This window comes from Pinus tabuliformis, chromosome J (assembly GCF_031772625.1).
Source record: "Pinus tabuliformis cultivar Carrire ecotype Pingquan chromosome J, CPIR1, whole genome shotgun sequence".
In the NCBI taxonomy this organism is placed as follows: Eukaryota; Viridiplantae; Streptophyta; class Pinopsida; order Pinales; family Pinaceae; genus Pinus; species Pinus tabuliformis.
In genome coordinates, this window is record NC_142295.1 from 1618909898 (window position 1) to 1619486613 (window position 576716).

A 576716-nucleotide genomic window follows, 5' to 3' on the forward strand; every position below is an offset into this window, starting at 1 on the left:
GATATTTGTTGAAAAAATTGGTACTTCCGCTTCCCTAGAACTTTGACAATTTGAGTGCAACAACCTGCGCCAATCTGCGCTTTGTCTTCCACTATGAACTGCACAAATCTCTTAACGTAAGTAAAAATAGAAAGTGATTTCTAGAAGCCTTGTTGGTGGAATATTTCCCAACTGAAAGCCTCGAGCTTCTACATACTTGGGCCTTGTTAAACACACACATGGTAGCAACAGAATATTAAAGATAAGCAGGGGAGTTCATTTATTATTAACAAATGATATACATTTATAGTACATGGTGTGACCCTTGGATTCATATTCCAAGTGGTCTCTTGGACTCCTTTTGGCTGTTCAGCTTCCACACCAACCCTTGGAGGATTAGGTGTCCAACATTCCCCCCCTTAATCCGAAGGGTTATGTATGAGTCCAAGAAGAGAGCTATAATACAAAATGTGCAAAAAACATGGCAGCACTAGGCTGAATGTGCTCTCTGAAATGTTGGTATAAAGGGCGATGGTTTAAGGATGACCACCAACACTGGAATGCTTAGTGCAGTTCCCGAAACTCTTCCAAGTCTGGCATGAAGCTCAGGTCTTCTTCTAGAGGAAGTGCTCCTGATGTTTTGAACAGGGAAACCTTCAACCATGAAAGGGAGGTCTCACCCTGCATAAAAGGGAGAACCTCAACCTGAAAAGGGAGGTCTCCACCTGTGATGGTTTAAGGATGACCAACAACTTTAGAATGCTTAATGAAATTCTTGAAACACTTCTGAAACTGGCAAGACGTTGAAGTCTTCTGCTAGAGGAAGTGTCCCAAATTCTTTGAAGAGGTATCACCGGCTGAAGGCATGCCCAGGGGCATCTTTGTCTCTAGCTACAACTCTGAATCTGGTATGGCAAGTTGTGGCTCAGGCTCGCTTGATGTGGATTTGAAGCTTGTAAATGACCATCATTTCCCCCCTGTCAGATACAAGGTGAGATGATGGAGAAAACTCAACTGCAACATGGTTCAATACTCTAGAACAAGTTCTGACATGTGACTGGAATATCTTCTTGGTTGTTGATGCCCATTTCCAAGAAGTGATCCATCCAAGATGAACCTTTGTTCTTGCAGGAGATTTGTTTCTGAAGCATCTATTTGAAGAATGATTGGTTTTATGATAGTGCTCACGTGGATGAAGATCAAAATAGTGATCTTTCATATGGCCAACTCGGTCATAGTGTTGGCATTTCACAATCTGTTGTTGTGGAAGAGGGGCAGAATCCGGAACAGCTGGAGGTGAACTGTCATGAGGAGCAGGGGAAGATGAATCGTCCTGAAGAAATCCAGCACTTTGAAATTGGATTGGTTTGGAGTAGTCTGGAATATGAAAGGACACGTCTTTGTCATATCCAAGACCAGTTCTGTGCTTGTTGTCGACAAGCTCTTCCCAAGGTCTGATGACCGACTTGGGAAGTGCGGGCTAAATTTCTACTTTTGCATGCAAATCTGTTGTTGCATTAGGCATTGAATCTGAATCAACTTCAACAATATTGACTTGCTGCTGATGGGTGGTTGTCTCAATGTTCTGAACAAAAATAGGTTCAGAATGATGTCTATTTTAATATAGCTCTTCTTGTTGTAGCTGTGATTCAAGTTGTAAAAAAACAATCTTTTCCTGTGCATTATGCAGGCAGGTCTGAATGTCACAGAGAGTGTCTTTGTTGATGTTTACCATCCCATCATCATTGGACTGTATCAAAGTATTTAATAAATCTAATACATCATAAATTAAAGCCATTTTCTGGGCTTTAACAATCAATGTTCCAATCAACTAGCAGCAATCACTGTGATGCTAAAAGAACACTACTTTCATGAACCATACATACTTATGCAACAATCAATATAGCAAGTAATCAACAACTCTGGAATCAACAAGTCAATACCTCTTTTCTTCAAAGATATAATGTCATTATCCTCTCAAGAGCGGGTTCGATCCATACAGAGTTCAGATCAGGGTCTTAGAATATGTTGAAATCCCATCTCAAGTCAGTCGATGTAGAGTTGTTTTCTTGTAAGAATCAACACATTGATCTGGAGGCTTTATCAAAGAAGTGGCAATGAAAACATGTATGCCCAGCAAGTTTCCAAGAATAATAATTACTCGAAAATTCAAGCTACAACAAGAGTTACTTTCCCCACATCTACACCTAGCTTCACTTTATTCAACTAATACTTATTAAATAGAAATTATGCTTGTTATTCTACAAATACTTCAGGCTGAAATATATTGCAGGTGACATATTTATTCTGGTTGTTGAATCATAAGGATTGATGTAGTCAAACTCCAAGTTTGATAAGCATATCAGCTGGTATATCGCACAAAATTGATTTCACAATGCACAATATAAAATGAATCCCGAGAAATTTACATACAAAACAAATGAGGCTCTAGCCGCAAGTCTGGAGATCGCTACAGAATCTGGTCACGCCCAATACACTCCTGTACATTTGGCCATAGCTCTTACCGAGGACAAAGGGGGTAGTCTCCGTCAAGCGATTTCATCTGCTACAGGTGGAGAGGAAACTGTGGAAGCAGTACAAAGAGTCCTTCGATAGGCTTTGAATCAGTGATGCTTATACCCCTTAGTTCACGTACCAACGATACAACAGAGTTGGTGTGGAGGAGGCTACTGAATACACAAACCCTTGCCAATACGAAAACCCAATCCTTATAGCTGAATTCTTTCGCTATGGATCACATGGAAATTTGAATTCATGGAATTCAAAACTATAACAGAGAGAATTAATTGATGCCTGGGAGTATGTCAGGAGATAGGTCGCAGGGTCATGTCTCGATGGTGCTGCGGCTGCTGAATGAGGTCGTCAGGGGATTGAGTGGAATCCCACGGGATTGCGCACGAAATTTTTCTAGATATGCGAAGAGACTGGAAGTAATAATAAACCAGGTGGACAAAATTTTATCAAAGACGCTGCCTCTGCCCGTCCAGACCGCTTTGAAAGGTATGGCGACCGATTTGCACAAAGTTGAGGCCACGATAGATGTATATAACAACAAATGCAAGATTTATTTACTCATACACTATAGAAACCTGTGCAAGATTTTGCAGGAGACCGCGTAGAGTATCGGTAAGAGAATACCATCCCTTGTAAAAGCTAGAAACGAGAGGTTCTAAGTTCGAAATTGATGTCTGACAATGTAAAACACTCACACAGAAAAATGAATGAATTATAATTCAATAAATCAATCCCTCTCGGTTATATGGAATGAGTGAAACGACTGTGGTGGAGAAGTCCGAACGACTACGATGGAGGAATATAAATGACTGTTCATTTCATGTATGCGGGTGAGCGGTAAGCACAGTAAGCTTGTCAAATTATGAGCTGAAAAAGATGTGGATGGCTCAAGAGAAGGATGGGTCCTCGTTTGAGAAGATTGAGTCGATACCAAGAGAAGGAAATGAAATTGGCAAACAAGCATGGTAGCTTCTCATCAATTGTCTTCACAGCTGTTTGGAACATAGGCAGAGACTAGGTGTTACATATGGAATGCGTTACTATGCTCAGCAGAATGGTAGCGAGAATGGCACTAATATTCCCGAGGGAAGGAGCGTTATATTCATGCACAGGGAATCACCAATGTTCAGATTCAATATGCCGCTCGGTCTCTTCTACGCATCCGTCTCCCAACGTTCAGATGTAAAGAGTGCAGGCTTGAGCACAAGAATAAACATCCTCTTAAAATAACTAAGTAATCAGACCATATCAGCGCGTTATTCAAGGAAGCTCAGACAAGCTTGGCAGGGAATGACAACATGTCAGAGAATCTGGTGTTATCTCAGGTCACAGAAGGTCACATAATGGTAGATGTGAGACATGCGCAAAGAGTTGAGTAATTTTTCAGCTTTTTTTAAGGAAAACACCAGGCTAACAGAAGATTGAAAGATTGACACTAAAGAAAGAGCGTTTCTTGGAAGCTGGAAAGAACATTAACCTCTACGCCTTAGTCGCTGCCCAAATGCAGAAAGCAACGCAGATTCTACAACATTACAATAAAAAATACCCTTCCAAATTGTCCATCTCAAAATTTGAAAACAGGTATCCACCGTCCAATCCTACGTTGTTGAATGAATACAAATAGTTAGAAACACTGGGATGCATAGGTTTACACAGGCCACACAAAAATGGTGGCTCACAAAAGATTGAGCAGATTATGAACGTACTTGCTCTGATACCATGTTAAACACACACATGGCAGCGACAGAATATTAAAGATAAGCAGGAGAGTTCATTTATTTATTTTTTTTTCTTTTTCACTTCTGGTTCACGGATATCCGGGTCAATGGGTAGCCGCTACATCCAGGGTTGTTCAACACTGAGTGGACGCACCCGAAGGCATCAACACCCCTCGGCCTATTTACTGACCTAACCCCAAGAGCTTTCGGGATTCGACCCTGTGACCTCCCATTGGCGAGGCACTTGATTTGACCGATTGAGCTAACTCTTGGGGCTAGGAGAGTTCATTTATTATTAACAAATGATATACATTTATAGTACATGTTATGACCCTTGGATTCATATTCCAAGCGGTCTCTTGGACTCCTTTTGGCTGTTCAGCTTCCACACCAACCCTTAGAGGATTAGGTGTCCAATAGGCCTCATCCCTCTGTTCATGGACCAAACCTCCTCCCTTTGTGGAACCCTAATCCCTCCTTTTCAGGATCTCATCCCTTGAGAAGAGGATCTCAAACCTCCTCCTCTTGGCCTATAAATTCAATATAGACTAGAGAGTTAGGGAGGACTTCTGAATGTAAACTCATGTTGTTAGAATAGGCTAGAAAGCTTGTCACCTAAGGGGAGGATTGGAGACCATTGTGAGGAGGCTTACATCATCAAGGCTAAGGTTGTATTGCTCCTTCTTATTCAATATTAATAGAAAAGAGTGTTTTTTTCCCACTGTATTATTCAATGGAATTTATGTATTGTGTATTTACTTCCATTTTTCCATTGATAATGATATTAGGTACTAGTTTCCTTGATCACTAGTATGGGTTTTATTGAGTCATTTATCTATCATATGTCTTTGATCCTTTGTTGTTATTATGTTTGCAGGTCTAGATTCTAAGCATTGAGGAGCTACATTAAACTATAGTGAGGATATTCATCAAGCATTTCGTTTGAAAGGTATGGATTTTATATTCCAGTACTCTTGCTTATGATTCAATATGAATGAACTCAGGGAAAGATTTACTAGTTTATTTGCTTGTTACTAGATTCAAACATTGAATCTAGGGATATTTCTCTTGTCCGCAAGAGCGATTTGTCTGCATAACACATAGGTCTCTTGTAACTCCATAGAGTGTACCTATTTTTTGTACTTACAAATTCTCCATACCAAAGAAATGAGAGTACATTAGCCTCATCTTCTAGCTAAGTTTTCTCCCACAAGGGTTTCTGAGGGCAAATTTTGTGTCTAATGTGGATGGTGTGTGTGTGTATGTCTTTCTTTCTATTCTACATTTCTCATGTTTCAACTAATTTATTCAAGTATAAGAAAAAAGCATAAAATAAAGAATTTGAGATCTAAATGAAAATAAAATTTACATGAAAGATTTCAGTAATTTTATCAAATATGTTGTCATGAACTATTATGGTGGAATATCCATGACACTTTATAGATCACCTATAATGTTGGCCACCATGGTACGAGAGGATGCCATGCTAGCCCCCATTACTCACACAACTGGACCTAGGCATGTGTGGACTTTCAATAATACTCTAGAATGTCCAAAATTGTAACTATAGTTGGGGGTTGAGGAAGTCAAACCTTACACATAGTTGATTATTAGACTATGTTAAATATTAGGCCACTAGGAGGAGTAGGGGTTCAATTCTATGCTATTATATTTTGTTCCATAGTTGAGTAGAGAAACTGGGAGTGGGGAGTTAAATCATGGAACATAGGGGGGTCAAGGTTTTGTAGCAACCTTACAAGCCATAGGTCTCAGGTAACTCCATATAGAGTATCTCTTCATGTGTACTTGCATATTTCCATACCAGAGAAAAGATAGTAGAGCAACCTCACCTTCTAGTTGGTTCTATATCGTAAGGGTTTCCTAAGGTAAAACTTGTGTCTATTGTGGAATTTTAGATCTAAAGGAAAATTAACCTCCAATGTCTAGATTTTGGTTATTTTATCAAATATGTCATGACAAACTGTTCTAGTGGAATATTCATGACAATTTACAAATCACTACCAATAATACGAAAGATAAGATTTACATTGAACTGTTGTAGAACAATAGTCTAAGATAGTCCCCCCCTCCCCCCATGCATCAATATTTTCAAGATAAGAGGCCTATAGACTTAAACAACTTTCATGGAAGATACATAATTATATAGAGATAATTAAAACATTGAAACTTATATAGAGAGAGTAGTTGGTTCCCCATGAATGTTGATAATTGTCCTCTATGATTACGATGCTTCCTTCACTGGATGGATGTAGGTTCATCTTCAATACTTCCTCTAGTAGGGTCTTTAGCCCATGATGGACTTTCCTCTTAGATCTTTCATCATTTTGAGTGATTCACATCCACAATTTTCATTATGGTGTTCCACTTATGCAAGGTATCTAACACCTTATATTCAATATAGGCCTTCCTTGACTCCACCACTAATCCATTTTCATCATGAAATTTTTGGGTTCCCTATGAAACTCTATGTTATACTTGGTTTTTTACCCTTTAAATGTATTAGATTGAATTGTGCATAAATTGGAAATAAGTTTTTTTTTATTATGATGGTAGTCAAGTGATATGAGCTTAAATAAATGATCCCATCTACAATCAATGTAAATATTTAGTATGGATTCATATTATGAAGCTCAAGGCCAAGGCTTGATAAGTGAATCATTAGACATGTAATTGTGGTAACATGCTTCATATGTGTCATGTGGTAGAATAATATGATCAAATGTGTAAATATGATTTTGAATATAAATAGAAAGGTCCAAGATCATCATTAAGAGCACAAGAGGGGTTATGAGTCTAATAGAGGATAAGAGGGAAGGAGCCCAAGAAGGCAGGGTGGATATAATCCTTTGTTACTCAAATCCTACCTTTTTATAATGCACCACCTTATTTAAATCTCATCCACCATCTTTGACTTGGAACCTAATCATTGTATGCAGTTGGTGGGTGGTGAGGAAGCCTATCTCACATAATTGAAAAAACATGAGCCCTCAATACAATCATCATTGAAGAATTGTAACATATTCCATCCTCATGGAAATTTGAATGTCCTTTATTCTCTCTTTTTCCATGAAATACATATCATGAGGAAACCCACTGGACACTTCCCCTCATTTTGAGGATAATGTCTAGGGTAAATTGGATTCTTCATGCCTCAAAGGCCAATATAACAATATACTCATTAAAAGCTCAACATGCCACTTGCAAGGTTGATTCATGGTGGGGAGGATAACACTCCTCCTTCTCAACTCCCTGACCTAGACCCAATTCACCACCTCCTACACACTCATGCACACTCTTCTCATTCTAATTCAAATGGACTTATTCACACTCACCATTCTCATGTTCAAAGTAGTGTCAAAGTCCTAAAATTTGCATTCACATGTTTTAGGCTAAGCTACAAACTTGAAATGATCAAAACTAGCAATGAGAGGGTAATTTGTGACCTTGAGAAGTGAGATGGATTGTTGCAGAGAAGCATAAAGGCTAGGTTGTTTAGGAAACTATCTTTCCCCTATTAATCACTACTTAGTGCCTTAGAGCTAAGATATAATATTACTATGTTATTTTAGAAGATCACCAATGTGATGGTTTTTCCTATATACATTAAGAGCACTAGAAGGGAGGATACTCCCTAGGGTTTTTGAGCATAGAAGTGGAATGCATGCTTTGTGTTGTGCAAGTAGTATATGAGAATGCCATCAATATTTGATCATTAGATGGTTATTTTAAATGTATAGCTGTGAATAGTTTGGTTGACCTGTAGAGTAATTGGGTTGGGTGAGTGACTTGTGATTTTGTAGCTAGTTTCCTTCACCTAGGTGGCCTCACTGGTCAACATGGGGGTGGCATATGTAGTGGATGCCTAGGATTAGTAGCGACATTGTTTATACACACCTGATTCTTTAACCATCTTGGTGAAAATATGTGTATAATCTCTACTTTTAATTCATTGTTTATAACTCCATAATTAAGTTAAATATTTGCTCATGAATGCTATTCAAAAGAAATCCTTGGCCTAAAAGAGTTCATCCATGCTTATTTGTATTGCATTAGTTAATTTTATGTATGTGTGAATTCAAATGAATTAATAGTTTAATGGGTTCAAATTCAAATCAAGCAATTTGAATTTGGGTAATTTTGCATGACAAGGAGGGTGGATGGTGTACATGGGAAGGTGTGCAACAAATGTATATTAAAGGAGTCCTCAATTTTCTTATTTGAGTAGTTGATAAGTAATTTGACAACGTTAACATTTATATATGCAATTTCATTAAAATGATTCTTACTAGATTAGGTTAAACTAACGAATTTCTCTTTATATAATGGCGAGCCACTAAAAAATGACAAACTTGTAAAATGTCTAGATTATAGAATTATTATTTTTATTTATTTATTTATTTTTATATTTTATAATAATTAAATATTGATGATCTAAGTCACCTTAAAATGTGCCAAATGTTGAGAAATGACAACAAGAAATTCCAGTTTAATTTGTCCTTGAATTAAACTAAGAATTAAAATCGAATTCTATTCTCATAGAATCTTGTAAATAGTTAATTAAGTTTAATTAACTTAATTAGCTTAGGAATTTTGAGTTTGAAGTCTTTTTGTAGTCATGTATATGTTCTCCCTAAGTTTTAGGGGTCCAATGTGAGTTTAAATTGAGTTGGAAATTAGATCACTTAGTTTACTGAGTTAAGTTCAGTTAAATTAGTTCAAAATTGTTTGAGGAACTAATAAAAAGTTAACAGTCAGTTGGTGCACTAGTGCATCCACCAGTGTCACTCTAGTTAACTGAAGATTCCCTCATCAGAAACTCATGCATGTTGATTATGAGAAAGACCCAGTTGAGACTAGAGTGCAGGGACAATGTACTATAAGTTGTATTATTTACTAAAGTGTAAATATCATGCATGGATCAGAGATTGATCCTATGTTTGGATTGCACATTTTTGGAAGCATGAATTCCCTTTAAATATGGCCTATTCATCCTAAGAATTACACAAGATATTAGGGGCTTGGAGAGCTGTCGAATAGGCTAAGGATTTGGCTTGAGCTAGCTTGTGAGCTGAGAGAGTTGAGAATACTTGTGCAAAATTGTTCTAGTGAGAAAAAACTTTGTATCTTCACTCATATTTCTGATATATGCAATACATATAGCGGGGTTTTGAGCGGTGGCTTTCCCCAGATACATCGTGTTATGTGCCATTGATTTATCTTCTTCTTATTTATATTGTTTTCATCAATCTATTGGCTTCCGCTGGTTTAAAGTAGAAGTCGATTCTTGTTTTGTGCTTTAGTAAATTGCATGAGCTTGTGAATCTACAAGATTTTCTAGATGGTATCAGAGCTGAATTCAATATACTAGAGGAGATTTCAAAGTTTCAAGTTTTGGGTTACAGGGGAAATTTGAATTTGCAATTCATACTTCAGATGGCGTTCTACGATTTGCGGCTTGAGTATGCCTTGAAAGGCAACTTGAATTTTATAGCATGGAGGGACAGAATGGAGGTTGTGCTGGAGGATAATGGCTTGAAGGAATTCGTTAATCAGGACATTCCTAAGCCAACAACATCGGATGCACAAAATCTAGACGAATGGAAGAAGTGTCTGGCGAAGATGAGGCGGATAATCCTTGAGGGAGTTCAAGACCACATTGGCTCAAGTCTCTATGACAAGGAAACTCTGTATGCTATTTGGAAAGCATTGACAAAATTGTATCAGAACAATAATGACCAAAGGAAATTGGCACTGAAGGACAAACTTTGAAAAATCAAAATGGAGAAAGGTGAGACTATTCCAAAATACTTGACCAAGTTCACTCAATGTCGTGATGAACTTGGAAGTGTTGGAATCATGGTTGTTGAGGATGATATCGTGAGTTTTGATCTTCTAGGACTCCCAAAGAGTTGGCATAGTTATCAGGACTCTGTCAATGGTCAGGAGAAGTTGCTAGATTGGGAACGACTATGGTTGGATTTGATGCAGGAGGAGATCAGGAGGAACACTAGGGATGGCTCTTCATCAAAGACTGATGATGAAGAGAACTGTGCCTTAGTGATTAAGGCGAAGAAAGGGAAAGGCAAAGGGAAATCAGATTCTTATCATGGATGTAAGAAGAAAGACATGATGAAAGTTAAGTTCTTTAACTATCACGAGTTGGGCCATTTTTATACAAATTGTCCCCTCAAGAAGTCCAAGAAGAAGTCCTCAGGATGAGCGACGGGTGAGGCTTTGGCCTCTCAATTCGAATTGGAATTTTCCCTCATTGAATGCATAGTGTTATCAATGATGGGAAGTGTATGTTAATTAGACAGTGGAGCTTCATTCCACATGACTGGCGATAAAGAGTTATTCAGTGACCTAGAGGAGAAAGGTCTTTAGATGCATATCGAGATGGGTGACAATGGGAAGTCTAGTGTTACTGGATTGGGCATGATTACTTTTCAGAGGGAGCATGGGGCTCCACTCACCTTGAAGAATGTTATGTATTTGCCCGGGCTTAAGAAGAACTTGGTATCTGTTACCATGCTTGAGGATAGAGGCTATGATGTGATCTTCTTGAAAGGAAAGACACTCCTTCAACCTGTATTTGCTTAGGCTTAAGAAGAACTTGGTATCTGTTACCATGCTTGAGGATAGAGGCTATGATGTGATCTTCTTGAAAGAAAAGACATTCCTTCAACACATAGCCATAGGTCAAGTAAAGAAGATAGGGATTCGGGTGAAGAATCTCTATACGCCGGAGGTAGAGGAGTGTGCTTATTTGAACACAAAAGAAGAAAGGGTGTAGAGCCAAGACGTTGACGAGTTGTGGCACAGGTGATTGGGCCACTTGCATCATGGGGCTTTGAAGATATTGCAGTAGATCTCTACCGGTCTTCCCAAAGGTACGCTTGAGCAAGTTGATACATGCAAGGGGTGTACTTTGGGAAAATACACCAAGTCTTCCTTTCATGACAGAGACAGTCGAGCAGAGGCTATTCTAGAGTGAGTCCATTCAAATGTGTGTGGACCATTCTTGACAACATCCATGACCAAACACAAGTATTATGTTATATTTGTTGATGACTTTTCTCGAAAATGCTGGATATTTTTCATGCAGAAAAAGGATCAAACTTTCACAAAGTTTTGTGAATTTAAAGCATTGGTGGAGAAAGAGTCAGGAAAGAAGGTTAAAGCTCTACGGAGTGATAACGACGATGAGTATGTCTTAAACGAGTTTAAGAACTTCTGTGCAGCGGAAGGGATTAAATAGGTGTTGACGACACCCCATAACCCTCAGCAGAATGGGGTGGCTGAGAGGAAAAATAGAAGCATAGTAGGGGCAACAAGGGCAATGTTGCATGATCAGTGCCTACCACTACACTTGTGGGTTGAGGCATGCAACACAACGATTTATGTTCAAAACCCTAACCCACATCGAATACTTGAGATGAAGACACCAGAGGAGGCTTATTTCGGTAAGAGGCCAAATGTTGGTCACTTTAGGATTTTTGGGTCATCGATATATTTCCATGTGACCAAAGATGCACAAAAGAAGCTTGAGCCGACAACAGAGTTGGGGATATTTGTAGGTTACATTGATACATCTCACAACTATCGGGTGTACTTGCTGACCAACAGGATGACAATGGTTCGCAGGAATGTCAGATTCGATGAGGAGAAGGCCATGCGAGTTTCCCTTGAGAAGGATCTTGAGCTACATGCAGATGAGGAGCTTTTAGCTCCTAAGGTTGAGGAGCCTCAAGTTTATGTGGAGCATCCACATGCAGAGGATCTGGGAGCGAAGACATCCACTCATGCAGAGTCTTCTAAAGAGGGAAGAAAGCGCACCAGAGAGGCTGACATATTGTTAGATGATGCAAAATAGAATGTGGGAGCACCCACTTCTCAGTGCAGGCAGAGGAGGTCCCCTGAGAGGTACACTAGATACATGGCTCTTATGGGCAAATGTGTTGTGACAAAGCCAGATTCCTTTAAGGAATTAGTGCAGCAACCGATTTAGGTTGATGCCATAGTGGAGGAGTACGACTCCATAGTTCGTAACAGTGTTTGGGATGTGGTCCCGAGACGAGAGGACAAGTCAGTGGTGAGCTTCCATTGGCTTTACAAGGTAACACAAGCTGCAAATGGTAGTGTGGAGAAGCATAAGGCTAGATTTGTGGCCCATTGCTTTTCACAGGTAGAGGGGATTGACTGTGATGAGACCTTTGCTCCTGTTGCAAGGTACTTGCAATCAAATCTATATTGGCACTATCAACAGAGATGGGTTGGAAGATACATCAGATGGATGTGAAGACAACCTTCCTTAATGGCATGATTCAGGAAGAGGTGTACATAGAGCAACCTGAAGGTTTTGAGACCTTTAACCGTGAGTCGCATGTGTGCTAGCTCAAGAGAGAGTTGTATGGGCTGAAGCAAGCGCCCTGTGCTTGGTACACTAGGATAGATAGCTACTTCATTGGGTTGGGCTTCATGAAGATTGAAGTGGATACGAACCTGTACCACAGTGGTGGAAGGTAAACTGTTGATCGTTGTACTTTATGTTGATGATCTCATACTGATAGATGATGATTAACTGATCAAGTCTTGCAAGGAGGACCTTGCAAGAGAGTTTGAGATGAAAGAAATGGGGCTCATGCATTACTTTCTTGGCATGGAGGTATGGTAGGGAGATGGGGAGTTGTTTGTGTCTCAAGGCAAATATGACAACGAGATACTCGGGAGATTCCACATGGAGAGAAATAAACCCATGGAGACTCCTCTAGCAGGTAACTGGAGGAAGGAGGATGCTACTTCAAGGAAAGTAGTGGAAGCTATTATTTACAGGCAGCTTGTGGGTTCACTCATGTACTTGGTGAACACACAACCGAATATGTGCTATGCAGTTAACTAGCTTAGTCAAGCGATGGTTAGGCCTACCAAGTTGTATTGGAAGGTGACAAAGCATGTGTTGAGATACCTCAAGGGCACTTCTTGGTATGGATTATGGTATAGACAGACAAAGGGAGTGAAGCTTCAAGGCTTCACCGATGCATATTGGGCAAGGAGTCCATTCGACAGGAAGAGCACATCAGGAGGTATCTTTAGTATTTGGTTAGTGACAGTTTCTTGGTACAACAGGAAACACAGATCGATTGCACTCAACTTGGTAGAGGCATAGTACATGGTTGCGAGTCAAGCAACATGTGGGGCCATCTGGATGAGGAAGATCTTGGTTGGTTTGTTTGGTCAGTAGATGGATCCAACTGTGATTTACTACGATAATCAGAGTTGTATCAAACTCTCTAAAAATCCAATTTTTCATGATGGGTCCAAACATATTGATATCCAATATCATCATCTCAGAGATTGCATATTAAAGCAAATTATGTTGTTAGAGTACATTCCCATGAAGGAGCAAGATGCTGACATTTTGACACAGGCATTTTCAAGATGTAAATTCAAGTTTCATAGAAACAGGATCGAGGTAGCTAATAATCATTTTCTTGTTGAGAGGGAGTGTTGAGAAATGGCAACAAGAAATTCGAGTTTAATTTGCCCTTGAATTAAATTGAATTAAAATCGAATTCTATTCTCATAGTAACTTGTAAATAGTTAATTAAGTTTAATTAACTTAATTAGCTTAGGAATTTCGAGTTGGAAGTCTTTCTGTAATCATTTATATGTTCTCCCTAAGTTTTAGGGGTCCAGTATGAGTTTAAATTGAGTTGGAAATTAGATCACTTAGTTTACTGAGTTAAGTTCAGTTAAATTAGTTCCAAACTGTTTAAGGAACTAATTGAGAGTTAACAATCAGTTGGTGCACTAGTGCATCCACTAGTGTCACTCTAGTTAACTGAAGAGTTCCTCATTAGAAACTCATGCATGTCGATTCTGAGAAAGACCTAGTTGAGACTAGAGTGCAGGGACAATGTATTATAAGTTGTATTATTTACTGGAGTGTAAATATCATGCATGCACCAGAGATTGATCCTATGTTTGGATTGTGCAGTTTTAGAAGCATGAATTCCCTTTAAATACATGCTATTTATCCTAGGAATTACGCAAGATATTAGGGGCTTGGAGAGCTACTGAATAAGCTAAGGATTTGGCTTGAGCTAGCTTGTGAGCTGAGAAAGTTGAGCATACTTGTGCAGAATTGTTCTAGTGAGAACAAGCTTTTTATCTTTACTCATATTTCTAATATATGCAATACAAATAGCGAGGTTTTGAGGAATGGCTTTCCCCAGATATATCTTGTGTTATGTGCCATTAATTTATCGTCTTTTTGTTCATATTGTTTTCATCGATCTATTGGCTTCCGCTAGTTGAAAGTAGAAGTCGATTCTTGTTGTGTGCTTTAGTAAATTGCATGAGCTTGTGAATTTACAAGATTTTCTACATGTAGAATTTCTTGTAGATTCACAAGCTCATGCAATGTACTAAAACAAAACAAAAGAATCTACTTCTAATTTCAACCAGTGGAAGCCAATAGATCGATGAAAACAATAAGAACTAGAAAAAGATAAATCAATGGCACATAACACAATTTTTATCCAGGGAAAGCCACTGCTCAAAACCCCTACTATCTATATTGCATTAATCAGAAATCTGAGCGAAAATACAAAGCTTGTTCTCACTAGAACAATTCTTGCACAAGTATGATCAACTCTTTGCTCACAAGCTAGCTCAAGCCAAACCTTAGCCTATTATTCTACTCTCCAAGCCCTTATTTCCTTGCGCCCTTGGTCAAAGAATTTTGATGAATACAATATTCTCTACTCAACCTTGAGCTTAAGATGCATAAGTATTTCCTATCCTCCGCCTGATGACTTCCTTTGGCCAATACTTAGCCAAATTTCCAAGCTTCCAAGCTTCAAATTGTTTGCACAATTCCTGAGAGAATTAACCTGTATTTAAAGGGAAGTTCCTCATCCATAACTACACAATCAAAAATTAGGTCTTTCTCTAATTGCATGCATGATATTTACAACTCAGTGAATCATACAACTGATAATACATTGTCCTTGTACTTTAGTCTCAACTGGGTCTTTCTCAGAATCGACATGCATGAGTTTTTGATGAGGGAATGTTCAATTAACTAGAGTGACACTTGTGGATGCACTAGTGCACCAACTGACTGTTAACTCTCTATTAGTTCCGGAAACAGTTTGGAACTAATTTCATTGAACATAACTCAATAAACTGAGTTATCTAATTACAACTCACAATTAAACTCATCCTGGACCCCTAAAACTTAGGGAGAACATATACATGATTTGAAAAAGGCTTCCAACTCGAAATTCTTAAGTTAACTAAGTCAACTTAACTTAGTTAACTATTACAAGTTGATATGAGAAAATAATTACAATTTTAATTCACAATTTAATTCAAGGACAAATTAAATTGGAATTTTTGGATTCTATTTTTAAGATTTCTTGTTGCTATTTTCAATACTGTTATCGGTATTTTTATTTATTTATTTATTTTTATATTTTATAATAATTAAATATTGATGATCTAAGTCACCTTAAAATGTACCAAATCCCTTAGGAAACAAAGTTCCACATTTAAAGTTTTTTTTGGTAAGTTTGGTGGGACTACATCTTCATCATGTCCGATATATCACCCCGACCGGGGTGGAGACTTTGAACCGATGATTTCACATCAAGGAGTGCCTTAATGATTTCACATCAAGGAGTGCCTTAACAAAGCACCCAATCAAGACCCTGTGGACAAAGATACACATTTAAAGTTACCATCAATGACCCTGTGGACAAAGATCCACATTTAAAGTTACCATCAATTAAATAGTTTTTTATTATTATAAGAATTCTATTAAATTTAATGAAAGAGCTATTTAATGTTTCTACACTTCCCGCCCGCTTATAAGCAAAGCCTAACCCTGAGGGCATCGAGGAGAATTGACCCCATGACCTCCCATTAACAAGGTACTTTTAGTAACAAGAACTTGACCAATTAAGTTAACCCTTGGGGCTCTCAAAATTTTGATATACCACTATTACTACTACTACTACTAATAATTTAGTTATAGGACCACAAGCAAACAAAACATCTGATTGGTATATGTGTAGTCTAACGAGTCTTCAAATTTGCCCAAAAAACAATGAAAATTTCAGTAAAATTTTGATAAAATCCGACATAAATTTTGGGAAATCAATTATAAGTTTTAGGATTTTGGGTGATGTATGGGTTTTTGATGGTGCTGAATTCATTTCCACCATAAAAAACATGGATCAAACACTCCTACTATCATATGTTTTGAGAATAAATTAATCAGATTTCGACGATATTTTTATCGGTGGAGAAATTTACCACCTCAATAGACAACACCATTGGTATTGAGACGTCTTGTTTATAGGACAAAAAATCTACCCTCCACAACCATTTGACCATTAAAATTTATATAAAAATATACCTACTTTTCCTCATTCCACCTTAAATTTGTAATTTCTTTTCTTAAAAAAAAAAAAAAACCCACATACTTTAACGGTTAAACCTATAAAAACCGTTTAAATATCTTAAACGCCAGAAGATTATCTACCACCAATCTATTTTTCAATAAAATACAGAACCACAAAAATAAAATATTACATTTCAGAAAATTATCTTTAAATAAAAGCAAAGATAACACCTTGCTCTCACCAACCAGCTTAACAATAACTCTCCGTCGAGAAAGGGGATAACACCTCAATTTCGCCCACCAGGTTGACTATACCAACTATTGAACTTCACTAGATTTACAACCCGGAGATCCATAAAAGATTCCAGCAACAAAAACAGTCCATGGTTTTTGGTCCAGGTCATTGCCACGTGTACATGGCTCCGTCCCAATCACAAACCTCCACCGCATTTTGACGGGGACGATATGGGCAAGACTCAGCAACACACGCTGATTCCACACTATAAAGCCTCAGTTCGCCCATCGCATCTCAAACCCCAGCTAAGATAAAACGCGCTATTTCTTTTCAGGCATGACCTGCGCATTCTTCCGATCTCTCTCCCTGTAAAGATTCATACGAAGCCGAGAAGAGGATTTCTGCAACGAGCAGCGATTGCGTTTGATAAGGGTAAGTACGAGCAGCGATTACGTTTTATAAGGGTAAGTACGAGAGTTTAGGCTTGATACGAAGCCGAGAAGAGGATTTCTGCAACGAGCAGCGATTGCGATTGATAAGGGTAAGTACGAGCAGCGATTACGTTTTATAAGGTTAAGTACGAGAGTTTAGGCTTGATAAGAGTAAGTACTGAACCATACATACATGCATAGATTGTAATTGCAAATAGTATTCATAATAATGTCATCGGGTGAAGTTGGAGGAGGGGAGCAGAGGTATTTCTGCCATCAGTGTGAAACTGTAATAACACCCATTCGAGAGGAGGCGGAACTCATATGCCCTCTCTGCCATGGAGGGTTTGTTGAGGAAATGGAGGGTCACGATAACCCAGTCCACGTCAATTTGGCCGGACAAGGTGTTGGAGGAGGAACAGGAGGAGGGTTTGAGGCATGGCATGCTGCAGGAGGAGGGAATCCCCTTGTATTCGGCGGTGGTGGAGATGGAGGAGAGGAGTTGATGAACCACATAATGGAAAACCTCACCACTTTCTTCAATCAGGGTGCAGGTGCAGGTGCAGGTGCAGGTGCAGTTGCAGGTGCGGGCGCGGGTGCAGCTGCAGGTGGAATTGGAAGAGGGACACTGAGTCCAATGATGATGATGCAGGGTCGCTTGCAGAACTTGTTAGGTGGAGGCGGTGGTGGTGGCAACATACAGATCATTTTCGAAGGAGGTGGGGGAGGAGGAGGAGAAAGGCTGGCTGGTAATATCGGAGATTATTTCTGGGGACAAGGGTTGGAACAGCTGATTCAGCAGTTGGCGGAAAACGACCCAAACAGGTACGGAACCCCACCTGCCTCTAAAGCTTCTGTAGAAGCCATGCCCACCATCGTGATCACACAAGATCATCTTAATTCCGATGCCTCACAGTGCGCAGTTTGTAAGGATAATTTTGAAGAAGGTGCCAATGCTAGAGAGATGCCCTGTAAACACATGTATCATGAGGAATGTATTCTCCCATGGCTTCAGCAACACAGTACATGTCCAGTCTGTCGGTATGCAATGCCAACAGATGATTCTCAACAAGGACGCCCCACGGCAGCCCAGGCAGCACATGACCCCGGTGTTAATTCTTCTGCCAATCCCAGAGGCAATACCAATTCTGAAGGCGCTGGTGTTGGTGCAGGCGCAGGTGCAGCTCAGCCTCCTAACAATGTGAATGCTGCTGTGGGTGGTGGACGCAGGATTCGAATTCAATTCCCATGGATGCGATTCAATCCCCAAACCACCCAACAGTCACAAGCTGGAAGCAGCTCAGGCCAAGGCAACAGTGAAGGATCACCGAATAATAGTCAGGGAGATAATAATGATGGTCACGATCATCCAATGCCAGATGCTAGACATGAAGATCTAGATTGATGTGTGAAATTATAAGCGATAGGCCACTTTATACTGCCTCAACCACACGAGGAAAATTTGTGGTTATCATCTTTTTTTTATTTTTCTGCAGGTAAAATTCATCTTAGTCTCATTTTTACGTTTATGCTATGAGTTATGTGCAATCAATAAAACTCTAAGCAAGAGCTAAAGGTGACGAGGCATAAAAGAATTCGTTTGGTAGAGATATTTACCATCTCCAATTTCTTGTACACGAGACGTCAAAGATTTATTCCTTGTAAGCAAGGCATACTGCATTTGATCTACTATGTTCTTTACTTGTCATGTGCAGTCCTTCTTAAATATTTATTGTTATAGTCTGTCTCGCTGGACACTACATCATGAACTTTGCCTTTCAGGTTCTTCTCATGGGCATTGCTTTTGAGGATTCGATATCAAGCTGTGACACATATTTTAAGAGACAAATTTATGGATTTTCACAATTCTTGTCAATTCCCTCTGTACCCTTTTTTATTTTAAGATGTTTGATACGATAAGTTTGTATATTTTGTTTCCATGTTATTGCTTCAGTCATAAATTAAACAATGAGTTACGGAACACGTAAGAATCGGCTACTATCAGTCATCTGTAATTATAATGTTCTTCGAGGTACAGTCCTTTTCTTAGATCTCAGCAAGTCTGCTAGATTTGTGCATGATGTTTTTAGTCATTCTATAATTATTTCACTTTTAGTAAAATCAGGTTTCAATGTGTAGGCATTAGCATTAATGGAGTCTCTGTAGTTATCTTATTGAAAATGCATTGTATTGAGTTTGCTAAAACACTAGAGAAAAGCAAATCTGTTACTAGACCTGGTTGGGTCTGAGGGCATGGCCTGTCCCAGTCAGACCCGGCTGGGTCTGCCAAGTTGACTCACCCAGACATACCAAGTCAAATTTGTGTTTGTTTTCTAGTGATTTTGTTAGACTGTTGGTTCTGAGGGGCTGGCCAGTCTTAGGTGTGCTTGTTTTTCCAGTATTTTTGCTGTCTTTCTTGGACCATCCTTTGCAGCCTACATTCAGTTGGTCATTTTAGCTATCATCTTTGTCTATTTATGTTGCTGCTGCTGCCAATAATTAGCAAGTGTTCACTATTAACCACAACAGAGGAGAAATTTCATTCGGATTTTCCATCTACCTAATTCTAGATTGTTTTTTTCATATTTACTCATTTGCTTATTTCAATAATATGCGCTTTATTTGTTATATCGTGTATTTCTATTCGACATGAATTCTCATATTTACCATTCTCTTGCACTGGAGAATGTTTCATATCTGAAACTGTAATTGAGCTGTTATGAAACAGGCAAACTGAAGCTTTTGCTTGGTGCATTCGTTAATATGAGTAAAATAATGTAGCCATTACTCATGGGGAGGAATGGGGTCTTTAAGAAAGTGGAACAGAATTCCTTTAGTTTGACAGATATTTGAAGGGGTTTTTGTGAGTCCAAGTAGAGAGATGTGGACAGCTACCAATAGCTGAATGTTCTCCCTGAATCTAGTGGTTTTGGGAAGACCACAAACCTAATGGCTAGAAGAAGCCAAAGTCTTCTACTAAATGGTGATTTAAGGCTGACCACCAACTTTGGAATTTGTTCTTGAAACATTTCCAAATTTGGTTAGAAGTTGATGGATGTATTCTGCTGATTGGAAGTGCTCATGAATGGTGATTTGAACATGACTGCAAACTGATGGTGGTTTGAAGATGGCCTTAAATTGTGGAACTTGGTTCTAAGGCTCAATGGTTCTCGGAACATTTACTAATTTAGCTGGAAGTTGATGTCTTTTGCTAATTGGAAGTGCTTGCAAATGGTGATTTGAAGATGTCTGCGAACTAATGCTTAACATAATCAATAAGTCTTGTAGTAATTGGTGGTTTCAGGAAGACCACAAACCAAATCACGCTGACTGCTTTGACTTTGTTTGATGCTTTGTTCTTGGCTTGATGCTATGGCTATTGGCTACACTTTTGGCTGTGGCTGAGATTTGTTTGTACATGCTTCATTGATAGGGCTTCAAAACTAGAAGCTTGACTATCAATCATTTCTATTATTCCCCCCCCATTAGATAGAAAGTGAGGATGAAATTCTTTCCACAATGCTCACAATGATGAATATCAAAAACTTTGATCCTCCACGTGGTCAATTCAATGAAGGTGTTAACTTCTACTGAAAATGAACGCATTTACAGTGCAATTTAGCTAGTAAACCTACAAAAAAAACTATTTGCAAGTTATCGTTCTATTGATTCTGAATGTGAATATATGAACGATGTTGCTTTACCCTACAAAAAAAAACTAGAGTGCAGTTGTGCCATTCCAATAGAAGTGCTTATGTTGGAGATGAAAGACCATTTTTGTAAACCCTCATGTGAATGCCAATCACTGTTCCTAATTTTATTGTTTTAGTAATAACATACTTGACAAGAAAGCTTGTTGTAATAGATGTCACAAGGAACATAAAGCTATTATAAGCTTTTCCAAAGCTGTTGAACACCATGCGTTTTTGCTTCCATCCCATGGTTGGGGTGCCTCTAATTCTCATATGCATCAAATTTTAAGCAAGGGCAACCTCAGTACCTTGAGAATAAAAGTGAACAAAGTCGAGGAAAGAAGTGGTGGTGCTTTGCCAACATGTCGTCACGCTTGACATCTTTGCCTGGGCTTTCTTTAAGTAATGGAATTTGTCTTAGAACTACATTAGTGAATTGGCTTGAAAATACACACTCACTTGAACACAATATTGGTCGGTTTCTCGCATCTATGACTGAAAAGAGAGATTGAAGCCATTTTTTTAGATACTCAACCAACACCTCTTTAGACTCTTGAGTCTTGATTGATGAGGAGAGGGAGCACAGGCTTATTGGTAGGTATATTATCATAATGCAAACAAAAACCTAAAATTGAGAAGGAAAACTTCCTGGGATCCACAAAAATGGTAGAAAATGAAGCATTATCATGTCAAAGTGAACGTATATGTATTGAAGTTCAAATCATTGCCTAATGAATTTGTTCTTTCTCTATTTCGTGCACTTGAAGCTTGATCAAGTTCATTTTCTAGATGCTGGCAACTTTCAGAAAATCGGTTGTGTGAAGGTTCTAGGGATTGATTCGTTGTAGGTGATTGATGAGTTGACCTCTAGTCTCCTAGAACTAATTCCCAAGCTACGGTAATGATGCTCGGAAGGTATATGGATACTCATAGCTGTGGACGGGCACACGTATTGGAGGTAAGAGAGAGGGCTTGCGAAGTTTCTATATCATTGAGCATAGAGAGGAGGGTCATGTAGAGGGAGCTTGCACAAAGTAGATGGGCACATACACTAGTAGATAAAACACTTGGAGAAACCCACCCTTAGACACCACTGAATAGTTGCATAGATAGAGAAACCATTGAAGGAGGGGGAGACAAGAGTAGAGCATTGATCTAACCGGTTTTCGAGAGTGCAAGACTTTGGTACTATTCTTGGACTGCAAACCAGAATAAAATGATAAGCGTGAGTTGCTTTTTCATTACTATCATAACATTTAAATACATCATTTTGATTGTTGGGTTCATCTTCCAAGGTCTCATGGTCTCTTGATAACCATTCATGTTCCTCATCATAAATGATAACCCTAACAGATTAGGTGTCTAACATATATATAATCTCTTTGAAAACATTTGGTTAAAATGAGTCGATCATCTAGTCGGTTCTTGGTAACTTAGACTTGGCAAAGACTTGAGAAAATATGGGCTAATTTTTCCAAACAAAATGGAATTTTTTTAATGGGGCTCATTGAGTTATTCATCAGATGCAGAAGTCAAATTAGCTGACTTGTGAAAAATTTGCCTACCTTGGATCGTTCAGTTGTGCTCTTCGATGGTTCCAGAGGACTTTTACAGTGGTCCAATGCCCAGTTCACCCTTCTCGCCCTTGGCTACTAGACTGACGAGAACTTGACATCATTGGCCTCATTGTCTGATCTCTCCCTCTCCCTCTGTCTCTTTCATGACAGCTTTTTGGGTTGAGTTGTCCACATTTCTAGTCTTGGACAAACTCACATAGTGTTTTGTGTCACCATAACCTTGTTATGGTTTTATACACATGTTTTGATATTATACTTTTATGTAGGTTTCTTTCTTTGTATCATTTTTGGCATTTTCTGGGAGTTGTGCTGGCACTCCCACATTTTACTCATATTGGTTGTACACTTCTGTCCCATTGGCCTACTTTTGTGGTCATTTGTCAGACATTAATAAACTATCTTATATTATCTATCTTACTGGTCAGAATTTGACTTTCAAATACTTGTGAGTTAAACTTGCTGGTGTTGAGTCAGACATGCACTGCTTTTGGTGCATATTTTGGTTATATGCACCCATTGCAAAATACATGAAAAACTTTGCCAATTTGTGTATGATGGTTTTGATTCACATGAATATATTTTTTGGTTGACTGTTTTTGTGGTCTGTTTTTGTCTGGTTTTGGTTTCTGGGGTTGACCAGTTCAGTGACTTGTCTGGTTCTGATAACATTGAGAGCTAGAAGCTGTAGCCAGTGCAGAGCCAATGCAGCTAATTAAAGTGGGTCCATTATGCGAAAATAACAGTTCAACTGGACCTTCCTTTGATGTTTGCAATGTGTCAGAGGCATGCTTGGAAAAGGTATTTTCTTACCCTTAATATAAGCATGCCTAGGTTCTTTGAGATTATTTTGATTGTTTATTCAACCATCTGTTTGATTGCTCCCTTTAGTTCATGTTGCTTTTAGTCAATAAATTATGTTAACTGTCTATGTGTGAGCCACAAATGTTAGCATTATTTCTCCGTTATATGAATCATTGGTGTAACTCATCATATAAGTCATATGTTTTATGCTATTGATCAAATGATAAATCAGACAATGGAAGCATTAGAATTCTGCACAGTGGAGTGCCTAAGAAGTTTTAAGTTTTGAGATGGAAAGCTTTACGAGTTTAGATTATGTGATCTGTGAAAAGTGTTTACTCTGTATGATGCTGTTAGTGATAGAAGCATGGCCCATATACATGCTCCCATGGTAACAATATAGGCAAGTCACCTGAAACGAGACTTTCAGTATTTGAAATGTGTCGAGTTTCAGAAATGACAACTTTGACTTATTGGGATATGGGAAACAATAAATATTAAATAATATCTATTAAAAATATATAAAAGTAGAATGAAACCCACAAAAATTCAATCTTTACAAAGAATGAAATCAAGTTACAAAGATTTTGTTATGTTTTTAGTTCTGTCTTTCTTTAAGTGTGTCGTACAAGGTTTTATTTTGTTTTGTTACTGGAAACACTGATTACGTTTCTGGTAACGTTTCTGGTATATTTCTGTTTTGGGAAACTTCCCTGGGTATGTTTCTGGGGCATTTCTTCGTCTTTTTGTACTTGTTTTGTTATCGAAAATGTGAACCATGTGCAATTCAAGAATTATGTACAATTCATCAGAAGGAACTATCTATGTACTTAGTAAGTTAGTATCATATTTTAGCATCTTGTTTAAAGTGTTTATTCGAAGTATGCTGTTTCTGGGGAATTTCTTCCTCTTTTTGTACTCGTTTTGTTATCTTAAATGTGAACCATGTGCAATTCAAGAATTATGTACAATTCATCAGAAGGAAGTATCTATGTACTTAGTAAGTTAGTATCATATTTTAGCATCTTGTTTAAAGTGTTTATTTGAAGTATGCTGAAAATCTATGATTTGTGGATAGTGCTATATTTGAATTTTCCCCGACATTTCTTGATCCCTAAGAAATGTCGGGGAAAATTCAGCAATGTATAGTGATGTATGTTACTATGTAAAATTTAAATATATACATGGATCCAGTACTGAATGCATGTAATTTTGCAAATAAGGCATATCAAAATTAGGGATGAGTGGTTGAGCTATTTCTTTGGGCTTCTAGTTATTAAACATACCACAACATCTATAATCTTTTCTATAGAATTATAACATGATGTCTCAGTAGATGGCTCACTGAAATAGTGTTCTTTTCCATTATTTTGATATTCCTTTGAATTAAAGGAACAAATATTGGCTTGTTCAAATCAAATTGATTTGGTGGTGATGAAAACCTTAAAATGTTCAATGCTAAAATGTTAGTTACAAGCCCAGTGGGTTAGCTCGAGTAGTTGACTGCTTTGGTCTTCATGCAGGAGCTCTTGGTGTCAATACCCTGTACTGGCTACCTCTATTGCATGCCTCATTTGATGTCTATGCAGGATCAGGCATTGTAATCTGTTCCGATGGGCTTGCACTGGGTATTTTCTGTGAATGCGGTGAAGTTGGCCTGTGAGGGTTTCCTTGGGGGAGGGGGAAAGAAGTGAGAAGAGGCAGTAGTAACCTGTTAGGCACCCTATACTTGGAGTTATGAGGCATGTTTGCAGACAATGCCTAGTGTGTGCTGAAGGCATCAGTTTTGTTTGGTGGGAGGTCTTAGCTACATCAAAACCTTGGTTGGTCCATATCATGCTCTGATCAGTGATGGCTACACCAGTTATGGCAGATCCTGTGATGGTAGATGATTGATAGTTACACTATTCTATGTGCTTTGATTGGATGACTGATGCTATTAGTTATGTACATTCTGCACTTTTTTTCAGCGCTTCTTGTGCAAGATTTGGTCAATTAGTGTCCGGTTACTGTCACACCAGAGTTGGTCTCTGCTCAACAGATTGTTCTTCTCCCTTAGTTGCTTGCAGACTGGTGAAGTCTCGAGGAAAGGTTTGAGAAAGTCGTTTCTGAGGTATTTTTAGCTATTCAACTGGTTCTTCAGCTACCGGTTCTTGTTTTTACACGGTTCTTCAGCTACTTTGGTCCGGTTTGTAATTTAGGTGTTAATTGGATGTTTGGTTTCGATCAAGTTTGTAATTTTGGGGCAAGATGGCCAGTTCAGGGATTGAACCAGCCGGTTCAACCCTTATGTGTCCAGGTTTTCTCTTCAAATGAGACTAAAGAACACAACTTGTGTTCCTACTGTCCCATTTCTGTGGTCTTTTTGAACCCTAGCACTGTGGGCCTCTGCATCAATGTTATCAGAACAAGCTGGTTTGAGCCAAACTGGCCGGTTTTGGGTCAAGCTAGGCCTAAAGTGGCCTAGCTGCTGATATGAACTGGCTTTGGATTGTTTCTTGTTGAATTAACTGAATCAGATGGTCTGGTGATGCTGACTAGGCCTGATCCAGGTGGATGTTGGTGGCCACCCACCTATCCCATTTGGACCCCCACAACTGTCTCTTTTAGCTTTTTCAGTTTCCTAAATTGTAGCACAGTTTACTATTTTTAGCAATTTTTTCGGGTCCTGAACTTCTGGAGCCGTTTTGAGGCCCTAAACGATGTTTTTTTGGGAATTTGGGGCAACATGTTGCCTCCCAAAGTGGTAGTACTCGGATAGATCTTTCTAATGAGCTATCGTACGCGTCAAACGGAGATCGTATGCCAAAGTTACGACCCCGGGAAATTGATGTACCAATTTACCCAAACGGGGCCCACAATTTGGCGTTTCATCTTCTAGGGTTAGGTTTCGGGATGTGAAGGGTTTTCCATTGTTTCTCAACAATAAATAGGCCTTCGAGCCTCATTGTAACACAGTTTTGGAACAGTTCAGAGGCATGTAGCCGCACATCTCTTCTCAGAGATAAGCTACCATCGCCCTAGCTGGTTTATTTCCATTTCTGGTTGTAAGCATATTTCAATATTTTACAGTAATGAAATGAAGTATTATTTCTGCTGCATCTCAGTATTTATGGTTATCTCATCTCTGTATTTATGGTTATCTCTGTATTTTATTGTGTTCCTGTTTAAATCCGGATCAGTGGTATCAGAGCGGTCTGCTTTTTCTATGTTTTTCTTTGCATGTCCCCAACGAGGTCGGGATATAAGGAGTTAGGGCTTAAACTGGTCGAACCTTTGCAAGACCAGCCTCGCAAATCTCGACGACCTCCCATGGTGGATGAGAAGAAAGACGAGGGGGCAGGAGATCCTATCAAAATCTTGCTCGAAGAAGTGCTCGAGCGGCAAAGGAACGCGATGATGGATAGTTTTGCGCAGATCCTTCAGCGGCTACCCAGAGGCGACGCATCGGCTTCCAATAGCGACTCTGGAAACGCCACACCGTTTAAGGTACAAGTTAATTTTGAAAACCCCATCTTCGAAGATCAAATAGACGCAGATGCCGTAGATAAATGGTTAAATCTGCTAGATGGGTATTTTTCTGTTCACGAATTTTCAAGTCGGGAAAATATTGTTTTTGCTCTTCTCAAAGCAGCCCCCCACGTCAAGGACTGGTGGGAAACCTACTGCGAGCAGAAGGATGAAAGTACAGGCTCACTATTTTCAGTCGCACCCACTTGGAATGACTTCCGGGATGCCATCAAGGAGCAGTACTACCCTATCGGAAGCTATGAGGACAAATACATCAAATGGACCACACTGCGGCAGGGATGAGACCAAGATGTGCCGGAGTTCACAAACATTTTTCATACCCTTCGCACACAGTTGGGTATCAAAGATTCTGAGCTGCATCTGGTACTCAAATACCGTGGCTGCCTGCACAGATACATCCAGGAAGAGATGGTGTTCTTGAACATCTCCTCGCTCGGCACGACGTACCGATACGCTGTCAAAATCGAGCAAAAGTTCAAACAGAAGAAGCGAGACTTTGGATCTGCAAATCCAAAGCCCAAAGGACAAAGCCAAGGTGGGGTGACCCAAGACAACCCGTCGAAGCCGCAAGAAAAGAACAATACCACGAAGCCGAAAAAGGACACAGGGAAGTGGTGTGAGTTCCACAAGAGTCCCAATCATAACACAAGTGAGTGTCGGACCAAGCAGTCACTTGTGGCCGAGTTGAAGGCTTCCGAATCAGATGCATGTTCCGACCTTGAGCCAGAACCCGACAAGGGGAATGGCAAAGGGAAGCAGATCATTGATGCGGATCCCAGCGCCACTGTTGCCACCGCCAAGATCCAGAAAGATGAGCCCGAAAATCCAGAGGAAGGGGAGCGTCTTTTCCACTCACAGATGTGGGTGAAGGGTTCGCCGCTACAATTCATTGTCGACAGTGGCAGCCAAAAGAATCTCATTTCAGCAGAGGTCGTGAAGCGGTTGGGCCTACCGACTACACCGCACTCGCAGCCGTACAGTATCGGGTGGCTTCACGAAGGACGAGATATCAAAGTTTGCCAGCAATGCCGCCTTCCCTACAGCATCAAGCCCTTCACAGACGAGGTATTGTGTGATGTTACACCTCTGGATGTTTGTGATGTATTATTAGGCCAGCCATACTTGTGGAGGCGACATGCTGTGTATGAGTCAAGGCCTCGTGATGTCATTATTTCTTTGAACGATTCATTATACAGGATACCGGAGGTAGCCCCACCTACCGCCACATCTTTGATCACTACCAAAAAAGGCAGCAAGCTCATATCACAGACCAGGAAATTCATCTGTCTGGTTCACTCCCAAAATAAGGGGAAGATTGTTGCTACATCCATGACCCCTGCAAAGGGTTCCTCCATGCAGCAGCAGCAGCAGCAAAGGGATACGGTCATGACAAAACACAGGAACAACTTCTCCTCACCCACATGGGTACCACACAAGTTTCAGGTGGGCAACAAAGTCTGGTTGCATCGACAGAAAGAACGCCTTACCAGAACCCATCAGAAGCTCAGATCACTCCAACATGGTCCTTACAGCAGTACCAAGGCTATGGGGAACAATGCTTTGGAGCACATCGTTCCTCCATTCCTTCGCCTGCACCAAATGTTCAATGTGGACCATCGTCGACCATGCTTCCCACCATCACTGGACACATCAGAGATTGTAGGACAAGTTCAGCAGATGGAGGAACTGAACGCAATGGGGACCATTGCTTCCTAAGGGGGGAGGAATGATCCAGGTGGATGTTGGTGGCCACCCACCTATCCCATTTGGACCCCCACAACTGTCTCTTTTAGCTTTTTCAGTTTCCTAAATTGTAGCACAATTTACTATTTTTAGCAGTTTTTTCGGGTCCTGAACTTCCGGAGCCGTTTTGAGGCCCTAAACGATGTTTTTTTGGGAATCTGGGGCAACATGGGTCCATGGACCCATGTTGCCTCCCAAAGTGGTAGTACTCAGATAGATCTTTCTAACGAGCTATCGTACGCGTCAAACGGAGATCGTATGCCAAAGTTACGACCCCGGGAAATTGATGTACCAATTTATCCAAACGGGGCCCACAATTTGGCATTTCATCTTCTAGGGTTAGGTTTCGGGATGTGAAGGGTTTTCCATTGTTTCTCAACAATAAATAGGCCTTCGAGCCTCATTGTAACACAGTTTTGGAACAGTTCAGAGGCATGTAGCCGCACATCTCTTCTCAGAGATAAGCTACCATTGTCCTAGCTGGTTTATTTCCATTTCTGGTTGTAAGCATATTTCAATATTTTACAGTAATGAAATGAAGTATTATTTCTGCTGCATCTCAGTATTTATGGTTATCTCATCTCTGTATTTATGGTTATCTCTGTATTTTATTGCGTTCCTGTTTAAATCCGGATCAAGGCCACACCCAACCAGCCTTTAAAAACCTTAAAAAAAAACACTTCCAAGCAGCTTATATTGATGTATGTGAATATATATATTTTAATTAATATTTGAATATTGTATGTACTTTTTATTTGGTCAGTTCTTACAGTGGTTCTTCGTTCAACTATCTCTTGTCAAGTTAGTAATTTAGGTTTTGATTGGATGTGGTTTGGTTTTGATCAAGTTTGTAATATTGGGGCAAGATGGCGACTTCAGGGATTGAACCAGCCGGTGATGTGAGGTTGACTGGGCTGTGTCCAATAAGTGTTAAAAAGTAAAACAAAAGAAAAATAGAGGGGTTCCCAGTCAATGTCAAAAAAAGGAAAATAATAGGAGGCTTAGTCAGGCTTGAAAACGAAAATTTTAAAATAGAAGGAGACCTGTTTATACAAAGTAATGGCTCCAAGTCAAAGATGGATTGTACCATTATATTGCCCATTACAAACTTTAATATCCTCCTTTGGAGGAATGGACTTGGAGCTGCTTCCACTAACAGATATGGGCGCCGTTGGTGGTGGTCCTGGACCATCAAGTGCATTGAGTCAACAGGATTCAACAGATGCTATTGTTGATGATCTTGATGATTTTTATGAATCCATGACTCACATAATATGATATCATCTATGTAGTGATCTGATTGTACCATTATATTGTCCATTACAAGCTTTAATATCCTCCTCTGGAGGAATGGATTTCTACTAACAGATATGGGTGCCGTTGGTGGTGGTCTTGGATCATCAAGTGCATCAAGTTGACAGGTTGAGAATGGTACACATGCAGCAGACCATGAGGTTGATCCAGAGGATTCAACTGACACTATTGTTGATGACCTTGATGATTTGGATTTTTGATGATTTTTATGAATCCATGGCTCATGACATGGTATGATATCATGTAGTCAGTTGATTATAGTATGATGATTTTTGGTCTCTCGAGGCCATTCAGAGTCAATGTTATGTATTTTTTTCACAGGAGATTTGTTTTGTGTATCTTGAACTGATTTATAGATGTACTTTTTCTATTTGCACCTTTATATGCAATGAAATTCACATATTTGGTGCCCAATGGTTTGGATTTACATTGATGTATGTGAATAGTCTTTTTAAAATAGAAATTTGAATCCTTAATGTATTTCTTTACCAACCAGTTCTTATATCAGTGCTTCAGTTTCACAATTTTGGGTCAAACAGGTTCCAGTGCTGACTAATTTGGTCCATAGGAGCTGATATTCATGTATGTCATACATATGCAAGAGACATGGGCTTATCTTTGTGTCTTGTTGGCATGCAGGAGTTGTGAAATGCACTCTTTGGGCCTTGTGGGTCCACAAAGCTCATATCTTCCAAGCTGGTAGAGATAACACTGTAGGGGTCCATTGTGGACCGTTTTACTGGATATATGGGTTGAGTGTGATATGTTTGTGCATGTCTAGGGTTCCAAGCTCTTGAGTCAAAATTATCTGATCTCAACCTAATTTTATTAATAACTTTAGTAGTCACCAATGTAGCCAAATGGTCCAAGTTAAAGCCTTACGGTGGAGGTAAAGGTAAAGATCAGAAATGTGATCACCCATTAGGGGACTCCAAAGGCAGTGCAATACCCATATGAGGAGGAGACATGCTTAAGTTCACGAATGATGATGAGCCATTTTGGGATTGAGAAATCTAAAAGCTCAAAAGAAAGAAATTGAGCTATTGAATATTTAAGGAAAACCTGTGCATTTGCCAGTGGAACGAAATTTGTGAGAATGAAGGAAATAATGAAAATAAGCTTCCATAATGTTTAAAGTACAGTGTGACCCCAAAACTGGTATATATGTCCTGGTTATGAGCTACTAGCTTTTTGACCAGGTTTAATATGGCATGAAAGTTGAAGCCTTAAGTTGGAGGTAAAGGTAAAGATCAGAAATGTGATCACTGATTAGGGACTCCGAAGACAGTACAATACCTGTATAAGGAGGAGACATGATTAAGTTCATGAATGATGATGGGCTATTTTGCGATTGGGAAGACTAAAAGCTCAAAATAGAGAAATCGAGCTATTGAATATTCAAGGGAAAAGTGTGCATCTACCACAGTGGAATGAAATTTGTGAGAGTGAAGGAAATAATGAAAATACCATTATATTTAAATAATAAACATGGATATTATTCAATACTCAAATTATCAAATGATTTTAATCTTAGATATAATTAATAAATTTACCTGTTTTAGCTATTTATGAAAATGTTAATAATTAAATTAGTGGTTTGACCAGGATCCTTAGGTCAAATTAGCCGTTGGCAATATAGCCGTTGGAGTCTCTGCACATTCTATTTAATCAGCTAAACCGGATTGGTTCTTCAACTTGTCCTGACGATGAACCACACTGGTTGGTTCGAAACGCGTCGACAAAAGATTGATTATGTGATTTTGCCGAAGATTATCTAAACAATGTTATGGATCACAAAAGTCTAAATTCCTTTAGTGTCCATAATATTTAAAGTACACTGTAACCCAAAAAATGGTATATCTGTCCTGGTTGTGTGCTACTAGCTTTGGCCAGGTTTAATATGGCATGACTAATAGCCCATGTTGTATACTGGGGTGGCTCTTTTGTTTGCTGGATGGTGGTGGGGGCATGTTTGTAGCACAGTGTCATGATATTTATTGTCTTCCTAGAGTCTGCTGCACAACTATTGGTAACGAAGGCCAAAAATTTGATGTGATGAGCTGCATTTTATTTTGTCCTGGTTGTGTGCTACTAGCTTTGGCCAGGTTTAATATGGCATGACTAATAGCCCATGTTGTATACTGGGGTGGCTCTTTTGTTTGGAGGATGGCGGAGGGGGCATGTTTGTAGCAGTGTCATGATATTTATTGTCTTCCTAGAGTCTGCTGCACAACTTTTGGTAACAAAGGCGAAAAATTTGGTGTGATGAGCTGCATTTTATTCTTTTTGAAGTCTCTGGCCACAGGGGTTTCAAAGTCAGATTTGTCAAAGACAATTGCTGTCACGAAGAAAACAATCTTTTCTGATTTTTATAACCATTAGCTTTTGAAGCTAACGAGGGAGACAAATTTCGTTCTTGTGAACAGTTGGTGGAAAAAATAACAGAAGTGAAGAGCTGCGAGCACTCAGAACCCAAAGTTGTAATGACACAAGTTGTATTATTGTCCTGGAGTCATGATAGCCTTTGTCAGTCTTTTTCTGGTGACAACTTCTTAAACCTTTAAACAATATAAAGCCACAAGGGCTACCATTGGTTAACAGATATGAGATGAATGAATAAAATAATACATAAAATAGTATCAAGGTCACGTAAGGTGATCTTTTAATGCCAAGCATCCAGCCTCAAGAGGACTAATTGAGCTTTGGGATGACTAATCCATTAAACTCATGCCCTATGGCAAAGCCCTTTAAGGCTGATGAACAAGTTTGTCGACATGTAGCTTGGATCACGTGATCCAATTTTATTCTATAGTCTCCTATTCAGCATCACAATTCTTATTGCATTATTGAATGTTTTCACCCATGTGAGCATTAATAAAAGTGTATTGATGCAAGGCCGCTTGAACTATATAACAAATTTTGTCAGACTTCTAGAACTTTTAATCTTCCACATGGTTTTTAAACTCATTTTTAAGAGCGCTTTCTCATATATCTACTACTAATTTAAAGGAATATTTCAATAAAAAAAGATGATCACTGATGCTGTACTGCATCGCATATCAAAGATGCACATGGAATTTATAACGCAATCATTCATTGAGTCAAACCACATTGCTACAACAGAATGCACAGCAGAAATAATCTACACAAATTCCGCAATCTTTATGTATTATCAATGGCCAAGCTCTCCAGCCTTATTATGTCAGAGTGAGAGTCTTGGTCTCTGTCTACCTCAACCACTCTATCTGCACATCTAAGATGCCATTTTTTGTGAGAGCCAAAAGCTGTTATTTATTCACGGTTACAATTACGCAATGTGAATGGATTTAAATCACTTAAACTTCAATGGAACTATTTTTCCTCTACTCAATGCTAAATTAATCATCTAGTGACATGGCCGAAAGGCTAAACATCAATCACCTTCATTATGGTGACATGATGCCATGTTTGTTGTTGATTGGTCAATTGATACACAATTACACAATGTGAATGGATTTAAACCACTTAAACTTCAATGGAACTATTTTTCCTCTACTCAATACTAGATTAATCATCTAGTGACATGGCCGAAAGGCTAAACATCAATCACCTTCATGATGGTGACATGTGATGCCCATGTTTGTTGTTAATTGGTTTGACCCATTGTGGGTATGGATAATGCCACATGTCATCCTTTAATTAGTCAATCTGGGCATAAAATAGTGCTGTGGAGGATGGTTGCCAATTAGCCTAGCCTAGTATAGTCGGGTGTTTCGTGAGTCTATCATCAAAACAAGAAAAGAGACCATGAAGAAGTCATATCCATGACAAATGAATTGGATAAAGCAAAGAAAAGGGAAGACACTTTGTCAAGCCATCTTGAACAAAGACATGGAGACTTGAACAAAGTTGAAAGAAAAATTAGTCAATACAAGTAAGAGGTCTCCTCCCTTAAATCTCAACTAGAAGAAGCAAAGAAACAAGCACAAGGAACTGAAAAGGCGACGAAAGTTTTGACCCTCCTAGAAGGACAAGTTGATGAAGCAGAAAAAGGAAGAAATGCCATGACATGCCAACTAGAAGAAAAGGATGAAGGCATCAGCAAATTAAAATCAGAAATCACCTCACTTAAGGCCCAATCATGTGAAAGCAACCAAGATGAAGGAAGAAATGGAGAATCATCTAGCAAAGAAGGATGAAGAATGCAAGATAATGAAAGAAGAAATTAAATTTCCTAAGAAAAGAAGTTGATCATTTGAACAAGAGTCTGAAGAGCTCTCAAACCCTAGATGACATCTTAAGTCATGAAAGATCTCCTCTTGATAAATCAGGTCTTGGTTATGTTCGTGAACTCTCAAACAAAAACGATGCAAACCCTAATGCTTCAAACAACAAGGATGTGGAGAAGCCTAGAAGAAATATTGATGCCCCTAGTTCCAGCGAAAGCAAGGAGAAGAGTCAAAATGACATTGAAAGAAACCCTCCTCCAAGAAGATATGCAGATGGTGTCAAGAATGCAAGAGGCAATGGATATCATAGAAGGATCCCAAGGCAGAATGACTTTAGAAGTGCATAAAGGCAATCTCCATCCTCCAGGTACCAAAGTATATTTTTTGGTTATTGCTATTCTTGTACAAATTTTGGGCATATGGCAAATGATTGTAGGGCATACCACAAAGACAAATTTAATGGTCTACATCAGTGCCCTAGAAGCAAAAATGCAAGAAGTCATGATTCCTCATTCATGAACAAGATGGAATGATTCAATTGTCATAGCATTGGACATATGGCTCGTGATTGTAACTTGACTTGGGTACCTAAACAACCTAAAAACATGACTACCAAGTAAGAAAAGAAAGTTACACAAGTATGGAAGAGGAAGCAAATTGGATCAGAAAACCTCTTGAACACTGAAGACATCAACTCACGTTGTTGATCTAATGAGTGCATCTTTGGCAGATATGATATTCCAAGTTTTGGAAATAAAATTCTGCCAAGGAGACCATGCACACTGTCAAGGGGAGGTCGTGATTCTTGATTATTCTTGTAGAAGGTATCCGTGAATGGCTCTATGAAACCCTTGATGAGTGACACATGGACAATCATCTCGCAGGAGTAACTTCATTGAAGAAAATCATGATATTATGAAGATGTCTTCCACTTGATCGCAAGACATAAATCTTTCTTGTCTTGAGCAAAAAGAAGAGTTAGAGGAGTTTACGCAAGCAAGAGGAGTTGGTTGATCATCTACCTCATCCATTTCCATGAAGGCATGCGAAGGCTTAGGGGGAGCAAACTCATTAAAGAAGAGCACCATGATAGGGGAAGCAACATGTCTATCATGAAAAACTATCATTGATAAAGAAAATATGATGAAGCAACATGACAAAGAAGTAGCTTGATAGGGGGAGTACTTGGGCACCCCATTTTCCATTTATGTCAAAGGGGGGTAAATTGTTGAGAGGGTAAGAATATTGCCATCAATGACAAAGGGGGAGACTGTTAGTCAAAGTTGTCATTGATGTCAATATGACATTGTTGGAGATGGAAAATATTCTTGTGATACATGTCCTAACACTTGAGATGTTTCCCTAACCTCATGTAAACCCTAGGAGAAAACCCTAATGATGCATGATCTAATGATGGATGAAGAACCGTGAAACCCTCATAGGGACATGCATGCATAATAATGACAAACTCTAACACTTTGAAGTGATATTTCTTAGCTACATGGTTTGCCCTAGAATGATGCAAGCATAAATGAATGAAGCCCTAAAATCCCTAGCATGAATGAAGACCCAAATGCCCATGATGTCTTTGAAGATGCCCTAATCCAAATAAATGAAGAACACATGTGACAAAGCTCTCTTCTTGCATGTCATAAACTTGAAGACCTAAGAGACAAAATGAAAGCCCTAATCCTAATAAGCTTGATGGCCTAAGTTCATGAACGAGTCCTAAACATTGAATGCCTAAATCATAAAGATAAAGTCCTAATGGATGCCATGAATAAAATAATGATGACAATTTCACAAAATTAATTTTATTGGTGGTAAAATGACCTTATTTAAGGATGGGATTGGCATAGGCTTGTAGAGGACTTTTTCCTCTTTCCAACGAGCTATTACTTGTCCTCTAATTCCTCATAGTTCGAAAGAAAATGATTTTTTAATGATAAAATATTATATCTTTTATGCTAGCCAACCTCAACCAACATATGTAAGTCGACTCCATGGCCAATTGATGTCTCTTTGTCAATTGCAAATCTTGTATAAATATAAGGTCAAGCTCTTCATTCAAGCATCAAATTTAGGTGAATAAAACATCACAGGAAGACAAAAGGAACCAAGGAGGCCTTGGAGGACATTAATATTATTGATTGTGCTAAATTTTCGTGATAGGTTATTAAAAAGAAACTGGAGCTCCAACAATTTGTGAAGGACTAAAATGTGGACCAGTCTCAGTTTTTGGAGCTCGGACTGTTGATAGCTACTATGGCATGGATTTGAATGATTTAGGCTCAGACCCGTGTTAAAGAAAACTTAGACCTGTGTTAAAGGAGCTCGGTCTTGTAGCTCACAATTGCAGAGGTCAGTCACAACTCAGATTAGAGTACAAAAGCAAGAAAACGCTGAGGAGAATACTGTTTGGGCGATTCATCATTCAAGTTTTGGATATGTGACAAGTGGATAGTCACCATATCACCTTGGAGACCTATAGAGAGCACAGACGAAGTCTTGGACTAGTGAAACAATCAACTGTGGGGGATTTTCTTTTTGCAAGACTGTGAAGCTTGAACCTGAACAGAGAACAACCCTATCACCTCAGGCTCAAATTAGTGGCATATAGAGGGAGCTCATACCTTACTACCTCAGAGCTGTGGATAAGGAGACTTGGACCAGTAAAGAAGAGGCTCAGACCAAGTGAATTGTGGGAGGCTTAGATTTATTGAAGCTCAAACTTAAGGCTAGACGATTAACCAATGGACAGTAACCTGTGATAGTTCGGATTAGTTTGGCTAGCCACTTGTGACTTATTTATTGATGGAGATAAGTAGCTCAGACAGTCTTCCAAGTGCTCAGTTATTGAACGCAAACCTATGATCACAAACTTGTGGTCTATGATAGATTTTTCGGCGAAAATCACATGAGAAACCATTTGTCGACGCGTTTCGAACCAACCAGTGTGGTTCATCGTCAGGACAAGTTGAAAAACAGATCCAGCTTAGCCTGTTTAAATAGCTAGAGCAGAGACACCAACGGTTACCTGGGCAAAAAGTTGACTTAAGGAGCAAGGTCAAATTTAGTTATATTAGGTATAAAATAAATAAATAAATATATAAATGATAAATTATAATATAATAATAAATAACTAAATAAATAAATATAAATTTATATATAAATTTAGTTATATTAGGTATAAAATAAATAAATAAATATATAAATATATAAATGAAGAATTATAAAATAATAATAAATTATTTATTTATTAAATAAATATATAAATATGTAAATGAAGAATTATAAAATAATAATAAATTATATATTTATTTATTAAATAAATAAATAAATAAATAAATGAAAAAATATAAAATAATAAATATAATAGTAAATATATAAATAAATTATTTATTTATTTATATAAATGAAAAAATATTAAATAAAAATAAATTATAAATGGTATCATTAGTTAGGTAAAACTAAAGGGAAGTAGTTACGTAACCCAAATTCTCTTGTAATATATAATATGTAAACAAATTAAGTTAGAATTAATAAATAAATAAATTAGAACAGTAGAATAAATAAATTAAATAATCCAATAAATAAATAAAAAGAGGAAATAAGGATTAGAAAATAAAATAAAATAATTATAGTTAGTTATAGGTATTAAAAACTAAAAGGAAAGTGGATAAATAAATACATAAAATTAAAATTAATTAATAAAATAAAATAAAAATGTAAGAATAATTAAAATTGATATTATTAGTTAAAAATATTAAAAGTAATAACGGACCTTTCCTTATAATAAACATATAAATGGGTTATTAATATGAAAAGATGTTGGAAATAATAAATAAATAAAAATAATAACCATAATAATAATAATAATAATTATAATAATTATAATAATAGAATTAAGTTAAAGAAAATAAATAAATAAATAATAATTAAAATAAATAAATAATAATAATAATAATAATAAAAATAAAAATAAAATAAAATAAGAGACAAGAAAAACGATTACTAAATAATAGTATTTCATAATCGTTTATTATATTAGTAGTAGTTAATAAATAAATAAATAAATAAATAATAATTAAAAATATAATAATTAATAATTAAGTTATTAAATAAATAAATAATAATAATAATAATAATAGAATTAAGTTAAAAATAAATAAATAAATAAATAATAAAATAAATAAATAAATAAATAATAATAAAAATATAAATAAAATAAGAGACAAGAAAAACGATTACTAGATAATAGTATTTAGTAATCGTTTATTACTTAGTAATAGTTTATTATTTGTATTAATAATAGTAACTGTATAATAAATAAAGTAATTGTTTAATAGTTTCTTATTTGTATTTTTAATAGTAGTTGTTTAATAAATAATAGTAAATAAATAATAATAATAATAAAAATATAAATAAGAGACAAGAAAAACGACTAAGAAGAAAGCGCTGGGACCCAGCACCTACTGATTTTCCAGCCATAATCTCTATTGAGATTGTTGGGTCTCTTTTCAATCTCAATAGCTTGCCTAAATTTCCGATGATGGAAATGCGAAACCCTAGCGATAACACTAGCTTCCTCAATGCAAACATGATGATTGGTTTTTTCTACATGTTCAGCTAAAGCGGAACACTTAGCTCTCCTATGCTTAAGGTCAACATCGTGCTTACTAATCCTCTGATTAATGGAGCGACCGGTTTCACCAATATAAGGGGTCCCACAGGAGCAGGGGATAATATAAACCCCTTTCATATCTTTGGGGTCAATAGGATCCTTAAATGATCTGAGGGACGAACGAATGGTGCTAAGGGGCCTAAAGGTCACGGGGACACTATGCATCCTGAGAATCCTTGCAACCTTATCAGTGGTCCCTTGAACGTAAGGAAGATGGACACCTGGAATCCATTCCTTCGGTTCCCTTTTTGTCAGAGAATTCTTGGCGGCTTTTCGGAAAGCCTTCTGACCCAAGTATCTACTATAACCATTCTCAACAAAGACATCAAGGAGATGGGATTTTTCTTTCTCAAAACTCTTATTATCCGAGATCCTTAGCGCCCGAGTAGCAAGGGTATTGAGAACACCCATCTTTTGAGCTGGGAAATGGTGAGAACTGGCATGAAGATACTGTTCAGTATGAGTTTTCTTCCGAAAAACCTGGTGGGCGATGGAACCATCACCATTCTTCGAAATAAGAATATCAAGGAATGGGAGGCACCCATCAACCTCCTGCTCCTTAGTGAACTTAATGGCAGAGGATTGATTGTTGAGATGTTCAAAGAAAGGATCTAATTCTTTTTGGCCATGAGACCAAATGACATTAGTATCATCCACATACCTTTTCCAGAGCTTAGGCAAGAGACGAGAAGAATTCAGAGCCTTAGACTCAAAATCTTCCATAAAGAGATTGGCAACAACAAGGGACAGGGGGGAACCCATGGCGACACCACAGGTTTTCTCGAAGAACTCCCCCTCAAAACTGAAAAAGGTGGAAGTGAGGCAGATCTCAACCAACCTAGCCGTGTCAGGGTCAGTTAGGCGGTAGATCACCTCCAAGGCCTCCTTAATAGGAATGCAAGTGAACAAGGATACAACATCAAAGCTAACAAGAATGTCCCCAGGGTCAAGCTTAATGTCCTTAAGTTCATCAATAAAGGAAGCAGAGTCTTTAACGAAGGACTCCGTACGACCAACTAGGGGCTTAAGCTTTAACGCAAGAAACTTAGCAAGAAGGTAGGTAGGACCTCCAATAGTGTTGACGATGGGCCTCAAAGGAGCTCCTTCCTTATGAATCTTGGGGAGACCATAGATCCTCGGAGTAATAGGGTTGCTCTCAATGAGTTTATGGTGAAGGGAACTCAACGAACTAATGGATTTAATGGCAAGAGCCACATTCCTAGAAACCTTCTTTAAAGGATTCTTGGGAAGCTTTTTGTAGCTACCACTATTAAGAAGATGATCCAACATTTTGCTGCGGTAATCAGCCCTGTTGAGGATGACAACAGCACCACCCTTATCAGCCTTAAGAACAATGATATCTTTGTTCTGGTTTAAGGATCTGAGAGCTGCTGACTCTTCCTTGCTAAGGTTGCTCTTAGGGGGTTTAGCCTTTCTTAAGACAACCACACAGTCTTGCCTAATAGTATCCTTGATCCTATCAGGTAAACCTCTGATCCCAATAAATAAGAGAGTTTGGATTTGCACCTAAAAGAACTCAGATATCTGTGACAGTTGTGTAGCATCCACCTGTTTTGACTTCTGTAAGAACTCAGAGTATACTACAATGAATAAGAGAGCTTAGAATTTTGACTTGTGTTTGTGGAGGCTTCAAATTTGAGAAACACCGCTAAGCATTGGTGCTTGGACCTATGAAGAGAAGTGAAGTTTTGGACAATGGAGTATTGGGAGCCTTGAGGCAGTGAAGTCTTTGAAAATGTTGGATAGTTCTTTGGGCAACATATTAAAGACACTTTGAAGATTTCTTGAAGACATTTTGAAGGCACCCTTGGAGATCATGATGCATTTATGAAGTCATCATGAGGTAACCTTGGAGAATTTTGTTTCGGTAACATGAAGAGTTGTGGAGACACCTTCATGAGAAGACAAAGTTGTTATTGATGAGGTAAGTGCTTTGAAGATCGTTGGTAGGCAGGCAGTGTTGAAGGTGAAGATATTGTGAGGGCTTGTTGTAAAAGTTATTAAGAGTCGTGAAGAATCATTAAACTTATCTTGACGAAATGAGAGTGGGTTGGAGCCCTAAAGGATAGGAGTCCTCAAGAAGACTAGGTTGGAGCCTGTACCAGAGAGAGGGATGGAGCCCTAGAGGTTGGTGCCTCAACGAGACAAGGTTGGAGCCCTAGAGGTCGGAGCCTTGTGAAGTCCAAGTCAATGCTTAGCAAAGTATAGGTTGAAGCTTGGTAGGATTGAAGATTGACGTCTTCATTTAGGGTTGGAGCCTTACACATTATTGTGTTGGATTTATTGTAAAGAAGAGGATTGAGGTCCTTGTTATATATGACTAACAAAATTATTTATTCTACATTGTTCATTTTGTGTTCTAATTATAAGTGATCTTAACTGGTAAAAATAACAATTGAAAAGAAATACTGATTCACCCCCCTCTCAATATTTCCAACACCTATGAGATAATTTTCTTTCAATGATGCCTATCATTCTGTGTTCTCTTGCTTTTCTTCATGTTCTTCTCAATCTTCAAGGATAAATGAAAGGTCTTTATGTGCATCATTCTTCTTATATATAGCTTCCATGCATCCAAAAATCACACAATGTATTCCTCACAATCTTGTTCGAGACCATATCTTATGGCCACATTACAAAATCCATCTACAAATTATAGAGAGTCATCCTCGTGGCCAATTTTGATTTGGTTGTTTTACTAGTTCCAGTCTAGTTCTGACTAGTTCTCGGTCCATAGGGTTTTCCAGTTTGGTTATGATAAGGGTATTTCTCTCCTAGCAACAATGACCTGCTCTCCAAATTTCTCACACCGAATCTCACATTTATCATGGTACCAATCTCACACCAAATCTCACTCTTTCTGGGATTGCCCAAAACCTAGAGTTTCAATTAACTCTCCTCAACTGTAGGTTCTCCTTTCTTTGATACCATTCGTTGCAGCGTTGTAGAGTATTTGTGATGCACAAGAGAATGTATAACACACCATTGTTCAATGAATCAAACCACATAGCTATAACCAAACACACATTAGAAACAAGTAACAAATTTTTATTATCTATATTTTATTAATGCCCCTACTGTGGGGCCTTATCACATCACAAAAAGAGTTTTATGTTCTCTGTATACTTTACCTACTCTTTATTTGACAAATAAAACCTTGTATTCATTCACGGGATCAAATTTATACTCAATAGGGGGATGCCAACGGTTTTAAATTACAACTCCAATTGCACTGTTTTCTCTCTACTCTTTGCTTATACTTAATGCCCAGAGTAAGCATCTAATGATGTTAACTTCCTTTATCATGCTAACATGTGATGCCATGTTTCCATTGTTGAATGATCTGGCTAGTTGTTGTTATGGATAATGCCATGTCTCCTCCTTTAATTGCTCAATACTTAATATGAAATAACGCAACAGGCCCCGGGTTTGGATCACTCTAGCGAATGTCGACGAGGGTTTTGTACCTTAAGATGCAGAATTGCATCTTAATTATGCTTTTTGGGTAATTTTTCCACTCTTATGTATAGAAAGTGTTGGGTGTGGAGCCTGATTATTTTCTTGATTCAAAGGTCTCAGCCGCTTTGGATCCCGGTTCCTAAACGGGCCAGTAACGCTGCCTGTATGGTAACTGTCAAGAGGGTCGGGGGGAAGGGGGGGATGACTACTTTTAATTAGCCCCCCCTAGTGGGGGGTTTGGGGGCAGTGCCCCCAAAGCTATAAAAAGAGATGCAAATTTGCTTTGTAAAATATTGTAATTTCATAGTCAATTTGGGTCGTTCATTAGGTGGATGATTTGACGGTTAGGGTTTTTTTTCCCTAGAAGGAAACCCTTAGTTTATATGAGGAAATTATATTGCGAATGTGTATTATCATTCTGAGTGAGAGAGAGGAGACTGTGTGAGAGTGAAAATAAAATTTACTGCAGATTTACTGTAGGTTGTATCTCTTCATTTTGCTAGATAATATAGAAGGAAGGACCGACTGTTTCTCCATGGACATAGCCCAAATTGGGTGAACCACATATATCCGTGTCTATCTCGTTTTATGCGTCTCTGTATTTGTGCTTTCACAATATTTTATGTATTTCATCGCTGTGTTAATTAATTTCTTAAAAAAAGTACTCAATTTACGTACATTGCTTCAACATTATATCTTCAAAGTATACATGTGGCCCACTGCATAGAGTTAATGTGCACTATCTTGAATTGGGATGATCCTTGGATTAATCTGATTTATTTTTCAATGCAATGATGTTATGGAAGTTTGATTACTATGGAACAAGTATATTAGTTTCTAAATTTAATACAATTTATTTTATTTTATTTTGGTTACAACTGATTTATTTTTCAATGCATTGAGGTTTTGGAAGTTTGATTACTATAAATAGGCCATCTCTTATGCATTATGTAAGTTTCTAAATTTAATATAATTTTCTTTTGGTTGCATTTGTATTTTAAAATTGTTGTAGTGTTATCTTTGTCATGTCGACAACACTGTTTGATAATTTTTAATAATTCTATGGCAATAAAGTGCTTAGGAATAAATGAGATCATCATCCACAATGATAGTGACAATGTAGATAATTGATTGCTTTACACTATGAAATTAGTTTTTTGTTACATAAAAATAGACATTAATGATGTAAGAGGCTTTACGGCTTTACAATGTCTACACAACCACTATATGAATTTGGCCGCTTCCCACAAGGTGCACAACTTTTAGTATGCTAGCACAATATAATTAAAAACTAACACTAATGAGGAAATTGGGGAAAATTTGCAGGAGACAAGATAAAAGACAACAATACATTTTCATTTCTTATTCACATATACTGAAATTTGTGCACAATCAATATATAATTCTATTTTGCGCTATGTATCAACATATATATTGTTTGTTTCACACAAGATTGAACATTTGTTCTCTTCTCCTATGTTCCAACCTTTTTTTCCAGTTTCACAAGCTCCTTCTTGTTTCAGTCCCTTGAGCTGTTCCTCTTCTCTTTTCAGCGACCTTAACTCTCCTTTTCTCTTGCCCACCCCATGTGCCTAAATCGTGATTGGATGGCTGAAATGGCATAGTGGTTTGGCTTCCTTAGATATTTCCCAGTGCAACCATCATTCCTTGAATGCTGAATAATGATGGTAGTTTGAGTCCCCTTGGCCATCACCATTTTCTTGTATGTTTCCCCAACTAATCATTACTTCTTTCTCTAGTTCCTTAGCTAATCATTACTTATTTCCATAGGTAGTCCACTAATCATTTGAAATCTTTGAGAAACATGCAATCATTGCTAGTCATGATCCATAATATTCAATAAAGTTGCAACACAAAAACATCAGGCTTGGAACAAGCACAAACAAGACAAAATATGGTAGAAAAGGCTTTATGTGATTCTCTACTCATTTTATTGATATCTTGATATGAATTTATAATACATCAGTTTGAATATTCTAGATCTAGATTGTAATGAACCCCCTCTTACACCCTTTTTTTTAAATTATAAGAAGGAAATAACTGACTGTTTAGAACTATAAATTCACTACTCTCTTCTTCAGGGTATTCTTATTTTGATAAGTAACTTAAGAATCTTTTTCTTTTTATAATAGATAAAAGAAGAAATTTTGTAACAAGAACTTTATTATCTACTCACTGATCACGTCCTCTAGTACTATATTCACATCTTCCATATTTACATTATCGTTTTTATTAGTATTCCTTAGACTCCTATTCATTGATATACTCATCTTAATATATTTGGTATTCTATAACCAAAAGGTTTCTTCTCTCCAAAGAATTATACTAAATTCTTAGCTTTCAAAAATTAAATTAGTAAAGTTTTACTTTAAACTATTACAATACTTTGAAGTCCTATTCTAAATCCAATATATAAAAATTCTAGACCATTTAACACTTCATTAATACACATTGAATTAATGTATTGTCTTTTGTGTAGTATTGGATTCATTAACTAAAAATGTGTTTTTTATAAAAATTCTAGACCCTTTAACACTTTATTAATACACATTGAATTAATATATTATCTTTTGCGTATTATTGGATTCATTAACTAAAAATGTGTTTTTGCATTACTAACATATTGGAGCCCATATATTACCACTTTCTTTTCCTGTTGCCAATATTATATTACCACCATAGACATGTTATTATTCTCGACCATATCATTTCTGTCTTATTTATATTTGACCACATTATCAGTTTTCCCAAAAGAAAAATAGTAATTTCCATTAAAGTAAAGATGAAAATTACATGTAGTAGATACATCAACTTGCATATCAACTTGCATATTGATCCATGAAGAACCAGATGTAAATCTGATTTCTATCACGATATAAACAAAAAATAATGATCGTGTAAGAAGATCTCGTATAGAGCCATACTGTCCATATTAAAACAAAAAATTATTACAAAATAGATTGTGCATCATAATAGTCCATAGGTTCCTTATATCAACAAATAAACATAAAAAAGTATGTGTACTATTGTGCTGCTAATGCCGAATAATCTGCAAAACAACGATGGTAATACTGATAATAACATGTTTCGTTGTGTTCGTGGATCAACCATGTGCCCAGAATTTGCTGCGCCCCTGCCTTGGATAACTAAGAAATGGTGTTCCTCTCCTTCTAAATATGTGAACATATGATGTCGTCAAATTGATTCTTAAGCAGATGTGGCTCCTCTAGAATATTGAATAAAGTGTGCGTGTGACAGAGGGTTGTTCGATTGAACTAGTCAATGACTAGTTTTGAGTCTCCCAATACTTGTAATTTTTTTTGCATCCCTTCTCAAGCGCAAAAAACATGATCAGTTTCAAGCTCATTAATTCAACAAAGTTGTTGGAGCCTATGCTAAAGCCATAGCTCATTTGAAATAATGGGATGTGCTATTGTAAAAGATTGTGCCACCCCACTGTTTGAATTTGCAGAACCATCGAAGTAGGCCCAGGGTTTTGATTGATCAATAACCTCAGCTGAGATTCTTCGAGGTGGCACATATGGTAGGTTGTTAAGAATGAGTGTATATATAGCAAGCAAATTAGCCTCAATTTTTTTTCCGGAATATACACTTTCCCCTTGAAGATCAGCTGGTTCCTCACCATCCATATGGCCCAATAGATGAGACTCGACAGATTCCACAATTTTATGGGCTTTGGCTGCTGACACCGTTCCTGCCACACAGCCTCAATCGATCCTCCTCGCCAACTGTGGTTGATCCCAAGAGATTGGGAAACCAAATTCCATAGCCGCTCTGCTGCCAAACGAGATAAATAAATGCGCTATGGATTCATCTGCATTTCGACATAGGGTACACCAAGAAGGACCCTGTAGGGCTCTTTGCTTTAAATTATCTATAGTAGGAATCTTGTTAGATAGAATGCACCAGAATATAAGTTTGGATCTAGGTGGGATTTTTAATTTCCATTTACTGTTCCACCACCAACACTTTATGACCGACTCCCTATACTTGTATGCAGTGAGATAGCCTTCATTGGGATTGTGTATGCACCTTTTGGAATGAACCCTGATCAACGCATCATCCTTGTTAGTGAGCCGAACATGTGATTATTGTAATGTATTGATATAATCCTGCCCGTTCGGTTGCCATTGTTCGGGTATGTTTAGTTCATGTGTTGTCATCCATCCTTGTCCCATATAGTTGTAGCATCCGACTTAGAAATCTGATTGATGGTTTTAATCGCCTGGCTGTTTAAAAATAGGATGAACTCTTGTGGGAGAGTGAATCTATTGCCGCAACCAGACCAAGGGTCGATGCCGATAATGACTAGGGTTTTCATCTAGTGTAATCACTATTACGCCGACAACTCTTTGTCCGATCATTCATTCAATTGTTTGCGCTCTGCAACTAATTCTTTGAGGGTCTGTTACTCTAAGCATCGATATGTAAGAAAATAAGATTTTATCTACGTAACCACCATAGTTTCAACTCCCGCAAACAGACATAATCATTCCATATTTTTCCAAGTTTATTTCAGAGGTAATTGCTTCTGTTACATTGACGCTCTCATTTTAAATCTTTTCAATATTGTAATTCTTTATGGTTTTGCTTTTCTTTATGAATTATCTCACTTGTCTTTAACTCTAGCAGGTTTTTGCTACTACATTCATGGTATTTATCTATCGAAGGGTTTCTATAGACCCTTGACCGTCGGCCATGTGAGATATATTAGAATTTGTCAAAGTTTATATGAGGAAAAATTTCTCATACTGATCACTGTTTCATTGTTTCCTTGGACATTTTCTATTTTCTATGTATAATACTCTCTACGGTTTTTGCCCATATCGAGTTGGGTTCTTTTAACCTCAAGGTTAGAGATCTGGTTAGTCTTTATATAACGTCTAACTGTGTAAAACATACGCCAAAGTTTTTCCTACTTCAGAGTTTTTAGGTTTGGGGTTAGAGTTTTCCTCCAACCCTAAACATACCACAACCGTATACTGTCTTCAACGTTGCCCTTTATTTTTTTAATTTAGCTCTATTTTTTTTTTTCATTTTTTCACTTGTATTTGACTCATTTTAAGTTTGGTTTCGAATCTACAAATTCATACCTTAACCCTTAGGACTTGTAGGGTATTCCTTTTATTCCTTTCAATAGATACAATTTCATACCTTAACCCTTAGGACTTGTAGGTTATTCCTTTTATTCCTTTCAATAGATACAATTTCTGAGTATAAATCTTAATACTCTATGTAAATAAACACTTCTGGTATAAACTTCTTTTATTGTATAAATATTTTTGGTTTACAATAGACCGGTATTATCACTCTTTCCAATATAGTTTACTAATCTTAACTCTTTTGCAACTTGGATGAATTGGTGGGTTTTTTGTACTTTGGAATTCTCTCTCAGTAAGATATCATTTGATACATTTACTAAAGTAACGAATTTGAGAACTTTGCAGTTGACAAAATCTCAATTCCCTAACAAAGCAGTCAGGGCTTTGAATTTGGCCTTGCATTTCATAGAAGATCCGTTGAGCTTCGTCTATCTTATTATGCTTACAAATCCCATGTATTAATGTGCCATAACTAACTAGGTTAGCCCTGCAACCTTTCTCTTGTTTATGGTTCGATCCCCACCAAGTGCGTTCAGACCTTTAGGAGAAAGTAGTGAGTGAATTCATGTTCATTGTACTCTATGAGCACATGCCAGCAGGAGAAACTGAGCAACATTTCTTCTGTATACTTATACTGACGACATTCACAAACAATTGAAAGTGAGGTTGGAAGGTAAGTAACAACATTCTAACCCCAACACCACTCCATAGGTTAAGTATCGCCCAACAACTCCTTTTCTCAATAGTTCGGAACCCTGCAGTGGCATCCATTTATGATTTTTCTCTGCATGTTGGTTTGAATCCCAAATCCCGATCTAAGTAAAGCTACAAAAATTTATCGTTATTGAGTTTGGGTATTTGTTGATTAAGCAAGTTGCTCTCTGAGACTCCCGCGACATAGCTCCTTGTGGCTGCTTCCTCTTCTGCAGCACACCATCCTTTACCCTTCGACAACTAGGCCCTTCGAGGCCATCAACCTTGGTCGATCCCGCTCGAAGGCATGTTCGATTCCTATGTAGTATTTTAAAAGAGTCGGATCGTGAGCCGAAGCAGTTGCTTCCTCCAATTCAGCAACAGTCCTTACACGTGCAAGATTAGATTTCTGAGTTTCCATAACCTCAGAGGTCTACATTGCGAGCTCCTTACCTCAATCCCAGAATCGTGGAAGGAGGCAATCTAAGAAGGGATAGGCCCTGATCATTTTTCATCGATTCTCTAGGATACACAACAAAAACACATCTATTCATTGTCACCATTGCATCGCTCTGGCTTTGGAAATATGTAGCAACACTGAAACAACGTCACTGCTATTATTATTTTTGAAACAGAACATGCAACCCGAGTATGCACGTCAAGTGTTTGACGGAATCTGCCCACCTAATTTGACAGTCACTCCGATACCAAGATGGTAGTAGATGGGTTTTCTCTAAATCCTTTGGTGAATTTTACTGCTCAAGAGCAGACAAAGACAAAAGAATGGGTTTCAAATCTAGGCATTGGATCGGTGCAACAAGACAAGTTGTGCCAAGATGACATGTCTAACCTTGCTGAATTATCAGCTGTTGAAAGCCAGGGAGACCAAGTGGTAGTCAGCCCGATCGATATAGCCATGGAGTCTGATTTCTCATTCTAGACAACCTAGGTAAAACAAATGTTGCAGAAAATGGAATTTCTTGAAACTGAAAACAAACAGCTCCATTTAGAAATACACACCCTCTCTACCAGAGTTTCAGAGGTGGAGGGGGATAATTTATCCCTTAAGAACATGTTACATGAAACCAAAGAGCAGGAAATTCTCCATCCTCCAAATGGTGCACTGCATGCAAAAAGACTTGACATTAAAAGCAAGCAAGGAGAAATCCGATCCCAACAACCCACCTTCAAACAAGAAATCGGAACACACATCAATTCTTGGGTATAGGTGGTTTGAGGGAAGGATAAAACTCCTACCTCTCTTGCAGCAGTTGAGGAGGTGATGCAAGCAAAACTTGTGGAAGAAGGCAACAGACGAGAAAGATAATTGAATCTCAAGGTGAGAGGTCTCCCCTTATCCCACCCCTCTCCGGATCCTATGGAAGTGTTGGAAATAAAACTAAGAGGGGGGTGAATTAGTGTTATCAAATCAATAAATTTTTCATTTCATACTCAGATTTATATACGCTACTTCAATGAAGGTAACTTCTGTGTACACGCAACTTCTTTAAAGCAACCAGTGTATATCCAACAAACTTATGATTTAGTTAATTCATCATATGTTGATCTTTAATTAGTGCATCAATACTTCATTAACCATATAAACAGTAACCATGTGTAGTAATAACAGAATAAACCATCACACATAAGCAACACACATGAACACCAAGAATTAAGGTGGAAACCTAATGCGGGACAAAAACCACCTATTGCTGTCTTTTTTTAATATAAGAAAAAACATGTTTACAATCTTGTACTGGTGCAGACTCATACCAGTACGCAGGCACCCACCTGCAGAAGGCTACAACCTTCTCTCGTTCTCAAGCTTCTATTGTAAGGGAGCTACAACCCCCTAGCTCTTGTACTAGCCGATTCGTTTACTAGTACGTACGCGTTGACCAACAGAAGGCTCCAACCTTCACTCGTTTTCTAGCTGCTATTGGAAGGGAGATCCAACCCCTTGGCTCTTGTACTATTCGATCCGTTTACTAGTGTGTAGGCACCGGCCTACAGAAAGCTCCCACCTTCACTCTTCCTCCAAGGACCATGTTTCATAAATTTTTAGACTAGATACTCCTGGAACACAACACCACAATATGAAGGCAACGTTTCATCCAATTTTCATATTGGACCCATCAGCAACATTGAAGCTCAAAATCAATCATCACTGCAATACAACTAATCACTGGAAACCCATCGTCACTGAATCAAATCACAATTAATCAATCTGAAGATTCATAACACTGTCACCAAAACACAGTCACCAGAACACAGAGCAGAACCTAGAACTCTGCATCAACAACAAGAACCAAATGCAACTTCAAACATCATATTTCATAATGTATACGCTACTTTGATGTGCCGAACCAACGTGTATAGGCGCTTTTACCAAAGTGAACCAGCGTATAGATCTGCGAATACTAACTTAAAACTTCACAACCATTCCAGACTTCAGTGATACCCATATCATAACATTTACATAATAAAACATGCTTAAGCAATCAGATCTAGCCCAATCAACATCAGATCATTCAATGATAAGTCATTTCAGTGCTTATGATCCTGATCTAAAATTGTATCTAAGGTGCACAATTTTTTTTAGATCATCTCATAATCATAGCCTCTGCAACATAACATATACTTCAGATAGAAGTATCCCTCAGAAACCCATTCACTTGCACCCATTGGCCTAATGATCTTCTCCTCCTTATATAGTTTTGGCCTTTTTCAATACCTCAGACAAAAACCACTTAGGACCCGTGGTATTCTTGGGCGGGATCAAATAGTCGTTACTTCGATCAATATTGCGGGCTAATACCATGGTATTGACCCCTGGTATTGTCTCCTCTTGAATTTCCTTGATTTTCCAGCCTGTACGCGTTTTTCCTCTTACGAGAGTGCGTGTATACATATGCGCTCTTTTTGTTCTGTGGACCTACATGTACACGCTACTTAGACAAAGTGAACCAACATATACTTCTTAAACCACTCTCTTTCTTCAATCTCTGTAATCCTTTGCTGTTACCCTGTTGCACTGTGAACTGTTATCTATGTGAGTTGCCATCAAGGACAACACCTGTTCATAATGCCAACAATCTCCCCCTTTGGACTTGATGTCAACCAAAACACCAAGATACTCTCCCCCTTTGACATCCAAGGGCAAAGAGAAGACCAAAATATTCTCTCTCTTTGATATTCATTATGCTGTCCATGCTCCCCCTGAGTACATGCAGAGTCTGCAAAGATATTTTTCAAAAAAATAACATGACTCTATAACTCAACCAAGTGAGTATGACATCCCTAAGACCAATGACTCATACATACATCAATCACCCAACCAAGTGGGGATACACCAAATTTGAATCATCCACCCAACCAAGTGGGGATATACCAAATGTTTATACATCACTGAAATAACAATTATTACATCATCCTTCCCATGCATAGCGGGGTTACAAATTAGGTCTTTTCAATATCTTTACATCAAATGATATAAATGAAATTTATAACAAGGACCAACAATCTAAACAAGACTATGATAGTCATCAACAACTATCATACACCATATATGATCTGCACCATCAACATATACCAGCAACATCAAGATCAACAACCTGTATATGTCCATCATCAAAAGAGTCACCTGAATCAAACAACTATGTGGATCAAGCAATATAATTATCGTCATGTACCAAGGTCTTCTAATATAATGCCAACAATGCATTATTAGAAACATATGCTCCCCTTGAACCTGTGCCAACTGTTCACTATTTGATCTGATCATTGCGTTTGTTAGTAAGAAACATCAAGGCATCATTGTCAACCAGTTATTCATCAACTTATTAACAGCTTATGAGGGCCAAAAACACTTTCACATATCATCAACAAAATGTAATCAACATCAATCAGAACCGAATAGATAATTGATAATTGATAATTGACTGAACCATATCAAACCCCTTTTCCTGGGAAACACCATATACACAACTATGCAACTTCTAACTCGCGTATATACGTGACTTCTCTTCATCATAACTGCGTATGAGAATTGGAATACTGAACTTTTACACTTTCAGCTCCCCCTAGGTCTGTTATGTCTATAAACTGAGCTATGCCACATCTTTCTGTCAACAATTCCTTCTTCTTCAATACCTTGGATTGTGATGATGTTTGCGCCTTTTGGTATGGTCGCCGAAATTTTCTCTTGCATTCCTTTGCTTTATGTCCAAACTTGTTACACACATAGCATCTTACATGTTTCATATTTCTTCTATCACAATCAATAGCTTTGTGACCAAACATATTGCAAGTAAAACAATATCCCTTAAAGTACCTGGCAACTGATGATATTTTTGTGTGACAGTCTCGAACCATTCTACTTCTGCATCTAGCTGTAACATGTTCAAAATTATGATCTTTAAAACATTCAACATTATTTGTCAGAGAAAAGAAACAGTTATCCCTTTCATAGTTAGGTGGAAATGTTTTTCTTTGAAATCTTTCTTTCCTTGGTTGTTGATGAGCTTGACCTTTTATCTCCTTGTTGAGCATTTCAAATTTTGCATTGGAGTTCCTTACCTCATCTTGTGAGCTAGATTCACCTTCATGAAAACCAAGACCGGTCTTTATAATAGGCGAACGCTGAACATTGATGATTTCATCTTACATTTCCGATCCTTTAACAAATCTAAGATTCAGAGTCTTTGTCTTTTCAAGTTCTTTTCTTAGACTTACTACTTCGCATTCTAACACTTCATTGTGTTTATCTTTTTCAGTGAGTTGATGTGTCACTGTGTTTATGATTGTATCCTTTTCTTCCAAATTGATTTTGAGTTCACTGATTTCTTTAAGGAAATCTTCTTTTTCTAAGGCATCATTTTCATATGTCATGATCCAAAAATGGATCTTGGATAAACCTCTAAGTCTAAAAGACTTCATGCAAGAGGTAAAAGGTGCAAAATGGCACAAATCCTTTGTAAATCAGAGGAAAATCAAAATTGCAGGCTACTCTTAGAAATAGTCTCATTGCAGGGATCCCTCTATTCTGAATCCAACGCAACTTAAATGAGCGAAAACGGATTTCAGATGGGAAAGATATTATAAAATGAAGCTGCCATTTTTCAAAGGAAAAAGAGGCAAAATCCCTTGAATAATGGGTCTAAAAACCCTCTAAGTCTTCCAAATCTCCAAAAAGGGCAAGACCACCGAAAAAGGAGAAGTTATGGAGAAGGAAGATAACACTTTCGGTGGCTGAAAACATGAAGAAAACCATAAAAGCAAGGCTATTGGAGGCTTTAACAGTGTATGCATAGGGGCCGTTGGATCTGGCCGATCAACAGTCCAGATCCGATCGGCAATCGCAATCGGCGGTGGCTGTCAGAGGCATAAAATGCGATGGGCCGATGCAATACTGTGATTGCCGATAAAGGCAGATTGCAATCGGCGAACACAATGGAGCAGGGATATATATATATATATATATATATATATATATATATATATATATATATATATATATATATATGCGATGCGTCTGGCAGGACCCGACAGCAATATAAACCGGATTCAATACCTTTTGAGATTCGTCAATGATGATTTTCTTTGTATTTTCGTTTTTCTTTGATTAAACGAAATACAAAGGAATTCAGCGCGATGTGATATTGTTGAGATTGCAACAAGATGATGGAGCTTAGTGAAAAGAGTTGCCTTCACTAAGTGGGCCCGCAGGCAAATTATGGCACAAGGTCTATTTTTGGATCACAGCAGGGATGATCACAGCAGGAGTGACCACAGCATGAGTGATTAAAGTCTATTTTTAGACTGGATGTCAAAAATAGAAAAGTCAAATATTATTGTCTCATAATAATATTTAGACTATAAAATTTATCTTATTCTCTTGGAGCACTTCAGTTTGAGCTACATATGTGGCACATGCAACTGTCAGAAGGAAGTACGCTTTCTTTGTGGGTCAGTTGAGTTGTTGCATGCATGACTTCAGTTAGAACTCAAGCAGTTGAGTTCTGTGGAGTTGATGGACTTGTTTTCAGTTTGACTTGGTTAAACTAGTTGTAATTAGTCTAACTGCAAATAGACTAATGATGAGTTGTTAAACTAATTATTAACTCATAATGCAACTAAATAATACATCAGTTAACTCAGTTGCATGTCAGTGCATGTTCAGTTCAACAGGGACAGGTATTAGAGGATCAGATTGCTATCAGTTGTGACTATAGTTGTGCATGAGGATTTGCACAAGCAATGTATTAAGTATGCCAATGAGTATTGCGTTGATTGTAGAATAGCCTTTGCTCACGTGATTTCTAGTGTGAGTGATTCTCAGCAGGTTTATGCAATAGAGGCAGGCAAAGCAGTGGAGAAGATTTGAACCTGTGACTTGTTTGAGTCTGAGCTAGTTTGTGTGTAACAGGTGGAGATAGTGCTGGATACTTGTGAGGAGTATTGACTATTGTAATGTTACATGTTCTCAATCATTAATATACAGATAGTGTGGGGTTTTCAGCTGTAAGCTTTCCCTGGGTTACATACTGTGTTAATGTGTGCATGCTATTGATGTTTTATTGTTATTGATGCTGCTAAATTGATGATCAACGTAGAGGAGCTTATGTATTGTGTATGTATTCCGCAATAGTACATGATTAGGATAATCTCCATTGAATATGCGTTTATTATTCAAAATTTCTACATGGTATCGGAGCAGTTGATCATCAGATCTACTATTTAGGAAGTGTTTACATTCTATTTCTTCAGGCAGAGTCTGTAATCGGGCCAGGTAGCCTTTGGATTCATCCTTCCTTTGGAAGGTGAGATATTCGGTGAATGCCCATACAGTCAATCTCTGTACGAGAAATATTGTGTTCTCACGAATATTAGATCCAAGGCGGTTGAGTTTGGAGCTGGTGGAATTCGAATTTGCAGCAGTGTTTTCTTGGTGTCAACGAGGCAATGTCTTTCAACGGATTGCGATTGGAGTATGCTCTTGAGGGTAGCTCAAACTATATTGCATGGAAGGACAGGATGGACGCAATATTGGATGATAACAGGCTGAAGGATTTCATAGAGACGGATGTCCCAAAGCCTACTTATGCTACTCAAGCTGATGCTTGGTAAAAGAAGACTGCAAAATGTCGAAGGATTCTATTGGAGGGCGTGAAGAATCACATTGTGTCCAGCATGCATGGAAAGACTTCTCCATATCTGATGTGGAAGGCTTTAACAGATCTATTCCAAAGAAAGAGCGATAAGAGGAAGCTGGCGCTCAAAGATAAACTCAGAAACATCAAATGCGAGAAGGGTGGCAGTATGCCCAAGTATCTCACGAAGTTCACTCGATGTCGAGATGAGCTGGGAAGTGTGGGGGTTACTGTCGATGAGGACTTGGTGAGCTTGGCTCTCCTTGGTCTTCCAAAGAGTTGGCATTCCTATCAGGACTCAGTCAATGGTCGGGAGAAATTGCCAGGATGGGAAAGACTGTGGTCAGATCTTGTGCAGGAGGAGATCAGGCGGAGTACCAGGGACGGATCTTCAGCAAAGGGAGCTGATGAAGAAAATTGCGCTTTCGCTGCCAAAGCAAAGAAGGGGAAGAGCAAGAAAGCTTCTCAGTCTGGTGTGTAAGGCAAGAAGCAGGACATGTCCAAGGTGAAGTGTTTTCACTGTCACCAGCACGGACACTATGCCACTAATTGTCCGCAGAAGAAGAAGAACAAGCAAGCTGCTGGATCTGCAGCAGGAGAGGCTCTAGCCTCGCAGTTTGAGCTTGATTTTTCATTGATCGCATGCTTGGTTTCAAGTGTGATGGGATCAGTGTGGTTCTTGGACAGTGGTGTGTCTTTTCACATGACGAGAGATCGAGATTTGTTTTCTGATCTGGAGGAAAAAGATCTTGGAGTGCACATTGAGATGGGCGATGATGGTAGATACAATGCGACCAGTATCGGTACCATTTCCTTTGAGAGGGAGTCTGGTAAACCCTTCGTATTGAAGGAAGTCATGCATGTTCCAGGATTGAAGAAGAATCTTATCTCTCTGGCGATGTTAGAAGACAAGGGGTATGATGTTATTTTCAGCGAGGGAAAGGCTTTCCTGCGCGGCAAGACAACTGGTGAAACCTGGAAGATAGGGGTTCGAGTGAGGAACCTTTATCAGTTGCATGTAGATGGATGTGCAGCAATGGCAGGCAAGGTAGAAGGATTGGTGAGCCGGGATGATGGCGAGTTGTGGCACAGGAGATTGGGTCACCTTCACCATGGAGCCTTGAAGATACTGCAACAAATCACTACAAGGCTTCCTAAAGGCACTCTTGCGCAGTCAAATCAGTGCAAGGGGTGTACTTTGGGGAAGTTTGTGAAAGCCACCTTTCACGAGAAGGATAGTCACACCATGACGATCCTTGAGAGAATTCACACAGACGTGTGTGGACCTTTCTCAGTTGCTTCGACAGCAAAACACAGGTATTATGTGATTTTTGTTGATGATTTCTCTTGTAAGTGCTGGATCTTCTTCATGCAGAAGAAGAGCGAGACATATTCAAAGTTCTATGAATTCAAAGCACTGGTCGAGAAGGAGTCGGGGAAGAAGGTGAAGGCTCTTAGGAGCGATAATGGTGGTGAATACATCTTTGACGAGTTCAAGGATTTATGCAAGGCAGAAGGGATTTGAAGAGAGCTCATAGCTCCCCATAACCCACAACAGAACGGGGTAGCTGAGCGGAAGAACAAAACGATCGTGGGTGCTGCACGGGCAATGTTGCATGATCAGGGCCTACCCCTTCACTTGTGGGCGGAAGCATGCAATACAACAGTTTATGTGCAGAACCGTTGTCCTCACAGGATACTTGGAATGAGTACACCCGAGGAGGCTTATTCTGGTAAGAAGCCTGATCTTTCTCATTTGAGGATTTTTGGTGCTAACATTTACATGCATGTGACGAAGGATGCCAGGAAGAAGTTGGAGCCGACCGCTGAGGTTGGGATATTTGTGGGGTACACTGATACGCCCCACAACTATCGTGTGTATTTTCCAGACAGTGGTAAAATTGTTGTGCGACGGGATATAAAATTTCAGGAGGAGAAAGCCATGAAGTGTTCGCTTGAGAGGGAGCTACACATGCATGCAGATGAGGAGCTATTAGTTCCTAAGGATGAGCTTCAGGACGTGGATCAGCCACAGGACGAGCTTCATGGAGTGGAAGAGACCACTCATGCAGCGCCAACCATCAGAGGGCGAAAGTGCTTGACAGAAGCTGAGCGACTGGCTCAAGATGCAGAGAAAGTTGTAGGACCACCTACAGCCCAACGCAGGCAGAGATAGTCACCTGATCGGTACACTGGATACAGGGCTCTTATGAGCAAGTGTGTTGTGACTGAGCCATCCTCTTTCGAGGAAGCTGTGGAGGATCTTGCATGGGTAGACGCCATGGTGGAAGAGTATGATTCTATTGTCAGAAACAGTGCATGGGAGATTGTTACTAGACCGGAAGGGAAATCAGTGGTGGGTTCGAGATGGATCTACAAAGTTAAGCAGGCAGCTGACGGGAGTGTGGAGAAGTACAAGGCAAGATTTGTTGCCTGAGGCTTTTCACAGATAGAGGGGATTGATTATGAGGAGACCTTTGCACCTGTCGCAAGGTATTCTTCCATACAGATGATTCTTGCTCTCTCAGCGCAGATGGGATGGCACATTCATCAGATGGATGTGAAGACTGCGTTCCTCAACGAAGTCATTGAGGAGGAGGTGTACATTGAGCAGCCCGAAGGCTTTGAGGTCTTCAGCAGCGAGTCGCATGTGTGCAGGATCAAGAGAGCGCTGTATGGGTTGAAACAAGCACCAAGTGCTTGGTACACACGGATAGACAACTATTTCACAGGACTTGGATTCTCCAAGAGCGAGGCAGATCCTAACCTATACCAGATTGTGGTGGAGGGTAAGTTGCTTATCATTGTACTGTATGTAGATGATTTGATTCTAACGGGTGATGAGCTGTTGATACTTTCATGCAAGGATGATCTTGCTAAGGAGTTTGAGATGAAGGACTTGGGCCTCCTTCACTATTTCCTGGGATTGGAAATATGGTAGCGCAGTGATGGACTGTTTGTTTCTCAGGGTAAGTATGCTCGGGAGATATTGGAGAAGTTCAACATGCATGGCTGCAAGCTTGTTGATACTGCTCTTCCTGGAGGTTGGAGGAAGGAGGATGCCACTTCGGGAGAAGAAGTGGATGCCACTGTTTATCGACAGTTTGTGGGGTCGCTTATGTATTTGGTTAATACACGACCCGATATATGCTATGCAGTTAACCAACTTTCACAAGATATGGTTAAGCCTACCAAGCTCTTCTGGAAGGCGGGCAAGCATGTATTGTGTTATTTGAGAGGCACATCAGGATATGGATTGTGGTACAAACAGGAGGATGAGGTGAAGCTATGTGGCTTCACGGATGCAGATTGAGCAGGGAGCCCAATGGACAGAAAGAGCACATCAGGAGGGGTCTTCAGTATTGGGTCTACAACAGTTTCTTGGTACAGCAGGAAGCAAAGATCCGTGGCACTCAGTTCAGCAGAGGCCGAGTATATGGCAGCAAGTTTGGCTGCATGTGAGGCTATATGGATGAGGAAGATCCTGGTCGGTTTGTTCAATTCTCATTTGGATCCTACTGTGATTTACTGTGATAACCAGAGTTGCATTAAACTCTTGGCTAATCCTGTATTTCATGATAGATCTAAGCATATTGACATCAGGTACCATCATATCAGAGATTGTGTGCAACGGAGGATCATGTTACTTTCATACATTCCAACGGAGGATCAGGATGTTGATATTCTGACGAAGGCGCTCACCAGGAGCAAATTCGAATACCACCCAGGCAGGATAGGGGTTGCTGATAATCCATATCTTGTCGAGAGGGAGTGTTGAGATTGCAACAAGATGATGGAGCTTAGTGAAAAGAGTCGCCTTCACTAAGTGGGCCCGCAGGCAAATTATGGCGCAAGGTCTATTTTTGGATCACAGCAAGGATGATCACAACAGGAGTGACCACAGCAGGAGTGATCACAGTAGGAGTGATCAAAGTCTATTTTTAGACTGGCTGTCAAAAATAGAAAAGTCAAATATTATTGTCTCATAATAATATTTAGACTATAAACTTTATCTTATTCTCTTGGAGCACTTCAGTTTGAGCTAGAGATGTGGCACATGTAGCTATCAGAAGGAAGTACGCTTCCTTTGTGGGTCAGTTGAGTTGTTGCATGCATGACTTCAGTTAGAACTCAAGCAGTTGAGTTCTGTGGAGTTGATGGAGTTGTTTTCAGTTTGACTTGGTTAAAATCGTTGTAATTAGTCTAACTGCAAATAGACTAATGATGAGTTGTTAAACTAATTATTAACTCATAATGCAACTAAAGAATACATCAGTTAACTCAGTTGCATGTCAGTGCATGTTCAGTTCAACAGGGACAGGTGTTAGAGGATCAGATTGCTATCAGTTGTGACTATAGTTGTGCATGAGGATTTGCACAAGCAATGTATTGAGTATGCCAATGAGTATTGCGTTGATTTGCCTAGTAGAATAGCCTCTGCTCACGTGATTTCTAGTGTGAGTGATTCTCAGCAGGTTTATGCAATAGAGGCAAGCAAAGCAGTGGAGAAGATTTGAACCTGTGACTTGTTTGAGTCTGAGCTGGTTTGTGTGTAATAGGTGGAGATAGTGCTGGATACTTGTGAGGAGTATTGACTATTGTAATGTTACATGTTCTCAATCATTAATATACTGATAGTGTGGGGTTTTCAGCTGTAAACTTTCCCCGGGTTACATACTGTGTTAATGTGTGCATGCTATTGATGTTTTATTGTTATTGATGCTGCTAAATTGATGATCAACGTAGAGGAGCTTATGTATTGTGTATGTATTCTACAATAGTACATGATCAGGATAATCTCCATTGAAATGTGTTTATTATTCAAAATTTCTACAGATATTACGGACCCGAAAGGGTTCCGAAATGCCTCTGTATCATATTTCAAGTCCGACAAGCGGGGTTTTTCCATGTTTTATATGTATTTTCGCATGTTTTAATGTATTATGAAATACAAAGGGGTAGGCCAATATCGATTCCCAAGCAGACTTGATGGTGCTATAAAGCACAGTTATGAATGTTCCAAGTCCGGGGAACAATGTTTATGCGGATTTTCCCGTGTTTTCACAGCATTCTCTGTGTAAACAGAGAATGATTGTTATTAAGGATTCCAAGCGCCGATTGCCCTCATCTAATGCAGAAACAGGTGGTCGCCTCCCCTAAGTGCGTTATGCAATGATTATTGATCGCCAAAGAAGGGATTCGAGTAGACTGTGGTAGGAAGATAGAAAGCCCGAAAGGGACCATGATCAGGCAGCGCGATTTTGGTTTTTAAGCCATGAATATCAAAGACTGGGGGCTGCTGAGTTGTTGAATAGTGGCCAAGTTGTTGTGTGTTGTTGCTGAATTGTTGGTGGCCGAGTTGCTGTTGAAGGTTGCTATTGGGGTTTTGCTGTGAAGCAGAAGCCAAAGAGGTAGCGTAGAAGCCAAAGAGGCAGCGCATAAGAAAAAGAGTAGCTAAGGGAGACTTTGGGGTCACTTGAAGTTCAAGTGAAAAGCCAGAGAGCGTGAAGGTTGTAGAAGGCAGAATGAAGCTAGAGCAAAGACCAAAGAGCCAAAGAGTCAGAGTCAGAGCCAAGAGCGAGAACCAAGAGCCAAAGAGCAAGAGCCAGGAGCCAAAGCTTCAAGAGCTAGAGGGGATTAAATGGTGTCTGAACCCACACTTTCAAGGAAGGATTATATCAAAATGCTTGATTGACAGAGCAAAGACTGCTTGTCTGAAAGGTGTTTGAATAACAAGAGGCTGATTGTATGCTTGTTTTGCAGACTGACTATTTTCTGAGTTTGCAGAGGTGAAGGGAAAGCTATTGATAGCTTAGTCTAGGAAGGACAAGAAGGAGAAGGGCTGAAGGCATTATTCTATCCCAAAGGACCTCAAGGCAATCCAAGGCACAAGAGGTTTGTTGTAAGAGGTTGCTCAAATAAGCTCTTTATTTATCTTGTTGAAGTTTTTTTGTTCATTGGCATAATGACAACTTCTACAAGTGGGTTCTCAAATTTTGCTCTCTTCACGAGACTCTTTGATGATGACATGAAGCAGGAATTGTCCACCATGATGGGTATGGTGAGAGAAATGTATGAGGATGGAAGGAAGAGCAGCATGCTTAGAAAGCAGCTAAATTCCATGAAGGAAGAGAAGCAATTGCTTGCTGCCAAATTGCAAGAAATGGAGAGGCAACTTCATATTACAAATATGAACTTGAAAAGGATGCATGAGTTGGAAACACAACTCTTTTTTTCCCAAGAAGCCTTAGTCAAGTACCAGCTTGAAGAAGAGGTAAGCCATTCCAATTTGTCTTCAAATTCCTCTGAGAATGCTTGTATTGGTTCGTTTGAAAAACATACTAAAGGCATAGGTTCCAAGTTAATGTCCAAGATGGGCTATGAAGGAAAGGGCTTGGGAAAGCATGCACAAGGTATTGTTGAACCAATAATGGTTGAGGAAAGGCCTAAATATTTGGGTCTTGGCTATGGACAGTCTTATGGAGAGAATTCCAAAGTTGCCATCAAAGCCATTGAAACAGTCCCAAGAAGGAGTTTCATTTCATGTCCTCTACCTCAAAAGTCTGAAGGTTGTATCCAAGAGGAATACAATAGCTTGAAACATCAATTGCAGGATGCAGGTGTTCAAAAGCACACACTTGAACCAGAGAGTTGGGGAGACTCTAACAGCCTTGAAGAGTTTGATGGTGTTCCAAAGGGAGCCACTTCTTCATTTGCTTCAACTCCTCATCAAGGCAATAAAGGTGAAAGAGGCAGGTATAAATCTGGTTCTAATTACATTCCTTTTGATTTTGCAAAGCATAATGAATTTCCACATATGTATGGGAAAAGAATTGCATGTTCCTTTTATGGTTTGGATAACCATGATGTTTCTAGATGTTGGAAGAGAATGGCCGCATATAGGAAGCAGAAGAAGGAAAAGAAGCAAGCAGCCAAAGGTCCATTGGACAAGGCAAATCATGCTATCAAGAGGATGCACATGCAGTGCACTTACTGCCATAAGCAAGGACATCTTGCTGCAAAGTATTGGACACTGAATCCAACAATTCTTCCACCAAAGCTGAAGAAAGTGGAAAGAGAAGATGGCAAAAATGGAAGTGAATATTCCATGAATGATGTGTCTCAAAATGATTCACATGTTGATGCTGATGTGCAGACAAATGTAGTACCTTTGAAAGGGATTGGTAAGGAACAATTAGAGTTCTTATCCGATTAAGATTGCATGTCTATTAATGCATCTACATTATATTTCATTACAACTTCGAAAGTACAGTGTGCTTAAGTGAAAGTTGAAGGATGAAATGCATGCATGAGCATGAGATGCATGAACATAGGGATGTTGATGATTTCTTTGTTTTTGAACATGCATGTGTAATTAACTTGTAGGGTTGATTGCTTTGACATGCATGTGATGCCATGTTGACTTGGAAGAAGTTAACTTGGTCTTCAAATGGAGATGATGATGAAAGTTTCATCTTTTGAAAGAGTCCTAATGGTCTTTTTCTACATGCTTGACTTAAGGGCCATCTGTTTAAAGGCATGTTTTGTGGGCTTGTTATCTAGTCCATCATTTGTATGCAGATATAAGACATGGACGTGTTCACAACATGTGAAATCTGTTTCTTTTGTTGAAGCATGAGTTTAGTCCATCCAGTTGTTGTCTGTATGCCTGTTGTTGTTAACAATTGTTGTTGGCAGCGTGTCAAACAGGTACAAATGAAAGTTTTGTGGAGCAGATATACTTCACATTTGTTGAGCCACCTTAGATCAATGATCAAGGTAAAGAAGCTCAAACTACCTTCTATGACCATTTCAGTAGAAGTTCTGCAGGAAGGTAAGGAGGAAGATAGTTTTCTCAGGAAGACCAGCCCATCCAGGGAAAGGAAGTGGTTAGAAACTTTGGTGCAGATGCACTATGCAAAGGCAAGTGTAGGGAGGTGGAAAGAAGAGGGTGAGTCACTCTCATTTACTATTCAGATCAGTATATCAGTCTTTTGGAGACCAAAACTTCTTTTAGTGGGAAGACGTGATCCAAAAATGGATCCTGGATAAACCTCTAAGTCTAAAAGATTTCATTCAAGAGCTAAAATGTGCTAGATGGCACAAATCCTTTGTAAATTAGAGGAAAATCAAAATTGCAGGCTACTCTCAGAAATAGTCTCATTGTAGGGATCCCTCTACTCTGAATCCAATGCAACTTAAATGGGTGAAAATGGAGTTCAGATGGGAAAGCTATCATAAAATGAAGCTGCCATTTTTCAAAGGAAAAAGAGGCAAAATCCCTTGAATAATGGGTCTAAAAACCCTCTAAGTCTTCCAAATCTCCCAAAAGGGCAAGACCACTGAAAAAGGAGAAGTTATGGAGAAGACGGATAACACTATTGGAGGCTGTAAACATGAAAAAAACCATAAAAACAAGGCTATCGGAGGCTTTAACAGTGTATGCACAGGGGCTGTTGGATCTGGCCGATCAACGGTCCAGATCCAATCGGCAATCGCAATCAGCGGTGGCAGTCGGAGGCATAAAATGCGATGGGCCGATGCGATACCGCGATCACCAATATCGGCGGATTGCAATCAGCGAACACAATGGAGTAGGGATATATATATATATATATATATATATATATATATATATATATATATAGATGTGACTGGCCGGACCTGACGGCAATATAAACCGGATTCAATACCTTTTGAGATTCGTCAACGATGATTGTTGATTAAATGAAATACAAAGGAATTAAGCCCGATGCAATATTACGGACCCGAAAGGATTCCAAAATGCCTCTGTATAATATTTCAAGTCCGACAAGCGGGGTTTTTCCATGTTTTATATGTATTTTCGCATATTTTAATGTATTGCGAAATACAAAGGGGCAGGCCAATTGCGATATGCGATAGCGATTCCCAAGCGGACTTGATGGTGCTATAAAGCACAATTATGAATGTTTCAAGTCCCGGGAACAATGTTTCTGTAGATTTTCCCATGTTTTCACAACGTTCTCTGTTTACACAGAGAACGACTATTACTAAGGATTCCAAGCGCCGATTTCCCTCATCCGTTGCAGAAATAGGTGGCCGCCTCCTCTGAGTGCGTTATGCAATGATTATTGAACGCCAAAGAATGGATTCGAGCAGAATATGGCAGGAAGACAGAAAGCCCGAGAGGGACCATGAATAGGCAGCGCAATTTTGGCTTTTAAGCCGTGAATGTCAAAGACTGGGGGTTGCTGAGTTGTTGAATGGTGGCCAAGTTGTTGTGTGTTGCTGTTGAATTGTTGGTGGCTGAGATGCTGTTGGGGTTTCGCTATGAAGCAGAAGCTAAAGAGGCAGCGTAGAAGCCAAAGAGGCAGTGCAGAAGCAAAAGAACAGCTGAGGGAGCCTTTGGGGTCACTTGAAGTTCAAGTGAAAAGCCAGAGAGCGTGAAGGTTGCAGAAGGCAGAAAGAAGCCAGAGCGAAGAGCCAAAGAGCCAAAGAGCTAGAGCCAAAGAGCCAGAGTCAGAGCCAAGAGCTAGAACCAGAGCCAAAGAGTCATAGTCAGAGCCAAGAGAGAGAACCAAGAGCCAAAGAGCCAGAGCCAAGAGACAGAGCCAGGAGCCAGAGCTTCAAGAGCCAGAGCCAAGAGACAGAGCCAGGAGCCAGAGCTTCAAGAGCCAGAGGGGATTAAATGGTGTCTGAACCCACTGTTTTTGTGAAAAACAGTAGGAGTTGGGCCAAGAGCTTGTAAAAAAGACTTACACCATAATCCCAGAGATCCTTGTTGAATTAACTAGAGCTCACGAAGTGTAGCCCAAGAGTTGTGGGTGAACTCCTAATTAATTAGCTGTCTTATGTGTTTGTTTTTACTACTGCATTATTCAATGTTATATGCATTTATATATCAGTTTAAGCACATTCACATATCAGCACAAACAACAGACTCTAAAACATATAATCAGTTTTAAACAATTATCAACATACACTATATTATCAGGCATCTTTTAATTCCACATTGGTTAATCATTAAAGACTTGGGAAAATTCAAGCTTTGGAAGTGGGAGAGGTTCTTGTAAGCTAGACAAAAAGCCTAAGAGCCCCATTTTCAGATCATGCTATGAGTAGCTTAATTTCTTGATCATATTCATCACTATTGGACAAGCCATCACTATCATCATGAGTATAATAACTTTTATTACCTTCTACAAACATCTTTCCTTTGACATGAGGGCATTTAGCAGCGTAATGACCAACTCTACCAAAAGCAAAGCATTTGAATGGTAGCTTACCTCTGAATATTCCGAAACCCCGTTCAAGCTTCTTGACAAAATTTACCTCATCTTCTCCTTCTGAAATGTAACCTGATTCATTGTGCTCTTCCTTTTATTTTCCCTTTGTTGATGCTTTAAAAGTGGCTTCTCTCATATCTGATGGACCTCCTTTTTTCATTTCAAAGGCAGTTAGGATTTCATGGAGTTGAGTCACAATAATAGTTTGAAGATCCTGTTTTTCTTGTATGGGAGATACTTTTGACTCAAATTTAGATGACAAAGATCTCAAAATTTTCTCAACTAAAGTAGTTTCCTTTATCTCTTCACCCAGATTTCTCATATGATTTACAATCCCATCTACTTGCAAGAAATAACTAGAAATACTTTCATCACTATGCATCTTGAGAGTTTCATACTGGATTTTGAGAGTTTGTAGTTTAGCACGTTTTACCTGGGAGTCTCCTTCGTAGCTCTGAATGATTCTGTCCCATATTTCCTTGGCTGTGTTAAGTTGCATGACTTTGACGAATTCTGATTCTGATAGACTTCCCAATAAGGCGTTGACAACTTTGGCATTGATTTCATATGTTTTCCTTTCTGCTGGATCCGTGGGGACTGCTGCTGGATATTGATATCCTTTTTCCACAATTGCCCAAACATTAGCTCCAAGTGACTGAAGATACGCTCTAGTTCGTGTTTTCCAATATACCAAGTTGTTCCCATTGAAGATTGGTTGTTTGATAGATCCCATGCCTTCGTGATTGGTCATTTTGAAAGCTCTCCCTTCAAGAAATCATCGTTCTTCTGAAGGACTTGCACTGATACCAATTGTTGAAAATAATGCTGAGAGGGGGGGTGAATCAGTGTTATCAAATCAATAACTTTTTCATTTCATACTCAAATTTATATATGCTACTTCAATGAAGATAACTCACATATACAATCAATTGTCTTTAAACCAACCATTGCATATCCAACAAACTTATGATTCAGTTAATTCATCATATGTTGATCTTTAATCAGTGCATCAGTACTTCATTAACCATATAAATAGTAACCATGTGCAGTAATAACATAATAAACCATCACACATAAGCAACACACATGAACACCAAGAGTTAAGGTGGAAACCCAATGTAGGACAAAAACCACCTATTGTTGTCTTACTTTAATATAATAAAAACATGTTTACAATATTGTACTGGTGCAGACTAATACCAGTACGCAGGCACCCACCTGTAGAAGGCTACAAGCTTCTCTTGTTCTCCAGCTTCTACTAGAATGGAGCTACAACCCCCTAGCTCTTGTACTAGCCGCTCCGTTTACTAGTACGTATGCGTCGACCAAAAGAAGGCTCCAACCTTCACTCGTTTTCTAGTTGCTACTGGAAGGGAGCTCCAACCCCTTGGGTCTTGTACTAGCCAATCCATTTACTAGTACGTAGGCACCGGCCTATAGAAGGCTCCCACCTTCACTCTTCCTCCAGGGACCACATTTCATAAATTTTCAGACTGGATACTTCTAGAACACAACACCACAATATGAAGGCCACGTTTCATCCAATTTTCATACGGGACCCATCAGCAACATTGAAGCTCAAAATCAATAATCACTGCATTACAACCAATCACTGAAAACCCATCATCACTGAAGCAAATCACAATCAATCAATAATGAATAAGGTCATGTTGACCTACACTAATTTCTAGGGATATTTCTTTCTTTTTAATGTTAAGTACATATAGTGTTTAAATACTACATTTTCTAAGTTGTATTACTGCCTATTTCATTCATGTTTTGAGTATTTTGTATACAATGACGATATTTACTTGTTTTGAATTTCTAGTTGTGCTTAAACTCTAGTAGTAGACATGTACACAAATATTTCTGCACATTTTCTTTACTCTTATATCCACAATATGAGTATAACACACACACACACGCACACCTAGACTCTTGAGTAGAAGAGTTTGGGTTTCAATGCTATAAAGTGCTTTTGTTTTATCTTCACAGATAATAAGCCTCTGTACATATCTGGGACTCAGTTTATATATATATATATATATATATATATATATATATATATATATATATATATATATATATATATATATATATATATATATATATATATATATCTTATGTTGAAGTTTTTTCAATACAAAAGAAAAAACATAGTTTATAATCAAATTCCTCATTTCTTTTTATTTCAAATTACAACCCTGATACTTTTGCCAATGCTATATACAATAACGTATTATCTTTCATAAATATAATAAAAATTCCTTTCCATTTTTATTGTTTCTTTGTCCTACACTTTCCTAGTTCTATAGCATTAATCAAAAGAAAGAACATCTATTTTGAATCACTTGATTCATCATCATTTTTAACATAGCATCTTTAAAATAATCCACACAGAATTGTAAGCAAAACACAAGTATTTCCTTTACTTTTTTGAGCAAGATAGTAGGTAAGAACGCTAACTTGAAATAAGTGTTTGGAGAATTAATATCAGAGGAATTGATACTTCACTCAGAATGTATACCCTTGAGCACAAGTCTGCAAATTACTTTTTTGTTTGTCCTATTCACTTGCTACTCATGAATCTCTCCCAAGGCATCGTGAGCTCTCTCGCAAGAAGACAAAATAAAAACAAAAAAAATCTTTTTTTACCCTAGGCTACCATTCATTTTGGTATTTGGTAACTACCTCCACCTCACCAACAAGGTAGTTACTAGTTAATAAATGAGCTTTACTTCCCACTCCCAATGACAACATCCTGTCTTTTAGGGAAGCAATAAATTAACCAATTCTGTAATTCACAATAAATCTAATCATCTAGATTAGATGCCTAGGATTTTTTTTTGGTTAATTAATATGCATCATCAATTTGTAGTCTCATCTCTTTCAGTCAAGTGTACTCCAACATTAATTTTCTAGACCTCTTTATTTACTAAAACATTTTAAATACAAATTTACAATCATTCATTATTAGTAATAAAATACTGATAAATAACTTCTTCATTTATTTACCAAACTTAAACATTTAAAAAAGAAACACATATATACAATTTATTTACACAAAACCCTCAAGTCAAGGGATGTCACATAGATCTCCTTAACAACTCATTAGTACATCATGGCAATACATCATCAAAGATAAGGTTTACAACTCATATCAATGTGGTCTTAGACTTTTTGATTGTTTAGGGACTCACAATCTAACATTTCCTCCTCAATCACAAGTTTAAATAATTATACCAATGATTTTTTTCATCTTCAATATGGAATCGTTGAACTAAGCTCCAACGAAGATATTCCTGAAAAATTGCCAATATCCATAAGTGAATACTTTCCATGTTTGAACATTCCCATTCTTTTTGATCATCATCCCAATAGTTGATTTGGTTGATTTGAGGAGACTAGTTGTTATGCTGAAATTCCAAAACAATGATTAAATTTTGATTGATTGATAAGACTTCAAAACTTGAAGCCTGCCTATCATATTTAACATTTGATATTCCCCTCTTTTCAAGTGCAAGGTGAGAAGCTTGTTGAAGGGATATAGGATTTGGATTTGTCTGTTCCCCAATAATTCATTTTTGAATAGATCCACGCTGGACTTTAGATTCTTTATGTGTGGTGGTTTTTTGGTTGATTACTAACCGTCTTCACTTCATTTGGCGGTTTTTTTTTGTTGACCATTAACCATTTTGACTTGAACAATGTGGTGGTTTTGGATGACCAGTAATCAATTTGATTTGAATAATGTGGTGGTCTCTGGTTTACCGCTAGCCATCTCCACTTCATAATGTGGTGGTTTTTGATATCCACTAACTAATTTAGTTAGAACAATGTGGTGGTTTCTAGTTTACCATTAACCATCTTGACTTCATCAATTTACTCCCCCATTAAAGGTTTAGGAAGGTTTTTTTTTATCATCTTGATTCCCCCTTTTAAGTGTGGAGAGTATTGTCCTTGAGTTTAGAGAACATATAGAATTGGATTTGGGTCATGCCCAAAATCATTTGCAGTCATTACATGATAGTACTTTTTTTTCCTTTGTCTTTACCTCTGTATTGACAAAACAGTAACACTCATGCAACTTCTTTACTTGTAGATTCCATCTCCAAGAATTTATTCAATCATAATGAACTATGTCCTTAACTTGTTTTGAGTTTTGCCAATTTTCTTATAAGATGATTTGTTTTCTCACTGACTCTCCATGTTACCAAATCTTTGTCGATGTTGGTATTTATTACCAAAATAATGAACATCTTTAAGAAATCCTGCACTCACAAACAAAATTGGTTTGGATTAGTATGGGATGTGCAAGTTGTTTCCTTTGTCATATCCTAATCCATAGCTATTTTGTTGAATGATAATTCTTCCCAAGCTTTGGCAAACATCCTGGAAATACCGTTTGGTTGTTCTTTAACTTCTTCATATTTTCTTTAGCTATTGCTAATGTTGTCATTATCCTTATGACTCATCTTCAATCATTATTTCATTTATGAATGGACTAGAAGATTCCTTCTCCATTAAGTCTTCTATATCACAATGAACATTTTACTATGTCTTGTGTGCCACAACTTACATAAACCTTTTGCATGATTTCATTTGTATCACATGTTGCACCATACTTTTAGATAAGATTCTTTGTACTACATGTTGCATCAATCTTCTTTATTAGCTCCTCGACGTCACAACTTACATTAACCTTTTGGATGAGTTCATCTTTATCAAAAGTTGCATTAGTCTTTTGCATGGGGTCCTTTGCGTCACAAATTGCATTGAATTTGGTTGTAGATGTTGTATTAAGCATGTTGTCAATTTGGTATTGTCTTTCTCTTAATTTTATTTGAAGTGCTTCAATCAATTAATCTTTTATGTCTATTTCACTTTGAATATCATTCACCAACTGTAGTCTGTCAACCCAGTGATCAATCATGTTTTGTTTATGATGTAAGCTATGCATAAGTGCTTTAATTTGATTTTGCAATTCATGATTGTACTCTTGAAAATCTTTGATTTCTTGAGAGACGTTTACCCATATGTTATTTTTCACTTCATACTTGCTTGTTTGCATTTAGTTTCACTTACCTTGTGCTCACTTGATTTTAAGTAACCATAGAGTGTCAGGTACACTAATCATGCACCCTTCATTAGAGAACTTTTGAGGTCTAAAATGGGCCTCCTAAGAAAAATGTACAACCAAAATAAACTTTATAAGAACGAATAAGATTCAAGATGATGATGTCAACCATGGGGGATGATTCACCATTTTTGGGGTAAAAAAGTAAAAGGATTAAAAAATAATAAAATAATAAAACTACTTTTTAAATTTGTATTTTCAACTTATCTCCCTAATGTTTTACTCAAATTTCGAGCGAGAGTAATTGTTAGATGAAAAATTTAATTCCTCATCCAAGGAGTACCCATGTTGTTTACTTTCGATGGACCCTGCTAAACGAAAAATGAAAAATACATGAAAAAACGTGATTGCAATCACGTTTTTCATGTATTTCTCATTTTTTGTGTAGTAGGCTCCATCAAAAGTATGCAACATGGGTACTCCTTGGACGAGGAATCAAATTCTGCATCCAACGAGTGTTCTCGCTCGAAATTTGAGTAAACCCATAGGGAGATAAGTTGAAAATACGAGTTGAAAAAATAGTTTTTACTTTTCTTCCTCTAAACTTTAATGATGTAATCTAATCTTATTTTACTATTTCCACTATTATTCTATAATTTCCTTAGGAGGCCCATTTTAGACCTCAAAATTCCCCTAGTGGAAGTGTGATTACAATGATTGACTTTTGACGACTTACTTGACTTCCTTATGCAATTTTGGTAGGTACTTATCTCTCTTTTTAGAAAATTATGCTCTAATTTGTTGTTGTTGTTGTTTTGGTTAATAGGATTTTAACATCTTATTATTCATGAGCATTGTGACAAATCATACAATTAAGTGCTGAAAAATAGAGTATCACATGTGCCAAAACTAGACAAAATATAATGTCACATATTCAAGAAACATACACACATGAATAGGTGTTCTCAGAGACCCGTTATTCCATTTTTGGTGGTCTAAAACAATTTACCACATCAAAATGAATATTTTTATTATATAACCAGTTAAGAGTACACTATGCGACAAGTGACTCTTTGACAAAGCTCTTTCCAATAGTGAATAATTTAAACCTTCCTATAAAATATTTTCATGCCAATTTTTAAATTTTATTTTTGAACATTTTTCTAAACCTCCCCCATAAAAGTCTTTCATCATTTTAAAATCCTCAGCGTTGTATAGTTCAAAATGGCATGCCCAACCACAAAACATCTTATTTAATGAGCATAGTTTAAACATGCCACAATTTGGCTTGGAAAATATTAGAAATTTCGACATGATTTTGATAAAAATTTGACAATTTTTTTTGAAAATCTGAGTTATAGTTGTCAAGTTTCAGGATTTTGGGTGTCCCAGGGGTTTTTGATGGTGCCAAACTCATTTCTCGCATGAAAAGAATGATTTAACCAATCCCACAGTTAGATTTTTTGAATATTTTTTTGCTGGATTCTGGCGAGAAATTTGTAGTCCGGGCGAAATTGTGTCCTCGATAGACATCGCCTATTTAATGTTGTGCCACATGATTGCATGCAGAATAAAAAAGGCTAAAAATCCCCTCAACCTTATGGTTTTTCATATATGACGTGGGCACCTAATCACATGGGGATTTTTGAGGAGGCACAAATCTCCTTTTGAGTAGACACAACTCTGTCTCCAATGCCATAATCAAAATTTTGTGAGGATTGCTTAGTGAATCCACCTTGAAGCTAATTAGATGGAGTGTTTGATGAATAATATGCTGAGGTAATCAATGATTATTATTGATTACAACAATTTCAATCATATTTTTGCTAGGATATCTCAAAGCCCTTGGGTTGTCAAGGTGTAATCATCAATTTCATGACCTACAATCAGTTATGAATCATAAAAATATGTCGCAATCCATCTCATGACCTTGGTATATATGCAGGAAAATGAAGTTTCCATTTTCCAAACTTGGAAGAATGTGATTTATATAATCTATGATATCCACAACCTAAAGCAATTTGTAGATCCACCTTAAGGTCACAAAGAGTAATGATACCTCATAAAAAGGAGCACAAAATCACTTGACCGAGCAGGGCATGAAAACCCTTGTTTGGTATGCATCATTTTTCTTCAAATATTCCATCATCTATTGTTTTATGCACCACATCTCCCACTATTGAGGGTTTATGTGTTTTTTTCACCTGTGTTCTACCTTAGCCAACAGTTGCAATAATTTTGACTCCTACACAACCTCAAATGCTTATGGAAACTGACCCAACATAATTCCCTTGAGAGCCTTTGTTGTCATCTATCCTTCCACAAAAGATGAAATTCTACATGTGGTGGAAGTCAGTTTAAGGAAGAAATTCAAGATGAAGGTGGTCACTGAATTTTCACACACAATTCCGGATTTCACTTATCTAGGATCATGTGATGGTACTAGGATTTTTATTATCAACCAAAATTATAAGAATGATATCACAATGGATAAGGACACAATGATAACAATGTAGACAAAACATTACCTTATGCTCAAGCTTCGTGGATTATATTAGATTCTTGATCCACCAATTGTCTTGTACGGGACCTTGATTCTTTCAATTCACAACAACAAGCACTCACTCCAACAACAAGAAAACCATCACTTAAAATATGTGACCTCCAACATGGATTTTTCTTCAACCAATTTTTATACCCCATTGTTTGTTGGGTTATGTCTCTCTCCAATTTATCATATTTGCATGGTAATTCACTTCATGGATCTAACATAATCACAATGCATTGGGTGAGAATAAATCTCTTCACAAACTAGCTCCCCTATTCCTTGAGGCATGTGGGGGTGACTTCTCTAGCCCACTCTCTAAAAAAATTAATTTCCCAATAGAAATCACTGCCCTTTTCATAGTGGCTAGCTGAACAGTGCCTCCAGGGAATTTTTCACAAACTCTTTCCACACTTTTTCTTGATCCATCCAACCTAGGAATGACTACCCCTTATAATCAATGGAGTGTTGCACCAGGTGGAAAAGGCTTAACTCATTCTACAACAACATATAAAATTATGTATGAGATTAGATAGTGGCAGTGACGACCTTCGTTTATTCAGAGAATGGGGGTGGAAGATTAGATCACAAGTCTATATTTGAGATTTGAAAGTTACTTTGTCATACTTAACAAATATTGGTTCACTAGATTCATTGGATTCACCATTAAAAACAATAATGGAGTTAACTGTAGCTAGCAATACTCAATATGTGAGCAATATAGTGAGCGAGGACTCTTCCATGCAGATCTTATTCAGATTTTAGATTTGATATTGCTTTTGACATATCTTATACTTTTAGATAGATCTTAACAAAACCCACACTCATGTGCCTATTTCACACTCCAAATCCTTAGGAACATATAATAGCTCTGATATGACGTTAAGAATTAAGCAAGCACAAGCAAAACAACATATGATGAAAAAGGCTTTATGTCATTTTCTATTCGTTGTATTGATCGCTTGATATGAATTTATAGTGCATTGGTTTAACAATTCTAGATCTTAGATCTCACTAACAACTCATTAATGGATCACAGAAACATCTCATCAATGATAAGGTTTACAACTCATATCAATGTAGTCTCAAATTTTGTGACTGTCTAGGGACTCAAATTCTAATAGGGTTTGTAGCAACATAACAAACATGATGGTGTTGCAATAATGGTTTTGCAACAATGTTGTCACAAAAACGTGACAATAGGGTGGTGTTGCAACAACGTAATAGTAACAATGGTGTGTCAACAACGTAACATCAAGGTGGTTTTGTAGCAATGCAACAAAAAAATGGTTCACAACATGCTTATTTCATCTCTTAAGCTACTAACTAAAATTAATTGATGCGTGTTGCTTTTGGCCAAGGATACTCCTACATTAGACACTATTGGCAAGAATAACGTGAGGTTCCAACTCACATAGAGGAAGATTTAATTGTTCCATAGGTGGAAGGTCCTCGTAGGCGTTCCAACTCTTCTTTAGCAACCCACAATATATATATATATATATATATATATCTATATAAGTGATATGTTGGTTATAAATGAAAGCCTTGTTTATATACTAGGGAAGGTTCCCCTTCACGAATAGTAATGTCCTTTAGGACATGTCTCTTCAATATACCAATTATTAATTATATATTTATGTTTGTAACATTACCTTCCCTTAAGAAAAATTTCCACATGATATCTTTTTCTGTCGCATAAATTCTTCTCGTATTTCCTATTTTAAGAACTTTCATCTTTGATGATCCGAGACAATATGAATTTTTAAGTGTGTACAAAATTATCATACCGTGAAATGATCTAACCATCCAAAATCAATTTTATGTGGAATGTTGTGCTTATAGGCTTTCCAAGATGATATATATATATATATATATATATATATATATATATATATATATATATATATATATATATATATATATATATATTGTTGTTGATCCGGATTTAAACAGGAACGCAACAAATTACAGAGATAACCATATACACAAAGATGCAACGGAAATAATACTTCATTTCATTAATGGAAAATACTGAAATATGCTTACAATCAGAAATGGAAATAAACCAGCTAGGGCGATGGTAGCTTATCTCTAAGAAGAGATGTGATGGCTACATGCCTCTGAACTGTGTTACAATGAGGCTCAAAGGCCTATTTATTGTTGAGAAACAATGGAAAATCCTTAACATTCCAAAACCTAACCCTAGGAGATGAAACGCCAAACTATGGGCCCCGTTTGGGGGTAAGTTGGTACATCAACTTCCCGGGGTCGTAACTTTGGCACATGATCTCCGTTTGACGCGTACAATAGCTCATTAGAAAGATCTATCCGAGCACTATCATTGTTGGAACGGACAACATTGGACCCATGTTGCCCCCGGATTCCCCAAAAAACGTCGTTTAGGGCCTCAAAACGACTCCGGAAGTTCAGGACCCGAAAAACTGCTAAAAATAGTAAGTTGTGCTACAATTAAGAAAACTGAAAATGCTGAGAAAGACAATGGTGGGGGTCCAGGTGGACTTGGCAGGTGGCCACCAATATCCACCTGGATCATTCCTCCCCCCTTAGGAAGCAATGGTCCCCATTGCGTTGAGTTCCTCCATGAGATGAGGAAACTTCTGCTGAACTTGTTCCCTGGTGAGCCACTTGCCCTGCTGAAGGAGTTGGCCTGCTTTGACAACTCGATACAGTTGGATATTCTGTTGGCGAGTGTTCTTGAACTGTGTGTCCATGATCCGATCAGTTGCAGCTTGTTCAATGCAATCTGGATTTAATTCTGTGGGTTTGAGTTGTTCTGCAATGTTGGATGTGTCTAGCAATGGTGGAAAGTATGGCCGAAGGCGGTCCACATTGAACACTGGGTGCAGGCCAAGGAATGGGGGAATGCTGAGCTCAAATGCATTGTCTCCCATAGCCTTAGTAATGGTGTAAGGACCATATCGGAGTGGTCTCAATTTCCGATAGGCTCCAGTAAGGCGTTCCTTTTGCAAATGCAACCAGACTTTGTCGCCCACCTGAAACTTGTGTGGCACCCGATGTTGATCATGTCGCTGCTTGTACTTGGCATTTGATTTCTCAAGAATGTCATGGACCTGCTGGCGAATATGTTGGATGCGCTCAATGAAGCTGGTGGCCTTATCTGTTTCGGACTGGACATGAGCTGAATTCATGTGAGTAGCTGCAAGTGGCATGGCCACATCAATGGGGCATAGTGGCTGGAATCCCAAACCCACCTGAAAAGGGCTATGGCCAGTAGAGCTGTGAAGAGCTCGGTTGTAGCTGTGCTGAACATAGGGGAGGCTCTCGTCCCATGTGCGTGGATGCTTTGAGTTATACATGCGCAGAATGTGCACAATCATCCTATTGACAACCTCTGTCTGGCCATCAATTTGAGGATGGAAGGCTGTGGACTTCGTGAGTTTGGTGTCCAGCATTGACCAGAGACTGGACCAAAATGTGCTGAGAAACCGACTGTCCCGATCTGAGATGATAGACTGTGGGATCCCAAAGTGCACCCACACTCGTTCAAAGAAGAGTTTAGCAGCGGTTTCTGCTGTGATATTCTTCTTGCAGGCCACCATAATGGCCATCTTCGAGAACCAGTCGACGACCACAAAAACACAGTCATTTCCATGCTTAGTGGAAGGAAGGCCTGACATGTAATCCATGGAGATGGATTCCCAAGGTCGACTAGGGGTAGGAAACGGGGTATAGAGGCCGTGCTTCTTAATGGCCGGTTTGGCAATGGCACAGGCAGTACATGATCGGATGTACTTCCCAACATCCTGTCGAAGATTCGGCCAATAGAAATAATTTTGCAGTACTGCCACTGTTTTCTCGACCCCGAAATGCCCAGCAGCCCGACTGTAGTGTGCTTCCCAAATCATCTTGGCACGCTCGCTTGAAGGAACACAAAGGTGACCGAGGTGGCATAATAGGGCATCCTGGAGGTGAAAATCTGCAACCTGCCGACCCTCCAAGGGTGTCTGGTATGTGTGGCCGAACTCTGGGTCGCTTTTGTAGAGAAGTGGCCAATCAGAAGTCTCGTGCCCACAAGAGTTGAGCATGGTGGTCAGCGCCATGATCGGTGGTCGACTGAGGCAATCTGCAACATTATTGGTGCTGCCCTTTTTATACTTGATATTCAAGTGAAACTGTTGCAGGTATGTAGACCACTTCTGATGGCGATCATTCTGCAATTTCCCTTGGGTCTGTATGAACTGCAGAGGTCGGTGGTCTGTGTGGATGACCGTTTCCTTCCCCAATATGTAATGCTTCCATTGTCGGCAGGCCTGTACAATGGAATACATCTCTTTATCATAAGTGGGGTACTTCCGGACTGTGTCTGAAAGTGTTTCACTGTGATATGCCACTGGATGTCCATGTTGAGTAAGGACTGCCCCAATAGCATAGTCAGAGGCATCTGTCTCGACCTCAAATGGTTGTTGTAAATCTGGTAACGCGAGCACTGGTGCCGTGCAGAGGCGATCCTTCAACTCCCTGAATGTCTTCTGTTGAGATTCATACCAAAAGAATTTTGCTTTCGCCCTGCCCTTGGTGACTTGACTCAAGGGCCAAGAAATATGAGAAAACCCCAACACAAACCTGCGGTAGAAGTTGGCAAGACCTAGAAAGCTGCGGAGCTCTGTTAGAGTGGTTGGAGAGGGCCAATCCCGAATGACTTGGATCTTCGCTGGATCGACATGCACCCCCTGTTCATCAATGATGTATCCCAGATACTGAACCTGGGTCATGCCAAAAGTGCATTTCTCCAAATTGGCACATAGCTTGTGTTGCCGCAGTGTTTGGAGAACCTGTCGGATGTGGTGGAGGTGCTCTTCCCAACTATGGCTGAAGATCAGAATGTCATCCAAGTATACTACTACAAAGGAGTTGGTGAATGGCCGCAAGATGTCATCCATTAGCCTCATAAAGGTTGCAGGAGCATTCGTCAATCCGAAAGGCATGACCAACCATTCGAAGAGTCCCTCCTTGGATTTGAAGGCAGTCTTCCACACATCGGAGGGTTCGATTGGTACCTGGTGATATCCCGACTTCAGGTCGATCTTGCTGAAATATTTCGCCCCCTTTAGTTGGTCTAGGAGGTCATCAATCCGCGGGATCGGGTACCTATTACGGACAGTGATCTTGTTCAACGCCCGATAGTCAATACAGTGTCTCCACGTCCCATCCTTCTTCTGTACCAACACGATCGGGCTCCCACAGGGCGATGAACTCGGACGGATGTGACCTTTCTGCAGGAGCTCCTGAATCTGCCTCTTGATTTCATCGTTCTCCAGAACGGAGCGCCGATAAATTGGTCCATTGGGTAGCGGTGCACCTGGGGTCAGATCGATGGAGTGCTTGACTTGACAGTGCAAAGGAACCCCTGCCGGGGAGGTGAAGATGTCCTCGTACTCCTCCACAATCTTGTCCATCTGTAGTTGTCGTGCAGAGGGGCCCCGTTTGGAGGCTGCGGCCACTGTCTTCTTCTTTCCTTGAGGGCGTATCATCAGGAAAACAAATTTCCTGGTTTTGGAAATGATCTTACTGCATTGTTTTGCAGTAATCAAAGAGAGGGCGGCAGGTGGTGCTACCTCTGGTATCTTGAACAACTTATTTCCCAATGTAATAATAACAGCACGGGGCCTTGATTCATACACAACATGTCGCTTCCACAAGTATGGTTGTCCTAGTAATACATCACAAACTTCAAGGGGAGCAATGTCACACAATACCTCATCCGTGAAGGGCTTGATGTTGTATGGAAGGCGACACTGCTGGCTCACGCTGATCCGGATTTAAACAGGAACGCAACAAATTACAGAGATAACCATATACACAAAGATGCAGCGGAAATAATACTTCATTTCATTAATGGAAAATACTGAAATATGCTTACAAACAGAAATGGCAATAAACTAGCTAGGGCGATGGTAGCTTATCTCTGAGAAGAGATGTGATGGCTACATGCCTCTGAACTGTGTTACAATGAGGCTCGAAGGCCTATTTATTGTTGAGAAACAATGGACAACCCTTAACATTCCAAAACCTAACCCTAGGAGATGAAACGCCAAACTGTGGCCCCGTTTGGGTAAATTGGTACATCAACTTCCCGGGGTCGTAACTTTGGCATACGATCTCTGTTTGACGCGTACAATAGCTCGTTAGAAAGATCTATCCGAGCACTACCACTTTGGGAAGGGCAACATCGGTCCATGGACCCATGTTGCCCCCAGATTTCCCAAAAAACGTCGTTTTAGGGCCTCAAAACGGCTCCGGAAGTTCAGGACCCGAAAAACTGCTAAAAATAGTAAGTTGTGCTACAATTAAGGAAACTGAAAATGCTGAGAAAGACAATGGTGGGGGTCCAGGTGGACTTGGCAGGTGGCCACCAATATCCACCTGGATCATTCCTCCCCCCTTAGGAAGCAATGGTCCCCATTGCGTTGAGCTCCTCCATGAGATGAGGAAACTTCTGCTGAACTTGTTCCCTGGTGAGCCACTTGCCCTGCTGAAGGAGTTGGCCCGCTTTGACAACTCGATACAGTTGGATCTTCTGTTGGCGAGTGTTCTTGATCTGTGTGTCCATGATCCGATCAGTTGCAGCTTGTTCCATGCAATCTGGATTTAATTCTGTGGGTTTGAGCTGTTCTGCAATGTCGGATGTGTCTAACAATGGTGGAAAGTATGGCCGAAGGCGGTCCACATTAAATACTGGGTGCAGGCCAAGGAATGGGGGAATGCTGAGCTCAAATGCATTGTCTCCCATAGCCTTAGTAATGGTGTAAGGACCATATCGGAGTGGTCTCAATTTTCGATAGGCTCCAGTAAGGCGTTCCTTTTGCAAATGCAACCAGACTTTGTCGCCCACCTGAAACTTGTGTGGCACCCGATGTTGATCATGTCGCTGCTTGTACTTGGCATTTGATTTCTCAAGAATGTCATGGACCTGCTGGCGAATATGTTGGATTCGCTCAATGAAGCTGGTGGCCTTATCTGTTTCGGACTGGACATGAGCTGAATTCATGTGAGTAGCTGCAAGTGGCATGGCCACATCAATGGGGCATAGTGGCTGGAATCCCAAACCCACCTGAAAAGGGCTATGGCCAGTGGAGCTGTGAAGAGCTCGGTTGTAGCTGTGCTGAACGTAGGGGAGGCTCTCGTCCCATGTGCGTGGATGCTTTGAGTTATACATGCGCAGAATGTGCACAATCATCCTATTGACAACCTCCGTCTGGCCATCAGTTTGAGGATGGAAGGCTGTGGACTTCGTGAGTTTGGTGTCCAGCATTGACCAGAGACTGGACCAAAAGGTGCTGAGGAACCGACTGTCCCGATCTGAGATGATAGACTGTGGGATCCCAAAGTGCACCCACACTCGTTCATCAATGATGTATCCCAGATACTGAACCTCGGTCATGCCAAAAGTGCATTTCTCCAAATTGGCACATAGCTTGTGTTGCCGCAGTGTTTGGAGAACCTGTCGGATGTGGTGGAGGTGCTCTTCCCAACTCTGGCTGAAGATCAGAATGTCATCCAAGTATACTACTACAAAGGAGTTGGTGAATGGCCGCAAGATGTCATCCATTAGCCTCATAAAGGTTGCAGGAGCATTCGTCAATCCGAAAGGCATGACCAACCATTCGAAGAGGCCCTCCTTGGATTTGAAGGCAGTCTTCCACACATCTGAGGGTTCAATTGGTACCTGGTGATATCCTGACTTCAGATCGATCTTGCTGAAATATTTCGCCCCCTTTAGTTGGTCTAGGAGGTCATCAATCCGCGGGATCGGGTACCTATTACGGACAGTGATCTTGTTCAGTGCCCGATAGTCAATACAGAGTCTCCACGTCCCATCCTTCTTCTGTACCAACACTATCGGGCTACCACAGGGCGAAGAACTCGGACGGATGTGACCTTTCTGCAGGAGCTCCTGAATCTGTCTCTTGATTTCATTGTTCTCCAGTACAGAGCGCCGATAAATTGGTCCATTGGGTAGCGGCGCACCTGGGGTCAGATCGATGGAGTGCTTGACTTGACAGTGCAGAGGAACCCCTGCCGGGGAGGTGAAAATGTCTTCGTACTCCTCCACAATCTTGTCCATCTGTAGCTGCCGTGCAGAGGAACCCCGTTTGGAGGCCGTGGCCACTGTCTTCTTCTTCCCTTGAGGGCGTATCATCAGGAAAACAAATTTCCTGGTTTTGGAAATGATCTTACTGCATTGTTTTGCAGTAATCAAAGAGATGGCGGCAGGTGGTGCTACCTCTGGTATCCTGAACAACTTATTTCCCAATGTAATAATAACAGCACGGGGCCTTGATTCATACACAGCATGTCGCTTCCACAAGTATGGTTGTCCTAGTAATACATCACAAACTTCAAGGGGAGCAATGTCACACAATACCTCATCCGTGAAGGGCTTGATGTTGTATGGAAGGCGACACTGCTGGCTCACGCGAAGATCTCGCCCTTGGTGAAGCCACCCAATGGTGTATGGTTGTGGATGTGCTGTGGTCGGTAAGCCCAACCGCTTCACGACCTCTGCCGAAATGAGGTTCTTTTGACTCCCGCTATCAACAATGAACTGTATCGGGGAGCCCTTTACCCACATCTGGGAGTGGAAGAGACGCTCCTCCTCCTCTGGATCTTCGGGTTCATTTTTCTGGATCTTTGCGGTAGCAACAGTGGCGCTGGGATCCGCATCAATGATATGCTTCCCTTTTTCATACCCCTTATCGGGTTCTGACTCAGAGTCGGAACATGCATCTGATTCTGAAACCTTTAGCTCAGCCACCAGTGACTGCTTGGCCCGACACTCACTTGTGTTGTGAGTGGAGCTCTTATGGAACTCGCACCATTTTCCAGTGTCCTTTCTCGGCTTCGCGGCGTTGCTCTTTGCTTGCAGCTTCGGCTGGTTGTCTTGGGCTGTCCCGCCTTGGCTTTGTCCTTTGTTCTGTGGTTTAGGGGCACCTTTCCCCTGCTTTGGATTCGCAGATCCAAAGTCTCGCTTCTTTTGTTTAAACTTCTGCTCGACCTTGACGGCATACCGGTATGCTGCGCCGAGCGAGGGGATGTTTAAGAACTGTATTTCTTCCTGGATGTACTTGTGCAGGCAGCCACGGTATTTGAGTATCAAATGTTGCTCCGAATCCTTGATACCCAACTTTGTGCGAAGGGTATGGAAAAGATTGGTGAACTCCGGCACGTCTTGGTCCCTTCCCTGCCGCAGCGTGGTCCACTTTATGTATTCATCCTCATAGCTTCCGACAGGGTAGTACTGCTCCTTGATGGCATCCCGGAATGAATCCCAGGTGGGTGCGGCTGAAAACAGTGAGCCAGTACTTTCATCCTTCTGCTCGTAGTAGGTTTCCCACCAGTCCTTGACGTGGGGGGCTGCTTTGAGAAGAGCAAAAACAATCTTTTCCCGACTCGAAAATTCATGAACAGAAAAATAACCCTCTAGCAGATTTAACCATTTATCTACGGCATCAGCGTCTATCTGACCCTCGAATATGGGGATTTCAAAATTAACTTGTACCTTAAAGGGTGTGGTGTTTCCAGAGGAGCTACTGGAAGCCGATGCGCCGCTTCTGGGTAGCCGCTGAAGGATCTGCGCAAAGCTGTCCATCATCGCGTTCCGTTGTCGCTCGAGCGCTTCTTCGAGCAAGATTTTGATGGGATCTCCTGCCCCCTCGTCTTTCTTCTCGTCCGCCATGGGAGGCCGTCGGGATTTGCGAGGCTGGTCTTGCAAAGGTTCAACCAGTTCAAGCCCTAACTCCTTATATCCCGACCTTGTTGGGGACATGCAAAGAAAAACAGAGAAAAAGCAGACTGCTCTGATACCACTGATCCGGATTTAAACAGGAACGCAACAAATTACAGAGATAACCATATACACAAAGATGCAGCGGAAATAATACTTCATTTCATTAATGGAAAATACTGAAATATGCTTACAAACAGAAATGGCAATAAACTAGCTAGGGCGATGGTAGCTTATCTCTGAGAAGAGATGTGATGGCTACATGCCTCTGAACTGTGTTACAATGAGGCTCGAAGGCCTATTTATTGTTGAGAAACAATGGACAACCCTTAACATTCCAAAACCTAACCCTAGGAGATGAAACGCCAAACTGTGGGCCCCGTTTGGGTAAATTGGTACATCAACTTCCGGGGTCGTAACTTTGGCATACGATCTCTGTTTGACGCGTACAATAGCTCGTTAGAAAGATCTATCCGAGCACTACCACTTTGGGAAGGGCAACATCGGTCCATGGACCCATGTTGCCCCCAGATTTCCCAAAAAACGTCGTTTAGGGCCTCAAAACGGCTCCGGAAGTTCAGGACCCGAAAAACTGCTAAAAATAGTAAGTTGTGCTACAATTAAGGAAACTGAAAATGCTGAGAAAGACAATGGTGGGGGTCCAGGTGGACTTGGCAGGTGGCCACCAATATCCACCTGGATCACACGCGAAGATCTCGTCCTTGGTGAAGCCACCCAATGGTGTATGGTTGTGGATGTGCTGTGGTCGGTAAGCCCAACCGCTTCACGACCTCTGCCGAAATGAGGTTCTTCTGACTCCCGCTATCAACAATGAACTGTATCGGGGAGCCCTTTACCCACATCTGGGAGTGGAAGAGACGCTCCTCCTCCTCTGGATCTTCGGGTTCATTTTTCTGGATCTTTGCGGTAGCAACAGTGGCGCTGGGGTCCGCATCAATGATCTGCTTCCCTTTTTCATACCCCTTATCTGGTTCTGACTCAGAGTCGGAACATGCATCTGATTCTGAAACCTTTAGCTCAGCCACCAGTGACTGCTTGGCCCGACACTCACTTGTGTTGTGAGTGGAGCTCTTATGGAACTCGCACCATTTTCCAGTGTCCTTTCTCGGCTTCGCGGCGCTGTTCTTTGCTTGCAGCTTCGGCTGGTTGTCTTGGGCTGTCCCGCCTTGGCTTTGTCCTTTGTTCTATGGTTTAGGGGCACCTTTCCCCTGCTTTGGATTCGCAGATCCAAAGTCTCGCTTCTTTTGTTTAAACTTCTGCTCGACCTTGACGGCATACCGGTATGTTGCGCCGAGCGAGGGGATGTTTAGGAATTGTATTTCTTCCTGGATGTACTTGTGCAGGCAGCCACGGTATTTGAGTATCAAATGTTGCTCCGAATCCTTGATACCCAACTTTGTGCGAAGGGTATGGAAAAGATTGGTGAACTCTGGCACGTCTTGGTCCCTTCCCTACTGCAGCGTGGTCCACTTTATGTATTCATCCTCATAGCTCCTGACAGGGTAGTACTGCTCCTTGATGGCATCCCGGAACGAATCCCAAGTGGGTGTGGCTGAAAATAGTGAGCCAATACTTTCATCCTTCTGCTCGCAGTAGGTTTCCCACCAGTCCTTGACGTGGGGGGCTGCTTTGAGGAGAGCAAAAACAATCTTTTCCCGACTCGAAAATTCATGAACAAAAAAATAACCCTCTAGCAGATTTAACCATTTATCTACGGCATCTGCATCTATCTGACCCTCGAATATGGGGATTTCAAAATTAACTTGTACCTTAAAGGGTGTGGCGTTTCCAGAGTAGCTGCTAGAAGCCGATGCGTTGCTTCTAGGTAGCCGCTGAAGGATCTGAGCAAAGCTGTCCATCATCGCGTTCCGTTGTCGCTCGAGGGCTTCTTCGAGCAAGATTTTGATGGGATCTCCTGCCCCCTCGTCTTTCTTCTCGTCCGCCATGGGAGGCCGTCGGGATTTGCGAGGCTGGTCTTGCAAAGGTTCAACCAGTTCAAGCCCTAACTCCTTATATCCCGACCTTGTTGGGGACATGCAAAGAAAAACAGAGAAAAAGCAGACCGCTCTGATACCACTGATCCGGATTTAAACAGGAACGCAAAAAATTACAGAGATAACCATATACACAAAGATGCAGCGGAAATAATACTTCATTTCATTAATGGAAAATACTGAAATATGCTTACAATCAGAAATGGAAATAAACCAGCTAGGGCGATGGTAGCTTATCTCTGAGAAGAGATGTGATGGCTACATGCCTCTGAACTGTGTTACAATGAGGCTCGAAGGCCTATTTATTGTTGAGAAACAATGGGAAACCCTTAACATTCCAAAACCTAACCCTAGGAGATGAAACGCCAAACTATGGGCCCCGTTTGGGGGTAAGTTGGTACATCAACTTCCCGGGGTCGTAACTTTGGCACATGATCTCCGTTTGACGCGTACAATAGCTCATTAGAAAGATCTATCCGAGCACTATCATTGTTGGAACGGGCAACATTGGACCCATGTTGCCCTCGGATTCCCCAAAAAACGTCGTTTAGGGCCTCAAAACGGCTCCGGAAGTTCAGGACCCGAAAAACTGCTAAAAATAGTAAGTTGTGCTACAATTAAGAAAACTGAAAATGCTAAGAAAGACAATGGTGGGGGTCCAGGTGGACTTGGCAGGTGGCCACCAATATCCACCTGGATCATGTTGATCCCAATCCCCATAGATATTGTGACTTAGTTTTTCCGTCGGGGCCAAGAATCACCCCTTCGCTCTTGCCACCCATAGGATCAAATGATGAAATAAACAAATTAGATAACTAACTATTGAACACAGGTTTTCTCATAGTGGTTTTACTAGCTGTACATTTCGACCTTGATACTATTATTCTTTTGGATAAAAATTACAATCAATCCACTCAGCATTATCCATCTTGCAGATGGAAAAAATTTCTTAGAGATTTCTATGGGAACTATAACCAAAATGTTGACGTTACCTATGTTATGGAAGACTGTTAGTGATAAGAAATTAAGTGATGAGTTTATAATTTGGGCTGGAGATGAAAAATTAACTTTTCTAAAAAGCATGGCTGAAAATATTAGTAAAATATCAAAGTTGAATTACGAGTGCCAACTAAACTACTCAAAACACTATTTCTTGTCACGATCTTACTATTTATTGTCATTTTTGGATGTTTTGATCATTATATGATGGATGAAGTTCCCTTCATGTGCTTGAGAGAAATAATGACAAACTCCAGGGAAATTAGAATTAATTTCTTGGGTTATCTAACTTAGAGTATACAATTATACCTTAGTGCAATTTCGACCTTCGATTTGTTCAAACATGTTAGATACCTTGTACATTTAGTCATGTTGTTAATTTTAGGTATGTTCTATGCTAAAGCAATTTATTTCAATTTTTCAATATCTTTTCTAGATTAGCAATCACATCAGCATTAAAGTAAACTGCAGATAGAACATAAACATATATCACAGAAGACAAGCCAAGACAAGAGGACACAAGATGTGGCACTAGCTAGGGACAAACCCCAATGTGGGGAAACCCTTGATCAATTCTTCTTTTATGTTCTTCAAAGTTCAGCAGAGAGAGAGAGAGATAGTACATTTACAACAGAAGTCAACGCTATGACTTATTTAGATCTGAGCATAGATCTTCTCTTATAATGATGATACATGAGATCAGTTGAAGACATTCTGCTTCAACTGATTTTCCAAGGTGACGGCTTCACCTATCGTAGGGTTGCATTTCGTCCATTTGGTGCACCTTACCGTGTAGCACCATGCTGTACCATCACAGTGCTGGACCTTGATGACTGATCTGCTCTCATCATCATGCTGCCCATTATGCTGCATCTTCCTTCATCATGCAGCCCTATTCATCATCATGCTGCTCCTTACTTAACATGCCCATTATGCTGCATCTTCCTTCATCATTCCTTCCACTGAGATCATCATAATGCACATTCACATTAGTGCCATCGAGATCAAGTTTGTGAGATCATCTTTTATACCACCATTCACTGAGATATGAGAGTTATATCGAGATCAAGAGATGATCCTATAACTGTCATAAGACTGCAATTAAGAACATATCACAGAGATCATTCCTTGTCATTAATATATACCCAAGTATAAGTCATATCCTTATAGATCTGACTGTATCACTGTAAACCTTCTCCTCACTGTGACTGCATATGGAATAAGTGCCAAGATAAAGCACTATTGTGAGAGCACCTGAGATACATGTATATCTACTTATATGCTGAGGCTGTTGTTCCTTAAGCACCCGAGTTGATGACTGTTCCTATAGTGAGGTGCAGTCAAACCCTTGGCAGATGACTGCGGCTCCTCTTCATGACAGCGGCTAACTGTGGTTGTGTATAGAGTCTCTGCATATAAAAGGTCTTTATGACTGTGTATAAGTGTTTACAACGTATGGACTGTGTATGCGTATAGAGTCTTCATCTCCATTGACTACGTATGTGTATAGATTCTCTATTGACTATGTAGGATCAGAATAATGTGGCTAGATGTCTTGACGGGGGTTTCATAGCTGCAGCTAACTGTATGCCTGCGGCTCTTATGTGCTTGACTATGTTATCACTGCGGCTACCATGCTTCTATGCCTGCGGCTCTTCTTCTTACTGTGGCTCTTCCGTTCTTGTTATCACTGCGGCTACATATCTTGGCTTAATTCGTAGATGACTGCACTTGATATGTCTCCATTGCCTGTGCATAAAGTGTCTCTATTGCCTGCAGATAGATGTCTTCATTTACAACGGATAAGGTGTCTTCATTTTCCTGCGGATAGATGTCTTCATGACTTGCGTTGGATTAGGACATCATCTGCAGCTAGGGCATCATACTAGGCCAATGTATTCTTTAGTGTCTCTCCTTCTCCAAAAGCCCAAGACGTGGAGAGGAGATCACATGAAGAGTGTGTCCCAAATGACTTCAAGTCCTCACCTATTTATACTAAAACGTAGATGATGAATAGATGTAACTATTGGGATTCTAAGCCTACACAAGTTGTTGGCTGACTTGACAATTTGTCTTATAACATAAATAAATTCATAACTCCATGAATACTTATCAGAATCGAATGATCTTTAGATCAATCCTACACCTCTCGATGAGAGGGATCCAATAAAAATATCAGCTGTCATAAATAAGATGACCCACATGGAGTTTGGCCCTAGTTGCCAATTTTAACACTTGTTGCTACCTTGAGCATTTTATCAGTGAAGGACTATTGACAGGGACAAACTGTACACATGGAAATGAAAAGGAAATTGACAGATGGTATAGAATTTTGTATCTAGGTAAAACATCAGGGAGTTATCATGTAAGATATCTAGATTGTTTCTCATTTTAACTACAAGCAAAAGTGCTAAATAAAACCCATGAAAGAATGCTAGGAGACTTCATAAATATTCTGCAACTGACAAAGGAAACTTATATAGGGTAGTGGTACTTGTTTGAGGATTACAACATTATAATAATATATGGTTTTGAAGGTCAACCTTACTGTCTACCTAAATTCATTACCCTTAGATTTTTGCATTAGAAGTAGCTAGATAGAGATTTCATGTTGATGAAGTACATTTTCTTTTCAGAAGTAAAAAGTCAAGAATTGCAATTCCTTCCAAATTTTAAAAATTGGTCTGCATTAGAAATCATTGAAAAAGACTTAATTTCATATGGTTTGGAAAAAAATTCTTCTTGGAATCATGATCCATTGCATATACTATATAAATTAAGGAAAAAAGTATGATTATCATCTTATACTCATGTGTCTGATCCTAACATTGAAAAATTGGCTAATATTGAAGTGTGTTCTGAAATCAATGAAAAAAAAGCAAGTGTCCAGGTGTTTGAAGTAATTATAGCCGAAGCATCACAAAAAAAAAGACTTAGATGAATCTCATGTAGCAAAGGAAGCAAGCCCAACTATGGGACATGTGTTAGATACTTAGGAAAAGACATACTATATAGGCAACAACCCTGAACAATTTCCATTAAAAAGAAAGGTAATTGCAATAGACCATCATGAACCAGGTCATGTGGTTAAAGAAAAAAATGAAGACGACGGTGACAATATCCTCCAAAAGGATAGTGAAGAAATATTTGGACAGGTACAAGTTCCATTGAATAAAATGAAGCCAAAAAACCTTTTAGGTCTAGCTCTGATCATCACCACTAGTGTGAACATTGAGAAATTGATGAAGGCTAAAGGTAAAGAAATGATGATGATTAGAAAGGGAGAAAAAGTTACAAAAGAAACTAAAGGTGAAGGGTGTTGATAAGTGTAGCAAGAAAGACTCAATTTGACTTAGTCTTGGTCAAATTGAGAATATTCAAAATTTCCACATCAACAGACAACTTGGAGGAAGTTAACTGAGGTGACATGGCTCTTGTCACTCAGTTAGCTAAGTAAATTCGAGTTATAGGGCTTGGATTTTAGTTTGCATGTGTTGATTGCTAATTTTGTAGAAATCCAATTCAGTTATTTCCAGTTGTATTTAGTTAACTAGTTCTAACTGTTGATAGAACTAGTTGGAGGTTAGTTTTGCAATGGGACAATAGTCTACCTCAGTGATCATCCAATTAACTGATCAATCAACGAAAAATAGCTCATGCATGCAAGGAATTAGAATTGCTCAACTATGGTGGAGATTCCAAGGCAAGTAACATCAGTTGTAGACTAGTCTTGAGTGTACATGTGTTGCATGCAATAAGTGATCAATCTTTGGGAATTGTGTAATCAATTTGGAGGAAATTCCTAAAAAATAGAGGCCAATTTCTTCAAGATTTGTGCAAGGAAATAAGAGCTCAGGTGGAGGCAGAAATTGACTGAGTCTGGGTTAGATCTTTTCATTGAGTAAAGAGAACAATTATTCTTTTGCAGGTTGAGCTGAAAGCAAGCAAGAAATTGTAATACATTTTCTATTCATCTGACTAATGCAAGCATGATTAAGGGGTTTTTACTAGCTGGTTTCCCTTAGATAAATATGTGTACTTTTGTATGTGATTGATGCATGCTTTCAAATGTTGTTCTAAATTGTGAATTAATTTCCGCAAAGAAGTAGAGTAGAATTGTGTCTCTTGATTTAGATTAAATTTCTTGAGCAGTTTCAATTCTATCACCATATTTCTACATGGTATCAGAGAAGGATTCAAATTATAACAAGAATTTTGAAGTTTTTCCTAGGAGTTTTGAATTTGCAGCTTTAGTGTAGCAGGATTTCTTCATAGTTGCGAGAATGTCCTTAAATGGACTGAGATTAGAGTATACCTTGGAAGGAAGCTTGAATTTCGTTGCTCGGAAGGATCACATGGAGGCAGTGCTTGATGACAATGGATTTCTAGAATATGTCAAGACAAACATTCCAAAACCAAGATCGGTTGATGCCTAGAATCTAGCCCAATGGAAGAAAGATGTAGCAAAGGCAAGGTGAATAATCCTAGAGGGAGTGAGAGACCACATTGTTCAAATATCCATGGAAAAGAAACTCCTTGTGCAATGTGGAAGGCACTGAATGAGCTATTCGAGAATAAAAGTGACCATAGAAAACTAGCCCTTAAAGGCAAACTTCAAAACATTAAGATGCAAAAGAATGATACTATTCTGCATTATCTCACTAGATTTACACAAGTTCGAGATGAGCTTGGAGGGGTTGGTGTGAATGTTACAGAAGATGACTTGGTAAGCCTAACTCTTCTAAGCCTTCCCAAAAGCTGACATAGATATCAAGACTCAGTGAATGGGAGGGAGAAATTATTGAATTGGTAACGCTTATGATATGATTTGGTACAAGAAGCAACCAAGAGAAATACCAGAGATGGAAGTTCATCCAAGGGAGAGGATGAAGAAAATTTTGCATTGGTTGAAAAGGGAAATAAGGGAAAAGGGAAGAAATATCAAACCAAAGCATATTCCAACTTAGGTGGGAAGAATAAAGACTTGTCAAAAATAAAATGCTTCAATCGTTATGAATTCGGGAATTATGCACAAAGTGTCCCGACAAAAAGTCTAGCAAGAAGAACTTAGGAGGAGAAATAGGTGAAGCATTGGCTTCATAGTTTGAGTTATACTTTACCCTGATCACATGCATGGATATCACTATGATGGGGATGGTAATTGCACTCAAGTGCCTTATTCCACATGACAGGGTGTAGATAGGTTTTCAATGACCTGGAGGAGAAAGATCTCCATATGCATATTGAGCTTGGGGACGAGGGAAGGTACATTTATACCAAGATTGGTACAGTAACCTTTAAGAGGGAGCCAAGATCCCCTCTTTGCCTCAATGATGTTATGTTTGTACCATGCCTAAAGAATAACCTCATATCTGTAGCAGTTTTAGAAGACCGTTTCTATGATGTGATCTTCAATAAAGGGAAATCCTTTCTAATACACATAACTACTAGGCAAGTGAAGTCGATCAGGGTTCATGTGAAGAACCTGTATAAACTTGATGTGGAAAGTTATGCTAAATTGAGTAGTAAGGAAGAGAAAGTGTAGAGTCACAATGTCAGTGAACTTTGGCACAAAATATTGGGCCATTTGCATCATGACACCTTAAAAATTATGCAGAAAATTACCACTAGCCTCCCTGAAGGATCACTTGAGGAGAAGGATTTCTACAAGGTTTGTACCTTGTGGAAGTATGTAAAATCCACATTCCATGATCGACGCAACAAAGCACATTCAATCTTGGAGAGAGTCCACTCTGATATTTATGGACCCTTCTCAACAACCTCCACTTCCAGACATAAGTATATGTTATTTTTATTGACGATTTCTCAAGAAAGTGTTGGACCTTCTTCATGTAGAAGAAGGATGAGACATTCTGAAAATTTGTAGAATTCAAGGCACTAGTTGAGAAAGAGACCGACAAGAAGGTGAAGGCTCTCAGTAGCGACAATGGAGGTGAGTATGTTTCGAATGAATTCAAGGAATTTTGTGCCAAAGAAGGAATTGAAAGAGAAATAACAACTCCCCACAACCCACAATAGAATGGGGTTGATGATAGGAAGAACTGAAGCATTGTGGGAGCTATGCTACATGACCATGGTTTGCCACTGCATTTGTGGGCAGAGGCATGTAAATCAATAGTCTACTTGCAGAACGAGAGTCCTCATTGGATTCTTGGTATGATGGAACCAGAGGAGGACTTCTTGGGGAGAAAGTTGAATGTGTCTCATTTGAGAATTCTGGAGCCTTTATTTACTACCATGTCTCCAAAGATTCGAGGAAGAAACTTGAGCTGACAGCAAAGTTGGGAGTTTTTGTGGGTTACATCAAAACTCCACAAAATTATTAGGTGTACTTACCTTCCCTCAGAATGGAAGTTCTGTGAAGGGATGTAAAATTTGATGAGGATAAAGTAATGAGATGCTCCCTTGAGAGGGAGCTGCAAATCCCACCAAAAGAGGAGCTTTTAGCTCCAAAGGAGGAGCCTCAGGAAGTTGTGGAGAAACCACAAATGGAGGAGTAGAGAGGAGGCAAAGTGGAGACATCCACTCAAGAAAAACCATCCAGAGAAGGTAGAAAAAGAACCAGGGAAGCTGATAGATTGGTGCAGAATGTGAGGGAGAATGTGGGAGCTCCTCTAAATTTGCGTAGACAAAGGAGATCACCTAAGAGGTACATTGGTTACATGGATCTAATGACTGAGCTTGTAGATACTGAACCATCCTCTTTTGAGGAAGTAGTTGAGCAACCAGTTTGGTTTGATGCAATGGTGGAAGAATATGAATCCGTCATGAAGAATAATGTTTGGGAAGTGGTCCCAGGACTGACGGATAAGTCAATTGTGGGTTCGAGATGGATCTTCAAGGTTAAGCATGTAGCATATGGAAGCATAGAGAAGTATAAGGTCAAATTTGTGGCCAAAGGATTATATCAAGTTGAGAGAATTGACTATGAGGAAGCCTTTGCTCCCATAGCAAGGTATTCATCCATTAGATCAATTCTTGCACTGGCTGTGCAGATGGGGTGGAAGATCCACCAGATGGATGTAAAAATAACATTTCTTAATGGTTTTATTGAGGAGGAAGTGTACATAAATCAACCATAATGTTTTGAGATATTTGATCAGGAGTCTTATGTGTGCATACTTAAGTGAGCATTGTACGGTCTCAAACATGCTCTCCAAGCTTGGTACACTCGGATTGATAGTTATCTCATTGGATTAGGCTTCACCAAAAGTGAAGCAGATGTGAACCTATATCATATCTTAGTAAAAGGTAAATTACTTATCAATGTTTTATATGTTGATGATTTAATATTGATAGGTGATGAGCAGTTGAGAAACTCTTGGAAGGGAATTTGAGATGAAAGACATGGGTCTCATGCACTACTTTCTTGGGCTGGAAGTATGGCAAGGTGATGGGGAATTATTTGTGTCTTAAGGAAAGTATGCCACCGAGATAATGTGGAGATTTCACATGGAGAGTTGTAAGCCCATGGAGACACCTCTAGCGACCAACTAGAGGTACGAGAATGCTACTTCAGGTGAAGAGATTGATGATACAATTTACCGACAGCTAGTGGGTTCACCGATGTATCTTGTGAAAAAATGACTAGATATGTGCTATGTAGTCAACCAACTAAGCCAAGCTATGGTTAAGCTAACCAAATTGTATTGGAAGGAAATTAATCATGTTTTACAGTACCTCAGAGACACTACCTAGAATTGATTATGGTACAAATGGACAAAGGGAGTGAAGCTGTATAGCTTCACAGATGCAGATTTGGCAGGGAATCCATTCGACTGAAAGAGTACATCAGGTGGAATTTTCAGTGTTACGACCACAACAATTTCCTGGTATAGTAGGACGCAGAGGTTTGTGGCACTCAACTCAATAGAAGTTGAATGCATGGCTACAAGTCAAGCAACATGTGAGGCAATTTGGATAAGAAAGATACTTGTGGGACTGTTTGTTTAGGAGATGGATCCAATTGTGATCTATTGTGATAATAATAATAACATTAATCTCTTTGAGAATCCAATATTTCATGATCGATCCAAGATATCCAATATCATCATTTACGTGACTGTTTGCAGAGGAGGATAATGTTGCTACAATGCATTTCAACCGAGGAACAATATGATGACATCTTGACAAAGGATTTGTGAAGAGGGAAGTTCAAATTCCATAGGCGCAGGATAGGGGTGGTTGATAATCCCTTTCTTGCTAAGAGGGAGTGTTGAAAAGTGTAGCAAGAATGTTGGGTCCCTATGATACTAGTGATTACCCCATTACTATTATATTTATACCCCTTATTTATATTGTTGTGCCCCTATTACCCCCATATTTTTATTTCTGTGCCCCATAGAATCCCTCTATTGTTATTTTTGTGGCTTTATATTATTATTGTTAGGTCGGCTGGATTATATTGTGACTCCTTAGACTCCTATATATAGAAAGGAGGTTTTGTCATTTGAATCATCCAAGAATTTTTCATTTATGTAATGTAAAGGAGGTTGCCCCCTCGAAGAGGCTGAATTCTAAGGCGTTGATCTATCTTTTCTATCTTTTCTTGAGGTGGTTTCATAACATTTGGTATCAGAGCTTTGGATTCTAGGGTTTCGCTGCTCCAAATAGGTCATCGTGGCATTTTCCATATACCTTTTTTTCTGTGATGTATCAGAAGTCGCAAAAAAAACCCATTTGAGAAGAAATCGCGCTGAACCTTGGGTCTGAATTTCAGAGCTTTTCGCGTGATATTTTCGGAGATATGATCTGAGGAAGTTGGTCTTTTTGCAGACTCCTGAATTACATTAAAAACAGGTGACCTAGGGAAAATTGTCATAACTTTCTCTCTGGGAATCAGATTGAAATTTTGTAAGAAGGTACAGAAAGAGGACGGACTGTAGTTTCTTGTATATATTTTTCAGAACCAAATATCGAAAATTGTACACGTGGCACTTCATACAACTTCACTCTTCTGGAAAGGTCTATAATCAGGTCATCTTGGGAGATTGTGCATAACTCTTTCTTGGAGAATCCAATTTGGATCAGACTAGTGGCATTGGAAAGAGGACACAGAGAGCTACTACAGGTCACAAACTTAGAACTAGATGATTGGAAAGTACAGAGATACATCAGAGGCAATATCGAGCTCCTACAAAGTGAAAAAAGGTGTGTAGATTTTTTTAAATTTTTGCTTAAGCTTGGTTTGAAAATTTATTTTGAAGGAATTCAAAGGGCATAGTAGAGCATTATTATCGGTAACTGATGCCCCGAGGAAAGAAAATGCAAACACCTAGTAAGGAACCTGAAAGCTCTAGCATGACTCATGAAGAAGAGGAAGAAATGCTACATGATATATCAAAATTACAAGAACAAGTGCAACACATGTCACGCTCACAAAAGTTAACAGATGCTAAGATAAATGGCATGGAAGCTAAGATAAATGGCGTGGAAGCTAAGATGAATGGCATGGAAGCTAAGATGGACAATTTGAAGATAGATTTGAACACAAATTTGAAGACATGCATGGCAGATTTGAAGACAGATTTGACAAATTTTCTACAAGAAATACTTACTAATGGTGAAAAGGTAGTAAAGGAAACTCATAATGAGAACAAAAGAAATGTTAATCATGATTCCATAGACGCTAATGTTGGATTGAAGAATCACCATATTCCAAAAATCGATATGAGGAAGTTTGATGGCAAGGATCCCGCCACTTGGATATTACAGATGGAGCAATTCTTCGATCTCAATAATGTGCAAAACACACAAAAGGTACGTATGGCAACTGTATATTTGGAACCAAATCAGTTTGTATGGTATCAATGGCTTTGTTCTTGTAAGCAATTTATCACTTGGGCAATTTTTACGGAAGAATTGATAGCACATTATGAGGATACAAAAAGCAACACTTTTTTTAGCCAATTGATAAGTCTTAAACAAAAGGGTTCAATAATGGAGCACATTGAGGAGTTCCAAAAATTGAACATAAGGGTAAAAGATATTCCAGAGGAGCATAGGATTGATGTGTTCATAGGGTCTTTAAAGGATAATATCCAACATGATGTTCGCCTTTGGGAACCTGATTCATTAGAGAAGGCATTCAGGTTAGCAAGAAAAATGGAAAGCAAAATTATGGCAACTAGGAAGCATACCACTCACAACTATAAAGACGGAAGTGTTGTTGCCCCTAGTCTTCCACAACCTACAAGGTTGACACCACAACAATTGGAAGAAAAAAGAGCAAAAGGGCTTTGTTACAATTGTGATAGAAAATACACAAAAGGTCATAAGTGTGCTGAGAAGAAATTATTCTACATAGATTGTGAAGAGGAAGAAGAAAAGGAGAAAGAAAGGGCAAAAGAAGAGGATATATTCCAGGAACAAAGCCTAGATGAAGAACAAATAAATCCGACCATATCTTGTAATTCATTGGCGGGAATTACCACTCCTCAAACCATCAAGATAGAAGGACAAATCAAGAATAAAAAGGTAATAGTGTTGATTGATTCAGGAAGCACCCACAATTTTATTCATTGTAGGGTAGCAAAAGAATTGAATTGCTTCCTATATCCAGCACCAGAGTGTCAAGTGATGATTGCAAATGGAGGAACAATAAATTGCTCTGGAAAGTGCCATAATATCAAGCTATCCATGGGAGAATATGTATTGACTAGCCCAATGCTTTCCATTCCAATGGGAGGTGCCGATGTTGTACTAGGAGTCCAATGGCTACAATCCTTGGGTACAATAGCTTTTAATTTTCAAGAACTTTTCATCAAATTTTCTACGGAAGGAAAGGAAGTTGAATTAAGGGGTATTGCAGGGAAACCAGGAAAGATAATTAGCTCTAATGGCATGACTAAGCTTCTAAAAAAGGAGCAAAGAGGTGTAATTGCACAATTATGTTCGCTAGATGTTTCTACATTGGAATCATCTATTTCTCCAGATCTCCAAAAAGTCCTGGACAATCATTCCAAGGTATTTGAGACTCCCAAAGGTCTCCCACCTATGCGTGATCATGATCATGCTATTCATCTGATTCCAGGAAGTGTTCCTCCAAACATCAGGCCGTACAGATATCCCTATGTCCAAAAAAGTGAAATTGAACGTATGGTTGCAAAAATGCTAGAGGTTGGAATAATTCAACCGAGTCAAAGTTCTTTCTCAGCTCCAGTAGTATTGGTGCACAAGAAGGATGGATCATGGCGCATGTGTCCGGATTATAGGGAGCTCAACAAGCTCACTATTAAAGATAAGTTCCCCATTCCTGTCATTGATGAATTACTGGATGAATTGCATGGATCAATTTACTTCACCAAGTTGGATCTTCGTTCGGGATATCATCAAATCAGAATGAAGATTGAAGACATTCCGAAAACGGCATTTAGAACTCATGAGGGTCATTATGAATTTTTGGTCATGCCTTTTGGCCTTACCAATGCACCTTCAACATTTCAAGGTTTGATGAATTCAATTTTCAAACCATTCCTTAGAAAATTTGTGTTAGTATTTTTTGATGATATATTAATCTACAACAAGTCTTGGAAGGATCATGTTGAACATGTTGACAGGGTGCTACAACTATTGGAGGAGAAACAATTATATGCAAAAAGATCCAAATGTTTCTTTGGAGTCCAGCAGGTGGAATATTTGGGTCATATTGTATCTCATGAAGGAGTTAAGGTAGACCCTAGCAAAATTAAAGCCATTAAGGAATGGAAAATCCCCACATCCATAAAGCATCTGCGAGGATTTCTTGGGTTGACAGGGTATTATCGCAAGTTTGTTAAGAATTATGGGAGAATAGCAGCACCTCTAACAACATTATTGAAGAAAGATTCATTTTCATGGGCTCCGGAAGCAACAAAGGCCTTTGAACATCTTAAAGAGGCAATGTGCCAAGCACCGGTCTTAGCTACACCGGACTTCACAAAAACCTTTATTGTGGAATGTGATGCTTCAAGAAATGGAATTGGTGCTGTTCTAATGCAAGATGAAAGACCCATTGCTTTTGAAAGTCGTCCAATCAAGGGAAAGTTTTTAAGCAAAGCTATTTATGAGAAGGAAATGTTGGCAATACTCCATGCACTTAAGAAATGGCGACCCTACCTAATGGGAAGACACTTCAAGGTAAAAATGGATCATGATAGCCTTAAATAATTTTTAGAACAAAGATTATCCTCTGAAGAGAAACAAAAGTGGGTCACAAAGATGTTGGGTTATGACTTTGAAATCATCTACAAAAAAGGGAAGCAAAATGTGGTGGCAGATGCACTCTCAAGAAAGGATGAGGATGTGGAAGCATTGTTGTGTGCCATTTCTATTATCCAACCAGATTGGATAAACGAAGCAAGGGAGGAATGGAAGAATGAAGAAGAAGTGTGGGCACTTATTCGAAAGCTACAACAAGATTCCAGTACTTCTGATACATTTAGCTGGCAAAATGATTCGTTATGGTACAAAGATCGCTTATACCTCTGTAAGAATTCCCAGCTAAAACAAAAGATTCTTATGGAATTGCACACTTCTCCCTTAGGAGGGCACTCAGGATTTTTAAAAACTTACCACAGGGTTAAGAAGGAATTTTTTTGGGATGGCCTTAAATCATATATTCAAAAGTTTGTGGCGGAATGTTTGGTTTGCCAACAAAATAAAGTTGAAACAATTAAGACATCGGGTCTATTACAACCTTTATCCATTCCAAGCCAACGTTGGGAGGAGGTTTCAATGGATTTTATCACAGGTTTACCCAAGTCTGAGGGAAAGAGTGTCATCATGGTGGTAGTTGACAGACTTACCAAGTATGCACACTTTTGTGCATTATCACACCCATTTAAAGCCAGTACAGTTTCTACTGCATTTATGGAAACAGTTCAAAAGCTACATGGAAACCAAAAGATTATTGTAAGTGACAGAGATCCCATTTTCACTGGAAATTTTTGGACAGAATTATTTTCTTGTCTTGGTACTCAGTTAGCTCATAGCTCATCTTATCATCCTCAATCTGATGGGCAAACTGAGATAGTAAACAAATGTTTGGAAGGATATCTTTGTTGCTTTGTATCTAATAAACAGACACAATGGGTCAAATGGTTGCCTCTAGCTGAATGGTGGTATAACACTTCCTTCCATACAGCAACAAAAATGACCCCATTTATGGCACTTTATGGGTATCAACCACCATCCATCACATCATATTTAAGAGAAAATTCTAATGTTCAGGCAGTGGAACATCACATCGAACATCAACAACAAGTCCTCCAACTCTTAAAGGATAACCTCGTGTTGGCACAAAATAGAATGAAACGACGGGTAGATCAACATCGCAGTGAAAGAAGTTTTGATGTAGGTGATTGGGTATTCCTACAGCTACAACCATATAAGCAAATGTCCCTAAAGCAAGCTAAGAAGGATAATAAACTATCACCAAAGTATTATGGTTCGTACAAGGTGTTGCAAAAGATTGGTACTATGGCATACAAATTGGAGCTTCCTGCAGCTTCTCGATTGCACCCAGTTTTCCATGTTTCATGTTTAAAGAAGGTTATAGGCGACAAGCTCCCAATTCAAACAATATTGCCAGAACTTGACGAGGAAGGAAAAATTATATTGGAACCGGAAGCAGTCACAGAAACAAGAACTCGACAACTACGAAATCGATCAATTTCAGAGTATCTTATCAAGTGGAAGAACTTATCCGCTGAAGATTCCACATGGGAGGATGAGAATTTTATGCAGAAGTATCCAGAATTACTCAAGCGTTGAGGACAACACTTTTTTGAAGGAGAGGGGCATGTTGGGTCCCTATAATACTAGTGACTACCCAATTACTATTATAGTTATACCCCTTATTTATATTGTTGTGCCCCTATTACCCCCATATTGTTATTTCTGTGCCCCATAGAATCCCTCTATTGTTATTTTTGTGGCTTTATATTATTATTGTTAGGTCAGCTGGATTATATTGTGACTCCTTGGACTCCTATATATAGAAAGGAGGTTTTGTCATTTGAATCATCCAAGAATTGTTCATTTATGTAATGTAAAGGAGGTTTCCCCCTCGAAGAGGCTGAATTCTAAGGCGTTGATCTATCTTTTCTATCTTTTCTTGAGCTAGTTTCATAACAAAGAAAGACTCAATTTGAGTTAGCCTTGGTCAAATTGAGAAAATCCGAAATTTCCACATCAGAAAACATCTTAGAGGCAGTTAACTAAGGTGACATGGATATTGTCACTTAGTTAGCTAAGTAAATTTGAGTTAGAGGGCTTGGAGTTCAATTTTAATGTGTTGATTGCTAATTTGTAGCAATCTAGTTCAGTTATCTCTAGTTGTATTTAGTTACACTAGTTCTAATTGTTGATAGAACTAGTTGGAGGTCAATGGTGCAGTGGGACAACAGTCTAACGTAGTGATCATCCAATTAACTTATCAATCAACTAAAAGTAGCTCATGAATGTATAGGTGTTGCATGAAATCAGTGATCAATCCTTGGGAATTGCACAATCAATTTGGAGGAAATTCCTAAAAACTAGGGGCCAATTTCCTCATGAGTTGCGCAAGGAAATAGGAGCTCGAGTGGAGGGAAAATTTGACTAAGTTTGGGTTAGAGCTTTTCATTGAATAGAGAGAAGAATTATTCTTTTGCAGGTTGAGTTTAAAGAAGGAAAGAAATTGTAATAGATTCTCTATTCATCTGATTAATGCAAGTAAGCTTAAGGGGTTTTTACTAGTTGGTTTACCCTAGATAAATATGTGTACTTGTGTATGTGATTTATGTATGTTTGCGAATGTTGTTCTGAATTGCGAATTAATTTCCACAGAGCAATAGAGTAGAATTTTGTTTCTTGATTTAGATTAAATTTCTTGAGCAATTGCAATTCTATCACCATATTTCTACAAAGGGATGACTTCTAGTATAGGTTCTAGATTTTTACCTACCACTTATTTTAATTAAAATAATTTCAATTTAACTATCCTTCAACTAGAAATAAAGGTTGGAATAGAGCTTATTATTTCCAAAACTACTTCCATTAACCTTGATTTGAGCCAAGTGCGTCACAGTGATATGGCCCGAGTGGCACAAACAAATAGGAGAAGTGGTGGCTAAAATGTTAATATAATCCACTGCTAGTAATAATAAATTACAAACTATTATGACCAAGGTCAAAGAAAAATTAAATCATGCTAAGGTGACTATTAAAAGTAAATCAAACAAGATCATATTTGGAAAATAGAATAATCAGTTTGTTAGGTTTTCAAAAAGATGGAACTACCACCAAGAAACTGTCGGAATCAAAAGACAAAGAAATACAATATTTAAAGGTAGCTCTGAATTTTTTTGACTATGAAGTGTTAGATTTATTTTAAACATACTAGTGCAAAGAAGAAGAAGGAAAGAGACTGCAACAATTACAAAGAATGTTAAATATAAAGGAAGCTCAATTTAAAGAAATAATAGAACAAGCTGCTAAGCAGGTGAAAGAGTTTGATGAGAAAGAGAAAATTTATCTGAGTAAAATAGATGAATATAAAACCATTGTTGATAGTGCTATTCAACAAGACACGACAATAAATGTTGATCTATACAAACTAAAGTCATTTGAAATTAAAATTGTTGAACTTGAAGAACAAATAAAAATCCAGTAACAAGAAAGGAAATGACTTGAGTAACATTGGGCTAATGAGATCAAACATAAAGATAAAGTCATTAAAGGAGTCTAGTTGTTATTTAAAGCAAACAAAGAAGAACTATAATTTGTGTAGAAATATATAGAAAACACTACATTGGGAAAAACCACTCTTATTGAGGCCAAAAAGAAAGTATGGGATATGATAAACGAAAGATTCCTTAAGATAAGGCCTTATGTGAATCTCCTTCTGCAATGTGAGGCAGTTGTCATGTCCAATGGTAATATTGATATGAAGAATATCTCCTATAGTAGATGAAAGATTGAAGGAGGTAGATTAGATAATTAATTGTATAAATTCATTAGATGAAGAAACTATTAAAGTTTTTATCTACCTAGTATAGATGAGTGTATTCTGTTAGTTTCATCATTCAAAGAAAAGAAGAAAGTTATGGAGGAAATGAATAACGAGATATTCAAAGTTGAGAAGATTATCATTGAATTTAAGGTAGAATGGAGTTATATTCAGAGCTTTAGGATTCAATCCTTTTGGAAAAATTCAGCTTGGCTTGTAGCGGAAGAAAAAATTCAAGATGCTCTTAAGAAGGCTCAAGAAAATCAAAGATACTTTTTTACTACTAGTGAAGTTTTTTTTTTTTTAACTGGAAAAGTAGTCGTAAGTTCTCTCTTCATGGATTTTAATGTATTGGCTCTTTCATATAAAATGATTCAAAAGTTACCTTATGATCCTTATCAACCCCTGTTCGAACTTGGTGTGACTTATTTAAATCTCAAGAAACAATAATGGCTATCTCTAGCCGAATGGGATAAATTTATGAAGCTAAAGAGGTGTTTTTCTTAACAAACTATTCTTGCCTCAACCACACAGGGTACCAAAATAGTCCCATTGTTGCAGTCTATGATAGAGGAAATAATAGGATCAGTGGAAGAAGAAACTTTCATAGTTTTCCAAAAGCCTAAGAAGAATGGTGTCCACGGTGTAGAGGGATCAACAATTGGTGTCACAAAAAAGGAAAAACTAAAGTTTCTAAACAATATTAGAAAATAAAAATATATTTCGCAATTAATTTTTTTTTGTAGGATTATGCAATATAATTTTGTAATTTAAAGACATTTATATAGACAATTGCCAGAGAGACTTGTTTATAAGGACCTCAATTTGATTTTGAGGGGGTTGACCTTTTGAGAAGGGAAAATTATTTTTAAGTTGGTTTGGTGCACACATTATGTTAGCCTGATCAGATGAATACAATTTTATTATGTGCAATTTTGATTTATGGTGTTCCTTTCCGTGTTCCTGTTTTTTCCCCAAGGAAAAATTATAATTACAATTAATAATTAGTGAAAGTTACATGTTGTAGATGATATATAACATATAAAAGATCATTGTTTGTTGATCACTTAACAATCAATTGTATGATGAGTTCAAAACTGTCCAAAAGCATATAATATATGTCCACCTATGTGTAGATATATACAATAATATCAACAAAAAACTACCCTGTGTGTAAACAAAAAAACTAACTGCCATAAACTATGCATGTATAATAGGATAAAAAATATGTCACTCAAGAGATGCATCTTTCTGTGGTGGATCAACAAAAGGATGGTGATAATAGTAATAATGTACCAGACCTTCATGTTCAGTTATATGCCAAGTCCCACATGTCTGTTGAGCACCCTCTTTGGATAGATGATCAGAAAGTGTGTTCCTTTCCATGTACATGTGATGAGAATAATATAATCAAATTGAGCTTTCAACATGATAATATCATCCAATATATTCTTGAGTTTGTGCATGTGACAGATAGAAAGATGGTTGAATCAATCAATAACCACTCTAGAAAATCCAAAAACCTGTAGCGGCTGGCATCCCTTTTTAATTGCAAAAAGAAGAAGCAATTTTAGATTGTAGAGTTCTGCTAAATGGTTTGTACCCTCACCAAGTCAAGACATTAATTTGAAGAAATGACTATTGTTTAAGTATAGTACTGCACCCTCTCCACACCTGCCATTTTGAGCTAATCCATCAAAATAAGCCCATGGCTTAGATTGATCAATGGTTTATGCAATGACCATACGAGGATTGTTCCACTGATCTCCTTCAGGGAGAAGATTGTATATAGAAATCACCTGAAATCCGATCAACTTTAGATGGAAATCCATATCATGAAATTTTTTCCAGTTCCTCCCAATCCATATACACCAACAAATGAGCAATGGAATGTTCCATAAATTATTTGGAGAGTCATCACTCCATTTCCTCCATGGTTCGTTTATAGTTTCTCCCGAACAACAAATACAAATAGATAGAGTTTGATAGATCAAATTCCAGATCTGAGTAGCTGTAGGGCATGAAATAAACAAATAATCAACCAATTCCTCTGCTTCATTAAATATACCACACCATGAAGGACCCTGAAAATACCTCTTTTTAAGATTGTCTCTGGTAGGAATTTTGTTTGTCAACAAACACCATAAGAACAATCTAGCTTTCGCTGGACTCTTCAATTTCCATATATGTTTCCACTACCATGAAATTACCTTTGGCTTATTTGCAACATATATATATATACCCTTGTTTGGGAGTATAAATCTACTTCTTTGAATGTATCCAAAGAAGTTCATCCTCCCTATCCTGAATCCTCACATGAGAGGATGTAAGGGAATTGATGTAGCCATTCCATGCCTTGTGCTAATGAGCAGGTAAATTTAATGTCCGTGTTGATAACCAACATTGAACCCATATGGTAAAATTTTCCGGATCTTCCACTTGATTTAACAATCTCTTACCATGTTCAACCATAAATGTTACTAAATATGGAGGGAGAATGTGTTGATCACCACTTCCAAACCATGTATCAATCCCAATCCAGACATGCTCACCCGATCCAATTCTCCACGCAAGGCCTGAACCAATGATATTGAAAGAATCTAGCACAAATTTCCAAATCGTCGAAATATTTTTCTACTCTTGTTTTAGAGTTGAATCCGTTCTGCCACAAAAAGTAGATAAATATATTTTCTTGTTACCACCTCTGTCCATAGACTAACATATGTAATAAAATCCATCCTACTTTAGTTGCAAGATCTTGTGAGAAACAATATAATTTTTTTAAGCCCCATCCTCCCCACTTTTGGGGAACTGCAATTCGGTCCCATCTAACCCATGCAAAAGTTCTTCGTTCTTTAGATCCTCGCTAAAAAAACTGTGGCAACATCTTTGTATGAGGTTCAAGATACCCTTGGGTATCCAGGATAAATACATCAAATAAATGAGAATGGAATCTAGAATGGATTTGATAAGAACTAGCCTTCCTGCATGAGGTAACCACCTATGACTCCAAAATTTAAGTATTTTTTCATTTTTCGCTAGAAACCACATCCAATCTACTTTTTTGTAATCATTTGGTTTCAAATGAAATCCCATATACTTGAGCCCCTAATCAAAATTTATAGATTGGAAGGGTAAATGTTGAAGAACATAAGTCATTTCATCTCTAAAACACCCATAACATATATAATGGATTTATGATGATTTATCTCCATACCAGTGGCCTTGCAAAATAAACTGAGCACATGTATGAAAGCAATAATATCCCTATGAGAACCATCAATAAAAATGAGGACATCATCTACAAACAATAGAAGAGTAAAAAAGATGTCACCTGCCACCAGACCCCCCTTCAAATTACCCCTTCTCTTTGCCTCACTAACTAATCGACTTAAGCCTTCCATGATCGAAAGGAAAATCAAAGGGGATAAAGGACACCCTTGAAAAATTCATCTCTCAGCATGAAAAAATTTGGATGCTAATCCATTTATTAGTACAAAAAATGATGTACATGATATACAACACTAAATCCGATTTACAAAACTAATGTGAAATCCCAAGTGTGTAAGCAACATTCTAATATAAATCCAACTGGCTATGTCGTATGCTTTTGGCAAGTCAATTTTGAGAATCATACCTTTCAATTTTGTTGTCTTCAAACTATGTAATTCTTCTTGTGCTACTCCAATTGCTTCATGGATTTGTCGCTCCTCTAGAAAGGGAATTTTTCCTTGGAGATATGATGTGAAAAGATAGGCTTGATTCTGTTCGCGGTGATTTTTGCAATAATTATATATATATAGTTAAAGAGCGATATAGGACGATAATCATTAAAGGATATCAGATCATCATCTTTAGGAATGAGAGAAATAAATGTAGTGTTAAAAGCCTCATACATCCTCCCAAAAGTTCTACATTTCTCGATTACCTTTAGTAGAATGACCCAATAAGTTCATAAAATTCAAGAAAAAAATCTATAGGCCATCCATTTGACCCTGAAATTTTATCCTTTTCAAACCAAAGAAGAACAACCTCCATTTCACCAGTGAGAATTGGGGCCTTCAAATCCCTGTTATTGTCCTCATCAACAAATCTGGGGAATAATCGAGCTATCTAGATAGTCTCTACCAAAGAGGCATCCCTTGAAGCCAAAAAAGGGTTTAAAGCCTACAAAAACCTCCCAGTTGTTTAGTGTGGCCCTTTTCCACTTCCCGTTTACTTCAGAGAACAGGTACAGTGATTTAAAACCCCCATATCCTCCACCATGTTTCTTTGTCACCCACTGCAGATTCCAGATAGCTGTTTCCCGACCAGGTACCTATTACAACAAGCGAATTATTCAACAAGCAACCAAATTTTCCTAGGTAAATACCACTGGCTCTTCACCTCTTTTCCTAATAATTTTAAAAAATGGCACCTAAGGGAAAGTCGAAACCAACTAGTGAAAATCCAATGACCCCTCTTGCCATTGACCTAGACCATTTACCCTTGGCTGACCAACAATATAAAATCACAGAGACCAATTGTGAGTTTGACTTGTTCGAACTACACAATTGGCTCAAGAAAACCTTTCTGGACCAGAGTGATGAAATCAACCTCTGGGAATCCCTCTTGCCACAATTCATGTTTCCCCAGACTCACCCTTTCCCAGATTTTGTTTTATGGTGTCAAGCTAGGTATATCCCCAGCCAAAGAGCCATTATGGCTCAGAATGGAGACATTCTGTTTACTATAACCTCAGAGTCAATTAACCAGATGCTTCAAGTCCCCCAGAATGATTCTTTGAGCCCTTTCTCTGTAGATTCCCTCATGGAACTCTACCAAAAGCTAACCTTCCCTCGAAGAGCCAGAATATTTGAAATTTTCTTGCTAGAAGATGTCCAGCTTCCAAAGAAGAATCCACCATATCTAGCCTCCATGTTTCCAGAAAAGACCAAGCAAATTGTCTCATTAGTATCTTGTCTCCTAGGGTATCAATCAGATCAATGGGTGGCCGAACCTATTCTATGTTTCCTGTCCATATTTTTTACAGAAGAAAAACCTTCTGTAATGTTTAGTTTCAGTCAATTCCTTGCAGACAACATCCATGAGAAATTTCTCAAGATTAACACAGAAGGAATGTTTAAACATGCATCAATGCTAGTTTATATGTTTCTATTTTACCAGGCAGAAAGATTTCCAATGCTTTGCAGAAACTAGATGAACAAGGAAATGCACAATCAGTCATCCAATGGACCTCTTTGGTGCGGAATAATTAAAATGATTTCAGTTTCAATGACTTCATAGACCAATTCATTATATAGTGGCATTCTTAACAGTAATGTGGAACCTAGAATAGATTTTGAGATACAAAGACCCTTACACCTCAGTGAACAAACTAAAACAGGAGACTGGTACTTGTACCAGAACTACACATAAATTAGAGTGTATAACTGTGAGCTTCCACCATACAAATTGCCAAAATATGTTCCTATGATAATTTTCTCATTGGAATATATAAGGAAAATGATCAACATGAATGACATACACTTTGTTTCAGTTAAAAATAAGTCACAGTGCAAGATCAAGACATAGGTGGGGTCATGCATATGCAACAACAGAGCAACAGGTAATGAGGTAGATGGACTTCTCAAACAAATGAACTTCCAATTAAGCTTTTCTTGGTCATATGACCCCTTCAGCATCATTTCCATTTTAAGAGTGGAACAAAAGACCACTCCTTACACTCACACTCCCAGGCCAGAAATTGAAAAATTCATGAACCAAGATCAATGAGAGGAGAACACTCAGCAAGAAGCTCAAGAACAGGTTCTATCTAGAACTACTTCACGGACTCTAGTACCTCAGGAGAAGCATGGAAAAAGGCCAAGAGAAGAAGAGTCTCCTATAGTAACAGAAATCAGAGACAAGGAATTCCTAATATATAAAAAAAACATAAAACTAATCCAAAACCAATTTTCATGGAGGATGATGAAGAACAGGCTACTATAGTTTTGATAGGTCCACATATTTCTACGAGACCAGAAATTTTTTTTGTAGGTACAAGACAAGAATATATTTTTGTAGGCTCTCCATCTTCCTCAGCCTCACAAGATCCTCCAGATTCAACATAGACAACAGAGTTGGCTCAAGGCCAAACAAAGCCAAATATTTTTTCTAAGTACAAAGAAATCAAGCAAAAAAATGAGATGCTAAAGGCCAACACATATACTCAATTATGGAAACAAACTGCTTCTTCCCAACACAGGCTTCTGTCAGCCTTTGATACTGAAAAGGGAAGAATGCAAATGGATTTTCTACAGGCACAGGTTCCATTCCCAAAATCACTAGTAGACTACAAGAAGAAAATTTTCTCCTTTGACACTAATCAAATCCATCTGATTGATCAAATGGATATGCACAAACAGACTGGAGAGATGTTATACTCCACATTGACTAATACTGCCATGATAACTTCAAAACTGCAGGCCTCCATCAACAACATACAGTCACAGTTGAAGCTGGAGAAGATCTCATCTTTGGAAAAGGATACTAAAATTAAAATACTAGAGGACTTAGTCATTAAGCTAGGATATGACCCTAGTGATGTAAAGGAAGTAGAGGAGATTGTGAGGAAAAAAATGTAGATATAGCAGCTCTAAAGAAGAAGCTCAAGCTGCCATCTACAGAGGATCCAAATACCAAGGAAATGGGAGAATTGGAAAATAAAAAGGAAGACATGTTCAAGATAATAATTGAACAAAATGTCCAAATCAGAGAAATGGAGGTGGAACTAAAAAAATTGCTCAAGGAGAAAGAGCAATCCTCACAGTTGGCTATAGTTCCACTGTCTACAGTGCCCATTTCAGTTACAGAAATAGAAGACACTTCTACATCGAAAACAATGCCAACAAAAACCACAGATTCTTCCAATGAATTGATTAAAGACATGCAGGATATGTAAGAAATTGAAGTTAAAAGATCAACTAAAAAATTTACAGCAACAAAAATTGAAGATAGATAACTCCTATGTAGCAGAATTACAAGAATCTCACAGGCTTACTCAGAGAATAGAAGTTTTAGAGAGGGAGTGAGTAATGGCTCAAACTTTAGCACATGTCAAAGAAAACATATGTGCGGATATAAATCAAGCCATAACAAAAAATTGGCCATCAATTCAGATCATCTTTGAACATGAAGAATTGATGTAGAGATAAAAAACAATGATAGAGGAGGTAAGATAAATATTGGGAGATAAACCGAGTGAAGCAACAACCTTAATCAAAATTTTGAATTCTAAAACTAAAAAAGCACTGGAGGAGCTTCAAATTGCAGACAGAACATAAACCATTTTGGAGATAAAGAAAGTTTTACAGAAGAGGAACCTTATGATACAACTAGAGAATAAGTGTCAGACTCTGGAAATTGTTGTTCATAGGTTTCATACCAGGTTAAATTTACTGAATGAGAGAGGGTTACTGGGGTTGGTAGCAATGAATGACAAATTGATCAGTTTGAGTGACTATAACCACAATTTTTTTTATATTGCCCAAGATAAGTCTAAGTTTTGAGGGGTAAAAGGAAGTATTACAGGAAAAGCTTTCCTAGAGGATTTAGATTTTGATTTGATCATTAAACATGAGATCAAACACATTTTCATCAACAAGCCTACATTTGAGAAATATACTGAAGTTGATGAAACATATAGAAAGCTAATAAAACTTTCTATCCCTAGTGAAGATCGATGGGATCAATTGTGTGAATTACTTGAGTGAAACATGTTTCATCTCAGACAGCGAGGCAACACCTTTTTGGGACCAATCATCAACAACCATCCTCGACAATAGTGCCAATAGCTCCAGCAGTTCAAAATTCCTAAATTTTTGTACTATTTGTGTAATCAGTTTTAGATATTTTAGGATTCTGTCTTGATCTTTTGAAATCAATATATTTTGTAATTATTTCTATAAGTACTTCATAATTCGAAGTAGTAGAGGTTGATGTTTATGTAAAAGAAAAGGACCATTGATGTAAAGTTGTTCCACAAAGTTCCAGTGGACACATTTCAGTAATACAGAAGCTCTTACAAGATTCCTGTGTCAGATTTTTGGTGAAGTGATATTCTCCTTTGTTGCTGTGTTTTCATTTCTCTGTAATTTCATATGTGTTTTCTAATCTATTTTGTTCAAAGAAAATTATGAATATGAATTTGTTTAAGTACACTCAGTTTTGTATTTTGAACAATTCCAATGTTTTCTACTAAAGTTAAGCAACAGAATTCTTAATTTCTCTCTGCTTAATGGACACTTAATCATTTCTTCTTTTTCCATATCATCAAGCATATAATATCCAATAAATCTACCTACCTTGCCTTGTTAGATATGTCTGTCAATGCTAAAATAAATCCATTTGAAGTAAATTAGATCCATTGCCCAATGGTATCTTGTTACATTATCAACCAAACAACCAAACTATTGAAATTTCATAACTAACCTAATATCTCAATATAAACAAATCTAAATATGAAAGAGAGATCCCCCTCTGAAGCTGGCATGGCTAGATCCCAACTTACAAAGTGGTTTTGTTGTTACCTTTGTATTTTTTTCACAGTCTTAGGAAATATCAAGTGCTAATAGACTCTTCTAGAGTCGTCTTCATCATAATCACCTGGCTAGCTCCTTTTTCATGAATAACGGGGGTTGACATCATATCCTATCGAACTATGGTGGTGAAAAGACATAGTTACTAATCAAATGGGTAATGAACCGAGTTCTCAATTTTTAGAGGTAGTAAAAAATCATCTGATTTTGAAAAGCGCTGATTCAAAACACACCTTTATTTTAGCATATTTTTTTAGACTTTAGATTTTCTTATGTATTAGGTATGCACGTTTTTTTAAATGATTGTGATTTTCATGCCAATTTGTAAAGTGTTGATGCAACATCAACCCCTTTTTTTGAGGGCTTATTTTTGACACTTAATTTTTGTTGATATATTAAGTATGGATAATTTTTTTGAAGTGTTGGTGATTTTCACGCGAACTTTGAAAAACACAAACTTTTTTCTTGACATATTTTTTACTCTTTAAATTTTCTTATGTCCTAAATATGCAAAATAAATAAATTAATGTTAATTATTTAACCATTTTTCAAGTTGTCTTATTCATTTTTTTTGTTTTTTGTCCTAAGCTATTTATTTTTAAGGGTTTATCAAACTTTTGTTTTTTGTTTTTCTTCGCAATGGTTTTTTTTATAATGAATTTTTTAATTTTGTTTGCAAAGTTTAAAAAATATATAAAATTAATATTTTGAGGTTATGATTTTATTTTATTTTATTTATTTATTTTTAATTAACACTTCAATACACATAAAATAATCATCACTAAAAATAATAATTTTAAACACTTCACAAAAAATACACATTTTGTATAAAGATACAATTAAAAATATACGTATTTCTAGACCTTTTTGCTAAAAATGACATGTTCAATAAAAGTTTTTTTTTTATGAACAAACTAAATAAAAGAGATTGGAAAAATACTAAATTTTATGAAATTTTTAAGAATTTAATATCTAAAAATGATAATATTTGAAAAACAAATCCAAAAAAAATTATTTAGATAAAATTTTAAGTTAAAGAAAAAACATTATATATATATATATATATATATATATATATATATATATATATATATATATATAAAACATTAAAAAATAAGGAAAAAACAATAATAAATAAATAAGCAATAAGACCTACCCACCCAACCCTTGCCCAAGCCTGCGGCCCCTCGGGCACTGGGTAGGGGCTTAGCCAATTGCAACTCCCCCACCTAGGCCCATGGCCCCTAGAGTGCAGGGCGGGAACTTGGCTGATTTCAAGAATCAACTAAGCCCTTGCTTAGTGCCTTGACCCCTCTGGCATTTGACATGGGCTTAATTGATTTCAAGAATCAACCAAGCCCCCACTAGTGCCCGAAGGACCGTGAAACCGAACTTTATTTAATATTCTTTAAGGTTTTTTATTTTTTATTTATTTATTTATTATTATTTTGATTTTTTTAATATTTATTTTAATGACTTTTTTAATTTTCAAAATTTTAATGGTTTTTTATTTTGTTTTTAAATCATCCAATTTGGTTTTGTTTATTTGTTTTTTATTTGTTTTATTTTTTTGGTTTTAATTTTAATGAATTTTAATGGTTTTTTATTTTATTTTTAAATTGTCCAATTTGGTTTTATTTTTTTGGTATTTTTTTTTTAATTATGTTTTTTTTGGAAATATTTTCTTGCTTTTTTTTATATTTTATATTTTTAAAGTTTTTTATAGGTCTTTTTTAATCTTTGTTATTTTTTTTTTGCCTTTTTTATGTTTTAATATATATTTTTTATTAACTTGTTATTATATTTTTAGACTTTGTTTTTTTTGTTTTTATTTATTTTTCAATATTTTACTTTTTGTTTTGTTTTGTTTTGAATTTTTCATTTTTATTATTTTTATTTTTTCTTTAGAGTGTGTGTCAATCCTCAACTTGCAACCTAATTCCATAATGTGTCAATTTTATAGTTGACTTTAAAGTTTTCGTTATAATGGATCGTGTCTGCCCCCATAATGTGTCAATTTCATGGTTGATTTTAAGTTTTCATTGCAATAGGTCGAGTTTCCTACATTGCGAGTGAATTTGATAATTGATTTTTAAATTTTTGTTGCAATGTGTCAAGTTGTCTTAGACTACAATTTTAAAATAGCTATACTTTTAGCATTTAAAAAATAAATTACTCTTGGTATAATGACTCTTTCATTTAGGCATTCATTTTTAAAGTATTTTTAGTCACAATTTTTCCATAATGCCATGGTTGAAATATGTTGAAAACTTAAGGTTTTCTGTAGTCATGATCTTTGGTTTGAATTCCATGGTTGAAAAGCTATCAAATTTTTAAGGTATTTTGAGTCATGATATTTTATCTTTAATGTTATGGTTGAAAATGATTATAAGTATTTTATCTTTAACACAATGGTTGAAATTGTTGGAATTTTAAGGCTTTTCAGAGACATGGTATTTTGTCTTTAATGTCATGCTTGAAAATCGTTGAAATTTAAGGTTTTTCGTAGTCATGATATTTTATCTTTAACACTATTGCTAAAAAATGTTGAAAATTTACCTAAAAAAAGGAAAAGTCATTATTCTAACATCAACTTTTTTCTTTTTTCAATGTGTCTTTTACACAAAAAAATTGGCTTCTATTGGCTTTTAATGCCATTTTAAAAAAAATGTTGAAATTTTACCCAAAAAAAAGTGTTGATGCAACATCAACACTTTTCGTTTTCGGGTTGGTTTTTCATGGTTTTCTCGTTTTGAAGTAACATTTTTCGTTTCGTTGCTAACTTTGTCAAAACAAGGTCAACTTCTGAGTGACAAATTTTGCATACAGACTTCGATTAACATGATTCTTGTGTCATTAGAAAGGTCTCTATGTGTAATATAGGAAGAACATGTGTGGTGCGAAAATGACAAAATTTTACCCTCAAAAAATGTCATATGATGCCTCAAAACGCTCCCAGAAGGTTTTAGACCTCATTTTGCCAAACTGGGTCCCACTGGTAAAAGAATCATGAGAGTTGATTTCTCCACTTTTTCCACTCTGAAAGCATTAAGATGGATGAAAAACAATATAATGATCCAATCTGTATCATACCTCCCCATTTTGGGAGGATTTTGGTCCTCAAAAGCTTCTACTTAATGGGGCGAGGAAAATTTTCCTCCACCTTCTCTCTGGTGTACGATTTAGCTTTGCTTTGAAATTGGTCTTTCACCCCAATCTACCAAAGGTCATGTTGCCCCTATCATGTAGTTCTATAACTCTTTTGCAAAATTGTATCTTTTGTTAGCTTTCCCTGAGCATCTGATGCTAAATCCTCCATAGAATGGCTTGCTCCTCTTTCTGATCTAGCATGGAAGGATCATAGAGTTTTAGATTCTCTATATTCACAACTGAGTAAAAACACATATATGGTGGTAAACTGAGTCAATAGGCATTATCACCCACCTTTTCTAGTATCTCGAAGGGACTATACCCTAGAGCCTTGATTTTCTTACTAGGCCCATGTAGCCTCTCCTTGTTCAACTGTAGCCATACTTTTTCTCCCACCTTAAATGATTTCTCTATCCTATGTTTATCATGCTTAGACTTATATTTCTCATGTTGATTGAGCCATACTATAGATAGATAGATCCCAGCTTTCAACTTCTATTTATTCAGATTCTTCTGCTTCTTCCACTTTATGAGATAATATGGGACAACATAATACATAACCCACTCACATTATCTACATGTTAAATACCTCCCCTCAAAAGAAAACAAATGAAATAAATAGAATTTGATTTGAACCCATCAATGGAATTCATGGGGTCTCCACTTATTCAACTTGTGTCATATCACCATATTCATGGGATGTTAAAGAATACCTCTAATCTCACTAGATATTTGATAAAAGTCCTTTTGTTGAACTCCCCTCTTGGTACATGTTTCCAAAAAAGAAACTCATTTTTTCAATAGGTTTCCCCTTATTTTTAATGAATACCCATTTTATACCTCTCAATAACTATAAATCCCCACTATTATGTTGACTAATCTATGACAATTTTAACATTACTGATTCTTCTTTCTGAGATAACTGCTTGTGATGTCTTCTAATTAGAATTAACTTCTTTATGTTAGTGTGTTCTTCAATCATCAAACAACTTATCAAAACAAGAAAATAAACAAAATACAAGTGCACAAGATGTAGGCTCCAAGCCAGGGCAAAACCTCTCCTCTTGAGAGGAAAACCATTCAATCTCTTCTTATAGATATCTATTTGACAAATACCAAGACCCTTGACAAAATTCCTTGACTCAAACTTACTTTCAAGACTTGTCACTATCTCATTCATTCACAATCATCCTTCTTCGCATGTCTCTGAGATTCTTCTTCTTTCTTACTGTTGTAGCACTGTTGTCCTTTCGTTACCTTGACATAGTCCGTAAGGAGAGTCTTTGTCTCCTTCCTCGCAATACAATCCATAGTCCAGGGCTACTGATAATCTTCTTCACATGACAAGATAGCTCCTCTATCTTTGATTCTTCTCTATCTCGGACCCAAGCTTAACATGGCTTCTTGTTGTATGAGTCTTATCCTAGGACACTGACTGGTTCTTCGGAAAAATGATGAGATTGAGATAGCCTTGGTTCAAAACCTTTATGGATTCATATGAGATAGAGATAACCTTAGTATGAAACTGTGATGGATGTATTTCAGACTTATATTCCTCACTTAGATTCATATGTAAATTACAGAGATACCAAAGAGCCTTCTTGTCATTATGAGGTGAGATCATGTTCATACTTATAGTCACTTATGTGTGTCCAGTAGGCCAACATGAGGTCCTTGAGTTGAGCTGACATATCCTTATGAAGATAGATGTGTTCGTTAAGTTGACAGTAAGAGAGATAGTGACAATGTCTTAGAGTAGGGGGTTTGACATGTGTAACATGACTCTGTAATTATATTAATAAATTCTAAAGACATCAAGAAGAAGTCTTTGACCTATGGTAAACACATCTTGCTTATGAAACCCATGATGCAAGGAATAATATAAATATTTGTTTCTTCTTTATAATTACAATTTGTGATGAAAACCAAACCTAGTTACACTTTTCTTCAACATATTCCACTTCCCCCACTAATATCTACAATATATTGACTCTATTTTTCATAATTTTAAAGCCCCCTTTATGAATGAATATGGTAAGATGTTGGTTAACAAGTTGAAGCTCTCATGTTTATGTTCCTTACCTAAGTGTATTGTTGCCAAGAACATGTTCCTCTCTCATCGCCCACCAAATTCTCCAATGTTTCTCCCATTCCCCGTTCTTGTTTCAACCAAGCAAGAGATTCATACAAAACTAGTATGATGGAGTAAATTTAAAAACAAATGAATAAATCCTAGCAGAGGTGAATCATGTGGATTTTGGAATAAGGAAAACCTAACTCAATCTCTACAATGTGGTTACAATAATTGATACATTCATTATATAAGAGTTTTAAGGCATGGCATCAAGTTGTGTGAACAAGTTTAAGCAATCAAGACTCAATGTCAATGCATATCTCTATTAAAAAAATGTGGCTTCTACATTCATTTTCAATGCAAATTCCTATCCCTATCAAAATGAGGTGGCTTCTCCATCCATTTGTAATTCCAATATGGTATAGGTGGATATTGGTGGCCACCCACTTATTCCACTTGGACCCCCAAAACTGTTTCCTTTCAGCTTCATTAATTCTAGCACAACTTTCTATTTTTGGTAGTTTTTTGTGTACTAAACTTCCAAAGTCATTTTGAGGTCCTAAAAGACATTTTCTGGTAAAACAAAGAGACTGGAAATGTGCGAAATTGAGTATCTCACATTTTACTTTTGCTTCCTCATGGATATATTCGAAACGAGGTATTATGATAGCTAAACAAAGACCATTTGTCAAAGTTACAACCGTGGGAAGTTGGCAGTCTAACTTACCCAAACGGGGCCCAAAACTGTTAGCGTTTCATCTCCTAGGGTTAGGTTTTCACACCACTTCTTTATGATAAAAAGGTTTTCGAGCCTCATTGTAACACAGTTCAAAAGGCATGTAGTTGTCACAACTCTTCTAAGAGATAAGTTACCAACGTCTAAGCTAGTTTGTTCCATTCTACTTGTAAACAATTTTCAGTTCTTGTTATTAATTAATTGAAGTTTTGTTCTTTAGTTGTTTCTTTGTGTTCCTTTTGAATCTATATTTCATTTTGTTCCCTCATAAATCTGGATCAATGGTATTAGAGTGGTATGCTCTTTCCTTTTCTTTTCCTTTTCAAATTTTCTATACTTCTCCCTAGGTTCATGTTCATTCTTTTTCTTATCTGGACACTTAGAAGCATAGTGACCTACTTTACCACAATTGAAGCACTTGAACTGAAAATTACCTTTATATTTACCTAATCCTATTTTTAGCTTTCTGACAAACTTGGCCTTGTCTTCATCCGATTCGTAACATGAGTCTTCATAATCTTCCTTGGACTTTTTATCTGCTTTGAAGGTTGTCTCTCTTGTGGTAGAATTTCCTTTTGAAATTCTCATTTCATAGGCAATGCGTGTACCATGCAATTAATCCATTGTGAGAGTATTGATATCTATAATCTCTTCTAGAGTTGCTACCTTGGGATAATATCTTTTCAGAAGTGATCTCAACACCTTTTGGACTACAACTGACTCCTTCAGTTCTTCATCAAATCCATTTATGGTGTTGACCACTTCATGCACTAGTAGAAAAAATCTTTTATAATTTCTCATCATTATGAATATTTAAAGATTCAAATTGCATTCTAAAGCCTTGGAGCTTAGTTTTCTTTACCTTGCTGTTAACTTCATAGTAGCTGCTCATTTTGTCACATATTGCCTTGGCAAAGATGCAATCCATGACTTTTAACTAATTCTGATTCAATCAGTCCAGATAAAAGTGCAATCATTTCCTTAGCATTATATTTGAACTCCAACTTATCATCTACAGTAATCATGACTAGAGGGTTTTCATAACCATATTGCACTGAATTCCAAACATCTGTACCAAGAGATAGTAAGTAAGTCGTCATTCTTACCTTCTAGAATGTATACTTTGTCCCAGTGAACATGGGAGCCTTATTAGTGTGACATCCTTCCTAGCTATCCATTGTCCCTGATCTTCCTTCCAATTGCTAGACTTATCCTGAAGGAACTTAGCTCCAGTAGTTAGAAAGCGAGATAATACTAAGAGGGGGGTGAATTGGTGTTATGAGAATTTAGAAAATTTCTTTCTCAAAGTAAATAATACAATCAATAGCACAACAAACTCATAAATTAGAACACAAGTTATAATGTGGAAACCCAACTGGGAAAACCACCAATTCTTTTTCTTATTATGATGTAATAAAATCTACAACTTCAAGTACATCAACTTGTATGCTACAACATGTTGAAAAAGGTAACTAGGTTCGGTCTTCATAATTGTATTTGAGTCATAATAAAATGTACTTATGAAAAAGAATGAAAAATAAATGTTATTATTATTATTATGACTTAAAAAAGCATGGGTTTCATGCTTGGGTCATCATGTTTTATGTCAAAGTCCCCATTGAGGACTTCTAGGATTTATTCTAAGTCAATAGAGTCATTGTATATTTAAAGAGAAGATTCTTGGGATTTTGAATCATGTAAAAATAATTATTTTTGAGTTAAAAATGAATTATGTCACCTCTACACCAAGTTGGCCTAAAGAAGATCAAGTCGGCCTCAAGAAAGGTAATTCGATCTCACCATAAGCCTATATATTGAAGCAATTCGATTCATTTGGAGGACAATCACTCACACAAGTTCGATCTCCTAGAATAAGTTGTGAAAAAGTGTGAAGTTGCAGTGGAAGAAGGAGAATTGTAGGATCAAAGGTTTTGGGTTATATCTCTCTCTCAAACGTGTGATCTTCTGGGCTATGACATGAAGATCGAATTTCTTTTACGACATCAAGAAGTTTTTTTAACGACATCAAGGTCAAAGTTCTGAAGCTCTAGTATGACATCAAGGTCGAAGTACGACATCAAGGTAGAAGTGTTGCTTCAAGGTCGAAGAGGTAAGTGCTTCAAGGTCGAAGTTGTTGCATTAAGATCGAAGTTGCTAGGTTGAAGATACTACTACATCGAAGTGCTTTTGCTACTACTGCAACATCTAGGTCGAAGACTATACTAGAAAGTGATCATCTGCTGAAAAAGGAAAGGGATGTGGAGGAAGTCTATGTCTAAGTCAAGAGTCTTGTATTATCTCAGGAAAACTATTGAAGGAAGAGTTGTTGATTGAGTTTTCCCCATGATTGGGGTTTTCCCTTGCTGTCCGCCTACATATGGTGTCCTTGATCTTTGGGCTATTTCTTTGGTAATTGCTTGATGAACTAAGATAAAAGAAGAACATAAGAAAATTAATAAGAACACAAGAACCTCACAAGTAATTATCAAGTATAAGAAAATATTTTTGCCTTTATGATTTTTCTAACATGGTATCAAAGGTAAGGTGGAGAAGAAAAAAAAGGCAGGTTGATGATCTATTGAAAGAAGACTAAGGAATCTCAAGAAGTTGAGCAAGGGATCATATAAAGAGACCTTACAAGGAAAGGAGTTTACTACCTTCAAGGACAATTTCTAACTCCATAAAGGGAGAGAACAAATTAGGAGCAACAAATTATAGGTCATGGAAAAAGAGGATAGATCTAATTCTCGAAAAGAATAAAGTTGATCTAGTCAAAGAAGCCTATAGATGAATCAAGTGAAGAAAAGAAAAAAATTTTAGAAAAACAAAGATTTTTGCAATGAGCCTAATAGTGGATGGAATGCACGCAGTCAACAAGGAGTCAAAATATCTTTAGTAATCAACGCAGAGAGTGAAGAAGAGAAAATATCGAATGACTGTTTCGCTCATCACAAGAAGAAAGTAACCTTTAAGAAGTCCAAAGGGCCAACGCTACAATTGTCACAAGATGGGTCACTGTAAAAGGGATTGTCCTGAGAATCCAGGGACTAAAAGGAGGAATAGGGATCAAACAAACTTTGCTGAAGAAGTTTCACCAAAGAAGAACAAGATGGAAGGATCCAAAGTCAAGACCTATTTGTTAGGGACTCTATCCCTTACGTACCTGTCAAGTTTGGATTAAGAGGGAGCCCTCGATACAATAGTTATATGACAACTGGGTTTGTGTATTGGATAACCGCGTCCCTTAGCTCTATGTTGAAAGCCACTTTCCAAAGATAACTATCTTACTCCTTGTATTGTCTTTTATATTTGGTTTCCCTTACTTATCTAAGTTTGTTTATATTAAATACTAATCACATTTCTATTCATATTTTCCTTGTTTAGGAAAGAACAGTGAATACTCAAGTATTATGAAAGAAGGCCTCACAAGATAAAGCATTGGGATTACAAGGTTTGTTAAGAAACAAAGGTATGCCTTAGACCATAAGCTTTGTTCTCTTCATGATAAAGGTATATTCATTCTTTTTTCCAATCTATTCTACATTACTAACATTCTTGTGTCTAGCACTCTTGAATCGTAAAGACTATTGATTGGGTGATTCATCATTAGATAAATCTACCCTCCTCACATCTTTGATTATTCTTCTGGAATCCTAAAGATGTTCTTTGTAAAATCGTAACTTAAGGGTATGTCAATGATAATGTGTGAAACCCTAGCCTATTTAGGGTTATTGATGAAGTCTAAAGAGAATGTTTAATGCTTTGATGATGTCATGTTTGGTGTTTTGGTATGGTTATGAAAATCCTAACTTGTTAGGGTTGAAAGGTGATATTTGAAATCCTAAACCTTTGATGTTTTGGTAACTTAGTGTTTTCTATTGAAACCTTAGATCTTTATGGTTTATGAGAAAGACCCTTATGACCTAGGAATGAATCCCTAGGTATATGTTTGTTTGTTTGATCAAGTTTGTTATATGTCTGACTTTAATGTGTTTGTGTCATTGGGTTTGCCTGACATATGTTGTTTTGATGTACTTATGCATGATGATGAAATCCTAGATATGCATATGTATTGACCTAATTATTAATAGTCTTAAGTCCCAGAGTTTGGAACTAATCCCTAGTCGAAGTTTGATATTCTAGGATGATATTGTTTGTGAATTCTATGGTTTTGTAGCTAAACCTTAGTAGAGGTTAAATTCTCTAGTATATGATTTGACAAATCTAGGATTTATGAAAGGTTGATAAAAAACTGAAATTGTATTGTGACCAGTTTGATTATTGAGAATTAGTAAATGAAAATTGAAGGTTTATATCAAACCCTAATAGAAGCTAGTCATGTTGTTGATTGAGCTGTGATTGGTTTTTATTGTTGAATCTCATGTATGAAATCTAGAGTTTGCATGAAATCCTAGTAGGAAGTCTAACATATGAATTCTGGAAGTTGTTAAATGCATTGTTATATTGGTCTCTAGGGTTTGCTATATGTTATAAAAGAGTTTGTTGTATCTATGAAAGAAATATTGAAGCCTTAGATATAATGAGATTGATATCTTGAGTTGATATGATTTAGGGTTTGTAACAAAACCTACGCAAGACGTTGAAGTATAGAAGCAAAGTCTCTTTATGTTTGCATTATTGTGTGATTTTCATGAGGTTAACTTCATGCTTCTCTATATTTGGTTGTACTTGCTATCTAAGTTGTGCAGGTACATAATCTTCAAGATGGTGAAGATGTTTGTAAATGAAGTTGATATGATAAGCATGATGAAGAAAGTTATATGGATGATGATGGTCATGATAACTCTGATGAGAAGGATGGAAGCCATGAAATATTCTTCGATGTGGTAGAAGAGAAGTTGATCTCCCTAGGTTAAGAGGGAGCATGGGTATATTCCTAGTATAGGAATGATTAGATCCTCCTTAGTGTAATTGGGAAATCTAGTGTCTATGCAGAGCTGCTAGTCCCACTAAGGCTGGTAGCTACCTTAGAAACAAACAAACTAAAACCACTTTCGTTTTCCTTTATGAAAAATAGATAAGAGGGGAATAAAGGAGACCAACCTCTGTCTTGCGCTTGGTTCCTTGCTTGATTCCTCTCCCTTCCGATAGATCTTTGCCATTCGCTTCCTCGTCTACCCAGCTTCAAAGAGCACCTGTAGAATCAAAGCAGCATAACACTATCCAAGAACATAGATCTATTATCATAAACAATATAGGACCAGATATATATTGACCACACAAATGCATATATCATCAATCATACAAGAATGTGGAGGAAAACTTGAATAGCTTTATTAATAATCAAGAATAACAAAAAGGATTACAACCAATTGTTCTGACCCAGCATCATCATCTCAGCAAGAAAGCCCTTCTTCACCTCATGAAAAGCTTAGATCACCCAACACTATGATGTTGCACCAAGAAACCAACAGCACTTCCTTACAAGATACAAAATTCCAGCCTCTGGATCTCTGGGATGAGGGATCCATATATAGATATTTGCAAGGGGGGTGAGTCAGCTTTTGAGATTTGATTAGTGTCCTCTCTCTGATAGTTCTTGATTCCACTTGGAGATTGATGATCTCTTACTCATCCCTGGGCGAATGCAGAGAAGCAAGTGTCACAGGAGAAGTTTCTGGAAGATTCCATGATCCTCCACCTTGCAGATTGACCCTGCCATTTGTCCACTCTCGCCCATCGCACCCCATAGAAGGGCTTTTCAAGATGCATCGCACCTCCTGTGTGTATTTAGGTGGGATGTAGCGCACTTTGACCATGGAGCAGGTGAGATGGTCCAGTTTTGACCAGTTCTGAGCAGTTTTTCATGGAGAACTTCTGGAAGAAGATGTAATCAGTTGACCTTGTTCTTTTAGAGGTTGGAACAACACTTTTAGGGACTTAAGAGCCCTTGGTTTATGGCCATTTATGATTGGGGTTGTAGTGCCCAAAAATGTCTATAACACTTAGTCAAGAAGAAGTGATGGACATGGTTCTCTACTTACAGTGAAAAATACTTCTCCCTAGCTATTTTTGTCAAAAGACATCCTCCTTAATTGAGCTACTAAAGGACTTTGATAACCAACCCACCAAGGAATCACACCACCAAAGAGGTTGAGAGATAAAATTTGCATGATTATTGATTTGGTTAACAAACTTCCATTAATGGAAAGAGCAAAACACTTTGTGAACTAATGACTTCCATTAATGGAAAGAGCAAAACACTTTGTGAACTAATGTACATGTTAACGAAGTTACTAACAATCAAGACACCAAAAAATTGAAAGACATAGACTTTTCAAGTTTCCTCGATTTGCACTTCATCCCATTGTGGTTAAGCTCTCAATTACATCCTAATAACCCATGTGACCAGGAGGTAAAAATAAATTCTCCAATCCCCAATATGAATATTCATATATGAGACTAGACTTTGTTTAAACCATAGAACAATTAATTTTCATATTATACTAAGTAGAAACTATAATATTATACTAAGTAGAAACTAGAGTATTATACTAAGTGTTACTTCTAATTAACGTGTAACAAATTTAACATATTTAATAAATCAAATTATAACCCCTAAATTTCTCTATTTATTTTTCCATATCATCAAATTATAACCCCTAAATTTCTCTATTTATTTTTCCATATCATACTTAGATATAAAGGTATAACAAGCAAATTGAGTGATTTCAATATTAATGCTGAACTTGTGTGGAATGTTTTTATGTGACATCAATATTGATGCTGAACTTTATATTAATATTAATGTCCTTACTCTGATTCTTGTGGTGTAAGTTTACAGTTGTTATTATCCGAGTAATCTGGTTTTTAAATGAGCACAAGAATCTATAAAAATCTATCTTTCTCGTGACCTTTAGCGCACTCCTATTCTTTGCACTCAAGAACAATATTTCATTTTAGAATATCAGCCCACCATTGCACATTATAAAATTAATATTATCTTTGTGGTGACAGACAGAGCATGGATTCGCATTTTCTACATCAAATTAATCAATCCATTGCCATGATGGGTCCACAAAAAATGGGTTCGCTGATTCTTTGCACTCAATAACAATATTTCATTTTATAATATCAGCCCACCATTGCACATTGAAAAGTTCAGATTACCTCATGGTGACAGAGCATGGATTTTATAATATCAGCCCACCATTGCAGATTGAAAAGTTCAGATTACCTCATGGTGACAGAGCATGGATTTTATAATATCAGCCCACCATTGCACATTGAAAAGTTCAGATTACCTCATGGTGACAGCGCATGGATTGAAAAGTTCAGATTACCTCATGGTGACAGAGCATGGATTTGCATTTCAACTATCAAATTAATCCATCAATTACCAAGATGGACCCTCAAAAATTAACCAATACATTTACTACAATGGACTGTGTAAGAAACATGGAAATTAAATCTTATATAAAATAAATCAATTAATGTACAATCTCTGGACAACCGAGAAAAAAAAGGGAACACAACGATATGCAATCAACTCAAAACCACAATAGAATATAATTGAATATATGGAATCTGCAACCCAAGTGAGCTACCTCACAGAATATGTGATTCCTCATCAGATATCGGGGAATTCCAGGCTCTGAGCTCCTTGAATTTCCAAAGTGGAGGTGTTCTGGAAAAACATGACTAATCCGCATTTACTTCTGCTATACCCTTCCCACAGATTGAAGGTCACTTTCCCCGTGACTGTTTTCCTCGCAGACACATCTTTGACAGTACACGCCTTCTCCAGACACCTGACAACGAAATCATTGGTGAGAACTCGTCCTTTGTTCTCGCCTTTTGTGCAATCTGTGACAAGTCCATTCTCATACAAGGCCACCAGAATATCAAGACTGTAACCTTCTACTTTGAATCTCAGTGGCCCACTCACGCTCACTTCAATACTCGATTCAGAGGGCCGAGCAATGGTTGTCTGTAACACGAATATGAACATTAGAAAGTCCATACATATAGAAAATGTAATACATCAAGAATTTCAAGAAAGGAATGGAAACCCATGAGGCAAAATTGGTCTAAGCACAGATCCATATCTAATCTCAGGTTTAGCCAAATTTATTAGAAGCTAACCAGATCTATAAAGGGCAGGTTGATCTGATAAAATAAGCTAGTCACTTCAAATTTCCTCACCATAATATAAGATGCAGTCATAATAATTGTTAAAAATATTAAAAATAAGTTTGTCAAACTGTTGTTTCATGTATACATACATCCAGATCACAGATCTACACTTTAGAAAGATTAAAACCTCTGAGGAAGATAAATCTAAAGTTGGATGATTAGTTCCGACAAATCACAAGTAAACTTATCAAAATTTTAAAAATAAAGCTATGGCCATGGCATTAATCATAGAAAACAGAAGATAGAGGTTCAAATTTAATGCTCCCATTAAATTTGGGATTCAAGGCTAGCTAGATCAACCAAAACGGAGCGGCCTGACATTTTTTGGGTTTTTTTTAATACAATGTTTGGTCCGATTGTGAATTTTTTTTAAATGTAGAGATGGATTTTGCATTCTGAAAACTCCAATTATCTGAACGCAAACATAGATTGGGTATCTCGAAAAAGCTCAATCATAGATAGATTGGGTATCTGGAAAAACCTCAATTTTTGAATGGAGAGATAGATTGGGTACCCTTTGAAGTGTTTGATTTCTGAGTATTAATCATCTGATCTGAATGCATAGATAGATTGGACATAGATATTGGGCACACTGAAAAACCTCCTCTATTTTTAAATGTATAAATAAATTTATCGCCCTTAAAAAAATTTGAAACGACGTTTGATTTCTTTGAAATGTTTGATTTCTGAGTATTAAACCTCAGAGGGCTTGATTTCTGAGGATTACACAACACCAAGTTATTTACCAAAAAGATGACTGAAAAAGAGCAAAAACATCTAACAGTTAGAATACCACTGCAACAAAAACATGGGATTCTTACCTTGATCTCAGAAGATGTGAAACGTGGGGCAGAGCGTATAAGGGAGAGGACGGACTCAGTATCGGAACCCAAACACTGGGATCGACCTTGAACTACCACTTGGGGCGTGTAAATGCTATCTTGCTGCAGCGATTGGCCATAGGCCCTCTGTCTCACTGTCCAGAGACTGCTCGCAAAGGGATCCTTCCAACCCAAATAGTCCCAATACTCCACATGGTACGCCAAAAAAATTACAGGCACATCTAGCTCCAGCTCTCGCAACGAATCCCCCTGTCCCAATTTCGATATCAACAGATCTGCAGCAGGGGAGGTGGTGCAGCCCTGTGAGGTGAACAATTCTACCAGAACGGGTCCCGGCGTTGGGCCTTTGCTTTTGGGCTTGGCACCATTGATATCACCAGCACCCGCTTTGGCGGTGGGATTGAGATCTAGTCCGTTGGTGGTGTGAACTTTGGCTCCGTTTCCCGCGGCGTCAGACACTTCTGAAGCTCTTGGCTTACTGCCGAAACAACAGCACGATCTGTTAACCATATCGATCTTCCCTATGTAAATCCAGTTCCTCTACTAGTGACACCGATCTTTTATATGTTGCAAGGCTCCTTGCATGGCATATACAGGGCGCTGGAAATGAACGAACAGAGAGGCAGACAAAGGGCGAGGGAAATGAATTCCTTTACGCCTCTGGGAAATAAATATAACTAGTTGTTGACACGTAGCTGTTAGAGTGGGGACCGTATCCCGGCCTACCTTATTATTTTACGAAATATTTTCTTTGGCCTTCACTGACACCCAAACATCTGACACTGGGATTCGACTCATCACCAAACATGTAATTACCCAGACCCACGTGGTGGGCAATCAACGTCCAGCGGAAGCTGCCGGGAAATTGAGTGCGGCAGGGTAGGCCGGTCTCGACTCTACTTCACCGTCCAGGTCCCGGTGGGGCCTACGCACAGATGAATTTGGCAGGTGATGGATGGAAGGAAGGTAGAGTTAAATTATTTTAAAAGGCATGGACTAAATAGCCTTTTTCATCATTGTTGTGATATTTTTGTTTTTCATTATCGTTGATTTGTTTGTTTTTATTAAAATATATTTTTAAATCTATAAATTCAATATTTTGAAATTTTTTTGGTATTAGAATTTTACATATTAAACCATTTAAATTCAAAATTTTAAAACCTTCGTTGTATTTTGTTAAAATTAATTAGAACAAATGCTTTCAAAAATGTCATTTCATTTATAAATTACATAATGTTTGGAAGATTGGGTTGGTTGCTGCTGAAGTCTCTTCCTAGGGCATGAAATCTTACTTTGTGGAAACCTCATATGGAAAGTTGGCAATGGTACCAAGATCCTTATTGGTCTGGATACGATCAAGGGAATTTTAGGAGATCACAACCTTTTCCCTCAAATCATGTTTTCACTGAATCAGATGGGAATCCGCCATTTAGGAGACTTGAAGAATTTGTTCCCTCTTGCTCACCCCTCCTCTTCTTGGTCTCATTCTTGGGAGTTGGGGCTCAATGTTGAGTATGATTTTGAATGGGAGTCTTATAGACACAAACACATTGAGGTTGGCATTGTACTAAATGAAAGGCCTGATTCTCTTGCATGGGGAGGTCGTGTTGCTGGTGGCAACCTTGCTGCTAGTGAAGTATATTCTTATATCTTTGGTTCCCAGCCCTAGTCCCTGTGATGAATGGATTGTGCCTATGTGGAAATGGAAAGCCCCTTTGAAGATTAAATGTTTTACATTTAATCTTTGATTGCATCTTGACATGACAAAATTTGATGAGAAGGGGTTTCCAGGGTCCGGGACGATGTCACTTCGTCGATATGCCTTTGAAGATATTATCCATATGTTCCTAAAATGCCCTTTCACTAAGGTCATTTGGGACCATGTAGCGGTTTTGCTGAACATCAAGATTGTCATGGATTGGTCTTCCATCTTGGAATGCTTTATGTATTGGTCTATGAATCAAAGACCCTTTCATGCTCTCCCCCTGTATGTTCTTTGGGGGATATGGTGCTCCAGAAACGCCTTTGTCTTTGAGAAATGTTCCTCGGATTGTCATTCAATTAGCATCAAAATCGTTGGCTTCTTCCTTGAAATTGGCTCCCAGACCTCTACGTCCCCTCCGCGTACTGCTCTTTCTATGGATTTGGGAGATCATTTTCCTTTCGATTTTTTTATGGTCTGTGTGGTTGTGGAGCTCTTATTAAGCTCTGCCCAAACAAGGAGTTTACTTCTATTGGAATGGAGGTGGTGGTACAAATAGTCGAGCTGATATTGTGGCATTGTGGGGATTACTTCAGAGAGTTGCTTGGCTCGCCATTGACTCGATTAGGATCGATGGAGACTCTAAGGTTGTATTGATTGGTGTAGGGGCAAAACTTCGTTGAGTTTCCTTTGCTCCATGCTTGGATGGCAAACATAGTTTCCCTCCGCTCCTCCTTTAATGACATTTCCTTCTTCCATGTGTACATAGAGCAAAACATGGATGTCAATGCTCTGTCCAAGCATGGGATCCCTCTCTCCCTTGGCAGAATGTTTTTTGAACTTTTGACTGATGCCTCTTTATATGATTTGAGCTCTTTTGAGTTCTAAAAAACCTTGTTAGACACGATTTTGGTTTCAAGGACAACATATCTTTATGAACTATTGTTTAAGCTACGCTGTGTTTCCTTACCTTTTCTTAGTTCCTATGATAATATTTGTTATTACTCTGTTTCTTTATTCTTTTTTTTGTCACCCTTCCTCAAAGGTTATTGTTTTCTGCACTCAAATTATGTAATTTTAAATTATATAACTTCTCATTTCATTAATGAAAATTATCTGAATTATGTAATTTTGAATCATATAACTTCTCATTTGATCAATAAATATGGTTTATTTTTTGGAAAACAAAAAACTACGCTACCCCATTTTAAAACAATTCATAAACATTTATAAAAAAAATAATTTTTTTCCCTTGCAAAACAAAAAATTACACTACTCCATTTTAAAACAATTCATTAACATTTAAAAAAAATAGTCATTAACATTTAAAAAAATAGTTTAAACAAAAAATTAGACTGCCCAATTTTAAAACAATTCACAAACATTAAAAAAATAAAATAAAATTTAAAACAGGTATAACGTTGTACCTGTCGCCGGCAATTTCAGTTCCCGGCAATTTCTTCCGGGAATGTCCACGGGATTCTTGCTTTGAATCCAGAGCTCTTTGATTTCTGAACTAATGAGTATATGTTGCAGTGATAAGGTTACATTTAATTTCAAATTCCGACTATCCTCTGGTGTCGGGTCAGTTGTATTTTGTTTTGGAATCTCCAATGCAACTTTAGTCCGGTGAGACGAGATTACCGAGAAATAAGCATGTGGGAGAGTATATTTTTCTTCAAAAAAAAGCTGCGGACCGAGTAAATTATGTATTTTTCTCGATCACATTTCCTATCTCTTACACGCGACATTCGAAAACTGTGCCACCTAAACATAGGGTAGAATCAATCGCGCAGGGCTTTAATAGTATTTTTCTCAAATTCATAGAATCTCCCTTATACTCTGATAATCCAATTAATAATTATATTCATGGAATATGTGATTAAAATATTTCATTGACGGTTTGAAAGTTTCACTCATAATGGTGTTTTAAAAAAATAAATAAAATGAATTTCATAATTAATAATAATATATTTATTATTTATTATTAGTGGTTCAAACATATCTGTGTGAATCTAATTTCATTGTTTTTATAATGGAAAAATTTTAAAGTGTTTTTTGAGTAAATATATTAATTTATTGATTTTATTATTATTATTTTTTAAAGTTGGGTAAGAAAAATAAAATTACAAATATATGACATACACAAGGGAAACAGCTAGACCTTTCTTTTTTTTATTCTAATATAACTAGTGCGTACAGCTATTTCACATGTCGGCAGCACTAGTGTAACAGCCCCATCAAAAGTCAACACCACTGGTGTAATATCTAAAGTTACTCGATATCAGAAATGTGGGTGTTTTAATAAAGGTGTCGGTAAATTTTAGCTTTATGGAGTTAGTGTAATGGGCTGGTTACGAAGTATATAATTTAAATTATAAGATTTAAAGTTAACATTTTATATTAAAATAAAAATAAAAAAATGTTAATAGATTTTAAAGAGTATGATTTGTGTATTATTAATCTATTATTTATTTATTTTAATGATATTTTAATAACCACACCAATAAACCATTTGGGTGGCATCTTAACAACCATAGCAATATTTTATAATAAATATGTTAAATGAATGTTAGGGTTGTTAATGATAAAAATTACTTGGTTCAGACATTAATCATGATTTGATGTTTATATGGCATGTGAACTACATTCAATCAAAGCATAATAATATTTATAAGAAGGCATAAGAATTTAATCATGGTTAAAATAATAAATTTATAACAACATAATTATATTATAAAATCAAATCAATGATTTTACCAATATAATATAAATTTTATATAATTTTTTTTGTTAAAATAAAAATGATATGAAAATTAAATGTCTGCATAATGACATTCTTGATGTTTGAGAGAATAATTTCAGCAAAATCACATAAAAAATCAATTGTCCACGCGTTTCTAATCAACTAGTGTGGTTCATCGCCAGGACGATGAATAACACTAGTTGGTTTGAAACAATTGATTTTTATGTGATTTTGCTGAAATTATTTTCTCAAACATATTATGGATCACACAAGTCTCAACTCTATAATCCTTGATATTGTTTAACATTTGAGATAACAATAACAAACCCTTAAAACAGAGTAAATATAGATAACTTTAAATAAACCCTGCGTTAAAATGTATTTAACATCTCTCCCAAAACCATAATCACTACATTTTACATTTGGGGTACATAACTAATTGCATTAATCCGATTCTCGATTGAGGGAATATAGTTTGAGTCTTTCAATAATAGATACATAGTCGATAGTATGGGATATAGGTGTTAATAGAGAGATAAATTAATAGTGCAAAGAAAGGTTATTAATTGGTGTTTATGCTCCTCAATATTCAATCACGTTTTAAATGGAAAATTACAATGCGATGCATTTATGAAGAGATTTATTTGTTGCTTCATGATGAGCAACTCTCTTTTGTTCAAAGTTTTAGTTAGTTATTATGATTAAAGATAATGTCTCTAGTGAAAACTCAAATGCTTAAGTCCAATCTTAATATCTAGTGAGAACTCAAATGTTTAAGTCTAATCTAAGTAACAAAGTTAACTATGGAAATATCACTAACTTAAATAGCTTATATTTCATTGAGACATTAAGTTGATAACATATTGTTGGTGTCTTCATTTTATATGTTTTTGTAAAGATTGGATGCATGCTTGTTGATAGCTTAGCCATTATTAGTGAATGTACACACCATTTCACATAATCATGTTTCTCATATATGTAGTCTTCCAACAAAATCAAACTACATCCATCATAAAGTTAATAGGGAGGAACCATGGTACCTCACTCACACCTAATCAGGGTTGAAGGGGGATATGGGATGGAGGAAGATAACCCTTTATTACAGAGGTAAGGCATTGACCCAAAGATTGTGATGAGATTAGAGGGTTGGCCCCTAGTATTAAATTAAAGGAAATCAAATAATTTAATTTATCAAGTATGAGAGGAATTGTTAAGTAGGAGAAAAGCCTCAATTAACCATGTCCGCTTACATGCATGACTAAAACTCGTGGTAGTATACCAAGCGATTGTTTTGCCAAATGAAGTAAATGTAGAGAATGCCATGTGGTATATTACTTTGTCGCTAAAAACAACCCTTGTTTTCACAACGATTATGATCTGGATCTATGAAGGAACGAAATGAAATACAAATTTCAACAAAACACAGAGATACAACGAAAGAACATAACTTCAATTAATTAATAACAAGTATTGAAAATGGTTTACATGCATAATGGAACAAATTAGCTCAAGCGATGGTAGCTTATCTTTGAGAAGAGATGTGACGACTACATGCCTTCTAAATTGTGTTACAATTAGGTTTGAAGGCCTTTTTATCATAAAGAAGAAGTGTGAAACCCTAACCCTAGGAGATGAAGCACCAACAATTTTGGGCTTTGTTTGGGTAAGTTGGACCGCCAACTTCCCGGGGTCGTAACTTTGGCATACAATCTTTTTTTGGCTTTCATAATACCTCATTTCAAATATCTCACCACAGAGGCAAAAAAACAATCTATGGTATAAATTTTGACACTTTTTCGGTCTCTCTATTTTCCCAAAAAACGTCTTTTAGGACCTCAAAATGGATCCGGAAGTTTAGGACCCAAAAAACTACCAAAAATAGAAATTGTGCTAGGGTTAAGGAAATTGAAAGGAAACGGTGTTGGGGGTCCAAGTGAAATAGGTGGGTGGCCACCAATATCCACCTAGATCAGTCCCCCGCCCCCCAAGGAAACAATGGTCCCCATTTCATTGAGTGCCTCCATGAGATAGGAAAAATTCTACTGAACTTAGTCCTTGGTGAGCCACTTGCCTTAGTTCAAGAGCTAGCCGACTTTGACAACCCGATACAGTTGGATCCTCTGTTGGTAAGTGCGCTTAATCTGTGTGTCCATGATCTAGTCAGTTGTGGCCTATTCAATGCAATCTGAGTTGGGCTCTATTGGAGTCACATACTCAAAAATAATTGATGTGTCCATCAATGGTGAAAAGTATTGTTGAAGGCAGTCCACTTTGAACACTAGGTGTAAACCAAGAACAAGGTAATGTTGAGCTCGAAAGAATTGTCACCCATGACCTTGGTGATGATGTAAGGCCCATATTGGAGTGGTCGAAGCTTCCGATGGACTCCAATAAGGCATTCCTTCTGAAAATGCAACCAAACTTTGCTGCCCACTTGAAACTTATGTGGCATTCGATGTTGATCATGACATTGTTTCTACTTAGAATTGGTTTTATCAAATATATCATGGACCTACTGGCGGATGTGTTGGATGCATTCAATAAATTTGGTGGATTTATCAGCTTTAGGCTGAACATGTGTAGATTTTTCCTATGTAGTCGCAAGAGGCATTGTGAGATCAATGGGACACAATTGTTGAAATCCCATGCTCACTTGAAAGGGGTTGTGGCCAATCAAGCTATGGAGAGCTCTATTATAACTGTGTTTCACATAGGGAAGACTCTCGTCCCTTCGTGGATGCTTGGAGTGGTATCATATTATTGACAACCTTTGTATGGCCATTAGTATGTGGATGGAATACAGTCAACTTGGTGAGCTTAGTGTCCAATAACAATGAGAGGCTTGACCAGAATGTGCTCAGGAACCTGCTATCTCAATATGATATAATGGTCTATCAAATCCCAAAATGAACCCACACTCATTCGAAGAAGAGTTTGGTAGTGTCTTATATCATGATACTCTTCTTGTAAGCCATCAATATAGCCATCTTAGAAAATCTATCGACGACCACAAATACATAGTCATTACTATGTTTGGTAGTTTAAGGGAGGCTAGACATATAATCCATGGAGATGGATTCCCAAGGTTGGCTAGGAGTAGGTAGAGGAGTGTATAGACCTTTCTTCTTAATGGATGGCTTAGCGACAACACAGGAATGCAAGGTTTGATATATTTTCCAACATCCTGTTAGAGTTTTGGCCAATCAAAATATTTTTGTAGTATTTCCATTGTCTTCTCGACACCAAAGTGTCCTACAACCTAGTTGTAATATGCCTCCCAAATCCGCATGGCACGCTCGCTTGAACTAACACAAAGATTTCCTAGATAGCACAACGATCCATCCTGAAGGTGGAAGTAAGGAATTGGATTTACATCCATCAACATCTTGTAGGTGGAAGTGAACTTTGAGTTGCTTTCATATAGTTGTGGCCATCCAAAGGGCTTGTTCCCACAAGAGTTGAGAACTATACTCAATGCCACAATTGGGGGTCGATTGAGGCAATCTATGATATCATTGGTGCTTCCATTCTTGTACTTTATGTTCAAATGGAATTGTTATAGGTATGTGGACCATTTTTTATGGCAATCGTTCTAAAAATTCTCCTGTGTCTGCATAAATTGAAAAGGTCGGTGATCTGTGTGGATGATCGTCTCCTTCCCCATAATATAATGCTTCCATTGCCGACATTCTTGCATGATAGAGTACATCTCCTTATCATAGGTGGGGTACCCACAAACAATATTAGAGAGTGTCACACCGTGATAGGTCATCGGGTGCCCTTGCTAAGTGAAGACTGCACCAATAACATAATTTGAGGCATCTGTCTCAATCTCAAATGGTCGTTGTAGGTCTGGCAAGGTGAGGACTGGTGTAGATAAAATGTGGTGTTTCAGTTCAACAAATGCATTTTTCTATGTGTCAGACCAAAAACCTTTGCTTTTGCTTCACCCACGGTAACTTGACTCAAGGGCCAAGTAATATGAGATGACCTCAACACAAATCATTGGTAGAAATTTTCAAGGCCCAAGAAGCTACGAAGCTTTGTCATAGTTGTTGGGGCTAGCCAATCCCGAATGACTTGGATCTTAGCCAAATCCAAATGCATGCCTTCCTCGTCAATTATGTAGCCTAAATATTGGACTTGCTCCATGCTAAAGGAGCACTTCTCCAAGTTGGCACATAGCTTGTGTTGTTGCAGGGTTTGAAGGACCTGTTGAATATGTTGTAAGTGCTTTGGCCAACTCTTGCTGAACATGAGGATGTCATCCAAATATACAACCATGGACAAGTTGGTGAAAGACCGCAAGATGTCATCCACCAACCTCAAAAAAGTTGTAGGGTAATTTGTTAACCTGAAGGGCATGACCAACCACTCTAAAGGGCTCTTCTTGGATTCGAAGGCATTCTTCCATACATTTGTGGGGTCTATTAGAACTTGGTGATATCCGAACTTCAAATCAATCTTGTTGAAGTACTTGGCCCACTTGAGCTAGTCAAGAAGGTCAATAATTCATGGGATCGGGTACCCGTCATTGACAATGATTTTATTTAGTGCTTGATAATCAATGTAGAGTCTCCAGGTCCCATCATCCTTCTAGTGTTCAAGTACAACTGAGCTCCCACAAGGTGAGGAGCTTGCTCGGATGTGCCATTTTTGTAGCAACTCCTAGATCTGCCACTTTATTTCCTCATTTTCCAGAAGAAATCGGCTGTATATTGGCCCATTGCGTAGAGGAGTTCGAGGAGTCAAATTGATCGAATGCTTGACTTGAGAGTGCAAGGGTACTCCTGTGGATGCAGAGAAGATGCCCTTGTATTCTTCCAAGACCTTATCAACTTGCTTCTACTACGTGGATAGACCCTTTCCAAGGGACATGGATGTGGCAATAATCTTCCCCTTACTTTGAGAATGAATCAGAAAGAAACAAATTTCCCAGTTTGGGAGATAATCATATGAAATTTCTTAGCAGAGATCAAAGAGATGATGGTAGGTGGGGCTACCTCCGGTATCATGTATACTTTCCTACCTAAAGTAATAATAACAGTGTGAGGCAACACTTGCATAAATATAGTTGGCCTAATAAAACATCACAAACTTCAAGAGGATCAACATCACATATTACCTCGTCCATGAAGGGCTTGATGTTGTAGGGAAGACAATACTACTGGGTGACACAAAGATCTCGTCCTTGGTGGAGCCACCCGATGGTATATGGTTGTGGGTGTGGTGTGGTTGGCAGGCCCAACCACTTAAACTCTTATGCTAAGTTGAGGTTCTTTTGGCTCCCATTGTCGACAATGAACTGCAACAGAGAACCCTTCATCCACATCTGTGAGTGGAAGAGATGATCCTCCTCCTCTAGATCTTCGAGCTTAGTATTTTGGACCTTGGTGGTGGAAACAATGGCACTGGGTTCTGCATCAATAATCTACTTCCCCTTGTCATTCCCCTTGCTGAGTTCTAGCTCAAAATCAAAACATGCATCAAACTCTGATGCTTTTAGATCGACCACCAATGACTGCTTGGCACAACACTCATTTGTGTTTTGGGTGGGCCTCTTGTGGAACTCACACCACTTTCTTGTGTCCTTCTTCGTCTTCATGGTGCCATTCTTTGCTTGTGGCTTTGAGGGCTTGTCTTGGGTCATTCCACCTTGGATCTTTCCTTTGTTATGTGGTTTGGGGGTGCTCTTGCCCTACTTCATATTTGCAAATCCAAAATATCACTTCTTTTGTTTGAATTTTTGTTCAATCTTGGCAACATATCGATATGTTGCACCAAGCGAGGAGATTTCCAGGAATTCCATTTCTTCCTAAATGTATTTGTGTAAACTACCGTGGTACTTGAGCACCAAATTTCACTCAGAGTATTTGATACCCAAATTTGTGCATAGAGTATGAAAAATATTTGTGATCTCATGCGCATCTTGGTCCCTTTGCTGTCGTAGTGTGGTCCATTGTATGTACTTGTATTCATAGCTCTCAATAGGGTAATATTGTTCCTTGATAGTCTCTTGGAAAGAGTTTTAAGAGGATGAGGCTGTAAACAAATATGGTTCCTTGGCCCTTTTCTCACAGTAAGTTCCCACCAGTCCTTGACATGGGGGGTGGCCTTAAGCAGTGCAAAAGTAATATTTTCCCTATCAAAGAAACTATGAACCAAAAAATAACCTTCGAGCAGACTTAACCATTTATCTACAACATTTGCATATATCTGACCTTCAAATATAGGGATATCGAAGTTAACCTGTACCTTGAAGGGGGCGGCATCTTCGAAGTGACTGTTGGATGAAGATGCGTCACTATTGACATCCATCAAAGGATCTGGGAAAAGTTGTCCATCATCTCATTCCTTTGTTGCTCGAGGGCTTCTTTGAGTAACAATTTGATAGGATCTCTTGCTCCCTCGTCTTCCTTTTCTTTCGCCATGGGATTCTGTTGGTGTCAGTGGGGACAATCTTGCAAGGGGTTAACCAGTTCAAGTCCCAAATCCTTATATCCCCACCTTGTTGGGGACACACACAAAAAACAAAGAAAGAGTAGACCACTCTGACACCACTGGTCTAGTTTTATGAAGGAACAAAACTAAATATAGATTTAAACAAAACACAAAGATACAACGAAAGAACAAGATTTCAATTAATTAATAACAAGTATTGAAAATTGTTTACATGCAAAATGGAACAAACTAGCTCGGATGATGATATATTATCTATGCGAAGAGATATGACAACTACATGCCTTTTGAACTGTGTTACAATGAGGCTCGAAGAAATTTTTATCATAAAGAAGAAGTGTGAAAACCTAATCCTAGGAGATGAAGCGCCAACGGTTTTGGGCCCCATTGAGGTAAGTTGGACCGTCAACTTCCCACAGACATACCTTTGACATATGACCTCTTCTTGGCTATCATAATACCTCGTTTCGAAGATATCCACAAGGAGCCAAAAAGAGAATATGAGATACTTATTTTGGCAATTTTTCTGGTTTACCAAAAACCGTATTTTAGGACCTCAAAACGACTCTAGAAGTTTATGAACCGCAAAACTACCAAAAATAGAAAGTTGTGCTAGAATTAAGGAAGCTGAAAAGAAACCGTTTTGGGGGTCCAAGTGGAATAAGCGTGTGGCCACCAATATCCACCTGGATCAGATTGGTATTGAAAATGGATGGAGAAACCACCTCATTTTGATAGGGATAGACATTGGCATTGAAAATGAATGTTGAAAAATGGAAACAAGAAATTGCTAAAAATAGAAGTGCTAAAAATAGCACTGCTAAAAATAGCAGTTTGGGCATCAGTGCTGGATTGGGAAACAGGGAATGAAAAATGGAAGTGTTAAAAATAGAAGTTCTATTTTTAGCAGTGCAGTGTGGCTTCCTATTTATAGCAGTCCCTGGTCTATCTATAGGAAGTAAATTCGAATTTGGTCTTACCAATAGTTTGGAATATTAATTAATTAATTCTCCATGAGTTAATTAGTTAAGGAAAAGCAAATTGAAAGTCTTTGTGAGAACATGCAATTATTTCTCCACTGATTAGGGAATGTGTCCTTGATTTGCTCCATTGATTGAGGAATTAAGGATGAGTTCTATATTGAGAGGATCAGTTGACTTAGTTTAACTTAGTCAAGTTCAGTTAGATTAATTTAACAAGTTGTTAAACTAATGAGATATAGTTTGTTGATGCTTGCATGCATGTGACAACTATTATTTTTAGATAACTGTGTATTCACTCATGGATAACTGATGCATGTCAGTTCTGTCAGAGACCTAGTTGAGATCAGATGTGGGACAACGTACTATCAGTTGGATGAATATTTTTCCTATAAAGGAAGCTCATCCATGATGAGGATTTATCTCCTTCAGGTTTGTGCAATTATTTCAAAGGTCAGTGTTGTGTGTGAGGTGAGAATCACACAGGTTGCAGCTGGAGGACCCAGGAAAACTGTGCATAGAAATAGGAGGCTTGGAGGGTAGAGGAGAAGGTTTTTGAGAAGCCTTTGACTGTCTATGAGCAGCAGAGGGATTGCACTGAGAGCTGGATAGCTTCCGAGCTAAGGCTTTGTGTAATCCAGATATATTTCCACTTGTACGATAATATAGAGATGGGGTTTTAGGCTGGTGCTTTCGCCTGGTTATATCTTCTATGTTATGTGTGTTTGATTTCTCCATATCAGTTATATGTGTTCTCATTGATGTTGCTTATGTTTGATTAAGCTTCCGCTAAATTGGTTGTAGAAGTAGATCAAGTGTTTTGCTTTAATACATTGCATTACCAGGTGATCTACAGTGGGAATTTCTACATGGTATCAGAGCTAGCTGATTTGTAGAAAAATTCTACAAAATTCTACAATGAATGTAGAAGCCACTTTTTTCCATAGGGACATGCATTGACATTGAGTCTTGATTGCTTAAACTTGTTCACACAAGTTGATGCCATGCTTTAGAACTCTTATATAATGAATGTATCAACTATTATAACCACATTTTAGAGATTGAGTTTGGTTTTCCTTGTTCCAAAATCCACATGCTTCACCTTTTCTAGGGTTTATTCATTTGTTTTTAAATTCATTCCATCATATTGGTTTTGTATGATTCTCTTGCTTGGTTGAAACAAGAACAGGGAATGGGAGAACCATTGGAGAATTTGGTGGGCAATGAGAGAGGAACATGTTCTTGGAAACGATACACGTAGGTAAGGAACATAAACATGAGGGATTCACCTTGTTAACCAACATCTTACCATATTAATTCATAAAGGGGGCTTTAAAGCTATGAAAAATAGAGTCAATATATTGTAGATATTAGTGGGGGATGTGGAATAGTGGGCGTTTATAGGTATTGAGAGGTATAAAAATGGGTATTCATTAAAAATAAGGGGAAATCTATTGAAATATGAGTTTTTTTCTTGGAAAGATGTATTGGGAGGGGAGTTCAACAAAAGGACTTTTATCGATATCTAATGAGATTAGAGGTATTATTTAACATCCCATGAATACAGGTGCTATGACACGAGTTGACTAAGTGGATACCCGATGAATATAAATAATTCCATTGATAGGTTCAGTTCAAATTCTATTTATTTCATTTATTTTCTTTTGAGGGGAGGTCTTTAACATGTAGATAATGTTAGTGGGCTATGTATTATGTTGTCCCCTATTATCTCATAAAGTGGAAGAAGCATAAGAATATGAATAAATAGAAGTTGAAAGGTGGGATCTATCTATCTATAGTATGGCTCGATCAACATGAGAAATATAAGGCCAGGCATGATCATCATAGGAAAATAAATCGTTCAAGGTGGGAGAAAAAGTATGGCTATAGTTGAACAAGGATAGGGGACAAGGGCATAGTAAGAAAATAAAAGCTCTGAGGTATAGTCCCTTTGAGATACTAGAAAAGGTGGGTGATAACACATATCGACTCAATTTACCACCATAAATGCACTTTTACTCAGTTGTGAATGTAGAGAAACTGAAACTCTATGAGTCTTCCATGCTAAATCAGAAAGAGGAGCAAGTCACACCTTTTGTGGAGGAATTGGCACCAGATGCTCAGGCAAAGCTAATAGAAGATAACATTTTGCAGAAGAGGTCTAGAACTACAAGACAGGGGAAGCATGACCTTTGGCAGATTGGGTTGAAAGACTAATTTCCAAGTAAGGCTAAATCATACATCAGAGAGAAGGTGGAGGAAAAAATTCCTCAACTCATTTAGTAGAAGCTTTTGAGGACCAAAATCCTCCAAAAATGGAGAGGTGTGATCCAGATTGGATCATTATATTGTTTTCATCCATCTCAATGCTTTTAGAGTGGAAAACGTGGAGGAATAAACTCTCAGGACTGTTTTACCAACAGGACCTTGTTTGGAAAAATGAGGTCTAAAACCATCTGGGAGCGTTTTGAGGCATCAAATGATAGTTTTTGGGGTTAAAATTTTATCATTTTCGCACCGCACATTTTCTTCTTATTCTACACATAAAGACCTTTCTAACGACATAAGAATCACGTCAATCAAAGCTTGTGTGCGAAATTTATGGCACTCGGAAGTTGACCTTCTTGTTTTAACAAAGTTACCAATGAAATGAAAATTGTTACCTCAAAACGAGAAGTCTAGCCAAAACCCCCCAAAAAACATGAAAAAACAACTCAAAAATAAAAAAAATGTTGATGTTGCATCAACACTTTTATTTTGGGGGTAAAATTTCAACATTTAAAAAAAAATGGTAGTAGAAGGCAATGCAAGCCAATAGAAGCCAATAAAGATAAAATATGATGACTCTGAAAAACCTTAAATTTCAACGATTTTTAGGCATGGCATTAAAGACAAAATATCACGTCTCTAAAAATCCTTAAAATTCCAACAAATTTTAACCATGGTGTTAAAGATAAAATACTTATAGTTGTTTTCAACCATAACATTAAAGATTAAATATCATGACCTAGAAAAACCTTAAAATTTTGATAATTTTTCAACCATGGAATTAAAACCAAAGATCATGACTACAGAAAACCTTAAGTTTTCAACATATTTCAATCATGGGATTATGTAAAAATTATGACTATTTTTTTTTAAATGAACACCTGAATGAAAGAGTCATTGCACCAAGAGTAATTTCTTTTTTAAATGCTAAAAGTATAACTATTTTAAAACTATAGCCTAAGACAAGTTGACAAATTGCAACAAAAATTTAAAAATCAATTATCAAATTGACTCACAGTGTAGGTGAATTTGACCTATTGCAATGAAAACTTAAAAATCAACAATGAAATTGACACATATGGGGGCAGACACGATCCATTATAACGAAAACTTTAAAATCAACTATAAAATTGACACATGATGTAGTCGTGTTGCTAGTGGAGGATCGACATGGACTCTACAGAAAATAAATAAATAAACAAAATAATAAATAAATAAAAATGAAAAATACAACACAAAACAAAACAAAAATTAAAACATTGAAAACAACAAAAATTTAAAAATAATAAGTAAAAAAATTTATATATTAAAACATAAACATATAAAAAATAAAAATGACAAAAAAATCAAATATAAAAGAATATGTAAAAAAAGACAAAATAAAATCAAATAAAAAAAACAAATTTAACTTATAAAATATTAAAAGAATAATTAAAAAAATAAAAAAAAAATTAAAAAGCAAGAAAATATTTCCAAAAAACATAATTTAAGGAAAAAATTAAAAAATTAACACCAAAAAAACAAAACAATAAAAAACACACAAATATAACCGAATTGGATAATTAAAAAAAAAACTAATAAATAAATAAAACATTAAAAAATTAAAAAATAATTATTATTTTTTAAATAAAAATAAAAAAAATCAATAAATTAAAACAAATTAAAATAAAAAATAAAAAACGTTAAAAAAAACATTAAATAAGGCCCTGGCTCACGGTCCCTCGAGCACTAGTGGGGGCTTGGCCGATTTCCGAAATCAGTGAAGCCCTCGCCCTACCCCTGAGGGGTCACGAGCACTAGGCGAGGGCTTCGCTGATTTTCGAAATCAACCAAGCTCCCGCCCAACGCTCAAGGAGCCACAAGGTGGACAGGGGGAGTTGAAATCGACTAAACCCCTTGCCTAGCACCCGAGGGGCCGTGGGCTTGGGCAGGGGCTGGATGGGTGGGCCTTATTGTTTATTTATTTATTATTATTTTTCCTTATTTTTTATTGGTTTTTCCTTATTTTCTAATTGTTTTTAATTTTAATATATTTTAATGTTTTTTATTTTTATTTTTAATTTTAATGTATTTTTTATTTTTACTATTTTTTTTAGTATATACATGTATGTTTTTTATTTTTATTTTTTAAAACTTAAAATTTTATTGAATTATTTTTTTGTTTTTTTTTTTTTACAAATATCATCATTTTTTATTTAAATTTTATAAAAATTCATAAAATTTGCTATTTTTTAAAAACCTTTTTTATTCAATTTGTTGTATTTTTTTAATGATATCTTTATGCAAAATGTGTATTTTTTGTCAAGTGTTTAAAATTATTATTTTTAGTGACATTTATTTGATGTATATTGAAATATTAATTAAAGATATATAAATATATAAAAAAATCCTAATATCAAAATATTAATTTTATTATTATTTTTTTTTAACTTTGGAAAAAAATAAAAAAATTCATTATAAACAAAAATTGCAAAGAAAGTCCGCATGGGGTAGCTCAAGTGGCGATGGTTGTGGAAATGAAGTCTCACCGAACCGAAGATCTTGGGTTCGATTCTTGTGCTACCCTCCCCGGAAATAGGGTGAATAATGGACATGTAAAACTCGAAAATGAAAGGGTCCTACCTAAGTTTACAAAAAAAAAATATTGCAAAGAAAAACAAAAACCACAAGTTTCGAAAACCCTTAAAAAATAAATATCTTACGATGAAAAACAAGAAGATGAATAAGACAACTTGAAAAATGGTTAAATTATCAACATTAATATTTTTTTTGCGTACTTAAGACAAGAAAATTTAAAGTGTAAAAAATATGCCAAAAAAAGTTTATGTTTTTCATGGTTTGCATGAAAATCACTAACACTTTAAAATTTTTACGCGTAGTTAATATATCAAAAAATTTAAAGTGTAAAAAATAAGCCCTCAAAAAAAGGGGTTGGTGTTGCATCAACCCTTTACAAATTGACATGAAAATCACTAACATTTAAAAAAATGTGCATACTTAATACATCAGAGAATTTAAAGTCTAAAAAATATGCTAAAAAAATGTGTATTTTGAATCAACACTTTTCAAAATCATATGCTTTTTTGCTACCTCTAAAAAGTAAGAACTTGGTTGAGTACCTGTTTGATTGGTAACTATATTTTTTCACCACCACAATTTGAGAGGATATCACGTCAATCCTCATTATTCATGGAAAAGGGGCTAGCCATGTGATTATGATGAAGAAGTCTCTAGAAGAGTATATATTGCAACTATGGTTAAGAGTTGAGACAGTGAAACCTAACCACTAGTAGGCTATCGAGTTGTGTTATAAGCGAGCCATTAGGAGGAAAACAAGCTCCATTATCTCAAGTGCATTTGTTCCATAACTGAGGAAAAAAGTTGAGAGAGATAGGAGATAGAGCACATAGAAAGGAATTGTGCACTATAATAGTCCACATGCCACAAGCCATACTTCTTTGTACTTGTAGACATTTTCTATTTAGAGAAAAAGAGCAAAGCGATCTCACTTTTTCGTTGGGTTTTTCTCTCGAAAGGGTTTCCTAGGTCATATCATGTGTCAAGTGTTTGTGTGGGCTTATATTTCGTTGTTCTCTATTTTCTGCATAATTTTTAATTCTCATGCATGCAATATTAACATTATTCTACATATCTAGAAATCTAAAAAGAAATAGAATTGTAATAGTGTAGAATTTTAGATTTTAAATATAATTTTATCATATATGTTGTGACGAACTGTCCAGTGAAATATCCATTATAGTTTACAGATTAGTAGTCTATTACAGAAATAGTGATATTGCTCATCAATATGTTTGTTCCTCATAATTGATAGTTAGATTTAGTGATAAACCAACTATTTGAACTTGTGTCAAGTGTGTGAGATGTGTACTAGGTCCAACTAGTAGACAAGTGCCTTGCACATGCTACTATGTTGAAAATGCAACAAGAAATTCCTAATTTAATTTTCCCTTGATTAAATTAGGAGAAATTCGAATTTCAATTTCAACAGAATACTTGGAGGTAGTTAACTGATGTGACATGGCTCTTGTCACTCAGTTAACTCAGTAAATTCGAGTTGGAGACTCTTGAGTTCAGTTCTACATGATTGATTGCTAATTTGTATCAATATATTTCAATTAATTTGAGTTATTGCCAATGTAACTAGTTCTCATTGTTAGTAGAGCTAGTGGAGGTTCAGTTAAGGGTGTGTAACCTTTTTCACACTGAGTGATCATCCAATAGCTGATCAATCAACCCAAAATAATTAATGCATGGAGAGAATTCGAGTTACCTAGTTGAGATTGGAGTTCAAGGGTAGTGTACTATTAGTTGTAAACTATTTCAAGTTGTACAGGTCATGCATGTAGTCAAAGAAGGACCTAAAGGAATTGCACAATCCAGATTGAGGAATTTCCTAAATAAGAGGGGGATAATTTCTTGAGGAACAGTGCAAGGAAATAGGAGCTTGGAGGCTTGGAAAATTGGCTAAGTATTGGCCAAGGCCAGCTAGTCAAGTAGAGGATAGAAGATATAGGTGCAAGTTGAGCTCAAGCTTGACCAGAGCATATTGTATTCATCCAGATTCTTTGATTAATGCAATAAAGATAGAAAGGGGTTTTGAATAGTTTCTTTACCCTAGATAAATTTCTGTGTATATGTTTTAAATATTGATGCATGTTAATGATTTGTGTTCTCAATCGTGAATTTACTTCCGCAGATCACTAGAGTAGCCTCGAATCTTGTGATTTAGAAAATTTCATGAGAAGTTTAGAATCTACACACCAATTTCTGCATGGCATCGAGCTAGATTCATAGTAGAAAATAGATTTTGAAGTTGTGATTGCAGCAAGTTCAAATTTGAATGTGTTACAAGTTTTCTCCAAGATTTAGAAGATGGATTTCAATGGACTTAGGCTCGAGTATGCTTTGGAAGGGACCACAAATTTTGTGGCATGGAAGATTCGTATGGAGGAAGTATTGGATGATAATGGGATGCTAGAATACTTTAAGACAAATGTAGCAAAAACCCTAGCATCTGATGCCCAATGTGATGCAGGAAAGTGTTCCCTCTGTGGACAGAGGCAACCCCTCTAGCCCTAGAGTGGGTCTAGTCACAAACAAGGACAGATCAACAATAGCTTTCCTTAAACAATCATAGTTGGAGGCCTACCTCAACCGGTGGTTGATGGAGTTCCGTTGCGCTGCTCTAGCTTCCGCTTCTTTTTCCTAAACGAGTGATCAACCTGAAACAATGGAAAGGAAATACAACAAAGCACGTAACCGAAAAACAACAATGATCTATTTACTGACAAAGTCAAGAAGTCATGAGCTATCAAGTACATTACATACAAGACATAGGAAAACATCATTGTTTGCATTAATAATGAAATAAGAGTAAGCTTACAACCAAAGTCTTGACGTCACAAGCCTTCTCAGAAGGGTCCAGCCAAAATGTTCCTCAAGCATTCACTCTTTGAAGATGGATCTCCCAACATACAAGTCTTTCTCATGCACAGGTTTTACACAAGATTAAGGGCACTTCACGACCTTCCACAAGCTATCAACAATCCCACACTTGTCACACTCACACCAGCTATCTAGCAAACTCACAAACACTAACAACACTGCTCCACCAGCCAACTATCAGCAACCATTCGAAAAACTAGTAGCACATAGCAATGATGAGAGTTTAAATAGGAGAAGGAGTCTCCATGAAAGGTGGAAGGATGAGCTTATCTCCAAGGAAGGTAGCGCAAATGACAGAACAACCACGCCAGAGAAAGGAGGGCGACATAAACTATGCCGACAACCAGGTTTGGAGTCATCTGGAAGGCCGACTGTTGGAACAAATTCGCCCAATCTGGATCATCGCGGGCACATAATTGATCTTCTGCACTGACATCGCTATTGAATAACGTAGCTAGTCAGGTCATCGTTGAAGATTACAAGAGACCTCGCGCTGGCGCATAAAATCGGACCATCACGGGAATCAGGTGTACTTCCGCGATGGCAGTGCTTCTAGACTGTTTTGGAGCGCCCTTCAGCGCGTTTATTTAGCCAACAAATGCGATGAGACAGATAACGTAGGAAAAGTGGGTCATTTGGCAACATCAGAGAGCATTTGTCTCATATGAGCATGTTTGACTTGGATACATGACACAGTAGGAAGACTGGAGTGAAGACAGTGACAAATTACTGTGTAACACCCAAGATCTTTCTTAGTGGAAGAAGGATGTGGCTAAAGTGAGGAAGATCATATTGGAGGGAGTTTAGGATCATATTGTCTCAAATCTCCATGGGAAAGAGACTCTGTTCGCGATGTGGAAAAAACTAACTGAGTTGTTTGAGAACAATAATGACCATAAGAAGCCCACACTTAAGGAAAACCTTCGAATTATTAAGATGCAAAATGATTAACGTGGCTCTAGACACGCTTAGAATTCAATAGTGACTATGGAAAATCTCAAAAATAAAATTCATCATATTGAAGTGAAACTAGGACCAGATCATAGTGCTCATCTCCCTGATTCCAACAATGCGAATGACACTCAAATCCGAGTTAGTATGCTCAAGATATTCACGGTCAAAATTTTGGTCAAACTTGGCCAAGTGGTAGTCACTAATTAGGCAACAATTTGGCATTTATCGACGCATGGATTCTGGTGGCCAAAACAAGAAAATTTGTTGCGTACTTAATTTTTCCAGCGACCCTTAAAAAAACATTGAAAAGATCCGGCTATTTGTTTATATATATATATATATATATATATATATATATATATATATATATATATAGTTGGGTTTGTGGATCGTCACTCCCGCCAACCGCCAAATGCATTACATTATATTATAAAATAAAAAAAAAATTCAATATGATTTAGTCGGTAGCCGGTCACACCCCGCCGATTCCAAACGTTACATGTTACAATGATTGTTTAGCCCACCCACAATACACGGTACCAACCATCCAATGTAACTGAGTCATGTGGAAGGGAGTTGATGGGAGTTTCGAACCCAACTCATTGCTTAAAATTAGGGTGGGCGGGTTTCAAACCCAATTCGCCCCCACAATAATAGTCGAATCCACCAACGGGCCAACAACCTAGACCTTGGTAAATCTGCCAAAACATTGGTATATAAAAATTTTGTTCATTGGAACATGAATGGAGGAGAGAAGGTCGAGCACGTAGACCGAGGAGGCAAAGCGAAACCTTGACATGGATGTCAAGGCGGAACCATGCCTGACACATTTTCTGAGACAAAATCTTTGCAGGAATATTCTCTAATGCAACAAAGAATATAAAAGATTCCCTAGAGGGTAATTTTTCACAGTGACAGAAACATGTCCACTTTATTCTCAAAAGAACTAGAATTTCTCTAGGAATGTGATGTTGTGGTTTGTTTCTTCATCTGAGCAACAAAAATTCAGGTGTCCAATAGCAAGGAATCTTTACAGAATCTTGTGGAATCTAAAAGATTCCCTAAGAGGCTGATTTTTTACAGAGGCAGAATGTTGTTGACTTTAAAGTCATTTTTCACATAATTTTGCAAGGAGCATAGTGGTGTGCTCATAATCTTCATCCAAGAAGTAGATTTTTCAGCCATATTTAGGAAGGAATCTTTGGGGTAATCTTCGAGATTCCCGAGGGTCCAAAATTTGATGTGTCAGAAAGGGGAAAATTTTATATTTGTTTGAAACAATTTTGTGCCACAAATTCAACATTGCAGTTTATTTCAACAATTGAGCTTTGCATTTTCCGACCATCCCCGAAAGTGGAGGTATATGATGTAGTTATGCCATGTCTTTCCTCTGATTTGTTGAGATGATGTCTTTGTTCTTGAGATCCATATTACCATTATGTTGAAGGATACCTGTATGCCATGTCATGTGAGAATTTATTAGCTTGTCATGCTGAAGGAGGGCCCATTTGAGTGAGAGTTCCTATAGGGAGAACATCTCGTGGAGAGACATGCCACTCCGGTTGAGGGAATTTGTCCATGTAATGACAAAGAATGTACTATATATGCATCATCATATTGCAACATTTAATGAAGTGGCCTCCCCACTCTTGACACCAGGGCCTGGAAATGTAATCCACACTGGGTGAAATCCATTATCAATGTGTTTGTGTCATGTGATTTCATGGTTGTCACTATGATTCTTCTTCTTTATAGTATGCGCATGTGGATTTTCATGCTCTTTTAATACAATTATGCTAACATCACAGAAGTAAAGGATCTTGGTTAATTCTGGTAGATGAAGAGATCAAGATCAAGTTTGGTATCAGAGCGGTCTTCTCGTTGATGTAAATTGCGATTGTGAATGATTAAACGTGCAACAAGAAGGGAAATGGAGAACGACAAAGATCTCTATGAGGACCTCCTCAAGATGGCACACATTGTGGGCATAATGTATGCAGGTTATGACGAAAAGATGGCAAGAGAGGAATGAGAGAAAGAAAGGGCAGAGGATGATACTCCATCTCCATATTCTAGTGACCATTCATCTTCTTCATCGTCTTCTCATCATTCGGATGAGGAGTTCAATCAGATCCTTCAAGTAGAGAATGCTGGATTAAGGAGAGTTCTATGAGAAGAGAAAGAGGAGAAGAAAATATTGCAACTTCACCTACGAACCACGAAAGAGGCCTTGGAAGAGTTGAAGTATAGTGAAGGCTTAGTGAAGCCATCATCACCTACTCTAGAATCGACAATCGAAGTAAACAGTGTTGATCATTCTTCAGTTTCATTTTCACATAATGCTATTTCATTTGGAAGCCTTGAGGTACCCATTTCAGGAACTAAAATGTGAATCCTTACCAAGATGGGGTATAAAGGAGAAGGAATTTGTGTTAGTGTCCAAGGAATGAATCAACCATTGGAGGTGGTACAAAGACCTCAATTTGCAGGTTTATGATACACTGAAGGAGAGTGCTCAAAGGTAGCAGAAGCTTCCAAGGAATTGTTGAAAGCATTGAAGAAAGAGGATGATTGGAACACATCAAAATCCTCCCATGACAATGCACATTACAGATGGAGAGCTAAGGTAAGCTCTCATCGCCAGGGTTGCACCAGAGACTGTCGAGAGATGAATAACAAGTCTTAGTACTCTACAGTTAATTTTGATTACAAGCATGTTAATGATGAACAAAAATCATGTCATAGAAAACTATGTAGCTTTTGTGGTTTACATAACCATGTGATTGTTGAGTACTGGAAGAGATTGGAAACAAGAACGAGGATGAGGCATGAAAGGTCTTCTTCACATCAGGGAAGGAAACATGTTAAGCTGGTTTGGAGGAAGAATAATTTTTGTAGTCATTGCAACCAAGGTGGACATCAAAGAGCCACGTGTTGGAGGCTCCATCCAGAGTAGTGTCTCAAGGGCAAAGCGTCTGTATAGGAATCGATTGGTGAAAATGTTCAACAAGCAATTCTGCCACATTCATAGTGGTCCACTTTGTTGAGTAAGATATGGTTTTACTAGGTATAGTCTCTTTTAATGGCCATAATTTGTAAATCATGCATTGCAAATAATTGTAAACGTAATGATGTGTTTTCCATCGCTTATTAAAGAAACAATGATGATTTTGGCCTTTAATTAATAGTTGATGATTGATTTCTATCATGATGTAAACTGGACCAAAGAGTGTGTCTTATAAACCCTTGGCAAGTATGGGGATGCTTGGGTCAAGGTTGGTCATGTAATTGAGCATGCAATTTGCAAAGATGTACTACAGGTTTGGAGAGGATGTAGGTGTCGGCTCATCACTTATGGCTCTGATGAACAAGAGCGAAGGAGAAGGAAGTGTGACATGTTAGGACACTTGTGGTGCAGACAATGTAACATAACAGTTGCATATTATGTTCATGTTTTTGGAGGACCAAAATATCCTCAATGGGGATGAATGATTAAGGTGGCTCTAGATATGCTAAGAATTTAATAGTGGCTGTGGAAAAGCTCAAAAATAAAATTCATTATATTGAAGTGAAACTAGGACCATATCATGTGCTCGTCGCTCTATTTCCAACAGTGTGAACATCACTCAAATTTGAGTTCGTATGCTCAAGATATTCGCGGTCAAAGTTTTGGTCAAACTTGTCCAAGTGGTAGTCACTAACAAGGAAACAATTTGACATTTACCGGCGCACGAGTTCCGGTGGCCAGAATGGGAAAATTTGTTTCCTACTTAATTTTGCTAGTGACCCTTAAAAAACTGGTCGAAAATTTCGAACCCAACCCAAAATTAAAAACAAAATGTCGAACCATATATATATATATATATATATATATATATATATATATATATATATATATATATATATATATATATATATATATATATATATTTTTATTTTTTTATTTTTCGCTGTTTAAAATTGGGGTGGGCAGGTTTCGAACTCAAATAATCACGAAATCCACCAACGAACCAACAACCCAAACCTTGGTATAACCACCAAAACATTGATATATAAACTGAATTTTGGTCATTTGAACACAAACGAAGGAGCGAAGGCCGAGCATGTAGACAGAGGAGGAAGAGAGGAACCTTGACATGGATGTGGATGCAGAACCATGCTTGGTACTTTTTCTGCAACAAAATCTTTGTAGGAATATTCTGTGATGCAACAAGGAATCTAAAAGATTACCTAGAGGGAAAATTTTCACAGTGACATAAACATGTCCACTTTATACTAAAAAGAACTAGAATTTCACAGGGAATGTGATGATGTGGTCTGTTTCCTCATCTGAGAAACATAAATTCAGGTGTCCAACGACAAAGAATCTTTAAAGAATCTTATGGAATCTAAAAGATTCCCTTCGAGGCTGATTTTTTACAGAGGCGGACTGTTGCCGAATTTATAGTCATTTTTCATAGAATTTCGCAAGGAGCACAATGGTGTGCTTAGAATCTTCATCCGAGCAATGTATTTTTCGACCATATTCAGGAAGGAATCTTTGGGGGAATCTTTGAGATTCCTGAGGGTCCAGAATTTGACAGTGTTAGAAAGGGGAAAAGTTTATAGTCGTTTGACATGATTTCGTGCTATGAATTCAACGGTGCAGTATATTTCGTCAACTGAGCTTTGCATTTTCCGGCCATCCTCGAAAGTGGAGGTATATGATGTAGTTATGCCATGTCTTTCTTCTTATTTGATGAGATGATGTTTTTTTTCTCGAGATCCTTCTTAGCATTATGTTGAAGGATACTTGTATGCCACATCATGTGATAATTTATTAGCTTGTCATGCTGAAGGATGACCCATTTGAGTGAGAGTTCCTATAAGGAGAATGTCTCATGGAGAGACATGGAACTTTGGTTGAGGGAATTCATCCTTGTAATGACAAAGAATGTACTATGTATACATCATCATCTTGTAGCATTTAATGAAGCGGCCTCCCCACTCTTGACACCAGGGCCCAGAGATGTAAACCACACTGGGTGAACTCTGTTATCCATGTGTTTGTGTCTTGTGATTTGATGGTTCTCATTATGATTCTTCTTCTTTACAGTATGCACATCTGGAATTTCATGCTCTTTTAAATGCAATTCTGCTAACATCATAGAAGTAAAATATCTTGGTTAATTCTGGTAGCTGAAGAGATTCAGATCACAAAAGAATGAAACAATTCCACAGTACTTGAGTAGGTTTAAACAATGTCTTGATGAACTTGGCGGGGTCTGTATTACTATCCTTGAAGAAGATCTGGTAGCTCTAGCCCTCTTGGGCCTTCCCAAGAGCTGGCATAGTTATCAAGATTCGGTAAATGGTAGAGAGAAACTACCAAGTTGGGAGCGGTTATGGTCCGATCTAGTGTAGGAAGAAATAAGGCAGAGAAATAGAGATTGGACTTCATCCAAGGTGGAGGATGAGGATAATTATGCCTTGTATGGAGAGGAAAATAAAGGGAAAGGGAAGAAATCCCAATCCAATGCAGAGTCTGGTCTAGGGTGCAAGAAAAAATACTTGTAAAAAATCAAGTGCTTTCACTGTCATGAACTGGGACACTATGCCACAAAATGTCCACACAAGAAGGCAAGCAAGAATATCATAGGAGGATCAGTGGGTGAAGCCTTGGTTTCACAATTCGAACTTGATTTGACATTCATTGTATGCATGTCAAGCACAATGATGGGTAGTGTGTGGTATCTTGATAGCGATGCCTCATTCCACTTGAACAAAAACGAAGATTTTTTTAGTGAATTGGAGGAGAAGGATCTCCATATGCACATCGATATGGGAGAGGATGGAAGTTATAGTGCAACTAGTATTGTTATCATTACTTTTAGAGGGAGTCTGGCTCCCCTCTCAAGCTCAAGGATGTGATGTATGTACCGGTTCTGATGAAGAATCTAGTTTCTGTCACGGTGTTGGAAGGCCGTGGCTACAATGTAATATTCAACAAAAGGAAGGATTTCTTGAGACACATCACCATGAGGCAAGTGAAGAATATCAGGGTTTGATAGATTATTGCAAGATGCTAGAGAGAATGTGGGAGCGCCCACATCACAACACAAACAGAGGAGGTCACCATATCAGTACAATGGCTACATGGATCTGATGAGTGATCTAGTAGAGACAAATCCATCCTCATTCAAGGAAATTGTAGAGAAACTAGTATGGGTTGATGTTATGGTAGAGGAATATGATTCAATTGCCAGAAACAATGTTTGGGAAGTGGTCCCAAGTCCAACGGACAAATAAGTGGTTGGTTTGAGATGGCTTTACAAGGTAAATCATGTAGCAGATGAGAGCGTAGAGAAACATAAGGCCACATTTGTGGCCAAAGGGTTCTCTCATGTGGGTGGAATTGACTATGAAGATACCTTTTCTCCAGTAGCAATGTACTAATCCATCAGGTCAATTCTAGCACTGTGAGTGCATATGGGGTGGAAGATCCACCAAATGGATGTGAATACAACATTCATCAATGGAGTTATTGAGAAAGAGGTGTATATTGAGCAGCCAGAGGGTTTTGAGACTTTTGATAGAGAGTCGCATGTGTGAAGACTCAAGCGAGCGTTATATGGACTCAAGCAAGCACCCCATGCTTGGTATACCAAGATTGACAACTATCTCACCAGTTTGGGCTTCACCAAAAGTGAAGCAGATGCAAACCTTTATCAGATTGTGGTAGAAGATAAATTATTGATTATTGTTGTATATGTCGATGACTTGATCGTTACTGGCAATAAGCAACTAATCAGATCTTGCAAGGAGGACCTTGCAAGATTGTTGGAGATGAAGGACATAGGACTCATGCATTATGCCTCAGTTTGGAAGTATGGAAAGAATATGGGGAGTTGTTTGTCTCTCAAGGAAAGTATTCCAACGAGATACTGAAGAAATTTCTCATAGAGAGTAGCAAACACATGGACACTCCTCTAGCATGTAACTAGAGGAAAGAGGATGCCACTTCAGGTGAGGAAGTGGAGGCTACCATTTATAGGAAACTTGTGGGTTCACTCATGTATTTGGTGAACACACGACCAAATATGTGTTATGCAGTTAACAACCTTAGTCAAGCCATGTTTAAGCCAACCAAACTGTATTAGAAGGCACCAAATCATGTGTTGACATACCTCAGAGGCACTACTCAGTTTGGTCATTGGTATAGACGGGCAGAGGGAGTGAAGTTGCAAGGCTTCATAGATGCAAATTGGGTGGGGTGTCCACCAGACAAGAAGAGCACTTTAGGAGGAATTTTCAATGTTGATTCAACAACAATTTCTTGGTACAATAGGAAGCAGAGATATGTGGCACTCAACTCAGCAGAAGCAAAGTACATGTCTGCAAGTCAAGCAACATGTGAGGCTATCTCGATGAGAAAGATTCTTGTTGGGTTATTTGGTCAGAAGATGGATCCTACAATTGTTTATTGTGAAAATCAAAATTGTATCAAACTCTCTGAGAATCCAGTATTTCATGATCAATCCAAGCATATTGACATTCAGTATCACCATCTATGAGATTGTTTGTAGAGGCAGATTATGTTGTTGTAGTACATCTCGATAGAGGAAAAAGATGCATATATTTTGACAAAGGTCTTGTCAAGAGGAAAATTTGAGTTCCATAGAAGCAGAATTGGGGTATCTGATAATCCTTTATTACTGAGAGGGAGTTTTGAAAATGTAGAAATAAATTCATAATTTAGTTTTCCCTTGATCAAAATTAGGAGAAACTCGAATTTCAATTTCAACATAATAATTAGAGGTAGTTAACTGAGGTGACATGGCTCTTGTCACTCAGTTAACTAAGTAAATTCGAGTTGGAGACACTTGAGTTTAGTTCTACATGATTGATTGCTAATTTGTAGCAATCTATTTCAATTAATTTAAGTTGTTGTCAGTGTAACTAGTTCCCACTATTAGTAGAACTAGTGGAGGTTCAGTTAAGGGTGTGTAATTTTTTTCACACTGAGTGATCATCCAATTAACTGATCAATCAACCAAAAATAATTGATGCATGCAAAGAATTTGAGTTACCCAGTTGAGCTTAGAGTTCAAGGGTAGTGTACTTTCAATTATAAACTATTCCAAGTTGTACAGGTCATGCATGCAATCACAAAAGGACCTAAAGGACATGCGCAATCTAGATTGAATAATTTCCTAAATAATATGGGGATAATTCCTTGAGGAACAACGCAAGGAAATAGGAACTTGGAGGCTTGGAAAATTGGGTAAGTATTGGCCAAGGTCAGTCAGCTAGGCAGAGGATATAAGATACTGGGGCAAGTTGAGCTCAAGCTTGAGCATAACATATTGTATTCATCCAAATTCTTTGATTAATGCAATACAAATAGTAAGGGGTTTTGAGCAGTTACTTTCCTCTACATAAATCTCTATGTATGTGTTAAATCTTGATGCATGTTAATGATTTGTGTTCTTGATCATGAATTTACTTTTGCAGATAAGTAGAGTAGCTTCTGGTCTTTTGATTTAGAAAATTTCATGAGCAATTTAGAATCTATACATTAATTTCTACATACTCTATATAGCGGTCATAACATTATATAATGATCTAGGGGATGATAATATGATAAAAAATAAAAGCGCTCAAAATCTCCTAAAACCAATGCCAAATCATAGAGCTCGTTGTTATGATTCCAACGATGTTTGAATGACCTCAATTTGACACTGTATGAGGAAGTTATCGTGTTCTGAAGTTTTTGGCAAACAAAAAAAAAGTCAAAGCGCAAGGTTGATTGTGCAGTTTGTACACTGACGTGGTAGACTGTATGCTGATATGGTGCTGGCGTTAGTAGGATGATTTGGCTATATGGCTGGTACGTTGGCCAATTTGGTGAGGACACTTAGTGAACGGTTATTGGCGGACAAGTTTGTGTTTGGGCCAATCACAGGCCACCACGTGGGCCAATCAAAGGGTGCCACATGGCCCTATTAAGGGCCGCCACATGGCATTAATATTCTCGCCAATTTTTTAATATATTGACAGATAGCCTCTGCAAGGTTCGACCCCATGACCTCAACCCAACAAATTGTCCACCCGATTGATCGTGCTATCGTGAGTCTCATTTATACAACATGGGCACATTTTATTTATTATTGAACGATGGAGTGGTTTGGGTAATGGGAAGGCCAGCGGGTGCACCCAATCGAACTCGCCCTTGTTTTTTGTTATACACGGCGACCATCGGCGTAATGTTCATGGGGGGAGGGTGGGGGGGGGGGGGCACGTGGCACCCTGCCTGTGCCCAAAGCGCAACGACATTGTCATATGTGAACACACGAAACCTGGGGAAAATGTAATGGGAGGGTGTGTGGCCTATGGCCCACAAACCTTGGTCCCATGTAGGCCATAGGACTAACGATGGAGAGTTTAGGCAGGGGCTACAACCCATAAAAATATATATTAATTAAAAATGTGCCAAATTCGCCTACACCGCCGGATTGAACCCAGGACCTATGGGTTCCCAATTGAGGTCACCGACCAATAGACCATAGGCCAGTTGTTTCCAAGTTAGCAGAGCCAATACTATTTTCAGATAAGATTGGAGAAAGGGCCATATTTTGGTCATTTTTTAGCCTTTTTGAGCTCAATAAAAGCCTATACAAGTGGTTTTGAGCATTTTGGGCATGATGACAACGTTTTTTTTGCAGATTGAAACATGTATGTTGACATATTGAGAGTTTGAGCATATAATAAAAAGACCACCATTGGAATTTTGACCTAGAGACATAACCTAGAACGGGTGAACCCCATTATCACTTTGCTTGTGTTTGATGCTACATCTTTTTCCATTTTTAACTGTTAATATTTTGCACAATTTACTTAAGTTTATGTACTTTTGCAACCACGATCCATTACCTAAAAGACATGAAATAGCTTGCAAATAATTTCATGAAACCTTCACTTTTAATTTTTGATCATATAACAAGCAAGAGAAACTTACAAACTCTAAAATTCACACTACTTTTGTATTCTCTACTTTTGAATAACATATGAGAATTACACAAGAAAAAATTACAATCTCAAAATTTATGCTAATGTTGTATTATATTTTGCGTTAAGTCCCTTTTCTCAAGTGTTATGATAACATTATGTTAGCTTGCCACAAACAACCTCCACTATTTGACATATTCTATTCAATAATTTAAGTCCTTATTTGTAACATAGACATGGTATTGAGCTCACATAGCATGTGCACAATGATTGCTTGAAACCCTTGAGAATGAAGACGTCAATATTGCTTCTATTTTAATTTGTAGTGGTTATATTGAGGCTCATTGCTATAGTCAAACATAAACATTGAAAGAAAATGTAAGGTAAATGTATATGTAAATTAGAGAAGGGAACACCTGTATATGTAAATTTTTTAATTAACAAATTAAAAATAATTACAAATTCTAAATCAACTAATAAAAAAAATAATATAATTCGAGCCATTGCCAATAACTATAATTCTTGACAAAGACATACACTAATAAAGAATAGCTAATCCTTAATAAAGATGTTGAACAAAAGTACTTAATCTTTAATGCAATTGTTAAACCTTGGTTATATAAAAATAACACATGGCATATGCATTCAACCCTTGTTATTAAAAAACTAACACTTGGTCATTGATGAATGTGCTGATCCTAGTTGCAGAAGGGAGCACTTAATCTTGCAAGATGTGCTTAGACTTGACTATAGGATGATGAAAGGCATTACGTATGCATTCGAATAAAATAAGTTTACTTTGTGTTGAGTTGTATATCTTACTTTCATTTATAATCTGTTATAACCTTAAAATTCTACTTAATCTGTTATAATCTACAATTTGAAAATTCTTCTTAATATTTAAATTTCTTCTTAATATGAATGTGACCAAACCCTCCTTTCTAGGAAGTAATTTGTCTTAATTTACGTCTAGGAAATGGTTATAATCTACAATTTGAAACTCTTCTTAATATGTTATAAGCTACAACCTTAAAATTCTTCTTAATCTTTAATATGAATGTGACCAAAACCTCATTTCTTGGAAGTAATTTGTCATAATTTACGTCTAGGAAATTGCTATTATATTGATTTGTTATGGAGTTTTTATTCATTTGTTGTGGTATCTTTTTCTGGCTTATTATCCTTTTCTTTTTCATTTTCCAAGAAATATTTACTTTGTTTCATTGGGTGAGTAAAAATTGTTTTATTGTTTTTCTGCTTAGCAGTGAAATTTAATGTTTTTTGAATTTAAGCTTCTGTGATCTATATCTTGAATATTTAAAACATTTTCGGTAGAAATCATATTGGAAGAGTTTGGTCAACGCATTTCGAACCAACTAGGGTGGTTTATCTTCAGGACAAGATGAAGAATCAGATCAAGGCAGCAAGTTAAATAGGAAGACATGTCATCCTAACGGTTACAAGGAAATGACTATATTTGACTAGGAGAGGACAATCAAGTTTGGTGAATTGAGGTAGTACTAAAGCCCTCATTAAGGTCTAATTCTTTGAAGAAGTACCTTATGTGCTCTTGGAAGGGGGTGCTTGATTATTGAAGCCATCATGATCTTTTAGTGAGGTTGAGTGATACACCCCCAGGATGGAGTATTCAGAAGCGATGAATTATTCGAAAGTAATTAATGGCCAAACTTCATTGTGGGAATGCTTCCTGAGTTTTCAAGGAGCTATAATATTTCCAAATGGACTTAGCTTAGCTTTCATGCCACTATATGACTCTTGACACCATTAGTCTCAACAGAAATTCCATCTTGCATCTGTTATTCCAAGAAGAGATTCCGCGTAACTTGTTGGGTGGATTGGAAATCATTAATTGGCCTTCATTAGGTGTATAAGAACTTCAAAATTTAAGATCCTTCAACTTCCTTTTCAAAAAAAATCTTGATATTAAATTATGTACGAGGTAAAATAACTAGCATATGCCACTAGTTTTAGCCCCCAACATCTTGTTCGATGTAGGTTTTACCCCTGTACAGCAATTAACTACAAATGAATTCTTAAAAATAGAAAAATATACAATGGTGAGAACATAAAAGTATACACAAAGATTTTTTCTTAGAACCCAAAATCAGGAAAACCAGTTTGATTTTTCATTATATCCATTTCAATGTTAAATTAGATTATATACATGTCAAAGCATTCATAAATCCCAATCCATTAACCTTGTATTAGAACATAACCATAGTTCCCTTGTCTGGATCTACAAAATACCATGGGAAAAACCATCATGCCCAAAACCATGGGTGGGTTCGACCACCATCCTTGGGTCTGCCCCTCATCCTTGTATCCACCCAACCATTATTGGGTCTGACTAAAAACTTTTTTACGGGGTGCTTCCTTGGACCCTGTGCAAGTCGCCCCCCTGCAAACTGCCCAGCAAGGGGGGATGCTGCCCCCACTAGGACCCCCTGCTATGCCCAACGTAATATAACAACACATGACACTATGCATGGAAAGAATACAACACATACCCAACATTCTCCCATTTGTTGTTTTCTTTCCACACAGGGGGATGCAGTAGTGCACATTCATTGGTCCAGGGCTGCAACACCCATTATTTCTCTACACCAAGAAAAATTCTCAGTGCTCACACACTTTGTCAATGCATCTGCAATGCTCTTCCAAGTGTCTACCATTGCCAACAACACTTTTTTGTCTTTAACCATATTCATCAAAAAGTGATAGTGAACATCAATATGTTTTGTCTCTGAATGATAAAAAAAGTTCTTTGCTTAGAAAATTTCACTTTGGTACTCACAGTCTATCCTTATAACTCTTTGTACCAACTCCAAACCTGAACGTGATCTCTATAACCAAACTGCTTCCTTACGTGCATGAGTGGTTTCCATGTATTCAACCTTTGTAGTTGAAAGTGCCACTACAAACTGTCTCTTGCTCATCCAACCTAGTTTGCATCAACAAAGCCATATATGTCCAACACTCTATCCAATCTAGGGCTTCCTTGGTAGCACAAACCTTAATCATTAGTGCCACACAGAGACCTAAAAACCCACTTATATATCTTGTTTGATCTAGATCTCTAACCTAGTTTGCATCAACAAAGCCACGTATGTCCAACACTCTATCCAATCTAGGGCTTCCTTGGCAGCACAAACCTTAATCACTAGTGCCACACAGATACCTAAAAATCCACTTCACTATTGTCCAATGCTCCTTCACTGGTTTTGACATAAACATGCTCAATACTCCCACTGCATGCATAATGTCTGGTCTGGTACAAAACATTGCATACATCAATCTACAAAATGCACTCACATATGGAACATGGAACATGGAACATGTCCTCTTCTTCTTCTAGTGTCTTGGGACATTATTCAACATATAAATTTTCACCTACAAAAATAGGAACCTTCACTAGTTTATTATCATGCATATTAAATCTCTGCAATATTTTCTCAACATACTTCCTCTAGTTTAATCAGAGCTTCGTCTTTGCCCAATATCATTTAATTTCAATGCCCAAAATATAGTTTGCATCACCAAGATCCTTCATGTCGAATTTAGACGACAATTGCACCTTCACATCCTGGATAATTTCTCTTTCATTCCCAATCAACAACATATCATCCACATACAAGACCAAATAAATAATACGTTCACCAATTAATTTAAAATACACACAATGATATGCTTTGCTCCTTGTGAAGCCACGTCCTTGCATATATGTATCAAAATTTTGATACCACATCCTTGGTGACTACTTTAACCCATACATATACTTTTCTAACCCTTCACCACAAAGCCTTATGGTTTCTTCATGTATATCTCTTCTTCGAGATCCCCATGAAGAAAATTTGTCATCACATCCATCTGTTCTACCTCAAAATCAAAAGAAAAAACAACAAATAAAATTAATCTAATAGAATCTAAGTAGGCACTAGAAGAAAAACTATCACCAAAATCATTTCTAGACACCTAGGAATAACATTTTGCTACAAACTGAGCTTTGAATTTCTCCACCTTGCCTTCTACATTCATCTTCTTATTAAACACCCATTTTATACCAATGGGTTTCCTTCTAGCATACAACTCCATTAGATTCCAAGCCTCATTTTTGTCCAAGTCTGTCATTTCTCCAACCATGGCCTTTTTCCAGAGTTTGCTATCCTTTGAATCCATTGCCTCCTTAATAGTTCTGAAATCATCATCAGTAATAGTTATAAAAAAATTGAACAAAAATCAGATGGAGTATACCTCTATGTCTTCCTTCTTTGCCGAACTGATCTCCTCAAAATCAGAGTGTGTGGTTCTTCTTCTTCTGGGTCCTATTCTTTTGTGGAGTCTGATTCTTCCTCCTTTTGTTCAACCTCTATATTCCTTGGTTCCTTTTTCTTTGTTAGGACTTCTTGCTTCACAACATATTTTACTTCTCTAAAATATCACATCTCTACTATGCACAACCTTATTTGTTTTTGGGTTCCAAAGCTTGTAACCTTTTAAACCATATTTATACCCAATAAACATGCACCTTCAAGATTTACTATCCAACTTGGTTCTTTTCTCCTTGGAGTTGTATCATATTATTGACAACCTTTGTATGGCCATTATTATGTGGATGGAATACAGTCAACTTGGTGAGCTTAGTGTCCAATAACAATGAGAGGCTCGACCAGAATGTGCTCAGGAACCTGCTATCTCAATATGATATAATGGTCTGTGAAATCCAAAATGAACCCACACTCATTCGAAGAAGAGTTTGGTAGTGTCTTATGCCGTGATACTCTTCTTGTACGCCATCAATATAGCCATCTTATAAAATCTATCGACGACCACAAATACATAGTCATTACTATGTTTGGTAGTCTAAGGGAGGCTAGACATATAATCCATGGAGATGGATTCCCAAGGTTGGCTAGGAGTAGGTAGAGGAGTGTATAGACCTTGCTTCTTAATGGATGGCTTAGCGACAACACAGGCAATGCAAGGTTTGATATATTTTCCAACATCCTGCTAGATTTTTGGCCAATCAAAATATTTCTGTAGTATTTCCATTGTCTTCTCGACACCAAAGTGTCCTACAACCTAGTTGTAATATGCCTCCCAAATCTGCATGGCACGCTCGCTTGAACTAACACAAAGATTTCCTAGATAGCACAACAATCCATCCTAAAGGTGGAAGTATGGAATTCGCTTTACATCCATCAACATCTTGTAGGTGGAAGTGAACTCTGAGTTGCTTTCATATAGTTGTGGCCATCCAAAGGGCTTGTGCCCACAAGAGTTGAGAACTATACTCAGTGCCACAATTGGGGGTCGATTGAGGCAATCTATGACATGATTGGTGCTTCCATTCTTGTACTTTATGTTCAAATGGAATTGTTATAGGTATGTGGACCATTTTTTATGGCAATCTTTCTAAAAATTCTCGTGTGTCTGCATAAATTGAAAAGGTCGGTGATCTGTGTGGATGATCGTCTCCTTCCCCATAATATAATGATTCCATTGCCGACATTCCTGCATGATAGAGTACATCTCCTTATCATAGGTGGGGTACCTACAAACAATATTAGAGAGTGTCAAACTGTGATAGGTCATCAGGTGCCCTTGCTAAGTGAAGACTACACCAATAACATAATCTGAGGCATCTGTCTCAATCTCAAATGGTCATTGTAGGTCTGGCAAGGTGAGGACTGGTGTAGATAAAATGTGGTGTTTCAGTTCAACAAATGCCTTTTTCTATGCGTTAGACCAAAAACCTTTGCTTTTGCTTCACCCACGGTAACTTGACTCAAGGGCCAAGTAATATGAGATGACATCAACACAAATCTCTGGTAGAAATTTTCAAGGCCCAAGAAGCTACGAAGCTTTGTCATAGTTGTTGGGGCTAGCCAATCCCGAATGACTTGGATCTTAGCCAAATCCATATGCATGCCTTCCTCGTCAATTATGTAGCCTAAATATTGGACTTGGTCCATGCTAAAGGATCACTTCTCCAGGTTGGCACATAGCTTGTGTTGTTGCAGGGTTTGAAGGACCTGCTGAATATGTTGTAAGTGCTTTGGCCAACTCTTGTTGAAGATGAGGATGTCATCCAAATATACAACCATGGACGAGTTGGTGAAAGACCGCAAGATGTCATCCACCAACCTCATAAAAGTTGTAGGGTAATTTGTCAACCTGAAGGGCATGACCAACCACTCTAAAGGGATCTTCTTGGATTCGAAGGCAGTCTTCCATACATTTGTGGGGTCTATTGGAACTTGGTGATATCCGAACTTCAAATCAATCTTGTTGAAGTACTTGGCCCACTTGAGCCAGTCAAGAAGGTCAACAATTCATGGGATCGGGTACCCGTTGTTGACAATGATTTTATTTAGTGCTTGATAATCAATGTAGAGTCTCTAGGTCCCATCATCCTTCTAGTGTTCAAGTACAACTGAGCTCCCATAGGGTGAGGAGCTTGCTCGAATGTCCCATTTTTGTAGCAACTCCTATATCTGCCACTTTATTTCCTCATTTTCCAAAAGAAAGCGGCTGTATATTGGCCCATTGCATAGAGGATTTCGAGGAGTCAAATTGATCGAATGCTTGACTTGAGAGTGCAAGGGTACTCCTGTGGATGCAGAGAAGATGCCCTTGTATTCTTCCACGACCTTATCAACTTGCTTCTACTACATGGACGGACCCTTTCCAAGGGACATGGATGTGGCAACAATCTTCCCCTTACTTTGAGAATGAATCAGAAAGAAACAAATTTCCTAGTTTGGGAGATAATCATATGAAATTTCTTAGCAGAGATCAAAGAGATGATGGTAGGTGGGGCTACCTCCGGTATCATTATATTTTCCTGCCTAAAGTAATAATAACAGTGTGAGGCAACGCTTGCATAAATACAGTTGGCTTAATAAAACATTGCAAACTCCAAGAGGATCAACATCACATATTACCTCGTCCATGAAGGGCTTGATGTTGTAGGGAAGACAATACTACTGGGTGACACAAATATCTCGTCCTTGGTGGAGCCACCCAATGGTATATGGTTGTGGGTGTGGTGTGGTTGGCAGGCCCAACCACTTAACATCTTATGCTAAGGTGAGGTTCTTTTGGCTCCCATTGTTGACAATGAATTGCAACAGAGAACCCTTCATCCACATCTGTGAGTGGAAGAGACGCTCCTCCTCCTCTAGATCTTCAAGCTTAGTATTTTGGACCTTGGTGGTGGAAACAATGGCACTGGGTTGTGCATCAATAATCTACTTCCCCTTGTCATTCCCCTTGCTGAGTTCTAGCTCAAAATCAAAACATGCATCAAACTCTGATGCTTTTAGATCGACCACCAATGACTGCTTGGCACAACACTCATTTGTGTTTTGGGTGGGGCTCTTGTGGAACTCACACCACTTTCTTGTGTTCTTCTTCGTCTTCATGGTGCCATTCTTTGCTTGTGGCTTTGAGGGCTTGTCTTGGGTCATTCCACCTTGGATCTTTCCTTTGTTATGTGGTTTGGGGGTGCTCTTGCCCTACTTCATATTTGAAAATCCAAAGTATCGCTTCTTTTGTTTTAATTTTTTTTCAATCTTGGCAACATATCGATATGTTGCACCAAGCGAGGAGATTTCCAGGAATTCCATTTCTTCCTAAATGTATTTGTGTAAACTACCGCGGTACTTGAGCACCAAATTTCACTCAGAGCCTTTGATACCCAAATTTGTGCATAGAGTATGAAAAATATTTGTGATCTCATGTGCATCTTGGTCCCTTTGCTATCATAGTGTGGTCCATTGTATGTACTTGTATTCATAGCTCTCAACAGGGTAATATTGTTCCTTGATAGTCTCTTGGAAAGAGTTTTAATAGGATGAGGTTGTAACAAATATGGTTCCTTGGGCCTTTTCTCACAGTAAGTTCCCACCAATCCTTGACATGGGGGGTGGCCTTAAGCAGTGCAAAAGTAATATTTTCCCTATCAAAGAAACTATGAACCAAAAAATAACCTTCCAGCAGACTTAACCATTTATCTACAACATTTGCATATATCTGACCTTCAAATATAGGGATATCGAAGTTACCCTGTACCTTGAAGGGGTCGGCACCTCCGAAGTGATTGTTGGATGAAGATGCGTCACTATTGACATCCATCGAAGGATCTGGGAAAAGTTGTCCATCATCTCATTCCTTTGTTGCTCAAGGGCTTCTTTGACTAACAATTTGATAGGATCTCTTGCTCCCTTGTCTTTCTTTCTTTCGCCATGGGTTTCTGTTGGTGTCAGTGGGGACAATCTTGCAAGGGCTTAACCTGTTCATGTCCCAAATCCTTATACCCCCACCTTGTTGGGGACATGCACAAAAAACAAAGAAAGAGTAGACCACTCTGATACCACTGATCTAGTTTTATGAAGGAACAAAATTAAATATAGATTTAAACGAAACACAAAGATACAACGAAAGAACAAGATTTCAATTAATTAATAACAAGTATTGAAAATTGTTTACATGAAAAATGGAACAAACTAGCTTGGATGATGATATCTTATCTATGCGAAGAGATGTGACAACTACATGCCTTTTGAACTGTGTTACAATGAGGCTCGAAGAAATTTATATCATAAAGAAGAAGTGTGAAAACCTAATCCTAGGAGATGAAGCGCCAACGGTTTTGGGCCCCGTTGAGGTAAGTTGGACCGTCAACTTCCCACAGACATACCTTTGACATATGACCTCTTCTTGGCTATCATAATACCTCGTTTCAAAGATATCCACAAGGAGGCAAAAAGAGAATATGAGATACTTATTTGGCAATTTTTCTGATTTACCAAAAACCGTATTTTAGGACCTCAAAACGACTCTAGAAGTTTATGAACCGCAAAACTAATAAAAATAGAAAGTTGCGCTAGAATTAAGGAAGCTGAAAAGAAACCATTTTGGGTGTCCAAGTCGAATAAGCGGGTGGCCACCAATATCCACCTAGATCAGATTGGTATTGAAAATGGATGGAGAAACCACCTCATTTTGATAGGGATAGACATTGGCATTGAAAATGAATGTTGAAAATGGCAACAAGAAATTTCTAAAAATAGAAGTGTTAAAAATAGCACTACTAAAAATAGCAGTTTGGGCATCAGTGCTGGATTGGGCAACAGGGAATGAAAAATGGAAGTGTTAAAAATAGAAGTTCTATTTTTAGCAGTGCAGTGTGGCTTCATATTTATAGCAGTCCCTGGTCTATCTATAGGAAGTAAATTCAAATTTGGTCTACCAATAGTTTGGAATATTAATTAATTAATTCTCCATGAGTTAATTAGTTAAGGAAAAGCAAACTTGAAGTCTTTGTGAGAACATGCAATTATTTCTCCACTGATTGGGGAATGTGTCCTTGATTTGCTCCATTGATTGAGGAATTAAGGATGAGTTCTATATTGAGAGGATCAGTTGACTTAGTTTAACTTAGTCAAGTTCAGTTAGATTAATTTAACAAGTTGTTAAACTAATGAGATATAGTTTTTTGATGCTTGCATCCATGTGAAAACTATTATTTTCAGATAATTGTGTATCCACTCATGGATAACTGATGCATGTCAGTTCTATCAGAGACCCAGTTGAGATCAGATGTGGGACAATGTACTATCAGTTGGATGAATATTTTTCCTATAAAGGAAGCTCATCCATGATGAGGATTTATCTCCTTCAGGTTTGTGCAGTTATTTCAAAGGTCAATGTTGTGTGTGAGGTGAGAATCACATAGGTTGTAGCTGGAGGACCCAGGAAAACTGTGCATAGAAATAGGAGGCTTGGAGGGCAGAGGAGAAGGTTTTTGAGAAGCCTTTGACTGTCTATGAGCAGCAGAGGGATTGCACTAAGAGCTGGATAGCTTCCGAGCTAAGGCTTTGTGTAATCCAGACATCTTTCGACTTGTATGATAATACAGAGATGGGGTTTTAGGCTGGTGCTTTCGCCTGGTTATATCTTCTATGTTATGTGTGTTTGATTTCTCCATATTAGTTATATGTGTTCTTATTGATGTTGCTTATGTTCGATTAAGCTTCTGCTAAATTGGTTGTAGAAGTAGATCAAGTGTTTTGCTTTAATGCATTGCATTACCAGGTGATCTAAAGTGGGAATTTCTACATGGCATCAGAGCTAGCTGATTTGTAGAAAAATTCTACAAAATTCTACAATGAATGTAGAAGCCACTTTTTTCCATAGGGACATGCATTGACATTGAGTCTTGATTGCTTAAACTTGTTCACACAAGTTGATGCCATGCTTTAGAACTCTTATATAATGAATGTATCAACTATTATAACCACATTTTAGAGATTGAGTTTGGTTTTCCTTGTTCCAAAATCCACATGCTTCACCTTTTCTATGGTTTATTCATTTGTTTTTAAATTCATTCCATCATATTGGTTTTGTATGATTCTCTTGCTTGGTTGAAACAAGAACAGGGAATGGAAGAACCATTGGAGAATTTGGTGGGCAATGAGAGAGGAACATGTTCTTGGCAACAATACACGTAGGTAAGGAACATAAACATGAGGGATTCACCTTGTTAACCAACATCTTACCATATTCATTCATAAGGGGGGCTTTAAAGCTGTGAAAAATAGAGTCAATATATTGTAGATATTAGTGGGGGATGTGGAATAGTGGGCGTTTATAGGTATTGAGAGGTATAAAAATGGGTATTCATTAAAAAAAGGGGAAATCTATTGAAAATATGAGATTTTTTCTTGGAAAGATGTATTGGGAGGGGAGTTCAACAAAGGACTTTTATCGATATCTAATGAGATTAGAGGTATTCTTTAACATTCCATGAATACATGTGCTATGACACGAGTTGACTAAGTGGATACCCGATGAATATAAATAATTCCATTGATAGGTTCAAATCAAATTCTATTTATTTCATTTATTTTCTTTTGAGGGGAGGTCTTTAACATGTAGATAATGTTAGTGGGCTATGTATTATGTTGTCCCCTATTATCTAATAAAGTGGAAGAAGCATAAGAATATGAATAAATAGAAGTTGAAAGGTGGGATCTATCTATATATAGTATGGCTCGATCAAAATGAGAAATATAAGGCCAGGCATGATCATCATAGGACAATAAATCGTTCAAGGTGGGAGAAAAAGTATGGCTATAGTTGAACAAGGATAGGCGACAAGGGCATAGTAATAAAATAAAGGCTCTAAGGTATAGTCCCTTTGAGATACTAGAAAAGGTGGGTGATAACACATATCGACTCAATTTACCACCATAAATGCACTTTTACTCAGTTGTGAATGTAGAGAAACTGAAACTCTATGAGCCTTCCATGCTAAATCAGAAAGAGGAGCAAGTCACACCTTTTGTGGAGGATTTGGCACCAGATGCTCAGGCAAAGCTAATAGAAGATAAAATTTTGCAGAAGAGGTCTAGAACTACAAGATAGGGGAAGCATGACCTTTGGCAGATTGGGTTGAAAGACTAATTTCCAAGTAAAGCTAAATCATACATCAGAGAGAAGGTGGAGGAAAAAATTCCTCAACTCATTTAGTAGAAGCCTTTGAGGACCAAAATCCTCCAAAAATGGGGAGGAGTGATCCAGATTGGATCATTATGTTGTTTTTCATCCATCTCAATGCTTTTAGATTGGAAAACATGGAGGAATAAACTCTCAGGACTGTTTTACCAGTAGGACCTTGTTTGGAAAAATGAGGTCTAAAACCATCTGGGAGCGTTTTGAGGCATCAAATGATATTTTTTGGGGTTAAAATTTTATCATTTTCGCACCGCACCTTTTCTTCTTATTCTACACATAAAGACCTTTCTAACGAAACAAGAATCACATCAATCAAAGCTTGTGTGCGAAATTTATGGCACTCGGAAGTTGACCTTCTTGTTTTAACAAAGTTACCAATGAAATGAAAATTGTTACCTCAAAACGAGAAGTCTAGCCAAAACCCCCCAAAAAACATGAAAAAACAACTCAAAAATAAAAAAATGTTGATGTTGCATCAACACTTTTATTTTGGGGGTAAAATTTCAACATTAAAAAAAAAATGGTAGTAGAAGGCAATGAAAGCCAATAGAAGCCAGTAAAGATAGAATATGATGACTCTGAAAAACCTTAAATTTCAACGATTTTTAGGCATGACATTACAGACAAAATATCACGTCTCTAAAAATCCTTAAAATTCCAACAAATTTTAACCATGGTGTTAAAGATAAAATACTTATAGTTGTTTTCAACCATAACATTAAAGATTAAATATCATGACCTAGAAAAACCTTAAAATTTTGATAATTTTTCAACCATGGAATTAAAACCAAAGATCATGACTACAGAAAACCTTAAGTTTTCAACATATTTCAACCATGGGATTATGTAAAAATTATGACTAATTTTTTTTTAAATGAACACCTGAATGAAAGAGTCATTGCACCAAGAGTAATTTCTTTTTTAAATGCTAAAAGTATAACTATTTTAAAACTATAGCCTAAGACAAGTTGACACATTACAACAAAAATTTAAAAATCAATTATCAAATTGACTCGCAGTTTTGGCAAATTTGACTTATTGCAATGAAAACTTAAAAATCAACAATGAAATTGACACATATGGGGGCAGACACGATCCATTATAACGAAAACTTTAAAATCAACTATAAAATTGACACAGGATGGAGTCGTGTTGCTAGTGGAGGATCGACATGGACTCTACAGAAAATAAATAAATAAACAAGATAATAAATAAATAAAAATGAAAAATACAACACAAAACAAAACAAAAATTAAAACATTGAAAAAAACAAAAATTTAAAAATAATAAGTAAAAAAAATTATATATTAAAACATAAACATATAAAAAATAAAAATGACAAAAAAATCAAATATAAAAGAACATGTAAAAAAAGACAAAATAAAATCAAATAAAAAAAACAAATTTAACTTATAAAATATTAAAAGAATAATTAAAAAAATATTAAAAAGTTAAAAAGCAAGAAAATATTTCCAAAAAACATAATTTAAGAAAAAAATTAACACCAAAAAAACAAAACATTAAAAAACATAGAAATATAACCGAATTGGATAATTAAAAAATTAACTAATAAATAAATAAAACATTAAAAAATTAAAAATTAATTATTATTTAAAAAAAAAAAAAAAAAAAAGGCCCTGGCTCACGGTCCTCGGGCACTAGTGGGGGTTTGACCGATTTCCGAAATCAGCGAAGCCCTTGCCCTACCCTTGAGGGGTCACGAGCACTAAGCGAGCACTTGGCTGATTTTCGAAATCAACCAAGCTCCCGCCCAACGCTCAAGGAGCCACAAGGTGGGCGGGGGGAGTTGAAATCGACTAAACCCCTTGCCTAGCGCCCGAGGGGCCATGGGCTTGGGAGAGGCTGGATGGGTGGGCCTTATTGTTTATTTATTATTATTATTTTTCCTTATTTTTTATTGGTTTTTCTTTTTTTTAATTGTTTTTTATTTTTATTTTTAATTTTAATGTATTTTTTATTTTTTATTTTTACTATTTTTTTAGTATATACATATATGTTTTTTATTTTTAAAGCTTTTATTTTTTTATTTTTTTAAACTTAAAATTTTATTGAATTATTTTTTTGGATTTTTTTTTACAAATATCATCATTTTTTAATTTAAATTTTATAAAAATTCATAAAATTTGCTATTTTTTTAAAACATTTTTTTTTCAATTTGTTGTATTTTTTTAATGATATCTTTATGCAAAATGTGTATTTTTTGTCAAGTGTTTAAAATTATTATTTTTAGTGACATTTATTTGATGTATATTGAAATATTAATTAAAGATATATAAATATATAAAAAAATCCTAATATCAAAATATTAATTTTATTATTATTATTATTTTTTTAATTTTGCAAAAAAAAAAAATCATTATAAAAAAAATTGCAAAGAAAGTTCGCATGGGGTAGCTCAAGTGGCAATGGTCGTGGAAATGAAGTCTCACCGAACCGAAGATCTTGGGTTCGATTCTTGTGCTACCCTCCCCAGAAATAGGGTGAATAACGGACATGTAAAACTTGAAAATGGGAGGGTCCTACCTAAGCTTACAAAAAAAAATATTGCAAAGAAAAACAAAAACCACAAGTTTCGGAAACTCTTAAAAAATAAATATCTTAGGATGAAAAACAAGAAGACGAATAAGACAACTTGAAAAATGGTTAAATTATCAACATTAATATTTTTTTTGCGTACTTAAGACAAGAAAATTTAAAGTGTAAAAAATATGCCAAAAAAAGTTTATGTTTTTCATGGTTTGCATGAAAATCACTAACACTTTAAAATTTTTACCCGTAGTTAATATATCAAAAAATTTAAAGTGTAAAAAATAAGCCCTCAAAAAAAGGGGTTGGTGTTGCATCAACCCTTTACAAATTGACATGAAAATCACTAACATTTAAAAAAATGTGCATACTTAATACATGAGAGAATTTAAAGTCTAAAAATTATGCTAAAAAATGTGTATTTTGAATCAACACTTTTCAAAATCATATGCTTTTTTGCTACCTCTAAAAAGTAAGAACTTGGTTGAGTACCTGTTTGATTGGTAGCTATATTTTTTCACCACCACAATTTGAGAGGATATCACGTCAATCCTCATTATTCATGGAAAAGGGGCTAGCCACGTGATTATGATGAAGAAGTCCCTAGAAGAGTATATATTGCAACTATGGTTAAGAGTTGAGACAGTGAAACCTAACCACTAGTAGGCTATCGAGTTGTGTTATAAACGAGCCACTAGGAGGAAAACAAGCTCCATTCTCTCAAGTGCATTTGTTCCATAACTGAGGAAAAAAGTTGAGAGAGATAGGAGATAGAGCACATAGAAAGGAATTGTGCACTATAATAGTCCACATGACACAAGCCATACTTCTTTGTACTTGTAGACATTTTCTATTTAGAGAAAGAGAGCAGAGTGATCTCACTTTTTCGCTGGGTTTTTCTCTCGAAAGGGTTTCCCAGGTCATATCTTGTGTCAAGTGTTTGTGTGGGCTTATATTTCGTTGTTCTCTATTTTCTGCATAATTTTTAATTCTCATGCATGCACTATTAACATTATTCTACATATCTAGAAATCTAAAAAGAAATAGAATTGTAATAGTGTAGAATTTTAGATTTTAAATATAATTTTATCATATCTGTTGTGACGAACTGTCCAGTGAAATATCCATTATAGTTTACAAATTAGTAGTCTATTGCAGAAATAGTGATATTGCTCATCAATATGTTTGTTCCTCATAATTGATAGTTAGATTTAGTGATAAACCAACTATTTGAACTTGTGTCAAGTGTGTGAGATGTGTACTAGGTCCAACTAGAAGACAAGTGCCTTGCACATGCTACTATGTTGAAAATGCAGCAAGAAATTCCTAATTTAATTTTCCCTTGATTAAATTAGGAGAAATTCGAATTTCAGTTTCAACAGAATACTTGGAGATAGTTAATTGATGTGACATGGCTCTTGTCACTCAATTAACTCAGTAGATTCGAGTTGGAGACACTTGAGTTCAGTTCTACATGATTGATTTCTGATTTGTATCAATCTATTTCAATTAATTTGAGTTATTTCCAATGTAACTAGTTCTCATTGTTAGTAGAGCTAGTGGAGGTTCAGTCAAGGGTGTGTAACCTTTTTCACACTGAGTGGTCATCCAATTAGCTGATCAATCAACCCAAAATAATTAATGCATGGAGAGAATTCGAGTTACCTTGTTGAGATTGGAGTTCAAGGGTAGTGTACTATTAGTTGTAAACTATTTCAAGTTGTACAGGTCATGCATGTAGTCAAAGAAGGACCTAAAGGAATTGCACAATCCAGATTGAGGAATTTCCTAAATAATAGGGGGATAATTTCTCGAGGAATAGTGTGAGGAGATAGGAGCTTGGAGGCTTGGAAAATTGGCTAAGTATTGGCCAAGGCCAGCTAGTCAAGCAGAGGATAGAAGATATAGGTGCAAGTTGAGCTCAAGCTTGACCAGAGCATATTGTATTCATCCAGATTCTTTGATTAATGCAATAAAGATAGTAAGGGGTTTTGAATAGTTGCTTTCCCCTAGATAAATCTCTGTGTATATGTTTTAAATATTGATGCATGTTAATGATTTGTGTTCTCAATCGTGAATTTACTTCCGCAGGTCAGTAGAGTAGCCTCGAATCTTGTGATTTAGAAAATTTCATGAGAAGTTTAGAATCTACACACTAATTTCTGCATGGTATCAAGCTAGATTCACAATAGAAAAGAGATTTTGAAGTTGTGATTGCAGGAAGTTCAAATTTGAATGTGTTACAAGTTTCCTCCAAGACTGAGAAGATGGATTTCAATGGACTTAGGCTCGAGTATGCTTTGGAAGGGACCACAAATGTTGTGGCATGGAAGATTCGTATGGAGGAAGTATTGGATGATAATGGGATGCTAGAATACTTTAAGACAAACGTAGCAAAAACCCTAGCATCTGATGCCCAATGTGATGCAGGAAAGTGTTCCCTCTGTGGACAGAGGCAACCCCTCTAGCCCTAGAGTGGGTCTAGTCACAAACAAGGACATATCAACAATAGCTTTCCTTAAACAATCATAGTTGGAGACCTACCTCAACCGGTGGTCGATGGAGTTCTATTGCGCTGCTCCAGCTTCCGCTTCTTTCTCCTGAACGAGTGATCAACCTGAAACAATGCAAAGGAAATACAACAAAGCACGTAATCGGAAAACAACAATGATCTATTTACACACGAAGTCAAGAAGTCACGAGCTATCAATTACATTACATACAAGACATAGGAAAACATCATTGATTGCATTAATAATGAAATAAGAGTAAGCTTACAACCAAAGTCTTGACGTCACAAGCCTTCTTAGAAGGGTCCAACCAGCATGTTCCTCAAGCATTCACTCTTTGAAGATGGATCTCCCAACATACAAGTCTTTCTCACTCACAAGTTTTACACAAGATTAAGGGCACTTCATAACCTTCCACAAGCTATCAACAATCCCACACTTGTCACACTCACACCAGCTATCTAGCAAACTCACAAACACTAACAAGACTGCTCCACTAGCCAACTATCAGCAACCATTTGAAAAACTAGTAGCACATAGCAAAGATGAGAGTTTAAATAGGAGAAGGAGTCTCCATGAAAGGTGGAAGGATGAGCTTATATCCAAGGAAGGTAGCACAAATGACGGAACAACCACGCCATAGAAAGGAGGGCGACATAAACTATGCCAACAACCAGGTCTGGAGTCATCTGGAAGGCCGACTATTGGAAAAAATTCGCCCAATCTGGATCATCGCGGGCACATAACTGATCTTCTGTGCTGACATCGCTATTGAATAATGTAGCTAGTCAGGTCATCGCTGAAGATTACAAGAGACCTCGCGCTGGCACATAAAAATCGGACCATCGCGGGAATCAGGTGTACTTCCACAATGGCAACGCTTCTGGACTATTTTGGAGCGCCCTTCAACGCGTTTATTTAGCCAATAGACGTGATGAGATAGATAACTTACGAAAAGTGGGTCATTTGGCAACATCAGAGAGCATTTGTCTCATATGAGCATGTTTGACTTGGATACATGACACAGTAGGAAGACTGGAGTGAAGATAGTGACAAATCATTGTGTAATACCCAAGATCTTTCTTAGTGGAAGAAGGATGTGGCTAGATCATATTGGAGGGAGTTCAGGATCATATTGTCTCAAATTTCCATGGGAAAGAGACTCTGTTCGCGATGTGGAAAAAACTAAGTGAGGTGTTTGAGAACAATAGTGACCATAAGAAGCCGACACTTAAGGACAAGCTTTGAATTATTAAGATGCAAAATGATTAAGGTGGCTCTAGACACGCTTAGAATTCAGTAGTGACTATGGAAAATCTCAAAAATAAAATTCATCATATTGAAGTGAAACTAGGACCAGATCATAGTGCTCATCTCCTTGATTCCAACAGTGCGAATGACACTCAAATTCGAGTTAGTATGCTCAAGATATTCACGGTCAAAATCTTGGTCAAACTTGGCCAAGTGGTAGTCACTAATTAGGCAAAAATTTGGCATTTATCGACGCATGGATTCTGGCGGCCAAAAAAATAAAATTTGTTGCATACTTAATTTTTCCAGTGACCCTTAAAAAAACAGTGAAAAGATCCGGCTATTTGTTTATATATATAAAGTTGGGTTTGTGGATTGTCACTCCCACGAACCACCAAATGCATTACATTATATTATAAAATAAAATAAAAAAACTCAATATGATTTAGTCGGTAGCTGGTCACACCCCGCCGATTCCAAACGTTACATGTTACAATGATTGTTTAGCCCACCCACAATACACGGTACCAACCATCCAATGTAATTGAGTCATGTGGAAGGGAGTTGATGGGAGTTTCAAACCCAACTCATTCCTTAAAATAAGGGTGGGTGGGTTTCAAACCCAATTCGCCCCCACAATAATAGTCGAATCCACCAACGGGCCAACAACCTAGACCTTGGTAAATCTGCCAAAACATTGGTATATAAACCAAATTTTGTTCATTGGACCATGAATGGAGGAGAGAAGGTCGATCACGTAGACTGAGGAGGCAAAGCGGAACCTTGACATGGATGTCAAGGCGGAACCATGCCTGACACATTTTCTGAGACAAAATCTTTGCAGGAATATTCTCTAATGCAACAAAGAATCTAAAAGATTCCCTAGAGGGTAATTTTTCACAGTGACAGAAACATGTCCACTTTATTCTCAAAAGAACTAGAATTTCGCTAGGAATGTGATGTTGTGGTTTGTTTCCTCATCTAAGCAACAAAAATATAGGTGTCCAATAGCAAGGAATCTTTACAGAATCTTGTGGAATCTAAAAGATTCCCTAAGAGGCAGATTTTTTACAGAGGCAGAATGTTGTTGACTTTAAAGTCATTTTTCACATAATTTTGCAAGGAGCATAGTGGTGTGCTCATAATCTTCATCCGAGAAGCAGAGTTTTTAGCCATATTTAGGAAGGAATCTTTGGGGTAATCTTCGAGATTCCTGAGGGTCCAAAATTTGACGTGTCAGAAAGGGGAAAATTTTATATTTGTTTGACATGATTTTGTGCCACAAATTCAACATTGCAGTTTATTTCAACAACCGAGCTTTGCATTTTCCGACCATCCCTGAAAGTGGAGGTATATGATGTAGTTATGCCATGTCTTTCCTCTGATTTGTTGAGATGATGTCTTTGTTCTTGAGATCCTTATTACCATTATGTTGAAGGATACCTGTATGCCATGTCATGTGAGAATTTATTAGCTTGTCATGCTGAAGGAGGTCCCATTTGAGTGAGAGTTCCTATAGGGAGAACATCTCGAGGAGAGACATGCCACTCTGGTTGAGGGAATTTGTCCTTGTAATAACAAAAAATGTACCATATATGCATCATCATATTGCAACATTTAATGAAGTGGCCTCCCCACTCTTGACACCAGGGCTTGGAAACGTAATCCACAGTAGGTGAAATCCATTATCATTGTGTTTGTGTCATGTGATTTCATGGTTGTCACTATGATTCTTCTTCTTTATAGTATGCGCATGTGGATTTTCATGCTCTTTTAAATGCAATTATGCTAACATCACAGAAGTAAAGGATCTTGGTTAATTCTGGTAGATGAAGAGATCAAGATCAAGTTTGGTATCAGAGCGGTCTTCTCGTTGATGTAAATTGCAATTGTGAATGATTAAACGTGCAACAAGAAGGGAAATGGAGAACGACAAAGATCTCTACGAGGACCTCCTCAAGATGGCACACATTGTGGAAATAATGTATGTAGGTTATGAGGAGAAGATGGCAAGAGAGGAATGAGAGAAAGAAAGGGCAGAGGATGATACTCCATCTCCATCTTCTAGTGACCATTCATCTTCTTCATCGTCTTCTCATCATTCGGATGAGGAGATCAATCAAAGCCTTCAAGTAGAGAATGCTGGATTAAGGAGAGTTCTATGAGAAGAGAGAGAGGAGAAGAAAATATTGCAACTTCACCTACGAACCACGAAAGAGGCCTTGGAAGAGTTGAAGTATAGTGAAGGCTTAGTAAATCCATCATCACCTACTCTAGAATCGACAATCGAAGTAAATAGTGTTTATCATTCTTTAGTTTCATTTTCACATAACGCTATTTCATTTGGAAGCCTTGAGGTACCCATTTCAGGAACTGGAATGCGAATCCTTACCAAGATGGGGTATAAAGGAGAAGGAATTTGTGTTAGTGTCCAAGGAATGAATCAACCATTGGAGGTGGTACAAAGACCTCAATTTGCAGGTTTAGGATACACTGAAGGAGAGTGATCAAAGGTAGCAAAAGCTTCCAAGGAATTGTCGAAAGCATCGAAGAAAGAGGATGATTGGAACACATCACAATCCTTCCATGATAGTGCACATTACAGATGGAGAGCTAAGGTAAGCTCTCATCGCCAAGGTTGCACCAGAGACTGTCGAGAGATGAATAACAAGTCTTAGTACTCTACAGTTCATTTTGATTACAAGCATGTTAATGATGAACAAAATTCATGTCATAGAAAACTATGTGGTTTTTGTGGTTTACATAACCATGTGATTGTTGAGTACTGGAAGAGATTGGAAACAAGAATGAGGATGAGGCATGAAAGGTCTTCTTCACATCAGGGAAGGAAGCAGGTTAAGCTGGTTTGGAGGAAGAATAATTTTTACAGTCATTGCAACCGAGGTGGACATCAAAGAGCCACGTGTTGGAGGCTCCATCCATAGTAGCGTCTCAAGGGCAAAGCGTCCATATAGGAACCGATTGGTGAAAATGTTCAACAAGCAATTCTGCCACATTCACAGTGGTCCACTTTGTTGAGTAAGATATGGTTTTACTAGGTATAGTCTCTTTTAATGGCCATAATTTGTAAATCATGCGTTGCAAATAATTGTAAAAGTAATGACGTGTTTTCCATCGCTTATTAAAGAAATGATGATGTTTTTGGCCTTTAATTAATAGTTGAGGATTGATTTCTATCATGATGTAAACTGGACCAAAGAGTGTGTCTTATAAACCCTTGGCAAGTATGGAGATGCTTGGGTCAAGGTTGGTCATGTAATTGAGCATGCAATTTGCAAAGATGTACTACAGGTTTGGAGAGGATGTAGGTGTCAGCTCATCACTTATGGCTCTGATGAACAAGTGCGAAGGAGAAGGAAGTGTGACCTGTTAGGACACTTTTGGTGCAGACAATGTAACACAACAGTTGCATATTATGTTCATGTTTTTGGAGGACCAAAATCTCCTCAATGGGGATGAATGATTAAGGTGGCTCCAGATACGCTAAGAATTTAATAGTGGCTATGGAAAAGCTCAAAAATAAAAGTCATTATTGAAGTGAAACTAGGACCATATCGTGTGCTCGTCGCTCTATTTCGAACAGTGTGAACATCACTCAAATCTGAGTTCGTATGCTCAAGATATTCGCGGTCAAAGTTTTGGTCAAAATTGGCCAAGTGGCAGTCACTAACAAGGAAACAATTTCACATTTACCGGCGCACGAGTTCCGGTGGCCAGAATGGGAAAATTTGTTTCCTACTTAATTTTGCTAGTGACCCTTAAAAAACTGGTCGAAAATTTCGGCTATATATATATATATATATATATATATATATATATATATATATATATAAGATGGGTTGGCAAGCTGCCACCCCCGCCAACCCCCAAACCACATTACGTTATATTATAAAACAAAAAAATATTCAATATGATTCGGTTGGTGGGTGGTCAAACCCCACCGACCCCAAACATTACATGTTCCAACGACACCAACCATCGAATATAATGACATTGCATGGAAGGAATCCTACGAGATTTGAACCCGCTCAACTCACATGGGTCAGCCCCAAATTAAAAAGAAATGACGAACCACGACACCAACCATCTAATGTAATGGCACTGTGTGGAAGCGAGCTGACGGGAGTTGAAACCACTCGACCCACGTGGGCCAACCCAAAAATAAAAAGAAAACGTCGAACCATATATATATATATCTATATATATATATATATATGTTGTTATTTAAAATTGGGGTGGGCAGGTTTCGAACCCAGATAATCACGGAATCCACCAATGAGCCAACAACCCAAACCTTGGTATAACCACCAAAACATTGGCATATAAACTGAATTTTGGTCATTTGAACACAAACGGAGGAGCGAAGGCCGGGCATGCAGATAGAGGAGGAAGACAGGAACCTTGACATGGATGTGGATGCAGAACCATGCTTGGCACTTTTTCTGCGACAAAATATTTGCAGGAATATTCTGTGATGCAACGAGGAATCTAAAAGATTACCTAGAGGGAAAATTTTCATAGTGACATAAACATGTCCACTTTATACTAATAAGAACTAGAATTTCGCAGGGAATGTGATGATGTGGTTTGTTTACTCATCTGAGAAACATAAATTCAGGTGTCTAACAACAAAGAATCTTTGAAGAATCTTGTGGAATCTAAAAGATTCCCTTGGAGGCTGATTTTTTACATAGGCGGACTGTTGCCGAATTTATAGTCATTTTTCATAGAATTTCGCAAGGAGCACAATGGTGTGCTCAGAATCTTCATCTGAGCAACGTATTTTTCAACCATCTTCAGGAAGGAATCTTTGGGGGGATCTTTGAGATTCCTGAGGGTCCAGAATTTGACGGTGTTAGAAAGGGGCAAAGTTTATAGTCGTTTGACATGATTTCGTGCTATGAATTCAACAGTGTAGTATATTTCCTTAGTTGAGCTTTGCATTTTCTGGCCATCCTCGAAAGTGGAGGTATATGACGTAGTTATGCCATGTCTTTCTTCTTATTTGTTGAGATGATGTTTTTTTTCTCGAGATCCTTCTTACCATTATGTTGAAGGATACTTGTATGCCACATCATGTGATAATTTATTAGCTTGTCATGCTGAAGGATGACCCATTTGAGTGAGAGTTCCTATAAGGAGAATGTCTCATGGAGAGACATGGCACTTTGGTTGAGGGAATTCATCCTTGTAATGACAAAGAATGTGCTATGTATTCATCATCATCTTTGTAGCATTTAATGAAACGACCTCTCTACTCTTGACACCAGGGCCCAGAGATGTAAACCACACTGGGTGAACTCTGTTATCCATGTGTTTGTGTCTTGTGATTTGATGGTTTTCATTATGATTCTTCTTCTTTAAAGTATGCACATCTGGCATTTCATGCTCTTTTAAATGCAATTCTGCTAACATCATAGAAGTAAAAGATCTTGGTTAATTATGGTAGCTGAAGAGATTCAGATCACAAAAGAATGAAACAATTCCATAGTACTTGAGTAGGTTTAAACAATGTCTTGATGAACTTGGCGGGGTCTGTATTACTATCCTTGAAGAAGATCTGGTAGCTCTAGCCCTCTTGGGCCTTCCCAAGAGCTGGCATAGTTATCAAGATTCGGTAAATGCTATAGAGAAACTACCAAGTTGGGAGTGGTTATGGTCCGATCTAGTGTAGGAAGAAATAAGGCAGAGCAATAGAGATGGGACTTTATCCAAGGTGGAGGATGAGGATAACTGTGCCTTGGATGGAGAGGAAAATAAAGGGAAAGGGAAGAAATCCCAATCCAATGCAGAGTCTGGTCTAGGGGGTAAGAAAAAATACTTGTAAAAAATCAAGTGCTTTCACTGTCATGAACTGGGACACTATGCCACAAAATGTCCACACAAGAAGGCAAGCAAGAATATCGTAGGAGGATCAGTGGGTGAAGCCTTGGTTTCACAATTCGAACTTGATTTGACATTCATTGTATGCATGTCAAGCACAATGATGGGTAGTGTGTGGTATCTTGATAGTGATGCCTCATTCCACTTGAACAACAATGAAGAATTTTTCAGTGAATTGGAGGAGAAGGACCTCCATATGCACATCGATATGGGAGAGGATGGAAGTTATAGTGCAACTAGTATTGTTATCATTACTTTTTAGAGGGAGTCTGGCTCCCCTCTCAAGCTCAAGGATGTGATGTATGTACCGGTTCTGATGAAGAATCTAGTTTCTGTTGCGGTGTTGGAAGGCCGTGGCTACAATGTAATATTCAACAAAAGGAAGGCTTTCTTGAGACACATCACCATGAGGCAAGTGAAGAAGATCAGGGTTTGAGTGAAGAACCTATACAAATTAGATGTGGAATATTGTGTAGCATTGAGCACAAAAACAGAGAAGGTGCAACGCCGAGATGTCGACGAATTATGGCATTTAAGATTTGTCCATTTGCATCATGTCGCTTTGAAGATCATGCAACATATTTTTATAGGCCTCCCCAATGGAGCATTAGAGCAACGAGATACATGCAAAGGGTGTACCTTGTGGAAGTGCACAAAATCCACCTTAAATGATTAGGACAGCAGGGTGCATGCAATCCTTGAAAGGGTCCACTCTGATGTATGTCGAGCTTTCTCGACAGCCTCCACTGCAAAGAACATGTATTATATTATATTTGTAGATGATTTCTCACAGAAGTGTTGAATCTACTTCATGCAGAAGAAAGACTAGACATTATCCAATTTTTTTGATTTTAATTACTTGTTGAGAAAGAGACTGGCAGGAAAGTGAAGGCTCTCAGGAGTGATAATGGTGGTGAATACGTGTCGAATGAGTTAAAAAACTTCTATGCAAAGGAAGGAATTCGAAGGGAGTTGATAGCACCTCATAATCCACAACAGAATGGGGTGGATGAGAGGAATAACAAAAGTATTGTGGGAGAAGTACCAACGATGTTGCATGACAAAAGCCTACCTCTACAATTGTGCGTTGAAGCACGCAACACAATAGTCTATTTGCAAAACAAGAGTCCTCACAAGATTCTTGGCATGAGTACACAAGAGGAAGATTTTTAGGGAAGAAACCAGATGTGTCACACTTCAGGATCTTTAGATCATTAGTTTACTTCCATGTTTCCAGGGAAGCAAGGAAAAATCTAGAGCCGACAACAGAGGGTGGGATATTTGTGGGGTACACTGAAACACGCGACTATCATGTGTATTTGCCATCTCTCAGGATGAAGTGGTCAAAAGAGATGTGAAATATGATGAGGAGAAGGCAATGAGGTGTTATATTGAGAGGGATCCTCAGTTGCAGCTTGATCAGGAGCTTTTGGCTCCAAAGGAAGAACCTCAAGAAGTTGTGGAGCAACCACAAGCAAAGGACTAGAGAGTGGAGACATCCACTCAAACAGAGACATCCAAAGAAGGAAGGAAGAAAATCAGATAAGTTGATAGATTATTGCAAGATGCTAGAGAGAATGTGGGAGCACCCACATCACAACACAGACAGAGGAGGTCACCATATTAGTATACTAGCTACATGGCTCTGATGAGTGATCTAGTAGAGACAGATCCATCCTCATTCAAGGAAATTGTATAGAAACCAGTATGGGTTGATGTTGTGGTAGAGGAATATGATTCAATTGCCAAAAAAATGTTTGGGAAGTGGTCCCAAGTCCAACGGACAAATAAGTGGTTGGTTTGAGATGGCTTTACAAGGTAAATCATGTAGCAGATGAGAGCGTAGAGAAACATAAGGCCATATTTGTGGCCAAAGGGTTCTCTCATGTGGGTCGAATTGACTATGAAGATACATTTTCTCCAGTAGCAATGTACTAATCCATTAGGTCAATTCTAACACTGTGAGTGCATATGGGGTGGAAGATCCACCAAATGGATGTGAATACAACATTCATCAATGGAGTTATTGAGAAATAGGTGTATATTGAGAAGCCAGAGGGTTTTGAGACTTTCGATAGAGAGTCGCATGTGTGAAGACTCAAGCAAGCGTTATATGGACTCAAGCAAGCACCCCGTGCTTGGTATACCAAGATTAACAACTATCTCACCAGTTTGGGCTTCACCAAAAGTGAAGCAGATGCAAAACTTTATCGGATTGTGGTAGAAGGTAAATTATTTATTATTGTTGTATATGTCGATGACTTGATCATTCTTGGCGATAAGAAACTAATCAGATCTTGCAAGGAGGACCTTGCAAGAGAGTTGGAGACGAAGGACATGGGACTCATGCATTATTCCTCAGTTTGGAAGTATGGAAAGAAGATGGGGAGTTGTTTGTCTCTCAAGGAAAGTATTCCAACAAGATACTGAAGAAATTTCACATAGAGAGTAGCAAACACATGGACACTCCTCTAGCATGTAGCTGGAGGAAAGAGGATGCCACTTCAGGTGAGGAAGTGGAGGCTACCATTTATAGGCAACTTGTGGCTTCACTCATGTATTTGGTGAACACACGACCAAATATGTGCTATGCAATTAACAAACTTAGTCAAGCCATGTTTAAGCCAACCAAACTATATTAGAAGGCACCAAAGCATGTGTTGACATACCTCAAAGGCACTACTTAGTTTGGTCATTGGTATAGATGGGTAGAGGGAGTGAAGTTGCAAGGCTTCGCAGATGCAAATTGGGTGGGGAGTCCACCAGACAGGAAGAGCACTTTAGTAGGAATTTTCAATGTTGGTTCAACAAAAATTTCTTGGTACAATAAGAAGCAGAGATATGTGGTACTCAACTCAACAGAAGCAGAGTACATGTCTGCAAGTCAAGCAGCATGTGAGGCTATCTCGATGAGAAAGATTCTTGTTGGGTTATTTGGTCAGAAGATGGATCCTACAATTGTTTATTGTGAAAATCAAAATTGTATCAAACTCTCTGAGAATCTAGTATTTCATGATCGATCCAAGCATATTGACATCCAGTATCACCATCTATGAGATTGTTTGTAGAGGCAAATTATGTTGTTGTAGCACATCTCGATAGAGGAACAAGATGCATATATTTTGACAAAGGTCTTGTCAAGAGGAAAATTTGAGTTGCATAGAAGCAGAATTGGGGTATCTGATAATCCCTTTCTTACTGAGAGGGAGTTTTGAAAATGTAGAAATAAATTCATAATTTAGTTTTCCCTTGATTAAATTAGGAGAAACTCGAATTTCAATTTCAACATAATAATTAGAGGTAGTTAACTGAGGTGACATGGCTCTTGTCACTCAATTAACTAAGTAAATTCGAGTTGGAGACACTTGAGTTTAGTTCTACATGATTGATTGCTAATTTGTAGCAATCTATTTCAATTAATTTAAGTTGTTGTCAGTGTAACTAGTTCTCACTATTAGTAGAACTAGTGGAGGTTCAGTTAAGGGTGTGTAATTTTTTTCACACTGAGTGATCATCCAATTAACTGATCAATCAGCCCAAAATAATTGATGCATGTAGAGAATTTGAGTTACCCAGTTGAGATTAGAGTTCAAGGGTAGTGTACTTTCAGTTATAAACTATTCCAAGTTGTACAGGTCATGCATGCAATCACAGAAGGACCTAAAGGACATGCACAATCTAGATTGAATAATTTCCTAAATAATATGGGGATAATTCCTTGAGGAACAACGCAAGGAAATAGGAACTTGGAGGCTTGGAAAATTGGGTAAGTATTGGCCAAGGTCAGTCAGTTAGGCAGAGGATATAAGATACTGGGGCAAGTTGAGCTCAAGCTTGAGAATAACATATTGTATTCATCCAAATTATTTGATTAATGCAATACAAATAGTAAGGGGTTTTGAGCAGTTACTTTCCTCTACATAAATCTCTATGTATGTGTTAAATCTTGATGCATGTTAATGATTTGTGTTCTTGATCATGAATTTACTTTTGCAGATAAGTAGAGTAGCTTCTAGTCTTTTGATTTAGAAAATTTCATGAGCAATTTAGAATCTATACATTAATTTCTACATACTCTATATAGCGGTCATAACATTATATAATGATCTAGGGGATGAAAATATGCTAAAAAATAAAAGCGCTCAAAATCTCCTAAAACCCATTCCAAATCATAGAGCTCGTTGTTCTGATTCCAACGATGTTTGAATGACCTCAAATTGACACTGTATGAGGAAGTTATCGTGTTCTGAAGTTTTTGGCAAACAAAAAAAAGTCAAAGCGCAAAGTTGATTGTGCAGTTTGTACATTGACGTGGTAGACTGTACGCTGACATGGTGCTGGCGTTAGTAGGATGATTTGGCTATATGGCTGGTACGTTAGCCAATCTGGTGAGGACACTTGGCGAACGGTTATTGGCGGACAAGTTTGTGTTTGGGCCAATCATAAGCCACCACGTGGGCCAATCAAAGGGTGCCACATGGCCCTATTAAGGGCCGCCACATGGCGTTAATACTCTCGCCAATTTTTTAATATATTGATAGATAGCCTCTGCAAGGTTTGACCCCATGACCTTAACCCAACAAATTGTCCACCCGATTGATCGTGCTATCATGAGTCTCATTTATACAACATGGGCACATTTTATTTATTATTGAACAATGGAGTGGTTTGGGTAATGGGAAGGCCAGCGGGTGCACCCAACCGAACTCGCCCTTGTTTTTTGTTATACACGGTGACCATCGGCGTAATATTCGCGAGGGGGGGGGGGGCACGTGGCACCCTGCCTGCGCCCCAACGCGCAACGACATTGTCATATGTGAACACACGGAACCTGGGGAAAATGTAACGGGAGGGCGTGTGGCCTATGGCCCACAACCCTTGGTCCCATGTAGGCCATAGGACTAACGACGCAGAGTTCAGGCGGGGGCTACAACCCATAAAAATATATATTAATTAAAAATGTGCCAAATTTGCCTACACCGCCGTATCAAACCCAGGACCTATGGGTTCCCAATTGAGGTGGCCGACCAATAGGTCATAGGCAATTTTTTTCCAAGTTAGCAGAGCCAAGACAATTTGTAGAGTAGTTTGCAGATAAGATTGGAGAAAGGGCCATATTTTGCTCATTTTTTAGCCTTTTTGAGCTCAATAAGAGCCTATACAGGTGGTTTTGAGCATTTTGGGCACGATGACAACATTTTTTTCGCTGATTGAAACATGTATGTTGACATATTGAGAGTTTGAGCATATAATAAAAAGGCCACCGTTGGAATTTTGACCCAGAGACATAACCTAGAAGGGGTGAACCCCATTATCAGTTTGCTTGTGTTTGATGCTGCATCTTTGTCCATTTTTAACTGTTAATATTTTGCACAATTTACTTAAGTTTATGTACTTTTGCAACCACGATCCATTACCTAAAAGACATGAAATAGCTTGCAAATAATTTCATGAAACCTTCACTTTTTAATTTTTGATCATATAACAAGCAAGAGAAACTTACAAACTCTAAAATTCATAGTACTTTTGTATTCTCTACTTTTGAATAACATCTGAGAATTACACAAGAAAAAATTACAATCTCAAAATTTATGCTACTGTTGTATTATATTTTGCGTTAAGTCCCTTTTCTCAAGTGTTATGATAACATTATGTTAGCTTGCGACAAACAACCTCCACTATTTGACATATTCTATTCAATAATTTAAGTCCTTATTTGTAACATAGACATGGTATTGAGCTCACATAGCATGTGCACAATGATTGCTTGAAACCCTTGAGAATGAAGACTTCAATATTGCTTCTCTTTTAATTTGTAGTGGTTATATTGAGGCTCATTGCTATAGTCAAACATAAACATTGAAAGAAAATGTAAGGTATCAATGTATAACTTAACATAGTTTGGTGTGATTTTCTAAATATGTAGAAACAAGTGTTAGTGAAATTGGAGTAGATGTGTCACATTTAATTCTAGGAGGAAAAAATCAAAGATTTGAATTTGAAAAATAAATCATTTTAAGAATATTGAGATTACCACATCTAAAATAGGACATCTTAAACTAAAGTTTCAAAGACAATGACCAACTAGAATTAGAGGTTGGAGATAAATTTAATTCTCAAATAGAAGTTGGCTTATGCTAAGTGACCTTGGTCGAGCCACCATGTTTTCCATTTAGGTATCTTTGGTATGTTCTCCCATCTCTTAATAAAATGGAGTTGGATTGGGTTTGTGCTAAATTATAATAGTTTTGTGGTGGAGTCAATGCTTATAACTGAAAATAATTAAATTTTTGTGGGTAATGGAGGATGAAGCAGTAGTTCCTTGTAGTCTGCCAAGTGGGTTACCCTTCTTGAAAACCTATGTCATAGCAAAGCATGGTGGAAACTAGCATTACATTAATGATAAACAGCCTTGCCACAAATGCATTGCTTTGTTAGAGCACTACATTTTAGAACCTTAATTATAACATTGTTAGAGATTGCAAAGTGACCACTATGAAATTTGTTTCTTTTTTATTTGTTAATTTTGACAATCAGAGAAAAAAATGAATATATTAAAGAAATAAAATCACATTACATAATATTAAACTAATTAAAAGTTATAATACATGAAATTCTATAACCAACCTAGATCCATATTAACTTTGGATCTAGCAAGTGTTGAGAGGGATCAATTCCATAGTTGAGATGGATCTAAGTTGATACTCTTGCATTCCATAATGGATTTCCTCAAGCCTTTAAATAGGCTTCATCATAACAAGTACCATGGAAAAATACCATGGGCAAAACCATGGGTTGTCAAAACATGGAGCCCAAAAACCGCTAATGGCAAATATTAATTTTATTTTATTGTGTCTAGAGGCACTCTCTAACCCAATATGGAAGAGATGTTGTAATGTCATGTCATGTTATGCAAAAATTTTGACAACCCATGATTTTTCAATTTACCATTGGTGGTTTTTGGGCTCTAGGTTTTGGCAACCCTTGATTTTCCAATGATATATATATATATATATATATATATATATATATATGTATATATATAAACTCTGGATCTACCAAGTTGAGAGGGATCAAATCTCTTTTCACTTTAAAAGAGGTTTTCACCTCAAAAGATTTGATCCATCTTGGCACTTGGTAGATCTAGAGTTAACATGGATATAGGTTGGTTTTATTTTATTTTTGTTTTATTTTTATTTGATAGAATGAATTTTTTTACATAACATAACATAATATGACATTACAACATCTCTTCCATACTAGGCTGGAGGGTGCCCATCAGTGCAAATAGAAAAATAATTTATTTTAAAAACATATTAAATTAATATATTGGCCTAGATCCACCTTAACTCTAGATTTACCAAGTGCTAAGAGGGATAAAGTCTGGAGTTAAAATGGATCTAAGATGATACTCTTGCAGTTCATAATGGATTTCCTCAAGCCTTTAAATAAGTTTCATTATAACAACTACCATGGCAAATACTATAGGCAAAGCCATGGGTTTTTAAAACTTAGAGCCAAAAACCACTAATGATAAATTATTAATTTAATTAATTAATTTATATTTTATTTTGATCAAATCAAATTATTTACTTTACAAAACATGACATCACAATACAATATCTTTTCCATACTAAATTAGAGAAGGGAACACCTGTATATGTAAATTTTTTAATTAACAAATTAAAAATAATTACAAATTCTAAATCAACTAATAAAAAAAATAATATAATTCGAGCCATTGCCAATAACTATAATTCTTGACAAAGACATACACTAATAAAGAATAGCTAATCCTTAATAAAGATGTTGAACAAAAGTACTTAATCTTTAATGCAATTGTTAAACCTTGGTTATATAAAAATAACACATGGCATATGCATTCAACCCTTGTTATTAAAAAACTAACACTTGGTCATTGATGAATGTGCTGATCCTAGTTGCAGAAGGGAGCACTTAATCTTGCAAGATGTGCTTAGACTTGACTATAGGATGATGAAAGGCATTACGTATGCATTCGAATAAAATAAGTTTACTTTGTGTTGAGTTGTATATCTTACTTTCATTTATAATCTGTTATAACCTTAAAATTCTACTTAATCTGTTATAATCTACAATTTGAAAATTCTTCTTAATATTTAAATTTCTTCTTAATATGAATGTGACCAAACCCTCCTTTCTAGGAAGTAATTTGTCTTAATTTACGTCTAGGAAATGGTTATAATCTACAATTTGAAACTCTTCTTAATATGTTATAAGCTACAACCTTAAAATTCTTCTTAATCTTTAATATGAATGTGACCAAAACCTCATTTCTTGGAAGTAATTTGTCATAATTTACGTCTAGGAAATTGCTATTATATTGATTTGTTATGGAGTTTTTATTCATTTGTTGTGGTATCTTTTTCTGGCTTATTATCCTTTTCTTTTTCATTTTCCAAGAAATATTTACTTTGTTTCATTGGGTGAGTAAAAATTGTTTTATTGTTTTTCTGCTTAGCAGTGAAATTTAATGTTTTTTGAATTTAAGCTTCTGTGATCTATATCTTGAATATTTAAAACATTTTCGGTAGAAATCATATTGGAAGAGTTTGGTCAACGCATTTCGAACCAACTAGGGTGGTTTATCTTCAGGACAAGATGAAGAATCAGATCAAGGCAGCAAGTTAAATAGGAAGACATGTCATCCTAACGGTTACAAGGAAATGACTATATTTGACTAGGAGAGGACAATCAAGTTTGGTGAATTGAGGTAGTACTAAAGCCCTCATTAAGGTCTAATTCTTTGAAGAAGTACCTTATGTGCTCTTGGAAGGGGGTGCTTGATTATTGAAGCCATCATGATCTTTTAGTGAGGTTGAGTGATACACCCCCAAGACGGAGTATTCAGAAGCGATGAATTATTCAAAAGTAATTAATGACCAAACTTCATTGTGGGAATGCTTCCTGAGTTTTCAAGGAGCTATAATATTTCCAAATGGACTTAGCTTAGCTTTCAAGCCACTATATGACTCTTGACACCATTAGTCTCAACAAAAATTCCATCTTGCATCTGTTATTCCAAGAAGAGATTCCGCGTAACTTGTTGGGTGGATTGGAAATCATTAATTGGCCTTCATTAGGTGTATAAGAACTTCAAAATTTAAGATCCTTCAACTTCCTTTTCAAAAAAAATCTTGATATTAAATTATGTACGAGGTAAAATAACTAGCATATGCCATTAGTTTTAGCCCCCAACATCTTGCTCGATGTAGGTTTTACCCCTGTACAGAAAATACCTACAAATGAATTCTTAAAAATAGAAAAATATTCAATGGTGAGAACATAAAAGTATACACAGATTTTTTCTTGGAACCCAAAATCAGGAAAACCAGTTTGATTTTTCATTATATCCATTTCAATGTTAAATTAGATTATATACATGTCAAAGCATTCATAAATCCCAATCCATTAACCTTGTATTAGAACATAACCATAGTTCCCTTGTCTGGATCGACACAATACCATGGGAAAAACCATCATGCCCAAAACCATGGGTGGGTTCACCCACCATCCTTGGGTCTTCCCCTCATCCTTGTATCCACCCAACCATTATTGGGTCTGACTAAAAACTTTTTTACGGGGTGCTTCCTTGGACCCTGTGCAAGTCGCCCCCCTGCAAACTGCCCAGCAAGGGGGGATGCTTCCCCCACTAGGACCCCCTGCTATGCCCAACGTAATATAACAACACATGACACTATGCATGGAAAGAATACAACACATACCCAACATTCTCCCATTTGTTGTTTTCTTTCCACACAGGGGGATGCAGTAGTACACATTCATTGGTCCAGGGCTGCAACACCCATTATTTCTCTACACCAAGAAAAATTCTCAGTGCTCACACACTTTTTCAATGCATCTGCAATGCTCTTCCAAGTGTCTACCATTGCCAACAACACTTTTTTGTCTTTAACCATATTCATCGAAAAGTGATAGTGAACATCAATATGTTTTGTCTCTGAATGATAAAAAAAGTTCTTTGCTTAGACTTTGGTACTCACAGTCTATCCTTATAACTCTTTGTACCAACTCTAAACCTGAACGTGATCTCTGTAACCAAACTGCTTCCTTATGTGCATGAGTGGTTTCCATGTATTCAACCTTTGTAGTTGAAAGTGCCACTACAAACTGTCTCTTGCTCATCCAACCTAGTTTGCATCAACAAAGCCATATATGTCCAACACTCTATCCAATCTAGGGCTTCCTTGGTAGCACAAACCTTAATCACTAGTGCCACACAGAGACCTAAAAACCCACTTATATATCTTGTCTGATCTAGATCTCTAACCTAGTTTGCATCAACAAAGCCACGTATGTCCAACACTCTATCCAATCTAGGGCTTCCTTGGCAGCACAAACCTTAATCACTAGTGCCACACAGATACCTAAAAATCCACTTCACTATTGTCCAATGCTCCTTCACTGGTTTTGACATAAACATGCTCAATAGTCCCACTGCATGCATAATGTCTGGTCTGGTACAAAACATTGCATACATCAATCTACAAAATGCACTCGCATATGGAACATGGAACATGGAACATGTCCTCTTCTTCTTCTAGTGTCTTGGGACATTGTTCAACATATAAATTTTCACCTACAAAAATAGGAACCTTCACTAGTTTATTATCATGCATATTAAATCTCCGCAATATTTTCTCAACATACTTCCTCTAGTTTAATCAGAGCTTCGTCTTTGCCCAATATCATTTAATTTCAATGCCCAAAATATAGTTTGCATCACCAAGATCCTTCATGTCGAATTTAGACGACAATTGCACCTTCACATCCTGGATAATTTCTCTTTCATTCCCAATCAACAACATATCATCCACATACAAGACCAAATAAATAATACGTTCACCAATTAATTTAAAATACACACAATGATCTGCTTTGCTCCTTGTGAAGCCACGTCCTTGCATATATGTATCAAAATTTTGATACCACATCCTTGGTGACTACTTTAACCCATACATATACTTTTCTAACCCTTCACCACAAAGCCTTATGGTTTCTTCATGTATATCTCTTCTTCGAGATCCCCATGAAGAAAATTTGTCATCACATCCATTTGTTCTACCTCAAAATCAAAAGAAAAAACAACAAATAAAAGTAATCTAATAGAATCTAAGTAGGCACTAGAAGAAAAACTATCACCAAAATCATTTCTAGACACCTAGGAATAACCTTTTGCTACAAACTGAGCTTTGAATTTCTCCACCTTGCCTTCTACATTCATCTTCTTATTAAACACCCATTTTATACCAATGGGTTTCCTTCTAGCTTACAACTCCATTAGATTCCAAGCCTCATTTTTGTCCAAGTCTGTCATTTCTCCAACCATGGCCTTTTTCCAGAGTTTGCTATCCTTTGAATCCATTGCCATCTTAATAGTTCTGAAATCATCATCAGTAATAGTTATAAAAAAATTGAACAAAAATCAGATGGAGTATACCTCTATGTCTTCCTTCTTTGCCGAACTGATCTCCTCAAAATCAGAGTGTGTGGTTCTTCTTCTTCTGGGTCCTATTCTTTTGTGGAGTCTGATTCTTCCTCCTTTTGTTCAACCTCTATATTCCTTGGTTCCTTTTTCTTTGTTAGGACTTCTTGCTTCACAACATATTTTACTTCTCTAAAATATCACATCTCTACTATGCACAACCTTATTTGTTTTTGGGTTCCAAAGCTTGTAACCTTTTAAACCATATTTATACCCAATAAACATGCACCTTCAAGATTTACTATCCAACTTGGTTCTTTTCTCCTTTGGAACATGTACATATTCATCACAACCAAATACCCCCAGATGCGAGAAAGAGGGTTTCTTACCAACCCATACCTCATCATGTGGAGTCTTGTCCTCCAACACCGAAGAAGGTGATATATTAAACAGGTAACATGCAGTACCTACTGCCTCTGCCCATAATTCTTGTACTAACTTGACATCACTGAGAATGTACTTTTCCTTTTCCTGTTAGCATTGACGTCAACCTAGTAGCATGGGTATTTATGGGTTGCAGGTGGCTTGTATGTGGATGATTTGTTTCATATAGAGTATGATCAGAGGATGTCATGGCCCTTGTGATCATGTTGTTGTTGTTGATTTGGATGATGGTGTGTTGCACTAGCTTGGAGGTCTTCCCATGATGATGATCATATTGATCATGTTGCTGCATACAAATGTTGGTGGCTGCTATAGGAGTTAAAGTTGAGGAGCCTTATTGATTAGGTCTCCATGTCCCAGTTAGGTCCACATGTTGATGATGTTATACATTGGTCTTGAAGAGGATCTACATGTTCTAGTGGATGTTTGGAAGATGTTTGACAAACACTAGAGCTACATATTGATTGCAATGATGTCCCATATTCTTAGTCTGGTTGATGGTTGGCATCCTAGTCAATCTAGTTTGATTTATGATGATGCTGATGATATGGAAGTGACTTGGTGAAGTGTTCCAAAGGTGTTAGTGACTTCCATAGGTCCTACAAAGGTCTTTTCAAGCTGTGGAAGAAGATTGAGCAGGATCTAAGCTGAGTTGATTGAGTTTTGATCATCCTTATCCATAGTCACATGAAGCCAAGCTTGTGGGAGTGGCTGAAGGGATCCAGTCGCTGGTAAACAAGCCTATGTGAGTGACTGAAGGTTCCAGTTGCATGGAGCCTGTGTTGTGGGTGTGATCGACATTTTTCACTAGTTTTTTTCCGCATTCCTTGCGCTGTTCAACTAATTTTGGTGTTGTGGTGATGTTCTTGATCGGAAATTTTCGGCATATGGTCGGAAACGTTCATGTGCCCACTAGAATATGATCAAGGTTGAACATATCAAAGGGCTAGTGGAGTTAGTTGTTGATTTGTTCAAGAAGGCTACCTCAACAAAATTTGAAACATGTGAAAAGGATTGTTGAGTGGTCCATAACCTGTAGCATTTGTTAAGTGACTTAACACAAAAAATTGATAAATAGAGAAATGCATTGAGTCTATTTGGTTGGTTATTTTGGAGAGTGAGTGAGTATTCCATTGTGACAGAATTGTGAGTGAGTAGAGATTGCAACAACTTCTCACATAGTTTTGTAGAGTTATATCAGAGTATTGTGAGCATAAATTAGAATAGAGTTGAGAAGAAGATTCAAAATTTGTTTGTAGTTTGTGGCAAAAAATTGGCAGCATGTGGTGTGTGAAGTAGTGAATAATTTCCCTCCTCTTGGTCAGATTTTTGTTTCAGATTTTATGTGCAGAACTATGGAGATGTTGGGTTTCTCATGTTGAGTGAATTGAGAACCCAATTTGAAATTATATAAAATGTGGTTTGCATGGAGGAAGTGAAGGTGTGGACGCTTCAAAATATACAATGATTTGGAAGATTCAGTAGTAGGAATATATTTCTCCATCCAATAGGAGTTGGAAAGTCCAATGGTAGTTGGGAAAAGATTGTTGGTCGTGGGAGCTTCCAGCGGATAGATTTCCATAGATCCGTGAGAGAAACAAAATTCCAAATTGATAGATGCCAACATATTGTAGAGGAAGCTAATTCTTCTGTCTTATGGGTGTAATATAATTCATGTGAAATTTGTTCATCATATTAATATAAGAATTGATCAGCGCAACAACAACAGAGTGGTTTTCTCCCGAAAGAGTTTCCACTAGAAATACTTGTGTTCTTATGTGTACATGATTGTGTTTATATTTCTCATGGTTATTATGTTTTGAGTTTATTGTTGCTTATATGTTTTGATGAGGTAATTTTGTGAATGTGAATGAATATTTTAGGTTGTGGAAAAGGATTTAAAATTGGTATAAAGGCCATCATTATTGATTTACCACCCTCCCCTCTCAGTAGTGATTGTGATTCCAACATTTCCATCAACATCCTATTCATTCTTTCTTTAAATCCATTCTATTGAGGTGTGCATGGTGTAGTCTTTTGTTGTGATATACCACACTTCTTACATAACTCTTTATATCCCTTCTTGCAAAAATCTCCACCAACATCTGTCCTCAACGCCTTGGTCTTCTTCTCTATCTAATCTTCCATCAGAGCCTTAAATTAGTTAAACATGTCAAAGATTTCATATTTTTTCCTGAGGAAAAATATCGATGTATTCCTTAATAATTCATCTATAAATGAGACATAGTGCAAAAATTTACCCAATAATGGAATCGAGACAGGTCAAAACACATCACTTAGCACAATCTCTAATAGCCCTTCTACCCTCTTAGCACCATAGGAGAAACTTTCCCTGATCCAGGTGGCTCTAGAGACATACACATGACAAAGAGGGCTTATGAAAGCTCAAAAATAAAAGTGTTTGGATTATGCTCGAACTAGGTTCTTGTTAAATATCTCATTGTCGTGATCGTGGTGGTGCAAACAGTTCATCAATCCAAGTCCGGATGAGGAAGATAGAGGCAGTCAAAGTTGGGTTGACTTTTGCTGACTGGGTAGGATTAATGGAGACACAATTTGGACTTTTTTTTCCAGCGGATGGAATCCAGCCAACTCCGGCTGGATTCTGGGCAATATTGTCGCCTTGTTAAAATGTCTCCTTCAGCCTAAATTTGAGATTTTCAAAAATGTCCATATTGTTTTTAAAATAACAAAAATTGTTAAAAAAAAGGGTGGTGGGCCACCAACCCCACCACCCCAATCCATAGCATATGAGATGTTATGTAGGGGTGGGCCACTACCCCTGGCCCCTCCCCCACCATTCCATGGGACCACTGTTACACCGTGTAAAGAATTAAGGTGGTGGGCATGGACCTAATCACAACACACTAAATGACGCTGTCGTTAATACGTGGGCCACAGAAAAAGAAAAGTTGAGGTGGCCGGGCCGCCCAAGGCGGGCCTAGCCCAATATCCCTTCCATTTTAAAAATTTAGTTATGTAAAATGGGAAGGGGCAAGGTTTGACCGCCCGACCTCCTTCACAATGTTCAGATCTCCAACCAACCTGCCAACAGAGTTTTTGTAAGCTCCACCCACCTTTTTCATATTTAAACTCAGTCATCAGTGCGCCCAGGTAGAGACATGGAGGAGCAGGAGCGCGCACTGCAATCGAGGTGATATTTTTTTAATTAATTTATTGCAGGTGGAACCATGATTGAGCAAAAATTTTAGGAGGGTGAAATTTTTTCAGTGTCCAAATTGGACAAATTTTATGTCAATCTTACACCTCTCGGTGACACGAACCCGATGGCATAGTCAGTTTCCTGATCTAAGCATCCGATTTGCAGAGGACCCGGAGGAGGGAATCTTTGAGGAATCTAAAAGATTCCTTAGGCCCCAGATTTTCACTTTCTCAGAATTCAGAAATTTGGCAGTCGATTTTGCACTATTCGATGCCACAAATCTGATGGTGTGTTTAGATTTTCCATTTTCTCATTTCATTTTTCGGCCACTTTTCTAAGTGGAGTGCAGGTGTCAGCATTTAGCGTGTGAGCAGTCATTCCATGAGATTCGACATAGTGAGGTTGATGGTACGACCAGCTTCAACAGTTTGACATCCACTTCTTCAGATGGCCCCTGGATGTGAGGTATATGTAGTGTGTTCATGTACTTATTTTGCTATGCATTGTGCTGCACAGATCCCTGTTTGATGTTTGATGTGGGATCTTGTTTTCATACTTGCTTCATGATTCCTTCTTGATGTGATGCGAAATCATCTGCGTGATGTACTTGTTATCATGATTCGTCATGTTTTGTTTGAGATCCCTTTTATGCCATGTTGGCAGGATGCTCATTATCATCATAATATTAGTGAAAAGTTTCCTTTATTTTGCCCTAGGTGATAGAGAAAGAAAATAGTACGAGGGGGGAATGCACGATGCACCATCTATATCGACTGTAAGGGCGATAACCTAAATTGAAAAATATATCTAGGTGGATTCATTATGTGAGTGGTAATTTCCAATATGGAGTTGAGATATGCGTAGGATGGGGTATGTGTGGGAGAACAGGGGTGCATAGATGAGTTTATTCCAAAAAGTTGGAATTAATTTTAAATTATTTTCCATTTAATTTTTTTGCAGATATAGATGTGCGGAAGAGTAATTGCATAGAGCTGTGAATATGTGCAGAATGAATGATATATGGAGGACCGAGTGCACATGGTACTTTATTCCGTAGAAGCGAAATTAATTTAATTACTATAAATAGAAATTTTAATTCATAATGTCACGGGCACAAATGGAAAACAGAATTTGTAAACTAGAAATAACAAATATTTTTTGGATTAAATACTTATTATTATTACGCAATATTAAAGAGTGTTTTTTTAATTCATGCGAACAAGTATTGTTCTGCAGGAGAACGTACGTGTGTAACAAAGTATGGTAAACATTGATACATTGTATGCATTGATATATTGAATAAAGATGTGTGCACGTAGGTACTTAGTAAATTGAATGTTGAAAGCACTAATAGTTACTCTCAACAATGTTTTCTGGTAATAAGAGAACAAACATCAGAACGGTAAAAAAAATAACTGACAACTTATCTTTTATAATAATAAAAATATTTCGTAACATGTTTCAGAGGCTAAATAGTAGCATGTAGTTATTTTTAAGGAAACAAATCAGTGAGCACTTGAAATCACTACTATACTGAGGGAAAATTCCATTTAACATTAGAATTCATTTGAAATAAAAAACCAACAACTTCGAGTAAATTGCACAGTCAAGGAACATAAACTAACACTTTGTACATCTGCATACATTATGCTAATTAATTAGCCATCATTTACAATGTATCCAAACCCCACATAAGTACTTTCATTATAAGCTCCACACAAGGAAAATCTCCTATCAGTATTATGTTTACAGATTTGTTAAAAAACCTAATGTTTCTAGTCTTCAAATGTTAACCTCTAATAACATCCTCTTGCTATGAAATTCAATAATATTGAATGCACATGCACATACAAAACATTGTAATAAAAAAGTTTATGTTCCTTGCTTCACACACCCATTCTCCCACAACTGCTTCTATTACTCATGTCAAATTGCTATCAAAATTCAATAATATTGAATGATATGCACATACGAAACATTGCAATAAATTTTTTTATGTTCCTTGCTTCGCACATTCATTCTCCTGCAATTGTTACTATTACCTATGTCAAAATTGTTACACACAACACACTCAATAATTAGCAATTGAACATACCAAATCTAATCACCATCATGTGCATTTATTCTACACTTTGCCATTGATTTAATATCACAGTTATACATGTCATAAGAAACGAGAATTTACCATATAAAACAAGTTCAAACTAGCTATGGTCATCATAATCATCTAAGAAACTATCAAATGTGAATAGAAAACCATCAAAAGGTGATTCAGTTTAAAAACTTGCAGTATTGTAGAGCTTCTTCATTTCTACACTTATGCTACCAAACACGAATTAATAGAAACACCATTGAGACACTCTTGTAGATGCAACCTTAGCTTCAGAGATAACATTTTATGTAAGGCAACAGAAGCTCGCACAATACTCCAAGATTTTAAACACAATTGCAAAGAGAAAACATTACACGATCTAGTATTTGAAATACATAATCAGCTAGAAAGGGATCCCATCGATATGAGAAAATAGCTTCTTTCCTTTATCCGCTAACAATTTCAAATGCTTGTCGACTTGTTTCCTTATAAATTACCATCTATTACATTTTTGTGTCTGACATATGTCACGAAATCTTTGTATCGAGATAAAGTTGGCATCCATATCTTTTAATTGTCCCAATTTTTGTTCCATCATTAGTATTTAATTAAAAAATGTAAGAAGCAAGAATGCATGTGTGAAAGAAATTTTCTAATGGGAAATTTATGTGCAAGACCGCAACATTGCAAATGAAATATACTGCAAAGAGTAAATGTTACACATTTCACTATTCGACAAATGTAATTGGGATGAAATGAGTCATTTGTATCATTGCAAACAATTTTTTTTCCTCACTATACTAGCAATTTCACATTCTTGCAGACTCATTTCCCAAGGATTCACCACCTACTACTATTTTGAGTCTGAAACACATTACAGAGATAAAGTTACGATCCAAATTTTTTATCATCCCAATGTCTATCCTCCGATTAATAGAAAATGTTGTTGCAGGTAAATACCAGTCCTCTCAAAATTTAATTCACTAACTACACGCTTGTGCATGACTTCATTCAATGTACTCATGCAAGGAAAAAACGAGAAAACCACACAAGCATTAAAATATCAAATCTAGAAGCATGATTTTCAAAGCATTAAAATATTAATACTAATGTATACTTTCAAAATAATACAAATGCATATGTGCGGGATTGCAAAGGAAATCCATTATGCGGAAGAAGCTCTCAAGCTTTCATTGTGTGGACCTCCGCACTCTACACAATCTATTAATAATAAAATAACCACTAGTCTTGTGTCGAAGTGTGAACAAAGCTTTCAAGTTTCCATTGTCTAGACCTCCACACTCTGCACAATCTACTAATAAAAAAAATGAAACATGCTTAATTACACAGAAATAGCCATAATAATAAATGTGGTGGGTCATATTGCATCTGTACTAACTCTAAAAGAGTTAAAACACATTGCAATTAAAAGATCCTTCTACACATCCTTCATTCCGCACATATTCACAACCCTATGCAACTTCTCTTCTGTACAACTACATTTGTAAATGTTATAAATGGAAAATAATTTAAAATTAATACAGTCTCTATGGAATAAACTCATATTTGCACCTGCATCTCTCGCACATAACCCATCCTCTGCATATCTCAGATTTGTATTCTGACCCCCAGCCTCTGCATTTATTCACAACTGTATACAATTGTTGTTCTACACAACTAGATCTGTAAAAATTTTAAACAGAAAAGAGTTTAAAATTAATTTTGCCTATGTAGAATAAAGTCATCTTTGCACCCCCATTCTCTGGCACATGCTCTATCCTCCACATAGTAAAAGCTTCACACAAGGAAAGATGGGGGCATTTTATACATTGTTTAGTTTTGCACACATAGACTAAACTTTTCATGACAAAAATTTCTACTCAATTAGCTCACTCATAGTATAGTTTGTGTAGAAATTTCACCGTAGATTAAAACTGATTATGCAATGTACTAAAGCAAAATACTTAATCTACTTCTACAATCAAACTTGTGGAATCTTAGTCGGTTTGAGCGAGATCAAATAGAACACATATAACAAAGAAGAAGATTCAATCACACATGAAACACAAAAGAATGCTCAGGGGAAAGCCTTAGCTAAAAACCCTGATCTCTGTATTATCATACAAGTGGAAATATCTCAGTATTACACAAAGCTTTAGCTCACAAGCTATCCAGCTCTCAGTACAATCCCTCACTACTGCTCATAGATAGAATAGACGACATATGCCTTCCTTCAGTCCTCCAAGCCTCCTATTTCCTTGCGCAGTTTCTCCTGGGTCCTCCAGCTGCAACTTGTGTGATTCTCACCTCACACACAACATTGACCTCTGAAATAATTGTGCAACCCTGAAGGAGATGATTCCTTCCACATGGATGAGCTTCCTATATAGGAAAAATCCTCCAACTGATAGTACACTGTCCTTTCCTCTGATCTCAACTGGGTCTCTGACTGAAATGACATGCATGAGTTATTTATGAGAGAATATCCAATTACCTGAAGAGCAACAGTTACATTCATGCAAGCATTAACTAACTGAACTCACAATTAATTCTACAAACTGTTAGAACCAATCTAACTGGACTTAACTAAGTTAACTGAGCTAGCTAATTACAACTGAAAGTACAACTCATCCTGATCTCCTTAATTAAGGGATAACTTCCTCAATCAAAGGAAGACTATTGCATGCCTTCACATAGACTTCATGTTTGATTTTCTCCAACTAATTAACTCAAGATGAATTAATTAATTATTTTTCAAACAACTGCTAAGATCAAATTCGAATTTTACTTCTCTATTTTAGTTCAGGGACTAACTAAAATAGGAAGGTATCCCGAAATGCTATTTATAGCATTTCTTGTTGCCATTTTCAACACTCCCTCTCAACAAGAAATGAATTCAACTCGAACCCAATCCTGAACCTTTGGAATGTTCTGCATACAACACTTCTCCCAAGTGTTGTTGCTCTAGCAACTCTAGAAACAAAAAAAATCTCCCAACTGACCTCTCTGTTGGGCTAGAAACACCCTCTGATGCTGAAGCTCCCTCTGCCGCTGACAAGTGCTCCCTCTGTGACCTCTGAGATGTTGCAACACTCCATGCATCTTGCACGGTTGCACACCTCTCTGTGCCATCCTACACTGGTGCAACACTCCTGTGCCTGTCGCATTTTTGCAGCCTGCTAGCTCTACACTGTCTTGGGATTCCTGCACTTAGTTCTCTCTGCTGATCCATCCGCATCTGCCTCTACCCACTTAGCCAGTCCTACTACTCCTCGTCGGGCCTCCCATAGCAAGGTCTAATCAAAGAGGTTGGGTACCTCAATGATCCTACCCCTATTCTAGCCTTCTTGGGACTGTCACTCCACATCGCCCCACCTCCGACCTGGAGGTATGGATGCATGTGATCTCTCTGCCCACTTGGCTCGAAATTCCCCACTACTGGAGGTCTCTGCATGAGTGGATGCCTCCACTCGGTCTCTTCTTGGCTTCTTTAGTTGTGGCTGCTCTACAGCCTCCTGAAGCTGCTTCACAAATTGTGACTCCTCCATAATTGTCTGAGACTTCTTCTGGCGCTGCAAGTTGAGAGGTAATGTACTCTCCCTCTCAACCACCAAGTCTCCAACAATTGCCTTGCTCGTCAAGACTTTGCATGCATCTTGAACCTCAAGAGCATACATGTTCTTGAATCGTGAACCGATCTACTTCACCTGTCTCGTGGTGACGTGTCTAAGGAAAACCTTTCCCTTACTGAAGACTACATCATAGCCTTTGTCTTCCAGCATTGCGATCGATACCAAGTTTTTCTTCAGTCCTGGTACATACTTCACATCTATCAAGGTAATACGAGCTCCATGCTCCCTCTAAAAAACAATTGTGCCTACTCCTGAGACACTATACTTTTCATCATTACCCATCGATATGAGTATCTGGAGATCTTTCTCCTCCAAGGTACTGAAAAAACTCTTATAGCCAGTCATGTGGAATGAAGCTCCACTGTCAAGAAACCAACCACATCCCACCATGGATGAAACCATGCATGTGAAGAGGGTGAAATCCAACTCGAACTGTGAGGCCAGTGCCTCACCATCTGATCCTTTCTTGGATCCCTTCTTGGATTTCTTCAGTGGACAATTTGTAGCAAAATGGCCCACCTCATGACAATGAAAGCATCACACTTTTGATTTGTCAAACTTCTTCCCACCACAGGAAGAACGAGATTTGGGATGGGATGCCTTCCCTTTCCCTTTCCTTGCCTTACTCGCTAAGGCTAGATTTTCTTCATCATCTTGTTTTGATGAAGATCCATCTCTCGTGCTTCTTCTTATCTCCTCCTACATCAGATCTGACCAAAGACGTTCCCTATCTGGTAGTTTCTCTCTTCCATTAACTGAGTCTTGGTAGCTATGCCAACTCTTAGGAAGACTGAGTAGTGCAAGACTCACCATGTCATCATCGGTTTTTGTTATCCCTACACTTCCAAGCTCATCCCTGCAGGTGGTGAGCTTGTTCAGATATGTAGAGATCGTGTCACCCTTTTCACACTTGATTTTCCGAAGCTTGTCTTTCAGCGCCAACTTCCTCTGATGGTTGCTGTTCTGATATAGATCTTTCAATGTTTTCCACATTGAAAACAGTGTCTCCTTCCCATGGAGGCTCGAGACAATGTGGTCTCGAACTCCCTCCAGGAGGATTCTCCTTGCTCTAGACACACATTTCTTCCATTCCGCGAATTCTGTAGCATTAGTTGTTGTTGGCTTGGGGACTTCTTGATCAATGAAGTCCTTTAGACTATTTTCCTCTAATACTGCTTCCATGTGATCCTTCTAGGCTATATAATTCGAGTTGCCATCAAGGGCATACTCGAATCTTAAACCGCTGAACGCCATTGGTGAAATTGAGATGTGATAAGAACTCAATTTCTATAATCAGGAACCTCAAACTTCGAACTTCTTCCTTCTTGTATACTGTTCTTCACTTTGATCACCTTTGCTCTGATACCATGTAGAAATTTCACCATAGATTAAAATTGATTATGCAATGTACTAAAGCAAAATACTTAATCTACTTCTACAATCAAACTTGCAGAAGCTTAGTTGGTTTGAGCAAGATCAAACAGAACACATATAACATAGAAGAAGATTCAATCACACATGAAACACAAAAGAATACTCTGGGGAAAGCCTCCGCTGAAAACCCCTATCTCTGTATTATCATACAAGTGGAAATATCTCAGGATTACACAAAGCTTTAGCTCACAAGCTATCCAGCTCTCAGTACAATCCCTCACTGTTGCTCATAGATAGAATAGACAACACATATGCCTTACTTCAGTCCTCCAAGCCTCCTATTTCCTTGTGCAATTTCTCCTAGGTCCTCCAGCTGCAACCTGTGTGATTCTCACCTCACACACAACACTGACCTTTGAAATAACTGCGCAATCCTGAAGGAGATGATTCCTTCTGCATGGATGAGTTTCCGATATAGGAAAAATCCTCCAACTGATAGTACACTGTCCCTTGTTTGATCTCAACTGGGTCTCTGACTGAACTGAAATGCATGAAGTATTTATGAGAAAATATTCAATTATCTAAAGAGCAACAGTTACATGCATGCAAGCATTAACTAACTGAACTCACAATTAATTCTACAAACTGTTAGAACTAATCTAATAAGACTTAACTTAGTTAACTGAGCTAACTAATTACAACTCAAAGTACAACTCATCCTGATCTCCTTAATTAAGGGATAACTTCCACAATCAAAGGGAAAACTATTGCATGTCTTCACATAGACTTCATGTTTTATTTTCTCCAACTAATTAACTCAAGATGAATTAATTAATTATTTTTCAAACAGCTGCTAAGATCAAATTCGAATTTTACTTCTCTATTTTAGTTCAGGGACTAACTAAAATAGGAAGGTATCTCGAAATTCTATTTATAGCAATTCTATTTTTAGCACTTCCATTTTTTATTCCTTGTTGCTATGTCCAACACTGGTTCCTGAAATGCTATTTATAGAATTTCTATTTTTAGCATTTCTTGTTGCCATTTTCAATAGTTCGCATATTGGTTTCACCGCACAACACTTCTTCCTCACACAGATTGAAAACACAATTTATTTAATAATGCATAATACGAATAGCTTTTATAGTCCAATGGTTACGATAATTGTTACAACAAGAGCATTTGTAGCCCAACGGTTAGAGTAATAGCTTATTGACTTCGAAAGTTGTTCTCCTCACATACACCTTTCTAATGGGTTATTTTATGCACCAAACAAAGATCGTATGCCAAAGTTCTGATGACATGTTTAGTAACATGAAAGGAAAAATTAGAGGAAAAGTGATCAATCTAAAGCGTAACATTTACAAGTTGCTTTCACAACCAACATGCCTACATATAATGCATCAAAAGTGACAAGGCATCTATGTCAGGAATTGAAATCTAAGATCCGAAATCACTTTTTCCTCCACATAGTAAAATCTCTGCTTTCATCCACAATGTCGGTGTCACAACACCCTCACTTATTGAAAGGAGACTGATCCCCTGCACATATTCCATCCTCCCCACAGTAAAAGGTTCGCACAAGGAAACATAATAATATTAATTCGAAATTTGTTCAGCCTGCAACTGCACCATTGAATAAAGCGGTAACAAAACAATGTTAGTGTCAGAGAAACCCCACCTTTACTAAGGACACTCTTTATCCTACACATACTCCATCCTATCCATAGTAAAATCTCCACACAAGGAAACATAATAAAATTAATTGGAGATTTGTTCAACACCCCCTCCCCTCGGGGCCTATGCAAAGAACCTTCAACCACATCAATTCTTGCATCATTGTGTAGAGCACTAACATAACGATGTCAATGTGAGAGAACTCATCCACAGAATGGCCACTCAAAAAATTACTTTTATTTTAATTTTAAAGTGAATTGTCTGTCACTCACAAATACCAAAAATAGAACATCCTCCACCAGGGGAATTATGTCCCATTAAAGCTTCCTTAGCCAATCAAAATTAGAAATAAGATTTGTTGAAAATTAGAAAAATAATTTTGAATTTATGCCAAAATAGAAATATTAAACTTGTTCCTAAAATTTTGGTTAAAATTGCAAAAGCACAACAAAATAATGCAGAGTCAATGCACTTTGACCATGAGGAAAATACTATACTCCCTAATGAGGCAAGGACTAATAACTATACTTCTCGATAAAAACATAGATTAATAAGAAATATCTAATCCTTAATAAAAATATTAAAAAAAAATACTTAATCTTTGATGAAGTGCTAAATCTTAATTATATCAAAACTACACTGGAATATGCATTCAATTACAGATTCTAAATAAATTAGTAAAATACCAATATAGTTGGAATCATGATCCATAATTATAATTCTCAAAAAAGATATAGACATAGACTAATAAGGAAGACCTAATCTTTAATATAAATATTGAAAGAAAGTACTTAAATTTTGATGCAAATGTTAACTACACTTATAATATGCATGCAACTACAAACTCTAAATTACTTAATAAATGTTCAATGTAGTTTGAATCATGATCAATAACTATAGTTTAAAAGATCAATGTAGTTTGAATCATGACCAATAACTATAGTTCTTGGAAAATATATAGACCAATAAGGAATGCCTAATCCTTAATGAAGATGTTGAAAGAAAGTGTTAAACCTTAGTTATATAAAACAATAGTTGGCGATGCATTTAACCCTACTTAAAAAAATATCACTTGTTCTACCGTGCTCATTCCTTAGTTTAAGAAGATAAAACTTGATCGAACAAGATTTGCATAGACTTGACTCGAAGAAAATAAGTTCTATGTTAATTTATATATATTACTTTCATCTATAGTATAGAACCTTAGTCACTAAGGCCACCTTGATGGAAGTAATTTGTCTTAATTTATGTAATGATATATATATATATATATATATATATATATATATACATTTTTTTTTCTCCGTGAGGTGAGTAAGTGAAATTTTTTACATAAGTTGTTTTCATTGTTATTTATTTCAGGATGAAATTTAATGTTCTGGATTGTGGTTCACTTTCATCATAATTTAGGTATGTGTTCTTGTGTTACACTTTTAAAGGTGATGGAAGGGGAAACTTTTTTATCAATTCCCCGAGGGAGTTGGATATTTAATACAAGAAACTTGTATTATTGATGAGACATTGGATGGGTTACCTTGTTATATGGGTCTTCTATTCATGTCTTTTTTCTTAAAGATTCTTTTTTTCTTTTTATTAATGATATTTGTTTTTCTGATGTTTACTCCATAATTCTAATAATTTTTAGTCCCGTGAATACTGATGTATTTCCATCATTGGCATCCCTCTTATAAGTTGTTTCCAAGCATATGCAATAAGTCACAAGAGGACAATTGGGTTGGTGAAATTGGGATAATCTTATTACAGGGGTTTTATTGGGTGAGAAATACTATACCACATGAGCTCATATTAAGGGATATATATTTTGGATCAAATGGAATAATATATTGGGGGATAAAGGGGATAAAGGGTTTTTATATTGGTAGGTATAAAAAATGGAGCTCAAAGTTAATGAAAAATTATAAAGGGGTATAAAAAATGTTAATGAAAAAAAGGATACCTACAATATCTAGTGAAAGTGGGAGTTTTTAAATTGGGAAGGTGTATTGGGTTCATATTGGTAGGGGGTTAAATAATGTTATTTTAAGAGGTACTTTCCAATATGTAATCAAGTTAGAGGTATTGTTTAGTATGCCACGAACGCACATGATATGTCAATAGTACATCGAATGAAGCCTTCGTAGTCTTATAGCCCCCACTAAGGTTTTATTCCTTAAAAAATGGTTATTTTACTCTTGCAAGGAAGTCATTGGTCAGTAGATTCATCATGATATTTTAGCCAAGTTAAATGGATATACACCCAACATGGAATATTTGAAAGCTTGAATTATTGAAAGGTAATTAATGTCCAAACTTCAATGTGAGAATGTTTCTTGAATTTCCAAAGCACTTTTAGTGTTTGAAAATGAACTTAAATTAGCTTTTGTGCCGGTATATGACTCTTAACACTACCAATCTCAACACTAATACCATCTTGCATTTGTTAGTCCAAGAAGAGATGCATGATACTTGTTAGGTTGATTGAAAATCATTGATTGACCTTCATTTGGTGTATAAGAACTTCATAATTTAAGATCCTCCACCTTATTTTTCATTAAAAAAAAAAACAAAAAACCAAAAAAAACAACGTGATATTAAATTGTGGATGAGGTGAAAGCACTAACATATATAGCTAATTTTAGCCCCAAACATGTTGTATGACAACAAGATTCTTAAACTAATTAATGGTTAAGTTATTACAATTGATACACGTGAATTACATAAATTCTATCACCAAGGACAATATATACAGACAATATATACAAAGATAAAAGTACATAGCATGTCACTTTGCTATTGAAATGTGTCATACTTAAGCATAAGATGATACCAAATGGTGTGATACCCTTGTATTTGCAAGTAACTTTTCATTTATTTGATTTTTCCAACTATCGACATGTGATCTTAATTTGTGTTCCTCTTTTGATTCCAAGTGTAACCATAATTATTCGCTTTAATTTTGTTAGAATGCAAGATTTGACATAGCCCATGCTATTGAGCAGTACCTTGTTGTCGTGTTTTTTTTCTCGTTTTGATAGCGTGGATATTATTTTTTATACTTTAACAACAAAATCTAAATCATTTGATAGCACTTTAGCAAACACTTCAAAGGATTTTCACTATGTTTACATTTGAACTCTGAGAAACATAAAAATATTAAGAACACATATTACTTAATAATAAGAAACATAAAAATATTAAGAACAAATATTACTTAATAATAAAAAACAAGAGATTAGGATTCATATATTACTTGCAAATAAAAAATAAGAGATTAGGATGCCCCAAACTTCTATTCAATCCAAAGTGAATCTAAGTACCCATAACGTATGGTTCCACCCTGCAATAATCCTTAGGGAGGGATAAATTAAAAAACAACACAAAAATGTTTGAGTAAACTTTGTGATAGAATCTATAATACGAATGCATTTTGAACCTTCAAATTGAATTTTTTCTTTAATTTGAGGGTGTGAAATGCATTAACATTATGGATTTTATATAAGATATTCCAAATTGAAATTACAATACAAGAATTATTTAAGATATATATTTTTGTTACATTTAATATATATTTACCAATTTAGATTTATTTTAAATCTAGATCTACCAACCACCAAGAGGGATAAAGTTAAGATTTAAGATGGATCTAACTTGGTACTCGTGCATTCCATAATGGATTTCCTCAAGTGTTTACATATATTTCATCATAAAATTTACCATGGACAACTACCATGGGCCATACAATACTATAAAATTGTAAACTGTTGGATTAGTGGGTCCTGACCCAGGTTTAGAGTTAAATTTGCCAAACAAATCCCTACACTACTAGCCCTTTTTGTTGAAAATAGCAACAAGAAATGCTAAATATAGAAGTGCTAAAAATAGCACTGCTATAAATAGCATTTCTGGATACCTTCCTATTTTAGTTAGTCCCTGAACTAAAATAGAGAAGTAAATTCGAATTTGTTCTTAGCAACTGTTTGATTAATAATAAATTAATTCATTTTGAGTTAATTAGTTGAAGAAAATCAAACATGAAGTCTATGTGAGGACATGCAACATTTATCTCATCGATTAAGGAATTTATCCCTTAGTTAAAGAGATAAGGATGAGTTGGAATTCGAGTTGTAATTAGTTAGCTCAGTTAACTGAGTTAAGTCTAGTTAGATTAGTTCAAATAGTTTGTTGAACTAATTGTGAGTTCAGTCAGTTAATGCATGCATGCATGTAACTGCTGCACTTCATATAACTGGATATTCTCTCATAAATAACTCATGCATGTCAGTTTAGACAGAGACCCAGTTGAGATCAGATGATGGGACAATGTACTATCAGTTGTAGGAATATTCCATGGAGGATATCTCTTGCATGCAGAATGAATTCATTCCTTGGAGATTGCGCAGTTACTTTTGGGTTTGGCGAGTGTGGGATGAGGCCAATTCACACAGGTGGCAGCATTGGACCCCAAGGAAAAATGCATAAGGAAATAGGAGGCTTGGAGGGTTGAGTGAAGACATATCTTGTGTCTATTCAGCCTGTGAGTTGTATTGTTCGATTGTATTGAGAGTAGGATAGCTTGTGATTTGATTCTTTGTATAATCTGAACATATTTCCACTTGTATGATAATAGAGAGATCAGGGTTTTTAGCTGAGGATTTCCCCAGAGTATTCTTCTATGTTCATGTGTGATTGATTTCTCATTCTCAGTTATATGTGTTCTATTTGATCTTGCTCATATTTGATTAAGCTTCCGCAAGTTTGTTGTAGAAGTAGATCTTGTATTTTTGCTTTAGTATATTGCATAATCTGTTGATCTACAGTGGGGATTCTACACTTTCAGCATCAATCCGCGGAGCATGGACTGAAGTCTCACACGAAGCAGTATGGGGGGGCAGCGGAACCAAGTTTCTGCACCCAAAGATGGTTGTGATGTTGTTTTATGCCCTAAATCTGCCTTCGCATAGATCTATAATCCCTTGAGGCTTATTGATGTAACTTCTTTACCAACCCCTAGACCTTTGTGAAGGTCTACGACTGTCTTTCGCGGACCTTAAACATGTGAATCAACTACTTGCGTGCCTCTGTAATTACCTTTGGTTCTGTCTGTACCCTGATCAACTTAAGTGTATGATAACTTCTACATGCATTAAGATATTCTTCGTGTACATAGATATTGTTACTTGTGTTCATATAACAATGTAAAACATACAGATTCACGCATCAATACAGTATTAAATCATAACCCCATTATTCATCATAACATAAACACATTCATTTATAATTGAAGTAAATGGATAAAGCACAAATATTTCTAGAATAATCTCTTTATTGATACTTCATTTCTTCTTACAGACTCGATATTACTGTGCGCACTCAGTTGCGAACTCTACTATAGGCCTTTGTGCACACAGCTACAGACTCTACTATAGGCCTCTGCGCACACAATTGCAGAGCCTCTCTTCTACTCTAAGACTCTTTGATTTTTCTGCTAATGACCCATTACACTCTTCTTCATCAATGAACTGAACTTAACTACTACCTTAGACTCTCTAAGACTCTCATTTTCATACAATCCCATGGTTCGCGGACCATGGGTAGATCTATTAAAGTCGACACAACTTACATAAGCAAAGGGTATAACCCTTTATGAAATTTTACCATCTATGTGCTCTGTGACCACAATTTGCAGAGACTTTACACTTTACATAACAAAAACTTGGGCTTTCTAACCCAAAACTTGGGCTTTTACCCCAAAATTGACTAAAGGCGACCCTGTCCCAACAGGCCCCCAACAAAAATATTAAGACTCGCGCCCGAGTCACTCTTCTAGCATGAATATCTTATTACGGAGACCTCTTAGCTCAACTTGTGCCACTGCTACCTCGACCTCGCTCTTCATGGCTACCTGCTTGATCTGCTTGACCAGTTCCTAAGTTGTTGGTCCTGCACTGTCTTCCTTTACCTTCTGCTATGTCTTCTGTAGGCTTGCCAGCTTGCGGCAGAGATAACATAGTATTTTTCCAGCCAAGGCTCCAATTTTGTCTTGAGGATTGCCTCTTTCTGTTGCGCTGCCTGCACCTGTTCGAGCAACTGCTTTGCTTCATATAGCTTAGGTAATCATTGTGATATAGCGATGGTGCGCACTCTCGCTCTTGCTTCGTCATATTATTGTTTCAATTCCCGGGCCTCTGTGTTCAACCTCTACAGGTTAGGATACTCCTGCAGAGTCATAAAAACCTCCACAAAATGCTCAAAGAACAGGGTAAAATCCGCCACCGTGACATTTACTATTGCGACTCCATCCTTGACATCTGCCTCACACTGTTCTCTGATTTCTGGTGGAGTTGAAGGTTGCGACTTCAACTCAAGCTCTTTGATTTTAAGGTTCAGTTCAAACGGAACCTTGGCCATCTCTGTCTTTGCATCACGCACACCTGCAGCCAACTTCTGAATCTTGACCTCCAATGACGCTTCTTCTGGGATGTGCAGTTCTGGAACAGTTCTACATGCTTTGGCTAACGTGGCTATAGTACGCTCGTTCTTGTGTTGAGCCTTCTTCCATGCTTCTAGGGCTTCCATCTTCTCATCGAACAACTGTTAATTGTTAACCTTCCACTCGCTGATCAAGCTTAGCGCACGCTGCTATCAGGCCCTTAGCTTTGCAATCACACCTACTTGCAGCGTGTGAAGGAATTCACTTGGGAGTGTGGCCAAGTTCAGACCAATGTTCTTTACAGCACTAACAGTAGCCTTGTTAGCATCCGCCTCCGTGCTTAAGGCTCCATCAAGAAGTGTGACGGCCTGAAGATCCAAGGATCAAACCAACTCTGCTACTTGAGTGGTCCTCGATGCCAAGTTAGTTGAGGCCATGCTGCTTTTACCTATACCTGTGTGCAGCCTAGTTGTTTGGATCTGCAGCTTGCGCAAACCTGTCTGTATAGCAACCAATGCTTTCTTCTACTGCTACTCAAACTATTGCAGTAGTTCCATTGTCGTGTCCCTTACCGTGTCTCCAATATCGTCACAGTCACCCTTCGTCAAGGTGATTGGATCGAGCGACAATTTGGAGGCTTTGGTATTCTTTCGTTGTCCCTCCTTTTCCTGTTCTTGATGTCGCTTTACGCGGAAAGGAGTGCTCTCCAAATCTCCGCTGCCCTATTCTGATCACTCTTTCTCCTCTGTCTGGGGTGACGAAGACTTCTAACTTCTGTCAGAGCTGCGCTCTTCTTGTTCTACTTGTTCTTTTGTGGCGTGCATTGCTTCTGCGTGAGGCTTCTCCTCAGTCTCCTTCTTTCGCTTTTCAGCCAACTGCTAAACCTTGAGCGGGCCGCTTCATTTTTCTGTTTCTCCACGGACTTGCTAGTCCCAACGGCCAAATCTAATGCTATGTTCCAATTTTTTGGCCATTGCTTGAGGACCTCTGCGATGGCTTCATCCGGAGCTAAGTATGGTAAATCATACCATTTCCAGTCTGGAATCTTTCGCACTCGGATGTAGATATAGTGGAAGTCTGCTTTGAACTCTGCGTATTCAAATAGCTGATCAAAGACGGTTGGTGAGAATCGAGGCTTTTTGTTGATGGCCATATGAAGACTCATCTCTATCAATACCCAAAAAACTTTGCTTTCCCGGACTTGCTCAGTGTCCTTGGTAGCCCACAAAGATGCAAATTTTGCCGCTTCTAGCAAATCTATTTCAATAGGAGGAAATTGGCTATCCTCCGGCAACTCCCAAGCGACCGACACACTTGATAGTAAAATCCATGAATAGTGGAAAGCTTTGATGTGGTCCTGTGCTTTTTTGCAGTTCGCAAGGAACTCACTGCACAGGTAGCATGGCCAATTGAACTATACGCCCTCTACGCACTGGGCCATTATAAAAACCACTGGTGCTGGCACCTTGTCCGGGCGGCACTTTCGCATTACCTTTCCAGCCAAAATTTGGGTGGCCACCTTCACCGCGGGATTCGTAATACTAGATATGGAATACCCATGCGGCTTCTTGACAAGTTTTAACCTATCCTTCATCTTCTCGGCGAGGTCATGCTCGCCCGTCTTTTCACCAAATGCCTTGGCCAGATTCAGTCCAGAATGCGTAACAATGTGATTTGATGGATCGACATGTCGGTTATAAGAATTGGCTCACCCAGCCACAGGCACTCGTCACGCACCAGGCACAACAATTGCTTGATGACAATCCAATTTATGGGGGCGCGCTGGTAGTGCAGCACCCATAGTAGGTTCAACAACCCTGCCTTATTTAAACCGTGAATCCCTTCCACTTGCTCTAGCGTGGTGACACCACATTCCTTGTAGAGCACCCTCTTCATAAAGTATCTGTAGCCAGGTGGGGGAACGCTTAATGTCCCCCAAGTCCTAATCCTCAAGCTTCAAATGTGGGGTGCGTGCCAAGTGCAGACCTTCAAAATTTATAGCTTCTGGCAGCAGGGGTTTGTGACGAAGGAACTGTCCCTCATATGGGTCCTTCGGGACCTTTACCTTTCCCTGGCGTGGGGGGATGTACTCTACCAGTTTCGAGAGAGGGTATACCCCCTCAATATCGATGTCTTCCACTTCCTCATCGGCCACCAAGTCTACCACTTTGCCCTTTTCCTACGTGGTTGGCTTTTCTTTTCTCTAGGCCTATGTAGCTATATGTTTCCTTGGTGACTCGTTCACTGACAACATCTTCTTATATTTATCCTTCTTCAGCATGGGAACCTCTCTCATCGGCATATGCTTCAGCCTAGGTGACCTCTGCGCCTTAGGCACTACTGTTGGAAACTCCATACTCACAACCTCAGGGGCAACTCCCTTAGAGGCAATAGACCCTCCAACACTAGCTGTCTCAGCTGGTGTAGACATGAAGCTGTTAATGAGTTGTTGGGTTTCCTCAAGTAACCTTTCAAATACAGAACTAGTGACCAAGTCATCAAAGAACGCACGGTTCATACACACCAAACATCACGACACATAAACTCTCAAAATGAAAAGTGTTTCTTGTTGGATGACCATCTTTAATTTATAGGAAAATTCGAATTCAAAGTCGACCATTCCCCCCAAAATCTACTCATAAATGCTAGATTTGCGACATATTTTAAAAGATCTCACTCTTAAATTCAACCTTAAATTATGCCCCCTCACTCCTCTTAGCCGTTTTCTCACTGTCAAATCATGAACAATGAAAATAACGGTCACCTCCTCACTGCATTGTGCGGTCTCCACCCCTATAGCACAACTCCCTTCGTGCTTCTATTGGAACTAGGACATCCTCCTGTTCCGCCCAGACCCCTCGTCGCATATTTCTACAACCCGGGTAGTGTAGTTTATAGTCCCACGCCTACTTGCAGCTGCTTGGAGCACTAAGACTATGCTACTCTCATATAGTCATTTGTCCGGATCCCCAGTGTATGGCTTCAATCGGCTTCCATTGACCTTTCCTAGAAATGGATCTCCATTCAATTTCACAAGCTGAACTACTCCACCATTCGTAATCTCCTTGATAATGTATGGCCCCAGCCAATGCATCTGAAATTTTCCTTGAAACTTATCAAACTTGCTGTCATATAATAAAACTAAATCATTTACCTTGAAGGTGTGCAGTTTGATGTGCCGATCGTGCCATGCCTTTTCACGCTCCTTCTAAACTTATTGATGGAATCCGGCCAAGAATCTATCTTCCTCCAGCTCTGTCAGTTGTACGAGCCTTTCTTATAAGGATACGCGGTTGGCCATTCCTATGAATGCTACTATCCGTAGACTAGGAAAAATGTACTCCATCGACATCACAACTTATATGCCATAGACCAGTTGAAAATGTGTCTGTCGAGTCAACTTCTTACAAGTAGTTCTATAAGCCCATAACACCACTGGTACACACACATCCCAATCATTCCTTTGCGCATTGCAAACCTTTTTCAGCGCATTCTCCAATATTTTATTAAACGCTTCCATTGTCCCATTAGCCTGAGGATGATATGGTGTTCTCTTCTAATGATAAACCTGGAATTCCTCTGTCAGTGCACTGATAATTTCATTAAGGAAATGTGTACTCCGATAGCTCATTAAAATCTTCGGAAAATCAAACCTAGTTAGCACATACTCAAACATAAATTTCACTGTTGTGGCCCCTGTACAGTCCTTCAAGGGCTGAGACTCTGCCCATTTGGTCAAATACTCAGTCGCGTGATGATATACCATGCACCCGTCTTCTTTCCTGGAGACTGAATTGGTCTGAAAAAATCAATCGCCCATTTCTTAAATGGCTTCAATGACATCTTTGGATTCAAAGGAAGCTCATCCCTCTGCGATGGCCTACCGGTTCTTTGACATGCATCGGACGCCCTACAATATGCTTTGGAATCCTTGTGCAATGTTGGCCACCACAACCTAGTGCGTAAAATCTTCTGTACTATTTCTTTTCTAGCATAATAGCCTCTTGCAGATCCTTCATGAGATTCGTTCAAAATCAGGCACATTTTTCAAATGGCTTCAATGAAATCTTTGGATCCAAAGGAAGCTCATCCCTCCACGATGGCCTGCTGGTTCTCTGACATGCATCAGACACCCTACAATATGCTTTGGAATCCTTGTGCAATGTTGGCCACCACAACCTAGTGTGTAAAATCTTTTGCACTGTTTCTTTTCCTACATAATAGCCTCTCGCAGATCCTTCATGAGATTCGTTCAAATTCAGGCACATAACGTCGCAGTATTTCATCTGATCCCATTTTATACAAATGTCCTGCAATGACATAAAAGTCTGATGTGCGCACCACCAATTCCTTCTTCTGTTGACTACTATATTCCTCTGCAGCCGTTTCTATATTCATGAAGTGTATAATATATGTGAAGTGATTGTCTGCGACACATACTACGAAGAGCTGCGCGTCAGGAAGTCCTTCCTCCAAATTAGTAGGCTCCTCTCTTGTTTCAATGCATGACAGATGATCTGGCCCTGCATTCAATCGCCCTGGCTTCACAATGACTTCGAAATCATACTCTTGAAACAACAACAACCATCTACATATTTCCCCCCCAACATAGGCTTGTTGACCAGATAATTTAATGCAGGAATGGTTTGTATGCATTTTAAAGTGTCCACCTAGCAAGTAATGTCTAAACTTCTGGAGTGCATACACCATAGCCATAACTTTGCATTTTATCATTGAATAGTTCTTCTTAGCCTTAGACAACTTTCAGCTTGCAAACGCGATAGGGTGATCCAAATCTCCCTCATTGGCCTGTGTCAGTACTGCCCCCAATGCAATACATGACGCATCCACATTTACATGAAATTCTTTCTTCCAATCCGGGAAGACTAGGATCGGCGTGGTGACCATCTTTTCTTTTAACACATTCAGGCTCCACTGACTTTCCTCATTCTAACATAATGCAGCATCCTTCGTCAACAGTTTTTCCATCGACGCTGTAATCTTAGCATAACTCTTGATGAAATTGCGAAAATAACGAGTATGACCCAGTGTTGCGCGTAGCTATTTAACACTTCTTGGTGCCTCCAAATTGATTATGACCGTGATCTTAGTTGGGTCCACCATTAAGCCTTTTATGCACACTACATGACCCAAAAATATTTTGAAAGGGACACAAAATAAACAATTGTTCAAGTTTAGTGCGATTTGGTACCTCCGGCACGTATCTAGCATCAAGCACAAACTAGATACATGGAATTTTATGAGCCCAAACAGCATCCAATCATCAAAATATACCTCCAAAAACTTGTGAATGAACTCTTTGAGCGCCGTAATGACTATGCGCGAAAAGATCGTTGGTGCATTCTTAAGTCCAAAGGGCATTACCGATACTGAAAGCATCCCCACTCAGTCGCGAAGGTAGTCTTACCCTTGTCTTCCAGTGTGATCTTTATCTGATGGTATCCAAAGAACCCATCAGTAAACAAATATGCTTCATGTTCATAAACATTATCTAATACCTCATCTGTGAACGACGTTGGAAAGGGATCATGAACGTAGGCATCATTTAGTTTCCTAAGATCTATGCAGACCCTTATCTCATCCTTCTGCTTCTTTTCCTGAACTACCATAGGACTTATGCAATCAAAATCCTCCACAGGTTCAATAATACCTGCTGCCAACGTCTTGTCAACTCCAAGCGAACCTTTTCCTTGTACTTAGGATTAAGGCGATATGGCCTCTGCTTCACAGGCTTCATGTCTGGTTTCAATGTTATCTTCATCACTCCTAAATTGCCTATTATCCCCTTCAAGTCTGAAAACTTTGTAGGGAAAAAATCCTGGTATTCACGAAGCAAATTAGTGACCTTATCCACCGTAGCATCATCCCAGTAGTCCCCTATCTTCGCAAACTTCGGCTCCGCCTTTGTTCCAATGTTCACTTTTCGAGTTTTTAGTGGCACAATAATATCTGGATTCTCTATCTATGACCCCTCAACTTCGCGGTGACCTTCTACCTCTAGTATATTAATGTTCCTTGGATCCTCCTCTTCTTCTTTAGTAGTCACATTGTAGCACTCCAGTGCATGGCGCAGCTGAGTGGTCCAATCTAGTTGAATCAAATCCAAAGGATCTTGTGTTATTCTGAATATTGCTGCCTTGACCTCCTGCAACACTTCATCAATGCACTCGAATCCATCCTAAAAGCTGAATGCCATCAAGAATCCTTGTCTCAAAATATCCCATTCGCCTGTGCAATGGTGGAGCTCTATTTCCAAGTACCAATTCATGGGTATTATGTCCAAAGTGTGATAGAACAGATGCACCCACTCCGGTTGTAGTTCTGCGCCATAAGCATCAGTCCATTTTTCTAAGTGATTTCATGGATCACTCCTCCCATCATATTTCTCTGTCAATCGCACTTTTGGGCAACCAAACTACATCCTCATCATTCTTCTGTATTCACGCCATCCATCAAAATTGTCTTTATGCATACCCCATACCCCACCATCTTGCGAGCGTAGCACGCAACGCCAAATCCAAGGCTTGGAAGCAATGTTTCTTTGGCACTTCTCTTTCAAATGCATCCAAAAATTTATCAACATTAGTTAAAACATCATAATAAGGCAGACTTCTTACCTCCGACGATACGCAGTGTAAGGATTTAGTCATCATGTTACAATGTAATGTAGATACTTCATGTAATCGATTCTGCCAATGTTCCAATTCCTCATCTGAATCTGATGTGTAGGAGATTTCGCGATCCCATGCAATACATCCATCAGCTATTAGATTCACCCAATATTGATCTCGCATCGTTATCTTATAAATCTGGTCCAAATCATCGTCACTTTCATAATCGCAGACTGGTTCAGTATAGCGTGGTCCTTCTGTAGGGTCCAAAGGTACTACTACACGGAGCGATTTCCTCTCAAATGACATTGTTTGCTTCTTCAAATTGATCACCCCATGCATGTCAGTAGCCTAGTCGATCCCAAGGAGTGCAGTGTAGGGATTGTTGTCATCAATAATCTATATCACTTTGAAATTAGCCAATGCGCTCGCACTTCAATATCTACTATCACTCCCTGCAATCTTCCCATGGGGATAATCTTTTGCTGATTCGCCATCCTCAATTGAATAAGAGACCATTGCAGCACAGGTCTCCCCATTCTCTCCCATGTTTGTTTTGGCAAAACATTCACATCCGACCCTAGATCCAGAATGACTTGATCCATCTCATACTCTTTGATCTGCGCATTGAGCCTCATCTCACGGTCTTGTTCTTGCCTTGTGTTTACCAATTTTCCTGACCACGCGCAGTCCCTCTAGAGAATTTTCTTTACCAACGCATTTATTGATCAATTCATGTAATCCTTTCATGGCCTTGCTATCGCGTAGCAGCTTCATACAGGTCTCCAAAAAGGTAGTAAGCATGGATGGGTCCATTTAATCACACTACTTATCTTGACTTCCTGAGGTAGAAGCTTCAACGAAGCGTTTCTTCGCTTCCATGAAGGTTTCTTTCGCGCGCTCTAAATCAAATCCAACCTCCTTCTCTGGAGCTTTGTGAACCCATTCACTTTCTTCAGGAGGATTTCCCTTATCTTTGCTAGTCGTCATTCCATTTCGCAGCACAATATTCACATTGGGATCCTCTTCGCGGGGTTCAACCCTCATCAACTGCATGTTCTGCGTAGGCTGTTAAGGTTGCATCCCCTTTTCGCACATCTTAGCTATTAACACAGGGAAGTCTTCTGTCGCATGGTTAAACTGATTATAATATTAGCACGATAGGCATGTCGTGTTCATACATTCTCGTGCGTAGTGTCCTGGTCCCCCACAATTGTAGCAAAATAACTTGTCCCCGACCGCTCGTAGGTCCTCCTGTGCCTCATCTGTGCCCCTGATATCCTCCTCGCGCTCCCCCAATGCCTTGATTTGGAGGCCGAGTTTCTACCTACACTTGATATACGGGGGTTCTATCCATCATTAGCTCATAGCTATAGCAGTTGCAGTGTCTGTACAAATTTTTGCAGCAAGTGACAATTGTCTGTCACATGTTTTCTAGCTACCTGACAAATATCACACCACAATGCAGGCCATGTACTTAGTCCTGTTTGAGCTTCTGGCCTTACAAGCATCGATCCTCCTTGTGCAACGTAATTCACAAAGACAGGGCAATGATCTTTATCATGCCCTTGACTCTTACATTTCAAACACCAAACTTCCTCGTGTACCTCAGGCTGAGCCGCTCTATCATTTATCAGACTTTGGAACTCTAGGCAAAGATTCTGTAACTCCGCGTGAATCTGCTGAACTCCCAAAGCAGCATCTTGAATCAGTGTCTTGTACAATCTCATTGCAATCTCTAGGGATTTCGCTTGGGTCCCAATCTTTTGTTGTGATAAAGCAACCCTTAGATGAGGCAAGATCAAAGCCACAAACCATTCGCGGTGTTGCCCATCCGTAAGATTCATGTTAGCTTCACGGATCTTGCATTTCAATCTTTGATCCAGCTCCCAAGTGTTATAGACATTTTTGGGCACTGCGACCCCAAGCATAAAATGTCTATAAACCAAGGGCTCCTAAGTCCCTAAAAGTGTTGTTCTAACCCCTAAAGGAACAAGGTCAACTGATTACAGCTTCTCCCAGAAGTTCTCCATGAAAAACTGCTCAGAACTGGTCAAAACAGGATCATTTCACCTGCTCCATAGGCAAAGTGTGTTGCATCTCACCTAAGTACACTCTGTGGGTGCATTGCATTTCAAAAAGCCCTTCTATGGGGTGCGATGGGCGAGAAGTGACAAATGGCAGTGTCAATCCGCGAGGTGGAGAGGCATGGAATCTTCCAGAAACTTCTCTTGTGACACTTGCCTCTCTGAATTCGACCAAGGATGAGTAAGAGATCATCAATCTCTAAGTGGAAGCAAGAACTATCATAGGGAAGACACTAATCAAATAACAAGCTGACTCATCTCACTTACAGATATCTATATGTGGATCCCTCATCCCAGAGATCCGGAGGCTGGAATTTTGCGTCTTGTAAGGAATTGTTGTTGGTTTCTTGAGATAACATCATAGTGTTGGGTGATCTAAGATTTGTATGAGGTGAAGAAGGGCTTACTTGCTGAGAGGATGATGCTGGGTTAGAACAACTGGTTGTAACTCTCTTGGTTCTTTCTTGATTATCAATAAAAGCTATTCAAGTTTTCCTCCATACTCTTGTATCGTTTATGTTTTATGCATTTGTATGGTCAATTTACATCTGATCCTAGATTGTTTATGATAGTAGATCCATGTTCTTGTATAGTGTTATGCTACTTTGATTCTAACAGGTACTCTGTGAAGCTGGGTGTACAAGGAAGCAAGTAGCAAAGGACTATCAGAAGAGAGAGGAATTGAACTAGGAGCCAAGTGCAAGACAAAGGTTGGTCTCCTTTATTCTTCTCTCATCTATCTTTCATAAACGAAAAATGAAAATAGATTTACTTTGTTTGTTTCTAAGGTAGCTACCACACCTTAGTGGGATTAGCAGTTCTTCATAGACACTTTTCCCTGTAACAAAATGGCGACTCCGCTGGGGAGCGACTAGGTTGTTTGTTTATCTACCTTGTTGTTTACTTTATAAACTTACAGACTGAGCCTGAAGTTGAGCCAGGTAGCTTTCGAACTGCATTTGCTATGCAAATGCAAAGTAGATAAATGCCACTTCAGTCAATCTCTGGGTTTTGTTTATGAATTAAACAACTGATTTAAAAACTCTCTAATTGCCCTTGTGGTGGCTCTAGTAACCTCCTTAGATCTACCCTTGTTGTTGATTTACTGATTACCACTTGCTCGGCCAAAATCCCTGAACTGAACTGCAAACTGTGACCCGGAACCCAAACAAAGTCTCGTCCCTGGCCCAGCGCAGTCTCTGTTCTGTGAATCTGAACTTCAGCGCACTTCCCGAGTGTAGTAGGTGTGCTGCATTTCAAATTCACTGTGTTACAGGTGCGCTGATCAGACTAGACATTGTTCCTGAATGTTGGTTTCTGTTCATTCTTTTCAGTTCTATTCATGAGTTTTGCTGCCTGTAATCAGTATACCTCTGTTTGAAACCCCTTTCCTTGCTGATATTCCACCTCCATTGTGCAAATAACTGTAAATGTTTTTGTGTATTTGTTGAGTCATTTTCAGTTCTTCTTTATAAAAAGTAATGTAATTGTACTGTAATTTCTTGATTTTAAAGTGTCACAAGTGTCGTTTTCAGTCATAGGAGACAGTCTGGTTGCTCTTGATAGTCGATTACCCTATTAATATTGTATTTGATCTGAATTTGTAGTTTTTCTAGTGTCGAAAGCAAGTATTCATTTCCAAATCGCAAAGTGTTGTGATTGCCTTCATTTTTGGTTTTGAAAAGAAACTTGTTAGTAATTGTCTCTTGAAAAGTAATTCAGATTTGCGCATTAGCTTTCTTTTTATCATTCACATATTAAGAAGGCTGAAAACAAATACATGCATGTGCATTTGCATTTAGACTGTTTGATTTGTTTGATTTAGGACAGTGCATATAGTGTGTGCTCTTTGCTCTTTGTTGAAAGAATTTTGTCTTTCTTTCCTTAGTAGCTAGGATTTTCATTGCACAAAGAAGATAAAAGACTGTTTATCATCTTAGATTTCATTTTAGGAATTGTACATCTACATCACGCGGTGAACCTGAAAGGCAAATTTCTTAAGCAAGATCAACTATAAAATAAATTTAATGAATCTAACAACGCTTTGGAACCTAACGCACAACATCTAGAAGTCTAGGCTAGAGACGTATTCCAGTGTTGTAAAGCCTGGTAACTGTTGTTCTCACTGTTGGTTGGGTGATTCCTCCACTTTGAGACGATAAGTGCCAGTACGAACTTGTGCTCCCACGTACCGTCGAGTATATTTTGGGAGACCACAATAGGCTTAATCCTTTATCCATAGGAATCCGTGTCTGCCACCCTATCGATCGCAATGCACTGAACACAACATTTGGGAAGATTGACTGCCGTACCGTAAAAAGTATTCTGCAGTTTTGCGATTGGTTTGGTAATCCCTCTACCTAGATTTCTAGAGAAGTCCCTTTCATTCCTTTTCAGACTCCTTAACGGAAAAGGTCCATCTGAACAATTGTCACTTCAGGCTCATTAAGAATCGAAGGCGACTAGAGTCATCTTTTGTTTTTTCTCGACTCTTAAAAATTGAAAAAACAAGTTGTGTCAAAGCGTCTAAAATTCATCTAATTCGGAACATACTTCCCCTTGATTTTTAGTTGATCGAGTAATCCGCAATTGTGGAATAAAGTCAATTGAAACCCTGTCGTTCGCGGAGGCTTATGAGTCAACCATCTTTGTCTCTGGAATCGAAACTATTACGGGCAAAGCGAACTCGTTTAACCGGTTCCAAATCTCTTGGTAAAGTTAGAACAAGTGTTCCAACAACATCAGAGACTCCAGTTACTCCAAACATTTCTGGTATCCCTGCCTTTACAGAAGAAGTTCAGCAGCCACCGGAGGACAGTAGTACTGATCCTAGTCTGAGGGTAAACACTTGTATCACTGAAGCAGTTCCATCTACAACCGGTTCGGAGAGTGTTGTTCCCCAAACATCTGTCGCTGCAGATTCCATACCTTCTTCGACACCAGAAATATTCTATGGACCTGACGGTCTACCTCTTCCACCTGGTCTGATTGCTATAGAAGAGATTGTGGAGGATCCTCCATCTAGTACTCCATCGCAATTTGGAGTCGAGATCACTCTATATCATTCTTCATCGGAAATTAGTCTACCGCCAGTGGAAGCTCCTGTAGAATCGCTAGGTAATCTATTGGATAGACTAGAAATGTCTGAACATCCGTCAACATCTAGGACTATGTCGTCTGACACAGCGACAACAGAACTTCCTACTATCACTCCAACAATGTTCGCTGGTATACCATCTGTCCCAACTAGCTCTTAATCTCTAGAAGGAGCCCACTCAGGGGCTATTTTGACGGTATGGTCCGTTCCTGTTTGTTCATCCGGAATAATATCCGGAAACTCTTATGTTGAGTCTCAAAAAATTGATCCATTTGGAGGTCAATTTGGGCAGTCCAGTCCTCAAGGGAAAACCATTCCCTTAAGTACTGGATTACTGTCGTATGGGGGGCAGTATACCCTTTCATTGTCCCCTCCGGGAGGACAGCCATAGGGGAGTTCACAACAAAATTCGGGTTATGCTAGAATTACGTCAAGCGGTTGGGTACCAATACTGCCTCAACAACCAAGAGTTGTGTATTCGATGCAACAATGTTTACCTATGTCAAGTATACCAACTACGCCAGCTATTGTGACGGTGTCGCAAGTACAAGTGCTGCCTGTTGTATGCCAACCTCAGGTTTCTCAGGTTGTAATGCAACAGCCTCTTGACCCTGCAACTCAACCACAATCACCGACTGGTGGAATGACACAGGTTCAAACGGGTACAATTACCCCTCATCTTGGTCAAACAGTTAGTATCGGGCAACATCACATGGCTTCACAACCATGGCTAGTGAAATACCAACAACCGCAGTTCCAACAAGTATACCAAGGTTCTGAGCAACAAATCTTTGCAAATAGTGGGCAGCCGTATATTCAAAACGATCAAAATCAACCATTCTACAATGGTCATGCCCACCAACCTTACCAAAGTTACCAACATCAAATGCATTATGTTGGTATGCAAAGACCAACTTCTCAGACGATCCCATCTTATCTTGGGTATGCTTCACCTAACCTGAATCAACAGTTACCCTTCGTGGCGACTTTAGAGTTACCTGATTTAAATCGGTTAACAAACAATCTAATCGCTTACACCCCTTGGTAGCCAGCGATTCCGCATAAACTTCCATCAGATATTCCTAAATTTAATGGAAATTCGGGTGAAGATCCGTCGAATCATGTGATGACCTTTCATCTGTGGTGTTCATCAAACACCCTGTTAGCGCTTGAGATTTCACCCTAGGCTGAGGAAGGTAAACCTTCAAGGCAACATCAAACCATTTCACCTCGTAGCTAGCCCTACGGGGTATGAGAAGGCTCTCTCCGGTCAAACTCGGTAGATCTTTCAATAGGATGAGCTGACCCAATTAGGAACACTGATATTAGGCTAGCAAACTGATAAGGAGGGTTTATTTAAAGTTTTTTGGGGTTTTTGGTGGCAATTGGAGGGAGTGCAATTCAGGGTGTGGGGATTGAGCTCAGTTTTTGCAGGTGGGTCTTTGGGGCAAGGAAGGAGTTTGTGCTGATGCCTTAAGCTGAGATGGATGATCAAGGAAGAAAGAGAGGGAGCTAAAGAGGGCAAACAATGACTTTGAATCCTCTTTAGACAGTGGAAAACATAAATATTAAACAAAATTGAAAGCTGAGCATGGCATGCATGAATTCAAACTTTATCACTTCTTTTGTTTAATTAGAAGCAATAGAATAAGAGATGGAACACATAAACACACTTACAATGACAAGTAGGAAACACACCATCAACACAATAATCCACAAGAATCCACAATGATGTCTGCAAAACCCTGGCCTTTCTTTTCCTCAAATTGCAGAGATACAAGTAAATTATACAATAGAGCTTCTCCCTCAAGAGCCCAACCATGAAAATGAGCAAGAGAAGGCATAATATAGATCATCTAACTCCTTTCCCCACCTCTAGGGGTCGAGCTCAGCTTCCTAGGAGCAGTTTGAACTAATTCTAAACTGAGCACTAGATAATAGGCAGTCAAAACAACTTGCCTCTAAAACTTAGGTAACCCATCCATGCATTTAATATTCACTATTTACATCAAGGAAACTTCTAGAAGTGTTAAAGGAGAGTAAATGTATCCATGTGCCATGAAAATTACCCAACAATCCATCATTTACATACATCAAAAGTCAACCAAAGTAAAAACAGTGTTTTGCAGGCCGAAATAGTCAAAATGGTGAAATTTCCCTGAGTGGTCGCGCCCCTCCCTTGGAGTGGTCACACACATTCGCAGCTGTGTTTGAAGGACTTCCTGGTGTGCAAATCAGGTGCAAGATAGCTTGTTGGAAAGGTCTATGCGTCTACTTTCCAACCCCACTGGAATTTCTGAATTTGGAGTTGATTTGACCCCTCAAAAGTCATTTCTCCCAAGGCAGCTTTCTGCAACTCAAAAAAGGGGCAGAAAGTCAAAATTTGCATATATTTTGAGCTTTTGGAAGTCCAAATCTCCATAAAATTTGAAGTCCATCCATAGGCAAGTGTATTTTTGCATGAAAAATCCAAAAATGTAGAGTTTTCCCCGTTCTGAGCTGTCCCCACGAGTGGTCGCGCGCGGGGTGAGACCACTCCAATGGCCAAAACCTGTAAAATTCTCAAAAATGCCAAAAATGCCTCAAAACTCTAAAAATTTCTTGGGTTTGCTACTAGGAGGAGGCTAATGAGTATCATGGTGAGTGAGAGAGGCCTCAGCCAAGATACGGAGCGGGTTGGTCTTCTTCCTCCTTTTGCGGGCCTCGGACAACTTCCTTTGGAGTATCTTCATTTTTGCCTTGCAAACATGCATTCTCGCCCAATAATGAGTTTTCATGTTCTGTAGCAGCCTTTTGTCTTGGTTGGCTTTCTCCAACAGTTTCTCCAAGTGTGCATTCACACGGATAAGCATGGATTCCCTCTCCTTAGGCAGCAAGTAATCGGGCCTCCTACGGTTCAAACCTCGATTACCGCGGATCCTCCATAGCTCATCAAGTTTTTTCTCCGCCTCTAATTGTCTGTTGCGCTGCTCCAGATAAGTGATGGTCCATTGAGCCATTTCGAGCTTCTGCTGCGACACGAGGTTCTCCTCCTCTCTCTGTCTGATGATCTCATGCAAATCTGAAGTGAGGGAGCGAGCATCAAGGTCAATGAAATCATGATGTGTATCACCAACTCTCTCGTCCTCAACCATGGGCTGCTTGCCCTCCCGTACTGCCTCTTCTGATGAAGAATGCAAGGCCCCTTCCACCTGATGTGGAGATAACACTCGCTGACCTGCTGCAAATAAGGTCCTATGACCCCTCTGATATGTAAGCTGCGGTGGGGAAGCAACATGTCTCGGAACAATAATCTCGGGCTGGTGTGATGGACCTCCCGCCTCATAAATGGCCTTTGGCTCTGGTTGTGGCTGTGGTGGCACTGTAAAGAACTCATGAGAAATGAAGTCTGCCCATGGAATGCCCTGCTGACTCAACTGATGGGAAACAATGAGCTGGATGAGACCATGATGGCACAAACTCCTATACTGCTGAGCTGGGGACTGCCTCTGAAACACGGACACCACCCTCTGAATGTCCTGGAAGAAGTAAACCGGGATGTTCATCATCCTCACTCGGGTAAAGTGCATCAACAGGCGAATGTGACAAGCAAAGACTCGTGAAAACCTTCCCTCACATGTGAAGTAATGCATGATAAGCCGCATGATCGGAGCATACTCCTCTCGGAGGAATCTGAAAGGAAAGTTCCCTGACAAGTGATGTACGAATGCTGGCCTGACATATGGCTCAAAATAAGCAAAATCCAGACATTTGCGCTTTGGCCACAACTCACCCACATTAGGTATCCCGGTAGCCTATGAAATCATCTCAAGAGAAAACACAAAATTCACCCCTGCAATATTAACCTGCCCATCATGAAGGCACAAAACAAATAGCCGGGCCAACTCCCTGTGGTGCTGAATCTGGGCAAGCCTCTCGCAAAACTGGAAACATGACATGTACTGGAAACAAGTCACTGCCAATGGGCAAGCCTGTAATTCTGCTAAAGATGTGGGCTCTTCTCTCCTATGATGACCACCTTTGCCACCCCTACGAGGCCTCTGTTGTGCCTCAACCTCCGTAGAAGAAGACCAGTCATCACCTTGCTCATTAGTTTCAGTGGTTGACATGGTGTTATTGAGCAAGGTGGAGAAAATAGACAAAGTTGACTGCTGCCCTGCCTGCAAAATGCTGAGAAGTATGTTGTTTTCAAGGGGAAAAAATCATAAGGGAAATGTTAGGGGAGGGATTTTTAATAAGGAATGGGAAAATATGTAAAAACAGGGATTTTTAAGGGATAATTCACAAAATGTCAAACATATCATCTCATCTTCCATCATTAGGAAATCATTTGCAAAGAAATATCTTTATTAGGGAAGACATGTAATAAGGTCACCAAGGGAAAGGACAATACATTTTTCAACAGGGGGTAAGGGGTAGCATGCAATACAGGAGATGGGGCAGCACTGATTACTAGCATCAACAGATAGCTCTTAGATTTTGTCCTTTGACTGTACATTATTAGACATACTCTGTTTTTCCAAGGGATTGATGTACTTTTGATGCTAAGGGGAAATAAGGAATTAATTTACATTTGTCATAAGGGGAGGAGGGCTTTACTTAACAAATTCAAAAGAGAAAGGAGATGCATTGCATCAAGGGTATTAGGGGGATAGAAGGGAAAAGGATGCGTAGGGTTTGGTTTTGGAGACACAACAACATTCTTTTGCAAACAGTATTTCAGAGCAACATGTCCTTTAATAAATATGTACAGCTGTATTTGCTTTATTTTTGCTTTGAATAACACAGCCTTCTTTTCACTGTATTTGTGAGGACTATGCACAACAATAAGTTTCTTTTGTTCTTGCAATGGCTTGGCTACACATAGTAATCTTTTCCTCTGTTTTTTGTCTTTTTTGTTTTATTATTTTTACCATTGCAATTGCTCTTTCCTTTTACACATCATTATTTTGATTCTTGCTGTGTTTTTATATATATATATTTTTTATAATATTGCTGTGGGGAAGGAATTAGGGTTTAAGGGATGCATATGAGAGGGATTAGGGTTTTAGGTATAGGGAATGGGGAATTGATATTCATTGCAAATGTGATGAGATAGAGACACATTATGACAATTGTAAATCTAATAGGAGTAATGGAGGGAATAAAGAGGAATTAAAAACCTTGAAAGCAAACACCAACCTTAGCAAAATTGCCTACATGAACAAACAATCACTAAACCTATTTCTCTTCATATTTTTGATGGTAAAAATGCATGAACACAAGCTCATCATCCATGTTTCAAACATTCAATACATTAGAGAGGCCTACCTCGAGCAATTAGCAAACCAAAACGCGATTTGAGTGGATTTAGGAAGGTTATGTGAGTGGGAGCCCGAGTGGTCGCGCGCAGGCTCCGAGTGGTCGCGCACACCCCGAGTGGTCGCGCGCGTTAGAAATTTGAACTGTGGAGGAGGCTCCGAGTGGTCGCGCACCGCCCAGGTGGTCGCGCACACTGCCCGAGTGGTTGCGCACCAGAAATCTCCTCAATTTTTCTGCAATTTGCCCTCTTTCTCTCTTTCCGCCCTCTTGCTCTTCTTTGCTAGCTCATAGAGGCATAATGAAGATGTTTAGAGGGAAATTTACCTCTTGTAGGTTCAATTTGAAAAAATTAATTTACAAAACCCACTCTCTAATGTTCTATTTTGACATTCACTTTTAACACTGCTTTTTGAGTTTCTTTGTCTTGAATTTAGCTTTCGAGGCGCTTTAACTTCATTCTTTTTGCAGGTTGACCATCTGATGGACTCTGGCGAGGAGACCAGGGTTATTGCCGGCATTTTGAAGACTTTTGAAATTTTCCTTATTTTTTGCAAATTTCACATGACCTTGGGTTTAAAAAACATGTTTTTTTAAATCCAAGGTATAAATGAGCTGTACCTGATGAAAAATATCAATGGAACATATGTACATACCTCCTTCTGGCTTGCTGGGCACTCATGGACCTTTGACTCATGAGCTTGCAGTGATTTTTGACTAAAAACCTAGACCTAAGACTTGGGACTTCAAGACAAAACAAAACAAATATGACACAAGCTTAATACCTGACATGACCTGATCCAACAAAGCCAAGAAGGGGACAAGGACCAGCTCCTCCATCAGTTTTATGGCATGCCTAACGGGATGCAAAACTGACACTGATGAGACACCTACCTATGCATATGCAAAGAGCTTTTGATCACCGATGGAGGGCTCAAGACCGACACTAACATTGGCTCCAATGGGGATGGTAGCTCCTTGGAGGTGCCAAGAACCTTAGACCTCTGGGAGAGCAGACCAGTGCTTGCAACCATTGGGCGATGGAGTCATTATTTACACCTTTGACACAAAAATTTGACACATTTATTGAATGAAAACTTGACTGAAACTTAACTAGAACTTGACTCAAACCGACTCGATGGCAAAGTGAAATAACTTGAAAAAACTCACTCAATAGACCAAACGCAAATGACTCATGACTGTCTTAACTAAAACAAGAGAAGGGCAGTAGTCCATCAAGATGTGAAATCATGATGACAACCACCGGTGTTTTTTACAATACTATATACATCAAACTATATCAAAATGCCAATGCAACCAATCAAGCAGATGCCTTCTTGATTGATTCTTCTTATCAGATCTTCTGGTCAATAGTACAAACCTATAACTGAGCATCCAAAAACATAGCTGACCATGATCTCCTTCATCACTGAACACTTCCATAAACACTATCACTGCTGGCTGCAACAAACTTGCTAGAGGATCGTGAAAAACAAGAGGATTTGCCATTGCCACCTCCTTCTGAAAGAACAAGGTATCCTTTGCTTCAAATTCTGATCTGCCTTCATCATGTGCTTCGGTAAAAGTATGCTCATGGGCTTCAAAAAACTCTGAACAAATAGATCGACAGATCTCTTCTTGGGAAAGCACTTCAGGACATGAAACATATGAAGAATCTGAAAGGTAATCCTGTATGCTATGATCTTCGGTAGTCAGACAATATGGTGGGTGATCTTCATATGATATGACAGCCGGATTATCATTATCTGTTTGCTGATCTACAAGACAATCATCTTCTTCAACAGAGGAAGAAGTTTCCCCAACACTTTCTTGACTATGTGTGCATTGCAAATCTGCTGTAGCTTGGGTTGTAAAAAGACCTTTCAAAAGCTGATCTATCTCTTCTTCAGACAAAGGAGACAATGCCTTTTGTTTTCTTCTGCTTAAACAATAATTATCTTCATATGACAAGGCATTCAAACTATCCAAATTATGACTGAAAGAAGCGTTTTCACTTACTTGAACAAAGATCTCATCTTGTTGTTCATGAACATCTGAATCCAAAACTCTGTCTATGATCTCAACAGTAGAGCTCTCTTTGATGGGCTTCAGCACAAGATATTCTTGGTCATCATGATCTGAATCTAGAACTAAAGTAGTTGTCTTGTCTTCTTCAATCTGCATGCTGTCTTCTGTGGGCAGATCTGAAACAAGCTCTTCTCTTTCATCAATTACAGCGATATGGCCATCTTCAACCTGCTGATCTTGATTTTGCTGCAAAATATCCTGATCATTTTGATGGGTATCCACTAGGTTCTCATCATGTTGCTGAAATGGATTCTCATACAAAGCCTCCATGATCTCTTCATCCATGAAATTATCATCTTCATAAAATTTCTCAAGGCTTTCAATAAAAGTATAAGCATGCTGGCAACAGTCTTGAACTAAATTTAATGATGGATAAGAGTCCTTATATCTTTCAATGAACATAGCATGAAAATCCTTTAAACAATAAATACAAGCAGGTGGCAAACTTTCATACCATGATTGGGCTTTACCTTCCAAAGTGGCCAAGAATATCTTCATCAAGCAATCTTCAGGAAAATCGACCTTCAACTTGCGAATATGCATGTGAAATCTAACTAGATGTAAAGCATCATCCTCCTTACCATCATCATTAAATATAGGCAAATTCCTTGACCAATCTACCTTTGGAATTTTATTTGGAAAACCGGGGATGTGATCTCGGCTCAAGGGAGCATATCTTCTTGCAATCTGATCCATCTTGAAAATATCAAAGCTACTGATCTCTCTGCAGTGAAGTCACCATGAAGCATTGATCTCTGGAGTTTTCAGTGAAGGAGTCACCAGTGAATGATTTTCAGCCTTTCAAGTGTCTGATCGTTGTCCACTATCAACAACCAGATTTGAACTTGATACATGTACTGGGGTGAATTGCAGATGAAGTGTTACATTCACAAGCTCACGGATATTGACTGGAGCAGCGTTTATCTACTAACGCTGATGTAAAACAAGAGCGTTTTCGAAGGCTACCTGGCATAACTTCAGGCTCCGTCTAAGACTTATGAAATAACACGTCAATGAGCAAACGATCAATTTGTTCTCCCCAGTATGGTCGCCACTATGTTAGCGCTTGAGATTTCACCCTAGGCTGAGGAAGGTAAACCTTCAAGGCAACATCAAACCATTTCACCTCGTAGCTAGCCCTACGGGGTATGAGAAGGCTCTCTCCGGTCAAACTCGGTAGATCTTTCAATAGGATTAGCTGACCCAATTAGGAACACTGATATTAGGCTAGTAAACTGATAAGGAGGGTTGATTTAAAGTTTTTTGGGGTTTTGGTGGCAATTGGAGGGAGTGCAATTCAGGGTGTGGGGATTGAGCTCAGTTTTTGCAGGTGGGTCTTTGGGGCAAGGAAGGAGTTTGTGCTGATGCCTTAAGCTAAGATAGATGATCAAGGAAGAAAGAGAGGGAGCTAAAGAGGGCAAACAATGACTTTGAATCCTCTTTAGACAGTGGAAAACATAAATATTAAACAAAATTGAATGTTGAGCATGGCATGCATGAATTCAAACTTTATCACTTCTTTTGTTTAATTAGCAGCAATAGAATAAGAGATGGAACACATAAACACACTTACAATGACAAGTAGGAAACACACCATCAACACAATAATCCACAAGAATCCACAATGATGTCTGCAAAACCCTGGCCTTCCTTTTCCTCAAATTGCAGAGATACAAGTAAATTATACAATAGAGCTTCTCCCTCAAGAGTCCAACCATGAAAATGAGCAAGAGAAGGCATAATATAGATCATCTAACTCCTTTCCCCACCTCTAGGGGTCGAGCTCAGCTTCCTAGGAGCAGTTTGAACTAATTCTAAACTGAGCACTAGATAATAGGCAGTCAAAACAACTTGCCTCTAAAACTTAGGTAACCCATCCATGCATTTAATATTCACTATTTACATCAAGGAAACTTCTAGAAGTGTTAAAGGAGAGTAAATGTATCCATGTGCCATGAAAATTACCCAACAATCCATCATTTACATACATCAAAAGTCAACCAAAGTAAAAACAGTGTTTTGCAGGCCGAAATAGTCAAAATGGTGAAATTTCCCTGAGTGGTCGCGCCCCTCCCTTGGAGTGGTCGCGCACATTGGCAGCTGTGTTTGAAGGCCTTCCTGGTGTCCAAATCAGGTGCAAGATAGCTTGTTGGAAAGCTCTATGAGTCTAATTTCCAACCCCACTGGAATTTCTGAATTTGGAGTTGATTTGACCCCTCAAAAGTCATTTCTACCAAGGCAGCTTTCTGCAACTCAAAAAAGGGGCAGAAAGTCAAAATTTGCATATATTTTGAGCTTTTGGAAGTCCAAATCTCCATAAAATTTGAAGTCCATCCATAGGCAAGTGTATTTTTGCATGAAAATTCCAAAAATGTAGAGTTTTCCCCGTTCTGAGCTGTCCCCATGAGTGGTCGCGCGCGGGGTGAGACCACTCCAATGGCCAAAACCTGTAAAATTCTCAAAAATGCCAAAAATGCCTCAAAACTCTCAAAATTTCTTGGGTTTGCTGCTAGGAGGAGGCTAATGAGTATCATGGTGAGTGAGAGAGGCCTCAGCCAAGATACGGAGCGGGTTGGTCTTCTTCCTCCTTTTGCGGGCCTCGGACAACTTCCTTTGGAGTATCTTCATTTTTGCTTTGCAAACATGCATTCTCGCCCAATAATGAGTTTTCATGTTCCGTAGCAGCCTTTTGTCTTGGTTGGCTTTCTCCAACAGTTTCTCCAAGTGTGCATTCACACGGATAAGCATGGATTCCCTCTCCTTGGGCAGCAAGTCATCGGGCCTCCTACGGTTCAAACCTCGATTACCGCGGATCCTCCATAGCTCATCAAGTTCTTTCTCCGCCTCTAATTGTCTGTTGCCCTGCTCCAGATAAGTGATGGTCCATTGAGCCATTTCGAGCTTCTGCTGCAACACGAGGTTCTCCTCCTCTCTCTGTCTGATGATCTCATGCAAATCTGAAGTGAGGGAGCGAGCATCAAGGTCAATGAAATCATGATGTGTATCGCCAACCCTCTCATCCTCAACCATGGGCTGCTTGCCCTCCCGTACTGCCTCTTCTGATGAAGAATGCGAGGCCCCTTCCACCTGATGTGGAGATAACACTCGCTGACCTGCTGCAAATAAGGTCCTATGACCCCTCTGATATGTAAGCTGCGGTGGGGAAGCAACATGTCTCGGAACAATAATCTCGGGCTGGTGTGATGGACCTCCTGCCTCATAAATGGCTTCTGGCTCTGGTTGTGGCTGTGGTGGCACTGTAAAGAACTCATGAGAAATAAAGTCTGCCCATGGAATGCCCTGCTGACTCAACTGATGGGAAACAATGAGCTGGATGAGACCATGATGGCACAAACTCCTATACTGCTGAGCTGGGGACTGCCTCTGAAACACGGACACCACCCTCTGAATGTCCTGGAAGAAGTAAACCGGGATGTTCATCATCCTCACTCGGGTAAAGTGCATCAACAGGCGAATGTGACAAGCAAAGACTCGTGAAAACCTTCCCTCACATGTGAAGTAATGCATGATAAGCCGCATGATCGGAGCATACTCCTCTCGGAGGAATCTGAAAGGAAAGTTCCCTGACAAGTGATGTACGAATGCTGGCCTGACATATGGCTCAAAATAAACAAAATCCAGCCATTTGCGCTTTGGCCACACCTCACCCACATTGGGTATCCCGGTAGCCTCTGAAATCATCTCAGGAGAAAACACAAAATTCACCCCTGCAAGATTAACCTGCCCATCATGAAGGCACAAAACAAATAGCCGGGCCAACTCCCTGTGGTGCTGAATCTGGGCAAGCCTCTCGCAAAACTGGAAACATGACATGTACTGGAAACAAGTCACTGCCAATGGGCAAGCCTGTAATTCTGCTAAAGATGTGGGCTCTTCTCTCCTATGATGACCACCTTTGCCACCCCTACGAGGCCTCTGCTGTGCCTCAACCTCTGTAGAAGAAGACCGGTCATCACCTTGCTCATTAGTTTCAGTGGTTGACATGGTGTTATTGAGCAAGGTGGAGAAAATAGACAAAGTTGACTGCTGCCCTGCCTGCAAAATGCTGAGAAGTATGCTGTTTTCAAGGGAAAAAAATCATAAGGGAAATGTTAGGGGAGGGATTTTTAATAAGGAATGGGAAAATATGTAAAAACAGGGATTTTTAAGGGATAATTCACAAAATGTCAAACATATCATCTCATCTTCCATCATTAGGAAATCATTTGCAAAGAAATATCTTTATTAGGGAAGACATGTAATAAGGTCACCAAGGGAAAGGACAATACATTTTTCAACAGGGGGTAAGGGGTAGCATGTAATACAGGAGATGGGGCAGCACTGATTACTAGCATCAACAGATAGCTCTTAGATTTTGTCCTTTGACTGTACATTATTAGACATACTCTGTTTTTCCAAGGGATTGATGTACTTTTGATGCTAAGGGGAAATAAGGAATTAATTTACATTTGTCATAAGGGGAGGAGGGCTTTACTTAACAAATTCAAAAGAGAAAGGAGATGCATTGCATCAAGGGTATTAGGGGGATAGAAGGGAAAAGGATGCGTAGGGTTTGGTTTTGGAGACACAACAACGTTCTTTTGCAAACAGTATTTCAGAGCAGCATGTCCTTTAATAAATATGTACAGCTGTATTTGCTTTATTTTTGCTTTGAATAACACAGCCTTCTTTTCACTGTATTTGTGAGGACTATGCACAGCAATAAGTTTCTTTTGTTCTTGCAATGGCTTGGCTACACATAGTAATCTTTTCCTCTGTTTTTTGTCTTTTTTGTTTTATTATTTTTACCATTGCAATTGCTCTTTCCTTTTACACATCATTATTTTGATTCTTGCTGTGTTTTTATATATATATATTTTTTATAATATTGTTGTGGGGAAGGAATTAGGGTTTAAGGGATGCATATGAGAGGGATTAGGGTTTTAGGTATAGGGAATGGGGAATTGATATTCATTGCAAATGTGATGAGATAGAGACACATTATGACAATTGTAAATCTAATAGGAGTAATGGAGGGAATAAAGAGGAATTAAAAACCTTGAAAGCAAACACCAACCTTAGCAAAATTGCCTACATGAACAAACAATCACTAAACCTATTTCTCTTCATATTTTTGATGGTAAAAATGCATGAACACAAGCTCATCATCCATGTTTCAAACATTCAATACATTAGAGAGGCCTACCTCGAGCAATTAGCAAACCAAAACGCGATTTGAGTGGATTTAGGAAGGTTCTGTGAGTGGGAGCCCGAGTGGTCGCGCGCAGGCTCCGAGTGGTCGCGCACACCCCGAGTGGTCGCGCGCGTTAGAAATTTGAACTGTGGAGGAGGCTCCGAGTGGTCGCGCACCGCCCACGTGGTCGCGCACACTGCCCGAGTGGTCGCGCACCAGAAATCTCCTCAATTTTTCTGCAATTCGGCCTCTTTCTCTCTTTCCGCCCTCTTGCTCTTCTTTGCTAGCTCATAGAGGCATAATGAAGATGTTTAGAGGGAAATTTACCTCTTGTAGGTTCAATTTGAAAAAATTAATTTACAAAACCCACTCTCTAATGTTCTATTTTGACATTCACTTTTAACACTGCTTTTTGAGTTTCTTTGTCCTGAATTTAGGTTTTGAGGCGCTTTAACTTCATTCTTTCTGCAGGTTGACCATCTGATGGACTCTGGCGAGGAGACCAGGGTTATTTCCGGCATTTTGAAGACTTTTGAAGTTTTCCTTATTTTTTGCAAATTTCACATGACCTTGGGTTTAAAAACATGTTTTTTTAAATCCAAGGTATAAATGAGCTGTACCTGATGAAAAATATCAATGGAACATATGTACATACCTCCTTCTGGCTTGCTGGGCACTCATGGACCTTTGACTCATGAGCTTGCAGTGATTTTTGACTAAAACCCTAGACCTAAGACTTGGGACTTCAAGACAAAACAAAACAAATATGACACAAGCTTAATACCTGACATGACCTGATCCAGCAAAGCCAAGAAGGGGACAAGGACCAGCTCCTCCATCAGTTTTATGGCATGCCTAACGGGATGCAAAACTGACACTGATGAGACACCTACCTATGCATATGCAAAGAGCTTTTGATCACCGATGGAGGGCTCTAGACCGACTCTAACATTGGCTCCATTGGGGATGGTAGCTCCTTGGAGGTGCCAAGAACCTTAGACCTCTGGGAGAGCAGACCAGTGCTTGCAACCATTGGGCGATGGAGTCATTATTTACACCTTTGACACAAAACTTTGACACATTTATTGAATGAAAACTTGACTGAAACTTAACTAGAACTTGACTCAAACCGACTCGATGGCAAAGTGAAATAACTTGAAAAAACTCACTCAATAGACCAAACACAAATGACTCATGACTGTCTTAACTAAAACAAGAAAAGGGAAGTAGTCCATCAAGATGTGAAATCATGATGACAACCACCGGTGTTTCTTACAAGACTATATACATCAAACTATATCAAAATGCCAATGCAACCAATCAAGCAGATGCCTTCTTGATTGATTCTTCTTATCATATCTTCTGGTCAACAGTACAAACCTATAACTGAGCATCCAAAAACATAGCTGACCATGATCTCCTTCATCACTGAACACTGCCATAAACACTATCACTGCTGGCTGCAACAAACTTGCTAGAGGATCGTGAAAAACATGAGGATTTGCCATTGCCACCTCCTGCTGAAAGAACAAGGTATCCTTTGCTTCAAATTCTGATCTGCCTTCATCATGTGCTTCGGTAAAAGTATGCTCATGGGCTTCAAAAAACTCTGAACAAATAGATGGGCAGATCTCTTCTTGGGAAAGCACTTCAGCACATGAAACATATGAAGAATCTGAAAGGTAATCCTGTATGCTATGATCTTCGGTAGTCAGACAATATGGTGGGTGATCTTCATATGATATGACAGCCGGATTATCATTATCTGTTTGCTGATCTACAAGACAATCATCTTCTTCAACAGAGGAAGAAGTTTCCCCAACACTTTCCTGACTATGTGTGCATTGCAAATCTGCTGTAGCTTGGGCTGTAACAAGACCTTTCAAAAGCTGATCTATCTCTTCTTCAGACAAAGGAGACAATGCCTTTTGTTTTCTTCTGCTTAAACAATAATTATCTTCATATGACAAGGCATTCAAACTATCCAAATTATGACTGAAAGAAGCGTTTTCACTTACTTGAACAAATATCTCATCTTGCTGTTCATGAACATCTGAATCCAAAACTCTGTCTATGATCTCAACAGTAGAGCTCTCTTTGATGGGCTTCAGCACAAGATATTCTTGGTCATCATGATCTGAATCTAGAACTGAAGTAGTTGTCTTGTCTTCTTCAATCTGCATGCTGTCTTCTGTGGGCAGATCTGAAACAAGCTCTTCTCTTTCATCAATTACAGCCATTTGGCCATCTTCAACCTGCTGATCTTGATTCTGCTGCAAAATATCCTGATCATTTTGATGGGTATCCACTAGGTTCTCATCATGTTGCTGAAATGGATTCTCATACAAAGCCTCCATGATCTCTTCATCCATGAAATTATCATCTTCATAAAACTTCTCAAGGCTTTCAATAAAAGTATAAGCATGCTGGCAACAGTCTTGAACTAAATTTAATGATGGATAAGAGTCCTTATATCTTTCAATGAACATAGCATGAAAATCCTTTAAACAATAAATACAAGCAGGTGGCAAACTTTCATACCATGATTGGGCTTTACCTTCCAAAGTGGCCAAGAATATCTTCATCAAGCAATCTTCAGGAAAATCGACCTTCAACTTGCGAATATGCATGTGAAATCTAACTAGATGTAAAGCAGCATCCTTCTTACCATCATCATTAAATATAGGCAAATTCCTTGACCAATCTACCTTTGGAATTTTATTTGGAAAACCCGGGATGTGATCTCGGCTCAAGGGAGCATATCTTCTTGCAATCTGATCCATCTTGAAAATCTCAAAGCTACTGATCTCTCTGCAGTGAAGTCACCATGAAGCATTGATCTCTGGAGTTTTCAGTGAAGGAGTCGCCAGTGAATGATTTTCAGCCTTTCAAGTGTCTGATCGTTGTCCACTATCAACAACCAGATCTGAACTTGATACATGTACTGGGGTGAATTGCAGATGAAGTGTTACATTCACAAGCTCACGGAGATTGACTGAAGCAGCGTTTATCTACTAACGCTGATGTAAAACAAGAGCGTTTTCGAAGGCTACCTGGCATAACTTCAGGCTCCGTCTAAGACTTATGAAATAACACGTCAATGAGAAAACGATCAATTTGTTCTCCCCAGTATGGTCGCCACTATGTTAGTGCTTGAGATTTCACCCTAGGCTGAGGAAGGTAAACCTTCAAGGCAACATCAAACCATTTCACCTCGTAGCTAGCCCTACGGGGTATGAGAAGGCTCTATCCGGTAAAACTCGGTAGATCTTTCAATAGGATGTGCTGACCCAATTAGGAACACTGATATTAGGCTAGTAAACTGATAAGGAGGGTTTATTTAAAGTTTTTTGGGGTTTTTGGTGGCAATTGGAGGGAGTGCAATTCAGGGTGTGGGGATTGAGCTCAGTTTTTGCAGGTGGGTCTTTGGGGCAAGGAAGGAGTTTGTGCTGATGCCTTAAGCTGAGATGGATGATCAAGGAAGAAAGAGAGGGAGCTAAAGAGGGCAAACAATGACTTTGAATCCTCTTTAGACAGTGGAAAACATAAATATTAAACAAAATTGAAAGCTGAGCATGGCATGCATGAATTCAAACTTTATCACTTCTTTTGTTTAATTAGCAGCAATAGAATAAGAGATGGAACACATAAACACACTTAAAATGACAAGTAGGAAACACACCATCAACACAATAATCCACAAGAATCCACAATGATGTCTGCAAAACCCTGACCTTCCTTTTCCTCAAATTGCAGAGATACAAGTAAATTATACAATAGAGCTTCTCCCTCAAGAGTCCAACCATGAAAATGAGCAAGAGAAGGCATAATATAGATCATCTAACTCCTTTCCCCACCTCTAGGGGTCGAGCTCAGCTTCCTAGGAGCAGTTTGAACTAATTCTAAACTGAGCACTAGATAATAGGCAGTCAAAACAACTTGCCTCTAAAACTTAGGTAACCCATCCATGCATTTAATATTCACTATTTACATCAAGGAAACTTCTAGAAGTGTTAAAGGAGAGTAAATGTAACCCTGTGCCATGAAAATTACCCAACAATCCATCATTTACATACATCAAAAGTCAACCAAAGTAAAAACAGTGTTTTGCAGGCCGAAATAGTCAAAATGGTGAAATTTCCTTGAGTGGTCGCGCCCCTCCCTTGGAGTGGTCACGCACATTGGCAGCTGTGTTTGAAGGCCTTCCTGGTGTCCAAATCAGGTGCAAGATAGCTTGTTGGAAAGGTCTATGAGTCTAATTTCCAACCCCACTAGAATTTCTGAATTTGGAGTTGATTTGACCCCTCAAAAGTCATTTCTCCCAAGGCAGCTTTCTGCAACTCAAAAAAGGGGCAGAAAGTCAAAATTTGCATATATTTTGAGCTTTTGGAAGTCCAAATCTCCATAAAATTTGAAGTCCATCCATAGGCAAGTGTATTTTTGCATGAAAATTCCAAAAATGTAGAGTTTTCCCCGTTCTGAGCTGTCCCCACGAGTGGTCGCGCGCGGGGTGAGACCACTCCAATGGCCAAAAGTTGTAAAATTCTCAAAAATGCCTCAAAACTCTCAAAATTTCTTGGGTTTGCTGCTAGGAGGAGGCTAATGAGTATCATGGTGAGTGAGAGAGGCCTCAGCCAAGATACGGAGCGGGTTGGTCTTCTTCCTCCTTTTGCGGGCCTCGGACAACTTCCTTTGGAGTATCTTCATTTTTGCCTTGCAAACATGCATTCTCGCCCAATAATGAGTTTTCATGTTCCGTAGCAGCCTTTTGTCTTGGTTGGCTTTCTCCAATAGTTTCTCCAAGTGTGCATTCACACGGATAAGCATGGATTCCCTCTCCTTGGGCAGCAAGTCATCGGGCCTCCTACAGTTCAAACCTCGATTACCGCGGATCCTCCATAGCTCATCTAGTTCTTTCTCCGCCTCTAATTGTCTGTTGCGCTGCTCTAGATAAGTGATGGTCCATTGAGCCATTTCGAGCTTCTGCTGCAACACGAGGTTCTCCTCCTCTCTCTGTCTGATGATCTCATGCAAATCTGAAGTGAGGGAGCGAGCATCAAGGTCAATGAAATCATGATGTGTATCACCAACTCTCTCGTCCTCAACCATGGGCTGCTTGCCCTCCCGTACTGCCTCTGCTGATGAAGAATGCGAGGCCCCTTCCACTTGATGTGGAGATAACACTCGCTGACCTGCTGCAAATAAGGTCATATGACCCCTCTGATATGTAAGCTGCGGTGGGGAAGCAACATGTCTTGGAACAATAATCTCGGGCTGGTGTGATGGACCTCCTGCCTCATAAATGGCCTCTGGCTCTGGTTGTGGCTGTGGTGGCACTGTAAAGAACTCATGAGAAATGAAGTCTGCCCATGGAATGCCCTGCTGACTCAACTGATGGGAAACAATGAGCTGGATGAGACCATGATGGCACAAACTCCTATACTGCTGAGCTGGGGACTGCCTCTGAAACACGGACACCACCCTCTGAATGTCCTGGAAGAAGTAAACCGGGATGTTCATCATCCTCACTCAGGTAAAGTGCATCAACAGGCGAATGTGACAAGCAAAGACTCGTGAAAACCTTCCCTCACATGTGAAGTAATGCATGATAAGCCGCATGATCGGAGCATACTCCTCTCGGAGGAATCTGAAAGGAAAGTTCCCTGACAAGTGATGTACGAATGCTGGCCTGACATATGGCTCAAAATAAACAAAATCCAGCCATTTGCGCTTTGGCCACACCTCACCCACATTGGGTATCCCGGTAGCCTCTGAAATCATCTCAGGAGAAAACACAAAATTCACCCCTGCAAGATTAACCTGCCCATCATGAAGGCGCAAAACAAATAGCCGGGCCAACTCCCTGTGGTGCTGAATCTGGGCAAGCCTCTCGCAAAACTGGAAACATGACATGTACTGGAAACAAGTCACTGCCAATGGGCAAGCCTGTAATTCTGCTAAAGATGTGGGCTCTTCTCTCCTATGATGACCACCTTTGCCACCCCTACGAGGCCTCTGCTGTGCTTCAACCTCCATAGAAGAAGACCGGTCATCACCTTGCTCATTAGTTTCAGTGGTTGACATGGTGTTATTGAGCAAGGTGGAGAAAATAAACAAAGTTGACTGCTTCCCTGCCTGCAAAATGCTGAGAAGTATGCTGTTTTCAAGGGGAAAAAATCATAAGGGAAATGTTAGGGGAGGGATTTTTAATAAGGAATGGGAAAATATGTAAAAACAGGGATTTTTAAGGGATAATTCACAAAATGTCAAACATATCATCTCATCTTCCATCATTAGGAAATCATTTGCAAAGAAATATCTTTATTAGGGAAGACATGTAATAAGGTCACCAAGGGAAAGGACAATACATTTTTCAACAGGGGGTAAGGGGTAGCATGTAATACAGGAGATGGGGCAGCACTGATTACTAGCATCAACAGATAGCTCTTAGATTTTGTCCTTTGACTGTACATTATTAGACATACTCTGTTTTTCCAAGGGATTGATGTACTTTTGATGCTAAGGGGAAATAAGGAATTAATTTACATTTGTCATAAGGGGAGGAGGGCTTTACTTAACAAATTCAAAAGACAAAGGAGATGCATTGCATCAAGGGTATTAGGGGGATAGAAGGGAAAAGGATGCGTAGGGTTTGGTTTTGGAGACACAGCAACATTCTTTTGCAAACAGTATTTCAGAGCAGCATGTCCTTTAATAAATATGTACAGCTGTATTTGCTTTATTTTTGCTTTGAATAACACAGCCTTCTTTTCACTGTATTTGTGAGGACTATGCACAACAATAAGTTTCTTTTGTTCTTGCAATGGCTTGGCTACACATAGTAATCTTTTCCTCTGTTTTTTGTCTTTTTTGTTTTATTATTTTTACCATTGCAATTGCTCTTTCCTTTTACACATCATTATTTTGATTCTTGATGTGTTTTTATATATATATATTTTTTATAATATTGCTGTGGGGAAGGAATTAGGGTTTAAGGGATGCATATGAGAGGGATTAGGGTTTTAGGTATAGGGAATGGGGAATTGATATTCATTGCAAATGTGATGAGATAGAGACACATTATGACAATTGTAAATCTAATAGGAGTAATGGAGGGAATAAAGAGGAATTAAAAACCTTGAAAGCAAACACCAACCTTAGCAAAATTGCCTACATGAACAAACAATCACTAAACCTATTTCTCTTCATATTTTTGATGGTAAAAATGCATGAACACAAGCTCATCATCCATGTTTCAAACATTCAATACATTAGAGAGGCCTACCTCGAACAATTAGCAAACCAAAACGCGATTTGAGTGGATTTAGGAAGGTTCTGTGAGTGGGAGCCCGAGTGGTCGCGCGCAGGCTCCGAGTGGTCCCGCACACCCCGAGTGGTCGCGCGCGTTAGAAATTTGAACTGTGGAGGAGGCTTCGAGTGGTCGCGCACCGCCCAGGTGGTCGCGCACACTGCCCGAGTGGTCGCACACCAGAAATCTCCTCAATTTTTCTGCAATTCGCCCTCTTTCTCTCTTTCCGCCGTCTTGCTCTTCTTTGCTAGCTCATAGAGGCATAATGAAGATGTTTAGAGGGAAATTTACCTCTTGTAGGTTCAATTTGAAAAAATTAATTTACAAAACCCACTCTCTAATGTTCTATTTTGACATTCACTTTTAACACTGCTTTTTGAGTTGCTTTGTCCTGAATTTAGCTTTTGAGGCGCTTTAACTTCATTCTTTTTGCAGGTTGACAATCTGATGGAATCTGGCGAGGAGACCAGGGTTATTGCCGGCATTTTGAAGACTTTTGAAATTTTCCTTATTTTTTGCAAATTTCACATGACCTTGGGTTTAAAAACATGTTTTTTTAAATCCAAGGTATAAATGAGCTGTACCTGATGAAAAATATCAATGGAACATATGTACATACCTCCTTCTGGCTTGCTGGGCACTCATGGACCTTTGACTCATGACCTTGCAGTGATTTTTGACTAAAACCCTAGACCTAAGACTTGGGACTTCAAGACAAAACAAAACAAATATGAAACAAGCTTAATACCTGACATGACCTGATCCAGCAAAGCCAAGAAGGGGACAAGGACCAGCTCCTCCATCAGTTTTATGGCATGCCTAACGAGATGCAAAACTGACACTGATGAGACACCTACCTATGCATATGCAAAGAGCTTTTGATCACCGATGGAGGGCTCAAGACCGACACTAACACACCCTAAACGATGATTCGATTAGGCTTCGCCTTTTTCAGAGGACGTTAACTGGTCCGGCAGCAAAATGGTATATCGAATTACCCAGAGCTTCATTTGAAAACTTCAGTACCCTAGCCACAACCTTTTTAACCCATTTTCAGTTACCAATAAGGTACGAAACGGGAATGGAACTTCTTACCAATTTCAAACAAACAACGGCCACTCACATATATGATCATATACATGAGTGGCAACGTCATTGTAGAATGGTAAAAACGTATGTTCCTGATTAACTTTTAGTTGAATGGTTTATTAAGTCATTATTGCCTTCCATCAGAGAAGATGTGGCAAAAGGGGGAGTCATCACCGAAGAGCAAGTTATTGCTCGTGCACAATATTTGGACTTGATTTACACTCAATTTGGCACGCTCTACGATAAAATACCTGACGCTCCTAGACCGGAATTCTCAGTCCTTCCTCCTCCTAAATCAAACAATGACTCTCATGCCAGCGATGGCGTGATTAGCACAACATACACGAAATCGACAAAGGCTACATCTAAAAAGGCCCGTAAGATTTCCAGTCAAAATGCAAAAGAAGAACTTCTTGCCTCGGAAGTAAATGTCCTCTCGATAGATAAAGGCAAAGAAAACAAACAACCGGGGGGCAAGAAGAAAACCAAAGGGAAGAAGAAGAAACAGAAAGAATCATCACCTGAAAAATCTTCTGCAAACCCTCCTGGAAATAGGAAACCAAGAAATCCATGCTTTATATGCGATGAGGATCATTGGACAACAGATTGTCCACACAGAGTTGAGCTTAAAAAGTTCTTCAAGAATTCAAAAACCTCGGCAGTATTAACTGATCCGTTTCCAAACCCAGGAACAATTATGGTTGACAGTGTAAATGCTTCCCCATCTCAAGTGCTGACGGTGTCGGTTTCCAAACAACAAAATGATGCTTTGATATCGACAAGGAACAAAGATTACGGGAATCCACAGCTGTCGAACAACAAGGATAAAGATCAACCTAGTAGTTCGACAACAACTTCGACAGGAGTTGCGTCGCCCATCATTCCTGAGTTGACAATAAAACTACCAAAGGGAGTAGTACACAAGTCGACGTTTAATCCTTGTGCTAGAGCAGCACAACATTATAATATAGTGGAAGATTTGGCCCAATTGCCATCCGCTATGTCGACGCTTGAGGTACTGCAAAATTGCCCATCCCAAAAGCAGGCTTTATTATCGGCCATCGGTGGGATAGACCCAAAGGATTCCAATCTTGTATCCTTTGATCATAAAGGATACGATCCTCAGTTACCAGCTCAACTAGCTTTCCTCATTCAAGTGAAAGCCCTCAACAAAACTGTTCATCGAACAATTATTGATGAGGGGGCATCTACATGTATTATGTCGATGAGTTGTTGGAAAACTTTAGGATCTCCAACCTTGTCACGATCTTTGACGACATGAAAAGCATTTGACGTATGAACATATACCCCATATGGTATTCTAAGTAACTTGAAGGTTGAACTAGGAGGAAAAACAGTAGAAATAGATGTTGAAGTAATCGACAAAAATCTCAATTACAACATCCTACTGGGAAGACCATGGATATATGCTATGGCTGCTGTTGTGTCGACCTATTTTAGGAAGATTGCATTTCCCTTTCAAGGAGGAATTACAATCGTCGATCAACAAAACTTCCTCCCCAAGGGTTCTCAAGTTACGGGAAGCATTCCAATGATCCATGGAAGCCCCCATTCGCTTCAAAATATCGGAGTAGGCCTACTAAAAGACCCTATATTAATGGGAACTTTTTCCCTTCCACCCCCGATCAATTTGGCGGAAGTAGCATCGGTAGGAACCTGCAATATGATATCTTCAATTAAAAAGATCTCAGAAAACGATATCAACATGGATCATGCGCAGGTATTGCCTCCAAGCCCAACAGAAATATTGTAGCAATCAATGTTCCTAGCATGGGAGGCAAACCCAAATCAACGCTCATAAAGCGTTTGGATAGATAGGTCTAAGGAATATGACACCCCTTCAGATCCTTGGTTGCGAGTGCATGTCACCGACGAAGGAATTGTTCAATCAATGGTAATTGAAGGGGCACCATGGGAAGATTACCACCGTCATTCCCTTCTTCTGGATTGCGAAGAAAATACTCCTGATGACCTTTATCGTCCTTCAGTTTTTTATTTTCTATCAAATACTGTAAACACGGTGGATTCCGAGCAAAACTTGTCCAACATTGAAGAGACTATCGCAATAAATATCTCGACCAAAACAGATGTTGTAGAGAATATTTATGTTGGCAAATATTGTTCTCCCTCAGAATTGGAAATATATAACGCTCTTTTTCGCGAATTCAGAGATGTCTTTGCTTGGTCATATAATGAAATTCCAGGCATTGACTCAAGTATCGTTGAACACGAAATCAAGATGTATTCAGATGTCAAACCAGTACGACAACGGCTACGGCAGGTGCACCCCAAGAAAGCCGCTGCCATCAAGGCAGAAGTTGAAAAACTTCTCCATGCTGGTTTCATTTACCCGATTCCTCTAACTAATTGGGTATCGAATATTGTCCTTGTTATGAAAAAACAAGGAACGATTAGAGTGTGCGTTGATTATAGGGATGTAAATCAGGCTTGTCCAAAAGACAACTACCCTACACCCTTCATTGACCAGATAATTGATGAATGCGCCGGATGTGAAATCTTTTCATTTATGGATGGATTCTCCGGGTATAATCAAATAAATATCCACCCACAGGACCAGTCAAAGACTGCATTTATTTGTCCATGGGGCACATTCGCATATCGAAAATTACCCTTTGGTTTAAAGAATGCAGGGGAAACATTTCAGAGGGCAATGAATTATGCCTTCCATGACATCAAAAACATCGTTCAACCGTATCTCGACGACCTCTCGGCTCATTCGCGAAAGCGGACTGATCATCCGCAGCATTTAAGAGCGATATTTCTACGTTGCCAACACTACAAGATACGAATCAATCCACACAAATGTGTATTTTGTGTCAGTCAGGTCGTTTACTTGGCTTTGTAGTCTCGAAAGACGGGATTCGTCTCGACCCATGTAAGGTTCAGGCAATCATAAATTTGCCTCCACCTTCGAATTTGCTTTAGAATCAGAAACTCCAAGGGAAAGCAAACTTTCTGAGGAGGTTCATTCCAAATTACGCAGAACTTGCTAAAGGTTATACACGTCTTTTGAAAAAGGAAGTACCCTTCGTCTGGGATCAGGTCGTGCAAGCTTCCTTTGATGCTTTGAAGGACTCCCTAATGAAAGCATCATTAATGTACGCTCTTGATTATCAAAAAGACTTTAACCTGTATCTGGCTGCAACGGATACAACCATCGCAATGGTTTTAGTTCAAGAAGACAACGGAATTGAACATCCTATATATTATTTAAGTAAGAACTTAAATGATACAGAAAGCAAATATTATTATTTTGAAAAGCTAGCGCTCGCAACTGTTCAAGTGATACAGAGATTTCGACACTATGTCCTCTTTCGAAAAACTACCATTCTGTCAGATTGCAACCCCATGACTTATATATTGTCGCGACAGTTGTTGGGGGGCAAATATTCAAAATGGATAGCAATTCTACAAGAGTTTGATCTGGAATTTGTAAAATCCAAGTCAAAGAAAGCTCTGGTTTTCGCAGAATTATTATGCGATCTCCCATCGTTGTCTAACGATGAAACATCCGAAGAAACCATCGTAGACGAAAATTTGTTTCTGATATCTTCAAGCAATCTGTGGTATGGGGATATAATCATTTATCTCCAAACCCAAAAATATAGGCCCAATACCTCTCGCTCTGAACAAAAATGTATTCGATACCAATCAAAAGACTACATGATCGTCGGTGATACACTTTATCGTCGTGGTGTCGATACAGTTCTATGGAGGTGCCTCACTCATGAGGAGGCCGAAAAAGTCATGAATGATTTCCATTCGGGTGCGTGTGGGGGGCATCGATTCGGTTATGCTACAACACAAAATTTTTTACGAGTAGGATACTTCTGGCCAACAATCTTCAAAGATTGCATAACTGCAGTCAGAAGTTGCCAATCCTGTCAATTTTTTGATAGCAAAACCAGAAGACCACCCGCACTCGGCAGCCAATAGTTACTATTGGGCCATTCGCTAAATGGGGCATTGATTTCATGACATGTAACCCCACCTTGACCAGGGGTCATGGGTATATCATAGTCGCAGTTGACTATTTTACCAAATGGGCCGAGGCGATGCCTACATTAGATAATACTGGTGAAACAACTGCCCTCTTCTTTTTCAATCATGTAATCGCCAGATTCGGCGTCCCACAAGCTATAGTCACAGATCATGGATCGCATTTTCGCAATCACATGATGGTCGAATTAGCTGCCAAATTAGGGTTGTCTCACGACAGCTCCACTCCATATTACCCGCAAGCCAACGGACAAGTTGAAGCAATCAACAAGGTCCTAAAACGCATGTTGCAAAGGATGATTGGATTTCACAAAAGAAGTTGGCACCTAATCCTGTACTTAGCCTTGTGGGCTTACCGAACATCGGTAAGGAATGCAACCGGGTATACACCTTTCCAACTGGTGTATGGCCTAGAAGCAGTCTTACCAATCCAATGTGAAATCTCATCCTCAAACTCACAATTGACCTTCTCCCCAGAACTTCAGAAAAGGAGGCTCGTTTCTTGGAACTAATCCAATTAGATGGAACTCGTCGTGATGCCGCTTTGGCTAACGAAGCCCATAAGAAACGAGTTAAGGCGCAGTTCGACAAGAATGTCAAACCCCGTGTCTTCTCAGAAGGTGACTTGGTCTTGCTTTATGACCAAGAATTCGATAAATTGGGGGCATGTAAATTCAAGTCTTTATGGATGGGCCCCTATATTGTTAAGCGAGTGTTAGCAAAAGGAGCCTACGAGTTAATGGATTATGACGAGATTCCACTGGCACAACCTCGTAACGGGTTGTACCTTAAGTGTTACTATGCGTGATTCAGTATAGTAAGCTATATGCTTTTGTTATGTTTTTGTTTTCACTAAAGTATTTGTTTTGGTCAAGTAATCCACATTTTACATTTATTGCAGATTTTAAACCTATTGGAGTCATGTGTTGGATATGCCGACTGTTATAGACATTTTTGTGCCTTACAACATTGAGCATGAAATGTCCGTAATCTAAGGGATCCAAAGTCCCTAACCATGTTGTTCCTACCCCTAGATGAACAAGGCTAACAAACCACAGCAATTTACAGAAGTTCTCCACCAGAAACTGCTCAAAAACAAGTCAATTCAGGATCAATTCAGTGGCTCCACTAACTGTCTGCGCTGAATGTCAAAGCCAACACTGGCTACCTGCACTGCAACGCAGGTAGAAGCACTACCAGGGTGTGCTGAGCGAGAGTTGACAAATGGCAAGTTCATTCCAAGAGGTGTCAAGACCCAGGAAGCTTCCAGAACCTTCCTCAATGACACTTGCCTCAATGAATTCGACTAGTGATGAGTAAGAGGTTCCCAATCTCCAAGTGGAAGCAAGAACCTCCAAGTGGAATCAAGAACTGACAGAGGGAGAGGACACTAGTAAGATCTCAAGCTGACTCATCCTCTCTCCAAACATCTATATATGGATCTCTCCTCCATGAGATCTAGAGGCTGGAATTTTGTTATTGCAAAGAATTGCTGTTGGTTTGAGATTGGAATCATTGGGTGCTTAATGCTTTGAGGGAAGGTGAAGATAGGAATTTCATTTGCTGGGAAGGAGATGCTGGATTGGAGCCCTCTGGGTTGTATCTCTTCCTGAACCTTGTTATTCATCAATAAAGCTATCTTGGTTTCTCCTATATATTGATGTATCTTTGATGTATGATTGCATTAGTATGTTTAGTTTATTTCTAATCCTGAACTAGTTATGAATATGAATCCATGTCTTGTGTAGTGTTCTCTTCTTGTGATCTTGCAGAAACCTCTTGAAGCTAGGCGAGCGAGAAGGCAAGTAGCTGGGAACGATAGCTTTATTGATGAATAACAAGGTTCAGGAAGAGATACAACCCAAAGGGCTCCAATTCAGCATCTCCTTCCCAGCAAATGAAATTCCTATCTTCACATTCCCTCAAAGCATTAAGCACCCAATGATTCCAAACTCAAATCAACAGCGATTCTTTGCAATAACAAAATTCCAGCCTCTAGATCTCATGGAGGAGAGATCCATATATAGATGTTTGGAGAGAGGATGAGTCAGCTTGATATCTGACTAGTGTCCTCTCCCTCTGTTAGTTCTTGATTCCACTTGGAGGTTCTTGCTTCCACTTGGAGATTGGGAGCCTCTTACTCATCACTAGTCGAATTCACTGAGGCAAGTGTCATTGAGGAAGATTCTGGAAGCTTCCTAGGTCTTGACACCTCTTGGAATGAACTTGCCATTTGTCAACTCTCACTCAGCGCACCCTGGTAGTGCTTCTACCTGCGTTGCAGTGCAGGTAGCCAGTGTTGGTTTTGACATTCAGCGCAGACAGCTAGTGGAGCCACTGAATTGATCCTAAATTGACTTGTTTTTTAGCAGTTTCTGGTGGAGAACTTCTGTGAATTGCTGTGGTTTGTTAGCCTTGTTAGCCTTCTTCCTGAACCTTGTTATTCATCAATAAAGCTATCTTGGTTTCTCCTATATACTGATGTATCTTTGATGAATGATTGCATTAGTATGTTTAGTTTATTTCTAATCCTGAACTAGTTATGAATATGAATCCATGTCTTGTGTAGTGTCCTCTTCTTGTGATCTTGCAGAAACCTCTTGAAGTTGGGCGAGCGAGAAGGCAAGTAGCTGGGAACTCTCCAAGAGAAGGGAAACCGGATCGAGGGACAAATGGAAGACACCGGTTAGTCCATCCATCTCTGTTCATTCTTAATTCATAAAGGAAGAATACTAGAATAGCTGTCTCTGTTTGTTGCTAAGGCACTGTCACACCTTAGGTGGATAGGATCGTCCTGCATAGGCATTTTTCCCCACAACACCGACGGAGCAAGTCGTAGTTCGCGGAACCTATCTTCCGCGGCCTGGGTCATTTTTTATCCAAGCGGCGAGTTAGTAAGTTTCAGAGGGGTATGTATTGGTCGATCAACGAATAACATCGCTGAATATAGTGTGTTGATAGAACTTCTATCTGATGCCATCACACATGGTATACGTCGACTGATTGTCAGGCTAGACTCACAACTCGTCATACTACAACTCACTGGTATCTACTCTGTCCGAAATCCAGTTATTTATCGCATGTTCCTAAGGGTTAAGATTTTGGAAAGGAAATTTGATTTTATTCAATATCAGCATATTTCCATAAGCTTAAACACATTAAATGACTCATTGGCAAATTATGTGTTAGATAGACATTTGCAACATTTATAAAAAGAAGCATCCCATCAATATTTGCATTTGGATCATGTAACTTAACCAAAATAAAACTCCGAAAATCAAAAATATATATATATAACTGTTTATGGTTTACACATAATGTTCTGTAACCAAGACAAAATTGGTCAAATGACCCAAAACTCAAAATGCTAGGGGGAACCCTAGTCTAATGATGCTCGTGATAGCAAGTCACAGCCTGTGCGATCATGCGTAAGAGCCGAGTCCATCGTCTCGGCACACCAGTAGTATGCCGCTGCAACCTCAAAGGCAGCTCGTCAGTCCTCACATCTGGAATACCGAGAGTGAGGCCCTCGACCTGATCCTGTAATGTTGTGAGAGTCTCGGCCACATCGAGGTCGCGAAGGATAGCCCTTCCAACAGCCTCTCCTGCTGGGGCGGCAGCTGGCACTCTCAGGCGTACTACTGGCCGAACAGGACCGACATCTGCATGAACACATGAGTTTTGATTAGTCTTGATAGAATAAAGCACAAGGACATTATAAAAGAAAAACGATAAACAGGAATATGGTCAAAGAATTTACCAATGGCACCCCACTGTTCGCCAGCCGGCAGTACCAAATCTGGGTCACCCCGGAAGTCCATACCAGCATATGGATACTCAGAATAAACCATCTCCTGACGATCAAACCACCTGAAGAAGGTATCAGAAAAGGAAATCTGAGACTGACCAACATGCCTAGACATATGGTCGACCCATCTCTGCATACGTGGTTCAGTCGGTGGAGGTAAATCGAGTGCAATATACTGCGGCTGCATCAGTGGTATCTTTTCCAAGGCAAAGGCGGTCAAGATAGAACCATATCCAAAGTTCTTCAACCTCCTGCTCTTCAACTTGGTCAACTATTCTTTCATCACAAGGATTACTGCGTCGCACCAGTTGAACACCTTCAGTTGGAGATATTCCAAGGCATACTGCATATAAGATCGGTTGGCCACATGAAGAGCCGCACCACCAGCCATCCTACCAAAAGTAAACAGAATAGTCCTCAGGGACCTGTCAGTGACATCACGGATGATGATCTTGCCGTCTTTACTCGGTTGAGATCCCTCTCTGCAATACCTGCGAACATAATCTCTCACAGATTCACCTCCTCGGGCCGAACCTGATAAAGAGATGGGGGCACCCCGCCTCGATAGGCCGGTCAAGAAATAGATGTCCACTACATTCAAGGGGATGGATTTGCCCCTAATATGGAACACCTGGCTGGTAGGATCCCAAGAATCGAGCAAATACTACAGCAAGTTGATTTTTTGTCTCATGCTAGAAATGTGGAAAAACTTCAGCAAGCCACAGTTCCACAGTGCGTTTACTGTAACCAGATCATGTAAAGCAAGGATTTCCTCCTCTTCATGCTCACTTTCTTGCCATGTAATAGTCATCTTTCTCCAAAAATCTCTGAAAACAAACAAGAGAAGATTTAGATCCTGATTTGGTGAGAAACAGGCAAAATTTCCATCAAAAACTGTGCATAAATTTCCTTCCTTGTGCCCATCGCACCTACAGTAGTGTTCTGGGTGCATTGCATGTCATTTGGCCAGTAGGCAGGCTAACATCCAACGCACCTTTTGATACACAAGGGGTGCGCTGAAGCCAGGGTGAGTTTCTCAAACCCCAGAGGCTCAGAAAAACCAGGAATCAAGCTCAGAATGCAAAATGGAAAGCATGAAATGAAAGAGCTCAGGTTTAGCTCCTACCTGGTCCAGACGGCGCTGAGAATCGTCCACAGAATCTCCCGGAATCAGCTGATGAAAATCAAGGGGGAAAAGCACCTCCAAAGCTCCAACAAGCCAAAGTTCAAATGAAATGGTAAAATGAGAGGTAAAAGCACTTTTAAATTACTTTTTACATAATTCGAGTAAAATATTAGTGTTCTAACTCATTTTTCAAACATATATTGTTCATTTCTAACTAGTTTGATGAAGCAATTGAAAATGCAGTACAATCTTTGAAAGAACAAAGCTATTTATGGTAAAGTCAAGAAATGACCGTTGTATCGAGCAGTTTTAGCACATAGTTCAAGCTCGTTAAAAAATAAACATAAGTCATGAGCAAATGTTTCTCCCTGCGTTTAAGCTCATTAAAAAATGAACTATTTCCCGATAAATAACCATCGTGAATGTAGTACTTCAGCCTTTAAAGCTTTGGTCGTGTTCCCATCATCACCTCCACTCTGTATTGGCCGATCATTCACCTCCATTTGATTGTTTACCCCTTTTGAGGAACAGCTGCGAAGAGTGATCCCGCTAGCCATCCTTGTAACACTGCCGTGATTGGAAAATTCCAAACCTTACCTGGAATTAGCTGCTACCCAATTTTATCACTCGTTCCTCAAAGACGAGTCTCCTTTAAGCTCTTTTCAACTGACTTGTAAAATATGAAAAGATTGTCGAGCCATTGGCCTCTCCAGCTCGTTAAAGGGACCGGAAGTGCTATCCCTCCTTTAGATTTTAATATTTTTGGACCTGAGGGATTATTACACAAAAAGATCGAGCGCTTGTTTTGTTCGGCTCGTTAAAAGTATCGAAAATTCATCCCTTCTGTATTGTTTTATACTTTTTCGAACTTAAGGGATTAGATGACGAAAAAGGAATTTTGGAGTTTCCTTTACGTCCCTTTTCAGACTCTCTAAAATTGAAAAGGACCGAGTTATCTTTGTCGTTAAACTCGTTAAAACCTAATAGCGACAAACTTGTCCATAGCAGACAAGAACGAGTTTCACTATCGCTAGGATCGTTAAAACATAGCTATGGGTTTGCCCGAAGGGAAAATTATAGAACAAGCATATGTTATCCTCCTCAATCTTGACAAAAATAAAGAGGTATTGGTCAGCAATGACTGGGGAAAAATTGGGAAGAAAACTTGAAGAAACTTTGTTGGTAGCAAGTCGCTCTTGAACATGACACTTTCACTCTGCATCCAAGTCGGGTTGGGTTGTTTCATTCACCGGTCACATCACCATGGTCCCATCACACCATCCACATTTGGGGTTAATGCTACCAATCCATCACGTCAGTGTCACCGATATGTTCAAGAGAAGTCATTCAGAGAATTCACCTGTGTCTCACCGGCTACAATACATTTATGCTGCATCCTTTCATGACCGCCACCCTGAACCTTATATCACCAGATCGTTTTCACCTCCATTAAAATCATTTGCTCTGTTCCGTGTCATTGATGTGGGATTCATTAAGGCCCTCCTATGACAGATCGCTTCTTGTCGACATCAGCTCATTATCCAAGAAGTCAATCTAGGAACACCCCGTTCAGTACTTTGAAGCTTGCATGCCTCAATGGAAAGTTTCTCACTTCCGGCGACAGGTTTACATCAATGGCCTTCGACCAAAAGATTTTGCGTGGTGTTCGACGCCAAGTCCTTTATTCACACCACGTCAATTGTACTGCAGTACCTTGAGGGTCATTATCATTATCGGTGATTCCTCTCGCGCCTGTTAACAGCTTACATCATTGGTTGGTAATCAGGTGATGTCTTTCCATGTTCGACTCCAGAACATCTCTCACATGGATAGACTTGTACTTCGAGTGAAGATCGAACGAGATTGAAGACCTCGGATCTAGTTTCATCCATCCGAGCTGCGATATATATTCAGGGAAATAAAGACATCAAATGTACATCGTTGCTGCACAGATAATCATCCAATCAAAGGGATGATGGCTCTACCAGAATCTACACTCATACGATTGTCTGTCCTATGTACATGAAAATGAATTTATAAAGCTGAGCATGGGAATGCCCGCCTCCCCTAGATCATGAAAAATTTATGAAGATAATGTATTGTATTGTATCTTATTACAGGTCTCCTCCCAGCTTGAAAGAACTTTGGATCCTCATGATAAAGCATTTCACCCGACATCAAAAAGATTAACGACCTCATGCTTTAGGGGGCAACTGTTATAGACATTTTTGGGCATTGCGACCCCAAGCATAAAATGTCCATAAACCAAGGGCTCCTAAGTCCCTAAAAGTGTTGTTCTAACCCCTAAAGGAACAAGGTCAACTGATTACAGCTTCTCCTAGAAGTTGTCCATGAAAAACTGCTCAGAACTGGTCAAAACAGGATCATTTCACCTGCTCCATAGGCAAAGTGCGTTGCATCTCACCTAAGTACACTCTGTGGGTGCGTTGCATTTCAAAAAGCCCTTCTATGGGGTGCGATGGGCGAGAAGTGACAAATGGCAGTGTCAATCCGCGAGGTGGAGAGGCATGGAATCTTCCAGAAACTTCTCCTGTGACACTTGCCTCTCTGAATTCGACCAAGGATGAGTAAGAGATCATCAATCTCCAAGTGGAAGCAAGAACTATCAGAGGGAAGACACTAATCAAATCACAAGCTGACTCATTTCCCTTACAGATATATATATATATGGATCCCTCATCCCAGAGATCCGGAGGCTGGAATTTTGCATCTTGTAAGGAATTGTTGTTGGTTTCTTGAGACAACATCACAGTGTTGGGTGATCTAAGCTTTGTATGAGGTGAAGAAGGGCTTACTTGCTGAAAGGATGATGCTGGGTCAGAACAACTGGTTGTAACTCTCTTGGTTCTTTCTTGATTATCAATAAAAGCTATTCAAGTTTTCCTCCATACTCTTGTATCGTTTATGTTTTATGCATTTGTATGGTCAATTTACATATGATCCTAGATTGTTTATGACAATATATCCATGTTCTTGTATAGTGTTATGCTACTTTGATTCTAACAGGTACTCTGTGAAGCTGGGTGTACAAGGAAGCAAGTAGCAAAGGACTATCATAAGAGAGAGGAATCGAACTAGGAGCCAAGCGCAAGACAGAGGTTGGTCTCCTTTATTCTTCTCTCATCTATCTTTCATAAAGGAAAAACAAAAATAGCTTTACTTTTTTTGTTTCTAAGGTAGCTACCACACCTTAGTGGGATTAATAGTTCTGCATAGACACTTTTCCCTGTAACACCAAGGTGTCTCATCAGGCCTCATCATAATTTCCTTGAATCCAATGATTGATTTTGCTTTAGACTTGGGCCTACTAAATTCCTTATTAAGCGTAGTTTGAATGTCTGCCAATGCAACTGTCAGGTTATCAGTGCAGTACTTAATGTACCATGTTAGCGCGTGTTCCTATAAAGTAGTAACCAACATTTCTTTCTTCATCTAATCATCTGTAATACCCTGAGCTTCCCACACAGCCTTCGCAATGAAGCAAAACTGGTCTGGGTCCTCATTTCCCAAGCTCTTGAAAATGGGTAACTTCACTATATTCTCCATATTGAATGGTGGTGGAGGTGGTGGCGGTGTGGGCGAAGGTGTATGCGGTGGAGGCAAAGACAAAGGTGGTGTGGGCGGAGGCAGTATTCTTAGGAACCCTCGCCTTATTAACTGGACAACGCTCTGCGGGGAAGCCTGTGCTGCTTCTTCATCGTCACTCAGAGGAGGTTCAATAAATGGCCTATATTCAGGGTGTATTCTTCCTCTATCCCTAAAGATCTTTCCACTTTGTGTAGCTCCAAACATCAAGGTAATTACATAACCTGCTTTTCGCACAAGATCATTTTAATCCAAGTATTCAAAGACCTTAAATAGTTACCTCGCAGTCCTATGAAGAAGCACCACTTTGCTTCACTGTAGCTAACTGAGGTATCGACCATGAATTCTGTCACAAATCCTCTTATGACACGATTAAGCCAGTCATCAACAACGCGCACGATCTTATCTTCAGAGGCTTCCAATCTTCGCACTAACTCCAGGGTCCACACTATTGGACCGTCAAGCCTCCACCTTCCTTGCCCATATACTAATTTAGTGATCCACTCGTATAGCTCGATTGGGAAGGAACATAAGAAAATTTTGTGTATCTCTATGTACAGATACCTGTCCAACCACTGTTCTTTCGTCAATCACGGATTCCTGTTCTCTTGCATCGTGAATTTGTGGATCTTTTTATTCAACTAATCCTCAATTTCTTTCTTATTTGGATTCCAGTGATGCAACGTCACACATCCCTTTATGCAGATCCCGGTCCCGGTAACAGAACCATTTGTTGGCTTAGTGGGTCCCGACCTACGTTCAGAGTTAAGTTTCCCGAACAAATCCATACATTATTGGCCCTTTCAGCATCAATATGCGGAGCGCGGACTGAAATCTCACCCAAAGCAGTATGGGGGGATGCTGGAACTAAGTTTCCGCACTCAGAGATGGTTTTGATGTCATTTTATGCCCTAAATCTGCCTTTGCGTAGATCAATAAGCCCTTGAGGCTTATCGATGTAACTTCTTTTACCAGCCCCCAGAGCTTCGTGAAGGTCTACGACTATCTTTCGCGGACCTTAAACAGGCAAATCAACTACTTATGTGCCTTTGTAATTACCTTTGGTTCTGTATGTACCAAGCTCAGCTTAAGTGTATGATAACTTCTACATGCATTAAGATATTCTTTGCGTAAATAGATATTTTGAGCTTAGTTTCGGAGTATCCACAGTAGAAACCATATTTGTCAAAGTTTCAAATCCCAATAGGGATCCATCATGAGGACCAATCTGAACGATGATATAAGAAGAGCTATGTGATAGGATAAATAGTTAAAGAAATAATTTAGATTGAAGGTCGACTAATAATTTTTAATTTTTAATTTTATCATAATCATTAAATAAATTGTTTTTATTATTTTTATTTTTATTTTTAACTAATTTCATATTAATTGAATATTTTAATAATTAATTAATTGGAGGGATTTTATAAAATTTTATTTTTTAATATATTTAAATTATTATTTTTATTTAAGTTTATATATATTTATCTAATGGATTTTACATTAGCTAATGGGATTGATTAGTTCATTAGTTCTAATAAAAAAACTAATTTTTATTCTAAATAATCAGTAACAATAGTGATTATTATTAACATAAATAAATTATTATTATTATTAATTTGAGTTGTTTAATAATTGATACTAGTTAATTAATTGAATATAGTTTAAAATTTTAATTATTATGTTTTCAATTATAAAAGTAATTCTTATTATAATTAGTTAATAATCATTATTAACGTCATAAAATTCCTTAATAATCTTTATGTTCTTTATTTTTATTTTTACGATAATTATTATTATAAATATTAATTATTATTAAGAATAATAATTTCATTCTAATTTTTATTAAATATAAGATTAGATAGTTTTTTGGTTTAGTTTGATATGGTTTAGTTTGATAAACTATATTAGATTAGATAGTTTTTATTATATTCTTATTACATAATGATATAATAATATAAATTAGATATTATTAATAGTTAAAAATTGATTATTAATGGTTAAAAACTGATTATTAGTATAAATAATTTATTATTGTTATTATTATAAACAAATTATTATTATTATTATTAAAAATAATCTTCATATTTAAATGATAATGATTATTATCAAAACCTAATAGTCATATCTATTTTAATTTTATTTTTGTGTATTAATAATATAATTATAATTATATAGTTATAAGTTTAGATATTTATAAGGGTAGAAGAGGAAAAACAACTACCTGATTACCTGGGACGCTTTGATGGTTCTAACTCTCTAATTAAGGGAAGCCATCTTTTACTGATCTCAATACCGTTGTCCCTATTGAGATTCTGTGGATGTTTTATAATCTCAAGGGCGTCCCTAATCTTCCTTCTTTGATACTATTCTTCCCTTGCTATAGTTGAGGTGTTTTCCAAACAAACTTGATGTTTTATTTTCGAGGAATGCTTTACAAGGGTCGAAGTACGAGATATTCCGTTCTTAATATCAGCGCCATGTTCTTTCAGTCTTTTCTATAAAGAACGATCTGTTTCACCAGTGTAACTTTTTCTACAAGGACAATCAATTTTATAAACCCCTTTGAGTTGTTGTCTATCAATGTCATCCTTGACCGACTTCATACCATGTTTAATTGTTCCCGGTGCTAAGAACTATGTGACTACGTCTTTCTTTCTTAGGATTTTGGCAATCTTATCTGTCACCCCATGAATATATGGTAGGAAATCTCTACCACACTGGTTTAGGTCTTGTGCCCTTGGTATTTGAGATAACACCCTCCTTTCTGCTCTCTCTATGGCTTTCTTAATTTCTTTTTCTTTGTAGCCTATACTCTTAAATACTAAAGATACATGTTCCTTCTCTTCCTTAATATGTTCCTAGTTAGAAATTCGAAAGGCCCTAATGGAAAGAGTGTTAAGCACACAAAACTTTTGGGACGGATGATGGTAGGAATTAACGTGGAGGTAGCTTTCTGTGTGAGTGGATTTCCTTAAAACTTTATGTCCTAAAGGGCTATCCATTTTTATAATGATAAGTACGTCTAAGAATGGGATACTATTGTTTTCCTTTACCTCCATAGTAAATTTTATCTCATGAGAGGTAGAGTTCAGGTGCACGAAAAGAAGTAAATAGATATTGTTACTTGCGTTCATATAACAATGTAAAACATGCAGATTCGCGCATCAATACAATATTAAATCACAACCCCATTATTCATCATAACATAAACACATTCATTCCTAACAGAAGTAAATGGACAAAACAAAGATATTTCTAGAATAATCTCATTATTGATACTTAGTTCTTCTCGATACTACCTTGCACACTCATCTGGAGGGGTCTGCGCACTTTGCTGTAGACTTTACTCTAGGCCTCTGCGCACACATCTGCAAAGCCTCTCTTCTACTCTAAGAATTTTTGCTTTTTCTGCTAATGACCCATTACACTCTTCTTCATCAATGAACTGAACTTAAATACTATCTTAGACTCTTTAAGGCTCTCCTTTTTATACAATCTCATGGTCCGCGGAGCATGGGTAGATCTACTAAAGCCGACACAACTTACATAAAATAAGGGTATAACTCTTTATGACATTTTACCATTTACGCACTCCGCGACCATAATTTGCAGAGACTTTACACTTTACATAACAAAAAACTTGGGCTTTCTACCCCCAAAACTTGGGTTTTTACCCCAAATTTGACCGCAAAGGACCATGTCCCAATATAAACTATGATAATATTATAATTTAATTTAACTCTACAATTTTATATTTAAAATTTATAATTATAATTAAAAAAAAATTATGCCTATTATTTTTTATTTTTATTTCTTAATAGTGTATTACAACAATCACTATAATATATACTCTCTTATTTTTTTTAATGGTATATTTGACACTCAACAAGACATATGCACACAATTAAAGCTTCATATATTTGTCTCCATCATTGTTGGTGGTCATTTTCCTTTTTAAGGTGAGTATAATTTTGTAAGTTTTATTGAAAAAGAAAGACCAACTTGCTTGCAAAAAGATTGCACTCATTTATCAAAGTGGAAACCATTTATTTAAGATGTTGAAAATGATTTACCCAATGAGTGTTTAGGCTTAAAATGAGAAAGAGGAAGATGAATCAGCACGCACATTTTAATATTGACTAATGCATCTTGTCATTTTGATGTTGTATTTTTCATAATTGTTGAGATAATGTACATCGAAGACCATGCTCCTTGAAAGTTGAAGGGAAAGGGATAATATAATGTGTTTTTGATAATGGATGAGAGCAGTATTATTGTTTTTAATATATTTTATTAAAATATAATATTTATTAAAAATAAATTATTTAATTTGGAAGATTATGGATTTGATTATATACATTAAATTTATATTATAATTGATATAATGGTATAGTAATTTGAAATATTTATTAAATTATATTATAATTGATATAATAGTATAGTAATTTGAGATATTTATTGATTGTTAATTAATAATATAATGTATAAAAATAATATATATTTTTTAAAGGATAGGGTTGTGGTTGATTTACATTATGTTAGTAAGAGTTTTATTTAAATAATAGTGGCATGATTTTGTATGGCAAATCAATATGATAGAAATGAATAGGGTGTGAATAGTTTGGTTAGAAAATATACACTATATAATATATATAACATAATGGTGTAATTGGTATAATATAACAATCTTGTTTTATTGAAAGAAAAGAAGTAAAATGCACTTTACAAGTGTGATGTTTTATTATTTTTTGCACAATTTATAATTGATTAATTTTTTTTAATTAATTTATGAGATATGTATTTTCTTTGTGTAAAATTTATAAATCGAAATGGAAAAAAGAAAAATTTTAATGTAAAATAAAGGATTAAAAAATTACTAATTTTTTATCAATAAAAAGTTATTTTTTCTTTCAAATGTAATTAAAAAAATACAAAAAATTATGAAATGTCTAAGTAGATAAGGCATGAAAGTGGTGTTAAGAATTTTCACTATATGAAATTGAGGTATATAGTCTAAAGAGTGTTTTCTATATAAAATAGTGAAAGAGTAGTGTAGTAACCAGACTAACATTTTAGAAGAGCTAAAAGTCATAAAAGAAATCAAACCTTCAACTAATTATCAATTTTAGACTGCAGGACTAGTGCCATCCTTGCCTTACTTCATTTTGAGCAGCGATCCTTTGATTTGTATTAGCTCTTGATTTTTCATGAGAATTTTCTTGGAGAGTGGAGTGGGCATTTTTTCAAAATAAGTCAAAAAGTTCTTGAGAAGTTCTATGAAATGATTTTGAGCATGAACCCTTATGTAATGAAGAAACAAATGTACCACTTCATACTTTGGGTGTTCTTGAAAAAAGTGCACTTGCCTCTTATGTTCATGAGGTCTTCCATCGGAAAATTAGAAGGTACATTTTCTTTTTGCTTACCTTTAACATTAGTTTAAATCTCCTTATCCAACCCAATTACCTTGGAGAAACCAACCTCATAATGTGATTGGAAAATACAAAGAGCTTTTCAATGGTGTAATCCTCAATGAAAGAGTGATGCTTCTTTAAAATGGGTCATCATTTATCTCTTAATTAAAAGACTCCTATAATATTCAACTTAAAAAAGCCTTACATTCTCTAGATCATCTAATTGTCCTATAAGTTCTAATAAATTTACCTAATTTATATGAATTTTAATGTTTTTCTTATCAAATTTTCAAAAATTTCAAGAGCCATTCTCATCAAAATTTAAACATTTTACATTTTTTAAATTCTCTCAAATCAAAATCAAAATCAAAATAACATAATTTTACTTTTATATATATCTGTTAAATATTTAATAAATTTGTAACTAGACAAATATGTAAAACTCATAATCGACATAGTTAGTGGTATTAAAAAACATAAACCCATGAATCTGGTGAGGGAGAGTGTTTTATCTTTATGTTAGATGTAATCTAATCTAGCAATTGCACCACATGAACCCATGAATCTGGTGAGGGAGAGTGTTTTATCTTTATGTTAGATTAATCTAATCTAGCAATTGCACCACATGTTGCAAAGGAAACACCGTAAGGCATTCATTTTCATATTGGGTGTAACTATCTCTTGATTGGTTGACATTTATAATGGAATTAATTTTTTTTACAACAATAACTATTCCAAAATAGATTACTCTATAATAATGAATAGAATATTTATGCAATAAATTTATAAAATTATGATTACAATTAATAAAATATTATTGCAATAAATTTATAGAATTATGATTATAGTGTTCATTAAAATCCAAAACAATATTCATTGTACCCCATAAAGGACCATAGAAGACCATCTTTAAAGATTAAGAGACCATCTATGTTGGAAAGCTCATAGAAAAATTCAAAGCAATAAGACCATCTTTAAAGATTAAGATACAATCTATGTTGGAAAGCTCATAGAAAAATCCAACGCAATATTCATTGTACCCCATAAAAGACCATCTTTAAATATTAAGAGACAATCTATGTTGGAAAACTCATAGAAACAATATTCACTTTACCCCATAAAAGACCATAAAAGACCATCTTTAAAGGTTAAGAGACAATCTATGTTGGAAATCTGGTAGAGTCTCTCAATGTGGCATAATGTAAGTGGTTTCTCCTTATCTTCTAGTTTTGAATGCAATTTTGTTTATTAATTTTTATCTTCAATTTTTTTTAATGATTTTTAATGAATAGAATATTTATGCAATAAGTTCATAAAATTATGATAACAATTAATAGAATATTAAGGAATTTAGACTTCTGTGATCCATAACATTGTTTAGAAAATCTTCGGCAAAATCACATAATCAATCTTTTGTCGACGCGTTTCGAACCAACTAGTGTGGTTCATCGTCAGGACAAGTTGAAAAACAGATCCAGCTTCGCCTGTTTAAATAGCTAGAGCAGAGACACCAACGGTTACCTAACTAAGGGAGCAAGGTCCAATTCAGTTATATTAGGTAAAAAATAGATAAAAATTAAATTAAATATAATAAATAAATCAATATATATATATTTATATATAAATGTATAAAATTAGTTATATTCGGTGTGAGATAAAACTATAAACATATGAAGAATTATAAAATAATAATAAATTATTTATAAATAAATCAATGAAGAAATATAAATTAATAATAAATTATATATTAATGAATATAAAAGTATAAAATATTTTATTTAATGAAAAAATAAAATTAAATGGTATCATTTTTAGTTATATTAGGTGTAAGATAGATAAAGAATTATAGAATAATAATAAATTATTTAATTATAAAATTATAAATAATAAATAAATTATAATATAATAACACTGATTATTTGACCATTGGGTTTAAAGGATTTTTTATGATGTTGGACTTTAACAACCCTAAATTTACCTAATGTAATTAGATTCTAGGGGTTATTACGTCTGTTTATTTATTTATTTAATTGATTTTATTAGTATTATGAGTACGATTATTTTTATTTGTTTATAAACTATTACTAAATACTACTGTTTAGTAATTTAATAAACAATTTCGAAAAAATTTATTATTTGGTAATCGTTTTTTACTTTATTATTTTATTTCTATAACTTGATTCTATTATTATTATTATTATTATGATTATTATTAACAAAATTCTATTATTATTTTTATTACTCTTATTCTTTTCCTTCTTATTTGTTTATTATAAGGAATGGTCCCTTATTTCCTTTAAAAATATTCTTTAATTCTTCATTTATATATTTATAAATAATTTATTCTTCTTTATTTAGATAGCTATATATTTATTACCTACTAATGACACCATTTATTTTTATTTTTCATTAAATAAATAATTTATACTATTATTAGTTTATATTTTTCATTTAATCATTTATTTATTTAGTAGATTAATAATTTATTTATTATTATTTTTCTTCATTTATATATTTAGTTAGTTAAATAAATAATTTGTTTATTTTATCTTACACCTAATATAACTAATTTTATATATCTATATGTAAAATTTATTTATTTATTATTATATTATAATTTATTTATTATTTATAATTTTATAATTAAATAATTTATTATTATTCTATAATTCTTTATCTATCTTACACCTAATATAACTAAAAATGATACCATTTAATTTTATTTTTTCATTAAATAAAATATTTTATACTTTTATATTCATTAATATATAATTTATTATTAATTTATATTTCTTCATTGATTTATTTATAAATAATTTATTATTATTTTATAATTCTTCATATGTTTATAGTTTTATCTCACACCGAATATAACTAATTTTATACATTTATATATAAATTTATATATATTGATTTATTTATTATATTTAATTTAATTTTTATCTATTTTTTACCTAATATAACTGAATTGGACCTTGCTCCCTTAGTTAGGTAACCGTTGGTGTCTCTGCTCTAGCTATTTAAACAGGCGAAGCTGGATCTGTTTTTCAACTTGTCCTGACGATGAACCACACTAGTTGGTTCGAAACGCGTCGACAAAAGATTGATTATGTGATTTTGCCGAAGATTTTCTAAACAATTAATAGAATAGTTTTGCAATAAATTCATTGATCCACATTTATAATGAAATTCGGTAAATGTGCAACAATCACTTTATATAATAAAATTAATGATTTTCGTTTTCCAAAATATCAAACAATATATCATTTCCATCTTGGGTGGAATTCTTTATGTGGAATAAGGGTATAAATGTAAAATTATATGATTACAAACATAATTTCCATATTGGATGTAACTATCTCTTCATTGATCGACATTTATTATGTTAAAAATATTAAAAAATAAATAAAACATGGTATAACATTTAGATTAGATATTATTAAAATCTCATGGTAAAAATGATTAATCTTGAGCTTTAATTGTTAATCAAGTTGTGGTAGAGAAATAAAAAGGTTAAAACACAACCATATAATAACATCTCCATTTCCATATTCAAAAATAATATTCATGTGTATTTAAATTACAATGGTAAACATCTTTTTACCATCCTCAAGTTACATATATAAAATCTCAAAGTTAATTGAAATAAAATAAATTAAAACTAAACTCACCACGAGAAAACGAAGTCATGAAAAGAAACGTATTGATTGTGTCAATGCCAATTTTAATAAATTAAAATTAATAAGGAGGAAGAAACGAATTTATGTATTCATAGTGTCTCTAATGAGAAGAAATAAACAAATTTAGGTATTCATGGTCTACCAATGAAATATAGAAGATAAAAAATGATAGGTTTTTGGCATTTCATTTAAAATATTTTTAACTAATATTGAAAACAAAAAAGGCAACTCAATATTGCCATGTCTCAAGTGGTGCATGTGATATCCCCACCGTATTTTCCCAACTCACAACAAAAACACTTGCAAAAATAAAAATTAAAAATGCACACATGGATCTAATGTCACAACAACCTTTAATTCTATACCAGTCGTTCATGTACCAACCTCGATAGGTGAGTAAGATTTAGCTTAAAATATTTTAAATAGTAATTAATGTCACATCAGCCTTTAATTCTATACCAGTCGTTCATGTACCAACCTCCACAAGTGAATAAGATTTAGCTTAAAAAAAATTAAACATATACGACAACTTTTAAGAAATGATTTTGATTTCAAAAATGAATTTTAAGAAATTGGTGAGACATATGCCACAGGTAGTGAACCCTCTTAAACAATCCACAATAGTTCACCATTAAAATGTGTAGGCATTGAATAATTTAAGAAATTAATATTGTATGTCGGTAACCCAAACCCCATGGTTGAGTATTTTGTGGCTGCATGATCAAACACATGGGGATTTTCAACACACACAACATTTAAATTAAAGCAGTACCATTATACACAATCTAAAACCCTAACCTATGACCACAAGCGTCGTCCCCTGCAATGCAATGACCAAATGGCCAAAAATTAAAAAATGAAATGAGGGTATATCCTGAAATAAAAATCAAAGGGTAAAAAGAATGAAATGGTCAAAAAGAAAAAATGGAAGAAATGAACCCCAAATGAAAAGACCATGAAAATGTGCTAGTTCAAAATGCCACTACTGTTCTGTTTTTTCAATAATCTGATGGTGTACAGCTTGTGAAACTCTTTGTCACAGTTGATGAATGGCCATACAGCTTAATCTTGGCTAGTTCATGTTTGAATTTCCTGTTTTAGAGATAGAGAATAAAAATCTGTTCAATCTTGGCAGATAACTGGTTAGGTAGAGAAGCAAAGGAGCTCAATTGCTAAATCTGAGCTCTTGGAAGTTGCAAGTGTTGATCTAGATAGGATTACTGTGAAAAGAAAAGAAGAAGATGAGGGTTGCCAGTCCAAGTGCACCCATGGAAGAAGAACAAAAAATGTTAGGTATAATAGGCTGGGTAGGTAGTTTTAGTGTTGCAGAAGCATGCTTATGATTAATTTTGTCTCTCAAATATGTTCATCCTATTGTTATCATAAGTACCATGGCAATTGTTTGGTTACAAATCAAGTGAGGCATGACTAACTTCCCTTCACACTTCTCCCAAAATCACTTACTAACCTCCCCCCAAGGATATTGAGATCTGCTCAATACTCCTAAATCACTCCACCTCATTTCATAAAAACCCTAAGTAAAAACTGTTTGCTTAGGAGATTGTACAAAATCACTTACAAACCTCTGTTTTCCCCTAAGCCTAAGTTGTTGAACTTTATAACTTGGCGCCTATTTTTCATAGATTCATATTGACCGTTAACATTATTACATGAATCCCTATATTCCTTCCTGTACCCGTATTATGTATATAAAATAAAAACCTCAAATTTTATTATTCTCGCCCCGACTAACTATAGCAATATCTCATTATTTTAATGGAATTATGGGTTTACGCAAAAACCGCATGATAACCATCCCCCGCGCATTGTTTTGGAATCAATTAACCCCACGTTGATTGATTAACAAAGTCAAACCCCGCTAAACAATCAAACAAGTCTCAAAACCATCAAAAAGGCATTGAGTATGAATGGGCCCCGCACCGTAACCCTGAGTCACCTCAAATGAGCGCCAACCGTTGGATCCGGGCCCGCTCATCGGATGGCCCACAATCGTATCGCAAGCCCCCCCACTGCTAAAGTTTACCGCCCGGGGAGCTAGCGGTATTGCCACCGTACCGGGGACACACATCCTCCTCCTGCCATGCTCGCAGCCCTCCCCACCAAAACCACTCTTGCCCATAAGCGGTGTGGCCCGATACCGCTTATCGCCCTCCCGCTGAAGTCACCGCCACGTCATTGCCAAGTCACCATCCTGTACCCCCGCGTCACGACAAAACGTTACATCCCGATGACGTCATCCAACCAAAAAGCGCCAAAAAGCCCCGCGAAATCCAAATTTTGTTAAAAAGTCGAGAAAGTGTCATTAACTGTTTCATGCAAACTACGTCCAAGCAACTACTCGAGCATACAGTTCGCCACCCAGCCAAACAAAGTCTAGCATCCTGCTCTGCAGCTCGTCGGTCAACCTGCAATTGCATTGTTCGCCTCTAAAAAACAGGTATTTACCCCAATTTGCCTCCCGAACCTGTAATTTCATTTTTTCCCTCGTGAATTTTACCTATAAGAGTTAAATTCAAGCTGAAAATCGTTCATAGTTGCCATACAAAGACACCAAAACCACTTCTGTTTAGCCCATTTTCCTACGGAAGCCACCTCGAGTTTGAAAACACATTAAACAAACATGGAAGCTCCCGTGGCCCTCAATGTCGCACCTCTCAATACACCTCACAAAGACCAGGATTGGTTACTCTTGGCTGACAGCGATTTTCAAATTAAAGAGTTATTTGGTGATATGAACCATCTCTAGGCATTTTGCAGAATTAGGAATAGTCATTTGAGTAACTCTGATATCCTTGGAATATGGGAATCTAATCTCCCCAGGTATTACCTTCCCTCAGTCAATGTCTTCCCAGATATTATCCACCAATGTTGTGCAAACTATGATCCTGTCAGTAAAGCAGTTATGACTCCATCACAAATTGTTCTTTTATACATAACTGCTGAATCTATCAATGAAATGTTACACTTCCATCCAGCTCAGCCCCTTGCTCCTCTTTCCATGGGATTTTTGCTTGAGCAAGGCTCTCAGTTGCCCAGTTCAGAAATAACCCGAATTGCTAAATTATTCATGAAACCAGATTGCCAGCCCAAGGTCCACCTCCCTATGTACATGCCTGGTTCACTGAAACTGGCAAGCTTATTCTTGACATGATATCCTTTATCTTGGGATTCAAAACCAACGAATTTGTTGATGAGACCATCTTTGTTATGTTGTCAATGTTTACTCCAGGATAGCCCCCTGCTGTCAAATATGACTATGCCTCTTTCATTGCCAATAAAATCAATGAGCAATTCATAAATCTGGAAAGAGAAGGAGTCTTCAAGTACACCTCATTCATATACCATCTTCTGCTATATTATCAGATAGATAGCTTTTCATTTCCCATCAAGAAATTGGATTCCAAAGGAGAGAGGAGGTCTGTGATCTTTTGGACCTCGGTCTTCCACAATGTCTATGAATCCCCTTATACCTACTGTGAATTCATTGACTGGTTTATACATCCAGCCTCCACTTTATTGATAGGAGCTCCTCGTCCTAGGCTTTCTGGGGATATAAAGAAGATTTTACAGCTCTCCAAAAACTACAGAATAGGTGATTGGTACCTCTACCAGAATCATATTGAAATCAGAATACATGGCTGTGAACTGTGCCTTATAAGCTGCCCAAATATGTGCCCTAGAGACTATTTGCACTGGAGTATTTCAGGGAACTTAATGCATATTTAACTCACTTTTGCAATGTAAATAAAAAGGCTCAGCTGAGAATAAGAAACCAATTAGGCCCTTTTATCATTAACAAGAGGGAGGCATGGGAAGATGCTAATAAGATATTAGGGGAAGACCTTAAACTGAAGAAAAGTTTCTGGTGGGTGCCATATGACCCAAATAGCTTTATAAGTGACAGAAAAGTAAAAAACAGGCTGTCGGCCTATAAACATTATAGGATCCCTGAAATAGAGCAATTTTCCAATCAAGATGAGTGGGTAGAGGGTACATTAATAGAATAACTTACTCAGGAAGAAGTGATGGAACAAGCTATGAAAGATCTTGAAAAGACCCTTGACCCGGACTCTTTTGGACAGGTATCTTTCAAGCTGCCTCAGCAAACCGGAGTGGGTACATCCTCCGCTGGAACTTCACAGCAACCTATATAGGAAACCAGTGCACCAGGTATAGGGTCTTCTAAGGGTAAGGAAGGGGCAAGCACGGAGCAGCAAGCAATGACTGATTAGCAGGGGAAAATTCCTTCGGTCCAGACCAAAGCAGTAGATATTCCTGCATTACAGACTCCTCTAAATGAGGAAAAAGGCAAGAAAAGAGACAGAGAAGAGACCACACCTATCAGCGGACCTGTAAAACAGCCAGGTGCAAAAAGGCAAAGACTGAATCCTCTGTCTGAAGAGGAAATCATTGAAGAAACAATAGAAAGTCTAAGAGGTGAGAGGGCAACCAGCCAACAGACCTCCCCAGTGATAGAGACATCAACTAGCCCACATAGGCAGGAGCTAGAAAGGCAACATAGTGTGGAAGTTTCATCCACTAGGCCACCAAGTAAGCAGACCTCTGACATCAAAAGAACATTCACAGAGATAAAGGCCAGAAATGATCCACTAAGGCTGCAGATTTACAATCAATATCTTAAAATGGCCCCCACAAAACAGCAAAGATTGATGTCCGCCTATGACATTAAAGAAGGGAAGATGATCATGAGTTATTTCAAGCCCAAGGTGCAGCAACCCCAATCAGCAGCTGATTACATCAAGACAAATATGGAGGTCCTAGCCAAGGAAATTCATCCAATAGACCAGAGTGAGCTGCACAAACGGACTGGAGAGATGGTATAATCCACACTAGCTGATAAAACAATGTTGGCTCATAAATTACAAAACTCCTTGAATAATACCTCGACTCAATTAGATTTAGAGGAAGCTTCTTCTCTAGCAAAGGACAACAGGATCAAATCCTTGGAAGATATTATCATTGAACTGGGACATTATCCCAAAGATGCCAAAGGGATAAAGGCACTAATGAAGAAGAAAGAAGAGGACATTGCTGCCCTCAGAAAACAGCTCAAAATGCCTCCTACTATGCATCCACAGACAACAGATGTTGTACAACAGAAATCAGAAGAGGACATGATGAACCTGCTCATGAGACTAAATGAGTGATTAGATGAGACAGAGAAGGCATTGGAGAAAGCACTACAAGAGAAGCAGGGAGAGTCAACCTCCCAGCCACCTAAAGTAGCTCCAAAAGTCACAACTGCCCCCTCCATATTTATAGCAGCAGTGCCTCCCACTGTCCCGGCATCAACGACATAAATCACCACAGGTACCACAGCAACAGCAACAACACCAGGCAATAGTACTACTATGACTACAGAGCAATTAATAAAATCCATGGAGGAATTGAAACTCCAAGTATCAGAGCTGAAGCAAGTAAAAGAAAAATTGGAAAAAGTAGAGCAAAGTTATGATAAATCCAAGATGAATGTGGCAGAGAAAACAAGGGATATCAAAGCATTAGAGAATAAGGTGAGAGCATTAGAAAATGATCTCTCTCTCTGCATAAACCTCTAGCAAAAATCAAGGGAATTTTGTGGAACAACATCACTCAATCACTCAGTGATGTGTGGAGGTCTCTCCAAACCATTTATGAGCAGATTGACCTGATAAGAGTGGCCCAAGTGGAAATTCAGAAAACAAGAGCCTTATTGGGACAGATGCCTGAGCAAGCTAACAGGCTAATACACTTCTTGAACACCAAGACCAGTGAAGAACTAGAAGCACTGGAAATTAGAGACAGAACAGGCACCATCCTAGACATCAAGAGAGTTCTAACCATGAGAACTCTAATGCAAAATTTGGACAGAAGATGCTAGGACATGCAAGTAGAGATTGATTCTTTCATAGAAAATTTTACAGTCCTGCATCAAAAAGGTTTGCCAAGTCCTTTGGGAAATAATAACAGTTTAATGAAGCAGAAGGACTATGTATATAAATTAAATACATATGTTGTTGACCAAACTAATGCATCTTCAAGTACTTCAGGAGAGAAGGCACTTCCCTCTGGCCAGTCCCTCTATGACAGCCTAGAAAATTTGTTCTACATAGAGCATGAGGTGAAGCATCTGTTCACCATTCCACCTAATTTCTTCATGTACACAGAAACTGATGAAACTTTGAGAAAGCTTCAAAGACATAAATTACCAAGACCGGAGTGGTGGCAATGTATGTTAGAGATCCTGTAAACTTATTTTTTGTCAATTCAAAATTTTGAACCATCTGCTATAATGTGGAGAACAGAAATGAATCAGGGTCCTGCGGGTCAAAGCACATCACATCAAATTTAAAGAAAGTCCAGCCAAGGCAGAATAACCAGCACAAAGGATCAGTGCAAGATGGTCGTGGACTGACTTGCAGCACCTACCTCCAGTACATCTCATAAAGACAGAACAACCAGCGCAGCATGAATTTATTGTATCTATTTATTGTCTCCCTGTTTTCGAGACTATCTGTCTCTGTCTATGTAAAAGAAGCATTAATTGTCAGCAGATATTATTTCTTCAGATATTTTGTAAGATATTTGATATTTTTGTATAAATACCCCCCCAGACGAAGTATTTGGGGTTGGTGAGTGGTGGATGTTCATAGTTTTGACTGTAATACTGAAGAATTTTGGAATAAAAGGTTGTTGGAACCATTTTTGTTTGGCTTACTGAATGAGGAATTGCTACTGAGGACCATGTTACAGAATTCTTGAATCATCTTATGGATCAATAAGTCCCTTCTAACTTGTGTTTTATAGTTTCCATGTTTATTATATCATCTATGTTTCATCATCTAAGTAATAGAGAGAAAGAATAACTCAGAATTTGCTTGATTGCACTCTGTGTTCAGTCTTTGTTATTATCAATGTTTTCTTCAGAATTAGCATAAACAATGAATTCTTAATTGCTCCTGTTTCCCTTGATTCTTTCATCTTGAATATTTTCTAAGGAATTCTTAACTGCTCCTTAACAATACTCAGCCATTTTCCCTCTATCAATAGGATGAAGGATTCTTAATTTCCCTTCACCCATTGGCCCCATTCCATCTAATTTTAGCCTACAAATTGTTCCATGTTTGAGTACCTTGCTCTGTGATACCTTTCTCTGTTCAGAAACCTAATCCAGGGAGCTATCCTCCTTTGACTCCATCATGCCCAATGGACTGAAACTCTTCAGTTTTACCTAACTGTTCTGTTGAATCTCCATTCCTCCAACCAAACACAAAACAAAACCCTTGTACTTCATAACTAGCCTAATATACCTCAAACAAATCTAAATCATAAAGAGAGAGCCCTCTCTGGATGTAGATTGGCTAGAATCTATATCTAAAAGATTGGTCTGTGGTTACCTCGGTCGTATTCCCTTTCTTATAAATTTAGGGAACAACCTGAGTGATAACACAATCCATCCCAGTTTTTATGTTATCAGCGCTCCCAGCTCCAAAAGGTGTTCTAGAGAAAATCAGAGATATTCAAAGAGACTTCCTGTGGGGAAAGGAGAAAACTAGAAAGAAATGGGCCCTGGTTTCCTGGGAAAAAATATGCAAACCCAAGAGTCAGGGGGGTCTAGGCGTGGATGATCAAGAGATTCTTTGTAAAGCTCTAGGAGCCAAACTCTGGTGGAGATGGGTGAAGGAGCCAAAAGCTCAGTGGGCAAGGATATGGAAAGAGAAGTATGCCAGCTCGTGGCACAATAATGATCTCATAAGAATGGCTAGAACTATAAAAGGCTCCTGCATATGGAACAGAGCCTAGGAGAACATATTTCTAGTTCAAAAGAATAGTTTCTGGGAAATTAGAGTAGGAGATCTAGCTCTTTTCTGGGAGGACAAATGGCAGCAGGAACCAATTCTATTAACAGAGAATTTTTTTAACCTAAAGCAGGAAATAGATGCCCAAGGGTTAATCAGAGTTAAGGATTTTTGGGATCTTTTGCAAACCCCTGAAAAATGGAGAAGTTGGAGAAACATTGAATGTGGTGAGGACAACCCCCTAAAAATCAAAGCAGAGGCTCTAGGGGACCTGCTCAAGAAAAGGATGATCTTAAAAACAGAAGGGCAGGATCAATTGAGATGGGGTAATAACAAGCAAGGAGCCTTTAATCTTAAGGAAGCTAAAGGTTGTCTACTTGGGCTAAATTATAGTGTTCCCGATAAGACCTGGACACAGCTTTGGAGGCAGCAAGGTTGGATGAAGATCAAGACTTTTATGTGGCTGGTTCATCACAAGAAAATATTAACTTGGGAGAATATTAGGAAAAGGGGAATTATGGGGCCCTCTAGATGCCAGCTCTGTGAGGAGCAAGAGGAGACAACGGAGCATATTCTCAATAGCTGCTCTTATACCACCTGGCTATGGGATTCGTTCTCTGCGATTTTCCAGCAGTCTGATAGGGACAGAGGAAGTATCATAAACACCCTAAACCACTGGAGAAAGAACTTCAAGGAGAATGAAGTCCTAAATTTGGCCTGGGCCTTCACACCCTGCTTTATTATCTGGAACGTTTGGAAAGAGAGAAATAAAAGAATTTTCAAGAATGGTAAGTCTTCAGCACAACATCTTCTTGATCTTATCTTGAAACAGATCAAAGAGACAGTCAGCTCTACTGTTAAGAATATCCCCTCGAATCCCCCTTCAGATGAAGAGCATAGAATTCTCAGGCAACTGGGATTGCAGGGGATAACTCCTCAAGGTAGAAACAGAAAGAATAATACCATGGTAACAGAAAAGGACTACTGGCAACCCCCACCTAAAGGCTTTCTAAAATTCAACATTGACGGTGCCTCCAAAGGCAATCCGGGAACTGCTGGTTATGGAGGAGCTTTAAGAGATGACGAGGGCAATATTATATTTATCTTCCACTACCATTTAGGCAGGGCTACCAATAACATGGCGGAAGTGATGGCGCTGGAGCAGTGTCTTGAGTTCCTATCTCAGAATCAGTGCTCTAATATCATTGTGGAAGCAGACTCGGAGATTACTATCAACGCAGTGAAAAGAATCAGCGGTGGTTCTGGGCCGGAAAGAGTCTCGAGTCATTGGAAAATTATCCAGGTTTTTCAAAGAATCCAAATGCATCTTCAGGGTCTTCGTACCATAAGTTTCAACCACGTTCGACGTAAGGCCAACAAGCTGGCTGACTTACTGGCCAATCAAGGGGCAAGCAGTGCAGAGTGTGGAAAGGCGATAAAGTGGCAAGAAATTCCTCCAAGTCGTCTAAAGGCTATCTGTGAGGATCAAGCTGCTGAGGACAAGGAGGTTTTTCGATATCGAGCGGGGTTGAATTCAACGATTTGATGTCGCTGGAGGGTTCCTTCTCGGCCCACTCGGATGTTCCTGTGAGGCTGAGTGTCTGGTTTGGGTGCAGCTACTCCCGGTTCATCTCGACAAGGTTTCCCAGGCTTTTGGGTGGCACTTTGTGGTTCTATCTCCTTAATAAACTCGGGATCAGTTCCAGGGTACACGGTACGAGTTGGCGGAATGAACATTTAATGGGGTGCCACAGTAGGCATCCCCTTCCCGCTTCCGGGATTGCGGTCATGGCGAAGGGCGGGTTTCCGGTGATCGCACAACTTCTCAGTGGTAAGTGGTTTTGTTATTTTGAGAGCGATCCCATAGAATGCACGACACGTGGCAGGGGGAAGTTGTGGAAACCGCCCTTCATCGCACGTTATAGTGTGGTCGGGTTCAGCGCTGCGATACTGTTCCTGGCCGTCAGATCTGGCCTTCGGGTTGGATGGTTGAGATTGCCCGTGTGGTTTTGTGGGGCCCATTGGGTCTTCTCTCCGTTTTCTGTTGGCGCATCTCATCCGTTCCCTCCATTTTGTGCATTGGGGGTCGGTGCTGACTGCGGTCACGGGTTGACACCGGAATACCGGGTGGAGGATGGTTTTCCGACGATCGCGGGCCTCGTGGGCAGAAAATGGTTTTTCATTTTTCTAGCGAACACCTTCAGAGCGCGACACTGTGTGGGGGGTCAGTTTGAAAACCGCCTTTATCGCACGCTATTGTTTAGTCATGTTGGTCGGTGCGATATGATTGTCGACCGTTGGATCATCCACAACAGATCGACGACTGGGATTGAATGTGCTAGTTGGTGGTCGGGTTTGGTAAGGGTCACGCTTCTTACCATTGCGTTTTTATCCTCCACCGTTGGTTTGGGTATGCTGGATCATTGGTGAAGATCTTCAGTTCTGGTTGCTTGATCTGTCGGAAAAGTTTAAGCCAGCTCATCTTTCCCGCTTTTGACTTCAGCTTTGTTCCTGGTTTTTGGAACCACTTCCGGCTTCCGGCTTCCTTTTTGTTCGATTTTAGTAGTTGGGTGGTTTGCCCGTTTTCGGTTGGGCTTTCAGGTCCCTCCCGTCTTCCACAACTCCAGGTGGATCGTTGTAATTTATGTATTTTATTAATGAAATAGAAGGCCCTACTCTTGCTTAGCAAAAAAAAAAACAACTTCAAGTTGTAAATCTTCAATAACAACTAGGTCTTGAACCAGGCGGACCAACTCAGAGTCAGAAAATGTTACAAATAAAGAGGTCTCAAATTTCTCATCAAAGGGTTCATCCTCAAGGTAGATCCACTTTACAGGGTAGGATCTTGATCTGTAGATGGGCCGAGAACTAGCAGAACTTTCTTGGCTTTCCTGTCTCCTAAGAATTCTAGGAATTAGATTAGGATTTTCAAACACAGGTGGTGGATTTGGATCAGGATTAGCTCTGGTGTAATGAGTCCTTTCTGAAGCTAGGTTTCTAGGTGTATTTTTGGTTTTTCTCTAAATGGGATTAACAACACAACTTCAACAGTTTCTTTAAGAGGTTTTAGATATGGGATTTGAACTTTCTTAAAGACTTATTTGACAAGAGGAACTGGTCGAGTGTTTGAAACCGGATGTTCAATCCATAAACTAGACCGGAGATAGACTGAAGCAGCATTCATTTACTGTGCAATTGCAAAGCAAGAGCAGTTCAAAGGCTACCTGGCTAACTTCAGGCTCCGTCTGTAGTTTATAAAGTAAACAATAGTAACAAACAAACTATTCATTCCCCAGTGGAGTCACCACTATGTTATCACTCAGATTTTCCTTGAAGTTTTTGGGAAGAGGAAAGGGGTCCGAGGTAACCACAAACCAACTTTTAGTTACAGAATCTAGCCAATCTGTACCCAGAGAGGGCTCTCTCTTTAAGTTTTAGCTTTTTTTTGAAAGATATTAGGCTACTTATGAAAGTTTTGGTGTTTTGATTGTGTTTGGTGGTGAAATTCAATAACAGAGGGGTAGGACTGAGTAGTTTAGGCCATTGGGCTAATGGAGTCAAAGAAGATGGCTTAACTGGATTTGGTTTCTTAACAAGGGATGGTTTCACAGGGCAAGGTAGTTAAACAGGGAACAAATAGAGACTTAAAAAAGATGGAATGGACTCAAAAGAGATGAAGGGCAATTAAGAATCCTTCAACATATTTTAAAAGAGGGAACTTGGATGATTATCAATAAAGAGCAATCAAGAATTATTTACTAAATAATCAAAGTGATTAAACTAGGAAACAGGAGCAATTAAGAATTCACTGTTTATGCCAGTTTAGAGGAAAACATTAAGAACAAAAATGATTGAAAACAGATTTCACTCAAGAACTTTCTGAATTATTCTTTTTCGTTTATCATTCAGATATGAAACACAATTGATATAATAAACAAGAAAACTTTAAAACATGAGATATAGAAGACTTATTGATCCGGTGTCTGACTCAAGAATCCTGTGAAAAGTCCTTTGCATCAATTCTTCATCTAGCTAGCCATACAAAATTTTGTCCAACAGTACTTTATTCCAAAACAATCAGTGTTACAGCAATATCTAAGAATCCACCCTCAATACTCCAATTGAGGGAGTATTTATACAAAAAAATTTACAAAAATATCTCATAACGGAGTGAGATATATTCTAGGATGACTATGGATAAGTTACAAGAAAAATAGAGACAAATTGTCTCGTAGATAAGAGAAAAGGCAAACTGATGTTGTGTTGTTCCTATTCTTGTGAGTGTGCTGGAGGTAGGCCCTATGATTTGGCTTGTTGTTGTCTTCTTTGGTATTCTGTGCTAACTGCCCTGTTTTCACTGATACTCTTTACCTGCTCTGATACTCTTCGACCTGTTTTACCTCTGTTTATCCTTTTTACCTTTACTTATTGCAGTAAATAACCAAAATTTATATTTTACCAAGGATAATTTTACAAAATTTCTAACATTTCTTCCCACCATTGTGTTTCTGGTATTCTGGTTCTTTGAAGTTTTCTCAGGGTCTCATCAGTTTCGGTGTACCTGAAAAAGGTAGGCTGAATTGGAAACAAGTTCTTTATCTCATGTTCGACATAGAATGAGTCCTCTATGACAGTCTAGAGAACTTATTCTATGTCGAACGTGAGATAAAGCACTTGTTTCCAATTCAACCCACCTTTTTCAGGTACACCGAAACTGATGAGACCTTGAGAAAACTTCAAAGAACCAGAATACCATAAACACAATGGTGGGAAGAAATGTTAAAATTTTGTAAAATTATCCTTGGTAAAATGTAAATTTTGGTTATTTACTACAGTAAGTAATGGTAAAAAGGATAAACAGAGGTCAAACAGGTCGAAGAGTATCAGAGCAAGTAAAGAGTATCAGTGAAAATAGGGCAGCCAGCACAGAATTACCAAAGAAGACAGCAGCAAGCCAAATCATAGGGCCTGCCTCCAGCACACTCACAAGAATATGAACATCACAACATCAGTTTGCATTTTCCCCTATCTACGAGACAATTTGTCTCTAGTTTTCTTATAACTTATTCATAGTCATCCTAGAATATATCTCACTCTGTTATGAGATATTTTTGTAAATTTTTTTATATAAATACTCCCTCAATTGGAGTATTGAGGGTGGATTCTTAGATATTGCTATAATACTAATTATTTTGGAATAAAGTGTTGTTGGACAAAATTTTGTATGGCTAGCTGGATGAAGAATTGATGCAAAGGACTTTTCATAGTATTCTTGAGTCAGACACCGAATCAACAAGTCTTCTATATCTCATGTTTTAAAGTTTTCTTGTTTATTATATCACCTTTGTTTCATATCTGAATGATAAACAAAAAAGAGTAATTCAGAAAGTGCTTGAGTGCAATCTGCTTTCAATATTTTTTGTTCTTAATGTTTTCCTCTAAACTGGCATAAACAATGAATTCTTAATTGCTCATGTTTCCTAGTTTAATCACTTAGATTATTTAGTAAAGAATTCTTAATTTCTCTTTATTGATAATCATCCAAGTTCCCTCTTTTAAAATATGTTGAAGGATTCTTAATTTCCCTTTATCTCTTTTGAGTCCATTCCATCTTTTTTAAGTCTCTATTTGTTCCCTGTTTAACTACCTTGCCTTGTGAAACCATCCCTTGTTAAGAAATCAAATCCAGTTAAGCCATCTTCTTTGACTCCATTAGCCCAGTGGCCTAAACTACTCAGTCCTACCCCTGTACGATTGAATTTCACCACCAAACACAATCAAAACCCCTAAACTTTCATAACTAGCCTAATATCTTTCAAAACAAAGCTAAAACTTAAAGAGAGAGCCCTCTCTGGGTACAGATTGGCTAGATTCTGTACCTAAAATTTGGTTTGTGGTTACCTCAGACCCCTTTCCTCTTCCCAACAACTTCAAGGAAAATCTAAGTGATAACAGGTGGAGGTGGTATTTGCAGAATTATTTATCTTATCAGGTGAATAGCACTTCACAGAGAGACCTTTGCGAGCTCTTCCTCATCTCCTTGCGGAGGTGAAATCAAGGGGCTATTCTGTGGACCCTTATTTCCTTCATTCCTGTAAACCTTTCTGCTTTGCGTAGCCCCGAACATCAAGGAAACTACATAACCCGCTTTTCGCACAACAAAGTTTTAATCCAAGTATTTAAAGACTTTACGTACTTACCTCATGATCCTTTGAGAAAGCATCGCTCTGCCTCACTATAGATGACTGAGGTGTCAACCGTGAACTCAGTAACAAATCCTCATATAATATGATCGAGCCAACGATCGACGATGTGCGTGATCTTATCCCCCGATGTTTCCAATCTCCACACTAGCTCTGGGGTCCACACAATAGGACCATTAAGCTTCCACCTTCCTTGGTTATCTGATAGCTTCACAATCCACTCGTATAGCTCAGTAGGGAAGGACGTGAAAAATATTTCGTGGATCATTGTGTATAGGTAGCTGTCTAGCCACTCTTCTTTTGACAGTCATTGGTTTCTATTCTCCTGCACCGCAAACTCGTGAATTCTTCTGTCCAACCATCCTTCAATTTCTTTCTTAGTTGGATTCCAATAGTACGACATCACACATCTCTCATGTAGATTCCGGTCCCGGTAATAGAAACATTTATTGGCATATGGGGCCCTGACCCAGGTTCAGAGCTATTTAGCCAAAAAAATCCATACACTAATGGCCCTTTCAGCATCAGCCCGTGGAGTGCGGACTGAAGTCTCACCCGAAGCAGTATGGGGGGATGTTGGAACCAAGTTTCCACACCCTTGAGATGGATGTGATGTCAGTTTATTCCAACTAGACCTGCCTTCACGCAGGTCGCTTCACGCTCTGTTCCACCCTTCAGTACCTTTATGAAGTGTTACAATCGGCCTTCCCATAGCCCTAACCAGGGGCTGAGATGCTTTTGCTCTACTAAGGCAGTGGACTGCATTATTTCCTGAACTAGACTAAGGATTTTACTTATCTTAGCGACAGATCTTAATTATCTTCGCGTAAGCAGATATCCTAACTCGTGTTCACTTAACCAATACAGTTATACACATTCGCGCATCATATAAGCATTATAAGTGTAATTCATACCGAATATAACAGATGCATAAAATAGGAAATAAAGACACAGAATTGATAACAACTTCTCTTTATTAATACTTCCAGATGATTACATACTCGACTCGCCCTGCGCACTCAACTACAGACTATTAGGTCTCTGCGCACTCAGCTGCAAAGCCTCTACCTACGCTAAGACCCAAAACATAGACTTACACTTCAGAGCTATCTCTCATACATCATCATTCCTTGGACATTCTTCTTCTTGTTTTAACTACTTAGAGCTCTGCTCTATTTATACAATCCCATAGTCTGCAGACCATGGGTAGATCTTCTACAGCCAACATTACATTATCAAAATAAGGGTGGACAACCCTATGACTCTTTAATAACTACGCGCTCTGCGCCTACAAAATGCAGAGTCATTACATTGGAATTACAAAACTTGGACCAAAATCTGGGCTCTAAACCCCAAAACTGCCCTTGGGGGATCCCGCACCCAACACTCTAACATCCCACATCACATCTAGGAGTTTTCGGTACATTCAACTCAACTGTTTTGGGATAAGCTCGCTTCCCATGCCTTGTGTTGCATTTCTGTCGCTTTTTGTATTTTCACTTGTGTGAGTATTTTTTTCTTGATTTCAGTGATCGCTTTCTGTCGTTTACATGTATATTAGCTTGTCCTAGCACTGTTTTAGTTTTCATTGTTGTCTCACTATTGTCGCATGCATGAAACTGTTTTTCATGAATGGTCACCAATTCAGCGACTCGCCTCACCCACATGCATGTTATTTTGTTTTCTAAATCAGTCATTCATTGTTTGCATGCATGATCATTCACTTATGCTTACACTCATTATCACCATGCATTCGCACTCACATTCACTTTTAGTTGCTCTTCAGTGAGTCTGAGCAGCCTTGGCTTGGACTCTGCCTCACCAAGATAGCATTGTGCAATACTGAGAGGGAAGGCTTTGTCTTCCTCTCAGGAAATGGGAATTTCTACCTAGTGACTATCCCTTAGGATTGTTTTGTGAATTTCTGAGGGATAGTGACTGATGTGCCATAAAATTGTGCAATGCAGTCACTGAGTCTACAGCCATTGTGAGCTGAGATTGCGCATTGCACAATTCTAGCAGTCACCAGCCAAACTGGACTGTGCATTATGTAGTTCCAGTAGTCAGTCAGTCCCCCAACAGCCTATACTATGCCTTGCGTAGTCTTGACAGTCAATCTCCCAACCTCCCGACTGAAATTGCGCAACCTTCATGATCAGTTACACAAGTATGTTGCAAGTCAATTCTCAAGTTCATTTTGGTTTTCGACTAACAGATTGCTTGTCATGACTGTTTCCATGTCTCCAGGTATTGTAGGTCTTCATATGCCTCTAAGCAGTGCCGGTGCATTGATTTCCAAGAGGGAAAAGTCGAAGATACCACTTAGAGTACACCTGGAGATGCAGTCAATCAAATATCTATGAGCTTGCTTACTCATGAAGACATGAAGTTGTCTGTAGAAAAGAACATCAAGATATCACAGCAAGCAACATCATGAATAGTAGCTGAAGGTAGCATACCAAATGCAGCAAGTGCAGTGAATGCAACAAACACAACAAATGCAGTGAAGGCAGTGAATGCAATGAATGCAAGAGGAAGGTTGTTGACAACAGAGAGGCAGAACAAAGTTGCAAGATCAAGTAGATCCACTGATGATGAAAGAAACTTGGGAGACTCATGCTATGAGGTGATGGCGCGACATGAAGATCACGCGAAGACAGAGAATTGAACAAAGGAGGGGTTGCATGTGCTGAAGCAGCAACTCAAGGAAGAACATGAAGCTACACAGATAGATGCATGAATTGCAGCAGGAACAGGGATAACAGTGGGCGCAACATGCACTCACAGATGAAACTGCGCCCATACAAGTTAAAAATCCATCCTTGCAGTTGGCACAGAGTGGACATGGTGAGCAGTGTTGTTATTCACATGTAAGAGATTCAACAGCATGCATGTCATTATGCGCACGCATGCAATCAAACCCATTCAACACACTCACCAAGGCGAAGACAAGAAGCAAGTCCAACCAGAGTTGAACATGTACTTCGGCAAGTTGATGTGTATGACTACCAACATACACTTGAAGATCAACACGGAAACTATGCATCAGTGTGTGTCAATTCAACCACACCCAAGAAGACCATGCGCATGTTAGGAGACGAATTGGATGAAGGAATTGAACCAATGCACCGGATACAGCATAGGCAAGAGTTTTCTTCAGCGAGATGTCACCATGGGGTGCATGCACACCATCATGGACGACCAAGCTTGGCATCGGCTCGCCACCTTCACCATCACAAGCATGTCAAAGCGTTGGTCTCATCACAACGAACCAAGTGTCAGTGATGTCTTGCACGACTTGCTCAAGCCATTTTGTCTCACATGGGAACTTGTCCATTGTAATGTCAATTCATGTCAAGTGTCAATAGTCGAATGTAACAGTCATAGAGTAGGTGAAGAGTCATGAGGGTAGTTGAACATCACAAAGGGGAATGTCAAGGATCACCCCACCTTTTGTTATAAATAGTCCCTCATAACTCATTGTAAGGGCTTTTGGTCAGCCAAGCTTCTGATAAGACTATCTTAAAGAAAGCTTGGACAATATTGTAATGCGCCTTGGCTTCTCCACTGCATAGAGCTAGTTCATTTCTTTGGAGGAGCAGGCAGATGTGGCTGTAACGTTCCACTATTGGGGCTAGTAGGTTTACATGGATCTATTATATGATTGGGACTTACACTTCTTTATATACTAAGGCCTAGCACATTTTCATGCATATGTTGTTATTGTAGTTGGACTAGTCTGTTTGCTTCTCAATATATGTTGTTTAACTTACGTATTTGTGTATGAACTTCTTTGTATGCAATTATATGAATCTTGTTGCAGATGTGTTGTTGGTTTAACCATCACTTTTGATTGTCTACTGATCTGCTTTCCATCTTGTGATGCATCTTCGCTCGTGTGTTCACTTCTCAGCTGAGTACTACTACAGGTTTCTAAGGGGCGCACTCATCTCACCCCCCATGTATTAGAACCTCTCATTCACCTTCCCTAACTCACTGCAACGGTCACACCCTTGCTACTGACAGAGTTATCTTACTTGCCTCTGTGCGACATCACGGTCAAGGCATTGCTTTAAGACCTACTTCTGGGACTCCTACACCAAACGGTCTGAGGTCTAATTGGGACTCCTTACTGGGGATATCCCCTTACATGTTGGTAGGTCCAGCACCATCAAAATTTTGGCACTAGAAGGAGGGCCAGATGACAAGTTGAGTCCTCACATCTGTTTTGAATCTCTACACACCTATCATGACTAACTACTGAGTTGCTCTTATGGAATGTATGTCTTATGAAAATAATTTCATCATCCCGAAAAAGCTCTCGGATAACTTGTCTCATAAAAATTTTGATGGTGGAGGCTATGTAGCCTTGGTAAGGCACATGGTCGGCATTGTAGGCTCATGCGAAAGACATGGATTCTTTAAATAATACATGAGTTGTGTGTTGTTCATCTACACGCTTCGAGGGCACCGAATTCAGTAGTGTGCCAAGCTGCCCAAAAAATCCATTCATTTTCTTACTCATATGGTCGTGGAGATAGACCATGATTTCAATCACTTCGACCATCAAGCACTCAACAAAGAAAATATGAAATTACGAAAAGCACCTGATGAATCTTTTGAACAGTTCTACACCCACTTTTGTAATATTTCATATCGATTCCTGGAAGATTATATTGATTGGGAATCTCTTGATGGAAGATTTGAATATCTTCTTCACATATTCAAACCCTGCTCAACACACTTCGGTGATGGAGCTGCGCAATCACAGGCGGGCACAGTCGCTATCACAAGTGACTATCCGCCTTCACCTCATCAAATAGATCCACCACCGCGAGTGATGTGGGAGATCATGCACATGCCTCTATTAATTTGTCACACTCTCCCACCCCACCTTCTCTTGAGCTTTACTTAGATTTGGCTTGCAAGCCTGTTGATTGTCACATGGACTCTTTCCCTCGACCTCTTTCCTCGCGTTCTGTTCATACTCTAGATTGTATTATCTTGTGTTCTCCCACTCCGGACTCCTCACCTATTGTGAACTAAGATCAAGATGTCAACGCATTTTGTGTTATGCAGCCAACCTGTGCCATCATTCTTAATGAGTGTGTGCGGGAATCTAAAGAAGAGCCTGTGCTGAAGGATGACTCCCTTCCAACCGCGCCTCATCCAATTCATCCTGACATCCCTTGTGATTCTTCCACTACTGATTTCCCCTGTGAAAACCCATTTCCGGATGTTTCTACTTTCGAGCATTCCCAGGATACCTTGGATGTCAGGTTATCATTACATTGTGGAGAGGACACATCTTCCTCAGAAAATATGTTCAATTTGTCATTTATCTTTCTTGGAAACACATAGGGTAAACATATTTTCTTCCCATCTACCCCACTGCTCGATTCATCAAATCTTGAGAATGCTGACAAACATCGTGAATTTTCTGATCATGGTTGTCATGATATATTCACTTCCTCATCCGATCACGATGTTGATTCAACCGTTGTTAATCTCTCCAAGACACTGTTCTACGATGATCTATCTATCAATGAGGTCGAAACCTCCCAAACTGTTGAGGCACTTCAATCTGAGCTGATGGTTATGTCAGGCCCTCACTCTCCAGAGGTTGGTTTCACTTCCGGTCAGGAAATTATTGAAACACTTAAGGATCCTCATAACTCTCTACTTTTCATAGAAGATCAACCAAACACCCAGATGTCACTTTCTCTACTCGAACTACAAGATCCCATCACTCATGCATTGGAGGAATTTTACACAGCAAGCACACATGCACAACACAAGTGGTCTACCTTTCTCACATTTTCTTGCATGTCACAGTCAAGAGAATGCAAACACTCAACATTTGCACGCAATGTAGCACAACATCATGACAACACCAAAGAATTCATGTCATGCACTATCACTCATCTTTGTTCTGTGGTCACTTGAAATCTCGAAGTGTGTTTGTCTTCATTGTTACATCTTTCTTGATTGCATGTTCACACATTTGTCTTGTTTGAGAACCATGCCTTCCCCAACATGGGTCAACCAATGTGTCGGTGGTTGCTTTGGAAGTATCACTTCACATGAGATGACCCATGCACTGTTAGCTTAGGAGTAGGAGTAGTGTTTTCTTTAAGTCAATTTGCTTGTTTTCTTTTTTTCTCACTTGCTTTGTTTGTTTGTTTGTTTGTCTGCTTGCTTGTTTGTTTATTCACTTTGCTTTCACTTTTGCTTCTGATCTTGCTTTTCTTTGTTGCCTGTTAGTTGGATTGTTTCATTCATAGGACAATTTTGCATGAAATCATGTATGACTCTTGAAGCAAGTTGGGTAAAGTACAAGAGGCCGTGTGCTGCTACCACTACTTTGTTATCTGTCATCCTCCCTTTGTATGAAGAACTTGTTACTTTCAGTCCATGATACGTCGATGGAAAAGATGTACTGTTCGAAGTGAACCTTGGTGAAAACACAATGCTTGCATAGTAACTAGTGTCACCAACTCTAGTAAGTCGTTTTTGTGTTAAACCTTGTCAGCCTAGTCAAGTAGAGTAAGGTGAGTGGGAAAACCTTAACAAGCACATCAGAGGTATAATAAACTAATTCTCTGTAGGAAAAACCTCCTCTTCTCTCAATAAATCACGATCCCTCTTCCACCTCTGAAATGAATAAGTGCTATGCACAGCTACGAAGATGAAAATGAAAAAAATGAAAAAGTTAAACAGTTAAAAAAAATGAAAATGAATAAGGAAAAAGAAGAGAACGGTTTCCTGCGTAGAGAGGTGATGCAAGTAACTCTGTCGAGGTACTAACCAGGCTTGTTAGCAGCAGAGCCATGCTTGTGTTCCTATGTGACTCCGTCGGGGTACTGTTCAGGCTTGCTAGCGGTGGAGCAACACCAGAGATGAAACCAAGAATTTGACGACTATACTGCTTGTGCATCAATATATCCCTCAACCCCAATAAAAGCAACTGTGTTGACTTGGTTTTGAATGTGTGTCAATCGACCAAGAGTTTGGTAGATCCTACATCTTACAATCAAGCTAGTGTGAAACCAAGAGGATTTGAGAACTAGGCAATACTTTCGGAGGTGTTAGACTTGCTTTTCATGAACAAGGTCCATTTAAAGAGTTGGAGTTCTACCAGTGTGTCACTAAGTGTTGTAGCAGCTACAACCACCCTTCAAAATTTTTCCTTAGCATCGTTTTGGAGCCTCCCCTCCAACCTTCACAGTAGCTTGTCTTCCTTCATCAGGTTCACAAGCTTCATTTTTTTGCTTGCACAAAGGCAGCCTTTCGATCATAGCTTGATGCATTCCCCTCATAGGCTATTCACCCAGAATTGGTCCTGTTGTAGGCTGAGTAGCTTCCCCAAGAAAATTGTGCATTTCTAGAGGGAAACCAGCCTTGCCTCCATAAATTGTGTAATCTTATCTGGCAGACTTTTGGGCTCCATGACTGCGCAATTCTACCAGTCAACACTCCCAGTAGGAATTGTGCAATTTTCCCCAACAGGGCTCCTTAGCCCAGAATTTGCGCAAATCTTGGCAAAATTCAGCTGCTCTACACAGAAATTGTGCAAATCTCCTGCGCAACCAGCCCAACTCCCAGCCAGAAATGCACATTTTCTCCCAGCAGTCGAGCAGTCTCTTACATGTGCAACTGAGTTGATTAGTTCCCTACGAGACTAAGCAAAACTAACTTGCATGCATGGGATGCTTCTCCCAAGGCAACATGCAAAGGAATCCCTTGTTTCAGGGATCTTTTTCTAGTAGTTGGAGGTTACATGCGAGGATCATTTCAGAAACCTCCCACCAAGTGTCACTTTCCCTAGATTTGTGGCATGCACGTCACAACCTCGATGTTATAAAAACTCATCAACCAAATGTTGTAGAATTCATTCCTCACATCAACCTTGTAGCTCTCACATCCCACATCACATCTAGGAGCTGTCAGCACATTCATCTCAGTTGTTTTGGGGTAAGCTCGCTTCCCATGCATTGTGTTCTATTTCTGTCATTTTTTGTGTTTTTGCTTGTGTGAGTATTGTTTGCTTGATTTCAGTGAGCACTTGCTTTCGTTTACATGTATATTAGCTTGTCCTAGCACTATTTCAATTTTCGTTGCTATCTTGCTATTGCCGCATGCATGAAACTGTTTTTCACAAACGGTTATCGATTCGGCGACTCGCCTCACCCACATGCATGTTGTTCCATTTTCTGAATCAGTCATTCGTCATTTGCATGCATGATCATTCACTTATTCTTACACTCAGTATCACCATGCATTCACACTCACATTCATTTTCAGTTTCCCGTTGGCGAGTCTGGGCAGCCTTGTCCCAGACTCTGCCTCACCAAGACAACATTGCGCAATCCTGAGAGGGAAGGCTCTATCTTCCTCTAAGGAAATGTTCATTTTTTCCCAATGACTATACCCTAGGACTATTTTTCACATTTCTGAGGGACAACGACTGCTAGCCCAGAAAATTTGTCATTGATCCTACAACCATTGCCAGCTTAGATTGTGCATTGTGCAATTCAGGAGTCAACAACTAGATTGGATTGTGCATTGCACAATTCCAACAGTCATTCAATCTCTTAGTAACCCAAACTGTGCCTTGCACAGTCTTGGCAGTTAGTCTCCCGACCTCCCAGCCGAAAATGTGCAAAATTCATGATTAGTCACACAGGTATGTTGCAAGTTAGTTCTCCAGTTCATTTTAGTTTTCAACTGAAAAATTGCTTTCCATGAGTGTTTCCATGTCTCTAGGTATTGCAAGTGTTCATTTGCCTCTCAGCACTACATGTGCAATGGTTTCCAAGAGGGCAGAGTCGAAGACACTGCTCAAAGCACACTTGGAGATGCAGTGGATCAAATGTCTATGAGCTTTCTTACTCACGAAGACATCAAGTTGTTCGTAGACAAGAACACCAAGATATCATAGCAAGCAGAATCATGAACAACAGCTGAAAGTAGCATACCAAATGCAACAGGTGCAATGAATGCAGTAAACACAACGAATGCGGCAAATTCTGCAAACGCAACGAATGAAATGAATGCGAGGAAGGTTGTTGACAACACAAAGGTGGAACGATGTTGCAAGATCAAGCAGATCCACTGATGATGAAAGCAACTTGGGATCCTCAGGCTATGAGGTGACAGCATGACATGAAGATCACGCGAAGACAGAGAATGGAACAAAGAAGGAGTTGCATGTGCTGAAGCAACAACTCAAGGAAGAACATGAAGTTGCACAGAAAGATGAGTGAGTTGCAGTAGGAACAGGGACAACATTGGGTATAACATGCATTCATGGATGAAACTGTGCCCATACAAGTTAAAGATCCATCCCAACAGCTGGCATGGAGTAAACATGGTGAGCGGTTTTGTTGTTCACGTGTAATAGATTCAGTAGCATGCATGTCATTGTGCACATGCATGCAATCCAACCCATTCAGCACACTCACCAAGGTGAAGACAAGAAGCAAGTCCAACTGGAGCTGAACATGTACTTCGGCAAGTTGATGTGCATGACCACCAGCACACACTTGGATATCATCACGGACACTATGCATCAATGTGTGTCAGTTCAGCTGCACCCAAGAAGACCATGTGCATGTTATCAGACGAGTTGTATGAAGGAACTGAACCAATGCATCGAATATAACAACAGAGGTAAGAGTTCCCTTCAATAAGATGTCACCATGGGGTGCATGCACACCATCACGGACAACCAAGCTTGGTATCAGCTCACCACCTTCACCATCACAATCATGTCAAAGAGTCGGTCTCATCACAATGGACCAAGTGTGAGTGATGTCTTGCATGGCTTGCTCAAGCCATTTTGTCTCACATGGGAACATGTGCATTATAATTTCAAGTCATGTCAAGTTTAATTCAAGTGTCAATAGTCGGATGTAACAGTCATAGAGTAGGTGAAGAGTCATGAGGGTAGTTGAACGGTCACAAAGGGGAATGTCAAGGGTTACCCCACCCTTTGCTATAAATAGTCCCTCATAACTCACTGTAAGGGTTTTTTGTCAGCCAAGTTTCTGATAATACTATCTTAAAGAAAGCTTGGACAATATTGTAACGTGCCTTGCCTTCTCCATTGCATGGAGCTAGTTCATCTCTTTGGAGGAGCATGTAGATGTGGTTGTAACATTCCACTGTTGGGCTAGTAGGTTTACATGGGTGTATTGTATGATTGTGACTTACACTTCTTTATATAATAAGAGCCATCACATTTTCATGAATATGTTGTTATTATAGTTGGACTTCTCCGGTTGCTTAGCAATATATGTTGTTTAACTTACATATTTGTGTATGAACTGCTTCATATGAAATTATATGAATCTTGTTGCAGATGTGTTGTTAGTTTAACCATCACTTTGGATTTTCGACTAATCTGATTTCCAACTTGTGATGCATATTCGCTCGTGTGTTCCCTTCTTAGCTGAGTACTGCTACAGGTTTCTAAGGTGCGCACTCATCTCAAACCCCATGTTTTAGAACCTCTCCTTCACCTTCCTTGACTCACTTCAACAGTCACACCCTTGCTACTAACAGAGTTATCATACTTGCCTCTGTGCGACATCGCGGTCAAGGCATTGCTTTACGACCCACTGTTGGGACTCCTACACCAAACGGTCTAAGATCTAATTGGGACTTCTTACCAGGGAGATCCCCTTACATGTTGGCGGGTCCAGCACTGTCAACACAAACATAATTTTTCTTGAAACATTAATGAGAGGCTACAATATCTCTCAAACTAAACAATATGGGTTTTGTAGATGGGAGTATTTTAAAGAATGGTTTGGTATACCTATCTTGTGGTATCTTGGAACAACTTCCATGGGACAATGGTAAGTACTAATGAGAATGACAAACATAAAAATTTCATTGAAACTTGAAACATTAATGAGAGGCTACAAAATCTCTCAAACTACACAATCTCATAGAGAAGGTGGATCTATCTTATAGCATGATGGTTATAGAAAGGTGCCATGGTACTATAAGGGGGAATAAGAGAGTGGAGTCCCTAGTTAGCTTAAGGGAAAAAATGAGAAAACTTAGCAGAGAAAGGGAATATATTGGAGAGAAGGCCACTTTGCGAATTACAATTTCAAAGTTGACCATGTAAGGTATGGTTGTAGATTAATTAGGTACTTTGATTAGGGTTCACAAAAATCATATGAAAACAACAAAGTAACAAATGAAATCAAGCTAACTTAGTTTTAATTTATCAATATCCTTTGGTGAGTTAATTAACCTAAGTGTTGGAAAAGAAATAGAGGACAAATATAAGGACATGTTAGCTTTTGGGGTTACTCCAAAAGTTTTTTCACCTTTCTAGGAGAGCATTATTCCTTCTATCTCATTGGTGATGCTTATTGGACATATGGATGGCTTAGTTTAGGTGGGAACTTGACCTTGTTATAGTGTTGGCATGGCACCTTTACTTAGGAGGTTGTTACCCTAATCAACATTACAACTAACCCAATATGTGCACACATTAGGGTAGTAGGTTGTTTGATTAGGGGAGTTACCTACCTAGGAGGAGTAATTCTAGACACTTGAAGGAGGGAGCTTATCCCTTGGAACTTGGGAAAATGTGGTATATACCTAGGAGGTTGGATGTTTTCCTTGGGGATGTTAGGTTGAGGAGCATACTTCATGGAGGTTGGTGATGGATCAAGACACATGTTATCACTGAAAATTCCAATGAAAAAAGTAAGAGATCAAAAATCTTCATCAAGTTCAAGCGAGGCAACTCCTAAATTAAGCAAGGAATTTAGCCCTAAGGCTAAGGAAACATCATCACAGCTGCATAAAGATGATAGAACAGTTTCGCAGCGCGCTGCGAAACCCCTGTAGCAGCCTGTTTCAGCATAAAAAAACTTTGCTTTCTGTGTTTACTAGTCAACTTCCAGGAGGTCTCTAAAGCAACTGAAAGCCTATTTTGGGAAATGAAAAGAGGTTTTTATTCCTAACAGACTGAACTAGAAAAACCTCCTTCAGTTTCCTCAAATCCGTTACGAGCTAAGAGAAATTAATGACCAAAGTTGCGCTACGAAACTGCTATAGGTGCAGTTTTTAATTTCCTGTTTTACACATCTTTTTCAAGGATTGATTCTGGGCAGCTGGAGTAGTTTTTAAAAAACCAAAAGGAGGTTTTTGTTCAGCATGGATTGTTTCACAAAAGCCTCCTTCAGTTTTTCCAAATACGTTTTCTGCGAGAAGTTATAAGCTCTGTCCCAAGACCTATTTTTCAGCCAGAACAGAAGCTTATATTTCATGTCATCTTCACTTACCATTATATCAGCAATGCAAGAAAAAGAAGGTGAGATACATCAGAATGGTTAAAAATCAATTGAGAGCTGGGATTAGAAGCAAGAAGAAACAAATTGAAAACTTAAAGATACAGCTAAGTCAAATAGCTGCTAATTGATGTTGTTGTTCAAAGAAAGGTGTTGTTCTAAGATGGCTGACTACTGCACCTGAAGCCCCAATTGATCACTTCATGATCCTTCCAACTACATATTCTTCTGGAGTCAATACATGCACAGTTCTACAGTTATTGATTGCTCACAAAAGACTAATATTCTGCCCAAACGATTCTGATACTGATCTTATTTGTTGTCTTTGTGTGAACTTGATTTCATTACTTTAATCTCAGTATATGTTTTCTCATTTGAGAATATGCGGAATGTGAAGTTCAAAGATCTCAAGGATAAATCCAAGGGTATGGTATCAACAATCAGGACATGTCAGATATGGTGTTTAAGGATTATTGCTTCAAAACTAGAGAACTGAGGCTCTTGTTGAGAAGTCTCAGATAATCCAGCTCCAAGTATTGTGACAGAGATTGGTGCAGTACATGAAAAATATCCATGCACCTGTACTAAGCATACCAGCAGTGAAAGTTACAGTCCTATTGGTGTTCAGGAGTTTTGCAATCAAGTGGCAGAGCAGTAAAATCTCAGGGAAAAGAGAAACTGTTTAAAACAGTTTCGCAGCGCGCTACGAAACTGCGAAACTGCTGTAGGTGTTGTTTTAAAAACGCAGGCAAACAGTTTGATGGAATAATCAGAAATTGGCAAAGAGAACACCTAGGTGACATGAAAGAGATCAAAGGAAGCTGCTACAGTCATTCAACATATGCCAGATGTACCTTTAACAAAAGGTGAAATCTTTTAACCTAAGTTTAAGATTTTTGGTTATAAAGCCACTTTATTCTCGGTGATTAGGGTTTGGAAAAGAGCTGCATACGAAAAGCTTTGGTTGGCACACCTGTCTACCAAGGAAGCCTCCAGCATATCAGTAGCATGGTGTTACCCTATTCTCTTGGGTTATTAAAGAATTAAAGTATCCACTACTGCATACTCGGTGATGGGGGACTAGAACCGAAAATTTAGGGATATTTTCAGCCAATACAGAACAGATTAAAGCCTTCGGTATTCAAAGCCAGCATGGGACATTAATTGCCCATCTTATGTCATCTCATGCCATCTCAGCTAAATGAAGAGAAAGCCAGGTGTCAAAGCTGCAAGGAGGAATCAATTTATGAAGAAGATAGAGTTAGAGTTATGGTTGGTTTAGGACTCTTAAACACTACAGTTAGTGATACTCTTCTCATGCTATCACAGCCACCGCCAGAAGGAGAGCAGATCTCAAAGAACGAAGTTCATTGTAATTAAAGCCATTAAAGCTACAGCTATAGTAATCCACTTGGCAGAGAATGAATCTTGATTGTAATAAATACTATGTCCAGCATGATGTAGGATTAGAATCCTAGTTGTTTTAGGTTTCTAGAGCTGTCAGTTAGTAGTAAGTGACTTTTATTAGTTAGTTTAAAGATGAATAGGTGTCATTAGAAAAGGACTTCGAGTTCCCCTCAGATGAATGGGAGTCAGGTAGAAGAACTTTATAAATAGCTGAAACAGAGATAGAGGGGGGGTTGGATGTTTTGGAGAAGACTGTTTTGGTTTATGTATAGCAGATTTGAGTAATGCAATGACTGTTGTTTCTTCTCAGGATTCACAATAGATCTTATTGTTCAAATGTGTGATGGTTTATTCTCTTTAATGTTCTTTTACAGTTTGGTTAATGCATAATCACTTAGAACTCATGAATCATGCTCTGACTTCCTGTATGCCTAGGCAAACTGTGTTTCATGTAAGTTATGTTTGAACATTAGATGTAAAGTGCCCTGATTTCTATGAAAGGATAGTGTTATTGTTTACTGAGATATTAGTGACTCCATAAGCCCAATGGGAAGCAATTCTGTCCAGCCAGTACATTTTTCATGTGTCTTGTAAGAGTTAGCCATCTTGTTCAATATCAATAACCTATGAGAGAGCCCTCTCAGACTAAGGAGGCTAAGCCTTAGTTAAAAGCTTGGTTTGAAACAGTTACACAGATTCTTGCTGATTGGCAGCCTTCAGTACCTGATTTTGTGATAACAACACAAATGTTGAAGAGGAGCATTGGAGCTTAGTGACCTCATTGACACACATGAGAGTAGCATTAGGCATAGGAAATGACATGTGGCACATAGTTAGAGTAGGAGCACATTATATGAATACACTTGGTGTTATACTAAAGATCACATTGAGGGGTAAGGGGGTGTTGAGTTAGTGTATTGGAAAAATCATATTTCAAAATGTTTCATAAATAATTTACTATGTATCAGTGCATTAAAAATAATTTTCATCATAACAATAAATTAAATTGTGTGTCAAGAAACCATCATCACATCAACACATGAGAACACTAGCTTTTACTTGGAAACCCTTGCAAGAGAAAACCATAAATTCTTTTTTCTTTTCTTCAATTTGTTTACATATATTTGCAAGCACCAACCTATTGGAGGCACCAACCCCCAAAAGAAAAATAATAGGAACCAATCTGCTAGAGGCACCAACCCCAAAAATGTGCAAGGCTTAACTTTTTGTAGGCTTCAACCTGATTGAGGCACCCACCTCCTTCTTCAACATGGTGTGGACCACTTTTCACAATATTTCAGACTAGATTCATATGCACCACAAAAAATATAGGTCTTTAAAAATTGATCATGTTATTGTTGTCACAATGTTGTCATAACATGATCATCATGCTATAATCATAACCAATTTGTCATACCTTGATCATCAAGCTAATACCATGACACATTTTACTGATCCCAATTTGGTCATGCATACAACACTTGATCAAAAAGCATGAAACATGTTCATAACTCTCAAAACAAGAAATATAGTTTTACAATATCAAAAATGCATCTTCATGGCTCTTCATAACCCTTGGAAACATTACACCTGAATTTTGATAGTTTCCCCTCTTCTATAATTCAATTTGGCTTTAAATTCGTTCCAAAAAGCCATATAAAATCATATAAAAATTAATTGTTCGACAAAATAGCATATATAGGGAGCGATATATAAAATTACCCTTTGTCGGTTCTACAAAATATCATTTTAAGGGTTAGACAAAATATACAAACTAAAGCACCAATAACCTTGCAAAAATAGAATTTTGGCTTATATATCAGAACTCGATCCGCTGACCTCCAACATACAAACCACACAGTATGCCGACTTTGTTGAATGTATTCCCTGCTTATATAAGTATATCATTCGTGTCATATTTGTGTGTCAGCTGGATCAACAATGAAAATGGGTGTCACCGACTTGGACCTACCAATGATATATATCACATTGAAACCATGATGTAACCACAACAAGAGAAAATGAATAAACCGTAATGACGTAGTATTTCCTTGGTCATATTCGGCCACCAAACCTCAGATCGAAACTCCTTTGCATGTTTTCATAGATCCACCAAACGCGTTGTACTTCAGAGTGCAATTGCAAATGGATATATGGTCACATGTGTGTGTGCGTGTGTGTGTGTGTCCATTCATGTGACCCAGGGTGCAAGGGGTTGACATTTAAGTCAAATATTATAAAGATTGTAGAAATTCCTTATAGATTCAAACTACTAATTGTAATTTATGAAAACAATAGACTTGAATCTACTCTACTCATCAATGGAAACAATAATTGATAGAGAAATCATGAAGCATACAATAGAAAGAATTCAATCAACACATTACATGATGATTTCCAGGGGAAACCCACACAAAAAACCCCTGTTATCTGTATATTTCATTAGTCAGAAAATATGAGAAGATTGAAATGCTTTTCTCAAACCCGAGCAACCTCTACACTATCTCTATCTGTCTCACACCTTCATAGACAAGCCTAGGCCAATACTTAACAAATTTTCTACTTTCCCAAGTCCCTATTTCCTTGCATTGTTTCCTTGGGAATTAGCCCCCTATTAATTAGGGAAATTTCTCAATATGAATTGCCCAAGCCTCATAGGCCTTCCTCTAACTGTATGCACCACCTATATATTTTAGATGACTATACAATTGATAGTACACTGCCCGTGAACTCCAATATCAACTAGATGACTCTCAGATCTGACATGCATGAGTTATTTATGAGTAAATCATCATTTAACTAGTTGAACACATGAAGCATCACCCCATTGTCTGACCTCCTACTAGTTCCTCCATTAGTTGGAAATAGTTTAAATGACTTTTTTTTTGGTAGGTAAGCCCCCACGGGGGATTTGAACCAGTGACCTATCGCAAGGATTGCCTTAAAAGTGCACCCATTCACGTCAATCCAAAGCCTCGAGGTAGTTTAAATGACTTTAACTTAGTTAAACTAAATTAATTAATTACAACTGAAAATAAACTCAACCAAGGCTCCTATAAAGTAGGAGACACTCTACATGACTCTAGTTAGACCATTAACTCAAATTAATTGATCCAACTAAGTCAAATTAACTTAGTTAACTCGTACAAGTTGTCTTGTGATGTAGAATTACATTTTTATTCCTAATTTAATTCAAGGAAAAAATTAAATCGAGATTTTCTTGTTGAATTCTCAACATTCCCTCTCAATAAGAAATGGATTATCATATACCCCAATCATACCTCTATGGAACACGAATTTTCCTCTTGAATGCCTTATTCAAGATGTCTACATCATATTCCTCTGTAGGAATGTACTCCAGCAACATAATTCTCCTTTGCACACAAACTCATATATGGTGATATCGGATGTCGATATGCTTTGACCGATCATGAAAAATTGGATTCTCAGAGAGTTTGATACAACTCTGATTGTCACAGTAAATCATTGTAGGATCCATACGTTGACCAGATAACCCAACAAGGATCTTCCACATCTAGATAGCCTCACAAGTTTCTTGACTAGCAGTCATCTACTTTGCTTCTGTTGAACTGAGTGCAACTGGTCTTTACTTCCTGTTGTACCAAGAAATTGTTGTTGACCCAATATTGAATATTGCACCTGATGTGCTCTTCCTGTCTAATGGACTCCCTTCCAAATCTGTATATGTGAATCTTTTCAGCTTCACTCCCTCTATATGTTTGTACAAAATACCAAACTGAGTGGTGCCCCTGAGGTATCTCAACACATTTTTAGTTGCCTTCCAATAAAGATTTGTTGGCTTAACCATTGCTTGACTAAGTTGGTTAACTGAAAAACACATGTTTGGTCATGTGTTCACCAAATACATAAGTGAACCCACAAGCTTCCTATAAATAGTATCCTCCACTACTTAACTTGAAGTAGCATCTTGCTTCCTCCAATTCCCTGCTAGAGGAGTCTCCATGGGTTTGCTATTCTCCATGTGGAACTTCTTCAGTATCTCATTGGTATACTTTCCCTGAGAGACAAATAGTTCCTCGTCTCCTTGTCATACTTCCATATTTTTATCACTAGGTTAGAATAGGTTGGGTTGTGTCAACCTCCAACCAAGCATAACTATTTCAAACCAACTTTTAACTGGAATTTAGCACTTCCAATCTAAAATGGATCTCTCAAAATACTTATAAAATTTATTGTATAAAACTCAAAAATATCATATGACTAACTCTAGATTTTTATGTGATTTTGCAAGTAAAAGGAGTGTGATGGATACCACCATTGGGCATGGAGTCAATTAAGAAAACCACATAATTACTTCACACTAATTAATTAAATGTTTACTTCACACTAATTGAATGTGTTGGATTGTTGTTTTGCTTTTGACACGTGGATGCTAACCTGGTTGATGTGTTGACATGTCTTCCTGAAAAATAGGAGTCCTTTGTGTGATTATGTGGAAACTCCTATGACTTGTATCCCATCTAGTTGCTTTGTTTTCTGATGCCCAATCAAAACTTTTATAACGCAGAAAAACAGATTTTAACAGTTCTGTGGCAAAAATTGGTAGAAAATTACAAAAAACACCCTTCTGCTACCATTTTGATCTTTAAGCAAGTTCTAAAGTCTTCACTGATGTTTTTTACCTAAACACATTCCATTAGAACTCCCTTAGATGATATTTTTACTTGCATTCTCCTCCATGAAAAGCTACAACAATTCCGTAGCAAATATCTAGCTTAACTATGGGGAGTTGCTACAAAACTATGAAATTTCTGAGTTTTTGATTTTTCATGATTTCTTGTGCCTCCTTATTACTCCTAATATCTTGTTCAAATATGCACAATGCTAAAACTATTAGTTAAACATAGTATAGGAAAAAATGAGGGTTTTACCATATTCAAAGAGTGCCATCTACTACAACAAAAATTTTGAGATTTCTCTTTAAGAGCTCACCTTTGATCATTTCAATTTGAGTTTCTAATGCTTTGACTTGTCCCTGCAACTTATTCTTGTCTTCTTATCACCAGTTGTTCCCTCTGTACATGTGCTTCAACATTCTATGCAAAGGAAAAGTCCTCTTCACCATTTTCCTTTATTTTTCCACAAGTTCTTCATAAAACTATAATTGCTTTGACATCTCCTTCCTAAAATCCTTAACTTCTAGTTTGATTTCTATTACCTTTGATCTAGCTTCTCTTAACTGTTCTTGCAAAACCTCTATTTGGATTTTTTTGTATAGGCTCTTTTCCTTTTCTTTTCTTTGTTGACTCTGTTTTTTGTAAAGGCACTTCTGGCATCTTTTCAGTTTGATGCATTGACCTTGTAACAGGTTTCCTTGGCTTGAAGACAAAGCCTAATTCTTTTTGTATAAAATCCATATTCTTGGTCGTCTTTCTCTTTTTATGAGTTCCTTCTTTTGTCACTTCTACAAGCAATACATTTGGGTTTTCTTCAATCTCAATGGACTCTAGAATATTAGTTAGCTTTCCCTTCCTTTTACTCTGCCTTCTAGTCATCCTCCTCTCAGTGCTTGTAGAAGTTTTTACTACAGGTTTTGCTACTAGTTGCTTTTTTCCATAGGGGTTATTGAATGAGACTTTGGAGTTCTCTTAGAATGGGTGGCAATATCTAACTCATAGCCACTCAAAAATAAGAAGGTAATCCAATCTCTATTTAACCTATTTAGCTCTTCTACAACTAGCAATTTAATTAGGCCATTGTAGAAAATCTGATCGTAGGTTAACCCGATAATGCAATATAAATCAAAGCAGAATACTATAACCTACTTCTACTATCAATTTGTGAAGCTTAAAGATTTAGATGAACAATATAACCAAAAGAAGAAGAATCAATGGCACAATACACATGAAAATACTTTGAGGAAATCCTCAGATAAAAACCCCACACTATTTTATTATCATACATGGTGGAAATACATAGGAATTATACAAAGCCTTAGCTCTCACAGCTAGCCAGATCTTAGTGCAATCCTCACAGATGCTCATAGGCAATCTTGGCTTCTCTCCAGCCTACCTCTCTGCCCTCCAAGCTCCTATTTCCTTGCAGCTATTCCTTGTGGATGATTCCCAGTTACCAAGTGGAAAACCCTTCCTCCAAAACTGCGCAATCCTCAAAGGATGAATCCTTGACTACATGCATAAGTTTTCTCCATGAGAAAACACATGCAACTGATAGTACATTGTCCTTGAATATTTATCTCAACTGGATCTTTCTCAGAATAGACATGCATGAGTTTTTGATGAGGGAATCTTCAGTTACTGGAGTAGCACTAGTTGAGTGCATTAATGCATCAATTGATTGTTAACTCATTGTTAGTTCCTCAAACAGTTTGGAGCTAATTTAACTAGACTTAACTCAGTAAATTGAGTTAACTAATTACAACTCAAATATAACTCAATCTTATCTCGTTAATTTAAGGGATAACTCTTGCATGACTTTGGAAAGACTTCTAACTTGAATTTCTCCAACTAATTAATTTAAAATAAATTAATTAATTATTTCCAAGTAGTTGTTAAGACTAAATTCGATTTTAATTCACAATTTAATTCATGGACAAATTAAATTGGAATATTCTTGTTGCCATATTTCAACACTCCCTCTCAACAAGAAAGGATTATCTGCCACCCCGATCATGTCTCTATGGAACTCGAATTTACACTTTGACAATGCCTTTGTCAAAATGTTAGCATCTTGCTCCTCTGTCGAAATATATTGTACCAACATTATTTGTGAAAAGCCACGGGCACCAAATCTTGCCTTATGCTTCTCCACACTACCATCAGCAGCTTGCTTTACCTTGTAAAGCCAACGGGAACTCACAACTGACTTGTTCTCCTATCTTGGAACCACGTCCCAAACACTCTTACGAACTATGGAGTCATACTCCTCCACCATAGCATCAACCCAAATCAGCTGATGCACTGCTTCCTCAAAGGAAAATGGCTCGGTCTCAACACATTCCCTAGCAAGGGCCATGTATCCAGTGTACCTCTCAGGTGACCTACTTTGTCTACGTTGAGAAGTTGGTGTTCCCACATTCTCTCTCGCATCCTCCAACAATCTGCCAGCTTCTCTTGTGCGCTTCCGTCTAATAGCTACTAGTGTAACCCTTTATTGTTATTAGTACAACCCCCTTATTATATTTTTGTACCCATGTAATTCCCATATTGTTATTATTGTGTCCTTACATTATTATTGTTATGTTGGCTCTGATTATATTATGACCCCTTAAACTCCTATATATAGAAAGGAGGTCTTGTCATTTGTATCATCCAATAATTGTTCATTTGTGTAATGTAAAGGAGGTTTCCCCCTCGAAGAGGCTGAATTCTAAGGCGTTTATCTCTCTTTTCTATCTTTTTGTGAGTTGGTTTCATAACATTTGGTATCAGAGCTTTGGATTCTAGGGTTTCGCTGCTCCAAATAGTGCATTTTGGCATTATCACTATAATTGTTTTTCTACGACATTTTAGAAGCTAAAAAAAAAACCCATTTGAGAATAAATCACACTAAACCTCGGGTCCAAATTTCTAATCTTTTTGCGCTATATTCTCAGAGGTCTGATATGAGAAAGTTAGGGTTTTGGCAAGCTCCAGAATTTCATCTAAAACAGGTCATCGTGGGATTTTTGCTATAACTCTTTCGATACAAAGTTTCAGAAGCTAAAAAAAAAACCCATTTGGGAATAAATCAGTCTAAACCTCAGCTCCAAATTTTAGATCCTATATCGCTATATTTCGGAGATATAGTCTGAGGCAGTTAGGGTTTTTGCAGACCCCCGAATTTCAACTAAAACAGGTCACCTTGGGAAAATAGTCATAACTGTCTCTCTGAGTATCAGATTGAAATTTCGTAAGAAGTTACAGAAAGAGGACGGACCGTAGTTTCCCGTGTATATTTTTCAGATCCAAAGGTCAAAACAGTGACACTTGGCACTTCATACAAGTTCACTCTTCTTAAAAGGTATATAATCAAGTCATCTTGGGAGATTGTGCCTAACTCTTTCTTGGAGAATCCAATTTTGATCAAACTGGTGGCATTGGAAAGAGGACACAGAGGGTTATAGTAGGTCGCAATTTCAGAACTAGAAAATCTAAAATTATAGAGTTACAGCCATTTCAAGATCGAGCTCCTAAAATAAAGAAAAGGAAATATGAGGAAGTTTGATGGCAAGGATCTGGTAAATTGGAGACTACAGATGGAGCAATATTTTGATCTACATGAGGTGCAACTATTACAAAAGGTACGTATTACATCTTCATATTTAGAACCGGATCAATTTTTATGGTATAAAGGGTTGTGTTCTCATAAATCACTTGTCACTTGGTCAATTTTCACGGAAGAAATGATAACACATTATGATGATACAAAGAGTAACACCTTCTTTAGCCAATTGATAAATCTCGAACAAAAGGGTTCAATGGAAGAGCACATTGAGGACTTTCAAAAATTGAATATAAGGGTAAATGATATTCCAGAGAAGCAAAGGATTGATGTCTTCATAGTTACTTTAAAGGATAACATTCAACATGAGGTTCGTCTTTGGGAACCTAACTCATTGGAGAAGGCATTCAGGTGGGCAAGAAAAATTGAAAGTGAAATTATGGAAACAAGGAATCCCACCACTCATGACTATAATTATGGAAGTGTTTCTTCTCCTAGCCGAGGGCTTTGTTACAATTTTGATAGCAAATGCACTAAAGGTATAAGTTTGTTGAGAAGAAATTATTTTACATATAGTATGAAGAGGAGGAAGAAAAGGATCAAGAAACATCAAAAGAAGAGGATATATGCCAGGACCCAACCCTAGAGAAAGAAGAAATGAATCTGACCATATCTTGTAAAGCACTAGCAAGAATTACCACTCCTCAAACTCTTAAGATAGAAGGACATATCAATAAGAAAAAGGTTCAAGAAGTGAAAGATCACATTGAGAAAGAAGAAATGAATCCAACCATATCTTGTAATGATTTGGCTGGAATTACCACTCCTCAAACTATCAAGATAGAAGGACATATCAAGAAGAAAAATGTTCAAGAAGTGAAAGATCACATTGAGCATCAAGAACTGAATCCGACCATATCTTGTAAAGAATTGGAAGAAATTACCACTCCTCAAACTCTCAAGATAGAAGGACATATCAAGAAGAAAAAGGTTCAAGCAGTGAAAGATCACATCAAGCATCAACAACAATCTCTCCAACTTTTAAAGGATAACGCCACTTTGGTGCAGAATCAAATGAAACAATAGGTAGGTCAACATCGTAGTGAAAAAAAATTTGATGTAGGTGATTGGGTATTTTTACAGCTACATCTCAAGCAAGCTATTTATGAGAAGGAAATGTTGGCAATACTAAATGCACTTAAGAAATGGAGACCTTACCCAATGGGAAGACACTTCAAGGCAAAAATGGATCATGATAGTCTTAAATACTTTTTAGAACACATATTATCTTTAGAATAACAGAAAAAATGGGTCACAAATATGTTGGGTTATGACTTTGACATCATCTACAGAAAAGGGAAGAAAATTTTTGTTGTAGATGCACTCTCAAGAAAGGATGAGGATGTGGAAGCATTGTTTTGTTTTATTTCTATTATCCAACCAAATTGGATAAACAAAGTAAGGGATGAATGGAAGAAGGACAAAAAAGTGTGGCCACTCATTCAAAAGTTGTAGAATATCTCAATTCAAACAATATTTCCAGAACTTGAAGAGGAAGGAAAAATCATATTGAAACCTAGAGCAGTCACAGAAACAAGAACCCAATAGCTAGGAAATCAATCAATTTCAGAGTATCTCATCAAGTGGAAGAACATACCCGCTGAAGATTCCACATGGGAGGACAAGAATTTTATACAGAAGCATCAAGAACTACTCAAGCATTGAGGACAACACTTTTTGAAGGAGAGGGGCATGTTAGGACCCTATTCTACTAGTGTAACCCTTTATTCTTATTAGTACAACCCCCTTATTATATTGTTGTACCCATGTAGTCCTCATATTGTTATTATTGTGCCCCATAGAAGCCCACTATTGTTATTATTGTGCCCTTACATTATTATTGTTATGTCGGCTCTAATTATATTATGACCCCTTAGACTCCTATATATATAAATGAGGTCTTGTCATTTGTATCATCCAAGAATTGTTCATTTGTGTAATGTAAAGGAGGTTTGCCCCTCGAAGAGGCTAAATTCTAAGGCGTTTATCTCTCTTTTCTATCTTTTTTGAGTTGGTTTCATAACAATCTTTGGAAGACTCTACTTGAGTGGATGTCTCCACTCCTGGAACCTCTGCATGCGGCTACTCCTCATCAGTCTGAGGCTCCTCCTCCTTAGGAACCAATAGTTCCTCCACAGCCTGTAGTTGGAGCTCCCTCTCAAGGGAAACTCGCATGGCCTTCTGCTCATCAAACTTGAGTTCTCAGCGAACCACTGTCCTCTGACTGGTAGGCAAGTACACCTGATAGTTGTGAGTTGTATCAGTGTACCCCACAAACATCCCCAACTCTGTTGTCGGCTCAAGCTTCTTCTATTCATCCTTTGTCACATGGCAATATACTGATGAGCCAAAGATCCTGAAGTGACCCACATCTAGTCTCTTACCTGAGAAAGCTTCCTCTGGTGTCTTCATCCCAAGTATGCGATGCAGGCTTCTATTCTACAAATAGATCATTGTGTTGCATGCCTCAGCCCACAAGTGAAGTGGTAGGCCTTGCTCATGCAACATTGCCTGTGCTTTCCCTACAATAGTTATATTCTTCCTCTCGGCCGCCCCATTCTGTTGTGGGTTATGAGGTGTCGTCAACTCTCATTTTAATTCCTTCCACTACACAGAAGTCCTTAAACTCTTGAGAGACATATTCTCCACCATTGTCACTTCTCAAGGCCTTGATCTTCTTCCCTAACTCTTTCTCAACCAAATATTTGAACTCACAAAACTTTGTGAAAGTTTGGTCCTTCTTATGCATGAAATAAATCCAGCATTTATGAGAATAGTCATCAATGAAAATCACATAATACCTTTGCTTCGTTGTGGATGTCGTCGAGAATGGTCCACAAAAATCAGTATGAACTCACTCTAAGATAGCCTCTACTCAACTGTCTCAATCATGAAAGGAAGACTTGGTGTACTTTGCCAAGGTACAACCTTTGCATGTGTCAACTAGCTCAAGTTTACCTTTGGGAAGTCCTGTAGATATCTGTTGCATTATCTTCAAAGCCCCATGATGCAAATGGCCCAACTTCCCGTGCCACAACTCGCCAATGTCTTGGCTTTGCACCAATTCTACTTTCGTACTCAATGCTGCACAATCATCTACCACTATTTTATAAAGACTCTTCACCTGAATCCCTATCCTCTTGGTCTGACCCGTGTCTATGTGTCTTAGGAATGCCTTTCCTTTACTGAAGACAACATCGTAGCCTTTTTCCTCCAACATCGCTATTGATACCAAGTTCTTCTTCAGTCTAGGCACATACATCACATCTGTCAAGGTGAGAGGAGCTCCATGTTCCCTCTAAAAAGCAACTGTGCCCACTCTTGAAACACTATACCTTCCATCGTTACCCATCTCTATGTGCATCTTGAGGTCTTTCTCCTCCAAGGCACTAAATAAATTTTTATCACCCGTCATGTGGAATGAGGGTCCATTGTCAAGAAACCAGACACAGCGCATCATCGATGACACCATGCATGCGATGAGGGTAAAGTCCATTTCAAACTGAGAGGCTAATGCCTCACCTTCGATCCTTCCGAGGATCCCTTCTTGGACTTCTTCGATGGGTAATTAGTTGCATAATGTCCCATCTTGTGACAATTAAAGCATCTTACTTTAGACATGTCACCCTTCTTCCCTCCATGAGAAGAATTCAATTTGAAATGGGAAGCCTTCCCCTTCCCTTTCCTTGCCTTACTTGCTAAGGCCTGATTTTCTTTATTATCATTCTTAGATGAAAAACCATCTCGTGTGCTCCTCTTGATCTCCTCCTGCATAAGTTCCGACCACAGTCATTCCCAATCTGGTAGTTTATCCCTTCCATTCATAGATTCCTAGTAGCTATTCCAACTCTTTGGAAGGCCAAGGAGAGTGAGGCTCACCATATCATCATCAGCAGTAGTTATTCCCACACTGCCAAGTTCATCTCTGCAGGTGGTGAGATTGTTCAAATATGTGGAAATAGTATTGCCCTTCTCCATATTGATTCTTAAAAGCTTATCCTTGAGCGCCAATTTCCTCTGGTCGCTAATGTTCTGGTAGAGGTCCTTCAATGTCTTTCACATTTAAAATGGAGTATCCTTCCCATGGAGACTTGAGAAAATATGGTCTCGAACTCCCTCAAGGATGATCAGTCTCGCCTTCGCCACACACTTCTTCCACTCAGCTAACTCTTGTGCATTAGTTGAAGCTGGCTTTGGGATTTCTTTCTCAATGAATTCCTTCAAGCCATTCTCTTCTAATACAACCTCCATTCTATCTTTCCATGTTATGTAATTCAAGCTACCTTCCAAGGCATACTCAAGTCTCAAGTCATAGAATTCCATTGGCCAACCCTGAAGTATGATATGAATTCGATTTGCACCTGCAAACCCGAACTTCAAACTTAGAATTCTCTTCTCAGTATACTGTTCACAGCTCTGATACCATGTAGAAAATCTGATGGTAGGTTAACCCGATAATGCAATATAAATCAAAGTAAAATACTATAACCTACTTCTATTATCAATTTGCGGAAGCTTAAATATCGAGTTGAACAATACACAATACACATGAAAATACTTTGGGAAAATCCTTAGATAAAAAACCCACACTATTGTATTATCATACATGGTGGAAATACATAGGAATTATACAAATCCTTAGCTCTCACAGCTAGCCAACTCTCAGTACAATCCTCACAGATGCTCACAGGAAATCTTGGCTTCTCTCCAGCCTTCCTCTCTTCCCTCCAAGCTCCTATTTCCTTACGCTATTCCTTGTGGATGATTCCCAGTTACCAAGTGGAAAACCATTCCTCCAAAATTGTGCAATCCTCAAAGGATGAATCCTTGACTGCATGCATGAGTTTTCTCCATGAGAAAACACATGCAACTGATAGTACATTGTCCTTGAACATTTATCTCAACTGAGCCTTTCTCAGAACAGACATGCCTGAGTTTGTGATGAGGGAATATTCAGTTAACTGGAGTAGCACTAGTTGAGTGCATTAATGCATCAACTAATTGTTAACTCACTATTAGTTCCTCAAACAGTTTGGAACTAATTTAACTGGACTTAACTCGATAAACTGAGTTAACTAATTACAACTCAAATATAACTCAATCTTATCTCCTTAATTTAAGAGATAACTCTTGCATGACTTCAGAAAGACTTCTAACTTGAATTTCTCCAACTAATTAATTTAAAATAAATTAATTAATTATTTCCAAGTAGATGTTAAGACTAAATTCGATTTTAATTCACAATTTAATTGAAGGAAAAATTAAATTGGAATATTCTTGTTGTCATATTTCAACAGCCATACTAAAAAATAGAGGTATCACTAACATTAGGCTTGGCTTGGACCTTGTCATCCATCTTTCCCAAACTTCTAAAGAGGTAAAAAGGAATGTCTAGAGCTTGCTTACTTGTGAAATGCAGTAGCAATCTGAAATGATACTGGTAAACCATGTTGAATATGCCTTCACATGTAAAATATTTCTGGGTGACCATTAAAAACTTTGAAAAATGCTCTTTGAGGCAAACCCTAGAAATTCCAACGGTCATGTCAATTCCTTTGTATTCATCCTTGAGAAAATCATCACAATTGAGTTGCTTGAACTTCTGAACCTTGAACCACATCTCACCAGACCTAGGAATCTTTGTAGCATGGGAAATTGTATCAAGGGATACTACAAGATTCAACAAACCAACCTTCATTTTTGTTCTTGTGAAATTTATGGCAAAATCATTGGCAATCTGCCCATGGAAACCCTGCAACTTTTGGCAAGAACGCAGTCATCCCACGCTAGCAAAGGATTGAACAAAAACAAGGTCTTCCTCCAGTAGCTTCATGTATGTGGGTTCATAGCATACCACAGACCCTCCTTTGTACTATTTCTTCTATTCCATTGTTGCAACATGTAGAAAGCTTCTTCTTGCCACCTGCAATTTCTCCTAATGATAGCTAGACCTCCCTATGAAAAAAAGACCAACTCAAAACAGAATGAAACTGATGGTGAATGATGCTTGGCAGTGTATATCATTTAGGGATATTGAAAAAAAGGTAAATTCTGACACGTACTCATGATCCATCAAGAATTTAACCCTTGTTTAAGAAAAATTTAACGCTGCTAACATCTGTAGAATTTCGTCGCAGGATAAGTAGCAGAAGTGACAGGTTTGCTATGGAATCTAACAAAAGTAGCTAAATACTAATCATGATCAAATGAGCCTAACACAAATGAAATTTTGGATTTTAGTTGCTATTATGGACGCCAATTGGACTCATTTTTGACTCTATACACTAACATAGGTGACCAAATTGACATTTTATACATCTATTTTATTTTCACAACAAAAAAAAAAAACTAATTTGACAAACTAACTCCAAACTATCTAAAAGTTATCAAAGATAACACATACCAAGGAAATAATTCATGAGCCCTGGGTCCTTCACCTCGAATCCTCTTGCAAGAAGAAAAAAAAAACTAATTTGACAAACTAACTCCAAACTATCTAAAAGTTATCAAAGATAACACATACCAAGGAAATAATGCATGAGCCCCAAGTCCTTCACCTCGAATTCTCTTGTAAGCTCCTCTTTGAAATATTTTACCAGCTTCTCATCACCTATTAGAATCAAATCATTGACATATAATATTGTAATCAATAATTTACCTTTAACCACAATATGGTAAAGGTTTTCATCTGCTTCACTTTTGGTGAAGCCCACCTTATGAAATAGTTGTAGATCCTTATATACCAAGCATGGGGTGCTTGTTTCAATCCATACAATGCTCACTCGAGTCTGAACACATATGAATCTCTATTCAAGGTCTCAAATCCTTCGGACTGCTCAATGTACACCTCTTCCTCAATCACTTTGTTGAGGAATGATATCTTCACATCTATCTGATGTATCTTCCATCCCATCTGCGCTGAAAGTGATAGAATAGATCTGATTGAAGAGTTCATTGCTACTAGATCAAAGTTCTCCTCGTAATCAATTCCCTCCACTTGATAGAACCCTCTGGCCACAAATCTAACTTTGTGTTTTTCATCACTTCGATCTAGTACTTGATTTACTTTGTAAATCCATCTAGAACTCACCACTGACTTGTTTTTTGGTCTTGGGACCACTTCCCAAACATTATTTCTGATAATGGATTCATACTCCTCTACCATGGCATCAACCCACACTGGTTGTTTCACTTCTTCTTGGAATGAGGGTGGCTCAGTCTCTACACTCTCTCTCATCAGAGACATGTAGCCAATGTACTGATATGGTGACCTCCTCTACCTATTCTGTGATGTGGGTGCTCCCACATTTTCTCTAGCATCAAGCATCAATATCTCAGCTTCTCTAGTGTTATTCCTTCCATCTCTAGATATCTTTGCATGAGTGGGTGCTTCCACTCTCTGCTCCTATGAATGTGGCTGCTCCACATCATTCTGAGGTTCTTCCTTTCGAGCTAAAATCTCCTCATCTACATGCAACTAAAGCTCCCTCTCAAGGTAACATCTCATGGCATTCTCTTCATCAAAATTCACATCTCTACGAACCATTGTCATCATGAGAGATGGAAGGTACACCCAATAGATGTGAGGTGTATTAGTGTACCCCACAAATATGGCCAACTTAGCTATCGATTATAGATTTTTCCTTACATCCTTGGAAACATGACAATAAACTGATGAACAAAAGATCCTAAAGTATTCCACATCTGGTTTCTTACCTAAAAAAAATTCTTTAGGTGTACTCATCTCGAGAATCTGATGAGGACTCTTGTTTTCAATATATATAGTTGTGTTTCATGCTTCAGCCCACAAGTTCATCAATAGGCCCTGATCATGCAACATCACTCATGCAGCTCCCACAATACTTTTGTTCTTCCTTTTAGCGACCACATTCTGTTGTGGGTTATGGGGTGCTATTAACTCCCATTGAATTCCTTCTGATACAAAGAAGTTCTTGAATTCATTCGACACATATTATCCATCATTGTCACTCCTGGGAGCCTTCACTTTCTTGCCAGTGTCTTTCTCAACAAGTGTCTTAAATTCACAAAATTTAGAGAATATGTGATATTTCTTCTACATGAATAAAATCCAACATTTACGTCAGAAATCATCTACAAATGTCACATAATACTTGTGCTTCGTCGTGGAGGTTATCAAGAACGATCCACACACATCTAAGTGAACTCTTTGAAGGATCACTTGCACTCGACTATACTTATCATGAAAGGTGTATTTGTTGTACTTCCCCAATGTACACCCTTTGCATGTGTCTCTCTACTCTAGTGCACCCTTGGGAAGTCTTGTGGAAATCTACTACATGATCTTCTAATCTTTGTGGTGCAAGTGACCCAATATTATATGTCATAATTCACTGATGTCTGTTCTTTGCACATTCTTTGCCTTTGTGCCCAAAGTAACACAGTCTTCTACATCCAAATCGTAGAGGTTCTTCACTTTTCCTATGGCTATGTGATGAAGGAAATCCTTTCCTTTGCTAAATATCACATCGTAGCCACAGTCTTCCAACGTAGAAACTGAAACTAAATTCTTCTTCAGACCCGAAACATACATGACATCTTTTAATATGAGAGGAGAACCAGACTCCCTTTGAAAAGTAACAGTACTGATGTCGGTCACACTATACCTTCCATCATCTCCCATTTCGATGCGCATATCGAGGTCCTTCTCCTCCAAGTCACTGAAACATTCTTTTTTGCCCGTCATATGGAATGAGGATCCACTATCTAGATACCACACACTACCCATCATCGATGAAACCATGCATGCAATGCAGGGTGAAATCCAACTTGAATTGTGAAGCAGGAGCTTCACCTACGTCTCCTCCAGAGGGCTTCTTGTCAGCCTTCTTGTGCGAACACTTCGTGGCATAGTGTCCCAGCTCATTAGGATGAAAATATTTAATCTTCGGCACGTGCTTCTTCTTGCCACCCTGACTAGAATCTCCTTTGGATTGGAATTTATTTCCTTTCCCTTCCTTTTCCTTTCCATTCAAGGCACAATTCTCTTCATCCTCATTCTTGGATGCGATTCCATCTCTGGTGTTCTGCCTTATCTCTTCTTGCACCAATTTGGACCATAAATGCTCCCACTCTTGCAGCGTCTCCCTCCCATTTACTAAATCCTAGTAGTTGTACCATCTCTTGGGAAGGTCTAGAAGTGTTAAGTTGACCAGATAATCTTCAGCAACTGTGACACCAACACTCCCAAGCTCATCCCGAAATTAAGAAAATTAAGAGGAAATTGAAAAGACAAATCTCTTTGCATTGGCATCTAAGGTTTTGTGAGTAAATCTAAATTGGAATGGTTGCATTTTAGGGAATTGCACTTAGTCATTGTTTGCTACCTATTCTTTGTCTCTTCCCTCCTTTATATAGATTCTCATTCGGAGTGAAAGTTTCCATTTCTTCACGCTAGCTTGCATTTTAGGATATTCAGGTGAAATTCGTTGTGAGCCATGAAATTAAAACTTAATCAAACATAAACTTTAAAATACTTTGAATCAACCTAGCGAGAATTTTTAACATTAACACAAACATTTAGAGGTCTAGGCTAGAGACGTGTTCTGACATCATTAAACGTAGGAGTTGTCATTGTTTTCCAGCATTGTACCCCAAGGGTGATATATGTTCCATGTACATAAGTGTATCGGATCGTACTCTCGTACCTTCAGGTATATTAAATGGCACTCCACGCATGAAAATTATATGGAAGCACTCTCATCGAACGGTTACGCATTAGACAATAATACTACGGATTGCACTTCTATGTACCGTCGAGTATATTTTGGAAGTCCACCATAGGTTGATATCCATCCATAAGTAACCAAGTCGATTGCCTTGTACACTGTGATACACCAAACACAACATTCAGGGAGATTTCCTGCTCGTACGTAAATCCTTGGATCACCATGGTGATATATTACAATTAACAGTGACTTGGTAAACCCTTTTGCCTAGTTACCCCTACTTTGATTTATTTTTTTGTTAATTTATAAAATCAATTATTTGATTGTAGAACAACATCCTTACCATGGAACAACTCCTTAGTAGATTTTAGGTTAAGACTAATGGAAACAGTTCCTTAATCTAACATTCAAGGAAACCCCTCTAATGGGAATCCTGACCCTTTTCCTTCTTTTGGAAATATTTTTGCTCCTTATATGGCAACGTTTTCCCTTCTTGGATTTACCATTGGTTTTCCAATTTGATTATTTTCGACCTCTTTGGTTCTGAATGTCCAAACTGCTTCTCAACCAAGTTCTCCTCCACCTGAACAATATCAACCTCAAGATGACCCTAAAGTTGACCCTTTGCCTTCTTTGCCTTTTTGGTCTTCTTTCTCTTCTTCCTCTTCATCTAGTGAAAGCCTCAAAGTTAGTAACCAGGTGGATAAGAAGAAGAAGAAGAAGAAGAGGATGAAGAAGAAGAAGAAAAATAAGCAGGGGGGCAACCAAGCAACCATTGCTACAAATGCAACTAGTATGGAAAAATCTTCCAACGAGCCCTGTAAAGTTAAATTCTCATGCAAGTTATTTAAGGTTGACCACCTTCTTAGAGATTTTCCTAATATTCCCAATATATTAGAAGTGTGGTATACATGCTCACATCAACCTTTGCCATCAACCTCTAGAGATCACGCTAGTGATAAACCATCACCTAGTGATGGTAAGGTCCATAGGAAAAGCGATAATGTCAAATTTCCCTGTAAGTTATGTGAATGGAATCATCTTATTCACCTTTGTCCTTATATGGATGAAGCCTCAAAATTATTGGAAAACCTTATAGCTTCTCAGCCTCGTCTTCCAATTGGTTATCACAATATGTCTCCTAATCATCCACTAGTTGATGAAGTGATTGATCAGAATTCGTCTCAAATCAATCCAACTCTCTATAAATGTGAATCCCATGAGTCCATTCTCATTAAACCATTGGTCAAGAATATAGTTGACTCGATTCCACCTTTATTTGATCATACATTTCCTGTAGAGAGTAATTTTCATACCACTCAAGTTTTTCTTGTTTCTCCAAATTCTAATGAGTTGGGGGGGAATCCTTATATTCCAATGGTACAGGGGGAAAATCCTCCCATTCCCATGGCACTGGGGGGAAATACTCTCATTCCCACAGTACAGGGGAGCATTTCTACCATTCCCATAGCACAAGGCATAGTTCTCTCGTTCCCACGGTACCCCCTCCAAGTAGTATGGTCACTTCCTTTGATTGGAGTCGACTGGCAGGATATCGTCTTCCTCCTTACGTGCCCTTCCAGATCATAGTACATGCTTATAATATGGTTGTACCTGGAACAATCATAGATGAAGGAACATTTGTTAGTATTTTTTCCTCAACTACTTGGCAAGCTTTTGGTTCTCTACAGCTTTTGCCTGTTACCCATAATATGTTGACCTTTAACAAAGGAATCAATCAACCGTTAGGGATCTTTCCTTAGTTGCCTATTACTTTGGGAGGAAATTTTGTCTATAAACATGCGATGTTAATCCAAGGCCCTTTGAATTTTAATTTACTTCTTGGGCGTGACTATGTTTATGATATGGGAGCTCTTATCTCTTCACTCTTTCATGTGATTTGTTTCCACATGAAGGAATAATCGTGACTATTGACTAACTTTCATTCGTTAGTGATAATTTGACTCCCAATCAACCATATTCCCTAAATGGTCCTTATATGAAAGTGGTATCTTCCCCGCCACAAGTTAATTATGTTGCAACCTGTTCCATGCCCGCCTCTACTAATGATCAAGCAGGTGATGTAGTGCATCATTTACTAGGGGCATTGGAGCCTGATATTTCCATTAGATACTTTGATATGTATCCCTTTCAGAGTGTTTTTATTCCATCTGATGAGAACCTCTTGGATAGCATGGTCTCTTGGAGGCCAGGATCTAATTTTGGAGCAGAGTTCCTTTTCTTGTATCAAGCTCCTTAAAAACTGAAAGAAGGTGCCTAAGCATAGTACCTTTTCTTGTGTCAATTTCATTAAAAAATGAAACAAGGTCTCTTGAGCATAATTCTTTTCTTGTATCAAGCTCATTAAAAATTAAATAGATCCCCTTCCATTTTGAATCTTTTGTTAGATCTCCTGAATTCCCAGTCACATATTTATCTTGATCTCATAAATGAACCTTCATTCCATCCACCTATTTGTAACCAGTTGTATACTTAGGTGAATGAAATGAAGCTTGGGGGGGGCATATGCCTCGAGTTGAGACATTATGTTGGGGGCATGCAACTTATTCCAAGCATTGTTTGTCTTTGTTTCAATCGTGTAAAAATGAAACCGATATAAAGCATAGTTTCCCATGTTTCAAGATTATGTAAAAATGAAACCATTCTCATCCTACCTCTCATAATTGCCATTTTTATCAGCCTGTTTCTACCAGATGAACCTTGGTTTTCTCATTCCATCGTCACCATCTACTTTTCCAATCATATGCTTTCACTTTTTGTTTTACCCTTGCCTGGGGAATCACTAAAATTAGTGGACTTATTAGCCATCCTCTTTACCTTTGCGTGTTTTGAGTAGTTCCATCATGACCAGAAATAGTTTCTACCCTTTATACCACTCATTCCTCCAAGAGGAGTCCTCTTTCAACTCTTTTAAGACTCCCAAAATATGAAAAGATTGTAGAGAACTTATCTTTTCAAACTTGTTAAATTAAATGAAAAGATGTCTACTCAGTAAAAGTTTAACCCTTTTCCAGACTGAGATAGACTATTTACGAAAAAGGAGTACCTTAGTTGAACATGGCCGAGACGTTCTCTTGAATTTAGTTTTCTGCCTTTTCCAACTCAAGAGACTATCTCTGAAAAGGAACCTTTGGAGTTTTCTTTTTCACCTCTTTTTCAAAATCTCTAAACATGAAAAATATGTTGAGATTTCACCTTCACTACACTCATAAAAGCATCAAACAGTGATAGACTCGTCAATCATGAGGGGCCCAAACCACTTCTTCTGTGGGTTCGTTAGATATTCTTAAAGGGATTCATCCAAATGATGAACTTACAAATCAAGCATATGTTATCCTCCTCAAGCTTGTCAAAAATAAAGAGGTACTGACTAGTAATGGTTTGGGAAAACAGGAAAATGGGATACTCCACTTGTAATGGTAGCGAGTTGCTCTTGAACATGACACTCTTCCACTTCATCTCCTTTTTTGTTGGGATGGGAAACTTTCTTGTCTTTTGGTTTATCATACCTTTTCAAAGCCTCAGTTTTGGTTTTTGGTCAATGTTTCCAAATCCATTTGAGTGTTGTCGTTGTGTTCAAGATAAATCATTCAGTTAATATCTACTACAATACTCTTAAGTATTCATTCCATGTATGGCATTCCTGATCTAGTTTCGTATCAACATCATTTTGATCATTCTATCTCAAATCACCATACTTGTTTCGTGTCGTTGATGGGGGATACATCAATTCCCTCCTACGATAGGATGCTTCCTGTCGACATCAGCTCATTATCCAGGAAGTTGGCTTAGAAACATCCCTTTGGTACCTAGGTGCTTGCATACATCAATGGAAAATTTCCTCGCTCTCGACAAAATATTTACATCATTGGCCTTCAACCAAAAGATTATGTGTGGTGTTCAACATAAATTCATTCATTCACATCATATAGATTGTACTAGAGTACCTAGATATCCATTAACATCATTAGTGGTTTCTCTCACGTCTATTACTGTCTTAAATCATTGGCCAGTAATCATATCGTATCTACTATGTTCGACTTCATCTCATTGATTCGCATGGTTAGACTTGTACATTGGTTGGTCGTGTGAACAAGATATAAGACCCCATATCTAGTTTCATTCATTTGAGTTGTGATTTCAGGATTAATACAAGATCACAATGTATGATGGCTATGATCATATAGATTGTCATCCAGTCATGGGTCCACCCTCATCCATCCGTGGACGTGTCTTTTAGACATTATACATGTAATGTTAACTTATGTGTTGAGCATGGGTATGCATCCCTTGGCAAAGATATCATGATGTAAATGCATTGTAATAGATGATGCTTTCACCAGTTTTTCTTGATCCTGACTTGTCACAAGTTAAAGCACTTTAATCATCAGTCTTCATTTCTGACTTTTCACTTTAGGGGGCAATTTTTTATAGGCCATTTTGTCGCATCTGGTCAATATGCCTTCAAATGGGATAAATTCACATCCTAAAACATATTTTCATCATCCCTACTCAAATCCCTAAGCATGACTTTGCTAAATCCCTGAGTTTCTGCTCTTAACTGTTGAATCCCTAAGCTTTTAAGGCCCAGTGCACCCTGACCCTTTCGGAACCAGCATTGAATACCACGTTGACCCTCTCTATACCTACATTGATCACCAACAGGTTGCTCAGTCTTGGGGGTGCGTTGATTCTAGAAATTCAGGAAAAATAAAAAGAATCCTGAAGCTTCCTCTTCTAGAAGCTTCCTAAGGTTGTTTCAACCATTTACCTTGGATAAACATTCAAATCATAAATGGTTCCACCTTTGATAAATCACCATCTTATCCCTTGAGCTCATCCTCCCATCACTTTTGGATCTCAAGCCTAGATTGGTAAATGGATAAGAATTCATGAACTACCTCCCACATCTATATATTTATAGCCATCCATGGGCAAGGGGTTGGCTTTTGGAGATTGATTCTACCCTCATGTTGTTGCTTTGAGAGTCATTATTCCATGCATTAGGGTGACATAGAGGCATACTTTGTGGCAAGGAAAGGAAAAGTCAACTTGGGGAGCTCTTCTACAAGATCAACTCCTATTTTTGGTTGTAACTCTCTCCATTTCTATTAATACAAAGAGTATATTGTTTTCCTATATATGATGTTATGATTTCATGTATTTCAATACCATGTTGATCTATTGAATGAAGTGATTGGATTATGCTACATATATGTCGTAGATCTTTGTCTTGTCTTGTTTGATTGTGCAAGTTCTAATTATATTGATCGTGTTATCACTCAAATTTTTTCCTTAGAAGTTATCAAAGAAGGAATAGTCCCAGGTAACCACAAACCTAATATTTTAGACTCGGGTTCTAGCCAACCTAAGTCCAGAGAGGGATCTCTCTTTATAATTTAACTTTGTTTTGGGTAGGTTTCAGGTTAGTTATTAGTTCTCAAGGTGTTTTGTTTTAATTGGGTGGTGGAATAAAGAAACAGATGGGCAGAGCAAGTATTTAGGCCATTGGGCTATGGAGTCAATCGAGAAGGGCTTAACTGAATATGATCAATCACTAAGGTAAGAGTCCACTGGGAAAGCTAACACAACAAAAGCAAATTTGTAGGCTTAAGTGAATGAAGTAGTCCTAACCAGGGCAAAGGGCAATGAAGGATTCTTAACCGGGATTAGGATGAAGAAAGGAAGGATGATCAGTAGCAAAGGGAAGTGAAGGATCCTTTACTATGGACCAAAGGGGGGGGACTATGGAAGTAAGGGAGCAATTAAGAATTCCCAGACCAAGATAGCTTAGTTGAAAACATATAGAAAGTAAACAGTTAAAATTGAGAGCATTTAAGCTAATTATGTGATATTATTCCTTGTTTACTTTACAAATTATATAAGAAACACATATGACAATTCATAACATGAAGAGATAACAGTAATTCAACATGAAGAGATAATACTTATTTGCTCCACAGTGCACATGAATCCAATGAAATTTCCTTAGCTTTATTTCATTTCCAGCAAAAGCAGTCCAGTGTTGAGTACAATAGCACCTTGGCTCAAAAATAAAATGTCTAGAGAAATGTATTTTTCATCCACCCTAATTACTTCATTTTGTGAAGTATTTATACAAAAATTGTTTACAAAAATATCTCATAACTACATGAGAATTATTCATGGGAATGAGAAGATCTTTAGCAAGAAGATAGAGACAAATGGTGAATTGCCTTCTTGTTGTCCCTTTTATTGTGACTAAGCTGGCTGTTGCAACTCGGATTTGGTTCTTTCAGATGCTTTATAGTTGTGTGATGGAATCATTTTCTATCTTCAACCTATTGATAATCTTTACATGTTTTTATTTGACCTTGTATTACATGTTTCACCTGATAGCAATGTTTTACCATACAGATTTACCTTAGTAACTTTATAGTAAATCAGTCAAACTTGTCCACCATTCACTGTCAGGTAATTTCATCCTTATCATTTTCCTGTAAACCTCATCAGCTTCTTGGAAAAATTTTGTTTTCTTGTGAACAAGTGTTTGACTTCATGCTCTATATAGAACAGATTCTCAAGACCATCATATAACACCTTTCCAGTGGGCAAAGATTTCACCCCTGAAGTACTAGCTTGGCTTTTGGCCAGCTTGTTTAACCTTTCATTGTAATCTTCCTGGGTCATCAGCTTGTCATTTATTACCATAGGACTAGGAAGTCCTTTTTCTCTTAAGATGCCATACTTTAGCATAAAGTTGTCAATGTCTGTTTGGATGCTCTAACATATTTTCTCTAGATTAAGCATTAGGTTCCTTTTGGTGAGAACCTTTTTGATTTCTATGATTGTTGTTGTTCAGTCTTCTATTTCTAGTTCATCAAGCTAATATCTATTTTTGTTGTTCAAAAATGTGATTAATTGATTGGCTTCTTTAGCTTTATTTCCCAATTCTTCCACTGTCTTGTGGATTGCTTCTGTAGCTATCTTGACTAATTCAATTTGTTCAAAAATAATCTGAATAGAAGGCCAAACCTCATTGATGGAATCAACGATGTTGGCCCAAAGGATTTCTGTCATGTTTCCAAAAGGCTCTTGTAATGTTAAGTCCTTTTCAAGGGATTTTATCTTGTCTACCATCCTTTGGTTCCTCTGAGCTTCTTCTTTCTGTTGTATTTGTGCAAGTTTACAATTGGTTTCTAAACTTGACACTTGTTCTCTGAGTTTCTTAAGCTCAGTGGCCTGGATACTCATTTCTTCCATGGCTTTTACAAGTTTAGTCATTTGCTCTGTTGAAGTCCCTGTGCTCATAGATGTAGATGTGCCTGCTGAAGTATCTGTTACTGGTAATGTTGTAGCTGGTGGAAGTGTAGGTGCCAAGGTAGCTGCCAAGGTGGAGGGCACTGTTGTGGAGACTGTAGGAATTACAGTATGAGGAGAGGTGGCCAACTCACTCTGTTTAGACTATATTAGGTTGTCTAGCTCCTTTTCAGTTTCTTTCAATTGATCATTAAGATTTAGGACTAAGTCCATAAGCTCTTCCTCCTTCTGTGTTTCCAGCACTTGAGTTGTCTGAGGGTGATGTAGTGGAGGAATTTTAAGCTGCTTCTTCAGTGCCGCTATATCATCATTTTTCTTCTTGATGAGATTCTCTACAGCTTTTACATCTTTGGGATCATGTCCCAGCTCTATGACTAAGTTCTCAAAGGACTTTATCCTTGTGTCTTTGGCCTGTGAGGAGGCCTTCTCCAATTGAAACTGTGCCGATATGTTGTTTATTGAATTTTGGAGCTGGTGGGTTGTGATTGCTTTGTTGGTCAATGTTGAATAAACCATTTCACCGGTCTGTTTGTGAAGCTCTATTTGGTAAATAGGATGGATATCCTTTGCCAATACTTCAAAATTTGTTTTCAGGTAATCTGCCATGGATTTAGGTTGTTGTGTTGTTGGCTTCAAAAAACTCATCTACATTTTCCCTTCTTTTATGTCAAAGGTTGACATTAGCCTTGTTTGGTTTGTTGGAGCCATCTTCAGATAATGTGCATAACTTTGCACCTTTAGCCTTTCATTCCTTACTTTGATTTCCTTGTATTTTTCCTTGATATCTTGACTCTGCCCAGTAGGAGCCCTGAAGGAGGATACTTCCACACTCTGTTGCCTTTCCAACATTTGAGCTTATGAGGTGGAAGGTTCTTGTGTCCCTCTTGAAGGAGTGGTATGCGTGCTTTCTGTCCTTTCTACTCCTGAAATTGTTGTTGTTTCCTCAATGTCTTCTTGCTCTGAAAATGGATTTAACCTTTGCCTTTTAGCATAGGTTTTGGAAATAGGCCTGCTAGAAGGAGTGGTCTCCTCTCGGTCTCTTTTAAGATTCCTTTCCACATTTAGAGGACTCTGCAAAATGGGAGGATTGCTCATGATTTTCTCAGGTGGAGCAAGCTCTTCTGAGATTTCAGGCTGTTTTGATTCTTCTTGTTGTACTGAAAGCTTTGGTTGCTCTGATGGTCCTAGTTTCCCTGAAGGTTGCTGCTCTGATGGACTTGCTTACTCAGAGGGGCCTGGTTGTTCTGTTGCGTGTTCCGTGGGTATTTGTGATTGAATTGATTCTGGCACATGTACAAATGAATCCTCATCAAGTCTTCTATCTAAATCAATCAAAACATTATTTACAACAGTCTCTGTGGTATCCCGGTCTACCAAAGTATTTTCCCTTCCTTCAAGCTGATTTGCATACTGCTCAATTTCAGGGATTCTATGATGGATGTAAGGAGATAATTTATTCTTTTGTCTCCTATTACAAATGAAGTCCAAGGGATCATAATTCCATATAAAACTCTGTTTTAGTTTCAATCTTTGGAGGATTTCATCATCTTCCTTTCCTACTTCCCTTTATTACAAATGAATGGGCCAAGTTGATCCTTTATTCTGAGCTATGATTTCTTCTTGGCTTTGACAAAGTGCACCTCATCTGAGTTGATCATTTGTCTGTAGTACTCCAGAGAAAATAATCTCATAGGGAGGTATCTGGGCAATTTGCAGGGAGCTAGCTCACATCCATAGATTCTTATCTCATTGTGGTTTTGGTACAAGTACCAATCCCACACTTTATACTGCTTAGACAACTATAGGATCCTCCTGATGTTTGCACTGATTATGGGTGGAGGGCTTCCTAGCAACATAGTTGCAACTTGGTGCACAAAGAGATCTATAAAGTCGGTATAAGAATACTGGGATTCAAACTCATCGATTAACGAAGTCCAGAATATCATTGATCTAGGGTTTCCTTTAGTATCAAGATTTTGGAGGGAAATTGGAAATATATAAGCTTGATAACACAAGAATAAATGATACAGAACTGAGGAATACTTGAACACTCTTTCATTTTCTAATCTCGTGAATTGATCATGCATTTTGTCAGCAATAAACTTTGCATAGTCAAACATGATGGTTGGTGGTTGGCCAGGAGAGTAGATGGACATGAAGGATATTATGATTTCATCAAAAAATTCACTTGTGGTGTAACCTAGCACATTGGATATCATGTCTATGATGTCTCGGCCAAGGTTGGAGAATATAGTCCATAGATAAGGGGGAGAGTCCTTTGGGGTGTATTGTTCTTCTCTGATGAAGGTCTGGTACAACCGAGCAAGTCTGATTGAAGAAAGGGTAGGGTATCTGTTCAGCATATCTCCAATGGAAAGAGGAGTGAGACTTTGGCTTGGTTGTAATTGTAGCATTTCGTTAATAGATTCAGCAGTGATAGTAAATAGAACACACTGGTCAAGGGTTCTTACTAACCTTTGGATGGGATCATAGTTCATGTGGCAGTAATGTACAATCTCTGGGAAAATATGAACTCTAGGTAACTGGTACTTAGACAAACCTGATTCCCCAAGTCTAATGTAGTCTTCATGGTTCAGGTACTGGTCTTTGTACTTGCAGAATAGTTTTAAAGCGGATTTTGAGACGGAAGTATCTTTAATTTGGAAATCTTTGTCTACAAGTGGGAGATGGTCTAAATCTCTATGAGGAGTTGTAATGGGCATGATATTCAATGCAATTGGGGCATCCATCCTTGGTTATTGTGGATTCAAGAATAGGGGCAAAGGATTTATAGTGAATTCTGGGATGAATTGGTCTGTTTCAGGGTGTTTGAGAGCCACCGAGCAACTTATTTAACTAAATTACTTCGTATTTAAAGTGATTTAGTTCAAGCTTGGCAAGAAAATAGGTTTTTCAGTGAAATTGGGGTAAATACCTGGTTTCGGCCGTTGAACGGAGTTCAAGCTTGGAAAGAAAATAGGGTTTTTCAGTGAAATTGGGGTAAATACCTGGTTTCGGTCGTTGAACGGAGTAATGGTGATTGTGCACTATTTGTAGGAAGTGCACGGGTCTGCAAGGTGGTGTGGAGTTCAGCAGCTTTGGTCAGTCGACGGTTGGTAGCAAGTTGATGGTTTGAACATACTCTGTGCTTTGCATGGAAGTCAGAATTTTCTTTTCACGATAAAACGAAAAACTATGAGTTTCTTTGGTTTTACGTGTAAAGTCAATGACTTTGGAGGGTACATTGGGAAAAAGACAGTTGGCGCCAACGATGGATGTGATGTTTTGGTGTGTAGCAGAGGCGGTAAGTGGAATCCATCGCACCGCTTTTGGGAAAAAGTGGTTTTGGACAGAGGCCGCCCGATGCCATTCATCGAGCGCCACGTAGCGGCAGGGTGAACAGTGAAACCACTCACATTGAGCGGGTAATGTTCAGCTTTCGGAGGCCACTCGATATGAGCGTCAGCCGTTGGACCTGAAACAGTCAGATTACACGGTGATCGGGGGATGATCTAATCGAAGCTTTAATGGAGGGGCCCGATATGGTTTTAATGAGCGGAAAGGTTAAGTAACTGCGGATTAGGGAGGCTTAATGACGTCGGGGGTGATTTGATTGGAGGGGAGAGTTTTAATTAATCATTGATTGACTAATTATTTTTTTTGGCGGAGGGTTATGTTTCTAAATTAATCGCTAATCGATTAATTAATCCATTTAATTTATTTATTAATAAGGTTGATGTTTCAAACCTTGGGGGAAACATATTTATGATATGGGATTTAATAAAATATATGGGGAAAGGTTTATTTTCAGGAGTTAATAAGTATAGTTAAAATTAAAGGTTAATATGAAATGAAAGTGGAAAAGTGATTTTTGCGCTAAGTATAATGTGTTTGACATTTGTTTATATATTTTCATTTACACATTATAACTTAGGCTAAATTGTTTTTTGTGGGGTTTTGTGGAACAAGGGGTTTTATATAGGGGTAATAATTTTCCCTAGGTAAATGGTGATTTCACCTTAGGAAAAGGGATTTTTCAGATGAAATGAATGAATTATGGAGGGGTGAATATTGGTAAGGGGGCTTTAGTACTTAGACCCTATAAGTTATTGGGCCGAGGGTCCGATCCCTCCAGAAGTCATAGAAATGCTCTGAGCCCCTTTAACTTACAGTTTTAGGTACTTTTGTCTTTACTTATGGGAAATTAGTAAAATTAAGAGTGAAATGAATGGGGAAATTAACCATTTGACTTTTTGTAACTGCTCAATTATCATCCATACTTTAGCAACCTAATGATGAAAGTAAATGATATGATCTTAACTAGTCATTCATCATAATTCTGCAACCATTCAACTACTTACCCATCTAATCATCCTACCATTTTTTCTACTCTTTATTAGGGTGCACTTAAGCTAGCAAACCCTTATCAAACATTTTTCTTTTCTTTTACAATAGAAATCTATCTAAGTCCATCCTTATTACATCCAAGGGCTCAGATTAAACAGTTGAGTTCCTTTTATTCACTCTACCTATCTACTTATCTGTCAAGATTACACTGTTTGGCCAGATCTTTATTCTCTATATATCAACATGAAATTTAAAGCATGGAATAACCAAGATTAAACTGTTTGATTACCATGGATTGCGGCATAGGTTACAAACTGCACACAATCATTATTATGCATAAAAAGTAAATGGTAGTGGAATTTGGACTTGCACACGTTCATGGTCTTTCTTTTTCCTTGGGATTCATTTTTCATCTTTTTTGACCTTTTTCATTCTTTTTGTCCTTTGATTTTTCTTTTGGGACATACCCTCTTTACATTTTTTAATTTTTTTGATTTTTTGAATATGGAAAACATTTGTAGAAAGCAAAGGTAAGTACATATTACAGGTTTAATCTTAGCCATTCATAAATTATCACCCCTATTGGTATAGGAAGCTAACAGTGGCTCCACTTTGGGATGGCATTTCCTGGTGAAATGTCAAGAACTAGTAGATCAATGGACTTCTGAATTGTTGTGATTCTCTCTGCAATTTTCCCTTTTACTTTGCTTCTTTATTGATATTTATGATAGTGAAACTTTTGAAGCTTAGGACCTTCTCTTCAAGCTTCAACTCCAAAATTTACCATCCAATCCACACTGAACTTTAGAAAAGGATATAATATGTACAAGTGATTAGTGGAATTAGTTACTGGGATCTACATAGTGCTTTAACATTCGACCATTAACTGGTCCTCCTTCTACTTCAGCACCATCCAATTCTTTGAGAAAATAATCATTGTTACCTCTGAAAGCATAAATTATGTACGGGCCTTTCCATAGGAAGTCAAACTTCCCATGTTTACCTTTTTCCTCTCTTCTGGAGTCCCATTTCAAAACTTTATCTCCTAGATAGAAATATTTTGTCTTGGTTCTTTTGTCAAAAGCCTTTTTGATTTTCTCCTGCACAATTTGGGATCAGATGTAGACTTCTTCCCTAGTCTGCTGCAAGTGTATTGTCTAGTTAATCCTCCTTTCAATGTCATTTGGCTCAACCTGTGCTTCTTGAAGCAATTTCATTACTGGTGTTCCCAAAGAAGATGCGAAGACAACGTCCATTTCATATACTAGCTGATAAGGGTTGGTACCAATGGACTTCTTAGTGGTCAGCCTATCTGCCCACAAGGCATTTACTAGCTTCTTATTCTAGGTCTTCTTGTTATATTCCAATAATTATTTGATGATATTCACTAAGCTTTTGTTGGGAGACTCTGCTAGTCCATTTCCCTGGGGATAGTAGGCTGTGGAGTGACCAAGGGTTATGTGATATTTGTTGCAGAAATCAATCATTCTTTTTTATTTAAACGTTGTTGCATTTTATGTGACGATCTTCGAAGGGAAACCAAATCTGGATAGAGTGTTGGCCTTAAGGAAACCTATTATGACAGCATCAATAACTTGTCTTGAGGGTATAGCTTCAATCCATTTTGTAAAATAATTTGTGGCAGTTAAGATCCATCTGTGTTGGGCAGAGGAAGGGGGATGAATTTCACCAATGAATTCGAGACCCCATTGTTGAAATGGTGTTTCAGTAGATATAGGTTTCAAAGGTAATGGAAGTAGTTTTCTTTTTCCTTCAAAAATCTGACATTTGTGGCATGAGGTTACAAACTTCTTTACATCAACAAACAGAGTGGGCCAGTAGAAACCAGCTCTTAAGATCTTATCAGCTGTTGTCTTCCAATAAAGGTGTCCCCCACAGTCTCCTGCATGAAATTATTGCAATATCTTGTCAGATTCTTCCTTTAACAAACAATTCAAAAGGATGCCTTCATGATTTTTCCAAAATAAAGCATTGTTAATTATGCAAAACTTTAAAGATTTCATTTTTAAGAACCTACTTTTAGTTCTGGACAACTCTGGAGGAGCTTGAAGATTTTGTAGAATGTATATTATGTCAGCATACCATGGTGAGTCTATCAAGGCCTGGCTGATCTATGGAGTCATCATCTCCTCTTTGTTATCCAATTATGCAATGAAATTTATATCTAGGGCCTGGCAATTTGATTCAGCCATGAGTTTGGCTAAACCTTGGCCTTTGATCAATTTCGTAGGTTTAATTTCTAAATCATACTCTAATATTGTAGCTATCCACTTCCCTCTCTTTCCATCTAGTCCTCTTTTGTTAGAATGTCTTTGACTACAGCATTGGGAACATAAGCTACTATATGAGAGTACAGGATATAAACTCTAAAATATTTAATAGCTTTGACTAGAGAAAAAGCTTGTTTTTCCATTATATTGTACTTTAAAGGTGCATCTCTCAGGGCTTTACTGAAGAAGGCTATTGGTTGTTCAAAACCCTATTCATTTTCTGCAGTAGGACTGCAGCAATTGTGCGTTCTGAGGCAAAAGAAAAAATGATGAAATCCATATCAAACATTGGACTAATCAGGACTGGTGTTTGTGTTAAGGCTAGCTTTATATCTTCAAATGACTTTTTAGCCTCTAAAGTTCATTTAATAGTTGAATCTTTCTTTAACATGTTGTTTAGTGATCTAATTAGTTCAGCTAGATTAGAGATAAATCTTCTCAAAAAGTTTATTTTACCTAAAAATGCTTGGAGTTCCTTGATGTTCCTGGGGTGTGGTATCTGAAAAATGGCTTCAATTCTTCTTGGGTCAATCCTGACACCATCTTTGGAGATGATGTGGCCTAGTAATTTCCCTTCTTCCAACCCAAATAAAGATTTTTTAGGATTCAGAGAAATTCCATATTTCCTGCACTTAGTGAAGACTTGCCTCAGATGATTCAGGTGTTGCTGATTTGATTTATAGAATACTGTGATATCATCTAGGTAGATTACCAGGAAGTCATGGATTTCCTTAGAGAAGGCTATTTCCATTGCGCTTTGAAAGGTGGCCCCTACGTTTTTTAACCCAAAAGGCATTTTCACATACATGAAAGTGCCCCATGGTGTGGTGAATGCAGTTTTTTCCTGATCATATAGGTGGACTAGGATTTGGTTATAACTGGAAAACCCATCTAGTAGTGAGATTCTGGTGGAACTTACTACCCTTTTAATATGTGATCCATTTTAGGGAGGGGGTAGTTATCCTTTTGTGAAACTTTGTTTAAATTCCTAAGGTCAACACACGGTCTAATTTCGCCAATTTTCTTTCTTGTAGGAACCAAATTAGAAAATTGGTCTGAGAATCTAATTGGTGCAATAATCTTAGCTTCATACATTCTTTTGATCTCCTTTTCGATGGAAGGCATTAGAATAGAGTTGATTCTTCTAAGCTTTTGTCTAAAAGGCTTTTGATTTTCTTTTAAGGGAATGGTGTGTTGTATTATGCTGGTATCATAGGACTTGAGGTCCTCATAATTCCAGGTAAAAACATCTTGGAATTCCTTTAGCAGTTCCATATATTTCACTTTTTCATTGGGAGGCAATAATTTTGAAAGTTTTATCATTTTGGGATCTTCTTCAGAGCCTATGTTACATTCTTCAATGTCTGATTTCAAGGGTTCCATTTTAGGCTTTTTAGGAACATCGTTTAAATCAAATAAGCCCTCCAAAGGAGTTAATCCTTTGGGAAAAAAATTATCTTTCAAATTGATGACTTCAGATTCTTCATCGATTGCTTCATCAATTTCCATTTGTTTTTGGTTTCGGATATCAGATTTTGTAAACTTCGTGGGATGAAATCTATCTATCTAATCATCTTCTACTTTGTTAATTTCTATTTCATTAGAGAAATCAAAATCTAATGCTATGTATGTGTCTATGTTACTATTTACAAATTCATCATCTAAAGTTAGAAAATTGTTAATTTCTTGAACATTTTCGAACACTTGCCAGTTCTTTAAGTTGTCAGGAATAGCAGGTCTATGCCTAACCTCAGCAGTGTATTGATGGTTGGGTTGAAATAGTAACTTGAAAGTACTAGCAAACATGGCTAATCTACGGACTTGCATGTTGTGTTTCCTTGGAATAAGAGCAAACTTGGTTTCTAAAAAAGTATTTAGTATTTATACCACTGTTCCTCTATAAAATCCTAGCCTAGGATCCCTAGTCATATAAACAGCATTAATTTGTTTTATCACCAACTCAAAATCTCCCATAATAGAGACTCTTATGGCTTCTAACCTTTTGACTAGTTTCAAACCTAACAGAAGTGCTTCATATTCGGCCATGTTATTTGTACATTTAAAGTTCAATCTGTAGACATGACCCTCTTAATGATCATTTTCTAATTTGTAAATCCATACACCTACTCCTACACCTAGTTTGTTGACTGACCCATCAAATTCAAGATGCCAAAGAATTTCGTGTTCATAATTCTTACTATCTGGGGGTACAAAATCTTCTTTGACTAAGGTATCTAGGTCTTTTTTGTTATCTGAAATCTCATGAATTTGGACATTTTGATTTTCTTTTGATGTTGCAATCTCTTTTGGTTTTGCTGTTATGCTACTTGAGGTGTATTCTTGATTAGTTTCAGTATTGTAAAGTATGAAAGAATCAATATCAGAATGTACTGAATATATAGGAAAGTTCTGAGGTCTCTCCTGGGTACTCACCACATACTTCATCAGAGTCTCTCTATACAGTTTCTTGGGATGTCCAAAGACTGATATGGTAGCATATGACATGTCCAGTTGCAGAGATCCCTGGAGTTTGGCACCCCAAGATCTAGACAACAGCATACCATACTTAGGTGGTATATCAGCAACAACTATGTCCATAAGTATGGTCTTAGCAAGGTACTGCACTAAGGAAACACATAAATATTTTATAATTCCTAAGCACTTAACTTGGCTTGAATCAAAGGAAAACAGATCCTTGTCAGGCCTAGTGATATCCAAGTTTAGTTTCTCCATTACAGACTTAGGCATAAGATTTTGTGAAGCCCCAGAGTCATGCATGGAATTATGTAGTATTTTATCATGGATGTTAAGGCTGATGTAGAAGGGTGTTATCCCTCCTTCCACTAGTTTTCCATTAACATCGGGTCCAAAAATTAACTTAGGTTTGCCATCAAATAGGTTCACAGAGTCTTGATTTTCAACGAAGTTTAAAGATTTTCTTATTTGAGATCTGTAAGTTTCATGTTTAACCAATTCTGTTAGAGGCACTGAGATTTTGATTTTGGCCACCTCTGCTCCCAAATTGAAAGGCGAGGGGATTTGTCTGTTTGAACATTTGAAATCTTAGCACTTAGGTTCTGAGTGGTTTGTTCTTCTTTTTCATTGTTTGAAGTCTTTTTAGTTGGATTTTCACTGCAATCTCTAGAGATTGTTCCACTGTTTCCTTGAGGGGAACTGAAGTGGAAGGTTTCTCCTTAGAATTTTGGTTATTGGTTACATCTTCAATGATAGGACTGGGAGGATTTTGATTAGGTCTAAAAAGGATTTGCAGAGTTTTAGTAACTGGAGGATTCTGATTTGAAGCTTTTACTTTCTTTGGCTAGTTAGGTACTAGATTTTTATTTTGGTCTAAAACATCGGTGTTCCTTTTGCTCCTCAAATTGTACTATTTATGGGCTTCGAAAATAGCAGAGTCATACCCTTGCTTGTAATCGAATGATTCTCTAGTTTGGGTTTGTAATTGTTGAAGCATGTATAATTCTTGGTAATCCTGAGTCAGAAAGATAGTTTCTTCTTCATCTAACCCCATTAAGTTGATTTGGGTGTCTAGCTAAGGGTCTTCTTGATGGGAAGTTTCAGCATAATTTTCTTGTAAGGCTGGCCTAATGTTCTGATCGGGACCATTTTTACCAGTGTTTTGGTTTTGGTTTTCTCTAAAGTTAGGATTCCTTACTGGAGGTGCCTGTTGGCTATCCCAGTGAGGTTTCCTTTCAATGACTTCTATTCTATCCATCAACCTTCCATTCCTTTAGCTAAAGCATCCATTTTTTGATCAAAGGGTGTAGTCTCCTCTTTCAGGGGTGTTCTTCTTTCATTTCTAAGCCTAGCTCTTTTGGATAGCAGATTAGCTTCTACACTGACTGCAACACTTTGCATATCTTCAAGTGTAGGTGGATTCCTTTCTCTAAGTTGAAAAGCCATATATGTGTCAAATCCGTCTGGAAACTTAATTAGGGCTAATTCGGGTGGAGGCCTAAGGTCAAGTGGTATTGCATTATATAAATTGTTAAGCCTAGTGCAGTAGTCCTAAACAGTTTCATTTGGTCCCCTCTTAAGGTTTTCATATTCAGAAATAATTTGAAGGGGATTATTCTTCTTCTCCCACCTATGTAAAAATTGCTGGTAAAGAACTTTTATACTATCTATACTCTGAGGGGGCAAGGCTCTAAACCATGTTCTCACTTCTCTAGCTAGAGTTTGGACAAAGATTCTCATTTGGACATCTCCTATGTCTATTTCATGCAGTTTGAAATAATCTATCATTTTCTTTATGTGTTGATGTGCAGTGTAAGTTCCAGTGCCATCAAATAAGGTAATCTTACTCTAATAATCTGCTGGTAAGGCACCCTGAGGAGCAGGCATGATAAGAGGGGAATATCTAAGTGTGATATCTCTAAGTTGGACAAGATTGAGAATAAGAGTTGGGGTAATAGGAGGATTTGGGACAACAGGGGGATTTAGAGTAACGAGGGTAATGGGTATTTGAAGGGTGGTGATAGGCTGATGGGGAAGTGAAGGTATGGATGGAGATGAGGGACGATCTTCAGAGGTGTGAGGAAATGATGGTGAGATAAAAGAAGTCGAAGTAGTTTCAGAAATTTCTGGGATTCTTACAGAAGTGAGGGATGACTGGGGGGAATTCAAAAGGAACTAATCAATTGACAAGTTGGCTCGTTGGACTTCAAGTTCTACTGTGAATTCTAGGTCTAAAACTGTGTTCTCAAGTTCACTTTAAGACTTGGTTCTAAACAAAGAAAGGTCAAAATACTCATCAAAAGGGATGTCTTCAATGAATAACCACTCAGCAAGGCAGGAATTAGATCTGAATAGAGGTCTAGGGCTCATTGAACTTTCCTGTCTTCTAATTATTCTCAGAATAAGGTTGGTATTTTCAAATACTGGGGGGGGATTTGGATCAGGGTTGGCCCTTGTATAGTGAGTTCTCCCTGAAGCCATATTTCTAGATTTTTATGATTATTTTACTTTTTTATGAAAATTTTCAAAATAACTTATAATAACCCTTTAAGATACTTAAAAATAAAAAATTGAATTTCTCAAAGGCTTATTAAGACTGAGGGTTTTGATTCCCTAGTATGGTCGCCACTATCTTATCACTTAGATTTTTCCCTTAGAAGTTATCAAAGAAGGAATAGTCCAAGGTAACCACAAACCTAATCTTTTAAACTCAGGTTCTAGCCAACCTAAGTCCAGAGAGGGCTCTCTCTTTATAATTTAACTTTGTTTTGGGTAGGTTTCAGGCTAGTTATTAATGATCAAGGTGTTTTGTTTTGATTGGGTGGTGGAATAAAGAAACAAATGGACAGAGCAAGTATTTAGGCCATTGGGATATGGAGTCAATCAAGAAGGGCTTAATTGAATCTGATCAATCACTAAGGTAAGAGTCCACTGGGCAAGCTAGCATAACAAAAGAAAATTTGCAGGCTTAAGTGAATGGAGTAGTCCTAACCAAGGCAAAGGGAAATGAAGAATCCTTAACCGAGATTAAGATGAAGAAAGGAAGGATGATCAGTAGCAAAGGGCAGTGAAGGATCCTTTACTATGGACCAAAGGGGGGGGTAAAGTATTGAAGTAAGGGAGAAATTAAGAATTTCTAGACCAAGATAGCTTAGTTGAAAACATATAGAAAGTAAACAGTTAAAACAGAGAGAATTTAAGCTAATTCTGAGATATTATTCCTTGTTTACTTTATAGATTATATAAGAAACACATATGACTATTCATAACATGAAGAGATAATAGTAATTCAACATGAAGAGATAATACTTATTTGTTCCACAATGCACATGAATCTAGTGAAATTTCCTTAGCTATATTTCATTTCCAGAAAAACCAGTCCAGTCTTAAGTACAATAGCTCCTTGGCTCAAAAATAAAATGTCTACAGAAATTTGATTTTCATCCACCCTAATTACTTCATTTTGTGAAGTATTTATATAAAAAATGTTTACAAAAATATCTCATAACTACATGAGAATTATTCGAGGGAATGAGAAGATCTTTAGCAAGAAGATAGAGACAGATGGTGAATAGTATTCTTGCTATCCCTTTTATTGTGACTGAGCTGGTTGTTGCAACTTGGATTTGGTTCTTTCAGTTGCTTTATAGTTGTGTGCTGGAATCACTTTCTATATTCTACCTACTGATACTCTTTACTTGTTCTGCTTTGACCCTGTATTACCTGTTTCACCTGACAGCAATGTTTTACCATACAGATTTACCTTAGTAACTTTATAGTAAATCAGTCAAACTTGTCCACCATTCACTGTCAGGTAATTTCATCCTTATCATTTTCCTGTAAACCTCATCAGCTTCTGTGTACTTGGCAAAATTTGGTTTGCTTGTGAACAAGTGCTTGACTTCATGCTCTATATAGAACAGATTCTCAAGACCATCATATAACACCTTTCCAGTGGGCAAAGATTTCACCCCTGAAGTACTAGCTTGGCTTTTAGCCAACTTGTTTAACCTTTCATTGTAATCTTCCTAGGTCATCAGCTTGTCATTTATTACCATAGGACTGGGAAGTCCTTTTTCTCTTAAGATGCCATACTTTAGCATAAAGTTGTCAATGTCTGTTTGGATGCTCTGACATCTTTTCTCCAGATTAAGCATTAGGTTCCTTTTGGTGAGAACCTTTTTTATTTCTATGATTGTTGTTGTTCTGTCTTCTATTTCTAGTTCATCAAGCTGATATCTATTTTTGCTATTCAAAAATGTGATTAACTGATTGGCTTCTTCAGGTTTATTTCCCAATTCTTCCATTGTCTTGTGGATTGCTTTTGTAGCCATCTTGACTAATTCAGTTTGTTCAAAAATAATCTGAATAGAAGGCCAAACCTCATTGATGGAATCAATGATGTTGGCCCAAAGGATTTCTTTCATGTCTCCCAAAGGCTCTTGTAATGTTAAGTCCTTTTCAAGGGCTTTTATCCTGTCTACCATCCTTTGGTTCCTCTAAGCTTCTTCTTTCTGTTGTATTTGTGCAAGTTTACAATTGGTTCCTAAACTTGACACTTGTTCTCTGAGTTTCTTAAGCTTAGTGGCTTGGATACTCATTTCTTCCATGGCTTTTACAAGTTCAGTTGTTTGCTCTGTTGAAGTCTTTGTGCTCGTAGATGTAGATGTGCCCGTTGAAGTACCTGTTATTGGTAATGTTGTAGCTAGTGGAAGTGTAGGTGCCAAGGCAGTTGCCAAGGTGGAGGGCACTGTTGTGGAGACTGTAGGAATCACAGTCTGGGGAGTGGTGGCCAACTCACTATATATAGACTGTATCAGTTTGCCAAGCTCCTTTTTAGTTTCTTTCAACTGATCATTAAGCTTTAGGACTAAGTCCATAAGCTCTTCCTCCTTCTATGTTTCCAGCACTTTAGCTGTCTGAGGGTGATGTAGGGGAGGAATTTTAAGTTGCTTCTTCAATGCAACTATATCATCATTTTCCTTCTTGATGAGCTTCTCTACAGCTTTTACATCTTTGGGATCATGTCCCAGCTCTATGATCAAGTCCTCCAAGGACTTTATCCTGGTGTCTTTGGCCTGTGAGGAGGCCTTCTCCAATTGAAACTGTGCTGATATGTTGTTTAATGAATTTGGATCTAGTGGTTTGTGATTGCTTTGTTGGTCAATGTTAAATAAACCATTTCACCAGTCTGTTTGTGAAGCTCTATTTGGTCAATAGGATGGATATCCTTTACCAATACTTCAAAATTTGTCTTCAGGTAATCTGCCATGGATTTAGGTTGCTGTGTTGTTGGCTTCAAAAAACTCATTTGCATTTTCCCTTCTTTTATGTCAATGGCTGATATTATCCTTGTTTGGTTTGTTGGAGCCATCTTCAGATAATGTGCATAACTTTGCACCTTTAGCCTTTCATTCCTTGCTTTGATTTCCTTGTATTTTTCCTCACTATCTTGACTCTGCCTAGTAGGAGCCCTGAAGGAGGATACTTCCACACTCTGTTGCCTTTCCAACATTTGAGCTTGTGAGGTGGAAGGTTCTTGTGTCCCTCCTGAAGGAGTGGTATGCATGCTTTCTGTCCTTTCTGCTCCTAAAGTTGTTGTTGTTTTCTTAGTGTATTCCTGCTCTGAAAATAGATTTAACATTTGCCTTTTAGGTTTGGGCAACAAGCCTGCTAGAAGGAGTGGCCTCCTCTCAGTCTCTTTTAAGGTTCCTTTCCTCATTTATAGGAGTCTGCAAAACGGGAGGATTGCTCATGATTTTCTCAGGTGTAGCAAGCTCTTCTGAGATTTCAGGCTATTCTAATTCTTCTTGTTGTTCTGAAAGCTCTGGTTGCTCTGATGGTCTCAGTTGACCTGAAGGTTGTTGCTCTGATGGACCTGCTTGCTCAGAGGGTCCTAGTTGTTCTGTTGTGTGTTCCCTGGGTATCTATGATTGACTTGCTTCTGGCACCTGTACAAATGAATCCTCATCAAGTCTTCTATCTAAATCAATCAAAACATTATTTACAATAGTCTCTATGGTATCCCGGTCTACCAAAGTATTTTCCCTCCATTCAAGCTAATTTTCATACTACTCAATTTCAGGGATTCTATGATGGATGTAAAGAGATAATTTATTCTTTTGTCTCCTATTACAAATGAAGTCTAAGGGATCATAATTCCATATAAAACTCTATTTTAGTTTCAATCTTTGGAGGATTTCATCAGCTTGCTTTCCTGCTTCCCTATTATTACAAATGAATGGGCCAAGTTGATCCTTTATTCTAAGTTGTTCTTTCTTCTTGGCTTTGACAAAGTGCACCTCATCTGAGTTGATCATTTTTCTATAGTACTCCAGAGAAAATAATCTCAAAGGGAGGTATCTAGGCAATTTGTAAGGAGCTAGCTCACATCCATAGATTCTTATCTCAATGTGGTTTTGATACAAGTACCAATCCCCCTCTTTATACTGCTTAGACAACTATAGGACCCTCCTGATGTCTGCACTGATTCTGGGTGGAGGGCTTCCTAGCAACATAGTTGCAACTCAGTGCACAAAGAGATCTATAAAGTCGGTATAAGAATATTGGGATTCAAACTGATGGATTAATGAAGTCCAGAATATCACTGATCTGGGGTTGCCTTTGGTATCAAGCTTTTGGAGGGCAATTGGAAATCTATCAGCTTTATAATACAAGAATAAATGATATAGAACTGAGGAATACTTGAACACTCTTTCATTTTCTAATCTCATGAATTGATCATGTATTTTGTCAACAATAAACTTTGCATAGTCAAACATGATGGCTGGTGGTTGGTCAAGAGAGTAGATGGACATGGAGGATATTATGATTTCATCAAAAAATTCACTTTTGGTGTAACTTAGCACACTGGATATCATGTTTATGACGTCTCGGCCAAGGTTGGAGAATATAGTCCATATATAAGGGGGAGAGTCCTTTGGGGTGTATTGTTCTTCTCCAATGAAGGTCTAGTACAACCGAGCAAGTATGATTGAAGAAAGGGTAGGGTATCTGTTCAGCATATCTCCAATGGAAAGAGGAGTCATACTTTGTGTTGGCTTATTGGGCCCTGACCCAGGTTCAGAAGAGTTATTAGACAAGCAAATCTCGCAGCTACCAGCCCTTTCGGCAACAGTCCGCAGAGCGCAAACTGAGGTCTCACCTGAGGTAGAAGGGGAAGGTGTTGGAACTAGGTTTCCGCACCCTTGGGATGTCTTGATGTGGTCTAGAGGGGTCACAACCCACTCTGTGACCTCGTGCCGCTCAGGATTATGGAAGATCCGCGCGGGTGTTTCTTCTTATTAATGAAATTATTATAGATATGATCTTCTATTTATAGTCTTTAAGCAAACATTTAACAATAAAACCCAGTGTGTGTAATTAAAATATATAAACTCATATAATAGATGCATAAATCAGAACACAATAGATCTGCGATACTTCAGAAACCACTTATGCTTATTAAAACCTTTCACTAATACAACCAGATCTGTCCTGCACACTCAGTTGCAGGGGTCCGCACACACAGCTGCGGACTCTACCAGGCCTCTGGGCACATAGTTGCAGAGCCTCTATCTATCTACCACCATCCTCGGCTCGGACTTACAGACATAGATAATACTGTCTTTACAAACCCATAACACCAAGATCAACCAAAAGTAACAACTTCCCTCTAGCATTAGAGCCTCACTCTATTTATACATTCCCATGGTCCGCGGACCATGAGCAGACTGACTTACTTCCTATTATTCTATATTATTTATGGGCGGCCAACCCTTTGACTCGACCTATTACATTTTGCGCTCCACATTTTGAAGATTTACAATATTATTATCCTAACTTATAGGCTTGAAGCCCCAAAACTGTTACACGAGCCCTCCGCTACCCAACAAGCCCCTAACACAATCATCGTGACTCATCCTGAGTCACTCGTCGATGCAGCGATACGCGCTGCCTAGGCTCTGCGGTTCACCTCCCTGTGAGTGACGCAGTTAGTTCTGCTGCTCCCTTTATGTCCCCTGCAATGCTTCATCCAGCTCCTACTCCATTTCTTTTACCAATTCACGCAACCGATAATGCTCATCTTGCTCTGCCCGGTTAACACAGAACACCCCCTCATAGGCTTTTAGCTCTAGCAGGGGTACCACATACGGAAACTCCTTGCACTATAGTAGCAAATTTCCAACATCTGGTCTACTATATGCACTATCTGTTGTAGCTTGTGTTGCAATATTGCAAGACCCTTGCTACTGTCCACGAGATCCCAATCTTCAAGGTACACCAGAGACGAACTGTTCACGACAATTTCATCATTTGTCTCTATATGTTTAGTCTTTCCCTTATCGTTTATGGTTCACCGGCGAACCCATGGGTTAAGCAGCGTCATCTAAACCAGTTATGTTTTGTGTCTAGGCATTTCCAGCACATCCCCTACCGTCGGTGCGAATCTCTGCAGCTCCATTGGCCATATCACCACCCTTGGGCTTACTCATTGAGCGTAAATAATGAACAATTCCATATCAGCTGGCAGGCACAATAGCTTAATTTTCTCAAAAGCACAACTCATTTGGCGGATGCCCCCTGTAATTTATAATCATTTTGAAATTCAAATTTCGTTGTTCCCTCTAATTCTAGTGCTGTAACGTTAAGCCTACGGCAGATTGGTCCGGATCTGGTTTGTACCTTGTCTCTTAATTGCCCACCACCCGCCCCTTTTTTCCATGAGTCGGACATCTTATCATGAATAGTGACAGCAACGGTCACCTTTTGCTTGTCAACGCAGCAGCGCAACCCTTTCTGCACAACCGCGACCCTTGTGACAAACCACATCTACGCGCACCCCGGTTGTCGCGCAACTTCCCCCCATACTGCTTTATCATCCTGCGTTCTCTTTCAACTGGTTGAAGTGGTGAGACTATCCTTAGGGCGGTTAGTCAAGCAGTCGGCCCACCCTTGTAGAGCTTCAGGCGACTGCCATTTACTCTTCTCAGGAAGGGTTCTCCATTAATCTTGGCAAGCTATACCGCGCCTCCATCTGTAACTTCTTTGACTACATAGGGTCCCAACCAATGCATTCGGAGCTTGCCAGGGAATTTCTCGAACTTGCTATCATATAGTAATACCAGATCATTCTCCTTGAAAGTGTGCACCTTGATATGGCAATCATGCCAAGCTTTCTCTCGCTACTTTTGTACCTGCTGATGGAATCCGGCCAAAAACTGTTCCTCCTCAAGTTCCTCCAGTTGCGCGAGCTGTTCTTCCAAAGCCCCGTGGTCTACCATGCCTGTTATTGCCGCAATTCGCAAACTAGGTACAATGTATTCCATTGGCATTATGGCTTCCATGTCGTAGACTAACCGAAAAGGTGTCTGGCCCGTCAAATTCTTGCACGTGGTTCGGTATGCCCATAACACAGCAAGGATGCACAAGTCCCAATCATTTCACTGCACATTACATACCTTGGTCAATGCAGTCCTCAAAATCTTGTTGAATGCTTCGACAGTCCCATTCGCTTGCAGATGGTATGGCATACTCTTTTGATGATATATCTGGAATTCCTCCGTGAGCACGCTGATAGTCTCATTCAGGAAGTGTGTTCCACAATTGCTTATTAGAATTTTGGGACATCCAAACCATGTCAACACATTATCGAATAAAAATTTCGCAGTTGTAGCAGTCGTGCAGTCCTTAACAGGCTGTGCTTCTACCCACCAGGTCAAGTATTCTGTCGCGGTGATGATATAGCGTGTTCCCGTCTTCCCTTGAGGTGCGATAGGCCCCACAAATTCGATTGCCCATTTTTCGAACGGTTTCAGCGTCATCTATGGCTTGATTGGCATTTCATCCCTTCGCGATTGTTTCCCAGTCGGTTGACATACGTCGTAGGCCCGACAGTATGCTTTTGAATCTTGATGTAGAGTTGGCCACTATAGGCCGGCACCGAGAATCTTCTGTGTTGTGGTACGTCCTGCATAATGTCCTCCTGCAACCCCCCCCACGTGTGCTTCGGCAAGGATCTGTCCTCGCTCAAATTCAGGTACATATCTGCGTAATATTTCATCACTACCCATCTTGTAGAGGTGCCCTACAATAACAGTAAAGTCTGTTCTGCATATTACTAGTTCTTTCTTCTGCTGCACAGCGTACCCCGGTGGCACAGTTCCTGTGGTTAAGAAATGGATTATATCCTCAAAGTGGCCATCCGCGATGTGCACGGCATAGAGTTGTGCATCGAGTAGTCCCTCTTCTAAGTTTGTGGGCTCTTCACCGTTCTCAATTTGGGACAAGTGATTTGGGCCAACATTTAGACGTCCTGGCTTTACGATGACTTCAAAATCATATTCCTGAAACAATAAGAACTATTGACAAATGCGCCCCCCAACACAGGCTTATTGACTAAGTATTTTAGCGTTGAATGATCAATATATATCTTAAAGTGCCCCCCGAGTAAATAGTGGCGGTATTTCGGGAGCACGTACACCATTGCCAACCCTTCACGCTCAGTGGTGGAGTAGTTCTTTTCATCTTCGGATAATCGTCGACTTGCGAACGCGATCAGGTGATTAATTCCTTCCGCTCCTTCCTGTGTGAGTAACGCACCCAGCACGATACATGACACGTCCACATGTACATGAAATTCGGTGTCCCATTTTGGAAAGACCAAAATGGGTGCTAATGCCATCTTTTCCTTACGAGTTTCCAAACTTTGTTACATTCCTCATTCCAACAATAAGTGACATTTTTTTTCAACAACTGTTCCATCGGTGCCGTGATCTGTGCATAGCTCGTAATGAACTTTCGATAGTACCCAGTGTGTCCCAGCATGGCGCGCAATTGTTTGACACTTTGAGGCACTTGCAAATTGAGTATGACAGTGATTTTCGCCGAGTCTACCACCAGGCCTTGCCTACAGACCACATGGCTGAGAAAGTTCCCGAAGCGGACGAGGAAAGTACACTTCTTTAGATTTAGTGTAATCTGGTGTTGTCGACAAGTATACAACATTAATCGTAAGCTCACGACATGTTTCTTGACTAATCCGAATACGATCCAATCATCAAGATATACTTCCAAGAACTTATTTATAAATTCCTTGAATGCAGCTACCACAACGCGCGAGAATATCGTCGGTGCGTTTTTCAGTCCATAGGGCATCACAGTGTACTAAAAATAGCCCCATTTGGTGGCGAAATTTGTTTTACTCCTGTCCTCCGGCGCGATCTTGATATGGTGACACCCCAAGAAACCGTCCATGAAGGAGTAGGCGTCCTATCCCCCCACATTTTCAAGTACCTCGTCTGTAAATGGCATTGGAAAGGGATCATTAACACATGCATCGTTGAGCTACCTGAGATCCACGCAAATGTGAATTTCACCTTTCTATTTTTTCTCCTGTACAACCATAGGGCTTACCTAGTCAGATTCCTCCACTGGTTCAATTATTCCTGCTGCAAGCATTTTGACCAATTCTTCGATGACCTTTGCTTTGTATTTTGGATTCAACTGATAAGGTCGCTACTTGATTGGATTCGCGTCTAATTTCAGAGTTATCTTCATCATCCCTAGGTCACCGAGGATTCCTTTTAACTCTGTGATTTTAGTGGGGAATAAGTCTTGGTATTCTCAAAGTAACTCGACAACCTTTTCCACCGTGGCAATATCCCAATAGTCCACAAGCGTCGCATACTTTGGCTCCTCCTCCATACCAATGTTCACCTGCTTTGTTTTTAGCAGTGCGGTGATGTTGGGGTCCTCGATCGCGGGTCCTCGAACCTCACAGCTCCCCTCTGTTTCCAAAATATTGATATTTCTGGGGTCATCCTTATCATGCTCTATCTACACATTGTAACATTCCAGGAACTGGCTGAACTGACATGACCAATCTGGCTACACTACTTCTTCCGGTTCCAGTGGCACCTTGAAAATGGTGGCCTTCACAACTTGCAGTGCATCATCAACAGTATCCATCCATTGGTCATCAAATAAGAATGTCAATAAGAATCCTTCGCGCAAGATATCCCATTCAGTTGTACCATGTCGAAGTTTCGTTTCAATATACCAGTTCTGAGGGATGACATCCAAGGTATGATAAAATAAGTGTACCCACTCCGGTTGGGGCTCTTCTCCATAGGCCTGGGTCCATCTGGTGAGGTGCATGCATGGGTCATCACATCCATTGTATTTCTCCATTATTCGTAGTTCCAGCTTCCCAAACCTTATTTGCATCATCCGCCTGCAATCGCACCAGTCTTCAAAGGTTCCTTCACACATCCCCCACCAATGTGCTAGTGTCGTGCGCAACGCCCATTTTAACGCATCAAACCGATGGTGCTCTAGCATTGTGCATTCAAACTTGGTCAGGAATTCATCTATCGCTGTCAGCCCATCATACATCGACAGTTCTTGATCTTGAGCTTTTACGCAATACAATGACCTAGTCATCATGTTGCAGTTTAACGTTGTTACCTCGTTTAACCGATTATGCCACCGCTTGTCTTCGTCATCTGAATCTGTAGTGCAGGATTCCACATGCTCCCACGATATTCCTCCTTCTACAGTCGGATTGACCCAATCTTGATTTCATGCAGTGATTGTAGAAATTTTGAATAATATGACACATATTCACAGAGATTATCATGATTATACACTTATAAGTGGAACATGCATAATACATAACCTCCTCTACGTTGATCATCAATTTACAGAAGCAGAAACATTCACAGGCGCACATAGAAGCATCAATCAAACTCATTAACACAGTATGTATCCCGGGGAAAGCATCTCGCTAAAAACCCCAACTATCTGTATATTATATTGATTGAATCATGTAACATTACAAAGTACAATGCTTATCACGAGAAATCCAGTGCCAACTCCACCTGTTACACACAATACAGCTCAGATCTGATCTCCAAATCTATTCCACTGCTTGCCTGCCTCCACAGCTCAATACCTGCTCAAGAATTGATGAGAATGGTTTTCCAAACTCGTATTTCACCTGCAAAAAAATAACTCACACTCTGTTGGACGTGAGAACAGGCTACAATTCTTGATATTGGCCAATTCCTTGGCATACTCAATCCCTCTGATTGTGCAAATCATCATGCACAGCTATAGTCACAACTGATAGCAATCTGATCCTCTAACACCTGTCCCTACTGAACTGAACATGCACTGACATGCAACTGAGTTAACCGATGTATTCTATAGTTGCATTATGAGTTAATAACTTGTGAATTAATTAATAACTAATTCACCCAACTCATCTCTAGTCTATTTTCCAGTTAGACTAAATACAACCAGTTTAACAAAGCTAAACTGAACACAACTCCATCAACTGCACCTCCAGTCCACTAAACTCAACTCACTTGAGTTCTAACTGAAGTCCTGCATGCAAATATTAGTCATCCCATAGGTAACCATGTATTTCCCTCTAGGATTTGCATGTACCACATCCGTAGCTCATCCTGAAGTGCTCCAAGAGAATAAGATCAAGTTTATAGTCCAAATATTATTATGAGACAATAATATTTGACTTTTCTATTTTTGACAGCCAGTCTAAAAATAGACTTTGATCACTCACACTGTGATCACTCACACTGTGGTCACCCACACTGTGGTCACCCACACTGTGGTCATCCACACTGTGATCACCCACACTGTGATCATCCCTGCTGGGATCAAAAATAGAACTTGCGCCATAATTTGCCTGCGGGCCCACTTAGTGAAGGCAACTCTTTTCACTAAGCTCCATCATCTTGTTGCATTCTCAACAAGCATTTCTTGTTGCACACTTTTCAAAACTCCCGCTCAACAAGAAAGGCTTCCTCTCAAACCCGATCCTATAACTCTGGAATGTTCTCCATGCAACACATCTGGCTGATCCACTTGCTCTGTCATCAAAGTCTCTGACTGCTATTGCCTCTGTTGACTGAAGACTCTGCATCTCTGTGCTCTTTAGTATCTGACTGCTCTAGCCTCTGTCACTTTGATCTCTAACTACATCCGTGCTGCTGCTGGTTCTATCTCCCAGCACTGCACCTCCCAACTGACCTCCCTGTTGGGCTAGAAACATCCTCTGATGCTGAAGCTCTACCTACTGCTGACAAGTGCTCCCTCTCTGACATCTGTGCTACTGCAACATCTCCATGCATCTCACACCATTGCACACCTCTCTGTGCCACCTAACACTGTGCAAAACACTTGTGCCTCTCGCATTGCTGCAGCCTGCTAGCTATGCGCTGTCTTGGGATTCCCTGCACTATCGCTCTCTCTGCCGCTCCATCCGCATCTGTCTCTACCCAATCAGTCAGTTCCTGCTACTACACATTTGGGGCTCCCGTATCAAGGTCTCATCTAAGAGGTTGGGTACCTCAAGGATCCTGCCCCTCCTCCTTGGGACAATCAATCCACATCACCCCACCTCCTACCTAGAGGTATGGCTGCATGCGATCCCTCAGCCCACCTGGCTCGAATTTCCCCCCTACTGGAGGTCTCTGCATGAGTAGATGTCTCTACTCAATCTCCTCTCAGCTTCCCTTGTTATGGCTGCTCCACAACCTCTTGAAGCTACTGCACCAATCGTGGCTCCTCCACAATCGTCTGAGACTTCTTCTGGCTCTGCATGTTGAGAGGTAATATACGCTCCCTCTCAACCACCAAGTCTCCATCAGTTGCCTCGCTGCTCAAGGCTTTGCATGCATATTGAACCTCAAGAGCATACAGGTTCTTGACCCGTGAACCAATCTGCTTCACCTGTCTGGTGATGATGTGTCTAAGGAAAACCTTTCCCTTACTGAAGACTACATCATAGCCTCTGTCTTCCAGCATCACGATCGACACCAAGTTTCTCTTCAGTCTTGGTACATACTTGACATCGGTCAAGGTAAGGCAAGCTCCATGCTCCCTCTGAAAAATAACCGTGCCTACACCTGAGACACTATACTTCTCATCATTACCCATCCCTATCAGTATCTGGAGATCTTTCTCCTCCAAAGTACTGAACAAACTTTTGTCACTGGTCATGTGGAAAGAAGCTCCACTGTCAAGAAACCAACCACTTCCCATCATGGATGAAACCATGCATGCGAAGAGTGTGAAATCCAACTCAAACTGTGAAGCAAGTGAGGTTGCCTCACCTTCAGATCCTTCCCCGGATCCCTTCTTGGACTTCTTCTTTGGGCAATTAGTAGCATAATGACCCAACTCATGACAACGAAAGCATCTCACCTTTTCCTTGTCAACCTTCTTCCCATCATTGGAAGAACTAGATTCGGAAAGAGAACCCTTCTCCTTCCCTTCTTCACCTTACTCGCTAAGGCACAGTTCTCCTCATCCTGCATGGATGAAGAACCGTCTCTGGTGCTCCGTCTAATCTCCTCCTGCACAAGATCCGACCAAAGTCTCTCCCATCCTGGCAGTTTATCCCTTCCATTCACCGAGTCCTGGTAGCTATGCCAACTCTTAGGAAGGTCAAGGAGTGCTAGACTCACCATCCTCATCCGACAGTCACCCCAACACTTCCCAGCTCATCCTGGCATTGGGTGAACTTCGTGAGATACTGGGGCATATTGTCTCCATTCTCACACTGAATGTTTCTGAGTTTTATCTCTTGCTTTGGAATTAAATTCGAATTCCACCAGCTCAAAAACTCAACCACTTCCGATCTAGAATTCTTGAGAACAAAGTATTTCTTGTACAGAGATTGATTGTTTGGGCATTCACCGGATATCTCACCTTCCAAAAGAAGGATGAATCCAGAGGCTACCTGGCCCGATTACGGACTCTGCCTGAAGAAATAAAATGTAAACACTTTCTGAATAAGAGATCTGATGATCAATACAGCACTGATATCATGTAGAACTTCTTCTACAAATCAGCTAGCTCTGATACCATGTAGAAATTTTGAATAATATGACACATATTCACAGAGATTATCCTGATTATACACTTATAAGTGAAACATGCATAATACATAACCTCCTCTACGTTGATCATCAATTTACAGAAGCAGAAACATTCACAGGCGCACATAGAAGCATCAATCAAACTCATTAACACAGTATGTATCCCGGGGAAAGCATCTCGCTAAAAACCCCAACTATCTATATATTATATTGATTGAATCATGCAACATTACAAAGTACAATGCTTATCACAAGCAATCCAGTACCAGCTCCACCTGTTACACACAATACAGCTCAGATCTGATCTCCAAATCTATTCCATTGCTTGCCTGCCTCCACAGCTCAATACCTGCTCAAGAATTGATGAGAATGGTTTTCCAAACTCGTATTTCACCTGCAAAAAAATAACTCACACTCTGTTGGACGTGAGCACAGGCTACAATTCTTGATATTGGCCAATTCATTGGCATACTCAATCCCTCTGATTGTGCAAATCATCATGCACAACTATAGTCACAACTGATAGCAATCTGATCCTCTAACACCTGTCCCTGCTGAACTGAACATGCACTGACATGCAACTGAGTTAACTGATGTATTCTGTAGTTGCATTATGAGTTAATAACTTGTGAATTAATTAATAACTAATTCACCCAACTCATCTCTAGTCTATTTTCCAGTTAGACTAAATACAACCAGTTTAACAAAGCTAAACTGAACACAACTCCATCAACTGCACCTCCAATCCACTAAACTCAACTCACTTGAGTTCTAACTGAAGTCCTGCATGCAAATATTAGTCATCCCATAGGTAACCATGTATTTCCCTCTAGGATCTTCATGTACCACATCCGTAGCTCATCCTGAAGTGCTCCAAGAGAATAAGATCAAGTTTATAGTCCAAATATTATTATGAGACAATAATATTTGACTTTTCTATTTTTGACAGCCAGTCTAAAAATAGACTTTGATCACTCACACTGTGGTCACCCACACTGTGGTCACCCACACTATGGTCATCCACACTGTGATCACCCACACTGTGATCATCCCTGCTGGGATCAAAAATAGAACTTGCGCCATAATTTGCCTGCGGGCCCACTTAGTGAAGGCAACTCTTTTCACTAAGCTCCATCATCTTGTTGCATTCTCAACAAGCATTTCCTGTTACACACTTTTCAACAGTGATCTTATATATGCAATCTAGTTCATCATCAGTTCCTTGCACAGGTTCTGTGTAGCGTGCTCCTTCAACTGGGTCTAGCGGAAGAACTATGCGGAGCGACTTCTTCTTGAATATCATTTTCCGCTTCTTTAAATTAATGACCCCATTCATATCTGTGGCCCAGTCTATCCCTAACAACGCAGGGTAAGGGCTATTGTCATACACGATTTATATTACCTCAAAGTCCGTTTGTGTGCTCACGCCTTCTATATCTACCATGATTCCGTGCAGTCTCCCCATGGGCAAGATCTTCTGTTGGTTGGCCATCAGCAATTGAATAGCAGACCATTGTAGTGTGGGCTTGCCCATGTGCTCCCAAGTCTGTTTAGGTAGCATGTTTACATCTTAACCTAAGTCCAGGATAACCTGATCCATCTCATAGGCGTTGATTTGCGCTATTAGCCGCATCTCCCGTCCAATACGCGAAGCATGTTTTCCTAATTTTCGGACCACGCAGGGTTCACTCGACCCGACGCATCTAGTTATCAACTCTTGTAATACTTTAACTACCCTGCTATTGCAAAGAAATTTCATGCATGTCTCTAAAATGGTAGTTAGCATCAAGGGATCCTTTTCTGACTCGGGTTGATCCTTACTACCTGGGGTAGAGACTTCCACGAAGCTCTCCCTAGCTTCCAGACCTGTCTCCTTGCAAACCCCAGCATCGCTCTTGGTCTTATCCTCCCTCGTGGCTGCACCACTTCTGAGCGCCATGTTCACGTTGGGGTCTTCCTCTCGCAGTTCGACCCTCATCATTTGGACGTTCTACATTGTTACAGCCTAAATCTACCTCAGGCTGAGAAAGGTAGGATCTAGGGTAACATCATACCACGCTTAACCTGGTAGCTAGCCCTACCAGGTCAGGAGAGGGCTCTCTCCTTGTCAATCTTAGAAAAGATGGCCAATGAAAGCTTGAGATGACTGATGTGATGACTGATTTTAGGGTAGGTATGTGTACAGAGGTGTTTTATTGAATTTGATGATGTTTTGTTGGCTCAAATGTGAAAGGCAATTTTGGGTCTAGGGAATGAGACTCAGTTTTGCAGAGATCTTTATGGGGCAAGGTAGGCAAGTGATTTGGTACTTCAAATTGAGTGAGATGGAGAGCTTTTAGATAGGTGAGGAGTTGAAAAGGGCATGAAAAACTCAGGGATCCTTTTCAAACAGCCAAAAACATAGATAACTAAGCAAACCCAAGGTAGAGCATTGCACTTTCAATGTATTCTACCTTTATCCTTGTTTGATTTAGTTAAGATGAAATAAAGAGAGATGATGGAATACATAAAACACATGTAGAATTACAATTACGGAAGAAAACACAATACCAAAGCAAGATGCCACATGAATCCCATAAAGTGTTGCAAACCACTAGTCTATTCCTTAGCCAAACTGCTGAAATGAGTATACAATGAAGCTCCAAGCTTTCCCAAAAGTCCAACCTTCTGCCAAATTCCAACGCCTACACTATCGAATTCATACAATATATACATTTTCTCATCCTTGTACTAAGGGAATTGAGCTCAACCATTTTCTTCAAAAGAGAATCAATTACATTAAACTTGGGCCGAATTTCTGAAAATAGGTGTTAAAGATGATCTTGTATCTCCTAAACAATAGCACCTATTACAAAAATGAAATAAATTTTTGTATATAAAGTCATTTTGGAGAAAAAACTCTCTTAAATTTGGGAAATTCGTTTCCAGTTGCTCGCAATCTATTCCACAAAATCATCTATAAAACAGAAAATCATCAAAAATTTAAATCTATGAAAATGAGTTGTAAAGATCTAGTCACATATCCCAATTCGTTACACCTGTGAATAAATGAAAATAAGTTTTTGTTATATGGCTCACGGTTAACAAAAACCTCCTTGGGTTTTGCAAAATTACTTTCCATGTGTTGTAAAATGGCCCCGCACTAAAATGACTAAAACAGTAAAAAAATATGAAAAATTTGCTTTGTTTTAATGTAGGCTCCAAATATCACTGTATATCTCCCACATAGTAGCACATATGCATAAATTGAAGGAGGTTTTGGTTGTTTGGTATGTGATGAACAAAAACCTCTTTCACTTTTGAAAAATTCTTTACCATTATTTCAGAAACTGATTTTGTACTAAACTTGTCATTGTGTGCAGCAACTGACCTCAAAACATGCATAACCAAGAATCACTCATCCATTTCGATCATATCTTCTAATCCGGGAGCCGGTTACAGGAGTGTGATAGACCATTGGAAATATTTTTCCGAGATTCTTCTGATGAACACACTTGTGACATGTTTTGTGCTAAACATCATGTGCAAAACATCTAACAAAACCAGTCATAGTAAGAGCTCATGTTGATCCCTAGTGACAGGCTACGAAGACTGGAACTAACATGCGTCGTCGTAGGTTGCGCTACCCTCTTTTCACATATCTGTGCTATCAATGTGGGTCAATCTATCGTTTCATGATTGAACTACTAGCAGTAAGGGCACAATATTCTGGTTGGGTTGGTACAGTCCCACGCGTAGTGCCCTGGTCCGCCACAGTTATAGTAGATTAGCTGCCCGCAGCCCCTTCTTGGCCCCATTCCCCATCCTCATCCTTGCCCCTGGAACCCATCGTGCGGCATTACTGCGGCTGGATCCTGACCTCGGACCTCAATCTACATCTGGTAGGCAGGTGTTTGATCCATTAATAATTCATAATTTCGGTAGTCCTGTTCATCATGGCCCACCGATCTGCAAAAATTGCAAAATAGCTGTTGGGGGGTCTCGTAACCTTTTGCAGTAGGTGACAGTTGTATGTGGTGTGCTTTCCTCCTACCTAACAGATTTTGCACCAGAGCGATGGTGTCACGCTTGGCCCTACCTGTGCCTCTAGTCGCAATGGCATTGGTCCCCCCTGCCAAATAATTTGTGAATATCATACAATGATCCTTATCGTGACCCTGGCCTTTGCATTTCACACACCATACTTCTTCCCGTGCTTCTGGGCATGGTGGCTTTTCTTTCTTTAAGTTCCACATTTCTAAACACAGGTTTTGTATTTGCACGTGGATTTGCTGAACTCCCAACCCTGGGTCCTGTATTGGAGTCTCATGCAACTTCATCGCTATCTCTAATGCTTGAGCCTGGGTTTAGATCTTTTGTTGTGACAATGTCATCCTCAGATGTGGTGGCAATGATGCCACAAACCACGCGTAGTGTTGTGCATCCGTCAGCGTCATGTTCGCCTCGTGGATTGTACTTTTCAATCTTTGATCTAGATCCCACGGGGTTTCACCAGGCATCATCGTGATTTCCTTGAACCTGATGGTCGACTGTGTTTCTGATTTCGGTCGGCTAAACTCTTTTTTCAATGCCTCCCGAATCTCTACTATTCCTGCATTTGGGTGATCACTCGAGTGCTTTATATACCATGTCAACGCGCGGTCCTGCAACGTGCTAACCAGAGTAGCCTTTTTAATGTTATCGTCTGTAACTCTGTGCGCTTCCCACACTGCCCTTACTATAAACCAAAATTGTTATGGATCTTCGCTTCCTACTCCTTTGAATACCAACAGCTCGATCATGCTTCTCATTTTTGAATCTTGGCCTATGCGCAAGTATGCTAGAGCCTATTACGACCTCGTATCACTTCTGATCCAAACAATCTTCACTCTCTTTCTTAGTACAACCTCCAAGTTTCACCATCAGACATCCCTTAGGAAGATCCCAGTCCCAGCAACGGAACCATTTGTTGGCTTATTGGGCCCTAGCCCAAGTTCGGAAGAGTTATTAGCCAAGAAAATCCCGCAGCTACCGGCCCTTTCGGCAACAGTCCGCGAAACGTGGACTGAGGTCTCACCCGAGGTAGCAGGGGAGGGTGCTGGAACCAGGTTTCCGAACCCTTGGGATGTCTTGATGTGGTGTGGAGGGGTCGCAACCCACTCTGTGACCTCGCGCCACTCAGGATTATGGAAGATCCGTGCGGGTGTTTCTTCTTATTAATGAAATAATTATAGATCTAATCTTCTGTTTATAGTCTTTAAGCAAACATTTAACAATAAAACCAGTGCATGCAATAAAAAGATATAAAATCAAATAACAGATGCATAAATCAGAACACAATAGATCCGTGATACTTCAGAAACCACTTATCTTTATTAAAACTTTTCACCAATACAATCAGATCCGTCCTGCGCACTCAGCTGCAGGGGTCCGCGCACACAGCAGCGAACTCTACCAGGCCTCTGCGCACACAGCTATAGAGCCTCTATCTATCTACCACCACCCTCAACTCAGACTTACAGACACAGATAATACTGTCTTTACAAACCCATAACATCAAGATCAACCAAAAACAACAACTGCCCTCTACCCTTAGAGCCTCGCTCTATTTATACATTCCGCGGACCATGGGCAGACCAACTTACTTCCTATTATTCTATATTATTTCTGGGCAAACCGACTTACTTCCACGCATTTCGGAGATTTACAATATTATTATCCTAACTTATAGGCTTTAAGCCCCAAAACTGTTACGCGGGCCCTCCACTACCCAACACTTTGGCTTGGTTGTAATTATAGAATTTTGTTAATAGATTTAGCAGTGATGGTAAATAGAACAAACTGGTCAGGGGTTCTCACTGCCCTTTGGATGGGATCATAGTTCATGTGGCAGTAATGTACAATCTCTGGGAAGATATGAACTCTAGGGAACTGGTACTTAGGTAAACCTGATTCCCAAAGTCCAATGTAGTCTTCATGGTTCAGGTACTAGTCTCTGTACTTGCAGAATAGTTTCAAAGGGGATTTTGAGACAAAGGTATCTTTAATCTGGAAATCTTTGTCTGCAAGTGGGAGATGGTCTAAATCTCTGTGAGGAGTTGTAATGGGCATGATATTCAATGCAATTAGGGCATCCATCCTTGGTTCTTGTGGATTCAAGGACGGGGGCAAAGGATTTACAGTGAATTCTAGGATGAACTGGTCTATTTCAAGGTGTTTGAGAGTCACCAGGCAACTTATTTAACTAAATTACTTAGTATTTAAAGTGATTTAGTTCAGGGTTGGAAAGAAAACAGGGTTTTTTGGTGAAATTGGGTAAATACCTGGTTTTGGTTGTTAAATGGAGTAATGGTGATTGTGCACTGTTTGCAGGAAGTGCACGGGTCTGCAAGGTGGTCTGGAGTTCAACAGCTTTGGTCAGTTGACGGTTGGTAGCATGTTGACGGTTTGAACGTACTTTTTGCTTTGCATGGAAGTCGGAATGTTCTTTTCACGATAAAACGAAAAACTATAAGTTTTTTTGGTTTTACGCGTAAAGTCAATGACTTTGGCGGGTACATTGGGAAAATGACAGTTGGCGCCAACGAGGGATGTGATGTTTTGGCATGTAGCAGAAGCGGTAAGCAGAATCCATCACACCGCTTTTAGGAAAAAGTGGTTTTGGATGGAGGTCGCCCGATGCCATTCATCGGGCGCCACGTAGTGGCGAGGTGAACAGTGAAACCACTCACATCAGATGGGTAATGTTCGACTTTCAGAGGCCGCTCGACATGAGCGTCAGCCATTGGATCTGAAAGGGTCAGATCGCATGGTGATTAGGGGATGATCTGATCGGAGGTTTAATGGATGGGCCCGACGAGGTTTTAATGAGTGGAAAGGTTAATTAACTGCAGATTAGGGAGGCTTAATGACATCGGGAGTGATTTGATGGGAGGGGAGAGTTTTAATTAATCACTGATTGACTGTTTTTTTTTGGCGGAGGGTTATGTTTCTTACTTAATCGATGATCGAATAATTAATCCATTTAATTAATTTATTAATAAGGCTTATGTTTCAAACCTTGGGGGTGGCATATTTATGATATGGGATTTAATAAAATATATGGGGAAGGGTTTATTTTCGAGAGTTAATAACTATAGTTAAATTTAAAGGTTAATATGAAATGAAAGCGGAAAAGTGATTTTTGCGCTAACTATAATGTGTTTGAAATTTGTTTACATATTTGCATTTACCCATTATAACTTAGGCTAAATTATTTTTTGTGGGTTTTTGTGGAACAAGGGGTTTTGTATAGGGGTAATAATTTTCCCTAGGTAAATGGTGATTTCACCTTAGGAAAAGGGATTTTTCAGATGAAATGAAAGAATTATGGAGGGGTGAATATTGGTAAGGGGGCTTTAGTACTTAGACCCTATAAGTTATTGGGCCGAGGGTCTGGTCCCTCCAGAAGTCAGAGAAATGCTCTGAGCCCCTTTAACTTATGGTTTTAGGTACTTTTGTCTTTACTTATGGGAAATTAGTAAAATTAAGGGTGAAATGAATGGGGAAATTAACCATTTGACTTTTTGTAACTGCTCAATTATCATCCATACTTTAGCAACTTGATGATGAAAGTAAATGATATGATCTTAACTAATCATTCATCATAATTCTGCAACCATTCAACTACTTACCCATCTACTCATCCTACCATTTTTTCTACTCTTTATTAGGGTGCACTTAAGCTGGCAAACCCTTATCAAACATTTTTCTTTTCTTTTACAATAGAAATCTATCTAAACCTACCCTTATTGCATCCATGGGCTCAAATTAAATAGTTGAGCTCCTTTTATTCACTCTACCTATCTACTTATCTACCAAGATTACACTGTTTGGCCAGATCTTTATTCTCTATCTCTCAACATGAAATTTAAAGCATGGAATAACCAAGATTAAACTAGTTGATTACCATGGATTGTGGCATAGGTTACAAACTGCACACAATCATTATTATGCATAAAAAGTAAATGGTAGTGGCATTTGGACTTGCACACTTTCATGGCCTTTCTTTTTCCTTGGGGTTCATTTTTCATCTTTTTTTACTTTTTTCATTCTTTTTGTCCTTTGATTTTTCTTTTAAGACATACCCTCTTTACATTTTTTAATTTTTTTGATTTTTTGAATATGTAAAACATTTGCAGAAAGCAAAGGTATGTACATATTATAGGTTTAATCTCAGCCATTCATAAATTATGACCCCTATTGGTATAGGAACCTAACAGATCGAAGCTAGGATTGGAGCGTAAAAGCTAAGGAAAAAGCGATGCTTGCGATAGATTCCAAGTAGGCCTCATCCCATCATTAAATTACTTTAAAGAAGACATTATGCCCTTTTATTTCTATTGTTCTAGGTCAGTCCACCAGGCCTAGGGAAGCATTGGCAATGCTGGACCCACCAACATGTCAGCGGATCTCCTCGATAAGAAGTCCCAACTAGACCTCAGACCGTTTGGTGTAGGAGTCCCAGCATTGGGTCGTACAGTATCGCCTTAACTGCAATTTCGTGCAGAGGTAAGTAGGATGTCCTTGTTGGTAGCAAGGGTATGACATGCACAGTAAGCCAAGGAAGGTGCATGAATGGTCCTAACACACGGAACATGGGGTGAGTGCACCCCTTGGAAACCTATGGAAACACGCGGCTTAGAAGGGAACACGAGCAAAGATGCATCACAAACTGGAAGGCAAGTGAACCAACAATCCAAAGTGATGGTTAAACCAACAACACATCTCAGTAAGATTCATACATACATATATAGAGAGATTCTATACACACATGCGTAAGAAAACAACTACATATATCAATAGAGTAACAAAGATAACTGAAGTACAATAACAACATATGCATGAAACATGTTGGCTCTATGTAAACTGATATGGCTTCTCTGTCCAGCTCGTCTAATAATATGCACATCATCATCTTGAGTGGAGCAAGACTAGCAACATACTGATGCATAGTGTTTGTGCTAATCTCCAAGTGTGTGTTGGTGACTATGTGCATCAACTTGTTGACATACATGTTCAGCTCCAGTCGGACTTGGTTGTTGTCTTCACCTCGGTGAGTGTGCCAATGGGTGGGAACGCATGTGTGTGCACAATGAAATCCATGCTCCTGAACACCCTTGCATGTGATCATCACTGCTCACCCTATCCGCTTTGTGTCAGCTGCTGGATGGGTCTATAACTTGTATGGGCACAGTTTCATTAGTCTGTGCATGTTGTGCCTCCTATTGTACCTGTTCCTACTACAACTTGTTTTCTCGTATGTGCAGCTCTTGTTATTCCTTGAGTTGTTGCTTCATCACCTGTAAATCCTTCTTCGTTTCTCTCTCTTCCTTCGCATGATCCTCTTGTCGCGTCGTCGCCTCATAGCCTCAATCTCCAAAGTTTCTTTCATCATGAGTGGATCTACTTTGAACTTGCAGCTATGCTCCACGTATGTGTTGTCAACAACCTTCCTCTTGCATTTGTCACACGTTGGTCTGCTACCTTCTGTTGCTGTTGATGGTGCTGCTCATTGTGATTTCATTGCCATTTCATCTTGGTATCTTTGTCTATGAAAAACTTGATGTCTTCATAGATAGGAAAGCTCATAGACACTTGCTCGACTACATCCCCAGTTGCACTCTCAATGGTTTCCTTTGACTCTGCTCTCCTAGAGGCCATTCTACCTGTGATGCTGAGAGGCAGACGAGCACCTGTGATTCCTGGAGACATAGAAACATTCATGGTAAGAAATTTGTTAGTTGAAAACCAAAACAAACTTGAGGACTAACTTGCAACATACCTGTGTGACTGATTGTGAAGATTGCACAATTTTCACAGGGAGGTGTTGTGGCTAGCAACAACCCCCCTTCTTATTTAGTGTTATTCCTAATACTAAATAAATGGGGACCCCTAGCTAAAAATTTAAAAAATCAAAGTAGTGCTTAAGTTCCTTTCCTAATAAAATTTACCATCATAAGCTTAGGAAACCCCCTTGCAAAATCGCCAAAAAATCTAAGTTTTATGATAAGGTAAGACAAAATCTTTCCTTAGAAAATATCGCATCACAAAAGAATAACAAGATACCTCCTTACAAGCCGAATTCCAACATTGCGAGATTGCGATAAGCGATAATAAAATATCGCATCGCATACATCAAGCACAACTTACATTGAAACACTTTAATTTGCTGATATGTGATGACATCGATCGCAAATCGCATTTTGCAGAAAACAGGATAACAAAGATTTTCATATATTACGTTCCTGCGATAACGCGATATTGCGATATTGCAGTTTTGCGATAAAGCAGCAATACAATATTGCGATAATGCGATTTCGCGATATAGCGACAATGAGATAATGTGATATAGCGAGCTATCAACTCAACGATGTTATGATTCTGTGATGTTACGATCTGCGATATTGCGAAGCAAATCACAAAATCGCTTCATCGCAGATCTTTCGGGTGCGTGGTTCAAAAAAGTATTTTCCATAAACTGACACCTGGTTATGTGCTTTAATGCAAATAAATGAGTTAGTTTCTAGTTATTAATGGAATATGGTTTCGTGCTTATCGAAAAATCATCTCACGTAAGGTGGTATACTTTATGTATCTTCGGCATTTAAAACTTTCCCATCACCCTTCCTTGTCATTGTTTTCACTTCACTTGTGAATTGCAGGAACGGAGAACGAAAAACAATACAAAGCAATACGCAGGATAAAATGGGAAAGAAAAGCAAAGCTCTGAGCTCTGAAGAGAAAGAAATGGCGCCCTTGTATACAGACACGGCTTGTAACAGAGACGCAGGAATTGATACATGGGAAGGCATGTATAATCTGCTTGAAGAGGAGAATCCCAAAGTAATGGAAGTTACTGCTACTGTGGGCTCACATAGTTCTTCTAAGGCATCCATCACAGAGCTGGCTTGCTCATTCTTGCACCGGATAGCAGCAAGGCCCAAAATTCTCCCATACACGGACATGGTTAAGTGGATACTGGACAGCATTGATATCAGAAATAGACAATTTAAGACTCAGGGTCAAGAGCTTACGAAATCATTATTTTCGCAAAATTTGAACTTTATATCCGCTAAAAGAAAAAAGCGCAAAAGGAGAATAACACATCAAGGAAGACCGGATCAAGAAACGGAGGCAGTTTCCTCAATCACCTGCAAGCCCTGAAAAGGAAAGATGATAATTGCTCAGTCACCTGCAAGCCCCGAAAATTGCAAGAAAGCAACAATAGAGACCGATTGGAGGTAGAAAGCTCAAGAAAAGGCGCAAGCAATCCAAGGCTTAACCAAGTTGAACTAGGATTATTACTGGGCATACATGGTAAAGCCACATAGCCAGTGGATGACTATCAAGTGTATCATCAATTCGGCCGAAAAGATGGTGCCAGCTCTTGCCGATTCTGTTTTCTTAGCTCAGCTAAAATCGGAAGTCGGCCAGCCAACTCTCCTCAAACAGATGCTACATGCGTGCGATTTCAAGGACCAGATACAGAAGTAGTTTTAATTTTACATTCAATTTTAGTTTTAACTTTGTTTTATTTTTCCTGAAATGAGGATGGTCATTTAAACCGCATCCTATATTTTTGTAATAATTTATTTTTAGAATTAGTTAGTAGTATTTAAACCTTTCTCATGCATTTAGAGAAGGGTCCTGAAATTTGTCAAAAACTTATCCACAAAACATGCACTTCTGTACCCTCTGAGGAGGTTTTGATGAATGAATGGAACAAGATTTATTGATATTTGCATTTGATATCTGCTACTGATGTTGCACTTTTGTACTCTTAGTGGATGTTTGATCAAGAAGAGATAAATCATTATCGCTTGAAGCTCATGAGTAGGACTAGTTATATATGGTACTTCTATCTCTTAACTATTTCTGCCTTTGTGTTAAAGTGATTTTCATGTTCAGTGATTGATATATTGATGTATGAATGCCTGAGTTATCATTTGGCACTTTTGTACAGTGATAGCTATTTATTTATGCTTAATGTATGAGTAGCTTATTATGCGATATGTTTTTCACAACGGTTTCGTCTAACTTTTTATACGAAGTGGTTCATCTTTATTGAATTCTTTTCTCATAACAATTGAATGATCTTTATTACCAGTTGTTATTTGAAATCATTTTAGATCGCATAAAAGAAAGATTACACCCCTGGTTAGTGTAGATTTAGATATTTCTGCTTATTAGAATACAATTTCCTTATTATTAGATTAAAAGTTAGAGTAAAAGTATTCCATTTAGAAACTGTTAGACAGAGAAATATCAGTCCGTCACACACACATACACAAATTCGGAAACTGGTCCCATATCCCCAGTCGAACCCACTATACCAAATGGAAAAGGAGCTGCTAACCTAGGTCCGGACCGGGTAGGTATCCCCCTTGTTGTAGACCCGATTTTCGGGGCTTCAACATATTTGGTGCTAGAAGGAGGGCTTGAACTATGAATGGCAAGTAAATCTAAATCTAAATACCATTATGAGAGTAAATCACCCTCACCATCTCCTCTGACTTCTCCATTGCATTTATAATCTTTAAATCCATAGTCAAAAGTCGTTGGAGCAACAGTCGCTGCCACAAACCCTGACATTTCAGAACAATCTACTATTGAACCTCCTGAATTTGAATCTTTGATTCACAAACTTTAGCAATTTTCTATATCTCCTCAAAAATCTGATAAATCTCAAGGCAGCGTGACTTCGCAATATAACCCTGCTCATCCTCTTACCAGGTTAAAGAGCGAAAAGTTTGGTTTTCAACCAACTGAATTACCTCTACCTACTAGGAAGAGAGCAAGAAAGTCTCCTAAACATTCTGATAGTGAGACTCTTTCATCATCATCATCCATCTCAACCTCTTCACCGCGAAGTCAACCATCCACTCCTCCACTTCAGATCATTGTCCATCAGCCTACTGGAACTTCCACAAGTCCTTCTCAACCATCTGGAGTCGTAATATCCTCATCTTCTCAACCGCAGGGATCATCGTCTGCACTTTCCTCTATTGGTAGTTCAGCGATGCCCCAATCTCCATGGAATAACCCAGGGGCAGTCTTAATGCATGCACCATTGAGTCAGTTACCGGCCCATCCTGAAAAATGGCTACCTAAGTTTAATCCTGAGGTAGGCATGCTAGCGGAAGAACACATAAATAAATTTATGCTATCCATAAATCTCAATGGAGTTGTTAACGAAGATGTTGTTGTTCGACTTTTTCCTTATACTTTGCAAGGAACAGCCGGATCATGGTATTTCTCATTACCATCTGGATTTATTACTAGTTGGGACATCTTCCAAGAACAATTCCTGACCAAGTTCGGTGATGACAGGTCTACAGCGACATTGATCAATGACTTGTCTAACCTTAAGGCTGAGTCAAGAGAACCTATCAAAGATTTCAATTTACATTTCAATAAAATCCTAAAAAAAATTCCTACTGCTTCTCAGCCTAGCGAAGAAGTGCAAAGTGAATGGTACATCACCGCTTTACCATCAAACTTAGAAATCTGTGTTGATAGATCTAACAAAACGACTTTAATTGAAAATATGAAAGAAGCAATATCAGTAGAGAAACCTATTATGGCCCTAGAAAAAAAAAATGTGATAGAAGAACGAAAATCTAAGAAGGTTTCTTTCAAAGAAGATCCCAAGAAAAAACAATCGAAAGATCCATTCGATTTAGAAGGATTACAAAAAGTTTTGAAGACCATGTCTAACGAAATGGTCGACATTAAGAAACAAGGAGCGGAAAATTCTTCTAAAAAGCCATACAGGCCTTTTAAAAGAAATCCTTCAACCAATTCCAAACCTCCTAACGCAATTACAAATGTTGAATCAGAAGAAGAAGAAGAGGAAAACGCTACTGAAAGACATACCGATGAAGAAGAAGTTGTAGAGTTACAAGGTATGTGGGATTTCATCCTCCCAGATGAAGAGGATCAAGAGGCATTCCCGGTTAGTACTCATAGCAGAAATCAACTTGATCCTCCTCAACCTACACCTAAGCCAAAGAGCGCAAGCTCGATGACTAAGGATAAAGTCGCAGCCAAGAAAACATCACCGAAAACGACTCAAACTAGCCCAGTCCAAACAGACACATCAACTCCATTTAAAATGCTAATCGTTTCAGATGAAATGGAGTATAATATCATCGAAGACATGAAAAATACTAGGGCCAATATTACTCTTTTCGAATTGAGCAAGTTAAAACACCAGCAAAAAGTACTTTTGAAATAATTACATGTTGTACCAGTTGCACCTTTACCAGCCGTTGTAATCTCTCAAGCTTCCCATGATATGGGAAAACCTCCAACTAATGCGATGAATAAGGTTGATCCAAACGATATTGCCTTAATTGGAGGAAGATCGAGATCTCATACTCTTCCATTTCTCCTTACTTAAGAAATTTTCTATAAAAATGTGCATAATTGCTTAGTGGTTTCTGGAGCTTCATCGAATATTTTACCAAGATCAACATGTGCAAGATTGAACGTTCAACCACAGAAATCTGCTATGTGCATAGTTCAGCTAGATCAATCGCAAGTTGAAGTGATTAGCGAATTAAATCAGGTTACCATAAGGTTGTCATCCAACCCAAGGGTATGTCAAGTTATCGACATTTTAGTTGCTAATATTCCGGAATTTTATGGCTTAATTCTTAGCAGAGATTGGTCAGAAAAACTTCATGGATACTTTGCAACTGACTGGTCGCATATGTGGCTCCCTTACAATGGTAAACCAAACCAAATAAAAGTTGAACGTGAACGACATCAGAAATACATAGTAACAGAACTCGAGGGAGAAAATGAACCAGTAGCATATAATTCTAACATCATAGGAAACTATTCAGTAGATTCTTTCTTAGGAAATTTTAATGCTCATACTTCACCTTACTTAGAACATTCTGTTTTATCTCCAGTAGAAAATTTCTCTCAAACAGATAGTTCTAAATGCATTAATTTTATAGATAATCCTGTAAATAAATATTTGTTTTGGAAATTATTTTTTGATGGTTCTAAGTCTAACGAAGGAGAAGGAGTAGGATGCGTGTTAGTAAGTTCAGAGGGAGATAAAACCATGCTAACTTGCAGACTCGAATTTGATTGCACCAACAATACTGCAGAATACGAGGCTTTAATCCAAGGGTTATACAAAGCAATCGAATTAGACGTCAAATACCTGCAAGTTTTTGGAGATTCTGAAATTGTAATCAGACAGGTACGTAATACTATACATTGTTTATCAGGTCATTTAAAGCATTACCAATCTTTAGTTCAAGATCTGACTGAACACTTTATAGCATTTAATATTTCATCAATTCCCAGACTCCATAATGCTAGCGCAGACCTCTTAGCCAACGTAGCTTCCAAGCTCATTCCTTCAGAAGATTTTAGCCCTGACTGATTTTCAATTAAGTTAATTTTTAGACCATATATACCTGATAACATTACCAATTGGAGGATTTTCAACGATGATCCTGATATCATGAGTTTCCTCACATCTGAAGGATCCTACACCAATCAAATAATTGACGAAGACCAACATAACCAACAATTGCAACAGGATAGTACTAACAATGCTATACCTAAATCAGTAGTCAAATTAGAAGACTTTTATTATTTGAAAGATCGATTCAAAAGATCTACCAATTCAAAACTCCAAAGTTCAACTTTGAATTATGAATTAGTAAATCTAAGAAATGATGCCAAACCGCAGAATATCAATCTAGGCCTTGGCCTAGCCCCTGAAGAAAAATTAGCGTATATCCGTCTCTTGAAACAATACAAAAGTGTCTTTTCTTGGAATTATGATGAACTCAAAACATACAACACTTCCATCATCCAAAATACTATCCCAATGATCGATAATGAAAAACTTGTCCAACAAAAGTTGAGAAAGATCCATCCCAAGTTAGAAAACCAGATCAAAACTGAACTCAATAAGTTATTGAAAGGCAAAATAATCTTTCTCGTTAGACATTCTAAATGGGTCTCCAATATGGTACTTGTTAGAAAGAAAAACGGAGATATTAGAATCTGCATTGACTTTCGAAACCTTAACAAGACCTTCCAAAAGGATAATTTTCCTTTGGCCCCCATGGAACAAATACTGCAGGCAGTTGCGGGCTCAGAATTAATTTCATTCTTGGATGGATTCTCAGGATACAATCAAGTGTTGGTACATCCCAACGATCAATTAAAAACTACATTCAGAACTAAATGGGGTACATACGCATATCAAAAGATGCCATTTGGTTTGATTAACGCGGGTGCCACATTTCAAAGAGCCATGGACATCGCATTCAAGGGGTTAGTTAATAAATCAGTGGTAATCTATTTGGATGATATAACTATTTATTCCAAGAAACGAAACAACCATCTCAGAGATTTAAAACAAATCTTCCAACGTTGTCTAAGGTATGGGATTTCGCTTAACCCGAAAAAATCCTTTTTCGCATTAAGTGAAGGAAAACTTCTAGGATTCATAGTGTCAAAATCTAGAATTCACATTGATCCTGACAAAATCAAAGAAATTTCCGCAGTACCCCTACCTCACAACAAGAAAGCCATGCAATCTTTCCTTGGCCAGATTAACTTTGTAAAGAGATTTGTTCCAGACTTTTCAAGGATTGTGTCTCCTTTACAAGCCATGATTAAAAAGAACGCAAACTCTAAATGGGGCCAAGACGAGCATGAGGCATTCAATCTGATCAAATAAGCAATAATTAATGCTCCATCTTTAGCGACTCCAAATTTTTCCGATCCTTTTATTTTGTACACATTTGCCTCAGATAGGTCATATGCTGCGATACTCACTCAAGCAAATCAAGAAAAGGCGGAAGCCCCAATTGCTTTTTTCAGTTCCAATTTACAAGGAGCTGAACAAGCTTATGTTGTTTTCAAAGCAATTAAATATTTCAGACCTTTTTTACTCAAAACACATACCAAAATCATAGTACCGTTTCCAGCTATAAGAAATCTTCTAGTACAGAAGGATGTGGGTGAGAAAAGGGTTAATTGGGTTACTGCCTTACAGGAATATGATGTAGACATCAAACCAGCAAGTATTGTAAAAGGTCAAGGCTTTTGCAAAATGTTGGCAGGAGCATCGCTAATGTCCGAAAATCTATCTATAGAGGTACAAGTGTACGAGGTAAGCCTAAACGATGTTGAGTCGTTATACGTTGATATTATTTATTATCTAAAGAATGGATATGCTCCTTCAAACCTCGATCATACCAAGAAAAGAGCTCTAAGGTTAAAAGCCAAACAATATCAAATCGTGAATGACGTTCTTTTTAGAATAAATTATGACTCTGTTCTCCTTAGATGTCTTGAGAAATCTGAAGTTGAAAAAGTCTTGCTGGAACTCCATGATGGGCCAACAGGCGAACACTATGCTAGAGATGCAACTGTTCACAAAATTTTACGCGCAGGGTATTACTGGCCCACATTATTCAAAGACCCACACAATTATGTAAGGAAATGTCAAGTCTGTCAAACCGCTGCTGGGAGACAAAAGAAACCATCCTTGCCAGTGCAACCAGTTACCATTGAACAACCTTTCAATCAGTGGGGATTGGGCGTAATAGGTGAGATCCTTCCTCACTCTTCTAAACAACATAGATATATCCTTACAGCAACATATTACTTTAATAAATGGGTAGAAGCAGTCCCACTCAAGAGGGCTAACGCTGAAAATATCATCGAGTTCATAGATCAGTTCATAATCACCAAGTTTGGATTGCCTTCCACTTTAATGTTTGATAATGCATCATATTTTTCTAGTAATACAATGACTGAATTTGCACTCAAAAGGGGTTTCAAGCTTAAATACTCAACCAATTATTACCCACAAGGGAATGGGTTAGCTGAATCTACAAATAAGAACTTAATTAGAATCATTAAGCGAACCATTGACCAAAATCATAAAAATTGGCATAAGTCTTTAATATATGCTTTATGGGCAGATCGAATAACGCAGAAAGCCTCCATCGGCACTTCTCCCTTTAATTTAGTTTATGGGAAAGAAGTGGTTCTTCCAACACATCTGGCAACTCCCTCTTTAGCCTTGGTTCAATATATTGATGAAGCACCAGCTTCTTCCTTACAACTAAGGCAGCTAGAATTAATTAAGTTAGAAGAACAACGAGAATGGGCTAAGATAACTCACGCCCATCACCAAGCATTAGTGAAGGCTTCTTTTGATTCAAACATGATATCCAGAAAAGACTTTCAGATGGGAGATCTAGTTTTAAAATGGGACAAGGCTCATGAGGAAAAAGGGAAACATACAAAATTTCAAAGAATGTGGTTGGGTCCTTTTCAAATCATAGAAGTCATAGGTCCGTCTACTTTCATGTTACAAGATTTAACAGGGAAAAGAGATTCTTTACCTGTTAATGGTCAGATCCTTAAAAAATATTTTCCATAGAAGAACATTCTTCTATTTTTGTAGACTAGTTGTTTTTCTTTTCATAATAAAACCAGTTGTAAATGGTGACATTTGAGATTCATGAAAAGGACACAAATTCTCTTCTGGATTTTGTTTTTTCACTTGTATAAATAGAATTCTTTCTAAAAAATTGATCATTACTATTGAAAGATACAGTTAAAGACTATAGACCTAGAAATGATATTAGTTTCGACTTTATAAATTTTGATGAAAAGCCACCTTTAGTTAGAAATTGTTTTATATCAGTCCAATGAAAGGTATCAATAACAAAATCAAGATTCTCTGTAGAAAGGCTCTTTCCAAAAACTCTACCATTTTCGTCCAGAGCTGTCTTAAGGAAATAATGACTTCCTCCCCACCTAGGAAACTACAATATTCAGAGAATGATCCAAAGATACACTTTAACTTAAAGAGTAAGAGGTCTCATCACGAGCCGACTTATCATGATCATAGATGTTATAGCTTGCTGACTTTGCCAAATACTGCATACCACAACAGGGCAATGACTCAAGATTGTTGCAATCAAAAGATAAGGGGTCTCATCATGAGCCATCTTGTTAAGCAAAGTTATAAATCAGTGAATGACTATGTCATGAATTGGCCACTAAACCAAGGCATTGTTCTTTAAGGATAAAAAAGAAAATGAAAGCAATAAGTGTGGAAATGGATTCCTCTTTGAAAGTTGTAAATTTCGCTAAGTAGGATACAGGATCATTGCGGGGTAATAGGTAACCTTGTTAAAGCTATAAACGCTTGCTGGCAGCAGAGGCTCTACCTACGAAAAATGAGCATATTCAAAACTGATTTACAGAGAAAGCTTTATTTTTATCTTTATAAACCAAGTAATGACTGATGTAGATACTAGGACTAGCTTGAGGCAGTAAATAATCAAAGTCGGAAAAAAGAAGAAATGAAATATCATTGATAGGAAAAAGCATAATGTACATAGTCTTTCTATAGTAAATATTAATTTTTTGGAAAATTTTCTGTTTTGGAAGTTTTGAAAATTCAAAAGAACAATAGAGATAATTGGTTCTTCCAAGTGAATCGCCAATTGTTGTGGCCAGCAACAACCCCCCTTCTTATTTAGTGTTATTCCTAATACTAAATAAGTGGGGACCCTTAGCTAAAAATTTAAAAAATCAAAGTAGTGTTTAAGTTCCTTTCCTAATAAAACTTACCATCATAAGCTTAGGAAACCCCCTTGCAAAATCGCCAAAAAATCTAAGTTTTATGATAAGGTAAGACAAAATATTTCCTTAGAAAATATCGCATCGCAAAAGAATAACAAGATACCTCCTTACAAGCCGAATTCCAACATTGCGAGATCGCGATAAGCGATAATAAATTATCGCATCGCATACATCAAGCACAACTTACATTGAAACACTTTAATTTGTCGATATGCGATGACGCCGATCGCAAATCGCATTTCGCAGAAAACAGGATAACAAAGATTGTCATATATTACGTTTGCGATAACACGATATTGCGATATTGCAGTTTTGTGATAAAGCAGCAATACAATATTGGAATAATGCGATATTGCGATTTCGCGATATAGCGACAATGAGATAATGCGATATAGCGAGCTATCAACTCAGCGATGTTATGATTCTGCGATGTTGCGAGCTGCGATATTGTGAAGCAAATCGCAAAATATCTTCATCGCAGATCTTTCAGGCGCGTGGTTCAAAAAAGTATTTTCCATAAACTGACACTTGGTTATGCGCTTTAATGCTAATAAATGAGTTAGTTTCTAGTTATTAATGGAATATGGTTTCGTGCTTATCGAAAATTCATCTCACATAAGGTGGTATACTTTATGCATCTTCGGCATTTAAAACTTTCCCATCACCCTTGTTGTTGGAGAGGTAAATCCCCTTACGGATAGAGGCGATCCCTACTAGCCCAGCAGGGGTCTAGCAACAATCACACAATGCTGCCACGCATGTTCCTAATTGCAATTAAACAAGAGGTAAAGAACACCTACTTGGATTCCTGCGCTGTCGTTTGACGAAGGGATGTTGTCTTCGCTCCTTCGCTTCAGCTGGTCACAATCCTCCGCGATCCCCGCGAATAGATACCTGCACACACGAAGAGGAAACAAACGCAAGCGTGAAATCTAATAAAAGCAACCATACATCAGTCAGAAAAGATGCAATTCACGTTTAACCGTTGCATAAACAAGTAAGAATGGAACAATAATAGCAGTCATCTATTATTAATCAGAATAGAGAAGAGTACAACCAAATGTTCTGACGTCGGTAACCTTCTCAGGAGGGGCCAGTCAGCATGTATCTCAAGCATTCACCTTTGAGGATGATTCTCCCAAGACAAACAACTCTCTCTCTCACACAAATGTCACAAACAACCTTCCCTAAGCAATCAATCACTTCCACACCTAGCACACCAAACCTATAGCAGCAATCTGAGCACTACAAGCTCTGTACAATCCAAGCTATTCCAAGCTAAGTCTAACTAGCTGCTCATGGTAATGGTGAGAGTTTATATAGGAGAAGGAGTCTCCTAAAAGGGTGGAAGGATGAGCTTATCTTCAAGGGAAGTTGTTGGAAAGGGTCGAACAGACATGCCATAGAAGGGAGTCGACATTCACAAAGCTAACAACCAAGCCTGGAGGGATCTGGAAGGCAGGTTGTTTGAACAAATTCGCCTAAACTGGATCAGCGCGGATTATAAGGAAACTGTCGCGCTATCGGCGCATCTCAATAACTGAGGAAGTCATGTCAGCGCAGAAGCACACGGCAAAGGCGCGCTGTGGACCATCGCGGAAAAGTGATGTTCTTCCGCGCTGGCAGCGCACAGCATACACTGGAAGGCGCCTGTCATCGCGGTTATTTTAGGAACAGACGCGCTGATGAACAAAACTTTGGAAAAATGGGTTTTTAAGCCAGTTCAGGGAGCAAGCACTTAGTGATTGTGAATTCTGGGCACAGCAGGGTGACTGACAGGAAGGCAGTGATAAATTACTGTGTAACAGATGCCCCCTAAAGCATGAAGACCGAGAGAGTGGGAGGGGTGAAATGCTTTACAACACACGCCGAACTGGAACACCACCAAGAAGGACCGAAAATCTCTGACAATCACGTACATGCAGTCTAGGCATGGGCGCAGCCATCCAAAAGACATGCGAGAATGGTCTGTGGAATGGACGCAGCCACCCAGTCAAAGAGACCAAAAACTGATAAGGTATGGTCGCAGCCATCCATGAAGACTCAGGTATGGGCGCAGCCATCCATCAATGGGTCATGTAATGATCATCCACAATTCGCAGCCTGGACCATAACAAGCAAAGATCCAAGGTCTTGCGCTCCAGCTCGACCCGAACAAAGTACAAGTCCACGCATGTGAATATAGGAGTTGAAGTCGAACATGCGTGAACATCGTCTGATTACCAGTCAATGATGAAAACTGTTAACAGACGCGAGAGGTACCACCAATAATGACAATGGTCCTCAAGGTACTATAGGTACAATCCGTGGTGTGTGAATCAATGAGTTGGTGTCGAACACCCACGAAATCATTCGATCGAAGGCCTAATGATGTAAGCCTTGCGTCGAACACGAAGAACCTGCCATTGAGGCATGCAGGCTCCAAGGCACCTGAAAGGAGTCTCTAAGTCACTTTCCCGGATAATGAGTTGGAGTCGACGAGAAAGGACCTTGATCGAAGGTGGGCCATGATGTTTCCCACATCATCGACACGAGACAGAGGTACAATAGTTTGTGTGAGATAGCGAACGAGGTTGCATTGTGGCAGAGGACAACTTCTCTTGAACATATAACGGCACTGTAACGGGTTTGGCAGTACTTGACATCAAATGAGCAGAGGATAAGGTGATGATGGCAATGAGCAGATGAGAGGTCAAATAGGATATCCCAAACCCATGGAGGCTAGTGAAAACAAAATGAGATGACCCCACCCAGACACGAAACAGCGGAGTGCCATGTTCAAGAGCGACGTACTGCCGAGACGACTGTAATCATAGTTCCATTTTCCCCACCATTGCTGGCAGGTACCCCGATTATTTTTGGATGACAAGCTTGACGGGGATAACATATGCTTGATGTGTGTCATTTCGACAATACCCGATGTCATTGAGTGTTTAACGAGCCTGACAAAGGAAAAACTCGGCTTCTTTTCTTGTTTCGAGAGTCTGAAAAGAATGCGGAAAAGGAGACTCCAGGGGGGTCCTTTTTCGTACAGTTGTGTCTCTCGAGCCCGAAAAAGTATAAAACTATGCTCGAAAGAACCGCCCGGCCATTACAACCGAGGAGTACTTTTCATGAATAGTGCCTTCGACCCGAAAAAGTAAAAAAGCGGTCGAAAACACGTCGTTTTAGAGCCGATATCGAGCGCGAAACGACAAACACCCGGCAATCTTTTTAGTTCAATCGGTCGAAAAAGAGCTTAAAATGACCGCTTTTCCTTCCTTTTAACGAGCTGAAAAGAGGCTCGGCTATCTTCTCTTGTTTACCGTCGGAAAAGAGCTTAGAGACGACATATATGGGGATCATGCGAACAGAGGACCATCACGACCAAGTTACTTCATCTGGACCTGCACAAGAGCACTACCCGCATAAATCCATTCGATATGTATAAAAACATATTAAAACATGCATTTAACAAATTCAGGGCTAAAGTTATGGTTAAAAATGGCAAAAACCCAAAAATATGGCAATTTATGAGTTTTTACTATAAATAGGAGGGAGTAATAAGTCATTTTTACCATTTTACTATTTTGGAACGTGAAGGACGTGGAGGAGCCAGAAAGTTGACGGAGCGATTTCCAGCCCGTACAGACACCGTTTTCCGATCTGCTTCTTCCAGGTAGGTTCTCGTTCCCTTGCCCTGCATTTTGATTGTTTTCAGTAGGATTTTAACGGTTCATGTTGCCCAATTGGGCGATTTTTTAATGCATGGGTGCGCGCTCGGTCAGCGCGGATATCCCCCACGGGTCCGCGCTGACCGAATTAGAACACAACGTGGCCAACTTCGGGTCAGCGCGGAAAACCCGTGTTCTTCCGCGCTGACCTCGAAAATTATCGAAGGGCTGCCATGGCCAGCGCGGCTGTTTTTAAAACAGCCGCGCTGGCGCGGAAAAATAATTTTGTTTCAAAATGAACGTGAATTTTTCAAGGTTAGCACTTCTGATTGATTTCTATGGCTTGTGCAGGACATAATGGCTTTCCAATGGCAGGAAAGAGTACATGATGTGGAAGATGTAGCTGCTTGGGGGGATGTGAATTGTTGCAATGCCATGCGGGCTTGCGGTTTTATGAAATTTTTCCTCACGCCGCGCCTGAGAGCTCAGCATGATCTTCTTGAGCTACTGATCAGAGCATGGAACCCGGTGGATATGAAATTCACCATCCGCGGTCACGATATTGAGTTTGACCATATGGATATCTTTTTCTTGACTGGGCTGTCGCGCCGAGGTGCGAGGCCCATCTTGGAGGGGCAGCGACCTAGCGGCGGCACTTTAGATGACCTGATGGCTCGGGTCTGCCCGGAGGCTGTGAAGACGCGAAGTGGGAAAGTAGCAATCCCCACAGTGAGAAACATAGTGCTTCACACCATTCTGTTCATGGTGACCCGGGCAGCGGGTAGTATGGCCAACCATGAGGCTTCAAAGACTCATCTCCTACTAGCTCTTGATTGCCTCGAGCCTACAGTGTTTGATTGGTGCACGGCAGTGACCAACAACATGAAGAGGCAACTGAGTAACTGCCGTCGCGGGGAGACAAAGCAGTTTGGCTATGGATCGATCCTGGTCCCGCTCATTCTGGAGCGAGTGCCAGCCATGCGGCTGCAGACGATGGCCGTGGATGCCCCCAGGGATCCTCGGGAGACGAGGGCCTCACGATGGGCTCGTATCATGCCACGTGGGGGTGGCGGCCGGCCACATAGCTGGGGAGCATTCTTCCGAGACTGGCTGGATCAGCAGGAGATCTTTGTGCAGGATTGGCCATATGCGGGCATGGATTTCCGCAATGACCCTGATTTGGCACTGCCCCCAGGTGAACAGTGGGATGATGCAGGTATGACACTTTGGCTTTGAGTTTTGCAATGTTTTTTAATTTTTTATGTACATGTCCTAATAAATGTCTTGTTATGCAGATGTGGGGCCTACTAGACCGATTGGCCTGGCTGCCACGGCACGGAGAGAAGGACAGGGAGCCGGGGCTTTGGCCTTAGCCCCTCCAGGGGTTAACGCGTCGGAGACTGTGGCTCGCAACCTTGAGGGGTTGCTGGAGGGGGTGCCTGACTACCAGGGGGTCGAAGAGGTCCCCTTAGAGCATCAGATCAATACAGTGGGGGTGGAACCCAGGGTGCACCGTCTTCTGAGGCGGGTAGCACGAGCAGCTGTGTACTACAGAGAGCATCATCCAGCTGACTAGTTGTCTAGGTTTTACTTCCACTGCTATTTTGAGACATATGACTCAGATATATTGAGATTTTTGGACATGCGCATCTATTTTTGAGCACCTTAGTGCGCCACACGATATATATATATATACATACCGATTTTTTGGATGGGTCATTGTTACATATGATGATGTGTTATTTATGTTATGCGTTTATTCAGTACAATTGTGATCTTATGTATGAATTTGCACGACACATGACCCACGGATTTTATATTTTTTAATGCAAGCTTAAAAGCACACACATGCAAACTATGCTTGAAATGATTTATTTACACATGCTTATGGTCTTACTATGCTATCTATGCTTTCCTGTATGATGTTTATCTGTTACGCAAATGTCTATTTAATACATGATTTGCCAATGCATCAGTCAACGTATTTAATCGTCTCGGAATGTGTTGATAAGTAATGTAATCAAAATTCCGTTCCAACAATCTTACACGTAGGTACAACCTTAATATGCGCTGGTCTCTGACGGAATATCGTCCGTTGAGTTGATGGACAACCAGCTGGGAGTCCAGGTTCACCACTAGCTCTCGGATGCCGAGATCAACTGCTTCGGCAAGTAATTCGATTACAGCGCTGTACTCGGCAACGTTGTTAGTGGTACGACCTAGGCAGACACCCTGAAGGTCTAACAACTCTCCGTGAGGATCGTAGATCACCCACGCTGCCGAAGACAAATTACAAGTGCTACGGCAGGCACCATCAGCGAAACCAACATAAGGGGTACTGGACATCTGCGCAGGAAAGATAAAGCATAATAAGGGGCAAGACACGCCTTTATACCAAAGCAAAATGAAACTCATGCACTAAAAACTCAAAAACACACGTATATACAAAGTGAATGTGAGAAGCTATGCATAGTATTTCTTCAGATACAGCCCGTTACGGGGCTTGTCAAGAGGATTTCCTTCATAGTCAATCAACTCATATGCGCCCTTTTGTAAAACTCGTTTCACGATGTAGGGACCTAACCACATGGATTCGAGTTTTCCTGCCCCCAGCTTATCCTTAGCTTGATCGTAGAGCAGTACTAAGTCTCCCTCAACAAAGGAACGAGGATGAATATTCTGATCGAAGTGAGCTTTGATTCTCTTCTTCTGTGCTTCGATAGCCAGAGAAGCCAAACGACGAGTCTCGTCTAACCGTTCTAGGTAAAGAAGCCGTTCCTGCACCGAAGTGGTGTTGGGAAGCAACTCGACAGCTAATTTTAATGAAGGAATCTCGCATTCGACGGGAAGGGTAGCCTCCAGTCCATAGACCAGTTGAAACGGGGTGAAACCGGTGGCATCCTTCACAGAAGTCCGGTAGGCCCACAAGGCCGGGAAAAGCATTAGATGCCAGTTTGACTTGTGTGTATTGACGGTGCGTTGAAGCATGGTGATCAAAACTTTGTTCACGGCTTCGACTTGACCGTTAGATTGAGGATAGTACGGTGACGAACTATCTTGACGCAAGCCTAGCTGGGTCGTTAATTCTGTCATCATATGATTTCGGAAATGCTTTCCGTGATCTGTAACAATAGCCTGAGGGACTCCGAAACGAGTGATGATATGATTGAATAAAAACTGCGCCGCTGTGTGACCGTCTTCGTTTAATGTAGGCATCGCTTCGGCCCACTTGGTGAAATAATCCACAGCAACGATAATGTACCCATGCCCCCCGGCCGAACGAGGGTTACAGGACGTATAATCGATGCCCCATTTTGCAAATGGACCTACGGTTACGACAGGGTGCAGTGGTGCAACAGGTGCACGCATCTTCCGGTGGTAAACCTGGCACTCGTGGCATGCGCGTACAGCAAGGATGCAATCCTTGAAGATAGAAGGCCAGAAATAACCAGCGCGGAGGATCTTCTGAGCGGTAGCGTATCCGGACATATGGCCGCCACAAGCGCCGGAGTGGCAGTCATTCAAGACTCGCTCAGCCTCCTCGAGGGTTAAGCATCGGCGAAGAATAGAATCGACGCCGAGGCGGTACAGGGTGTCGCCCAAAATGCGATATGGTTGAGCTTGGTGACGAATTCGTCGTCGAGCATCTTTCGATGTGTTGGGACGAAACGAAGACGTTTGTAAATATACGATAATGTCCCCGTACCACGGGTCGAGAGTGCTGATGAGAAATAGCGTTTCATCCGGAATATGCTCCTCTGAACGAGATGGTGCAGACTGAGATGGTAAGGAACAGAGCAGTTCAGCGAAGACCAGTGATTTCTTAGACTTGGCAGCAGTGAATTCCAAGTCGAACTCTTGGAGGATTACGATCCACTTCGAGTATTTGCCCCCCAGCAACTGACGTGACAGAATATAGGTCATGGGGTTGCAATCAGAGACCACGGTCGTCGTGCGCAACAGGATGTAATGACGGAAACGTTGGACGGCACAGACAGCGGCCAATGCCAACTTCTCGACATATGCATAGCGAGTCTCCGTATCCAGAAGGTTGCGGCTAAGATAGTATACAACATGCTCAGTGCCATCGTCGTCGTCTTGCACTAAAACCATGCCGATGGTGGTATCGGCAGCAGCCAAATAAAGGGTGTAGTCACGGTGGTAATTTGGAGGTCTTAGGAGCGGAGCTGAAACCAGGAGGTCTTTAAGACGCTCAAAAGATTGTTGAGCGATAGCGTCCCAACGAAAGGGCGTGTCTCGCTTTAATAATCGTGTGAAACCCTTAGCCACCTCGGCATAATTTGGGATGAATCGTCTGAGAAAATTGGCTTTCCCCTGCAAGCTCTGTAACTGCTGTAGAGAGGCAGGGGGAGGAAGATTCAAGATGGCCTCGACCTTAAGGGGATCCAGGCGGATGCCCTCCCGGGAGACGATAAACCCGAGTAGTCGGCCGGATTCCACGCAGAAGACACACTTATGCGGATTGAGTCGAATACGGTAGTGTCGACAGCGGAGAAAGATTTCGCGTAAATGAGATGGATGGTCTTGGCGTTTAGCTGAATGAGCTGGTAGGTCATCCAGGTAAGGCTGTACGATGTGTCGGATATCATGAAAAGCATACGACATCGCACGCTGGAAAGTGGCACCGGCATTTTTAAGACCGAAAGGTAGTTTCTTGTAAGCGAAGGTGCCCCAAGGACAAATGAAAGCAGTCTTGTGCTGGTTTGCGGGGGCTATGTTGATCTGGTTGTAACCAGAGAAGCCGTCCATGAACGAATAAATTTCGCTTCTTGCGCAATCGTCGATAAGCTAATCAATAAAAGGCGTAGGAAAGTTATCTTTTGGACAGGTGCGATTGATATCGCGATAGTCAACACAAACCCGAATAGTGCCCTGTTTTTTATTCACAGGGACTATATTAGATACCCACTCCGTGAGAGGAATGGCATAAATGAAACCAGCTCGAAGGAGTTTTTCGACTTCGGCCTTGATGGCTGCAGCCTTTCGAGGGTGCACTGGGCGTAAACGCTGGCGTACAGGCTTAGCGCCGGGATAGGTAGGGATTTCGTGCTCCACGATACTGGGGTCAATGCCGGGCATTTCCTCGTAAGACCATGCGAAAACATCACGGAATTCACGAAATAAATCTGTATAAAGTTGAATTTCCTCAGGAGTGCATGTGACTCCAATGTAAATATTCTCGACGACCCCTGTTTTGACAGAGATGTCGATAGCCAAAGTCTGCGTAATGTTACCCATGTTTCCTTCCGAAGACACTTGATATAACTGAATAGGCATTTGGAGAGGGATAGATGGGACACATGAAGCAAACCGTCCGAGACATGTGGTTATTTCCGAATGAGGAGGGAGAAACGAAGAGCGATGGTGGTGATCTGACCAAGGGAGCTCTTCGGGAGACATAGTCTCGATGATAGCCTCGTCGGAGGGAAATGATTCCTTCAGGGGATCCGAAGTGGCCTTTTCTCCCAACCAAGGGAAGTGGTCATATGAATCGGGAACGCTGCTTGGAAGAGCAGGTTCAGGGGGTGAAGCCGATGCAGCGACTATCTCGATGTAGTTGAGCTCGGCAGGGCTCAACGGCATCATCTCGCCCCAAGAGTCTTCCTGACTCAAGGGAGGGAGAACCCATGGATCAGAACGTACTGTGATCATGTTAACGGAGGCGAGATTTGGAGGTGGGAGGGGAAAGACTCCCATTAAGGAGGGATCTTTAAATAATCCGGCACCCACACTCACTAGCGATTTGGAGGTATGCTCTACGAATGGTACATTCCCTTCAGAAGAGGAAGCAAAAAAGGACAGCTGGTCCACTGTGACGATTTTCCCTTGATGGGGGAAGCGAACGACGCGGAATAAGGAGGAAGCCACGGCTTGCATGGCATAAGTCCAGCTTCGTCCAAGGAGGAGGTTGTAAGTGAGATTAGCGTCAACGACTTCAACCTCGACTTCTACCGTTTTCCCTTCTAAAGAGATAGGTAAACGTGGGAGGATACCATATGGACGAGATTCTCTTCCATCGAAAGCCTCAAGGGTGGTGGGAGACTGGCTCAGAGCAGGCGAACCAATAGCCTTCCAACAAGCAACCGACATGATGCAGGTTGAGGCTCCTTCGTCAATGACGGTACGATGGATCGTTTTGCCATTGATGAGAACTTGTATAAGGAAAGCCACCTGGTGAGGCAATCTCTGTGTGAAACCTTCGAGATCAAAAGAGATTAAATCCGAATCTGCCGGGTCTATGCCACCAATCGCTGATAGCAGGGACTTCCTCTGGGAGGGGCAGCTCTGGAGGACTTCTAATGCGGACATAGCAGACGGAGCCTGAGCTAAGTCCTCGACAATGCTATAATGTTGGGCAGCACGAGCATTGGGGTTATAAGATGACTTCCTGAGTACACCTTTGGGAGGGGGTCGGGGGATCGTCTCGGTGCTGGGTCGTTCAATGTGAAGAGGGCCAGAACTGGACGTAGGAGCGCTGGAGGGGACCTCCGGCTCTTTCCCGGCTGAAGATGGATAATCTTTCGCTCGAGTCGTGACATGGATGGGGATGGTTCCAGCCATGAACACTTGAGAACCGAACGAGGAAGAGGATTGAGAGGGGTCTGCCACCTGATGCGTCTGCTGGGATGGGAAAGGCTCTTTAAGCACGGCAGGGGACCCTGGAGCACCTTTCAAAAGCTGACTAACCTCAGACCGCCTGGGGCAATCCTTGGTGTAGTGATCCTCCTCGCAAATGAGACAAGGATACTTAGGCTTCCGTTTGGCTCCTTCCTCGGAGGGAGGTTTAGGAGGGTTCTGCTTAGGTTGTCCGGATTTTTCTTTGGCCTTTCCTTTCTTTTTGCCTTTTGAGGATTTGTCTGCCGCGGTGGACTGAACGGCATTTACCTCGGAGGTATTCCCAGGAATAGATTGGCTCTGAGAAGCATTCTCGTTAGAGGCGTTTTGTTTCTGCTTCCCAGGGTTCGCGGTCGATTTCTTACTTGATGAATTCACGGAGCCAATAACTCCATCAACGGAAGGCTTTGGTGGAGCTTTGGTTTGTCCGGGCCTCGGGGCATCTGGCAAATACTCATACAAAGTACCTGACTGAGAATACACTAAGTCAAGGTATTGAGCTCGCGCGATTGCTTGCTCCTCAGTTACACACGCCCCCATTGCAATATCTTTGGCAATTTTAGGGACAAAGGACGTGGTAAACCAGTCGGTCAGGAGTTGATCGGGAATCCAAAATTTAATCAAACGACGGCGCCTTCTCCATTCATGTATATGATCGGAGATGTGCGTTGCCGTATCCTGTTTCAGAGACGTGAGCAAATGGGTCCCAGTCTCGTACCGAATGGGTAACTGAAAATGAGTTAAAAAGGCCATAGCCAACGAGTTAAAGTCTGAAAACATGCCGCGGTTGAGTTCGATGTACCATTTTGCAGCTGAACCAGTGAGAGTCCTCTGGAAGAGGCGAAGTCGGATAGAATCATCAAGCCATGAGTTAGATGAACACCAAAGGTGATAAGTCATTACATGGGCCTGAGGATCCTCTCCGGCTTTGCCGTCGAACTTTGGACAGTCACCTGGTATCTTGGTCGGAACCGGTGGCCAATATGAGTTATGCAAAATAGGATCGTTTGTTAACTTGGACACATCGGGTAATTCCAACGTAGCCAAAAATGGTAGCTGCGGGTTGAAGGACATCTGTGGCTGAGGATTCGAGGCGATATTAGGGTTCCACCCAGATTGGGGTTGCCCCCACGAACTTTGTCCGGACGGGCCCGACCCAAAAGGACCTGGCGCGTAGGAATTTTGTCCCGATGGACCTGGTCCAAAAGGACCTGGCGCATAGGGAGTTTGCCCGTGGGAGTTTTGTCCATATGCGGACGACTGTCCCTGTGTCTGCCCCCCAGCTCCCCATGGATTAGCAGTTTGCCCGACAGGTTGACCGTATTGATAATTTTGATAAGGAGTGACCTGTGGTTGCTGATAATTTTGATAAGGAGCGTACTGATTTTGCCCCTGGGGTTGCTGGTAACCATATGACTGCTGGGTCCCATACGGAGCCTGGTAGGCAGGCTGTGTTTGGTATGAGGGTTGATAACCTGTTTGAGTTTGAGGCCCAGAGTAGTGTCCTTGAATCGGCTGGGGTTGAACTATACGTCCCGAAGGTTGACTTGGTCGGATTCGAGATGGACCTGGTTGGCTAGCAGGATAGCCTTGCTGGGCGCCAGGTTGTCCATGTGCGACCAAGGGTTGTCTTTGCGGAACGGGTGGTCGAATTGGCTGGATAGCTGGTTGACGCCGAGGTTGGCCAGCTTGTCCAGGTTGACGATGAGGGTGGACAACGGGTTGATTTGGCTGTATAGACGGTTGGCCCGTTTGTCCCCCAGCGTGACCAAATTGGGAAGAGGGCTGGGCTTGCTGTATGGCAGGCTGCCCTCCTTGGTGTATGGGCTGAGCAGAGGGTTGGCCTTGCTGTATAGCAGGTTGCCCCCCTCGCCCAGAAGGATTCGTGATTTGAGGGGTAGGTTGGCCCTGTTGAACATAGGGTTGTCCACCCTGCCCAAGAGGATACCCTTGCTGGACGACTGGTTGATTTGGAGGATTGTAAACTGAGCCAGTTTGTCCAGAGGGGTACCCTTGCTGGAAACCGAGTTGGTCTTGTTGAAAAGACGGTTGCTCTGTTTGCCCAGTAGGTTGATTTTGATATGGATATGGCGGACCTCCAATGCCCATGGGTTGTTCCTGGTAAGGTTGACCTTGTGGGTGCCCAGATTGTCCCGGGTCGGGCGGGCCATACAGTGGTTGCCCCTGGGGGGTTTGCACGTGGAATGGCGGGCCTTGATTGGTTGGTCCTATGGGCTGCCTGGGAGGATCTCGGTTTCCATAGAACACAGTAGTGTTATCGTACATGACATTCAAGGGTTCCTCGTTTTCTTCAAAAGGGCGATGAGGGAGACCTGAGATGCTCTCAAGAAACTCACCATTTTCATCATAGTAGAAGAAAGGACCTTCGTAATCCGGGTCCGTTATAGGTTCCCCATAAGCATCATACGGTCCTGATCCTGGAATTCCACCAACAAAAGAACCAGCTTGAGGGTTTTCAGACGAGGAAACCGGTACAGCACTGACGACCGGAGTCGAATGCGCTATACAGACAGTAGGTTGAGTGGGAACTGAGGTGACGGGCGTGTTAAGCCCTGTCGTAAGGGGTGTAAAAAGGGGCTGCGAAACAAAAGGTCCGATGGAGGCAGCGAGATTAGGATCCCATATAGTTGTAGAAGTGGTTCTAGCGGCATACCTATCCCTCACTGATTGATATCGTGAAGGGAGGGGAGAGGAAGCCGGGATCGGGGTCTCGATGTCTGTGACCACGGGTGTCTCACCGGTACTGGAAGCTGTCTCATCCATTGGAGATGACATACCGAGAGGGGTACGAGGGGTACGGGGGGTATGATCCGGCTCCCAGATGGGATTCCAATCCTCTATGTAATCTGGGTTGCCTGGGGCACGTACGTTGATGGGCTGGATACTCGGAACAATGGGAAGAGTACCGCTTACAACTGGTACCTCTGGAGCAACAGAGGACGGAGAACCTTGATCACTTAGACCTGGGGTTGATGGGTCAGCCAGGATGACCAGACCCCTTAGAACTCCTAAAGGAAACTACCGATAAAACCCTACTCAAAACTATCGCACACAAGATCTAAAAAGGGTGATGTTATCGTGGCCAAATTAATTTTAAGACGCAAGAACCAAACTTGACCTTTTCATGTTTCAGGAGTCGAGAAAAGGACGAAAAGATGACTCCAGTCTCCTTCGAATGTTTAATGAGCACGAAGTGACAAGACGCTCACAGGCACCTTTTCATTTAGGGAGTCCGAAAAGGATCAAAAGCGACTGCTCTGGAACTCTAGGTAGAGGGTGTGCCAAACTTTTCGCAAAACCACAGAATACTTTTTAGGGTACGGGTGGTCAATCTTCGTGAATGTTGTGTTCACTGCATTGCGAATCGTAGGGCGGCCGACTCGGCTTCCTATGGATAAAGGATAAAAGCCTAGTGGGGTCTCCCTATATACGCGACGGTATGTGGGAGCGCAGTCCGTGTTAGACCACTATCGAGTCACAGAAGGAGGAATCACCCAACCTAATGTGAAACAACAGTGACTATGTTTTAAGACGCCGGAACACGTCTCTAACCTAGACCTCTAGATATTTGCGTTTAGTTCCAATGCGTTTTTAGATTCATTTGGTTCATTTTACAGTTGATCTTGAGATTAAGTTTCGATTTCAAGCTCTATCGTATGTTCGCTCACAATTACTTAGATGCAATCTATATGCCAAAGAATTCCGTTTTGTTCGATGAATTCTAGCTATGAGAGAGCAAAGAATTTTAAATCAAACCAAACGAATACAAACAAACAAGCAGCTAAATGCAACTAAAGCGAGGAAAGGAAACTTTTCTTTTGAAGATGCAAGCCAACGAAATGTTCTTTTCCTTTTCAAATTTTTAAAGCAAGCTACTAGTTTGATTTCTTTTCAACGACATAAAGCACCTAAAGGAATTTGGAGGAACCGGAACACCAAGTAAACTACTTAATGAGAGCACACAAAGTTCCCGAAACACTCAACCAAAGTTTCCAAATCAACGGAAAACAAAGTAATGCACGAGCTATGTAATCTAAGCTCTGCAAGACAAGCAAGGATTGCAAGCAAGGAGGAAGCGAAAAGAGACCACTCGGAAACACAATCCAAAACACTCCAACAATCACTGAACAAATGCGAAAACAAGTCTAGAACCAGCTGGTCAAGCAAGCAAACAGAAATCCTACGGTAGGCTTGACACACACACGGCCTCTAGATGTCCTAGGGCTAGAGTGCGAAATCAATAGAGAAAAGCAAACACCCGACGGACGAGAGTCACGACCAGTCAATTAGAGACTCAACACAATCCAGCAATTGCAAAAGTAAGGATGGAAACACGAACCAAGCAGCGAAAGCAAAAGAAGGGAAGGTATTTGCAAACTCAAGAACTGAGCAAAAACGAAACCCTATGAAGCCAAGCTCCGTAATCAAGCAGTTCAAAGTTCAGACAGTGAAAAACAAGTCATTAGACAGGTGGAGAGAAGAAGGGAAAGTCACAGCAAGAGGTTTAGGAGGCCAATTTGGTCAAAAATGAATTTTTCAGGCTCAGCGCGGGTAGCCTTCAGCAACTCGGCGCTGACAGGGGGAGGCCTGTAGCAACTTTGCGACGTCAGCGCGGAAGGACATGGATAAAGCGCGCTGTCTCAGAAAAACGAGGTCAGCGCGGAAATAAAGCACACAGACGCGATGACAGAAACCACAAAGAAGCGGGGGCGCGATGTCAGCGCGGAAGGACACGAATAAAGCGCGCTGCCCTTGAAAACGAGGTCAGCGCGACTGTTAGACGTACAGGCGCGATGAAGAGAAAACCAAAGAACAGGGTCGCGATGTCAGCGCGACTGTTCGGAATTAAAACGCGCTGAGAGCAAAAAACAAGGAAAGCCAAAATAAAAACTTCCAAAACCAAAGGCAGGAGCTTTTCAACAATAAAAATGTTTCCCAGAAACACCCAGAAAGTTCATAAGCAACAGAGACAATCCCAAAAACTCGGAAAGAGGTCAATCAAAGCCAAACACAAAAGTGGACTCAAGAGACAAAAAGGCTGGTCCCCAGCGGAGTCGCCAAATTGTTGGAGAGGTAAATCCCCTCTACGGATAGAGGCGATCCCTACTAGCCCAGCAGGGGTCTAGCAACAATCACACAATGCTGCCACGCATGTTCCTAATTGCAATTAAACAAGAGGTAAAGAACACCTACTTGGATTCCTACGCTGTCGTTTGACGAAGGGATGTTGTCTTCGCTCCTTCGCTTCAGCTGGTCACAATCCTCCGCGATCCCCGCGAATAGATACCTGCACACACGAAGAGGAAACAAACGCAAGCGTGAAATCTAATAAAAGCAACCATACATCAGTTAGAAAAGATGCAATTCACGTTTAACCGTTGCATAAACAAGTAAGAATGGAACATTAATAGCAGTCATCTATTATTAATCAGAATAAAGAAGAGTACAACCAAATGTTCTGACGTCGGTAACCTTCTCAGGAGGGGCCAGTCAGCATGTATCTCAAGCATTCACCTTTGAGGATGATTCTCCCAAGACAAATAACTCTCTCTCTCACACAAATGTCACAAACAACCTTCCCTAAGCAATCAATCACTTCCACACCTAGCACACCAAACCTATAGCAGCAAACTGAGCACTACAAGCTCTGTACAATCCAAGCTATTCCAAGCTAAGTCTAACTAGCTGCTCATGGTAATGGTGAGAGTTTATATAGGAGAAGGAGTCTCCTAAAAGGGTGGAAGGATGAGCTTATCTTCAAGGGAAGTTGTTGGAAAGGGTCGAACATACATGCCATAGAAGGGAGTCGACATTCACAAAGCTAACAACCAAGCCTGGAGGGATCTGGAAGGCAGGTTGTTTGAACAAATTCGCCTAAACTGGATCAGCGCGGATTATAAGGAAACTGTCGCGCTGTCGACGCATCTCAATAACTGAGGAAGTCATGTCAGCGCGGAAGCACACGGCAAAGGCGCGCTGTGGACCATCGCGGAAAAGTGATGTTCTTCCGCGCTGGCAGCGCACAGCATACACTGGAAGGCGCCCGTCATCGCGGTTATTTTAGGAATAGACGCGCTGATGAACAAAACTTTGGAAAAATGGGTTTTTAAGCCAGTTCAGGGAGCAAGCACTTAGTGATTGTGAATTCTGGGCACAGCAGGGTGACTGACAGGAAGGCAGTGATAAATTACTGTGTAACACTTGTCATTATTTTCACTTCACTTGTGAATTGTAGGAACGGAGAACAGAAAATGATACAAAGAAATACGTAGGATAAAATGGGAAATAAAAGAAAAGCTCTGAGCTCTGAAGAGAAAGAAATGGCACCCTTGTATACAGACACGGCCTGTAACAGAGACGCAGGAATTGCTATATGGGAAGGCATGTATAATCTGCTTGAAGAGGAGAATCCCAGAGTAATGGAAGTTACTGCTACTGCGGGCTCACATAGTTCTTCTGAGGCATCCATCACAGAGCTGGCTTGCTCATTCTTGCACCGGATAACAGCAAGGCCCAAAATTATCCCATACACGGACATGGTTAAGTGGATACTGGACAGCGTTGATATCAAAAATAGACAGTTTAAGACTCAGGGTCAAGAGCTTACGGAATCATTATTTTCACAAAATTTGAACTGTATATCTGCTAAAAGAAAAAAATGAAAAAGGCAAAAAACATATCAAGGAAGACCAGATCAAGAAACAGAGGCAGTTTCCGATGCACGATTAGCGCCTAGCGCTAATCACGCATCGCTGAAAAAAATTTCTCGAAAAGGAAAGCTGTTAATTGCTTAGTCACTTGCAAGCCCCGAAAATTGCAAGAAAGCAACGATAGAGACCGATTGGAAGCAGAAAGCTCAAGAAAAGGCACAAGCAATCCAAGGGTTAACCAAGTTGAACTAGGATTATTTCTGGGCATACTTGGTAAAGCCACATAGCCAGTGGATGACTATCAAGTGTATCATCAATTTGGCCGAAAAGATGGCGCCAGCTCTTGCCGATTTTGTTTTCTCAGCTTATCTAAAATCGGAAGTCGGCCAGCCGACTCTCCTCAAACAAATGCTACATGCGTGCGATTTCAAGGACCAGATACAGAAGTAGTTTTAATTTTACATTCAATTTTAGTTTTAATTTTGTTTTATTTTTCCTGAAATGAGGACGGTCATTTAAACTGCATCCTACATTTTTGTAATAAGTTATTTTTAGAATTAGTTAGTAGTATTTAAACCCTTCTCATGCATTTAGAGAAGGGTCCTGAAATTTATCAAAAACTTATCCCGAGAACATGCACTTCTGTACCCTCTGAGGAGGTTTTGATGAATGAATGGAACAAGATTTATTGATATTTGCATTTGATATCTGCTATTGATGTTGCACTTTTGTACACTTAGTGGATGTTTGATCAAGAAGAGATAAATCATTATCGCTTGAAGCTCATGAGTAGGACTAGTTATAAATGGCACTTCTATCCCTTAACTATTTCTGCCTTTGTGTTAAAGATATTTTCATGTTCAGTTATTTATATATTGATGTATGAATGCTTGAGTTATCATTTGGCACTTTTGTACAGTGATAGCTATTTATTTATGCTTAATGTATGAGTAGCTTATTATGCGATATGTTTTTCACCACTGTTTCGTCTAACTTTTTATACGAAGTGGTTTGTCTTTATTGAATTCTTTTCTCATAACAGTTGAATGATATTTATTACCAGTTGTTATTTGAAATCATTGTAGATCGCATAAAAGAAAGATTACACCCCGGGTTAGTGTAGATTTAGATATTTCTACTTATTAGAATACAATTTCCTTATAATTATATTAAAAGTTAGAGTAAAAGTATTCCATTTAGAAACTGTTAGAAAGAGAAATATCAGTCTGTCACACACACATACACAAATTGGGAAACTGGTCCCATATCCCCAGTCGGACCCACTATACCAAACGGAAAAGGAGCTACTAACCAAGGTCCGGACCGAGTGCGTATCCCCCTTGTTGTAGACCCAATTTTTGGGGCTTCAACAGGAGGTTAGGAGGCTGACTGCCAAAACTGCACAAGGCACAGTCCATGCTATCAGGAGGTTGACTGACTACTAGAACTACACAATCCACAGTCCATCTTGGCCTGCTGAGAACTAAAACTGCGCAATGCGCAATTTCAGTCAAGCAATGACATGTAAACTAGCAAATTGCATTGCACAGTTTTGAGGGCCAGCAAGGAACTGCCTCCCAGAATTGTGCAATGCAAGCCTGGAGTTCAGTGTTGGGCCAGACTAGCATAGTTTCTGGAGGGAAGGTAGAGCCTTCACTTCTAGAAATGTGCAATGCTAGCTGGGCAAAGCAAGGTCCGGGTGAAGGCAGCCTAGACCCGCCGACGAACGACTGAAAACATGAGAAGTATGAATGCATGGTGAAACTGAGTGTAAACAAGAGTGAATGATCACGCACACCAACAGTAAGTGTAGGATTCAAAAATTGGGAAAACATGCATGTGTGTGAAGCGGGTCACTGCAACGGCGACCGTCGGTGCAAAAATAGTGTCATTCATGCGACAGCAGTGAGATGCAAACGAAAATTAAAACAGTGCTTCTACAAGCTAACATACATTAAAATGATAGAAAGTGCTCATTGAAATCAAGAAGATAACACTTACACAAAGCGAAACACAAAAAGCAACAGAAACATAGCGCAAGACATGAGAAGCAAACTTACCCTGAAACAACTCAGGTGAAAGTGATGAAGACTCCTAGATGCAATGTGGGATGTCAGAGTTGTAAGATCGATGTGAGGAATGAGCTCTATGACGTCTGATTCACAAGTTTAAACCTTGTTATGACGCCCATGCCACAAATCTAGGAAAAAACGACACTTGGCGAGAGGTTTCTAAAATGATCTTTGCATGTAACCTCCAACTGCTAAAAATACATCCCTAAAATATAGCGATGCCTTTTGCATGCTTTATTTTTCTATTTAGGGAAAAGCAACCCATGCATGAAAATTAGTCTTACTTGGTCTCGGAGGAAACCGATCAACTTGAAGGCACATGCATCAGTCTGCGATCATGGGATGAAAATTTTCACAGTTTCTAGGCTAAGCAGAGTTGGTTGTCTATCAGGAATTGTGCAATTTTTAGGCTGAGTAGGTAACTGCCTCCTAGAATTGCACAGTTTCTGGGCTGAGGCCCAATGCCGGGTCAGATTGTACAATTTTATGAGGGAGAACTGCCTGAATTTTCTACGTAATTATAGAGCCCAGCAGGCTTCCTAGCTGATTTGCACAATTTCTAGAGGGAAGGCTAGTTCCCCTCTAGAATTGTGCAATTTTCTAGGGGAGTCTCTCAGCGAGCAAATAGTCAAATTTTGGAATGTCGGTCTGCGAGAGGGAGAAAAACAAGCTAACATGCATAGGCTAGCAAGCCACTGAAACTTAGGTGAAACCTATTTGCTTGACAATGCAAGACATGCTGCTAAGGATGGTTGGTACGAAGGCTCCAAAATGAAGCTAAGGCAAAATTTTGGAGGGTGGTTGTAGCCGCTACAATAGGAAGACACTTCTATTTGCAATCATAGATTTTGTATAATAGGGGGCATTAAACATCGTGCATCTCTACACCTAATCTAACGTACATGCTCTTGCTCATCACCAGATTAGTTGAAAAGTGTACTATGTTTAATTGTGTTAAACATTGCACATGTTTGTGCACACGAATCCATTGATTAATTTCCAATTTTTGGATATGCCCTCAACATGCAAAAGATTTAACAAATTTGGTGATTTTAAAATAAAATTGGTGTTTTTGGTCCTCGTTACAACTGCCAACTTCAAACAATCATAACTTCTCACCTGAGAGGAGATTTTCCAAGTGTGATATACCGTGGGAAATTTATTAGAGAGGATTATCTAACCATACCATCCGTAGATTCATTTGGGAATCATGATTTTGACAAAAGCTCAATAAAATTCATATATTTTTGGATTCATGAGATGAAGGCATGAAAGAGAACAGACTAACATACTGCTTCCTTGGATTCATGGTTGCCACTATTGCTTCCTTATACATCCCCTTTGACATTGATGACACTAGTTGTCATTAATGACAACACTATGTCCAACACGAATGTTCTTGATGGATGATTGAATGAAAAATATAATCCTTCAAAATTAAAAATAATTAGTAGATAAATGTTACCTTAGTTTATATATATCTAATAGTTTACATTGTGTCAATCAGATGGATGAGAATAGATTCAGGCTTAGAGTTGTGCATTTGATATCATGTTTTTGTTAGGCCAATAGAGCATAAATTAGAAACTTTTTCTATTGGATGACTGAAAACTATTTTATACTTAGAGTTGTGTGGCATATCAAGGATTTCCTTATCCCTGAAATATGCAACATGTATTATTTACCAAGATAACTGGCTGATATTTCATTTTTACTTGGAGTTGTGCACTAGTGAATGCCACTCCTATCATCTAAAATATCTAACTATCAAGAGTGATCCTGATCAAACGGTGATGATCCAAATTGGATTATTATATTGTTTTTCATCCATCTCGATGCATTTGGAGTGGAAAAATTGGAGGAATCAGCTCATGGGACCATTTTTACCGACGGGGCACAGTTTGGCGAAATGGGGTCTGAAACCTTCCAGGAGTGTTTCGAGGCATCAAACGACGTTTTTTGGGGGTAAAACTTTGTCTCTTTGTGCCGCACCTTTTCATGCTATTCTACACACATAGATATTTCCAACGACGCAAGAAGCACGTCAATCAGAGTCCGTATGAAACTTTATGCCACTCAGAAGTTGACCTTCCTGCTTTTACACCTATAGCTCGGGAGGATGTCACATTAACCCCCACTATTCATGAAAAATGGGCTAGCCACGTGTTTATGATGTAAAATACTGTAGAAGAGCCTATTTTGTAACTCTAGTTAAGAGTTGGTGTAGTCAAACTTAACCACTAGTAGGCTATCAGGTTGTGTTATAACTAGACCACTAAGAGAAAGAGGCATTCCATTCTTTTGAGAGAATTTTGTTCCATAGTTGAGAAAAGGTAGCCAGGAGAGATAGGAGGTAGAGCACACAAAGAGGATCTATGCACTGTAGCAGTCCATAGCCCACTGTAGCAACCCATAACCCACAGGCATTACTTCTTTGTACTTGCAGCGATATTTCTAGAGAGATAAATAGAGTGAAGCGGCCTCACCTTCCAACTGGGTTTTCTCCCAAAAGGGTTTCCCGGAGAGCATATCTTATGTCTTATGTGTGTGTGATATTGTTTTTTTGTTCTCTACATTTATTCTTAATTTCCTTTTACATGCATGCACTAATGACAGTAAAATATACAGATCTAGAAATTAAATAAAACTGTAATATTGTAGAATCTCATATTTTTAATATAATATTATCAGATCTGTTATGACGAATTATCCAGTAGAATATCCACGATAGTTTACAAATCAAGCGAAGAAGTGTTTCAATCTTAAAATTACATGGTTTATAAATACCCTATTACCTTCCAATTCATGAGAGCATGACATGTGTTTTGGTGGTTGGAATTCTAGGAAAATGTGAATTGTAAAATTGATAGATTAATTACATGGATTTTCACATTGTGTCTCAATTATTTTGGCACAAATAAGGTTTGTTACCAATTTTAATTCTATTTTTCATCGTGTGCGTAAATATACAAAGGTAACGAGTAAAGTAAAACACAATTATATATGTCCCATTCTCATATATTCAAATTGTCTAAGATTTCTGGCAATTGGGTTTTGTTAGCTGACACTTTTATTGTTCATTCATCATAGCTAGGTGCTGAGCTAGTTATAGTTAGAAAATTTCCTTACATTCATGCTTTCAAATTTTTAAAATGGCTTCTAGTAGAAAAAGTGCTTCTATATCGGCCATAACAAGTCACATGCCACTGAATCCAAACCCTTGATGGATATCTAGTTTGAATTTTTCAATACTTGAGTTAATTTTGAAAATATAAAGAGTTTAAGGGACATGACCGAGATCTATCCTAAAACCAATGCTTTATCCCTTATTTGTGTTCCAAATACTTTTAATGGACCTAATTTTATTGCATCCTTATCCTATTTTTATCGAGTAGATATTTTTACTATCATGCATATGGATGATTCTAAGAATACTTTTACCTTAATCCCAAATCCATTGCTCATGTTGTTAGTATATGGAGTGCTTATTCATGAAACCAATATTATGGATATTGTTAATAATTGGTCTTCTCAAGAGATAATTGCTATTATAAAGCGTTACCTTCTTAATCCCAACTGAATTCTAAATTCCTTTCCAATTAACAATACTATCCTAAAGCAAACTTCTCAGACAATGGTTTCTTTATCATCTTTGATTTTTGGATATGATGACGACTTAGAAATGACTGAAACCTTTATGTCCCTTACAAATGACATCTTACCAATTTCTAGTTCTTCCCTTATGGAGATTAATTTCACTCAATTCTTGGCTAGAGCTATCATTTTCAGTTGATAACTTTTAAATAGGTCAAAACGTTTTAATATTAGTCTTATCAAGTGCATTTGATCCTTTACTTTCACACTATTTTTTTTTTTGAAAAATGGTTTGAAGTTAAGGAAGGAAAATGGCAAAGGAGATTATTTCTATATGATATAATGGACTTTAATTCTATATCCTACCGAAGAGAATTACCTTGAATGTTCTAAATATTTCTTGTTAAATATTTATAACTTCTTCTTAAATCAAAATTCACCTAGGATTCCTAAATATTTTTAGAGGAACCTTCAATTGAGTCCTAGAAATCGAATTAGAGATCAATATCGTTACGAGGAATAAATCATTATCATTTTTTATGGGAGTAAAACTTAACCTACTAGTTGTGGATGTGTATAACCCCATATCTTTTTTCCCTTGAGTATTATAAGTTGGGGATGTGTTATGTTCTTTCCATAACTAGCACCGGGCGCAGCGAAGGGGTCATAGGGAGGGCAGAAGCCCCCCCTGTTGGGCGGGTTAGAGGGGGGTGGTAGCCCCCCTGCACAGGGTCTAGGGCAGCAACTAGGGAAAACAATTTTTTTATGCGGACCCAAGGATGGGAGGCAGACATAACCATGGTTTTGTGCATGGGTTTTGCACATGGTTTTGGGCATGATGGTTTTTTGCCCATGGTATTTTGTAGATTCAGTCAAGGGAACTATGTTTATGTTCTAATCTCTGGTTATGGATTGGGGTTTGTGAATACTTCGACATGTATATATATGTATTATAACATTGCAAGGAATATAATGGAAAAATAAATTTGATAGCCTCAGTTTTGGGATGCAAGGAAAAATATCAATGTGAATTTTTTGGTTGTGTTACATATCTCTCCTTGTTCGTTGCACCGAATGCAGCAGGGCACTCACGGGGGGGTGCAGCCCCCCCTTTCAGGGGGTTTTAGGGGGGTGGTATCCCCCCTGCACGGGATCCGGGGTAACGCCCTGGGAAAAAAAATTGGACCCTATATTAGGTGGGCAGACCTACCTATGGTTTTATACATGGGTTTTGCACAGAGTTCTGGGCATGATGGTTTTCTTCCCATGGTATTTTGTAGATCTAGTCAAGGGAGCTACGACTATGTTTTGATCCAGGGTTAATTGATTGGGGTTTATGAATGCTTCGGCATGTATATATATGTATTATAACATTGAAAGGAATATAATGAAAAATCAATCTTGTAGTCTCGATTTTAGGATTCAGGGGAAAATATCTATGTATTTGTTTTATATTCTCATCATTGATTATTTTATGTTTTTAGAATTCGTCTGCAGGTAATTTATGTATAGGGTTAAAACCTACATTTGGTATTAGATTTATTTCGGCTTCAAGGGGATGTATTTTCTACTGAGGGGTTTTTCTAAGGCCTGTGGTAGACCCTATTTAGTGGGAGATATGCGAGATCAATTCTTCTAGTGAAAGAAGATGGCAAGTAGTGGAAAGATAGAGATCCAGAAATTTAATGTGTTGAGATTGCAACAAGATGATGGAGCTTAGTGAAAAGAGTCGCCTTCACTAAGTGGGCCCGCAGGCAAATTATGGCACAAGTTCTATTTTTGATCACAGTGTGGATGATCACAGTGTGAGTGATCAAAGTGTGAGTGATCACAATGTGGGTGACCAAAGTGTGGGTGACCACAGTGTGGGTGATCAAAGTCTATTTTTAGACTGGCTGTCAAAAATAGAAAAGTCAAATATTATTGTCTCGTAATAATGTTTGGACTATAAACTTGATCTTATTCTCTTGGAGCACTTCAGTTTGAGCTACAGATGTCGCCCATGCAGCTGTCAGAAGGAAGTACGCTTTTCTTATGAGTCAGTTGAGTTGTTGCATGCATGACTTCAGTTAGAACTCAATCAGTTGAGTTTGGTGGAGTTGATTGTGGAGTTGATGGAGTTGTGTTCAGTTTGACTTGGTTAAACTAGTTGTAGTTAGTCTAACTACAGATAGACTAATGATGAGTTGTTAAACTAATTATTAACTCATAATACAACTATAGAATACATCAGTTAACTCAGTTGCATGTCAGTGCATGTTCAGTTCAGCAGGGACAGGTGTTAGAGAATCAGATTGTTATCAGTTGTGACTATAGTTGTGCATCAGGTCTTGCACAATCAAGGGATTGAGTATGCCAATGAGTTTGCTCATGTATTTGCCTAGTTTGTAGCTTCTGCTCACGTCTTACACATTGTGAGTGATTCTTTGGAGGTGAAATACGAGTTTGGTAGACCATTCTCATTCATTCTTGAGCAAGTATTGAGCAGTGGAGGCAGGTAAGCAGTGGAATAGATTTGGAGATCAGATCTTAGCTGTATTGTGTGTAACAGGTGGAGCTGGTACTAGATTGCTTGTAAGAATTGTACTTTGTAATGTTACATGGTCTCAATCATTAATATAAAGATAGTGTGGGGTTTTTAGCGAGATGCTTTCCCCGGGTTACATAGTGTGTTGATGTGTGAATGCTCTTGATGTTTTATTGTTATTGATGCTGCTATATTGATGATCAACGTAGAGGAGCTTATGTATTGTGTATGTATTCCGCAATAGTACATGATCAGGATAATCTATGTTGAATATGTGTTAAATTATTCAAAATTTCTACATGGTATCAGAGCTGTTGATCATCAGATCTACTATTCAGGAAGTGTTTAATTCTATTTCTTCAGGCAGAGTCTGTAATCGGGCCTGGTAGCCTCTAGATTCATCCTTCCTTTGGAAGGTAATATATCCGGTGAATGCCCATACAGTCAATCTCTGTACGAGAAATATTGTGTTCTCACAAATCTTAGATCCGAGGCGGTTGAGTTGGTTGCTGGTGGAATTCGAATTTGCAGCAGTGTTTTCTTGGTGACAATGCAACAATGTCTTTCAACGGATTGCGATTGGAGTATGCTCTTGAGGGCAGCTCAAACTTTATTGCATGGAAGGACAGGATGGAGGCAGTATTGGATGATAACGGGCTGAAGGAGTTCATAGATACGCATATCCCAAAGCCTACTGATGTTGCTGAGGCGGAAGTTTGGCAAAAGAAGACCGCAAAATGTTGAAGGATTCTGTTGGAGGGCGTGAAGGATCACATTGTGTCCAGCCTCCATGGAAAGGCTACTCCATATTTGATGTGGAAATCATTAACAGAATTATTCCAAAGCAAGAGCGATCAGAGGAAGCTGACGCTCAAAGATAAAATCAGAAACATCAAATGCGAGAAGGGTGACAGTATTCCCAAGTATCTCACGAAGTTCACTCAGTGTCGAGATGAGCTGGGAAGTGTGGGGGTTACTGTCGATGATGAGGACTTGGTAAGCTTGGCTCTCCTTAGTCTTCCGAAGAGTTGGCATTCTTATTAGGACTCTGTCAATGGTCGGGAGAAATTGCCAGGATGGGAAAGACAATGGTCAGATCTTGTGCAGGAGGAGATCAGGCGGAGTACCAGGGACGGATCTTCGTCAAAGGGAGCTGATGAAGAGAATTGTGCTTTGGCTGCGAAAGCAAAGAAATGGAAGAGCAAGAAAGCTTCTCAGTCTGGTGCGAAAGGCAAGAAGCATGATATGTCCAAGGTGAAGTGTTTTCATTGTCACCAGCACGGACACTATGCCCCTAATTGTCTGCAGAAGAAGAAGAACAAGTAGGCTGCTGGATCTTCAGCAGGAGAGGCTCTAGCCTCACAGTTTGAGCTTGATTTTCATTGATCGCATGCTTGGTTTCAAGTGTGATGGGATCAGTGTGGTTCTTGGACAGTGGTGCGTCTTTTCACATGACGGGAGATAGAGATTTGTTCTCTGATCTGGAGGACAAAGATCTTGGAGTGCACATCGAGATGGGCGATGATGGTAGATACAGTGCGACCGGTATCGGTACCATTTCCTTTGAGAGGGAGTCTGGTAAACCCTTCGTATTGAAGGAAGTCATGCATGTTCCAAGATTGACGAAGAATCTCATCTCAGTGGTGATGTTAGAAGACATGGGGTATGATGTTGTTTTCAGTGAGGGAAAGGCTTTCCTGCGCAGCAAGACAACTGGTGAGACCTGGAAGATAGGGGTTCGAGTGAGGAACCTTTATCAGTTGCATGTAGATGGATGCGCAGTAATGGCGGGCAAGGCAGAAGGATTGGTGAGCCGGGATGATGGCGAATTGTGGCACAGGAGATTGGGTCACCTTCACCATGGAGCCTTGAAGATACTACAGCAGATCACTACAGGGCTTCCTAAAGGCACACTTGCGCAGTCAGATCAGTGCAAGGGGTGTACTTTGGGGAAGTTTGTGAAATCCACCTTTCACGATAAGGATATTCGCGCCACGACGATCCTTGAGAGAATTCACACAGACGTGTGTGGACCTTTCTCAGTTGCTTCGACAGCAAAACACAGGTATTATGTGATTTTTGTTGATGATTTCTCTCGTAAGTGCTGGATCTTCTTCATGCAGAAGAAGAGCGAGACATATTCAAAGTTCTATGAATTCAAAGAACTGGTCGAGAAGGAGTCGGGGAAGAAGGTGAAGGCTCTTAGGAGGGATAATGGTGGTGAATACATCTCAGACGAGTTCAAGGATTTCTGCAAGGCAGAAGGGATTCATAGAGAGCTCATAGCTCCCCATAACCCACAGCAGAACGGGGTAGCTGAGCGGAAGAACAGAACGATTGTGGGTGCTGCACGGGCAATGTTGCATGATCAAGGCCTACCCCTTCACTTGTGGGCGGAAGCATGCAATACAGCAGTTTATGTGCAGAACCGTTGTCCTCATAGGATACTTGGCATGAGTACACCTGAGGAGACTTATTATGGTAAGAAGCCTGATCTTTCTCATTTGAGGATTTTTGGTGCTAACGTTTACATGCATGTGACGAAGGATGCCAGGAAGAAGTTGGAGCCAACCGCAGAGGTTGGGATATTTGTGGGGTACACTAATACGCCCCACAACTATCGTGTGTATTTGCCAGACAGTGGTAAAACTGTTGTGCGACGGGATATAAAATTTCAGGAGGAGAAAGCCATGAAGTGTTCGCTTGAGAGGGAGCTACACTTGCATGCAGATGAGGAGCTATTAGTTCCTAAGGATGAGCTTCAGGACGAGGTTCATGGAGTGGAAGAGACCACTCATGCAGTGCCAACCATCAGAGGGCGAAAGCGCTTGACAGAAGCTGAGCGACTGGCTCAAGATGCAGAGAAAGTTGTAGGACCACCTACAGCCCAACGCAGGCAGAGACAGTCACCTGATCGGTACACTGGATACATGGCTCTGATGAGCAAGTGCGTTGTGACTGAGCCATCCTCTTTCGAGGAAGCTGTGGAGGATCCCGCATGGGTAGACGCCATGGTTGAAGAGTATGATTCTATTGTTAGAAACAGTGCATGGGAGATTGTTCCTAGACCGGAAGGGAAATCAGTGGTGGGTTCGAGATGGATCTACAAGGTCAAGCAGGCAGCTGACGAGAGTGTGGATAAGTACAAGGCAAGATTTGTTGCCCGAGGCTTTTCACAGATAGAGGGGATCGATTATGAGGAGACCTTTGCACCTGTCGCAAGGTATTCTTCCATACGAACGATTCTTGCTCTCTGAGCGCAAATGGGATGGCACATTCATCAGATGGATGTGAAGACTGTGTTCCTCAATGGAGTCATTGAGGAGGAGGTGTACATTGAGCAGCCCGAAGGCTTTGAGGTCTTCAGCAGCGAGTCGCATGTGTGCAGGCTCAAGAGAGCATTGTATGGGTTGAAGCAAGCACCACGTGCTTGGTACACACAAATAGACAGCTATTTCACAGGACTTGGATTCTCCAAGAGCGAGGCGGATCCTAACCTATACCAGATTGTGGTGGAGGGTAAGTTTCTTATCATTGTATTGTATGTTGATGATTTGATTCTAACAGGTGATGAGCTATTGATACTGTCATGCAAGAAGGATCTTGCTACAGAGTTTGAGATGAAGGACTTGGGCCTCCTTCACTATTTCCTAGGATTGGAAATATGGCAGCGCAGTGGTGGACTGTTTATTTCTCAGGGCAAGTATGCTCGGGAGATACTGGAGAAGTTCAACATGCATGGCTGCAAGCATGTTGATACTCCTCTTCCTAGAGGTTGGAGGAAGGAGGATGCCACTTCGGGAGAAGAAGTGGATGCCACTGTTTATCGACAGTTGGTGGGGTCACTGATGTATTTGGTCAATACACGACCTGATATATGCTATGCAGTTAACCAGCTTTCACAAGCTATGGTTAAGCCTACCATGCTCTTCTGGAAGGCAGGCAAGCATGTATTGCGCTACTTGAGAGGCACATCGGGATATGGTTTGTGGTACAGATAGGAGGATGAGGTGAAGCTATGTGGCTTCACGGATGCAGATTGGGCAGGGAGCCCAACGGACAGAAAGAGCACATCAGGAGGGGTCTTCAGTATTGGATTGACAGCAGTTTCTTGGTACAGCAGGAAGCAGAGATCTGTGGCACTCAATTCAGCGGAGGTCGAGTATATGGCAGCAAGTTTGGCTGCATGCGAGGCTATATGGATGAGGAAGATCCTGGTTGGTTTGTTCGGTTCTCATTTGGATCCTACTGTGATTTACTGTGATAACCAGAGTTGCATTAAACTCTCGGCTAATCATGTATTTCATGATAGATCTAAGCATATTGACATTAGGTACCATCATATCAGAGATTGTGTGTAGCGGAGGATCATGTTGCTTTCATACATTCCAACGAAGGATCAGGATGCTGATATTCTGACGAAGGCTGTCACCAAGAGCAAATTTGTGTACCATCGGCAGGATAGGGGTTGCTGATAATCCATATCTTGTCGAGAGGGAGTGTTGAGATTGCAACAAGATGATGGAGCTTAGTGAAAAGAGTCGCCTTCACTAAGTGGGCTCGCAGGCAAATTATGGCGCAAGTTCTATTTTTGATCACAGTGTGAGTGATCAAAGTGTGAGTGATCACAATGTGGGTGACCAAAGTGTGGGTGACCACAGTGTGGGTGATCAAAGTCTATTTTTAGACTGGCTGTCAAAAATAGAAAAGTCAAATATTATTGTCTCATAATAATATTTGGACTATAAACTTGATCTTATTCTCTTGGAGCACTTCAGTTTGAGCTACAGATGTGGCCCATGCAGCTGTCAAAAGGAAGCAAGCTTTTCTTATGAGTCAGTTGAGTTGTTGCATGCATGACTTCAGTTAGAACTCAATCAGTTGAGTTTGGTGGAGTTGATTGTGGAGTTGATGGAGTTGTGTTCAGTTTGACTTGGTTAAACTAGTTGTAGTTAGTCTAATTGCAGATAGACTAATGATGAGTTGTTAAACTAATTATTAACTCATAATACAACTATAGAATACATCAGTTAACTCAGTTGCATGTCAGTGCATGTTCAGTTCAGCAAGGATAGGTGTTAGAGAATCAGATTGCTATCAGTTGTGACTATAGTTGTGCATCAGATCTTGCACAATCAAGGGATTGAGTATGCCAATGAGTTTGCTCATGTATTTGCCCAGTTTGTAGCTTCTGCTCACGTATTACACATTGTGAGTGATTCTTTGGAGGTGAAATACGAGTTTGGTAGACCATTCTCGTTCATTCTTGAGCAGGTATTGAGCAGTGGAGGCAGGCAAGTAGTGGAATAGATTTGGAGATCAGATCTTAGCTGTATTGTGTGTAACAGGTGGATCTGGTACTGGATTGCTTGTAAGCATTGTACTTTGTAATGTTACATGGTCTCAATCATTAATATACAGATAGTGTGGGGTTTTTAGCGAGATGCTTTCCCCATGTTACATACTGTGTTAATGTGTGAATGCTCTTGATGTTTTATTGTTATTGATGCTGCTATATTGATGATCAACGTAGAGGAGCTTACGTATTATGTATGTATTCTGCAATAGTACATGATCAGGATAATATCTGTTGAATATGTGTTAAATTATTCAAAATTTCTACATAATGGTCATAATTTTGAGTTGTGGAAACTCAAAATGGAGGATCTACTGGTGGATAAAGATCAGCGGATCGCAGTAGATCTGGGTACTAAACCAACGGAAATTTCAAATGAAGATTGGGCGAAGTTGGATCGGAAAGAAAAGAGCACAATATAGTTGTGTATCTCAGATTAAGTATTGTTGAATGTATCAAGGGAAGCTATGGCAAAGGATTTCTAGGAAAGGTTAGGGACTTTGTACCAATCTAAGTCTGTGGAGAACAAATTGTTCCTACGTAAAAATATGTATAACCTGAGGATGCAGGATGGAGACTCAGTGACAGAGCATCTGTGAACCTTTAATACTGTGGTAAACCAATTTTTATCTCTTGGTATTAAAATTTCAAATGAAGATAAGTGCATCAGTTTGTTATGTTCTCTACAAGATTCATGGGATAGTTTGATTACTGCAATAGGTGGCAATACAACTACCTTGAAGTTTGATGAAATAGTCTCATCCTTGTTGTTGGAGGATATCAGACGAAGATATATGGAGGGCTAAATGGAGATGCTTTTTCTATACGAGGATGGTCCTAGAGTAGAAACAAAAATAAGTCCTCGAGTGGGAGATCTAAATCTGGAGGGATATCTAAATTTCTAGGAAAAAATGTAAAGATGTGCTAGGAATGTGGAAAGGAAGGGCACTTCAAAAATGGACTGAAGATCTAAAGCTCCTGAGAAAGGAAAGGTATCTAATGATGCTCCTTCTACAGAGGAGAAAACCACCTCAGATGAAGTTGGGGATGTGTACTTGGCTTCTTCTTCAAGTACACATGTATATCATGAGGCATGGTTGATTGACTCAGGTGCATCCTTTCACTTCACTCCCCATAGGAAGTGGTTCTATGAGTATGAGAAATATGAAGGTGATGTCTTCTTAGGGGATGACAGGAAGGGTATAATTGCCAGATGTGGAAAAGTCAAGTTGAAGTTGAAAGTTGGAAGGATTAGAACACTTCCGGGTGTTCTACATATTCTTACATTGGCCAGAAATCTGATTTCTATAAGTAATAAGGATGATGCAGGTGTAAAAACAGTGTTTGAGAAAGATACCTGCAAGATGGTTCAGGGAACACTGGTATTGATGCGGGGAGTTCGAATTGGAACTTTGTACAAGCTTCTGGGTAGTACTATTATTGATGGGTGTAACAATTATGTGGTTCCTGAAAGTGGAGCAAAAAATCTAGTGGTCTCTGGAGAAAAGACCATGCTATGGCATCAAAGGCTTGGAAATATTGGAGAGAAGGGCCTTTGAATACTTCATGGTAATGGTATGGCAGAAGATCTGTCTAATTTCTCTATGTATTTCGATTCCTGTGAACATTATGTATATGGGAATGTCACTAGAGAGTCTTAGGCTCCTAGGGAGGTTGGTTGTGTCCGCACAATCGACTCTTCCCCCACCATTTCTGGCAAGTACCTCTTTATTTTTAACAAGCTTGAGGAGGATAACATATGCTTGATTATAAGCTCATCCTTCGGATGAGTCCAACCTAGTTTTGATTCGAACCCTAGGAAGGAGTGGTTCGTTCCTGTTTGTAATTGAACAGGTCCTTTACTGTGAAATGTTTAACGAGCCCAGTATAGGAGAAACTCGGCGTTTTTCAATTTTAGAGAGTCTGAAAAACTTAAGAAGACTCCAAGTTGAACTTTTTCGTAAATTTGTGTCCCTCAAGCCCGAAAAAGTATAAAATAATACCTGGGGGAACCGCTTGATCTTGCGACCAAGGAGTACTTTCATAATTAGTGCCACTGACCTGAAAAGTAAAAAGCGATCAAGGACACGTCGTTTTATTTCCGTATCGAGTTTGAAACGACAAAAACCCGGCAATCTTTTCCTGATTTTACGGTCAGAAAAGAGCTATAAGGGGACCGTCTTTTAATTTCGTTTTAACGAGTGTAAAAGAAACACTCGGCAATCTTTTCATTTTTTAGGAGTCAGAAAAGGGCTTAAAAGATGACTCTGATATTTTGGTTCGTGAAAAATGACAATTCTCCCTCTAAATCCCTTTGTCCTGCACAAAAATGACACATTACTCATACCTGTTTAAGATAGGCAAAAATACATCGAAAAACATCCTTCCATGGTGAAAAATGAACAAATTCATCCAAAAAACCTATAAAAAGACTTTTTACCATGTCATTTTTACCATTTTACTGTTGAGGTTGAAAAAAGGGCTTTTGGCAAGAAACTTCCCGTGGTCGCTGCGGAAAATCCGACCGTCAGAATCGAACGCCGTCTCTTCCAGGTATTTTACAACATCCTCCTCTTCAATTTCATCCGATTAAAATTGTGTTTTAGGTTTTAGTTTTGATTTTTGGGGGGTTTTGGGTTTCAAAGTGCGCTCTGCGGGGTATGCAGGTGCCCTTCGGGTGACTTGCGTCCCCCGACTTTTTCCTGTACAGGAAAAAGGTCGGGGAACGCAGCCCACCTTCAGGCCAGCTGCGTCCCGACGCTCTGTGTTCTAAACGCAGGGTGCGTCCCCCACGAAAGGCGGAATTTGAAACCCCAAACTCCACAAACAACCATTTAAAATTTCCCAAATCAATTCTAATCTCTGTTTCTTGGTGTGTAGGGCACTCACCATGTTGGATTGGAGAGAAAGAGAGCACGAGGACGTTGATTTAGCCGCAATTGAACATCAACCTTCCATTGATGCCCTAAAAGCATGCGGGCTATATAAATACTGGGCCATACCTGGCATGAGGGCTCAAGTGAGATTCTTGGAATGGCTGGTTGAGAGATGGAACGTTCATGAGCAATGCTTTTACATAGGAGGGCACCAGCTCGAGATAGAGCCCTCTAACGTATACTTTCTCACTGGCTTGCCAAATAGAGGCGAGCAACTCAATCTAGCCGGGACTAGGCCGGTGGGCCAATCCCTTGCTAGTCTCCGGGCGGATTGGTGCACACCCAATGCACACCATGCGAAAGGCATAGAAATCAAACACATCTCTCTGCGTGAACTGAAGGTTATAGCTTTCACGGTTACCAGAATTTGCGGCGCAGCCGCTTTACATATTGCCGCCGGGTCCCAAATGCGGATGGCGATTGACTGTTACCAAGGCACCATTTTCAACTGGTGTGATGCTGTGTCGGCTAATATGAAGAGCCAACTGACTAGGGCAAAGAACGGACAACTGAAGACCTTTGGATATGGGCCTCTAGTTGTGAGCTTTGCCTTAGAGAGAGTTCCGATGCTGATCCCTCAGCAACTCACTGTTGATATCTTGGGTCCTCGGGAGCCAAAGCTGATACGATGGGTTATGGTGATGGCCCGGCATCCTGACGAGGGCGCGGTGATTGTTCGATTCTCTGATAGTTATTTTCACTGGTTAGAGGACCAGGTTTTTTCGATCCAGGACTTTCCGTATGCCGGAGTAGATTTTCGAGGTGATCCGGACATGGTTCTTCCACAGGGAGAACAATGGGACGACAGAGGTACTTTATTTTTCACAATTTTTCAAATTATGTATTTTTTTGTTTTTTATATATATCATCTCAAAACTGACAGTAAAAAATTTTCAAAATGCAGATGTTGGTCCACAGCGCCCAGCCAACCTCCGGCCTTTTGAGAGGAGACATCCAGTTGCACCGGTACCGGCCCCACAGGACGCGGCTGCAGAGTCACTAGCTGAGTTGGAGTAGGATCTAGAGCGTCTGACGGTGGATATACCTGAGACTACCATAGATGATATTCCTATCAGACTTCAGCGCTATGTAGTCGCAGTCCCTGGGCCGTTTAGGAGATTTTTGTGTAAGGTAGCCCGTGCAGTGGTGTCGTATAGGGAGCACCACCAGTGATTGGCTAGTGAATTTGTAGACACATGTGACATTTTTGACTTTTTGTACTTTATCATTTTTGCCGATCATAAGGTGTTTTTCAACCTATGATCGAAGACGATGTATATTTTTTGACACACTCCTATCTATATATATATCACTATTACCGGCTTATCTTGTTTAACATATGTGATGAAATGTTTTTAAATTTACTTGCATGATTATCGTAAATGTCTGTCCAACATTCGAGAAGCAATTGCATCTGCTAATGTATTTAAAGACCTTGGAATATGCTGATATTCAATGTAATCAAATTCACGTTCCAAGAGACGCACTCTCAAAAACAACCTTAATAACACAGGATTTCTAATGGCATATACTCTATTAAGCTGTAATACAACAAGTTCAGAATCTAACCTCACTATCAAACGTCGAATTCCAAATGAAATAGATTCGGATAATAATTCAACCACTGCACTGTATTCTGCAATGTTGTTCGTTGTTTGACCGAGGCTTACCCCATGCATAGAAACTAACTCTTCAGAGGGTGAATAGATAACCCAAGCTGCGGAAGAGATATTCCGTGTACTACAACAAGCACCATCAGCAAATCCAGTGTATGTTTGGAGAGGCGTCGACATCTACAATATCAAGAGTAAAACCAAGATAAGCCAGAATAACGACGAAAAACACACTCTCTAAGCTAAGCACACTAACTAAGCTAACAAACACACTAGCTAGAAAGAAAACCTAACCTAACTAAAAATTCTCCATACCCATCATTTAAGCATAATACCTCTTTAGGTAAAGTCCATTTCTGGGTTTACCCAAAGAGTCCCCATCAAAATCTATCAGCTCATAAGCCCCTTTTGCTAGCTTTCGCTTTACAATGTAGGGCCCATGCCACATAGGAACGAATTTTCCAGCACCTAGCTTATCGTTAGCTTGATCATATAATAACACTAGGTCTCCCTCTGAAAAACTTCGAGGGGTCACATTTCTATCATACTGAGCTTTCATTCGCTTCGCGTGAGTCTCGATTGCCAATGCAGCGTCACGTCGAGTCTCATCTAATTTAGCTAAGTACAATAAACGTTTCTCCTCTTCGGAAGTAGCTGGAAGTAATTCGATAGCCATTTGAAGTGATGGGATTTCGCATTCAATGGGTAACACAGCTTCCAAGCCATAAACTAGCTGGAAAGGAGTGAACCCTGTTGAAGTTTTCACTGAGGTTCGGTATGCCCATAGCGCTGAAAATAACATGTTGTGCCAATTCGACCGATGAATACCAATGGTTCGTCGGATCATGATAACTAGAACTTTGTTGATAGACTCAACCAAACCGTTGGCTTGCGGATAATAAGGAGTAGATCTATCGTGGCGCAAACCAAGCTGGCTTGTAAGCTCAGTCATCATGATGTTTCGAAAATGGCTCCCATGGTCAGTAATGATTGCTTGTGGGACACCAAACCTAGTTATAATATGATTGAATACAAAAACTGCAGCTGTTTTGCCGCTTGCGTCGAATGTAGGCATCGCCTCGGCCCATTTAGTAAAATAATCAACCGCGAGGATGATATACGCATGCCCCCCGGCCGAGTGAGGGTTACAAGTAATAAAATCGATACCCCATTTGGCGAATGGACCAACGACAATTATAGGGTGGAGAGGAGCAGGTGGTGCGCGCATCTTGCGATCAAACACTTGACAGTTGTGGCACTTCTGGACTGCAATGATACAATCTTTAAACATAGACGGCCAGAAATAACCAGCGCGCAACACCTTCTGAGCTATGGCATACCCAGACATATGACCGCCACATGCTCCAGAGTGACAATCATTCAAAACCCTCTCAGCCTCTTCGTGAGTTAAACAACGTCGAAAAACTAAGTCTGCCCCCCGGCGATAAAGTGTATCTCCAATAATTTTGTATTGCTGGGATTGAAACCGAATTTTTCGACGTTCCGCCTTGGAAGCTTCAGGCCGAAAGGTTTGGGTTTGGAGATAGATGATTATATCTCCGTACCACGGATCTACATTACTGATAAGAAACAAAGATTCGTCCGCAATGGACTCCTCTGCCACAGTTTCTGTGTCAGCACACGGGAAATCACACATCAATTCCGCAAAAACTAAGGATTTCTTAGACTTGGACTTCTCGAACTCCAAGTCGAACTCCTGCAGGATAACGATCCATTTAGAGTACTTGCCCCCTAGCAATTGTTTTGTCAAAATATAAATCATAGGGTTGCAATCCGAAATAACTGTAGTTTTACGGAGAAGAATGTAGTGACGAAAACGCTGGACAGCTTGAACGGCTGCCAAGCCCAATTTCTCCACATGCGAATATTTTAGCTCGGTTGGATTTAAGGTCCTACTAAGATAATATATCACATGTTCCGCTCCGAATTCATCTTCTTGAACTAACACCATTCCAATAGTGGAATGCGAAGCTGCGAGGTATAAGAAGTAGTCCTGGTTGTAGTTGGGAGGATGCAACAACGGAGCATGGGTCAACGCGTGTTTAAGTGCATCAAAAGATTGTTGGGTAATCTCGTCCCAAAAGAATTGAGCGTTCTGTTTCAACAACCGTGTAAAACCTTTAGTGACCTCGGCGTAATTTGGAATGAATCGGCGTAAAAAGTTCGCTTTCCCTTGCAAACTTTGGAGTTGGCGCAAACTCGAAGGTGGAGGCAATTTGATGATAGCTTCGACCTTCGAGGGATCGACGCGAATGCCGACTTTTGAAACAACAAATCCCAGCAATCGACCCGTCTCTATACAGAAAACACACTTGTGGGGATTCAACCGAATTCGATAATGCCTACACCTCATGAAGATTGCTCGTAAGTGGACAAGGTGATCAGCTCGATGTAAAGAATGAGCAGGCAAATCATCGAGGTACGGTTGCACAATGTGCTTGATGTCATGAAATGCATAAGACATCGCCCGTTGAAAAGTGGCCCCAGCATTCTTAAGCCCAAAAGGTAATTTACAATAAGCAAACGTCCCCCATGGACAAATGAATGTCGTTTTTGGTTGGTCGGCAGGTAGAATATTGATTTGATTATAGCCCGAAAAACCATCCATAAAGGAAAACATTTCACTTCTGGCACAATCATCAATAATTTGATCGATATAAGGCGTAGGATAGTTGTCTTTTGGACAAGCTCGATTTATATCCCTATAATCGATACAGATTCTTATTGTTCCTTGTTTCTTGTTGACCGGAACAATATTCGATACCCAATCCGTTAACGGGATCGGATAAATGAAACCTGCTTTCAACAGCTTCTCGACTTCTGCTTTAATCGCAGCCGCTTTCCGAGGGTGAATCTGACGCAACCGTTGCCGGACGGGTTTAGCATCCGGGTAGGTCTTGATTTCATGAACAACAATGGCGGGGTCGATTCCTGGCATTTCCTCGTAAGACCAGGCAAACACATCGCGGAATTCTTGGAATAGGGCCTTGTAAGTTTGGATTTCATTTTCTGTACACGCGGCACCTATATGAATATTCTCCTCAATTCCGGGCTTCACTGAAATATCAATGGGAATAGTGCGAGAAATATTCCCTAAATTCAACTCTGAATCAGAATGTTTCGTTGGATCCTGAGCGTCTTTGACATATTTAGCGGTAAAAATAGATGAAAAATCATTTTCAAATGCATCATCCTTAGGTAAAAACGAAGATCTGTGATGGAGATCTTCCCATGGTAGATCGTCTACACTTAGGACTTCGCGAAGTTGCTCGTCAGATGACACGACTTCGGGAAACGCTATCCGTTCTAAGGTTGAGGTGAAAAGTGATTCTTCACTGACCACATTCATTTGGTCGATTTGGGTTGAACGCGAGTCGGTAAAAGACATGACAGCTTCATAAGCAATTTCATATGGACTCAAAGGCATAGCATCACCGAATGATTCTATCTCAGATTCAGATGGGACAATCCAAGGATCATCATAAATAATGTTTTCTGATGTAATCATATGAATTGATGCAAATGAAGGATCTACGCTGAGTGGAGGGAGAGGAAAAGTTCCCAGCAAACCGGAATCTTTAACTAAACCTACGCCAACGTCCCTATAAGGGATTGTCGTCTTACCGACATGCTGGATACTCTCTGAAGAGGCTGGGTCGGATGAAAAGTATGTCAGCTGATCAATAGTCACGATCTTACCGTCATATGGAAACTTAATTACTCTGAAGACCGATGAAACGACCGCCGTCATAGCATATGACCAACTTCGACCCAAAAGAAGGTTGTAGTCTAGAGGGGCATCAACCACTTCCACATCCATACTAACGGTTTTACCTTCTACCCCTATAGGCAATTCCTGTAGAATACCAAATGGACGGAACCCATGGCCATCAAAGGCCTTAAGTATGGTGGGGGATTGGTTCAACGAAGGAGAACCAAGAGATCTCCAACATTGAATCGACATAATACACGTAGAAGCTCCCTCATCAATCACAGTTCGATGAATAGGTCTGTTTTTTACTATCACTGGGATTTGGAAAGCCATTTGATGGGGTAGACGCGGTGTACTATTTTCTAGATCGAAGATTATCAGGTTCGGGTCCTGAACATCAACAGCTCCGATAGCCGAAAAAAGTAATTTTCGTTGTGTTTGGCATGATTGCAGCACTTCTAACGCTGACATTGCTGAGGGTGAAACAGTTAAGTCCTCAACAATGTTGTAATTCTGGGCTGCTCTCGCATGTGGATTGAAAGCAGACCTTCGAAGTACACCCTTGGCGGGCGGTTTGATTACTAAGTCTGGGTTAGGTTTTTCGATCTGTAGTGGATCGGAACCAGGAGTTGAGGTTGATGGGTTAGATTCTGCTTCCTTACCATCAACAGGATTCTTACTACCATAATCTTGCGATCGAGTCGCAATCCTCACATGAGACATCATCAAAATGGGTTCTTCACTGGCATTCGAGGAAGAACCTATCATCTTATTCTCCTGCTCCAGAAATGGATTTTTTAACGCAGCAGGAGTGGGAGAACCTTTGACTATTTTCACAACCTCAGCCCGATGAGGGCAATCTCTCGTAAAATGATCCTCTTCACAAATAAGACAAGGATATCGAGGTTTGCGCTTTTCGTCATTGGTTTCCGACTTTTCTGTTTTCTCCTTCGGAGCCTTGTCTGCTTTAGCCTTCTTCTTTCCTTTCTTCTTTCCACCATTTTTTGATTTGGCCGTAGATGACTCTACAGCGTGAATATCGGCGGTAAGTTCAGGAGAAGACTCTCCTGTCGGGGAATCAGGCAAAGTGATAGTAGGAGTAGTTGAAGCCTTGGAAGACTTCTTCTTGCTCTTTGTATTCACGATACCAATCATACCATCAGCGGCATGAGATCCCGAAGGAGCAGCAGCAATTTGATTCGATTTTGGAAGATCCGGAATCTTCTCGTGTAACGTACCCGACTGAGTGTAAACTAAGTCAAGGTATTGCGCCTGAGCAATGACTTGCTCCTCAGTAACTACTCCGGCCTTAGCTACATCTTCAGTAATCTTCAGTAATAATGATTTAACAAACCATTCAGCTAAGATTTGGTCCGGGATAAAAACTTTCACTAGTCTTCTTCAACATCTCCACTCATGAATGTGATCAGAAATATACGTGGACGTCGATTGTTTTAGTGAAGTTAATAACTCCGTGTCGTTATCGTATCTGACCGGCAACTGAAAGTGAGTTAAGAACGAGGTAGCTAACTGGCTAAAATTGTAAAAAGAGGCCCGTAGTAACTCAATGTACCACTTGGCCGCGAGACCAATGAGTGTACGCTGGAAAAGACGTAAGCGGATCGAATCATCCGAGATAGAATTTGAAGCACACCAGAGGTGGTAAGTCATCACATGATTGGACGGATCCTCTCCAGACTTACCTTCGAACTTGGGTATATCACTGGGCAACTTATTTGGCATTGGCGGCCAGAACTGAAGATATTGAATTGGATCGTTCGTTAGGCGCGTCAAGTCTGGTAAATCCAAAGTTGCGATAAACGGTAACTGCCGGTTAGGATCTCTAAAACGCTGGGTCACAAGACCAGTCCCAGGAGGAGGATATCCAGGATAACTAGGAACAGGAGTCGCATTTGGGATATTATATCCTCCTGGAAAACCAGGATTAACCAGACCGTACTGGGGTTGTTGAGGTTGTTGATAAGTGTACCCAGGATACGGTTGATACTGGTAAACCGGTTGTTGGACAGCTTGCCCAGGTTGGTACTGTCCCTGGTACGGTTGGTGAACAAATTGAGGTTGAGTAGTGACAACCGTACTTATACCAGGCTGACCTGCAGGCATCTGGACCGTGGTTTGAATCGTAGATCCAGACAACGGTAAAGATGTCTGAGGAGTGGTTACAGAGACAGTAGAAACCGGAGCCGTCGATACTCCAGAAGTAAGTATGGTAGATGTGGCGGTAGTTGCAGCAGCCGTTTGAGATGGAGTACTAGGTGCAATTGGCGGCTGAGTAACTACCGAAGTTACAGAAGTTTGAACATCTGACTGGACAGGTTGCGGTTGCTGGGGTGGACCAGAAACTACGGGTTGTCTAGCTTGAGGTACCAACTGTATACTTGGTTGCAACACCTGTTGACCCTGTGATGGATCCCACACTAACGTTCCAGGGTATTGACCCGTAACAGGTTGAGGATACTGAGATCCATAACCGGATTGAGGATAGGATTGATAATTGTAAGGTGCAGTTCCCATACTTGGAACATATGACTGACCTTGAGGCGGTTGATAACCTTGACTCGAGTATTGACCTTGAGGTTGATAACCTTGAGGTAAATATGGATACTGGGGTTGACCTTGACCTTGAGGTTGGTACCCTTGGGGTTGATACCCTTGGGGTTGCCATCCTTGAGGTTGCCATCCTTGAGGTTGATATTGATACTAAGGTTGACCCTGGGGTACATATTGAGGCTGAGGTTGACCTTGAGGCATGTATTGCACCATGGGTACATACTGACCTTGAGGTTGCCCCCCAGACACAAATGGTGTACCTTGAGGTTGCCCCCCAGGTGTTAACTGAGGCTGCCCCCCAGGCGGTAATTGGCCACCTTGAGGTTGGGAAACGGGAACTGAACCTGACATCATGTAAATGTCACCTACACCCAATGGTATATTACCACTGTTTCCAGTTAATAACCCATGATCAACGAGTTGAGGAGATGCCCCCGCAAAGGTACCAGAAAGTGATTGATACCCAGTGGGAACAGAAGGACCGCCATGTAAAAAAGATTCAGGACTTTGAGTAAACACGGACGACTGACCAGACATATTTACGGGAGTATAAATACCTCCAGGTGGGAATGGAGTACGAGGTGTAGAAAAACCTACCCCTGAGTTGTCTAACAAATTGGTTAACGAAAGGTACCAAGTAGTACTTCTAGGAGGACTGTAAAAGATAGATTCATGCTCCCTTAGATCAATGGTAAGTTGACCTTCAAGGTTAGAGACGCCTATTTCTTCTTCTGGAGCAAGTTCTTCGATAGCAATCAAACTAGTAGGAAGATTTTCGGTGATAACTCGTTCTACTCTAGGTGAATCTGGAACACTAGAATTCGGAGTAACAGGTTCAGATATTTCAGGTTCTTCGCCTGTATCACTAGCAGACGAAAAACTACCAACAAGCTCAGAAATTGTAACAGCTTCGGGATTATAACCTGTCTCTAGACTTTGGTAATCTGGATGGACTACCAAGGAAGATTCTCCTTCTTCAGGTGAACCTACTCTACTGCCACTAGGAGGAGTTACAAGGACCTTCAACCCTTCGTACTGACCCGGAACGTCTTCAGGAGATCCACCCCGCGATCTACAGAGTTTTCTTAACAAATCTGTTCCGGTAACAATCTCAGGTGACTTGCCCCGAAGTCTACGGGACTGTCTCGATAATTCCGCCACAGCTAAAAACTTTTAACTACTACACACGAAAACAAAGTAAAATTTCAAATCAAAACACCTAAAGTCTCTAAAGAACCAAACAAATTTGAATCACACGCCTAAAGAATCTAGGGCGTCAAACCAAGCACAAACAGTAGCCTTCCAGACCGAAAACGCTAGTTGGTGATGAAGCCCAACATCGCTGGATTCAGTACAGAAGTGGCGGGTGGAACAGTTACCCCGGCAACCTTCTTAATGAATAGACTGGACCAAGTTCCTCCACTTTAACCGTCTCGAGTGAAGTGAACCCCCCAGAAAATCCAAGTGAGTCTAGCCGACGTCTGCTCCAGGTACAGTGGGATCTTCCCTCCACCGTCACCTCGGTAGAATCCTAAAGATAATGGTCACTAAGGTTACCAACCGCAACAAATGCACCTGGGGGAACAGTCTAAACTCCGACAGCACGCAAGGGCAGAGTCTCAAGCTCAATCCCCTTGCCGGTTCCTTGACAATAATCCAAGGTTTACCGACAAGTGACCCCTGGCTCCTCGACAATGGTTAATCCGAGGTTTACCATTTGTAATACGTGCGTGTCTGGCGTCGTTCCCAACGAGGGGGGATTGATCCCCTCACTGGTTCGGACACGAGCTCGTACTTCTCCTTTAAGAGGAGCTTTCCCAGAGTACAAATGAGACAATTGGATTTATTCTATCACAAGATAAGCTACTTGTTTGGTTTTGTTGTCTTGGAGAGTTAATTACTCACCTACTCCAAGACACTAGCCTGATCTAAATTGGTGTTTCAGAGCCCTAGTAAATAAAAGTTACTACGTCGATTTTACTTTAAGCGTTAATTTTATGGTTTTTCTTAAAGACAAAAGGTAGCGGAAGTGAAACCAATGGTGTGTAGACTCGACTCAAACCACTACAAAGATGCACCTAAGATGATTTACGCTACTTTCCTTTTTCAATGAAATTCTTAACTAAGAGAGTTGAGAGATGTGAATTTTATAGAAAACAACTTTCTTAGTAGAGACAATCAAAGAAACAATTCTCTTTATCTTTTCAAGCATACAAACATGACCACTCTTTACGTGCACGAAAAACTCTTTCTCTTTCAAAACTTTTCAAAGCTACTTGAAACAAAACTTTTCAAAGGAGATGTTTTTATATTTTCTCTTTTTAATAAAGCATATAAACCTATTTTAACAAAAATCAATCTCAAAAGCTATAAAATCTATGAAAACTTGACTCACAAGCAAATCAAAAGGGAAATTACTCTAAGCAAACCTAACAAGGCAAAAGCTCACAAAGATGATTCTAGGTTGTTTTACTTGACCAAAATCAAATCAATGACCAGCTAATGCAGAATCAAAAGACTAGTCAAAACAAAACTCAAATCTTTTTGTTCTTTTTGTAAAATGGAATTCAAGACTTAATCAACAAGCACTTCGAAATTTGCCCAAAGAGACAACTCAATGGTAAGTTGCTCTCACAGGTAGACTTTATGATAGGTCTGACTTCTAAGAATGCTGACAAAACCAGAGAGATCTAAGGCTTGACAACTTCTACCGCCAAAGTCACTACAAGACCTACTCAAAAATCAACCCCTAGGGCTTAAACTTCTATGAAATCCACTAAAACACTCAATGCTATCGAAACAAGTTCAGGTGAAGATCTTTGACAAGAGACTAATGAATATGGGCAGTAAAAACTAAGAGAAAGCAAAATCTAAGAGAAAAAATGCAAAAAATGGAATTTTCTCAAATTTTAGCAGGGGACGCAGGCAACCCGTTAAGACAGGTGCGGGCCTGCTCTGTGCACACAGCGACAGTGCATCCAAGGACGCACTGTGCAACACTCAGAGGGTGCGTCCTACTGGAAAATTCAAGAAAAACTAAAATGAATCTAACCCTAAGCTAACCCACCCAAAAACAAAGTCACAGAGCCAAAAAACAGAAAAATAAACCAATTTTCTCAGAGCAAAGTTCATACAAAGGAAAATACTTTCACATCAATGGAGTCCCCAGTATGGTTGCCAATTTGTCAGGCGGAAAGAGTCGATTGTGCGGACACAACCAACCTCCCTAGGAGCCTAAGACTCTCTAGTGACAAACAAGACAAACAAGAGCAATCCTTCTCTAAACATGCATTTACTATATGGGAAATCAAGTGTTTAGATCCTACCTGTAATCCAACGTTGTTGTAGCAGTCCAGCTCCGCTGATCCGGATGAGCTCCTCCTTCACTTTGAAACCTGCATACACTAACAATCAAACGATTAAATAGCACTTGATAATCTCATAGAATAAAACATATTTAACACATAGACCAAGGAGTACATGAAACAACTCATAAATAACAAGTTATTGAGAAGAATGGACTCATTTGCATTAATAGGTAACAAAAGGAACAAATACAACCTGAGCCTTGGTGTTGTGCAAGTCCCTCCCAGGGTCCATCAAGAGTTCTCCTTTACTTTGACAAAGCTCACCCACTTCCAAATAGAACAAGCAAAGATGGCAATCTCTCCTCACAAGCTTCTAAATGGGAGTCCTAATTCCTGCAGCATCTACCCTTAGAAATGTATAGCTTCCAACCTCTACTCCTTCTGGCCCAATGCCTGTATTTATAGTGCTCAAGAGGAAGTTAATCAGGTCCACCATCAATGGCATAATCCCCTCTTTGGATGGGATAGCTCCCTTATTGATGGGATAAGTTCCTCTTTGGTAGGGGTGCATGAACCATCTGGAGGCGCTCAATACACGTCGAACAACCTTCTAGAATGCTCTAGAAATGACCACAAGTAACTTTTTAAAGATGAAACTTGCGCATTTTAACCTTTACAGGGGGACGCACCTGCCCCTATATATACAGAGCGTCCAAAGACGCAGCTTTTGTGAACATTGGGTGCGTACCCGCAGGTAAGGTTGAGAGAACCTGCGTACCCAGAGATAAATACATTTAGAAAGACTTTCTCTCTTTTTTGGAGTTTGACATGGAGAGCAGAGGCATAAGACTTGCCTAAGAGGATAGCATGACTGTTGATAGAGCCATACTAACTGTAAATAGTCATGGTGACATTTTTTAGTGTAACAGGGAAGCAGAATTGGGTGAGCTTCCCCTCTGGTGTTAAGAGGGTGAAAGGGATATTAGATCTTGTGCACAGTGATGTGTTTGGACCTGTGTCGGTTCCATCACTAGGTAAGTCTGCGTACTATGTATCATTTATAGATTACTTCTCAAGGACTACATGGATAGATTTCCTCAGGAATAAATCTGAAGTCTTTGACAAGTTTAAAGAATTTAAGGTTCTGGTGGAAAACCAGACAAAGAAAAAGATAAAGGTACTGAGGACAGATAATGGTGGATAGTTCTATAAGAAGTGTGGTATAACACGACAGAAGACTACTCCATGCACACCTCAACAAAACAGAGTTGCAGAAAGAATGAAGAGGATCTTGATGGAAAAGGCAAGAAGCATGCTCAGTGGTGCCGGGTTAGGACAGGAAGCATAGGCAGAGGCGGTGGAGACTACATGTTACCTAGTTAATAGATCACCTTCATCAGCATTGGAGGATAAGGCTCCACATGAGGTATGGACTGGTAAGAAACCCTTACATTCACATCTGATGGTATTTGGTTGTGATGCATATGTACATGTTCCAAAGGAGAAAAGAACCAATTTGGATAATAAATCTTAAAGGTGCATCTTTATTGGGTATAAGGATGGATTAAAAATTTATAAGCTTTGGAACCCAGAAATAAGGAAGGTTATGTATAGCCAAGATGTGGTGTTTAAAGAGGTGAAAGATGTTATTAAAGATGAAGTCCTAACAAAGGAACCTGAGAAGATAGAGTTTGAGCTAAAGGAGGAAGAATCAGACTCTACAACAGCATAGGAATCAGAAGATGAAGAGCCACAAACTCCAGCTATGAGAAGATCAGTTCGAGAAACAAGGAAAGCAGAAAGGTATAGTGAATCTACTTTCTATTCAAACTTTTCTTTATCTATTACTAATGATGATCCCAGAACTTTCAGGGGGGCAGTAGATTCATAGGATGGAAAACTCTAGAAACAGGCCATAGTTGATGAAATGGCATCTTTAAACAAAAATGAGGCTTGGGATCTGGTGGAGTTTCCAGCTGGAAGGAAACCCATTGGAAGAAAATCGAGGTTTAAAAAGAAGATGAATGCAGAAGGAAAGGTGGAGAAATACAAAGCTTGGTTGGTAGAAAAAGGTTATTCATAGGTGTCAGGAATTGATTTTGGGGATAATTTTTTATCCTAGTCCCAAGGTAGCTTCTATTAGATTACTTTTATCTGTTGTTGTTGCTTTTGATTTTGAGGTAGAAGATGTGGATGCGAAGACAACATTTCTTCACGGATATGGAAGAAGAGATCTACATGAAGCAACAAGAAGGCTTTGCAGTGAAGGGAAAGAAATAACTGGTATACAGGTTTAAAAAGTCTTTGTAGGTGTTAAAATAGTCACTAAGGATGCGGTATCATAAATTTGATACATATATACGGGGACTTGGCTTCACTAGAAGCAAAGCGGATCACTATGTGTATTTTAAATTAATTGGTGACCATGTTTGTTATAGGATATTGTGTCTCACTTGATCAATTAGCCTCCTAATGGGATCATTCACATCTTATTCCCCCTTTACATCATCATTTCACAAAGCCCTATGCATGACTCTCTCATTCCCCACAATTTCTGCCCTGAACTGTAGAATTTCTCACTGTAGATCACCTAATAATGCAATATACTAAAGAAAAATACTTGATCTACTTCTACTACCAAACTTTGTGAAAGCTTAATCAATTTGAGCAAGATCAAATAGAACACATATAACATATGAAGAAGAAACAATCACACATGAAACATAGAAGAATACTCTGGGGAAAGCCTCAGCTAAAAACCCCGCTATCTGTATTATCATATAAGTGGAAATATCTCAGGATTACACAAAGCTTTAGCTCTCCAACTATCCAGCTCTCAGTACAATCCCTCACTGCTGCTCATAGACATAATAGACAACACATATGCCTTCCTTCAGTCCTCCAAGCCTCCTATTTCCTTGTGTAGTTTCTCCTGGGTCCTCAAGCTGCCACCTGTGTGTAATAATCCCTCACACAATGCTCTGACCTCTGAAATAATTGCACAAACTCGAAGGAGATGATTCCTTGTGCGTGGATGAGTTTCCTTTATAGTAAAATTCCTCCAACTGATAGTACATTGTCCCTTCCTTTAATCTCAATTGGGTGAACTGACATGCATGAGTTATTTATGAGAGAATATTTAGTTATCTAGAGAACACTAGTTGCATGCATTCATGCATTAACTGACTGAACTCACAATTAGCTCCTCCAACTATTTGGAACTAATTTAACTGGAATTAACTCAGTTAACTGAGCTAACTAATTACAACTCAAATACAACGCATCCTTATCTCCTTAATTAATGGATAACTTCCTCAATCAAAGGGATAATTGTTACATGTCTTCACATAGACTTCATTTTTTATTTTCTCCAACTAATTAACTCAAGATGAATTAATTAATTATTTTTCAAATAGCTAGTGAGACTAAATTCGAATTTTAATTCTCAATTTTAATTTAGAATATTTTCTCAGGAATAAATCTGAAGTCTTTGATAGGTTTAAAGAATTTAAGGTTCTGGTGGAAAACCAGACAGAGAAAAAGATAAAGGTACTGAGGACAGATAATGGTGGATAGTTCTGTAAGAAGTGTGGTATAGCACGACAGAAGACTACTCCATACACACCTCAACAAAATGGATTTACAGAAAGAATGAAGAGGATCTTGATGGAAAAGGCAAGAAGCACGCTCAGTGGTGTCGGGTTAGGATAGGAAGCATGGGCGAAGGCAGTGGAGACTACATGTTACCTAGTTAATAGATCACCTTCATCAGAATTGGAGGATAAGGCTCCACATGAGGTATGGACTGGTAAGAAACCCTTACATTCACATCTGATGGTATTTGGTTGTGATATATATGTACATGTTCCAAAGGAGAAAAGAACCAAGTTTGATAATAAATCTTAAAGGTGCATCTTTATTGGGTATAAGGATGGCTTAAAAAGTTATAAGCTTTGGAACCCAGAAATAAGGAAGGTTATGTATAGCCAAGATGTGGTGTTTAAAGAGGTGAAAGATGTTATTAAAGATGAAGTCCTAACAAAGGAACCTGAGAAGATAGAGTTTGAGCTAAAGGAGGAAGAATCAGACTCTACAGCAGCATAGGAATCAGAAGATGAAGAGCCACAAACTCCAGCTATGAGAAGATCAGTTCGAGAAACAAGGAAAGCAGAAAGGTATAGTGAATCTACTTTCTATTCAAATTTTTCTTTATCTATTACTAATGATGATCCCAGAACTTTCAGGGAGGCAGTAGATTCAGGAAAACTCTAGAAAGAGGCCATAGTTGATGAAATGGCATCTTTAGACAAAAATTAGGCTTGGGATCTGGTGGAGTTTCCAGCTGGAAGGAAACCCATTGGAAGAAAATCGAGGTTTAAAAAGAAGATGAATGCAGAAGGAAAGGTGGAGAAATACAAAGCTTGGTTGGTAGAAAAAGGTTATTCATAAGTGTCAGGAATTGATTTTGGGGATAATTTTTTATCCTAGTTCCAAGGTAGCTTCTATTAGATTACTTTTATCTGTTGTTGTTGCTTTTGATTTTGAGGTATAAGATGTGGATGCGAAGACAACATTTCTTCACAGGGATATAGAAGAAGAGATCTACATGAAGCAACCAGAAGGCTTTGCAGTGAAGGGAAAGAAATAACTGGTATGCAGGTTTAAAAATTCTTTGTATGTGTTAAAACAGTCACTAAGGATTCGGTATCATAAATTTGATACATATATACGGGGACTTGGCTTCACTAGAAGCAAAGCGGATCACTATGTGTATTTTAAATTAATTGGTGACCATGTTTGTTGTAGGCTATTGTGTCTCACTTGATCAATTAGCCTCCTAATGGGATCATTCACATCTTATTCCCCCTTTACATCATCATTTCACAAAGCCCTATGCATGACTCTCTCATTCCCCACAATTTCTACCCTGAACTGTAGAAATTCTCACTGTAGATCACCTAATAATGCAATATACTAAAGAAAAATACTTGATCTACTTCTACTACCAAACTTTGCGAAAGCTTAATCAATTTGAGCAAGATCAAATAGAACACATATAACATATGAAGAAGAAACAATCACACATGAAACATAGAAGAATACTCTGGGGAAAGACTCAGCTAAAAACCCTGCTATCTGTATTATCATATAAGTGGAAATATCTCAGGATTACGCAAAGCTTTAGCTCTCCAGCTATCCAGCTCTCAGTACAATCCATCACTGCTGCTCATAGACAGAATAGACAACACATATGCCTTCCTTCAGTCCTCCAAGCCTCTTATTTCCTTGCATAGTTTCTCCTGGGTCCTCAAGCTGCCACCTGTGTGTAATAATCCCTCGCACATTGCTCTGACCTCTGAAATAACTGCACAAACCCGAAGGAGATGATTCCTTGTGCATGGATGAGTTTCCTTTATTGGAAAATTCCTCTAACTGATAGTACATTGCCCCTTCCTTTAATCTCAATTGGGTGAATTGACATGCATGAGTTATTTATGAGAGAATATTTAGTTATCTAGAGAACACTAGTTGCATGCATTCATGCATTAACTGACTAAACTCACAATTAGTTCCTCCAACTGTTTGGAACTAATTTAACTAGACTTAACTCAGTTAACTGAGCTAATTAATTACAACTCAAATACAACGCATCCTTATCTCCTTAATTAATGGATAACTTCCTCAATCAAAGGGATACTTGTTACATGTATTCACATAGACTTCATTTTTTATTTTCTCCAACTAATTAACTCAAGATGAATTAATTAATTATTTTTCAAATAGCTAGTGAGACTAAATTCGAATTTTAATTCTCAATTTTAATTTAGGGACTAATTTAAATTGGAATATATCCTGAAATGTTATTTATAGCAATACTATTTTTAGCATTTCTATTTTTAGCATTTCTTGTTGCTATTTTCAACACTCCCTGTCAACAAGAAAGGCATTCAACTCGAACCTGATCCTGAACCTTTAGAATGTTCTGGATGCAACACTTCTCTCAAGTGTTGTTGCTCCAGCAACTCTAGGAACACAAAAAAATATCTTACCTGAATCAGAATGATGCCTATGTCATCAAAGTCTCTAACTGTTCTTGCCTCTGTCGACTTAAAACTCTGCACTTCTGTGTTCTTCGGTATCTAACTACTCTAGTCTCTTTCACTTTGATCTCTGACTGCATCAATCACACTGATTCCTCCTACTGCATCCATGCTACTACTGATCCTATCTCCCAGCACTGCATCTGTACTGCACCTTCTCTAATCATGTTGCATCGTGCTACCCACTGCTGCACTGCAACTTAGTTACTGAGAAGTAGGTAACTAATCTCCCAATTGACCTCCCTGTTGGGCTAGAAACACCCTCTGATGCTAAAGCTCTCTCTGTCGCCCCATCCACATCCGTCTCTACCCACTCAGCCAGTCCTACTACTCCTCGTCGGAGCTCCCGTAGCAAGGTCCAATAAAAGAGGTTGGGTACCTCAAGGATCCTACCCCTATTTCAGCCTTCCTGGGACTATCACTCCACATCGCCCCGCCTCACACCTGGAGGTATGGATGCATGTGATCCCTCTACCCACTTCTCCAATTTTGGCTCCTCCACAATTGTCTGAGACTTCTTCTAGGACTACATGTTAAGAAGTAATTCACTGTCCCTCTCAACCACCAAGTCCCTAACCTTTGCCTTGCTCCTGAAGGCTTTTCATGCATCTTGAACCTCAAATGTATATAGGTTCTTGTCTAGCACACCAATCTATTTCATCTTTCCCGTCGTCACGAACTTTTATGGAAAAATAGCTAATTTTAAATCAGCGATATCTCCCTCGTCCAAACTCTGATTCAGTTGATTTGTTTTTGAATTTGGGTCTTTTTCCGCAAGGAATCCAGATCTACTATTTGTTTCTAAAAATTTTCCGATCTGCTCTGAAAACTCGCTTCCCAATTTTTTTTTTTACTTCGAATTTTATTCTTCGTATATTGTTCACTGCTTTGTTCACCTTTGCTCATATACCATGTAGAAATCCTCACTGTAGATCACTTGATAATGCAATATACTAAAGCAAAATACTTGATCTACTTCTACTATCAAACTTTGTGGAAGCTTAATCAATTTGATCAAGATCAAATAGAACACATATAACAGATGAAGAATAAACAATCACCCATGAAACACAGAAGAATACTCTGGGGAAAGCCTCAGCTAAAAACCCTGCTATCTGTATTATCATACAAGTGGAAATATCTCAGGATTACACAAAGATTTATCTCTCGAGCTATCCAAGTCTCAGTACAATCCCTCATTGCTGCTCATAGACAGAATAGACAACACATATGCCTTCCTTCAGTCCTCCAAGCCTCCTATTTCCTTGCGCAGTTTCTCCTGGGTCCTCAAGCTGCCACTTGTGTGTAATAATCCCTCACACACTGCTCTGACCTTTGAAATAACTGCACAAACCTGAAGGAGATGATTCCTTCTGCATGGATGAGTTTCCTTTATAGGAAAATTCCTCCAACTGATAGTACAATGTCCCTTCCTTTAATCTCAATTGGGTCTTTCTCTGAACTGGCATGCATGAGTTATTTATGAGAGAATATTCAGTTATCTAGAGAACACTAGATGCATGCATTAACTGACTGAATTCACAATTAGTTCCTCCAACTGTTTGGAACTAATTTAACTGGACTTAACTCAGTTAACTGAGCTAACTAATTACAACTCAAATACAACTCATCCTTATCTCCTTAATTAATGGATAACTTCTTCAATCAAAGGGATAATTGTTGCATGTCTTCACATAGATTTCATGTTTGATTTTCTCCAACTAATTAACTAGTGAGACTAAATTTGAATTTTAATTCAGGGACTAATTAAAATTGGAATATATCCTGAAATGTTATTTATAGAAATGTTATTTTATCATTTCTGTTTTTTTGTTGTTTCCAACAGAGTTGGAGTATATCCTGAAATGTTATTTATAGCAATGCTATTTTTAGCATTTCTTGTTGCTATTTTCAACATGAACTACATCATTTGAGCCAGTTTTAGTACCAATGCACCCTAGCCTCTTGTTGGACAACATTCACCTACAGGTTGCTCCACTATGGCCTGCGTTGATCACCTACAGGTTGCTCTCCTTTCACATGTGTTGGTTCTAGAAATTCAAGAAAAATAGAGAGAATCCTGAAGCCTCCATTTCTAGAAGCTTCCAGGATCTGTTGTAACCATTTACCTCAAATAAAAATTTTGAATCCTATCTTATCCTACCTTGGGGTTTCCATCAATTATCGTTTTATCTCATCCTCCCATCAAGAGTGGATCTCAATCCCAAGATTGGTAAAAGGACAAGAACTCCCAACTTAACTCACTCCTCTATATATTCACAACCTTCCATATGCAAGGGGTTGGATTTTGGAGAGTGATTCTACCCTTATGTTGTTGTTATGAGAGTTATCCTTTCATGCATTTAGGGTCATTTCAGGTACACTTTGTGACAAAGGAAGGACAAGTCAACAACTTGGAGGAGATCTTTTACAAAATCAACACCTAGTTATTGTTGTAACTCACTCCATTTAAATCAATACAAAGATTTCTTTTGTTTTCTTATATCTGATGTCGTTATTTCATAAATTTCAACACCATGTTGATCTGTTGAATAAAGTAGATAGATGATGCTACATAGATCTCGTAGTTTCTTGGCTTGTGTTGTCTGGTTGTTCAGGTTCTAATTTTGGCAGTTGGAGCTAGGATTGGAGCATTCAAGCCAAATAAGGAGTGAAACATATGATAGATTCCAATTAGATTTCTTCCCCTCATCTACTTACTTTAGGAAGACATTAGGTCCTTTGTCATTCTATTGTTCTAGGTTAACCACCCCACCTGTACCTTCTTTGAACACGCATTTCACCCCACATGGCCCCTCTATGTGCCTGCGTTGCACCCCACATGGACCCTCTCTATCCCTGCATTGCAAAGCACTAGTGCCTCTTCTACACCTGCGTTGATCCATGTTCTTGCACAAACTTTTCCTTGTTTTCCTAGTGTTGATTTGATTAGCCTACTTCCAGCTGACCTTCCCTAATTCTTGAGTGTCTTGTGGTCTCTTTGAAGGCTCCATTTGGTTTTCATTTGTGTTTGATTTCCTTTGTTAAGAATTGGTTTTGATTTTTATTTGTTCTTCTCATTAGGTCGCTTGCAAACTTGTTTCATTTGATCATTGATAGTGTTATGTTCCTATACCAATAGGAGTCATAATTTTTTAATAGCTGAGATAAAATTTGTAATATGTACATACCTTTGCTTTCTGCAAATGTTTTCCATATTCAAAAAAAATCAAAAAATTTTAAAAATGTAAAGAGGGTATGTCCTAAAAGAAAAATTAAAGGACAAAAAGAATAAAAAGGTCAAAAGAGATGAAAAATGAACCCCAAGAAACAAAAAGACCATGAAAGTGTGCAAGGCAAAATGCTACTACTATTTACTTTTGATGCAGAATAAAAGATTGTGTGCAAATTGTTACCTTTGCCACAATCCATGGATGGTTAAAATATTTAAACTTGGCTATTTCATGTTTTCAATTTTATGCTTAGAGATAGAGAATAAAATCTGACCAAACTGTTTAATCTTGGCAGATATGTAGATAGGTAGAGTAAATAAAAGGAGCTCAACTGTTTAATCTGAGCCCTTGGATGTAATAAGGTTAGACTTAGATAGATTACTTTTGTAAAAGAAAAGAAAAAGTTTTGATAAAGGGTTTGCCAGCTTAAGTGCACCCTAATAAAGAGAAGTAAAAATGGTAGGATGAGTAGGTGGGTAAGTAGTTGAATGGTTGTAGAATTGTGATGATTGATTAGATAAGATCATATCATTTACCTTCATCATCAAATTTCTAAAGTATGGATGAAAATTGAGCATTTACCAAAGTACACAAAGTCAATTGATTAACCTCCCTCATTCATTACATTTCTCACTTAACTAATTTCCAAGGAAAGTATTAAAGTACCTAAAGTCTTAAGTTAAAGGGGCTCAGAGCATTCACCCCCTCCATAATTCACTCATTTTTCCTAATAAACCCCTTTTCCCTAAGGATAAAACCTTAGAAAAGTGATCACCCCCCAAGCAAACCCCTTTTCCGAAGAAACCCACAAAAATAACACTAAGCCTAGGTTATAATGTGTTTATAAAAAGAAAATAAATTATAAATACACATTTGACTTGGCGCTAAGTTATTTTCCACTTTCAATTCATATTAACTTTAACTTTATATATAACCCTTCCCGTATACAATTATAAATAAAACCCCTATATTAGTATCCTGCCCCGAAGTTTAAAACATAAACTTTATTAGTATCATGAATAATTAAAGGGTTAATTAGTCTATTAGCAACTAATTAATAACCAAAACCATCTGTCTAATAAAAGATATTAATTAATCAATCTGTGGTTAATTAATAATCGACCCCCACCAATAAAATCACCCCCGATGCCCTTAATCTGTCATAATCTATCATTAATTAAACCCTGCCGCGCTTAAACCCCCACTGGGCACCTCCATTAAACTTCATGTGAAATCCCTGCCCCGATCACCGCACGATTAGGTCCCACGTGATCTGATGGTTGACGATCATATCGGGCGGCCTCCGAAGGCTGACCTTTACCCGCCCGATATGGGTGGTTTCACTATTCACCCCACTGCTATGTGGCACCCGATGAATGGCATCGAGTGGCCTTCCCCCGAAACCACTCTAGCCCAAAAGTTGTGTGAAATAAAACCACTTACCACCTCCTGCTAGACGACAAAATGTCTCGTCCCCCGCTTAAATCCAAACGTACCTTTCCTCGTGTACCCGCCAAAATAGTTGACTTTGCAAATAAAACTAAAAAAACTCATTGTTTTTAGTTTTATCATGAAAAAGACCACTCAGACCTCCATGCAAGCACCAGAGTATGTGCAACCGTCAACCCACGTCCAACTGCCAACCTACTGAAGCTGTTGAACTTCCAGACCATCCTTCAGTCGCATGCACTTCCTGCAAACCATGCACAGTCACCCATCAATCTGTTCAGAGTCAAAACTAGGTATTTACCCAAATTCACTAAGAAACCCTATTTAATTCCCAAACCTTTACTCAATTGCTTTAAGCTGTTAAGTAATTCAGTAAAACAGTTTCCCAACAACTCCAAACCATTCCAAATTGAACCAATTTTCCCCCAATTTGACAGAAAACCTTTCACCCCCGTCCTTGAATCCACAAGAACCAAGGATGGTTGCGCCAGTTGCATTGAATGTCCTACCAGTTTCTACTCCCCACAGGGATTTAGACCATCTCCCGTTAGCAGACAAAGACTTTCAAATCAAAGATATCTTTGTTGAAGAATCCCCATTGAAATTAGGTTGTAGGTATAAAGACTAGTACTTGAACCATGCAAACAAAATAGGTCTTTGGGAATCAAACCTGCCCAAGTACCAATTCCCCAGCGTCCATATCTTCCCCGAAATTGTTCACTATTGTCATGCGAACTACAATCCCACCTTAAGAGTGGTGATGTCCCCCGACCAGACAATACTTTTCACCATCACCGCTGAGTCCATAAATGAAATGTTGCAGTTACAACCTGGTCAAAATCTTACTCCCCTTTCTATTGGAGATCTGCTCAACAGATTCCCTACAGTTACCTCCATCAAACTTGCTCAGTTATTCCAAACTTTCATTGTAGAAGAAAAACACATACCAAAGGATCCCCCTCCTTACATGTCATCCTTTTTTTCTCAGCTTGGCAAAGACATCATATCAATGATATCCAATGTTCTAGGCTATACTACTAGTGAGTATGTAGATGAAATTATTCTTGCCTACATGTCCATTTTCACTCCTGGGTAGCCCCCTGCCATCATGTTTGACTATGCAAAATTCATCTCAGATAAAATGCACGATCATTTCATGAGATTGGAAAATGAGGTAGTATTCAAATACTCATCAATGTTGTATCATCTCTTTCTTTACTATCAAGCTGACAATTTTCCCTTCATTGTTCAGAAGCTTGACACCAGAGGCAATCATAGGTCAGTTGTCTTCTGGACCCCTTTAATCCACAAATATGAATCTCCATACACCTATACATATTTTATAGATCTATTTGTCCATCCAGTAGTGACCATGCTGATAGGTAGTCCTCCTCCAAGAATCAGTGCAGATATCAGGAGGGTCCTACAGCTGTCCAAACAGTACAAAGTGGGAGATTGGTACTTGTATCAAGGTCACACTAAAATCAGAATATATGGATGCGAATTAGCACCTTACAAATTACCAAGATACCTCCCAATGAGATTATTTTCCCTGGAGTACTATAGGCAAATAAGAAACTCTGACGAGGTACATCTTGTGAAGGCCAAGAAAAAGGCACAACTCCGAATAAAAGACCAACTAGGCCCCTTTGTGTGTAACAATAGAGAAGCTGGAAGAGTTTCAGAGGAAATTCTTCAAGGGCTCAAACTCGAACAAAGTTTCATCTGGAGATATGACCCCTTTGATGTCATCTGTAACAGAAGACAGAAAAATAAATAGTCTCCCTACATCCACCACCGAATTCCTGAAATAGAACAATATGCAAATCAATTGGAACGGGTGGAGAACACTCTAGTAGACAAGGATAGCACAAAAATTGTTGTCAATAATGTGTTGATTGATCTAGAAACAAGACTTGATGAAGATTCCTTTGTACAAGTGCCAGGAGAATCCCAATCCCAAAGGGAGACATAGGAACACAGTGAGCAACTAGCAGAAGAAGGACCTCAAGAGAAAGAGGAATCTGAACAACCAGACATATTAGAAGAGTTGGCTCATCCAGAACACATCATGAGTAATCCTCCTATTGTACAGACTCCTCTAAATGAGGAGAAGAATCCCAAAAGAGATAGAGAGGAGGCCACTCCTTCTAGCAGACCTGTTGCACATACTTATGTCAAAAGGCAAAGGTTGAATCCTTTTTCAAAACAAGAATTCACAAAGGAAATAGTTGGAACTACAGGTACAGAAAGAGCAGAAGGCAGGCATACCACTCCCTCTGGAGTTACACGAGAACCTTCCACTTCACAGGATCAAATGCTAGAGAGACCACAAAGCATGGAAGTATCCTCCTTCAGGGCTCCAACAGGCCAGAACTAGGACATCAGAGAGAAATACAAAGAAATAAAGGCCAGAAATGAAAGCTTGAAGGCCCAAACTTATGCACAATACCTTAAACTGGCTCCTACTAATCAAACAAGGCTAACATCAACCTTTGATATGAAAGAAGGTAAAATGCAAATGATTTTCATGAAGCCTACAACACACCAGCCCAGGTCTATAGCAGATTATTTGAAGACAGATTTTGAAGTATAAGCGAAGGATATACATCTTATCGACCAAATAGAATTACACAAACAGACCAGGGAAATGGTCTATTCTACATTGACCAGCAAGGCCATTACAACACACCAACTCCAAAATTCGTTGAATAATATATCAGCACAATTCCAGTTAGAGAAGGCCTCTTCATAGGCCAAGGATACCAAGATAAAGTCCTTAGAGGACTTAATCATAGAGATGGGACATGATCCCAAGGATGTAAAGGCTGCAGAAAAGCTAATTAAAAAGAAAAATGATGATATAGCTACATTGAAAAAGCAGCTTAAAATTCCTCCTCTACATCATCCACAAACAGCTGAAGTATTGGAAACTCGGAAGGAGGAAGAGCTTATAGACTTAGTTCTTAAGCTGAATGATCAACTAAAAGAAACAGAGAAAGAGCTGGATAACTTGATTCAGTCTAGACAGAGTGAGTTGGCCACCACTCCACAGACTGTCATTCCTACAGTCTCTACAGCAGTGCCTTCCACATTGGCTGCTTCCTTAGCACCAACAGTTCCACCAGCTACAACTATGCCAGTCATAGGTACCTCTACAAGCGCAGGTACATCCACAGAAAAGATAGTTGAATTGGTAAAAGCAATCGAGGAAATGACCATCCAATCTACTGAGCTTAAAAAGCTTAGAGAAAAAGTGTCAAGTTTGGAGACTTATTGCAAACTTGGACAAATACAACAGAAGGAAGAAGCTCAGAAAAATAAAATAATGGGAGAAAGGATAAAAGTCCTTGAAAAGGACTTAACATTGCAAAAATCACTAGGAGATATGAAGGAAATGCTCTGGGCCAACATCATTGACTCTGTCAATGATGTTTGGCCATCTATTCAAGTAATTTTTTAGCAAACTGAACTGGTGAAAGTGGCCACCGAAGCCATTCATAAGACAAGAGAAGAGCTGGGAGACAAGCCTGAAGAGGCCAACCAATTGATAGAACTCCTAAACAGCAAGAATAGGTATTAGCTAGATGAACTGGGAATAGAAGATAGAATAGGGACCATCATAGAAATCAAGAAGATTCTCACCAAAAGGAACCTTATGCTCAATCTTGAGAAAAGATGCCAAAGCATCCAAGTTGATATTGATAGATTTATGAGAAAGTTTGGTAATTTAAGGGAAAAAGGACTCCCCAGTCCTATGGTAATCCATGACAAGCTTATGACCCAGGAAGATTACATTGAGAGAATAACAAGTTGGCTAACAGCGAAGCTAGTACTTCAGGGGTAAAATCTCTGCCCACAGGAAAGGTATTATATGATAATTTGGAAAATCTATTTTTTCTAGAGCATGAGATAAAGCACCTGTTCGTCAACAAGCCAAATTTTTCCAAGTACACCGAGGCTGATGAGATATATAGAAAAATGCTAAAGATGAAATTACCTGAAGGTGAATGGTGGATGAAATTAATAGATTTACTATAAAGTTACTGTAGTAAATCTATATGGCAGCCAGGTAAAACAGGTGAAACACAGTCAAAGTGTAGCAGGTAAAGAGTATCAATAGATTGAAGACATCAAATAATTCCAGCACATAGGTATCAAGCAACTGAAAGAGCCAAATCTGAATAACAACAGCCAACATAGTCACAATAAAAGGGACAACAAGAAGGCAGTACTCCATCTATCTCTATGTTCATGCTTGAAGATATTTTTAGTTTTTTATAATAATTCTCATACTGTTATGAGATATTATCTAACATTTTTTGTATAAATACTTCACATTTTGAAGTAACTAAGGTGGATTAAAATACATTTCTGTAGACATTGTATATTGAGCTAAGGAGCTATTGTAATCAAGACTGGATTAGTTTTGCTGGGTCATGAAATAAAGCTAAAGAGATTTCACTGGATTCTTGTGCACAGTTGGAACCAAATAAGTATTATCTCTTCATGTTTAATTATTGTTTTCTCGTCATGTTATAATATTCACATGTTTTCTCTATGAAATTTGAATAGTAAACAAGGAATGATATTTCAGAATTAGCTTTAATGCTCTCTGTCTTGACTATTATTTTCTCATTGTTTTCTGCTAAACTATCTTGGTCTGGGAATTCTTAATTGCTCCCTTACTTTTGTAGTTTCCCCCCTCAGATCCATAGTAAATGATTCTTAGTTTCCCTTTGCTATTGATCTCCTTTTGTTCTTCATCTTGATCCCGGTTTAAGGATTCTTCATTGCCCTTTTACCCTGGTTAAGACTACCTCATCCATTTGAACCTGCGGATTTTATTTTTATTGTGCTAGCCTGTCCTGTGAACTCCTCCTTTAATAATTGATCTGATCCAATTAAGCCACTCTTCGATTGACTCCATAGCCCAATGGCCTGAATACTTGTTCTACCCATCTGTTTTCTTAAATAAACAACCCAATCAAAACCAAAACATCATGAGCACTAAGAACTAGCTTGAAATCTTACTCAAAACAAAGTTAAATTATAAAGAGAGAGCCCTCTCTGGACTTAGGTTGGCTAGAACCCGAGTCTAAAAGATTAGGTTTGTGGTTACCTCGGATTATTCCTTCTTTTATAACTTCTAGGGAAGACTTTTGAGTGATAACATAGTGGCGACCATACTAGGGAATCAAAACCCCAGTCTTAATAAACCTTTGAGAAATTCAAATTTTTATTTTCAAGCTTCTTAAAGGGTTTGTTAGAAGTTATTTCACGAAAATTCATAAAAAAGAAAATAATTAAAAAAGCTTGTAATATGGCTTCAAGGAGAACTCACTATACAAGGGCCAACCCTGATCAAAATCCTCCCCCTATAGTTGACAATCCCAACCTTATTTCGAGAATAATCAGAAGACAAGAAAGTTCAGTAAGCCCAAGACCTTTGTTTAGATCCAATTCCTACCCTGGTGAGTGGTTGTTCATAGAAGACCTCCCTTTTGACGAATATTTTGACCATTCCCTATTTAGAACCAAGTCTGAGAGTGAAATTGAGGACACAGTTCTCGATCCAAAATTTACAGCAGAACTCGAAGTCCAAAGGGCAAACTTGTCAATTGATCAATACCTTTTGAATTCCCCTTAGTCATCCCTTACTACTGATAGGATCCCTGAACTTTCTGAAACAGCTTCAACTTCTTTTAGTTCACTCTCATTTCCTCACACTTCTAAAGTTCATTCCTCATCTCTGTTCATACCCTCGCTCCCCCATCAGCCTCTCACTAACTATAAAATACCCATTACCCCTGTTACCCCAACTCCTATTCTCAATATTGTCCAAATTAGAGCTATGGCACTCAGATATGCCCCTCTTGTGATGCCTGCTCCTCAAGGTGTCTTGCCACCAGACTATCAGAGTAAAATTGTCCTATTTGATGGCATTGGATCTTACACAGCATAGCAACACACAAGAAAAATGACAAATTATTTTGAACTGCATGAAATTGACATAGGAGATGTCCAAATGAGAATTTTTTCCCAAAACCTAGCTGGAGAAGTGAGAACATGGTTTAGATCTCTGCCTAATAATAGTATAGATAGTTTAGAAGTTTTTTATCAACAATTTTTACATAAGTGGGAGAAGAAAAAGAACCCTCTTCAAATTCTTTCTAAATATGAAAACATTAAGAGGGGACCAAAGGAAACCATTCAGGACTACTGTACTAGATTTAACAATGTATATAACACAATGCCACTTGACCTTAGGTCCCGACCTGGCTTAGCCCTGATAAAGTTTCCAGACGGGTTTGACACTGACATGGATTTTCAACTTAGAGAAAGGAATCCCCCTACGCTAGAAGATATGCAAAGTGTAGCAGTTAGTGTACAAGCTAGTCTGCTATCCAAAAGAGCCAGGGTTAGAAACGAAAGAAGAACACCCTTGAAAGATGAAACCTCACCCTTTGATCAAAAAATGGATGCTTTAGCTAAAGGAATGGAAAGATTGATGGATAGGATAGAAGTCATTGAAAGGAAACCTCACTGGGATAACCAATAGGCACCTCTAGTAAGGAATCCAAACTTCAGGAAAAACCAGAACCAAAATACTGGTAAAAATGGGCCTGATCAGAACATTAGACCTCCTTTCCAAGAGAACTATGTTGAAACTTCCCATCAAGAAGACCCTGAGCTAGACACTCAAATTAACTTAATGGGGTTAGATGATGAGGAAACGGTCTTTCTAACTCAGGATGACCAAGAATTATACATGCTTCAGCAGTTACAGACCCAAACTGGAGAATATTTCGACTACAAGCAAGGGTATGACTCTGCTATCTTCGAAGTGCATAAATAGTACAATTTGAGGAGCAAAAAGAACACTGATGTTCCGAACCAAAACAAGAAAGCAGTACCTAATAAACCTAAGAAAGTGAAAGTTTATCCAACTACAAAAACTCTACAAATCCTTTCTAGATCAAATCAGAACCCTCCTAGTCCCACCATTGAAGATGTAACCAATGACCAACCTTCTAATGAGCAACCTTCCACTTCAGTTCCCCTCAAGGAAACAGTGGAACAGTCTCCAAAAATCATATTAGAAAATCCAATTAAAAAGACTCCAAACACTGAAAAAGAAGAACAAACTACTCCAAACCTTGTTGCTAAGATTTCAAATGTTCAAACAGACAAATCCCCTTTGCCTTTTAATTTGGGAGCAGAGGTGGCAAAACTCAAAATCTCGGTTCCTTTAACAGAATTGGTTAAACATGAAACTTACAAATCTCAAATAAGTAAATCTTTAAGATTCGTTGAGAATGAAGACTCTGTTAACTCATTTGATGATCAACCAGAGTTAACTTTCGGTCTTGATGTTAATGGAAAATCAGTGGAAGGAGGGATACCACCCATCTACATTAGCCTTAACATCCACGATAAAATCCTATATAATTCCATGCTAGACTCTGGGGCTTCACACAATCTTATGCCTAAATCTGTTATGGAGAAGCTAAACTTGGATATCACTAGACCTTATAAGGACCTGTTTTCATTTGATTCAAGCCAAGTTAAGTGCCTAGGACTTATAAAAGACCTGTGTGTTTCCCTAGTGCAGTACCCTGCTAAGACCATTCTTATGGACATAGTTGTTGTTGATATACCACCTAAATATGGCATGTTGCTGTCTAGATCGTGGGGTGCTAAACTCCAGGGATCTCTGCAACTTGACATTCCATATGCTACCATATCAGTCTTTGGACATCCTAAAAAATTGCATAGAGAGACTTTGATGAAGTATGTAGTGAGTACCCAAGAGAGACCTCAAAACTTTCCTATATATTCAATGCATTCTGATATTGATTTTTTCATTCTTTACAATGCTGAATCGAACCAAGAAGACACTTCAAACAACATTATTGCAGAACCAAAAGAAATTACAGTAGCAGAAGACAATCAAAGTATCCAAATTCAAGAGATGACAGATAATAAAGATGACCTAGATACCTTAGTCAAAGAAGATTTTGTACCCCAAGACAGTAAAAACTATGAACATGAAATTATATGGCATCTTGAATTGATGGATTAGTAAACAAATTAGGTGCAGGAGTAGGAGTATGGATTTATAACTTGGAAAATGAGCATTCAAAGGGTCATGCCTACAGATTGAACTTTAAATGTACGAACAACATGGCCAAGTATGAAGCACTTCTGTTAGGTCTCAATTGGTCAAAAGGTTAGGAGTCATAAGAGTCTCTATTATGGAATATTTTGATTTGGTAATAAAACAAATTAATGTTGTTTATATGACTAGGGATCCTAGGTTAGGATTTTATAGAGGAACAGTTGTGGAAATACTAAATACTTTTTTAGAAACCAAGCTTGTTGTTATTCCAAGAAAACACAACATGCAAGCTCACAGTTTAGCTATGTTTGCTAGTACTTGCAAGTTTCCATTTCAACCTAACCATCAGTACACTGCTGAGGTTAGGCACAGACCTGCTATTCCTGACAACTTAAAGAACTGGCAAGTGTTCAATAATGATCAACAAATTAACAATTTTCTAACTTTAGATGATGAATTTGTAAATAGCAACATAGACACAAACATAACATTAGAGTTTGATTACACTGATAAAGTAGAAATTAACAAAGTAGAATATGAAAGGATAGATAGATTCCATCCCACAAACTTTACAAAATCAGATATTCGAAACCTAAAACAAATTGAAATTGATGAAGCAATCGACGAAGAATCTGAAGTCATCAATCTTAAAGACAATTTTTTGCCCAAAGGATTAACTCCTTTGGAGGACTTGTTTGATTCAAATGATGTCCCTAAAAAGCCGAAAATGGAACCCTTAAAATCAGACATTGAGGAGTGTAACATAGGCTCTGAAGAAGATCCAAAAATGATAAAACTTTCAAATTCTTTAGCTCCCAATGAAAAAGTGAAATACATAGAACTGTTAAAGGAATTCCAAGATGATTTTTCTTGGAATTATGAGGACCTTAAGTCCTATGATACCAGCATAATACAACACACAATTCCCTTAAAAGAAAACCAGAAACCTTTTAGACAGAAGCTTAGAAGGATTAACCCCATTCTATTTCCTTTTATTGAAAAATAGATCAAAAGAATGTACGAAGCGAAAATCATTTCACCAATCAGATTATCAGATTGGGTTTCTAATTTGGTACCTACAAGAAAGAAAACTGGCGAAATTAGACTGTGTATTGACCTTAGGAATCTAAATAAAGTTTCACTCAAGGATAACTACCCTCTTCCTAAAATGGATCACATATTATAGAGGGTAGTAGGTTCAACCAGAATCTCACTGCTAGATGGGTTTTCTGGTTATAACTAGATTTTAGTCCACCCATATGATTAGGCAAAAACTGCATTCACTACTCCATGGGGCACTTTCATGTATGTGAAAATGCCTTTTGGGTTAAAAAATGTAGGGGCCACCTTTCAAAGAGCAATGGACATAGCCTTTGCTAAGGAAATCCATGACTTCCTGGTAATATACCTAGATGATATCACAGTATTCTCTAAATCAAATCAGCAACACCTGGATCATCTCAGGCAGGTCTTCACCAAGTGTAGGAAGTATGGAATTTCTCTGAATCCTAAAAAATCTTTATTTGGGTTAGAAGAGGGAAAATTACTAGGCCACATTATCTCCAAAGATGGCATCCAGATCGACCCAACAAGAATTGAATCCATTTTATAGATACCACATCCTAGGAACATCAGAAAACTACAAGCATTTTTAGGTAAAATAAACTTTTTGAGAAGATTTATCTCTATCTTAGCTAAACTAATTAGATTATTAAACAACATGTTGAAGAAATATTCAAGTATTAAATGGACTCTAGAGGCTAAAAGGTCTTTTGAAGATATAAAGCTAGCCTTAACGCAAACACCAGTTCTCATCAGTCCAATGTTTGATAGGGACTTCATCATATTTTCTTTCACCTCAGAACATACCATTTTTGTAGTCTTACTACAGAAAAATGATCAGGGTTTTGAACAACCAATAGCCTTCTTTAGTAAAGCCCTGAGAGATGCACCTTTAAAGTATAATATAATGGAAAAGCAAGCTTTTTCTCTAGTCAAAGCTATTAAAGATTTCAGAGTTTATATCTTGTATTCTCATATAGTAGCTTATGTTCCCAATGCTGTAGTCAAGGACATCCTAACATAGGATGGACTAGATGGAAAGAGAGGGAAATGGATAGCTACCATATTATAATATGACTTAGAAATTAAACCTACAAAATTGATCAAAGGCCAAGTTTTAGCCAAGCTCATGGCTGAATCAAACTGTGAGGTCCTAGACATAAATTTCACTGCAAAATTGGATAACAAAGAGGGATGACGACTCCACAGCTAAGCCAAGCCTTCGCTGACTCACCATGGTATGCTGATATTATATACGTTCTACAAAATCTTCAAGCTCCTCCAAAGTTATCCAGGACTAAAAGTAGGTTCTTAAAAATGGAATCCTTGAAGTTTTGCATAATTGACAATGCTTTATTTTGGAAAAATCACGAAGGCATCCTTCTTAATTGTTTGTTAAAGGAAGAATCTGACAAAATATTATAGGAGTTTCATGCAGGTGAATGTGGGGGACATCTTTACTAGAATACCACAGCTGATAAGATCTTAAGAGATGGTTTTTACTGACCCACTCTATGTTCCGATGTAAAGAAATTTGTAACATCATGTCACAAATGTCAGATTTTTGAAGGAAAAATAAAACTATTACCATTACCTTTGAAACCAATATCTACTGAAGCACCATTTCAACAGTGGGGTCTTGACTTCATTGGTGAAATTCATCCCCCTTCCTCTGCCCAACATAGATGGATCTTGACTGCCACAGATTATTTTACAAAGTGGATAAAAGCCATACCCTCTAGACAAGCTACTAATACTTTCATAATAGGTTTCCTTGAGGCCAACATTCTGTCCAGATTCGGTTGTCCAACCAAAATCATCATAGACAACGCAGCAGCTTTTAAATCAAAGAGGATGATTGATTTCTGCAACAAATATCATATAACCCTGGGTCACTCCACAACCTACTATCCCCAAGGAAATGGACTAGCAGAGTCTTCCAACAAGAGATTAGTGAATATTATCAAAAAATTGTTGGAAGATAACAAGAAAACCTGGAACAAGAAGCTAGTAAATGCCTTGTGGGCAGATAGGCTGACCACAAAGAAATCTATTGGTAGCAGTCCTTATCAGCTAGTCTATGGAATGGAGGTTGTTTTCCCATCTTCCTTGGGAACACCAATGATGAAATTGCTCCAAGAAGCACAGGTTGAGCCAAACGATATTAAAATAAGGATCATCTAGACAATTCACTTACAACAGACTAGGGAAGAAGTGTATATCAAATCCCAAGTTGTGCAGGAGAGAATCAAGAAAGATTTTGACAAAAAGACCAAGGTAGAAGATTTCTACCTAGGAGATAAAGTTTTGAAATGGGACTCAAGAAGGGAAGATAAATGTAAACATGGGAAGCTTGACTTCCTATGGAAAGGACCTTACATCATTTATGCTTTCAGGGGTAATAATGCTTTTTTCCTCAAAGAATTGGATGGTGCAGAAGTAGAAGGAGGACCAGTTAATGGTCGAATCCTTAAGCACTATATAGGCCCCAGTCACTGATTTCACTAATCACTTGTACATATTTTATTCTTCAAAAAGTTTAGTGTTGATTGGATGGTAATTTTGGAGTTGAAGCCCAAAGAGAAGGCCCTAAGCTGCAAAAGTTTCACTGTCATAAATATCAATAAAGTAGCAAAGAAAAAGGGAAAAGTTGTAGAGTAAAATCACAGTAACTCAAAAGGCCATTGATCTACTAGTTCTTGACATTTCACCAGGAAATGCCATCCCCAAGTGGAGCCACTGTTATGTTCTTATACAAATAGGAGTCATGATTTTTGAATAGCTGAGGTAAAATCTGTAATATGTACATACCTTTGCTTTCTAAAAATGTTTTCCATATTCGGTCCCTTCTCCATTCTCTGAGTAGCTCCGCAGGATTCAGATTCTCTTGCATGAATTTATGGATGAATTGTGTATCATATTTCTTCTGAGGTTGAGGTAAGTGATACATGTTCCTTAAATCCTCATGTTTAAAGACCCAATAAGTGTCTTCTTCAGAATTATGAACGCTCTGTTCGTAATGTCCAGATGGTCAATAACCCATCTTACCATATTTGTATATGCAAAATTTGGGGCGGGCAACAATTGTGTGAAGAAATGAGTTGGCCACATCATTCCATGCATCGTTTTTTTTGGAGGAGAATCATCAGTAGTAGAAGCCTATTTCATGTTTATTCTTGGATTTTCATCCTCGAATAGTTTGTATATTGCCTTCGAGGAGGAGGAACCTGCATCCGGAGTGAATGTAGTATATGTAAACAAAGGAGACATCTCAGACACTTCTTCAAGAGGCAAGACTGGTTCTTGTTGTATTACAGACTTTCTCCTTGCCTTCATTATCCCTTACATGTCCTTTAACTGCTCTTTATTGGAATTTACCTGTTAAGAAACAAACCAAGATAAGAAACAAGAACTTGAAAGATGCAAAGACTCATATCAATTCAATGCAAGCTTTATGGAAAATCCTTTCACATTAACTCAAAATTATTACAAATCATCAAAAACCTCGAAATTAGAACTAATGAGAGTGGTCATTTAATTTTAAAATGTTTGTTCACATGATGCTGACACTTGTCATTATATCGGGAAATTCTTTATCGACGATTAGTATCAGATGACATTGTCATAACTCAACGATCTACGATTTCTGAAAAATATAAAAGTGCGAGATTCATATTAGAGAAATACTGAGGTCTTAACAAATTGCGATATCGGCATCCGTCAGTTGACGAAATGCGATATCGACATTTGACATATTGCGATATCGGTTTCGGCATTTCACTATCGGCATTTTGTTGCTATCGATATCGGCTTTTTGTTATTTCACAATCGGCTTTTTGTTGTTTGCTTTTATTTGAAACCGTCGATACTATGTGTGGGTTTTAATAAACCAATATTTTTGTGATATTTCCATATATTTGTTATAATTTCAGGATTCCTAAGACTTGCAATTTATTTCCAAAGAACTATGAAAGGACTCCTAAAAAGGTTTTATGCCTTTTTCATAAATTTTCTTGTTTTATTAAAAAATAAAAGAGTAAATATAAAACTTGTCCTATTTTTTCTTAACAAGAAAGGATTCTATAATATAATTTTTAAAGGGTCCCCATTATTCTTTCTCCTAAGTCTAAAGATAATGGGGGGTTGTTGAGTACCACAACAATTGGCGACACACTGGTCGAAATAGTTAATCTTTGTAAAAATACATAAGATGTCAATCTTTATCAAGAATTTTTTTAGAAAGTTTAAAAATGATTGAAATCTAGATTGATATAGATAACTTTGAGATGAAATAACTTGTTTTATCATAAAGTTTCTCAAGGCTTGTTATAGATGAAAATATTTTTTTATGTAAATCAATCGCTAATAGGTTGAAAATATAAAGTAAAAACTATTAGAAGCTTAGTGTATTGGATAAACTTATTAGTCACTGGTAGAGCTTATGTTGCCAGCTAGCATTCATAGCCTCGACAGGGTTACCATTTAACCAAAATGAACCAATATCCCATCCAAATTATAATAAAATTCCTTAGAGGCAATGAATTTCTTTTTCTTCTTTTTTAATTATTTATTTACTTTAAAGTCATTATATTGGTTTGATAGCAAGAAAATGATAAGCCATTCACAAGTTGTAATAAAATTGAACAAGCCGACTCATAATGGGATATCTTGTCTCAAATTCTGGTGATTATGAGCCACTATCTTGGTTTGGTTGCCAATAGCAATAATGTCAATTTATTAGTTTCCCATGACCATGGTAAGCAAGCTCGTGATGAGACCTCTTAATTTTATTTTTATTTTTAATTTTGAATTACACTTTCAAATTTTTTAAAATAAATGGATGGGGAGGTTTCATTCACTTTTTATGAGTCTTGGATGACCTTTTTAAGTAAAAGATGCTAAAGATTTCATAATAATTTTTGCTTTTATAAAGATAACTTTTCAAAACCAATTCACAACAAATAGATTTTTTAAGAGTTTCAAACCAAAGATTTCACAATTAAATGGTTATCTTATCTCAAAGCTTTAAAATAGATTCAATATTTAGATTCCAATTTAAAGTTTTTCTTTCTAAATTGTTTCTTAAATAAGTTAACAATTCAATAATAAAGAGAAACTTCCTATGTGTTTTTCAAAAGCTTAGTACTTTAGTAATAGAAAGGAAATGATATTCATGTATAAAAATATTCACATATTGTACAAAAGAACCTTCGTTCTTTCAAGAACAATATTTTTTTAGTATAAGTCCATTAACAGGAAGAGTTTCCTTCTTCCCTTCTAAATCTTGCAAGATGAAAGTTGATGGACCTATCTTCTCAAAAATATGAAAGGGACCAAGCCAAAGTTTTTGAAATTTTGTATGTTTTCCTTTATCCTCGTGCACTTTATCCCATTTCAAAACTAAGTTTCCAATTTCAAAAATTTTATCTTTGACTGAATTCATATCAAATGAAGCTTTGACGAATTGTTGATGGTGAGAATGGACTAGCTTAGCTTTATTTCTTCCTCTTCTAGCTTGAGGATTTGAGACATTCGTAATTGTAAAGCAGAAGAAGGTTGTTCTTCAATGAATTGAACTAGGAACAATGATGATCCGAACTTAAACAGGAACACAAAAACTTACAAATATAATCATAAACATAGAGATACAACAGAAAAATAGTTCATTTCATTAATAGAAAAATATTGAACTATGCTTATAAACATAATGGAAATAACATAGCTCGGGCGATGATAGCTTATCTCTAAGAAGAGATGTGGCGGCTACATGCCTCTGAATTATGTTACAATGAGGATAAAGGGCCTATTTATTATTGGAAAAAATGAGAAAACCATAAACAAACAAAACCCTAACCCCGGGAGATGTAACACCAAGAGTTTGTGGGCCCCGTTGGGGTTAGTTGGGTAGCCAACTTCCCAAGGTTGTAACTTGGCCATATTATCTCCGTTTGGCACATACAATACCTTGTTGGAAATGTCTCGCAAAGTGCTACAAGTTTCGCCACATTCCCTTTCTTATGGATATGGGTTTGTTATGGACCCCAAAAAATGCCGTTTAGGGAGTCAAACCTGCTCCAGAAGTTCATGACCCAAAAAACTGCTAAAAATAGTAAATGTTGAAATGAACAAGGAAACAGATGAAATTGGCTGGGGGGTTTAGGTGGAATAGTTGGGTGGACACCAATATCCACTTGGATCGTTCCCCCCCCCCCCCCCCCGGGAAGCAATGGTCCCCATTGCGTGCACAACCTCCATGAGGTGAGGAAATTTCTATTGAACCTGGTCCCTCGTGAACCACTTGCCCTAGTGAAGAAGTTGACCTACTTTGTCAACTCGATATAATTGTATCCTATGTTGGCGATTGTTCTTGATCTGTGTGTCCATGATCTAACCATTTGTGGCCTATTCCATGCAATCGAGGTTGAGCTCTTTGGTGTGAGCTATTCTGCAATGTCAGATGTGTCCAACAATGGTGGAAAGTATAACTGAAGGCAATCTACATTGAACACTGGGTACAGACCAAGGAATGGTAGGATGTTGAGCTCAAAGGCATTGTTACCGATGGCCTTGGTGATGTTGTATGGCCCATATCAGAGGGGGTGAAGCTTGCGGTGGGGTCCAACAAGGTGCTTCTTCTACAAATGTAGCCAAACATTGTCGCCCTCCTTGAACTTTTGCGGCACTCGATGTTGATCATGGCGCTGCTTGTACTTAGAATTGGATCTGTCCAATATATCATGGACTTGTTGGTGGATGTGTTGAATGTGCTCAATGAAGTTGTTAGTTGTTTTATCTTCAGAATGAACGTGAGTCAAATCTACCTGAGTGGCTGCAAATGGTATGGCCACATCAATGGGGCATAATGGTTGAAATCCCAGCCTTACCTAAAAGTGGTTGTGGCTTGTTGAGTTGTGGAGCACTCTGTTGTAGTTATGTTGGACATAGGGGAGAATTTCATCCCATGTGCATGGATTCTTCAAGTTTTACATGCACAGAATGTGTACGATCATCTTGTTGACAACCTCTATTGGGCCATCAGTTTGGGGATGGAAATTCATGGAATTAGTAAGTTTTGTATCCAGCATCGACCAGAGACTTGACAAAAATGCACTTAGGAATCTGTTGTCTCGATCTGAGACAATGGACTGTGGGATCCCAAAGTGTACCCACACTCACTCAAAGAAGAGCTTAGCAGTGGCCTCTGTTGTGATACTCTTCTTGCAGGCCGCCATGATGGCCATCTTAGAGAATCTGTCAACGACCATGAAAATGCAATCGTTGTCGTGCTTAGTAGAAGGAAGGCCCGACATGTAATCCATGGAGACAGATTCCCAAGGTCGGCTAGGAGTAGGTAGAGGAGTATACATGCCTTGCTTCTTGACTGTTGGTTTGGCAATGGCGCAAGCGGTGTAGCATCTAATGTACTTCCCAACATCCTAACAAAATTTCAACCAATTAAAATACTTCTGCAATACCGCCACTATTTTCTCTACTCTGAAATGTCCAGCGACCCGACTGTAGTGTGCCTCGCAAATCATCTTGGCACGCTCACTTGAAGGAACACAGATGTGTCCTAGGTGGCATAACAATGCATGTTGAATGTGAAAATTTGGAACTTGCTTCCCTTCTAGGAGTGTCTGGTATATGATGCCAAATTCTAGATCACTCTTGTAAATATGCAACCACCCCGATGTCTCGTGCCCACAGGAGTCGAGCACAGTGATCAGCGCCATGACCGGTGGTTGGCTGAGGCAATCAACAATGTTATTGGTGCGGCCCTTCTTATACTTATTATTCAAATGGAACTCTTGTATACAGGCGGACCATTTCTTATGGAGATCATTCTGTAACTTCCCTTGTGTCTATATGAACTGTAGAGGTCAGTGGTTTGTGTGGACGACCATTTCCTTCCCCAGAATGTAATGCTTCCATTAACGGGAAGCCTGCACAATGGAATACATTTCTTTGTGGTAAGTGGGGTACTTTTGGACTGTGTCTCTAAGTGTCTCACTGTGGTAAGCCATTGTATGCCCATGCTGAGTAAGAATCGCACCAATAGCATAGTCGGAGGCATAAGTCTCAATCTTAAATGGTTGTTGCAAGTCTGGTAATGTGAGCACTGGTGTAGAATAGAGAAGATTCTTCAACTCAGAGAATGTTTTTTTTTTGGGTTTCTGACAAAAAAAACTTTTCTTTTGCTCCGCCCTTGGTGACTTGACTTAAAGGCCAAGTAATATGAGAGAACCCCAACACGAAGCTATGGTAGAAATTGGCAAGACCCAAAAAGTTGTTGAGCTCTGTTAGATTGGTTGGGGCTGGTTAATCCTAAATGACTTGTATCTTGGATGGGTCCACAAGTACACCCTTCTCATCAATGATGTATCCCAGATATTCAACCTGGGTCAGGCCAAAGGTGCATTTCTCCAAGTTAGCACACAACTTGTGTTGTTGCAGGGTTTGAAGGACTTTTCGAATATGGTGTAGGTTCTCTTCCCAACTATGGTTGAAGATCGAGATGTCATCTAAATACACCACCATGAATTCATTAGTGAAGGGTTGCAAGATGTTGTCAATCAGTCTCATGAAGGTTGTAGGGGCATTTGTCAATTCGAACGGCATGACCAACCATTCAAAAAGGCCCTCCTTGGATTTGAAGGCAGTCTTCCACACATCAGAGGGTTCGATATGCGCCCGGTGATAATCTGACTTCAAGTCAATCTTGCTGAAATATTTGGCCCCTTTGAGCTAGTACAAAAGGTCATCAATCTGTGGGATTGGGTACCTATTTTGGGCAGTGATCTTGTTCAGTGTCGGATAGTCAATACAAAGCCTCCAGGTCCCATCCTTCTTCTGTACCAATACAATCAATCTCCCACAAGGTGATGATCTTGGCCTGATGTGCCCTTTCTGCAACAGTTCCTGAATCTGCCTCTTGATATCATAGTTATCTAGAAAAGAGCATCGAAAGATTGGTCCATTGGGCAGAGGCACGCTCTGGGTCAGATCGATGGAGTGCTTGACCTGATAATGTAGAGGTACCCTTGTAGGTGAGGTGAAAATATCCCTGTACTCCTCCATGACCTTGTCCATATGTTGTTGTTGTTGTGTAGAGGAGCCCTGCTTGGAAGTCGTGGCCACAACCTTCTTCTTGCCCTAGGGGCGAATCATAAGGAAAACAAATTTCTTGGTTTGGGAAACGATCTTACTGCATCGCTTTGCAGTGATCAAAGAGATGGTGGTAGGCAGGGCTACCTCCGATATCCTGTACAACTTATTAGCCAAAGTAATAATCATAGAGCGAGGTCTAGACTCATATACATCATGTCTCTTCCACAAGTATGGTTGTCCAAACAATACATCACAAGCTTCAAGATGAGCAACGTCACATAATACCTCATATGTGAAGGGCTTGATGTTGTAGGGAAGGCAACACTACTGGCTGACACGAAGATCCCGTCCTTAGTGAAGCCACCCAATGGTGTACAGATGTGGATGTGTTGTAGTCTTTAGGCCCAACCGCTTCACGACCTTTGTTGAAATTAGGTTCTTTTGGCTCCTGTTGTGGACAATGAACTGCAGTAGAGAACCATTCACCCACATCCGTGAGTGGAAGAGGTGTTCCCCCTCCTCTGGATCTTCAGGCTCAATCTTATGGATCTTGGTGGTGGCCACAGTGGAACTAGGCTCCGCATCAATGATCTGCTTCCCTTTTTCAGTTCCCTTATTGGGTTTTGATTCAAAGTTGGAACCTGTGTCTGATTCGGAAGTCTTTAGCTCAGCGACCAGTGATTGCTTGGCCCGACACTAACTTGTATTGTGAGTGGAGCTCTTATGGAACTCACACCATTTTCCCGTGTCCTTCTTCATCTTCGTGGTGTTGTTCTTTACTTGCGGCTTTGGTGGGCTATCCTGGGTAGCCCCGCCTTAGCTTGGTCCTTTGTTCTGTGGTTTGGGGGCGCATTTTCCTTGCTTTGGATTTGCAGATCCAAAGTCCTGCTTCTTCTGTTTAAACTTTTGCGCAATCCTGACAACGTATCAATATGTTATGTCGAGCGAGAAAATGTCCAGAAACTCCATCTCATCCTGGATGTACTTGTGTAGACAGTCGTGGTACTTGAGCACCAATTGCCGCTCAGTATCCTTGATAACCAACTTCATGCGAAGGGTATGGAAATATTTGTGAAATCTGGCACATCTTGGTTGCTTCCCTGCCGTAGTGTGGTCCACTTTATGTATTTGTATTCATAGCTCCTGACAAGGTAATATTGTTCCTTGATGGCGTCTCAGAAATAATTCCAAGTGGGTGCGGTTGAAAACAGTGAGGGTTCAATCTAATCCTTTTGTTCACAGTAGGTTTCTCACCAGTCCTTGACATGTGGGGTGGCTTTGAGAAGTGCAAAAGTAATCTTCTCCCGATTGGACAACTCATGAATTGAAAAATATCCTTCCAGTAGGTTTAACCATTTATCTACGGCGTCTGCATCTATCAGGCCTTTAAATATGTGAATATCAAAGTTAACTTGTACCTTAAAAGGAGTGGCACCTCTAAAGTGGTTGTTGGATGAAGAGGCATCACTTGTGGGTAGCCGTCGAAGGATCTGGGCAAAGTTATCCATCATCGCATCCCTCTGTCGCTCAAGGGATTCCTTGAGCAACATTTCGAAAGGATCTCCTGCCCCCTCGTCTTTCTTTTCTTCCGCCATGGGAGGTCGTCGGGTTTTGTGAGGCTGATCTTGCAATGTTTCAACTAAACCAAGCCCTAACACCTTATACTTGAACTCGTTGGGGACATGCAAAGAAAAACAGAGAAAGAGAAGACCGCTCTAATACCACTGATTTGAACTTAAACAGGAACGCAACAACTTACAAATATAATCATAAACACAGAGATACAACTGAAAAACACTTCATTTCATTAATAGAAAAATATTGAACTATGTGTTATAGACAATTTTGTGCCTTACAGCAACAAGCATGAATTGTCAATAATCCAAGGGATCCAAAGTTCCCTAAACATGATGTTCCTACCCCTAGAGGAACAAGGTCAGCAAACCAACAGCTCTCAGATCAGTTCTCCACCTGAAAACACTCAAAAACAAGCAATCTTGAAATCAAAGCAGGTGCTCCACTAGGTTTCTGCGCTGAAACTCAGTTGCTCCATGGTGTACCTGCGTTGCAAAGCAAGTGGGACAAAGGCCACCTGCGCTGAGCAAGATGGGACATGTGGCACAATGAGTCATTGCTTTGGAATCTTCCAAAAATGACACTTGGATCAGGGATTTCGCCTTGTGATGAGTCAGAGGCTTTGTTTCTCCAAGTGGAAGCAAGGTTCACCAAGTGGACTCAAGAACTGAAGATCAACTAAAGATTAACTGAAGAGAGAGAGGACACAAGGCAGCTACACATCAGTTGCAAGCTGACTCATCCTTTCTCAATTCATCTATATATTGAGCTCTCTCCTATGAGCTCAGGGGGCTGGAATTTTGTGCAAAGTAATGATATGTTGTTGGTTTCACTATTGAGTTATTGGGCGATTGTTTGAGAGAGGTGAAGAAGAGCAATTCTTTCTGCTGGGAGGTGTTGCTGGGTTGGAGCCTTCAATGGTTGTAATACTCTCAGAACCTTTATTTCTTCATTAATAAAAGCTATTGAGGTTCTTCTATGTGCTCTTGTTTCAATAATATATTGTGATGATTGCATGTTTGGTTTACACTAATCCATGAACCAGTTATGATTGCATGCCTCTTGTAGTTTCCTTCTTTGTTATTTTGCAGGATCTCATTGTAGCTGGGCAAGCAAAAGGAAAAGGAGCTAGGAGTAAGCGGCCAAAGAGAAGAGTTTGGATTCGACATTAAGCGCAAGGCAACGGTTAGTGCATTTCTCCATTCTCTTTTGCTTTCATAAAGAAGTAAACCTTAAGTAGTTTGTTTTACAGTTGTTGCTAAGGAACTGTCACCCTTAGAGTGGGATAGGGTCATCCGAGTCGGATACTTTTCCCTACAACAAACTGGCGACTCCGCTGGGGATCGTATCCGTTTGATTGTGTTTGTAGTATTTTGCTATTCATTTCCTGAACAAAAGAGTACCAAATCGAAAAGCTTTTGACTATATCAAAAGCGAAGTAGAGGGCAGCTACTCTGGCTCATTTCTGAGCAAATTCATGATTTGAAAAGCTGATCTACAAGGATTCCTGTAAGCTCTTAGTGATAGCTTTGCACCTTCTTAATCATCCCTTTGAGTGTGCTTGACTGATTGCTTCTGATTTGAGCAAAAACCGTGCATTTTTGAGAAAATTATGACCCGGAAACTGTGAAAACGCAATTCTCGTTTTCCAAAGCAGGTAGTACACAGGCTACCTGCTTTGCAACGCAGGTCCCGAAGGGGCTGCCTGCGCTGAGAGCCAGTTTGGCTGTGCAGAGCCTGCGTTGGCCCAAATTTGCTTAGTGCATTTGGGGTTTCCTCCTTTCTCTTGCCTGTTTTCACTTAGTTTTGCTGCTAGGTGTCAGTCTTGTGCCTGTTTTGAAACCAATATTACTTGCCATCATTCTGCCTCTGTTATATAACGAAATTGTACTTGTTCTTTGTATTTCTTACTCATTTACAATTTCCCATAACGAAAAGTAAACTAGTCATGCTTTTGGCCTCTTAGATCTGAACCTGTGTTAGGCATTTTGCTGGTCTAAGGAGTTAGCTTGTTTGTTGTCCATAGCTGATTAGTCATTTTACTTTCGTTAGTATGGTTTGATTTCATGTATTTCCAGTGATTAAGCAAGTGAATCTTAAGGTGTCTTTTGATTTTGGACAAACTTGTTTACTATCGCTTTAAATCGAAATCAAAGTTATATGACCACTTTCTTTTTGTAATCCATTCACATTAAGAAAGGGAAAAGAAAATACATGCATTGTGCATTTTGCATTTGAAAAAGTTTGCATGATGATTTAGGAGAAAGTGCATTAGTTTGTGCTGTATGAACTGTGTGAAAAGAATTTTCCTTTCTTCTCCCTCAGTAGTTAAGATTTTCATCAGTCAAAAAGATTTGAAAAAGCTTGCTTCTCATCTTAGGCTGCATTTAGGAATTTGTCATATACATCTCGTGGTGAACCTTGAAAGGCAAACTTTAAAAAGATCAACTTAAAATATACTGAATGAACCTAACAACGCATTTGAAACATAACGCAAACATCTAGAGGTCTAGGTAGAGACGTGTTCCGGCGTCGTTAAACATAGTGACTGTCGATCTCTACGAAGGTGGGTGATTCCTCCTGAGAGTCGGTGGCACTAATACGGACTTGTGCTCCCACGTACCGTCGAGTATATATTGGGATAGGCAATTATCCTTTATCCATAGGAAGCCGTGTCGGCCGCCCTACTGATCGCGATGCAGTGAACACAGCATTCACGAAGATCGACCACCCGTACCGTAAAACGTATTCTGTGGTTTCGCGAAAGGTTTGGCACACCCTCTGCCTAGATCTCCAGAGCAGTTTCTTTTGGCCCTTTTCAAACTCTATAACTGAAAAGGTCCAACCGAGCATTTGTCACTTCGGGCTCGTTAATACATCGAAGGAGACTAGAGTCATCTTTAGCTTTTTCTCGACTCTTAAAACATGAAAAAGCAAAGTTATGTTTAAAAGCGTCTAATAAAATTCATTCAAATCGGAAACACAAATTTTCCCCTTTATATTTTAGTTGATTGAGTAATCCGCGATCGTGGAAGAAAGTCAATTGAATATCCGTCGTTCTCGGAGGCTTGCGAGTCAACCGTCATTGTCTCCGGAATCGAAAACAATCCGGACAAAGCGAGCTCGTCGAACCAGTTCAAAATCTCCTTTAAAAGTTAGTACAAGTGTTCCAACAACATCTGAGATTCTGGTCACTCCAAACATTTCCAGAAACCCTACCTCTATAGAAGAAGTTCAACCGCCACAGAGGGACAGTAATAGTGATCCTAGTCTGGGGGCAAATACTTGTATGACTGAACCAGTTCCATCTGTAACCGGTCCAGAGAGTTTTGTTCCTCAAACATCCGTCGCGGTCGATACAACCCCTTCTTCGGCACCGGAAATCTTTTACGGACCTGACGGTCTTCCTCTTCCACCTGGTCTGATTGCGATAGAGGAAATTATAGAAGAACCGCAAGTATCCACTCCAATTCAATTTGGAGTAGGGGTCACTCTATTTCCTGCTACAACAGAAGTTTGTCCATCACCAGTGGAAGTTCCTGTAGAATCACTAGGTGATCAATTGGATAGACTAAAAATGACTGAACAACCGTCGACATCTAGGACTGTGTCGAATGACACGGCGACGGCAGAATTACCTGCTGCAAATCCAACAATGTTCGCCGGCATACCATCTGTCCCAACTAGCTCTCAGTCGCTAGAAGGAGTCCACCAAGAGACTATCTCGACAGTATGGTCTGTTCCTGTTTGTTCCGGAGTAATGTCTGGTAACTCTCATGGTGAGGCTCATCAAATTGACCCTTTTGGGAATCTAATCAAGCCATCCAGTCCTCCAGGACAATCAATTGCCTTGAGTTCTGGGTTGCTACCGTATGGGGGGCAGTATGCCCTTTCATTACCCCCTCCGGGAGGGTACCCATACGGGAGTTCTCAACCTTATTCAAGTTATGGCGGAATTGCAACGAGTAGTTGGGTACCTATGCTATCCCAGCCACCGAGAGTTGTATATTCTATGCAACAGTGTGTACCTGTGACAAACATCCCAACTACACCGGCTATTGTGACCGTGTCGCAAGTTCAAACAATGCCTGTTGTATGTCAACCTCAGATTGCTCAGGTTCTCATGCAACAGCCCCTTGACCCTACGACTCAACCACAATCACCTACTGGTGGGGCAACACAAGTACAGTTGGGTACAACTACCCCACATCTTGGTCCAATGGTTAGTGTAGCGCAACAACCCATGGTGTCGCAACCGTGGATAATGCAATACCAACAGCCGCAATTCCAACGAGTGTACCAAGGTTCTGAACAGCAAATATTTGCGAATACTGGACAACCATATATTCAAAATGGTCAAAATCAACCACTTTATAGTGGTCAAGTCCATCAACCGTATTCATCATACCAACATCAACTCCATTATGCTGGTATGCAAAGACCGACTATTCAGGCAATTCCATCGTATCCTGGTTACGCTTCACCTAACTTGAACCAGCAGTTACCATTCGTGGAGACTTTAGAGTTGCCTGATTTACATCGATTAACAAACGATCCAATTGCTTACGCCCCTTGGTGGCCAGTGATTCCGCACAAACTTCCATCCGACATTCCTAAATTCAATGGAAATCCAGGTGAAGACCCGTCGAATCATGTGATGACATTTCATCTATGGTGTTCGTCGAACACTTTGAATGACGATTCGATAAGGCTTCGCCTCTTTCAGAGGACATTGACAGGTCCAGCGGCAAAATGGTATATAGAATTGCCTAGAGCTTCGTTCGACAATTTTGGCTCCCTTGCCACGACATTCTTGACCCACTTTCAATTACCAATAAGGTATGAAACGGGAACATAGATATTGACTAACTTCAAACAGACAACCGCAACTCATATATCAGATCATATACATGAGTGGCGACGTCGACGAAGAATGGTTAAAACATACGTGCCTGATCAGCTTTTAGCTGAGTGGTTTATAAAGTCGTTACTTCCGGCCATAACAGAAGATGTGGCAAAGGGAGGAGTCGTAACAGAAGAGCAAGTTATAGCTCGTGCACAATACTTGGATTTAGTATATACTCAGTCCGGCACGCTCTATGACAAAATACCAGACGCCCCTAGACCAGATTTTTCAATCCCTCCTCCTCCTAAATCAAACAGTGACTCTCATGCCGGTGATGGCGTGATTGGCACAGCAAACACGAATCCGAAAAGGACCAATCAAAAGAAGGCCCGTAAGGATTCGAATCAAAATGCGCATGAAGAAGTTCTTGCTTCGGAAGTAAATGCCGTATCGACAGATAAGGGCAAAGAAACCAATCAACCAGGAAGCAAGAAGAATCAAAACAAAGGGAGGAAGAATAAACAAGGTGGGTCATCCCCTAAGAAAAATTCTTCAAACCCTCCTGGGAATAGGAAACGGTTTCCGTGTCAAATATGCGATGACAAAGATCACAACACTAAGGATTGCCCATTCAAAGCTGAGCTAAAGAGGTTCTTTAAAAGTCCTCATACCTCAACTGTGTCAAGTGATCAATTTCCTAACCCAGGTCAAAATCTGGTTGATAGTGGAAACGCTTCCCCGTCCCAAGTACTTATGTTGTCGATTTCGAAACAGCAAAATGATGCTTTGATTTCGACAAGGAGCAAAGATTATGGGAATCCACAGGTGTCGAGCGATAAAGGGACAGATCAACCTAGCAGTTCGACGACAACTTCGGCAGAAGTTGTACCCCCCATCACACATGAATTAACAATAAAACCGCCAAAGGGAGTAGTACACAAGTCGACATTTAATCCTCGTGCCAGAGCGGCACAGCATTACAACATAGTAGAAGATTTGGCGCAATCGCCATCTGCTATGTCGACTCTTGAGGTATTACAGCATTGCCCATCCCAAAGGCAGGCATTGTTATCAGCAATTGGTGGGGTGGATCCTAAAGATTCCAATATGGTATCCTTTGATCACAAAGGGTATGATCCTCAGTTGCCGGCTCAATTAGCTTTCCTCGTCCAAGTGAAAGCCCTCAACAAAACAGTTCATAGAACGATTATTGATGAGGGAGCATCGACGTGTATTATGTCGATGAGTTGCTGGAAAACTTTAGGATCTCCAACCTTGTCGCGATCATCGACAACATTAAAAGCATTCGACGGGAGGATATATACCCCTTACGGTATCCTTAGTAACCTGAAGGTTGAACTAGGGGGCAAAACAGTAGAAATAGATGTTGAAGTCATCGATGGCAATCTTGACTATAACATCCTACTGGGAAGGCCATGGATTTATGCCATGCAAGCTGTTGTGTCGACTTATTTTAGGAAGATCGCATTCCCCTTTGAAGGAGGGATTACGGTCATCGATCGACAAAACTTCCTCCCTAATGGTTCACAAGTTACAGGAAGCGTTCCCATGATCCATGGCAGCGACCGGTCGATTCAAGACATTGGAGTAGGTCTGTTGAAAGACCCCACTATGATGGGAACTTTCGCGCTACCACCTCCTATTTGTATAGGAAATGTACCATTTGTAGCAACATGCAATATGGTATCCACCTTGAAAGTCACAGAAGGCAGAGTCGCTATGGATCATGCGATGGTTTTGCCACCAAGCCCCATTGAAATATTGTAGCAATCAATGTTTCATGCATGGGAGGCAAACCCAAATCAACGCTCGTCGAGCGTTTGGGTAGATAGATCTAGGGAATATGGTACCCCATTAGATCCTTGGTCGAGAGTACATGGGACTGACGAAGGAATCTTACAATCAATGATGATTGAGGGGGCACCATGGAATGATCACCACCATCGTTCCCTTCTTCCAGAATACGAAGAAGATACTCAGAAAGATCTTTACCACCCTTCAGTCTTTGAATTCCTAACAAATACTGTAAACACGGTGGATTCCGAGCGAAACTTATCAAATATCGAAGAGACTATAGCCATAAATATCTCGACAAAACCTGATGTTGTAGAGAATATTCATGTTGGCAAAGGTTGTTCCCCTTCAGAACTGAAAATATATAACGCTCTCTTTCGCGAATTTAGAGATGTCTTTGCTTGGTCATATGATGAAATGCCAGGCATCGACTCGAGTATCGTTGAACATGAAATTAAAATGTATCCTGATGTCAAACCAGTAAGACAACGGCTTTGACAGGTGCACCCTAAGAAAGCCGCTGCCATTAAAGCAGAAGTTGAGAAACTTCTCCATGCTGGATTCATCTACCCGGTTCCTCTAACCGATTGGGTATCGAATATTGTCCCTGTTATGAAAAAACAAGGGACGATAAGAGTGTGCGTCGATTATAGGGATGTAAACCAAGCTTGTCCGAAGGACAACTACCCTACACCCTTCATCGACCAGATAATTGATGAATGCGCCGGATGTGAAATCTTTTCCTTTATGGATGGATTTTCCGGGTATAATCAAATAAATATCCGCCCACAGGACCAGTCGAAGACTGCATTTATATGTCCGTGGGGCACGTTCGCTTATCGAAAATTACCCTTTGGCTTGAAGAACGCAGGGGCAACTTTTCAGAGGGCTATGAATTACGCCTTCCATGACATCAAGAGCATTGTTCAACCATATCTCGACGATCTTCCAGCTCATTCGCGAAAGCGGACTGATCATCCGCAGCATTTAAGAGCGATATTTTTACGTTGCCGACACTACAAGATAAGACTCAACCCTCACAAATGTGTGTTTTGCGTCGGTTCTGGTCATTTACTAGGCTTTGTAGTCTCTAAAGATGGGATTCGTCTCGACCCCTGTAAGGTTCAGGCAATCATTAATTTGCCTCCACCTTCGAATTTGCTTCAGATTCAGAAACTCCAAGGGAAAGCAAACTTTCTGAGGAGGTTCATTCCAAATTACGCAGAACTTGCTAAAGGTTATACACGTCTTTTGAAAAAAGATGTACCCTTCGATTGGGACCAGGTTGCGCAAGCTTCCTTTGACGCTTTGAAAGAGTCCCTAGTAAAAGCATCATTAATGTACGCCCCAGATTATCTTAGGGATTTTAACCTGTATCTAGCTGCAGCAGATACAACCATTGCGATGGTTTTAGTACAAGAAGTCGATGGAGTTGAACATCCTGTATATTATTTAAGTAAAAACTTAAATGATACAGAAAGTAAATATTCTTACGTTGAAAAGCTAGCGCTCGCTGCTGTTCAAGCGGTACAGAGATTTCGGCATTATATCCTCTTTAGGAAAACCACCATTCTGTCAGATTGCAACCCCATGACTTATATACTGTCGCGACAGTTGCTGGGGGGCAAATATTCCAAATGGATAGCGATCCTTCAAGAGTTTGATCTGGAATTTGTGAAATCCAAGTCAAAGAAAGCTCTAGTATTCGCAGAATTATTATGCGATCTCCCATCATCGTCCAACGACGAAACTTCCAAGGAGTCAATAGTGGACGAGACTTTATTTCTGATATCTGCAAGCGATGAATGGTATGGAGATATAATTATCTATCTCCAAACCCAAAAGTTTCGGCCTGACACCTCTCACTCCGAACAGAAACGTATACGATACCAAGCAAAAGACTACATGATCGTCGGTGATACTCTTTACCGTTGTGGTATCGATACCGTTCTGAGGAGGTGTCTCACCCATGAAGAAGCCGAAAAAGCCCTGAATGAGTGTCATTCAGGCGCGTGTGGGGGGCATCAATCAGGTTTCGCTACAGCCCAAAAGATATTAAGAGCAGGATATTTTTGGCCAACAATGTTCAAAGATTGCATAATCGCAGTCCGAAGTTGTCATTCCTGCCAAATCTTTGATAGCAAAACCAGAAGACCACCCGCACCGCTGCAACCAATAGTTGCGGTTGGGCCTTTCGCCAAATGGGGCATCAATTTCATGCAATGTAACCCCACCTCGACCGGGGGGCATGGGTATATTATAGTCGCAGTTGACTATTTTACCAAATGGGCCGAGGCGATGCCTACATTGGACAATACTGGTGAAACAGCTGCCCTATTCTTTTTCAATCATGTAGTCGCCAGGTTCGGTGTACCCCAGGCTATAGTTACAGATCATGGATCGCACTTCCGCAATCACATGATGGTCGAATTAGCTGCCAAACTAGGGCTATCTCACGACAGCTCTACTCCATATTATCCACAAGCCAACGGACAAGTTGAAGCAATCAACAAGGTCCTGAAGCGTATGTTGCAGAGGATGATCGAAGTTCATAAAAGAAGATGGCACCTAATCCTGTATGCAGCCTTGTGGGCCTACCGAACCTCGGTAAGAAACGCGACCGGTTTCACACCTTTTCAATTGGTGTACGGTCTAGAAGCAGTCTTACCGATCCAGTGTGAAATTTCGTCGCTTAAACTCGCAATTGATCTCCTCCCCGGAACTTCGGAAGAAGAGGCTCGTTTCATGGAATTAATCCAATTGGATGAAACCCGTCGTGATGCCGCTTTGGCTAACAAAGCCCATAAGAAACGAGTCAAGGCTCAGTTCGACAAAAATGTCAAACCCCGTGTCTTCTCAGAAGGTGATTTGGTCTTGCTTTATGACCAAGAATCCGATAAATTAGGAGCAGGTAAATTCAATTCCTTATGGATGGGCCCCTATATTGTTAAAAGAGTATTAGCAAAAGGAGCCTACGAGTTAATAGATTACGACGGAATTCCACTGGCACAGCCCCGGAACGGGCTGTACCTCAAGCGTTACTATGCTTAAATAGTAACCTGCGTGCTTTTGTTGTATTTTGTTTTCGCCAAAGTTCTTACTCTGGTTGAGTGATTCCCCTTTTTCATTCGTTGCAGATGTCAAACCTTATGGAGACATGTGTTGGATATGCCGACGGAGCAAGTCGTAGTTCGCGGAACCTATCCTCCGCAGCATGGGCCATTTTTAATCCAAATGGCGAGTTAGTAAGTTTCAGAGGTGTATGTATTGGGCAATCAACGAATAACATCGCTGAATATAGCGCGTTGATAGAACTACTCTCTGATGCCATCACACGAGGCATACGCCGACTAATTGTCAGGCTAGACTCACAGCTCGTAGTACTACAACTCAATGGTATATTTTCTGTTCGTAATCCAGCTATTTATCGCATGTTCCTAAGAGTAAAGATCTTGGAAAGACGATTTGATTCAATTCAATATCAACATATTTCAAGAAATCTAAACACATTAACTGACTCATTGGCAAACTATGTGTTAGACAGACATTTGCAACATTTATAAAGGACACATCATAAAAAGTGTACATATGAATCATCCAAAGCAACCGGAATAAGACTCGAAAATCAAAATATATATATAAGCTGTTCATAAAGTTCATACATGATGTTCTGTAACCAAGACAAAATTGGTCATATGACCTAAAAACTCAAAATGCTAGGGGGCACCCTAGCCTAGTGATGCTCCTGATAGTAAGCCACAGTATGTGCGATCATGCGCAGAAGACGGGTCCATCGTCTAGGTACACCGATAGTATGCTGCTGCATCGGTAAAGGTAACTCGTCAATCTGTACATCCGGAAGACCACGGGTAAGGTTCTCGACCTGCCCCTGCACAGCTGTAAGGGTCTCTGTGTCGCTAAGATCACGGATAATAACTCTCCGAGTAGGTTCCTCTGCCGGAACAGTAACAGGTGGTCTCGGACGAAATGCCGGACGAACAGGACCGACATCTGCAAGCGCACATGAGTTCAATTAAAGTCTTGAAAGAATAAAGCACAAGAACATTATGAATGAAAACAATGAACGGTAATATGGTTGAAGTTCTTACCAGTAGCATCCCACTGAGCACCGTCTGGCAGTACCATATCCGGATCGCCCCGGAAATCCATACCAACATATGGGTACTCGGAAAAAGCCATCTCCTGGCGATCAAACCACCTAAAGAAAGCAGCATTGAAAGAAATCTGGGATTGACCGGCATGCCTGGACATGTGATCGACCCATCGCTGCATACGTGGCTCGGTAGGAGAAGGCACTCCGAGATCAATGTACTGAGGTTGCATCAGAGGGATCTTCTCCAAGGCGAAGGCAGTCAGAATCGAACCAAAACCAAAGTTCTTCAGCTTTCCGTCCTTCACCTTGTTCAATTGATTTTTCATCTGACTAAGCACTGCATCACTCCAGTTGAAGATTTTCGGTTGGAGACATTCCAAGGCGTGCTGCATGTGAGACCTGTTGGCAACATGTAAAGATGCGCTACCGGCCATCCTACCAAGGGTATACAGAATGGACCTGAGAGGCCTGCTAGTAACATCACGGATAACCACCTTGCCGTCTCTGCTCGGCTGGGACCCCTCCCTGCAATACTGGCGAACATAATCTCTCACGGAATCATTCCCCCGAACTGTACCTGATAAAGAAATGGGGGCACCCCGCCTTGACAGGCCAGTCAAGAAGTAAATATCTGTCACAGTCAACGGAATAGGTTTGTTCCTGATCTGGAATACTTGGTTAACAGGATCCCAAGCATCAAGCAAATACTGCAGTAGTGAAATCTGTGCTCTCATGCTAGAGATACGGAAAAACTTCAGTAAACCACAGTCTCGCAATGCGCCCACCGTAACAGGATCATGAAGGGCAATCATATCTTCTTCTTCATGTTCTCGTTCTCGCCATGTTAGGGCCATCTTGTTCAAGAATCCCTGCAAAACAAACAAGAGGATGAGTCAGCTCCTGAAATTGATGAAAAACTGGCGAAAATTTCATCAAAATCTGTGAAAAATTGTTGCTTTTATGCCCCAAAGCAGGTGCCCAGTGTACTACCTGCGTTGGGGGACAAGCTGCCTTCAAGCAGCTTGGATCCCAACGCAGTTTTCGAATGGGGAACCTGCGTTGATCAGAGGGTGCCCTGGCAAAACCCCAGAGGCTCAATAGAGCAGCAAAACAGGCATAAAACAGGAAAATGAAACCATGAAAATGAAGAGCTAAGGTTTAGCTCCTACCTGGTCCAAACGGCGCCGAAAATCGTCCGCAGAATCTCCCGGAATCAGCTGATGAAAATCGAGGGGAAAGAGGCTCCTCCAAAGCTCCAACAAGCAAAATGCAAATGAAATGGTAAAATGAGAGGTAAAACCCTTTTTATTTGCTTTCTTACGTAATTCAAGGTAAATATTGATGTGTTAATCTCATTTTCAAGTAAATATTACCCATTTCTAACTAGTTTGTTGCACCAAATTGAAAATGCAGTGCTATCAATGAAAAAGAGAAGCTAATTATGGTAAAAATCAAAAGTAAACCATATAATCGAGCAGTTTTAGCAATGTTCATGCTCGTTAAAAAATAAACGCAAGAATCGAGCAGTTTTGTACAGAGTTCATGCTCGTTAAAAAATAAACACAAGTTGTGAGCAATCTTTCCCTACAGTTCAAGCTCATCCAGAAAAAATGAACCGGTAAATAACCTGGAGAAATGTAACCTTTGAAAGCCAGTTTTAAAAACCTTTGGTCGTGTTCTTGCAGTCTCACCTCCATCCGTTCATTTGGCCAATCGTTCACCTCCATATGTTTGTTTACCCATTTTGAGGAACAGCTGCGAAGAGTGATTTCACTTAGCCATCCTTGTGACACTGCCGTGATTGGAGAATTCCAACCTGTACCTGGAATCTGCTGCTATCCCTGTTCATCACTCGTTCCTCAAAAGACGAGTCTTCTTTGAGCTCTTTTCACTGACTCGTAAAATATGAAAAGTTTGCCGAGTTTTGGCCTTCCAGCTCGTTAAAAGGACCGAAAGAGCTATCCCTCGTCTAGATTTTAATCTTTTTGGACCTGAGGGATTATTACACAAAAAGATCGAGCGCTTGTTTTGTTCGGCTCGTTAAAGAAATCGAAAATTCATCCCTTCTGTATTGTTTTATACTTTTTCGGACTTAAGGGATTAGAAGACGAAAAAGGAATTTTGGAGTTAACTTTTCGTACCTTTTCAGACTCTCTAAAAATGAAAAGGACCGAGTTTTCTTTGTCGTTAGACTCGTTAAAATGATTAAATAGCGACAAACTTGTCTTTAGACGAGAACGAGTTTCCCTATCGCTAGGCTCGTTAAAACATAGCGATGGGCTTGCCCGAAGGGCAGGTTATAGAACAAGCATATGTTATCCTCCTCAAGCTTGACAAAAATAAAGAGGTACTGGTCAGCAATGACTGGGGAAAAATTGGGAGAACCTCACAGCATTAATGGTAGCAAGTCGCTCTTGAACATGACACTTTGTCCTCCGTATCACATCGGGTTGGGTTGTTTCATTCACCGGTCTCATAACCATGGTCCTCGCCACACCATCCACAATTGGGGTAATGCTACCAATCCATCACATCAGTGTCGTTATATGTTCAAGAGATGTGGTTCTGTAAAGAGTCAACCGTGTTCCACCCACTGCCATACATTATCCTTCATCCACTTCATGACCGCCACCCTGAATCATACATCACAGTTTGTTTTCACCTCATCACAATCACTAGCTCCGTTCCGTGTCACTGATGTGGGATTCATTAAGGCCCTCCTTTGACAGATCGCTCCTTGTCGACATCAGCTCATTATCCAAGGAGTTGATCTAGGAACACCCCCTTCAGTACTTTGAAGCTTGCATGCCTCAATGGCAAGTTTCTCACTTCCGGCGACAGGTATACATCAATGACCTTCGACCAGAAGATTTTGCATGGTGGTCGACGCCAAGTCCTTTATTCCCACCATGTGGATTGTACTGCCGTACCTTGAGGGTCATCATCCTTATCGGTGATTCCTCTCGCGCTTGTTAACGGTTTACATCATTGACCGGTAATCAAGCGATGTCTTTCCATGTTCGACTTCAAGAAATTCTCACATGGATCGACTTGTACATCGAGTGAAGATCGGAAGAGATTGAAGACCCCGGATCTAGTTTCATCCATCCGGGCTGCGATATATATTCAGGACATAAAGACATTTGATATCTACATCATTACAGCAGATGATCATCCTTCTCAAAGGATGATAATTTCAGCAGAGAATTATCAGTCTACAATCAGACGATCGTCTATTCTATGTACCAAAATGTATTTATAAAGCTGAGCATGGGAATGCCCGCCTCAGCTAGATCATGGAAAATGTATGAAAAATAATGTATTGTATTGTATCTTATTACAGGACACTTCTCAGCAGATTGAATGAACTTCAGATCCTCTCAATAAAGCATTTCACCCGATAAACGACCTCATACTTTAGGGGGCATCTGTTATAGACAATTTTGTGCCTTACAGCAACAATCATGAATTGTCAATAATCCAAGGGATCCAAAGTTCCCTAAACATGATGTTCCTACCCCTAGAGGAACAAGGTCAGCAAACCAACAGCTCTCAGATCAGTTCTCCACCTGAAAACACTCAAAAACAAGCAATCCTGAAATCAAAGCAGGTGCTCCACTAGGTTTCTGCGCTGAAACTCAGTTGCTCCATGGTGTACCTGCGTTGCAAAGCAAGTGGGACAAAGGCCACCTGCGCTGAGCGAGATGGGACATGTGGCACAATGAGTCATTGCTTTGGAATCTTCCAAAAATGACACTTGGATCAGGGATTTCGCCTTGTGATGAGTCAGAGGCTTTGTTTCTCCAAGTGGAAGCAAGGTTCACCAAGTGGACTCAAGAACTGAAGATCAACTAAAGATTAACTGAAGAGAGAGAGGACACAAGGCAGCTACACATCAGTTGCAAGCTGACTCATCCTTTCTCAATTCATCTATATATTGAGCTCTCTCCTATGAGCTCAGGGGGCTGGAATTTTGTGCAAAGTAATGATATGCTGTTGGTTTCACTATTGAGTTATTGGGCGATTGTTTGAGAGAGGTGAAGAAGAGCAATTCTTTCTGCTGGGAGGTGTTGCTGGGTTGGAGCCTTCAATGGTTGTAATACTCTCAGAACCTTTATTTCTTCATTAATAAAAGCTATTGAGGTTCTTCTATGTGCTCTTGTTTCAATAATATATTGTGATGATTGCATGTTTGGTTTACACTAATCCATGAACCAGTTATGATTGCATGCCTCTTGTAGTTTCCTTCTTTGTTATTTTGCAGGATCTCATTGTAGCTGGGCAAGCAAAAGGACAAGGAGCTAGGAGTAAGCGGCCAAAGAGAAGAGTTTGGATTCGACATTAAGCGCAAGGCAACGGTTAGTGCATTTCTCCATTCTCTTTTGCTTTCATAAAGAAGTAAACCTTAAGTAGTTTGTTTTACAGTTGTTGCTAAGGAACTGTCACCCTTAGAGTGGGATAGGGTCATCCGAGTCGGATACTTTTCCCTACAACACTATGCTTACAAACATAATGGAAATAAGATAGCTCGAGTGATGATAGATTATCTCCAAGAAGAGATGTGGCGGCTATAGGCCTATGAACCGTGTTACAATGAGGCTCAAGGGCCTATTTATTATTGGAAAATGTGATAAAACCCTAAACAACCAAAATTCTAACCCCAGGAGATGTAACACCAAGAGTTTGTGGGCCCCGTTGGGGTTAGTTGTGCATCCAACTTCCCGGGGTCGTAACTTGGTCATATTATATCCATTTGGTGCGCATGATACCTTGTTGGAAAGGTATCACTGAGTACTACAGGTTTCACTGCAAGCTCGTGCCATAGGCATGACCTTGTTGCGGACCCCAAAAAACGTCGTTTAGGGGGTCAAAACTCTTCTATAAGTTTAGGGCCCAAAAAACTGCTAAAAATAGTTAATGTTGAAATGAACAAGGAAATAGATGAAACTGACTAGGGGGTCTAGGTGGAATAGGCGGGTGGCCACGAATATCCACCTAGATCAAATGAGGGGAGAGCTAGATTTGGAGGTAGGATAACTTCTTTCCAGTATACCAAATGGAAAGGAGAAGTACATATTGAGGTCTTCTCAGTTATTCTATCAGCCCATAAAGCGAATATTAAAGCTTTGTGCTAGTTCTTTTGATTTTGGTCGATAGTTTGTTTGATAATCCTTATAAAAAATTTATTAGTGGATTCTGCCAGGCATTTCCCTAAGGGTAATAATTTGTAGAATACTTAAGTTTAAATCCTCTCTTTAAAGAAAATTCAGTCATTTTATTTCCAGAAAAATAAGAAGCATTGTAAAAAATAAGAGCATGAGGGATACCAAACCTAGTAATAATAAATTGATCAATGAATTCAATGATGCTCTCATAATTGGCTTGCTTCAGAGGTATTGTCTCTACCCACTTTGTAAAATAATATGTTGCAGTCAAAATGTATCTATGTTGTTTGGAAGAATGAGGAACAATCTCACCTATTATGTCCAGTCCCAATTGCTCAAAAGGTTGTCTGATGTTAACTGGCTGCAAGAGCATGGAAGATTTCCTCTGTCTTCCTAAAGCAGTTTGACAGATTTTGCATCTTCTTACATACATGTGGGTATCTTTGAATAAAGTCGACCAATAATATCCATCGTGCAGAATTTTATGAGCGGTTGTATCTCCATTGTAATGTCCACCTGTTGGCCCATCATGAAGTTCTTGTAAGACTTTTTTGCTTAAGTTTTTTCCAAACATCTTAACAAACTATAATCATATTTTTTCCTAAACAATACATCATTGATGAGTTGATATTGATTGGCTTTCAATCTCATGGCTCTCTTTTTCTTAACATCAAGCTCAAGTGGAGCATAACCATTTTTTAAATAAAATATTAAGTCAACATATTGAGACTGAGTATTAATAGGGAGTACCTCTGTGATTTGTTCAATATTACCTGTTACTTCATCTACTGATGTATAATTCATTCCTGTGACTAACCTAAACCTTGACCTTTTACAATTTTAGCAGGTTTTCTAGATCATATTCTTGTAATGCAGTAACCCAGTTAGCCCTTTTTTCTCCTAACTCCTTTTGAATAAGTAATTGCCTCACTACTAAGAAAGGAACAATAACTTTAACATGAGTTTTGAGAAGAAAAGGTCTAAAATATTTGATGGTTTTGTAGATTGTGAAGGCTTGCTTTTCTACTCTTAAATAATTTAATTCAGCTCCTTGAAATTTGACCTTAAAAAAGCACTAGGAGCTTCGATTTTATGTTCATTCAGTTGTGTCAAAACTGCTGCATATGATAATTCAGAGGCAAAACTATATAAAATAAATTGATTAGAAAAATTGGGAGTTGATAGAGAAGGGGCATCAATTATGACTTGTTTGATTGCTTTAAATGCTTCTCTTTCATGATCACCCCATTTAAAAAGCGAATCTTTCTTGATCATTGTTTATAATGGTAGGATGATTTGAGAAAATCCAAGGACAAATCTCTTAACAAAATTGATTTGGCCAAGAAAATATTGCATTGATTTTTTGGTATGTGGTAATGGAATTTTTGAAATTGTTTTAATTCTTTCTGTATCAATACAAATTCCATGTTTGGATACAGTAGAACCAAGGAGTTTACCTTCACTAAGAGCAAAAAATGATTTCTTGGGGTTTAGATAAATTAATCAACCCTTTGAAAGCAATGTCCATCGCTCTCTGGAATGTAGCTCCTACATTCCTTAGTCTAAAAGGCATTTTCTGATATGCATATGTTCCCCACTTTGTTCTGAATGTAGTTTTTAATCGGTCTTCTGGATGAACAAGGGTTTAATTGTATCCTAGAAATCCATCTAAAAAATACATTAGTTCGAAACCAACAACGAATTGTAGAACTTGTTCCATTGATGGGAGGGGAAAATTGTCCTTTTGACATGCCTTATTTAAATTCCTAAAATCAATACAAATGTGAATATCACCATTCTTCTTTCTAACCGGTACAAGATTAGAAACCCATTTGGAATGTCTTACTCGAAAGATTATTTTGGCTTTTAAAAGTTTATTCAACTCACTTTTAATATGAGTCTCCAAATTCGGATGTATCTTCCTAAGTTTTTGTTGAATGGGTTTAACATCTGGTACCATTGGGATAATGTGTTGAATGATGGAAGCATCATAAGTTTTCAGATCTTGATAATTCCAAGAAAAGATGTCTTTATATCTCTTTAACAGACGAATAAATGCATTTCTTTCTTCAGATGAGAGACCAAGACCTAAGTTAATATTTTTGGGTTTGATATCAGATCCTAGGTTAACTAATTCAAATCTCAAAGTTGAACTTTGAAGTTTGCAGTTGTTGACCTTTTTAAATCTGTCTTTTAGATCGTAAAGATCCTCAAGCTTAAATACAGGTTTTGGCAGAGAATTTTTTCATTTGATTTATTCAATTGAGAATCATGTTCATCCTCATCAATTACTTGGTCAAGGTAAGATTCTTCAGATGTTAAAAATCTAGGATATCTTCATCATCATTGAATACTCGCCAATTGGTAACATTATCAGGAATGGATGAGCAAAAAATCAACTCTATAGAAAATCTATCTGGACTAAAATCTTCAAGTGGGATCAATTTAGATGCAACATTGGCCAAAGATCAGCATTGGCATTTTGTATTCTTGATATTGGAGAAATATTGAATGCTACAAAATGTGAAGTAAGATTTTGAATTAAGGATTGATAATGCCTAAGGTGATTTGAAACGCAATGGATATTGTTTCTGACTTGTTTTATAACAATTTCAGAATCACCAAATATTTGAAGATATTCAACACCAAGATTTATCACTTTATACAATCCTTGTACTAATGATTCATATTATGCAATATTATTAGTACATTCAAATTCTAGCCTACATGCCAGCATAGCTTTTTCACCGGTAGGGCTTATTAATATACATCCAACTCTTGCACCATCACTAGATTTAGAACCATCAAAATAAAGCATACAAAATAACGATTCATGCTTGTTTACAAAAGAATCTACAACATTAATACATTTAGTAAAATATGTTTGTGAATAATTTTCAATTTGAGAAGAAACATAATTTGCTAAAAAAGGAGATTCATGAGCTGTAAAACTTCCAAAGAAAGATTCCGAAGAATAATTTCCAAGGATGTTATTTGTAAAAACTACAGGCTCATTTTCTTCATCCAAATCAATAACCGAGTGTTTCATAAGCTTTTCCATGGCTATCCGGATTTGATTTGGTTTTTCGTTGTAAGGAAGCCATATATGTGACCAATTTGTGGCGAAATAACCATGCAATTTCTCAAACCAATCTCTGCTTAAGATAAGACTGTAAAATTCAGGAATATCAGCAATCAAAATATCAATAATCTGACAAACCCTTGAATTTGAGGATAATCTTATTAAAACAATTTAATTCTCCTAAGACCTTAACCTTGGTTCTATCTAATTGCACAATTTTCACAGCAGATTTCTCAGGTGTTATATTCAGTTTGAGACAAACTGAATATGGCATTATATTTGAGGAAGCACCTGAGTCTATTAGGAAATTGTGAACATTTTTATTGAAAATATCAAAGGTTAATAAAAAAGGAGGGGTATGAGAATTGGATCAATCTCCAATTAGAATTGCATCTGAGGCGTCAATTTTGTTAGGAGTATCATCTGGAGGCTTTCCTTTTCCTAATGAGGCTTTTGCAGTTGGCAAAGGAGATGTAAGAACAACATTTAATTCTTTGAGTAAAAAAATTTGTTGTTGCTTAAGTTTACTTACCTCATACATGGAAATATTAGCTTTCACTTTCTTCATATCTTCCACAATATTATACTCTATATATTTATCATAAACAACAAGAGTTTTTTATGTAGAAGGAGAATTGGAAGAGGATGGGATGGATTCAGAAGATTTGGGAGGAGATTTATTCATTGTGCTTTTATCCTTACTGACAGGAGTAACTGGTCTTTGTTTTGAACTTGAAGAAGGTGAATCTATAGATCTTTTACTCCTAGTCTCTACGGGTAAGGCTTCTTCTTCTTCCTCATTTTTTGATGTAGTGAGGATGAAATCCCATAATCCATGTGCTTTGACCAACTCTTCTTCTTTTAATTCTTCCATAGATAAAGATAATTCTTCATCCTCTTCTTGATCTGATTCAGCGTTAGATATGGCATTAGGTGGTTGAGATGATGAAGGTTGAGCTTTCTTAAATGGTCTGAAAGGCTTTTTTGAGGAATCTGAGACCTGTTTTTTAATTTCGACCATTTCATTTGACATTGTTTTAAGGAATTTATGTAATCCTTCTAAATCGAAAGGGTCTTTAGATGGCTTCTTTTTGGTTTCTTCTTTGAAAGTCACTTTCTTAGATTTTCTCTCTTCTAGAATGGTTTTCTTCTCTAAGGCTAAAATCCTTTTTTCGACAGATAAAGCTTCTTTCATATTAGTTCTTAGAGTGATTTTATTAGCTTTGTCTGTGAATACGGCAATATTAGAGGATAGTGCAGAAATATACCATTATAACTGTACATCTTCACTAGGTTGTGAAGTATCTAGAATCTTGTTAAGCAATTTGTTGAACCTAGAATTAAAATCTTTGATTCTTTCATTTGGGTTTGTTTTAAGATTGGAAAGATCATTAATTAGTGTAGCAGTTGTACGATCATCTCCAAACTTTGTCAAAAATTGCTCTTGAAACGCATTCCAATTATTAATTGAACCTGATGGTAAAGAAAAATACCAGGATCCTATTGATCCTACAAATGTATATGGAAAAAGTCTACATACACAATCTTCTTCTGAAACCCCTTTGAGATTAATGGCCAACATATAATTATGCAAATGTTCTTCAGCTTGAATCCCTTCATCAGGATTGAACTTAGGTAACCATCTTTCTAGAGATTTAGGCAAAGGATGAAGGGGTGATGGCATGTTAACAACACCTGGATTTGTCCAAGGTTTATTAGCCATTGTGGGAATTTGAATAGAAGTTGTAGTAGTAGAAGAGGCTGACTGTGTGGAAGAAGTAGCCCTTACGCTAGTACTACCTAAACTAGCACCTATTGATTGGGAATGGGCGATAGGGATGAACAGATTGGTCGGATGAGAAGAAGTTAATGAGGCGGAATGAAATAAAGGTTTTTTTGGTGGAGATGAAGACAAAATCTCACTAGTTGACGATTAAGCTTCAAACTTTTAGGTATTTCTTCGGTGGGAAGGTAAGGGAAACTCAAATGGAGTGAACCTCAAGTTTCTCACTTTGAGAATGAGTAAAAGTACGAGAAGTGGGAAAAGATGATGATACACTACCTTTAGATAACTTAGAATGTTGAGGTTTTTCTTGGAAAATAGAGATTCCTTCTAATTTCTCAATTAAAGTATGAACTTCAAGTAACTCCTGTAAAGGAGCTTTATCGGTTGTCTTAGGGCGTGTACTAGGAGATTTGGTTACATATTTCGGTCTAAGGATGGGAAATTTCGAGTGAGATCTGGAAGTCGGGGGAGATTTTGAGGGCGAATGACTCTTCATATGACCTTTTGATTTGGGATATTGCCATTCATTGTCGGGAGCCCTCCTTCTAGCGCCAAAAATGTTGAAGGCTAGAATTTGACTACCTCAACATCGGGGAATACCACCCGATTGGGAGCTTAAAGCAACTCTGTTTCTGTTGAAATTGGTGGGTCTAACTGGGTATAAAGGGACCAGTTTCCCTGTTTTAAAGAGATTTATTATAATAACATAATGAAACTAATGAAATGATTTTATAGCTAATGATAAAACTACTAAATAAACTTATTCTACCTATTTCCCAGGATAAATCTTCTTTATATGTGACTCAAAGAAATATTTCACAAAGTATATAACAATGTAGATCATTCAATACTTTTATGAAAAGAAAGCATATATGATAAACTAAATTAATTAAATAGTTAATTAATTTAGTTAGTTAAAACTCAATCACATAAAATATCTTGTTATCTCATACATAATCACAAATCATTCAATTCTGCACATCAATAATGATAATGACTGATTGTTTTCAAAGCATTTATATAACGAAATAACGTATAAGAAATTCACTATCTAATTCAATAACACATAACGATAACATAAAGATAATAGTACCTGATGCATTAGCTCTCTACTTATGAGAAGATAACTTTCAGGCTCAGATTCTCAATTATATAACTTTGGATCAAACAATAATGCAAGTTCAAAGTTGTCTTCTCAAAATTCTGGACCCCTTTCTAAATGCATGAAAGGGGTGTAAATAACATATTAATATTACAAAAATAGTAAACTTAAAATAAAAGTCTTCACAAAAGCTTCAACAAACTAGGCTAAGATAAACGACATATACATTAGTGATTTGTTGTAACAAAAACTCATGATTGTGCTCTAGATTGATTCTTCATCTGCTCTATGAGACCATATATGTCTGTGAGTGGCTTCAGTTGGGGGGGATGTATCGGTTGCATGCACATTTGTCCCGTAAACACTGCATCACTAAGCGTTGGAAGAAGTTGCACTGCTGCATTTGAGAGACACCTCAGCACGAGCCACTGACTATGTGGTTTCACTAGGAAATGCCAATAACTTTCAAGGTTTGCTTGTGATAAAATCTGAATATCTTCAACCTTCTTCTTAGATGTTTCCTGCCAAGATTGTTTTAAAGTTTTGACATCTGGCAAGGTGTCCTTTGGGAATTCCTGTATTAGATTGGCCTGCAATAAGGTATTTGTAATGTATTTGGTGAAATTTGAGGCAAGATTTCTGGCTCTGATAATAGCCATTTCTGCCCATTTCATTTTGATATCCCAGTCACTGAAAATGATATCCTTTTGTGATTCTTCAATTTGAGGAAGATCAGTTGATCTTCCCTGAGCATTGTCTTGCCAATCTATGTACTCAGAGATTTTCTCATCAATTTCTTCATAAAACGTCCTCAAATCAGACAATTGGTTTACTAAAGAATCACTGGTCTTTGACAAGTCATGAATTAGAGCCAATTTGTGACAGAAGATAGTTTGTTGCTTTGTTAGGAGTATATCCAGTTATGATGCCTCCTTGTGGACTTCATTTATCTCTAGATTTTCCCTCGGTTGGTTTATCCTTTGTTGCAATTGCAATATATGTTCATCTTTGTCCTTCACTTCAAATTCAAATTGTAGTTTTAAATCATTAAAACTTTTATGTAACTCGGTAAGGTTTGTTTGCCATTGTTGATCGGTCTCTTGATTTTCAACCTAGAAACTTTGTTCTAATTAAACAATCCTTTAATCTTTTTCTTTTATCAACAATTGTATTTCTGCAGCTTTATCAATGGTAGCACTAGTGTAAGCTCCTAAGTCTGTTCAATTCCTCGTCAGGGGTTGCTTGAGCTCCTTTCTAGAGAACTTGAAAAGGAGTTTCATTTGAAACTAGCACTTGCAATTGTTCTAACTGTATTTTCTTTCTTGACCTGCTCATTACTACTTTATTTTTTGGACTGTAAAATACGTCGTCCACAAGCGAGATTTCTTCAATCTTGAGGAATATCTCGACAATAGAGAATGCAAGAATTATTTCCATATCATTGGAAATAGTGGATTTATCGACAATTTCAGCATCAATTTTCTTCTCAGGAGTCTCAAGAATAGTATTCCCTTGGGAAGCCTCAACAGTAAATGAGGTTGTCCCTATAGTTTCCGGAACCTGCTCTGTCTCTTTGTTGATTGTAACCTGTTTTGCTTGCATATTGGCTGACATACCTATAACCTGAGTTTATTCGGCTGTCAAAACATGATTGAACTCCTCCCATACTTCATCCAATTTGTTCTCCTCTTTAATTTCGCTTGTTTGCTCAATAACTACAGTAGTTGTTTCGGAGACTTGGGAAATAACTGGAGCTTTTGCAGAGGAGGCCAATGTATCTAAAAATTTTAAGTTTTGTCCAGAATGTCTTAACAAAAAAATTGGTAGATGGGTTATTCTTCGCTGACGATATTGATTGAATCTAATCAATTCATCAGAACTTAGATGATCTATTGCCAATTTTTCTACCATAGAATACTTTGGAACCATTTCAAACAAATCATCGAACTTGTCAGGCTCGCTTGAAAACTATTTGAGCTTAGCCTGTGCTGTAACATCTTTCATGACTCCATTAGGGTCATATGGCCTGTTTGGTATGGTTGGAAAATTAAAGGCTTTTAATTGTTCAATTTCAAGCAGGGAATGCTTGAAATTCTCTAAGGCATAGGTACCACAGGAGATATGAAAAGACTGCCAGAAAATTTTCTTGGCATATTTAAGCACTTTAGTCAAGCCCTTGCCAAGTTTTTGATAAGCAATTTCCTTGGCCAACAATTTATCTGGGACAAAAGGAGGCAAAACACGAGATGTGAAAGGCTACCAAAAACGTGAAAGTAAGTAAATGACTCTTCCCCAAACCACTTTCCTAACGAATTTAAGTCTCTATTGGCTTCTGCAGTGAGTTTAGGGGCTTTGTTGCCAAAGACCTCTTGGTGGATAGGGAGCATGATCTCATGAAATTTTTTATAGAAGTGAGCATGGTATTTGGTTTCCCAAAGGATATCGAGATAAACAGATATAGGACTAGGAAATTGGTCTGTCCATTTCCATCTTAGAGATGGAAAATCATAAGAAAAGAAAATTGTGTCCATGACATAAGCGCTCATAAGAAAGGAGGAACATTGCGCTTCCATCTATATTGCGGATTTGGGTGGTCAAATTGTTGGACAACATAGTCGCCCAATCCATGATATAGCCATTAGCATTGACTTCTATTAATGACACCCATTGTTCAGAGAATTTTTGTGTATTTTGATAACCATAGAGGTGACATAACATAACAACAATATGAGAGAAAGGGCCAACAATAGAGGCTAATGAATACATACCCCTGTCCTCACGCTTTTATTTTTTTGGGTCCCTTCTCCATTCTCTGATCAACGCCACAGGATTTGGATTCTCTTGCATGAATTTCTCTATGAATTGTGTATCATATTTCTTCTGAGGTTGAGGTAGATGATACATTTTCCTTAAATCATCAACTTTAAAAGACCCAATAACTGTCTTCTTCAGAGCTATAAAAGTTATGTTTGTAATGTTCGGATGGTCAATAACCCATATTACCATATCTGTACATGGAAAAATTTTGGGGCAAGCAACAATTCCATGGAGAAATGAGTTGGCCACACCATTCCATGTGTTGTTATTATTTGGAGGAGAATAATCAATAGTAGTAGCCTATTTCATGATTATTCTTGGATTTTCATCCTCGAATAGTTTGTATATTGCCTTCAAGGAGGAGGAACCTACATCCGCAATGCATGTATTATATGTAAACAAAGGAGACATCTCTGGTTCTTACTGTATTATAGACTTTCTCCTTGCCTTGATTATCCTTGACATGTCCTTTAACTGCTCTTTATTGGAATTTACCTGTTAAGAAACAAACCAATATAAGCAGCAAGACCCTGAAAGATGCAAAGAGTAATATCAATTCAATGCGAGCTTTATGAAAACCCCTTTCACATTAACTCAAAATTATTACAAATCATCAAAAACCTGAAAATTAGACCTAGTCAGAGTGGTCATTTTTTTTTCACGTGACATTGGCACTTGTCATTATATCGGGAAATTCTTTATCGACGATTGGTATCGGGTGACATTGACATAATTCAATGCTCTGCGATTTCTGAAAAATATAAAGGTACGAGATTCATATTAGCGAAATATCAGGGTCTTAACAGAATGCGATATCGGCATCTGTCAATTGACGGAATGCGATTTCGAGATTTGACGGATTGCAATATTGGTTTCATCATTTCGCTATCGACGTTTCGCTGCTATCGTTATCGGCATTTCATAATCGGTTTTTCGCTATTTCGCAATCGACTTTTCATTATTTTCTTTTCTTTGAAACTGTCGATACTACGTGTGGGTTTTAATAAGACCAATATTTTTATGATATTTCCATATATTTGTTATGATTTCGGGATTTGTAAGACTTGCAATTTATTTCCTAAAAACTACAGAAGCATGGTTTCTTGGGATGAAGAAGTTCTTCGAATTACAAGATTATACAGAGAATATGAAAGGCAGGATAACTATTTTCAACCTGAAAGGAAAAGAAAATATCTGGTGTGAGATGTGAAGTAGGTCATGTTAGACTCGGTCTAGTTATCCCTCCATCAGAGATCAAAGCTCTTTTGCATTTCATGATTAGGTGTCCCATCAGTTTTGATCAGTTGCATTTCGTTAGGCATGCCATAACTATGATGGAGTGGGTTGTGTCACTCATTCCCCTCGTGCTTGGCACTGCTGGTTCAGGGCTGTTTATTAAAATAAGTCTTCAAAGGTCATTTACAACCATGTTTTAAATTTTGAGGTCTTAGGTCTAGGGTTGAGTCAATTTTTTCTTGAACAGTCTTGGAAGACCAGCAGGCCAGAGGGATGTCTTTGATAGATCATAACTTCAATAATTTTCATCATTGTACAGCTGAATTAGGACTTCTCTTCAAAACTCTGTTTTGAAGATAGGTCGCCATCTCATTTTTGTAAAAAATTGTCAAAAAATTCAATTCTTCAATCGTTCAAGTGCAGCCTTGGTCTCCTTTGCCAGAGCATATCAGAGCTATCCCTGCAAAAAATTATCAGAGAAAATCATTATTTCAACCAATTTTAAAGGGGAAATCAAAAAGGTCAAAGCCTATTAATTTTCAAAAAGTGTCAACAACCAAACATAAGAAAATGGGTTTTGGGTTAAGCAAAAATCAACAAGGATTCTATATGAAGATATTTCTCCTCATTTGCAACCCATTCCACATTCCAAGAGCAAAGAGCATTGTTCTAAGGCGATTTTGTGAGTTTGTGGGCAAATCGGGCCGTTTCCAGGGCGTGCTACACATCAGGTTGGGCGTGCTACGCACCAGTGGCGCGCTACGCATCAGGCAACAATTTGCAGTGTTATTTTACACAGGTGAGGCGCATCAGGAGCGCGCGGCGCGTTGGGTGAGGCGCACTACGTGTTGGAGTTTATGCCCAGAACTTTGCGTGAAACACATTCAAACACCTCTTCTCACGCATCAAATCACAGGTAGGCTTTTATCCACGGCTCGTTCTTGGTTTTGAAAGATTTATGTAAAGAAATCATGCTATATTTCCCATGAAAAACCAAGTGTAAAAACCCTCATTTTCCATTGGTTTGCTGTGAGGATTTAAATGCCAAGATTGTTGTAGGGTTTTCAAACATAAATGTTGCCAAGGTTTTCCCATTTCTTGTGTTTCCCACCCCCTATATTCACCAATATTTTCCCCAATAATTCCTCATAAAACCCTACACTATTCTCCCTCAAATCCTAACCCCTCCCTTCTACTACAAACATATTTTTCCTACCCTACCTCATCCCAAACCCTAAAACTTAAAGATTTTCATGTCCCTTCCCTTCCCTAAATTCCTTGTTTAATTTCCGTTATCCCCATTTCCCTAATGTTTCCCCTTTCCTAACAATTCCCTTGTATATTTGTGTCCCCTTGGTCACAGCATTTTGAGGAAAAGAAAAAGTCTACAGTCAATTTTGCACACAGTTGTATATCAGCATATATATATTCGAGCTACCTTGTTTTTAAAGAACATGTCAGAGACCGAGTCAGCTTATGAGCAGGATTATGATAGTGATTCTACACTAGAGGTAAGTGTGCCAAGGAGGTATCACAAAGGTGGCAAAGGTGGTCGGCATGTCAGGGAGGAGCCTACTTCTTTGGCTCAATTGCAAGCTTGTCCACTTGCAATGGACTGTTTTCGGTATCAATCATGTTTTGAATACTGTGAGCGGATCTCACAAATCCAACATCATCGGGAACTAGTCCGTTTATTTGTTCTACATTTGCAGGATGGTCATGTAAACCTTGCCAGAGTGAATTTCACCTTGTCACCCGAGATTATTGCTCAGGCCACTAGGATACCAAATGTAGGGGAGGAATGGAGTAAACGCCAGCAGTTAGACAGATTTCACTATGAGCCATATATTAAGCCCGGATGTGTGAGACACTTGACTGCAGTTTTTCCTTTCAAATTTCTAAGGGATGAGTATGCACCATTGATGAAACTCATCATTCGATATTTCAGTTGCGAGGGCAGATTCTCACGTCTCTATGCGTACCATGTCCGTTTGTTGATGCATTTTACCAGGGTACGTATGTTGAACATTCCATTTTTCATGTGTCGCAACATAGAGAGGATGGTGCCTTTAGTACAAAGGAAAAGCCCCACACATCAGCATAAGAGCATCTATCACTATGCATTGATCAAAATTGTAGTGATGCATCAGTTGGCACAGCATGTAGGAATTTACAGGGTAAGTTCCTCATAAAGAACACCAAAAGGACACCGCTCACAACCAGATCACAGATCAATACACCGGTATTTTTGACGTGGTTAAAACCCTCAAAGAGGGAAACAGTCCACGGCCTGAGCCAACGCGGCCACTTCAGGCAATTTATTAATCAAAGAATGAAAAATTACATAAGCTTCTCTCATGCATGGATTACCCTACAAATGACCCTCCATGCGCTTTAAATAGAATTCATGGACCAATCGGGTCTCAAGCCATGGATCAAGTGTCGGTAACACCGAGGAGAGAATGAACCATCGGATCACTACATATCGTGACCGTCGGATTGTAAGTTACAAAATGTACAACGGTAAAGAAACACACTTTACCTAACTCTATACCTAACTCTACACTAGACCAAGTTGAACTTAACTATATCCTATGTGTCGGAATATCCTAACATCCCCCCTTAAGAACAACTTGGGATAGGATTGAAGGATTTACAAATATGACACAATAGGATAAGGAAGGAGGCACTAGAGCCTATCCCCCCTTAGTGACAACTTCCTGAACTCCAACCATAAATCGAAGTTTAGTGAACTTCGCCTCTGTGAGAGCCTTTGTGAAGATGTCTGCAACTTGATCATCTGTTGAACAATATTGCACTTCAAGAACATGGTCGTGAATGAGCTTTCTGATGAAGTGTATGTGCAGTTCAATGTGTTTACTGCGCTGAAGTTGGACTGGATCTTTGCATAGCTTAATGGCACTTTGATTATCACACCAAAGTGTAGTCGGATGCTGCTGCTCAAAGCCAAACTCTGACAGGATCTGACGAAGCCACAAGGCTTCCTTACTAGCTTCTACGGCACCACGATACTCTGCTTCTGCTGATGAAAGAGAAATGGCACCCTGTTTCTTGCAAGCCCATGTAATAGGTCCTGAACCAAGAGTGAACACATAACCGGCAGTAGACTTCCGATCATCAGGGTCACCAGCCCAATCGGAATCAGTGAAACCAACCAATAGAGGAGATGCTTTGGCACTGTAATGAATGCCAAACTGAACTGTACCTCGAACATAACGAAGTATTCTTTTAGCTGCTTTCCAATGACTTTCACGGGGGTTTTGCATGAACCGAGCAACAAGGCCAACAGCAAAGGAAAGGTCAGGACGAGTATGGGTTAGATACAAAAGTTTTCCTACAAGTTGACGGTATAAGGTAGCATCAACTTCAAGAGAAGTACAAGTGACTGAGAGTTTGACTCCAGACTGAAAGGGAGAAGGGGCTGGCTTACAGTCTTCCATGTGAAAATGACGTAGAATATCACAAGCATACTTGGACTGGGAAAGGGAAATACCCTCCTTGGATTGCAAGACTTGAAGACCGAGAAAATAGTGTAACTGTCTTAAGTCTGTCATTTCAAATTTCCTTTTGAGGCTAGACTTCACATGGTTTATAAGGTTGGGATCACTACCAGTAAGGATAAGATCATCAACATAAAGAACAAGGATGATAAGAGAGTTTCCCACTTTCTTGGTGTAGACAGTATTGTCAGAATGACACCTAGAAAAGCCAGATTCTAAAAGAAAGCTATCCATTTTGGCATACTAAGGTCGAGGAGCTTGCTTGAGACCATAAAGGGATTTCTTAAGTCGACAAATAAGGCTGGAGTCTATTTGTATGAAGCCAATGGGTTGTTCCATATAGATTTCTTCATGCAAGTCAAGAAGGCAGATTTAACATCCATCTGATGGACTTCCCATTTGAAAGAGGCAGCAAGGGAAAGAACAAGGCAGATAGAGTTCATTTTGGCAACAGGGGAGAAGGTTTCAGTGTAGTCAATGCCTTCAACCTGTGAAAAGCCCTTAGCAACAAGACGAGCTTTATGTTTATCAACTTTCCCATCTGGTCCATACTTGGTTCTGTAAACCCATTTGCATCTAACAAGTTTTCGTCCCTTTGGTAAAGGAACAAGATCCCATGTATCATTTGCCAATAATGAATGATATTATTCATTCATAGCTGCTTCCCAATCTGGATGGCCTAAAGCTTCTGCAAAGGTGTCAGGATCATAATTTACTGGAGCTTGAGCCAGTAAAGAAGAGGCTCTCTCGAACTGAGAACGTGTGCGTCACTAATCTGTAGGATCACCGGCAAGATCACCTGCTGCATCTCGAGTAGCACGAACCCATTTTGGAAGCTCAGGAGCTGAAGGATGATCCTGAGATGGTGGGGGAGGATTGTCATCCTCACTTTCATCATCTGAAGAAGAAATGTTTTCAAAGGTAGAAGAGATAGGGAGAGGTGGCACATCCGCCGGACTAGGCTCGCAGGCCGATATATTTTCATCAAATTTTACATCTCTTCTAATGATAACATTTTTGGACTTAAATGGAATAAGTCTATAGCCTTTGACATCTTCAGAATATCCAACAAAAGTACATTTTTCACTCTTAGGTTCTAAAGCTTTATGATTTTCATCTGGAATATGGGCCCACGCTTCACTTCCAAAAACACGAAAGTGACTTACATCTGGTTTGATTGAGCTCCATGCTTCTTCTGGAGTGATATTCTTTAAAGCCTTAGTAGGAGTGTGATTTATTATGTAATTTGCACAGTTAATTGCTTCTGCCCAAAAACTAAGACCAAGTCCTTTAGATTGTAGCATACAATTAGCCATTTCCTTTAAGGTGCGATTCTTCCTTTCAGCTACACCATTTTGTTGTGGAGTATATGGAACAGTATGTTGCATTTGAATTCCATTCTCAGTGCAATAGTTGATGAATGTGTTTTTAACATATTCTCCGCCATTATCAGATCTTAACTTAAGAATTTGATGTCCAGATTGTTTTTCAACAAAGGCCTTGAAGGCCAAAAAGGTGTTAAATACTTCACTCTTGAGTTTTAAGAAGTATACCCAAGTGCGTCTGGAGAAATCATCAATGAAAGTTAAGAAATACTTGCAACCAGAGAATGACACAACTGGAAGTGGACCACATAAATCACTATGCACAAGCTGTAAAGGGGCTGAGGCGTGCCAAGAGGCACGTTTTTCAAAACTGTCCCGATGATGTTTTCCGAGTACACATCCGGAACAAACACCATCTCTGCAAGATACCATAGGAAGACCTGTCACCATATTTTCTTTACATAGATGCTGAAGGGAGCGATAGTTTAAGTGACCAAATCGCTCATGCCAAAGTTTGCTCACTTCATCGTTATGAGCAACAAATACTGAGGGAAGATTTGATGACCCAAAGTTGTGAAACTTATACAACCTTGTAGAATCATCAGCAATGCCAGTAGCCAAAATCTGTTTAGGATCTTTTAAGTCCTTGATTACAACATCATGAGGTGAAAATTCAACGATTTTATCTTCACCTGAATGAGTTATCTGATATACAGATAGAAGGTTGCAGGATAAGGTTGGAACACATAATACATCATTAAACTGGCCATTGTCTAGATGAACAGTTCCAGTCCCTACAACATTAAGAGATCTATCATCACCAACATATATCTTTTTGGTGTTACAATCATTTAAAGAAGAAAACATGGCTTTGTTTTTGGGCATGTGATAAGAAGCTCCAGAATCAATGAGCCACTCATGAGAATGAGAAGAAGAAGATACATTTAATGCATAGCCAGACCGAGATGCTTGACAACCACATGCAGAAAGTGCCATTCCTGAAGATGAAGTTGAAGTTGAAGATTGCCCCAAATGGATGTTATGCTTCTTCATTGCTGCTTCCAAGGCTTCCATCTTCTTAAAGCATTTTGATTCTAAGTGCCCATCTCGATTACAAAAATTGCAATGTCTAACAGTCTTCTTCCCTTTGTTTTTATTTGTCTTATCATTTTGTTGAAATGATTTTTCATTTTGGGGCTGAAATTGCTTAGGACCCTTGTTTGGTTTAGGACCATTCTTTTTAGGATATGACTTTTTAGGATTCTTTGAATTTGGTTGCTGCTGGGGGGCTAACGCTTTCTTGGAAGAGTTTCCAAGATTAAGAAGACCAAGGTGTAAGAGTTTTTCTTGTTCTCTTATTAAAGAATCACAAAAAGAGTCAAAGGAAGGGGGCTTGTAGTCTTTTCCTTGAGAAATGAAGGCTTCTCTTGTAGAATGGAAGGTGGAAACAAATACAGAGTAGGCTGGTCCCAACTTAGTAAGGATGGAATAAATAAGGTTACTATCTTCTTTCTTAACCTTAACACCTTCCAAAAGATATCTAAGGGTCTTGAACTTAGACAAGAAATCTTCAATGCAAGAAAAATTATTAGGGTCCAATGTAAGCAACTCATTTTCAAGTTGATGGGCTCTAATTTCATTTTTAATCCCAAAAACTTTATTGATTTGTTCCATTGCTTCATGAGGAGTTTCAAGTTCTGAAATATGGAATCTAAGATCTGGAGAAATAGACATCCCTATCAAACCATGTGCTTGATCTTGTCTATTTTCCCATTTAGCAGCCTTGTCTTCATCTTTCGATTTCTTTTCTTGGCCTGTGGCTATTCGGTAGAGACCTTTACTTCTAAGTAAATCCTCCATGTAGGACAACCATTGGAAGTAGTTGGTGGTGTCAAGGGTAACTTGGTATTGACTTTCCATTTCAACAGAAACTGAAGCTGAAGATGCTGAAAGTAAGTGTTCCAATGGATAGATCTCGAAAAATTAGGCTGGTTTAAAAAAAACGGCTCTGAAAAAGGCTTCCGGATGAAGAAGTTATGGCTTTTTGAAAAAAAAAGTTGTTGAAGTTGCCGATGAAGTGCGGGAATGTGCGGAAATGAAAAAGTCTGCCCCCACAAAATGGAGACTTGAACCCAAGACCTCTACTCTCTTAAAATAGCTTTGAACCAATTGATCTATACAAAAAATTTGAGAGAGAGAGAGAGAGGGGGGCTTTGGGTTGCGTGCTTGCTTTGAGAAAGCTCTTTTTCCCTACAAAACAAAAAACACAAAACCCAACACGGACATGCAAAGAAAATGAACCTTGCGGCTCATTAGCTTTACCCAAAAAACTAAATATTTTCAAAAATTGAACCTTGCGGCTCAAAGTTAGCTTTAGCCGAAAAAATATTTTTCTCAATGTTTCTGATTTTCCGAGATCACACTAAGGTGCAGGGAAAAGAGCATACGCATGAGAAAAATCCTTCCTTTCTGTTTCTGATTTGCCCAGATCGCACAGAGTCGCAGGGCAAAGAGCATACGCAGAAATGAAAGGTATAGATCCGGTTAAAAAAAAGCTAAATAAACCGAAACCGAAATAAGCAGAGAGAAAATAACAGTAAACTGCAAATAAACACTATATACCTCCAGATCTTAAAAATGACGCAGCTAGGGCTACCGGAAACCTTTTCGCATAAAACGAAAGGGGTTCCTCACTGGAACAGATACTCCGAACACAACAGAGTAGTCCTCTCGGCCCGAAAGCAGTCAGAAACAGCAGATCTAGGAAACGGCAGTCGGATGCACTTCTACCGGCTTCAGATTTGGATCACCAACGGACGCGGCCCTCAAATAGCTCTGATACCATGTAGGAATTTACAGGGTAAGTTCCTCAGAAAGAACACCAAAAGTACACCGCTCACAACCAGATCACAGATTAATACACCAGTATTTTTGATGTGGTTAAAACCCTCAAAGAGGGAAACAGTCCACAGCCTGAGCCAACACGGCCACTTCAGGCAATTTATTAATCAAAGAATGAAAATTTACATAAGCTTCTCTCATGCACGGATTACCCTACAAATGACCCTCCATGCGCTTTAAATAGAATCCATGGACCAATCGGGTGTCAAGCCACGGATCAAGTGTCGGTAATACCGAGGAGAGAATGAACCGTCGGATCACTACATATCGTGACCGTCGGATTGTAAGTTACAAAATGTACAACGGTAAAGAAACACACTTTACCTAACTCTACACTAGACCAAGTTGAACTTAACTATATCCTATGTGTCGGAATATCCTAACACAGCAGGGCATTACTTGGGAAGATTTCATCTCCCGTGATTACTTTGCACCATTACAGCCACCTCCCGAGATAGTTCATGATGAGGGAGGACCTTCACACCAGCCAGACATTCCCGAGACTGAGCATATAAGTGCTCCTCCATATGTGACATATCAGCGAGGTCACAGGGCATTATTTGCATCTACACGACGAGTACTATCTCCACCCGGGGTGGAAGGGGTCTCGTTTACTTCATCGGCACAACGAGTGTTATCTCCACCTTGTCTGGAAGGGGCCTCGCTTTTGACAGCAGCACCGCAGGTACAAGATAAGGGCAAGAAGCCCAAGCATGAGGAGGGACCTTCAAGTGAGCCATCCGGTTTTGTTACTATTCATGATGAGACAGCTTCAGAATCAGAGAAGACCCAATATATCAGGTATCTAGAGCAGCGGAATAAACAGCTTGAGGACCAGCACATGATCATAGAGCTACAGAACATCCGTGAGAATCGCCAAGCTGCCCAACATAGGAAAACTGAGTTCACCTCTCTAGAGCAACAGGTAAATGAGGATCGAGAGGCTAATCTTGAGAGGGTCAACATCTACTTGGAGGAACAACTGAAAGGGCCGATAGAGATCATGCATTATTGAAACACATGGCTATGCATTACAAGGTCCGAAACCTGGTTTGCAAGGCACGAATTAGGAGTCTTAAGGCAAAATTGAGGAAAATGGTCAAGAAGCAAAAATGACAAAAGGAGCTTGATCGTCTTTGGATTTGGCCGAAGCCTCTTTGATTGAGCATAGTACTTGATTGGGGACCCCTAGCCCAAATTTCAACAAGTTTGGGGAAAATTTTGTCAATTTTGAAATTTTTGTGTAAAAAACAGGTTTTTGGGCTCAACGCTGGGAGGTCCAAATCACGAAAGGTTTGCATTTTTTTATTTTTCATGATGAAATACACCTGCTCAGCCACTGCCAAGGCATTTCATCAAGGTTTGGGTCCCCAAAAGGTCAAAAAACATGCAAAAAATGACCTCACTGCCCCTTTTTGGACACACAGGAAGCAGTCTTGGGAGAATGAACTTTTGGAGGGGCAAATGGACACCAAATTGGAAAATTCCACTTGGGTTGGAAAGTAGACATCCAGGGATTTCCAACAAGCCAACCTGAGCTCAATTTGGATGCCGGGAAGTGCCCCAAAAGTAGGTGGAAAGGCGCGCTACGCATAGGGCTCAGGCGCGCTACGCATCAGGATTTTTTGCAAAATTTTCATCTTCAGCTCAGGAAACGAAGCCAGTTTGACCAGTTTTGACTTGTGATGGGATTTTTCACCCTCCTTGATGTAATTAATGTAACTTTATGTTGACTTGACACTTATTTACCTATTCTAGATGATTCATTCATAAAATAGCAAAAAATTAATGAATGAATTGGTTTCCTAGCTTATAGAGGTAAGTTGTTTTGACTGCCTAGATTGTAGTTCTTTGTTTAGAATTGGTTGAAACAGCTCCTAGGATGATGAGCTCGACCCCTAGAGGCAAGGGAATGTGTTAGCTTGCCTATATTATGTATTTTCTTAGTCTTTTTCAGGGTTGGACTCTTGGGAATAGCTTGATACACTATTGTACATATTTTATCTGCAATTTTGGCAAAGGATAGACCAGGGTTTTGCAGCACTATTTGGGATTCATGTGGCCTTATGTGTTGATGGTGTGTTTCTCTCAGTACTTGTAAGTTGTGTATGTGTACCACTTTCCTTATTTAATATTCTACAATTAAACAAATGAAGTGTTAAGGTAGAATCCATAAATTTGCTATGCTCTGCCTTTAAGTTTGTTTAATTTTCCATGTTTTCTTCAGTTTAAGGAGAATCCTTGAGACTTCCTTGCTCTCCTTAGCTCCTCACCTGTCAGGTCTATTCATTCAATCACTTTAAAGGCATCAAAGCAATCACATATCTTGCCCCAAGTAGACCTCTGCAAAAGTTGTACCTCATCCCCGCACCCAAAATTACCTTTCCCTTGAATTCAACAAAACTTCAAAAAATAAATTCCATAATCCTTGTACTTCATACCTAGCCTAAAATTAGTCATCAATTCAGTCATCTCGAGCCTCTTTGATTACCTTTTGTCGAGATTGACCGGAGAGAGCCCTCTCCTGTCCTCGTAGGGCTAGCTACGAGGCTGAGCTTGGTTTGATGTTGCCTCAAGTTTTGCCTTCCTCAGCCTGAGGCAAATTCGAACGCTAACAGGTCAAAAGAAACAAGGTAGAAGAGTTGAGTTGGCATGAATTTAAAAGACTCTTCAGAAAGAATTGTTTGTTCGAGAGATCTTATGATGAAATTTTATGAGCTAAAGATGGGTTCTATGTTAGATGAAGAGTGCATGACTAAGTTTCTGGAGTTGTTGAGGTATGTTCCTTACCTCAAGGATGAGAATATGAAGGTTCAAAGGTTCATTAGTGGATTTCCTTTAGCATTCAAGGATCATATTGAGTATGATGAGCCTCGATCATTGGAGGAAGTCATCGGGAAATTTTTGCATTATTATGAGTATTCAAAGCGTAAGTTTGAGCCTAAGTGTGATTGGAAAGGGAATGGAAAGGCTAAAGGAAAATAACCTTAGAAGTGAGGAAGACCTCAAGATGTAGGTGAGAAAGAAAAAGTGGTTCCTTATAAGAAGTTTAATGTAGTTGAGAAGGGACATGGACCTCAACCTAGAGAGCATTTGAATAAAGGTAGTGGTAGAGAACCATTGCAGTGTTGGATTTGTGGCAAGGATCATCGGAATAAGGATTATTCATTGTACCAGGGTGGCATGCCTCATAGCTACAATTCTTAGGAGGCGTAGACAACTGGGGATGTTGGTTAGAGCATTCTTCAGATCTATGCAACACTTGATAATAGACAGGTAGACCATCAGACATCCATTATTGAGATGGAAGGTAAGCTTTGTGATCGAGTTGTTTCCATTTTGATTGATCCTGGATCTAATTATAGTTATGTTAGTCCTGACCTGGTGGATAAGTGTGGCTTGAATAAAGAAGTGCATGCAAAGTCTTGGTTGGTGCAGTTGGCTACAGGGACCAAGAAAAGAGTTCATCATTGGGTGAGAGCTTGTGCATTTGAGCTGAATGGTATGCTTACATCAACACATCTAAATGTGTTTCCTTTGGGATCATATAGTATGATTTTGAGTATGGATTGGTTGTTTACTCATAGGACTGAGGTATATTTCTATGAGGAGGATATTGAGTGCTTAGATGATGATGGAGAAAAGAGAATATTGCAAGGAAATAAGAAGCCTACATTAGTGAGAATGGTTATAGGTATGCAAGCTAAGTGCAGTTTCAGGAAAGGGTGTGTATTATTTTCAATGCATGTTTCCAGTGACAAGGGGGGGAATGTTGAGGATGATGAAGTCTTGAAGAGGTAGCCTGTTTTGCAGTAGTTTCAGGACATGTTTCTTGCAGATATTTCAGAGTTACCGCCTCAGAGGGAAGTGGATTGCTCTATTGAGTTGGTACCATGAGCAACACCAACATCAAAGGCACCTTATAGGATGAGCACTCTAGAGTTGGTGGAATTGAAGTTGAAGCTTAAGGAAATTCTTGATAAAGGATACATAAGGCCATGTGTGTCGCCTTGGTGTGCACTAGTGTTGCCTGTGAAGAAGAAGGGTGGTACTCTTAGATTGTGCATTGATTAAAGTTAGTTGAACAAGGTGACCATAAAAAAAAGTATCCTTTGCCGCAAATTGATGACTTGTTTGATCAATTGAAGGGAGAAACAATGTTTTCGAAGATTGATTTGAGATTAGGATATCATCAGGTGCGCATCAAAGAAGAAGATAATACAAGGCCACATTCCATAACAGGTATGGGCATTATGAGATTGTGGTGGTTCCTTTTGGTCTTACTAATGATCCAACCACCTTCGTGTTTGATGAACAATGTGTTGCATCCTTATCTGGACAAGTTTGTGATAGTGTTCATTGATGATATATTAATATATTCTAAGAATGAGGAGGAGCATGTAGAGAACCTGGTAGTAGCGTTGAGATTGTCGAGAGCACATCAATTGTATGCCAATCTTAGCAAGTGCAGTTTCCTTCAGTCTCAGGTTCATTACTTGGGGCATGTTGTTTCAAAGGAAGGTATAACGGTGGACCCAAAAAAGATTAACGCTATCATAGAGTGGTCAACTCCTAGGAATATGGATGATGTTAGATCATTTATGGGACTAGCAGGTTATTACAAGAGGTTCATCAGGAACTTTTCACATATTTCCTATCATATTACATCCTTGTAGAGAAAAGGAAAGAAGTTTGAATGAGTTGAGGAGAGTGCAACTAGTTTTTAGAAGTTGAAGAATTTGCTTACAAATTCTCCGGTCTTGAAGATTGTAGATCCTAATAAGGAGTTTGTGATATGTACATATGCTTGCAAGAAAAGACTTGGCGGAGTCTTGATGTAGGAAGGACAAGTGGGATGTTATGAGTCAAGGAAGTATAATGAGCATGAGCAAAACTATGTGACTCATGATCTTGAGTTGGCAGTGATCATTCGTGCCTTGAAGATGTGGAGGCAATATCTTCTTTGCAGGAGGTTTATTCTAATGAGTGATCAAAATGGATTGAGGTACTTGTTTGACCAATCCAATTTGAATTCCAGGCAAGCTAGATGGTTGACTACCCTCAGTGAGTTTGACTTTGAGATTAGATACATCAAGGGTAAGGAGAACATGGTTTTGGATGCTCTTAGTAAAAGAGTGCAGGTGAATCACATTTAAGCTTTGAGTTCATATGGGACATATTTGCAGGAGCGGATCTTACATGCAGGGTTGCATGATGACAAGTACCAATAACTGAAGAACAGGTTGCAGCAACAGGGTGAAGGTGATATGGATGAGGAGTATCACCCCACAGTAGATGGTTTGGTCAGATTCAAGAACATGATTTATGTGCCAGACAACAATGAGCTCAAGAAGCTTATCTTGAGGGAGTTTCATGTTAACCGGTATTCAAGTCACCCCGAATATCAGAAGACATTGATAGCAGTTAAGAAGTCTATCATTGGTCGAACTTGAAGAAATAGGTGGTTGAGTTTGATGCTAGATGAATGGACTATTAGTAGGTAAAAGTAGAGTGTAAGCATCCAACTGGTTTATTACATCCGATTCTAATTCCAAAGTGGAAATGGGAGGTCATTTCCATGAACTTCATTATAGGTTTTTCGAGGACATCGAAGGAGCATGATTCCATCATGGTTGTGGTTAATAGGTTGAATAAGGTAGCTCACTTCATTGCAATTAAGTTTACCAATTCAACTATTGGGGTAGCTCAGATTTTCATTAGGAGCATAGTGAGATTGCATGGTGTTCCCAAGAAGATAATATCAGGCAGAGATGCCAAGTTCACTTCTAGGTTTTAGAAGGAGTTATTTGCAGGTTTGGGGATAGAGTTGGCTTTCAGTGCAACTTATCATCCCAAGAAAAATGGAGAGACATAGAGGGTCAACAAGATTCTTGAGGTCATGGTGAGGATGTATGTCATGCATCAACAAAAGAAGCGGGAGGAGTATCTTCCACTGTTAGAGTTTGCATATAATAATGGCTATCAATTATCCTTGAGGATGAGTCCATTTGAGGCCCTTTATTAATGGAGTTGTACTACTCCTATTCGCTAGAGTGATCTAGTGAACAGGGTGTTGATTGGGCTAGATATGTTGACAGAGATGGAGCAAGAGATGCATGTTATTAAAAGATATTTGAAGGCAACACAAGACATGCACAAGAGTTATGCGGATCAACATAGAGAATTCAAAAAGTTTTAGGTCGGGGAGCACGTGTACTTACACATCAAGCCCAAGAAGAACTCCTTGAGGATTAGATCATGTGCCAAGTTGGAACCTCACTATTGTGGGCCTTTTGAGATCCTTGAGAGATTGGACCAGTGGCCTACCAACTTGCACTGTTGCCAGTAGTGAAAATCCATGATGTTTTCCATGTTTCATTGCTTAAGAGACATGTATAAGATGTTGATCATGTGATTGATTGGTCTATATTGCAAGTGGAACCAGAGGGAGAATTCTGGTCGGAACCTCAGTGCATGTAGCAGAAACAACTCATGCTTTGGAACCAAGCAATAGAGCAAGTTAAAGTGTAGTGGAAGCACTTTGGGCCTGATGAAGCTACATGGGAGATGGTTGATCAAATGCGGGCTTTGTATCCTTCATTATTTGTTAGTTCAAGCAAATGAGTTTTGGTATATATGTGTGTATGTGTGTGTGTATTATTGTAAATACCACAATTTGTTGTATTATAAAGCTCCAATAAGTAGTATGTTTGTTTTTCTTTCAATGGGATGTCTTTGTAAATATTACATCAAGCTATGTTATAAAAACCCATAGGCAGTATGTTTTGTTTTTAGCAGTTTATTGGTCATAGGTGTCATAGAACACCAAGAATGAGGTTCCCTTAAGGGGAAGGGATTTGTAACCACCCAAGGTTAAAGTTTCATGTAATAAAGGATAATAAAGGCAAAATAATGCCAAGGTCGTGGGACACTTATTCTAACCTGAATGTTGGGAAAACACTATAGTGGGCATCATTTTTAGTTTATTTATGCCTATGGAAATTGACAAAGGAAAAGAGGCAATAATTGACATTTAATTATGAGAAATAAAGGAAAATAGGAGAAAAGAAGGTGAAGAAACACATATTTGCATGCAAGGAAATTAAAGGAAAAATGAAGGAAAATTAAGAAAAAGGAGACCTCAATGATAAAAAGGCATAAGAGAAACAATTCACAACTTTTGGTCAGTTTTGGCTTAGATCAGTTTTGAGAGAGAGAGAGATCCAAGAGGAGAGAACAAGCAAGCAAGCAAAGGAAGGAAAAGGACAAGCAAAGGAAACCAAGGGAGTGCAAGAAGAAGGTTGGATCAACAACTACACCAAGAGAATTTTGCAAGTAACAAGTTGCATGTGTGATTTCTTATAGGTGGTGCTAATGCATGGTACATGCATTTGTTTATTTGATTCATTTGCTGTCATTGGCACAGGTTTTTCCTGGTTTGACAATGATTTCATCCTTTCCTTGCCATTTCCTAGATAGCCATGGTGTTGAGATTGCAACAAGATGATGGAGCTTAGTGAAAAGAGTCGCCTTCACTAAGTGGGCCCGCAGGCTATTTTTGGCGCAAGATAATTGTAGAAAAAAAATTCTACATGGTATCAGAGCTAGATAATTGTAGAAAAAAAATTCTACATGGTATCAGAGCTAGATGATTTGTGGAAAAAATTTCTACATGGTATCAGAGCTAGATAATTGTAGAAAAAATTTCTACATGGTATCGGAGCAGCTTGATTTGTAGAAGAGATTTTTACAGGATATCAAGCGAGGGTTGATCATCAGATCTACTATTCAGGAAGTGTTTACTCACGAATTCTAGATCGGAAGCAGTTGAGTTGGTTGCTGGTGGAATTCGAATTTGCAGCAGTATTGTTGAAATGTCTTTCAACGGATTGCAAATGTTATTCCAAAGCAAGAGCGACCTGGCGCTCAAGGATAAACTCAGTAACAATAAAGGTGAGAATGGATCTTCATCAAAGGTATCTGATGAAGAGAATTGTGCTTTGGCTGCCAAAGCAAAGAAAGGGAAGAGCAAGAAAGCTTCTCAGTCTGGTGCGAAAGGCAAGAAGCAGGATATGTCGAAGGTGAAGTGTTTTCACTGTCACCAGCATGGACACTATGCCACAAATTGTCCGCAGAAGAAGAAGAACAAGCAAGCTGCTGGATCTGCAGGGGGAGAGGCTTTAGCTTCTCAGTTTGAGCTTGATTTTTCATTGATCGCATGCTTGGTTTCAAGTGTGATGGGATCAGTGTAGTTCCTGGACAGTGGTGCGTCTTTTCACATGACGGGAGATAGAGATTTGTTCTTTGATCTGGAGGACAAAGATCTTGGAGTGCACATCGAGATGGGTGATGATGGTAGATACAGTGCGACCGGTATCGGTACCATTTCCTTTGAGAGGGAGTCTGGTAAACCCTTTGTATTGAAGGAAGTCATGCATGTTCCAGGATTGAAGAAGAATCTCATCTCAGTGGCGATGTTAGAAGACAAGGGGTATGATGTTGTTTTCAGCGAGGGAAAGGCCTTCCTGCGCAGCAAGACAACTGGTGAGACCCGGAAGATAGGGGTTCGAGTGAGGAACCTTTATCAGTTGCATGTAGATGGATGCGCAGCAATGGCAGGCAAGGCAGAAGGATTGGTGAGCCGGGATGATGGCGAGTTGTGGCACAGGAGATTGGGTCACCTTCACCATGGAGCCTTGAAGATACTGCAACAGATCACTACAGGTCTTCCTAAAGGCACACTTGCGCAGTCAGATCAGTGCAAGGGGTGTACTTTGGGGAAGTTTGTGAAAGCCACCTTTCATGAGAAGGATAGTCGCGCCACGACGATCCTTGAGAGAATTCACACAGACGTGTGTGGACCTTTCTCAGTTGCTTCGACAGCAAAACACAAGTATTATGTGATTTTTGTTGATGATTTCTCTCGTAAGTGCTGGATCTTCTTCATGCAGAAGAAGAGCGAGACATATTCAAAGTTCTGTGAATTCAAAGCACTGGTCGAGAAGGAGTCGGGGAAGAAGGTGAAGGCTCTTAGGAGCGATAATGGTGGTGAATACATCTCGGACGAGTTCAAGGATTTCTGCAAGGCAGAAGGGATTCGTAGAGAGCTCATAGCTCCCCATAACCCACAGCAGAACGGGGTAGCTGAGCGGAAGAACAGAACGATTGTGGGTGCTGCACGGGCAATGTTGCATGATCAGGGCCTACCCCTTCACTTGTGGGCGGAAGCATGCAATATAGCAGTTTATGTGCAGAACCGTTGTCCTCATAGGATACTTGGCATGAGTACACCCGAGGAGGCTTATTCTGGTAAGAAGCCTGATCTTTCTCATTTGAGGATTTTTGGTGCTAACGTTTACATGCATGTGACGAAGGATGCCAGAAAGAAGTTGGAGCCGACTGCAGAGGTTGGGATATTTGTGGGGTACACTGATACGCCCCACAACTATCGTGTGTATTTGCCAGACAGTGGTAAAACTGTTGTGCGACGGGATATAAAATTTCAGGAGGAGAAAGCCATGAAGTGTTCGCTTGAGAGGGAGCTACACTTGCATGCAGATGAGGAGCTATTAGTTCCTAAGGATGAGCTTCAGGACGTGGATCAGCCACAGGACGAGGTTCATGGAGTGGAAGAGACCACTCATGCAGCGCCAACCATCAGAGGGCGAAAGCGCTTGACAGAAGCTGAGCGACTGGCTCAAGATGCAGAGAAAGTTGTAGGACCACCTACAGCCCAACGCAGGCAGAGACAGTCACCTGATCGGTACACTGGATACATGGCTCTTATGAGCAAGTGTGTTGTGACTGAGCCATCCTCTTTCGAGGAAGCTGTGGAGGATCCCACATGGATAGACGCCATGGTGGAAGAGTATGATTCTATTGTCAGAAACAGTGCATGGGAGATTGTTCCTAGACCGGAAGGGAAATCAGTGGTGGGTTCGAGATGGATCTACAAAGTTAAGCAGGCAGCTGACGGGAGTGTGGAGAAGTACAAGGCAAGATTTGTTGCCCGAGGCTTTTCACAGATTGAGGGGATCGATTATTAGGAGACCTTTGCACCTGTCGCAAGGTATTCTTCCATACGGACGATTCTTTCTCTCTCAGCGCAGATGGGATGGCACATTCATCAGATGGATGTGAAGACTGCGTTCCTCAACGGAGTCATTGAGGAGGAGGTGTACATTGAGCAACCCGAAGGCTTTGAAGTCTTCAGCAGCGAGTCGCATGTGTGCAGGCTCAAGAGAGCGCTGTATGGGTTGAAGCAAGCACCACGTGCTTGGTACACACGGATAGACATCTATTTCACAGGACTTGGATTCTCCAAGAGCGAGGCGGATCCGAACCTATACCAGATTGTGGTGGAGGGTAAGTTGCTTATCATTGTACTGTATGTTGATGATTTGATTCTAACGGGTGATGAGCTGTTGATACTGTCATGCAAGAAGGATCTTGCTACAGAGTTTGAGATGAAGGACTTGGGCCTCCTTCACTATTTCCTAGGATTGGAAATATGGCAGCGCAGTGGTGGACTGTTTGTTTCTCAGGGCAAGTATGCTCGGGAGATACTGGAGAAGTTCAACATGCATGGCTGCAAGCCTGTTGATGCTCCTCTTCCTGGAGGTTGGAGGAAGGAGGATGCCACTTCGGGAGAAGAAGTGGATGCCACTGTTTATCGACAGTTGGTGGGGTCGCTGATGTATTTGGTCAATACACGACCTGATATATGCTATGCAGTTAACCAGCTTTCACAAGCTATGGTTAAGCCTACCAAGCTCTTTTGGAAGGCGGGCAAGCATGTATTGAGCCACTTGAGAGGCACATCGGGATATGGATCTTGGTACAGACAGGAGGATGAGGTGAAGCTATGTGGCTTCACGGATGCAGATTGGGCAGGGAGCCCAATGGACAGAAAGAGCACATCAGGAGGGGTCTTCAGTATTGGATCGACAGTAGTTTCTTGGTACAGCGGGAAGCAGAGATCTGTGTGGATGAGGATGATCCTGGTCGGGTTTTTCGGGTCCAAGCACATCACGTACCATCATATCAGAGATTGTGTGCAGCGGAGGATCATGTTACTTTCGTACATTCCAACGGAGGATCAGGATGTTGATATTCTGACGAAGGCTCTCACCAGGAGCAAATTCGAGTACCACCGAGGCAGGATAGGGGTTGCTGATAATCCATATCTTGTCGAGAGGGAGTGTTGAGATTGCAACAAGATGATGGAGCTTAGTGAAAAGAGTCGCCTTCACTAAGTGGGCCCGCAGGCTATTTTTGGCGCAAGTCTATTTTTAGACTATGTCTATTTTTAGACATATGGATCATGTCTATGTTTATGGATGATTGATCAAGTTGGGAAAAATAGATGGACTTCTATTTTTTATGAAAGTGTGAGTGATCACAGTGTGAGTGATCAAGTCTATTTTTAGACTGGCTGTCAAAAATAGAAAAGTCAAATATTATTATCTCACAATAATATTTGGACTATAAACTTAATCTTATTCTCTTGGAGCACTTCAGTTTGAGCTACGGAAGTGGCACATGCAGCTGTCAGAAGGAAATTCGTTTTTCTTATGAGGCAGTTGAGTTGTTGCATGCATGACTTCAGTTAGAACTCAAGTGAGTTGAGTTTAGTGGACTGGAGGTACAGTTGATGGAGTTGTGTTCAGTTTAACTTAGTTAAACTGGTTGTAGTTAGTCTAACTGCAGATAGACTAATGATGAGTTTTTAAACTAATTATTAACTCATAATACAACTAAAGAATACATCAGTTAACTCAGTTGCATGTCAGTGCATGTTCAGTTCAACAGGGACAGGTGGTAGAGAATCAGATTGCTATCAGTTGTGACTATAGTTGTGCACCAGATCTTGCACAATCAAAGGGATTGAGTATGCCAATGAGTTTGCTCACGTATTTGGCCCGCATTTTAGCCTTTGCTCACGTCCACAAAGAGTGAGTGACTATTTTGCAGGTGAAAATCGAGTTTGGGAAGTAATTCTCATCAGTTCTTGAGCAGGTATTGAGCAGTGGAGGCAGGCAAGCAGTGGAAGAGATTTGGAGATCAGATCTGAGCTGTATTGTGTGTAACAGAGGTGGAGATACTTGTGAGAAGTATTATGCTGTGTAATGTTACATGACTCAATCATTAATATACAGATAGTGTGGGGTTTTTAGCGAGATGCTTTCCCCGTGATACATACTGTGTTAATGTGTGAATGCTCTTGATGTTTTATTGTTATTGATGCTGCTATATTCTTGATCAACGTAGAGGAGATTATGTATTATACATGTTCCGCTTAAATTGTATGATCAGGATAATCTCTGTTGAATATGTGTTAAATTATTCAAAGTTTCTACACATGGTGCGATGGGATTCATTCTTGGTTGAGCTTTGGATTGCTGGAAGGTTTTGAAATCAGGTGAGGTGGTCTAAGGAAAATTCCCAAGGGTTGGAGGTGGAGATAGTTTTCTCTAGGAAGCCCTCGACAGGTTGGTGGAGACAAGAAAATTCTTCAAGGTATGGTGAATAAATTCTCAGGCATCCAAGCTCGGTTTGGTTTTGTGATCTTGGGACTATTTTAGGTGAGATCACAGTAGCTTGAGGGTGGAGGTGGTTTAACCTTTGGATTCCATGGTTGATTATGTCTTGGTTCATCCCATGAGATCCCACAGTCATGCTTGGAATATGGCACGAGGGTGATTGGCTAAAAAAAATATTTAGTTCAGCCCAATCTATTGTCGAGTGGTATGTGGAAGTTCCTAACTTGGTTGGCTTTTGTGTTAGGATATTCCGACACATAGGAAATAGTTAAGTACAACTTGGTCTAGTGTAGAGTTAGGTATAGAGTTAGGTAAAGTGTGTTTCTTTACCGTTGTACATTTTGTAACTTACAATCCGACGGTCACGATATGTAGTGATCCGATGGTTCATTCTCTCCTCGGTATTACCGACACTTGATTCGTGGCTTGACACCCGATTGGTCCATGAATTCTATTTAAAGCGCATGGAGGGTCATTTGTAGGGTAATCCATGCATGAGAGAAACATATGTAAATTTTCATTCTTTTATTAATAAATTGCCTGAAGTGGCCGCGTTGGCTCAGGCCGTGGACTGTTTCCCTCTTTGAGGGTTTTAACCACGTCAAAATACTGGTGTATTGATCTGTGATCTGGTTGTGAGCGGTGTCCTTTTGGTGTTCTGTCTGAGGAACTTACCCTGCAATTCCTACATGGTATCGGAGCTATTTGAGGGCCGCGTCCGTTGGTGATCCAAATCTGAAGCCGGTAGAACTGCATCCGACTGCCATTTCCTAGATCTGTTGTTTCTGACTGCTTTCGGGCCAAGAGGACTACTCTGCTGTGTTGGGAGCATCTGTTCCAGTGAGGGACCCCTATTGTTTCACGCGAAAAGGTTTCCGGTAGCCCTAGCTGCGTCATTTTTAAGATCTGGAGGTATACAGTGTTTATTTGCAGTTTACTGTTATTTTCTCTCTGTTTATTTTGGTTTCGGTTTATTTAGCCTTTTTATTACCGGATCTATACCTTTCATTTCTGCGTATGCTCTTTGCCCTACGACTCTGTGCGATCTCGGCAAATCAGAAACAGAAAGAAAGGATTTTTCTCATGCGTATGCTCTTTTCCCTGCGCCTTAGGGTGATCTCGGAAAATCAGAAACATTGAGGAAAATATTTAGTTTCCGGCCAAAGCTAACTTTGAGCCGCAAGGTTCATTTTTGAAAATATTTAGTTTTTCGGCTAAAGCTAACTTCGAGCCATAAGGTTCGTTTTCTTTGCATGTCCGTGTTGGGTTTTGTGTTTTTTGTTTTGTAGGGAAAAAGAGCTTTCTCAAGGCAAGCACGCAACCAAAAGAACCCCCCCCCCCCCCCCCTCTCTCTCTCTCTCTCTCTCTCTCTCTCTCTCAAATTTTTTGTATAGATCAATTGGTTCACTTCAACAACTTTTTTTCAAAAAGCCATAACTTCTTCATCCGGAAGTCGTTTTCAGAGCCGTTTTTTTTAAACCAGCCTAATTTTTCGAGATCTATCCATTGGAGCACTTATTTTCAGCATCTTTAGCTTCAGTTACCATTGAAATGGAAATTCAATACCAAGTTACCCTTGACAGCACCAACTACTTCCAATGGTTGGCTTACATTGAGGATTTACTTAGAAGTAAAGGTCTCTACATAATAGCCTCAGGCCAAGAAAAGAAACCGAAGGATGAAGATAAGGCTGCTAAATGGGAAAATAGGCAAGATCAAGCACGTGGATTGATAGGGATGTCTATCTCTCCAGATCTTAGATTCCATATTGCAGAAATTGATACTCCTGATGAAGCAATGAAACAAATCAATAAAGTTTTTGGAATTAAAAATGAAATTAGAGCCCATCAACTTGAAAATGAGTTGCTTACATTGGACCCTAATAATTTTTCTTGCATTGAAGATTTCTTGTCCAAATTCAAGACCCTTAGATATCTTTTGGAAGGTGTTAAAGTTAAGAAAGAAGATAGTAACCTTATCTATTCCATTCTTACAAAGTTGGGACCAGCCTACTCTGTGTTTGTTTCCACCTTCCATTCCACAAGAGAAGCCTTCATTTCTCAAGGAACAGACTACAAGCCCCCTTCCTTTGACTCTTTTTGTGATTCTTTAATAAGAGAACAAGAAAAACTCTTACACCTTGGTCTTCTTAATCTTGGAAACTCTTCCAAGAAAGCGTTAGCCGCCCAGCAGCAACCAAATTCAAAGAATCCTAAGAAGTCATATCCTAAAAAGAATGGTCCTAAACCAAACAAGGGTCCTAAGCAATTTCAGCCCCAAAATGAAAAATCATTTCAACAAAATGATAAGACAAATAAAAACAAAAGGAAGAAGACTGATAGACATTGCAATTTTTGTAATCGAGATGGCCACTTAGAATCAAAATGCTTTAAGAAGATGGAAGCCTTGGAAGCAGCAATGAAGAAGCATAACATCCATTTGGGGCAATCTTCAACTTCAACTTCATCTTCAGGAATGGCACTTTTTGCATGTGGTTGTCAAGCATCTCGGTCTGGCTATGCATTAAATGTATCTTCTTCTTCTCATTCTCATGAGTGGCTCATTGATTCTGGAACTTCTTATCACATGGCCAAAAACAAAGCCATGTTTTCTTCTTTAAATGATTGTAACACCAAAAATATATATGTTGGTGATGATAGATCTCTTAATGTTGTAGGGACTGGAACTGTTCATCTAGACAATGGTCAGTTTAATGATGTATTATGTGTTCCAACCTTATCCTGCAACCTTCTATCTGTATATCAGATAACTCATTCAGGTGAAGGTAAAATCGTTGAATTTTCACCTCATGATGTTGTAATCAAGGACTTAAGAGATCCTAAACAGATTTTGGCTACTGGCATTGCTGATGATTCTACAAAGTTGTATAAGTTTCACAACTTTGGGTCATCAAATCTTCCCTCAGTATTTGTTGCTCATAACGATGAAGTGAGCAAACTTTGGCATGAGCGATTTGGTCACTTAAACTATCGCTCCCTTCAGCATCTATGTAAAGAAAATATGGTGACAGGTCTTCCTATGGTATCTTGCAGAGATGGTGTTTGTTTCGGATGTGTACTCGGAAAACATCATCGGGACAGTTTTGAAAAACGTGCCTCTTGGCACGCCTCAACCCCTTTACAGCTTGTGCATAGTGATTTATGTGGTCCACTTCCTGTTGTGTCATTTTCTGGCTGCAAGTATTTCTTAACTTTCATTGATGATTTCTCCAGACGCACTTGGGTATACTTCTTAAAACTCAAGAGTGAAGTATTTAACACTTTTTTGACCTTCAAGGCCTTTGTTGAAAAACAATCTGGACATCAAATTCTTAAGTTAAGATCTGATAATGGCGGAGAATATGTTAAAAACACATTCATCAACTATTGCACTGAGAATGGAATTCAAATGCAACATACTGTTCCATATACTCCACAACAAAATGGTGTAGCTGAAAGGAAGAATCGCACCTTAAAGGAAATGGCTAATTGTATGGTACAATCTAAAGGACTTGGTCTTAGTTTTTGGGCAGAAGCAATTAACTGTGCAAATTACATAATAAATCGCACTCCTACTAAGGCTTTAAAGAATATCACTCCAGAAGAAGCATGGAGCTCAATCAAACCAGATGTAAGTCACTTTCGTGTTTTTGGAAGTGAAGCGTGGGCCCATGTTCCAGATGAAAAGCATAAAGCTTTAGAACCTAAGAGTGAAAAATGTACTTTTGTTGGATATTCTGAAGATGTCAAAGGCTATAGACTTATTCCATTTAAGTCTAAAAATGTTATCATTAGAAGAGATGTAAAATTTGATGAAAATATATCGGCCTGCGAGCCTAGTCCGGCGGATGTGCCACCTCTCCCTATCTCTTCTACCTTTGAAAACATTTCTTCTTCAGATGATGAAAGTGAGGATGACAATCCTCCCCCACCATCTCAGGATCCTCCTTCAGCTCCTGAGCTTCCAAAATGGGTTCGTGCTACTCGAGATGCAGCGGGTGATCTTGCCAGTGATCCTACAGATCAGCGACGCACACGTTCTCAGTTCGAGAGAGCCTCTTCTTTACTGGCTCAAGCTCCAGTAAATTATGATCCTGACACCTTTGCAGAAGCTTCAGGCCATCCAGATTGGGAAGCAGCTATGAATGAAGAATATCATTCATTGTTGGCAAATGATACATGGGATCTTGTTCCTCTAGCAAAGGGACGAAAGCTTGTTAGATGCAAATGGGTTTACAGAACCAAGTATGGACCAGATGGGAAAGTTGATAAACATAAAGCTTGTCTTGTTGCTAAAGGTTTTTCACAGGTTGAAGGCATTGACTACACTGAAACCTTCTCCCCTGTTGCCAAAATGAACTCTATCCGCCTTGTTCTTTCCCTTGCTGCCTCTTTCAAATGGGAAGTCCATCAGATGGATGTTAAATCTGCCTTCTTGCATGGGGACTTGCATGGAGAAATCTATATGGAACAACCCATTGGCTTCATACAAATAGACTCCAACCTTGTATGTCGACTTAAGAAATCCCTTTATGGTCTCAAGCAAGCTCCTCGCGCTTGGTATGCCAAAATGGATAGCTTTCTTTTAGAATCTGGCTTTTCTAGGTGTCATTCTAACAATACTGTCTACACCAAGAAAGTGGGCAACTCTCTTATCATCCTTGTTCTTTATGTTGATGATCTTATCCTTACTGGTAGTGATCCCAACCTTATCAACCATGTGAAGTCTAGCCTTAAAAGGAAATTTGAAATGACAGACTTAGGACACTTACACTATTTTCTCGGTCTTCAAGTCTTGCAATCCAAGGAGGGTATTTCTCTTTCCCAGTCCAAGTATGCCTGTGATATTCTACGTCATTTTCACATGGAAGATTGTAAGCCAACCCCTTCTCCCTTTCAGTCTGGAGTCAAACTTTCAGTTACTTGTACTTCTCCTGAAGTTGATGCTACATTATACCGTCAACTTGTAGGAAAACTCTTGTATCTAACTCATACTCGTCCTGACCTTTCCTTCGTTGTTGGTCTTGTTGCTCGGTTTATGCAAAACCCACGTGAAAGTCATTGGAAAGCAGCTAAAATAATACTTCGTTATGTTCGAGGTACAATTCAGTTTGGGATTCATTACAGCGCCGAAGCAGCTCCTCTATTGGTTGGTTTCACTGATTCTGATTGGGCTGGTGACCCTGATGATCGGAAGTCTACTGCCGGTTATGTGTTCACTCTTGGTTCAGGACCTATTACATGGGCTTGTAAGAAACAAGATGCCATTTCTCTTTCATCAGCAGAAGCAGAGTATCGTGGTGCCGTAGAAGCTAGTAAGGAAGCCTTGTGGCTTCGTTAGATCCTGTCAGAGTTTGGCTTTCAGCAGCAGCATCCGACTACACTTTGGTGTGATAATCAAAGTGCCATTCAGCTATGCAAAGATCCAGTCCAACATCATCGCAGCAAACACATTGAACTGCACATGCACTTCATCGGAAAGCTCATCCATGACCATGTTCTTGAAGTGCAATATTGTTCAACAGATGATCAAGTTGCAGACATCTTCACAAAGGCTCTCACAGAGGCGAAGTTCACTAAACTTCGATTTATGGTTGGAGTTCAGGAAGTTGTCACTAAGGGGGGATAAGCTCTAGTGCCTCCTTCCTTCTCCTATTGTGTCATATTTGTAAATCCTTCAATCCTATCCCAAGTTGTTCTTAAGGGGGGGTGTTAGGATATTCTGACACATAGGAAATAGTTAAGTACAACTTGGTCTAGTGTAGAGTTAGGTATAGAGTTAGGTAAAGTGTGTTTCTTTACCGTTGTACATTTTGTAACTTACAATCCGACGGTCACGATATGTAGTGATCTGATGGTTCATTCTCTCCTCGGTATTACCGACACTTGATCCGTGGCTTGACACCCGATTGGTCCATGAATTCTATTTAAAGCGCATGGAGGGTCATTTGTAGGGTAATCCGTGCATGAGAGAAACATATGTAAATTTTCATTCTTTTATTAATAAATTGCCTGAAGTGGCCGCGTTGGCTCAGGCCGTGGACTGTTTCCCTCTTTGAGGGTTTTAACCACGTCAAAATACTGGTGTATTGATCTGTGATCTGGTTGTGAGCGGTGTCCTTTTGGTGTTCTGTCTGAGGAACTTACCCTGTAAATTCCTACATTTTGCACAAGTTAATAAGAGTTATTTTCCTATTGTGATCAATGAGAACTTGTACTTGTTATTATGTGGATTCTATGGTTGATTTGTCACGGTTAATATTTTGTTAATATGTTGGTTATAAGCATGGTTCTATGATGTGCTCTAGTTGTGGCTCTTGTTCATGATTTGATAAGTATTTGAATGGTTGATGAATGCATGGGATAGCAAGTGTTGTTGCAGCTACTTGAGATAGCATTAGACCTCCTTGGTGATTCTCAGATGAAGTTCAGATATTTAAGATCATATATGCATTCATGACCTGTAAATTAGATACCATATGTTTGACGAAGCGTTTAATGTGTACTAGGAAATCTAGGTCAAGTTCTTGCTTCAAGTTTGAATGTTTGGCATTGTTATCACCTTAATCATGATTCTGGAAAGTTATAGGCAGTTTTGGGCAGTGGTTCGGAGGCTAGCATGAAAAAGTGGCTCAGGTCTCATAACAGCTAGAACAGAACTGGGGAATTTAGGTCATAACCGCATGAAAGCTATCCTATGCATGCAATTGGGCCTCATAACCACAGTGATGCTATGTTGTGTGTGCAGTTGGGGAGTTCCCTTGTGAAAGGAACTCCAACTTAGGGTTTGCTCACCTAGGGAGGTTCGCAAGCTCCTAAGTGGTCTGTAGTCCCTAAGGGATGTTTGTAAGTTGTCAGTGTGTTGGCCCCACTTTCATAACTGGAACTTGGAGGTTGGGTCATGTCATAGTAGCACTCACCTCACATTTACCCTGGAAAGCTTATAAAAACATGTAAATGCTGGGTGGAGACGTTACACAACCCCACAGATGTTTGTAAATCACCCACAAATGGAGAGTTTAAAGGGGATAGACCCAAAATGCCTTCTAGAAAATTGTTTTTCACTGACCTGATAGGGAGAGGAGACTATAACCGATGCCATTAACCTTGAAGAAGGGAGGTTAACCCTACTATTGACAGTCCCAAATTCTAGGTTTCCATCGTGGTAGGGTTTCTAAAAGAACCAAAAAGCCAATTTGAGCCCCTAGCATCAAATCCCTATTTGCCTAGGAGACCTTCGGTTTTCCTTTGTGAGGGATGTCAGATCAACTAAATGCAGGCCCACTCCAGCTTGCTACATTAGGGTAAACATAATCGGTTTGGAGGTTTCCACTAGTTGCAAATTCAAACCCTAGTCCACCACCATTCACCCCTTAACAATCAACAGTGACAACATTGCAAAGAAAATCAAAATTAGAACAAGTAAATGTATCGAGTGAACAAGTGTTTCATCTTCTTATATCATTGTTTGTTTGTTCATGCAAGGAATTACAAGTTAATGCCGACATAGGGTTTGGTATCAAAGTGATTCTTTCTTTTGTGTTGTTTTGAAAAAAATATGTCACCAAGGAGGACTCAAGTGAAACAATCAGTGAAATATCCAAAAGGAAAGAAGAAGGAAATAAGGGAGGCTTCACACGAGCCAACAACAATGATTAAGGAGTCATTAGATGACATAGTACTAGTGATTCAAATTCGCTTATATAAGGAGCCAAGCTTATGCTTGATTTGCAAATATAATGAACCAATCATTAGAATTCCAATTTCTCCACTAGGATTGAATGAAGTGCACAAGAAGTTCAAGAAAGAGGAACACCTTGAGATTATATCTCATAGTAACGTTATCGTCAAGGAAATCAACGACAAAGTGTTAATCATGGCCAGTGTAATGCAATGACATTATTCATTAATAAAACTTGATGTCAACCCATTGCCACAACCCAAGCCCCTCATCATGGAAATACTGTCAAGATTGCAAAGAAAATCAAAATATAAAAAAAATCATTTAAAAAACCCAACCCTATCCTAACCTACAGGCTAATTTTTATACACTCTAACAATGAATATTGGTACAAAACCTATATCTTTGACTTGGACATAATTAATAATTGAATGCATATATTTTCCATATAAGTGGGCATCATAGAGATCACTAATGAAAATTGTTAGTTTTTATTCAAAATATAAAATCAGATAAAAGGGAGAAGACACATTTTACTCGAAGGTGGCAAAACCTATCATAATTTAGTTGTCAATCACTAGTGAAGGCAACCATCACTCTCTACCATCCATGAATATAAATTGACTCATTATTGTTATTTAATGAAAACCACACCACTTGAAATGACCTGCTAATAGTATAATTTTATTCTTACCAAATGCCTTTGAGTTTTAGACCATTAACCTCATTCCTTACTCACGTTAAAAGAAAGCAAACTCTTAATCAATTAGAAAAAATTTTAAATCTTAACAAAAAAAAAATACTTATAAACAAATCCATTTTTAAAATATAAAAAGGCTCAATGCACTTTAAACCCAATGATATGACGCACAATTTTTAAACCCAATGATATGGATTCTGTGTCCATGCGTCCCTACTAACAACTACAGTCAATGGATTAATTTTGTCGAACCTTGTGGAAGAGCGAATACTTTTTGTGGGAAAAGTTTAGAGGTGTATTTCACCATTTTATTATTTTTTAATGTTTTTGAAAATTGGCCACTTCCTTGTGATGTAATTATATAGAGTTGTATTTTTCTAAATTTTTATGAAATGAAAGAAAGGGCAGATGTGTTTTGTTTTAATATTTTTATTTATTTTATTAATATTACTATTTTACATATTTAATAAGTTATAAATTTTTTTATTAAAATTAATATGGTAATTTAAACTAAAAATGGTCATTGTGATTATAGAATTTCTTTTATTAAAGTTTGTACTTTTATTAGAATTTATATTTAAAAAAAAAAATTATTATTTTTATATAGAAAATATTAAAAAATGAAAATTAGAAGAAAAAAATTGTTAACATCAATTATTCAACATTTCATGTTTTTTAAAACTATGGTAAGATTGTGATGAAAAATGAAAATTGCATTAATATAAGTTTATTTTAATTATTACTTCTTATAAGAGAATTTCTATCTATAAAACATTTATTTGGTGTTTCTAGTATAAGTTTTTATTAACTCATCTTTTATTTGATTCTTTTAACATAAGTTTTCATTACCTCATTTTTAAAACATTTATTTGGTGTTTTTATTATAAATTTTTATTAACTCATCCTTTATTTGATTGTTTTAACATAAGTTTTCATTACCTCATTTTTAAAACAATTATATGGAAAAATATAATTAGAGATGAACATCTATACTTATTTTATAAATATGGAGATATTAATTTCATATATGTAATGATCTTTTCTTTTTAGAATAAACAAATAATATAAAAGCATTCATTAAATTTAAAGATTTGAATAATTTACATAGCTAGTAAGTTTGAGAAAAAAATAACATGATATTAAAAATATTCTAAAGTTCTATTAAAAATGAGTAAACAATGGATTGAGATATCCTTAAAATGAAGGATATCAACAATGCAAATCTAAATTTTATAATTCTTAGCCTCAAAGTTCCTATAAGTCTTTTGCAAATATATATAAATAATACTATTTTTTATTTTTATTTTTGAAAAATAAATCAATCAAAAACCTTAAAAATGCCCATACATTTGATTTTGCATGGGTTCAAGCTCTACAATGATGAAATCTTGCCCATAGTTTTTGGGTTTGGGCTTATGATTAAGGTTCTCAACTTTAAACATTACTATAGTTGGTGGAGGGAACTTGTCAGAGGGAACTTGCCATTTCATTATGGAGGGAACTTGTCATTTTACTTTTGAAAAAAATATGATGTCTTTTTCTTGGTTTTCTAGTTCAACATGAATTTCAATTATATCTTTTTTAATATAATTAAAGAATATGATATAATTGGTCATTTGCTTGATTATATCAAAAATTCCTAAAATAAGAAATATTGTATAGTAATATTTTTATGGAAGGTTAAACTCATGTTTATTTTTTTAATTTATTTAAAGAGTGATTTCTAAATATGTAATGCTCCAATACAATTATAATACTTTATCTTTCATTAAAAAAAAATCAAACTGCGATTAGTGTTGGGTACATGTTAGAGAGGCTAAATTATTAGCAAATGTTCCTTACTCATTTACAAGGCATTCCCCTTTAAGACTCTAAAAGTTGGTACAAATACATTATATCCATATTAACCTCTTAGACTTGGACAATAATTGACAAATGAAAGTTTAAGCATTTTGAGTCGCCAACAATAATCAATTTGTTTATGCCTTTGGAGTTGCTTATCTTCAGACCTTGCCAAAGAGAAAGAGCTTCGGATTGGTTATTCGAGGTTTTCCCAAGTCCCCATGCTTACTTTGTTTCATGTTTTTCTTCGAGGTTAAATATCACCCCTCCCGCTCCTGCCTCCCCGGGGTTACCTTTCAAAGCACCATCGAAAAAAAGTTGAACTTTCCCTATATTCCTTTGCCATTCTTCAAAATTTTCCCTGGACAGTCTAATACAGAATGGAGGGACTTTATTATTCTTTTTTTATTGGAGGTAGACTTTGAGTTTTTAGAAATTCTGAGCCATTATTTTTCTTCTACAGATAGATCCTTTATTTCCTCTTCATCATATCCTTGAGAGGATATCACCTCAAATAGGAGTTGCATTCCTTTCATGGCAACAAATTCTGGGGAGCGACATTTATCTTGGAAGATCACTTGATTTGGGCAAAGCCAAATCGACCAACAAAGGAATTTTGGAACTGCCATCCAACATCGCATAAAGAGGGAGTTAGATTTCTTAGGAAAAGGATATTGAGATCGCCATAGATTAAACATCACATTCCACTCATCAAGAATAAAAGATAGATGAAAAATATGCATGAGAGCAAATTTCCAAGTATCCACTGAGAAGGGGCAAAAGAAAAAGAGATGCTTGATGGATTCCTTTGCCTTGCCACAAAGCATGCAACAAGAAGGCCCATGGATGTTTCTTTTTTTGAGGTTCTCAGTTGTCAAAATTTTCTCATGGACCAGCTCCCAACAGAAGATGTTGACCTTTGGGAGACCATCCTTGTTCCAAATATTTTCCCATATTTGTGTTGGAGATGGAGAGGGAAGTTTCTTAATGAGCATAGTGTATCCCTCTTTGACTTTATACTTTTTAAATTTCCCTCCAAGCCAAATTTGTTTATCCAATTTGCTGGTAGAAATATGCGCAAACCCTTTTAGATGGCATAGTATTGAATGTCAATGATGCAACAAATGCCTGGGAAGATTCAATGTTCTCCACCCATTCCAATTTCCTTGTTCATCCCAGCTGGAAATGTCAGCTAGATGAGTAAAACCATGTTCCATCATCCAGTTTTCAAGATCCATAAACCCTTGGTCATTAGCTAATAGATTAGAGAGGGGAGAGTGATATTTCCACATATGAATAAACTTCTCGTTACCTGATTTCCAACCTAGATGATTCAACAAAAGCGGGGTCATTGTTTTGAAAAGCTTCCAAATTTTGGTACCTTTCCCTTCTCAAACTTCTCCTTCAGGTCTGAGGAGACGATTTTTGTGGAAGTATTTCCTTGTAAAGGCCTTTTTCCACCATTCATTTGAATTCGAGAGTAACCTCCAAACTAGTTTGGCACCAAGAGCTAGATTCATGAATTCGAGGTCTTTGATTGCTAATCCCCCCATATTCCTTGGTTACCTTACCATTTTCCAGTTGACATGATGGAATTTGTTTTCATTATTTTTTCCTCCCTGCCAAAGGAATTTCTAGATTAGACTACTTGATCTATGAATTATGTTCTTTGGAGTTAACAAACTTGACCCCAGATTCACTGGAAGGGAGGAGAGAACCGATTTGATCAGAATAACCCTCCTTGCTAGATTTAGCCACCTTGCTCCCAAATATTGAATCCTTTTTTTGATTTTATGCACAACAGAATCCTAGTCTTCCCTAGACTCCTACTTAAAGGATATTGGAATCCCAAGATAGGAAAAGGAGTTTCTATCAATATAAACTGGGAACCCCAACAATCTGGAAATTTCAGTCAAAATAACCCCAAAGAAATTCCAACCAATCAATTGACATTTCTTTTTATTGATCAAACCTCCAAACAAAATAAGGTATAAATCCAAGATACTCTTGAATATTGAGGCAATAACTAAGGATGCACCACTAAGAAGGATAGTTTCATCTGCAAACTAGGAGTGGTTGACTTCCCGAACATTTCTAGCAATGCTTAGGTCTGGAAGAGAACCATCCAACCTTGCTACCTCAATATTTTGCTCAAGGTTTTAGCCATTATTATGTAGAGCAAAGGTGACAACAGACACCCTTGTCGAAGTCCTTTGGAAGTAGCAAAGAAGGAGGTTGGTCCATTGAAACCTTTTTTTCCAAAATAAGGAAAAGGAAGGAATAATTTACTCTATCAAAAGTGTTGGCCATGTCCAACTTAATAAATATGAATCCAACTTCTCTCGCATCCTTTCTCGAATGAATAAATTCCTGGACCAAAATTATGTTATCAAAGATATGTCTGTGCTGCATAAATCCCCCTTGGTTATCAGAGATAAAGGAAGAGAGTAAAGGTTTGACTCTCTTGGTAATGATATTGCTTAGGATTTTGTAAGAAGAGTTGCACAATGAAATGGGATAAAATCTGGAGAAGTTGGTTGGGTTGGCTTCCTTGGGGATTAGAGAAAGAAAGGAATAATTAGTGCTTCCACCAATTTTCATTTTGATTGTATTGTGGTTTAGCATTCTCAAGGGATCCTTTTTAATAGTATTCCAATATAATCAATAAAAATAAATAGAGACCCAGTTAGGCCAAGGAACTTTTTTAGGTTCCAAGGACCAAACCACTCTTCAAACTTCCTCATCCTTAATTTCATCTAGTAGGAGAAGATTGGCTGCAAGAGAGATCACCTGAGGTAAAGGATGGAGGAATTCCTTAGCTCGATCGAGAGGAATATGATCTTTACTAAGGAGATATTTGAAGAAGATTGAGGCCTCCTCCTTGATGCCCTCGAAGGAGAAAACTTTTGGCTTCCCAACATGCTCTATTTATTTAATTCTATTTCGTGCCTCCCTTATCTTGGCTTGCTTATGAAAGAAGGTAGTATTGGAGATCCCAATTTTTAACCATAGGCTGCAGGATTTTAACCTCCAGATATTTTCTTCTTCACTTCTTATAACAAATATCTGGCTAGAGAGTTCCTCTTCATGATGAATGTGCTTTTCCTCAATTGGAGCTTCTTCCATCAATTTGTAGCCTCGAGTTCTTGAACTTTGTCTCTCCTTTTTTTGCCTGGAGGTTGATAGTTCTCCTTCAACCATTTCCTGAGTTCCCATTTCACATTCTTTAGCTTGGATTCCCATACAAAGTTTGGGGAGCCTTGAATAATGGTCTTCCATGCTCTTACCACCAGATCCCCCACCTCTTCTGATAGCCCCCAATTTGCATTGAACTTGAAAGGCAAAGGCCCAAGGTTTTCCACCTTCTCCATTTTGATCATAATCGTTTGATGATCATAATCTCCTTGGGATTCAATAGACGAAGAACTGTCACTACCTATAAAAAATGTGCAACTATGAATCAGAAAAGAATCGAAGCGAGCTACAATGTATTGAGGACCGGTTCATCTATTTGACCAAATGTATTTCCCTACCTTTGGAATAAGATCCAAAAAATCCCAACTGTCTATTAAGTCTTCTGACAAAATCTTTAAACGGATCCCTCACTGTAGTTCCTCGTCTTTTTTCTGCATTATTTAAAATGGTATTGAAGTCACCTCCAATCACACAATTAAGATGCATATTCCTTTCCTTTAGAATATCCAAAGGGTCCCAAAATTCCACCTTTTCACTATATAACGCTCGAGCATAAATATTTATAAAGGGTATTCGTTCTCTAGTTTCTCTTACCTCTAAGAGTGCCATCACCCAGGATTTCATTTTTAGTTTTTCCACGAGTGCAAAATGCATATTTGACTAAAAAATACCCAGACCTCCAAAATCTCCTCTAGATGATTGAACAGTCTTGGAGCACTCTTCCCAAAATACTTCAACATCTTTGATACCCTTTGTCTCGTCCAGTTTTGTTTCTTGGAGAAAAACAACCATCAAAGATTCTTGTCTTATTATATCTTGCACATCTAGTTTTTTAGCGGGGTTACCTAGTCCCCTTATATTCCAAGAAATTACTTTCATTTAGAAGATGTGACTTGACCAAGCCCACCATCCTTTCCTTCCTTATTTTTTACTACCTTCCCTTTCAGTATTTTTATAATAACTGGTTGACTTCCCAATTTTTTATTCAACTCAACTTCTTTTTCCCTTAGAGCTTTTTTCTTTGGTTTGCCTTTTTTTTTAGAGCTCTCAATTTCCTGACTGTTGCAATCGTTTGCCCAAGTTAAGTTATGAGTCATATGCAGAGTAATGACTCTACCTATTTCTTCACTAACATTTCTTGGAAGGTCGATCGGGGGTTCTAACACCATGGCCACCCTTGAAGGGGAGGAAATGAACTTGATTTCTTTGGTTGGACTACATTCCGTTACTCTTTCACCATTCTCAGTTCCATCGATTTCCATTTCCTTTTCATTGCTTATGTCTTCTTCTTGCATATTGGGAGTTTATTCCACCTCATGTGGGGAGCTGAGAATGTTAAAAGGGTTAGAGGAAGGAGTTGCGATATTACCTGTATTTCCTTGAGTTTTTTGAGAGGTTCCTTTCCCTTTTAGACCTTTCTTTTTCTTTTGCCATTGTTCCAACCGGGGAGCTAAGATATCCACAAGTTTTTGCCCAACTTTATAACAGTCCCTTGCAAAGCGACCATAATCGTGAAAGTGTCGACATTTAAAAGGAATTTGTTCATAATCCAAAATTTGTGTGTGCTTCCATTCTCCCAAGTTTAGGTTAATCTCCGTTGGTAAGCCTTTTTCCAAATCAAATTTCTCCAAAACCTTGTTTCTTTAAAAATTTCCTTATTTTAAGAAAATCTTTAACTGATTATCTAATTTAATGCAATATACCATTTTATCAAAATATATTTTTTTTATAAAAGTGAAGACTTTTTTCTTGTAAAAAAATGAAATTTTGATTAAGTTTATGTTATTTTTATTTATTATGGCGCCTTCATCAAAATGCTTAAACCTTCATTTGTCAATTATTGTCGAAGTCCAAAAGGTTAATATGGCTATAACATATTTGTACCAACTTTTAGAGTTTTAAGGGGGACCGCCTTGTAAATGAGTAAGGAACCTTTGCTAATAATTTTGCCTCTCTAACATGTACCCAACACTAATCATGGTTTTAATTTTTTTTTAATGAAAGGTCAAATATTATAATTGTATTGGAGCATTACATATTTAGAAATTGCTCTTTAAATAATAATAGAAGTAAATATGAGTTTAACCTTCCATAAAAATATTACTATATAGTATTTCTTATTTTAAGAATTTTTGATATGATCGAGCAAATGAACAATTATATCATATTATTTAATTATATTAAAAAATATATAATTGAAATTCATTTTGGAACTAAAAAACCAAGAAAAAGACATCATATTTTTTTAAAGTAAAATGACAAGTTTCCTCCATAATAAAATGGCAAGTTCCCCCACCAACTATAGTAATGTTTAAAGTTGAGAATCTTAATCATAAGCCCAAACACAAAAATTATGGGCAAGAGCTCATCATTGTAGAGCTTGAACCCATGCAAAATTAGATGTATGGGTATTCTTAAGGTTTTTGATTGATTTATTTTTCAAAAATAAAAATAAATATACTATTATATATATATATATATATATATATATATATATTTGCAAAAGACTTGTAAGTTCTTTGATGCTAAGAATTACAAAATTTAGATTTGCATTGTTGATATCCTTCATTTTAAAGATATCTCAATTTGTTGTATACTCATTTTTAATAGAACTCTAGAATATTTTTAATATAATATTATTTTTTCCCAAACTTACTAGCTATGTAAATTATTCAAATCTTTAAATTTAATGAATGTTTTTATATTATTTGTTTATTCTAAAAACAATAGATCATTACATATATGAATACAGTTTGAGTGGGCCTAATGGTTAAGAGCATGTGTTTCCTCCTAAGAGGTCACACGTTCAAAACCAGAGGGGGTAGTCCCTTGTCCCACAAACAAGGGGGTCGCATACACCAATTTGGTGTTTGGCTTGGCTGTGACCTTAAAATTGGATAATAATAATAATATTATCTCCATATTTATAAAATAAGTTTAGATGTTCATCTCTAATTATATTTTTCCATATAATTGTTTTAAAAATGAGGTAATGAAAACTTATGTTAAAATAATCAAATAAATATTTAAAAATGAGTTAATAAAAACTTATACTAAAACAACCAAGTAAATGTTTTATAGATAGAAATTCTCTTATAGACACATTATTATTCTATTGAAGTAATAATTAAAATAAACTTATATTAATACAATTTTCATTTTTTCATGGCATTGTTACTACATTTTTAAAAACCTAGAATGCTAAATAATTGATCTTACTAATAATAATAAAAACCTCTATAAATACAATGACCATTTTTACTTTAAATTACAATATTGATTTTAATAGAAAATTTTATAACTTCTGAATTCACGCTTCTATGCAATTTCTACCTAAAAAAAACTTAATTTTATAATTTATTAAAAAAACACGAATTAAGAAAAAAAGATAAACAACGAGGTCATAGCATAAAGGTAATGGTTAACGAGCCTGCCATAGGGCATTAAATGCCTGCTTAGCTGCATATTCCCTAAGCAGATAACACACCACTGTTATTTTTTATTTATCTAGTCACCGCCCGCGTGTTATTTTTTATTTATATAGTCACCACCCACGTGTGTTATCGGCTTAAAACCGTAGTGGCGGGCGCTCCGATTCCTTGTCAGACCTTTGGGAGATGAAAACTTACACGGAAATCAAAACTGCCGAAAAATTTGAGACCCCATCATTTTTGTCATGAGCCATCATCCATAGAAATGTCACATCCATCTCCAAAATGTCGCATTATAGACTGCTCCGTTAAAAATAGGGCTGCCTGACTGTCGCATTGTAGACTACTCCGTTAAAAATAGGGCAGTCATTCTAGACTACTCCGTTAAAAAGAGGGCTGCCTTCAGTGCTGACTGTGTTATAGTCGCTCGTTTCTTCGTAATCTATGATTTTCTAAAGATAGGGCTGCCTTCAGTGCTGACTGTGTTATAGTCGCTCGTTTCTTCGTCATCTATGATTTTCTTTTGCGAGGGATGTTAGATCGACTAAATGCAGGCCCACTCCAGCTTGCTACATCAGGGTAAACATAATCGGTTTGGAGGTTTCCACTAGTTGCAGATTCAAACCCTAGTCCACCGCAACAAATTCCCATGGAGTGTGTCTTCACCAACCGTAACTTACTTGCGCTTCCCCTTCATTCATCGGTTGTGCCCAGGTGAGCTGTTAACCCTCTGAGGTTCTTCTCTTTTCTACGGTGGACACCAAAAACATTGCTCATCTGCTGCCATGTCTGTGTGTGTTTTATTACTCTGTTTCCACAAACTAAAACAGGACTACGAATGTTTTCTGTTTCACATGGATACATAGCTTATACAAAAATATAGACATCTAATAATATTTCATAAGCTAGGGCATTGCATTCAACCCTTATCTGACACCCAATTTTTGTAGGCGCAGGACCAATCCAAAATGTTCTATGTTGTTTGTTCCTCATTTGGTTCTCTCTAGGACTGCAAAGTTACATAAACTGTGCATTGTCAGAGCAACATCCCCAAAAGAAGAAGCCACTTCAAATACACCACTCACAGATGTTCAAGAGGCTCCTCAAAAGCGTAGAAAGAAAGGTAGCTGTTTTCTTGCATAAATGTTTCCTTTACTTGTGAGGAAAGTAGGAGTACGATTAGTCGTTTCAAGTATTCTGTTTTTCTCCATGAGCGCATTGTGGGTTTTTTTTCTTTTGTTGTAGTCATTGTCGAGGGCTTGTGGGATGCTACAATGAATCGCTACCTGCCTTTGTTACCCTTGACCTGATTCTTTCGGAATAGTAGGTAATGCTGTTTCAAGCTCAAAGAAGACATCCCCTGTTATCAAGAGGATTGCGAGGAGAAGAAAAAGTGAAGAGAAAACAACTTCAGCAGACGTTAGTGGGAGCGATGTGCCTAAGAAGAGTAGGAGAAAGAAAACCGCTGAAAATAAAGAAGAAAAAAGTATGGAGTTGGAAGCAGATGGTGAGGAGGATGATCATAACTTTGAATATGATTGGCCTCCTTTGGTATGCTGTTTTGGCTTGGCGCAGAATGAGTTTATTCCTACTGTTAGGGTATCAGACAGACAAATGGATGAAGATAAGTATTCTACATGGAAGGGCTTGCAATGGAGTCCTCCAGAATTTGTCAGGGCACCGGGAGGACCACCATCCAATGTTGCTATTGCACTTGTAAGGTTGGGAGGTAGAGTAGCATTTATGGGTAAAGTAGGTGATGATCCCACTGGTTATCAAATGGTTCTCACAATGAACAAGGAACATGTCCAAACTCGTGGTGTTAAATTTGATCCTTATGCATCCACAGCAGTTTCCTACATGAAGGTAACCCGTCGGGAAGGAAAATTAGGAATGGAATGTGTCAAACCATGTGCAGAAGATGGTTTTCACATATCCGATATTAACATCGACATACTGAAAGAGGTATTCTTATAGTCATCCACACAAAATGTATACTTCTAACTTCTTTTTTCGCAACATTTTCCTTATCTCATGTGCTTGATTAGTTTCCCTTTTTATATATTTGACCTTTCCCATTCTTTATATTTTTTGGTTTGGTCCAATTTTTCGATCATCTTACAGAAGCAGACTGCTTTGTAATCACTATGTGCTGATAACCACAGGCTGGAGTTAAATGCTCTTTATCTGTGACTAAATATTTAAACTTTTCACGCAGGCCAGGATGTTTCATTTCAATTCCATGGTTCTTCTTGAACAATCCATGCATGCCACTCTTCTTGCTGCAATCAAAATGTCAAAAGAATTTGGGGGAGTTATATTTTTTGATGTAAACCTCCCTTTGCCACTTTGGAGGTCTCGAGATGAGACAAGGAAACTTATCCAGAGTGCATGGAATGAGGCAAATGTCATTGAGGTAACCATGCAAGAATTGGAATTTTTGATTGATGAGGATTATTTTGAGCGAAAGAGGAATTACAGGCCTCAATACTATGCACATTCCTATGAACAGTCAGTCGGAGAAAGAAAAAGGCAACGACGACGGAGGTGTTATCATTACACAAGAGAGGAAATTGCGCCGTTATGGCATGATAACATAAAGATTCTGTTTGTCACTGATGGCACCTTCCGCATACACTACTACACACCTACATTTGAGGGTGCAGTAATAGGAACAGAAGATGTTTTGGTCACGCCATTCACGTGTGATAGGACTGGTTCGGGTGATGCTATTGTAGCAGGTAGTCATTGAATGCAGTCACATTGCTCAAGGATCTATCTGAAGAGTTCTTATACTTCTAATAGAAGGATGATATGTCAATGCAGAGTTCAACATTGTTAGTAACTGTGTATGTCTTGCAGGCATTATCAGAAAGTTGACTTCACAACCGGAGCTATATGATGATCAAGTGCTGTTGGAGAAGCAATTAAGATTTGCTATTTGTGCTGGGATTATCGCACAATGGACAATTGGTGCTGTCCGGGGATTCCCAACTGAAAGCGCAACACAGAATCTGAAGGAGCAAGTATATGTACCTTCCTTGTGGTAGGCTATTTAGAGGTTTAGCATAGCTCCATTGATGCTGCAAGGTAATGTATTATTGTATTAAGGTACCTTTTGTCTCGCTGGACACTACATCATGAACTTTGCCTTTCAGGTTCTTCTCATGGGCATTGCTTTTGAGGATTCAATATCCAGCTGTGGCACATATTTTAAGAGACAAATTTATGGATTTTCACATTTCCTGTCAATTACCTCTGTACCTTTTTTCATTTTAAGATGTTTGATATGATAAATTTGTATATTTTATTTCCATGTTATTGCTTTAGTCATAAATTAAACAATGAGTTACGGAACACATAAGAATCGGCTACTATCAGTCATCTGTAATTATACTGTTCTTCGAGGTACATTCCTTTTCTTAGATCTTCAGCAAGTCTGCTAGATTTGTGCGTGATGTTTTTAGTCATTCTATAATTATTTCACTTTTAGTAAAATCAAGTTTCAATGTGTAGGCATTAGTATTAATGGAGTCTCTGTAGTTATCTTATTGAAAATGCATTGTATTGAGTTTGTTAAAACACTGGAGAAAAGCAAATCTGTTACTAGACCTGGTTGGGTCTGAGGTGCTGGGTTTGCCGAGTCGACTTGTTCAGACTCGGTGAGTCAAATTTGTGCTTGTTTTTCCAGTGATTTTGTAACTGTTGGGTCTGAGGGCACGGCCTGTCCCAGTCAGACCCGGCTGGGTCTGCCAAGTTGACTCACCCAGACATACGAAGTCAAAAATGTGCTTATTTTCTAGTGATTTTGTTAGACTGTTGGTTCTGAGGGGCTGGCCAGTCTGAGGTGTGCTTGTTTTTCCAGTATTATTGCTGACTTTCTTGGACCATCCTTTGCAGCCTACATTCAGTTGGTCCTTTTAGCTATCATCTTTGTCTATTTATGTTGCTGCTGCTGCCAATAATTAGCAAGTGTTCACTATTAACCACAACATGGGAGAGTTTTCATTCAGATTTTCCATCTAGCTGATTCTAGATTGTTTTTTTCATATTTACTCATTTGCTTATTTCTCTGAGAACCAATGTTGCGGGGGAGCCCCCCCCCCCCCCTCGATCTTGCTCCCAATCCGCGCTCTGGGCGGGACCGACTCGGGAGTGGGACGGGAGTGCGCTCCTTAAAAAAATTGCGCTCCCTGCCTTTTCGGGAGCGTTTAGCCTTTTTTTTTTTTATCCTTTGCAGTAATGTTCCAAATGCAATTTTTTTTCAAAGAAACAAATAAGTTTTGAGTGGGGTAGCTTAATGATCAAGCCTATGGCCCTAGTATTGATATGCGATTCATCCTTTTACTTAAATTTTTAACATTACCATGAAATGACTCAGGATGTTTGAGAGTGGTTCCGACTTCATTGGATTTCATATGGAGAAAGTAGAATTTTGGATTTCATTCAAAATCCAGCAGACTTATCAGTTTTTCACGATTTCAGGGTTGGTGGATTGCAATGTTTCCATTGAATTTTGTCATGTATTAGGGTATGGAACTTGTATTTAATCCAGAGCACAAATCCCTCTGTGTATCTTGATGTTAGTGACATTGGTTGTCGAACTCCTCTATCATGACCCTCCTAAAAATATACGCATCACCCAAACAAAATCTTGACTTGACATGCTTGCTTTTTCTATCTTATGTTAATGCTTAGAGGGTGATATTAATGACAAAGATCCCTATACAGATACAAAGTTAATGACAAAGATACCTTTGGATATTAATGCCTAGAGGGTGATATTAATGACAAAGATCTTGATTTTCCAACAAGACTAAAAAATTAGACATTTCTCGTGGTGGCAAGAGGCCCAAGCATAAGAAATAGATAATAGATTTACTTGTCTTTTCCAGTTTCTAGTAGTTTTTATAACTATTGACTCTTTTGTATTTATTATGATATTTTTTAAACAATATAATAATATATGACAATTTAAGTTTGAAGTTGGCAATTATAACTCATTAGTAATGAATTATGAATATGATGCTTTATGAAAGTTGAAAGTTGTTTCATTTCATTTCATTTTATAACATTTCATTTCATGTTAGATATTATTTGTTGTAATGGTTACACTTAGCGTACAAGTACAACTTGGGTGATCAATGATGATAAATGTTATATATTGAATTTTGAAAGCTTGAAACTTTAAGATTGATGAATCATGAGACTCAATATGTTGTATGTTACTAACTTGTGGACGTGGCTGATGAAGATTATAACTTTTAGATGATTGTTGTTATATGGTTCAATCTATGTTTTTTTTAGGTTTTTTTATATCTAATTCATAATTCTACATGTTTTTGTTGACGTTTATGTATCAAAATATAAAAATATAAAAAATATATAAAAAACGCTCAGGGATTCGCTCCCAAACTGGGAGCTTCTGAAATGTCACTCCTGCACCCGTTTTTGCTCCCGCTCCCCGCTTTTGCTCCCCGCTTTCTCTCTCGTTGCCAAGTAACACTGCTGAGAACTAATTCCCAAGCTACAGTAATGATGCTCGGAAGGTATATGTATACTCATAGCTGTGGATGGGCACACTGATTGGAGGTAAGAGAGAAGGCTTGTGAAGTTTCTAGATCGCTGAGCATAGAGAGGAGGGTTGTGTAGAGGGAGCTTGCACAAATACGATGGGCGCATACAGTGGTAGATAAAACACTTGGAGAAACCCACCCTCAGATACCACTGAATCAATGTTACTTGGGAGCGGGAGTGGGGAGCGGGAGCGGGAGCGACCATTTTCAGAAGCTCCCGGTTTGGGAGTGAATCCGGGAGCGATTTTTTAAAAATATATATATTTTTTATATTTTTTAATTTTTGATACATATATGTCAACAAAAACATGTAGAATGATGAAATAGACATAAAAAACATAAAAAAATATAAATTGATCATTGAACCATATCACATCAATCATCTAGAAATTATAATCGTCATCAACCATGTCCACAAGTTAGTAAAATACATATTACAACTGCAACATATTGAGTCTTATAAATCATGATTCATCAAATTCAATATTAAAGTTTCAACTTCAAGCTTTCAGAATTGAAAATTCAATAACATTTATCATCATTGATCACCAAAGTTGTACTTGTAAGCCAAGTTTAACCATTACAAGAAGTAATATCGAAGATATTTCTAAGTCCTAACTTCTAATTGTTAACATGATATTAAATGTTAAAAATTTATAAAATGAAACATGAATAATGAGATGAAATGAAACAACTTTAGTCTTTCACAAAGCATCATATTCATAATTCACAATCATTACCAATGAGTTATAATTGCCAAGGCCCAACTTCAAACTTCAAATTTTCATTGTCACAGTGATATAATGTTTACAAAAAAATATCATAATGTCATAATGATATGAAAGAGTCAAGAGTCAAGAGTCAAGGACTCAAAACTCAACAGTTATGAAAACTAAAGTCTAATAGAAACTTAAAAAGACAAGTAAACTGTAAATCTACAAGTGGCCCTTGCCACGAGAGTCTCCAGGAGTATAAGCAGGTCGTGGTGGTCTTCTAGGAGTCTCCCGCACAGACCGACGACCAGAACTAGAACCTCCACGCGAGGGTGTCGATGGAGGTGGCGACAGCAATGGAACAAGACTCGGGCCTCGAGCACTGCTACTGGATGGTGGAGGTGAAGGTGGCATGGCTGCTGCAGCTGCTTCATTTTCATCCCTTACAAGCTCCTCTTCTAGTTCTTCAATATGTACAATGCCATCCTCCAAATTGTCGTCCTCAGGGTGATTGTCCCAAATTTTATATGTGGGATCTTCATTAGCCCGATCACAGTAATGGCTCAACAACCTCAAGTTGTAGTGCACATAAACCAAGCTTTCTGCTCGGTTTTCGTTGAGTCTGTTTCTTTTCACATTATGTATATAACTGTAGGTGCTCCAACACCTCTCTGCAGAAGAAGAATTTACAACCTGTGAAAGAACTTTTTTTGCCAATTTTGGCAAAAGTCCGTGGCCGCCATATGTTTCCCACCATGTGAGAGAATCAAATTTATCTTTGTCGTCCATTGCATGGAAGTTACCATACAAACCAGTGCCACTGAAGTATCTGCCTATTTCAAGGCGCACAGCTGCACATTCCTCCCTGTCAGGCACCAACTTTTCTAATGCTTCCAGATATCCTTTAGTTACCTCTTGATCTAAATGGGGTTTGGTCCTAACCCCACCCCCTGCTGCAGGTTGGCCCAACCAAGATGTAGAGTAGTATTTTGGCGTAAGGATATACGCCAAGCAATGTAGTGGAAGGTTAAGCCTATTCCACCGTTCACACACACAATCATGAATCAGTTTGTACAAGTTGGGATCTTTATTATGAACAATGTCTTTTATTTCCCCCAACATGGTATCCATTTGCTCATACACCTCGCCAATCACTGGTTTGTTTGTATCTGCAAACCAAATCATGTGATAAATTGGCTTGGTGAAATCCAATACCTGCCTCACAGTTGTCCAAAACTGCCCATCAAGAGCGGCCTCCTCCACCGTTTCAAAACCTGCCATGTCAGCTACATTTGTAGCCCTTTCCTTTAACACCTGCCAATGTGGACTTGATACCATGCTAGCTAATGCCTCTCTTACCTTCAAAAGGCGCCTGAAGGTGAGGTAATAGCTACCAAATCTAGTCCTCGCAATCTTCAGCAACTCCAATCTCGAGTGACTGCGGAAAAGGCCATGGGTATTGCTATGATTTGTAATAAATTTTATCATTTGTTTTCCTTTCTTGTACAAATCACCAATCCATTGGTATTGTTCATTTTTGTTTTTGACAATATCATGCAACAGAAGGTTCAATGTGTGAACCAAACATCCAGACCAAAATATGTTCGGATATTTATCCTCAATAATTGCTCCCGCTGCCTTGAATTTGGAGCATTATTAGTGATGACTTGGATGACATTGTATGGGCCAATACGCTCAATTGTTTCAAGTAATGCTTCTGCAATGTTGATAGCGGTCTTGAACTTGTCTGAGTAATCATGTGCAGCTAGAAAGATGGGACCACTAACAGACACAACAAGAACACTTATCAATGGCTTGCCTTTTACATTTGTCCATCCATCAGATACAATGGACACCCCATTGTCAGTCCAAGAACTTGTCATTTTATTCAAAGAATGTGATATTTTTGCTTTTTCATGATCAAGGCCAACAGTTCTTGCCTTGTCATACCCAGGGCTCTTGTATCTTTTAGGGGCATCATTTATGGCAGAAACCATTTCGTGCCAATAAGGTGAGCGTAGAACATTGAATGGTATCCCACATGCATAGAGGAACCTGTAAACTTTTGAATCCACATCATTCCTACACCCCTCATCAAGGAAATCTGATATGGTTCTACGCCTTAAAGATGATGACCCTGTGCCTCCATGTCCATATCCACTGCCTTGGGAGGATGCTGAAGGAGTTCTTTGTGATTGTGAGCTTGGTTCAAAGAAACCCCTTGATCTTTTTGTTCTGTATTGGGCGTCCTCCTCTTCCTTTATGTATTTGGCTCTATCTGCTGTTGACACCGCTGCACAAGTTTTGATTCCTATTTGTTTCTCTCCATCCCATGGCCTTTTCCCGCAAAGGTGTCTTCTAGCACGGGTGTATGAGCTTGTGTAATCATTGTTGCAATGGGGGCAATGAAATTTAGTGGTTCCACCCCCTCTCCCTGTTTCAGCCCTGTGAACATATTTCCACAATGGAGTTTGGTCTTGTTTAGTTTTTTGAGGGTCATGTTCACCCTCCTCCACCTCCTCCTCACTGGGTTTTCACCCATTTGACTTCCTCCGGCTTCTTCATCCACCTCTTCAGTTTGAGGCCCCCTCCGTTTCCTACTCTCCACCACCATAATAACCATAAAAGGGACCAGGAAGAGGAAAATGCCAATAAATATCCCCAGGTCCATGGTGTTTGATGTTTGTAGGGTTTTGAGTCTTGAATCTGCAAATTAATTTAGTTTATTGGGATTAATTCATTTAATTTATTAATTTAATTTAAATACATGATTTTTAAATAGTTAAACTCAAACAACTAAATTAAATAAACTAAATTAACTACCTAACCAGCTAAACTAACTAGATTACTAAGTTACTTACCTCTGCAGGCTTGCTCCTCGCTCCTTGGCAGTTGCTCCTCGCTCCTCAGCACTTGCTCTTCGCTCCAATGCTCTTGCTCTAGCTCCAACTTGCGCAATGAAGTGATAATGAAAGTTTTTTTGGCCCATTGGCCTTATAAAACAATTTTTTTTTTCTAAAATTTTTATTTTTTTCGGGTCCGGCGGATTTTTTTTTCCGCCGAACCGCTCCCGGCCCGGCCCGATTCGCTCCCGGAGCGTTTTTTAATGCCCGGGAGCTATCAGGGAGCGATCGCTCCCGGGCATTAAAAAACGCTCCGGGAGCGATCGCTACCTGAGTCGCTCCCTAACAGACGAGGGAGCGTAAATTTTTTTACGGGAGCGCGCTCCCGAGCCGCTCCCTCTCGGAGCGCACTTCGGGAGGGGGTTCGCAGGGGGGGGGTGCTCCCCCGCAACATTGCACTGAATAGTTGCATAGATAGAGAAACCATTGAAGGGGAGATAAGACTAGAGCATTGATCTAACAGGCTTTAGAGAGTGCTAGACTTTGGTACCATTCTTGGACTGCAAACCAGAATAAAATGATAAGCGTCAGTTGCTTTTTCATTACTATCATACACATTTAAATACATAATTTTGATTGTTGGATTCATCTTCTTGGACTCTCGATAACCATTCATGTTCCTCATCATAAATGATAACCCTAATAGATTAGGTGTCAAACATATATATAATCTCTTTGAAAACATTTGGCTAAAATGAGTTGATCATCTAGTCGGTTCTTGGTAACTTAGACTGGGCAAAGACTTGATAAAATATGGGCTAATTTTTCCAAACAAAATGGATTTTTTTTAATGTTTGGATTATATAAACTTATGAAGGGGCTCATTAAGTTATTCATCAGATATAGAAGTCAAATTGGCTGACTTGTTGTGCTGGCACTCCCATATTGTACTCATATTGGTTGTACACTTCTGTCCCATTGGCCTACTTTTGTGGTCATGTGTCTGACATTAATAAAACTGCTCAGAATTTGACTTTCAAATACTTGTGAGTTAAACTTGCTGCCGTTGAGTCAGACATGCATGCAGCATGTTTACTCTCAGGTGTGTCAACTCAACTTGTTTTCTATGTTGAGCCGAGTCGACTCAGGAGGACTTGGTGGTGGTCAAGTTTTGTAAAAGGGGTAACTTTGAGGCAAAGATACCCATAACCAGAACTGTAAGCCTGGACCTTGAACAATGAGGACAAGACTGTTTGGCATAGTCTGCATGTAACACGTGGAATCAAATAATGAATAAGCAAAGAGATATGATATCAACCATATCGGTCCTGCAACTGAATAGTGGTGCTAAGAATTGTTTATTTAGCAACTATAGGAGACCTCAATGTTGTCAGAGTTGGACCAGTTCTTGCAAAATCTATTGGTCCAACTGATTCTGGGGCTGTACTAATTAGTGCTATACTTATTTTTGGACATTAGAGGCCATTTAGAGCCTCTTTGTTTATGTATTTTGGTTTAGATATGGACTGCACTTGGTGCTATTTTGGTTATATGCACCCATTGCAAAATACATGAAAATCTTTGTCTATTGTGTATGATGGTTTTGATTCACATGGATACACATGAATATATTTTTTGGTTGACTGTTTTTGTGGTCTGTTTTTATCTGGCTTTGGTTTCTGGGGTTGACCAGTTCAGTGACTGTTCTGGTTCTGATAACATTGAGAGCTAGAAGCTGTAGCCAGTGCAGAGTCAATGCAGCTAATTAAAGTTAGTCCATTATGCGAAAATAACAGTTCAACTGGACCTTCTTTTGATGTTTGTAATGTGTCAGAGGCTTGCTTGGAAAATGTCTTTTCTTACCATTAATATAAGCATGCCTTGGTTCTTTTTTGAGATTATTTTGATTGTTTATTCAACCATCTGTTTGATTGCTCCCTTTAGTTCATGTTGCTTTTAGTCAATAAATTAGGTTAACTGTGTCTATGTGTAAGCCACAAATCTTAGCACTATTTCTCCGTTATATGAATCATTGGTGTAACTCATCATATAAGTCATATGTTTTTTGCTATTGATCAAATGATAAATCAGACTTATATGGAAGCATTAGAATTCTGCACAGTGGAGTGCCTAAGAAGTTTTAAGTTTTGAGATGGGGAAAGCTTTACGAGTTTAGAGTATGTGATCTGTGAAAAGGGTTTACTCTGTATGATGCTGTTAGTGATAGAAGCATTGCCCATATACATGCTCCCGTGGTAACAATATAGGCAAATCACCTGAAACTCGGAAGACTTTCAGTTATTGAAATGTGTCGAGTTTCAGAAATGACAACTTTGAACTATTGGGATATGGGAAACAACAAACAATATCTACTAAAAATATATAGAAGTAGAGTGAAGCCCACAAAAATTCAATCTTTACGAAGAATAAAATCAAGTTACAAAGATTTTGTTATGTTTTTAGTTCTGTCCTTAAGTGTGTCCTATAAGGTTTGGGACCCGTAAACTTGCAATTTTATTTTGTTTTGTTACTGGAAACACTGATTACACCAATTTCTAGCTGGAAACGTTTCTGGTATATTTCGGTTTTGGGAAACTTCCCTGGATATGTTTCTGGGGCATTTCTTCCTCTTTTTGAACTTGTTTTATTATCGAAAATGTGAACCATGTACAATTCATCTGAAGGAAGTATCTATGTACATAGTAAGTTAGGAACATATTTTAGCATCTTGTTTAAAGTGTTTAGTCGAAGTATGCTGTTTCTGGGGCATTTCTTCCTCTTTTTGTACTCGTTTTGTTATCGAAAATGTAAACCATGTGCAATTCAAGAATTATGTACAATTCATCTGAAGGAAGTATCTATGTATTTAGTAAGTTAGTATCATATTTTATCATCTTGTTTAAAGTGTAGAAGTATGCTGAAAATCTATGATTTGTGGATAGTGCTATATTTTAATTTTCCCCGACATTTCTTGATCCTTAAGAATGTACCTTTTATCATGAATGTAGTCATCCTCATAAAATCAGCCAAATGATTGATTTGTCTTATTTGTCTTGGTAGGAAATATCTCTAAGCTTGATTAAAATGAGTGCCAGATTCATTTGTTTTGTTCTTGATGTTCTGCTTGCTCTCAGCTTTCGCACTTGTTCTGCCTGATTTAAAACATGTCATGCAAAACATTATAACAGATTAATGTTGTAAGAACTCTGGCAAATAGTTCTGTGTTACAACTAACTTATTAAGCAATGTATAGTGACATATGTTACTATGTAAATATATACGTGGATCCGGTACTGAATGCATGGAATTTTGCAAATAAGGCATATCAACATTAGGGATGAGTGGTTGAGCTAATCCTTTGGGCTTCTAGTTATTAAACATACCACAACCTCTATATCCTTTTCTATAGAATTATAACATGATGTCTCAGTAGATGGCTCACTGAAATAGTGTTCTTTTCCATTATTTTGATATTCCTTTGAATTAAAGGAACAAATATTGGCTTGGTCAAATTAAATTGATTTGGTGGGAACAGTGATGAAAACCTTAAAATGTTCAATGCTAAAATGTTAGTTGCAGCAGTTCACAACGGAGAGGAGGCAAGCCCAGTGGGTTAGTTCGAGTAGTTGACTGCTTTGGTCTTCATGCAGGAGCTCTTGGTGTCAATACCCTGTACTGGCGGCCTCTATTGCATGCCTCATTTGATGTCTATGCGGGGTCAGGCATTGTAATGTGTTCCGATGGGTTTGCACTGGGTATTATCTGTGAATGTGGTGAAGTCTCCCTGTGAGGGTTTCCTTAGGGGAGGGCAAAAAGAAGAGAGAAGAGGCAGTGGTAGCCTGTTAGGCACCCTATACTTGGAGTTATGAGGCATGTTTGCAGACCATGCCTAGTGTGTGCTGAAGGCAACAGTTGTTTGGTGGGAGGGCTTAGCTACATCAAAACCTTGGTTGGTCCATATCATGCTCTGATCAGTTATCGCTACCCCAGTTATGGCAGATCCTGTGATGGTAGATGATTGATAGTTACACTATTCTATGTGCTTTGATTGGATGACTGATGCTATTAGTTATGTACATTCTGCACTTTTTTTCAGCTCTTCTTGTGCAAGATTTGGTCAATTAGTGTCCTGTTACTGTCACACCAGAGTTGGTCTCTGCTCAACAGATTGTTCTTCTCCCTTAGTTGCTTGCAGACTGGTGAAGTTGTCTTGAGGAAAGGTTTGAGAAATTCATTTCTGAGGTATTTTTAGCTATTCAACTGGTTACTTTTTAATTTTTGTAATATATTTATTTTTATACTGAAGCAAGCTCTTTGTGCTTCCGAAACTTGCTGCCTTTTATGTCCAGACTCCATCATTTTGTCAAATGATTTTCTCAACACATGGTTTTGTCAAATGATTTTCTGCATGTCTTCTAGGTCATAGGCCTTGTTAAATCATTTTTTAAACTGTTTATTGTATCTCAGAATGAGAAGTTTGATGTTTGTTTTATCTAACAATTATTGTATTGTATATTAACCCAATCAAATTGAATATGGTCTATAATTGATACAGAATAATAACATCTCAGTATAATGAATAAATGCTGTCACAGGATTAATATATGCTGCATTGACCCTTGCAAGATAATTATAGGTCTAGGGTTTCTCCTCAAATGAGACTAAGGCAAATAAAAACTTATGTGCCTAGTCTTTCTGAATCGCAACCTGGTGGGCCTGCATCAGTGTTATCAGAACTGGCTGGTGTTGGGTCGTTTTAGGCCTAAAGTGGCCTTGTTTTGTGGTATGAACTGATTTTGGACTGGTTCTGTTATGATCTGACTGAACTGGCTGGTCTTGTGACACTGACTAGGCCACATCCAACCAGCCATAAAATGTAAAACGAACACTTCCAAGCAATTGAAAACTGTAGATCATACTTCATAAACACTAGAGGTTGTTTATATGCTCGATGTTTATTGATTTTCTCTTGGAACTTTAATTTTATGCATCTCAGAGCTTATATCTTGATGTAATTTTGCTATTTGCACACATACATGCGATATAAATCAGCAAACTTTCCATATTTGGTGTCTAATAGTTTGGATTTTGTTATATCTAACAGTGATTTCATTGTATATAACCCAATCATTGATTCTGGTTTGTAAGTGATACAAGATAATACCATCTGAATAAATGAATACATACCATCACAAGATCAAGATTTGTAGCATTGGCCCTTGAAGGATAATTAGGTGTCCAAGGTTTCTTCTTAAATGAGACTAAAGCAACAAAAACTTTGTGTTCCTATTGTCCCATTTCTATGGTCTTTTTGAACTCCAGCCCTGTGGGCGGCCACTGCATCAGTGTTATCAGAACAGGCTGGTTCAAACTGAACTGGCCGGTTTTGGGTCAAGCTAGGCCTAAACTTCAAAGTGGCCTAGCTGCTGACGTGAACTGGTTTTGGACTGTTTCTTGTTCAACTAACTGAACCGGCTGGTTTGGTGATGCTAACTAGGCCACACCCAACCAGCCTTAAAAATGTAAGAAAAAAACACTTCCAAGCAGTTTAGATTGATGTATGTGAATATATATATTTTTAACTAATATTTGAATATTGTATGTGGTCAGTTTTTACACTGGTTCTTCAGCTACTTTGGTTTGGTTTGTAATCTGGGTGTATTGGATGTTTGGTTTCGATCAAGTTTGTAATTTTGGGGCAAGATGGCCAGTTCAGGAATTGGTGTATTGGATGTTTGGTTTCGATCAAGTTTGTAATTTTGGGGCAAGATGGCCAGTTCAGGGATTGAACCAGCCGGTTCAATCCTTATGTGTCCAGTTTTTCTCTTCAAATGAGACTAAAGAACACAAAAACTTGTGTTCCTACTGTCCCATTTCTGTGGTCTTTTTGAACCCCAACACTGTGGGCCTCTGCATCAGTGTTATCAGAACAAGCTGGTTTGAGCCAGACTGGCCTGTTTTGGGTCAAGGTAGGCCTAAAGTGGCGTAGCTGCTGATATGAACTGGTTTTGGATTGTTTCTTGTTGAATTAATTGAATCGGATGGTCTGGTGATGCTGACTAGGCCACACCCAACCAGCCTTTAAAAACCTTAAAAAAACACTTCAAGCAGCTTATATTGATGTATGTGAATATACATATTTTTAATTAATATTTGAATATTGTATGTACTTTTTATTTGGTCAGTTTTAACTTTTTATAGTGGTTCTTCAACTATCTCTGCTCAGGTTAGTAATTTAGGTTTTAATTGGATGTGGTTTGGTTTTGATCAAGTTTGTAATATTGGGGCAAGATGGCTAGTTCAGAGATTGAACCAGCCGCTGATGTGAGGCTGACTGGGTTGTGTCCAATCAGTGTTAAAAAATAAAATAAAAGAAAAATAGAGGGGGGCCCAGTCAATGTCAAAAAAGGGAAAATAATAGGAGGGTTAGTCAGGCTTGAAAACGAAAATTTTAAAATAGAAGGGGACCTGTTTATACAAAGTAATGGCTCCAAGTCAAAGATGGATTGTACCATTATATTGCCCATTACAAGCTTTAATATCCTCCTTTGGAGGAATCGACTTGGAGCTGTTTCCACTGACAGATGTGGGTGCCGTTGGTGGTGGTCCTGGACTATCAAGTGCATCTAGTTGACAGGCTGGGGATGGTACCCATGCAGCGGACCATGTGGATGATCCAAAGGATTCAACAGATGCTATTGTTGAAGATCTTGATGATTTGAATTTTTGATGATTTTTATGGATCCATGACTCACATTATATGATATCATCTATGTAGTGATGTGATTGTACCATTATATTGTTCATTACAAACTTTAATATCCTCCTCTGGAGGAATGGAATTGGAGCCACTTCCACTAACAGATATGGGTGTTGTTGGTGGTGGTCTTGGACCATCAAGTGCATTGAGTTGACAGGTTGAGGATGGTACACATGCAGCGGACCATGAGATTTATCCAGAGGATTCAACAGATGCTATTGTTGATGATCTTGATGATTTGGATTTTTGACGATTTTTATGAATCCATGACTCATGAGTCATGACATCGTATGATATCATCTATGTAGTGAGTTGATTATAGTATGATGACTTTTGGTCTCTCCAGGCCATTCAGAGTCAATGTTATGTATTTTTCTCACAGGATATTCGTTTTGTGTATCTTAAACTGATATATTGATGTAATTTTTCTATTTGCACCTTTATATGCAATGAACTTTACATATTTGGTGCCCAATGGTTTGGATTTACATTGATGTATGTGAATAGTCTTTTTAAAATAGAAATGTGAATATTTTATGTATATTTTTAATTTTACCAACCAGTTCTTATATCAGTGCTTCAGTTTCACAATTTTAGGTCAAACAGGTTCCAGTGCTGACTACTTTAGTCCGTAGGAGCTGATATTCATGTGTGTCATGCATATGCAAGCGACATGGGCTTATCTTTGTGTCTTGTTGGCATGCAGAAGTTGTGAAATGCACTCTTTGGGCCTTGTGGGTCCACAAAGCTCATATTTTCCAAGTTGGTAGAGATAACACTGTAGGTGGTGAGACCGTTTTACTGGATATATGGGTTGATTGTGATATGTTTGTGCATGTCTAGGGTTCCAAGCTCTCGAGTCAAAATTATCTGATCTCAACCTAATTTTATTAATAACTTTAGTAGTCACCAATGTAGCAAAATGGTCCAAGTGAAAGCCTTAAGGTGGTGGTAAAGGTAAAGATCAGAAATGTGATCACCCATTAGGGACTCCAAAGGCAGTGCAATACCCGTATAAGAGGAGACATGCTTAAGTTCATGAATGATGATGAACCATTTTGGGATTGAGAAGACTAAAATCTCAAAAGAAAGAAATCAAACTATTGAATATTTAAGGAAAGAGTCTGCATTTGCCACAGTGGAATGAAATTTGTTATAATGAAGGAAATAATGAAAATAAGCTTCCATAATGTTGAAAGTAGTGTGACCCAAAAAATGGTATATCTGTCCTGGTTGTGTGCTACCAGCTCTGGCCAGGTTTAATATGGCATGACTAATTGCCCCTGTTGTATACTGGGGTGGCTGTTTTGTTTGCAGGATGGTGGTGGCGGCATGTTTGTAGCATAGTGTCATGCTATTTATTGTCTTCCTAGAGTTTGCTGCACAACTATTGGTAATAAAGGCCAAAAAATTGATGTGATGAGATGCATTTTATTCTTTTTGAAGTCTCTGGCCACAGGGGTTTCAAACTCAGATTTGTCAAAGACTGTCGCTGTCACGAAGAAAACAATCTTTTCTGATTTTTATAACCATTAGCTTTTGAAGCCAACGAGGAGCCAAATTTCGTTCTTGTGAACAATTGGTGGAAAAAATAACAGAAGCAGCGAGCACTTAGAACCCAAAGTTGTAATGACACAAGTATTATTGTCCTGGAGTCATGATAGCTTTTGTCAGTCTTTTGCTGGTGACAACTTCTTAAACCTTTAAAAAAATATAAAGCCACAAGGGCTAGCATTGGTTAATAGACATGAGATGAATGAATAAAATAATACATAAAATAGTATCGAGGCCAAGTGAGGTGATCTTTTAATGCCAAGCATCCAGCCTCAAGAGGACTAATCTAGCTTCGGGATGACTAATCCATTAAACTCATGCCCTTTGGGAAATCCCTTTAAGGCTGATGAACAAGTTTGTCAACATGTAGCTTGGATCACGTGATCTCCTCCTATTCAGTATCACAATTCTTATTGCATCATTGAATGCTTTCACCCATGTGAGCATTAATAAAAGTGTATTGACGCACGGCCACTCCCAAAAGGTTTTAACAACGCTTGAAGTATATAATAGATTTTGTCAGACTTCTAGAACTTTTAATCTTCCACATGGTTTTTTAACTAATTTTTAAAAGCTCTTTCTCATATGTCTACTACTCATTTAAAGGAATATTCCAATTAAAAAAAGATCACTGGTGCAGCACTGCATTGCATATCAAAGATGCACATGGAATTTCTAACGCAATCATTCATTGAGTCAAACCACATTGCTACAACAGAATGCACAGCAGAAATAATCTACACAAATTCCACAATCTTTATATATTATTAATGGCCAAGCTCTCCAGCCTTATTATATCAGAGTGAGTGTCTTGGTCTCTGTCTACCTCAACTACTCTATTTGGAAATCTAAAATGGCATTTTTTGTGAGAGCCAAAAGCTGTTATTTATTCACGGTCTTTGAATTGATATACAATTACGCAATGTGAATGGATTTAAACCACTTAAACTTCAATGGCACTGTTTTTCCTCTACTCAATACTAGATTAATCATCTAGTGACATGGCCGAAAGGCTAAACATCAATCACTTTCATTATTGTGACATGGGATGCTATGTTTGTTGTTGAATAGTTTTGTTGAAAATAGCAACAAGAAATGTTAAAAATAGAAGTGTTAAAATTAGAAATGTTATAAATAGCATTTCGGGATACATTTCAATTTAGTCCTTAAATTAAAATTGAATTTGATCTTAGAAGTTGTTTGTAAAATAATTAATTAATTCATCTTGAGTTAATTAGTTGTAGAAAATCAAACATGAAGTCTATGTGAAAACATTCAACAGTTTCTTCATTGATTGAGGAAGTTATTCCTTGATTAAAGGAGATCAGGATGAGTTGTATTTTGAGTTGTAATAGTTAATTCAGTTAACTGAGTTAAGTCTAGTTAGACTAATTCAAATAGTTTGTTGAACTAATTTTAGTTAGTTAATGCATGCATGCATATAATTGCTGCACTTTAGATAATTGAATATTCTCTCATAAATAACTCATGCATATCAGTTCAGATAGAGACCTAGTTGAGATCAGATGATGGGACAATGTACTATTAGTTGCAGGATATTCCATGGAGGATATCTCTTGCATGCAGAAGGAATTCATTCCTTGGAGATTGCACAATTACTTTTGAGTTTGATAAGTGTGTGATGAGGCCAATTCACATAGGTGGCAACATTGGACCCCAAGAGAAATTGCCCAAGGAAATAGGAGGCTTGGAGGGTTGAGGGAAGGCATATCTTGTGTCTATTCAGTCTGTGAGCTGTATTGTTGAATTGTGCTAAGAGCAGGATAGCTTGTGAGCTAATGTTTTGTGTAATCTGAACATATTTCCACTTGTATGATAATACAGAGATCAAGGTTTTTATCTGAGGCTTTCCCTATAGTATTCTTCTGTGTTCATGTGTAATTGTTTTCTCATTCTCAATTATATGTGTTCTATTTGATCTTGTTCATATTCGATTAAGCTTTCGTAAGTTTGTTGTAGAAGTAGATCTTGTATTTTGCTTTATTATATTGCATAGTCTGTTGATCTACAGTGAGAAATTCTACAGGTTTGACGCATTGTGAGTATGGATGATGCCACATGTCATCCTTTAAGTAGTCAGTCTGGGCATAAAGTAGTGCAGTGTGGGATGGTTGCCAATTAGCCTAGCCTAGTATAGTCAGGTATTTCATGAGTCTATCCCAATTGAAACTTGGTAGGACTGTGCATAATCCCTTGTTGAATGGTGTTGTAACCTTGGTCCCTAGCCACTGCAGGGAGGACTCGACGAGGATTACCTTGATGGAGGCTTTGGAGGTTCCGAGAATTTCTCTGTGTGTCAGAAGTCCTGTGAGGGGTAACCCGAATGGACGACTTGGAGGAACTTTAAGAAATCCCCAACCCTTAAGGGACACACCAGTGTTGTTAGGCTCTAAAAGGCTCTATGCCAACTGTGTTTTTGGCATAACTCCAAGAAATCTCTTGTTGTGCTACGACTCTTATATGAATACCATATTCGTTGTCTCCACGAATAACATTAATGGTTGCTGTTCAAACAATTATTCATTCTTGTCTTTTGCAGTTGGCATTATTTTCAATTTGTTGTTGTTTCTTTTTATAATATCTGATCTCAGGGATCATCTCTTTTTACATCCATTCCTCCATGAATATAATGGCATTATGTTCATTGTATTGTCATTTCTCTTTCTTTGCCTTGATTACATTTTCTTCAGTCCTTGTAACATCATCATGCAAAAAATTATGGAAAAACAAACCCTGTGGCGTTTTCTTCAATGTTGCATTCATGGTGACTTTATTTCTGTTTGAGAAACTCTTTCACTTGCAACATGATAGCTGCAACTTCTTTGGTAAACTTTTCCTCTGGCATGTTTTTAATTTCATGCACCTCTCTTGCTTTCGTCATCATTAACAACTTTTTGTTGGTAAAAATTGTTATTGATGTCAATATGACATTGTTGGAGATAGCAAATATTCTTGTGATACATGTCCTAACCCTTGAGATGTTTCCCTAACCTCATGCAAACCTTAGGAGAAAACCCTAATGATGCATGATCTAATGATGGATGAAGGAGCCCTTACCATGAAACCTTCCTAGGCACATGCATGCATAATGATGACAAACTCTAACCCTTTGAAGTGATATTTCTTAGCTACATGGTTTGCCTTATAATGATACAAGCATAAATGAATGAAGCCTTAAAATCCCTAGCATGAATGAAGTCCTAGATGCCCATGATGCCTTTGAAGGTATCCTAATCCAAATAAATGAAGAACACATGTGACGAAACTCACTTCTTGCATGTCATAAAATGAAATGCCTAAGAGATAAAATGAAAGCCCTAATCCTAATAAGCTTGATGGCCTAAGTCTATGAAGAAGGAGCCCTAAACATTGAATGCTTAAAACATAAAGATAAAATCCTAATGGCTGCCATGACTAAAATAATGATGACAATTTCGCAAAAATAATTTATTTGGTGGTAAATTGACCTTATTTAAGGATGGGATTGGCATAGGCTTGTAGAGGACTTTTTCTTCTTTCCAACGAGCTATTACTTGCCCTCCAATTCCTCATGGTCCGAGAGAAAATGATTTTTTAATGATGAAATATTATATCTTTTATGCTAGCCGACCTAAGCCAACATATGTAAGTCGGCTCCATGGTCAATTGACGTGTCTCTTTGTCAGATGTCATATCCTATATAAATATAAGGTTGAACTCTTCATTTAAGCATCAAATTTTGTGAAGAAAACATTACAGGAAGAAAGAAAGAACCAAGGACGCCGAGGAGGACGCTAATATTATTGTTTGGGCTAAATTTTTGTGATTGGTTATAAAAAAGAAACTGGAGCTACAACAATTTGTAAAGGACTAAACCTGTGGACCAATCTATGTTTTTGGAGCTCGAACTGTTGATAGCTATAGTGTCTCGGATTTGAATGACTCAGGCTCAGACTTGTGTTAAAGAAAATTCGGACCTATGTTAAAGGAGCTCGGTCCTATAGTTCACAATTGCAGAGGTTAGTCACAGCTCGGATTAGAGGACAGAAGCAATAAAAGGCCGAGGAGAATATTGGTTGGCAAATTCATCATTCAAGTTTTGGATCTGTGACAAGTGGACAGTCACCATATCACCTTGGAGACCTATAAAGAGCTCGGACCAAGTCTTGGACTAGTGAAACAATCCACTATGGGGGCTTGTCTTTTTGCAAGAATGTGAAGCTTGGACCTGAACAGAGAATAACCCTGTCACCTCAGGCTCATATTAGTGGCATATAAAGGGAGCCCGGACCTTACTACCTCGGAGTTGTGGATAAGGAGACTCAAACCAATAAAGAGGAGGCGTAGACCAAGTGAACTGTGGGAGGTTCGGATTTATTGAAGCCCAGACTTAAGGCTAGAAGATTAGCCCATGGACAATAACTTGTGATAGTTCAGATTAGTTTGGCTAGCCACTTGTGACTTATCTATTGATGGAGATAAGTAGCTCAGACAGTCTTCCAGGTGCTCAATTATTAAACCCAAACTTGTGATCACAAACTTGTGGTTTGTCATTTGTGGGAGCTCATACTACAGTAAATAAGAGAGTTTGGATATGCACCTAAAAGAACTCGGATATCTATGATAGTTGTGTAGCATCCACCTGTTTTTACTTGGGTAAGAGCTCAGACTATACTACAGTGAATAAGAGAGCTCAGACTATACAACAGTGAATAAGAGAGCTTAGACTTCGGCCCTATGTTTGTGGAGGCTTCAGATTTGAGGAACAGTGCTAAGCATTGGTGCTTGGACCAGTGAAGAGAAATGCAGTGTTGGACAGTGGAGTATTAGGAGCCTTGAGGTGGTGAAGTATTTGGAACTCTTGGAGAGTTCCTGGGGCAACATATTAAAGACACTTTGGATATTTCTTGAAGACATTTTTAAGGCACCCTTGGAGATCATGATGCATTGCTGAAGTCATCATGAGGTAATCTTGGAGAATTTTGTTTGGGTAACATGAAGAGTTGTGGAGACACCTTCATGAGAATACAAAGTTGTCATTGATGAGGTAAGTGCTTTGAAGATCATTGGAGGGCAGTGCTGAAGGTGAAGATATTGTTAGGGCTTGTTGCAGAAAATATTGGGAGCCATGAAGAATCATTAAACTTATCTTGACAAATTGAGAGTGGGTTGGAGCCCTAAAGGATAGGAATCCTCAAGAAGACCTGGTTGGAGATTGTACCAGAGAGGGTTGGAGCCCTAGAGGTTTGTGCCTCAAAGAGACAAGGTTGGAGCCTTAGGGGAGATAAGGTTGGAGCCCTAAAGGTCGGAGCCTCGTGAAGTCTAAGTCGGTGCTTGGCAAAGTACAGGTTGAACCCTAATATGATTGAAGATTGGTGTCTTCATCTAGGGTTGGAGATCTACACATTATTGTATTGGATTTATTGTAAAGAAGAGGATTGAAGTTCTCATTATATCTAACTAATAAAATTATTTATTCTACATTGTTCATTTTGTGTTCTAATTATAAGCGATCTTAATTGGTGGAAATAGCAATTGAAAATAAACATTGATTTAACCCCCCTCTCAGTATTTCCAACAACTGGTATCAAAGCTAGTACCTTCACTCATAAGCCTTACAACTTGAAGGTAGATCCTTAGAACACAAATGGAAATTCCAAGGAAGAAAGCCTCCAATCTTTCTAAAGATGTCTCTTCCTCAACCGTGAAAATTGGAGATAATCAAATTGGGAAAGCTCCATTGTTCAATGGAAACTTTGATATATGGAAGGAAATAATGATTTCTTTTTTAATGGCTCAAGGTTTTGAAGTATGGGAATCATTGATTATTGAAAGCATGATGGAAGAAGAATCCAAGGAATGTAATGCAAGATCGATGAAGACAATCTTGAGTGGGATACTAGATCCTATAAAGGCCAAAGTGGAGAAATGCTCATTGGCAAAAGGTATGTGGGACAAACTTCAAGATCTTCACAGCCAAAGTGGAGAAATGTTCATTGGCAAAAGGTATGTGGGACAAAATTCAAGATATTCACTCAAAAGGAGCATTGACCATGACCTCTATTCATGAAGATGATGGAAAGAAAGAAGGAAATCTAGAACCCATAAAGGAAGTTGAAAACAAGAATGAAGACATCAAGACCAAGGAGGACCTAGAAGATGAAGAAATTGAAGATGATCTCAAGGCAAAACTTGTAGCTGCCCTAGAAGAGATTAGTAGTTTGAAAAAGGAGCTCAAGAATCAAGCACAAGATGGTGACCATGACCTTGATAAGACAAGGAAGGAAGTTGACCTATTTAAGCTTCAAGTACAAGAAAGAGATGAGGAGCTCACCAAGCTTAAGGAGGAATTTCATCAAAACAAGAAAAGGCATCATGAAGAAGTCATATCCATGACAAATCAATTGGATAAAGCAAAAAAAAGGGAAGACACTTTGTTAAGCCATCTTGAACAAAGACATGAAGACTTGAACAAACTTGAAAGAAAATCCAGTCAATACAAGAAATAGGTCTTTTCCCTTAAATCTCAACTAGAAGAAGTAAAGAAACAAGCACAAGGAGCTGAAAAGGTGATGGAAGTTTTGACCCTCCTAGAAGGACAAGTCGATGAAGCAGAAAAAGAAAGAAATGCCATGACATGCCAACTAGAAGAAAAGGATGAAGACATCACCAAATTAAAATTAGAAATCACCTCACTTAAGGCCTAATCATGTGAAGCAACCAAGATGAAGGAAGAAATGGAGAATCATCTAGCAAAGAAGGATGAAGAATGCAAGATGATGAAAGAAGAAATTAATCTCCTAAGAAAAGAAGTTGATCATTTGAACAAGAGTTTAAAGAGCTCTCAAACCCTAGATGACATCTTAAGTCATCAAATATCTCCTCTTGATAAATCAGGTTTTGGTTATGTAGGTGAACCCTTAAACAAAAATGATGCAAACCTTAATGCTTCAAACAACAAGGATGTGGAGAAGCTTGGAAGAAAGATTGATGCCCCTAGTTCCAACAAAAGCAAGGAGAAGAGTCAAGATGACATTGGAAGAAACCCTCCTCCAAGAAGATATGCAGATGGTGTTAAGAATACAAGAGGCAATGGATATCATAGAAGGATCCCAAGGCAAAATGAATTTAGAAGTACATCAAGGCAATCTCCATCCTCTAGGTACCAAAGTATTTTTTTGGTTATTGCTATTCTTGTACAAATTTTGGGCATATGGCAAATGATTGTAAGGCATACCACAAGGACAAATATAATGGTCCACATCAATGCCCTAGAAGCAACTATGCAAGAAGTCATGATTCCTTATTTATGAACAAGATGGAATGCTTCAATTCTCATAACATTGGACATAAGGCTTGTGATTGTAACTTAACTTGGGTCCCCAAACAAGCTAAAAACATGACTATCAAGCACGAAAAGAAAGTTACACAAGTATGGAAAAGGAAGAAAATTGGATTAGAAAACCTCTTGAACACTTAAGACATCAACTCATGTCGTTGATCTAATGATGCATCTTTAATATATATGATACTCTAAGTTTTGATAATAAAATTTTGCTAAGAAGGAGACCATGCATATTGTTAGGGGGAGCTCGTAATTCTTGACTATTCTTGCAGAAGGTATCCGTGAATAGCCCTATGAAACCCTTGATGAGTCACACATGGACAATCATCTCTTGATAGATCATCTCTCGGGAGTAACTCCATTAAAGAAAATCATGATATGAAGATGTCTTCCACTTGATCACAAGACATAAATCTTTCTTGTCTTGAGCAAAAATAAGAGTTAGAGAACCTTATGCAGGCAAGGGCAGTTGGTTGATCATCTGCCTCATCCATTTCCATGAAGGCATGCAAAGACTTAGGGGGAGCAAGTTCATTAAAGAAGAGCTCCATGATAGGGGAAGCAACATATCTATCATGAAAAACTATCACTGATAAAGAAAATACTATGAAGCAACAAGACAAAGAAGCAGCTTGATAGGGGGAGTACTTGAGCTTGATAGGGGGAGAAATTGTTGAGAGAGAAAGAATATTGCCATCAATGACAAAGGGGGAGACTGTTGGTCAAAGTTTTCATTGATGTCAATATGACATTGTTGGAGATGGCAAATATTCTTGTGATACATGTCCTAACCCTTGAGATATTGCCCTAACCTCAGGCAAACCCTAGGAGAAAACCCTAATGATGCATGATCTAATGATGGATGAAGAGGCCCTTACAATGAAATCCTCCTAGGCACATGCATGCATAACAATGGAAAACTCTAACCCTTTGAAGTGATATTTCTTAGCTACATGGTTTGCCCTAGAATGATGCAAGCATAAATGAATGAAGCCCTAAAATCCCTAGCATGAATAAATCCCTAGATGCCCATGATGCCTTTGAAGATGCCCTAATCCAAATAAATGAAGATCACATGTGACGAAACTCTCTTCTTGCATGTCATAAACTTGAATGCCTAAGAGATAAAATGAAAACCCTAATCCTAATAATCTTGATGGCCTAAGTCTATGAAGAAGGAGCCCTAAACATTGAATGCCTAAAACATAAAGATAAAATCCTAATGGTTGCCTTGAATAAAATAATGATGTTAGTCTCACAAAAATAATTTTATTGGTGGTAAAATGACCTTCTTTAAGGATGGGATTGGCATAGGCTTCTAGAGGACTTTTTCCTCTTTTCTATGAGCTATTACTTGTCCTCTAATTCCTCATAGTCCGAGAGAAAATGATTTTTTAATGATGAAATATTATATCTTTTATGCTAGCCGACCTAAGACGACATATGTAAGTAGACTCCATGGCCAATTGACGTGTCTCTTCATCAAATGTCAAATCCTGTATAAATATAAAGTCAAACTCTTTATTCAAACATAAAATTTGGGTGAAGAAAACATCAAAGGAATACAAAAAGAACCAAGGAGGTTGAGGAGGAAGTTAAGGTTATTGTTTGCGCTAAATTTCTGTGATTGGTTATCGAAAAGAAATTGGAACTACAACAATTTTTGAAGGACTAAACATGTGGACCAATCTTAGTTTTTGGAGCTGGGACTGCTGATAGCTACAATGGCTCTGATTTGAATGATTCAGGCTCAGACCCGTTTGAAACAATTTCTGAATTTGAGTGTTCTTGATTTTCACATTTGATTCGACTTTGATTATGAGGATCTAATTGTGAAGAAAACCTGGCTTGTGTTAAAGGAGCTCTGTCCTGTAGCTCACAATTGCTGAGGTTAGTCACAACTCAGATTAGAGGACAAAAGCAAGAAAGGGTCGAGGAGAACACTGGTTGGGCAATTCATCTCAAGTTTTGGATTTGTGACAAGTGGACAATCACCATATCATCTTGGAGACCTATAAAGATATCAGACCAAGTCTTGGATTAGTGAAACAATCAATTGTGGGGGATTGTCTTTTTGCAAGACTGTGAAGCTTGGACTTGAACAGAGAACAAACTTGTTACCTCAGGCTCATATTAGTGGCATATAAAGGGAGCTTAGACCTTACTATCTCAGAGCTATGGATAAGGAGACTTGGACCAGTAAAGAGGAGGCTCAGATTTATTGAAGCTTGGACTTAAGGCTAGAAGATTAACCCATGGACAATAAATTGTGATAGTTCGGATTAGTTTGGCTATCCACCTGTGACTTATCTATTGATGGAGATAAGTAGCTCAGAGAGTGTCGTGGGTGCTCAATTATTGAACCCAAACCTATGATCACAAACTTGTGGTCTACCGTTTGTGGGAGCTCATACTACAATAAATAAGAGACTTTGGATATGCACCTAAAAGTACTCAGATATGTGTGACAGTTGTGTAGCAGCCATCTGTTTTGACTTGTGTAAGAACTCCTACTATACTACAATGAATAAGACAACGCAGATTTCAAACTTGTGTTTGTGGAGGCTTCAGATTTGAGGAACAATGCTAAGCATTGGTGCTTGGACTTGTGAAGAGCAATGAAGTTTTGGACAGTGGAGTATTAAGAGCCTTGAGGCAGCGAATTATTTGGAAATCTTGGATAGTTCTTGAGGCAACATATTAAAGACACTAAGAAGATTTCTCGAATACATTTTGAAGGCACCCTTGGAGATCATGATGCATTGCTGAAGTCATCATGGGGTAACCTTGGAGAATTTTGTTTGGGTAGCATGAAGAATTGTAGAGACACCTTCATGAGAAGACAAAGTTGTCATTGATGAGGTAAGTGCTTTGAAGATCATTGGAGGGCAGTGCTGAAGGTGAATATATTGTCAGGGCTCGTTGCAAAAAATATAGGGAGCATTGAAGAATCATTGAATTTATCTTGATGAACTGAGAGTGGGTTGGAGCCCTAGAGGATAGGAGTCCTCAAGAATACCAGGTGGGAACCTGTACTAGAGACAGGGTTGGAGCCCTAGAGGTTGGTGCCCCAAAGAGACAAGGTTGGAGCCTTGGGGAAGATAGGGTTGGATCCCTACACATTATTGTATTGGATTTATTGTAAAGAAGAGGATTGAAGTCCTTGTTTTTTTTTTTTTTTTTTTTTCCCCGTAGAAAAAGTCGTAATTCTATTCATAAGATAAAATTACATTTTGTATATGCAGAAGCATATGCACTGATATTGATTCGGTTTTCGCAGAAACCAGAAGAATTAAAAACTGAAGTGTAAACTATACTTTTCTCCCTTTCTTTTTCTCTACCTTTAGCCATCCCCCAGAGTTGGGGGAGGTGGTTACTATGGAAAGCTGATTTTCTGTTATTGTTATGGGAGATTCTGTGTTCGACTTCAATATTTCAGATCCATGAGCTCTTTTGTTGCCAGATATTTCAATTCCTGTTATTTGGAGGTCTTGTTTTTGCGGAGGATCGCTGGGAGCTTCCTCTTTCCTTTGCGTGTTGGGCTGGATTCCTGGTTCATCCTTTTCTGTTTTGAAGTCTGTGGTGTCTGGTACGTCTTCTTCTTCATCCAATGGCACTATGTTTTGCCATCCTTTAGGCTTCCTCTGTTGCTGCTTTTTCTGATTGGGGGTGTTCCTTGTTTGTGGACAAGCACTGAGAAGGTGGCCTATTTGTAAACATCCCCGACATCAGAACGCTGTGTTTTCGTAATCCAGTGATTGTAGCCATTGTGTGTTGTTGAAATTCAGTATTATGCTTTCTGGTAGTCCCTGGCTGAGATCTACTTCGACACATATTCTAGCGAAGGTAAAAATTCCCTTTGTCAGTCTATCATTGTCAATCTTTAGAAATTTCCCTAGGGTGTTCCCTATGGCTATTAAGACCTTGTGATGCCAGAAGTGTAATGGGAGGTTATGCAACCTGACCTAGACTAGTATCTTTGATACCACCATTGTGTTGGCGTCGAAATCTGGAAACCATCTAGTGATGAACAACCCTGCGTTGCCCCAGAACCATGGCCCCTTATTAAGGATGTGTTCCTTTTCCTGTTCTGTGTTGAATCTTACTATGAAAAACCCCTTGGGGCATAAGTAGATTTCACAGTTTGGTGTCCTGGTGGTATGGATCTAGTGGTGCAGATCACCTGATTTGGGCCAGTGACCATTGAATCTACAGATAACAAAGTGTGAAGATAGATATGAGTATATATCATTTACCTTAGGCATTTCAATGGTGAGGGCAGGATTCTTCGACTTTTGCTCGACTATGTAGGACCCAGGAAGAACAGGCTTGTTTTTGGAGTGACTTGCACTTTCCCTTTGCCCTTCACTGCATCCTTGAAGGAGCCTGTGTTCTTGGAGCTTGTGTTCTTTGAGTTGGTTCCAGAGCATCCTCCTCGCAGATGAAGGTTAATGATGATGGTTGAGTCTATGGTTATGCTGTATTCCTGGAGAGTTTAGTGGTCCTGTAAACTGCGCCCCTTGTAGATCAGATTTTTCCCTTGTTTTGGGATGCCAAGAAGGTTCTGAATCTTATTCCGTAGTTCCTGGATACTGCTTCCCCTACATAACCTCACGTAGTAAATTCTTCCTTCCGGTGCTTTTAAGAGGAGCTGTGTGAAATCTGCCTCTTCAGGATTTGAGCCCATCGGAGGTTGCCTCCGATCTATTCCCTGGATTTTCTCATTTCCAAACCTAAGGTCATCGCCTTTGAGACGGTGTTCCTCTACGCATTTGGCCCAAGTGTCAAGGCAATGGGGTATCCTGATTTGCCCCCAGCTCTGGGTTTTATGCAGGATTGTTATTCGTCTAAGGGCCTGATCCAGTGGATCAATAGCAGATCTGGGTAGCTGACTGTCTTCAGATATGTGGTTTGGCCCTACAAGAACACATATACCGGGATTATATGGAAAATAAAAGCTGGCCCTTACCGCAAAAGAGATGTCTGGAAGTCTGCTTGAGCTGGTCTCTCCCATGCTTAGGTGTCCATTCTGCTTGCCGGCCGCCTCAGTCATTTGAAGACCCAGATCTGGGTTGTATTCCATGGCTAGCTCCTCGCACATTGCCTTGCGGTGCTCGTTGGTATACTCATGGAAGATCCATGCAGTTTGACAGAGATCGATGATGAGGCCAGTTGCAAGGTAGATCTCATTTTTCCAAACTCCAATAGGGGCCCGAGTGCCCTCTAATGAGATATCCATGCATTGGGCTATGCATGCAGTCCGACGACAGTGTGGGTTTCCTTGTTTCCTCAAGTCGTTGGCGTTCCTCACCCCCAGTTGAGAGTGACGAGGGTCGATTCTGGTCTCCTTTTTGTTACTGACAGTGTCTCGTCCAAAGCCAGCCTTTCGGCAGCCAGATCTCCCAGGGTAGCAGCAACGCAGACGGCTGCGCATTTGAAGTCCTTGTTATATATGACCAATAAAATTATTTATTCTACATTGTTCATTTTTTGTTCTAATTATAAGTGATCTTAATTGGTAAAAATAACAATTGAAAATAAACACTGATTCACCCCCTCTCTTACTATTTCCAACTCCTTTGAGATAATTTATTTCAATGATGCCTATCATTCCCTACTCTCTTGATTTTCTTCATGTGCTTCTCAATATTCAAGGCTAATTGAAAGGTCTTTATGTGCATCATTCTTCTTATATATAGCTTCCATCCATCCACAAATTACACAATTTATTCCTCACAATCTTGTTTGAGACCATATCTTATGGCCACTTTACAAAATCCATCCACAAATTATAGAGAGTCATCCTCATGGCCAATTTTGATTTGGTTGGTTTACCAGTTCTGGTCTAGTTCTGACCGCTTCTCGGTCCATAGGGTTTTCTGATTCGATTATGATAAAATTGGTTGGGTATTTCTCTCCCAGCGACAATGACTTGCTCTCCAACTTTCTCACACCAAATCTCACATTTATCATGGTACCAATCTCACTCACACCAAATCTCACTCTCTTTCTGGGATTGCCAAAAACCTAGAGTTTCAATTAACTCTTCTCAATTGCAGGTTCTCCCTGCTCTGATACCATCTATTGCAGCACTGTAGAGTATTAGTGACACACAAGATAATGTATAACACACCATTTTTCAATGAATCAAACCACATATCTATAACCAAACACACGTTAGAAACAAGAAACACATTTTTATTATCTATATTTTATTAATGCCCTTGCTCTAGGGCCTTATCACATCACAAAATCAATTTTTTGTTCTCTGTATAATTTACCTACTCTTTATTTGACAAATAGAACCTTGTATTCATTCATAGGATAAAATTTATACTCAGCAGGGGGATGCCAACTGTTTTAAACTACTTCAACTCCAATTGCATCATTTTCTCTCGACTCTTGGTTTCTTTCGTTCATGCCCAGAGTAAGCATCTAATGATGTTAACTGCCTTTATCATGCTAACATCTCTTTATTTGACAAGTAAAACCTTGTATTCATTCATAGGATAAAATTTATACTCAGTAGGGGGATGCCAACTGTTTTAAACTACTTCAACTCCAATTGCATTGTTTTCTCTCGACTTTTGGTTTCTTTCCTTAATGCCCAGAGTAAGTATCTAATGATGTTAATTGCCTTTATCATGGTAACATGTGATGCCATATTTCCATTGTTGATTGATTTGGCTAGTTGTTATTGTGGATAATGCCATGCCTCCTTTAATTTCTCAATACTTAATATGAATTAACGTAGTAGGCCCCGGGTTTGGATCACTCTAGCAAATGTTGACGATGGTTTCGTGCATTAAGATGCATAATTGCATCTTAATTATGCTTTTTGGGTAATTTTTCCACTCCATGTATTGAAAGTGTTGGGGGTGGATCTTGATTATTTTCTTGATTCAAAGGTCTTAGCTGCGTTGGACCCCGGTTCCTAAACGAGGCAGCAACACCGCTTGTATGATAGCTGTCAAGAGGGTCCCGGGGGGGAGGGGCGACGACTACTTTTAATGAGCCCCCTGGCAGGGGTTTGGGGGCAGTGCCCCCATGACCTGAAAATGAGATCTTAGACAATAATTAAGGTATTACAGATTCATGTGCATGGATATGCCTATGTTACTTTGTGCAATGGATCGATAAGATTGCGAAATACATAGACAATGAAGCAGTTTAAGAAGATAATAGACAACACATATTAACACAACAAGTTTAATAAGGAGTTCACCCAACACTCCTGGGCTACGTCTCCTGGTCCAGCCTTCAGTGGTGACCTCTCTATTATGTCTTCAAAAACAGAGTTTTACAACAGTGAGCTCAAATTGAGCCTCACACAACAGATACAAAACAATAAGGCTTTACTTGGATCCCCCAAGTCTCTTTTGAGTACACAGACTCTCCTTACTAACTTTCTGTCTCTATTGCTCTGTTTCAACACTGCCTATTTCTGTTTGCTCTCTATCTGTGGCTTTAAAGCCAATCAATGTTGTCTGTTCATTTCTCCTTCTCAGGCTCTCTGGCTTCCCGACCTCTGTCCGCTCAGATCCCCCTCTGAGCATTAGCAATCATTGCTAAACGCTTTCAGGGATGGTGGCCACCTGTACTGTAACAGAATGGGTCATTGGGCCTTTGAAATCCCCAGAAACAGCGTTCTCTGTGTTCACAGAGAAATACACTAAAAACTGTGAAAAATCGCCAAACTTCCATTTATCGAACTTGAAACATTATGAATCTGCCTTATAACTCCTATCGGGTCCGCCTGTATATCAACACCGCATCTCCACCGTTGAGATCCAGATCCAACGACTGTGGTTCATTTCGGGCGACTCTTTCATACAGAGGTTAACCGCCCGATAAGGGTGCTTTTCTCTCTTCTTAGTCTGGACACCTGGCGGCCAATGTATGGGCTCGGGCGGAGCCCGGCCAAAACCACCTACCGCCTTTGGCCCCCCTGAAATCCCGCTTGTATCGTGATTTTCCCTTTTTATTCAAAAATACATTAAAACATTGACAATATCGCAAATGGCTCTATGGCGGACTTGAGAGGCTATATATATTATTATCTATACTCCATCGGGTTCGGATATATATATCGCAAGTCACGTATATATATCGGCCCCCGCTCCGTGGTGTTGCTCCGATGCGATGTCGCAATCGCATGTCGGATGAGCCTCCAGATCGATGTAAGTGCTTCCGTTGTGGACTACCGACGTGATATTGCGATGCAACGTGGGCCATCGATCTGCGCGCTTGATCGACGGTCCTCGTTGAGCTCGCTGACTGCTGTCACATATGCTATGTGATCTCCGCCGATAGCCTTCGCTTGCCACTACCGATTTGTGATTTGCTGATCGAATCTGGATTGTTGATCGGCCAGATCTGACGGCTCCTGTATGTTGCATCCTTTGACCACTGATAAGCCTGTTTTTCAATGTTTCTTTGTGTTTTTGGCTGCCGATAGTGTTTTTAGATGTTTAGAAGGGTTCTTCTTCATGCGATAATTTAGATATTTTAAAGGATTTTGAAGACTTAGAGAGTTCTTGAATCCATTTTGGATCACGGCTTCCCACTGGAAAAGCTTTTGGACCACCAAAAGTTGGTTTTCAAGTGTTGATCAAGTGACGATACAACTTCCTCACTTGTCCAAGCTTTATCCATCTTGCACTGCTTGGTTTGAACCTTTGAGTCCAATTTTGAGGTACTCAAATCCCCTCTACGCATAGTTCTCACCTTCCTGTCCAGAACTGTATCTTCTTGCAACTAATTGAGATATTCAAGCAACAAATCATCAATAGAAGGCAACTGACTTTGCTCTTCGGGATATTCAATCAATGAAGGTTCAAATAGTCTCAATTTCTCTGCATTAACTACTGAATAGATGTGCATGTAAGCTGGAAAATCAAGGCGAAAATCATTCTCACCAATTTTCTCAAGTATCTTGAAAGGCCCATACCTTATTGGCTTCAACGTCTTACCTTCACCTTGCATTCTGTCTTTGCTGATGTACAACTAGACTTGATCACCAACTTGGAAGCTATGCTCAATTCGATGCTCATCATGCCTTGCCTTGTACTTGGCTTGGCTCTTTTCCCGCTGTTCTCGCACTACCTGGTGAATTTCTTGGATCTGTTCAATGAACTTGGTTGCTTCGTCCACATCAATGTGTCCATCAATTGCTATGTCTTTAGTAAAGACAAAATCCAAGAGAGACTTTGGTGTAAAACCAAAACAAGTCTCAAAAGAAGATCTTTGTGTAGAAGAATGCTAAGCACGGTTGTAAGCATGTTGCACATAACACAAATGTTCATCCCAAAGCTTGGGATGCTTGCTGCAATAGCCCCTGAGCAACTGGATCACTGTCCCGTTGACCACCTCTGTTTGGCCATCTGTTTGTGGATGAAAGGTTGTGCTTTTCTTCAGTCTAGTATCTATCAATTCCCATAGACTTGACCAAAATTTCTCGACAAACCGGGAATCTCGATTAGATACAATGGAAGTGGGTAACCCAAAATGAATCCAGACATGCTGAAAGAACAACTTCGCTATTTGTTTCAACGGTAATCTGCTTGTAACAAGGTATTAAAATACACATTTTGCTGAACCTGTCCACAATAACATATAAATAGTCATGACCTTTTCTAGATTTTGGAAATCCCCCAACAAAGTCCATGGAAACACTTTCCCAAGGACGAGAAGGAACTAGAAGTGGAGTGTACAAGCCTAGTTTTCTATTGCTGGGCTTGTTTTTAGCACACATGGTACACTCTTTAATATATCTAAAAACGGTTTCATGCATTCTTGGCCAATAATAGAACCTTTGCAACTATGCAAATGTTTTACTTACCCCAAAATGACATGATATTAGAGAAATATGTGCTTCTCGAATTATGTTAACTCTTTCAGTTTGAGGAATGAATAACTTTCCCAAATGATATAAGAGTTGGTCCTTAACATGATAATCCAATTCTTCTAATTGTTTGCCATGACTTAAAGTTGCATAAACATATTTAAAATCTACATCTTGAGCATATTGTTCAATGTAGCTTTCATGCAACACTGAGTTATGCTTAAGTATAGTAGATGCATTTATGATTGGTTTGGACAACATATCTACAACTTTATTATGTATGCCTTTCTTACATCTGATGACAAGATGAAACTGCTGTAGAAAACCCATCCACCTATAGTGTCTTGATCGCTGCAATTTAGTTTGTGAGTGCAAATATTGAAGTAGTTGATGATCAATATGTATAACTGTTTCTTTGCCCATTAAGTAATGTTTCCAACTTTTCAAACTCTACACTAATGCATACAATTCTTTATCATATGTGGGATAATTAACTATTGTAGAATTAAATGTCTCAGAATGATAACATATGGGTTTACCATGTTGCATCAACACTACTCCCATGGCATAGTCACTGGCATCTGTTTCAATCTCGAATGGTCTTTGAAGATCTGACAATGCTAGTACCGACGCTGTACTAATTTTTTCTTTCAAGGTGTCAAAGGCTTTATGCTGTTTTCCTCCCCATTGAAACACCTTGTTCAAAGCATGTAAGGGAGCTACAATCAAGGGAAAGTTAGCAATAAACTTTCTCCAATATTGTGTTGCTCCTAGGAAGCTCCTAACTTCTGTAGCAGATTTGGGTTTAGGCTAGTTGACAATGACTTCAACCGTAGAGGGATCTATCTTCAATTCACCACTCCCTACAATATGACCCAAATAATTCAAAGATATTTGGCCAAATTCACATTTTGATAATTTAACATAGATATTTTCTCTTTTCAAAACATCTAGAGTCTGCTTTACATGCTTTAGAATTTTTACCTTTTACGCTTGTGGCTGTGACTATTGTTTCATCACCTGAGTCTGACCCCAAATCTTTCTGAATAGCACCAGTAGTCTTCTTCTTCTTGCCATCGAACTTCTTGGGTTTCAGCTCTGGATGCAAAGACCAACAATGTTCATCATCGTGTCCATCCTCCTTGTAGTGAGTGCATGAAGGTTTGCCTCTCTGTACAACATTTGCCTTTCTCTCTTTCCATTTCTGCTTCTTCTTTTCCTTGTTCTTGCTTGCAGTGGGTTTTGATGATCCCCCAATCTCTGGGTTCACATTATTGCCTCTAGCTTCCAGATGTGTAGCCTGAACGGATACCTCATCTATGCTAGTGGGGTTAAACATGAGAATGGTGTGCCTCAAATAGCCATGCAGACCACCTATATACTTCAACAAAGTTTCAGGTGAGTCTAGAGAAATGTCTAGAATTAAAGCTCTTTTTCTAAATTCCTAGGTATAGCTTTGTACACTTTGCCCCTCTAATTGGCGAAGAGTTTGCCAACTCATCATTGCTTGCTGCATATAATTTAGTGGATAGAATTGTTTTTTAATGGCAGAAACAAATTCACTCCAGGTAGAAATAATTTTACCATGCTTCTCCAAATCAGCTTGGGTCCTGCCTTCCCACCACACTAGGGCAGTTCCTCCAAGGCGAAGGCTAACCAGCTGAATCTTACTCCTTTATGAATTGATGTTCTGCACCCTACAATATAGATCAATTTGTCCAATTCAGTTATCTAGATTTTCTACATTTAATTCTCCATCATAGATTGGAAAATCAAATTTTACATCTAATTTAATCAAAGATGTTTTCTTATTTTTATTTTTAGGGCTAGAAGGAGGTTCTTCCCCTTTCCCTTTGCCTTCTAAATGGGCAACTAGAAGAGGTTCCTCTACTCCTTTGCCTGTTTGAGATGCTGAAGGGCTTTCCCCTCGACCTTCCTTAAATTCTCGATACATTTCTTCTACCATGGTTCTCATGGTCATGAAACTGTCCATGAACTGAGAGTCTGATTCCAAGGGGATTTCTTCTGTAATTTTCCTCCTATGATAGACTCTACCAATTTCTGGGTTAGTCTCAACCAGTTCTCCTTCTCCTAATTTGAGCTTTGACCTAGTTAGCATTCAACAATCTGGCACAAGCTTGTCTAACCTTAGCAACCTAAGGCTCTAATACCACTTAATATGAAAATGAGATCTTAGACAATAACTAAGGTATTACAGACTCACGTGCATGGATATGCCTATGTTACTTTGTGCAGTGGATCGATAAGATTTCGAAATACGTAGACAATGACACATTTTAAGAACATAATAGACAACACATATAAACACAACAAGTTTAATAAGGAGTTCACCCAACACTCTTGGGCTACGTCTCCTGGTTCAACCTTTAGTGGTGACCTTTCTATTATGTTTTCAAAAACAGAGTTTTACAATAGTGAGCTCAAATTGAGCCTCACACAATAGATACAAAACAATAAGGCTTTACTTGGATCCCCCAAGTCTCTTTTGAGTACACAGACTCTCCTTACTAACTTTCTGTCTCAACACTGCCTGTTTCTGTTTACTCTCTATTTGTGGCTTTAAATCCAATTGGCCCTATTTGTTCATTTCTCCTTCTTGGGCTTTCTGGCTTCCCGACCTCTGTCCTCTCAGATACCCCTTTGAGCATTAGCAATCATTGCTAAACGCTTTCAGGGATGGTAGCCACCTATACTGTGACAGAATGGGTCATCGAGCCTTTGAAATCCCCAGCAACAACGTTCTCTGTGTTCATAGAGAAATACACTAAAAACTGTGAAAAATCGCCAAACTTCCGTTTATCGAACTTGAAACATTATGAATCTGCCTTATAACTCCTACCGGGTCGGCCTGTATATCGACACTGCATCTCCACCGTTGATCTGGGAGGTCCAGATCCAATGACTGTGGTTAATTTCGGGCGGCTCTTTCATACGGAGGTTAACATTCTCTCTCCTTAGTCTGTACATGTGGCGGCCAATGTATGGGCTCAGGCGGAGCCCGGCCAAAACCACCTACTGCCTTTGGCTCGCCCAAAATCCCGCTAGTATCGTGTTTTTCCCCTTTTATTCAAAAATACATTAAAACATTGACAATATCGCAAATGGCTCTATGGCGGGCTTGAGAGGCTATATATATTATTATCTATACTCCATCGAGTCCGGATATATATATATATATATATATATATATATATCGCAAGTCACATATATATATCGACCCCCACTCTGTGGTGTTGCTCCAATGCGATTTTGCGATGCGACTTGTCGCAATTGCATGTCGCATGAGCCCTTGGACTGACGTAAGTGCTTTCGTTGTGGATTGCCGACGCGATATTGCGATGCAACATGGATCGTCGATTTGCGCACTTGATCGACAGTCCTCGTTGACCCTATTGATCACTGTCGCATATACTATGTGATCTTCGCCAATAGCCTTCGCTTTCCACTGCCAATTTGCGATTTTCCGAGGAGATCTGGCCGATCAACAGCTCCTGTGCGTTGCATCGTTTGACCGCCGATAAGCCTTTTTTCAATGTTTCTTTGTATTTTTGGCTGTCGATAGTGTTTTCGATGTTTCGAAGGGTTCTTCCTCATGCGATAGTTTAGATCTTTTAAAGGATTTTGAAGACTTAGAGAGTTCTTGGATCCATTTTGGATCACCCCAAAGCTAAAAAGAGATGAAAAATTTCCTTGTAAAATATTGTAATTTTGTAGTCAATTTGGGCTGTTCATTAGGCAGATGATTTGACAGTAGAAGTCATGTTAATTTAGGATTTTTTCCTTTAGAAGGAAACCCTTAGTTTATATGAGGGAATTGTATTGTCCCTGTGTATTATTATTCTGAGAGAGACAGAGAGAGGAGACTGTGTGAGAGCAAAGAGAAAATTACAACAAATTTACTGTAAGTTGCTTCTCTTCATTTTGCTAGATAATATAAAAGGAAGGATTGATTGTTTCTCTTTGGACATAGCCCAAATTTGGTGAACCACATATATCTGTGTCTCTCATTTATGCATTTTTATATTTGTGTTTTCAAAATATTTTATGTATTTAATTGCTTCTTTAATTATTTTCTTACAAAAAAGTACTCTATTTACATACATTGCTTCAACATTATATCTTCAAAGTATAAATGTGGTCCACTCCATAGAGTTCATGTGCACTATCTTGAATTGGGATGATCCTTGGTGGATTAATCTGATTTATTTTCCAATGCATTGATGTTATGGAAGTTTGATTACTATGCAACAAGTATTTTATTTTCTAAATTTAATATAATTTATTTTATTTTATTTGGATTACAACTAATTTATTTTTCAATGCATTGAGGTTTTGGAAGTTTGATTACTATAAATAGTCCATCTCTTATGCATTATATAAGTTTCTAAATTTAATATAATTTTCTTTTGGTTGCATTTGTATTTTAAAATTGTTATAGTGTTATCTTTGTTATGTCGACAAGAATTTTTAACAAATTTTAATAATTCTATTGCAATAAAGTGCTTGGGAATAAATGAGATCATCATCCACAATGATAGTGACTATGTAGATAATTTATTGCTTTACACTATGAAATTAGTGTTTTGTTACATAAATATAGACATTAATGATGTAGGAGGGCTTTACAATTTGTACACAACTATAAGAATTTGACCACTTCCCACAAGGTGAACAACACTAGTATGCTAGCACAATATAATTAAAAACTAACACATACAATGAGGAAATTGGGGAAAATTCATAGGAGACAAGATAAAAGACAACAATACATTTTCATTTCTTATTCACTTATAATGAAATTTGTTCACAATCAATGTACAATTCTATTTTTCACTATGTATCAACATACATATTGTTTTGTTCACACAAGACTAAACATTTGTTCTCTTCTCCAATGTTCCAACCTTTTTTTCCAGTTTCACAAGCTCCTTCCTGTTTTTGTCTCTTGAGCTCTTCCTCTTCTCTTTTCAGCTACCTTAGCTCTCCTTTTCTCTTGCCCACCCCATGCTCCTAAACCGCGATTGGAAGGCCGAAGTGGCATAGTGGTTTGACTTCCTTAGCTATTTCCTAGTGCAACCATCATTCCTATGAACGCTGAATAGTGATGGTAGTTTGAGTCCCCTTGGCCATCATCATTTTGTTTGTCTGTTTCCCCAACTAATCATTACTTCTTTCTCTGGTTCCTTAGCTAATCATTACTTATTTCCATAGGTAGTCCACTGATCCTTTGAACTCTTTGAGAAACATGCAATCATTGCTAGTCATGATCCATAATATTCAATAGAGTTGCAACACAAAAACCTCAGGTTTGGAACAAGGACAAACAAGACAAAATATGGTAGAAAAGGATTTATGCGATTCTCTACTCATTTTATTGATATCTTGATATGAATTTATAATACATCAGTTTGACAATTCTAGATCTATATTGTAATGAACCCCCATTTAATTTTTTTTTTTTTAAATTATAAGAAGGAAATAACTGACTGTTTAGATTCTAGAAACATAAATTCACTACTCTCTTCTTCAGGGTATTCTTATTTTGATAAATAACCTAAGAACCCTTTTCTTTTTATAATAGATAAAAGAATAAATTTTATAACAAGAACTTTATTATCTACTCATTGATCACGTCCTCTAGTACTATATTCCCATTTTCCATATTGACATTATCATTTTTATTAGTATTCCTTAGACTCATATTCATTGATATACTCATCTTAGTATATTTGGTATTATATAACCAAAGACTTTCTTCTCTCCAAAGAATTATACTAAATTCTTAGCTTTCAAAGATTGAATTATTAAAATTTTACTTTAAACTATTACAATACTTCGAAGTCCTATTCTAAATCCAATATATAAAAATTCTAGACCATTTAATACTTCATTAATACACATTGAATTAGTGTATTATGTTTTACGTACTATTGGATTCATTAACTAAAAATGTGTTTTTGCATTACTAACATATCAGAGCCTATATATTAGCACTTTCTTTTCCTCTTACCAAGATTATATTACGACCATAGACATGTTATTATCCCCGACTATATCATTTCTGTCTTATTTATATTTGACCACATTATCATTTTTCCCCAAGGAGAAATCGTAATTTCCATTAAAGTAAAGATGAAAGTTACATGTAGTAGATGCATCAACTTGCATATTGGTCCATGAAGACTAGATGTAAATATGATTTCTGTCAGGATATAAACAAAAAATAATGATCCTGTCAGAAGATCTCATATAGAGCCATACTTTCCATATTAAAACAAAACATTATTACAAGATAGATAGTGCATCATAATAGTCGATAGGTTCGCTGTATCCACATATAAACATAAAAAAACTGTGCACTATTGTGCTGCTAATGTCAGTTAATCTGTAAAAGGATGATGATAGTATTGATAATAATTTGTTCCACTGTACTCATGGATCAACCATGTGCCTGGAATCTGCTGCGCCCCTTTGATAACTGATAAGAAATGGTGTTTCTCTCCTTGTAAATATGTGAACATATGATGTCATCAAATTGATTCTTAAGCATATGTGCCTCCTCTAGAATATTGTATAAAGTGTGTGTGTGTGACAGAGGGTTATCCAATTGAACCAATCAATGACAAGTTTTGAGTCTCCAAATAATTGTAAATTTTTGCATCCCTTCTCAAGGGCAAATAACAGGATCAGTTTCAAGCTAATTAATTCAACAAAGTTGTTGGACCCTATGCCATAGCCATAGCTCATTTTGAAAAAATGAGATGTGCTATTGTAAAGGATTGTGCCACCTCCACTGCTATTTGAATTTGCAGAACCATCGAAGTAGGCCCAGGGTTTTGATTGACCAATGACCTCAGCTGAGATTATTCGAGGTGGCACAAATGGTAGATCGTCAAGAATGAGTGTATATATAGCAAGCAAACTAGCCTCAATTTTTTTGGGAATATACACTTGCCCCTTGAAAATAGTTTGTTCCTCACTATCCATATGGCCCAACAGATGAGACTCGGTAGATTCCATAATTTTATGGGCTTTGGCTGTTGACACTGATCCTGCCACACAACCTCAACTGATCCTCCTTGCCCACTGTAGTTGATACCAATAGATTGGGAAACCAAATTTCATAGCTGCTTTGTTGCTGGACAAGAGATAAATAAATGCGCTATGGGTTCATCCGCATTTCGACATACGACACACCAAGAAGGACCCTGTAAGACTCTTTTCTTTAAATTATATGCATTAGGAATCTTGTTCGATAGAATGAACCAGAATATAAGTTTGGCTTTAGGTGGGATTTTTAATTTCCATATACTGTTCCACCACCAACACTTTATCTATACCTTGGTGAACTTTCATTTGCATATACATATATTCCAACTAATCTCTCCTTGAATTAGAAAGATGTAAAAGATTTTGTTAATGGTGGGCATGGCGTATTGGGATGTTTCCATTAACTCAGGTTCTGGACATCATGATTGAGTGTCAGGTTATAGGTAAAAACTTGGCATGTTTTGAATTAGTAATAATTTCTTTCTCAATGCAAAATTTTCATCTACATATACATCCTAGCTGGGCTCTCTCGAAAATGGAAAAATATAAAACTTTTGTTGTTGTGTCATGGATGGCATAAAGTAATATGATTTAATTAGCTCAGGTTTTCATTAGGTTAGGTGTTGAAGATCAGGATTTGAAAGTCATCTATAACTGTGGTGGTTTATCAAATAGTAATGGTGTTTTAATGAGAAACCTTCATCTGTGTTAGCCTCCTGCTACAACAGGTTAATCATCTTTCATGATTGACATTTTTACATGCCAAATATGTCATACTTTTCTTGCTGCAATGCTCCATATTTGCTACAGATGGCCAGAGAAGTATCCATGAGAGTGTGCTAGTCTAAATGCCATTGTTGTGTATCATTTTTGATGAGTTGATCCATTTTTGATGAGTTTTTCAGCTAAGGGAGGTCCAAACAGCTTAATCTTGGTCTCCCTAGGTTTCAATTTCCTGTTGTAGAATATAGAGAATGAACATCTGTCCAAACAACTTAATCTTGGCAGATTTGTAGATAGGTAGAGAAACAAGGGTGCTCAACAGCTTAATCTGAGCCCATGGATACAATAAGTATAGAGTTAGATAGGAGGACAACAAGAAGAAAAGAACAAAAAGCTGGGTATGCTAGTTCAAGTGCACCCAAACCAAAAAGAAGAGAAAATGCTAGGTGAATAGGCCGGGTAGGTAGCTTTGTGGTTGCAGAATCATGACTTGTGATCCATTTCAGATTTTCAAGTGTCATATCTATTCATATCACAAGTTTGAGGCAGTTTTCCATTTGAAGGACTTCAAGCGAGGCATGTCTGACTTCCCCTTCCTCCTCTGTCCCAAAGTCACTCACTAACTTCCCCTAAAGAGGTCAAGATCTACTTGATACCTTTTAGATTCATCATGTTCCATATCATCTACCTTCGTGAAGATCTGCTTCACTAAAGGAATGTTCACACTTCTTCTATTAGTCATTTTCCCCCATTGATAGCCTAAGACTTCATTCTTAGCGCTTTTTCTCATCATTATCATATTAACTACTAACTTTATTATGTAACTCCCTATCTCTTTTCCCTTCCCCTACTAAAACCATCTCTATAACTCCCCTATATACTTATCCCCTCCCCTTGGTTGAAAAATAACCATATACATCCTTGGGAATTGCTAAGTTTATCTGAAACTCAGCAAGAACCCTCATTGACCCCTCTGACCATCTTCCAAATGCATAAGGACTCATTCCTTTGCATAGTTTCCCTTCATATGTATAAAAGTCATCTCTTTGGCCTTGGTTTGCCTTTATAAGGCATGAAACCCTCTTTGGCCACTAAACCCCTCTCAAAACCACATCACTTTACCCCTAAGTTCCTTGGGACTCCTTCCAAGGCATAAGAATACAAAAACCATGAAAAACCTTCAAAAAAGGATAAAATCCTCCCTTTTTTGGCTATCGGACCCCTTCCGATGCCTTAGAATCCATGCCAAACTATAAAGGAACCCCTCCGAATTCATTTGCCTTGCCTTTTCATAAAAAGCGTGCTCAAATGAGATAAAGGTTTGTTTGATCCCCCTTTGATGCGATATCACTATCGGGAGGGCGCAATGGCATATATAAGAGAAAATGGCTAAGTCTCAAGGCATGGGGTATAGTTCCGATGGGCCGGACCCGAAAACATATAAAGTGGACCGGTAATAGAATATCAGGTCCGCGCAGTTCGGCGATTCCATATGTGCCGCCCTCTGGTCCCTCCGACTGCCGATTTGCCGACAGATCCAGGACCGTTGGATCGGGCTCCAGATTTGACGGCCTAGATCTTGTCGCGCAGCCCCCCACTTCGCATCACCCCATATACTGCTCCGATTTGGCGGAGTCGATGAGTTATCAAATGCAATGTTAAAGGGTTTTCGGGTCCGCGGGCCCATTCCACTGTTAAAACGTCCGATTTGGGTTCCGCCGATGGGTCGGACTCGAAATAAAATAAAGAGGGCCTGTATAACTTATCGGGTCCGATGGGTTTCGACGTTTATTTGTGGCAACCCCATGACCCCGCTGATAGCGAATTGCCGAGTTAATCTCAGCCGCCCATTCAGGCCCACAGATCAACGACCCATATTTAATCGCATCACTCCTATATGGCTCCGACCAGCGGAGCCGAAAAGTAATAAAGCGCGGCATAAAGGCATATCAGGTCCGAAAGGGTCCGCGCTGTGTGCTCCTATATCCCGGAGCCGAAAAATATTAAAGGGCAGTTTTAAAGGTTTTCAGGTCCGCATATTGATTTTGTTAAAATCTGCCGATATGAAATCGCCGACGGACCGGACCCGATCTCCATAAAGAAAGGGCATATAAGCATTTCGGGTCCGCCAGGTTCATCGCTATTCGGAGGTTTTATGTGTTGGGACCAATGGTCCGCCCCGATGCGAGTTAGCGCTAGCCGTTGGATCTGCCTTCGCGCGATCCAACAACCAGGATTTAATCTCCGCTACAGTGCCGCTCCCGCCTATGTTTTTCACGAATTTTACATAAAAATTGGTCTTTTTTCTATGTAAAAGAAAAGGCGGCATTTGTTCATATTTTCACATATATGCCCGCACCCGACTCCCGATAGTGCAATTCATGCATCCCTAAGCTTTCTGAGATTGCTCCAAGGCCCAGTTTTGCTTCAGATAGCCAGTCTCGGCCTCGGCACAGTTGGCAACACTTTTTCCTCCTGTTTGCGCCATTTTTCAAAAAGTTTAAGGCTAGTTTTGATCGACCAAGTGCCGATTGCACCCAAAGGCTACGAAGGACATTAGAAGCAGTTATTTTTGCATTAAAAGGCAGAAAGGGGGCGATGGGACAGTCTAAAGAGTATCAGCGGTGAGAAAAGGCCCAGATTCAGTGCCAAAGTGTATCAGGATGCGGCAAAGAGTATCAGTCCAGTTTTTCAAAGTAGATGAAGCAAAGCAAGCCCAGCAAAGTCAACAAAGCATCATTCAGCCATTAAGGCTCACCAACACTTCTTTTGTTGCTTTAAAGCCACCTAAAGGCATAGATGAAGGCTTTCAAGGCAGAGTTATTGCAGAGACATTGTTCCCAGTCATATTTTTGGAGCAGCGTTGCTTCCTTAAATGGACAGTTATCACATAGAGGACAGCGCGTGGCTCAAGGAACTCTTTTGATCCATTTTTGAGGCAGCTTCCCCAGCGCAGCACTTAGATAAATGTTTTAAGCATTTACTTCAAGATAAAATAGATTAAAGCACTCATTTTCCTCAGATCTGCCTAAGATCTGCTGTAATAGATATTTTGAGATGCCAGTTACCCCAGCGCAGCTGTTAGATAGATATTTCTGCCATTTACTTCTGTACAAATTAGGTTAAAGGCATTTATTTGAGGAGATCTATCCCAGATCTGATGTTTGTAAATATTTTCTATTTAAACCACCCTCTGCACTGTTTTAAGGGTTGGTTGGTCGATAACTTCCTCTAGACTTGCATTGTTTTTTCTGAGAGTCTCTATAATCAAAGATCGCTGGAATGTTTGGGAGATGAACTGACTGTTGTGTTTTAATGTCTGAAGAGTGACTATGGAATCCTAACGCTTCTACATAGCCCAATAAGTGTTTCTTATCTCTGTTTACAGTTTATATGTTTTATGCCATCATGGTTTCACTATCTAAATAGCAGAAAGAAAGAATAGTTTAGAGCTCACTTAGTTGTATTCTGTTCTCAATTTCTGTGATTTATCTATGTTTTCCTCTGAATTAGTCCTGAATATGAACACTGATTTGCTCATATTTACACTAGTTCCTTCATATATGAATGTTGTTTAGGAATCCTTGATTGCTCCTATATAAATGTTCATTCACCTTCCCTCTGTTAGCATAATGAGAGCTACTTAGTTGCCTTTCATTCAATGACCTTCGTTCCATCTTTATTCTAGCTAGATATTGTTTTATGTGTAGCTATCCTGCTCTGTATTCCTCTTGTGACCAAGAAAACGCAACAACAAGCCTAATCCATGACTCCATGCCCAATGGTTTGAACTTCTCACACTATGCATCCCAACTCTGTTTCAAAGAATCCTCCATCCCACCAAAATCAAAACAAAACCCAAGAAAATCATAACTAGCCTAAAATCAACCCAAAACAAAGCTAAATTATAAAGAGAGAGCCCTCTTTGATTGCAGGTAGGCTAGGACCTGCAGTCCAAAGATTGGTTTGTGGTTACCTCGGCCGTATCCTTTAAGGAGCTTTAAGGACAACCCGAGTGATAACAATCTACATGTACATTCCAACTTGACTCTTTCAGAAATGGTAGAATGTAATTTTGTGTTTTGAGTATTATTGGTCGAATAAGGTAACATTATTTAGGCAACTTGGTTATTGCATAGCAGCCATGATTTTCCTGTGTCTAGTCATCATCTCAAATTCTTGTGCTTGTTTTTTTGGTGCAAACTGCAAAATTGAGAGTTTTTTGCTTTTGATTAGTTACTCTAATTTTTCAATGGGATTTTTTGTCTAATAATGTGGTGATTGTGCATGATTTGTTTTAATTCCTACACAACTATTGTGATATGTCATTCATCAAAAGATAACATTTTTTTAGTCTGGATTATTTTTCATTAGTGTGCTGCCAAAACACAAAAGTCCATGTTGGGTTATGCATGTATTTGTCTTGGGATTTTATGTTGGCAGTTCCTTTGTTGTTCGTTGTAATACAATTGAAATTAAACATGAGGTGTTTTTTGTGGTGTAATAATACATTTTAAATTAATCATGAGTTGTTGTTTGTGGGGTAATACATTATTCTTAAGCAACACCTCTTGTTGATCAATGCTTTGAATCTTTTTGTATTTGATGTCATGATCCCTAGTCGTTCCTGCTGTAATGGAGATCATTCTCGCAAGCATTATTGCATGCTTAATGTATTGTCCTGATAAAGTGACCTAATTATGTTTTTTTATTGTTGCAACTCCATTGATATTATTGTCAAGTTCTCATTGGTTCTATTCAATTGTAATCAATGCCTCATGAGTTTGCAATTCTGGAGAAGGTTATAAAATAGGGGAGGGAAGCTAGTAGTGGAATGGGGACCAATAGTGGAGATAGAACATGACCTCTGAAGCTATTACAAATCAGAACACAACACATCGATAACACATTATAAAAGTGGTATTAAAATAATGAAGAATGCTCACAAGTTTAAAAATAGTCCATAAACACACTAGGCATACAATTTCCTAGAAAGTGACTCTTAGTTCACTACCATACAAAACATCATGTCCAAACACATTTAAATGCTCTAACGCAAAGACACTTCAAATTAGGGAAAATTTTAAGAACCCCCCCTAAATTTATAAATATAATAAATGGGCGAATCTCCATGGTATATAGGAAAAATGGAAGGCGATTTTATCAATAATATAATATGTATATATAATTTTTTGGCGAATCTCTCACCAGGCATGGCGAATATTTTACTCAATTATAAAATCTTGTAAGATCTTTGCGAGTCTTTCACTAAATAATACAACTTTGTAAAGTCCTAGTGAATCTTAGCATAGGCTACATGCTGGTTTAATTCCCCCATTTAAATAGGCTACATTCCAGGTGAATACCATGGGTCAATACCATGTGCCATTTTGGTGAATACCATGGGTCAATACCATGTGCCATTTTTGTTTTTATTAATTCTAATATTAGGGTTAATAATGGTTTTTTGCATGGTACTAATAACAATCTAGTCCATGGTATTTGTCCCATAGTATTTTGGCCATAGGTTTCACCTAAATATAACCCATTTTTTTTAGTGTTCGTAAATATAAGGTGACTTATGGAGTAAATATAAAAAAATGTTTTATTTGTTTACCATACCTCTAGTTTATTTATATTTTTATTAATTTACCATACCTCTTTTACAAATATGATATTTGGCCCATAGGATTCACTTAAATAAAACCTCTTTCTTGAGCCTTCGTAAATAGAAGGAGGGTTATGGACTAAATATAAAAGGAGGTTTTATTTATTTATGATACGTCTAGTTTATTTATATTTTTATTTATTTACCATACCTTTTGAGTAAGTATAAAAAGACGTTTTATTTATTTACCCTACCTCCACTTTACTTATATTTTTATTTGTTTACACCCTTACATGTATATAAGGTGACTTATGGAGTAAATATAAAAAACGTTTTATTTATTTACCATACCTCCACTTTACTTATATTTTTATTTGTTTACACCCTTACATGTATATAAGGTGACTTATGGAGAAAATATAAAAAATGTTTTATTTATTTACCATACCTCTCATTTATTTATATTTTTATTAATTTACCATACCTCTTTTATAAATATGGTATTTGGCCCATAGGATTCACTTAAATAAAACCTGTTCTTGAAAATGGGCGAATGGATTCACTTAAATAAAACCTATTCTTGAAAATGGGCGAATGGAAGGTTGTAAGTCCTAATTTCAAGGGCTAAATTTACCTTTTTTACCCTCTCCTTAAAATAAGGTGGGCTATTTGAGGTGATTTGTAAAATGTACTATGATACAAAATATTCGCCCACTAAAAATTTAAAACCCCTTAATTTCGCCAAAGGGAGAACATTCGCCCCTAAAATTATCCTTGCCTCAAATCCTTAGACATTAAGAACCATCAAATGTTTAGTCCAACAAGGTTCAGTCTTGATGTACATATTACCTATCACATCTGACGAAGAGGTTGATTGCTAGAGAATGTCTGCAGTAAATGATGTTCCAATATGTATAACCTCAAGTCCATATAGAGCCCAATGCTTCTTCCCCCTTGTGCATTTGATCAGACATGAATGGGTAATGCTTATCATTGAATGCTTTCCATGAACCACCCCTAAGTTTGCAATCTATAATTCAAAGGAGTAACTTATTCAACTATGTTCAAAATGACCATTAATCAAATCAATCTTCCAGGGCCATTAAACATTTTAGAAGCACCAACATTGGCTAGGAGAAACTAAGAGCCCCTAGATCATAATCAAATCAATCCTAGACACATATATCATCATTATGCATATGCAATCCATGTCGATGACCATTCAACACTCAATTCAAGAAAAAATAGTAGTTTTTGATGACAAAAACCACATACAAATTTTACAAATGCTAATCAAAATGAAATTGTTGAAATGAATATGATTGAAGGTGGTCGAGTGATGGGAAGCATTAATGAGAAATTTTCATTGCCAAGCCAAGTGACCCTAAATGAGTGTTTAGTGGAAGCCATGATGAATATGAATTGAAATGATCTTTACGAAGACTAATGAAGAAATCCTTAAAATGCCTTCATTCGTGTTGGGCCATAAGGTGTTTAGGTGGTGGGGGACCATAGTTACATAAATATTTTATTGTTGGTCTATTAAACTCCATCATTCAAGGTAGGAACCATTTGTTGGTTGGCTAAGATACAACTATTCAGGTAAGAGAAATGAAGGTCGGTAAGTAAGGGGGGCTTGTTTCATTTTCCTACTTGCATAAAGCCTACTTGAAGGGGAGGGACTTTAACACAATGTTAAAATTGGAAACCAGGGAAAAACTTCATGTGGGTCATCTTATTCATGGCTGATAATATTTTTATTAAATTCCTCTCATCGAGAGGTGCAAGATTGATATAAAGATCATCCGATTCCGATAAGTATTCAGGGAGATATGAATTTATTTTGATTATGGAATTATTATCAAGCCGACCTACAACTCATGTAGGCTCAGAAGCCCAACAGTCGCATCTATTCGCCCACCAACATTATGTATAAATATAAGAGGAATTTTCCTCATTTGGACTCACTCTTCTCATCACATTTCTCTCTCTCTCTACTGCGCAAAAATGAGTCTCTTCTCTATTGCGCTGAAATGGGTCTCTCTCTCACACATGTGAAGCCGAAAGCTGTTGAATTTGAAGCTGCAACTGCAGAAGTAAAGATTGACTTGCGTGGCCTAGAATATATCCTCTTTGGAACTGCGCTGTATCTTCATCTGAACCTCCTCTGAAATCTGCAACTTTTGGTGGTGGAATGAAGTCAATCCGACGAACGATTTGCAAGATATCGACTGCCCTAGTTTGAAGCCGGAAACTGCTGAAACTGCAGAAGTAAAGATTGACCTGCGTGGCCTAGAAGATCTCCTCATATGAACTGCACTATAGGTTCATCTGAACCTCCTCTGAAAGCCATAAATTTTGGTGGTGGAATGAAGTCAATCCGACGAACGGTTTGCAAGATATCAATTACCCTAGTTTGAAGTCGGAAACTGCTGAAACTAAAGCTGCAACTGCAGAAGTAAAGATTGACCTGCGTGGCCTAGAATATCTCCTCATCTGAACTGTGTTGTAGGTTCATCTGAACCTCCTTTGGAAGCCGAAACTTTTGGTGGTGGAATGAAGTCAATCCGACAGTCGGTTTGTGAGATATCGTCTGCCCTAGTTTGATAATGAAGCTGCTAATGCTGATGCTGCTGATCTAAGGTTTGCTACTGCTGACATGAATCAAATTTATTGTACTATTTCTCTCTGCTGAGTTATTGAAGATAAAAGAAGATTTGATCAAAGGGTTTCCCCACACATTGTGGGGTTTGTCCCTGGCTAGCCGCCACATCTTGTGTCTCTTGTCTTTGCTTGTTTTCTGTCGATCGTCTAATGTTCTATCTGCACTTTACTTTATGTATATGTGATTGCTAATCTATGGAACGTAATAAGAAAAAGAAGTAAACTATTATAAGCATAAAACATACCATAATTTAACATGGTATCAGAGCTGAGGTGAAGACAAAGCCCGAGCAAGAGCAAGAGAAATCATCGAAGAGAAGATTGGCAAGGCTATCCTAAAAGAACTATGGGGTCCTCAACACTCTTTCCTGCCGAAGACAAGCTCCGTGAGAAAGCTGACTATCACGGATGGAAGATGTCTATCGATCTAACCCTTGAGAATAAAGGAGTGTTGGATCATGTGAGAGGCAACACTGTTGAGCCTCCATCAAATGCATCCGCTGCTGCCTGGAACAAATGGAAAAATGGAGAAGTCAAAACAATAGAAGATCATCCGGACTCTATCGACAAGGACTCGGTGGCCTACATCTCTGAACTGGACACCTCTAAGGAAATCTACGATAGACAGGATTACCATCCGAATGGTACGTGTTCAGGACTACTCTTCTAAACTATAATGTAATTCCTGGTTTCAAGGAATTAATGGCTAGATGCATTCAAGAAGAAACAAGGGAAGAAGTGCAAGAAATGCTCATGCCTAAAGGTCCTCCTGTTGCCTTTTCTTCTCATGCTAAGAAAAGAAATAATTCCGGGACTAAATCAAAAGGAAAGGCTGGACCTAAGGCTAGAAGAAAATGACGATGTTAGATTTGCGATAAAGCAAGTCACTATGTATGAGATCATGAGCATCATGATGAATGAGATCATGGACATAAAGGGCAACGTGAGATCATGGACATATAGGACAAGATGATGATGATGCACACTAGTTTGAGCAGCATTATGATGGATAAAATCATGGACATGGGTAGCATGATGATAATCATGATTAGAGCAGCATGGTATAGTATGCAGCGGTGCAACTAGAAATCCCTCTGATGGCAATCAAAGGAATGAAAAATTCAACAACAAAGGTAAGAGGAGAGCTGGGAATCAAGGAAGAGGACAAGCATTCAAGAAGGCTAGAAATTCCAGGATGTATTAAATGCACCTGACCTCAAAAAGAACCTAGTTTCCATCTCGACAACGGAAGTCAAAGGATACAAGGTAACCTTCAGCGATGGCAAGGTACGTATATGGAAAAATAATGTTAAAGATGCCTTTACTCTTGGGTTTAGTGTTGATTCATTATATCAGGTCAATGGAAGTCTGCTAGGTGTCATGTCTTATGATACATCTCTTCAGTCCGAACTTTGGCATTAGAGGTTTTCCCCCCTTCATTATAAAGTTATACTCGGTGTAAGACAAATGGTGACAGGGATGCCCGAATTCTGAGTAGAGAAAGAAGGTGTATGTCCAGGATGTGCCGAAGGAAAGCTCAAAAGGGGACCATTCCCTTCAAGCCAAAGCAAGACCTCTGATATATTACAATTGGTTCACTCAGGCATACCTAAGGTTGGCATTAAGAGGGAGACTACTACACCACATACTCCTGAGCAGAATGGTGTGGTGGGAAGGAAGAACCGCACAATGATGGAAGTTGTCCGGGCCATGATACATGATCAAAGACTTCCAAAGTTTCTATGGGATGAAACTACAATCACCGCCGTATATGTACAAAATTGATTCCCTCATCAAGCATTGGGTTCCAAGACTCCTGAAGAAAAGTTCATCGCAAGGTGAACAATATTCTGACTTTGAGGAGCTCTCAAGAAGCCGACACCAGGGAACTGAAAGAAAAGGATGATGAATCAATGCCTGATGTAGAAGAACCCATGGATCTTATTGATTCTCATCCACATGAACCTTCCTCTTCTAGGAAGAGGCCTTCATGGCTTAGGGGGATATTTGATGATGCTGAAGGACATGCTGCACCCCGAGGAACCTTCTGTCAAAGTAAGAAACTTAACAGGTATCAAGGATACCCGAACATCATGGCCACGATCATACAAAATGAGCCTTCATCATTCTTAGATGTCGTCAAGCATTAACTATGGAAGGGTGATATGACCATAGAATATGAGTCTATTATGGAGAATGATGTCTGGAAAGTAGTTCCCAGACCTTGGACAAGACAATTGTTACTTCAAAATGGCTTTACAAGATAAAGCATGCAGCAAATGGAAGTATGGAAAAGTATAAGGTTCATTTTGTTGCTCGTGGTTTATCCCAGAAGGAAGGTATAGACTATGATATTTGCACCTGTTGCCAGATATACGACCATCTGCTTGATCATAGCCCTTGTGGCTTCACAAGGATGGAACCTACATCAGATGGATGTCAAGACCGCGTTCTTGGATGGTTCTATCAAAGAAGAGGTCTATGTGGAGAAACCTGAAGGATTTGAGATTTATGATTGAAAATCTCATGTATGTAGGTTGAAGAAGGCTCTCTATGGGCTGAAGCAAGCACCCCGAGCATGGTATGAGAGGATCGATAACTACTTGATGAAGATGGGATTCACTAAGAGTGAAGCCGATCCTAACCTTTACTTCAAGGTTGAAGATGACAAGCCTCTCATACTGGTGTTGTATGTGGATGACCTCTTTCTAACAGGTGCAAACCCTCTCATTCACAAATTTAAGAGGGAGATGGCTTCTGAATTTGAAATGAAGGACCAAGGACTTGAAGTATGACAGAAGCCAAGGGAAATTTTCCTATCTCAAGGAAAATATGTGGTAAAGATATTGGAAAGATTTGGTATGATGGACTGCAAGCCTGTGACTACCTTGAGGATCTTAACTTTTATAAGTTATATGGTAGTGATGTTGGACCAGACTTGGGAAATGCCTCTGAGTTTCAAAAACTCATTCGCATTGATGCTCTTGGTGAACCTCCGTCCAAACATATGCTTTGCAGTTAGAAATGTGAGCTCATATTTGGTTGAGCCTCACTGCATTGATGCCAGGAATCTTCTGAGATGTCTTTAGGACACAATCTCTCATGGATTAAGATACATTGTCAGAGATGTGAGACTACTTGGATATACTGACGTTGATTGGGCAGGCAGTGTGGTGGACTGTAAGGGCACTTCCGGGTGCTGTTTCACCTTGGGATTTGCTTTGATATCCTAGATGAGCAGGAAGCAGAAGTCAGTGGCTTTGAGCACCACTGAAGCAGGATATATTGTTGCTAGCATGACCTCATGTGAGGCAGTCTGGTTGCGAAAGCTCTTCAGTGAGATGTTTGGATTTACATTGGATACCACTGTGATTCTCTATAACAACCAGAGGTGGGATTCGATTATTGAGGAATCCCGTATTCGTCGATTGCTCCAACAGATATACATCATCTGGGATATGGTAAGTTGATGAGCAAGGAGGCTCCATCGCATTAAGATGATGTACAGGTTGATACACCTTGTCAAAGCCCCGAGGAAAGATCTAATCTGTGATTTTCCCAAACGACTTGGAGTTGGAAAGAAACCCTTAAACAAGGGTTCTGCATGTTGCATACATTGAGCTTTGGGAGCCCTGAGGGCTTACAATTATTACTGGAGCAACATACGACCATAGGATGACTCACCCTCCCTTGGTGGTGCACACTGGAACAAGATGATTCTCTCTCTTATGGGACAAGATGATTCGCTCTCTTGTGGAACAGGATGATTCGCTCTCCTGTGTAGCAGGATGATTAGTTCTCCTGTGAGGCCTGGATTGATGTGTTCTCCATGGCGATTGTAGCAGGATTGATGTGTTCTCCTGTGAGGAAAGGATTGATTAGTTCTCCTGTCGAGGCATCCTACCCATGCAGTCTGGGACTCATGGGAAGTACCTCTCATCTGATCAATGAGCAGTGAAATGAAGTTAGGGACCATAGTAGTACCGATGGACGCATCGTTGTATCTACCGTACTCCCTACGCTAGGATGACCTCCATTGATATGGGATCAATGATACTGGTCTGGGACCAGTGGTAGGAATTGTACCATACTATGACGCTGACTTCGGGTCAGTTGAGACTGGTCTGGGATCAGTGGTACATACTCCGAGACTGACTTCGTGTCAGTGCAATACTAGTCTGGGACTAGTGAGAGTGGTACATACTATGACACTGACTTCGAGTCGGTTGAGACTGGTCTGGGACCAGTGGTACACTCTCTGAGACTGCGATACTGGTCTGGGACCAGTGAGAGTGGTACATACTATGATGCTGACTTCGGGTCGGTTGAGACTGGTCTGGGACCAGTGGTACACTCTCTGAGACTGCGATACTGGTCTGGGACTAGTGGTAGGAGTGGTACTTACTATGAAGCTGACTTCGGGTCGACTGAGACTAGTCTGGGACCAGTGGTACGCACTCTGAGACTGAACTTGAGTCAGTGGAGGATGATACTGGTCTAGGACCAGTGGAGTTGTACTCACTATGACGCTGACTTCGGGTTGGTTGAGATTGGTCTGGGACCAGTGGTACATACTCTGAGACTGACTTTGAGTCAGTATGATACATCCTCGATTATTTCTTCTTCTTCATAATTCAGACAAAAGCAGAGCAGAACAGAACAATGCAAGAGCAGAGCAGAACAGAGAAAAATAGTACCGATCAGTACAGGGCAGAACAAGACAAAGCAGAATAGGTAGAATAGAGTAGAGCAGGGCAAGGGTCAGGCTGTATATGGCAGTGCATTTTATTGATGAATAGTAACGACCGATAGACAGATTGCAGATGAAGTTCTCCCTGGTTGAGAGGGAGTGTTAAAATTGGAAACTAGGGCAAAACTTCATGTGGGTCATCTTATTAATGGCTGATAATATTTTTATTATATTCCTCTCATTGAGAGGCACATGATTGATATAAAGATCATTCGATTCCGATAAGTATTCATGGAGATATGAATTTCTTTTGATTATGGAATTATTATCAAGCCAACCTACAACTCATGTATGCTCAGAAGCCCAACAATCGCATATATTCACTCACCAACGTTGTGTATAAATATAAGAGGACTTTTCCTCATTTGGACTCACTCATCTCATCACATCTCTCTCTCTCTACTACGCAGAAATGAGTCTCTTCTCTACTGCGCTGAAATGGGTCTCTCTCTCACACATGTGAAGCCGGAAGCTGTTGAATTTGAAGCTACAACTGCAGAAGTAAATATTGACTTGTGTGGCCTAGAATATCTCCTCTTTGGAACTACACTGTAGGTTCATCTGAGCCTCCTCTAAAAGCCGCAACTTTTGGTGGTGGAATGAAGTCAATCCGAAGAACGGTTTGCAAGATATCGACTGCCCTAGTTTGAAGTCGGAAACTGCTGAAACTAAAGCTACAACTGCAGAAGTAAAGATTGACCTGCATGGCCTAGAAGATATCCTCATCTGAACTACACTATATGTTCATCTGAACCTCCTTTGAAAGCCGCAACTTTTGGTGGTGGAATGAAGTCAATTCGACGAACGGTTTGCAAGATATCTATTGCCCTAGTTTGAAGCCGGAAACTGCTGAAACTGAAGCTCCAACTGCAGAAGTAAAGATTGACCTGCGTGGCCTAGAAGATCTCCTCATATGAACTGTGCTGTAGGTTCATCTGAACCTCCTCTGGAAGCCGAAACTTTTGGTGGTGGAATGAAGTCAATCCGACGGTCGGTTTGTGAGATATCGTCTGCCCTAGTTTGATAATGAAGCCACTAATGCTAATGCTGCTGATCTAGGGTTTGCTACTGCTGATATGAATCAGATTTATTGTACTATTTCTCTCTGCTGAATTATTGAAGATAAAAGAAGATTTGATCAAAGGGTTTCCCCACACATTGTGGGGTTTGTCCCTGGCTAGCTGCCACATCTTGTGTCTCTTGTCCTGGCTTGTTTTCTGTCGATCGTTTAATGTTCTATCTGCGCTTTACTTTATGTATATGTGATTGCTAATCTGTGGAATGTAATAAGAAAAAGAAGTAAACTGTTATAAGCATAGAACATACCATAATTTAACACACAATGACTCAAAATAGAAGATTGCATCGTAAGACCACAAGTAAGGTTCATGGGTATGGGATTCCCTTGATTCAACACTTCATGACATGGTAGAATGACTTTCATAACTTATATATTTCTTGAAGAACAGAGTGTAATGACCAAATATCATATGTAAGGATGAACTACTTGAAGGAAGATGGCTTAAAAACTACTGGGAGAGCGAATGGAAGTGTTTACAAATTACCCCTACAAATATAACTGCTTCTCCTTACAATGAGGCTGCAAATTTGTAGAAGCAAGAAAATCGTTTGTCACAGTTAGGCTGGCATTTGAGAAATTGGCTTGATATGGAATAAAAAAGGTAGTGATGGAAACACTCAAGGAAACAAAAAAGTTGGGAGAAAAGTAAAACAAAATTTGTACAAACATTAATCCCTCATAGCTTGACAAAAGTGGGATAGAAAAGATTAATCTCTCCTACCTTGACAAAATTGGTGGTCAAGATCAACACATACAAGAACTTTGTTGTGGAATACTATCAAAACTAATAGAAGGATATGACAGAGTGTACAGAAAGAACCTTGACAAACACGACCACTGAAACTTGCAACATTGTTTGTAGGAAGAGAAAATTATGTTTCTTTTTTCCAAACATGTATGTTAGTATATTACAGTTTAATGAATATGTTTTCCTATTATCATATATGGTTTCATACTTTAACAAAACATTTGCCAAGACTTCAAATTTCTTTGTTATTTAGTGAAAGATTTGCCAAGATATTACAAGATTTTATAATTCAGTGAAAGATTCACCATGACTTTACAAGATAATATAATCTGGTGAGAGATTCGCCAAAAAAATTATATATACATATTATATTATTGATAAAATTGCCTCCCATTTTTCCTATGTATCGTGGGGATTCACCCATTTATTATACATATAAATTTAGGGTGGTTATTAAAATTTTCCCTGATGAGGGTTTGAAACATATTTTAGTTTCAATTTTTTGCAGAAATATTCAACAAACTTCATGCACGTGCTACGACCTTCACAAAGCACTTTCTTGGGCAAAACGGGAGGATTTTTCTTTTTTGCAGGAATTTTTTGGGCGGCGAGTTTGCAGATCAGATATGAAACTTTTGGTGCAATTTACAAACAAAAAATAACATATTTGGATTCCTTGCTAAAAAATACTAAAAAAAATTGGTCGAATCAAAGTCCGGATGAGGGAGATATCATTAATTTTAAACCAATTGTGTTACAGAATTTTTTCTGACGATAATTCGTGGACGACAACTCTCCAATCATTTTTTTTCCATTTTTTGGTAGAATTTCAGAAAAATAATTGCAGATCTAAAGTCTTCTTGAAAAATCACCCAATTTCAAAAGAAAAATTGGTCGAGTCGGAGTTCGAATGAGGGAGATATCATTGATTTAAAATCAATTATTTTTTCATAACTTTTGTGGTGACAGGACAGTTGTGGCGCAAATTTGAGTTTCCATATTCTCCAGATAGGGATTTATATTACATGGGAAGATGCAGAATGGTCATTCTATTTTCAAAAACATGTTATAATAAATATTCTGAGTTATATTGACCGAGTTATGCCCATTTTAAATTAGTTTTTATAATTAGAGTAGCATTCAGAGCGGGTTCCATTTGGAGACGTGCCCTCCCACCCCGCTTGTAGGCACTTGCTTCACATTCATCAGTTTCAACATAGCAGAATCTGGTTTGTGTTCTTTGGAGACATGTCCTCCCGCTCCAGGCTATGTAGGCACCTGCTACTTCATCAACAGTCAACATCACGGTTATGGGTCAACCGCATAAAATCTTTGTCATCGAAGTCCATTTTCTAGGATGCACATTGTTAGTATCAAAATTGGTCACAAGAATTACAGGGTATCTTTATCCTCAGATCTTCGTTTTTCATGGTTATGGGTCATCCACAAACCCACACTTCATCGAAGTCCATTTGATAGGCCACACACTTTCAGTATCATAGTTGGTCACAAGCATTATAGGGTATCTCTATCCTCAAATCTTCGTTCATTAAGGTTATGGGTTAACCACAAAAAAAAACTTCGCTCTAATGGCTTTTCATATTCAACACATGGTTCTCAGGAGGGAACTTCATGCAATGGGGACCATTTCTTCCTAAATAGGGAGGAATGATTCGAATGGAAAGTGGCATCTACCCATGGTATTCATTCACCCATGGTATTCATCCGACCATGGAATCTACTCATGGTATTGTAAGTGGCATCTACCCATGGTATTCATTCACCTATGGTATTTACCCACCCATGGAATTTACCCGTGGTATTATAACTAAAAAAAGACTATAAGTAACAAGTTACATTTTGTAAAAGGACAAATTGTCCACCACAATGTAGCTTTTACGATTATTCTATGTTTTAATAAAAAAAATCTTTGTGGTTTTGTTAACTATGTTCTCTCCTCTTTTCTTCTAGCATTTTTTTTTTTAGATCTTGGGGGCCTCCCTCGAAGATCCGGATCATAGTCACCCCTCAACATTAGACAAATTGTCTTTTGACTCAACACACACCCTTATAAGCTCCTCAATTTTACTGTTTTGCTGCAAGATGGTGCCTCAGACTATCTGGATCTTCTGCTTCAATTCCATAAGATCTGTCCTGAAATTCTCAATATTCTCCCAATGAATACTAACTAAAAGTGCAACAATTTTGATGGCTTCCTGTGCATCTGTCTACTCCTCATCAATGGCTGGTCCAAAAGATGGTTTCTTATCCTCCTCTATCATGGGCTCAACATGAACCTCCAACTGGCTCTCCACAAAAGGCTCATCATGCATATTGTGTATAACATCCTCCTCAACTGACTCATGCTCCACCATATGTTTTTCATGTTGAATCATCACTGGTGACTCATCACCCTAAATATATCACATAGGGTCCATTGAATACTCACTATACACATCGGAACATAAATTTGGCCTACTGTCTACAACCCCATATGACTGCTTATGCTTCTTAGAGGCATCCTTCTATGAATCCATGGACTCATCCAAAGAAGAATCCTCATCCTAAAAGTCATAAGGAATATCCTCCTGATCTACCCTTGTAATCTCCTCAATGTCACCCATGCATGATTGGTCAGTGTTGATAAATCTAGGGCATCTAGATTAGGTGATTTCTCTTACTTGATAACTGCTTGTGATGTATTTTTATTTAACTTAATTAGCATCTTATTTCACCTGATTATAATTAGTGTTTGTATCATCAAACAACTACCAAACAATAAAGAACTATGAGACAAAATAATACAGGATATAGGCTATCAGCCAGGGCCAAAACCTCTTATTTTGAGAGGAAAACCCACAATAACTATTATCTAATTATAAAGCTTCAAATGACGAATTCCAAAAGCTAGGACCCTTGTCAAATTCCCCTCCAAGACCAAGTCAATCCTTCCTTCTTGATGAGCTTTCCTTCCAGCTCCTCAAATTTTTTTGCAATTTCGACCCCTTAGTAGTTTCCTTAGTAGTTTCCTCTACAACTTCAACCCCCAACAAATTCTTTTGCAACTTCGACCTCCGACAATTTCTTCTATAGAAACCCTAGCTCTTCCATATGTGGAGAAAAATGGTGGTTTCTTCCTCTTTTCTTCTTCGCTTGAGTTGATCCTTTATTTTAAGAAATTTGGCGTGAAAAGTATGTCACTTGGAACCCTAACTTGAATTTTGCAATTTGGTCTCCAGTTGCTGCAATAAATGCCCTAATTATTTTGCATTTGTGAAGGATATTATCCCAAAGACAATCTCAAAACTTCACATTCTTCTTCTCCTTTTTCTTCCTCTTTTATTCTTAGATATAACTTCTTGAGAGCCAATTGGATGGTCTTCAAATGAGATTGATGTCTTCTTATATATAGGCTACTTTCTGGGTCAAATCGCTGCCTATAGGCCGACTTTTCCATTCATGAAGGCCGACTTGTTCTTTTGAAGATGACAAGGTGTTGGACGGTATATTTGACACTTTTGACTTTACATAAATTTTCTTTAAAAGATGTAACATGCCCAAAAGCATCTTACGTACATGACAATGACTCAATTGAAATGTAGACTCAATGAAAAGCCCTAGAAGCACTCAATCGGCACTTGACCTGTAAATAAATTTTCCTTGAGAATGAAACCCATGCCTCAAGAACATCAATAATAATTTTATTTTTCTCATTAAATCAAATATAAAATCATGATTACATATTTTATTATGAAGACCAAACCTAGTTACATATTTCAACACTCCATCTTAACTAGGGAGGAATTCATAATCCATACATGGTACTAAGACATTCTCAAACTGGAGAATTCTCATAAGAAGAGTCGGATTAGTAAGCCATCTCATAATATTTCTTATCAGCTTATACCAGAGCATCTCATCATATCAACCAACATTTTCACATAGAAAGGCATTAATTAACAACTCTATCTCTCACAAGGATCAAAGAAAAATGTTGGCGAGACCAATGACTGATAGACACCATCATCATTGTCTCTCAAGGCACATACCCCAATCGGGTGTTCATAGGGTATGTTATTTTAAGACAATTCCTATCTTGGAATAACACATCATCAAGGAATTTCCTCTTTGAATACTCTTTCATATTGGATGCCCTACCACATCCTCAAAGAGTATCAGAATCAATCCCAGATGCTTACCCAATCCTCCATTCTTTCTTCATAACATGATGAAAACAATGATATGTCTATCACTTCCACTCAACTATGGAGGATATACTCATTCCTATAAAAGGAATATACCCAAGCCCCCTCTTACCCAAAGACTTGTCCAAGCTCCCTCTTAACTATGGACTTGTTACTAACAACAACTATTTGCTCTTTTGTGGATATCATGATATTATAAGTTGCTTGTAGGATGTCATGAACTTCATATTCTTCATTATGGAGCCTTCATCTTCTATTTTTTCTTCGTAGGGAATTGACCATCTACCACTTTCCTCTCAATGAGCCATAATGTTGAACGAATATTCATGTCATCCTTCTTTGCATCGGAAAGTGATCTTCTAGTCCACATCTAGTTTTTCTTCACATAACTACCTCTCCAAAGTCATGTTTCTTTCAGGATCTTCCATCCATATCCAAGATTATTAGTTGTAGGTGACATATAAACCTCTATTTCGGTAGCCCTATTTCAACCCAACCAGATGTTGTTCAAAAATAAAAATGAACATCAAATCAAAATTACCTTTTAGGTGTGTAACCATGGTCAGAGCTCTACGACCCACACTGTTATCAGAAAAAAATTGATCATCTAGCCATAATTTACTATATGGATTGAAGTACACCATGTAAGGCCAATTTTACCATAGTAAAATTGCTTTCCCTGTGAGAAATTACTTAATAAACCACATTTGTTAAGCAATTTATAATTAAACCCATGAAGAATAATTAAATAAATCACTATTTGTTTAATTATCTTCTAGGAATAATTAATTAAACCATTGTTTAATTAATATTCCTTGTCACATTTGACCCAATAATGAGATATAAATAGACAAATAATTAATTATCTTATTTTTCTCTAGGAATTATTAATTAATCACTAATTGGTTATATTCCTTGTCAAGTTTGATCAAATGCCTTAGGAATAATTAAATAAATCATTATTTGTTTATTATTATTTAACCACATTTATTGATATGATAAATAAACCATTTATTTATTTTTTATTTCTAAATAAAAGTTTAAATATTTTTTCCCTCTAACCAAATATAATAAAATATTCCAAATGGTTATTCCTAGAATGGGGTTAATAATATTTTATTATTGCTCATTATTCGAGGGCAACTTAATATTTTTTTATAAATATAAGGGTTTTCTATTCATTATTCACTTTCGATTATTCTCATTGTTGCACTCACTGTTGTAACTCTGATTATTATCACTGTCGCACACCATTTTTTTTTCCATTTGAGTTCTCACTGAGCTCAAACATTTATTTGTTGGGTTTTACACATTATAGAGGAGAGAGACTCTACAAAAGCTGAAGATATTTGAGGATAGCCAAGAGCCCATCCCATAGAGGGGGACTGATAATATTATTTGTTCCCTTCACAGGTGTTGTTTAATAAAATATATTCTTTATATATCTGGTTTCCATTGGATTATTTGAGTTACTTGCACTTATTTTACTATTCCATTTTGTTGTTTAACTATGATTGTGGCATAGATCAAGGCTTTGGCAGGTTTTGTTTCTATCATTCACTACATATCTACAATGTTTAGTAGCCATTTTCATTGCTAGGGTTGTTTGTCATCCACATCTTTAAGTGGTTTCTTTTCGTACACATTCGAGAAGAAAAAACAATAACAAAATTGGCGACTCCACTATGTTTTTAATTTTGATCCAAAAAACCTGGGTGACCTTCATTGTTCAGCTTAGGGTTTTTCTTTTTTTCAGTATATTAATGTTTTTTACTAGATTTTTAACCCTAAATCAACGAAATTTCTAACTAATGTAAGCTTTTTTCTCTTTTCCGCAGGTCACAGGAACCAGCCGCGACAGGGACGACAAATTTTTCGAGACTTGCCGATCAAGAATCAAGGAGAAAAAATCACACTTTTATGCCCCAAAAGTGTGATCTGGAGGTCTAGAGCACACTTTCTGGCCCAAAAAGTGCAATATCCCAGGAATCAGGTCAATACTTGCGATTTTAGGTTTTCTGGGATTTTTTCCAATATGTTTCCGAGTTTTGCTGAGAGTTGTCTGCTGGGTTGGTTGATCACTGTCTTACCCTTCTTAGGCCTTGATCTACTCTGATTTTCTCGTCGAAGTGGAATTTTTCCCCTTAGGGCTTCTAGTATCCACCTTTATAGGAGGCGTTTACCTAAGTAAGAATTCTGAGTTTTTGCAGAGCTTTGAACCATATTTTCTAGATCTGTACCTTTCTATTTCAGATCTTCAAAGATATGTTGTTTCCTTCCAAAGTTTCATCTTAAACCTTGTTTGGTCATTTTCCTTAGGGTCCCATTAGTTTCCCTACGTTTAACACCCATCTCCCTATCTTTTTGCAACGATTTTCCTCTCTTGTTTTTTGTTGTTGTTGTACCACTTTCCAACAACATAGTGTCATTTGATCCCAGTCACACCGATGCTTAGATCTATTGAACTTTTCGTATATTTTCATTTGATTTTGCCACCAGCCAGCACAGTGTTTTCAAACCCAGTTTGGGTGGGGTTTAGAAAGTTGGTTTGTGGTTTATTTTCTGTTTTTAGTTTCAGTTTATTTCAACAATCTTTTTCTTTTTTCAAACACGATTTGGGCTTAATTAATAAACACACTTGCACACAAAAGCACACTTAAGCGAAGGGTGTTTGGTTTACACTGCCAAGCCAAGACTTGACATAATTAATTTACCCCCCCATAAAGAGACAAAAACATCTTGTTGATCTCCCTTCACCATTTCTGTGTCACTTGTGTCTTACCACCATTGTTCCACCAAGGAATTTGTCGCAAAGACTCTTAGGCCTTCATCCCAAGTTTTCGTTTGGGCATATTACTCCTCCCCACAGAGTCCGAGTTCATAGTCCCCTGAGTCCCCATACGGACTCCTCTTCTGGTTCATCTGATTCCGAGCTTCCTTCACCACATATCGTCATCATGTCAGGACGCATTGCAGGTGCAGGAGCCCAACCTGGTGTTGGCTCCAGTTATACCCCAGTGGTCGCATCTAGCGGAACCATCTCAGGAACCATTCCAGCAGCTCCCATGCTACCTTTCATGGATGGGATTAAACCTCCCAAATTTTAGCCAGTTGATCAATGACCCTATACACCACGATGCTGGTTGGCTAGCTATATCAACTAAGATTCGCTCTGACATTCCCAAGTTTGAGGGTAATCTTGGAGAGGACCCTACCGATCACTTCCACTCCTTTCATATGTGGTGTTCATCCAATTCTAGCACCGATGACTCCATTCGTCTTCGGTTGTTCCAACACACACTCACTGGAGATGCTGCGAAGTGGTATGTTGACCAAGGTTCCATTTTCGTGATGCTTGCTAAAGTGTTCCTCTCATATTTTCAGTTACCTCTCTGATAAAACACTAGTACGAAGCTCTTGATCGCATTCTGTTAGTCCTCTACTACCCATCTTTCCAATCATGTCCAAGAATGGCATAGAAAGAGGAGCATGTGCCGTGCTTCGCCCTTCGAAGACCGTGTCTACCTCGATTGGTTTCATAGGAATCTTCTATCTCCTATTGCCAAATATATCGTGTCTCATTTTAATCAGATAGAGGAAGAGGCTCTCCAGACTTCTTTGAGATATGACTTGATTTATGCTCAATCTTGTTATGTCTATACCGTTATACCAGGCCTCCCCCCTCCTGGTGGTGCCAATGCATCAGGGGAATCTCACGCTGTCGACAGAATCATTGGATCTATTTCACATCCTTCACCATATACTCAACAAAGTTATGGTTATCCACAGGGGGCACCAATTCCTCTGACGCTTATGCCCCTCCTGCTAGCAACATGTATTTAGGACAAATCACTCTTATGCATTTACCCAACCACATCAACAAATGTCAGGGCCAATTAGTGCTCAACCTGTCTACCAGACCATTGCTCCTTCACCATATTATACCTATGAACTGCTGAGTGCTCCATCCCCTCAAGAATTAGCGTCTTAGCCTCCCATGCATCCTCAGTCCCAACAACAACTTCCCCCTTAGGGTCAAGTGTTTGCACATCAGAGTGCGACCAATCTCCAATATTCGAAGAAAAATAATAAGGGTAAAGGTAACAAGGGTAACCAGGGTAAGAAGGGTAATCAACCTAATGAACCCTAAGGGAACCAACCTAACACCAACAACCAACAATAGGGCAACCAACCCAAGCATACCAAGGCTATTCAAACAAACAAGCCTTGTGCATGTTGTGGTGTACATGGCCATTATACCCATGAATTTCACCTCTTACCCTAGATGCACCAAATGTGGGAAGCCAAAGCAACTTCTAGAGGTCAACCGCCCTTACAGCAACCACATCAGAATTCTGTGCCATCTCAACCGGACGTGCTCACAAATCCTTTTCCTCAGCAAGGAATTTTTTTTTACTCAACCTCAACTAGGTTAAGCAGCTCACCTTCCCACACCTTCTGGTCCTCGTGACTACCAGATCCTCATGATGAATTCTGATGAGGTCAATACCTCCGATGTCAACTTGTAAACTCGGTCACATCAATATGACAAGACATCGAATTCATCCACCACTGAGTCCAAAACCAAAGCATCTACTAAGCCTCTTACGACACCAAATTGTCCATTACATATCCCTCAACCTAAAGTTGAGTCAATTCCTAAGATCCCAAAGGGACCATTACGCCGTAACGTAGCTTCTAACCGAGCTGCCCATACATATAATATAGTATACCACTTGGTGCAATTCCCCGCTGCCATGTCGACACTGGAAGTCCTCTAGTCATGCCTATCTCAAAAGAAAGCTTTACTAACTACTTTGGGCATAGTTGGTCCTTCAGACAATCGTTTTATTATCTTCCCTGTTGATACGTCAGAACATCCTCCATTACCTCCATCTGTTGCTTTCCAGATACCAGTCCAAGTTCGTAATGCCATCATCTCCCAATGAATTATTGATGAAGGCACATCCACCTGCGTGATGTCTGCTGCTATTTGGAAGCAACTCAAGTCACCTGAGCTATCCCCATCCACCATCACTTTGTGTGCTTGGAACGGTCATTCCTCCTAGCCTCTCGACATGTATCGCAATTGTCCAGTGACTCTTGCAGGCAAGAATGTTCTTGTAGACATCGAGGTTATGATGCCCCTCTAGATTACAACATTCTCTTGGGTTGTAGTTACACTTATGTCATGTCAGCCGTCGTGTCTGTGGTTTTCTGCAAGATGTGTTTCCCCCATGAAGGGAAGATCGTCACTATTGATCAATTGACATACAATGAGCCGTCATCCTTGACCTCCCCTGAGTCCATCATCTCATCGATGTTCGACAAGCAGTTTTATACACCTCCCACTGGTGTTTCACCCGTAGTCTACAAATATTCCTCATTATTATGTGCTTTCCCCGACCCTCCCCTTCCCATCTTTGAGCCTAGCTCTTTGAGTGTTTTCATGTTACAAGTGTCACGGGCTGCTCAAAAGAAGTTTGGTACATCTGATCCACAACCAGATCCTTAGCATCCTGCGGTTACCATCTTAGCCGAGCCATTCGGAGCCACCCCCCTAGGACCTCTTCGTTTTGTGGGTGTCTCCCCTTTGTTCCCATTAGGAACTATTCCTTCAGGTCTCAACCATCCAGGAGTTGTTCCACTGGGACATTTCCCTGTAGGACAAATACCTTTCTTGTTTCCTCCTTCGATAATATTTTCTGTCCCTGTCATGGCTTCATTGGTTCTCCCTAATATGATTTTGGGGATCCTAGTGTGGTACATTGATCCCCTTACTAACACTCTGCCTGGTCAGCCAAGACCATATCATGCTTTAAACCCGGTTCAACTGGTCCCTTTTCCCCTATCACTGCTCTAGTTGCACTGCCACCTCAACAGGAACCCACTCCTATTGGAAAAGCATCTGGATAGGGGTGAAAAGCTAAGAAAAAGGAACCTAAGGACAATGCTCCCCAAGCACCTCTAGCTACCAAAGCTCAAAAACCGCCCCCTCCATGCATTGTATGTAAGGTTTTTGGGCATGCCACCAATAATAGTCCTGAGCTTCCTTGTCTCAATCCTTTAGTTCATGAAACATTCCCTGAGTCAAAGATCCCTGAGGTCCAAGTTACCTTACCAGGACCAGCCAAAAAAATCAAAATGTTGCGCACAAATCAACCTTGTGCCTTGTGTGATCATTATGGTCACTATTCCCATTGTTTCCCTTGGCTAAAAAAATTTCGTGATTGCCTTCAAGCGCTTTACGAATACGAGGCCACTCGTAGTGGATCATCTACTCCTCTACCTGTGAATTCTAGTTCCTCTAGTGTACCAGAACGGGGGACTCTGGTCCTACCATTGTGATCCCTCTCCCCCAATGTCAAGATGACGGACCTCATGGTCCATATCCTTTACCTGTCATCATCCTTGAGTTCCTCGTAGGAAAACCTCTTTGAGGTTTCTGTGCGCGCTTCTATCAAACCTCCTTTGTCGGAGGACCAAGTCTAAAGATCGGTAGATTTTTCATCTACTAGCTCATCGTATACCATTCTAGATGATGCGTATGTGAAACTTTTTTCTCATGATGATGCATCGGTACCACCGCCGCATCATGTAGTTAATCTTCCTCCCATCCCCCCCTCTTCCATTCTGATGAAGACACCATGGAAGCCATGACTACCCCTGATTATCCTTGGGACAATATGCACCATCGTGCGTACTTCCATATTTGGAGTCCACCACTCTAAATACATCCAGTATGCCCATAGCATATTGGGGGGCACATAGGCCCCTACATATCCTTATCATACTTTAGAGGATCTTGTGCCAAGTTGGGCCAAGATTCTTGAATCCCTTTTTCGAGCACTCAAAACACAATGGTGCTCCACAAGCTACTTCTACTAGGGGGCATCATTCCCTCCTTTGCATACCATATCTGTCCCCTCCATCACATATGTTTGTGGGAAGTATCCCATGCTTGCGGGCATGATGGTTTTTCCCCTAGCTATATTCTCAATTCATTAACATAAGCCTCAACCTAGATCTCACCGGATCTAGGTACGGTCGATTATCCTCCCATTCCTTGGATAGTTTGTCCTATCGGCCTCTCCGAAGATCCACATTCACATCACATATCGTAGACGTTTGATACCATATCTTCAAATATTATACTCTATGTCTTACCACCTTTACTACATAGTCCCCATGTTTGGCTTAGTCGGTGAGGATGATTCTAGACCTCCTCTAGTAGTTCATTCTCTTCCCTTAATTCTTCACCCAGAACCATCATTCCAAGAAGCATTAAGGCCATATTTAGACAAGTAAGGCCACTTGCCTGAAATTAACAGATTTCGATTTGGGTGGTCGGTTTTTCCGCTACGATCTCCATAATACTTAGGGCCTTCTCCTCCTCTCAAATTGGAGGGAAAACACCATTTTATAGGAAAACCCATAGTTTTTTGATCACACATTGTGACTAGACCGTAGTTTTTTTTGATGAACCATCAACACCATTGGAAAAATATCATTGACTACTATAATGGGTCTCTCTTAATTTTTGATGATTTAACACTTCACCAGGAAACCATTTTTCCAAGAAGGGTCACTTCGTCGCTTCTCAAAGTCAAATTTCTTCATATGCAACACTTGTACTTTGGGGACTATCTTCCCTTGGTGCTTGTCATCTCAAGTGTCGATTTTTGTCATGAGAAACCATCATTTGCTCATGTTTTCATGGTCCCCACCAGGCCTATTCTGTGTGGCAGCATCATCGAGTCACCCTTGTTCAGAGCATCCGTGATGAGTCACCTTTGCATCCGTGGAGTCTGTTTAACGTCCCATTGTATCATGTCATAGTATTCCATTGATATTTTCATACCATTCATTCTATGTTGCCCATTTTGGCCTTCACTCATACTGTCCACCATCCCCTCCTAAGTCGAGTCAATCGCTGCCAAGTCAACCATGCACTTTATGCTCTGACAAGGGAAGCCGTATGTTTGTCTCGCAGTCCCACTTTTTGTAGGATTTTACAAGATCAAGTGTCGGTAATACCGAGGATAGAATGAAACGTCATATCACTTAATGTCTAGAACATCTCGTGACCACCGGATTGTAAGTTACAAACGTACATAGTAAGGAAACACACTTTACCTAACTCTACACTAGACCAAGTTATATTTAACTATTTCCTATGTGTTAGAGTATCCTAACATCCCCCCTTAAGAAAAACTTGGGATAGGATTGAAGGATGTACAAAGATGACATAATAGGATAAGGAAGGAGGCATTAGAGCATATCCCCCCTTAGTGACAACTTCCTAAACTCCAAACATAAATTGAAGTTTAGTAAACTTCGCCGTTGTGAGAGCCTTTGTAAAAGTGTCTGCAACTTGATCATCGGTTGAACAATATTGCACTTCAAGAACATGGTCATGAATGAGCTTTCTGATGAAGTGCATGTGTAGTTTAATGTGTTTGTTGCACTAATGTTTGACTGGATCTTTGCATAGTTGAATGACACTTTTATTATCACACCAAAGTGTAGTCAGATGCTGCTCCTAAAATCCAAACTCTGATAGAATCTGACGAAGCCACAGGGCTTCCTTACTAGCTTCTACGACACCATGATACTCTGCTGCTGTTAAAGAAAGAGAAATGACACTGTGTTTCTTGCAAGCCCATGTAATAAGTCCACAACCGAGAGTGAACACATAACCTGCAGTAGACTTCTGATCATCAGGGTCACCAACCCAATCGGAATCAGTGAAACCAACCAATAGAGGAGATGCTTCTACACTATAATGAATCCCAAACTGAACTATTCCTCGAACATAACAAAGTATTCTTTTAGCTTCTTTCCAATGACTTTCATGTGGGTTTTTCATAAACCGAGTAGTAAGGCCAACAACAAAGGAAAGGTCAGGACACGTATGGGTCAATTAGAAAAGTTTTCCTACAAGATGACGGTATAAGGTAGCATCAACTTCAGGGGAAGTACAAGTGATTGAAATTTTGGCTCCAGACTGAAAGGGAGAAGGGGTTGGCTTACAATCTTCCATGTGAAAGTGGCATAAAATATCACAGGTATACTTGGACTGGGAAAGGGAAATTGTTGGAATTTATAAGTCTAACCCGTTAGACATTCTTCCTATACTATCTGGTTTATTTCTTCGTACTTGTTTAATTACTTAACAAGTTATTTAACATGTAAATACTGAAAATAAACACAAGTAAAATATCAACATCTATAGATCATTAGATGAAAGAAAACAAGCACACAAGTGACACCATTATTTGTGGACCAATGTCCCAGGAAAAATCCAATATAAGAAAATCAGTGCAGTTATTCAGAGGGTTTTAGTATATGCAGTTTTCAGAATATAACCAGGGTGCCAGAAATGGATCACTCAAAAGAGAATTTCCTCGACAGTAGTACCTCTCCTTTGAGACAGATATTCCAGCTGAATAATCACCGGATGAATGATCCCATAGGAACAACTGCAACTTCCACTTCTCTGCGTCACTCTGATAGGGACTGCATCACCCTACCCGGCTCACCAACACCCAGTCTATCCCATGAAATCCTTCCGGCGCTGCCTCTTGGCCCTGCATCAACTCTTCTAGCCTCTGCGCCAACTTCTGGATCTTTTGTGTCAGCCCCTAGACCCTTTGTGTCTCACATGCTGGCCTCTCCTGGCTCTGTGCAACTCCTGACCACCTTTGCGTAGCACCCAGCTGCCTCTGCATCAACCTCTTCGGGCTTTGCGCTCTCTTTGGTACCAACTCTGCCTCTCTGCTATGTATTCACTTCACCTCACTGCTAATCACTGATTCTATCTTTCTTAGCAAACCAAACTCTAGAGAATAGAATGACTGATCACTCTGGTGTATTCTCCAACTGACCCTCAAGCCTGCTCTTATACTTTTCTCGTTGGTCCATCAACGGTCGAGATTAAATCTCTAATCAATGAAAAATATTATATTTGGCTTGATCCATGACTTTTGGAACCTTCTAACCCAGTTTTATATTAATACCCATTAATATTTTATTTTTCCTAAGTTTAGACTTAGGAACTCCATTAAAAATATTAATTATTTTAATATCTCCCAAACCGGTTAGAATATTCCAAAACCATTTTTGGGTCTTGGAGATCTCATTTTCTTTAACCTCTCCACCAATTTTCATGGCTAGAGACCATCCGATGCTACCCCAAATCAACACTCCCTCTTAGAGAGGACTGTGCTCTAGTAATACTCCTCACTGAGCATCACCCTAATTATCCAGCATTCATCCCTGTGCTGATGCTAAGCCTCCCCGCCCAACATCTTCTACACAGCTGCATCCTGTACTCCTTTCCATGGCCTTGCCACTGTTGCATTTGTACGGAAAATCCCTTTGCATCCATGCTGTTGCTAGTCCATCCTCCCAGCGTTGCATCTGCACTGCATCCCCTCTCATCATGTTCCATCGTGCTGCCTATAGCACTGGCACTGCTAATTGTTGCACTGCAACTTAGTTACCGAGAAGTAAGTAACTGATCCACCCAACTCTGACATCCCTGTCAGGCTAGGGGAACTCTCGATGCTGAAGCTCCCTCTGTCGCTAACAAGTGATCCCTCTACTGACCTTTGCGTGGCTGCAATAACTCCCTGCATCTCGCACTGTTGCACACCTCTCTGTGCCATCCTACGCTGGTGTAACACTTTCGTGCCTCTCGTACTGTTGCAGCCTGCTAGCCTCGCGCTGTCCCATGACTCTTGCACTGTAGCACTCTCTTTCGCTCCATCCGCACCCGTATCTACTGACATCCACCAGCCCTGTTACTCCTCTTCCAGGTTCCCATAGCAAGGTATAATCCAAGAGGTTGGGTATCTCGAGGATCCTAACCCTCATCGCCTGTAATCCTCTTAACTACAACTCGTTGTCTCCCTACTTCTTATCAAGTGGCACATGAGCACTCATGGCACAATTGTCATCCTCCTCGATTTATTTCTCTGCCCTCGCGGGTGCTGCCTTGGTCTCAATAGCCTCTCCCTTGCTCTTCTTCCTAGGACACTAGTTCACAAAATGACCCAATTCCCCACAATGGAAGCACTTGACCTTGGAGAGGTACTTCTTCTTTCTCTTCTCCTGCTTCCTTGCAGATGCTAGAGCCACATCCTCTTCTTTCTCCTTCTTGATCCTAACCCCTTTGCACTAATCCTCGCCTTGGTCACTCGTCTGATCTCTTTTTGATGAATATCTGCCCACAGTTCCTCCCAATCTAGAAGGCTCGACCTGCCCAGTATGCTTTAGACAAATACCTTCCAATCCTCTGAGACTCTATTCAATGTGGTCATCACCATCAATTCATGATCTGGCGTGGCCCCTATGGAAGTTAGCTAGTAACGGATCTCCTTCAATTGACCGAGGAAGACATCTATCTGCTCTCCCTTCTGCATCTGCTATGAACGCAACTGATTTTCAAGTAACATCTTCCTCTGCATAGAAGTATGCTGGTACAATTTATTCAAGGAATCCCACATCTCATTTGTTGTGTCCTTCTTGGTAATATGCGGCACCACATGATCCTTGACCCCATCAAGTATGATGCACTTTGCCTTGGCCATTTGCTCCTCGTACTTCTCATTTTCAGTTGGGTCAACTTGGATCGCTATTGTTTTCAAGGAGAAGTCCTTGATGCGATATTTGTCTAGAATGGACAAGATCCTGGCCTTCCATACCACGAAGTTGGATGCTCCGTCCAACCTATCCTGATCTCTCAGTCCATTCACAACCATTATGTTGCTCTTCTTTTGACTCCTCCGAGTCTCTCTACTTCCCTCCTGGAAGTCCTCTGTTCGACTCCTACTGAGTCTCTCAACTTCCCGTTAGGAAGTTCTCGGTTCGACTCCCTTTGAGTCTCGATTTTCCTTCTAGAAATCCCTCCTCCTTGGTATTACCCTATTAGGTAATGTTCTGACCACAATACCCCACCAGCTTCACTCCACAAATTACCCCCAGCCTCTTATACCCCAACAACTGAAGGATTGAGCCACTTCACTTTGCGCAATCCCGACACTGGAAAATCAACTCCCCTAGCCAACTGCGTTAGCCCTCCTCACCTCTGCGTGGCTCTGTGTGAGCATGATTATGCCTCCCTTAGCCTCTGCATTGCCTTTCTCTGGCCGAGAATGATGATGCAGTCTCTCTACGTCACTCCTTCCTCTGTCGCCTTCTGCACAAATCAACTCTGTCACTCGGGACATCTGAATATGCTAATACTACTCTGCTAGATGATACCTTCAGTTATCCTGTGATTTGCAACCATGGTTTGATGCCATGTTGGAATCTCTAAGTTTAACCCGTTAGAAATTCTTCTTGTACTATTTGGTTTATTTCTTCCTACTTGTTTAATTACTTAACAAGTTATTTACCATGTAAATACTGAAAATAAACACAAGTGCAATATCAACATCTACAGATCATCAACTAAAAGAAAACAAGCAAACAAGTGACACTATTATTTTTGGACCAATGTCCCCGAAAAAACCCAATGCGAGAAAACCAGTGCAACTATTTAGAGGGTTTTATTATTATGCAATTTTCAGAATACAACTAGGGTGCCAGAAATGGCTCACCCAACAGAGAATGCCCTCGGAAGTAGTACCTCTCCTCGGAGATGGATATTCCAGCTGAATAATCACAGGATGAATGATCCCACAACAACAATTTCAACTTCCACTACTCTGTGTCACTCTGATAGGGACTGCGCCACCCTACCCGGCACACCAACACCTAGTCTGTCCCATGAAATCCTTCCAGCGCTGCCTCTTGGCCCTGCGTTAGCTCTGCTAGCCTTTGTGTCAGCTTCTGGACCTTCTGCGTCATCTCTTCTAGCCTCTGTGTTAGCTTCTAGAGCTTCTGCATCAGCTCCTAGACCCTCTACGTCTCACACACTGGCCTCTCCTAGATCTGCGTAGCTCCTGGCTGCCTTTGCTTAGCACCCAACTGCCTCTACATCAACCTCTCTGGGCTTTGCGCTATCTCTCTGGTACCAAATTTTCCTCTCTTCTATGTATTCACTTCCCCTCACCGCTGATCACTGATTCTATCTCTCTTAGAAAACCCCGCTCTAGAGAATAGAATGACTGATCACTTTGGTTTATTCTCCAACTGACCCTCAAGCCTCCTCTTATAATTTTCTCGTTGGTCCATCAATGACCGAGATTAAATATATAATCAACAGATAAGATTATATTTGGCTTGATCCATGCCTTTTGGAACCTTCTAACCCAATTTTATATTAACACCCATTAATATCTTATTTTTCCTAAGTTTAGACTTAGGAACTCCATTAAAAATATTAATTATTTTAATATCTCCCAAACCAGTCAGAATATGCCCTAACCATTTATGGGCCTTAGAGATCTCATGTGCTTTAGACTCTCCACCAATTTTCATGGCTGGATCCCATTCGATGCTACCCCAAATCAACAAAAATACCTTCCTTGGATTGCAAGACTTGAAGACCAAGAAAATAATGCAAGTGTCTTAAATCTGTCACGTCAAAATGCTTTTTAAGGCTAGACTTGACATGGTTTATAAGGTTGGGATTTCTACCAGTAACGATAAGATCATTAACATAAAGAACAATAATGACAAGAGACTTACCCACTTTCTTGGTGTAGACAGTATTGTCAGAATGACACCTAGAAAAGCTAGTATCTAAAAGAAAGCTATCCATTTTGGCATACCAAGCCCGAGGGAGAGTCTGTTCGTATAAATCCAGGAGGTTGTTCCATATAGATTTCTTCATGCAAATCCCCATGCAAGAAGGAATATTTAACGTCCATTTAATGGACTTCCCATTTGAAAGAGGCAACAAGGGAAAGAACAAGGCGGATAGAGTTTATTTTGGCAAAAGGGGAGAAGGTTTCAGTATAGTCAATGCCTTCAATTTGTGAAAAAACATTAGCAACAAGATGAGCTTTATGTTTATCAACTTTTCCATATGGTCCAAACTTGGTTATGTAAACCCATTTGCATCTAACAATTTTTCGTCCCTTTGGAAGAGGAACAAGATCCCATGTATCATTTTCCAATAATGAAAGATATTCTTCATTCATAACTGCATCCCAATATGGATGGCTTGAAGCTTCTGCAAAGGTGTCAGGATCATAATTCACTGAAGCTTGAGCCAGTAAAGAAGAGGTTCTATCAGACTGAGAACGTGTATGTCGCTGATCTGTAGGATCACCTGCAAGAGCACCTGTTGCATCCCGAGTAGCACAGACCCATTTTGGAAGCTGAGGAGGTAAAGGAGGATCTCGAGAAGGTGGGGGAGGATTCTCATCCTCGCTGTCATCATTTGGAGAAGAAATATTGTCAGAAGTAGAAGGGATAGAGAGAGGTGGCACATCCACGAACTAGGCTCGTAGGCCGATATATTTTCAGCAAACTTTA

General features: G+C 38.9%; 3 protein-coding genes across 5 annotated transcripts; 2 read left to right on the forward strand and 1 right to left on the reverse strand.

The window, feature by feature from the left end:
- The first annotated feature begins 17167 nt into the window (after window positions 1-17167).
- LOC149233677 (E3 ubiquitin-protein ligase RING1-like) lies at window positions 17168-19204 on the forward strand. The gene has a single exon (XM_089379822.1). The coding sequence runs from the start codon at window positions 17558-17560 to the stop codon at window positions 18731-18733; it is 1176 nt and encodes a 391-aa protein (XP_089235948.1). The 5' UTR covers window positions 17168-17557; the 3' UTR covers window positions 18734-19204.
- Window positions 19205-123956: 104752 nt separating this feature from the next.
- On the reverse strand, window positions 123957-126204 carry LOC149233678 (uncharacterized). Its single transcript, XM_089379823.1, has 2 exons — window positions 125528-126204; window positions 123957-124500 (listed from the first exon to the last, which is right to left on the reverse strand). The coding sequence occupies exons 1-2, from the start codon at window positions 126056-126058 to the stop codon at window positions 124141-124143; spliced, it is 891 nt and encodes a 296-aa protein (XP_089235949.1). The 5' UTR covers window positions 126059-126204; the 3' UTR covers window positions 123957-124140.
- Window positions 126205-501148: 374944 nt separating this feature from the next.
- Window positions 501149-504117, forward strand: LOC149233679 (fructokinase-like 1, chloroplastic). Of its 3 annotated transcripts, none has more exons than XM_089379826.1 (5): window positions 501149-501515; window positions 501758-501924; window positions 502126-502766; window positions 503020-503542; window positions 503664-504117. In XM_089379826.1, the coding sequence occupies exons 1-5, from the start codon at window positions 501451-501453 to the stop codon at window positions 503849-503851; spliced, it is 1584 nt and encodes a 527-aa protein (XP_089235952.1). In that variant the 5' UTR covers window positions 501149-501450; the 3' UTR covers window positions 503852-504117. The 3 variants fall into 3 exon arrangements, with proteins under 3 accessions (XP_089235952.1, XP_089235950.1, XP_089235951.1); XM_089379824.1 differs by having other exon boundaries at window positions 501151-501515; window positions 501752-501924; XM_089379825.1 differs by having other exon boundaries at window positions 501153-501515; window positions 501752-501924; window positions 502129-502766.
- The last annotated feature ends 72599 nt before the right edge of the window (window positions 504118-576716 follow it).

What these genes read in the sequence shown, in the direction of transcription:
- LOC149233678 (XM_089379823.1), bottom strand. Translation starts at nt 126,058, where the DNA reads ATGGTTAACAGATCGTGCTGTTGTTTCGGCAGTAAGCCAAGAGCTTCA. An exon ending in TCACATCTTCTGAGATCAAG is followed by an intron (nt 124,501 to 125,527) that starts GTAAGAATCCCA and finishes TTCGTGTTACAG; the next exon opens with ACAACCATTGCTCGGCCCTC.
- LOC149233679 (XM_089379824.1), top strand. Translation starts at nt 501,451, where the DNA reads ATGGAGTGTGTCTTCACCAACCGTAACTTACTTGCGCTTCCCCTTCAT. An exon ending in TCAAAAGCGTAGAAAGAAAG is followed by an intron (nt 501,925 to 502,125) that starts GTAGCTGTTTTC and finishes CTTTCGGAATAG; the next exon opens with TAGGTAATGCTGTTTCAAGC. An exon ending in GGGTGATGCTATTGTAGCAG is followed by an intron (nt 503,543 to 503,663) that starts GTAGTCATTGAA and finishes TATGTCTTGCAG; the next exon opens with GCATTATCAGAAAGTTGACT.
- LOC149233677 (XM_089379822.1), top strand. Translation starts at nt 17,558, where the DNA reads ATGTCATCGGGTGAAGTTGGAGGAGGGGAGCAGAGGTATTTCTGCCAT.